At 33.0% G+C, this 576716-nt stretch overlaps 2 protein-coding genes across 6 annotated transcripts; one reads left to right on the forward strand and one right to left on the reverse strand.

Moving 5' to 3' along the window:
• Window positions 1-108938: 108938 nt before the first annotated feature.
• On the forward strand, window positions 108939-440934 carry LOC123531397 (corticotropin-releasing factor receptor 2-like). 5 transcript variants are annotated; one of them, XM_053518748.1, is made up of 14 exons: window positions 108939-109014; window positions 238211-238252; window positions 312602-312715; window positions 423976-424095; window positions 428076-428176; window positions 428685-428782; window positions 429487-429607; window positions 430376-430529; window positions 432531-432591; window positions 436042-436117; window positions 438187-438272; window positions 439276-439411; window positions 439938-439979; window positions 440372-440930. In XM_053518748.1, the coding sequence occupies exons 3-14, from the start codon at window positions 312631-312633 to the stop codon at window positions 440618-440620; spliced, it is 1329 nt and encodes a 442-aa protein (XP_053374723.1). In that variant the 5' UTR covers window positions 108939-109014; window positions 238211-238252; window positions 312602-312630; the 3' UTR covers window positions 440621-440930. The 5 variants fall into 5 exon arrangements, with proteins under 5 accessions (XP_053374723.1, XP_045168246.2, XP_045168245.2 ...); XM_045312311.2 differs by lacking the exon at window positions 108939-109014 and adding an exon at window positions 163851-163980; XM_045312310.2 differs by lacking the exon at window positions 108939-109014 and adding an exon at window positions 170355-170573.
• A 69871-nt stretch (window positions 440935-510805) lies between these two features.
• LOC123560662 (uncharacterized) lies at window positions 510806-511606 on the reverse strand. The gene has a single exon (XM_045352828.2). It carries the CDS (start codon window positions 511604-511606, stop codon window positions 510806-510808), a length of 801 nt encoding a protein of 266 aa, XP_045208763.2.
• Between the last annotated feature and the right edge of the window lie 65110 nt (window positions 511607-576716).

The raw sequence follows: 576716 nt of genomic DNA on the forward strand, positions 1-576716 counted from the left end.
TACGAATCAGTAAAAATCTGAAGGGATTATTTTTATATTAAAAAAAAAATTTAAAACAAATATATGTTTTAAACAAAATTTATTAACTGAAGAATAAAATATAATATTATGGTGCTGTTTTTTCTGCCTCAATATTTTATCCACCTCGGCAAAGTCTTGGAGTGGATAGACTTTTCTTCAACTTATCGGATTAAGTTCAGTTCAAAAAGACAGTAACCTAATATTCTCCATTTTATAACAATGTTGCCTAAGATTGATATAGTCTATGTGTAGTCGGCGTGTTTTGAAATTAAAATTATAAATAGCAATTGTTTTAATATATTTCAAGTGTTTCAAATCTCAATACTTGCTACATTTTTTGAGGCATTCAGCATCAATATTTCAAATGGTATTTAACATATTTTCCAAATGTTTTAAAATGATAAATACATAAAACGTCTACACGGAAAACAGATTTACGTAATGAGTATATATTTTATGACTTGCTTGTTAAAATCTTTTGACAGAACCCATTGTTGTAGGAGGCTGAATTTAAATATAACCTTAAGAAATAAAGTATCTTCTAGATTTAAATTTAGAGCTATTATGGTTCTTATCTGTTCATCCTATTGTATTAATCATTTCATAAAGCTATGATATAACGCATCTGGTTCCTTTTATAACATAATGTGGTATATTAATTTTGATAGATGAGACTGCACTGTTAAATGTGTCAATTATAACATGCTGAGAAGAATCTTATGCTTTGATGGCATGTCTTCAATTTACCCAGTCTGATGTTCTTTTATCTGACTTGTGAATATATAATACTATTGAATCTTTGAAGAATTTCAACACGTTGAAAACAGTTCGAAATAAATATAATTCGAATTTAACGTTATTGTTCTTTGAAATTGTGTGCATATTTACCGAATTTTAAGTGAAATGCAATAAATATGGTAACTGTCATGTTAGTAATAACAATAAATAAAAATAATCGTTTTAAACTTTTGAAAACATGCTATAGTAGTGTTGTCAATTGATGCGCCCAGGCTATGGATATTTTAAACATGTTTACCGTTTTCAAGAACAGCAGAATGGTAATAAAATATTGTACCTCGTTTTCGTACAAGAATAGAGACAATCACGTTTGTTATGTGTATCATGCCTGTATTGGAATAGGATGTAATCACAATGAACTTAAATTTGTTTGTTTATGAAGCCATAGACATTCGTTTAAGTTATTCAATAGACAAGAAACGTGGAAATTCCACGAAAACCATGTTTTCAATTGCATCATGCCAACAGGTTCTTTAAAAAAATGGTCATATTCTATTATACATAAAAGATATATTTTTATTATAACTACGACCATATTTTTCTATTTTAGTTACCCAGTGGTATTAAAATGACCTTTTTGCCACCAAAAAAAACAAAAACACACACACACAAAAAAACACGAAAAAATAAAAAGAATTTTGGATCTCAGTGAGGTTTGAACCGACACCCTTCCATTCCACAGCACAAACATCTATTTGTTATTTCAAATATGGCCCCATTTTACTATTTTTAGCTATATTGACATTGACCCTGATCCGAGTGAGCTCAAATACTTTCCCAACCTTTTGTGTTTGATAAAAGCTATCTACATACCAAGTATACTGACAATAAGTGTACCAAAACTAAAGATACTGAGTGGAAACCATTATTCTATTTTAGTAATAGTGACCCCAAATATCATCCAAAGCTAATTTTTCAGAGAAGCTTGCTATACACAAAGTTTGGTGGCTGTAAGAAAGTCCAAACTAAAATTATAAAGTGGAAGATCACACTGAGAAAAAATCTATTTTTAGAGAAAAGAAATTTGTTTTTGTACTGTGACCTTGAATTCGACCCCCATCCCCACCCCCACCCCCCCCCCCCCACCTCCACGAAAAAAAAGATTTTTTTTTATCTCAGTAGGATTTGAACCGACACCCTTCCGTCCCACTGACTAAAAAGTAGCTTTTGGCCCAATGCTCTAGACCACTGTGCCACCGTGGAATTTTCTAAGTATGAAGATTAAATAATTTATCCTGACCTTAAACTTGACCCCATATAAAATCCCAACCTTGGTTTTTCTATAACCTATATACTATAAGTTTAATTTCAATACATCAATGCAAACTGAAGTTATTGTACGGAAACCAATTTGTCTATTTTTAGCAACAGGGACTTTGACCTTGACCCAAATGACCCAAATGCAATCCCAAGCTTCGTCACCTTATCATTTATCTACAGGCCAAGTTTGGTGTGTAAAGTTTGTTCCAAACTAAAGTTATTGTGCGGAATTCAAGTTTGACGCCCGCTCGCCCGCTCGGCGACATACCCCAATCTAGTAACTGGTATTCTACGAAAATCTGGTTAAAACATCTTAAGATTAGTGAGATGTATGGGGTCTCCTTTGAAATCTGTCTGAGGCTGGTGTCTTCGCATCTCACCTCTAGTTCCATGAGGGATGAAATGCTTTCCCCTCAGAAAACCATAAAGCGTAAATGAGACAGTATAATCCAAATCCATTCCATGCCTAAAATAAGATCCATATGGATCTTTTTCCATTAGCGAAGAGTACAGACACATTTATTATTTTAAAAGAACAGAACATAACAAATGCCTTTTCAGAGATAAGACACAGATTACAAGTTTTTTGAAATGCAAAAATGTAACATATGAACGTAAAAAAATGAGAGAAATGATCTACTAAAGGTAGGCATAATATACTTAAAGTATGACCCCCCCCCCCCCCCCCCCCCCCCCCCCCCCCCAATGGTGAATATTTCAAATGTTCAATACAATGTTACAGCAATATACTTTATCCAATGAGTGATTTAAACAACTTTTACCTTGCCGTTTTTTTATCTTGTATAATTCATGACATTTTCTCTAGCTCAAGTAGAGACAAATTTCAAAGTGATGGCCACTGTCCAAAACGTTTGCAGAGAATTCATTATACCATAAATTGTGATAAAAGAAACGTCAAACTATTGGTAAACAATCATAAAACACAAAATATAACTGTAAATATCAGTTTTGCAAGGCAGCCTCAAGTAAAAGGATTTAATGAGAAAGAATTCTAACTCCGACAAAATAGAGAACTTTTAACGCATGTAACTCAGTATTTTTAAATATGTCTAACTCTGCCCCCTTCTGTTTCAGAGGTAAACTCACTTTTGAAAAGCAAGAAATCATTTATCAAATGAAAACAAAAATCAATTTTGTACAATCAATTAATAATCAGTCTTGAAAAAATATATACTTACTAAAAAAAAAGGAATATAAAGGAAAAAAATTGGTCCCAGTGGGATTTGAACCTATGCCCCCCCCCCCCCCCCCCCACCTTAAAAAATTTAGTCAAAAAAGGTTTATTGTAGGAACTGAATACCCTTCAAAAGGAGGTACACAATTACATGGTTCATACCTTAAAATGACAATATCTAAATGCTATGAAAAACAAACAAACAAACACATATTTAAGTTTGTGTCTATGGGGAAGTGGGTTGTCTTGCATACATATTTTAGACGGCTATTACGTCTACGAAATTCATTCGGATGGAAAATATTACTTTTTTACAATTCCGTTTATTTCACAGAATTTATCTCATTTCACTGAACGGTTTTTGAACAGTCCGTCATTTTCAATACCCATAACTCTTTGTCTGTTTTACTATTTACTAGGTATTTGGCATTTTCCTGTATAATTATACAAATGCTTTTATATAAAAACACTAATCTAAGATAATAATGGGAGGCGAGAAACCAGTTAGTATTATGCTTAAAGAAACAAATACCATATTTATAATCATAGTTTATCTGGATAATCGTGTTTTTACCCGCGAGAGGTTAAATAAAGTTGTTATACCTTTTCAAAAGGTTCTTATTTAACATGTTTAATATAACTAGAATGCTCAAACCACCTTACACAATACTCGGATGCATCAAGTGTATTTCGGAAATTCCGCTGTGTTACATAACATCTTGTATACCATAATGTAAAAACTTGCTGGTTTGTCATAAATTGCAAAGACATGTGTATTTGTCCCGTGACTATTAGACTGGTAATTTGCCTTAATTCAGTGCATTATACAAGTACAAGCGAAATTCATTGAATCACAAATCGAGTAAAGTCTATCAATGAAAGTAACGTTACAACACGAGTAGCATTTATATTTCTAGAATATAACATATTTAGTAATCTCAAATGAATAAACCTACTGAACGCTAACCTTGATTAGAGAGTCCTGATCTTGATTAGTAAGTCTTGACTTTGATACGTTCATCCTTATCATATCGGTATGGTACATTTGTAGTTATAGTCTTGATGAATACATGTTGCATAATTTTGCTGTTTACCTGGACGATTTCAAAAAACATGCTTGACTAAATTCTTTCATCACTTGATCTACAATTACATGTATAGTGCAATTTTGAATATAGCCATTCTAAATTGAAACCAATAAAACAAATGTTTCTAGTTAACGAAACGACATTAGAACCTGATAAACATGTACAATTTGAACAATAATGCGCCATGTATTCGTTACATACGTTGATCACTTCACGATAGCGGACAGCTTTCGAGGTTGCAAGGTTGTGATAAAGATCGGTATCCAAACTTGGGAGTTTTAACAAAATGTTTAGGTTGCAGAGCATCACAGCATGGTAGGAATTCTCAGCTTAGATTAAATCAAGAAATTACGCGAGAGCTCCAATGCCAAATGTCAGGATCGTGTTTGAATTTATATTTGTAAAATATTTAGCAGCATCAGTTTAAACCAGATATAAATGAAAGCACAGTATGAAAACAGTTTCAATCTATTTCGAACATGTCCCTGTTGAAAAGAATTTAACAATATAAATACATTAAATTTTGAAAGAATGGTAAAAAGTTTTAAAAACATCTTCAAAGCTTTATCTCTTCTTAACAGGGGAAGTAAGTCATGCCCTAGAAAATCTATATATAATGTAATTCTCACAAAAAAGATCACCATGAAGGTCTTGAATGTTTTTGTAATCCAGCTGTTCCGCTGGTAATATTCAGTTACGTCCTTCCTGTGTAACAAAAATATATGATATATTTATCAATGCACCTGGTTTGCGAGGATTTTAACAGTGTTTTCGGATTGTTTTAAATTAATGAGATGAACTTTATATTTTCAACAGTGTTTATCATAAAGTAGTGGGTGTCAATATTAACGTATAAACGATGATTGAATTTCATATCGAGATAATTTTTATGCCTTCCTGACATATTCTGCTTTTGAGCAGGCGATTGATAAACTAACTTTAAAAAAGAATTAAGTAGTTGTTATACAATCTCATTATTACATAAGGATATACAAATGATATTTGTTTGTTTCAGTGTAAGATTGAAATATCTTTCACGAGTGAATACCAGATGCAATATTTTCTCGAGTGACATAGCCACGAGTAAAATGCAAAATATATCGTTCACGTGTGGAAGGAACCTTTACCTAACATGTAAAATAAACATATTAACTAAACTAAATTTACCCGTTTTATAGTTTCTTAAGAGTGAAAAATATATTTGATATTTTTCACTGTGAACATACCAAATATACTTCACTCTAATTTTTCGATAATTCATTGAAAAATATGTAACAAAGATAAGTTCGACAATACATTGCCAGTGTAGCTAAAATATTAACGGATGGTTGTTGTCAGTGAGCTACACTCTACATTCAATTTGTAGAAAAAAATCAACCCGAACGTGCAGAACTATCTTAACCTATATGAAACAAACTTAGGCTTATTTTCAATAACCTATGGCGGCGAGTATTAAGTCAGACAAACGTTAAGTTACATACTAAGAGCAATCTTCAAATATAACCTTTCGTTTCTCGAAACAAAACGTCCACGAAACTGAATCTGCAACATGGGCGACCTAAAAATGTAATTATGTATTATTTCGTCTTTCTTTTAAAATTATTATTCTTTTTCAATTCGTTTTTAAAAAGGGTGTGTGGTTATGACAATGGATGTGGTATATACATAACGCTGTCGAAACAATGCGTCACCAATTCGATGGTATTTAGTTAAATTATGGTTCGAGGAAACACTGAATCAACGTATTTCAACTCATGAATGTATACTGTGACGCAGTGGTGCATAATATTTCATAACTATATTATATCAGTCAAACATATACAAGATCAACCATTAGTTTTAAATACTCACTTAGTTTGATTGTAGTTTATATGCATTTCTGCTTTACAAAAGAACTGAACAAAACATAAAATTATACGTTTACAGCCTCGAATCATGAAAAATATCAGGTTCAGTCTACTAAATGCTAATATCGAAACTCAACACTAACTTAACAATAATTTTCGCTCTCTCATCACTTTTTATATGTAGTTGTTGGCAAGTATGAAATCGAAGACATATGTGGGGTATAAATCTGCCGCCGACATGGTCCATGACTTAACAACAGAAACAAATTCAAAAGAAATCCATATATTTAAAAAAAAAGAGACTAATTTCGTTACCAATTCGTTTGACTTCTTTAGAAATGATCTTTGATAGAAATGTTGCCTTCTTTGTTCAAGCAATTAGACGATTAGACGAAACACATTGTAGCGGAAAAGATATATAAACAGATCACTTAAGTTGTATATAACCTAAGTCGATGTTTTTTCAAACATTTCCAGACAATGGTGAACCCGTAGTTGTCATCGTTGTGGTATTTGTTTCCTAAAATCTAAACTTGGGAGATTGCTGTGCTCACAACTAACAAAACTACTGGAAGCCATTTTTATATTTCCTAGTTTAAAAATGCATAATTTTCCTTTTTACTTGTTGGATTTCAAAACTTCCCCGACCCTCTCTTCACTAGATAACTGCAACATGTGGCACCACATACCATGCGTCTAAACCTGACTTAAAATGATTAAGTTAGCTGTTGATTTCTTAAGAAAAATAGTCCCACATTTTCCAGAAATCTCGTGGATGCGGCGTAGTTCCAACCAGACTTGCAACATAAACCACAAATAGCGTTGCTCATTATCATGTCTTAAATTGCTTAAAATGCACCATTCTGCTTGTAGAATTATAGAATTAATCGGAGCCCCCCCAGTACCTCACTCCCCCACCCCTATTTGTCATGCAACAGGAACACATTATTCAGAAGCTGTAGAATGTTTGAGTTTCCTTTTGATAACCTTGAAACAGTTAGCTACACATTTGGCAGATAAACGCTAGAAGTATACATTGTAGTCCAGTTAAGATCTCATTTATCATGATATTGAGGATGAGCAACAAACTTGCTTCTGTTAATTGTAGAAATGACATATTAAAAAACCTGTTCTATTCTATTTTACTGAACGAGTTAGGTTGGAGTTTAAGGAAAAGTGGCACATTCTCTTTAGAGCAGACACCATGAATTTAACAAACATAACAATCTTATTAAAATCATCTCCAATTAACGCTTCGCATTGGATCTGATTACAGGCTATTGAAACACACGTCGACCAATCAGAGCCTTGCTTACAACATTTTGAAAGTGAAAGTAGACGTTTGAAAAAAAATATCTGTACTGAACCTGAGATTCCAGTTTTCGATATGTGATCATCTCGTACGGGTTTATACTTCTAATGAGAAAGCTTAAAAAAATACATGAGAATTAGTTGTTTTTCTTTTTTTTTAATTCAAAATTGAAAAGCGTTTGTAAGGGGTACCGGAGGTAAACTGCCTTAATTATCAAGCTTTACATTTAACCATAGATAAGTACGTGTTCCTCTGTGGTGTACTGGTCAAGAAGGCAGGAAAAACATTATTGCCGCGGCGGCTTGGGTTCGATTTCCGACTCGGGCGTAATTTTTTCTTGATTTCACAGTTTTATACGCCCGTTTGAAAAAGGGACGTATTATGGGAACGCCCCTGGAGGGCGGGCGGTTGGGCTGGCGGCGTCCACAGACTTTAAGAATTACTTTGTCAGGAGCATATCTTCTTCATGCATGGAGGAATTTTGATGAAACTTGGCACAATTGTTCATCATTATGAGACGGAGTGTCATGCACAAGAACCAGATCCCTAGGTTCAAGGTCAAGGTCACATCTAGAGGTCAAAGGAGACAAGAATGAAAACTTTGTCAGGAGCATATTTCTTCTTCTTCATGCATGGAGGGATTTTGATATAACTTGGCACAAATGTTCACCACCACAAGACGGAGTGTCATGCGTAAGAACCAGTTCCCTAGATCCAAGGTCAGATACAAGAATTACTTTGTCTGGAGCATTTCTTCTTCATGCATGGAGGGATTTTGATATAACTTGGCACAATTGTACACCATCATGAGACGGAGTGTAATGCGCAGGTCCCTTCTGTAGAATTACTTCTCTTTGTTGCTACTATAAATAGCTTATATTGTAGCTTTTTTATTACTAAAATCGAGACTTATTACCTGTTAAGGATTTTTGTGTGGATTTACATTTTTTTTGGATTTTTTTTTAAAGATTAACTTCCCTTAGTTGTTACTATAAATAAATTATACTGTAACTTTTTTTATAATTGACCGTAGGGAAAAACCAAGACCACTTTTCTGTGGTATAACATAGATGTTACTTTCAATTTTAGGTGTATTTTATGGTACCTCTACCTGGTAAGGAGTTTTTCTTGTGAATTTAGAAAAACAAAAGAATTACAATAATTACTAAACAACCACAAAATTAAAATTCCATTTACAAATACATTTGCTAGTTTAAAGAAATTTGCTGTGACGGGCGTATATTGTGACATTCTGGAAGTCTTGTTTAAAGATAGTTTAGAAACAAAATCTCATGTTCTTATGTTCATAATATAATGGAACTTTATTCTAAAGAAAAAATATTTTAGCCAAAATCTGTGTCCAAACGTTTGTTGAATCGAAGCGCCTGACTGGTTAAAAATAAATTGGTGCAAACAAAGATAGCAATATTGGAAATTAGATTATACAGAAACATCTGTCGTCAGATCTAACTTTTAGGAAGATCGAAAGATTGACAAACATAACAATGTAGTTCAGACGCTATAAATGAACATATAACGGCCCAAAAATAACCAAAAAAGATACAGCTGTTAAGTATTTTCTCTAGTTATGCCGATTTAAACTAGCCGATGTATCATTCCAGATGGAAAGAAGTCTACATTCTGAGTGTGGTATCAAAACTAAGTTTTCATAATTCATTGACAAGTAGTTTTCTGTCTGTGTTAGATAAACATGTTCCTGTAAAGGAAGTTCGCATCACACAGCGTACGGAACCGTGGAAAAGTAATGTCATTTTGCAAGGTATAAATGCTACAGGCAAAGCTTGTATAAAAATAATAAAAAGTTCTGAACATTATGAAAGTTTTAGAGAACTTAGAAATAATACCCCGACTCTTATTCAAAATGCCAAGAAAAACTATTTCAAAGATAGTACTGAAAGCAATAAATCTGACTCCAAATCTCTTTGGAAATGTTTAAAACAGCTTGGTTTACCATTCAGGAAAGGTATTAGCTCTTCTAGTAATATTGGATTGAAAATTAATGGAGAAGTCAGCTTTGATTTTTTAAATGTTGCTGAAAAATTTAACAGTTTTTATATTACAAATGCATCAAAATTAGTTGATAAACTGCCAGGTAGTTTTTCTAAATATGATAAATCTTTTGTAAGTAAATTTTATTTATCCAAGGGTATTATTCCAAATAGCTTTTCATTTTCAGTTGTTTCAGAGAACAAACTTCTTAAGTACCTTAATAGGCTCAGTGCTAATAAGGCCATTGGTTAAATGGTATCCCCGGACAGTGCAACAGTTATAGCCTGTCCTTGACTCATATTCATAATTGTAACATGTCCAAAACATTGCGGAATGATACTAATTTCACTTGGGTATTAAATGATTGCATTTTACTCGGACCTTATCATAGACTCCTTGTGTAAAATCTCAGACTTTAAACATTTGTTAAACTAAAATAAAAGTATTAAATCCACATAATCTTTCAGTAAAACTTCAAGGTTTTTTACTTTGTTGCATGGTCTGGAGTATGTGAAGTCAAAAATCTGATTTGACTTCTGAAAAAAATGTGATATTTATTTCTGAAGTCACTACATGTTCATTGTAGAAATACTGGCAGGTGTTTGAAAATGCAGCTTTCTGATTGGTCAGAACGCCTGATGTCATGATAAAGTTATGAAGTGTCAATCTTTCTATTATTCAGGGTTCTGTTCCCGATGATCTTAAGAATGCCTGGATTATTCCTCTGTACAAGAAGAATGATAAAACCGAAGTTGGTAATTATCGGCCAGTGTCTATTTTGTGTTTAATTTCCAAGGTTTTTGAAAGGGTCATATATGATCAAATGGAAGGTTATTTGAATGAGAAAAAGATTTTATACAGTTTTCAGTCTAGTTTTAGACGCGGATTTTCTATGGATACTTGTCTTGTCCATTTATCAGATTTTGTTAAATTTCAAATGGATCAAGGTAACATGGTTGAAATGGTCCTTCTTGATTTGCTGAAGGCATTCAATACGATCAATCATAGTATTTTGTTAATAAAACTGAACGCAGTTGGCCTCAGCTCAGATGCTGTCATCTGGTTCCAATTATATCTCTCTGATAGACACCAGTTAGTTGATGTATCTGGTGTTCATTCCAGCCAAGCCCCTCTCACCTGTGGGGTACTCCAAGGATCAATCTTGAACCCCCTTTTATTTTTAGTTTTTGTTAATGACATGTCGGTTGTGGTAAAAAACAAACTTTTATTGTATGCAGACGACTCTGGGATCATTGTTTATGATAAAAGTATATCCGACATTGAATCTCTTTTATCTGGGGAGCTGGAACATGTAAGTGAATGGCTTGTTGATTTTGGTAAGACAGACACTATAATCTTTGGTTCAAAGCCTAAGATAAGGTCACAAAGTACTTTAAATATGTCACGTAATGGTACAAGTATTCAGGCTACCAGCTCAGTTAAGTATCTTGGTGCTACTTTTGATCAGAATGTTTCCTGTGATGAAATTGCACGGTCAGTGGTTACAAAGTCTAATGCCCGGTTTAAATACTTGCATAGAAAGAGTCAGTTCTTGGATCTTCACACTAGGAAACTGTTGGTCATGTCCTTATACAATGTCACTTTGACTATTATGTTCTTTTTGGTACTCAAGTTTGACCCAGTATTGGAAAAAATAGGCTTCAATCTACCCAGAATAAATTGGTTCGCTTTGTCTTGAATATGGATAGTAGGTCTCATGTTGGGTTAGAGCAATTCAAGTCTCTAAACTGTTTTCCTGTCTCAATGAGAGTAGATCAGATAACTCTCTGTCATGTGCATAGAATAAAGTCAAACACAGCACCAGAATACCTTAAGGAGCATTTTGTACCCCTTACTCATGTCCATGACCGTTGTACCAGATCCAGAGTGTCTGCACTTCCTTCATCCGATTCAATTGATGCAAGCTATACTTTTAGTGACACGGGGCGATTTTCTTTACCAAAGGTAGGAAGCTTTGGTAGAAAATATTTTGCTTTTAATGGTATTGTTCTGTTGAACAGTCTTCCTCAACATCTTAGGGATATTGAATCTTCCCACACGTTCAAGCATTCCATAGAATCCCACTTAATGGTCTGTTAATTTCATTTTAGTCATTCCTAAATAGCATTTGAATCTTTCATAGACTTAATTATAAGAATCTTACTTTAAAGATACTTTTATCAAAGTAATTTATCATTTTTCACTTTACTGCAGTACTGATGTGTCCTGTATTTATTACAAATATCGAAAATTACAAATTCAAAGTCAACGAAGGGGCTTCCGTGGCCGATTGGTTAAGGTCACTGACTTCGATTTACTTTTCCTTCCCCGACCTCGCTTTGGATGTATAATTCTTTCACGTGAAGATTATTTATGAAAGGTTGTTGGTTCTATCCAGATGTTCACACCCGTGCCAGAAACATTAGCGAATTGGGTACCTGGGGTCTTACTCCACCACAAAAAGGTCGCCATATGGCCAGTGATTTTGTTGAAATAACGTTACAGCCAGCAAAATGAATAGTCAGTAAACAAATAAATGTGGAATTTAAGCAAAATACATCCGAGTAACAGGAACAAGACACACACACTATAAATCAAAACATAGGTAATAGACTGAACAGAACCAACTTTGAATAGGACTATGCACATGTATGCATAGTAAATGTATTTGTTTCAAAATTGATAAACGATTAATTTACTTTAATTATGTTTTGATGGTGGTGTTTAGCCTTACAAACTTTACAATACATTGTGTTTAGGATTCTGCACTAAAATGGAACATTGTACAAGGCTTATTGAACATCTGGCCTTGTTTCACTTTTGTTTTTGGATTCAGTTTAGCTTATACTACTGCTTCAACGCATTATAATTAGTAATTTACATAAAAATAAATAATTTTGTCGTTGTGAAGAAGCCAGATGTCAAGCAAAAAGCAAAGGTAATCCCTATCTGCTTGTCATTTTATGTATTAATCTCATTAAATCTGGTCTCCGTTGTGGGTTACGTTTTAGAGTTCCACCTAAAATCCTGTCCGTTCTTCCATTTGAAGAATGTGATATATTTCCTGACATGTGAAATTTGTATAAGTCGATTTTTGGTAGACAATGAGGTGACCCAAGTGTCAGATAATCTGCTGAAAAAATAGAAAATCGCAGACAAAGCATACACATCCTTTTGTAATTATTGCCTAGAGAATTGGCTCTGTCTATTAATCAAAACTGTAAAAAGATTTATTTGCTGATTACTAGTAGAACGAATAGCAAAATTTATTTGTTTCAAAGATAATAAATGTGCAACATGTCTAAGGTTCCTACCTACGGCAGAAAAGAGTTTATGATTCCAACAATCCACACAATCATGACAATAAGCATTGAGGTGAAGTACAAAACCGGTCCCAACACTCTGATTTATATCATTTTTGATTAAGATGCATTTGATTTAAGATCAATATCTCTGAGCACTTTTTTCATTTCTGTTCAAGATGTACATTTTTATATATTCGCTATAGGTCGTTATGCTCAGTTGCATTGTCTTTATTTCTTGCATGTAAGTAACATATCGGTGTGCACTGCAATTGTTTATGAGGGGCGAACTCAGACATCGACGTTAATGTATAGAGGCAGTACGTATATTAATAAAAAGTTTAATTGTTGTTTTATCAATTTAAAGAAATTTAATTTAAAAGAGCATTTTGAAAACAATTGACATGTATTATTTCAAGTGTAATAGATATTTATTTGATCAGTTAATTACGTGTTTGATGTTTTAACAAATGAATATGAAGCTACCTTTTCACTAGTCTTTATCTGAAGACTTAAAGGGAAAGGCAATGTTGTTTAGATGTTAATTCCATCTGCTTTGATTTCTTTTATCATTTAAAGAAGTGAAAGAATTATGAGCATTTAAATATTTGATCAAAATGGCGGCCATTTTGTTTTCTTGGCAACAAAAAAAAAAAAAAAACAAAATGGCGGATTGATTAAATTTCTAGACACATATCTGAATTGTATTTGCTTATTTATGTAAAATAATTCCTCTATTTTCTCCAGCTATAATGAAAGAAATTACCATGTTTTACATCTTACACTCAAGAAACATATAAAATTAATCTATTTAAAAGGCTATTTGCTGAATAAAACATTCAGCAGTTTGTAAATGACGTCATAAACAGAAAAAAATGGCTGTCTACATGATCAGCAATTTTCTTAAATTTCAGACTGCCGTATCTTTTTCAATAGAGGTCCGATTTTAAAAATTCTTTCAGTGTATTGAAAGGCTTGACGATCAGGCTTTCCTTGTCCTTTAAGTCCCATGTACAACAGCAAAAGAAGACACCTCATACCCGGCTTACCTCTCCTTTCAGTGCGAATTCGAGTAGTGCGTATTTGCCCTATGAATTGTTTTATTATATGAAACAGGAAAATAAAATTTATCCACCTGGATGTCTTTTTTAAATGCCGACTTGGATGTTGCCTTTGTTCTTCAAAATACGGACAAGCTCACCGCGGCCATAATTTGCCAAAAAACTGACAAAATTCCACACCATATTTTCACTATTTATAGGCAGATATTTTTGTCGATGAAAACACTTGTTTTTCCTGTCTTAGGAGCTTTTTACATTATTAAAGATATTCAAGTACTTAGAAAGTTATTAACAAAACAACCCAACTTTAATCGAACAGTTTAACCGTGTGTACGATACCTAAATATCAGTTTGGTTGGCCGCCTTGAACTATGGTGGGACAAAAATGACATAAAGGAAGTACGCCTCAAGACATCGATAAAGGTAATTTGTTTTCATGCAAATGCATGGTAAATGTCCAAACTAGACAACCCTGAAATATCCATTTTGTCGCATAATTGCGACAATTTCCTTTTAAGTATCAGGTTATCTGTTATCAACACGGTTAGCCTTACTGTAATATCCAAATATATCACCTTAGTCCTGTAGCTGAACATAGTAATTATAAATCCTTTAGCCAATTGTTTCATATTTTGCACAATGCCTGAGTCAAATCGAATTCATCAGCATAAAGACTTTAACATCCCTGGTGGTGACAACAATCTTTTTAAATCTAATGCCCGAGACAATCGCACTCACTATCACGTTTAAAGGTATTGTGAGCCAAGGTCCCTCCCGTTAAATATAATAATATCTGAGACAGTATAAAGTCAACTTAATCATCCAGTGATAGTTTTGGCAACACGTATACAAGTACCCAGTGGCGCAGTGCACTGGGCTGGAGTCATATTTAGACAGAAACCCATTCGGCTTTGATTGACCGAGGTTTCATATATGTACGTGTTGTTACAGCGCGCTGAACCCGTGTTTAATTAGAAGAGAACTCCATTAACTGTGTTTGGTCAGTGCTCCACTTACGTAAATTACTCTGTAGTGTTTCTAAGGGTGGCTCAACATTGAGAAAATAGTTTAAAAGACAATTACAAGTTGGCTGTAACAGTTCTAATCATAGTAAGATAAATCAGTTAGAAAATACACTGAGCCTCATGCTTTAACAGCCAGTATAATCGTGCTTGTGAGAATGTCAGGGAACGTAATATGGAAACAAATTCGCCCCTCAGATGATCGTTTTCCAAACAAACTATGTTCCATGAAATTATCCCGCGCATTAGATATAACAATTATGCATGTACTTATTTTAACCATATTGCTGGAGTAGGATGCAATAATCATGATAATATGCATAGCTGTACGTAATCGTGGATAACTAACTGATTAAAAAAAAATTTCTATGACACATCTCAATGAACGCTCCATGTTGACAGTATTCATGTTAGCTTAAACAGTGACGTACGAATTCAACATTTCATTACTCATCGGTATAATCCTTGGTTTACACTGTTATAGAAATAATAATGTAATATGGGAGATTGCACTGGCGATAAAATATACAAAGTATGAAATTTTATAATTAGGAAAATTGTACGTCTTCTGATTCCTGTACATGCCACTTGTATTTATAACCCTTCCGTCTCAAGTGCTACACAGAAACCTTATAGCATGAACGCTGTGTCCGCAATTACTTTACAAAATCAGAAGTTAAAGAAGAAGTCGAAGTTTGTCTAGTCGATGTAAGATAAATACGAGGGATTTTCTCAGTGCTACACACAATTTTTCCCAATGATGAGATAATGTGTCAACACATAATCTATGCTTGTCGGTTTAAGGTCACGGTCACTGTTTAAGGTCAAGTAAAATGTGTTTCCACTCCATAACTTTTATATCCATTCCACTACAAGCAAATGTTCTTCGTGACCAGCCAATATGTCGCATGCATGCCCCATGCTTGATGGTCAAAGATCAAGATCACTATTGAAATTTAAGTAGAAATAGTTTTTGTTCCTTTCCTTCTAATTTTATATAATACCCACACACATGATCCTCATAGCCAGATGAAAGTCACCACACCTTCAAAAATATTGAAATTTTAACCGGTAGAATAAGTGTATTCAATTTTAACATCTATTGTAGTTGTACAAGGACATGTATAAGCAAAGACATTAACTATATACAATATATATTGAAACTCGATATCTCGAATTCAAAGGGAACGGGCGTTTTACTTCAAGGTAACAGAATTACCACATAAAATGTTATTCTGTGCACGTGTCATCGAGACGGGACTTGAAAACGTTTTCGAGATAGCCAGAATTGTGAGATAAACGAGTTCGATACATCAAGTTCCAACTGTATTTGAAGCTGATGACTTTAAAAGAAACAACTGTAGCATTGTAACATGTTTTTATGACAAAGATATTTTTAAAAGTAAGATCTACTTCGTACCTCGTTACTGTTGTTAACTTCAACACAATACAATATTCCATGTTGTTCTTTACTTACGAGATCATTTTACCTTTTGTAGTAATTGCTACGATGTCTAGAGAATAAAAACTTATCCTAAAACTTTTTATACCTCTGCTTTCGCCCCCTAAAATAATGTTCCATTTTCAACACCTTACTTCTGTAACTTTTGGGCATATTTATAGCTGTATTTCGTTTCATGTTTACAGCTGTATCTAATTTGCATATTAATTCAAACCGTTTTACTGTCGTTTTTAAGCTGTTAAATGGAAATCAGCAACTGTGAAATCATTGTTGTAATCCTAAAATCTACAGGTGTAAACTTGAAATAATCACGACGCAGTTCAAAATATGATTAAATAAAACATTTTATGGCGTTTAGAATAATAATTTTTTCAGCGATATAACGAAACTCTTCTAAACCGGAAACTCGGAATAGCTGAAACACTTCAAACTGAACAAATTTTGCGGTCCCAAAATTTGGCCTTCTTAATCTTGAAGTTTATGACGTTTAGCCGAATATTTATGACTGTTAAAGACGTATGTAGGAAAATTTAATGGTGTTTCATGTCAGAAATTTACGACTTCTGGTAAAGACAGCAGGGTATTGGTTAACTTCAGTTGCATAAACTTAGCTGGGTAACCGTGTTGTTACCAGCGAGATGTTAAATAAAGTTGATATTCCATTTTCTTAAGGTTCTTATTTCATATTACAAGATCACCTTACACGCTCAAATGCATCAAGAATATTTCTTCAGTGACAAAAAGGAATTGGTGAGAATTTTATGAATGATATGATTTTAGATAAGTATATGATATCTACACATGGACTATATATATTTGGATTATTGCGAATTCGTTGTAACTTAATATATTAGTATTACTATGAATTCATTGCTGTAGGGTCGTAACACAACTGAAACAATCAGACAAACACAAACAATATATTCATAGCAAGTGATTTCTGTTCAAAGCACTTCACCATGTTCACTAAGAATATAAAACAAAACAAAACAAAACTATATCAGCATTGGTTTTTTCAAACATTGCAACCTTAAAATTACTTAACACGCCATTTTCATAAACAGTTCACACTCAATTATATAACATCATATATACCATAATGTAACGACATGCTGCTATGTCACGTGACTATCAGTGTTCGCGTGTAGATTAACTCAGTGCAATAAGCAAGTATAAGGACTATTCCTTGAATCACAAATCGAGTAAAGTCTATAAATGGAAGTAATTTTCATTTTGTACAGACACGAGTAACATTATAGTTATAGCATATTACATAATTATATAGTAAACTCCCCGTGAATGAATCTATGAAACGCTGACATTGGTGAGTAAGTCTTGACTTTGATAAATCCCTTTCTTGCCAGTATGGTTGTGCTAACATTGATGAATATATCTTGATTTTTATTAGAATGCTTTGACCTTGGTATGTATGCCTTGACCTTGATTAATATGTGTATGTTATGCCCTTCATTAGTATGTCCTGACATTACTTGTCTATATATTTGATTAAAACGTCAGTAATATTGCTTACATTTGAATTTTAGCTACATGGGTCTTTGTCAAGTGTTCATGATACCTGCAGCAAATACTTTAGAGGCAATTTTTAATTATGTATTATATATACATCTACAACTAATTACCTTTTTATAGGTAGTATAACTTATTATACTTCCAAATATTTTAAAATGGAGATGAAAATTAATTTACAATTTTTTTTTTTTTGAAATTCGTCTTTGAGATTGTTTTCGAGATTGCATGGCTGTAATCCAAGACTGATATCCGAACCCGACGTTTTAACAAACTACCTAGGTTGCAAAGCATCATAGCATGGCATATAGGAAGTATCAGCTCTAAATGAAATCAGTTAGGTGAGAACTCAAATACCAAATGACACGATAGACACGTCTTAGAATCGGGTTTAAATTGGTACTTGTAAATTATTTAACGACATCAGTTTTAACCAGATATAAATGAAAACACAGTTTAAAACACAAGTTCAAATTTATTTCGAACATGTCCCTGTTGAGAAGAATTAAACATGAAAAGAATTTGTAAAACACTTGAAAGAATGGTAAAAAGTATAAGAATATTTTCAAAGAAATATCTCTTCTTTACAGAAGTAAGTGATGCCCATAAAACGTAATGTTCACAAAACAAATCACCATGAAGGTCTTGAATGTATTCGTAAATCAGCTGTTCCGCTGGTAATGTTCTGTTATGTATTTCCTGTGTAACAAAAATATATGATATATTTACCAAGGCACCTGGTTTACGATGACTGTAACGGTGTTTTCGAATTTTTTAATTCATAAGATGAATTTTATACTTTCGAAGGTGGTTATTATGAAGCAGTGGGTGTCAAAATTAACATACAGACGATAGATGAATTCTTACTACATTCTGACATAATCATACTTTTGAGCAGGCGCTTATACAAGTAACTTAAAATAGACGTTACAGGAGGATAAAGATAAAATTAACAATATATTGCCAATGTGCCTCAAAATATGAACGGACTTGGCGGATCTAAGTGAGGTTCAGCATTCCTCCTACAAACGCTTGTTAAGGACTTACAACAAAATGTTATATTTTCTGTTCAACGATACTATGATGGTGAAGCACGACAGTACGGTGGCGAAGCGCGATAGTACGATCATGGTGACATTACGATGGTGAAACGCGACAGAACGCTAGTGAAGCGGACAGTACGTTGGTGAAACGCGAAAGTACGATGGCGAAGCGTCGCCCTTTGCCATCGTACTGTCGTGTTATCGCCATCGTACTATCTGGCTCCGCCATCATACTGTCGTGGTATCGCCATTATACTGTCGTGCTTCGCCATAGTAACTAGCCAGGAACATAATTTCCGTTATTTTCTTTAGCATGGACCTTGGACATGACATGTAGACAAACACAATTAACCTTAACAAAAGGTTTATCCTGAGGCAATATATTTTGAGGAAAACTATTGTTAAAATTGAGATAAAGTTTTCTGCATTTGCAATGTCAATGTAGTTTAGAATATATATGAATATAGGTCTTCTAACCGGTAGCTTTGACAGTCTCCTTCAGGTAGCCTTAGTGCAGGTAGTTCTAATATTCTATCTGGTTTGTCAGTAGCAGCATAAATTGTACAGTACAGGCACTGCTGTCAGTGGTCATTTACTTGCATGTACATAACACATTGTTCATTAATTCCTAGGCAGAAACATAAATCTGCACCAAGCTTCAAGTACTATTGTTCTACGAAGGAACACGTACTTATACATGTAATTGCATTGAATTTTGTACCTTGACACTGTTAGTTCCAAGAAGGAACCCATCAAGTAAGTCCAGGAAGGAACAAACACATTATCTACGCCTGTTCCAGGGCAGGAACATACAGCAATCTAGGTATTATTAGTTCCAGATAGGAACATATACATTTGTATCGTTTGGAATCGGTACAGTAGTAAGGACAGGATGTTGTACTCAATTTAGACAGAAATTAAAATTTGACATTGCAAAAGTTAATACACATGACCTATTAAATACATTTGGTGCTGGCTGAATTGTTCCTTTGTGTCACAAAACTCATCCTTATACGGCTCATCGCAAGAGAGAACTGGTTACGGTATTAAAATTCTAAGTAATTTTAGTATTTGTTTCTAAATTGTAATGAAAATATATATGAGTATGAAGACTATTAAAAAACACAATTCCCACAGGGGTCCGTAACGGGTATACAATGTATGGAGATTTTTGGAACTTCGTCAACTCGTTCATAGGGTCCTCTTTGACGTTGTCTAAAAATGTCAGTTTATGCCTCAGATGTCAGATATTTTCGTATTTGAGAGCTACAGACCTAGGCATTTCAGAAATATTTTCAAATTTAATTTCGTATTATAAATGTTGTTTCTACGGAAGCGTGAATGGGCGGCCAGAGGCTAATACGTTTTAGTACGGTACGGCTATGGAAAGGATATGCTATGAAAATGTGAATGTAAAACATGTTGTAAATGGAAATGGTGGAGCTTATGTTCAGTCACAATGTCCAGCGTAGACATGTATTTTGCAAGTTACTTGCTTAGATATTCAAGCATCTTTCAATATGTCAAAAGATTCTTGCACATCTGTCCAACTGACATTTGATTCGTTTTTTATCAAATTTTGTTGCCGTTTTACTATCACTTATCTGTATTCAAATGCCAAATGTAATATTCTGGCGGAAAGGTCGTCACTTTAGGTTTACAGTAACACCCTGATCATAAAACCGTTTTTTTTTTTGTAGAAGTCGTAGGGGCTTGTTGTCATGACACTATTCAGGAGCCCAGTTAACAGATTTTTTCGACTTAGCTTGCATACATTGATATTTACTATAGAACAGAACATTCCACGTGCGCTCGTATTGTTAGTCAACATTATTGGCAATGAAGAACTTACTAAATTTTGCATTAACGATACTATGACTTTACACGGGTAATATACCACTAAGATATGCTGCTCTTTATGTATAAGCGTAGCATTTTAACACAGGGTTTTTTGGTTTACTTTCCAGAATTTCACTCATTTGTAGAACATTATTGCGCAAATCTGACCGTGAATCAGTTTACCATGCAGAAAAGCGCAAGACAAACTTTATTCAGTGAACCATCTATTGTTGCCGTTTGTCGCTCTACTTCGTGTGTTTTAAGCTTGTGCATTACAATAAGAGATGTATCGCTTTGGAATCGGTGCGATGGTAAGGACAGGATGATGTTCTCAATCTAGACAGAAATTTAAATTTGACATTGCAAAAGCTAATACACATGACCTCTTAAATGCATTTGATGCTGGCTGAATTGTTTCTTTGCGTTAAAAAACTCACCTTTATATGGCTCATCGCAAGAGAGAACTGGTTACGGTATAACAAGCCTTAGTACTTTTAGTATTTGTTTATATATTGCAATGAAAATATATGTGAGTATTAAGATTATTATCACTCGGTCAAAAAATCTTAATTCCACAGGGGTCCGTAACGGGTATACAATGTATGGAGATTTTTGGAACTTCGTCAAATCGTTGATAGGGTCCTTTTTGACGTGGTTTAAAAATGTCAGTTTATGACTCGGATGTCAGGTTTTTCTTTTTTGAGAGCTACAGACCTAGGCATTTCAGAAATATTTTCAAAATTAATTTCATGTTGTAAATGTTGATTATAATGGCCGCCAATTTTAATTTGCCACGGACAATAATTGGCAAAAACGTCAAGTACTTCTACAAAAGCTTTGAACTTTTAAATGGTACTGAATGATAGCCCATATCTACCATATAGCAGCCAACAACTTTCATCATTCTAGTCTTATTATTTTAATAAATATTGCTATTATAATATTCTGTTTCCCATGGGAAATGGCCGATTTCCTATGGGAAACGGTCATTTCCCATGGGAAAATGGCTTTCCCATGGGACGGTGTTTTCCCATGGGAAACATTTGGGAAATCTTTCCCATTGGAATTTCCCATGGGAAAACCTTATTTTTTTATTTTCATATAAACTATTAGAAAAACATCATAGCTGTTTTATAAAAATACTTTTATAGCACTGGCTAGTTTATTTGTTTGGAAAAAAGATAATTTAGTTTTCCCATGGGAAAGAATTCCTTTGGGAATCCCATAGGAAATTGTTCCTTGGGAAAAGTTTCCCATGGGAATGCTTTCCTGTAGGAAACTGTTCCCAAGGGAAGCGTTTCCCCATGGGAATGCGTTCCAATAGGAAATATTTTCTGTATGAATTTTTTCCTAGTGAAGAGTTATGCAAAAAAATGTAGCCAGCTGCTTAGTTCAAAAGTGACAGCGCAAATCTACAGATCGCGTGGTCGTGAGATCGGTCCTCGGGCGAGGCGCCATCCGCACTATCTTCTCCATGACGATTTGATTATAGACATTGTGTCTAAAAGCGGAAGTGTTATAAATTTAATCCATTTTAGGCTTGCTAAATAAAACAAATCGTTGACGCTTGAAGATATAAATTTTCTATTTGGGTAAAATACACTTTCACTTTCAAAAATGACCTTTTGGGCGTGTTCATATACTAAGATTGATCTGGTAGTCGGATCATCTCGGCTGATGATTCACTTTAGAAATCTAACAAAGAATGCACAGTGCATAAGGGTGTAGGTTCGAACCCATGATGATTTTTTAGTGTATTAGCAATTATAATTCAATTAATACGTATTCATATTATATTGTTTTGAATACTATATTCGAAACCCATACCTACAACAAAGACATGGTGTTCGGCGTTCAGTCTAAATCACTGCAACAAGTTTAGTACATTAGATTGGTTAATGTCATTTTAAGTATAAAACATGTATTCAGATAACTATAGCACCCTTAATTACACAATTGAATAAAATAATAAAAAGAAAGGCTCTATGGGAAGAATTTTTATCACAGGCAAGATTTATTATGCGAAACATCCAAAATTTCTTCTTTCTTTGTAGGGATAACGCATGTTTTTCGTGTTGCAACATATGCAGAATCCCGAGGGGTTCTAAAGATGTTATTACACGAAATGGACATGAGTTAAAACTATTTTAAGCATAAAGCGCATAAACGAATGCAGAATGAATATATAAACTCTACCTCAACGTAATTTAATTTCAATGAAATGCGCAGGGATATCTGTTGATTTTTTTCACGTTGACGTTATTTCCATTGAAATATAAATCCGTTATGGGCCGTAATACCTTAGCGCTTTACCACGGAACGTGCATATATTAGAATGTTTTATAACAGCACGTGAATCTCTCTGTTAACACATGTTTTATGCTAAAATATCTACGAGCGACAAAGTAAATCCGAATTAAAATGACGCTGACGTCAGAACTGTATTACACTAGTTTATTTATGGCTTTATTTCATTCACACGACGTCAAACCATCAACAAAATGTATGTGTAATTGCAAATGTGTAAAGGGACATACTTATATATTAATTTACTCGTGTACGTTCATATGTGCATGCATATTTGCAAATATACAAGCACTCAGAATAAAGCGTGCATGCATAAATTAAACGCCCATTATGGAACATGTATATGCGCACGCGTATATATATACAAGCACATAGAATTTCGCATGCGCGCGTTAAATTTTACGCGTGTGTAGAATATAAATTTACGCGTACACTTATTAATGTATAAGTAAACGCGTATATCTAGTGCAGTTAGAATGTGCGTGCACGCTTAAAAATAATAAAGTCCACCTGTCCACCCGTGCGTTAAAATGTTGGTGCACGTGAACATGGATATGTCTATATAATTTCTGGCAGCAGGAAATCTTTCGACTTGCTGTTAATTTCATTTTGGACAAGGAATCGACACTAAACGAAAGGGGCGTGGGAACGCTAAATGATACAACTTCGCAAATGAAACAACTGACGTTAAACGATACAAAAACTGACACTAAATGATACAATCAACGCTAAATGATACAAAATCGAGTCTCGCTAAAAGATTACAAAACTAACGCTAAATGATACAACATTTTAGGCTCGCTAAAAGATACAAATCGTTTACGCTAAAAGATACAAATTTTCTATAGGGGTATATGGAGAATTTCTACATTTGTTGACGATTTCATGAAATTATTATCTTATTTTATGAAAGACCTGTCACAGGAGAATTTAAATATAGTTTTATATGTTTCCCGCAAAATAAACATATACATGATCCCAACTGTATTTTTCTGGAGTACTCACGAGTAGCATCCGTGCACTCATTGTATGCATAAAACTAGTTACAAAAACTAGTGAAAACTGAAAGGAAGTTGAAGACATAGGCATATGAGCCAGAAATACAGGTCATATATATCATATTTTGTCAGTCCGTCTTGCAACAAGAGAGGACGACTGAATTAACAGACTGCCTATACATAACTTTAGTGTACAATCTAGGTCGAAATCTGATTTGCGTGTGCGCACATTTCAAAATACACGTGCAATTATATACACTGTAGAGGATATTACATGAGTGTCCTGTCACATGACTTTATTGCACGAGTTGAATAAAATGATAAGATGAGAAGCTCTGCCAAGCATTTTATGAGTTTAATAAATTCTATGCGGGGAGATTATTCTTATCACATGTAAGCATTTTTCTGCTTCCGAGGGATTCTGAAGATGTTATAAAACGAAATGAACATGCGCTAACGATATTCTGGCATAAAGCGCAAAATACTAGTACATTGTAAATGAATACACTCTACCTCAACGTCATTAAATTTTAACAAATACGCAGGAATATCTGCGTTGTTTTTTTCACGTTGACGATGCTTAAATTTATAAACAAAATAAATACATATCTTTGGTGAATATTGGATACGAACTGCTCAAGTTAAAGAGCGGACGTTGTCAATACTTGCAATTTTAAGCAATTAAAGGGGTGTACCTCCAGAACTACTAGACAATCCGGCTGATTATCGAACTTGCCCGAGATGTGAACATTCTGACCAAGTTTAGTGGGTGAACACTGGATAAGAACTGCTCAAGTTAGATAGCGGACAACCTTTCGAGCAGCCCGCCCGCCGCCGGCCGCAGGTGCTCTCATAATACGTCGTATACAAATGAAGAAAAAACCAAATTCCGCGATAAATATTTATAGAAAATCATTCGCATTTATATATGTACATAAAAATATGATACATGACATTGTATACCTTTTTGCAGAGGAAGCTTCAGTTCAGAGTAAATGATATATTTCTAACCCATCTTAACACACAGAACCCACCATTTCCATGCGTTTTCCGGGGAGGACTCCAGAACACCACTCGCATGTATACACCAAAATAAAAATCTAAATCTAACGTCGGAGAATTCAGTTTTTGGAAAATTATTCGAGTAAGCCCCCGGCCACATTCTACCATTCTTATACGTTGTGTTTCAAAGATATTTGTGGTGGACTCTCGAAACCCATCGCCTTTAAAGAGAAAAAGAATCTTTTTGTGTCGGAGTAATAATATAAGTCATGTGTTTACGAATCGGATAGAAATATCCGTCCTGAGGGCACCTGCGCATTGGGCGGTAATGAGGCTTGCATATCGTATACATTCTAGCATTTTATTCTGGCAGATTATTTTCCTTGCATACCGTATTTTACAAATAACATGTAGAAATACTTAGGCCTACGCAGCACTATTTCTTATAGTAGAGAATGAACACAAAGCGCGGGAAATTAACGTCCGTAAGCAGAAGTGACGTCATGATGTTTTGCGTTACGCAGAATACTAGTAACAATGTTCCAGTTTAGTTTTATCGTTTGTTGCGTAACGTTATGTTCATACGGTAAACCAACGTATTTTGAATCAAGAAATATACTATAACGAATGGAGAGAAACTATCAAGGTACCTGCTTTTTTCGTATTTTTGGTTGTCATTAACAGCACGAGACTCATCTGGCATGGGGGTGCCAGATAGGTTTTGCCGGCAGACTGTGACTCAATGCAGACTTGGAGCGCCGGAATAAATAACAGACTCCGGTTCATACCGGATTAACTATTTTTGAACGAAAAATATCTTAAATGTATATATTTTGTAACCATGCTGATACTAACCCTAACCTTTAGTCAGTATTTTATGCATATTGTACACTAAATGCGTGCGGACATGCAAAACTATTAAACTATAACTTAAAAAAAAAAACCCAAGTGTCATTCTCACAGTTATACTTCGTTTTACAGAATTCAACATTTTCGTGCTTTAAAACTCTTGGTGGGTTATCCCTCCGACAACAATAGCACATTAAAACAACAAAATAATACAATGTTATTGCATAGGAAGCCTTTTCAAACGCCCAGGAATCTACATTTTGGTTGTTTTTATACGAAAACTATATCTCGGCAGGGGAACTCCAAACCCCCTCCCCCACCATTTTTATAGAAGACATTCCCTCCTTTTATCTCTCTCTTTTGTTGTGCATTATGTAAAAATGAGCACAGCCCCTGATGTAAAAAGAAACCTACCAAAATACGTTTCAACCCATGGTCCTTAACTAATCATATGTACCCTTGCAACGCATTTTGTCACTACCAAAACTCGGCCGAATTTGCTGAGCTTCATTTCTTATAAATATGTAAGAACTCAAGACTGATTGTGAAGCCTCGATATTAGGAATACATTGATTCTTTATTGGGCGTAAATATTGAGAATTAGATTTTTTTTCGATACAAGTTATAATATGTAATCTCCGAAAAAAAGTACTCCGTGTTATTTAGAATTAAAAAATTGGCCGCACACTACAAACGTAGTACTTTTGCAAACGAAATAAGTATGTTTCGGATTATAATAGCAACACATATTTAATAGAAGATTTTAAATTAACAATTTCTTTTTAGATTTAATTCAGTACACCATCTGCGTATAAATATAGATACTTATATTTTGATATGTGATAATGACAGCAAACCAGCATTAATGTGGATTTGTTTTTATCGTGACTGTTGCACGACCCTGTCACAGTGCAGACTCGGCCACTACTACGATCAAAATAATTTGAACAGGAGTTTGATGAAGGATGATACTCAATAGAGCCTATGTCAGTTTTTTTTTTTTGTTTTGTAGTTTTACAGTGTTTTTATTGTATGCTAAACACTAAAAGGGGTTATAGGAAATATGCATAATGAATATGAGTATGACTTTGGGATTTAAATTAAAGCTAGTATTTGTTTTATTCGCTTTGGAGATTTTATGGCATTAGAACGTATAAAGAAGAGAGAGAATATTAAACTCTACTTTAGCCCTTACCCCGCTGAATTTCTATAACGAACTTGTCCATCTTTCACTTTGGACAGTACAATTAACTGTTAAAGGGGGTGCTTACAAAAGGATACCGACTGAATGGCGAACAGTGCAGATCATGATCAGACTGCACGGATGTGCAAGTTGATCATGATTTACACTGACCGCAAAGATAGACTCAAACGTGTCCAGCATTATTAGGGTTAGTACGAGAAGTAACTCCAGATCACAGCAGTGTGGTTTAGATGTAATTTTGCAGTAAGTAAATGTGAAAAGAAATATCGCCTGTAGAAGACACATGACCATACTCTATTTCCCATTTGATGCCAATTTAAACGATAGTATCGAAGACTTCCATATCTAAAAAGGTATTATTCAGTTTAGAATATTCAGTTTCTTATAAAGTATTTTTCTGTGGAAAATTATACACATGACTTATTTTATATTAAATATTCCCACCGGAATTCATTCCCGTCGGAAATATTTCCCATGGGAAATATATCCCATAGGAAATATTTCCCATGGGAATAATCTAAAAGTCTTCCCATCGGAAATATTTCCCATAGGAAATGATTCCCATAGGAACGTCCTCCCATGGCCGAAATATGGGAACGGTTTCCCATGGGAAAATCTGTAAAATAATAAAATGACAAATAACTTTTTCCAAAGTCATGTTATGATGTGCCTGGTGTAGAATAAGTTTAAAAGATAATGATTTATCATTTTAAGAAACAAATATATTTCCCATGGGAAATTCCCATGGGAAATCCACTTTCCCATGGGAAAATTTATCACATGTTCTTCCCATGGGAAAGTTATTTTCCCATGGGAAAGTGGATTTCCCATGGGAAAAGACCGCATTCCTATGGGAAAATAGCATTTCCCATGGGAAAGTTAAGTTTTTAATGTTGCCTGCTGCTTTGTTGGTGGCATAAAATCAAATTGAAAAGTATGGCGTGCATCAGAATTTGAAGTACTTTACTTTTGCGAAAGAATTTTTAAGATAGCGTGTACAGAAGTACTTGCTGTTTTTGCCACATATTGGCGTGGCAAATTAAAATTGGCGGCCATTTTATACGGAAGCGTGAAAGGGCGACCAGACGTTAATATGTTTTAGTACGTTGCGGCTATGGAAAGGATATGCTATGAAAATGTGAATGTAAAACATGTTGTAAATGGAAATTGTGGAGCTTATGTTCAGCCACAATGTTCAGCTTAGACATGTATTTTGCAAGTTACTTGCTTAGATATTCAAGCATCTTTCAATGTGACAAAAGATTCTAGCACATCTGTCCAACTGACATTTGATCCGTTTTTTATCAAATTTTGTTGCCGTTTTACTATCGCTTAACTATCGCTTATGGCGGAAAGTTCGTCACTTTAGGTTTACAATGACACCCTTGTCATAAAACTCTTTTTTTTGTAGAAATGCCATAACACTGTTCAGGAGCCCAGTTAACAGATTGTTTCGACTTTTCTTGCATACTTTGATATTTACTATAGAACAGAACATTCCACGTGCGCTCATATTGTTAGTCAACATTATTGGTAAGGAACAAATTACTAAATTTTGCATCTAACGATACTATGACTTGTTTATACGGGTAATATACCACTAAGATATGCTGCTCTTTATGTATAAGCGTAGCATTTTAACACAGGTTTTTTTTTGGTTTACTTTCCAGAATTTCACTCATTTGTAGAACTTTATTGCGCAAGATCTATATGTACCAGTTGCACTCAATAGGCCACTATAAGTTCCAGGAAGGAACGGACACTGTAAGTGTCAAGGGAGAACACACAGATTGTTCCAAACAAGTACAAAAGTTACATCATACATATAACTGTCCTTTTCAGTTCAAAATAGGAACGCATTAGTATTTTAAGTTCCTAGGAGGAACAACTGATTACCACAAGTGACCTTCATTTATGAGTTGATAGTTTACAGCAGAAACAAATATATTTCAAGTGATACTTACATTCTGTATATAGTAAGTACGGTTAGTTCCCGATAGGAACACGAAAAATCTGTTCCATTGAAATAGTAATGTGTTTCTATTTGGACCTAACAAGGACAGTTATATGTATGCTGTAACTTTCGTACTTGTTTGGAACAATCTGTTTGTTCTCTCTTGAAATTTACAGTGTCTGTTCCTTCCTGGAACTTATAGTGGCTTATTGAGTACGACTGATATATGTTCCTACCTGGACTAACAATACCCAGATTGCTGTATGTTCCTGTACTGGAACGGGTTTAGATAATGAGTTTGTTCCTTCCTGGAACTTACTTGATGGGTTCCTTCTTGGAACTTACAGTGTCAAAGTACAAAATTTAATACAATTACATGTATAAGTATTTGTTCCTTCGTAGAACAAAAGTACTTGAAGCTTGGTGCAGATTTATGTTTCTGCCTAGGAATTAATAACCAATGTGTTATGTACATGCAAGTAAATGACCACTGACAGCATATGTACTGTATATTTTATGCAGCTACTGACAAACCAGATAGAATATTAGAACTACCTGCACTAAGGCTACCTGAAAGAGACTGTTAAAGTTACCCGTTAGAAGACCTATATTCATGTATATTCTAAACTACATTGAAATTGCAAATGCAGAACATTTAATCTCAATTTTAACAATAGCTTCTCTCAAAATATATTACCTCAGGCAAAACCTTTTGTTAAATACTTTGAGCTTTCATGGTTAATTTTGTTTGTCTACATGTCATGTTCAATGTCCATGCTTTTTCCATAACACACATGTATAAAGTGGACAAATATTTGTTAAGGTTTATCACCCAAGGCTGTATTTAATAAAATTAAGAGAGTAGTACACAATCTGAGGCCATTTCTTAACAATTGCACACTTTTTACAGTGTTGCTTCGAATGTTTATTTACCCCACCCACTTTTTCCCAGTTTGAGAGTGTACCACTCTTCCAATATTTACCAGAGTGCACTGATATACTGTCATTGTAATGTTTATTTAGTTTACAATATCTGCTGAAAAATAACATCTGAATATCTCAACTAATAAAAAACGTTTTAGCTTTTTGGTGAAGTTCGTCCATTGAAAATCAGTAAATTTGATCAGGCCACTTTGTGGCTCTGAGGTGAAAAAAGTATTCAGTACAATGTAAAATGCAACATGTTGTTTGAATGTCCATTGCATAGTTATTTTATCATGAAAGTTTCAGGTAAAAAATTAGAAGAATTTAAAAAAAAAAAACAAAAAAAAAAACAATACATTTTGCGCAGACATCAAACTGGGAGCCCCCCCCCCCCCCCCCCCCACCGACCCCTTCGCAATTATAATGATTAATTGTAGAAAAACATTTTGTATAATTTAACGGTGCATTGCTAAACAGTTTTAATGTTTACTAGTAAATGTAACAAATCCAATATACAATAGCCTGTCAATACAACGAGTTGATCAGAACTGTTTACAAACGTTTGCAGTAATCTGTTTCAGTTATTAAAATGTGTTAATCTTTCGAAACTTAAACTATTCCTATAAATCATCAAGTTATTTCGTTTGTTTTCTGATATGAAACTCGTTCATTTGTATAGATATATTTGTGCCTCTGCATTTTCAACATAGCCGCATTTGTAACGCGTTATATTATGTGTATACGTGTGTGTGCTTCTAAGAGAGGACATAATAGGAGGAAAGCATTTGCTGATTAAGTCAATTTCTCTAAAGGAAATATTTAATACTATACTTAGAATCAAGTGTGTTTAATTAATGAGCTATATCTTAATGACTGTCGTCTGTAACACAAGGACTGCCAATGTTTTCATTAAGCAGTTGCTGAATTATATACACGACTGTATGATGCCAACTATTTACTTAGCTTGATTAGCTTGTTTCAGATAAACTTGACCTGAGTCCTTATTTCCGATATAAGTTAATAAACAAAAAGAAAGTGTTTTAAAAAAATTATAATTATAATGCGGTTAAAGTCACTTACGTTAAGCCATTTATCTCTTTGACTGTTTTTTCTTTCTTTCAGCAATTTTTCAGTTATGTAACATAGGGCTGTTTCCCTAACAAGTGTTCTTGGATACTTTACTAGCCTGTTCCCAACAAGTAACTGCCAAATTTTCCAAATGAATCAGAGGTAGAAATAGTCAAGGAGAACATACGCCTTGTCTATGAATCGAACTCACGACCCCACGATCTTAATTCTGAGATCTCTCTTTGAGCTAAGCGGGCGGACTTTGACTTGATATGACTTGTCAAATAGTTTTGTTATATTATTATAATAACTTTATTTAAAGAGGATAACACATTTGGCTATAGCCAGTCTAGCATATGGTCCATAAAAATTCTATCCTTAGTATGTAACATAGATAGTGGAGTGAAAGACATGTTAATTAAAACAACGTACAAATGTATTATAAATTAATTCTTAGTGGCAGAAACGGTATGCAGAGTTTAAAATCTAGGCAATATCTGATTAATTAATACAGAATTTTTTTAACAGCTGAACTGCATATCACAGCGGGTCATAAAAAGAGGTTACATTGAATTCGATCAAATATGCTGATGCAAACGTAGACTGTAGATCTTATACATAGACTTGTACCTATCCAGGATAATATGCTGTCTAGTTGTAAAGGTTTCAATTGCGGATAACTTCCGCTGACATAATGTCTTAACTTATTTTTAATATCTTACTGATCTTTTGTCAGAACAAGGGGAGAGGAAGGCATTTCTAAAGTAGACAGCTGTTTCATACCTTTCTGCAAGTTCCATTTTGACAGATTACACTGTCATTATGTTGACAGTAAAACATAAGCCTTAAATCAATAAGAAACAAAGGCTTGTGTTCAGTAACATTTATGAGATTGTAATGGAGTGTAATATGTCAGCTTGACAAATGTTTGTCCGCATTTTAAAAGCACTTTTCAAAGATAACCCTGCTTTTCTGAAAAAAGTTGGAAAAATGAACTCGACTTCCCAACATGGTTTTGTTGATGTACTTTCATTGAATATATTTATGACATAAATGACATATCTAATAAACTCTGTTCTATGCGGTAGCAGTTTAAGGAAAAATGGCGCATTCTCTCTAGAGCAGACACCATGCGTTTAACAAACAAAACTCTGTAGTTCAGACGCGATGCACTTTCCTAACCGAACCATAAATGAACATGATATTATAACGGCCCAACAATTACCAAAAACGATATAGCTGCTAACTATTTTCTCTAGTTATGCCGATTTACGCTATCCAGTGTAACGTTTGAGGAATTGGTTTCAAGATGCCAATTCTGCATTCTGAGAGTGGTATCCAAACTAAGTTGTCATAGCTTATTGGCAAGTATTTAGTACGTAAAGGTATCTCAAATCATACGGCCACTTGTCAATCAAATAGGTGTGTTATGATAAGTGGGCAGCTAACGTGTTCCTGAAGATCAGCTACAATACACTCATTATAACTTAAACAATGATTACAATGACTAATATTGAGAGTTCAGCAATTCGAAGATCAAATCCCATTTATGTCAAACGTTTCTCCTCTGCAAAGAATATAACGCAAATAAAATGCTCAAAATAAATTTGAAATAACGTTACAATAAAAGGTTGCCACTTTGAAAATTGCGTAGACATTGGTTTGAAGTGTTTTATGCCTCGAATATGATCATGAATCTTTATTATGATTATAAAGAAACTTTCTTTAGTTGAAGCAGATCTTCGAAAACCAGCTGTGCATCTTCCTCTGAAATAAAACTATATAACATACTTACCAGTGCACCTGGGTGCACGCTTAAATTTTATCACTAGGATGTTAATGGTAATTTCGATTTTTTTTTAATTATTGTGATATTTGTGATACTTGCTTGTTAACCATAAAGCAGTTGGTGACCTTTATCAGATATACTTGTTGTATAATATATCGTCATGATCTGATTAATATCTGGTATAATCTTATACCTTCATGTCTTGCCACAAATATATATTGATGTTCTCACAGAATATTGACACGGTCACTCTTATAATTATTTGTTTGTAATTTAGACAGTTTTGGATCCCATTTTCTTGTAAAATTAAATAGTTATTAACTTTCGTCTATCTTTCTCCACCATTCGGGTTGTATACTCTCCATGTATCTTAAGCTCGAAATTTGTAGAAAAAAATCAAACGATGTATCGTACAATAGAAAATATGTCCTGTATTTATTACAAATGTCAAAAATTACAAATTCAGAGTCAACGAAGAGGCTTCCCTGGCCGATTGGTTAAGGTCATTGCCTTCTATTTACTTTTCCTTCTCAAACATCGCCTTGGGTGAATAATTCTTTCACGTGAGGAAGCCATCCTGTTTGTTTATGGGAGGCCGTTGTTTCTACCCAGGTGCTCACATCCCTACCAGAAACTAACGAAGGGGTACCGGGGTCTTCTTCAGTCCCACAAATGTCTTCATATGACCAATAATTATGTTGAAATGACGTTAAATCTAACATATTGAATAGTCAATAAACAAATGAGTGTGGAATATAAGCGATACGCATCCGTGTAACATTAAACAAGACAAACACACTCGAACAATTTTAACATGGATTATAATCAAAACAAGTGTAATAAACTTGAATTTCAGGACTGAACAGAACCAACTTTGTATAGGACTATGCACAAGTACGCATATTTTATTATTTAACTGATACGTTTTTGTTTCAAAATTGATAAAGGAAAAAATTACTTGAATTTTGTTCTGATGGTAATTTTAACTCTTAGCTAAAAACTTCTGAACTGAATCGGAACATTGTACATGGTTTATTACATTATTGGTCCTGTTCAATTCGTTTGTTAGACTCAATTTAGCTTCTACATGTGTAAGTAATACCACTTCATCTCATTACGTTAAGTATTTTTCATTACAAATCTAAACGTTTTGTCGTTGTGGAGAAGCCAGATGTCAAGCATTACTTATCCCTATCTGCTTGCCAGTTTATGTATAAATCTTATCAATCTGGTCTCCGCTTGGGTTACGTTTTATTATTCCATCTAAAATCCTGTCTGTTCTTCCATTTGAAGGACTTGATATATTTGCTGACATAAGAAATTTGTTTAAATTTCTTTTGGGCATTTGGGCAGACAGTGCTGTGGCCCGAGAGTCAGATAATCCGCCGTAAGATAGAAAATCACAGATAGAGAATACACATTCGTTCGGAAATAATGCCGAGAGTACTGAATTGGTCTATAAATCAAAACTGTAAAATGATGCATTGACTGTTTATTTGTAGACCGAATCCAGTTATAATAATAGCATATTGAATTTGTTTGTTTCTGTCTGTATAATTGGAGATAATAGCAATATTTCTCAGGCCCCTACCTACGGCTGAAACGGAACACTCTTATACAGTTATATATAGAGCATGATTCAAACAATCCTCACAATAAGCATTCAATCCAAGTATAAAAGCCAGCCCCACCAAGCATGGTTAATATCATTTAGATGCTCAAGAAAATAATTTGATATAATGAAGATCCATAAAATTATCTAGCAAATGTTTTTGTTGATTTTTTTTTTTACTTTTTTTCAAGTTGATATGTTTTTTTTTTTTTGTTTTTATTTTTTTTTTGTATTTTCCCTAAAGGCCGTAATGCTCAATGGCAACTCCTCATTTTTTTGCATGTAACTAACATGTCGGTGCAAAGTAAGGGTCTTACTCAGAAATATTAACGTTAATGTATAATATAGAAGGAGAGGCACTAAGTATATTAATATGACGTTTAATTGTTGTGTTATCCATTTAAAAAAAGTTCATTAAAAAAGGAACTTGAAAAACAGTTGACATTTATAATTAGTGTTACAGATTGTTTTGATAATGTTATTATATTTTTGTTTGTAAGCTATTAATTGAAAAATATTTTCTACCATAATAATCCCTGAGATTACAGTGCGTATAAGATATGACATTGATGTGAAAGCATGTACTTATTGCTGAAGAAGGTTGCAATAAATGCATGGATAGCAGCGTAATACAGTTGTTGAGAGACGTTTTGTCATCCATCTCAATGAACGCTTTCAGCTGACATGGTATTATATATTCAGTTTAGGTTAAACAATGACGATGACTACAAATCCATCATTTCTCTTACCATCAGTATAATCCGTGGTTTATCTGCTTGTATATTACATAAATGTAGAAACCGTTTCAGAACAATAAATCGACAAATATTCAAGTTTATTGAAGATATGTACATCATTACCGAGTTGTGAAAATTTCTAATGTCTCTTACAATACCAATATGTCAGTGTGTTATCTATATTTTTCGACATACAGACCTGAAAATAAAGATAGTTTATTTTATTTTTTCTACATACAGGTCTGTAAAATAAAGAAAGAAATTCTTAAAGAAATAATAATAATATGTAACATTTGTTATATGGGATATTTGCATAAAATGTGAAGTCTTATAATTAGGAATTTTGTATGTCTTCTGGTGTCTGTACATGCCACTTGTAGTCATAACCCCGCCATCTCTAGTGCTATACAGAAACCTTATAACATGATTTTACTTCATCTCGAGCGGAAACTTGAACGCAGTGTCCGCAACCGCTCAACAAAATCAAAAGTTCAAGAATAAATCGAACTTTTTCTAGTCGATGTAAAATAAATAGATTGAAATTAAACCTAGAACAAAAATTTATTTCAACATTAAAATAAAATGTTATATGCATTATATGTGTACATAAAGCGTATTTTCATTAAAGGCTCATCAGGATCCCTTTATTTATAATTCATTTTGTGGCTGTCACATTTTCTTTTTATAATGGACATAATAATTATGTTAATTTCTTGTTAAATACTATTCCGGGTCATTGGTTTCACATGTATAAAGGTTTAAATATCAATTAACACAGTGCAAAACATTTTTGAAACAACTTTTATGATAACCTCCATTAAATTTTAAGATTCATCGGTCATTGTGTAGTTTTGAAAGAAGGGAGTTTCTAACCGTGTAATTATGTAGAGCATCTATTTCGACAGCCGCTTATCTGTTTTTAACAGAAAATCAAAAGCATTACGGATCTTTAACCCTTAGTCTGCTAAATTTCTATAATGGACTGGTCCATCATTCAATTTGGGCAATACCATTTATTATTCGAAGGGGTGTTCACTGAAAATTTACTGACTGAATAGCGAACAGTGCAGACGATGATAAGACTGCACGTATGTGCAGGCTGATCTTGGTCTGCACTGGTCGCAAAGGCAGGATCACTTGCCGCCAGCAGGCTAAAGGTTAACAACTCACTGTAAAGCTTATTCATAATATTAATAGACACATTGTCTCACAGCTAGGGTGGGGCTAGTTTTCTCAAAACAATCTACTCCGAAACTGCTGACCCAAATGTTGATCGAGTGAGTCTCTACAGATAGAACCCATTATCATATTATTCCCATCAGTATGAGACTATTATATACTATAATTATACAAACTGAACCTAGAAGGAATTTTTATTTAGCAAATCATCTCAAAATGTGTTGTTTAATCTCATGACTCGTTAACTAGGTAATTATATGAAGATTACAGAGCCATTAAACTGCGGTGATTAATGCCTCGTAAAAATGCTACGACAAATTGAAGTATGCCTTGTGAATGTTTACATATATTCATTAACCATTTTACAAATTGGAATCTATTTATAAAAGAGTTTTAAAGTTGATTGCGTGCACGTTAATACACTAGGTGCAACATCACAGAATCATTTTCTTTTATAGAAAGAGCGTTTCCATTAAGAAGATTCCTGTATAATGGACATAATAGAATTATCAAAAGATAAAAGCATTCTAGCAATAAAGATAATGCAATTAACTTGCATTTGTAGTTTGTTTTCTTGTGAATACTATGATATATCTATAAATAAACATTTGATACTTTGTGTGTGTTTTTAAATGTCTTAACATAAAGATTATTTGATATTCACAGTTTAAACAAGAAACTCAATAGTCAGGAGATGATTTACTCTCTCCCCATAATCCTGATTATTATTTAGTATAACAATTATGTTTTCAGGAGTTGTGACTCCGCCTGAGCGTCAAAAACTCCACCTAAGTAAAAGTCATAAAATGTTTCTATTATTATAATAATAGTATACTCGTAACCATTCGCTGACAAAGACGATATCAGTGTTATTGAGGAACATTTTATCGTGGTGTTTATGAACCCCGGCTGTTGTTGTGCGACGTCGCCACTGTATCCATGTAGACCCACCAAAGGTTGTGTGAAAATGAAAAATTGCTTATAAAACGTTTCCATTGAAGAAACTCAATAACTTTACATGATATAATTCTGATTTTATTCATCTTAAGTACATCCATTTTTAAAGTTCTGTTCATCCTTCTCTAGATTCGTACATTTTAATTAAGAAGTCTTTTAATCTAATCTAGACCTGTTTCTTAAAATGTGTGAAAGACATTTAGCTAAGTTAAAATGACCAGAAATACTGTTGCATTTTACAGCTGTAAAAATATCCAGGTGTAAAACTCGAATACCGTTACCTCTATATTCAAACATTAAAAATTGCATCGACGTATCCGAAGTTCGACGTAACGATATCAACTATCTGGGACTACTTAGTGTCGGAAGTCTTTATTGTCATTATATCCAATACTTTTTTCAGAGGGTTTGAAAGGGGAAAAAAATAATATAAAACTTAAATACGATTTTAATATTATTGACAAATAAATAGTACATACATACAACTTTTCAATTTTTCAAAATATACTTGTAAACATTAGCATTTATATTCCTTCCTTAAACAAGTCTGAATGCAGCGGTAATGTTCCTAGTTGAGTAGTCATTTTGACTGTGCTTCGATAACGGAAATTTGCCAGTTAAATAATTTTTACTCTGTCAAACAGAAATAAAATAGTTCATCCAAATTAGTTGTTATATTGGAAAACAGCTTGCCCGCTGTTTTATAAGACTAATTATTGGGAATTAAATGCAAACTTCCTGACATTTAAACTGGATTAAAGATTAAATAAAAAAACAAAACAAACACACAAGCTAACTTGATTATGGTCAGGTGTAAAAACGGTACAGGTAAGTTGACGGGACTGAAGAATCTCATCGAGCTAAACAAAATATCGAACTAATCATATCGAGGTAATGATAAATAATAAGATTAAAATATATAGGGGGAAATCGGGACCGACTAAAACACGTGGTGCTAACCGGAGTATCGAGCTAACCGATATCGAGGTAACGATATTCAACTGTAATTTAAATTTAGAGTCATCACATCTTCTAAAATATTGGAATTTTAACTATGGTGTAAGTGTACTTGTCTTAACATCTGTTATAGTTGTACAAGTACATGTATAAGCAAGGACATTAAACTCTTACAAGATTCGAAGCTGATGAGATAAAAAGAAACAACTGCGACATTATCACGCGTGTGAAACGCAGAATGCCACGTCATTCAAAACAAACGCAAATGAGTCCACACAAACATTTGCGCCACTTCAGGTAAGAATTATCGTGTAACTTTATTAAATGGTGCAGTTGTTGAAGTGTGTTGGCGCAGTGTAGTATGTTTTAAGTTATGAGTATTTCATATGTGTTTGCCCTTGAAAAGCTTGACGTTATGAAAGGGAACCATGCAAAAATGACAAATTCATATTTGAAGGTCAAGGTAAAATGCCTATACATAAATGTGAATGACTTGTGAGTAGGAGTTATTTGTGCGAGTTTCAAAGAGATCCATCTAGAAATAAATGAGTTGTAAGCAAGGCTAAAGTTTGTGAATATTGAACTTGGATATAAAGCTGAACTTTCAGTGAGAAGATAATCTTGCAGTTTATTACATAAAAGAGAAAAGAATGTCACCAGAATCCCTTCTCTAACTGGTAGACTGAAATCGACTGCACCTGAAAACCACACCTGTTGATGCAGTATGTACCAGTTATACGACCATAAACCGTTGTTTCCGTTAATATATAAAATTAAGTAACTTAATGGTTTTTTTTAAATAATATTTATTTAGAAACACTTATCATAACAGATTCTATATTGTTGTTTACTAACTAGGTCATTGAATTTGCCTTTTGGTAGTAATTGCTACCATGTCTACAGAACAGTAATTCATCCTAAAACTTTGTACCCTGCTATTATTCCCTAAAATAATGCACTTTTTTAACACCACAAACATTTGTAGGCATATTTTAGCAGCATATTTTTCATTTTTACATCTGTAAGACTTTTTTTACAAAAACTGAATTTGAAATAATCGTGTCTGTAATTTTGAACAAAAATACAGGTCTTTTACAGCTGTAAAGTTTCAAGAAGGCATTGTTTCAAAATTCATTTGAAATTGGTATGTTTTGCTAGAAGGGCAAACAATTTCCAAAATATTGCCTCACAGCCATTTCTGACGAAGCTTAAAGTATAATTACATGAAACGTGTTTGCTTAACAGTGATGATTTTATGATTTTAAGAGAAGTTTTTTCAGAGGTACAATAAAACCCCTCTAAACCGGAAACCTCTGAATACCGGAAACAATACAAAATGAACAAATTTTGCCGTTCCAAAATTTGGCCTTCTTAATTCAATGAAAAATATCTCCGTTAATCGGAACACATCTATTCATAAAACTCAAAAAAATTGCTAGATCAAACGTCTGTTTTAAACACATAAGTACCCCTGAAAACTTAATACTTTTAATGGCACTTACCTTTTTTCATTATTTTTTTCTATTTGGTAGCGCAAGTCAAAGGAATTTGCGCAGAAGTTTAGTGCCTTTTTCATCGAGAAAATTGAAAAAAATTAGGAATGACATTATTTCGCATAGCCAAACTGATTGTGATTCAGTAGACTTGCATTGTTCAGAATACCAGGAAGTAGCAAACTGTCTTATTAATTTGGCTCCTGCAACGATAGAAGAGGTAAAACAAATCATACAAAAATCTCCAAACAAATCCTATTACCTTGACCCTTTACCAACATGGCTTTTGGAGAAATGACTTGTTGAGCTCTTGCCGTTGATAGCAAACATCATAAATACATCAATGGAATTAGGTTATATACCAAAAGAGTTTAAAAGCGCTAGGATAAGACCCCTGCTTAAGAAACCAGGTCTTAAACCAAACATTCTCAAAAACTACAGGCCTGTGTCTAACCTCCCTTTCATTTCAAAAATCTTAGAAAAGGTAGTAGATGCGGGTCTAGAGCGGTACTTGAGTGAAAATAAGCTACAAGAGGGACTGCAGTCTGCTTACAGAAGTTTCATTCAACTGAGTAGGCTTTGATAAAGGTACAGAATGACATCCTCACATATCTCGACCAGAATTCTGTAACAGTCCTCGTGCTACTCGATCTGTCTGCAGCTTTCGACACGATTGACCACCAAACACTGTTACACCGACTCGAACAGCATTTTGGAGTCACAGACAAAGCACTTGCATGGATGTCATGATATCTTAGTGTCCGCTATCAAACTGTATACGTTGATGGTGAGTTGTCGACGCCTATGTTGATGAAATACAGTGTGCCCTGGGATCGGTGCTTCGTCCAAAGAACTATATCATGTACACTTAACCCGTGGGTGCCATATGCAGACGTCATGGACTTCTTCATCATTTCTACGCCGATGACTCTCAATTATACCTATCCTTTTAGCCGATAGAGGCTGTGGCTAGAAGTGAGGCGTTGTGCCGCTTTGAGAGCTGTCTTGCTGAAATTGTCTCGTGGATGCATTGCAACATGCTGAAGCTCAATGCTGATAAAACGAAGGTAATGCTATTCACATCAAAGCGTAACTCCAAGTACATTGATGACGTCTCTTTTAAGGTCGGTGACTCTGTGATAAAATCCACAAATTGTGTTAGGAATCTTTGTGCAGTATTTGACAGCAGTATGGATATGGAACAACAAGTGTGCCGGGCTGGATATGCACAACTACGCAGAATAGGTCACATCAGACGGTATCTTACCAGTGATGCCACAAAGACCCTTTTCAACAGCCTGGTTACTTCACGGTTAGACTACTGTAATGCCTTGTTAAGTGGTATTCCGAACAGCACACTTAACAAGTTGCAACATGTCAAGAACACGGCAGCTCGCGTCATCACTAAGACGCCCCGTCGCAATCTTATAACACCGGTTCCGAAGGAGCTCCATTGGTTGCCAGTAAAATGTAGGGTGCAGTACAAGGTTCTGACCTACACCTTTAAGGCTTTACACAATCAGTCCCCTGTCTATATCAGGGATAAGATAGAAGGGTATAAACCGGTCAGAAACCTAAGATCACAAGACACGCTGTCACTGGTTATGCCAAAAACTAAAACCATGATGTATGACAATCGAGCTTTTCGTTCACTGCTCCAAAGCTTTTGAATACCCTTCCCGTCAAAATCAGGAAAGCTCACACGCTAGCTGCTTTCAAAAGCCTGCTAAAAACCCACTTCTTTGTACAATATTTCGTTAACTGACCGATACATTGATGTTTTTCCTTCTTCATAAAACAGCGTAGAACAGTATTTTATCCTAAGGTCACTCAAATACTTTTAAATATGTATGTATATTTGTCTTGTTTTATCTAAATGTTTTAAATTCATAATTTTTGTTGTGGAATGCATTATTTTTGTATGCGTATTTGTTTGTATTGTTTGCAATTTATTCTGTAAAGCACTTTTGAACGCGTGCATGTGCATGAAAAGAGTGCTATATAAATGTGGTATAATAATAATAATAATAATAATAATAATAATAATAATAATACATGTGTAAGTCCATAAAAAATTTAATACTTTTGGCTGGACATTACCCTTTAAATAGACTGGACTAGATATGCCTTGCGCACACCACCTTCCGACATTATAGACGAATCTATGTCTGATTATTTTTTCTTGCTAGAAATTTATGCTCGATCGAGGTAAGAAATTTATTTGTTAGATTTTTGTATGATTTTGCATTACGATTTTTATTTGGTAAATTTTTGTTCATTCTACAGAATTCTGTAACCTTTACTTTTCGGCATATGATTTAAGCTAGTTTCGGTATGTCAGGATAATTTATTAAATTTTACAGACTTTTGTAAATTATTTCGAAAGAGGAATCTAAAAATGTTTCATTTATATAAGATGTAACATTTGTACTGAAATTTGTATCGTGATAATTGTAAAGCACTGTTTCAAAAACTTATGTCAAATATTTTGTTAATTATGGAACGCCATTACTGCATTGTATTGTTATGTATAAATCTATATGGCAAGATTAGTACCATGTATGTAATATATTATCGTAATTTGTAATTGTGTGCCAGTCTATAGCACATCTAATTAATGTCCGTTGTAGTGTATGGCATTAGATATTATATCGATACCAACTATGATATAACGTTTGATTTATATTGAATTTTGTTAATTTGTAGTTGTAAATAATAGCTGCAGTTTATCATGTCCGTATCTATAATGTTTCATCATATACTTTTCATATCTTTTTCATACTTTAACTTCAGTCTTTTAAGTAAGTAATCTTTGTAATAATGGAAGTAATAAGTGACGTATTTTAATCACGTGACGTATGAACTTAGTAGCACATATATTTTGTATAAGTAGCACGTATTATTTATGGGAGCCTACGGAGGTATGGTGTACCCAAAGGAGTAGTTTTATGCCCTGGCTTATTTGTTTTGCTATGGTGCTTACCATATGTTATATATTTTAGCTTCTTCCGCCAGACGATTTTACCTGGTGATGTCATAACCCGGAAGTACAATGCCCGAGGTTCACTTGTCTTCACTCGCCTGGATGTGATATTCCCAGCGCAGAGCTTACGTCCAATGGTTGTGCCGTAAACCGCAAAGACGCTGATTTTTGTTATCCTCTGAAGTCAGCTCAGGGATGCAATCACCTACCACCATAGGGAGCCAATACGGAATCAACGTATTCACGGTTTAAAGGGACTCTATTTCAAGATACGTTTTGATATTGTTTGTGCTACTTAAAGTTCGCAATTAAATTAAAGAACTGTGACAGGTCACTTTAGAATGGAACTGTAAGATCTTTTGTATCCGGAGATACTGAACTTTGATTTTTTTTCTTTCTTATAATCAGTTTTTTTTTTCATATCATCTATGCATTGTTAATAATCATCTTATGTAAATAAATTTGTAAATATTGTAAAGGGTGTTGATTTGTTTTGATGGTTACTGTCGCCGGTACGGCCTTTCCTGTCACATTCTGTCGATAAAACCCCTCTGAACCGAATACCCCTGAAACAGAACTTTAACTCTGGTCCAGTGGTCGTACGGTTTAGACAGGTTGCACTATATATCGTGCAATTAAGACGTTTAGCAGTTTGAAGTGTATGACGTTTAGCTGAATATACATGACTCTTAAAGGTCGTTGACGAATTTCGGAAATTTTTATGGCGTTTCGCGGTTTAAGACTGTTTAGAAATTTGGTGAATACACAATGGTAGCGTTTTACTTCATTTGCATAAAAGCAGTACAACATATTGCTATGTACCAGCAATGATTTATGAGCTTTATCTTCAACTAATAGGCGTGAGTCCTAGCTAAACACATGTTGCTAAATATTTGAGTTTGCTATTAACGCAGTATTTTTATATAGTAACAGATTGTTAGCTCCTTATGTCTTACAAATATCAGTCGATATGAAATCGTAAACATCTGTGACAACGAGCATACTTGATATATATTTTGCTATAAGATGAAAGTAAATCAAAATACCTTAACAGTTTCTTGCGTAAAGATCAATGAAATTGGTTATTGATACTACAGATGTTGTTCAAGCTACATTCAGTTAGCATATTTTTAACATAAAAAAACAATTCTTACAAGACACACGCGATTTAGAAAAAGCCGATTGTGCAATTCGCTTGTTTACTCTATATAAAGATGTATTTCAGACACGCACCCAAAAATTTGAAATAGTTTTATATTGTCGTACTATAGGGGGCTGCCATGCCATCTCTCCAGCAAGTGCTGCACTAGGTGTGTATTTTCCAACACGGTGACCCTAGAAAAAAACGCATGGCTCGATTATGCGTTATTAATATTAATATGATTGGCACTACACTAGTCATTTAGAGCATTTGAGAAAGTTTGCAAATCATTGCGTTTTCAGTCAATATAACTGTATCATCCGCATACATCAAAATACATATATTTCCATTCTCAAGCGATAAATCAATCCCTAGAGATTTTAAATACAGTGCTAAGTCATTGATGTTCAGATTAAACAATAAGGGAGATAACATACAGCCTGGTCTCAAACCAGTTTGTACACTGAACCAGTCCGTCTAAAAAAATTGACTCTAGCACAAGCATAACAGATGTGTAGAGTGATTTTATTGCTGTCAACATTTTTCCAGAAATACCGACCTCTAGCAGCTAGTAAGTAGTACAATTTTTCATTTTAATTAATTTTTCTTTAAAGTTCATACATTCTATTCAGATCAACTTCGAAAACTAATTATAAGCCTAGTAATTTAAACTGAATTAGAATTAATAAATTTGCCTAATGTTTATTTTATGTGTTCTTTAAGCTTGTAAGGGAATGACGTTTGTTTCTATAAATGATCGTCAGAATTAAACAAACTGTTGCTTATCCACCGCACATTCTGTGGAAAAGGTGCTAAACTATCAGAACGTACCAAGAATGGCAATAATACACTTTGTAAATGAATTGCTGTTCCCAAATGTTGTTATTAAACAATGATAGAGTACAAATGACAGCGCATATGGAAATGAAATTAAACACTTAATTTTTTGCTTGAAATGAATAAATAAAATAAAAGTTTTGCGTAAAGATCCAATAAATTGGTTATTGATTTTACTTATTTCAAGCTACATTCGATGTAGATCAAATTTTTCATATGGACAAACATATCTTTCCAAGAGTACCGGATTTCAACAAGACCGATTTATTCGAATGTTTTCTAATAAATTATTGAATGCGTAATCTGAAATTTCATTATGTCTGTAGCTGCTAGGGCTGAGATTTCTAACAATTGCTGCACTAGTGTGTATTTTAACATACCTAAAAAACATCTCACGATTTCGTTTTTACTCTTTTCGGCTCTAAAAAGGCTTTGATAATGTACATATAGTTATCAAAAACTACATGCATATAATACATATATTTTTCTCAAGAGATAAATATTAAGATTTAAATACAGTGATCATCGATCGAGATTAAATGGAGATATAATATACAGTACCTGGTTCCCATTTTTACCGACACGTTTTTAGCCGTGAGTCCATCTCTAAATAATCAATTGATCTAGCACTAGCTAATCAGCAATTTTTAGAGTTTGATGCTGTAACTTTTCAGAAAACGGACAAAAATAGTACAATTTAACACCTCTGTTATACATGGAATAACCATATAATTGTGGTACATTGCATGGTATTCTCAACGTATAAAAAAAACATCATGACTATGGTAAATTAATTTGTTCATCTTTTTGTTTTACTTAAATATAATTAAGATTTGTGTTAATTCAAATACAGATATGTTTATAAAGATGCATTTGGTATTCTATAGTTCCTACCGTCAGAAAGAAAGAGTGTCGTGATAGATTCAGTCGACGTGAGGTTACATGATGACATTTTTGAAATTTTGTACGTTTCTTGAACACACAGGTACACTAGTCTTTAATTACTGCAAAATACGTTTCTTACTTTTTTACATCTTAGATATTTCAACATTTTAAGGAATTCGAAACTAATCATATCATTGAGGAAATCAATCAAATAGTTTACCTTTATCATAATGTGGACTGCAGGAGCTCAATCAATTGTATAGCTGAAACTGACTTAAGCACGCGATGAGGTATTTATTTATAACAATGATTCAAACATTGAAACGCAGATTCATTTTTCGTTCACTGCAAATGAAGATCGATTTCTCTGGAATTAAAAGCGTGAAAACTTTTAAACGAGATACTTTTATTTGAAAACAGTAGCACATGCATATATTAGTATGTCAAGCCAATCTTCAATCGAGATTTTATTTGTGATTTGTATTACGTAATAAATTTCATTGAATGGTGTATTTATAAGCCATTTCTCCTGCATCAAAGCTTTAAAAAATTACAAGATTTCTTCATTCCTGAGTTTTTCATCTTTAGAAACAAGATAAATTAGTTGTTATGGCAAACACTTTGCCAAAACACCTGTCATAAGGTAATTATTTCAAGAGTGGATTTAAGTACATGTATTCGTGAGAGTGTTTTTTATTTATGAGCTGCAGAGATTTGTTAGTTTTTTTAGTTATCTTTCTCGAACTTAAAGTTCAGGAATCTAAAATAATAATAACATTTTGGAAGCAATAAACTAAAAGAAACGATGGAAACAAGTTCAAGATGCTGGTTGCCAAGATACTCATTTTTTTTTCGGCTGCAATACTAGTTATATGATTCAAAGTGTTGAATGTCATTTATTTATGACGTATTTGCAGTGTAAAAGCTAGTAGACAAGCGCGTTAGAATCAAAATGATATATCTCAAGCGAATAAAATCATAAACTTGTCGTTAAAAGGTGTATTACTATAACACTCGTGCGCCGTCGTGATATAATTTCTTCGCATCTGAACTCTAAATAATGATTTTATCCAGTAACAAATCACTGTTTGTGAATTACTGGTTCTAAGCAAATCAACATTGGCAACGAAGTATATGACTGTGTTCACGATTTTGTACTGCACTGCCTTTCAAGGATAGCTTTCAAAAGTTTGTACAAATAGGGGTGGCAATTGCCTCTTGTATACTTGCGTTACATGTATTTTGTGCTTGGGAGTTGAATTTATTGTAAAATCATGATATCAAGGAAAAATATGTACATCCTGACAACATCTGCCAAATATTTGCTTGGGTTTCTTTTCCAGTACGTCACTATGACGTAAACTATGACGTACACATTGTGACGTACAAACACTGAATTATTGCATAATGACAAACGGTTTTCAATCTTCTTTGTTTAATTGGAAAACAAATCGTCGTGTTAGAAAAATTAATAATTACACAATGTATACGGTAGACTTGTTACAATGAAAACCAAATCAGATGACATACATGTCTGGCAATTCTGTAAACAACTAGTACAAAACATACCTGACGTTTAATTCAGACAAGTACTTTGTATAAAAACAAGGTCAAACATCAAGTAAGAGTGTAGACACGTTCCAAGATAACAAAACCTCACAGCAGAGCATGTATGTGTATGTCAACGATCGGCATATATACATAAAACACAAGGTACAAGAACAAACCACAATCTAGACTTTTTGGAAATATTGCAGGTCTACAATGTTATAGAGCGAGCGCACCTATAACCGAACATCTAAGCCACTTTTCATGTTGTTCGGAATATGAGCACTTCCAATCAAAGTAATGATGCTTATATAAGCTACAATTTTGTCCGAAACCGAACCATTAAAGGGTATATAGAAGGACGTTATCGTCCTAACAATTGCACGACCAACTGCCCCTAATTTCGAACGATGATTCTTATTTCGAACATAAGTGTTCCAAATTCCGAACATAAGAACATTTTTTAAAAACATTGTCATGAATATACATGTACAAATAAAGAGCATATATTGTACTTTAGATATATTCTAATACATTTAGTGTGATTAACATGCTAACAGCACTGGCGCCTGAGTAACAAACTGCCCTTAAATATGCACATGTACAGTGTGTATTCCCCAGTTATCGGTTTTGGCATTATAATTTTACGCGCCTTTGGCTTCTTTGTTTCAGTCTTTGGAAATACTAAATATTTGCTAAATGGCGATATGGTATCACCACTTGCAGCTGGCACGCATTTAGCTGTCTGTCGATATGTCTGGCGTTGTGACAGATTCAGTTGATGAGATAGGCATTACAATAGCTATGCGGAAGAAACAAAGAAGTATTATTATGCTTAAATAGTATAATGCAAATAGAACTAAAGAATTTAAATTTACGTTACAAAAAATATTTGAAACACTAAGCGTTTTTTCTTCCGAATGGAAACAACTCGTACTCCAACTTGTATAACCATAGAAACAAACACTACTGTTGAAAGAGTCCTTCAAAAATCAACTATTTAACTGTTTTTATGTCTACCTCTGCAATTTAGCTATAACTTTATATATTTGCAAGTATTGGGTTATTACTTCGTATTATCTGTTACATTTACTATTAAATGCAAAAAACGAAAGAATAAAAAAAATACAATAAAAGGAAATAAAAAATATATTAAAAAAAGTAACATAAAAATCTCATTGACCTTATCAGTCGGCACGTTACCAGTTTTACATAAATACGAAACGAAAAAATACTTTACCACAATATACTCAGATTTGTCTGAAAGAATTTTTTTTTTAATAATACTTTTTCATCACCCATTCTGGAATTACTCTTCTTCATAAAAATGCGACTGGAGAAAATAAAGGAACAAAGATCGCTCATTTTTACATTTTTATCTGTTTATTAAACTGCTAGGAATCAAATATTACGTATTATTTTTCATAAACTTAAGGCAACATTCTCAGATTACTCTTTTAATTTATTTTTGCGGCCGTAAACTGCTGCGTTTTTAATCTCAAATGTTTTTTTTTTTTAATTTTTGTTTTGCGTTTTATATATCTGCGGTGATATCTAAAGTTACATTTAATGTCTGCAATGTTTAAATGTTTCTGTTGACTAGAAATGTGCGTAGAGGTGAAAAGAAAATAAAATGATGAAAGAATTCTCTGTGAACCCACATCTAATTGTTTAGAGAAAGAAACACCTGTCAAAAAGTTTTAAAATTAGATAAAATAACCGTGTCCACAAGTATTGGGTTATTACTTCGTATTATCTGTTACATTTACCATTAAATGCAAAAACGAAAGAATAAAAAAAAATACAATAAAAGGAAATAAAAAAATATATTAAAAAAAGTAACATAAAAATCTCATTGACCTTATCAGTGGGCACGTTACCAGTTTTACATAAATACGAAACGAAAAAATACTTTACCACAATATACTCAGATTGTCTGAAAGAATATTTTTTTTAATAATACTTTTTCATCACCCATTCTAGAATTACTCTTCTTCATAAAAATGCGACTGGAGAAAATAAAGGAACAAAGATCGCTCATTTTTACATTTTTATCTGTTTATTAAACTGCTAGGAATCAAATATTACGTATTATTTTTCATAAACTTAAGGCAGCATCCTCAGATTACTCTTTTAATTTATTTTTGCGGCCGTAAACTGCTGCGTTTTTAATCTCAAATGTTTTTTTTTTAATTTTTGTTTTGCGTTTTATATATCTGCGGTGATATCTAAAGTTACATTTAATGTCTGCAATGTTTAAATGTTTCTGTTGACTAGAAATAAGCGTAGAGGTGAAAAGAAAATAAAATGATGAAAGAATTCTCTGTGAACCCACATCTAATTGTTTAGAGAAAGAAACACCTGTCAAAAAGTTTTAAAATTAGATAAAATAACCGTGTCCACTCTGCTTAGCTTTATTTATTTGGAAAATATGCTGATCAACGTCTAACAGTTAATAGAATCTGTAAAAAGATCCTTTGGAAGCAAAAAATGCAACCAAGCAGAATTTTTGCAGACTCGGTTTGATTGAGTCGGTTCATGAGAGGTAATGAAATGTGCAACACCTCTCACGCTCCCTAGCACCGGCTTAAGCGGAACTCTATTATACACATGTTGAATGGATTCCATGATCCCAACGGACCAGAAAATATAACAGCAACTTGAATCCAAGTACGGGGAGACTTTTTACAGCCGCCACACGGCACTTAAAGATTGTTGTTGTGATAGTTAATAAAATTAAACATTTTAGGCTAGATTTGAAATTTCAGCAAATATTCATAATAAAGATTTATAGAAAACGAAAACATGTTAAGTTTATAACATGTTCGCAAATGCTATACTAGTTCTCTTCGTTTTGATATATTCACTTAGAAAATATCGAAGCCATTAATTCGAAATTCGATGGAAAGGTCGTTTTCATTTCAGCTGATAAATAGTGAGGGTAGGTCCTTGAGAACCCTGGCGCAAAATAATAATTTGAGCATGCTGTTGAATAAATTAAGTGTTAATGCTTCAAAAAATATAAATAAAACAGTCACACAATTATGAGTGGTGTGTAGGAGTTATTGTTGTGACAGGCGTATAGAAGTAATTGTTGTGGTAGGTGTATCGTTTCAATGCAAAGGGACATTCATACTGACAACAAATTAACTTAATCATAACATTAAAATCGAACTTTAAATTCTGATATTTTAGCAATGCATCCCATTTAAGCATACACCAAAACAGACAAAGGACTACTTCCATATTACTGTAACAGACTTTAATGTTGGAATAAACACAGATCATTTAACATGTATGTATACTTGTAACGAGTTGTGTGTCAGCGTACAGTATGAGGTGCTTCTTTCCATTTTTCCGAAAATCAAAAGGGCCAAAAAGGCCCTAGGCCGCTTACCTGAGAAACACACCATAACAGTGTAAACATGTTTGAGACATAGTGATTACATGGAAACAAATATTCTGACAAATTTTCATTAAGATTGGATCAAAAATGTGGCCTCTTCAGTGTAAACAAGTATTTTCTTCAATTTGACCTAGTGACCTAGTTTTGTAGCTAAGATAACCTACATTCAAATTTGACCTAGATTTGATCAAGGCAATCATTCTGACTAAATTTCAACAACCTCGATTGAAAAATACAGCCTCTATTTCATACAAAATGTTTTTCTTTGATATATCCTAGCGACCTAGTTTTTAATCCTAGATGACCCATATTCAGACTTGACCTTAATTTTATCAAGGCTAGCATTCTGACCAAATTTCATGAAGATCAATTGAAAATACAGTCTCTATTGCATACACAAGGTTTTTCTTTGATTTGACCTAGTGACCTAGTTTTTGACCTTAGATGACCCATATTCTAATTTGGCCTAGATTTCGTCAAGGCAATCATTCTGACTAAATTTTATGAATACCCATATTCATACTCCATCTAGATTTCATATAGACAAATATTCTGATTAAATTTCATGAAGATCCGGTGTAAAATGCAGACCCTATTGCATACACAAGGTTTTTATTTGATTTGACCTAGTGACCTAGATTTTGATCCCGGATGACCCATATTCAAACTTGACCTAGATGTTATCAAGGCAATCATTCTGACCAAAATTTATGAAGATGAATTGAAAAATACAGCCTCCATTTCATACACAAGGTTTTTCGTTGATTTGACCTAGTGACCTTGTTTTTGACTCCAGATGACTCATTTTCAAACTTGGCCTAGATTTCATCAAAGTAATCATTCTGACAAAATTTCAGGAAGATCGGATGAAAAATACAGCCTCTATCCCATACACAAGGTTTTTCTTTGATTTGACCTAGTGACCTAATTTTTAACCCCAGATAACCCATTTTCGAACTCGGCCTTGATTTTATCAAGGTAATAATTCTGATCACAATTCATGAAGATAAAATGAAAAATACAGCCTCTATCGCATACACAAAGTTTTCCTTGCTTTGACCTATTGACCTAGTTTTTGATTCCGGGTGACCCATTTTCAACCTAGCGCTAGATGTTATCAAGGTTATCATTCTGACAAAATTTTATGAAGATCAATTGAAAAATAGAGCATCTATCGCATACACAAGGTTTTTTATTGATCTAGTGACCTAGTTTTTAACCCAAGATGACCCATTTTCGAACTCGATCTAGATTTCATCAAGGTTATTATTCTGACAAAATTTCGTGAAGATAAGTTGAAAAATACAGCCTCTATCGCATACACAAGCTAAATGTTGACGGACGACAGACGACAGACGCCGGACATCGAGCGATCAGGAAAAGTCACATGAGCATTACTCGGGTGAGCTAAAAATTGGAACTGAGCAGTCATCTTAAAATTGCATTATGGACATCATTCTGTGTTCATGCAGGGTGCTGAGTATCGTGTTTTATATGTAACGAAAAAGGCACCTTCTCGGCACAATTTGTTTAAATGTATTTCTAAGGAAAACTTGACAAATCTGCACACAGCGCCATAATTACATACATACAATAATTGCATACACTAAAGTAAATTTGATTAGTACATATTATTGAATGAGCTTGAGGAAAAGCCAGACTTAGCAAGTCGTTAGTGGCGGTCAATTTTATTAATAACATGACTAAATGTAACAGCTTTAAATAAAGATATTATCATTCTTTATTTTTAATTTCCCCTCTCTGAAATGTTGCAAATCATTCTGAACCAACATCCTGCGGATGTCAATGATGTGTCTTCGACTATTTGTCAATTAATAAGTTCTCTGTGATATATACTTGTACATGTTTTATTGTAAAATCGTGGATGATAATGTCTTACATACAAACGCTGCATATAATTTTTCACTCCCTAGCATGTGTTAAATTGATTTAACTATAACGTAAGTTATGTTCTTTGACATTTGGCCGTAGACATGTTTTGAATGTTTAAGATTAACGCTGGTTTTAGATAACCAAAATATATTGCAATATAGCCAGGTTATTTCACAAATGGAATGTTTTTATAGAATGAATTGGAACAGGTTTACCTTGTATGTATGTTTGTTTATAGTTTTCTTTACGATTGTTTTAGAAATTTCAGCATTTTTGATCAAATGCATTTGGAATGACTGACCATTTTGTGCTTCACCTTACAAATGGGCCTAAGAAGAATTTTATTTTGTTTCCATTTGTCATCATTGATTTAGAATAGTAAATTGAGATAGTTGAAAGAGAACTGCGAGCGAGAAATTCACGACTCTGGTTAAGAGTTTGCAGTTTTTTTGCAGGTGACAATATTTTCAATTATAATTCAAGGCTATGAATATGTCCAGTATATATCCTGTGTTACAGAAAATCTCTGTCAGGTGGGAGTAGAGCAAATGTATTATACTTAGCACTTGATCGTATGGCATTTTTAGTATGTTAGTTCATGTGGTTTTACGATAAATAGGGGTGAAATATCGATTTCAAAGCACTGAATATTTTAGGCACAAACGACCCGAATTGCACACTTCTTGAGACATGTACCGTATATGCAATGGCTGACCTAAACTATATGCATTTCTAACAGTATTGGACTGGACGTTAGTAATTGTGGCGAGAGAAGTATCTAATAACATTCATTTTGTCACAAAAGTTCGACGAAGCGAGATGGATGTATGACCGATTCCGTTTTTGACTGACTTTTGATATTCGGGTAAAACCCTACCGTCTGTTACGTGTCAGACAAATCGATTCCAGGTTTCATCTTACATAACAATTACACAATTCATTGGCTTCTTTATTTCATTAAATATACATTAATACCTAACTGCATACAAAGCCCTAAATAAGTCTGAATATTTTAACAAAGAGTTTACCATCAGTCTAGGAACGTAGCTATGAGGAGGTACAGAAAGCAGACAATTCATCTGCTGAAACTAATTATTTATGATTTATTTAACGAGGTATTTCAATTGCAGCGTTATTTAGATAGATAAATAAAGTGGCGGTCAATCGTAAATGATGTCTTAGCTAAAGTACACTAATGGATGTTCTCAGAGAATATTGACACTGCCATTCTCATTTGTATGTAGGCATTACAGTTTTGCCTATTTTGTTGTATCTCACTATTATTAATTACCATTTTCTGAGAACTTTCTCCGCCATTATAGCTAGAAAGTCTCTAAATGTCTTAAGCGTGTCATGTTTGTGGAGAACTGAATACAGCAAACATATAATAAAATGTTGTTCTTTTTCTGACAACAGAAAACAATTTCTGAAGATTCTCCAATATTACGTAAAACTACATACCCTGTGTCTAGTAGGGACATCCTACTGTATAGAGACAAATGAGAGTGGAAAACTAGAGATAGACAATCCGTAACATTAAACCAAACAACTCGCAGTTTTCATTGATAAACATATCTATTAACTTAATACAAGTATCACTTATTCAATATACACCACAATTATCAATGAATATACTTGCTGCTCCATCAGGGTAACGCATTTTCTATGGGTTAAGCCAATATACTTTACCTTGAATTAAGGTAATATATGATTTTGACTTAACCTATAATTGTTTTTGTTAGATATGCCTACAACTGGCTGAGCGTTCAATAGGACTGAATATCTAAAATTTAGACAGAACGAAAACATTTTCATGTGAACTTGTACAGTAAATATTGTTTCAACTGTAGCATGACTATTGTTGGCATGGTGCCAAACTGCTACAATACATTGAAATAACAATAATATTACAATAGCTTGATCTTGCTCGAATGGATTTTGCCAGGCGGGATCACACGAGGCGCAAACCTTTACCTTTAGTTTTTTTTACATTTAGCAAAACGCGATTAATTAAAGAAGTATTTATTTAGCCGAAATATACTTGCACAGGAATACAGTATAATTTGGTTTAAAAGAATAACAAAAAGGTACACACTAGGAACAAATCTGAAATCTGAAACATGCTAAATTGTATTGAACTTACAATTACTTTAACATCGAACAAAATCATCAGGGTTTACCAATATTTAAACAAGAGGGTCATGATGACCCTGGATCGCTCACCTGAGTAATATAAGCTACATGTTTCACATGTCAAACTGGTGATTTTTAGAATTTTTTTGGAAAATTTTCCTATGTATAATCAAGTAACCCCTGGGGCAGGGCCAACTTTACCCCGGAGTCATGATTTGAACAAAGTTTGTAGAAGTCTATCAGGCAATATTACATATCAAATATCTAAAATCTAAGCCTTCTGGTTTATTTTTAGCAAATTTATGAAGATTTCCCTGTGTACAATCAAGAAACCCCTGGGGCTGGGTCAATTTGACCCTGGGGGTCAAGATTTGAACAAATTTTGTAGAGGTCCACTAGGCAATGCTATTTGTCAAATATACGAGCTCTAGGCCTTTTGGCTTATTTTAAGAACATTTTGAAGATTTTTCTATGTACAATCAAGTAACCCCATGGGGCGGGGTCAATTTTGACGCCGGGGATCATGATTTGAACTGTTTTATAGAAGTCTACTATGCAATGCTACATGTCAAATATCTAAGATCTAGGCCGTCTGGTTTATTTTTAGAGAATTTTTGAAGATTTCCCTCTGTAAAATCAAGTGACCCCTCGGGCGGGGTCAATTTTGACCCCGGGGGTCATGTTTGAACAAATTTTGTAGCGGTCCACTAGACAATGCTACATGTGAAATATCTAAGCCCTAAGCCTTCTGGTTTATTCTTAGAAAATGTTTGAAGATTTTCCTGTGTAAAATCAAGTGACCCCTGGGGCGGGGTTAATTTTGACCCCGGGGTCATGATTTAACAATTTCAGTAGAGGTTCACTAAACTGCTACATGTCAAATATATAAGCTCTAGGGCTTCTGGTTTTTGAGAAGAAAATTTTTAAAGATTTTCCTATGTAAAATCAAGTGACCCCTGGGGCGGGGTCAATTTGGACCCCGGGGTCATGATTTGAACAAATTTGCTAGAGGTCTACTAGGCAATGCTTAATATATCTAAGCTCTAGGGCTTCTGGTTTTTGAGAAGAAGATTTTTCAATTTTTTCCTTTTGGTTGCCATGGCAACCAGAGTTCTGCATAAAATTCAATTCTTTGAACAATTTTGAAAGGGGGCTACCCAAGGATCATTCCTGTGAAGTTTGGTGTAATTCTGCCCAGTGGTTTTTAAGAAGATTTTTTTAGAAAATGTTGACGGACACACGACGCACGACTGACGACGTACGACGGACATTGAGAGGTCACAATAGCTCACCATGAGCCTTTGGCTCAGGTGAGCTAAAATAGGAATTGGCTTTTGAACGGGCTATTCGTAGCACTGGATGATGTCATGAATATTACTTAATGAAAGTAGTACACATGTTCAATACCAATGTTTGCTCTGCCTGTCCGTAAAAAGCCTTATTTGTACAGACGATATGTATGTACAATGTATATGACAAATATGCCTTGTTACATGAGCAGTCCTGTTTCACTGTTTTTGGAAACATTGTAGCATCAAGTACTGCTTCAGCAAATAACATTAGGATTTGACATGCATGACGAAGCGTTTTACCATTGGGAAGAAGATAGATGTCCAACAGTATGCGTATCCATATCGGCATGTCGCTTTTATATATCATTAACTTAAAAAGCCGATGTTCCCTGTGCCTGTACTTTCTATTAAACATATTTTAATCAATTGTGTTGACTTTGAATCACAGCGCAATTCAAACTATAATGTTGGATTCTTCTTATATATATATCTGCTCATAAAATATACAAGGTGTAATCTTATTTTTATCTTGCGGGCGTAAATTTCTGAGTTTAATCTCAATTCTAACACGATCCGCAGCAGTTGCTATATAAACATATAGCGAAATCGCCTATACATGAATCTACGATAAAATATAGCTCTTCCATTCCACCCTACGATTGTCACACGACTGCGAGATTCTACTCTGCTTCTGTTATATACCGACTCAATACTCGATTTTTTCAGTGATATGTAGATCTAGTAGACTAGTAATAAAAAGTACATCAACTTTTCTGAAACAAACAATTTGTAACTGATGAATTTATTTGTTTTTAATTTTACCGTAAGTAAATGTTTCAGCCCGGTAAGTTTCAACTTCAACACCAGTGCATCTACGTCTGGTCGTGTCTGTAGTTTACAATTTCTGCGCTGTATGCACCACAAATGTCAACTAGATTCTACTTTGACAGTAAATAAATTGTAATTCATGTTCCAATCTTCCAGACTAAAGTGTTTACGTGTTTATATACCGCCGCAATGTTCTGGCGTGTATGTTTCAGTGCCATTATGTAGGTGACGTGCACTATTTTTAGAAACTCCATATATAAACATTGAACGAAGTATTTACTTCTGATTTCTATATTCGACCTTAGATGTTATTGAAAATAACATTTTAACCGAGGTAACTACTTAATACTTTAATTAAAATTTGTTGAATATCGGAAAATTCCGTTTTATGCAACGCTTTCCATTCGTGGGGAGGTTTTTATAATAGCATATGGCCAGCCGAATGACATATCGAGCTAAAATGTAGTGCTGTAAAATGCGAAGAATTTACGTGGTTAGAATCGAAATAATAAATATGTTCCAATAATTTTATCAGTTAATAAAATATGGGCAGTCGTTCTCGTGATTTAATTATTACGCATTCGAACTCCTGCCCATATTTTATTAACTGATAAAATATAGGCACATATTTATTATTTCTTAAATATATTCTTTTCTTTGCGTTTTATATATCTGCGGTTATATCTAAAGTTACATTTAATTTTTGCACTGTTTAAATGCTTTTGTTGACTTGCAATATATGTAGAGGTGAAAAAATAAAGAGAGTAAAGAATTCTCTGTGTATCCACACATCGTATTGTTTAGAGAAAGGAACACCTGTCAAAAAGTTTTGAAATTGGAAAAAAATAACAATGTCTCTCCCGCTTTACTTTGTTTGTTTGGAAAACACGCTGATCAACGTCTAAATACCTTAACAAATTATCTATCAGTTTAAAAGACGTGTATGTGCGGATAATACTCAAATGCATTCCAGTTGTTTGTATCAAGTTAATCAAGGGTTGAGCGAAAACTGTTATAGATCACAGAAGATAAAGAAACTAGGGATTTCCGTTACACTCTCGATGTCAAACATTGTAGACTATATGTAAGATTTCAACAAACATGCACGGTAAAGAGTTATAGAAAAAGAAAGCAAGTAAAGGTTATAACATATACGCAAATGATATACTATTTTTTCTTAGTTTTGATATATTCACTTAGAACATATCCTAGACATTATTTCGAAATTTGATGTAAAGTCGTTTTCGTTTCAACTGATAAATAGTAAGCGTGGGTCCTTGAGAACCCAAGCACAAATTAATAATTCGAGCATGTTGTTGAATCAATGAAGTGTTAATGTACTGAAAATTATAAGCAAAACAGTAACATTAAACCAAACAACTCGCAGTTTTCATTGATAAACATTCCTATTAATTTAAAAAAAAACTATCACTTATTCAATATACACCAAAATTACCAATGAATATATTTCCTGCTCAATCAGGGTAACGCATTTTCTATGAGTAAAGCCAATGGGTATACTTCACCCCGAATTAAAGGTGGTCAATCACATTTGAGCAACATTTTCTGACATTTTTCAGTTTTGATATATTCTGTTAGAGATTTATTTAAGAAACAAAAAGGTCCATTAAAAAGAGTTAGATCCCTATTGTTAAAGTATATTTTATTACTTTTTATAAAATTTTGTGGTTATCTCCCTTTAATACAAAAGTCTTTAAAATGTGGATTATTTCTTTTGATTTCAATATATTTCTCGTTTTATATTTGCATTTGGTAGGTATTGAGTTTTTTTAACTACTTGAAACAAAAGGCATATTTTAAAACAGCGTGTAGCTTCGGAATTATCATTTATTTTCAATCTATCTTGGTTGCGCAACCAAAATAGACAAAGGGAGGTAATAAACATTTTATAAACTTGCATTTCTGATGACTTTTGGCACAATATGTACTTGTCAATGCAAATCGTTGACAATTTTAGTACAGTAGTGCTTATATTCATATCATTCCTTAGACAAAATGTGCTTATCAAATTTATATTTATGCTAGAATAATGCTATCTTGGTTGGGCAACCAGGATAGGAAAATCAAAGTTTAATCAAAGTTGCTTCAGCAAATAACATTAGTATTTTACATCCATGGCGAAGCGTTTTACCACAAGGAAAAGATAAATGTCCAGCAGTATGCGTATCAGCTTGTCGCTTTTATATATCATTAAGCTGATCTCCTCTATGCCTGTACTTTCATTTGGAAGATGTTAAATATTTGTGACACGAGAAATGCATATTAATCCGCTAAAATATAATATCACAGAAAAAGCATTCACGTCCACTTGGAATTACTGTGTAGAGCATTAGTTTAAACATATTTCTTTCGTTATGTACATTTATGCATGCCAATTGAGAAATATACACACAACAGGAAACGGATTTGAACAATAGAATTAACTAAAATAGTTGCTCTCTTTACAGATGAATTGCATACAATGATGGCAAGCATTGAATACTAGTGTACGATCTTAAATACATTACATTGAAATAAGCTATTTATTATACTGTGAAATTGAAGAAAATGGTAAACAAAACAATTTGAAATATTGTGATAATGAGTACGTAAACTATCTAGTAATAATCTAAAATTTACTTAGCATAGCTTCATTTTTGAGCAGTAATAATTAAAAGTAGTAGCAATATCTGGTTTTAAAAGTCGCTAGTTGTTTTACCTATGCAATTGCATATAGAACTATAAAATTAATATCACAAATGCTAACTAACAGCAGATTACAACAAATATTGAAGAAATTATGGCGGTTATGTTGAGTATAAAAGGGAGATAATTTCGAGAAGAAAGTAGGGAAGATTGAAGAGTCGTAGAATGGTTAGGTTTGTGTGACATATCAGACCGAGCATAACTAATGTACTAACTTAGGTCAAATCGCCTTGACGCTATAATAAAGCGGTGTACAGTGTCAAATATCAACTTGTTTTGTTGCAAGCTTAAGTTATCATCGCCGTAGAGTAGATATTTGAGCGTGATGTCCGCTAGAGGTCTTATGCTGTCAAAGAGTACTGTTCTGATATCGGAGAAGTCGAGACAAAGGCATATAAAATGGTATGTAGTTTCAATGGCACCACACGTACAAAGAGGCGAACGAATAATGATTTTTTTTTGAAAAGTTCATGGTTGAGACCGCTACAGTCAGTTCTAAGACGAGTGTGAAGAACCTGTGCTCGCCGGACACCATAATATAACAGTGAGTTGGGTTTGGTTTTGTTGGTATTTAGGTAGGATTTCAAAGAGTCTTAACTTCTGATCTCGTTGGCCTCGTTGGGTAGAGCATTCCATATGTTGTAGAGATAGGCCAATTGATTCGCAGTGTAGTCGCCAGGCATGAATCCAGACTGGCAACATTGAATATAGAGCATTGGTTCCGCCATTAATTAAATATATATGAGGAACCTGTTTAAAGGCGATAATTCAAATTTAAGCAACAATTTATTCTACGCCTGTTCTAGTTGAAACTACGTTGGAAAAGATGAAGATCCATTATCTGACATGATTGAGGAGAACTTACCCGTTTTCAATATTGTTATTTAAGGAATGGTATAAGGGTAAATTAAAGCTGTGGATATCGATAACAGCTAGTCGTTAAGGTGATTTAAGGTGTTCATAAAACACTCTCAACTCTCTTTGCTTATAATCTCTTTGTACAGTAATAATCTATAATACATTGACACTTCTAATATGTTAGATAGGGAGAGCATACAAGGATTGGTGTACAAATGTCAAATGTCTCGAATATAAGAAAGAAACTATACAAATCATTCGCAGTTATTGCAAACTGCTTAAAGGTTTAGCGATCACAGCAAATATGAAAATATGTTATAGCATACAACGTTAAATCCCGGAGTTTATAGTGCAACTAGAATTTTACACGAACAATTTCACAGCATCATTAAGTTTTAGCGTGAATATTGTAAGCATTACTGTATTAAACTTGGTATTTCAAATCGGGCTCATTTCATGTTTGATATATATTTACGTTTAAGATGTATATAATGCCTTATTCCAGTCTCCTTATATATCTAGGACTATTCTTATACATATTTAAAAAGTTTTGCGTTTAAAATAAACAAATATCAGTTGCCACGATCAGGTGGTATACATGTTATTGGCACACCTCAGGATTTCACATGCACGTGTTTGAAACGTAACAATCTATTAGCAACAAAGCCGTGGCCGCTCATTGAAACGGCTGGCCGATAGATTACTTAATTTTGGACAGAATAATTGAACAAAACCATCAAGTTATGACAAACAAATGTTATTAGGGACAACAATGCAAAAATGAAAAAAAATCTGAAATTCATAGAGAAAAAAAAATAGCTGGAGAGCAAAGGCTAATGCCATGAACTGCAATATCTGCTCATAAAATATATAATTTATTGTCACGTTTATTCCTTGACATGTGTAACTTTAACGACAATACCGACTTTAGACACACTTAAGTCGGATATTGACCTCCTGTTATAATTCAGGCAAACGAATTGCATTCTTATCAGTTTTAATGAAAAAAAAATAACACTTTTCTTGTTTCTTAAAAAACGACATACTTGACGATTGTAGTCTTTTAAAGAATCCGGGACCGGTACTTACATGTGTGTGCGTGCGTGCGTACGTGTTTGTGTGTATACGTGCGAGCGCGTTAAATTAATTGCGTGAACAACTGTTTAGCTGTATTCCCTATTAAAGTACAAGTGGCATAGACTATCAATTAATAAACAAATATTTTACGAACGTTTTTACAGTCATTTACAATTTCTCCAGCTAATAAGAAAACACATTGCCTATACACCTGGCATAACACAGTAAATTCAGGAGAGTGTTAAACGTCTTTTAGAGTGTGTTTTAATTAATGAGCTAGATTTGTTTAGTGTAAAACAGTTGTTACCAGTTATTATATAATGTGTTTTATAGACGTATTTACTTTTTCTGACATGTTTTACTAACCATGATTAATTGATGTATGCAATTAACATGCTGACATACCTGTTCCACAGCATATAACTTGGAAAAAAGATCAACACTATCAATAAAACAGATAATAATGTAATTCAGTTCAAAGGGAGTGCAGAGGGAACGACTTCTAATATTCGAAACCGCTAGAATGATAATTGAATTGTAATGTATAACTATTCCAAATAAATTTGATTCGTGGATGTCTGAACTTTAGACTCATATAAAGATTAACAAGGGTTGCCTCAAATTACCATCCGGAAGGTTCAAACGAGACACTTATAAAACAGGTGTTTAGTCAAGTTCAGGTTCAGTTGCTGCTGAAATAGGGCAGATCCTTCGAATTTAACGAGATCGGACTTTTATGATAAAGTTACATGCAGTTTTATACTTTATACCATAAGGCTGTTGATAGCGGATGATACAATGTTGTAACGTATCCAATACTATTATTATATATATATAATTTCTCTGTTCTGTTCTTTTGTGTTCTATTCTGCATATAAAGTATAAATTTAATAATATAATAATTTTGGAGCACTGGTCATACATAAATGATATTTTTTTAATAGGTTGACTGTGAAACAAGTTATACAACTTGTATTAATCACTCTCGACACCTCATTCCTAATTGAATCCATCGCTACGAGGGTATGAGAAAAGAGGCCAGTTTCCCTTTTAATGCTAAGCACCAAGCAAGGGAGTTACTGGTGTCATTTTTTAATGTCTTTGGTATGACGCGACTGGGGATCGAACCCATGACCTCCCGCACTCGAAGCGGATGCTCTACCACTAGCTCGGCTGGTTTTTTATTTGATCTTTTTATGCTTATTTAGGTTATAATATGCATTTTGAAAAAAAAATACTTTGAAATAGACTCAGTATTACATCCATTAATATTCACCGGGAAAGATAGTACATTAACTAATTGCAAAAGGTTTTAAGATGATTTTACAGCCATACATCAACATTTGATTACCTATCTTGACTGATTTTATGTTCAATTTTCAAAGTTTCAAACTAAACGATCAAAATGTTATTAAAACAGCTACTGAAGGATTAAGAAATTCCATCGTAAAATTATCTTTAGACTCAAATAATTAAGGAAGCCTATTATGGACATTAGGGTTTATGTTGTTTATACAAAAATAGCGACAACACACGTTTGTTTTGAGTAATAACGTCTGTAGAAGCCATTGGAAAGCCATCGGCAGAATCCCCCAAGCTAATACACAACAAATGTGAAATATCAATATAGTAAAATGTCTTTTAAAAGACGTCGAGATCACAAAACAAATATATATAAACGTCTTTTGTTTGCTGGGACATGCCCTAATAAAATGGCATAAGGCATAACATGTAACAGGTAAGTCCTTAAATCTCTTACGTAATAATTAAGACAAAATGTGTCTAATAGGCTTCCGTTGAAAATAGTGCTTTATACCACCAACGTACCTTGATCATTTTCTTACCTTATTGGCGCATGACTAGACAAGCCAGTAGAAATAAAGAATTTGTCACAAAATTAAAACAGTTACATTTGTATTTTTATTTCTTCTATGTAATAGTGACAAATGCAAGTCTTTTTTAGAGATTTTCTTAGAGAACTAATTGTTAATATGGGACATAGGATATAGACTGGCTACATTCACAATTTTAAAAACATCAATTAAAATGATATATCATAGTCTAGGAGCTAGTCTAGCGTTTGGCCTATCTTATAAATATAATGTTCGACACTTGACTTTGTTCTAAAAAGAGTAAACTGAGTAGACTTTTAGAATAACAAATTGTTGGTTCCTTATTTGTTACAAATATGTGTGGTCGATACGTAATCACGAAATCTGTGACGGCAAATACATTGCTATTACTAATAGAGTGTATTGAAAAACATCAACAACATTGAAACACATATCTCGAAAATCAAACGTGTAGTTATCGAAATTTACAGAATTATGCATGGAATTAAATAAAATAACCGGACAGGTTGGTTTGTTCTACAATTATTTTTTGAAATTTATATGAATGATTAATGTGTTATAATAAGTTACAGACAATGCAAGCTTCCCAAATATAGTTCTTAATGCTACCTTTAGTTTAATCAGACAAGAGCTGCATTCAGACAAAGTACTTTAAATTACAGTTTCTCTCCCAGAGACAGTTTTCCGGCTTCGTACTTGTGACATATGGGTATTTTGATACAAGGGATTAGCTAATTTAGAACATTTATATTTTAACTTCTTTATATTCATTCTATTGAAATGTGAAATCGGATCATGCGTAATATTCTGTGATATAGAGATGGTACCTAAAAAATTCAAATCCGTCTTTACAGTTTTTTGTCGGTGTGAAATGATAGCTTAGTGCAGCAATTAACTAAATATATTTATGTTTTCCCCCTCTCCATGTAAAAATAGAAATACAATGTATTTGATATTTAAAGAATGACCTTCTTAAAATATCTGAAGCAAAAATGAATACTTGACTGTTTTCTATTTATTTTGGGATTTCCCAAGTTATAGTCTATATCAAAAGTCTCCACAGCCAAAACGATGGAGTATAGTGTAAGTTCAGTCTACTTTCAACACTTTGAAACATGCTTTTGTCTTTAGTAAATTCAATATCCAGTCTTGATATAAACTCATGAAAACTTTCTGACTGATTGTGAATGACATTCTCTTTACTATAAGCTCAAAACCATACCAAATATTGACCTGAAGGTTTTATAATGTGAACAAACCCCTAAAACATTTTACCATTAATGTTTTCCACTCATGAATGCACCAAATTCAGGTGATAATTGTTGATAAAATTGCAAATGAGAGGCCCATATAAAAATAGTTTTTTCAAGTTGTGTATACAGCTTATTTGAAAATTGATGTGAATATCTTCAGTTACCCGATAACATTGTTCACAACAATAGATAAAACCTCTAACAGTTTGTTTAAGGTAGTGGACATGTAACGAAAATCGTTATTTTTTTTTTTCGGAAAGCAATGATCGTGTTCAGCTATAGTTACGTCCAGAGAATGTCGAATTGCTTAAAATTACATAATTACAGAAGTTGCAGAGCGTCATTACGAACCCACTACCTTAAATGCTGTGTTACATTTGATGAAAGTGACTTTTTGTGTTACACTGTTCGCAACAAAGTACTCCTGAACAGTGAGAGAAATGCTTCAAAATGAGTAAAGCATAAGAAACACTTTCAGAATGATTAATTGAAATGATGAATATAACAACAGGCTACACATATATCATACAAGTTTAACACACCTTTTGTAATTTCTCATTTTTGCCTTTTATATACTTTACATTCTTAAAGGCTACAATCGTGCATACTTTCCAATTGTTAAGTAATGATTAAAATTCGTACACAGGTGTTCAGTAATATATCAAAGTAGAGAATGACCTTCACTTACTTACGTTTTAAAAATTGCTACTTTCAGGAAGCGAAATTCAGCCAAGGTCAATAGAATGCATTTTCATCAGAGAAAGCCCTTTATTGGTATCACATTCTTTCATCTCGTTACCTAAGCTTTCATTAAATGATAACAGAGATATATCAAAGATCCGTATGAAAGCTTTTCTTAATTATCAAAGATTTTATTGTCATAAACATTCTGCCATTTTATAAATGAGATCTATTTTCAGATCCTTATCATGTAAGTTGTTATACGTTATTCTAAATTACACTAAATTAACATCACAAAATGACTTTTGTTTGCTGCAAGGGCGAATCTATTATATTCATAAACGTACTATTTTCAACTGTAGCAATAATTCTTCTGACTTAAGAATGCTTAGGTTGCATCATGTAATTATCATTTTTTCGTTGTGAAGACGCATTTAGTTACTTATAAAAGATACGGCGATACAGTGATTTATACAGTAACTGTTGTTCCCTTTGTTCTTGAACAATTTAAGTTTGAGGTGTGTAGACTTGATAAACAATGAATGTTTGGTTTAATAATTAAATGGGCATTTCAAAAGTCCACTTATAAATATATGGATCTTGTCTTTCGTACTGAAAAAGTAATACATAGTACGCATGTATATAAATATTGTATTACAGTGAAACATTGGTAACATTTTGCGGACTTTTTGCTTGTTTGCTATGTTGAAAGTTGAACAGTATATTTTTTGCATTCTAAGAACTTAATAACGGTAGATACAGGTCAGTCAGATGAATTCTAGACAAGTGCTTTCCCAACTGTCCATGAATAATTCCTGACTTCATCCTTCATGGAAGGTTGACTGATAGTGTTGCCTTTTCTTTCCTTCATCTACACACCCTATTACCTGATGTCCCCCACGCCGAGGGATGCGGCTGCCACAGAGGTCAGAAATCAATAACGATGAGTAGTGGTGTTAGTCTTTTGAGCTGTATTTTTTCATTTCGACTTTCCATGAAAATATTCTGGTGCAAGCATACGTGTAAATGCCTTAACATATTATATAATTAATCCTGGTCGCCAACTTCGCGAAATAAAGAAGTATTCAGCTGTTTAAATTGGACGTTTATTAAATTGATGCGAAAATCATATTCAACGGCCCAATTCGAAGTGTTTACAAAATATTTTGATCGAATTTACCTCACAAGTCAAACGATCAATCATTTGGGGATAATCCTGGCAAGTTTCAAGTCTGTACGTCTACACCGACGTTATGAACTTCCAAAGGGACCCGGGTATAGTTACGTATGATAAACATTACCGCAGAGGGCATTTTTAAATGATGCCCATCCCACCGAGGAGTCAAAATATAGGATACCGTTTACGACAGAGGGGAATTTGGTGTAAAAACGTCTATTTTGGATGTTTGTTTCGCTTTTAAGTCTTGGGAGGTCATGGAATCATTTGCAGTATGCATTGTTTATATACTTATGTTTAATAATGGGCGATTTTCAATGGCGAACACCGCTGTAACACAGTGTTAATCAGTCTAGATTAATTGTATTTCTATCTCCGACATTGCCTACCATCTGCTACATGTATAGATTGGTTCTGCTGCTGTAAATGTTCATTTTGTAAATTCATTTTTGTTTCAATTTCTTTTATGATGAAATATACAGAAATAATGATACTTGCGTTCTTGCAGGATTCTGTGTTGAAGTTACGGTTAATATTAGGTATTAAATCGTTTTGCATTTATTATATACAGCTTTCATTTAAATACGCATCAGATCATATAGTTAAACACAGTTTGTCGAGTAGTATATTTAAGCATATATATTTGAAATGCATGAAAATTGTTTAAAAAAAGCTAAGACACTGATTTGCAGCTTACGCTAGAGTGATTGACCATTTAAGTACATGAAACTGGAATAAGATGAAAACATTTGGAATGCTGGATATAGGACAGAAAACATATACCGACGTGATTCCGAATGAAGGTGAAATATTCATTTCTAGTGACCAGCGTGTGGGCATGTATCGAAGTTACAGGGCAAAATATCAAAATTGAATACATCTTTAAAGTTTTCAAGGGAGATCGATCAGAATGAAATCTTCATTTCAGATAGTAACTCGGTAATAACAGATGGTTTAGTTATTTCCATTGCATTTTGATAGATCTCTCTTGACATGACAATTAACTAAATGGTCAATCACTCCAGTGTTAACTTCAAAATCATTGTTACAGTAATAACACGTGTATGCCTTCATCTTTGGTTCTGAAATTGAATACAAAATAAATTGTTTAGAACATTTCTGTAAACGATTAATGAATAACAGCTTTATTAAGAACCGATCACTCAACTTATGCCACTGACAACAAATATATTTAAATTTTCTAGTCTAACGGATCTTTTATGTAGAACTATGTTACTATCAGTAGCCTCTTAGTACGAAAGCTTGATAATGCAAAACAATTTGATATTTGATATTAACTTTATTCAACACTGAATCCAGCAAGAACGCAAGTACCAGGACTTAGGAATTCATTGCTGGCAGCAAATGTCTGTATATTATGATAAAAAAGAAACAAAAATGATTTTACAAATCGAAAACTTTCAGTGGCAAAACAACTCTATACATGTACAGTATCAGATTGTATGCAATGTAGGAGATAAATACAATCTAGACTGATTGCAAAACGATTTATCATTTAATATAAACCGTAAATTCAACACTGAATCCAGCAAGAAGTCAAGTACCGATACCATCAGGACTTACGATATCATTATTTCTATATATTTCATGATAAAAGAAATTGAAACAAAATTGAGTTTACAAAACGAAGACTTATAGTAGCAAAACAACGTCGGAGATAGATAGAAGTTCAATCTAGACTGATTACCACCGTGTTACAGCGGTGTTCGCCATTGAAAATCGCCCATTATTAAACACAAGTATAAACAATGCATACTGCAAATAATTCCATGACCTCCCAGGTCTCAAAAGCAAAACAAACAGCCAAAATAGACATTTTTACACAAAATTTCCCTCTGTCGTAAACGATATCCTATATTTTGACTCCTCGGTGGGATGGGCATCATTTAAAAATGCCCTCTGCGGTAAAGTTTATCATACGTGACTGTACCCAGGTCCCTTTGGAGGGTCATAACGTCGGTGTAGACGTACGGACAGACTTGAAACTTGCCAGGATTATCCCCAGATGATCGATCGTTTAACGTGTGAGGTAAACCCGATCAAATTATTTTGTAAACACTTCGAATTGGGCCGTTGAATATGATTTTCGCATCAATTTTAATGAACGTCCAATTTAAACAGCTGAATACTTCTTTATTTCGCGAAGTTGGCGGCCAGGATTAATCATATAATATGTTTAGGCATTTACACATATGCCTGCACCAGAATATCTTCATGGAAAGTCGAAATGAAAAAATACAGCTCAAAAAACTAACACCACTATTCACCGTTATTGATTTCCTACCTCTGTGGCAGCCGCATCCCTCGGCGTGGTGGACATCAGGTAATAGGGTGTGATCTACATTACCATCTTATATAAAATATCACCCAGTCGTTGTTTTTGTTTTATTTCTTTTCTTCCTTATTTATATTTGAGATGTCTGATAATAATGCCTAGGTATACTGGGTGATCAAAACTATTTTTAAAACCAATTAGTTGCAAATGCCAAATAGTTACATACTGCGTAAGAGTTGATTTGATAGTCAAACAAAAGTTGTTACACGTAAACTATTTTTTATTAAACTGAAGTTCGCTTGTTTCTTACTCATATAAAGAGCTTTAACTTTTATCTTTGACACTAAATGAGCCGCACCATGAGAAAACCAACATAGTTCGTTTGCGACCAGCATGGATCGAGACCAGCCTGCGCATCTGCGCAGTCTGGTCAGGATCCATGCTTTTCGCTTCCAAAGCCTAATGCAATTAGAGAAACCGTTAGCGAACAGCATAGATCCTGACCAGACTGCGCGGATGCAAACGCACTATGTTGGTTTTCTCATGGTGCGGCTCATTAATGATACAATGGGAAATATTTCAAATATGCTATAAAAGTGCTCATATTTCTTATATTACGGATGACGTTATAGACAAAGTGTCGTGTACTTGTTAATGATTTTGACAAAAAATGAGGATAAATTTAAAGCTACTCAAAGCGTGGACGTTATAAGCTCGAAGTTTCAGATCTAAGAAGCTAAGTAAAATCATGAGCTTTATTTTACAAGTCCGTTTAACATAGAGGAATTGGTATAACTCTTTAAATAAGTACTCACAATGAATTTTAATGCATTTACCAGTCAATCCAATATATCTTCTATTGGTGGATGAGTGGTGTAGTAAGGTGAGGGGTAATACTGCAGTAGGTTCGGATAGGGTGGGGACATGGGCGTGTGGTTATGTTTTGTGTTGCGGCGCTGATGGAATACTAAACTAAAGAGCCTAAAAAAGATTAAGGAAGTGGGGTGGGGGTGGGGGGAAGAGCGTGGAGTAATCTGAGCTCAAACTTTGCACAGCGAAAAACTACCTAATATAATGTAAATTTCAAATTAATACCTTGAACAGTTTTAACGCTATGCCCTGATACAAAGCCTTTAACTATTACGCTCAATTAACTAACATTTGACATAGTGACCTATTCTATTCGTTCTGCACATCGTCTAATTTCCACCTACCGGTATTCAAATTTTCCAGTTATGTAGTGTATAGTTTTTGAATTATAGTCTGGAAACGAAACATGACGGGCAGATTTGAGTTTTCAGCTTTTCAGCTGAACTTTTGATCTTAACCTTTGATCGCAAGTGTCTGAAGCCATATCTTCAGTAATTTACTCTGGTCACACAAGTTAATGTCACATTGGACATTTTACCTAGTTCGCAAATGCTTCAAAACATGGAATGTCCGTTTTTTGCAACAACAAAGCCCGTTATGATAATACTGTCAGTAAGGTATAATTGATGATTTACCGGTTACCTTTCAGAGCCCTGTACTTAATATTTTTGTCGATATGCCCATTTGTTCGTCCATCTGTCCGACCGTGTCAAGATCATGATCCGATTGTGTTGAATCTTTTCATTGCATGGCTGTGTGTTTTGTATAAAACTGGTCAATTTACGTAGAGACTAAAGAACAAAAAGGTGAAAATAGTGCAGTGTATATATTGTAAAATCGAACTATGCTCTGCTTAGTTTGTTTTCTTCTGTAATATTCAAGATTAATGACTAGTGGATTCAACGTTGTCTTTCTCATAACGTATATACTGCATAAGTCCCAAATTTATTTTATTCAAAGATATCCACTGTCCACCTGTCACTTAAATATTTTAGCTTACAGATATTTCATGTAAACGTACAAATTCCTGATCAAACGTTCATTCTTCCTACAATGCTGAAAATAATGTTAGAATATATATTCTTTTTATAAATTGAGAAAGGCAATGGATTAGTATCATGCTACAAAAAATAGGGATTTATTACTTTTATTTATCCGCTACAGTATAAATTAAATTGATCGATTTTCCGTATATGGCTATTTGACTTCCAAAGAACTCACTTATAAGCATAGTAAGTAGAGGCTGAATTTTGAAGAGGTGACACTTTGGAACCGATTAGGCCAATCAAACTACATTCATAGTTAAATGTCAGATAGTAACAGTACATTTAATCCTTTAAACTGGTAAAAAATATCATTGATGTACATGTATATGTTTAGCAGAGGGTCTAAATTATCTACTTCGTAATTGCAAACATCAATTTGCAAGAAGGGTAGAAAAGAGATGCTTTTGTTTAAGCCAGACTAGAGCCTTTATAACCTTGTCATATTGCATATCACTAGCATTATTATGACACATGTTTACAAAAGGCGCATATACTACAATTATACGACGGAAATGATGTGAGTAGCCAAACTTCTACGAGGATTATGACGTTTGTAAAACAATCTGGAAGGATATACAGTTATTGCCTGCAATTAGCAGTGGTTTAACTGATTTGTACAAGCCCGGTATGTCCATTCCGATTCTTGTCTGCATGCAGCAATATTTATTGTTTTACCTCCCATAAAGGTATAGCATTTTAACTGGTTAAAAGGCGATCTTTGGGTGACCTCTATAGGCAATAAATAAGTGGTCTATAAAACAAATCAATTATAGGGTTTTAATAACCTTCCCGGGAAATATGTAGGGTCAGTATGATAAATATTGGGACTCAGCTTACGCCTCGCCTCCCATTTGTCATACCGACCCCACATATTTCCGTGGGGTCACCATCAAATAAAAAAGTTACATGTAGAAATATAGGTATACATTAAACACAGATTAAAATGGTAAAACTGCTAAATGATATAGATCTATTTCATTACAATATCTCTTTCGACAAAGTTATTATGCTCATAAAAATACAAAATGCTGAGGCATTTGTCGTTTTAAATACATTCATTGTACTATTATATGGTATAATGTATATCTTTGTTGAGTACATTAACAATTTCTTCTTTCTTATAAGTTATGCGGCTTAGGCCTGATAAAGAAGAACATAAGATTCTCTTATGGTTGTTAATAATACGTCTTTCCAAACCTCATTCACATACCTGATATCAAACTTTTGCAATATTGACATGACTGTATGTGTCACATTACAAACTATCAACAACACGTGTTTAATATCTAAATCGTCTTGCAAACCCTGTATTTTGTGCGTTCTAGGTTGTGAAATCGTATGACAAAACAAGTAAATTTGACACTTTTTAAACCGCTGCAGGACATTCAATGCTGCTACAAGGTCTTTTACTCCAACAACACTTTGGTATCTGGAAATAAACTTAAAATATGATGTGTAATTATCGAAACTTAAGCTCATCTTTAAACTAGCTCAACGAAAGTGCATGGCACTACCACAAATGATACGTTACTGACTGAAACCGATTATTTCCAAACCTAAAATTAAGTTTTATATAACACCATTGTTTAAAAGTATAAAATTGGACTATAAAAATCTCTTATAGATTTGATATTTCTAAATTCGTCACTAAATGCTAGAAACTCTTTACTGCCTTATTATTCCATCAAGCTGTGAAAATATTGCCATTTCTGCAGTTAGAGTGAAACTCGAGTTATCTTTTGTATCATGGTCCTTTGGAGCACCACCCGTGTTTATTTTTTAAACATTTTCTGCATAAATCTGTACAAATTGTATACCAGTAAAGAAGGTTAAGGAAAAATTGACAATTCATAAACACGTGGTTTCGTAGGGTTAATCAGTTTCATTATCAGATGGATGTTAGACAAAAACAACAAATTTTTAAATATAATAAAACGGAAGCTATAATGTTAAGCATAAACATACATATGCTATCATGTAACAGAACTCGTTTTTATTTCACCTTCCAAATCCTGGTTCTTTAGTATACTTTTACCGAATTTTGATCTTTATCTCGCAATTCATTGAATTTATATGGTTTTCTTATAAAAGATAACAAGAAAAAGATAGCAAAGAAAAAAATGGATACGTTCTATATCTATCTGCGACATGTGTCACAATGTTGAAAACCATTCAGAGAAAACAGATCATACGATATGGGATTGTAATGTATTTTCTCCTAAACACAAAGTGTATGGCATTTTATATTTGCTATACATTGGAATATTCAGCCATTACGAAATATTAGCAAATATAAAAGCAAATATAAAAGCACTATAAAATAAATTAAGTTATCATTTCAAGGTAAATGTTAACGTAAGATTTGTGTTTGAAAGGGTAAAATAGGAGTGTGATACCAAATTGACCAGTGAGAACTGAGAAATATCCTATAGATCAAAATATAAAGGTCTGCTACCTTAAAAGTGGCTGTGTACCTGCATGCTATATTCAATGTTTTCTTTTCAACCCTCTTTTGACAGCACAAATTCAGAATCGTATAAGTATAAATTATAATTCAGATTTGTAGTAATCGAGCTCATTCGCAGTAATACAAAAATGTTTTCTTTGTCTTTTTTTAACCTTCTAACATGTTTGCATCTGCGCCACGGTTATCGGCGAGCGCACTTCGACATATATTATTCAAATAAAGTTCAACAAACAAGATAATAAACAAGTTTACACAGTTAGCTAGTAGTTGTAAACTTTTAACGGATGACGGGCGTTGGAAGAGAGAAGAACATGTATTTTTGTTAGTTTGTTTGGGGCTTTTACGCCGTTTTTAATAGTATTTCAGTTATGTAACGGCGGGCAGTTAACCAGTATAAACCTGTTCTACGCAAGTAACTACCAACTTCCCCACATGAATCAGAGGTGGAGGACGAATGGTTTCAGGCACAATGTATTTTATCAAATTGTCACGGAGAACATAGGCCCCGCCCGGGGATCAAACTCACGACCTTGCGATCCGTAGATCTGCGCTCTTCCATTTTGAGCTAAGCGGGCGGGCTAAGAACATGTGTTATGCAATTTCATTGCGTCTTAATTCTTTTAAGGGTCATGTCCTAGTGCAACGAGCAGAAAATTTCTAATAAGTATTATGAAAACCACCAGATGTAATATGTCTTTGCATATCAATGATGTGCGGGCGAAGTGAGCAAAAAATAATTAATACATTTTTTTTTTGATAAAAAAAAAACAATACAGAAAAAAATTAAATTTTTATGTTTGGCAGATTTTGTGTGTGTTGGGGCTGGAGGCTGGGGAGCGGAAGTAGCGGAGGAAGCTGAATCATCTAGTTCATATTAGTTCGAATACTCTATTTTATTTCGACTGTGTACAGAAAAATAATTGATATTCCAAATTTTTCAGTACAAGTTTCAAATAGATATCACAATTTAAAATGTGCATTATAAAGTACGATTTTTTCCACACTGCTGCAGCGCTTACTAGAAGCCTACATGCCAGCTTGTTGCACTGTTGTTTTTGTAACACAATAAGCTATGAGACCATGTTTATGTTGCTATAGATGTAAAATGTTTCTTTACCACAAATTTCATACAATGAATTTCACTATGTGAAAGATACATGCTTATAATTATATAGTTTTCATAGTTGATCGATATTATTATGCACACGCCTCTGTATATTGTACAAACAAGTTATATTCGATTTGCAAAGAATAAAGCATAATAATATTGTAAAAAGTATATATTAATATGAAAATGCCTTATATTAAACTATTTATCAACAATAACAGAGGACCAGTTTTTTCTTGGTGGTACTTCAAATTTATCCTTCGAAGTTTTAATAAATGTTTGATATAATTGTTGCTAAGGAATAATCAGTATCAATAAAGCAATATACTCGTAGCAGAAATATAAACTACTGAAGTTCAATTGGTTTCCTTGATTTATTTTCTTGTCCTTTTTTTATAGTTTAAGCTGATATTTAGTAGGGCAATTCATTACCTAGCACAAACAGACGCTATTATCACTTCTCCGCGATTATCTATATAATAATGTTTTCTGATAACGCGTTCTGAATTATTATGAACTTGATAAAATACTCATCCTTAGGTTGGAGATTTATTGTTATAATTACCTTCGTTATTTACAGGTTTTAGCTCACCTGAGCAATGCTCAGGTGAGTTTTACTGATCGCTCGATGTCCGGCGTCCTTCGTCTGTCGTCTGTCTGTCGTCTGTCGTCCGTCAACATTTAGCTTGTGTATGCGATAGAGGCTGTATTTTTCAACTGATCTTCATGAAATATGGTCAGAATAATAACCTTGATGAAATCTAGGCCGAGTTTGAAAATGGGTTATCTGGGATCAAAAACTAGGTCACTAGGTCAAATCAAAGAAAAACCTTGTGTATGCGATAGAGGCTGTATCTTTCAATTGATCTTCATGAATTTTTGTCAGAATGACTACCTTGATGAAATCTAGGAAGAATTTGAGAATGGGTCATCTGGGTTCAAAAACCTGGTCATTAGGTCAAATAAAAGAAAACATTGTGTATGCGATAGAGGCTGTATTTTTATATTGATCTTCATGAATATTAGTTAGAATGATTACCTTGATGAAATCTAGGTCGAGTTTGAAAATGGGTCATCTGAGATTAAAATCTAGGTCACTAGGTCAAATCAAAGAAAAACGTTTTGTATGCGATAGAGGCTGTATTTTTAAACTGATCTTCATGAATTATGGTCAGAATGATTACCATGATGAAATCTAGGTCAAGTTCGAATATGGATTGTCTAGATTCAAAAACTAGGTCACTAGGTCAAATAAAAGAAAAGCCTTGTGTATGCGATAGAGGCTGTATTTTTCAATTGATCTTCATGAAATTTGGTCAGAACGATTGCCTTGATAAAATCTAGGTCGAGTTTGAATGTGGATCATCTGGGTCAAAAACTAGGTCACTGTCCAAATCAAAGGAAAAACAATGTGTATGCGATAGAGGCTGCATTTTCCAATTGATCTTCATGAAATTTGGCCAGAATGATAACCTTGATGAAATCTAGGTCAAGTTCGAATATGGGTCATCTTGGGTCTAAAACTTTGTCACTACGTAAAATCAAAGAAAACCCTTGTGTTTGCGATAGCGGTTGTATTTTGTAACTGATCTTCATGAAATGGATCATCTTGGGTCAAAAACTAGGTCACTAGGTCAAATCAAAGAAAAACCTTGTGTATGCGATAGAGGCTGTATTTTTTAATCGATCTTCATGAAATTTGGTCAGAATAATTGCCTTGATCTAGGTGGAGTTTGAATATGATTGATCTGGAATCAAAATCTAGGTCACTAGGTCATATCAAAGAAAATGCTTGTTTAAACTTAAGAGACCACATTTTTGGTCCAATCCTAATGAAAATTGGCCAGAATATTTGTTTCCATGAAATCACGAATTTAAACATGTTTACACTGTTACGGTGTGTTTCTCAGGTGAGCGACATATGGCCATCTTGGCCCTCTTGTTAATTTAAGCTCTGAGTAAAGTTTCAAGACTGTGTATTATTCTGAATTGAAGTAATCTTGCAATATGAAAATGAATAGTTTTCGTTGTTGTTGGCGAGAATAATGACGTATACTTTGTGCAATATGACATCGGCATTTCTGACTCATTTTTTGTCTGCAAATGTGGTGGGGTTTTTTTTAACTTATCTTTTTCCTAAATGTTCGAAACATTCTGAATTGTTAACATTGTTTGTATGCGTATCGTTATGCAAGTTATTAGTTACAGATTTGAATCGTACTATAAAGATTATATTTAGGATGTCAAGAATATAATTTTCCGAAAGATTCATGCGGCTACTTGAATTTACTATTTCCGAGAAATGTTATCCGTGTTGGAAATCATCTATTTCAAATGAATTATCAACAGATGTGTTAACAATATGATTTTATAGCTTTGTTAATATCTTTTACAATGGCCCATTAATTCAAATATACCAGTCATACAAGCGTAAGAAAATTAGATTGGTAAGTAAGATACACTCTACATCTTTAAGGAATTGTATACCGATTTATGAAATTTTATTCTCTAAAATGTTTGTATCTTTATTATGATATTTGAAAAGTATATAAACCTATTTTTATGCATGCAATCAGGTCGAAATGAAACACGGGCCGTTTCAAACTTTTTCTTTCATTATATGATATAGGGGGAAGTTTTCTCAGCCACATCATGTCATAATTATATTAACTAGCATCATATCATAATTATATCATATCATAATTATATTAACTAGCATCATATCATAATTATATTAACTAGCATAATGGCTCACTATTTCTGCCGGTAAAATTAAACCCATTTTTGGACTTGCTTTATATCCGCTCGGTTGAAATTTAGGCTTCTGAATGACTTATTAAAATAAGAATTTTGATTAAGCAGAACATTAAAGATCGTCACATCAAACGGAAAACAGCTCGTTATTATTCAATACGGCTGTATTCATTTACTTCATTTACATTGCAAGAAGCACTAACCATCTGTCTATTAGTCAGATTTATTTCATTCCATCTGATGCTTCCCTTCTTTATATATGTTTAATACCTTTATAGGAAACATACTGAAGGCATCAATGTTTTGAAAATTACAAAATTTATATCGAACTTTGCTTTCGATACGTTTCCTATGGACCCCTGAAGATAAAAATAAACAGATTGTGCCACTTTAATTGAAACAGACTTCCGTCTCAACATTCGTTAGATGGATATAAATCAATTACTGTAGATTTGCAGGACTGTACTCTCAAAATTGCTGTCCCATTATGTACACAGCGATATAACCCAAAGTTCTACTTTAAGTTTATCGCAAACTTTTACATAGGTATCCGTAATGTCTGTCAGTGTTTGGAGTAAAAAGCATTTCTGGTTTATCGGTCTACACTATCGTTTGTATCTTATACACACGTGTTACTTTACGGCAGATGCCAAATTTCTTTCAAGCCAGCCCTGGTTAGGGAGTTTATACTGATCCTTGATTTTATTGGTATTTACATGATAATTTGTAAGCTGTTGAAAAGAAAGACAATCACATCTTTTAATAGTTTAGAAAAAAAAAACATTTATAAATATGTGACGTCGTCTTTGAAAACCGGTCCAGATGCGGCATGACGTAATATCGAGAAACGACGTCTAAAGTTGCGCCAAGTTTACGCGCGCAGCTTTCTTACACATGTTTTAATTAGCAAAAGTTTGACCGTTAAAGTACGACTGCTTGTTACATGACTGATAACAGCCTACTACAGAAAGAATATTTAGACATCAGACCTGTAAATAAATAGTGGTATTACCGCCTGAGACAAATACTTCTTTTAAAAATCAGTTGTTTCCCTTCGTTACTGTATGTTTCCGGTTTCGGATTTTATCAGGGAAGCATGTGAAGTGTACTTTTTTTTAACTTACCTTTTGTTCACGATGAAGGGATCTGAGACTTGTAATACTGTTTTACTGATTTGTTAAGTACTGTTTTAAACAGTTGTTAATGTAGATTGTCTAAAATATTTGAACTTTCACTGAAATAAGTCTGTCTTTTTACCCGGAAGTAAACCCAAAAACATACCGGGGAGAAATTCATGAAATTTATCTTGTGGTTTGGCCACTAAACACAGATGATTTCATTATCCCTGTGTATTTAATAAAATAGCCAGTGGGTTTTTCACAAAGATTTTTCGAAGGCAGCAGCTTCTTACTCAAGGTGCCCGGATTAAACAAATTATTTCCATTGTCCATAGTAAGCCATTAGTATGGAAAAATACAAAATACATGTAGCTATGAAAAATAATAAATTTGATGCAGACTTACAGATGCCTCCCTATTTCACATCATTTCTCGAAAAGTCCCTCTCACAGTAGTAGCAAAGGTATTTTAAAAGGAAATATGTAGATGTCCGGTAACGGACGCCAAACCTGCATTCTAGCTGCCCGGCAACAAGACGATTAGCCTCTCGCGAATGTTTTTCTAGCTGTTCGGCGATCATTTTATATATGAATACTGTAATGAATAAATTTATTGTTTTCATATTTTTTTTGCATACTAAGGTTTGAATATTCACATGTAAGGCTTATTCAGACAATATTTTAAAATTGATTACCAGACGCTAGAAAACCCTTTTAGGATAAGATAGGCTAGGCGTCCTGTTACCGGTTGGTTATACACTGGCTATATATAGGTTTCTGGTTACCGGTTGTCTAGACGCTTCCATTTATAAAATGGTAACTGTTTTTACTGGGGGTTCATAAGTCATGTTATTTCTGTTTTGGGGGACTACTCTCTTTCCTTTATTGTTGATTCAAAATGTTTTTAACAGGATGATTGTAAATTATAGGGATAGTGGGAATTTATGTTATATAATGAAAATCTTTTTATTTTTTTTAATTTTGAGCCTTGCTGTGTGTAAAACAATTTATGATCCTTTAAAAAAATAGATTCATAGTATAATAACTTTTATAGTATTTTGTGGTAAGTTAAGGGAACCTTTCACAATCACATTATTAATTAAGTATTCAGTTTTGATTTTAGTGATGTTTACATTTACATGTATTTTATCTTCTTTCAGATAATATTTCTTGTTCCTTTGATGGTTCATTCCATACAGCTGTTCATATACCCTACAACAGCCAGGAAATTGGTCTGTTTACTTTAAGATCAGAAGAAAATGTAACATATTTTGGATGTGCTTTGAGGAATCAGGTAAGTAACATGCAGCTAAGGCTCCTATTAAAATTTTAATGAAATTTATTATTTAATTATACCTCTGTCTAAGTTTTGTTGGAGCCTATATAAAATAAGTCTGCTTTTACACTAATGTTTGACAATGTATGTACATGACTATGACTATTGAATGTTTTTAAACTGACAAAACTGGCATAATTAAAATTTCATTTCAAAACAATCCGGTTTTTGAGGTGGATCAGTTTGTGAAAGTCTTCATTACATTGGCTATTTACTAAGAAAAGTCTGTGGCACTTCATTAAAGTACAGGGAAATAATTGAATGCTTAACACTAATGTCAGTTTAAAATTATATCTCATAAATTGTAAGAGTTTAATGATAGGAATTTAATAGTTATTTGAAGTAAAACATTAATTTAATTATTTTAATTGTAATATGTTTTATTTTCAATTAATTAACCCATTCTGACTTAGAAATTTGATGGATTGAATTTTTTTTACCAGTTTAAATTGCAACCAAGATATGGATTAGAATGAAGGCTGTAAAGGTTCCTGAGATACATGAAGATAACAGATACTTTAACCAAAGACTTTAACCAGTGCAGATCAAGAATCAACCTGCACATCTGTGCAGTCTGATCATGATCTGCAGTGTTTGATATTTAGTCAGCAAATTTTCTATGAGAACCCCTTAAGCTATAAATGGTACTGTCTCTATTTAAGAGGGGAGTAGTCCATTTTGCCAATTTAGCAGGTTAAGGGTTAACACAGTAAATGCAAAAAAATGTGTTTTAGAATATCCTATTTGCAGTAATCAAAATTTACAAACAAAGTACATTTTATATACTGACAGGACGCTGTTGTCAGTCTGTCAATATTTTAGAGCATTGGTTGTAAGAATTCATCTTTTATCAAATAGTGATAACTCTGTTTTTATTAAAAAAAGCAAACTCCCGGGTTAATTTTTTAAAATAAAATGTTTTACTTATTTGTTACAGGATATCACAGATCGATTGAATATTCAACAATGATCACAGACCATGCAAAGTTTGAATCTGACTTGCACTTTTGAATTTAGAAGAATCTGTGGGGAGGGTGAATGCTGAGCCTTTAATAATACATGATATTGCTGACACAGTGTGTCAGTCATCAAAGAAAGGTCATAAACATTGCACAGTTGGTCAACAATGATTTAAATCCTGTCACATTCTACCAGTGGAGAAAATCTTTCAAAATATTTTAAACTTTTTGAAAGAAGAAAAACTAAGTATTACCACTTTACCATGTCTGCAGAAACCCCTGGATTTTTTAGTGTTAAAAGTGACAGTCCAGTTTGAGCAGTTAACTTACTAAAATAAACACCCCCTTCCCAAACGAATATTACTGACATGGAATGACACAAGCCTGACAATGGTACCTGTATAAACTCCTAAAAGAATAGTATTTGTCTGAAAAAGCAAAGGATTCTGTTTGTCCCAGACCACTTGACTGAAAACTGAAATTGTGATTGACGAGGATTTTTCTGAGAACTGAAAAAAGGAAGTGAATAAAAGAATAGAAATGTTCTTGAATTCAAACGTTTAATACACAACACTTTAGCCTGTTTTGCTGTTCATATAGTGTGTTTAGCTGTTAAGGTTAAACATCAAGTAAAGGTTGTAGTTTCAGTTACCTACATTAAAGTATTGGCTGGAAATAAATATTTACTTTTCACCAGAGTTGTAGCAGTGTAACCTTCATCAAAAGTTAAGCTATTGTGTTACTATTAAAGTATTTTTAGAAAAAAGGAATTTAGTATGTTGTTGCCATGGTTTAAAATAATTCAAATTATATTTCATTGAAATTATGGATTTGTATTTCAATAAGGGATCTACAGTATATAATGTATGGTAAAAGAATGTTCACTTTCTTCAGTATTGTCAGTTATAAAATAGCCAGTGAAAAAAAAACGATTATGAGGAAAGGGATGACTGAAATTTTTTATTCTTACGATAACTACTTTTGTTACTTTTTTTGTTTTGTTTTTTAAAGTTTTATGTGAAATTTTCAGATTTTTTCCTGAATACTTATACTTTAAAATATTTAACTTATTAGAAATACTTTTTTAAAATAAGCTCTTGTTTTTTGGTAAATTTTTGTAGGAAAAGGGGAATTTAAAACATATGTCGCCATGGTTACACAATTTTCTTAGAAAATATGGGAAATTTTTTAATTAGCGTACTTTCTAGAATTCTACTTTAAAATAAGCATAAACAATAAAAAAAAATCAATAGTAATATATGGTTTCATTTATTCAAAATAGTTTAATTTATTACCAGCAAAGGGTTTAAAGGCAAGTTATGAAAAAAACAATGACAGAAATGTCTTATTCTTATAGTTATTACTCTGTTACAAACGCTGTATAAAACAAAACATTTTAATTTTTTTAACCTGGAATTTTGAGATAATATTTTTGAATTAACACCACTTGATAATATTCAAGTTATCTGAAACACTTTTCCAAATTTAGCTATTTTTTAAAGTATTTTTATAGAAAATTTGAATCGAATGCATTATGTTGCCATGGTAACATAATTTAATAATGTTTTTTATAGAAAATGTGAAGGACTTTAGCCAGCTAGATGTTTGCCTTTAAGTGAAAATCTAAATATTCTTTGTTAAAGAAGATTCATTTTTTAAAAATAGCCAGTGATTACCAATAAGTGAAAACACAAACTGGAAAAACAAGGACTGAAAAAGTTTATTCTTGTGGTTATTACCCGTGTTACGAAATCTGTCATAAACCAAACATTTTATATCTTTTCAAAAAAATTTCAAATTTTACTTACGAATACATATACTCGGAATATTCAACTTATAAGAAACATTATTTCAAATTAAGCTTTTATTTTTATGTTCTATTGTAGAAAAAGGAATTTAATGCATATGTTGCCATGGTAACACAATTTGAATAATGTTTTCATAGAAAATATGAAAGATTTTAATTAAACTGTATTTTTGTGTTTTAAGTAAACATCACAAGAATAAAATTTCATAGTAAAGAAGGTTCATTTTTCCCCAAAAAAGTCATTTATTACCAGTATCTAAAAGACAAGTTATAAGAAACAATGACAAATCTAACTTATTCTTATGGTTATTACCCATGCTACAAAAACTTGTCATAAACCAAACATTCTTTAATATTTTCATGTGAAATTTTCAGAATATTTTATTAATACATAGGCCCCTTTTCATATTTTACTTTTTAAAGTCCTTACTTTAAGTGGAACAGTTTTTTTTAAAGTTTTATCATAAAAAAGGGAATTTAATATATTTGTTGCCATGGTAACACAATTTGAGAAATATTTTTATTGAAATGTTGTAGATTTTAGTTATTATCAAATTTTTTGTAATAAGAAGGGATCTAATATAATCATGGGAATTGTAACAGAAGATAAATTTTATTTCCGAATTGTTAGCCATTTTCCAGTAAGTGAGAAATAAACTAGAAAGAAAGAATAATGAAATTGTTCTGTTTTTATTTCTAATATCTATGTTACAAAATGTGTCATAAAACTGACAATTTTGAAGATTTTCATCTGAAATTTTCAGGATTTATTTCTGAATGAGTATACTTTCTAAATATGCAAAAACCTGAAAATGTCAAATTTCCTCATCTGGACCCATTTTCTCAGTCATGGTCACATATAATGATTCCAGAAACAGTCCATGTGCTCATGTAATGCAAGGTAGAAGCATTACAAAACATATCCAAAGTAAGGTTAATACTCATATTATAAACAAGGTATTGTTATACTGCAACATCTATTTGCTGGACATTCAAATAAAAATCGTCGGAGTAAAATATACCTTATCAGTTATCACTTGATCGTAGTAATCAGCAAGCTCTGTTATATTTGATTACAAAATGTAACTTGCGTTTGTAGCTATATGAGCCGCGCCATGAGAAAACCAACATAGTGGCTTTGCGACCAGCATGGATCCAGACCAGCCTGCGCATCCGCGCAGTATGGTCAGGATCCATGCTGTTCGCTTTCAAAGCCTATTACAATTAGATCCTGACCAGACCGCGCGGATGCGCAGGATGGCCTGGATCCATGCTGGTCGAAAACGCATTATGTTGGTTTTCTCATGGCACTGCTCATATGATTATTCCTCCATTTTGTTTCTAAGTATGAAAATACATAAAGACACCTGACTGATGTTGATTCTTTAGCATAAATGTTTACTCTTCAATCTTCTTTTCATTTATATATTTAGAGTCTTTAAAATAGACAAATTTTATCTTCTAGTATTTAACTACAAACTTGAAGTTAGACACACAGGAAAATGTATTTTAACTTAAGGTAGTAGAGGTGTAATAGCAATGTTTACAAAATGGCATTTGCATGGTATATTCTTAAAGATGACCGTGTTTTGCACTGTATTGCAAATTTTAAACAACTTTTACCATGCCGTTTTTTCTAAATTTTGTATAACTTGTGGTATATCCTCTAGCTCAAGTAGAGAAAAATTTCAAAGTGATGGCCGCTATATAAAATGTTTGCAGAGAACTCATTTTACCATTAATTCTAATAAAAGAATCATCAAACCACTGTTAAACAATTATTAAACACAAAATAAAAATGTGGATATCATTTTATATAGCGTTCCTCAAGTAAACGGATTTAATGATACAGAATTCTTATTTCAACGTTGAAAAAATAAGGTCGAATCCTTGTTTCTGTTTTGAATTTTGCTTACTTCATTCAAAAATTACCTTGGGACAGATGTAAAACCTACCTAAATTTCTTCCACAATATGTAATCTAAAGAATTGAAGCAAAATAGAGAACTTTTACCACATGTAACTCAATATTTTTACAGATGTGTAACTCAACCCCTTCTGTTTAAGTAGTAAATTCACTTTGAACAGCAAGAAATCGCTTAGCAAATGTTTTTTTTTTTCATTTTTGTACAATAAATGTATCATAAGTCTTGAAAGAAGTAAAAACTTACTAGAAAAAATCGAAAATAAGGGGAAAAAAAATTTGGTCCCAGTAGGGCTTGAACCTATGCCCCCCCCCCCCCCCCCCCCCCCCCCCCCCCCCCCTGAGAATTGCAGTAAATGTGGGTTTATGGTAGGAATTGAATACTCTTCAAAAAGGAGGTACTCTATTACACATCTACTACCTTAAATACGGTATACCTTATTCGATCAAACAGTATGGTTTATTTCGTTTATACATTATTATCATCAGATAGGAACAAATCACTTCTTTTGTTTTAAAAATAGTCAGTGTGCAACCATAAAATTTTATATTTTCTGCAGCTGCTTAATTTGCAAAAAAAAAATATATATATATATAAAAACCGGGAATATGAAGTTGGAAAAGGTACGTTGTGTTCGTATACTTGCCTAAAGAATCATTGTTCTTTACCTTGCTAACAATCAATCTAGCTTTTCAGCTGATCGTTGCTTAATTTGTAAATGTTGCACAGATTACCTGCGTTTTTAGAACATGTACTGAACTATCAAAATTGAAATATCAATGTTTTACCAGGTTTATGTCTATGTTTAACCAAACGTTCTGCATTTTGCATTTTGAAATTGATTTTAACAGCCAATATTCAATTGTAATATGATCTAATATGAATTGAAAGCTGCACAAAATTTTACATCTTGTGATTCGAATTGCAAAATATATTTAATTTGCAAATCAAGATATTTAAGAAACCTTAATTTGCTTTTTACAAAATGGTTTCACAGAGTTTAAGTTAGAAGTTAAGTATTTCAAACTTTTATGCGCTTTGTAATTTGAATTGCAAACTGCAAACCACTGAAAATTTATTTTGTTCAGTTCAAGATATTTATAGAAGCCCGATTCACTGGAATAAATGTCCCTTGTACTGATTTACTTACGAACTAGGGAAGTTTCCTGAATTGTGACATCTTTTGTATCTTTCATTATCCTCCAACATAAAATACTAGCAGTCTTTTGAGAGAGCTGCCCATATTTGTTTCCAGTTGCGACTGTAAGTAAGCTTACAAACATACACACATTTTTCAATATAATGGTAGTGTTTTGAGCATTTCGGGCTTTAAAAATATTTCAGTAAATTTTGCGTTTTGCTATTCACATTTAAAATTCAGTAGATCTTGCAATATAAAATTTAAATTTGTATTTTAAATTGCGGACTGCAAACTTTAAAACATTTTGCAGTTTGTAGTTCGGATGACAAACACAGTTTGAGGTTTGCAGTTCGAATTTCCGAGTTTCAAACTGCGGGCCAATGTAACACCTATTACAATATAAGTGAAACCTGGTCCGTCACAAACAATACTAGGACCTTTTGTAAGAAAAATCAAAGGTTTCTTCGTAAGTCTGACTCAATCAAAGCAAAATTTATTAAAACCTTATCCGACACAAACGCTATCTGGATTTCTATAAAGAACACAAAGGGTTTCTTACGACGAGAGGCTTCACCGAAACAAGATACAATGAAACCGAAGTCAGCACAAAGACTATCAGGGCTTTTATAATGTACATCAAACTAAGGTTTCATACGACGCTACACTCGGCCGCAACAAGATACAATGAAAACGTGTCGAGCATAAATAGTACTAAAGCGCAACTATGATATTTCTTTCTCTCCGTGAGATATCAAAATGTATGAGAGTTGACACATAATTACTGTTCGCCTAATAGTGCACGACATACGTATCACTGTATGACATTTTCTATACATTCTTCTTAAATTCAATCAAACTCTTAACAGGTTCCCATCCAAACTATCTCTAATACCTTCGTATTTAAATACGTGTGATATTTGTTTTACATATTATAATATCCTATAATTTTATATATTGTTCCGGTTGCTTGCTGTGTTGAATATTGAACAATCTTAACTCAAATATATTCTGCTAATTGTACTAATCAGGCACTAATTATGACCTCTGATACCTACACTACTGCTAGATTACCTGCTAGAGACAAGATGCAAGAAAATGGATATTTTAAAAATCCTACATTATATGAAAATTAACAGAATGTCTTACTTCCGTCATACGCATTTTTTATTTTCATTGTCAGTTACTTAAAATCTCAATTATGCAACGCGCTATTTCAATCTCTACCAAATATTTAGAAAGAAACAATAGTATGCTAACTTAAAATTTTGATTTATTATCAATCAATAACACATTATTAGACCGTCTGATGTTTCGAGATTAAAGGTAATATTTTCAACTCTTTCGTTTAAGTACATCTTAAGAGATATTTAATATGCAAAACAAGCATATTTCGTGAAAATTGGAAAATATGCATTATGCGTTTGTAACTATAATTGTCAAGAAAAAATGGATGATCATGTAGTATCTGCCTTATCTCCTGCTTCACCGTAGGTCGATTTTTATCTACCTTTCACATGTATACTTAAGTCAGTGTTGCCTGGGATTCCTTTGATGATATTTGAATGTAATGTCCTAAGGCTGATGGTGTGTTGGGTGGCCCATGGAGGCAACACTTTTTCTATTTTATAAAACAATTATGGAGAATTGATTAAAATATTCATAGATATTTTGTCAGGATTCATACAGGCATATTAATGTTTTATCTGATGCACGCTGATCGACAGATCGTGCAGAATTTTGCCGATGCTGTTGATGCCATGCTGTAGTGTCTTCCATTAAATCCCTAGGTACACATAATACAACCAAATTAAATTTGAGGCTGACGAGGCTTCGATACATTATTTATTACACTTTTTATGAGGATTTGAGATACACCCTAATACAAGTTTTGAATTTGATTTTATATAACTGCATGCTTGCTAAAGTCTCGAACCTTTTCATGCAGAAAACTGACAGAAACATAAAATGCTCTCAGAAACAAGCGATATAGACATTACGTACGCAGAACTTAAATGATAAACTACAACTCTTAATATCTAAGTGAATGTTCTGACAAGGAATTGGCGGGAAATTGCAGTGTAATGAAGTGCAGCAGATTAATTAAATAGCATGACACAGAACGCAAACTGTTTGAATCTTTGTTACGATATCCAAATAGCAAACATTTAATTGGTTTTTATATTACTAACTTACATTAATTAAATAGTGTTTAAAGCTATAGCATAAATTTTCATGAGCAAAATGGGAAAGCCGTCTACATTTCTTAACGTCACACACATAGCGAACCTGAAAAAAAAAACAGAATGATAATATCACATATATGTACTTACATCTCCTTTTAGAAATTACAGAAGTTGGCCACCTGTCAATTTGTTTATCCTTCCAAAATGCCGCTTTGTGATATTTAAAAGTAAGCATTCATACTAAGATAGTGGGTACTGACTCGGTCTGTCATGTTTCAAATTTCAACTTATACAAATGTTCACTTTTAGGTATAATTGCTCATAACTTTCGTTGTTATCATATTTCCTGCAATTTTTTTAGGGTTGTAAGTATGTTGACGTTTTGGCATATATCCAGCAACATTTTATATAAGATTCTCTGCGACGTTGATGGAATTCAACATTTAATTCTTAATGTCGATTTATGGATATAGTTATCATGGAATCCATTCAACATATGTGTAATAGAATTCCTTTTAAGCCGGTGCTAGGGGGCGCGAGAGGTGTTGCACATTTCATTACCTCTCATGAACAGACTCAGTCAAACCGAGTCTGCTATTGTTCTTCTTGGTTGCATGCTTTGCTTCCAAAGGATCTTTTTACAGATTTTATTAGATGTCGCGGTTGACAGGTCTATTAGTTTTGTTTGAGACCGTTTTCTAGATACTCATAAATTAACAAACGTGTTTGTAAACATGGACTCTTCCAAACTGAAGGGAATCCATGCTCAGAAATAATGACAAAATACAATACATATCGCATATCTGTAGCCCTGACCAACCTATTAACGGGCAAGCCTATTTTATAAGTACAACAACACTGTTGACCCATTTAAACGAGAAGTACATTTTTTAAACATTTGTGCTTCACTACTGATTTTTCTTTGACAGATAATACAATCTAGATTTTGCAAAAGTATAAATACAGTAGATAGAAAATGTTTGTTGTGAATAGCTTGAAATAAAGCTACCAGCTTTTTATACTGTTCCCCAAGTTAATACAATCTTTGATGCATTGGGCACTACCGCAACCAAGCAGAATAAAAGCAGATAGGTTTAAGTGTGTCTGTTCACGAGAGCTTATGAAATTTGCAACACTACTCACACTGACCGCACCTGCACATAATGTCCAGAAAATGAAACAACATTAAGCTCAAAACATCCTGAAGAGAGTACACATAATTAATCTTTAATAAGCACGGCTGAAATTATTTGATGATTGATAAGGACAAAGGAAAATCGATGTCGTCTGACAACTTCCATTTATAGCAATACCTATCGGAGAATTTCTTAGAATAAAAGTATTCAATGATAGAAATAAGAAAAAAGACCATTCTAAATTAATTTATTCGGCTTACTTTTTACATTGCAGTTTTCCGTTTTTGAGCAAATTCTGTTATCAAGAAAGAGTTTAGAGAGATTTGAGCTTGAAATTAGATATAAGCCTTGTAGAACGATGAATTTTCATATAAATACTCTTAATAACCACATTTTTCCTGCGAAATTTAATCAGATGTTAGAGGATTAAGTATGTTAAGTGTAAAACATAAAATGCTACCGTCTACCGTCAAACCATTACCAATGTGCTTTAAAGGTCGTGCTTAAGGAAACCTTTAAATAAAAATTAAAGGCCACCACTTATTTTAAACGCACATCAAGGCAAAAATCTTCTGTTCTTGTTTTACCATTATTAATAGTGATAATTATCCTGTGTCTACCTGTAAGCAAAAATCACTTTTTCAATATTTCAAAAATTATCTCTCACGGAAAGATTTCATAATCAGCTCTATACTGTTAAAATAACAAATATCATACAGTCATCTTTGGTGGGAAAATATCAATTAAGCTAAACCAATAAATAAATATTTTACGAACGTTTTCAACAGTCATTTACAAATTTTCCAGCCCAGTTAACTGTGTAAATAGGAAAATGCATTGCCAATGCAGTAAAAATAACAGTGTTAAATGTGTTTCATGGTGTGTTTAAATAAATGAGCTAAGTTTGTTTAGTGGCAATTTAGTGTAAAACAGTTGTTGCCAATTATTACTTAATGGGTTTTATTTACATATTTAATTCTTCTGACATGCTTTACTAACCGTGATTAATAGATGTATGCAATTAATCTGCTAACAGATCCGTTCCTGATATATCAACAGACAGCATATAACTTTGAAATAAAGGGTCTTCGTGGCCGAGTGGTTAAGGTCGCTGACTTCAAATCTCGGGGCGTTGAATTCTTCATGTGAGGAAGCCATCCAGCTGGCTTACGGAAGATTGGTGTTCTACCCAGGTGCCCGCTCGTAATGAAATAATGCACGAAGTGCGCCCGGGGTCTTCCTCCACCATTTAATCTGGAAAGTCACAATATGATATACTTGTACCAACAATTAAAACAAAAATCTTTGAACTAAATCAACGATATCAATAAAACATACAATATTGTAATATAAGTCAAACATACTGCAGATGAAACGACTTTAACATTCGATTATCCGCTAAAATGCTATATGTATACTTGTAAATGTACAACTATTCTAATTAAATATCGGATGTTGTTGTCTTAACTAGATACAAATCCTCAACCTACTTTCCGAAATGTTCAAACAAGGCACTTTTATAAAACCGGTGTTCATTTAACCCTTACCATGCTGGATACGTTTGATTATGCCTTTGTGACCAGTGTAGATCATGATCAGCCTGCACATCCATGCAGTCTGATCATGATCTGCCCTGTTAGCTATTCAGCCAGTATCTTTTTGGTAAACATCCCTTTTAACAGAAAAGGGTATTGTCCAAATTGAAGAATGGACAAGTTCATTATAGAAATTTAGCAGGGTAAAGGTTAAGTACAGGTCCAGTGGCAGCTAAAATAGAACGGATTCTTATACTTTAATGAGATGTTTAACCAGTACACAAATTTTTGTTTTAACTGTTATGATGTTTATATCATAAGGCGGTTGATATATATAATTTTATGATATAATGTTGTAAAGTATCCAATACCTTATACATTTTGTATAAATACTTGCTCTGTTATGTTATATTCTGTTTAAAGTGTATAATAACTCTATAATTATTTTCGAGTACAGTTAAAGTTAATATGTGATATATCTCATCGAGAAGTGAGACAATTTTGAAAAAAATCCCCTTCAAGATAAGATATATTCCATATGGAGAAAAACAAATTTTTATTTTATTTATCATTTTCTGCTTATTTAGATGCATAGATTAATATGCATTTTGAATAAAAATTCTGCGCGTGGTACATAGACGCATTAGTTAATCAATTACTTAAGGTACCTTAAACTCTTATCGGGGAAGATAGTATAGTAACTATTTGATGCGAAAGTTTTTAAAATGATATTTTAGTCATACATTAACATTTGATTTGTAGCATATCTTAACTGGAATCAGTTTAATATTCACAGTTTAAGCTCAGGAAGTGGTTAAACACTTACGGCCACCATAACATCATTTTTAGACTCAAGTAGACCAAATAACTTAGAAATCATTTAAATATGAAAATAGTGCTATGTACCGTCAACGTATTATGGTCATTATCCCAACTAATAGGCGTGTGATCTAGCTTATAAACATATTGCTCAACACTTGACTTTGCTCTAAACTAAGTAGACTTATTGAATAACAGAATGTTAGGCTCTTATTTGTTACAAATATGTGTGGTCGATATTAATCTTTGATATTTAACATATTTGATATTTATTTTGCTACTTAAGTGAACTGAAAAACTAACATTGAAACACATTCCTTGACAATCAAACGTGTAGTGATCAAGGAAAAATTTGGAATTTGAAATAATATCCGGACAGGTTATTTTGTTCTACAATTATTATTTTGTTTTATAAAATTTGCTTAATGTGTTATACATGTATAAAGTTGCAGGCTTCCCAAACATAATTCTTAATGCTACTTTTATTTTACTTAGACAAGAGCTACATTTATTTTACAGCTTCTGTCTTAGAGACAATTTCTCGGCTTCGTGCATGTGATATATAGCTTTAGATGTAAAGGATAAGCTTATTTAGAAAATTTGCTATTTAATTTCGTTGTGTTCGGTCTATCAAAATGTGACATAGGACCATGCTTAATATTGTCTGAAAGATATAATTAAGTAACAGTAGAACAGTGTTTTTCGGATGATCTTCATTAATGCCGATAATTGTGAGTTTCAGTCATCCTTCGCTAATTGGAAGTTTCACAAAAGCTACAGTCGTGTATATTTCCAAGTGTTAATTAATGATTACAATTCGTGCGTGTGTTCAGTATCATTTCAAAGGAGAGCATGATGTTCACTTACTTACTAAAAGGTTTTCTTGTACGATTTTAGTTCATTTACTGATCCAAAGAAATATCAAAGGTCCATGTTAAGGCTTTTGGTAACTAATGATTCGCAACATGCATTCTACCATCTATTTATAGATCACTATGTAAGTTGATCGCGATCGCGTTGTGCTTTATAAATTTTGAATTACACTGAATTAACAGCACAGAATGAATTTCTCTTGCTGCAAGGGCTAATCTATAAATATATAGATGTTTGTATTCATAAACGTTTTTAGTTAATTGTAGCAATAATACTTTTGATTTAAGAATTCTTTGGTTGCATCATGTAATCATTAGCTTTCGTACCAAAATATAAAGATACGGCGATAGATAGATTCATTCTGTATTTATTCCTTTATTCTTGTACAGTTAGGTTTAAAGTACGTAGATTTAACTAACAATGTATGTATGGTTTAATAACCCAAGGGGTATTTTAAAAGTACACTTACAAATATTTGGTGTAAGTAAATGTAATACATAATATTCATGCATATGATTATGTTATATAATTATTGTAATACACTGATTAACACTGGTAGCTTTTTGCGAATTTCTAGTTTGTTTTCTGAGTTGAATGTTGAACAGAATATTCTTTGCATTCTAAGAATTTAATCACCGTAGATATATATGTCAGTCAGATGAATTCTAGCCATGATTAATTTATAGACTTAATCCTCTGGAAGTGTGACTGTCAGTGTTGCCTTTTCTTTTCCTTATCTATACTACCATCTTATATTAAGTATCCCTTTTGCTGAAGTATGTTTGATGAAAAGAATTATTTGTTTTAAAAGCAGTTAGTTGCAAATGTCAAATGATTACATACTGTATGTATAAGAGAAGTAGTTTAACAGTCACGCATAAGTTGTAACATGTAAACTGTTTCAATCAAACTTAAGTTCGTTTGTTTGTTTGTTTTTTTTTCTTAAGTAATCAAATTCACATTAAGAACTTTTACCTTTATCCTTAAAAATAAGTGATAAAATGAGAAATATTTTAAACATAAAAAGTACTTATATTAATTATATTATGGATGCTGTTATAGATAAAGTATTATATATTTGTTAATGACTTTTGCAAAAATGATAAAAGGAACTCCGATGATTTAGACCTAAAGAGCTAAGTTAAATCCTGAGTTTAAAATCTACTTTTCCAGTCAGTGTAACACCGTAAACAGTGAACTTTACTGCTAATCGAGCGCATTTTGTGGTAAAACTTTAAAAAGAATCGGCTATTGGGTCAATGGGGGAGTATGATGAAGGGTAATATTGTGGTTGCTTGAGGCGGATGGTTTGGATTCGTGTGGCACCGCTGATGAAATACTAAGCAAAACATTCTAATAGGAATGTTATTTTTATTTTGCATTTTTTCTTGTTTGGATTAATGAGGGATTGGTTTGGGGATAAGGGGTTCGTTGAGTAATGTGAGTTTCAGACTTGACACAGCTCGTCATCACAAACGTTCTATAGCCTGCCTAAGCTTCAAGCCAATAATGATGGTGGATTTAATTTGTGACCTTAAAGTTTGACCTACCGACCCAGGTTTTGCACTCTGCCTATCGTTTCACCACGCATTGAAATAGCCAGGCACATATTATGACGCATCTCTATAACAGACGGATGGATGAACGGTAGGACAGCAAATCAACATCCCGCAGCGCAGAGTGATGACATAATAAGTCACACCTGACCACATTTATAGCCACGTTTTTTTGTTAACGCAAATGATATTAGTAAATACACTTGAGATATCCATCTTCCTAAATGTTTTAAATTCGGAAATGTTAATTACAATCTGCCTCCAAACACACCTTTTAAAACATGGACTGCCTGCTTTTTTCAACAACAATTCCTGTCAGTACGACTTGATTAATGATTTTCCTACTACATTTAGAGCCCTGTAGATACAATTTTGTCCATATGCACATCCGTCCATCCAACTGTCTGTTCGTGTCCTTGTGTTGAATTGTTTCACTGCATGGCTGTATTGAACTGCATGGTCATTTTATCTTCCAGAGCAATGTACAGAAAAATTAAAAATATGTTAGGTATGAGCAATGCAATGCACAAATTACGAAATGGTTTGAGATGGCGAGCGCCTACAATGAAAATATTCTAGTTGGAAAACATTTTTGTACATTTTCGGAAAGAATAATACTACTTTAATAGTAAGCAACTGTATGCATATTCAACGGAAACGTCATTAAGAATATTTTAATCAGATTGTACATTGTATATAGTTGCGATCACTGCAATTGTGCACTTAATATTTTCAGTCTGACCAAACTGTTATATATCGGCATTAGGCTTTGTATTAGATTTTAATATTCATTAAAATGTATTTACTGTCTCAGGTTCAAAAGCATATAATACTGATAATTGATGTATGGGTCATGCTTTTATGAGAAGATAAGCTGGTTTGTTGCATTTTAATTCAACAATTATATATAACACATTAAAGTGCAAAATCAGTGTGCACTTCTATCTATTCTTCTAAAATAGCAATTGGCTTACTGCATTAAGACACTCGATAAACCTGGGAAAATCACACATGTTTATTATTAGGCTAAGCGTAAAACTCATTTTTTTCATCTACTTATTCATCTTCTGACCTAGCTCAGAAACGGATATATTTGTTAACGTTTTGATATTCTACGGTATCATTTGACTAAAAGATTCTTAAAAGAGAAAATGAACGTGAGATACTTTGCATGCATATAAAAAAGGCGCGCAGTATAGCATACAGATACAATAAGTGAACTTCAAATAAATATACTTTAACCCGAGAGACAGAATAAACCCCATGCATTGTTTGATCCCGTAAGGTAAGCATTAATTCACTTTTATTAAAAGATTAATAAAAACATTAACGAGCAATATGGAAAGAGATTATCTTTTACATCTCTTGAGGAACTCTATTGCCTACTACTATTAGTAGGATTACTGCAGCAGCTAGGTCATATGGAATGTAAAGAAATATTCTAAATGAGAACAAATCAGAAACTATTTATGTAACACTGTGCAGGTCGATCGTGCTCACAATATGGTTAATTCTGTATTACGCTAACTGCAATAACATCATAGAGTATATTCTTTTGAAGCAAGGTCGATTCTATTACATACGTTTGAATAGTCATTATAATAAAATAATTGTAGCAAAAGAAATTCTGTCATAGCACATAGTTTCAAAGTTAACACAGTCGACTAAATCCTAGCTGCTTTATATTTAGTTAAAAAAATGTATTTTCTTTAGAGAACACAGTCAGTCTGTTGCATATCATCAATTGAGGATGACTGAGCTTGGAGGTGTATAATGTGCGTGGGGTGCGGGTAGGGGGCGGTAGGGGTGGTACGGTAAAACATAGAATAACAGCAAAGTGGAGGGAGACACAACTGTTTTATGCTCTTTATGCAAACTTCTGACCTACTCAAAGGTCAAACGCATAATCTACAGTTATTGTTTATTACTTTTGATATAGGAAGTTTTTGCACGAGATCCCTTCAAAACCTAACAAAACAGTGTGTTTATTTTAAAGGTTCCGTATACTGAAATTTGTTTAGGAATGTAAACTTATTCATAACCTTGTTTTGATGTATGAAAACGGTTTGTTGTAGTTGTACTTTGCATATATCCATGCCAAGACGGGCAATAAGGTTTCTGTGTTAGCTTTTGTCAAAAACTGGCCTCCGTGGCCGAGTGGTTAAGGTCGCTGACCTTGAAGCACTTTCCACTCACCGAAGTGGGTTCGAGCCTTACTCGGAGCGTTGGATTCTTTTGCGAAAGGTCGTTGGTTCTAGCCTGGTGCCTGTCCGTGGTGAAATAATGTCTTAATCCACCATCAAAGCTGGAAAGTCGCAATATGACCTATAATTGTGTCTGTGCGGCGTTAGACCCAACAAAACAAAACAAATTTGTCTAACCAACATGTATATTTAAAAATATGTGTTATAACAGTGTTTGTAGAAGCAATGTCTGTTCTATTTGTGTTACCAAATTAACTCCACAGTTTTGTTAGATATATTCTAAATGTCAATGTCAACGTTATTAAATGGATAATGTACTACTTGGCAGGCCGGAAACAACATTACCAATATGCTGATTTCATCCGACTTAGCAAACTATGTATTGCAACATCGCACTATGCAATGCTTAGTTTGTTTTCTTTGTTTGTTAACTTTATACTCTCCAATTCGATTTTATTTAAAGATATCCAGTGGCCACCTTTCACTAAAGTACAATCATTATCTTTTAGATATTTCCTTTAATTGTAGAAAATCCTTATCAAACGTGTTGAATTTACTAAATATATCCATTAATTGTGAATGTGAGCTACATTCATGACAAACTGTAATTTTCTGTTATTATAAACCTTTAAACTGGACAATAGAATCTTTAGAAAAACATGTATATACTCATCGCGAAATCTACCACCTAATTGCAAAAAACATTGCAAGGAGACGCAAAATCTGATAAAAAAAAACGTGAATTTGGATGATAGATAAAAAGAAATACAATGAAAACGAAGGTATAATGTTAAGCACAACCAGACATATGCTACAATGTAACATAACTCGTTTTTAATTCACCTTGCTAATACTGTGTCTTTAGAAATCTTTTATTGAATTTTGATCTTTATCTCGCAATTTGTTCAATTTTTATGGTTTTCTTTCAAAAGATAACAAGAAAAAGATAGCAAAGAAGAAATGTATACGTCCTGTATCTATTCGCAACATGTGCCACAATGTTATAAAACTATTCAATGAAAACAGAACATACGTTATGCGATTGTAATGTATTTTGTCCTATACAATTTTATGTATGCTATATGCTGGAATATACAACCGTTATGAAATATTACTTAAAAAATCAAAATGAAATGAATTCAGTCATCCTTAACGTATGATTTATGTTTGAAAGAGTAATATAGGAAGTGTACAGATTTAATTGACCCATGAGAACGTACACAGTCACCTTTAAGTTAGCTTAAGTTTAAATAACAAGAAATATTCTATGGATTAAAATATGAAGGTCTGCTTGCTTAAAGCTTAAAGGTGACTGTGCACGAGCATTCAAGATTCCGTGTATTCTTTTCAACACTTTTGACAGAATAAAGTCAGAAACTTGCATCTGTGCCACGGTTACCGGCGAGCATAATTTATATGTGTCTGAAAAACATAATTGGACATAAATTGATATTCAATGATATTCAACATCCCAGTTACTAATCATTTTAAAAAAATAGCTGTTGGTTATAACGAGTGATGACGTGCGAGGGAAGGGAGAAGAACATGTGTTATGCAATTTAGTTTGCGCCTTAATACTTATAAGGGCCATTTTCTAGTTAAACGAGCAGACAATTTCCAATATGCATAGAAAAGTTACATCCTGTGGTTATCATAATAATAAATAAGTAAACTCATAGACCCATACGGGTAATACATATCGCGGGCTTAGAGCAAAACGGTTGTAACTTAAACTGAGTCTGCTACTTAGTAATTATATAATAACTCCTTCTCTTTGTTCAAAATAATGAAAATACATTAAACTTAAGACACTTCCGACTGATGTCGACTTTCGAGCATTTTTTGTCCCCTAAATTTTATAAGGGGCGCTTAGAGTTGCCCTTGTCCGTCCGTCTATCCTTCCGAAATTGTGTCGTGCATATCTCAAAATGTATTTGACCCAGAGTCATCAAACCTCACAGGATTGTTCATTGGCACAGTAAATTGTGCATCAGGGCTTTTAATTTGGATCTCACACAGCCATATCAGAGTTACTGTAATGGAATGGTCATTTAAATATGCATAAAAGGGGCATTTGTTTGTGTTGCATGTTTCTCAAAAATATTCAACCCAGGATTATGAAACATTACAGAAATATTATTCAACATGTGAAATTGCATATTCTAGGTTTTGTTAGAGAAATTACTAAGCCACACCAGAGTTATGGCCCTTGATTTGAAATAAAAAACGAGAATGAGGATTTAGAATAAGGCTACCATGCAGCTGAATACCGTGATTCTATTAGACTGCAAACATTGAAGTTGGTTGGGATTGGTGTTGCGTACAATTGATGTGTCATTGCCGATACAGCTAATACGAAGATGGATTTTGCTATTAAAACGTGAAATTCTCATGTAGATAAAAAGAAATATCCTTTATTCAAATAAAATGCCAAGCACAATTATATGTGTATGTAAATTTGCCGTCTTTAAGGACTTGTGTCTTAGAGTCTCGCTCGGGTACTGGTGCTGGCTTTCGTTAGAATAGTAGTTTTACCGAGACCCACAGTACACTTGCTTGCGATATTTACTTTTTTATATAGACTTAGCAATAGTCAAAACAAACAAACAAATGTGTGTTAGTTTCTACGTTGTTTCTAAGACATAATGATCTTGGGACTAATGATATTACAAGATGTAATTTTATGTGTCTATGTACAATTTTCGAATAACTAAAACAATAATTAAAAAAAATAAAGCAAGAATAACAGATTCCTCTAATATCCTCATGTTACTTTAATGAAGACACAGCTAGCTCTCAAGGAAACAGAAAAGTTGCTAACACAAGTGCAAGAAACCGTAAATTATTTATATGATAATAGTAAGTATTCCGGCTGGAACAGGCGCAGCTACTGGAGCGAAATATCAATCCAATCTTCGTAAATGAAATATAAAAAGTGGAAACTTCACAGGTCGCTCAACACGACAAATACGAAAATGTAAATGTTGCAGGTGTCAGGATACTGGTTATATGACCCAGGGAAGTGCCTACGCCTTTAGTATCTTGAACAATGGTTTGGGTCCAATCGTTCAGGTGACTATGTTTTAGACTAGCTGACAAACGATGTAGAATGTCCTTTGTTAAAACGTAGAGCTGGTGAGAGCAAATATCTTGTATCTAGAATTTTCCTCTGGCTACCTTGGCTAAATTATTCGTGAGCTAGACAATTTCAGGGATCAGTCAAATCACTGTTTCAAACTAACAATCTTCAATTAAAAATGATTAGCTCAAACTCCTATACTTGACTGGTCTTTTTGTTGAAGTTCCCGTCAGACAATGTCTTTGAATCAACAACATACGAGTCCTATCGCATAGATGCTCGGCCTCTGTCCTCTCAAACTCTATAAGATTGCCCTGACTCCTGGATGCTCAGCGCCTATATGCTATTATATGTAGCATTCAACTACCATATAGGTCTTATCACCGATGCTTTGGCTGTACTTCGCCAGTAATGCTGAACCGTCTATAAGCTGGAACTCACCTACTCTCAGTAGATTACCAAACTCTGGGTCTCTGTCTCAGCTTTCCGATGCTCAGCCTATATTTGCTATCGTCTATAGCATTCAACTACCCTTAAGGTAAAACTCCTATGCGCTGGCCCTATAGCTCGAAATCTTGTTGAAATTCTGCAAGTCTTCTTTAGTCTATGAAGTTTAAACGTCTTCTTTTTAATAATTTATCCGCCCTGACAGGGTAACTGCAATAGTCTCCTTATCAAGGTACTGGGATAAATTATTAGTTGAATCCTCGATGTGTCTTCTTCGATCGCTGGATACCAAATGAACTCTCTGTCATCCATCTACCTATTTATACCCCAGCAGACGTGCTATTTTTAGAACTTGTTTCTGATTGGTTCAAATTTGAACATAACGTTTTACAATGAGTACTTGCTCTATCAAATATCCAGTTCCCTTTAACTTTTGTATATGACATAATAGCGTTCCAGCTATCCACATAATGAACCCAAATCAGCCAAAAATGACCCACATTCTATTAATTACAGCAATTCAACAAAAATGATAGCAATGACAACATGAAAAGGGAGTCAATCACTATCTGTACATACGTGTTACGTTATCAATATATATATACAAATTATTCTGACAACAGGCTCGGTTTGATTGAGCCTGTTCATGGACGGTAGTGGAAATGCATGGTACCGTCCACGCCCTCTAGCCACGGGTTGAGCAGAACTCAACATTTAAACATGCTAAAAGTACAAAAAGCAATTTAGAAACATCCGCAGACGTATTCAAACAGCGGTGAACATGGAACCTTCAATGACACACGGGTTGTGGCGTGTAATTCCATGAAAAGCAGCGTTTGTTCCCCAGATGAAGTAATAGGTTTGTCCCAAACGAGAAAACAATGGGCAGAACTAAACAAACTGGAATTTAGAAAGGGGATCTGAGGTTATGCAGCCTGCATATCACAGGAACTGTCAAAAGACAAAAATAAAAAGCAGGCACCATATCCATGGTGTGATTATACAATACCCAAGACTATGAAAGCGGGAGTATTGGAAACACCCAGGCCGAAACGGTCATGCTAGGAAACTAAACAGTACCAATAACACAACATAAAAGTCGAGCTGAACGATCTGAGAAAATTGTTTGATTTGCGGTTCAAGATATATACTGAACAAAAATGATAATATTATTTAAGGCGTTTAAGGCTTTAAATTGAAGATTTTAGCCATTTTTGCGCATTCCTATATGAATTGCATACTGCAAAAAACATTACATCATGCGATTGGAATGGCAAAGTATATATTCAAGTTGCAATTTAATATATATAAGGAACCATGATTTGCTTTCTGGAAATGATGTAAAAAGCTTTGCGGTTTGCAGCTCGGACTGTAAACTTCTTTTTTGATAAACTGTTTTTGGTTGACAGTTCTAATCTCAAAATGCAAGTTAATTTGAGGTTTAGCATTCGAATTTCTGAATTTCAAATTGCTTACCAACGTAAATAAAATCTGGAATGTAGATCCCTCGGAAGCACCGAGAACCAGGCAAACAGTGAAAATTGCAGACTCGGTTTGATTGAGTCTGTTCATGAGCAGTAATGGAAAATGCAACACTGCCCACGCCCCCTAGCACCGGCTTAAACAGTATTCAATCTTCAAATCTAAATGAGTTGAAATCAATGATCCCGAAAGACCAGAAAATATAACAACACTGAGATGAAGTCTCAGTACACCTATTGCAATATAAGTACAACCGGGTAGAGCACAACTGTTTCCAAGACTTTCTGTAAGACAAACCAAAGCCTTCTTCAATATATATACGTACTTCGATTCGGTCAAAGCAAATATAATTAAACATGATCCAGCACAAACACTGCTAGCCTAAGGACTTTCAAAGGAACACCAAAGGCTTCTTACAAGCTCTGTAAATGTTGTCATTGCTACAGTTAGAGTAAAGATTATTGAATGACCCCTTGTATCACCATCCCAGTGTTAATTTTGTTTACATTTTCTGCAAAAAAATCGACACTAAAATGTATACCAATGTAGGATGTTAACTTATAAACACAGTCTGGTGCGGTTAATCAGTGCCATTATCAGTTTGATGTTAGATTTTAAAAACCCAATCCAAATACAATATAACGAAGGTATTATATTAAGCATAAACAGAGGTATGCTGCTATATAACACGACTCTTTTAATATACCTTAATTGTCAATAGTGTTTTTTTTTTTAAATATTATTTTACTGAATGTTGACCTTTATCTTTGCAATTCCTTGAATTTATACAATCATTAAGTTTTTGTTTTCAAAAGATAACCACCAAAGGACGACAAGAAACAATGGATACGTCGACATTTGTCACAACATGGAAATCGGAACAGGTTATGGGATTGTAATTATTCCGAAGTACATTATTTTCCCCTATGTCAATTTATATATGATATATATTGGAATATCAGCCATTAAGCAGTATTAGCAAATATAAAAACAAACAGCGTTGATAATTTCATTTAAATCTTTTTAGTTTGTCGGTAATCGTAGAATTAATTCAGTAATCATGTCGACGTAAACGTTAATCCCCTAAGATTTGTGTTTCAAAGGGTAAAATAGGAACTGTGCGGATGAAATGGTATGGTCTCATGAGAATATGGATATGTTCTACAGATAAAATATGAATGCCTGCTAGCTAAAAAGTAGCCGCGAACGTTCACGTTATATTCAATGCTTTATGTCGATACTTTTAGTACAATAAATTTATAATCGCATAAGTATAAATAAGTGTTGTAGTTACCAGCCTTTTTGCAGTGATACATAAAATATTTTCGTTTGTGTCTGTTTGTGACATTGCTAAACTTTGCACATGTACCACTGTAATCGGCGAGGGTAATGTCTGTATTAATTATATACATATTAATACTTGGACAGTAATTTATCGAAAAATTATTATCATACCAGTTAATATTCAAGTTTAAACGAATGATGACATGCGGGGGATGTGAGCTAGGCAATCTAATTGCGTTTTAACACATATAAGGATCATCTGCTAGCGAAACTAGCCGAAGATGTCCAATATGCATAGAAATATGGCACCCAGTGGTATTCATGATAAATATTTATTAATGATGTGCGAGCGAAGGGGCAGAAAATAATTAATGCATTTAGCTTTCAATTACAAAAACAGAGAAAATATTCTTGACGGATTTTGTGTGTGTGTTGGAGTTGGATGATTGGGAGCGGAAGTAGTGGGGAAAGCTGAACCTGCTAGACCATATCAGTTCAAATATTCTATTTTTTGACTGTGCACTCAAAAATAAGTGATAAGCCAATTTGTGGGGTTTTCACAAATGTAAAAGATATCACAATTAAAATGTACATTTTGAAATACGAACTGTTTCAAACCCATCACTTTTCAGTTTACTGTCGGCTTGCATTCACTCTTATTATATATTTGTGATACAATAGGTAACCACACCTGTTTTTGTCTAGTGTTTGGGCAACTTTCTCTCAAAACATTTTAAAGAAGTGTTTAACAATATTTATGAATGAATATACAAACTAACTTTGTTTTTAGAGCTACATTTATTATTAAATGGCATGTAACATGGCTCTGTTTATACAAACAAGCATGTTAATTTGTGTTAATGAAGAGAGTCTACTTAGTAATATTAGGTTTTTAATATTGTTCTCTACAATACGGAGATACATTTGGACGAGTACCCCGCTGAGAAAACCAGTATGGTTTTCCCAGCTGGGTACGAGTCCAAATATATCTCGTTAACACAAAATAACATTTATAGTACAGTACTATGTTAAATGACATATTTATTCTATATCTGTTTCATTTTAGTTTAAATTAAAAATGATTCACTGAGTACTGTATATCTGACTTTTCTGATTTCAAGACGCGTACTCAAACTCTATACATAGAGCGCCTACATCACCCGATTAACATTCGGAACATTTTCACGCGTTTCGGGCTTTATCGTATGTTAAACCTGGGACTTTTGAACCGTCCAAATACGGAAAAAAATCAGGATTTTTGAACGCAAGTGCGTCCAATACGGTAATATATTGTACGGTCACGTGTGGAAAATAAACGTTCACGATTAGATAAATAAAATAGAGTAATTGTTCCCATTTTCAAATAAGGATTTGTGCCTGATCTATCTTTAACTAAGAGTTTGTCATCAGAAGTTCATCTCTTGACCACATCTTTACTCACATATATTATGGTGATTGTACTAATCTGGCACTAGTTATGACCTCTGATACCTACACTGCTGCTAGATTACCCACTAAAGAGACAGGATGCAAGAAAACTGTATTTTTTTTCAATTTTGCATAAAATTAACGATGTTACTCCTTAATATTCAATCGATTTTGTTCATTGTCAGTATATTAAATCTCAATAGCAACGCCTTTTTTAATCTCTGCAAAACAAATTAACTTAAAATTTGGATTTATTATAAATCAATAACACATTATTAGATCGTCTGATGTTTCGAGGTTAAACTTCCAAGATTAAATGTAATATTTTCAACTCTTTCTTTTAAGTACATAAGAGATATTTAAGCAAAACAAGCATATCCCATGAAGATTGGGAAATATGCATTATGCGTGTGTAAACATAATTTTTGATGCGAAAACTATAGATTAGAAAATTTGCTGTCGAGAAAGATTGAATGCTCATGCATTATTTGCCACTTACTTATGCAAGTATTTCCTGCTTCGCCGTATGCCGACGAGTTAAAAAAGCTTTATCTACTGTTCAAACGTATACTTAAGTTAGTGCTACCTGGAAATCCTGGGGATGATATTTGAACGCAATGTCCTAATGCTGACAGTGTGTTGGGTGGCCTATGGAGTCGGCACTTTTTCTGTTTCATAAAATACTCATATGACCTTTATTAGAGAAGAAATTTTGTAGAACTGATTAAAATATTCATAGATGTTTTTCAGGATTATTATTCATACAGGCATATTAATGTTTTATCTGATGCACGCTGACTGACAGGTCGTGCAGAATTTTGCCGACGCTGTTGATGCCATGCTGTAGTGCCTTCCATTAAATCCCTATGTACACATATTACAACTAAATTAAATTTGAGACTGACGAGCTTAGATACTTTATTTATTACACTTTTTATGAGGTTGATACAAGTTTTGAATTTGATTTTATATAACTGCATGCTTGTTGAAGTATTGAACCTTTTCATGCAGAGAACTAACAGAAACATGCTCTCTGAAACAAGCGATATAGACATCAAGTGCCCTCTTCGTACGCAGAACTGAAATAATAAACTACAACTCTAAATATCTAAGTGAATGTTCTGACGAGGAATTGGCGGAAACTTGCAGTAAAATGAAGTGCAGTAGATAAAAAATAACATTAATCAGAACGCAAACTGTTTGAATCTTTGTTACGATGTCCAAATAGCAAACGATGATATGGTTTTAGTATTATTAACTTACATTAAGTAAATAATGTTTTTGGCTATAACATAAATTTTCATGAGCAAAATGGGAAAGCCGTCTACATTTCGTAACGTTACACAATTAGCTAACCTGAAAAACAGAATGGTAATAGCATAATACTTATATCTCCATTTAGAATTTACAGAAGTAGGTCATCTGTCAGTTTGTTTATCCTTCCAAAATGCCGCTTTGTGATATTCAAAAGTAAGAATTTATACTAAAATAATGAGTTCTGTCGGGATGTGCAACCAAGTTGCTTGTCTGTTAAGGCTTAATGTTATTTTTCCGTTTTTAAGACTCGGTCTGTCAGGTTTCAAATTTCACCTTACACAAATGTTCACTTTTAGGTATAATGCACATAACTTTCGTTGGTATGATATTTCCTGCAACTTTGCAGGGTTTTAAGTATCCATCTTAACGTTTTGGCATATATCCAGCAACATTTTCTATAAGATTCTCTGCGAGTTGATGAAATTCAGCATTTAATTCTTAACGTCGATGTTTGGATGCGCGGTTGACAGGTCTATTAGTTTTGTTTTGTGTTTTGTTTGAGGTACATTTCTAGATACATTTTTTTGTTTATTGTATGTTCAAACAGGCATGTACATACATTTGCATGTTTCATAACATAAATTAAAGATCTGTGCTTCACTACTGATATTTCTTTGACAGATAATACAATCTAGATTTTACAAAAGTGTACATATAGTAGATAGAAAATATATGTTGTGAATAGCTTGAAATAAAATTACCAGCTTTTTATACTGTTCCCAAAATAAATACAATATTGGATGCATTGGGCGCTACCGCAACCAAGCAGCATAAAAGTAGACCCGGTTTAATTGTGTCTGTTCATGAGAGTTTATGAAATTTGCAACACTATTCACACTGACATACCGACTTAAAGGGTCCAGAAAATAAAACAACATTTAGCTCAAAACATACTGAAGAAAGTACATATAATATAATTAATCTTAATGAGCAAGGCTGAAATTATTTGACGAATGAAGAGGACAAAGGAAAATCGATGTCGTCTGACATCTTCCATTTTTAGCAATACCTATCGGAGAATTTCGTCTATTAGAATAAAACTATTGAATGACAGAAAAAAGAAGACCATTTCAAATTTTGTGTATCCGTCTTACATTTTACCATGATTGAAGTTTTCCGTTAGGGCAAATTATGTTATTAAGAAAGAGTTTAAAGGGACATGCCTCCAGATGAACATTATTTCAGGTTTTAAAACAAATAGCAATTGATATTAGATATCGAATGTAATAAACCAGTATTGTTCAAGTACCTGCTTTAATGTAAATCAGATAAATTACGGCTAAATTCTTTTTTTTGCCCACAGAAAGGATCACTATGTTTTGAGGTTTCTCATTTTTACGTCTGTTTATAGTAAAGTCTTATAAATGTCCGATTTTTTCTCTCAATTCTCGAATGATTTTAAATCATTTATTTATCAAAAGACACAGTAACCATATAAAGTCAGAGGTCACAGCTAGTCTTAAAGGTTCTGAATGTTGGATCCGCCTCTTTCAACATTTTTTTCCATAATGTTTGAGGTTCACATTCTAAGTAAAGCAAGACATAGATTAATGCATTATCCATAGTTATACAGTGGATTTATTTTAATATTCTAGAGCATGATGTGTAAATGACACTTCCAGACTGACTATTCAAGTTCAAGGTTCAACTTATAACGTTTCATAATTTTCATACTTTGAAAGGGTGTGATTTTAATTTCATATACAGTTGGCATGAATGATTCAGATGCTTTGTCATGCAGACCTAGTGTTCTGCTAAACAAAGCAGCATTCGTTGCAATTGTGAGCCGTGTTCACGTCCAACGTCAAGAGAATATTTTAAAAATACAAAATGGTGAAAGTTAGATTAGCTGTGGTGCAAAGTGTTCATAAGATCCAAAACTTCTCGCATAATAATCATTCATATCATACTTTGTCTCCATCAAGATACCCACTGTTTAGACATTAAAATTCAAAGACCATCCTAAGCGATTAGGGATTTTCTACAATTTTACAGTTTAAGAAATTATTTACTGAGATAAAAACGTCTTAAAAATGTCAAATCTTAATCTTCACTTTCATAATGCCTATTTACTCAACTAATGAAGCATCATTTTTGAAAAATTCTAAAAATCAACATAAATCTATTGTGCGAATTTCAAGCATCTTTGAATTGAATAGAACACTTTACTTTCACTTGGTTATACAGCAGTAAAAACAAAGTAAATGTCATTTCTATGTTTAAATCTAGTGGATTTCTAAGTTTGTATTATAGAAGTCATGTAAACTAGTTTTTGCATAACTTAATGGATTTGATTACTGAATTCTTAGACAGCTTACAATCTTATTATCATAACTTAACAGTGCGATTTCACAAATTATAATTTGAAAAGGGTCTTGCCCAGTGTTTAATCGGATTAATATTGCCATTCACGATGTTCGAGCCTCACCGGGGTTGAATCTTTTGTGAAATCAGCTGTTACAGAAGGTTATGGTCTACAGGTGCGTTATCAATAATCGAAGCACGTGGTTTACCAACCCATTAAAGCGGAGTCAAGACTATTCTTTTTATAAAAATCAAACAATGACTAAAATTAATTTAAGCACGATACAAAAAATCATAAATGAATATATAACAAAATTACTGCGGGGAAATTTAAATCATCACTGAAACTGTACGTCTTAATAACATTAATGATGCTTAAGACATCTTAAATTATGATCGAAGTAGCCTGCAATTTAAAGCGTAATCGGGCCTATATGTAATTCTATCTATGTTTTACCTATAATTGTATAACTATTTCCTTGTCTCTGTACATGTTACTTGTTAAAATTTAAAATTCTATCTTACGATTTTCAGTAATTAAGCTCTAATACGTACGTAACTAAATATCGACAGTACACATTTGTGAAAAAAACTCGTCAAACTAAATCAATATAGCAAAAAATAATTTTCGAATTTTTCATCATTTTCAATGTATAGGTAAACAATTGTATAATGCTATGAAGTAAAGAATAATTAGTGAAATGCTTGCAGTGTGTTCAAATTAAGTAGCTAACTCTTATGGGGAATTATTATAGAACTTGTTTCCAAATTTTATAATGAGTTTTATTTAACATTGTTTAATCTTCTGGAACAGCTTTACTATCATATCATGGAATTAAAAAATTAAGGCAATTAAAATCTGCTAACGTCCGGTTTGTATAATAACAGAACATCATTTAAACTATGAAATAAAGGGTCGTTGACCAGTGGTTATGGTCATTGACTCAAATCACTGCCTTTAACGATGTTCGGCCTCACCCGTTGACTTCTCTAGGAACCTATAGCTGGTTCAAGAAAGGTATGGTTTACCAGGTCCTAGTTTGTTAACAAATACATGTGTGGTCGATGGTTAATCTGACACATTAAGTGGACAGATCATATGAACTATCTTGTACGTTATAAAAAACTAAAACGAACAAACAAAATTTGAAATAATCGCAACGGTATCAATAAAACATTTGTAATATAGTCAAATACGCGGAAAACTGTTTAGGTTGTTGTGCTACGAACTGATTTATATTTTATGAGATGTTAAATTTTTAACATGATAATACCTGCAATTAATAATCGTAATGCTACTTTATGTAATACTAAAAGATAATGTTTAAGTCAACTATTATAATTGTTGTTAAAACAATTTTCTCGTTCTGTTTGTTTCATGTTAAATGATAATTAACTCTAAATTATTTCGAGGACATGTTAAATTAATCGAAGATTATATTAATAACTGAGAAAGTGTCGAGATCTATTTGAAAAAAATCTCGAGTTCAAGTAAGAAGTATCATTAGCGAAGAAAATATAAATTGTTAGTTTTATGTTATTCATTTTATGCTTATAAGGTTATTAAATATGATTTTGATAAGATAATGTGACGCGATGGGGAAATTGATGGGATTATTAATCATACATCAAAGTAATAAATTCTTTTCAGGGAAATTATTTAATAGTAATTTTGTTTAACAAACGTTTTAAGATACTTTAGTCATAATAAATTCTGATTTTAAACATCTTGACTGGATCATGTAATTATCATATTTCATACATGAAATAAAGGAAAACATTAAGGCCACATAAAACAAGTTTTGACTGAAGTATTTAGTCATCAATAACTTAAAATCAATTTAAATATGGTATTTGCTATGTACCAATCCAACAGCTATTATGTATACTACAGCTAAAGGCATGTGACTAGCTTATAAACATATTGCTCCACACTTGACTTTGCTCTAAACTAAGTAGACTTATTCAATAACAGATTGTTAGGTTCTTATTTGTTACAAATATGTGTGGTCGATATGTAATCGTGAACATCTGTGACAGCAAACATATTTGATATTTATTTTGCTACTTATTAATAAGTAAACTGGAAAAGTATCATTGAAACAAAATTCCTGGAAAATCGGACGTGTAGTGGTCAAAGTAAAAATTTGGAATTAGATATAATAACCGGACAGGTTGGTTTGTTCTACAACTATTTTTGATTTTTTTCTGAATGCTTAATGTGTTATACATGTATAAACTTGCAGACTTCCCAAACATAATTCTTAATGCTACTTTTAGTAAACTCAGACAAGAGCTACATTTAAGCTCAATTATTCTACAGCTTCTGTCTGTCTAAGAGACAATTTTTTCGGCATCGTACATCTGATATTGGGTGGCTTTACATGTAATAGATAAGCCAAATTAGTACACTAACAATTTGATTGTGAGATAGGACCATGCTTAATATCATCTGAAAGATATAATTAAGTAACTGTAGAACAGTGTTTTTCGGATGATCTTCATTATTGCAAAAAATTGCGAGTTTCAGTCATCCTTCGCTAATTTGAAGTTTCATTTACTGATCCAAAGAAATATCAAAGGTTCATGTTAAGGCTTTTGGTAACTGTCAATGATTTGCAATATACATTCTACCACAAGTTCTTTCAAATCTGTTTATTCACTATGTAAGTTGATCGCGATCGCGTTGTGCTTTATAAATTTTGAATTACACTGAATTAACATCAAAGAATGAATTTCTTTTGCTGCAAGGGCAAATCTATAATTATGTAGATTTTTGTAAACATAAACGTTATTAAGTAACTGTAGCAATAATACTTCTGATTTAAGAATGCTTTGGCTGTATCATGTAATTATCAACTTTCGTACAAAAATTAACGGGAAATACTTTGATGCAAGCATCAAAGACGCCACCAAGGTTGTGACTGAAGAAATTTTATTGCAAAAAAAAATCATAATATGGTTTGGTTTTCTGACGGTTTACAAATTATAACATGACCATATAATACAATATTGTTATAAACTGTTAAAAGCTTAAAGAAGAAGATGTTAAAAAAGCTTACCATGCTACAAACCTTACCTGCAAGAAAAGACTTGCGAGTAGGGGCCCCTTTCATAAAAAAATTTAAGTAAATATTTCCCAACAAAGGTCAGCCCCTGCGAAAATTTTTATATGCGGAGCTATGTATAAATTTTCACAGAAATGCAGTTTGTGGGAAAAGGGGAAAAAATGATGAAGAAAATTTTTTCAAATTGGGGTTCACGAAACATTATTTATTTCATTAAGTAATGAGTGTTTTTTTTCCTGAAAAGTTATGGCCCTTAGTCACCACATTATGATTTCAGAATGCAGATTATACATTTTCCCTTTGCCAAAAAAAACCCCAAAAAATTGTGCCCAAAGAAAAGGTGTGTGTGTGTGTGTTCTGGTTTAAGTTTTTTTTTTAAAAAATCCAAAAAAAAGTATGATTAACTGAAAATATATTAAATTGCCCCTATCACAAAAAAAATGCATGAATCTTTCTTATAATCTTTTGGAATTTCATAGAATTCTTTTTTTTCTCTTTTTTTTTGTACGAAGGGTTTAACTTGAAGCCCTCTTTTGAACGTGGGGTTTACAGGAATATGTCAGTGTTAGTTTAAAAATCAAAAATTTACAAAAAAATTTTGCAAGATAATAACCCACTGCAAAGTATGGAAAAACTTTTAATGAAAAATTTTTTCTTTAAGTTAGACGGGAAGGAAGATAAAAAAAACAAATATCTATAAAGAAAAAAAAGAAAAAGAACAAAGAAAAAAAAAAAAAAACAAGTAACAAGTATAAAAAAACCGGCAAATGAAGTCAAAAAAAAATTTGATGAAAATAAATTCCCAAAGGTAATCTTATAAAAGGCACTGATGCTTCGATTTTTAGGGCCCCATGGTTTTTGATATTTTCGGTTAACCATTTTTTAAAAAAGTAAAAAATGTCATGAAAAATTCAGAAATGATGCCCCTTTTTTGACCCTTTAGTTGCAGTAAATTATGTAAACTTAAGTTTTTAAAAAATAAGAAAAAAAATTTTCAAAGGTTAGATCAAAGATTTTAAAAAAATATTAAGAAATATTCTGACCATTTGTACATGTGGTCACAAAGGGAAATCCCCTTTGTTTCAAATTAGGAAACCCTAACAATTATTAAAAATAAACGCAAAAAGAATCGAAAAAATGTGCGGATTTTGAAATTACTCACTGTACCTATCAAAAAAGAAAAAAAAACAAATGATTAAAAAAAAATTTAAACAGCGGCACTTATCCGTTCATTCGTATATTAAAAATTATAATCAATAGATATAATTATATATATACTTTTGTTTCCCTTTATTTATTTTTTAAATACGTTTTTTTTCAACAATTTTTTATGCGGAAAAGTGAAATTTTCCCGTATTTTTATTTTTTAATCTTTTTTTTTGAAGTTTAAAATTATTGAAAATAATAAAAGCCCTTGCCGAAATAACCCACGCGTTTTGCAGTATGGTATATCTGCGGTTGTTTTTTATAAAAAATTTAGTAGGTAAGTAGGCCATGCTAAGGTCAGAAATAGTAAATTGACTTCGGGAAAACCCCTCCTTTATCAAAAAATCGGATAAACAATTGACGAAATTAAAAATAAAAAAAAATTTTTTGCGAGAAAAGCCCCGTAACATTTTTTTATATCAAAAAAAGTTGCATTCAAAATTTCTTATTTTTTTTTTTGCCATTTTTTTTTGTTTTTCCAAAAAAAATCTTTTGTGCAATTTCGTTGGCCCCTTTACAAACTATCACTGTTTCATTTTATATTCCGAAACTTTTCATTACCATTTTTAAGGGTCCTAATAAAAGTGTTTCCCATATACTCGACACCGCCTTCTGGCGGGTCAAAAGATACGGCGATAGTAGGTGATTATTCTGTTCTTAAACATTTAAAGTTGAAGTCGTACTTTTCAAAAAACAATGTATTATGGTTTAATAACCAAGGGGTTTTAAAAAGTAATTTCAAAAAAGGGTGTAAGTAAATGTATAATAATATTCATGCTTAATGTTTTATAAATTATTGTTTTTTGATAACAGGGCCCTTTTTTTGGCGGACTTTTGCTTGTTTGCTATGTTGAATGTTGTCAGTATATCCTTTGCTTCAAGATCTTAATCAGGTAGATATAATGAATCAGATAAATTTAGACAAGTGTTTTATCTGCGTCCATGTTTAATTTTAGCTTAATCTTTTCGAAGTTGATGATAGTTTTCCCTTTTTTTTTCCTCATTATTTACCATCTTATAAAAATATCCTTTTGCTGAAGTATTTTTTCTTTGAAATTGAGATGTTTGCAATAATGCCTGCGGTTTTTAAAGAGAAGATTATTTTTTTTAAAAGCAGTAATTTCAAATGTCAAATGTTTACATACTGATAAGAGAAAAAAAGGTTTAAAACATGAGAAGTTGTAAAAGTCAGTAAACTATTTCAATCAAAGTCAAGTTTTTTTGTTTTTTTAAGTTATTAAACATTTAAAAAACTTTTACTTTACCCTTAAAAAAAAGTGTAAAAGGATCCAATGAGAAAAATTTTTAAAAAAAAAATACTATTGTTTATTTGGTGATTTTAAGAAAAAGTATTATGTCTTTTTTATGACTTTTGCAAAAATGTAATAAGAGCTTTATGTTTAGGTCTAAGAGCTAAGTTAACCCTGAGTTTAAAATCACTTTCCCATAGTTTTTAACTTTTAACAGTGAACTTTATTTACTAAATTTCCCGGCCAATCGCGCGCTTTTCGGGAAAAATTTTAAAAAAAATGGGTTTTTGGGGTTGATGGGGGAGAAAGAAAAAGGGTAATTTTGTGGTCGGTTGGGGTGGATGGTTTTTGGGTTCGTGTGGCGCCGCTGATGAATCTAAGCAAAACATTTAAGATAAATATTATTTTTTTTTTGCATTTTTTTCTTGTTGGGTTTAATGAGGGTTGGTTTGGGGACAAGGGATCGTGAGTAATGGAGTTTCAACCGGCATGCATTTATCCAAACGCCCTATAGCCTCCCTTAGTTTCAACCCAAAAATGATGGGGGTTAAAAATTTGTGACTTAAAAGTTTGACTACCGCCGTTTTTGCACTCTGCCATCGTTTCACCAGCCATTGAAATACCCAGGCACTATTATGACGCTCTCTTAAAAAAGCGGATGGATGTACGGTGGGACAGAAAATCAAACCCCGCCCGAGAGTGAGACATGATAAGTCACACTGTCACTTTTTAACCCCTTTTTTTTTAGGCACTGTTTTAGAAAATGCGTTTTGATATCGTCTTCCTAAAAGTCAAAATTGGGAAATGTTAATTTACAATCTGCCTCCAAACTATTTTTAAAAAGGGGACTGCCTGCTTTTTTTTCAAAAAACAATGCCTGTTTAATGTTTTTCCTGCTTTTTTAGAGCCCTGTAGATAAAATTTTGTCCATATGACATCCGTTACCCGATGTCTTTTCGTGTCCTGATCCGATCCATTTGTTTTAAATTGTTTGATGCATGGCTGTATTGAACTGGTCATTTATCTTAAAGAGCAAGTACAGAAAAATTAAAATTTTTTAGGTTAAGAAAGCAATGCACAAATACAAAATGGTTTGAGTTGGCGAACCCTACAAGAAAATATTCTATTTTAAAGGGGAATTTTTTGTACTTTTGGGAAAGAATAAAGCCTTTAGTGATTAAGGGAAAATCAAAGGCATTCTATCTGTTTTCTAGAATAATAAGGGTTCTGCATAAAGACACTCGAAAAACCCCGGGGAAAAATACATTTTTTGGCGATTCCCTTTAATCTTTGGGGTAAGCGTAAAACACATTTTTTTTATCTATTATTATCTTTGACTAGCCAAAAAAAGGATTATTTGTTAATTTTTGATTTTCTACGGTATCATTTGACTAAAAGGTTCTTAAAAGATACAATGAACGTGAAATACTTTGCATGCATATCAAAAAAGGCGCGCAATATAGAATAGAGATAGTAAGTGAACTTTAAATAAAATTTTTAACCGGGAGACAGAAAACCCCTAAATTGTTTGACCCCGTAAGGAACATTTTTTCATTTTTTTAAAAAAGTTTAAAAAAAACATTAACGAGACATTAAAACCAAACAAAACAGTATTTTTTTTCTATAAAAATAGCTTGTTATCCATTATGAATTTTTTTTTGGAATGTAAATTATTCAAAAAATTTTTTTGTGTTGAAAAAAGGGTTTTTTGTAGTTGTCTTTGCATAATCCTGCCAAGACGGGCCCAAGGTTTCTGTTTAGTATTTGCTTTTCGGGGCCCGAATGGAGGTCGCTGACTTTAAATCAATTGCCACTCCCGAAGGGGGGTTCGGCCTTTTTTTGATGCATAAAAACGGTTTGTTGTCGTTTTCTTTGATATACCCATCCCAAGACGGGCCAATGTTTTGTTTAGTGTTTGTCTACCCGTGGCCGCCTGGCGAGGGGTTTTGGTCGTGATTTTGAATCAATTGCACTCCGAAGGGGTTCGGCCTTACTCGGAGCGTTGAATTTTTTGCGTAAGGTCGTTGATTCTGCCGGGGTCCCCTGCCGTGGTGAAAGATGCAGGAGGGGCCCCTGGGGCCTTAATCCCCCATACATTTGGAAAGTCGCAATTGACCTATAATTGTGGTGCGGCGTTGACCAAAAAAAACAAAACACATTTTTTAAACCCAACTGTATTTTAAAAATATTTTTATAACATTAAACGTGTGAAACACAGTGTTTGTAGAAGCAATGTCTGTTCTATTTGTGTTACCAAATTAACATCCAAATCCAAATCAGATATATCCTAAAGTTCAATGTCAACGTTATTAAATAGATAATATACTTCTTGGCAGGCCGGAAACATCATTACCAATATGCTGATTTCATCCGACTTAGCAAATTATGTATTGCAACTTCGCACTATGCAACCCCTTAGTTTGTTTTCTTTGTTTTTTTAACTTTATACTCTCAATTCGTTTTATTTAAAAGTATCCAGTGGTTCTTTCATTAATTTAATTGTAGAAAATCCTTTTTTAAACGTGTTGAATTTACTAAAAACCCTTTAAATTGTGAATGTGAGACATTCATGTCTAGCTGTAATTTTCCGTTTTTATAAGTTGGGATTTTGATTTTGGGGGGAATCGACAAAAAATGTCACATATCCCCAAAAAGAAGTAATTTTGAAAAACGCTTCGTTTTTTATAAACAAAAAAACTGGAAAATGATCTTTTAAAAAATTTATGTATATTTTTCTAAAAAGTATACTACCTAATGCAAAAAAACCCCAAATTTGGTAGGTGTCGAAAAAATTGTAAAAACGTGAATTTGGATTTTTGATAAAAACAACAAATACAATAAAAACAAAGGTATAATGTTAAGCAAAAGCGGGCATATTGTTTACAATGTACAGAACTCTTTTTTATTTCACCTGCTTATCTTTGTCTTTAAAAAATCTTTTTGAATTTTGTTTATCTGCAATTTATTCTTTTTAGGGTTTTTTTTAAAAGATAACAAGAAAAAGTAGAAAAGAAAAAAATGTAAGCCCTGTATTATTCAAAACATGTGCCACAATGTTATAAAACTATTCAATGAAAACAGAACATACGATATGGGATTGTAATGTATTTTGTCCTATACAATTTTACATATGCTATATCCTGGAATATACAATCATTATGAAATATTAGCAAGACGTTAGTTAAAAAAACAAAATGAAATAAATTCAGTTATCCTTAACGTATGATTTATGTTTGAAAGAGTAATGTAGGAAGTATACAGATTTAACTGACCCATGAGAACGTACACAGTCAACTTTAAGCTAGCTTAAGTTTAAATAACGAGAAACATTCTATAGATTAAAATATGAAGGTCTGCTAGCTTAAAGGTGACTGTGTACGTGCATGTTAGATTCCGTGTATTCTTTTCAACACTTTTGACAGAATACATTCAGAAACTTGCATCTACGCCACGGTTATCGGCGAGCATAATTTTTATGTGTCTGAAAAACATAATTGGACAGAAATTGTTCAAGTGATAATCAAATCCCAGTTACTAATCATTTTTAAACAAGTAGCTGTTAGTTATAACAAGTTATGACGTGCGATGGAACGGAGAAGAACATGTGTTATGCAATTTAGTTGCGCCTTAATACTTAAAAGGGCCATTTTCTAGTTAAACAAGCAGACAATTTCAATATGCATAGAAAAGTTACATCCTTTGGTTATCATAATAATAAATAAGTAAACTCACAGACCTATACGGGTAATACATATATTTTTGATTGATATTTTCAACAGGCTCTGTAACATTGCTAGCTGCTCACGTAGTTGTTTCGGGATCACGATGGACTCTGTTTTATTCTCAAAATCTATTGAACAACCAAGATCCTCCGCCACAGGTTTTCTGTAAAGGCGTTCTGTAAAGTGGGAAAAATAATGTCAGTCTGCATAGGGGTGTGACGGGATTTCAGTACCTCTTACATTCACAATTAAACTGAGTCGGCTATTATTAAGCATGGTTGTTCTTAGCATTTAAATGACTTATTGAAATATAGATTTTAATCATTCATAATATTACAAAACACCACATTGAATAAAAATTTATTATTCAATGCAGTTTTAACTATTTACATCTACAATACAGCAGGACTAGAATCTCAAAGTTGTTGTCCCAATAAGCACAAAGCGACAATAAATCGTTGTACTTTCAGTTTTTAGTACAAGCGTTAATTTGTTGGCCTTGTGTTGTTGCTACGATATTATTATTTTGTTTTTGTGAGATCTTTATCTACGTGTGCCTCATTTGTATCACATCGAGATCCGAGATTTCCGCCAGTGCGTCATGTACAAATAAGTAATAAAACTATTTTATATCTTATTCACGCGTGTTATCTTGCGGCAGATGCCAAACGTCTTTCAAGCCAACCCTGATAAGGAAGTTTATATTGATCCTTGATTTTATCTAAATTCAAATTATGATTTATAAGATGTTGAAATGAAAGACATTCATATGTTTCAGACCAACTTAATTCGATAATGGTGTACGAATTTCAAAAACATTTACTTTACAATATATTGATTCCAAGACCACGTTCATATGCTGAAAAATAGAAGCACTTTCATATGTATATATAAGGTAAATATTTATATTACAATGTCACATGGCAACTTCTATGTGCTGGACGATAAAGTCAAAAACATCGGACAAAAACATATCCTATCAAATATAAAGTGTTCATAGTTATATATGCACATGCGGACGTATTTTGAATTCAATAAAAAATAAGCCAATTTCAAACAATTACATCTTAATAAAACTAGTCGGAAAATTATTTTGGAATATCTTTTCATTGTGCTAATGGTTGGATTATTTGAAATTGCTGTTTTGGACTTAGTTATTGTAAATGGGTTCTTAAAAAATTCAAAGACGAAAATGCGGACAAAATCACAAGCTTCACCTGAATCGGTGAGTTCGATTTCTGATAAACGAATTTGAATGGTTCACAAAAACAAAACAAAAAACTAGCCAAGCAGAAAAAGTTAAAATGACATCCCAGTCGCCTCCAAAAACATTTCTGTCACAGATACCCCCGTTTCCTGGTTCAGGTCAAGGACAATATCATGCATCTGTTCTACACTCATATATGAATACCCCAGCATCCCCCAACCAGTTGTCTTAGACACCTCTACAATTTAACTTTCAACAGTCTGTGCTTGAAAAATCGGAAGCTTTAGATAAGCGTTTGTACAAATTAGACAATATTAAAAAAACAGATGTCTTCTCTATCAAACCAAATGTCTAGCATGGATCTGCGAGTAACGTCTTTGGAGTCTAAGGTGAACGATTGTCATGTAAAATTAACTGAAATTGAGGTTAGTAGGGCATACGATGCACAAACCTGTGACGAATTACGACAGAAACAAGCGGTTATTGAAAAACAGCTGAGCAAGCAACAAATTTCTGATGACATTCATGAATTGAAATACGAAAATGACCGGCTGCACGAGGAAGTGATTGATCTACAAGCACGGTCAATGCGTGACAATCTTTTCTTTCCGATTTTGATGAATGCCAGACCGCTGAAGAGAGAAAATTAGAAAAATTTGCAATCAAAATACATGACTTTTGTAGAGACTCATTAATAATAGAAAAACCTGAAGAAAACATTAAAATAGATACGGTAAGCCGTCTCGGAAAATATGTTCATGGCAAAAAAAAACGCCCTATCATTGTTAAATTTCATAATCCACCAGATAAATACACTGTCAAACAAAAGGTGTTCGAGAATAAGGAGACCACTCAACATAAAGTGAGCGATCAGCACCCCAAAAAAACAAAGACAAATATCAAACAGGGAATACCACGTACCAAAATAGCAGCCTCCCCAAAACAAAACCTACAGCACGCAGACGTGCACACCACAAACACACACACATACACATACACGTGCACACACACAAAGCCAACACACGAGGACAAAACGAACAAACAAAGGAACACACACACATACACGCGCACACACATAAAGCCTACACAAGAGGACAAAACGAACAAACAAAGGAACACAGTGGGGCACCGCCTTGGAACGGTCAGTGGCAAAAACACCATTGGGGAACTAAAACCGGTTTATGGTGCGCACCCAACCTAACTTTTACCCCCACCATGTTCCAAAGACACGGGACAGTGTAAATAAAAGTAATCCCCTCCAGGTGAATCTCTAACACACGTAATGGAAACAAAAAGGCATGGCATGTAAAACACAAAAATGCTCGTGTATAAAAATATAAAAAGCAAACCTTTAGAACCAAAAACGTATGTACTCAATGCCTTTTCAGAAGACAGAGCAACAAGAGAAACACCCTAAAAGGGCCCGACGAAACAGACCAGAAGACAGATATCAAAACAGTTCAGTAATCATCCAGGAGAGACGAAAACAGTTAATCCCCGAAATGATCAAAGCGAGGAATGCGGGAAAGCGTGCAAGTTTGAATGAAGATAAACTGTATATCGATGGTCGAATGTACTCTGTAGATTCGCTACCAATCAAAGAGCTGCAAAATCTGCCGGCGGGTGTTACCGCGTCTTCTTAGGGAATTGAAAAGAAACAGTTATCTTTTTTAGTGTGGAATATCCAGGGTATTTCTTCTAAATTGACTGATGATGATTTTTTTAAATTTTGTTTCCGAGTATGATGTTCTCTTGCTAACTGAAAATTGGAACGCAACGAAATAAAATGCCAAGCACAATTGGTGCTGGCTATCGTTAGATTGGTAGTTTTACCGAGACCCACAGTACACTTGCTTGCGATATTTACTTTTTGATATAGACGTAGCACTAGTCAAAACAAACAAACAAATATGTGCTGGTTTCTACGTTGATTCTTAGACATAATGACACACTGCATCAGATCTTGGGACTAAAGATATCAATTTTGTGTGTCTATGTACAATTTTCGAATAACTAAAAAACTAATTAAAAAAATAAAGCAAGAATAACAGATTTCTCGAATATCCTTATGTTACTTTAATAAAGTTATGTCTGATACGGACACAGCTAGCTGTCAAAGAAACAGAAAAGTTGCTTACACAAGTGCAAAAAACCGTAAATTATTTATATGATAATAGTAAGTATTCCGGCTGGAACAGGAGCAGCTACCGGAGCGAAATATCAATCCAATCTTCGTGATGAGACAGTTATTGTTTTGGCAGTTTTCTCACCTCTTTATTTAATTTCATTTCTTAATATCAGCTAACATCAAGTTGAAATATTTTGCCATCTGCCACTTCAAGAAAACTTATACTGAGACACGAGTTAGAGGTACGTTGCTTTTGTATAATTATCGTTTTATGTTCTCCGTGACGATTTGATAAAAGACATTGTGTCTGAAATCATTCGTCCTCCACCTCTGATAATTCATGTGGGGAAGTTAGCAGTTACTTGCGGAGAACAGGTTTGTATTGGCACAGAATCAAGGAACACTGGTTAAGTTAACTGTCCGCCGTTACATGACTTATATACTGTTGAAAAAACGGCGCTAAACTCAAACAAAATAGACTTCAGAATTGTAAAACCAAAAGTGTAAAGTATAATGATTATCGTGCCTGACTCTAAGACTAGAATATCAACTAGAATATCAAAGTGCAAACTGTTTGCAGATAGCAATTCTTTTAACTACCACGAAATGTTCAACAAAATGTTTTGCATTTTGCATTTCTTATTTCAAACCCAATTGTTTGATTTGCGGTTCAAGATGTATACTGAACAAAAATGATAGTAATATTTAACGCGTTTCATGCTTTAAATTGAAGATTTCAGCCATTATTGCGCATTCTTATATGAATTGAATACTGCAAAATATATTACATCATGCGATTGGAATGGCAAAATACATATTCAAGTTGCAATTTAATATATATAAGGAACCGCGATTTGCTTTCTGGAAATGATGTAAAACGTTTTGCGGTTTGCAGCTCGGGTTGTAAACTCCTTTTTTTGATAAACTGTTTGCGGTTGACAGTTCTAATCTCAGCATGCAAGTTAATATGAGTTTTTGCCATTCGAATTTATGAATTTCAAATTGCTGACCAAAGCAACACCTATTGCAATATAAATACAATCGGGTAGAGCACAACCGTTTCTAAGACTTTCTGTAAGACAAACCAAAGCCTTCTTCAATATATATACGTAGTTCGACTCGGTCAAAGCAAATACAATGGAGCATGATCCAGCACAAAAACTGCTAGCCTAAGGACTTTTAAAGGAACACCAAAGGTTTCTTACAAGCTCTTTAAATGTTGTCATTGCTACAGTTTGAGTAAGGGTTATTGAATGTCCCCTTGGAGCACCATCCCCGTGTTAATTTTGTTTACATTTTCTTCAAAAATCCACACAAAAATGTATACCAATGTAGGATGTTAATTTATAAATACAGTCTGGTGCGGTTAACCAGTTCCATTATCAGCTTGATGTTAGATTTTAAAATACCCATCCAAATACAATATAACCAAGGTATTATGTTAAGCATAAACAGAGGTATGCTACTATATATCACGACTCGTTTTAATATACCTTGTCAATAGTGTTTATTTTAAATATTATTTTACTGAATGTTGACCTTTATCTTTCCTATTCCTTGAATTTATACAATCATTAAGTGTTTTTGTTTTCAAAAGATAACAATCAAATGACGACAAAGAAACAATGGTTATGTCGACATATGTCACAATATGAAAATCAGAACAGGTTATGGGATTGTAATTATTCCGAAGTACATTATTTTCTCCTATGTCTATTTATATATGATATATGTTAGAGTATCAACCATTAAGCAATATTAGCAAATATAAAAACAAACAGCGTTGATAATTTCATTTAAATCTTTTTAGTTTGTCGGTAATCGCAGAATTAATTCAGTAATCATGTCGACGTAAACGTTAATCCCCTAAGATTAGTGTTTCAAAGGGTAAAATAGGAACTGTGCGGATGAAATGGTATGTTCTCATGAGAATATGGATATGTTCTACATATAAAATATGAATGCCTGCTGGCTAAAAAGTAGCTGCGAACGATCACGTTATATTCAATGCTGTTTGTCGATACTTTTAGTACAATAAATTTGTAATCGCATAAGTATAAATAAGTGTTGTAGTTACCAGCCTTTTTGCAGTGATACATAAAATATTTTCGTTTGTGTCTGTTTGTGACATTGCTAAACTTTGCTCATGTACCACTGTAATCGGTGAGGGTAATGTCCGTATTAATTATATACATATTAATACTTGGACAGTAATTTATCGAAAAATTATTATCATACCAGTTAATATTCAAGTTTAAACGAATGATGACATGCGGGGGATGTGAGCTAGGCAATCTAATTGCGTTTTAACACATATAAGGATCATCTGCTAGCGAAACTAGCCGAAGATGTCCAATATGCATAGAAATATGGCACCCAGTGGTATTCATGATAAATATTGATTAATGATGAGCGAGCGAAGGGGCAGAAAATAATTAATGCATTTAGTTTTCAATTACAAAAACAGAGAAAATATTCTTGACGGATTTTGTGTGTGTGTTTGGGGTTGGATGATGGGGAGCGGAAGTAGTGGGGAAAGCTGAACCTGCTAGACCATATCAGTTCAAATATTCTATTTTTTGACTGTGCACTCAAAAATAAGTGATAAGCCAATTTGTGGGGTTTTCACAAATGTAAAAGATATCACAATTAAAATGTACATTTTGAAATACGAACTGTTTCAAACCCATCACTTTTCAGTTTACTGTCGGCTTGCATTCACTCTTATTATATATTTGTGATACAATAGGTAACGACACCTGTTTTTGTCAAGTGTTTGGGCAACTTTCTCTCAAAACTTTTTAAAGAGGTGTTTAACAATATTTATGAATGAATATACAAACTAACTTTGTTTTTAGAGCTACATTTATTATTAAATGGCATGTAACATGGTTCTGTTTATACAAACAAGCATGTTAATTTGTGTTAACGAAGAGAGTCTATTTAGTAATATTAGGTATTTAATATTGTTCTGTACAATACGGAGATACATTTGGACGAGTACCCCGCTGAAAAAACCAGTATGGTTTTCCCAGCTGGGTACGAGTCCAAATATATCTCGTTAACACAAATTAACATGCATAGTACAGTACTATGTTTAATGACATATTTATTCTATATCTATTTCATTTTAGTTAAAATTAAAAATGATACACTGAGTACTGTATATCTGCCTTTTCTGATTTCAAGACGCATACTCAAACTCTATACATAGAGCGCCTACATCACCCGATTTACCTTCGCAACATTTTCACGCGTTTCGAGCTTTATCGTATGTTAAACCTGGGACTTTTGAACCGTCCAAATACGGAAAAAAATCAGGATTTTTGTACGCAAGTGCGTCCAATACGGTAATATATTGTACGGTCACGTGTGGAAAATAAACGTTCACGATTAGATAAATAAAATAGAATAATTGTTCCCATTTTCAAATAAGGATTTGTGCCTGATCTATCTTTAACTAAGAGTTTGTCATCAGAAGTTCATCTCTTGACCACATCTTTACTCACATATATTATGGTGATTGTACTAAACTGTCACTAGTTATGACCTCTGATACCTACACTGCTGCTAGATTACCCACTAAAGAGACAGGATGCAAGAAAACTGGATATTTTTTTCAAATTCTTTGCTATATAAAAATTAACGAAATGTTTTACTTCCTTAATATTCAGTCATACGGATTTTTGTTTCATTGTCAGTGATATTAAATCTCAATTATGCAACGCCCTTTTTCAATCTCTGCCAAAACCACAGAAGTTAACTTAAAATTTGGATGTATTATAAATCAATAACACATTATTAGATCGTCTGATGTTTCGAGGTTAAACTTCCAAGATTAAATGTAATATTTTCAACTCTTTCTTTTAAGTACAAAGGTGATATTTAAGCAAAACAAGCATATCCCATGAAGATTGGGAAATATGCATTATGCGTGAGTAAACATAATTTTTGATGCGAAAACTATAGATTAGAAAATTTGCTGTCGAGAAAGATTGAATGCTCATGCAGTATTTGCCACTTACTTATGCAAGTATTTCCTGCTTCGCCGTATGCCGACGGGTTAAAAAAGCTTTATCTACTGTTCAAACGTATACTTAAGTTCGTGCTACCTGGAAATCATGGGGATGATATTTGAACGCAATGTCCTAATGCTGACAGTGTGTTGGGTGGCCTATGGAGTCGGCACTTTTTCTATTTTCATAAAATACTCAACATGACCTTTATTAGAGAAGAAATTTTGTAGAATTGATTAAAATATTCATAGATGTTTTTTCAGGATTATTATTCATACAGGCATATTAATGTTTTATCTGATGCACGCTGACTGACAGGTCGTGCAGAATTTTGCCGACGCTGTTGATGCCATGCTGTAGTGCCTTCCATTAAATCCCTATGTACACATATTACAACTAAATTAAATTTGAGACTGACGAGCTTAGATACTTTATTTATTACACTTTTTATGAGGTTGATACAAGTTTTGAATTTGATTTTATATAACTGCATGCTTGTTGAAGTATTGAACCTTTTCATGCAGAGAACTAACAGAAACATGCTCTCTGAAACAAGCGATATAGACATCAAGTGCCCTCTTCGTAGGCAGAACTTAAATAATAAACTACAACTCTAAATATCTAAGTGAATGTTTTGACAAGGAATTGGCGGAAACTTGCAGTAAATTGAAGTGCAGTAGATCAAAAATAACATTAATCAGAACGCAAACTGTTTGAATCTTTGTTACGATGTCCAAATAGCAAACGATGATATGGTTTTAGTATTATTAACTTACATTAAGTAAATAATGTTTTTGGCTATAACATAAATTTTCCTGAGCAAAATGGGAAAGCCGTCTACATTTCGTAACGTTACACAATTAGCTAACCTGAAAAACAGAATGGTAATAGCATAATACTTGTATCTCCATTTAGAATTTACAGAAGTAGGTCATCTGTCAGTTTGTTTATCCTTCCAAAATGCCGCTTTGTGATATTCAAAAGTAAGAATTTATACTAAAATAATGAGTACTCTCGGGATGTCCAACCAAGTTGCTTGTCTGTTAGGGCTTAATGTTATTTTTCCGTTTTTATGACTCGGTCTGTCAGGTTTCAAATTTCACCTTACACAAATGTTCACTTTTAGGTATAATGCACATAACTTTCGTTGGTATGATATTTCCTGCAACTTTGCAGGGTTTTAAGTATCCATCTTAACGTTTTGGCATATATCCAGCAACACTTTCTATAAGATTCTCTGCGAGTTGATGAAATTCAGCATTTAATTCTTAACGTCGATGTTTGGATGCGCGGTTGACAGGTCTATAAGTTTTGTTTTGTGTTTTGTTAGAGGTACATTTCTAGATACATTTTTTTGTTTATTGTATGTTCAAACAGGCATGTACATACATTTGCATGTTTCATAACATAAATTAAAGATCTGTGCTTCACTACTGATATTTCTTTGACAGATAATACAATCTAGATTTTACAAAAGTGTACATATAGTAGATAGAAAATATATGTTGTGAATAGCTTGAAATAAAATTACCAGCTTTTTATACTGTTCCCAAAATAAATACAATCTTGGATGCATTGGGCGCTACCGCAACCAAGCAGCATAAAAGCAGACTCGGTATAATTGTGTCTGCTTATGAGAGTTTATGAAATTTGCAATACTATTCACACTGACATACCGACTTAAAGGGTCTAGAAAATAAAACCACATTTAGCTCAAAACATACTGAAGAAAGTACATATAATATAATTAATCTTAATGAGCAAGGCTGAAATTATTTGATGAATGAAGAGGACAAAGGATAATCGATGTCGTCTGACATCTTCCATTTTTAGCAATACCTATCGGAGAATTTCGTCTATTAGAATAAAACTATTAAATGACAGAAAAAAGAAGAAGACCATTTCAAATTTGTGTATATCCGGCTTACATTTCACAATTGCAGTTTTCCATTAGGGCAAATCATAATATTTAGAGTTTAAAGGGACATGCCTCGAGATGAACATTATTTCAGGTTTTAAAACAAATAGCAATTGATATTAGATATCGAATGTAATAAACCAGTATTGTTCAAGTACCTGCTTTAATGTAAATCAGATAAATTACGGCTAAATTCTTTCTATTTTGCATCAAATTTGAAAAGGGTCACTAATGCTTTGGAGGGTTTTCTACATATTTTACTGATTTAAGAGTATTTTATAGAAAAAAGTATTAACGAAATGTACAGTATCGCTTATATTTTCTCTTGCAGTTACTAACTAATGAAATCATTTTCTAAATTTCTAAAAATCAAACATAAATCTAGAGGCGCGCAGCTTTAAAGTGTTCAGAAGTTGGAACTGCTTACTATATTTTATTCTAGAAATGATCAAGAGCTGTGTAATGACATTGGACTTGACTATTTGAGACCCTTACACATAATTCTAACTTATAAAAGCGTTTCCAAAATTTTATATATTGAAAAAGTTGCATTTGGTTTTAAATCTTTCAGTTATAGATATGGACATACCTGATTCAGAATGCGTTCGTGATGCTGTAATACGTAAAGTGTTTCTGCTACAGCAAAACCTTTATAAAAATTGTATTTTAATAGGGAGCATTCTTTTTCAATATGTCAGCCGTCGTTGTAACACAGAGGCCAACGAAAGAGAGACTAATAGATTCTCTTTTTATAAATTCATAAAAATCAAATAATTGAGCTAGAAATTAGATTTATGCCTTGTAGAACGATTAATGTTCATCAACTGACCCTTATTAACCAAATTGTTCTGCGAAATTTAATCAATCGTATCATAAACTGCTACCGTCTACCGTCAAACCATTACCGATGTGCTTAAGACAACCTTTAAAAATAAACAAAGGCCATACTTATTTAAACGCGCTTCAGGGCCAAAATCTTGTCTTCTTGTTTTACCATAAGTAGTGATAATAATTACCCTGTGTCTACCTGTAAGCAAAGAAAACTTTGTCAAAATTTCAAAATGTAGCCTTCACGGATAAGCTCTATTCCGTTTCAGTAACAAATAGCATACGATCATCTTTGTTGGAAAAAAACACAATTAACCTAAATCAATCAATAAATAATTTACGAACGTTTTCAACAGTCATTTACAATTTTTCGAGCCCGGTTAATTGTGTAAAACGGAAAACACATTGCCTATACACCTGGCGTAACGCAGTAAAAATAACAGTGTTAAATGTCTTTCAGGGTGTGTTTAAATTAATGAGCTATGTTTGTTTAGTGGCAGTTCAGTGTAAAACAGTTGTTGCCAATTATTACTTAATGAGTTTTATTTACATGTTTAATTCTTCTGACATGCTTTACTAAACGTGATTAATAAATGTATGCAATTAGCCTGCTAACAGATCCGTTCCTGATATATCAACAGACAGCATATAACTTTGAAATAAATGGGCCTACGTGGCCGAGTGGTTAAGGTCGCTGATCAAAAATCACTTGCCCCTCACCGATGTTCTAGTCTCACTCGGGGCGTTGAATTCTTCATGTGAGAAAGCCATCCAGATGGCTTACGGAAGGTCGGTGGTTCTACCCAGGTGCCCGCTCGTATTGAATAATGCACGAAGGGGCACCTGGGCTCTTCCTCTGCAATTAAAGCTTGAAAGTCGCCATGAGACCTATACTTGTGTCGGTGTGACGTTAAACCAAATAACAACAGAAACAAAAAACTTCGAAGTAAAGCAACGATATCAATAACACATACAATATTGTAACATAGGTAAAAAGTACTGCAGAGGGAACGACTTTTAAAATTCGATTATCCACTAAAATGATATATGTATTGTAAATGTCAACTATTCTAATTAAATTTCGTATGTTGATGTCTTAACTAGATACATAGTCTCGATTCACTTTCCGAAAGGTTCGAACCAGACAATTTTATAAAATGGTGCTCATTTAAGTACGGATTCAGTGGCAGCTAAAATAGGATGGATCCTTATAATTTAATGAGCTGTTAAACCAGTACACATTTTTGTTTTAACTTTTATCGTGAAGTAGCCTGCAGGTTATATCATAAGGCGTTTGATATATATGTAATTAAATGATATAATGTTGTAAAGTATGCAATAGCTTATACATTTTATATAACTGTTTGCTCTGTTACATGTATGTTCTGTTCTGTTTAAAATGTATAATAACTATATAATTATTGTCGAGTACTGTTAAAGTTAATAATGTGATATATCTCATCGAGAAGTGAGACAGGTTTAAAAAAAAAAACCTTCAAGATAAGATATACTCCATATAGAGAAATAATTTTCGTTTTTTATCATCTTATACACATTTAGGTTATAATATGAATTTTGAATAAAGATTCTGTGCATGGGACATATGGACATAGACGCAATAGTTTATCAGTTACCTAAGGTACCATAATCTCTTATCGGGGAAGATAGTATAGTAACTGTTTTATGGTGATTTTTAGCCATACATTAACATTTGATTTTTAACCTATCTTAACTGGAATAATTTTAATATTCACAGTTAAAACATTACACTGATCCATCAGGAAGTGGTTAAAACACTTACGGCGGATTAAGTACTTCCACCATAAAATCATTTTTAGACTCAAATATTTAGGTCATCCAATAATTTTAGAAATCATTAAAATATGAAAATAGAGCTATGTACCACCAACATATTATGGTCTTTATCTCAACTAATAGGCGTGTGACCTAGCTTATAAACATTTTGCTCCTCACTTGACTTGCTCTAAACTAAGTAGACTCATTGAATAACAGATTGTTAGGTTCTTACTTATTACAAATATGTGTGGTCGATATGTAATGTTGAACATCTGTGACAGCAAACATATTTGATATTTATTTTGCTACTTGAGTGAACTGAAAAAGTAACATTGAAACAAATACCTCGACATTCAAATGTGTAGTGATCAAGTAAACATTTGGAATTAAATATAATAATCGGACAGGTTGGTTTGTTCTACAATTATTTTTGAATTTTATGAATGCTTCATGTGTTATACATGTATAAAGTTGCAGACTTCCCAAACATAATTCATAATGCTACTTTTAGTTTACTTAGACAGGAGCTACATTTAAACTCAATTATTTTACAGCTTCTGTCTTAGAAACAATTGCCCGGTTTTGTACATGTGATATATAATAATGTAGCCTTAGATGTAAAGGATAAGCTAAATTAGAACATTAACAATTTGATGGCGTTGTGTTCACTCGATCAGAATGTGAGATAGGGCTATAATTAAGTAACAGCAGAACAGCATTTTTCGGATGATCGGTCATTAATGCAAATAATTGTGAGTTTCAGTCATCCTTCGCTAATTGAAAGTGTCACAAAACCTACAATCGTGTATATTCCTAAGTGTTAATTATTGATTACAAATCATGCGCATGTTGTCAGTATCATTTCGAAGGAGACCATGATGTTCATTTACGTACTGAAAGGTTTTATTGCACGAATTTTGTTCATTTAATGATCCAAAGAAATATAAAAGATCCATGTTCAGGCTTTCCGTAACTATCACTGATTTGCCATTATACATTCTGCCACTAATAATGCGAATCTATTTATAGATCACTTGTCTACCTAAGTTGATCGCGATCACGTTGTGCTTTATTTTGAATTACACTGAATTGACATCACAGAATGAATTTCTTTCGTAGCAAGGGCAAATCTATAAAGTTGTAGATTTTTTTTATTCAGAAACGTTATAAAATAACTGTAGGAAAAGTACTTCTGATTTAAGAATCCTTTGGTTGCATAATGTAATTATCAACTTTCGGTCTTAAGAGCATTCACACGGCGATAGAGTTATTCATTCTGTATTAATTTATTCCTTTGTTCTTGCACAATTAAGTTAAAACTTTGAAGTACGTAGATTTAACTAACACTGTATGTATGGTTTAATAACTCAAAGGGTATTTCAAAAGTACACTTACAAATATATGGTGTAAGTAAATGTAATACATAGTATTCATGCATATAATTATTGTATATAATTATTGTATTACACTTAAGCACTGGTAACATTTTGCGGACTTCTTGCTTGCCTGCTGCGTTGTATGTTGAACAGTATACTCTTTGCATTCTAAGAACTTAATCACGGAAGATATAGGTCAGTCAGATGAATTCTAGACAAGTGTTTTATCCGCAGTTCATGATTAATTTCTAGACATAATCCTTTGGAAGTGTGACTGATAGTGTTGCCTTTTCTTTTTCTTATCTATATTACCATCTTATATCAAGTATCTCTTTTGCTGAAGTAATTTCTTACTTTGTAATTGAGATGTTTGCAATAATGCCTGGGTGTGTTTGATGAGAAGAATTATTTGTTTTAAAAGCAGTATGTAGCAAATGTCAAATGTTTACATAATGTATAAGAGAAGTTTAACAGTCACGCATAAGTTGTAACATGTAAACTTTTTCAATCAAACTTAAGTTCGTTTGTTTCTTTTTTGAAGTAATTAAATTCATATTAAGAACTTTAACCTTTCTCTTTGAAACTAAATGATACAATATGAAATATTCTAAATATAAAATAACTCATATTAAAAATTATAGATGATGCTATAGACAAAGTATTAGGCATCTGTTAATGATTTTCGAAAAAATTATAATAAGAGCCCCGCAAAGCGGGGACATCGTACATAAGATTTAAGAGTTTATTTAATCTTTTTAACCACTCAGTTTAACATACAATAGGAAGTGAACTTGACTACACTCAATTACCAGCCAATAGCGCGCATTTTGTAGTAAAACGTTTAAAAGAATCTTGGTGGGTTGTTTGAAGGGTACTATTGTAATGGGCTGGGTTGGTTTGGACCAGGGGCGGAAGGTTTGGATTTGTGTTACGCCGCTGATGGAATACTAAGCAAAAGATTCTAAGAGGAATATGTTTTTTATTTTGCCTTTTTTCTTAGTAGGGGTTAATAAGGGATTAAGTTGGCGATAAGGGGGTCGTTGTGTAATGTTAGTATCAAACTTAGAACATCTATTCATCACAAACGACCGATAGCCTAAGTTTCATGCTAATAATGATTGACCTACTGACCGAGGTTTTGCACTCTGTCTATCGTTTAATCACCTACTGGAATGGCAAGTTTTTTGTTTGGATGTGATTCGGGCAAGTATTATGACGCTTCTGTATAGCCGACTGATGAATGAACGGTAGGACAGCAAATCAACATTCCGCACCGCATAGTGATGACAAAAGTCACACCTGGAGCCGTATTCATAAAGCATCTTAAGTATAAATATAAGAAAATGATTATTTACTTAAGTATTACTTAATAGGTAAATTTTATTTTACTTCAGTATACATGTATTTGTTATTCATAAAACAACTTCAAAAGAAATTCTTGGCTTTTATTGTGGACGAAACATTAAACAAACAACATTAATTTCAGACAGATACAACATGCACAATTATGTTTAAAGTGCTTTTATCTGAAAAACAACATTTTAATCGTACTCACGACGCCATTTTGTTTTCTGACTTAAGTCATTTCTTACGTATCTTAAGTTTAAGCTTTTTTATGAATAAAACTTAAGTTTTTTACTTAGACTTAAGCTGAAATCACCACAAACTTAAGTAAAATCTTCAACTTAAGTCAAAATTATACTTCAGATGCTTTATGAATACGGCCCTAGATCACATTTATAGCCACGTCCTTTTGCTAACGCACGTAATATTGGTTATTATACTTGGGGTATCGATCATCCTAACAGTTTTAAATTCGGAAATGTTAATTACAATCTGCCTCTAAACACACCCTTTAAAACATGCACTGCCTGTTTATTTCAACAACAATGCTTGATTAATGATTTTTCTGCTACATTTTAGAGCCCTGTAGGTTAAATTTTGTCCATATGCACATCCGTCCATCCGACTGTCTGTTTGTTCCTGATCATGATCCAGTTGTGTTGAATTGTTTCACTGCATGGCTGTATAGAACTGGTCATTTTATTTTCCAGAGCAATGTCACAAAAATTAAAAGCGTATTAGGTATAAATAATGCAGTGCACAAATTTCAAAACTAAAATGCGTGACATTCCAATATTTAACCTTTATACTGTTCAGTTATAAATTGAACACCTCTCCTATGTAAATGTTTGAGTTGGCGGGCGCTTAGCGTAAAACACATTTTTTCGTCTACTTATTCATCTTCTGACAGAGTTCAAATACGGATATATTTGTTAACGTTTTGATATTCTATGGCATCTGCTGACTAACATGTTCTTAAAAGATACAATGAACGTGAGGTACTTTGCATGCATATTGAAAAAAGGCGCGCAATATAACATCCAGATACTAAGAGAACTTCAAATAAATGTACTTTAACATGAGAGACAGAATAATCCCCGTGCATTGTTTGATCCCGTAAGGTAAGCATTAATTCACTTTTATTAAAAGATTAATGAAAATATTGAAGAGCAATATGGAAAAAGGTTATCTTTTACATCTCTTGAGGAACTCTATTGCATACTACTATTAATGCCACAGCTAGGTCATGTGGAGTATAAAGAAATATTCTAAATGAGAACAAATCAGAAACTATTTTATGTAACACTGTGCATATTGATATTGCTCACATAATGGTTAATTCTGTATTACGCTCATTGCAATAACATCATAGAGTATATTCTTTAGAAGCAAGGTCGATTCTATTACATACGTTTGAATAGTCATAAAAATAATAAAATAATTGTAGCAAAAGAAATTCTGTCATATCACATAGTTTCAAAGTTAACACAGTCGACTAAATCCTAGCTACTTTATATTTAGTTAAAAATGTATACAGTCAGCAGTCTGTTGCCAATCATCAAATGGGGATGACTGTGAGCTTGGAGGTGGTGCGTGTGTGTGGAGGGAGATACAACAGTTTAAGGCTCTTTATGCAAACTTTTGGCCAACTCAAAGGTCACACGCCTAATCTACAGTAATGGTTTATAACGTTTTATGTAAGACCTAACAAAACAATGTATTTGTATTCAAGTTTTTTCTATGAAATTGCTTTGTTATTCGTATATTGAATTTTGTTTAGGAATGAAAACTTAACCTTGTTTTGTTGTATGAAAACGGTTTGATATAGTTGTACGTTGCACCTATTCATGCCATAATCAAGACGGGCAACAAGGTTTCTGTGTAAGTCTTTGGCTTACCAGAGGCCTCCGTTAAGGTAATGGTCGCTGACTTAGAATCACTTACCCCTCACCCAGGTGGGTCCGAGCCTCGCTCGGAGCGTTGATTTATCTTGCGGAAGGTCGTTGGTTTTACCCAGTTGCCTGCCCTTGATGAAATAATGATCGGGTGGTTGGGGCACCTGGGGTCTTCATCCACCATCAAAGCTGGAAAGCCGCAATATGACCTATATTTGTGTCGGTGCGACGTTAGACCCGACAAAACAAAACAAATTTGTGTAAGCAACATGTATATTTAAAAATATTTGTTAAAACGTTGTTTAGTGTGATAAATATTTGTTAGAACATTGTTTAGTGTGATATACAGTGTTTGTAAATCTGTAGTCAAAGAAGCAATTCCTGTTCTAATTTATTACCAAATTTACTCCACGGCTTTGTCAGATATATCCTAAAGGTCAATGCCGACGTTTTTAAATGGATAATATACTTCTTGCCAGGCAGGAAACAACACCATCAATATGCTGATTTAGTCCACCTTTGCAACATAAAATACAATAATTATCTTTCAGATATTCCTTTAATTGTAGAAAATTCATATCAAACGTATTGAATTTACTAAAAATATCCATTGAGTGTGTATGTGAGCTAAAGTCATGTCAAGCAGTTATTTTCAAGACAAGAATATATCTTTAGAGAAACTAATAAATATATTCAGTACAAAGTCTACTACCTGATTGCCAAAAACAATTTGAAGGAGTCGCAAAGTATGATGAAAAAAATGTGAATTTGGATGTTAGATAAAAACAACCAAATATAATAAAAAACGAAGGGAGAATGTTAAGAATAAACAGACATGTAATACCATGTAACAGAACTCGTTTTTAATTTACCTTGCTAATCCAGGTTCTTTAGTATTTTTTACTGAATGTCGATCTTTATCTCGCTTATCATTGAATTTGTATGTTTTCCTTTCAAAAGAAAAATTGGATACGTCCTGTATCTATTAGCGACATGTGTCACAATATTAAAATCTATTCAAAGAAAACAGAACTATACAAAAAGTGTATGTCATTTTATATATGCTATATATTGGAATATACAACCATTTTGATATACTAGCAAGACTTTAGTATAGTATAAAATAAAAATAATATATATCTGTGACTATTTTTGATTGATATTATCAACAGGCTTACAAACATTGGTAGTTGCTCATGTAGTTGTTTCGGGATCCCGACGGACTCTGTTTTATTGGTATGATGAATATAAGCAAAATACTGCAATATTACAGGACCAGACTCTCAGAGTTGTTGTCCCAAGCGACATAACCCGGAGTTTTACTTTTAGTTTTTCATCACGATCGTTAGTCGTTTTTTTTTTCAAAAAGACCATAAAATGGCCTTATGTTGTAGCTACGATATTGTTATATTGTTTTTGTGAGATCTTTATCTAAGTGTGATTCATTTGTTTCACATCGAGATCCGAGATTTCCGTCAGTGCGTCATGTACAAAACATTGTTGGGCTCTCGATTTCATGTAAGTAATAAACCTTGTGTATGTTTTTTTGCACACGTGTTACTTCGCGGCAGATGCCAATCGTCTTTCAAGCTAACCCAGATAAGAGAGTTTATATTGATCCTTGATTTTATCTTTAAGTTAATTCAAATTATGATTTATAAGATGTTGAAAAGAAAGACGATCTTATGTTTCAGACCGAATTAATTCGTAAACGGTGTACGAATTTCAAAAACATTTACTTTACAACATACTGACTCCAAGACCAAGCTCATATGCTGAAAAGTAGAAGCACTTATTATTAATAAAATAATATCATTTTAAGGTAAATATTCATATTACAATGTCACTCGGCCACTTCTATGTGCTGGACGATAAAATCAAAAACATCGGACAAAAATATATCCTATCAGATATCAAGTGATCATAGTTCAAAATATGTGTAATAGAGTTCCGCTAGGGGGCGTGAGAGGTGTTGCATATTTCATTACCGCTCATGAACAGACTGCTATTATTATACTTGGTTGCATCTTGTACTTCCAAAAAAGCTTTTTACAGATTTTATTAATTACAAAAAAAATAATAATAATAAATGCGTTAGTAATTATATAATAATTCCTTCTCTTTGTACCAAAATAATGAAAATACATTAAAGACACTTCCGACTGATGTCGATTTTCGAACATTTTGGTGTCCTAAATTTTGTTAGAGTTGCCCCTGTCCGCCCGTCTATCCTTCCGAAATTGTGTCGTACATATCTCAAAATGTATTTGACCAGAGCCATCAAATATCACAGGGTTGTTCAACAAGATGTGCACCAGGGCTTTTAATTTGGATCCCACACAGCCATACCAGACTAAGGGTAATTTAAATATGCATAACAAGGGCATTTGTTTGTGTCGCACGTTTCTCAAAAAGTATTCAACCCAGCACTATGAAACATTAAAGAAATATTATTCATCATGTGAAATTGCACATTTTAGGTTTTGTTAGAGAAATTACTAAGCCAGACCAGAGTTATGGCCCTTGATTCAGAATAAAAACGAGAATGAGAATTTAGAATATGACTACCATGCAGCTGAATACCGTGATTCTATTAGACTGCAAACATTAGTGTTGGTTGGGATTGGTGTTGCGTACAATTGATGTGTCATTGCCGATACAGCTAATACGAAGATGGATTTCGCTTTTAAAACGCGAGATTATTATGTAGATAAAAATATCCATTATTTAAATAATATGCCAAACACAATTATATGTGTATTTAAATTTGCTGTCTTTTAAGGACTTGTGTCTTCGAGTCTCGCTCGGGTACTGGTGCTGGCTTTCGTTAGAATGGTAGTTTTACCGAAACCCACAGTACACTTGCTTGCGACATTTACTTTTTGATATAGACGTAGCACTAGTCAAAACAAACAAACAAATGTGTGTTGGTTTCTACGTTGATTCTAACTCATTATGAAACACTGCATCTTGCGACTAATGATATCAATTTTATGTGCCTATGTACAATTTTCGAATACCTTAAAATTTATTTAAAAAAGCAAGCATAATAGATTCCTCGAATATCCTCTTGTAACTTTGATAAAGTTATGTCTGATACGAACACAGCCTACTGTCAACGAAACAGAAACGTTGCTTACACAAGTGCAAGAAACCGTAAATTATTTATATGATAATAGTCAGTATTCAGGCTGGAACAGGAGCAGCTACTGGAGCGGAATATCAATCCAATCTTCGTAATTGACATGAGACAATTATTGTTTTGGCAGTTTTCTCAGCTAATTATTTAATTTCATTTCTTAATATTAGCTAACATCAAGTTGGAATATTTTGCCATTTGCGACTTCAAGGAAATTTATACTGAGACACGAGTTAGAGGAATGTTGCTTTTGTATAATTGTCGTTTTATAGACTTCAGAATTGTAAAATCTATAGTGTAAAGTATAATGATTATCGTGCCTGATTCTAAGACAATATTAATGTACATTTAAATACAGTCTTCCTTTTAATTTACGGAAAAAATGTTTACAACGTTGTTTTCGTATATAGGCTTAAATTATCATTGTACATTTCAGAACATCTTTTTACGGGTCTAGGTTTTCAGTTGCTTGTTGCCTAATAGGTAAACATTGCATATATTTTCTGATATTTTATTTAACATGTACAGAACTAATAAAATGGATATTGCAGTTCTTAAATCTTACTTATGACAAATGGCGTTTGAAATTCATATCTAACTATTTTGATAGCTTGTTTATGGTTAAATATTGCATATCAGTAATTTGCCTTTGAAGAAGAGTACAATGTTAATGTTCCCTGGTTAACTTTTAAATGTCCTCCAATGCAAAACTTTCTTTAAGAAGATAAGTTAAAGGTTTTTTACATAGGTAAGCTCTAGCAAAACCTACTACTTTAACGCCTATTTCATACAACTAGAATATCAAACTGCAAACTGCAATTCTTTTAACAATCACGAACTGTTCAACAAAATGTTTTGCACATTGCATTTCGGATTTCAAATCCAATCAAGATATTTACTGAACAAAAGATGATAGTACATGTATCAGGCGTTTCAGGCTTTAAATTGAAGACTTCAGCCGTTTCTGTGCATTCATATATGAATTACATACTGCAAAATATATCACATCTTGCAATTAGAATGGCAAAATATATATTCAAGTTGCAACTCAATACATATAAGGAACCGCGATTTGCTTTCTGGAAAAAATGTAAACAGTTTTGCGGTTTGCAGCTCGGATTGTAAACTACTTTTTTGATAAACTGTTTGCGGTTAACAGTTCAAATCGCAAAATACAAATCAATTTGACGTTTGCCATTCAAATTCTGAATTTCAAATTGCTGATCAACGTAATACCTATTACGATATAAATAAGACCTGGCACAGCACAACCATTTCTAAGACTTTTTGTAAGAAAAAGTCTTCTAACGTAGTTTGACTCTCTCAAAGCAAATACAATGAAACATAATCCAGCACGAACACAGCTAGTCAAATGACTTTTAAAAGGAACACTAAAGGTTTCTTACAAGCTCTGTAAATGTTGTAATTGCTACAATTCGAGTAAGGATTATCGAATGTCCCCTTGGAGCACCATCCCCGTGTTGATTTTGGTTACATTTTCTGCAAAAGTCCACTCAAAAATGTATGCCAATAAATAATGTCAATTTGTAAACTAAATGTAGTGCGGTTAATCAGTTTCATTATCAGCTTGCTGTTAGATTAAAAAAACGTAAAAGATACAAGGTAAACGAGGGTATAATGTTAAGCTTAAACAGAGGTATGTTACCATGCAACCTGACCCTTTTTAACACATCTTGTTAATGGTGTTTCTTTGATATTCTTTTACTGAATGTTGATCTTTATCTTTGCAATTCACTGAATTTATACAATCATCATATTTTTGTTTTCAAAAGATAAAAATCAAACGACGACAAAGAAACAATGGAAACGCCGACATGTGTCACAATATGAAAATTGAACAGAGTTATGTGATTGTAATTATTCAGATGTACATTATTTTCTCCTATGTCAATTCGTGTGTGCTACATGTTGGAATATCAACCATTAAGCGATATTAGCAGATATGAAAACAAACTTGCCAATTGTCAGTGAACGTAAAACAAAATTAATTCAGTAATCATGTCAACGTTAACTTTTCCCTAAGGTTTGTGTTTCAAAGGGTAAAATAGGAAGTGTGCGGATGAAATTTTCTCATAAGAATATTGAAGTATTTTACAAATAAAATATGAATGCATGTTAGCTCACGTTATACTCAGTGTTTTCTTTTCGATACTTTTGGTACAACAAATTTATAATCATATATTTATAAATATGAGTTGTAGCTACCAGCTTTTTTGTAGTAATACATCAAAATGTTTTCGTTTGCCTCTGTTTGTGACCTTGCTAACCTTTGCACCTGCACTATTGTTAACGGCAAGGGTAATTTCTTTATGATTTATATACATATTAATACTTGGACAGAAAGGTTTCGAATAGTTATTAACATACTAATTAATAATCAAGTTTAACCATGTAGCTATTAGTTATAACGAATGAAGAAATGCGAGGCAAGTGAGTTAGGCAATTTAATTGCGCTTTAACACATATAAGGATTTTGTGCTAGCGAAACTAGCAGAAGATGTCCAATATGCATAGAAATATGGCACCCAGTGGTATTCATAATTTTTTATCAATGATGTGCGAGCGAAGGGGCAGAAAATATTTAATGCATTTAGCATTTAATTACAAAAAAAGAGAAAACATGCTTGATAGATTTGGTGCGTGTGTTGAGGATGGAGGATGGTGAGCGGAAATAGTGGGGAAAGCTGAATCTGATGATATCAGTTCAAATATTCTAGTTTTCGACTGTGTACTCACAAATAAGTGATAAGCCAATTTATGCGTTTTTCACAAATTTAGAATAGATACCACAATTAAAGTGTTCATCTTAGAATACGAACTGTTGCAAACCTAGCGTTTTCCAGTTTACTGTCGGCTTGCCTTCCCTCTTATTATATATTTGTGATACAGAAAGTAACGAGACCTGTTTATGTTGTTATGGATGTAACATGTTTCTTTACCACCTATTTCATACAATGGATGTCACTATGTTAGAGATGTATGTGTAAAATAACAAATTTCACCTAGTTTATAGACATTCATATGCACATGCCTCTGTATATTGTATTATCCGATACAAACTAAAGCATACATGTAAAACATGTGATTTAATCTCGTCACATCTTACAGGTACAATCATCGTTTTGTATTCTCGACGATGTATTGTTTAATCTATAAACAGAACGAAGTTACATACATGGTTAGACCTGCAATATTCATGCAATATTTTGTTGAAAAGGATCACGTGGTATTTTGAGTGAATATGGACCACATTAAAAATATATTATGAAAATCCGAACACAGGCAAAATAAGATCAAGTTGTATGAGGATAAGCCTACGTAATACACTATCCACACATTAAAATAGTACTTTGATATCTTTGAAACGTACTATCCTCAGTATGGCTTTTTTAATCCGAGTTGAAATACTTTTACCCCTCCTTCGTAAATCAATATCTAATACATGATTTATTTTGCTTTGACCCCTGAGTATCAAAAGAAAGAATAAAATAGAGGGATCGATAATTATTTTATTATGTAGATAACGTAATCAAATGTCTGCTATACTTAGCCAGAAAGGTACAGCAGTATTATTTCTGCTATGCTTTTATTGGTATATTACAGTAAACTATTATACTTGTTTACTATAATCAGACATTTGAAAACTAATTTTCTTTAACTACATTTGGCTTAATTTGAAATTTAATTTTAAAGTTATTGAACTCATTTAAGTCAAACACATTAAAAACTGCTTTATAACACAGTTCATATTATAGTTGTTTACACACATGTATAATCAATTTATATCTGATTTTACAAAATGAACAAGTGATAATATTGTGAAACAATTAAACACTGATAATAAAATGTCTTTTGTAAAACTATATCTCAGCAATTAAAAGGATCAGTTAATTTCCCTTGTGGTACTTCAAATATATCCCTGAAAATTTCAATAAATGTTCTATATAATTGTAGCAAAGGACTAGTCGTTATTTAAATAATCAATATGATATAAACCACCTAAGTACAGACACATTTTGTTTTCTTTCATGACTCATTATATATATATTTTACATATTTTATTATTCATTCGACGCCTGATTCATGTTTAACACGTACAAAGGCGATTTTTTACATACAAGTGCAGCAAGGCAGGGCAGATTTTATCCTCTGTTTTAATGGTACAGACACAGAGACAGGAGGTCGAACGTATTTTGGTTCGATAAAATTTTAAAGGAGAGCAAAAGGTTTGCGATACATAAAATGGCGCATTTTTGTAGGTAAAGAAGACACGAGGTCAGAATTTATTAAAGAAAATTAGATTAGATTATTTCAACCTTATTGCGGGGATATTAAGGTAATGGACCCGTAATAGCTTACCTCCTTTTGCAGAGTATTCAGTTCATACCATAAACCTACTTGGACTAATTTTTCAGGAGGGCATAGTTTCAAGCCGCACTAAGACCAAACTTTTTCTTTTCTTTATATTTCTTTTTTTCTAGTAAGTTAAACTGTTTTTCCAAGACTTATACAGCGGGTGTTAAGTGCTGTGTGGCGGCCGTAAAAAGTCGCCCCGACTTCATCTCAGTGTTGTTATATTTTCTGGTCCTTCGGGATCATTGATTTCAACTCATTTAGATTTGAAGATTGAATACTGCTTAAGCCGGTGCTAGGGGGCGTGGACAGTGTTGCATTTTCCATTACTGCTCATGAACAGACTCAATCAAACTGAGTCTGCAATTTTCACTGTTTGCATTGTTTTCGGTGCTTCCGAGGGATCTACTTTCCAGATTTTATTTACTTCACAACAGCGGGTGTTAAGTGCTGTGTGGCGGCCGTAAAAAGTCGCCCCGACTTCATCTCAGTGTTGTTATATTTTCTGGTCCTTCGGGATCATTGATTTCAACTCATTTAGATTCGAAGATTGAATACTGCTTAAGCCGGTGCTAGGGGGCGTGGGCAGTGTTGCATTTTCCATTACTGCTCATGAACAGACTCAATCAAACCGAGTCTGCAATTTTCACTGTTTGCATTGTTTTCGATGCTTCCGAGGGATCTACTTTCCAGATTTTATAATTGATTTATTGTAAAAACAACGGACATTTAATAAGCCATTTCTTGCTGTTTAACCTTTAGCATGATGGTCGCAAGTGATTCTGCTTTTGCGACCAATGCAGACCAAGATCTGTCTGCACATCCGTGCAGACTGTTCGTGGTCTGCACTGTTCGCTATTCAGTCAGTAAATTTTCACTGAACACCCCTTCGAATAATAAATGGTACTACCCAAATACATGCGGTAAGGTTTCTTTATTTCGCCTTAAGTTTACTCTTTTGTTTATATATTGTTAAAGAAATATAGGTAGGTTTACTTCTGTCCCATTTTAAATGCAGAGAGCAAAATATAAATTTAAACAGCCTCACAGGGTCGGTCATAGGTTTCCAGTGTTGGAGCTAAATGTCTGTCCGTTTAAATCCTGTTACTTGAGGCTCCCTCAAAAAATGTTTTCGACAGTTCTATTTTGGGTTTTATAATTGTTTACCAAAACTTGGAGGTTTCTTTTATCAAAATTATTAGTATAATGAATTCTCTGCGAACGTTTTGTACAGTGGGTATCACTTTGAAATTCTTCTGTATTTGAGCTTGAGGAAATACAAAATGTTAAAAAAAAAACGACACGGTAAAACTTGTTTAAATATTGCAACACAGTGCGAAACAATATCAATTTAAATAAATACAGAGATATTTGGTACCGCATTCCTCTTTTCTCATATGTAAAATACTACATTCGAATCGTGCTATAAAGATTTTCTCGGGATGTCAAGAATATAATTTTCCGAAAGATTCATGTGGCTGTTTTAATTTACTATTTACGATAAAATGTATCTTTGTTGGAAATCATGTACATGTATTTAAAATACATTATCAACATTTTTTAATACTGCGATTTTACAGGTCTGTGATTATCATTTATAACTGCCAATTATTTTCTAATAGAATGCAAGTGAAAAGGACATTAACAAGAAAGATACATCTTTAAGGAGTCTTATAACGATTTATGAGAACTTATTCTCTAAGTTTTTTTACAGGTTGATAATGACGTGTGCTTTGTACAATATGACATCGGCACTTCTGACTCATTTTTGTCTGCATAGGTGTTTTTTTTAAATTATCTTTTTCCTAAATGATCCAAACATTCGGAATTGTTAACATTGTTCATATGCGTATTATTATGCAAGTAATCAGTTACAGATTTTCATCGTACTATAAAGATTATATTTAGGATGTCAAGTATATAATTTTCCGAAAGATCCATGCAGCTACTTGAATTTACTATTTCCGAAAAAAGTTATCTGTGTTGGAAATCATCTATTTTAAATGAATTATCAACAGTTTTTTTAACGATATGATTTTATAGCTTTGTTATTATCTATGGCCCATTAATTCAAATATCCAGTTATGCAAGCGTAAGAAGATTAGATTAGATTAGATTGTACATCTTTAAGGAATTATATACCGATTTATGAAGTGTTGTTCTCTAGAATGTTTGTATCTTTTTTATGATATTTAGAAAGTATATAAACATATGTTGTTTGAAAAGGTATGAATTTGTATAATATCTAAATGGAATTAAACAAGCAGACCTGTGTTCATAAATGAAATGCATTGAAATAATGGGATTACGGTTTTCTAATGATTGGAAGTGTATCTGTCTGGTACTAGGGGCGTGATCGGATTTTAGAACCTCTATCATTCGCAATCAAACTGCAACTGTTATTATTGTGCTTGCTTGATCTCTATAGACTTATAAATGACTTATTAAAACATGGATTTTTTATTCTTCAGAAAATTAAAAATCACAACATGGAATAGAAAACAGTTTTATTGTTATCTAATACAGCTTTGATTATTTGCGTTGCAGGAAGCAGTAACAATGATATGTTACAAACTATGTTATGTGTATGTCTGTCTTAAGGTCAGTTATTTATTTTATTCTTCATGATGCTTCTCTTTCTGCACATGTTTCAAGAACTTCGCAGGAAACGTACAGAAAGCATCAAATTTTTATTTTCGATAATTTTCCAATGGAGACCCCTGAAGATCAGAATAAACGGACTGCATCACTTAAACAGGCTGGGGAACACTCCCGATCGAGCTATAATAGCTCGTTCGGGCTATAATGGCCCCTTCGGGCTATATTACAATGAATGAAAACCTGCTAAATGGCCCGCTTTTCATACTTATCCGAAATATCGAATAAAACCGGAAACTATGCCACTTATCCTTTCAGTATGGAACCTAAAACTGTAAGTTTTTTCAACATTCAGTCCCGACGGGAATGAGAAATATTGGGTTAAAAACACAGATTTTGAGAATTACCTACGAAAATGTACCGTTTCTGCATAAAAAATACGATTTCTGTAGGAGATCTTTCCGCACACTGCAACTCTTCAATTTTTGAGGAGATCCGCTTGACGGTTACCTACATTTTTGATCAATTTAAACGAAAATCTTTTGTTTTAATTAATTAGTGTACAGGGACTGGCCAAATGTTGATTGCAACGTATTTTAAGCTAAAATGAAAGCTTGCTTTACTCTACAGGTTAACATGTAAATATATACTAATATAGTAAAAAATAATTCGTTTGTTTTATATGATACCCCAGAATGCACGGGTTTGTTTATATGAATAACCTTGAAAAGCATTGAAGATGCCAGGCTCTTGTTCATGTAGAAAACATAGTATATTTAGCGGTGGTGAATCAAGTTACCTCCATAAAATAAGTAATAAGAAAGTAAAAGCAGATATTTTGAATTTTATGAAAACGAAAGACCTAGTACCAAGAAATTGTACTGCTATATGCCAAAAATGTATTGACTTTGTGCAAGAAACTCTTATCCCTGAAGAAAGTTGTAAAAGAAAGAATGGCTTTCTAGGTGACATTATAACAGCTATTTCTTCGGGGGATTTAAGTATCAATGAGATTGGTGACATTGCTGAGGCAATAGGGTCACGTATATGCAAGGATATTGACATAGATGTTCTCAATACAACTTCTGATTATAAAACCCCGTCTAATTTGACCTCTTTTTCTATCTCAAAATGGCTACAACAGAGAAACAATGTGTTGATTCGTTTCTTGATGTCATCAGCAGGGTGTTTATCTGCAAAAAATATTAAAAAGGAAGCATGTATTGCCAGTGCAGTTGATAGTGTCTATAAAGCCAGGAGGCTGACTTATGTTGCCCCCTTCCCTTTTTGTAATAATCTGATTGCGTATTATATAAGTGGTAGCAAACTTGTTGGCCAAATGAACAGCCGACAGCACCCTTGCGGCAGCTACAATACTTTTAAATTAAAAAATGATTGAATTCAATAGCTTCACAACCGTTACAAACAAATACTCAAGGTGACATTATATCTTTTTTTGATAACAACCAGACAATTGCCAGAAACTGGCGTGTTACATTTGGACATTAGACCACCGCCTCTGTTATTACCATGGTATTAAACATTTTTCCAAAAATAACAACCTCCATACAGAATGATGCTAATAATAGTCCCAGACAATGGCTATATGTACCAAATGGCAATGCCACTATAGAAAGATTTATGGAAGCGCTGAAAAGGGTCGAACGTAATTTCGATAGTATACGCAACAGTTTTCTGGCAGACAGACTAGAAAAGGTCATTACTGAAAGGCGAAATTATGATGAGGTGCAGGAAAAAATTGATGGTAAGCTTGTCAAATCATTAAAAATAGTACTATTAAGTGAAAAGTGTAATTACAAAAAGTGCAATATATGGAAACTTGGATCATACACCACCACTATAATTTGGCGTCTGATTTTCTAGCTGATTTTGTATTTTGTGAGTTTGAGTGAAATTATTTCTTTTGCATCAAACTTTACATGTAATTTTCTTCTAATTTTTATTTCGCACTGACAATATTCTTCAAGAAAATGTAAGTAACAGACATTTAAAATCGGTCATGGTGTGTGCTGTGGCCATTGAAAACAGGTCCATATTATATAGAATAAAGAACAACTACTATTTAGTGTGTTATAGCCTCATACCTGGACATGGTCATATGGAAATGAATGCAGTAAAGGCTTGTTTCAAACTTTATGGGATGTATGTCTACAAGACTTAGCCAAAATGTTAGGATATCGTTCGCCGCGTGCCCTGATCTGTTGCAAGAGTTGTACAGAACATCACAAAGCATGGATGATTCTTAATATATTTCTTCAAGGTACTGTAGATGAAATATTGACAACATTTATAAAGTATTGTACCAATGAACGTCAAACTCCATCTGTCACTGGACTGTACCAATACATATCCATTAGTAAAGACAAAAATTTCCGGTTTTTTTGCGATGCAACTTTCAATATCGTTTTAGCAGTATTTGTTTTCAGGTCAGGAGTTCGTAGAAATAACTCAAAATTTATTATAGCAGGTAAAAGTAAGTTCATTAAACTATTTTATGGCTTCAATCATACATATTACCAGGAAATAGTATATAGAGACCTTAAAATAAGAACATTAGCTCCACAGGAAGTAAAAGATTTTTTGGAAAAAACTGAATCTTTCTCTGTGTCTGGCCATGAAAGCAAAGGCGAAGGTGGTGATTTTGTTCTAGAGGCAATTAATGGTAAATCAAAGCGCCGGTTGCCACCTGGAATACCACAGCACCAGCATTGGTTGCAAGTTTGCAGAAATTTGGACTTGCTTGATAAGGTAAGACTATTTTTTTTATATCGTCATTTGATTGCTTGACAATATTACTAATTATAAACAGAAATGATATAGCGAAACACATTGTACGAAAATAAACATCACACTTTCCATATACATTTATTTGTAAAATTAAATATCCTAGTAATATTTAAGTGTTACAAAACATATCAATAACATTATATAAAATTTTTGATTTATTTTTTTTGATGCAGATTAGAGAAAACACCTTCAAAGAAACCGGAATGAACGAAGAATCTAAAGGGGTATATCAGAGAGATATAGAAAAGGAAATATTAGAATGGCGTGTGAAACTTCGAGCTTCAGGATATATTAGCAATACAGCAGATGAAAATAGGTATACTTCATTCATAATGTTATTTTCAATATTAAGTATTTCTTAATATTATATACCTATTAAACATTCATAACGCTTTATGTTTTTAAACATGATGATGAAATCGTTGTCAAAAAATTTGTAATGAATAATTGCATAGGTATCATACGGTTAAATTTTATATTTCACATGCACTTTTATAGGTAGAATAATAAAGGGAGTTAATAGAAATTAATGTATTCGATTATTTATAATATGTATGTCAATAATCAGATTTTACTTAAATATTCCATAAAAGAACAAACGGAAGTAACGTTTCAATTATAAATAAATAAAAAAATTGTCAATAGTAGAACAATTATTGTTCTTTTTTTTTCAGTAGTATTTAATAATACACTTACTTTAAATAAATAAATGTATAAAATAATGTAATATCGTTTCAGTTGCCATATATCTGTATCTGGTGAAAATTTAGATAAAACACTTGTTTCATTTGAGAGACAATGCAACACGAATATAAATGATTATTACAATGAATTGATCAAAGGAGGATTACATGGAAAAGGTGTTTCCTTAACGCCCGTTTTTACTACTCCATTGGATAGAACTAAATTTCACGACATTAGAAAAAAAACAAAATTACAGATAAGTGAAATCATTGAACAGGCTATTAGTGACATACAAATCCACGGTCACACAGATGAAGCATTCGTCTTAGAGGGTCAGTGGCAGAAGATAAAAGGTAAAATTATTCTTATTAATTTATTTCATAAATTTCCGAATGTGCTCGGGACAGAAAAAATTAACACCATCAAGATCACTGTCGCGTTTAACCACTATTCCTACACATAATGTGTGGACCCAATAATCGCACCCTTTTCTGTATTCGCAATTAAGCCATACATCATTCTTCTTCCCGACACTTTTCTTGTGGCAAATGTCACATTTAGATTTTATTCCTTGGGCATCATTATTGTCCAGATCTTGAAGATTAGGTTCCATTGGAGGTTCTGGATATTTAGCTTCTTCGTTTCCCAAGACCGGTTGAGGATCATTGACGGGTAGTATGTCTGATGTTGGGGCTTGCTCAGCTGCTGAAGATGATGGGGATTGATCTGACATAGTTTCATTCTGTACTGCTATGTCTCCTATAAAAATGTAATTTTAAGGTTATTCTGCACTTTTCATAAACATGCTTTGATGCCGTAACGTCAATTATATGGCTAGCTTAGTATAATATATGTACATATTGTACGTACGGAAATTCATATTATAGAAGTATATAATTATCTAAATTTATGTTTATGTCTTAAATAATCTGCAAGTATATGCACAAAACATTTTCCTTTCATTTGTCCTAACCACCTAGTTTTTTTACTCCAGATGAACCATATTCAAACGTGACCTTATTTCATCAAAGCAATCATTCTGAGCAAATTTTATTAAGATCATTAAAAAATACAGTCTCTATTGAATACACATACTTCTTATTTTATTTTGCCTAGTGACCTAGTTTCTGACCCTAGTTAACCCATATTATAAATTTACTTTATTTCATGAATGCAATAATTCTGACTAAATTTTTATAAATATCCAGTGTAAAATGCAGCCCCTATTGCGTACATAACATTTGATCGGTTGGCCTAATTTTTGACCCAACATGACCCATATTCATACTTCTCCTACATTTCAATCAGACTAACATTCTGATCAAATTTCTTAAAAAAACTACTGAGCGTGTAAAATGCAGCCCCTATTGCATACACAAGGTTTTTGTTTGATTTGACACAGTGACCAAGTTTTTGACCCATTTTCTAACAAAACTTAATGAAGATCAGGTGAAAAATACAGCCTCTATCGCATACACTATCTAAATGTTGACAGACAGACAAACAGACGACAGATGACGGACGCCGGACATCGAACGGTCATTAAAACTCAACTGAGGATTGCTCAGGTGAGATAAATTGTGTGAGGCATCATTATTTAAAGTCAATGGAGATAAAAATCAAACACACAAGTTCATAGTTTTAATAATCGAACTTTCTAAGCATGTTATGAATTTTTTAAAATCAATGTTTAAAAAAAGAAATGTTTTAAAATGAATTGACCCGAACATACTGAACTATATTAAGTAAGTGATTACATGTTTGTCATAGATAAATTTTCTATAAAAATCTCAAATAGTACCATTTTCTGCATGTTTTGCTTCTTTTCCATCTGACTTGAAAATTCCACTGCTACCAGTCGGGGTTTTCCATCTAACCACAAACTCTGTCTTGGTCAGTTTTGATAATTGTTCCATCTGAAAGAAAGAAAATGAAAATAAATTTAATATTCTTTGACGCCTACAAGACGTCTTGTTAAAATAAAAGAAAATGTTATTTGTCACTATAATGGGAGATATATTGTTTTAAAATATCACATAAGGTTATGTTTTATTGATTTGTAATGTTTAAATACAACTTATTTTATCTTAGTGAAAAAGAAAGACGATATGCTGATGTTTTATAAAGAGGTTGTGGTCGCTCTAGAAAATGCAACGAATGTAGAAAGTGATGATGGTAATACTTTATTACCTTACTAAAGATGGTAGCCCTTCTTTTACTTAGAGTTTGTGACCTCTTAAGGGGGTCATTTAAATACTCCATACTGATATGTCCCTTGTGGTGATTCTTGGCACGTGAAGGTTGGCCATGAACATTATTGCCTGGGTTGTTTCCTTTGGTTTTCTAATTGTAAAAAATATTATAGATCTTTTTGTAAGATTTTATTTCCAAAACTATGCAGTCATTCATTATATAAAGAGTATGTTGTATGAATTGTGACTAAGCATTAAGACATTTTCATTCATTTTTCAGAAATGGAAGAGGAGTCAGATGATAACGAAGACGAATAGAAATGTTATAGATATCTTTATAATCTGTGCTATATTATATCAATGGTAATATATAAAAATATTTCAAAGATTAAAGTACAACTTACAGCCATAATATTATATTCCAGCAATTGCCCTCTGTGATGTTTACAGATACAGGAACAACGAAATACTCGTGCTAAAAACATCACGTGACATATAAGCTTTAAAATATATTTATATATTTTTTTTAAATATCCGATTTTACATATTTTAAAATTAGATTTTAAAACATATGAGCACCCAAAACATTTACTTACGTAACCTTTAAGCGAAATTTCCTCCAAAATTGAAGAGTTGCAGTGTGCGAAAAGATCTCCTACAGAAATCGTATTTTTATGCAGAAACGGAACATTTTCGTAGGTAATTCTCAAAATCTGTGTTTTTTAACCCAAAATTTCTCATTCCCGTCGGGACTGAATGTTTAAAAAAGTTACAGTTTTAGGTTCCATACTGAAAGTATAAGTGGCATAGTTTCCGGTTTTATTCGATATTTCGGATAAGTATGAAAAGCGGGCCATTTAGCAGGTTTTCATTCGTTGTAATATAGCCCGAAGGGGCTATTATAGCCCGAACGAGCTATTATAGCTCGATCGGGAGTGTTCCCCAGCCTGTTAAATTGCTGTAGACTTTCGACACAATATTCGTACGATGAATATAAATCAAACTTTATAAGTGTGCAGGACTGGACACTTGAATTTGTCTTTCCATTAAGTGCAAAACGACATAACCTTGAGTTCTACTTTTTTTCAATCACTATCATTAATCGCTTTTTCAAACAGAACACAACAATTAGATTGTATCATAGCTACGGTATTTTTATATTGTTTTCGTGAGGTATTTATTTACGTGTGCCTATGGCAAACATATTATTCGTAGTACATCAAAATCCGAGATTTCCGTCAGTTTGTTAGATACACAGATTTTTTGGCTTATCGATCATGTAAGTAATAAAAAGGGTTGTTTGTATCTTTTGCACACATGTCACCAAACACCGATAAGGAAGTTTCTATTTATCTTTGATTATACACCCAGATACTAGTACCTGGATGTAATGGTGGATTCCACTCCGACCATCGGTCCACCGTCCGTCTGTAGATGGAATTTGTCCGCGCTATTTCTCAGCAATTATTTGCCAGATTTCCATCAAACCATGTGAATGTGCGAAGCGCGTTTCATTTGGGTGATTTTTCACTGACTTGTGGCTCTTCATGTGTATATATAAATATTTTTTCCGCGCTATTTCCCAGTCATTGCATGTCAGACTTTTATCAAACCTTGTTATTATCATCGGTACCAAGTGTAGTTGTGCATGTGCAAAGCACGTTCCATTCGAATGATTTTTCAGGTAGTCATGGCCCTTTATTTGTTTCAAATATGAATAGAGTTACATTGGAAAAAAGCTTCAATAATTTCTAACATATTTCATATGCTGTTAAGTGTAACTAGCTGATAACCCTTAGTGAATACATTGTCCCTTGATCATGACCTTGACCTACTTACCTACTTCCTTCTTTTTAACCATATTGCCATAAAAGTTTGACCATTTGTACAGTTTTGAACACACATCTCAAAACTGACTTGCTGTGACCTTGAATTGGACCTACTGGCATACTTTCTTCTTTTTAATGTACATCAATGAAATTTGGAGATCTTATACAATAGTACACAGCATTTTGTATACATTTTTCTACATTTTCTACCTGTACAATATACAAATGCGATGTATCATATTTTCAATACTCCTGTTCTTCTAACAATAAGCTGCTGTCTGGAGGTATTCATCACCATTAGTGATAGGTCTTGTTTTATCTACATTCACGTTATGAAAAGAAAGATTTAATAGTGAATGAAGTTCAAAAACTTTACTTTATAACATCAAGCATATGTGCTGAGAAGTAGAAGCATTTAAAACATTTTAATATACATGTAAATGTAAATATTCATATCATAAACAAGACTATATTATACGGCAACTTCTATGTGCCGGATAATAAATCAAAAACATCGGAAAAAAATACCCTCAGATATGAGGTGATCGTAGTAATCATCTAACGTTTAATACATAAAGACGGAATGACTGATGTCGAATTTCCAATATTTTGTACTCATCATTCATTAATTGAGATCTTTGTTGTCCTAATAATAAGCAAACATTTCTCTTAGTCTGTTAATACAATGCTAGACAAGCTTTAATACAGCATACTGATAAAATGTCAAAGTATCCAATTGGTCAGCATGTTTTCTGCTCAATAATGCATTATCAGATAGGTACGAATCACTATTTTTGGATATGTTTTGACAGTAGCATACGTATGTAATCATTCATCGTTTCTTCAGTCGCTAAATTATTCAAACAACAAAAGCACGAGAATGTGAATTTGGAATATGACTACCATGCAGCTGAAAATCGTGAAACTATTAGACTCCAAATATTGGTGTTGGTAGGGACTGGTGTTGCGTACATTTGATGTGCCATTGCCGATACATCGGATAGGCAGATGGATTTGGCTTTTAAAACGTGAAATTCTCATGTAGATAAAAAGAGATATTCCATGTTTAGTTAAAATGCCAAGCATGTTTTTGTATGTGTGTAACGTTGCTGTCTTTAATGACTAGTGTCTTCGGGTTGCGCTCGGGTACTGGTGCTGGCTTGCGTAAGGGTGGTAGTTTTACCGAGGTTCACAGGGACACCTGATGACCATCTGAACTATTTGATGTAAGAAAGTCATATAGACGTAGTACTTATCAAAACAAACAATCAAATGTGTATTAGTATCTACGTTGATTCTAAGACATTATAGTACACTGCATCAGATCTTGCGATTAATTATATTAATTGTATGTATCTATGTTCAACTTTCGAATAATTCTAAAGCAGCAATACTCGATTCCTCGAATGTCCTCTTGCAACTTTATCACTATGGTACTTTGTTCTCTTACTCTGTATGATGCTAAAATATATTCAAATATACGAAGTAAGTAATAAAATTATGTCTTACACAGACACAGCTGTCAACAAAACAGAAACGTTACTTACAATAAACCGTAAATTATTTATTTAATAATAATAAGTATTCTGGCTGGAACAGGAGCAAAATAGCAGTCATTTTTTCTCGTAAATAGGAAAAGTATTGCTTTGACAGTTTCTCACCCATTTATTTAATTTGATTCTTAAGATTAGCTGTTATCAAGCGTGGAATATTTTCGAACTTTTGACATTTCCGAATTCAAAGAAACTTGTAGAAGAAATATAAATAAAATAATTGTAAACCGAGTAAGAGGTACGATGTTTTTTTTGTATAGTTATCTCCGTAATTTTAACATATGTACTAAACTATCAAAATTGAAATATCAATGTTTGTATCAGGTTTATGACTAATTGTCATGCATTCGAAGTTCCTATTACAACTTTTTGGTAGCTGGTTTATGTTTAAGTATTTCATATCAGTAATTAGTATTTCAAGAAGAGTTAAATCCTCTTGTTTTCATTTATATGTCTTCCCATACGAAGCTTCCTATTATAACAAAAATATGTTTTGTACGTAATTAGACTCAGCCGAAACAAAACTGACCAACGTTACGCTTTTTTCATATATATATATTTTGTCAGTATGAATTGCAAAATGTAAACTGCTTGCAGTTTGCAATTCGATTGAGAACCTCAAAATGTTATGCATTTTGCATTTAGGATTGCAAACCTTGTTTTTGTTTTGCTGTTATACTGAACTGCTGGTTAGTTTCTAAAAATGTTATTTTTCAGAAAATTTAGACTTTATATAGATTATAACAGCCAATATTCAATCTTATTGAAATCATCTATTGATGTTACGTACAGCTGGATCTGGGGACAAGCCATAGAGAGTCACGTTCATTCAACCTTTCCACCAGACAATCAGAGCTTTGCTTTCAACATTTTGAAAGTGGAAGTAGAAGTTAAAAATAAACTATATTTAACCTGGAATTCAGTTTGTGTCATGTGATGACCATGGGTTTATAATTCTCACGACTGCGCCCTCGTGTTTTTGCGAAGAAATAAAATACTACAGCAAAAAGATTGAAACACATGAGAATTAGTCGTTTTTTCATACTTTTATCCAATTAAAATTGAAAAGCATTTTTTTCGGTGTACCGGAGTTAAACTGCCTGAATTATAACGCTTTATATTTAACTTGGTACTCGTTGTAAAATTGCAAAACGCAAATTTGACAGTGTTTGGGGAATTTTGACGGCATTTTCTCTCAAAACCTTTTCAAAGAAGAGTTTTAATATATTGATTGAACCTTATGACTAGTCCTGAATCTATCATAACTGAGATTTTTAAAGCCCAATGTAACAATGCCAATTCGCTGAGACGTGCACATTGGTCAAACTATGTCTTTTAGAACAACTATGATGTGAGCATTTTGGAACAATATAGCGCCGAATGTAAATTATAATCCATTGTTGCAAAAAAGGTTAAGAGATCAATGTATACAGGATTTGTATGGTAGTACAACTAGAATACTATTCAAGATTTTAAACGCTGAATATGTTTTAACCATGTATCAGAACTAAATAATGATTTTTTTTCAGTTGTTTTAGAAACTCTTCACATTGTTTTTCTACTTATACTGGAAGATATAGTGGCATACGTGGGAATCAAACTTGTGTCAAAATAATTTAAAATTTGAAAATATTTGAAAAGTGGTTGTCAGCACCTGCTATAACAAAGTGCAATTGAATACATGTGAAAACTTAAAGGAAGTATATCTACTAGGGGTTTGAAATATTAATTTTACGTATTTAAACGCATGTTGCACAAAAGAGATTTGATATTATTGTACAATGTTCATTAGCAAGAGGAATGTATAGGTCGTTTTTGCTTACTATTGTTGCTGTTGTTGTTGTTACTGATATTAAATTATTTTTCATCATACTGAATAGTACAGATGTCTTTAACACGGAAACAGCTGGCTGTTAATTATATATAGAATGTTGTTTATATCAGTGCACGGTGTCGTAATTTATATTCTTATTAATTACACATTTTAAGGCTTGTACATGTTCATATATTGGTGCGGAATATGAAATAACAAACGTAAGTTGTTTTGGACATATTGTTTATTTAAGGGGACTGACCTCCAAATCACACTTCAACAAAGAAAAAAGGGAAATCTGAGATATAAGAAAAATATGTCTATATTTTTTAACTTAGTTACTGACAATTCACAAGGCTTAATTGTCACAGGGTACAAACGGTAAACTGCCTTAATTAGTTGGTCGTTATTTAAGAGAATTCCGTCGAAGTATACTGGTCAAGATGGTATGGCAATGTTTAATCGCCGATGTAACCAGGGTTCGGTTTCCGAAACAGATATGTATCTTTCTAGATTTAGCATTTTTTAAATTAAGAAATAAATGTTCAAATGTTCGTAAAATGACCAACCTTTTTATTTAAAAGAAAGGTAGGTTTAATCCAAAATCTGGAGTCCAGTCTATTTAACACTGATAGAACTTCTTCAATATTTGTTAAAGATTTATAACAATCACCGACCGTCTTTTGGAAATCTTTGACTGCAAAAAAAGATAAGAGGTACGTTGTATTTTATACTTTATGCCTACGATTTTAAATGTTGTTTAGAATTTTCAAAGTCATGTGTACTTGAAAACAGCGGTTTCTAAATTTCACATTCAACGTACTGTACAGTCTATTCGATTAGCGATGACTTCCACGTCTTTTTTAATCTTTTTATTTATTTTTTTTTTGTTAGAAGTTGCATTCAGTACAGAAACAGCGTTGATATTCTGTATCTAATCTTTTATTTCATCTTATATCTAGAATTTGTTTATGTCGCATAGAGTTCCGTGCACTTCTTAACAGTCACTTATAAGGGTGGACGGATAGCTCAGTGGTTTGCACACTGGCCTTCCAATCCTGAGGTTGGGGGTTCGATCCCCGGCAGCTACTCGGAAATTTTCAGAAACGCTTTTCAGTGTTTCCCACCCAGCTAGAGGTGTACTGGTCAGGAACCCAGGCAATTCTTGCGTGTATCAGTGCTATACACTAGGCACGTTAAAGAACCAGACTGTCTATTCGCAACGAGCTAGGCTAAGTTAGCCGGACAATCCTGTATCTGATTTCTGGTCTCTCTGTCGTGGGGGCTTTGTCTCACTCTGTCCGTCTGGTCCGATCGCTCTGTGTCGGTACTAGTAGAGGATGAATTATGCGCCATGTGTGGCTGCATTCGAACAATGTAAAGCGCCTTTGAACGTGAAATTGATCATGAAAAGGGCGCTATATAAATCTGGTATTATAATAATAATAATAATAAGAAGAAGAATTTACCATCTACTTGTCTAAGCATCAATACTTATTAGCCGGAAACAATTCAACGATGCGATTTGCTAATGAAAACTTAAATTGAGCAAAAAGTTCGATTACTGGGAAATAATATCGATTACAAATTGAAATTTCAGTCTTATTTTCATCAGATCTTAAATTACATAACCTGTCATCGGCACTTAAACTTTCACCATCAAAGGTGGTTGATCAGATTTTGGTCAACAAATGGATGTGGTTAAACTGTAACAACTAGATAATAACCTTTATTTGTGTTCATTGATGTTTTAATACATGTAAGATTTTCACTGGGAGTATTTCTAATAATTTGATTTTCCTACCGTTGTTGTAGCATAAGTATACATCTATTAAACATATTTTACCTAAGGAATAATTTGACTATACGCGTTAAATTTGATAATGATTTGCATTGCCAAGTATATATTTTGCCAAAACTCATTAGAACTACAAGATTATAATTTTTTATTACCTTTCTTTGCCTTTCTCGGATTCGCAACCAAAGTAGATTAAAATAGATGCATCCCAAAGCTACATGCTGTTTTTAAACTTTGTCTTTGTTAATATAAGATTAGAAATTATTTTGAAACCTAAAGAAATAGTCCGTTTTATTAAATTCTTTTATATTAGAGGGAGGTAATTACAATTTTTTATTAAAAGTAATAAAATATACATTTTGAGTAGGATTCTAACTCTGTGTAATGCATCTTTTTGTTTCTTAATAAATAAATCCCTTCCAGAATATACGAAAACTGAAGAATATCATATTATATTAAAATGTTGCTCAATTGTGACTGACCATTTTAAAGAACTTGTACAGTATGCCCGTATCTTAACCGGTCAATAAACCCGTAGGTAAATGAGTTACCGATTGGACTATTAGTGTATAGTTATATATCTTTAACTAAGAGACTGTCATCAGAAATTGATCACTTATACCACATCTGAGCTCAAATATATATGCTAATTTTACTCGATCTTGCACTCATTATGACCCCTGATATCTACACTTTTGCTAGACTAACCACTAGAGAGACAATATGCAAGAACAAATGGATGTTACCTACCCTACGCTATATAGAAATTAAGATAATTTTGCATTTCGTTAGTATTCAGTCATAGGGAGTTTTCATTTTCATTGAGTCAGTGATATCAATTCTCAATTATGCATCGCGCTTTTTAATCTCTGCCAAAACATAGATGAAACAATGCTATTTTGACTAAAATTTTGAATTTATTATTGTCCCTGTGAACCTCGGTAAAACTACCACCCTAACGCAAGCCAGCACCAGTACCCGAGCGAAACTCGAAGACACTAGTCATTAAAGACAGCAACGTTACACACATACAAAAACATGCTTGGCATTTTAACTAAACACGGAATATCTCTTTTTATTTACATGAGAAGTTCACGTTTTAAAAGCCAAATACATCTGCGTATCCGCTGTATCGGCAATGACAATCAAATGTACGCAACACCAATCCCAACCAACACCAATGTTTGGAGTCTAATAGTTTCACGATTTTCAGCTGCATGGTAGTCATATTCCAAATTCACTTTCTCGTGCTTTTTTTGTTTGAATAATTTAGCAACTGAAGAACAATGAGTAATTACACACGTATGCTACTGTCAAAACTTCAAAACTCCGTTTATTTGGTATGTAAAATTATGAACTACCGATTAAGTGCTGAAACGTATTTATCTTACCATTTTAGCAGTTTTACACTAAGGTTTAGAAAGTTTCTATAACGCTCATGTTTCATGCTCATGTAGTATTTGCTATTTACTTATGCGGGTATTTCCTGCTTCCTCGTATTCTGACGAATAAAAAAGCTATAGCTACTGTTCACAGATTTCTTAAGTAAGTACTATCTGCATTTCCTGGGATGATATTCCAACGTAATGTACGTCCTAGTGCTGTTAGTGTGTTGGTCGGCTTATGGAATCAACACTTTTTCTATTTTATAAAACAACATGACCTTCATACGAGAGGAAACTATGTTAAATTGATTACAATATTTATTGACGTTTTGTCGAAATCATTTTTCATACAGGCATTTTAATTTTTTATCTGATGCACGGCAATTGACATATCGTGCAGAGTTTTGCCGATGCTGTTAATGTCATGCAGCGGTGCTTGCCTTTAAATCCCTAGGTACACATAATGCAACCAAGATAACTTTGTGACTGATGAGCTTAGATAATTTATCTAAGAGTATTAATGAGTATTCCAGATATGCGCTGATACAAGTTTTCAATTTGGTTTCGTTTAACTGCATGCTTATTAAAGTCTTGAACATTTTTATGTAGAGAACTATACGAACGAGATATAAAGTACTCTCGGAAACAAGCGATATAGAAATCAATTACCCCTTTCGTACGAAGAACGTAAATAAAGAAGTACTTCTTTAGACAGAAAACTCAGGAATTTAGCCACTACTCTAAGATCTAAGTGAATGTTCTGATGAGGTACTGCCGATAACTTGAAGTATATGAAGTGCATAAGGCGAAAAAAAAACAGCAAAGCGAAAGCGGTTTGAATTTTTGTTATGATACCAAAAAGCAAGCTTTTAATATATAGTTTTTATATTAACGTGTGTTAGGTTATGAGATAAATTTCCATGAGCAAAATGGGGACGCAGCCTACATTCGTTTCGTAAAATACATATCTAACCAGAAAAAATCAGATGCGTAATATCATAATACTCATATCTCCTCCTTGAATTTACAGAAGATTCTAATCTGTTAGTTTGTTTATCCTTCCTTCCAATAGGCCGATTAGAGAAATTTAAAAGTAAGAATTAATTCTAGGATGATGAGTTACAACTTATTGCTTGTCTGTTATAGGGCCGTGTTTTTTCCACGGTTTAACGATTTGGCCGATCAGGTTTCAAATTTCAACTTACAAGATGTTCACTTTTAGGTATAGTTGCACATATAGGCTGGTCATTTTAACTTTGGAGTTGAGCTTATTCCAACATAAACGTTTTCGTGTGGAATAAGTAGTTAAGACATGAAACACAGAAAAAAATCTTCATTAACATCATGGAACATTTTAAGATACAAAATAAAATCAATTAAACGAAATGTTAGTTTTTTGTGTGTTCTGTTTAACGTCGCACCGACACATTTTAGGTCATATGGCGACTTTCCAGCTTTGATGATGGAGGAAGACCCCAGGTGCCCCTCCGTTCATTATTTCATCACGCGCGGGCACCTGGGTAGAACCACCGACCTTCCGTAAGAAATGGTAGTATCATTTCTTTATTCACATGCATGTATTACATTAAAAGGCAGTTCAATGAGCATTTTTGAAATAACTGCTCTTACCGTTTCAGAATTTCAAGCACATGTTGTGTGTGGTATCATTGATCTTAGATGTTCGTGCTGTGCTATATTTCGATATATTACGGAGGTATATTTTCACAATAATGCAGCTATATAACAAACACACTCTTTGTTTTAAATTTGTATTACACATGTTTGTCTTAAATATTGTTTCTACCTGACAGTGTATAGAAGTTTTTTTCAATTGTTTCTCAACTTAAAACATTTTGAAGAAATGCACTAGAGGATACATTGCTGGTAAACTATAAAATAAATGTAATGCACTATCTCAATGCCCCTCTTTTCTTACTATTTGTACACGTGCATATAACGCAAATCTACTGTCAAATATGTACATATAGTATTCTGTAGGAGTTAGATAAAATCTTTGTGCGCTTACATTTGTAGACAGTTCTATTAAATTGTCAGAATTTTCGACCAGTTTTCGCATAAAGAAATACACATCTTTGATTTAAGTTTTGCATTTACATAAACAAATGTGATGTTGATGTTCTCTCTTAAATTAACAAAAATCGGTTGTATGTCTTGTTTGTATTCTTTCGAAACTGTAATAGTGACCTGTCGTTTCATTTCACGTACGTTTCCTGTTAATGTCGGTATTGCATAAATGTTGTTTGTTTGTTTGTTTTGGGTTTAACGCCGTTTTTCAACAGTATTTCAGTCATGTAACGGCGGGCAGTTAACCTAACCAGTGTTCCTGGATTCTGTACCAGTACAAACCTGTTCTCCGCAAGTAACTGCCAACTTCCCCACATGAATTATCAGAGGTGGAGGACGAATGATTTCAGACACGATGTCTTTTATCAAATCGTCACGGAGAACATACGCCCCGCCCGGGGATCGAACTCGCGACCCGTCGATCCGTAGTCCGACGCTCTCCCTACTGAGCTAAGCGGGCGGGCTACATAAATGTTGAGACAGGAAACAAATCAGTTGTGGCTTTCTTGAAAAACATCCTTAGCTTATTCACGAAAAATTGAAAAGCGACATCAGAACAGTTTAGGAAAATGGCAATTTTTAATTCAATGGTACATCAATTCTACAGTGTAAAACTCAAAAAAGGAATGTCAAGTTTGTTGAAGCTGTATAAGAAATTGTTTACACCGATTTGGAGATACGTTGTTACTTTTTGAAGCTATATTCTGCACTGGCATTAACGGTTGTGCTACATATTAAGTAAACGTGAAAATGAACGTGAGAAAAGGAGGGCCGTTGAGCGTGATTGTTTCTGCAAGGTTTAGTACTGGAGCTGAAGCTTATTTTAAGCAAAGCTGATATTCAAATCATCGTCAAAGAACGAGAGCAAACGTAACGTTTTATGTAAAAAGATTTAAAACAGTTTTGACATTTTGACAAAATATAGTCAGAAATTTGCATAGAGTTGGTTTCCAAAAGATTTCGCCATGATCGTAGTTGATATATCGTTAATACAGCGCCTCTAGTTATACATTCTAAGCAAACGTCTGACTGTCTTAATCTTCTAATTAGAAAAAATCAATCAGTGTCTTACCAAACAGAATGGATTTCAATGTTCCTTTATTAAGCGTTCATAACCTTGTTATATGTTGACAGAACTAAAAGAAACGCCAAAAATTAATCTTTAGGACGAATCGTAGAAATTGGACAATGTTTTGCCATCTTGATCTTAGCGATGCAACACAATTTATTTCCTCAATCAATATCAAACCGATCAGTTTAACAATACAATACAGGTCATCGCACTATTCGTGAGTTTGATATGTCTTCCAATATATTTTTGATACAATAAACTTGCAGCGCGTATACGTCAAACTGTTATAAAAATATAAGGCTGTTCAGTACCATTGTAATTCATTTTATCATATTTCAGTTTCCATGTTATCGTTTGGTTTGGTTTTCAAATCTAGCTAAAAATATAATATAAAGTATATTGAAGTTTACGATTAGTCCCATGTCTCTCTAGGCTACTCATACATAAGCAAAGTAATTTGAATCTTTTACGAGATCATACATTGCAATTCTGTCCTTTGCTCTATTTTGATTTTCGAGGGATTCCGAAGGACAAAGTTTGAATCTATTTCAAGCATTTGATGTGATGAACACACTTTTATTTAAAAAAGTTTGAGGTAAACTTTTGCTTGTGACCACCCTAGAGGTCACATTTTTTATGGGATCTTTATGAAAATTAGTCAGAATGTTCATCTTGATGATATCTAGGTCAAATTTGAAACTGGGTCACGTGCGGTCCAAAACTAGGTCAGTAGATCTAAAAATAGTAAAATATTGTGACCTCTCTAGAGGCCATACTTTTCAATGGAACTTCATGAAAATTAGCTAGAATGTTTATCTTGATGATATCTAGGTCAAGTTTGAAACTGGATTACATGCCTACAAAAACTAGGTCAGTAGGTCAAATAATATTAAAACCTTGTGACCTCCCTAAAGGTCACATTTTTCATGGGATCTTTATGAAAAATAATTAGAATGTTATCTTGATGATATCTAGGTCAAGTTTGAAACTGGGTTACGTGCGGTATAAAACTAGGTCAGTAGGTCTGAAAATAGAGGTCAGTAGGTCAAATAATAACAAAACCTTGTGACCTCTCTAGAGGCCATATTTATCATGGGATCTGGATGAAAGTTGGTCTGAATGTTTATCTTGATGATTTCTAGGTCAGATTTGAAACTGGGTCACGTGCCTTCAAAAACTAGGTCATTTGGTCAAATAATAGAAAAACCTTTTGACCTCTCTAGAGGCCATATTTTTCAATGAATCTTCATGAAAATTGGTCAGAATTTTTATCTTGATGATATCTAGGTCAAGTTCAAAACTGGGTTACATGAGCTCAAGAACTAGGTCACTATGTCAATAATAGAAACAACGGCGTCATACTCAGTTCAAAACTGGGTCATGTGGGGACAAGTGAGCGATTCAGGACCATCATGGTCCTCTTGTTGAAATTAACTCATCGTAAAGCGTAAAGTGCATGCAATAGTTTGTAGCTAGCATCACTCAGTTATGATATACAAAGCGTTTTCATGTTACTGCATTTGTAAAGAGTTTCTCTGCATATCCAAATCTACCTCGCTCTCATGGGAACATCAGATGTGCTATTCAAGTGTATGAGTAGAGTTGAAGCAGTGTATCTCTATATATGTATTCGTTTATTTGTTTTCAAATAAACGAAATGCTGTTACTATTTGTATAACTTATATTACTGTTAGTTATTGTTTCTACCCTTTCTTTACACACAAAAGGACAGATTACATTTTCGAAAGAAAATAGGAATTTCGTTGCAAAGTTAACGATAAGTTGATTGCATCCTTACACTTGAAGTAAAAGGTTTGCATGAGAAACTAATACATTCAGTCACGTCTGAGATCAATTGGTTATGCTAATTTTACCAAGTCATGCAATCGTTTTAGATCTAATGTCTACATTACAGCAAGATCACCCACTAGAGAAACAAAATGCAAGAAAAAATGGATTATCTTCGTCTTAAGCTATATTGAAATTAAGAAAGTATTACAATTCTTTGGTATTCCATTACAAGGGGTATCATTTGATCTCTGTTATTTACTTTTGGTCATGCAAAGGCGCTTGTTTTAGAATATCTGCCAAAATCCAGTATGATTTTTTTTAAATAATGACTTAGTCGTTGAAACTTAGATTAATATCATAATCATATTTCTCAGATTTCAGATAAAGGGTGATATTTTCAACTGTTTTATTTAACTCTAAAAGATTGCTTTTGCGAAATAAAGAAATGCCGTACATAACGTAAATAAAGCGTTTTTTGTCCGAAAAAAAATTGATTACATTTGAATAACACTTTGGCTGTCGAGGATAAGTTGCATAACTAATACTAACTAATCTGTTTTAGGTATTTATCTAGCAGTTTTTCCTAAGCTGGAAAATCATTTTCACGCTGGTATTTCACATTCAGTTAAAATATTCTAATATGTTTGTTTCTGTTTGTTACGCTAATGTTAAATAACGCCACGTTAACTGGCGATGACGTCAATATTTTTGTTGCGACCAAGGAAGAGCTCTACTATATTTTATTTTCTGTTTGATAAAGGTCATATAAGAATCGAAATAACACGAGTTAGATATTAAATTATGCGTGTCTTTAGTTCTGCCAATATTTTACGTTTACTCGCATGACGACAAGCTTATAAGCTACTTTCACTGACTGACTAAAGTTCACATTATTTTCTCATAAACAAGTACGTACATGTGCTGTATATATAGTACTGACTTACCTAATCATTGTGATTTTGTCAATACCATTCTTTATATAGGCATTTTATAATTTTATTATGAATGTTTACTATCAGATCGTGATGCCGTAGTGAAAAATTCCATTTTATCCCTAAGGTATAGATTAAATTGTGACTCTTTCTACATTTAGGTAATTTTAACTTAATTAGTATCAAATGTCTGCAATAACGAAACTAGATGCATGTTTTATGTTGCCTTAACTTTTAACACGAATGTCCTCATGCAACTATGCCAGAGTAGAACTTCTTTTATAACTAGAGCTATCACTAAAGGTGATGAATGTACCCCTCCATGCACTGACACAGTACATTGCAATCTGACGCACACAAGATTCCATAATTATGTGGACTGTATGTATATAGACTGTATGTATACAGTATATTAACAAAAACCAAAGTCCCATAACTATGCAGAATATTTATATGAAAGAACGTAACATGCACCATGCACAACTAGGGTTGGTACTGATCACTTGTGTGAAGTTTCATTAAATTGTGTGCAAGGGTTCGGAAGATTAGGCGCGCACAAGATTGCATATGCAGACTGTGTGTACATAGTATGTTAACAAGAAACAAAGTCACATAACTCAGCAATTTTTATTGTTGAAAGAACCTACATGTAACATGCCCCATGCACAACTACTGTTGTTACTGATCACTTGTGTGAAGTTTCATTAAATTTTGTCAAGGGGATGAGGAGAGATGGTGCGCACAAGATTGTGTCTATGTATCTAGTATAGTAACAAAAAACATTGTCCCGTAACAATGCAGTTTTTTTCTGAAAGAACCTCACATGCCCCATGCACAACTATTGTTGTTGCTGATCACTTGTGTGAAGTTTCATTTAATTGTGTCAAGGGGATGAGGAGAGATGGTGCGCACAAGATTGTGTCTACGGACAGACGGACGGACGGACGGACGGACAGACAGACAGACAACCTGAAACCAGTATACCCACCTTACAGCTTTGTTGTCGGGGGTACAATAAGTCTTTCACGCTTAAATTTGGCATACCGGTCTGATATTAATTTGTTTCACTTACATACAAAATAGTGCATTTGTGTCTGTTGATGCAAAATTACGTACAGGCGATCGTATACTAAACATATGTATTGGCACAAGCGAAGCTGCTGGAGAAGAATATCAAATAACAAAATATTTTCGTAGACGCGTACTAGGTGATTACAGAGGCAGTTTTCGGACCTAATATGTTTGTTCACCTTGCACTAAACTAAATTTGGAATACACTTTTAATGACTCTATATTCACCGACAAAATCATTGACTGAGAATAAAGAAAGAGGTACGTTGTATTTTTATCAATTCACAACATATAATAAGTATTAAACGATACATAGTTTCTGCTCAGAATGTTAGACCTCACGTTTAAAAACACTTGGAGAAACATTTGTGCTTTTTTTTATTAATCAAATATGAAGAGTAAAGTAAAGGCGACACGACAGTAACATTTTGTCTTTGCGTTTGAATCAAACGTTAGTATTAATATGCCTTACGAGAATAAATAGAACATTAAAATACTTTAATCAGATACATATGTTACACATTTTCTAATTTATTCTGTCTCGAATCATTTTGTTGACAATTTGATATTTAGAATCGATCTAAAATGATCTTTTTATGACACAAACTTTATCGAGCAAATACATTATATAATCAATATATTTTTATGCTTCAACAACATATTCTCAGTTATCTTATATGTCACTGTGTTATTCTTGTTTTGATCAACGATTTGATGTTCCGTAAATTCTAATCATATTATATTATAGTTGCAATCTTTAAAGTATTTCATATCCTACAATATATTGTATAGGTCTTTTTAATAAGGTATAGTGTGTGTTTTTTTCCTGCTGGAATGCACGTCTTTTAAAAACAGTTCTCAATGTGCGATTTTATAAAAACAATATTGATAGTGTAAATATTAAAAAAAAAACAAAAACAAATGCAGTAGTTTTGAATATTATTCAGTGAAATACAAGTCACTTGCAGTCAAGTATCCTCATATTGCCGCCGTTTTCTAACAGGTCCGAATACTTTCGTTTTCGCATGAATAACATGAAAACATACGAATATAAGTATCAAAAGTGTCTTATCTTATGTAAAATACACACTAGAAATAATGTCCACCAGGTCCTCAATCTACGCATCTATTCATTAAAAAAGTGTTTGACTATACCAGGAAAGCGTTATTTTTAACCGAATTTATACTGCTGTATAAACAAACTATTACGTGTACCTGACTCTATTAGTCTGCAATAGTTTGCAGTTTATGTTTTCAAGATTTGAAATAAGCTTTTTTTCAATATAACTAATTTCTTTACTTAATTTTTTTTCTAGGAACTACACGTACACACGAAACAATGAAGAAGAAATAATAAACATTATCAATATATATAGATCTAAGATTGAAATATATTTCACTGCGTTTTTTTTTGTATTTTTTTTTATATAGAGCAACTTTCGCTTTGAGTTAAAGGCACTTGCTAATAGTTTCGTTTCTCTGTTTACCTATTTATATTTCGGTCAGTTAGAAACAATGATAGCTTTTGTATAGTTATGCTGTATCTAACAGGTTAGCAACAGAAGTTTGTACGTTTGACCATTTCTGACTAAAGTTATATATGCTATAATTGTAACTAGATCTGTCAAATATTTTGACTTCTGATGTCCACATTACTGCTAGAGAAGCCGCCATTGAGACAAGATATAAGATAAAATAGATTTTCGTTTTCTTGCGCTATACAGAAATAAGCATATTGCTCCAACGCTTTAGTATAAATATGTTTTCAATTACAAGGAATATCATTTAATCTATGTTATTACTTTTCAATCATGCAATGCGCTTGTTTCTGAATATCTCCCAAGATGCACAAGCGATATAACTGACATGATGACTTTCTGATGAATCAATATATGAAACTAATTTAGTCATAATATGTCTCTATGTGTTCACATGAAAGAAATATTATTTCGCTAGTATGTAAGTGAATATTTTTGTGACGAAAATAAATACCCTGATAAAAGAAACGAATGCCTTTTGATTGCGTATACAACTCTCGAATAAAATGTTTGCATTATTATTATTACTTGATCAATTAATCATTAATTACTCTTTGAATGTACAGAAATGTAGAACACATAGCGCTTAATATACATTTGTCCTTTAAGTTTTTCAGCAGTTTTGCCAAAGCTTGTCAATGAGAACTTTTCGATGGTCATATTTCATGTTCATTCAGTAGTTTGTATTAACTTATGTGCGGCTTTAATCATGCGAGCATTTTCTATTCGCTTGTTTGTTTTGTCACAGACATATTTCCGTAGGTGTTGTCCGGGATTATTTGATATTTTAACATTATTTTCTCATATATACGTAAATGTGCTGTTTTATGAAACAATGACGATATCCGCTCTATGAAATCTATGAAAAGAATATATTTAGTCCTAATGTTGTTGTTGTTATTTTTTATTGAATATCATTGTTCATACAGGAATGTTACTTTTGTCTGATGCACTCTGTTCTGAGTTTTGTTTTCAGATACTTCTTATGTCATGTAATACATCACATTTAGTCTTGAATCTTTGCTGTGGTTTCCAAACAACAAATATTTATATAATGTTATTTTATATTACCAGGCTTTAATGTATAAATAATATTTTAAGCTAGAGAGGAGCCAGTTCATACTGTTTTACGTTAACTAGACAAATTATTAAACAGACCACAACAAGTAAGCGATAGCAATACGCCAGTATGGTAATTATTTCAAGGTGTCGTTTCAGGGTTTTGTTCCTGTTGTTTTAGTCTGAATTTTACTTTAGAAGAAATGATGTGTACACTAAACTTCGTGATGTCGCAGTCAAATTATGTTTATCTATATTTCCCGTTCTAAATTAGTGTAACAGGATTCTTACTGCCTGTTCAACCCAGATTATATCTCAATTTCAAGTTTTAGTTAATGTTTGAAACAGCAACAAAAAGTACTATAAACTCATTTTAGGGTCAAATACTACATGACATCGACATTTTATGTTTACTCTTATTTCTGTTGCAATGACATTTTGTACTATATGGGAATAACATCACATTCACAATAATATCATAAAGAATTTAGGAATATTTTATCTAAGACAGTAATGCTCGAGTTTTGTTTTTAAAAGAACCCAAGCCAGAATTAAATTTTACCTTAAAATGTTATATAGAAAGTGACGGAATTCTGACAAGAGGTAAAATTTACCTTCCTAGTGTCTGTGACCAAGCCCTGTAACAGAACAAAATCTACGTAATATATCCAGCCTCGACAAAACGCGTGCATATTTCATGATAAGATTTTCAATATGACGCAAGGGGTATACAGAAAGTATCCATAAATTTTAAATAGGATTAACATGCATGATATAGACTAACGTAAGTATTGAACAACCGTGGACAGTGTAAAATTTGCAACACTTGTATAATAATACACAACTAGCATCAATAGAGGTAAACGTATTTAGCTAGTACTGTGATCTATTCATTTAAAGAGATAGAAAATATTGCATTTACTCTTATTCAAAAAGAACCATAGATGGAAGATTTAAGGCATTCCACCCCCACTCCATCTTCCCTAAAAGAACAGAATTAAATATTTTGTTGCATATGTAAAATCATAAAAAGCTTTGCAGGAAAATAAATAGCCAAAATGTGTACACTTAGATTAACGAACATTTATTTTACAGCACAGAGCAAAGTGTTAAAGTTGAAAGACTTGAGTAATTTCACCCATTGCTCTGTGCTTTAAAACAAGTATCAATAGAGGTGTAATAATTTCAGTTAGTACTGTTACTTAATTCATGTAAAGAGCTAGAACATGTCAAATACAGTTTTCTGCGGACTAAATAGAATAATGCGCTACAATGTTCAGTAACTGTGGTGCGTATTATTGCCTCTTCTAAACGTTTGATAAGTTATGCATGGGGTTCTTAGAATAAGCATTTAGTGTGTAGAATTGTCGTAGACATGTCGTATTTTGAGTATTCGATATCTCCGAACATTTTTCGAGAACGTTTCCACAGAGTTGTATTGTTGTAAGGTAGTAAGTATCAAATGTTTTGGACATTTTGGTTAACGTATATTGGAAACTTGTTTTTATTATTTTCATAATCCTTTTTATAGTTAAGCCAACTGTACCTATTGAATCGTATAGAAAATTCTAGTCAAAATCATTTGGAAAAAGGACCGTTTAATAATGATACGATGTCTTGGTCTAGCATCCATTAACTTGAACGGGAGTTATGACCATTGAATGTTGACTGATTGTTTACAGTCTAGTGGTTATATTGGAGAAAAAAGCAATTCGGCGCTTTTTTATTCATTTTGGTCTCCAATAACTGTGATTGTTTTCTGCCGGAATATATGACACTTATCAATTATACGTTATTATGCTTAAATTAATTTCTTCAGTTGTGGTATTTTTTCATTTTTACTTGCATTCCTGTGAATTAGGAGAGCGTGTTACCAAAACACGTTGTAGAGTTATGATTGTAATGAACAGAAGTGGGTTTTTTTTAAAAAGGTACGACTGTCACCTTTAACATTCAGTATACGCACCCCTTGTAGTAAAACTTCTGTTACATTGGTACAATTTGCATACAATAATTTTAAGATTTTGAAAGACGAAAATACATGTTCAGGAATGTGTATCATTTGGGTTGGTTTAAGTTATTACCCATGTGGCCGTAATAATTGAATTACATTTAGTTCAAATGTTGGTCGTCCTTAGTCTTTGTAATATGAATCAATCAAGTATTTGATTGAAACGATCTATTTAACTCTGCACTATTTGTTTCTACTATTTGTATGACTGCACATTGTAAAATTACACATTTCAATATCTTTGTATGCTTTAAATTGAACACATTTCTGTTGAATTGTTCGTCTTTACTATCAGATTCTCAGTTACGGTTTATCAAGAAAACAGGAAATTTTAAATCTGTTAATCACACGAATGCTGGTAATAAATCTTTAAGGTTTTGCGATAGTAAATTGGGACTCTCTTTCTAAATTAAAAATCAAAGTTACTGTAGTGATCGGAGATTGTACTTATTGGTCTCATTTTTAATGACGTCTTTTATTCGCACTAGTTCGTAAATACCACTGACATTGTCTTAACAATTAACTTACTTATTAAATACTTTTTTGTCGCTGATCTGAAAAAAATTGAAATTCGTCCGGGATTTCAAATATATGAGCCGTGCCATGGGAAAACCAACATAGTGGGTATGCGACCAGCATGGATCCAGACCAGCCTGCGCATCCGCGCAGTCTGGTCAGGATCCATGCTGTTCGCTAACAGTTTCTCTAATTCCAGTAGGCTTTGAAAGCGAACAGCATGGATCCTGACCAGACTGCGCGGATGCGCAGGCTGGTCTGGATCCTTGCTGGTCGCATACCCACTATGTTGGTTTTCTCATGGCACGGCTCATATCTGATTTGCAGAAGTATATGCCGACTCAAATCCATAATCACTATTCGTTTAGACTTTGTTAGTTTTCTTTTCTGCAGAACGTTCTGATTGATTGTATGATATATTTATCATACAGGTACATGTATTATGTGTGATGAATATCAGTGTACTTGCAACTTCATCTGATAAGGATTGTAGCGTAATAGTATGTCGACGAGTTAGTGATGAAAGTGGTCCTTACGTACCGTTGATGAAGGTTTTGTAATCCCGGTCGCACTATCATTTCATGTGAAGGGAGTTGTAATCCACATTGCACTATACACACTAGGGGGTATTTGACAGCAAAAGTCTACGCTATTTTTAACAGCCCTCGTATGTGGACTGGAAGGGTATATTTAAAAACAGTACGTGCTATTCATATAAACCGTATGCATAGTAAGTAACAAACCCATCAGTGCTGTTGTGACCTGCTGTGTCCAGAAGATTAGGAATAGAAGTTGGGTACGTGTAAATGTAAACATATATTTATATTCACGAATGAATACAATTATAATGAAAAACAGAAGTGTTCAACAGACAGAAAATTACATAAAGAAGTTATACCTATCAAGATATTAAAAGTTACGTCGGTGATGATTTTTTTAATAATAACTTCCAGCCATTTTTAAACAAAAAAGTTATAAAATATTATCTCCAATATAGAGCGGATTCGTTTATTTATTTTTTTTTTCAAATATCTTGAAGCTGTCGAATCATGGGTCGATTGTCGGTCACGTGACTCTTCAATTAATCAGGATAGCCTTTTAGGATCTATTTCCTGAGTTCTTATATTTATGACATTTATGTCTATTTACATAAACTATGTCGTTGGAAGAAACAATGAAATGTTAATATATTGCCAATGTGTCTGTATCGGTCCTAAGAAATAATGATAAGCAATATCATCACGAATACAATCTTGCAGTTATCGGCAATGTACATTTTAGTAAACATCTTCGGTAACAACGCCGGATGCATGTTTTCTGTTGCCTGAACTTCTGACCCTAGTGTCCTCGTGCAACTGTATCACAGGAGAGCTGCTTCCTCTTAATGAACGAAAAAGATGTTTTATGCATAAAATCGGCGTACTTCTATGAAATTGAATTTTTCATCACATACTCAAAAGTGAAATTGTGTTTGACACGGAAGCAGCTGGCTGTTGATAATATAACAGAGTGTTTCTTATGTAAGCGCACGCAGTCGTACATTCTGTGATGGTAAAATATATGTATTCAGTATTTCACAGGCACATCTGTCGGTGCTGGATATAAAATAACAAATCAAATATTTTGTGTTTGTGGGGATGTTTCCGGCAGTTTTCGGACACAGTAATTTAAGTTTACGTTAGTATACGTACTGGATGTTAACCGTTACGTCCCCTGACTTCATGTAAGTGGTAAGTTAAATTTTATCAAATTACAAAGTAGGTTGTGCATTGTGTTCTTTTTATTTGTAATATTCAAATTTTCAAAATGTGTGCGAAACTGTATATCAGATAGGTAGGATAACAATAGAAAGTATGTTTCAGCGCGATATATCATTATATGTTACAGTAATTACTTGTTACACTGCTGTTTTCAGCTAAGTGGCATTCCAGTGCGATCTATATTATGCATAATTATGTTATTTTTTGTAATTCATTTCCTTTTCAGATATTCACGTAATGGCATTTATATTGGAATTTCCTTTATTTTGTTCATTTAAAATACAGTAATTGGCATTTCCAGAGTTAGTACTGTACAACTTTTAGCACTGTGACCGATCTTTTACTTACTGATTCTCACTGTTAGAAATTGTTGTTGTTTTTTTTTTTTTGTAAAAGTTTTATGTAAATACCTCAGACTAAATGTAAAGCACAGAGGCGCATTAGAACTGAAGAAAACATTACATATTAAACTGATCATTGAGCTTTGTCAGTAACAAGGAAATAATATGAAAGAAGGTGCTGGATATTGTCTTGTACAATAGTGATATATTTGTACTAATATATCGGACGGTGACGTGGTATAAACGCGGACTGCTGATATAAATGGTAAAGTGGGTAAAGAATGATTAGCTAAACCTGTTAAACCGAGTTATATAAGTATATTTTTACATGACTGGATGTTAAATTTTGCCACAGTGGAGATATTTCTTTATCAGGAAAGAACCCACAGACGGCCAGATAGATTAAGCTAATTGTTAAAATATCACCAGCGACGACATATCTTTGTCACTGGCATAGATCTACAAAACATCAAAATATATTTAAGACCATCGCTGCTACGCCAGAAAGAAACATTTATCCTCCATTATGTAAACAGACGTTTTCTCTTGAATACTCATTGAAGTTTCTTTGGAGTTTTTCCTATGGATGAATGCTTTCCCGTGTTAATTTTTTCAGAATCATTAAAATTCGAAGTCTTTCACCAAAAAACCATCAAAGATTCTTAACGAAAATACGATTACGATTATGTATTTCAATTAATTGTACGAAACTTAACGTTACCTTTTTTTGCAGATATAATTTTATTTTCCCTATTTAATTATAACAATATTATACTTTCGAAATCGCATTGCTTTTGTGTTGTTTATAAACCTATTTAATACCATTCAATTCAGATTATCTCTTGTTTGTTTACATTATGCATCTGTGTATCGAAAACATGTACAAAGTGTTATATTGTGTCTGAATAAAAATCCAGATCACAAATATATATATGATATCTGTAAGTGGCTATCTTTCTTTTTATGCTTATACAATCTAGTTTCATGTAATTGAGTTTAAGCATATTCACATAAAATTTAAACGCTACTTTAAACCCTCAAAATACACTGCAAATGAAACACAGTAAATATGAATATATTGCAAGCACATTAAGAAACTCTTTTTCATATTTCTTCTTTTATTACCATCTCAATACAGTAAATGTATAATTGATATTCCAGTTGTGAACTGTCATATATACATTAACTAATAAATAAAATCTAGAAAGAAGATCCCTCGGAAGCACCGAGAACAAGGCAAACAGTGAAAATTGCAGACTCGGTTTGATTGAGTCTGTTAATGAGCAGTAATGGAAAATGCAACACTGCACACGCCCCCTAGCACCGGCTTAAGCAGTATTCAATCTTCATATCTAAATGAACTGAAAATTCAGTGATGCGCAAATGATCATTTCCGTCTGTAGACAGATGTGGGGGTCTTTATTATTTTTTAAACCCTTATCCTTTGAAATCACCTGTAAAACAGCTTATATACGTTTAAACTGATTTCATTTTCTGAATTTCAACATCAATCACATTTCACTTGAATGTTTGATTAGCATACTTAAAATCAAGTTCTAGAAATAAATTACGTATCTTCAAAAGCATTTTTTCATCTAAATTACTGACACCTGGCAACTCAATCTTCTTATTTATATTTAAAGATATTTAATGCCCAACTTTCACTAGAATATTTCATCTTGATATATTACTTCAAATATTGAAAATACTTATCAGCTGTATTTAACTTTACTAGATATATGAATTAATCGAGTACGTAGAGCTAAATTCGTAATTAAATGTCATGCAGAAATTCGTCCAATGTTCAGTGGTAGTACACATTTATGCTGTGTTTAGCTATAATATATGAACAAAGTGTGTGCGATTTTGATATCACACATAACAAGTACACATTAGCTTTATGTTTAAATAAAATATAAATTGCTCATGTTTTCAAACATGGAAGTTTGATCTAATTTACCTTTTAAGTTTCGTTAATTTTCGCTTTTGCAATATTCATAACATTCTGTTAACCGTTTATTTCATTTTTAATCTATAAAGCATCGATATCTTATTTCGAAAATGATAAAAGTTTGGTATGATTCGTTTCAATTTAGGTCTGATTTATAAGGTTCCCATATTATATTTTACTATGTATAAGTCCGATGAATTGAAATATCAGCAAAGAAACAACTGAGCATACCTCTTGTATCTGTCCAACAGCTACATATTTGTTTGAAGTTCTAGAAGCTTAGATAATCAAGAAATAACTCGTTTTCATTACATCGTTACCGTAGTTAATTAAAACATGCAGCCTATGAATTATTCAACAAATTATTTAGCAGGGGGAATTCGTGCATTAAGTATAAGCCAGAATACATTACTTTTATAAATGAAACTTGCACTTGTGCTATGTAGCAGGCTAAAGTGTGTGAGTTATGCACATTTTCACATTTTATAGTGACGTTTGAGGTTCCATACTGTCTGATTACTTAATCTTATACCTACCGTTTGATCGACCTTTTTCCATAACAAAGTTATTTCTTGGTTTCACAGTTCATTATTTATTTTTCGATAAAATTCATATTATACATCTTCCAAAAGAACTCCAAGGATGCTAAAAGATACTTTTTAGATTGTCAAAATAGCTCAACTATTTATGCATTTGTCGTTGAAAATGATTTTGTGGCGTATTTTCCATTTTAAATTTCTACAATTGTTTACACGAATCGTTAACAAAAATGCCTTTATTTATGAGATGATGCACTTAGCAGTTCAGTGGCAAAAATAAATTGTTGAAACTCTCTAATAAATTATATGGCTGTATTTATGAAATATGTCATCTAATATTGCAATTGCGGACTTTTTGAACGTAGCACGCTGCTTACAGATTTCTCCAAAAGTTTACTAAGTTAGTTGAAATGGTACTGGCACAACAAGGTTAGTGTCGCTTTTCAAAAACTTACATCATATATCCTAAGGACAAGCCAGCACATGCTTATGCGATCCTGTCAGGCATATATATGTTTTTGACAACACATAAAATGACGTCACTCGACCTTCAGCTAGTTTCGGAAGTAAAGAAAATGAAAATAGAAATGCTAAACTTGAAAACGAAAGCCGAATTTTGATTCGTAGATAGTCAGGGGTCACGCGCAGGGGTCACCCCGTCTTTTCTAATGAATTGAAATTACCTGGGATTTGTACTGCATGTCAGCTTTTCATCTACAAAAAGACATTTGAGCTCGGAATAAACACAAATCCCACAGGGGTTCGTAACGGACCAAGGGTACATTCAATTTGATAATTTTGGAACTTCATCAAATTGCTCGAAAGGTCTTTTTTATGTTGTCTCAGAGTGTCAGTATATGCCTCGGATGTACGTTGTAACCGTATTTCAGAGCTGCAGACCTAGACATTTCAGAAATGTTTTCAAAATAAAGTTCGTGTAATAAATGTGGATTTTACGGAAGCGTGAAAAGGCCATCAGACGCTTATACGTTTTTATGCGTTAAGGCTGCTGAAAAGATATGCGGTGAAGTAAGTAGAAAGATCGCGAAACATGATGATGTATTTCTAAGTTTGCTTTGTTAATAAAAAATAACAGAGCTGACGCTAGAGACAAATTCAAGACTTTGTTATTTTGGAACACCCTTCCTAATTATCAAAATATATTATTTTGCTGATTTTTTGCGCAGTTACTTTATTTTGACTGTCCAACATTTTTTCCCGATAAAAACAGTTTGCTCAGAAAGGTAGATACAGACTGCAAATACATGCACACGAATCTCTTTGTTTTTTGGTTCACTTACTATTTGAAAACTTAAACATGCTTTTTGTCATAATATGTTAAATCATAAAGAAAGTTAAAATTACTCGTATCTTAGAAATAGGCTATGTTGACTCGGTCAATTATCCAATTTTGACCACCGCAGACGACTGGTTGCCTACTGTCTACGTGGTATATATCCAATATCGTCGGTTTTACTTCTGTCTCCAGTAGTTTTATGGGATACCGCCAGACGCAATGCAAACAATCAGTTATCAGTATTTTTTTTTATTAAGCTAACATTCCATTTCCTCCAAATAGCATATGTTAATCTGATGTGAACATGAATTATTCTATAATAGAAGGATTATTAAAGCTTTCATTGCATACACAAGCCACAGTAGTGTACTGACAAGCAGTAAATTTTCATATGAATGAAATATTTTCCATCTCTTCTATAAAGTATAGTTACTTAGAACATTTTTTGTCGAAATATATCAAACCAAACTATACGTTTACGTGAATTCATACAAACTATGATCATGTCTTTTCTCCTCTTACGGACAAAATAATTATACCCAGACTGCTCTTAATCTATTTGGTGCCTCTAATGCCTTTCTATATTGTATCATATTATTTATCTTCACAGCAATTGTCAATAAGTGCCTAAGGCAGCCGTAAGATATCATTCCGAACTTGGTCGTGTGTTATAGCTTTTTAGCCATCTGGGATCATGAAACCTGTTCAAGAGGTACTGTGTAAAAAGCTTTGTTTAAGCTGGCGATTAGGGGAGTAGTAGCATTTCACATTTATTACTCTCTGTCCTGAGCACATTCAGTCAAGTCGAGTTAATTATAATAATTATTCATCTTGGCTACGTTCTGTGCTTACAAGGGATCTTCCTACAGATATTTTGTACCACGGAAAGAGTCAGTCAAATCATTTCAGAAACATTTTCATAGAAATGGTCTGTTTATAATAAATTATTTCCCTATTTATTCAAACTACATGCATGTCTGTACATTGTGCACATTATGCAGATACACAATTATATAGGAATTAGATTATATCTTTGTATGCTTAAACTTGCAGACAGTTCCATTAAATTGTTCGCATTTCCAATCAGATTTCCCATCAAAATATATCCCATCCCATAGTTTGTTTGAATTTACATACACGTTTGTGGTCGAAAACATGTCTTCATGTTTCAATACTGAAAACTCTTAAAATTGGTACTTTTCAATATTGCTAGCGGGAAAATATATAACAGAAAAGGTCTGTACTATAATTTTTTCCTTCATTTTATTAAATGTTTTCTTCTCTTACCACTTCACTACCTCAGCAATCAATGACTTAACCTTGGTTTAGTAACCAAAATAGCAAAAACATGCACTACTTACTTAAACCTATGTCCAGATGAAAAAGAACATTTTTTGTAGGAATAAATGCTCATCTCGTGACTATCGTATTTGCAAAGTTTTAACAAAAAAGGACAACAATTCAATAGGAAGCGCCTCGTTCTTAGAATGCACAGTCTTTCCGTAGCAAAACCCTGTAGTAGTGAGTGTTTACACAATAAACATATACACATAAACACACTGAATAGAAGGACAACCCTAAGGCCCTAACACAAAGAAAATCAGTTGGGAACGGCCTTGGAGAAGACAAGAGCAAAGGCACCTCTATGAATTTCACACCGGTCAAATTCGTACAAACCTTCACTCATAATATCTTCTATGTTCCAAATTTACAGGACTGTGTAAATAAAAAGTCCTGTCAGGGGAATCACTTACACACTTCTGCACGGACTGGTAATGGTCACGAGTATTCATGTCTATGCAGTTTCATTTTAATTTTGAGAATAACAGATTGAAAAAAGTTTTGAATAACATCATATATAAAAGTCATAAAGGTTTTATGAAAAATAGATACATGGGAGGAAATAAAAGAAATTTACAAGAAACAATAGAATATGCAGCAAATCATAACACTACGGGAATGTTTATATTCACTTATTTTGAGAAAGCTTTGGACAGCATCAGCCATACATTTATCCACAAAACTGATTGCTTTTAACAAATGAAGAAAAAAAATGGATAAAATTGTTTTATACCATTTTTATTCTATACTCACTGTAATAAATATTTCTCAATCGCCAATGTAGAATTGTCTTACTTTGAAGCGGATTTCCTAATTAAAATTAATTGCAGATCCTTGTAAAGGAGAATTTTTAATATAAAATTTCGTTTCCCTAGACAGTTTTGCAAATAGTTTACAGCATTAATACAACAGAGCTGACACATGGGAAATACAAAATTATCAGGAGCACGTTTTCCGTAAACAATTTGAATCACAAAAACGGAAATTATTTTAAAATTGGAACTCAACATGGCAGCTAGTTTTTACTACAATCCTTGAAGCGGTTGTCCCGTTTTATCTTAATTGACAATAGTATGGTTTCGGCTTGTAGATCAATAATCGTTCAGTTTAATGTAAACTGCAGCATTGAATGCTACTAGATGCTTAACTGATAAGATAGTTTTATCTTAATAGCTTTATAGAGTTTCAGACTATAGCAATTACATTGTAATACGTATAGCAAAAAGCTACGTACATTGCGATACAGCGTGCCTTTAATGTTATATTATACAAGCTTTCTCTTTTAAGAAAATTGATATGTGCTAAATTAATAAACGTATTCGCAAACTATTGAAATCGATTTTTTTCAAAGTCAATGACGAATGTGGACAAACGTTTTTATTTCGTTTGAGGAGAGTATGAACTGAAAGATTAAAAAATTAGAATATGAGTTTTTGTTTCTAAGATATTTTAAAAAACTGCAAATCAAGAAAAAATGATGACCGCGACGGGAATCGAATCCAGGACCGTCGCGGCAATAAAGACATTTCCCGTCGTCGTTACCAATAGTGCTAAAGCGAAAGTAGTGAATTATGACTTCAAAAATATAGATATTTATAATCAAGACAGTTTACCTGTAGTAAAGCTTTACAAACGCTTTTCGATTTTCATCATAAAAGTAGTAAAAAATTGCAAATTCTCATGTGTATCTGTAATACATAGTTTGTCAGTAATTAAGTTTTAAAGCCTTCTTAAGAAATATAGCATTTATTTCTGGGGGCCAGTTCCTTTAAGTTCTCTTTTAAAATACTTTGTTATTCACGTTGCTGCATGCACCAAAATAAATGCTTAGACTGGCGGCTCGGGTTCTCAGATTCCATGAAAGCTTGAAGATGTCACTATATGAAAATGTAATTTTGTCTTGCACTCCCCACTCAAAGTAAAAACAACATAACAAAGCTTTCAGCTAATATATGCTCAGTTTGTATCTTGTTCATAAGAATAGTGGCGTTATTGTAGAGACATAGATAAATTTTCCTCGATCGATGCTACGATTTGTATAATAGACTTAATAAGATTAAAAGAGAAATGTGAGAGAAAAATGTATCTAAGGAAAATGATATAAATGTGTATAAGAAGAAATAATACTGTTTGCAATATATATCATTATTCTATACCTATTCTATCTAAACAATCGCGAACGTTCATTTGCAACACGTGACCGTACAATATATCACGGTATTTGGATGCACGTGCGTACAAAAATCCTGTATTTGGACGCACGTGCGTACAAAAAAAAATCCTGTATTTTCTGTATTTGGACGGTTCAACAGTCCCATGTTAAACAAACGATAAAGCCCGAAACGCGTGAAAATGTTCCGAATGTAAATCGGATGAAGTAGAAGCTCTATGTACAGAGTTTGATTATGCGTCTTGAAATCTGGATTTAATTTGAGTTTTTTTTTTTTTTGTTTACAACACAAAAACGATTCAAAGGATAACAATGCTATCTGAGTTAGATATCAAAACGTTCGTCAATAATCAAAAACTTAATAAAACAGTAAAAAGGATCATCAGATGTTGGAATATTTGAAAAGTCGCTGAAAGAAGCCCTAGAAATTGGTATTGGCCCTGACTGTCTAAATAGCTAACTCAGCAGTTTTTGTTTAACGGTTAAGAAACAAAATGGAGAAGATTATGAATGGCAGCGGACGGGCGGTCAGAATCCGAAACATGTCTGCTCTATAATTCAGTTTTCGTCGGCTCTTCACCAAACTTGCTGACGATGTTTATGGGCATTACATCCCGGCCAATTTCGATGACCAGCCAAATTGTACCAGGCACTCTTTGATTATAGTCCTTGAATTACTCGAAAAACGGGGAATTTAGCCTTGTCCGCTCTTTTAAGTCGAACAGTTTTCATCCGATCTTCATCAAACTTGCTGACAATGTTTGTGGGCATAATATCTCAGCCAAGTATTATTACTACCCAAGTCTCCAAATGGCTGTTGTAGAGAGGTTGCTCCATACACTTTTTTAATGATGATACACAGAAAAAACAACATTCAATGAACTACGTATATTACGTATGAAGTGAAATAAATATAGAATAAAAAGGTTATTTAATGTCTAACATTGTTCTGTATAATATATATTTGCACTCATACCAAGCTGGGAAAAACTAGAAAAGTCAGGAATACAATACTCAGTGAAACATTTTTAATTTAAACTATTATTATAGTAAGATAAAATAGATATAGAATAAAAAGGTTATTTAACATTGTACTGTACAATACGAGATATATTTGGACTCGTACCCAGCTGTGAAAACCATATTGAACTCGCCTAGCGGCTCGTCCAATATGGTTTTCTCAGCTGGGTAGTCGTCCAAATATATCTCCGTATTGTACAGAACAATTATGTTAAAACCTAATACCAGTGATGCTTTTATGCTATTATCGTGGAATAAATATTCAAACTTGACATATTTGATGTGATAGATCTATCTGTTTCAAATTGATATTGCTGGCAACACGGGATGTTTGTAGGGTATGACATTTTTCCTGATGTCCTTTCTTATTTCCTAGAGAATAATGACATGTATTCAAAAACTCTTCTCCTACAACGTTTTGAAACATTTTACTCTTTTTGAAGCAAAGACTTTGTCTTCAAGGTTTCCGTTTCATGTTGTTACATGTATATTTTCTTGTCCTTTGATATCATGTAGAACGTTGAATTTTTGTATAATACAACTCCGCTTATGCGTGACGGGTATTGTACATATTAATGCCTTCATTGTTGAACTGGTCAAAGGCATTGTCGGGCTTATATATGGCTATTATGTGTGCAGATGCACGATCATATTGCAAGACGAATTGAGATTTGATACTTGATAACAATGTTTAAAGTCAAGATCGCTGTATCAGAAAATTAGATTTTGTTTCTTCGTAATATCTTTAGTAACCGTGCAGATAATTTAATGACACTTTGCATTGCATCAGTAGGGCGAACATTGTTAGATACTTTTTATGATAGAGTTGTGCTAAATTTAGAATTTTTATTACCTCGAATATGGTTAAGTTATGAAAAGTGCAACTTTGTATACAGATCGGTTTTATTTGAAAACAGTCATCATGAGAAAAAGTGTACTAAGACATGTTTTGTTTTTATGTTCACGTGAACTGTTAATCTAATAACTTATAAATTTTCGTAAAAAAATTAGTTTATTGAAGATAAGATATTACACATATTCTTTAAGATTCAAAATGTTTACTAAACGCACCATTGGCGACTAAGCAACATAAACTTTACACGCATCTAGTGTCAACATGTCAATATCGTAGAGAGAAAAAAGGCATGAAAGTGTAAATTTATTTAATACTAAGAGATAAAATCTGGCTTATTGTGTAGGGCTTTTTGGGACACATGATTAATACTATAACTAAAATTAATTACGTAATAGTTATAGTATGTGTGAGAGTGTGTTACCAGGATATATCAGAGCTAGGGGTACATCGAGGGTATTTTTAATGCACATATCGTCGAGGCCGGTAGGCCGAGACAGATATGTGCAGAGAAAAATACCGAGATGTACCCCTAGCTCTGATATATCCTCGTAACACACGAGCATTACATATTATAACTGTTTTATCGCATAGTTTTATCATTAAAATTTATATATTATTTTCATTTAAATTTGTTTATTATTATTTTTACTCTTTTGATTCCCTTTCTGCGCCTCGCTGACTGAAACACTAAAACTTCTGTTTTAGAAAATGTGTTCCCCAGATAAAAGTATCCAACAGATTTCTGCATTGGTTTTAAATCTTTGCATTTCATTGGCCAAACATATTGTAAGACTTGTTGTTTTGTTTGTAAAAAAAAATCAAATTGAGAAATTTCAGAATTTCATATATTTCATGTATTTCTGAATTTGGCGATAACTATTGAGTTTTTGAAATATTCTAGTTTATTTATTCTTTTACTTTATAAATGTAGGTGTTTGTGATAATTCTTTCTCTGTGAACTGTAAATTGGAGCTAAAATCATCTTTGCTTTGAAAGGAAAAAAATATACTCCCTTGATAGGACCTCAATAGAGAAAAAGTGTTGCGATATATATCGGAACAGTTTTTTTCTAATGAAACTCTATAGAGATTTCTGTGTTGATATATATCGTAACAGTTTTGTAAAATATCAGCACATATTTTGTAGTATTAATGTGTGTTACCATGTTTAACATACTGCAAAGATCAAAGGAAAACTGTCGCGCTATGTGATAAAGCCTTGAAAGTAAGCGGTGGTCTAGTAGTTAACGTGTGGGTCACTCAACGCATAGGTCGTGGGTTCGAGCCCGACTGGTGTCATGACCCCGCCTTCTCATATGGCACCAGTACTGTTTTTTCTACGAACCGGATTCAAAAGTGGTTCAAATTAGTTTTGAAGCACTGAAACATATAATATTATTCAGTACTTTCACAGGGACAATACACGTATTGGACAGACGTTTTATTCATAAGGAGGTACAAAATGCGTAAAATGTAGTTAAAACAATTTACATGCTAGATCAAAACACTAAACCCCTCGTTAAAATCTTGCATGTTATATATTTTGACGTAAAAACTGTAAAAACAAGTGCCTTCTGTATATTCATTTAAATTTTTAAAAAAGGAAACAGAACGGATACAGTGATTTTTCATTTTATTTTTAGAGGTTTAGAGTAGCACCAATACGACACAAAGTCATATGGCCAATTCTCCATCTTTTGTTAATGGGGAAAGACCGCAGGTGCCTCTCAAGGCATTTTCCAGGCGTAGGCGAGCACACTGGTAGAACCACCGACCTTCGGTATAGATAGATATAATTTAGTTTGGTAAAAGTGTACATAAAACAAAGCGTTATTAATAAGATAGATGCATATGCTTTAAAGGCCTAGATTTTGGCAGTGGGCCAAGGGATCTTTGTCTTCACCAGCACAGTTGGGGGCTGATGACCAACACTAGGTTTAGACTCAGAAATTGATTCTCTCTTGCCAAGCCACCCACTAACTCGATCTAGCTCTTGGGATAATATAGATTCAGTAACCGATATACTCTTTCCAGATACGAAGATACCAGGATCATCAGCATAAAATAAAAGTTTGTTATTAACCGCTGCGCTCATGTCATTCACGTGTATTAAAACATAAAATGGGAACAAGAATTGACCATTGATGTACCCCGCAAGTGACTGCAGAATGTTTAAATTGTACAACAGAAACACCTAGCTGCTTGGATAGCTTCCTTATATGAAGACTTTAAGACCTCAAAGGAGGTTTCGATCTCACGTCGGTGATTGGTGAGGACTCGGCCATGGTGGCACCTATAGAATTTCGAAATATTCACAGCTGTGAAATTCTCACCAAATCTACCAGTAATCTACCGTAATGTACGAGTCCATCTCATGTACTCGCTCGGAGATATATAGATTGCAAAAACTTAAAATCATCAGCGAACACATTTTCTAGAAATAAAATATCTACACACGGTGTATACAAAGTGAATGCTAGAAAAGTCTTGTCACATGAACAGCTGTAAATTGATCAATTCTGTCTCCGTTGGGTTTTTTTTTTAGCAAGTGAATAGACTTAAATATTCCATTTGATATTTGCAAGTTGTTTTCGTTACAAAAATAAATAATACCTGCCTTAATCATGTCTTAATGATATTTACCTCCAGAACTTATAAATTGTTTGTCCATATACACAACACTTTATATAACAAGTGTACATACCAAGAGGGTGGGAATTCACGAAAATTACGTTCTTGTATGAACTTGCATTTGTAAATCCACATGATTTTCATGGAAAAGATCGCACTGTGATTTTCAATATTCTCGATACGGAACAATTATGCATGTTGAGCGCAAATAACCAATCTGCACTATTTACCAAACAAATTTTTGTACGTTGGTTATATGTGCAACGATTTACCAATCGTTGCGCAGGATAAATTTAACCTTCGCGATTTACCAAATGCTCAGCGCAAATAACAAATGTAACTTTATATATCAGAAATCTGCATTTCGTGTTTGATAAATCATGCAGTTGGTCAATTTATTAATAAATATAGATGTCAAATGCTGAATATCTTGGTACTTAAATTATGTGTCATAAATTTGTTTCTACATCAGTAAATTCACGGCAGTCGGCCACCAGGTTTCAACACCTCCGATCTTATTCAAGATGCAATAAAACCCAAACATGCGTGAAGGTGTGATTTCCTCCAGCTTGCACACGTCGTCCTCTGGTATGTTTTAGGCTATTTTTATAATTTTCTACTTCACCCGAGCACACACTTAGCAAAATATCGTTTTTATTATATTGAAATATCTTGAAATTTCACAATAATATTCTTTTTACCAACGGGAGCATATCTCTCAACATGTCTAAGATAAAAGATGAAATAAAAAAGTCACAGAATTAAAAGAAAATTCTTACAGATCTTATCTATATTATTATTATTATTATTATTTTATACTACAAAATCGACTGAATAAAGAGTAGGCCTAATTTTCATCAAAACGTAAACGAAATTTTATATTTTGTATCTGCACAAGATATGTGTTCGGTGCCCTGCGCTAATAATAAATCTGGAAATTACTGTGTATGAAAGAAAATTAAAATTTTGTAAGCTTGACAATAGAAACTTCAAATTTTACTTGTATTTTCGTTTTTCGAACAAGTTCTATTTTAATGGCGATGTAACTATTGTGTTCAATATAATATTATCATTAAATTTATTATTCATATGTTTGTATGAATTGGTTGTTTAATGACTTCTTTTCTGGTTATTGTTTTGTAAATGTTTATATCTTACAAAAATAAATGGGGTTATCCCAATTGGGAGCCCGAAAAAAAAAATCTGGAATTTACTCTGATAACTTGAATGTCTTTTATAAATCATATTAATTTTTACTTTGATTTACGATTACAGACTAAAACTATAGTTTTTTTACAAATCTAAATGTATCTATAATGTTACACCTGTAACTTGCGTGGGAGGTAGGTCCTGCGCTAAAAGCAAAGTTTGAAATTACACTGTATTTCAAATATATTTCATTCATAAAACATACTATTTAATGTAACTTTCAAATGAATACAGTACAAAATGATTAGAAAAAGAGTGATTTCTGTCATAACGAGAACGAAATATTACATTTTTTCTGCGCAAATTTGTGTCTGCGCTAATAATAAATCTGGAAATTACTTTGACAACTTGAATATCTTTTATAAATCATATTAACTTTTACTTTGACTTACGATTACAGACTAAAACTATAGTTTTTCTAAATGGATCTATAATGTTTCACCTGTAACTTGCGTGGGAGGTCGATCCTGTGCTAATAGCAAAGTTTGAAATTACACTGTATTTCAAACATATTTCATTCATAAAACATACTATTTATGTAACTTTCAAATGAATGCTGTAAAAAAATGATTAGAAAAAGAGCGATTTCTGTCATAACGAGAGCGAAATATTACATCTTTTATCTGCGCAAGATGTGTGATTGCGCTAATAATAAATCTGGAAATTACTCTGATAACTTGAATATCTTTTATAAATCATATTAACTTTTACTTTGATTTACGATAACAGACTAAAACTTTAGTTTTTTTTTTACAAATTTAAATGGATCTATAATGTTACACCTGTAACTTGCGTGGGAGGTCGGTCTTGCGTTAATAGCAAAGTTTGAAATTACACTGTATTTCAAATATATTTCATTCATAAAACATACTATTTATGTAACTTTCAAATGAATGCTGTAAAAAATGATTAGAAAAAGAGTGATTTCTGTCATAACGAGAGCGAAATATTACATCTTTTATCTGCGCAAGATGTGTGTCTGTGCTAATAATAAATCTGGAAATTACTGTGATAACTTGAATATCTTTTATAAATCATATTAATTTTACTTCGATTTACGATAACAATCTAAAACTATAGTTTTTTTTACAAATTAAATGGATCTACAATGTTACACCTGTAACTTGCATGGGAGGTCGGTCTTGCGCTAATAGCAAAATTTGAAATTACACTGTATTTCAAATATTTTCAGAGTTCTATTAACTTAGGACACACATCTTGCGCACCTACAAAATGTAAAATTTCGTTCACATTTTGACGAAACTTATTAGTTATTCTATCTGTCTCACTATAAGACATTAAAAAATGATATAAATATAAAAGATCTCTAAGAATCGTCTTTTAATTCTGCTTATTTTTGTTTTATTTTTTTATCTTGGCCATGTCAAGAGATATGCTCACGTTTGTTAAAAAAATAATTGCGCTTTTTCAATATGATGAAAAAAAGCGATATGGTGAATTGTGGTAAGTGTGTGGCAATTCAGTCTTTTATGTAACTCTCCTTTATGTTCTATATCCGGTATAAAATGACTGCGTGTGATCGACGAATGAAGTAAAAATACTTCAGTTATAAAAAAAAATAGAGAAGACGATGTGGCTATCCGACAGAAATCACACCTTCACGCATGTTTGAGTTTTATTGCATATTGTATCATACTGCAGATATTGAAACCAAGTGACCGACTCCCATGAATTTACTGATGTTAAAATAAATTTATGACACATTTTTAAAACCAAGATTTGCAATATCAGTCTGTAATTGTTAAACAATGTAAAAGTTAGCATGGTTTATGGCAGTTATTCATATTATCAGAGTAATTCCCAGATTTTCTATTAGCACAGGACACATCTTGCGCAGCAACAAAAATTCGTTCACGTTCTGGCGAAAAATACTCTTTTGTACCACAAAACATTAAAAAATATCAATACGATCTGTAAGAAATGATCAAAATATATTTGAAATATCGGTGTCATTTCAGGATTTAATATTCGCACTGGATCGACATCCCGCACAGGCTACGGCGTTTAAACGTTAAAAAAATAAAATAAAAAAATAAATTAAAAAACTTATGTTATAAAATATACTTTGGATATTTTGTATTACTTTAAAGTTTTTTAACACCTATGACAAATTACTCTTAATACTGTCGTCAATAGAAATTTTTAGTCCATAAACTACCAGGGACGTGAGCATCTCATTGAAATTACAGCATAAATACGCTCATTTACTTTTAAAAAATGTTAATATTGTTCTTTACAAATTAAGCACAGTCAATTCACACCTTTACGCGTGCCTGATCACCGTCAGTTTTAATAATAAAGTTTTATGTAGGCCTACAAGTCTAACCAACCCTCTAATGATATTCAATTTTATCAGGAGATATCATCCATATGTTAAAAGCGCAGACTCACAAGACAGTTACCCTACGCATATAAGAAATATATAAGGCTGCCCGATTTACAAATCGTTGCACAGATAACAAATTGGTTATTTGCGCTGCGCGATTTACCAAATGCGCAGATTGGCTATATGCGCGTAACATGCATATTAACACAAAAGCCGTTTATGTCTGATGGGACTTACAGAAACAAAGTAAGCAATTGTTTATTTATTGCATTAATGTTCTAGTTATCTGTGACACTTATTTTGAGGACAAGTCGGGTTTCTGACACATGGATGTATTTTATTAGGCTTGAAAAAGTCCAAAATTTATACTAAAAACTATATGCCATAAAATCTTCCTTATTTCTTTGCAAGTAGATAGGTTGTGTTATGTTCAGTGTATCAGAATTTTGAAGAAGATAAAACATGTCTTAGAAAAAGTCCGATCTTTAATCACATGTTTTGTCAGCGCATGGTTTCAAATTTAATTTTAGAACGCGTATAATTTGATGACACGTCGGTTTTGTTTTCTAATTGTGAGAGATCGTTAATTGATCAGAAAGAGTTAATAAAAAGGGATACTTTATTTAGATCAGAAAGTGAATCGTATTATGCAATAAAGAAATTCATGGTGAAACACTCCTTTTATTTCTTTGACTGACGAAAACATGGCGGACATGCTTTTTTATGAAATTGGTGTACGTATGATTCGTGTTATTCAGTTTAGCGGCGTTTTTGTTTAAGAAAATAACACTCAAAGCATTTTAACACTGACATACCCTCGATTGACGAATATGTATTTCTATACAAATCTGAGCGAGGTTTGGTACCTAATACTTGTAATGCGACCATTTTATGAGTTTTCTTCTAGTTCTATGTTTGGAAGCGCTTTTGTGTGTCACTGATACTTTATTATTTACTTAGAGAGATATATTTTCAACGTTATTAATTCCTTTTTGATCAACGTCATTTCTCGTGTTGTTTCTACGATCTCAGTATTACATAGGAATTTTACATTGTCAAAATGGCATATAGACCTTGAATAAATTAGACTAAGTATATTAATTTATAAAAGTTAATTTAAAATCTTATAAAGTATGATGTAAAGACTAAGTTAACAGATTTTTGTAGCCGCCAACAAATTATCCGAAATCTAATTCAACTAAGTTAAGACGTTACGTCATAAATATCTGAGTGTCCTTTTCTCGAGGGGCTTATTAAAAACACGTTGAGCAATATTATTCCACGGGTAAAACATTTTTTCAACGGAACGAAATTGATCTCAAAACAAGTTCCTTCCCCAATGAAAATTTCTGTCTTCAGAACATAAATTAATTTACGTTAATTTGTTTATCCTCAGCAGACAGATTCATTGTCTCCTAACAACCCATGACAATTTCAATAAATTAATAGTTATAACGTACAATCAAGTCTCAAAGTGCAAAGCAGTTCTTTTTTTTCCAATTGTCGACACGTTTTCTACAGAAAAAGGTACCACTGTCTACCTCATCAGTAGATAATTCAACACATATTAAACGTAAGACACCAATTATTTGTATATGGAATTAGGTCGAAGCTGACGTAGAACTCAAGCATCTAAAATATTTACTCCTTATAATATTTTACACTATCTTGCTCAGTATGATGACAGTGTTGGAAAAAAAAAACAGTTAAAGGTTAGTTTTTAGATAGTGGCTTTTTCATGGCGGCCACAGTCCAGTTGAACTTGTTTTTGTAAAGCATTTAGAAAGTTCTTAGGAATGAAAACTGCCTGTAGTTACTCTGCGTTGTGTCAGTATATAAACTGAATAATGATTTTATATTAAATTTCTTCTGATTCTTTTGCTACCTCTTAACATTGATTATCTTTTTCGACTTCAACATATACTGAAAACCAAATACGTCATTTCATGAAACACCTTAATGTTTGATGCCAGAGTCAGTTCCTTAAAAGTAATGAATCATTATTTTCGACATACATGCTTTTTTATGATCCTTTAGTTTAAATTTGATCCAAAGTTGTTTATAAACAGTCTATTGGAATTTTCTTATTATTTAGGAATAACTACGTGACAATGAGGTTCATGTTCAAGTTTATGGACCCTCTATGTGAACTAAAGCAAGGCTTAGATCAGTTATCACTTTTGATCCACAGACTGTATATGGACAGAATATCATGTACTGTTATATACACCAAAAACAGATATAGTTTTATCATATTCATGACAAGTAAGTAATGGTTTTGAAAAAAAAACACGATATCTGGACGTGTCCTGGAGAAAAAGGAATGAGATAAATAGCACACTATCAGTCATATACAATGGCTCCGGTCACGAAGCATTGCTAAGAACCGGATGACAACAGATTGAACAAATGGTAAAATATGAAAATTAGGTATTGTATATCGGTAACTAATCGCAAAAAAATGGAATAAAGCTAATTTTGTGTCAATGTAATTATCAACATTTTGCCCTTGCCTTCAGCAATGTAAACAAAATCCACCCTTCATGCAAACAGTAATGGAGCCCCCAGTTTCAATCATTATTTCTGATGACTATCTAACACAGAGTATTCTCCAGAGTGACTTATAGTTCAAATGGATATCTTCATAGCTTATGTTATATCTTTTGTAGGATATTTAGATATTTATTTAATTACTTGGTATCATTAATTTGTTGATTAGTTCATGCACGCGGAGTAGTAGTGTATCAGTATTAAGCAGTATGAATCTATTTAAATATTTGACGGGAATAAAAACCACCGTTAAAGTTGAAATGTGTATTTTAGTTTGCTGGAGTCATGTTTTAACAAAATCTGTACAAAAGTGTAATATTTCATATGTATGGCACATCCAGCTATAATTATGTTAATAAACTGCATTTTGTGGTCTACATTCCTTGTCTATATTATCGCCTGCAAAACTTTTGTCTCAGATGTTTGTGTCCTATCATGTGTCGCGATTTTCAGATTTAAGATACTAAAGTAAATTTAGACATCTGAAAACTATTACTATCTTGCATACAAAACTTTTCAAGTGCAGGAGATCATTAGTTAGATCTCTTATCGCATCATACCGGAGCTGTAAAACATGATATCAGAATTTCTGCTGCTTTGTGCTCAGTATTAGAATGAACTCTGGCCTCTTCTCTCATACACTCATGGTGATTAATTCCATTGGAAGCAATAAAATTCAGTGAATTTATATTCCATGCCGAATAGGTTGTTTTTTGTTAATGAGGGGACTATATTTTGAATTATATTCAACTTCCAGATATATTTTTGCGTTTAAAAACAAAGGGCAATAACTGCCGTTACTGAAGAGATCTTGTATGCACCAACACCTTATAAATCTGTATTTGTGTCAAATTCATGAAGATCAATCAATGGATTACATATATTGTTATGTGGAAATCTATGAATCTTAAAACAATTAAAGGGTAATAACTCTGAAGTTACTGAAGTTATCTTGTTAACATTGCGCATGCTCCACAACCTGATAGTGATCTACATTTGTGCAAAGTTGCATGAAGATCCGTCGATAGGCTACATAGATACAGTCAAAATTACTATTTTTTACCAATTTCAGGGGAAAACTCTGGGTCAAGGGGGAGATACCATAAGTGAGCATAGGGCATGTGATAAGTAATCATTATGTAATTATGTGAGGTTTGGCGATTCTAGACAAATAGTTTTTGAATTATAAGCATTTACAATTTCGGATGGACGCATGGACAAACAGTCGAATGGGTAGCGCCAAATCTATATCCCTACAACTTAGGCGGGGAAAATCAGGTGCTGAGATAGATTGATATAAATCGAAAAAATTGTTGCACAATCTATCGTAAGATAATTTTTCACCGAAAAAAAATGTGAAAAACTTTCACACCTTTCCGTTTTAATGTTTTTATGATTCCATTGTTTTTGCAATATGTAATAAGAAAACATTTTTACAAGAAAATAGATACAGATTCCATGAAGGAGTTGATTGTCTGTAATTGTCATAGGCTAAATGATTGACAAACCAAAGTAACACGTGGTTTCTTCGACTTTTCTGTTTAAATTCAGTCGCTGTATAAATCCATACTGTTCTGTTTTGGCAAGATCTCTGTTTTAAAGTGAATAATCCAGTTAAAAATATTATGATATATCTTTTTAATCGTGATGACTTCCCATTCGTCAGTACGGCATTGGTTCGATCTACAGCCCAATTATTGTTGCTATGTCTCCGATTCAAAAGGCACTTTATTTATCGCACGATGCTCTTATAACAGATTGATATCATTGCATAAGCTGGAAGAGTTATTTGCTATAGAAATGCATATGCACGCGAGAGATGTTCTAAAGCTACATAATATAACATTCCTTTCAGAGTTTCTTAATGGCTCTACCAATTTTCTATGCATACAGATATTCAGTGATTTTATCATGCAATTTGCCTGATAGGTCGTGCTTAGTTTTTCTCATCGATTGATTTTTTTCCCGTTTTAATCCCAAGTTACGGATATAGCATTACACAATAATTTGAGGCTGATAAGTTGTGATAATTCAAATTAATTTTAACTATTTGACATTGGTTAGGAAATCAGCTCTTTCCAGTGATAAAATATGTTATTACTAAAACATTTTCAAGGCCTCCAAATACCGAACTTTACCTTGGAGGTCCTTATTAAACAAAAAAATAACATTTGCAAAATGAAAAATACAATTATGAAGACTGACCTCCATGACATAAAAATCCAGTCGTCTTAAGGATGGTAAGTGGTTCTACCCAGGTACCCACTCATGCCAGAAACTATGGCCAGAGGAGCACTTTGGGTCTTTCGGCACAATTGCTATGTGGCCCTTATTGTGCCAGATCCATTGTATGGGGAATTAATTTTCTCTAGTGATATAGTATGTTACTATGAACGTGTTATCAAGGTTCGAAAGTATAACATTTTTTATTCCCCCACCAAAGGTGAAGGGGATATTAGAAATGCTCTCCGTCCGTGCGTCCGTAACGATATTTGTCCGGAGCATAACTCCAAAAGTACTTGAGGGATTTTCTTCAAACTTTATACACTGATATAACACATTGGGAGGAAGTGCAGTGTGCAAGAACAATAACTCTACCTTGCCTATTTTTTGAGTTATTCCCCTTTATCATATTTTCTTAAAAAAATTTGTCCGGAGCATAACTCCAAAAGTACTGGAGGGATTTTCTTCAAACTTCATACACTGATAGAACACATTGGGAGAAAGTGCAGTGTGCAAGAACAATAACTCTACCTTGCCTATTTTTTGAGTTATTCCCCTTTATCATATTTTCTTAAAACATTTTGTCCGGAGCATAACCCCAAAAGTACTGGAGGGATTTTCTTCAAACTTCATACACTGATAGAACACATTGGGAGGAAGTGCAGTGTGCAAGAACAATAACTCTACCTTGCCTATTTTTTGAGTTATTCCCCTTTATCATATTTTCTTAAAGAAATTTGTCCGGACCATATCTTCTTCATGCATGGAGGGATTTTGATATATCTTGGCACAAATGTTTACCACCACGATGCGGAGTGTCATACGCAAGAACAAGGTCCCTAGGTCTAAGGTCAAGGTCACACTTAGAGGTCAAAGGATACAAGAATAAAAACCTTGTCCGGAGCATTTCTTCTTCATGCATTGAGGGATTTTGATATAACTTGGCACAAATGTTTACCACCACGAGACGGAGTGTCATGCGCAAGATCCAGGTCACTAGGCCTAAGGTCAAGGTCACACTTAGAGGCCAAAGGTCAGATACAAGAATGACTTTGTCCGAAGCATTTCTTCTTCATGCATGGAGGGATTTTGATGTAACTTGGCACAATTATACACCATCATGAGACGAAGTGTCATGCGCAGTTCCCTTCTTTAGAATTACTTCCCTTTGTTGTTACTTTAAATAGCTTTTATTGTAACTTTTTCATTACTAGTCGTAGGGAAAAATCGAGACCACTTTTCTGTAGTACAACAAACATGCTAAATCCAATATGAGGTGTATTTTGACCAGTCTCTTCCTGATAAAGATTTTTGTGTGGACTTGCAATTTTTTTTTTTTTTTTTTTTTTTTTTTAAAAGATTAACTTCCCTTAGTTGTTACTATTAATAACTTATATTGTAACAATTTTATAATTGACCCTAGGGAAAAATCAAGACCACTTTTCTGTGGTACAGCATAGATGTTACTCTCCAGTTTTAGGTGTATTTTATTAATTTTATTATATATAAGGTATCTCTACCTAGTAAGGAGTTTTTTGTGGACTTTAAAAAACAAAAGACTTACAATGATTACTAAACAACCACAAAATTAGCATTCCATTTTCAAATACAGCTGCTAGAGTAAAGAAATTTGCTTTGACGGGCATATATTGTGACATTCTGGCACTCTTGTTCCCTGTTAACTTTCCATTCCTTCTTTTTACAGTAGCCATATAGAAAAACATCATAGTTATACTCTTCATGAAAATTAATAAAAATTAGCAGTAAACCACCTCACTACTGACTTATTCTTTCTTCCACATCTTAAAACCCCTGATGCGGACCACATCCTTCAATTATGATATGCCCGGTGGGGGGATTAGCCATGTCTGACATGGCTCTTGTTACAAAGAAGTGCTAACCAAACAAAAATTAAAAAAATAAAAGATTTGTAAAAGGAAGAATATATGAAAATGAGATTCAATGTATCTGGTCATAACATAAAAATCTGGTCGGCTTTTGGAATGTCCGTGTTTCTACTCAGGTACCCGCTCATGTCTGTTACGATGTCCTGCGGTCTTTCGGCAGAATCACAACTTGGATGTAAATAAAACGCTGTCTTGTCTCAAACGATTATTACATTCTTACAGAAGACTCCTGTAATAAATGAAAACATGTATTTTACAAAAAGTAGGCATTGACAAAATGGTTCTGGTCGTCTTCTTTGATAACAACAGAACAAACGTGTTTCCCTAGAATAATGAATTCCCTTAAAGTTTTATTTACCTAATGTCATACTTAAATTGCCCGGAATAATTTAGACAAGGAATAGTTTTTATGAATCACATGTATAATCATCGTGATATAGTTACGGTACACGTAATATCATTTTCATCGAAAATGCCATATATCTGTACTTATTACAAACGCTGAAATATATAGGTAACAAAGATGGCTTAAGGTTAATCAGTAATCGTCGTAAAAAGTAAATTTATCGTGCTGTAAGAACATCCAATAATCTTAATTTGTTTATATGTTCTACAGATATTGCAACATTTGTTATATATGACGCTAACAAGAGTGTAATATTATTATCCATTAATCTAAGTCCGCCTGAGAAATGCTATGGCAGAAACTTTATGTCCTGATACTTGTAGGGAAATAGTTCACACTGTTTGAAACTAGGAGTGTCATATAAGAGTGCCTGTTTATGTACTCATGGGTTTTTGCTTATTGGCATTAACTGGATAATAAAGCAGTAGGGCGTTTATCAATGATGGCTAAAACAGTTAAATTACTTAGCGGAGATAAATGGATTTAAGATAGAATGATTCTAGATGCTGTACACTGTTAGGGGTCTACTTTCTCGTTTTGTGATATACAAGAATGTATTCTGCATCATGCCCCAATAACCTTTAAAAATCATTTTAATGCATGTTTTTGGACAACTTAAAATAAAACACACGCAAAAAAGAGAGTTTAAAATGCAGGCCACTTGGCACATTTTATTTGTTTGACACTGAAATCAATGAACAGTTTCTGAGTGTGTCCTCGTATCTTGGAATGTACTTTTAGGGTAATCCTAAATGACAACTTGGAAGTATATAACAGTATATAAAGTGCTTAATATAAACATAGAACTTCAAACGTAAGCTAAAGAGCCAAGACGACAAGTGAACGCGCCAAAACGACAAATATGGATTTTGTCGTCTTGGCGCGTATAATTGTCGTCCTGGCGTGTTGGCGCCCTGCAAACGCGCTAAGACGCCAGAACGCCAGGACGACAACTTCCCAATTTAGCGTGTTGGCGCCCCCGCCAGGACGACAAATGCCTTGTTTGTCGTCTTGGCGCGTATAATTGTCGTCCTGGCGTCCTGGCGTTCTGGCGCCCTGCAAACGCGCCAACACGCCACAACGAGATGGCAGAAATCAGCCACCAAGTGTGCGCAGTTAATGATTCCATTCTTACATAGAAACAGTTTACAGTAATTTAGATTACGCATACAGTAATCTAATGAGGAGAGAAAGGGATTTGTCCCATAAGTTTATTTAAGGTGTTACGAATCACATGTACCTCCAAGACGTTTACACTGCATAGTTTCACTCGTGGTACTTGACGCGCAGATACTAGTACATTGATCCGTGATGAAAATGCATACATGTTATCTTTTGTTTGAAGAGAATGATAATAAAACGATTTTAAACTTTTGATTAATATTGAGTACTTTAACAAAATACTTGTTTTGTTTATATATCCCGACAAAAATGTTTTATAAAAGACACCGAGGATAATTTGCGCCTGATATCTCGTACATGTGCTATATATTCCGACAAAAATTATAAACGTCTGCTTGAAATTATGCAGTAAATTGGATAAAATACTCACAAAACGAGAGCACGGCTTTATATATTAGCATATTTTATAATTTCATTTTATACTACAGCCATGTTTTACAAAGTCTCTAAACTATCTACTATGCACATGCTTTCAATACCTTTAAAATGAGACTTTTAAAACTGTGGTATTTGCATGGTTTGAACCTACGTCTCCTGATATCAGACGCAAACTTTATAGTCAATTTAGAAGACGATCCTAAATCTTATGTTTTGACATGTTTAAGTGACAGATATTGAACAGTCACTGTAGTAGCATGAATGACATTAGCAAATAAAATATAAAAAGAATGTGTAAGAACAAAGATTCCAAACTGCATTTTTAAACCCGATAATCTATTGTTTTAATAGGACCTATGTAAAAACTGCACATATTTATCGAAATAACTACATTTTTATTAAGAACACACCGTCTTCCAGCGAGGAAGTCCGAACTTTTACCCGTTTCCTCTCCAGCTACCGGTTTGCGCACACAAGTCACGTGCAGTATCATTTTCTATAACGGTTCCTTTTGTCCCTATCATGGGTTCGACAGAATACCAAAGGAAGCTAAAAAATACACTGACATGGGGATATCCAGTCCTGGCATGAATCATACCTGCGTGAATATAAATTTAAAACGAAGTCTTAGATGAACACCAAGATATCTGGTAATAGAATCTCTTAGCTTGTCTGTAAGATTATTTCTTGCATGTCGGACATGATTTTCCCGTGCTTTTCCGGTGTTAGAAACACTCATCTTACAACCAGGGGTGTAAGATGACTCGCGTGCTATAATTTATGAATGAATGCGTAAATTCATACGTTACTATAACAAACTCTTCTACAAATTGAAGAATGGTAAAGATGGAAATATCCGGCAGTCGGGTAACTGTTTAGGCGGTAACTCAGCAGGAGCCTCGTTACCGCCTAAACAGTTATCCGACTGCCGGATATTCCCATCGCAACCAGTGAAAGATTCTTATAATGTACTTTTCTGCTATGTTTTAGCATTTCGACAAATTTTGTTAATGCTATCAAATTTAAACAAAGTTTGTTTAAGAATTGAAGCTGCAACTACAAATAAAAAATCAGCGTATGCCCGGTGAATACAACTTTTGGCTAAAATGCACTTTACCGATACGTATTTCATGTTTCAATAAAAGGATTGTTTGTATTTCTGAGTCATGTATAGGAGAGCAATTTCCCGAAATCATTTATTTATTTCAATAATTTCATAAAATAATATCTTCGTTTTACCATTACTGGAATTTAATATCGTATCCACCAACAGAAACAGAAACTGAATTTAAATTAACTGAAATTTACAAAATAAGTATAAAAACGTCGTTATTTTTTACTGGGGGTAGGGGGAGCGCTACGGTAAATAGAGCGAAATCTAAAACGGTGACCCCCATTTTTCTTTTACGGAATCGATAGCGATTGAAATTTTGCACGCTTGTTCAAATTTATTTAAAAAACTATCTTGCAGTTTCTTAAATATAGGCGTCTTTACGCAAAATTTTGGGTGAAGCTCACTATTTGAATAAATCGTTTGCCTACGATGTGACTGTACTTGACAAATTATTTATCATTGGAGAGATAATTTTAATACAAACCTGAAAATAAAGATTTTTATCGTTTTTTTTTTGTGGTATATAAAAACGCTACTCAAAAAAAACCTGTCAAGTACGTCATTTTGCGCTCTGCTGAAAAAATTACGTTAGTGGTCATGTTTGAAGATTTACAGCTGCAAAATGGAGTATAACAGAGAAATGTAAAAATTATCAGTCAGTCGGAAATATCGTCAACTTTAATTTGGCAAAAACAGTCCGTTGAAAATCTTTAGGTGGCGCATATTACCTTAAGATGGAAAAAATGTCGACATCGGTTGAAAATAGTCCATGTCTCCTGATATTGCCGAAGAATGTGAGCATTTTATTACTCTTGGTAAAGACAAGTCTTCCTTATCATGGGCTGAATAGTTTCAATACGCGAGCATGATTTTCGTCTTGTTTGAACAGGTACATGCATCATATGCTGGATACAAAATATTAACCTGCTAATTCTATAGGTAAGGGAATAAATGTTATTCTTTTGGCGAACAAAGCGAGAGAGTTATCAGTAACGGTATAAAGCATATTGTCTATTATATATAATATCGTATTGAAAATTTAGTTGACAATACACGTTCAAATAGTGAAGCGAAGGAAGGTAAATGCATCTTGCAGCAGAAAAATGTTGGTTTCTTTTAAAATAATTCTCAAATTGAAAATAACATAGAGTGCCGTTCTCAGTTTGATTTGTTATCTTGTTCTATTTATGATGTCAAAGTTTCGGAATTGTTACTGTATTTGAATTTATCTGTAATTAGTTTCCCATGGTTTTGTCGTTAAATGTAAACCAATCTTTATTTAGTTAAGTTTGGATAACGTCCGTCGGTCCGTCATTCACAGGAATTGAGATCCTGTGATAACTTTAAAATTACATTATATGTTTACATGGAACTTGGTACATGCATTGGATAGATTGCAATATGGCAAATATGCCCGTCCTTTTATTTTGTTGTTATGTCAAACAAAAAATGCAGTTGCTGTGGCAACAAAAATAAAAATAAAACAGTATATGACAAAAAATTGAATAGTGAGCTCCAGCGATAACTTAAAAGTGTCAGAGATTTTTTTTTCATGAAATCTGGTAAATAATCAGTAGAGAAGTGGAAAATATGAAAACTATTTTTTGTCTCTGTCTTCCCGTCTTTCCGTCCATCTGCATGTCATTCTGACAGTCACAATTTGTGGATTGTGTTATAACTTAAAATGTGCATGAACTTTGACACATGGATAGATGGCAGTATGGAGAAAATGCACTTGTTTTCTTTTCATTGTGTTGCCATTCCATTGCAACAAATATGAATACTATGACAAAAAATTCTCCAAACATTTGAGAAAAAAGTGGATTTTGTAATAACTTTAAATTTTTAAAGTAAAAGATTTTTTCATGAAACTCAACTTATAGATGGTAGGTTTTTTGGGCTATAAGCAGGCTCTTCAATTAAACTTTAATATAAAAAATGGTTCTTATGCCTGCAAATATGCAAACGCCTCCGTAGGTAGGGTCTTGTATTGCTTTGAAACAGTAGTTTTCTTCCTGTATTATTATAATGATTTTCATGTTCACGTTCATGTTGATATCATCATGATAGCCGTGCTGTACAATTAATTTCAGTACGTGTGTCTGACAGTGCATCTTAAGAATAGCTTAACATACAATCCCTTTCATAACATACAAAAAACTTCTGAAATCAGCTTTTAGAACGGACAGCAGCATGGTGGAGATTCTGTTTTGCAGGAAACGTGCTTTATTCATATATTCGAATTGTTACTTAAGGGATTATCCAAAGCTTAACCTTTCCTCTGTATTTCAGAAATCCCATTTATTTTGTGAGATGAAGTACATTTCTTGGATTGATCTAGCTTTATGTTAATGATTATTTATACACAGTATTTCAACTATATCAATGCCTGTCTACGGCAAAGTACAATCATATAATAACAATCACTCAAATACACAGTTTGTCCAATACCCAGGGGTCTCCGTGGCCGAGTAGTGTGATAAACACTGTTTGAATCGCTTCGCCCGCCCCCCCCCCCCCCCCCCCCCCCAAACCGCCCCAAAACTTCGCTTGAGGTGTTTAAAGTTTATGTGAGGACGCTATTCTCCCGGCTTATGGAAGGTTGGTGGTTCCTACCCGGACGGGCACTTAGGGTCTTCCTCCACAATTAAAAGGCGGAAACCTGCAACACGACCTATAATTGCGTTTGTGTGACGTTAAACAAAACAAATAAAGGCCAGTGACTTTGCTGGTTAACCTGGCTTTGCAACGAAAACATTGTTTTAATAAATTCATAATACAATATCGACAATATATTTCTTCAGGCGTCTCATCATAGTACTTCGTGCTTATTAACAGATGAAACAAACATCATATTAGTAAATTTTTTCCATTAATAATCATCGTTGCCTGCTAACAACACTTTGGGTTGATTGATATTTGTTACTTATGAGCAAAATAATTTCTCTCTCCAAGTTGTCAATAAGCTTTCAAAAAAGGCGTTACTGTCTACCACTTCGGGAGAAAATTCAACAGAAATTATAAAATAGACACCCATTACTTGTCAGCGGCGTTGTTTGACGTTAATAAAGAATTTAAACATCTTAAGGTTTGCATACTTTATATTCTGTTTCTCACAGATCAGTTAGATTTATAATTGGTCCTTTTGTAGTCCTGTTTGCCGCCATATAACCTATACTGTGTTGGTGCGCCGTAAAACCCAAATATAAATGAATTATAATTGGTCCAAAATTAGTTTCTTTAAAATGACAGAGGATGAGCTTTGATGATATATGGTGATTTATTTTTCGTCCTTTGTATAGTTGTTCTTTATATAAAGAACTCGAATATTACTGTAAGTTGACATGATTTTCTACATGGTGCTCTGAACAAGCCTTTGGGGGAGAAATGATAATATATGTTTCTTTGTGTCAGTGTTATAACGTATTTTTAGGAAGTTCTACACGTTCGGGTAAGACTTGTTTCTACAATGTAGAATGTAATCAGACCTTGATTTTTCGCATCTTGAAAGTTCGGCAAATAAAAAAGATAGGATGGCTTACATGTACTTGATTTTTAGTTTGACCGATTCGAAAATATTGATCATCCGGTCAATTTTTACAGTGGTCTCCTATGGGAAAATCAATCGCACATTTGATAATATGTTTGCGTATAAAAAGTTCTGTAAGATCTTAATAAAACTTTTCATAGCTGTAGAATTACCTATTTTTAGTCATATGGCAAAATAAAATGTAGAGTTACATATGCTTATTTTGTCACAATATGCCAAATATCAACTGAATTCGTAACATTGCGGATTAGTTTTGTTGTGAATTTCAATTAATGAAAACCTAAATATTTTGTCAAAAATAAATTTAATAAACTTTTTAAGACAGAAGCGCTGTCAGTTAAAAAATTAATAGACGAGAAATAATTCTACCCACATAACGGCAAAGGAGTTCCAGACATCACGTTACGCCGTCACATCCAGTTAATCAAACGTACAGAGCTACCTTTAACCATATGTCTTTTCCCAAAAGATGTTAAATATTGTGTTCTCGAATAAAACAAAAGCTGCACATTAAAGTTAACATTTCATGAAAAGCAAACAGATCTTTATTAATGTTTCTCTTACGAATAATGCTAAATACAATGTTGTTACCTTAAATATTGAAAGGTTTTTGTACTTTCTATAATATGTATGGAAATGTCAATGATAAACAAAATCCATCACTGAGCAAGTCATTGTCATAAGTCACTGGACAAAGCTAAGCCCTGAAATTTGAACTTTTCTCTGCAGTCTTTGTCAAAGACATGTATTGATTGAAATCATAAAACTGCTATAAATGAAAAATAAAACTTTCATTTATTTAATTATTTAATTAATAAACAAACTGTAAACTTTTATAATAGTTTATTCCTGTCTAATTTCAATGTAGCCTCTTATCATCAATTTTACGTTTACCTTAAAACAAATTTGTATTTTATATAAGATAGGTTAATTCATGAGATCAGAAACAGTACCTGACTTTAAAGCTTATTCTTGTACACCTGACTTCACCCAGAAAGATATATGACCATTTTGTGTCGATTCGCCGTAAAACCCAACTCACTCACTCACTCACTCACTCACCCACCCAGAAATACCCACCTGAAACGTCCATGGCAAATTATTTCATAAAAAAGACGCAACGTTATGCTACAAAAATCTCAAAACTCAACCAGAACTCGACCTTGTTGTGCGTCTTTCAAACGCCATTATGACAGTTTTACTTTCGAACTTTAAATTCATTCTTCTTTTTAATATTCAAGTATCAAAATATAGTGCTAGATAAAGAAATTCATTCATTTCATTTGATCCGTTCTGTTATCTGTAGAATACCATTCATCACAGCTTTAAAGTGCGGATCGGAATATCCGACTGTCGCATAACTGTTTCGGCTTAGTTACAGCTTAACAAGTTATTCACGTGTTGGATATTTCTATCTGAAACTACAACCAGCAAAAGAGTCTTCTATTCAAAAATTTTTTTCAGCAAACATACGTTTAAGATCTTGATGCTATTAAGAACTATTCAATAAACGTTTACCTGAATTTTATTTATCATGCGAATATTACTTGACAATTAGGTTCATGCACGCTTCGGCACTAACATGTCATATGCACCGGAGCGGAAACAAACCTCACAGCATATAATGAATCTAAAAAGGGATCCCTTGATACAAAGAATGCAACTAAGCAAATAACAGTATACTCGGATATATTCTATTCGTTGGACGTTGGACCCGTCACATCGACTTAAACCATGCTCTGATCTTAGACAGCGTGCTGGCTTTATAGACATGGTAGCAATTACAACAAAACTGAGTACTACTGCAAATATTAATGTCTCTCATTTTTTGGAACTGTTTTTGCTTTACGTTAATCAGAATTTCAAAATGTATTCTGATTCAATAAGACTTGCCAATAGTAAATTAGTGATATCACTTTCAGCACTTTATGCGTCTTAGTAACACGTACAGAATACTCCCGAGAGGGTCAGGGTGAAATAAACGCGTGCTGGGATTGGTTATGTAATATAACGATTTTGTTTCTGTAATTTGTTGACTAGTCCATTGAATGCATGGACCCAATGTTTTTATATTTTCTGGTCCTTTTGAATCATGGAGTCCATCCAATATTTATGTAATCGATTTCCGCTAAAGCCGGTACTAGGGAATATGAGGGTTGTTGCACTTTCCATACTTTTCATGAACGGACTCGGTCAAACCGAGTCTGCTATAATGTTATTTTGCTTAATTGCATTCTTTTTTCCAACTCATCTTCTTATAGAAATTGTAGCATTGATAAATATCAACTATTATGTATATATTTTCTAGAACAACTGTTGAAATATGTTCCTTCCTTAGCTAGAATAGATACGTACGCGACCTACATGTCTATTGTTTGTAAATTTTAATGTTAAAATGCATATATAGTAAATCTAATTAATTTATAAGTTTGCTTGTTTTAGCACGACTATTTGAAAGTTGTCACCCTTTCTTCGGCGTCGAGGAGAGATATTCTTAACAACACCGAAAACTTTCCGTTTAGATTTCGATATGTTTTGATAAACCTATTGCTGTATACATTGTATCAGATAAATTTAGATAGTTGATAGTACGTACCATACAAAAAAGTGCCAGTTGCACGCATGACAGTAATTTTTGTTATGCAGTACTTCGTCTCATTTTAATCAGCATCGAAACATTATTTTAGTTGACAAGATGTGATTTATTCTGATTTTAATTGTGTGCATTTCTGAATTCGAAACTGGCTGGAACATTCCATTTTCTTAGAAATAAAAAAGGTTCTTACTCCTTTAGTGAAACGGTGAGGTTCGCAAAAAGCAACCTTTAGTAGAATTAGTTGAAAATGACTCAAAACGAACGGTACAAATACTTAAGAGATGGCATAAACGATAAATATTAGACAAATTCAGCAACCGCCGTAAAATAATAAATCTATTCCTCTCATATAATATAAATGTTCTAAAATGTGAAGTTTTGGAATTCCTTTTATATTCTATCAATATAATAACATTTGTTATAACTAACACAAGCAAAATAAAGTAAGATATTATTACTGATCTCCATTAGTCTAAAATGCCTCAGTAGAAAATTTGCACTATAACATCTGAAACGCTTTGTCCTAGTACTTTCGAGGGAAATAAATAAATATTGGCTGGAACTATTTAAAGCACAGTTGTTTATGCATGTCAAATGCATGTTTCTGTTCCCATGGAATTTAATCTTATTGGCATTTAACAGATATGGATACAACAGTTATATTATCCGGCGGAGAAGAAAGACCTTTTTAAACAAATAATTGTTCTATCTTCCCCAATGCACGAAAAATAGCTTCCCTTGTACCTCAGCATATGGAAAGTTATGAATTCCATACCTAATGCCCTATATTTTGGAACTAAAACATTTTTAAAATCTCGTCATAAAATACGAAAAAAGACTGCCGATGTCCTCAGGCATAAGTACGTGTTTGGTGACTGAATGTTTGCAATTAATGAACATTTAGTTCATAGAGTGTCGTGTGAGGAACACTAATATTGCAAGGATTTATGTTAGACCAGGCATTGATGATTATTCTACGACTTACGTTACCTTAAACTTATCTTGAACTGTATACATTGTAATCTATTCTAACATAAATCTATCAATCATTTTATACAACGTAATGACATGAGCCATTCAAAATATGTAATATGAAAATACATTTACATTATTGTATTTTCCTCTTGATGTTATTACGTAGGTATGAACATTATTCTCCAAATTGTCAAAATATTTGTACTTGAGCAAACGAAATCATATTTGACATTTTTAATTTGAGATTCGTTTAGCTGACGTGAATCAGAGGATCAGGATAAGATTTGTGATGGGTGTTTGTCTGTCGTCTTTCGTATTGCTTAAGCTATTCACCATTAAACAACTTCTTATCATGAACCGCTGGATGGATCATCATCAAACGTAGTCTGTCGTTTCCTTGTAAATTCCTCTTTCAACTTTTGTTAAATGGTTCTGATTGACTGAAATCAGAGGCCGCCAGAGCTGAAAGTAGAAAATCTTTTAAACGACTTCTTCTTCTTATGAAACTCTTGTGATAGATCATCATCCAAACTTGGTCAGACTCTATAGCATTCTGTTTAGGTCTTTTCTTAGACTTGTTCAAATGGATTCGCATGACCAATTCTAGGTACCGCCAGAACTAAAAACAGGAACACATTTTAATGCCTTCTTCTCGTGAATTGCTTAACGGATTGTCGCCAGATTTTGTCTGTAGCATCAATGTAAAGTTTTCTCTTAATATTTACCAAACAATTCCGTTTTATAGATGATCCATGAATGAAAAAAAGAAAAAAAACTTCTACACATAAACTGATAGATGAAATGTCACCATTTGTTCCATTTGACTTATTTTAGCAGCCATTCCCATTTACTATTTGATGGAATGTCTCCAAAGTCTCTAAATGCTCTCTTACATTTGTTCAAATGGTTCTGCCTGACTGATTTTACGGGCCACCAAACCCGCAATCAACAAAGATGTCGCATTCATGTAAGGTCTTTTCTTAAATATTTTCAAACAATTCGGTTTGACTGATTTATGGACCTGCGGGCACATTATTTGGAATAATAAAATACCTTTAGTAAGTCTTAAGTACGAACACGGCGGCTTCAGTGTTTAAGACATACGTATAATTCAAAAAAGTATAAATGTCAAAACAATATACCGAATAATTCACACAGATATCCAAAATTGGAATGCTATTGTCAAATATTATTTGCAATAACAAGATGAGCGTTTCTCACAAACATATTTTATATGTAGATGCTCCACTTTGAAAGGTTTTGGTTTTAATGTGAAAACGTCTAATTTTTATTCAAAATCGATTGATCATTGGGTAGAATTTAGAAAAAAATGTATCAATTTAAGGGAGAAAATATCTAAAACATGAACCTCTTTTTTGGAATTTTGAAATTAAGTATAAAGGAAGGCCATTGTTTTTCGAGTCTTTTACTAAAAGTAAATGTTATAAATATTGGGAATAAATGGGACTCTAAAGAGATCACTTTTATCAAAAGTACAAATCTTTTTCAAAAATTGCAATATAAAGGAATGGATTTCCGAATGGTCAATATTAACAAAACGCATAACACGATCAATAGTGGTAAAATTAAAAGAAAATGTTCTAGAAATTAAGTCAAATCTTCCACTTAATCTTGCGGAGCGTCAAATTGTTAAGAAAGATAAGAAACCTATAAACTATACCGTCTTGAAGCAGAAAGATGTTTCACAAATATATAATTCTGAGCAATTCTGAATTTATACATTTATTTCAGTTCAGGTTGTCAGTTTCGGGTGGTGAGCAACTTTAGCCCTTTTGTTTAAAGTCTGACGTACGTTTTCTGTGACGTTGTACAGATACGAAAACATGTAAAACACACGGTGAATTAGTTAACAGAAGTCTCACTATGCATAAGATTGCACTTTATTGAGTTGTCCGTATTTGTAGTATGCAGTTTAATTCAAAACAAGACCTCAAAGGCAGGCACATATTTTGTTTATGATATGGACTTCCTTAAATATACATTCTTTAAAGCTGTTATTAGTTCAAATTATACTGAATTGGTTGCCAACATTTAGATGTTATCTGAGAATATAATACAAATGTATATGGAACTTAAATGTGTTTCTTTGAAATTTTTATACCACATACGCAATACCTTTCTTTAATTTCATGTTTGTATGGAAGTATAATTCTTGCACACTGGCATTTCCTGTGTTTAACCCAGTCTGGCTACCCATATGCTAGATGTTCCTGGTGCTGTTAATGATTATATATATTCATGTACAATGCAATGAAAATAAAAGACCTTGATAGTTGCTCTTTATTCCTCATAGTAATGTTTTTGATTCTAAATGAATTCATTTAACATAACGTTACGCTTTAAATACCAAAATTGAACTGAAACTCTGAAACTGTTGTTGCGCGTCGTTGAAATGTCATGTGGATGGGACTGTGATGAGTTTTCCAGCTTTGTCGATGGCGGAAGACCCCAAGTGAACCTCGTCTTAGCATTATGAGGCATGGGTGTGCAACTGGATAGAACCTTCCGTAAGCAGGCTGGATGGCTTCTTGTCTTGAAAAAATCTTTACCCCAAGCAAAGTTTCGAACCTCATCGGTTAGGGGCAAGTAACCCACCTTATAACATCTCTGCCCTTTTCCAGCGTCTGAACAGCTCGTCGTGCATATATAAACAAATCATCATACATTGATAATGTATACGTTCATATACTTCTATCAGTATTATGTTTTAAATATTATCAATCAATATTTAAGATAAAAAAGGCGTAATGAGCGGGATTTTCAAAAACAATTTACATCCTTGATAACATGTTTAAATAATTGCAAAGTTGATCTTCACTGATGTACAATTATTGAAAATGTCAAATGCATACTTTTTGAAACCAATAGCGTCAAAATCACGTTTTAGCCTAACCCTAAATAATTGTGACGTTGCCGTTTTTACGGTTCTTAATTTAGTTTCGGGGCATCCATTTAACCAAAAATGTATATTTTTATCCAATATAACAGGAACGTTGAAACATATATATGGTTTATTCTATAAATATGTATTCCGCCGAAAGAATGCTTACTTTATGCAAAAATCATGCCAAAATCTTTTTCCGAAGTTATTGTTGTAGAGCGGAATGACCAAGTAGTGTGTTAAAACTGTTCCATAGATTAAAAAAAATATCATATAGATTTATTTTACTGTAAAATGAGCGAAAAATACGGGAGTCTTAGACTTAGAATTTCCCCAACCCGTCTTTTTACGCGCAGTTTTTGTGCATCAAAATTTCACAAAGAACTATTTTGTATTTTAGGGAAAATCTAATATAATTTTTCCGGAATTCGGAGATGTTAGCCCGACTAGCTACAGCACTCCATTAAGTGGGAAAGTTGTGTCTACTGGTTAGAAACTACAAAGACGCCGTGACACCATAATGGTAAGGTTGTTGAGAAACGGCGCAAACACAACAAAATTAATTGTTATCAAATTCATAAGTGCAATTATTTATTTATTTCGTGACCGTACACTTTTAACGTCTGACGTTAACTTCATGTCGTTTTGACTGTGCATATTTCGACGAATTAGCCAGGAATAATGATTGTATGTTTTGGGATTTTACGCCCGTTTTCGTCAACATTTTATCTTATTATAAACTCTTTTTCTAGAGTGACGTTCAACTGTCCATCTGAAAATTATTAGTTACAGATAGAATGACCGTACCGGACACCAAACATTTGATCACTTGATTGACGGGGTTTGTTTGTTCTGTGTTAAAAAGATAAGCTTGTATTATTTTAAATATGACACAAAGGGCAACAAAGAACAATCAAATATAATCAATATAAAAAATTAAAGTCAGCAGTTAAATGTTAAAACGCGAAATTTCTTTGCTATCACTCTATCACTACCCTCCCGTTTATTCATATTAAATTGTTACCGAGTTTTTATAGTAATGTCTTAAAATAGATTCTGAGCGGTAATGTTTCGGGGAACCCGGGTTCTAAATGGGTGCTAAGAAGTTTGGAAACGGTACCGATCTTTCGTATTTTATACTTCAGTCCATTCATATCACCCGGTTTTGTTTCAAGCTAAAGATGAAATTGAAAGCGATAAGGGAGCTATTGTTGTTGTTGTTGTCTTGAAATTTCCTCCGTTGACTTGTCGGAGCACCCAAGAGATTCTCTTGGTAAATATCGAAGGCGGGTAGTAATCCTTTCCAAAAAAATTATTATGAACCCCGAGTCGACGAATCGAAGACCACCACAGAATAATATATCCAATCCAAGAATGAAAACACTTTTTATCCAGGAATTACCTTATGGTTGATTTTAATCTTATTTTATTAAATCTTAATACTTTCGCAGCTTGTAACTAATTTCAAGTTAAGATGAAATTCACTATAGTTCATAGATACTTTAAGTATATTACAATGATATTAATATTTTAGTGTATACAGTAGATATACATGTTTCACTATTATTCATAAGTGCCTTACTATAGTATGTTTCCCTGATATTAAAATTTTATAATATACACTGAGCATATACACATGTGCCTCCCAAAATTTTTCTCTATTATCATATGTATGTACGCTATATGGGACCTATTTACACAGGTATTTAACTGTCCGATATACATATCAGTTTATTACATAACTCCCTCAAGTAATTTTGATCTTAGAACATGTAGATCAAATAGGAATTTTCTCGAATATAGTTCTAAGTACTCTATGCTAGAGTCTTTGACTGGTATTACTTTTTGAAAATCTGGATGAGAGCAATCTAATACCATTTGTGTAAATAAATTTGGAGTCAATGTTTGTATGATGTGAACTGACTGATTAAGAATACTAGCAGTTCTTAATATAAATTGATTTCTAATTGTTGTGTATTTTTCACAAGTTGCGATTAAGTGTTCACGAGTTTCTGGGTGTTTTTTACATACACCACATGTTGGATCAACCTGGAACTGATTAAATTTTGCTCTGTTTTTCCTGTAGAGTATATGTACCTGTTAAAAATTTAACTTTCAACTCTGCTTTCTGAATATCATGAATGTTCGGTCTGACAGTTGCATATACTGAATGTATCTTTCCAACTTTCAGGGTGAGAGGGTTTAGGTACTTTAATGATGACTTCTCTCTAATATCCTTAATCCAGTCCTGTTCTATGCTATGGTTAGTTTCATATCTTAGCATATCTTTCCATCTTTCCTTGTTTGGTGGATCAGATAAGATTTCATAAGCTGTGGGGAGGTTATACTGTATCAGCAGACGTCTTGCTCTGGAAACCATACTGTTATCTTCAATTGATTTCACTGCCATTTGTCGGACTGCGATATCACATTCTTTTGTGCCAGGGTTGGCCAAGATGGAGTAAAATAGATTTAACAGATTTTTGTGAATTACAGTTTGAACTGGAAGTATTCCTAGTAGAGCTGCTGTTGCAGATGTTGCAGTACGGTCAGGTAGATGCTGGATTTGCTTTAAGATTTTAATTTGAAATTTTTCCAGGGTCAATTCATCTTTCTTAGTAAGTGGTAGTGTTTCAAGCCCATATGTAAATCTTGGGACTACATACATGGTCCAATAGTGTGCTTTTATTTGTTGTGAAACCCCTGTTTTCCCATGACATCCTGCTCCCATTAAAGAATACACAGTCCGTCTTCCACGTTCGACTCTTTCTTGGATGTTTACTTTTCCATCTTGACGTCTAGTAATACCTAGGTGCACAGTTTTGTCAGCCAGATCAATGGTTTTGCCATGTAATTTTGGATTCTCTAGAGTTTTTTTGAGTTATACTGTATAGTACTGCTTTTTGTTGGGTTTATTCTATACCGAGTGTCATTACTATATTCTTGAACTTGTAAGACCATCTGTTTCATCTCTTTATCTTTTGTAGATACAAGTGCAAGGTCGTCTGCACAAGTTACATGTTGAATTTTATTTGTTCCTATTCTAACACCATCAAAGTTTTGTTCTAATTGTATAAGTAATGGATTGTTGTACCTTTTATAGTGACCAGATGATAACACCCCTCCTTGTCTTACACCCTGCAAAAGTGGGAAATTTTTAGACATTAGTCCTTTCCATTTGACAGCAGAGGACATGTTTTGATACAAATCTTTGAGAAGCAGCCAGTCAGCATCCACAATTCCATCAAGATATAATCTGCGTAGCAAAATACTATGGGATACCACATCAAATGCCTTTTGTGTGTCCAGTGTAGTAAGAATCATTTGTTGTTTATTTGTCTTTGTTTCTAATATACACTCAGTTATTATAAAAGCCGCAGTGGGACTCGATTTGCCTTTTGTGAATCCATACTGTAGCAATGACTGTGATTGTAGTAATATTTCGTCATGTCGAGTACTTAGTATTCGTTCCAGAATTTTAAGAATAATAGGGGTAACTGAGATGCCTCTATAGTTTGCAGGATTATTGTGGCGAGATGCCTCTGTCAGGATGTTTGATACGATTTAGTTACCGCATACCTTATAATTCGTACCTAAAATAGTTTAACCCAATCATATTCGCACCCACCGGTGAACCGTTATAATTCAATATTTTAGATGATAGACTAAACGAAATAAGCACTTATCTTTCATGAATTCCTAGAAAGAAATTTCTTTCTACTGACACGTTAATTACAATAGTTTTAGGCTCTAATTACGGAAAATACACAAATTAAAGACAAATTACGCACTTTCATGATCATTGTACTAAGGAGCTTGATTTTGTCGTAATCATTGAGCGCTCATTAATTACAGTTGGGTAAAAGGTTATAAATACCAGCCTGAGGGCAGCGTCACGAAGTGATCAGAACCTGCCTGGCTACCAAGGAGTCAACAACGTCAAAGTAAATATATTAGAGAATCTGCCAAGCTACCGAGTGAGTAACATCGCTGAAAATAAATAATATAATAAATTACCAAATACTGTCATAGTCTGGGTTCTTACTCAAAACATTGTGTTTTGTTTAAGTTCCACGACGATAGGAACTCGACATCTGGTGGTATTTAGGTAAAATCTTATGCATGGTATTCACCTCGGCATTGTTTGTTGTGAATCACCATACTACAAGTTCCCATCCACGAATTTTGAGTGCTCGTCATCAGTTAAATTGAGACAGGTTGATTAGCAGTAATTATTTTATATTTTATCAATCATTTTTAAAATCATTTGTTTCAATCAGTCGGCAAGGAAGCCCATAGGAAAATTATACTATATTTCATATACTGAGCTAGACCGTGCACGCTACACTGTATCCAGCTTTAATACCGTCAACGCTTGGAGCGCAAAGACGTGGCGTCGTCAAGCGTAATGTTTGACGTTCCGCGAGACGGCGCCCTTCTACGCCTTCTTGACCTTAAAAAGGATGCTGCTTTCCTTGATGAATTTTGCTATATTTACTAAAATATCAGACAAATATATAATTTTGTCCGTTGTCCAGTGTTTTCTAAGTAACAAGAAAAAGATCCTGCTTTGTAACATTGTACATTTATACACAACAATAATCTGTCGGGCTAATACCATATTTTTGCAAGGATGAAATACATTTTACAGTTAACGAAAGAGAGAGCTTCGTTTAATAGCTTTATGACAAAGTTATTTATAGGGGTTCAATCCCGGTATTGCAGTATTTTGCCATAAAGTTAAAACTGATAGGAAAGAAGAACGTATTTATGTAAACATATATTGTGATGAAGAAGTCTCCTTTTGCAATAAACAAGCTTTTTCAATTTAGATAAGGATTAATGAGACGTTGCTTATTCATAAATCTGTGAAGATATTTGCGCAGTAATGACATCGGTTTATTAGAATTTAAGGAGGAATGTTTGCAAATTGTGATTAAGTTTTCAGGGACGTGTGAGCTGAAAAAAAACGTAAAATTAATGTTCTATACTTAAATGAGATTATCCTACAAGCAAAAGTGTATATTTGCGTTCGCTTGTGAAATGCCTTGCTAATTAAGGTGCTGCATGCGTTCACCAAAGTGGCTTTAGAGGTCTGCGATCTCGATAAAAGCTGGGCAGCCGTCGCTTTATAAGCATGCATATTGAAGTGAATGTCCCTACTAAACTCCCCTCCCGAAAAACCCTTAAGCTGGTAGATGTTCAGTTTGAATCTTGCTAAATTGCAGCCTTTATACATCTATAAATATCGGCTTCTTTGAAGAGATATAGATTTGGGTTAATTCGTCTTTATCGGTAAAAATGTAAAGCGATATGTTTGTAGTACGTGATAAGAAAATAAAATAATGCAGTAGACTTATTTAATTAATTTTATCAAATAATGAAAAATGTTTTTGTCAGCAGAATAGTTGTTGTAAGCAACATAAGTGTCAAATTTTTCAGCTATATAAATGTCTAAATTTAACTTTCACTTTTTCACAGGAATACAGTTTACGGTTATGATGTAGAAGCAACACTTATGCTGATATGCTTATAATTAAAAACGGTACTTTATTTCGATAGAACGAGATGAAATCAATAAACATGTCTCTTGTTTCTAGTTTTATAGAATGGTCTAGAAACAGAGTTACTATTTGCCCGTAAGTGATTGTATGTATGGGCACAACAGAGAAAAAATTTTGAATTCGTCATTTAGTCCCGAAAAATAATTGTAAAATTGGTCAGTTATATATGATACAGGAAAGGTATTTGTGTCCAACGTTGTATATGAATGTATGATCGAAGTGCAGAAATACTTTGGACTTAATATGAGTAAAAGTGTTCACAATGTTCTAAGACCAGGTTACTATTATTAAAATTTGATTTTTTGTGTATCTGATTTATATCTTTAGCTACTATGTATAATAAGGAAGATGATTGTTTTGAAGATGATTTGACTTTTATGCTCTCTGCGAGAGTGCTCAGTGTGACTTTAAACCAAATAGAAACTTCCATAGTTTATGGAAAACAAATATTTATGAAACTTTGTGTACAGTTGCACAGTATAACAGTTTTCTTTTCCAATGCAAAAATTATGTTGTGTTCTGTTATTTATTTGTTGCTCTCGAGCATCAGGCATCGTTGTCTGTAAATAAACATTGCCAATTTTAGTATATTTAGTAAGTTACCATAAGATCCTAACAACCTTTCCGTAATTAGAGCCTAAAACTTGCCGTGAAAACAATCTGCTGTCTATCACTTTGGCAGAAAATTAAACGCACATTAAAAATGACACTGTTAGCAACAGTGTAATCAACGTTGCTCTATGCCGAAGTAAAACTTAATTATTTGACGATATTTACTCTTGATGTTTTTCTGACTCTCATATCTTAGTTTTATAGACTGTCTTGATCGTCCGAAGAGTATTTCTCCGTTTAAAATTGATTGTTACATATAATTTTAACATCACTCTACACAAGTCTGCATTTTTTTTAATGTGGCTTTCCTGTTCATCATTGTTTTTTTACTCAAAAATGTTTACAATCTAAATAACAATTTTAGCTTAATTTTGTCAAAAGTATGTGTCTTTTATTAACCCTACCTTCGGGACGGTATATAATAATCGCAGTTTGACTGCGAGCCGGTCTGTAACTTTCATGGATTGGTTTAATAACAACTTGGAAAAATGATTGACATGACGATATGTCTTTTGCTACCATGAGGTTATATTTTTTTAATTATGCCGTTTATTGAATTTCTGTCAGAATTTCATGTTTTCTGTCTACGAAAATATCATTCACGGATGAATTTAAAACAACTTTGCACCAATGATCAGCATGACAATATAATTCTTCGTGTAAAAGAATGGTAATTCTACCCTCCCTACTTTCTGAGGTACATGTATCTTCCTTTATTATCATCTGTCGCTTGCAGATTGACATACATTTTGCGTTGTTTTTCGGTCTGTTCCTCCTTCTCTGCGTCCGTGCATTCGTTTGTCAAAAAATTTAAAATGCTTATGATTTAAAGTTACTTAATTAAAATAACCAAACCTCATATATATTATTAACACCCTTGACCTACTAAAAACAGTTTTCCCAATAATTTGGTAAAACTAGGTATTTTCGGCAGTATCCAAGTCACCTAAAGATTAATCTGCATGAAACATTACACAAACAAAGATCACTATAAGGCGGTGTTTCACGCACAATGATCGTCAGAATCTCTTCAACAACTTCAGAAAAAATGCCTTTGATTATTTTTAATCCAAAAATTCCCACATAACAAAGCAATCCATTGGTGGATTTTCAATAAATTTTATACATTTATGGCTCATTATAGGGTAGTGGTGCACGCGCAAATATCGTCATGATTTCTTCAATAACTATAAAGGTATTGCTTATTAAATATTATAAAGTTCATTATTTCTCACATAAGTCTGATGGATATTGGCGAAATTTAATACAAATATAGATCACTGTAGGGCAGTTGTGCACATGCTACTTTTGTTAGGATGTCTTAACTAACTTTATTCTAACATCCTATCTTTTGAGAATAAATCTTTCAAGATTAAGTCCCCTCATTCACAAAACAAACACATTCTGTGTGGATAAAAATGCATTGATCCAGAATTTGTTTATTTCAAATTTCTTGTTTAGGGCATAACTCTCTCGAACCGTACGGAATTCCTACGAACTGCAAACAACCACAGAGCACAATTACAGAAAGCACAGTGTAGAAGGGTGATAAGTTTAACATTTAGCTATATGTTGCATTTGAAATAATGTAAGTCTGTTTCATCATGGGTCCAAAAGTTTACAAAAGCAACTTTGAATTGAACTAGTTTTCAGTAAACTGTGTGGAAAGTATTATGTTTTTAATAAATTGACCAAACTTGATCCAGGTATTACGTATCAGGTAAAACTTCCATTCAAATGAAGTACATATAGTATACAACATGTAAAACTGTATCTTCTTTAATGTTAAACATTAGGAAGTTTGTTTTTTTCTTAAGAACTGTTGCATTGAAAGCTCTCAAAAACAAGTTTCATTACTTTTGGTTAGAATTGAGCGAGTCTTTAACTTCGAAATTTCGGTTTTAGTCGACCTGTATGCAGGGGTATCAAAATGTACTGGAAAAAAAATGAAAGTTTGAAACAATTACTCTGAGTAAGGTTTCACAACTCCAAAAACACTGTTTACAACAGTATTCATTTTTTTCAAAATAAATTCATAAAGCTTTTGACCATTGGAAAGTCCAGTCCGTATCATTTGCTACATGCACACATTTTGGTAAACAAACTGTTTCGGCGTTACATTAGCGATGAATGGCAAAAGATTGAATCTCAGCTTTTTATCAATATACAAAACGTATAATGTTACCAACATGTTTTGTGTTTCAAATATTTTTTCAATCATTATCATCGAAAACTTTAGTTTATAAAATTTAAATACAGTTTTGGACTTCTAATAAGACAGCTTCATTCAGACTCAGTTTGTTTATCAAAGCATTTTCAAAAGTTACTCTAAGCATTCATACATGTATGTTTGTGATATATGAAATACATTGTATATTATTTGTTGTTTGTTTGTTTGTTTTGGGTTTAACGCCGTTTTATCAACAGTATTTCAGTCATGTAACGGCGGCAGTTAACCTAACCAGTGTTCCTGGATTCTGTACCAATACAAATCTGTTCTCCGCAAGTAACTGCCAACTTCCCCACAAGAGTCAGAGGTTGAGGATTGCATACATGTACGATAGTTCAACATATTTTTGGAGTACTTTTTATCAAATAAAACATGGAGTTTCATATTCACACTTGCCTAGTTCGTATATCATATTTCACTTATATTATTCCAGATTTATATAACGCCCTTTTCATGATGCACACGTTCAAAGGCGCTTAAAATAGCGAGAAGACAGCCACTCAGGGCGCCAAATTCATCTTCTATAATTGTACGTAGATATTGTTTGGCATCGCATACAAGAATGTCCATATCAATCAATTGTGTCTGGCCGTCTTACGCCCCTTCGATAGGTGTCTAATATCATGTTGGAAATAATTTCTATGCACATATAAATGGAACAAGGCAAATCATAGACTGCACTCTTTTGACATGTATATGTACTTCGTTTTTATCACACAGATGGGTCCTATATGCAATACCGTCTCAGGTTATCAAAGATAAAACTTTTTCGTTTCAATTTGGTTTATTTTGCATAACAATTATCTGATTATTCACAGAAAACAAGAATTTTAGTTCTAACCAAAAGAACTAATGAAAAATGCACTGCGGGCAAAACATATAATAAACATTGACTTTAGGAAAGAAAATACCGTCATTAACTGTGACAGTCCTTAATTGTCTGTAGGGAGTAACTGCATGTTTTCTATTTATCTTTTATCAGCTAAACGTAATAGTATAAGTCAAAACTAGTATATCCTATTACTTCATTAATTTAAAAAAGCTTCTTTGACGACGCAGTTTTTGTTATGTCTGCGACTATGCAACTGTCTATTGTCATATTTATTCATACTGACATGCAGTAAATTGCCCCGTTTTCATCCCAAATAACGCATAATAGAAAATAAATTATGAATGGCATCATGGGACATGTTCTACACTTCTTTAATGTGCCAGATTATGAATTTCACAATAACTGGGAGAGTCTTGTTCTTAATATCAATATATGATATGAGTTAAATAGAGCTGAGGTCCCTAAGTAGCCAGTATTAAGCAGGGTGGTCTTTAACCGCTAAATGGGAGAATTTGTCGGAGAATGGGACCATTTCCTGAAATAAATCTAAAAATAAATGGGACAAGCCCGCGATAACGTAAACTGTAGAACGTTATGATAGATTCTTACTGGAAATAATATTCACATGAAAAGAAGAGGCTTCAAAAAATATCTCGTTTTTTCTAGAACCCACATTCATGCTCGACGTCCTTTCATATTTTACTTAAACAAGATTTTATTTTATGATTTCCTTAACTACGTATATTAAACACACTCGTATTATCTGGGACAAGTGAACACAAAATACAAATTTACCCGAAGCACTGAAAATTAATGATGTAATTATGAGTATTGGTCTAGTTATTTTGAATTTGTTATGTGGTCCTTCATTACAATAACACAAGAACTGACACTTTAAAGAATATTTTGTCTTCTGTAAACAAAATGTACTATTATAACACTGTCATTTTAAGGTTAAAGTAAATACATGTATACCTATACCAGTACTTCTTACAAAGTATTCCATATTTTCTAGAACGCAATACCTCTTAAGGACTATCATGATGGATATGATTCCTGCCGCAAATGAGTTTCCTAAGCAATGTGTCGACACGGTGAAAAAACTCTGTTCAGAAATTAAGTACTTGAATTTCAATACTCGTGTCAGTGACATATCAAAAGAAGCAAACCTTTGAGATATAATTGGTTTGCTGTCTTCTGAATGAATGCCGGGATGTAGCTGTAAATAACGATGCCAATATTAACATAAACTCAAACATATATTCATGTCTTGATAGTTATGGCCGCGATACAGCAAGATCTATGTTAGATATGGTACCATAACCTCCGAGTCAACTACAATTATGTCTGGGAAGAAAATTTATGTGTCTGCCGTAAGCGAAATATATACTTACAAAGCAGTTAAGAACATAAGTTGTGCGCACTATATTACAAATATTCATTCAGTTGCGTTTGTCTTTGGACTGAATGTTTATTCTATAATATACTGTTAGAACTTGATATTTGCGCAGTACTTTTATGATTGTAATTTTCAAAGACGGGACATAAACCTTTGGAAAATGTATTTTCTGATAATCTGATAATTCCTCGGAAATTTTTAAAAGTGCATAGCAGAGCAAATATTGGGATGTATAAAAAAAACATTTGTCTTCAAAACGTTACTTCTTTTTAGGCAAAATGATTCCAGTCTTATCTGTGATAATCATGATAATGGCAGAACAAAAAACCGGTTTTCCATGAATAATGACTTCCAATACTGTTATGTTTTCAACCAACTGGAAGACAATTAGTAGTTATCGTGAAATAATGCATTTATCATATCAATATATTTACGACAGACCAAAGGGCCGTTTATTTGTAAATACTAGTATCCTGACCTCTGTAATTAATGCAGATTGTTTCAGGTTAACCAGTATTTTTTGTGTATGAAAATACCTATCAATTAAATGTGATTCTTTATTTGTGTGTGTGTGTGTTAAGTAACGCTAACAGGACTTTATTAATCTAAATCAGTATAAAAGTTCCCCAGTCAAAGACTTTGCTATAACATTTATATGCATATCTTATTACTTTCTTAGGGAAATGTTGGTCCATACTGTTTGAAAAACGGTGGGTTACATATCAGTGTCCTTGGTGAGTATATTAAAGCAGTTAGTCGTATATCAATAATAGACATAAAAACAGTGTTACTTAGCGGGGGAAATTAAATTTGAGATAAAACATCTAAACGAATTTTAATAGGTGCACTAAAACGGATAATGTACATGCACAATGTATATATATGTATAAACTTATGCTTTTAATAGCTATTAATTACATAAAATAATGTGTTATTTAAAAAAAATAATAACGAGAATTCTCGATGTGAAAAGCAATTAATGAAAATTTGTAACTGTTCATTGCGATTTTTGAAGAATGTTGTTATACCAGATATAACTAAAAACAACTCGCATCTACGTTAAAAAATAACAAAAATGAGGAAATGTACAGAACGCAATATCAATGAGGAATTAATACAAGAAACTACGCCCTAAGATATATTTATGCACGAAATAGAAATCTCAGTTGATCTTGGTCTGGTAGCTTAAATAAATTTCTTCAAAGTTCAATCAACACAGAACACTTTGATGTGTGAACAATGCCTTTACGCTACAGTTTTTATTCTCTTAAACTCTCAATAATAGCAGACGATTAGTGTTCGATGCATATTCTTTGTGTTGCTCTGTCATCTGGTATTATAGACGCATTTCCAATATGTATGTTGCAATATTCCAACATTTACTGAAACCGATTTACAGTATGACAGAGCATTTCCTTATTTTGTCCAGATGTTACAGCCAGTAACAAATAAAGTGTTGTGTAGCAATATGTTTTTGCATTACGATTTGTTATTCAGAACAGTTCGTATTTCAAGGCTATGGTTATACAGGTATTGTATAGTAGTTGTGTTTCTTCACTACATTTTCGCTTTACGTTCCCCACTTCTGTGCTCCCCCATATTTACTAACCCTTTCCCATTCTCCCCGAACAGTTAACCTGTATTCTTATCCTCTTTTCTCATATTTTTCTTACAATTAAATGGTACAATACTTGTTGGTTGGTGGAGATGTGAGGTAACCCCTCTGCTATGTCTTTCCACTGTTTATGGTTGACCTACTTTGCGAAGTTTGGTCCTGGCTGTGCTTGCTGTGCTTAACGCCTCAGTGGAGTGTACTACATGTATCAAACCTGAGTATTTAGACCTGTGTAAATAATTAAGATACAACGTTAAAAGAAACGCCATGATAAAGACACTCTTTACATTGGAAATATATTTTATTTGTAAAACCCATTGAGAAATGCGATTGTATAGTTTGCTTTCCGAAACATTCAGAAATATCAAATTGTATTTATTGAATTGTGGATTTACTATCAAAGAATTTCAACAGTGTCCTTACGTTTTGTTTGAGTAGTTAAAGTATGTTTGATTTCGTTTGTTAAACTCATTTTGTTCACTTACATATCATTTACTTAATGTAAAATGGTGAGTATAGGTTGATGCTGAAACTATTTTTCGTTATGGTTATTTGAATTATAAGTGGAACGTTTCTAAACATTTCTAAATTAAAGAGCTTTTTTTTTAATTTTTAAAACAAAATGAAAATCAAAGGTTTTATTTATGTAAAAGTTGTGTATATTATTAGAAGCAATCAGGAAGTCTATTAAACATATTGAAAAACTGTTCACTGCGCTTGTCAGAATAGAATTCCCTCTCCTTTGATATTGTAATGTTTATCTGGAGACATGCCGTTCTAAATAACTTTGTTATCACTACAACGTCAAAACAAAAGTTGCAAAAGGAAGCCCAAAGCAAGATGCAACCACATCGATAGCCTAGTGGTAGAGCGTCCACTTCGAGTGCAGGAGGTCGTAGGTTCGATCCCCGGCCGCATCATGCTAAATACGTGAAAAAATGGTACCAGTATCTCCCTCTCTCTCTCTCTCTCTTGACGCTCAGTATTAAAAGGGAACTCATACCCTCCTGCCGATGGATTCCACCTGGAATGAGGTGTCGAGAGTGGTAAATATAAGTTGTAGAACTTGCTTCACAAACGAACCTAAAAGAAATCAGTATCAGATAAGTTTACTTGTTGTACAGAAACCTAAATTTTCTGACAGAATGAGTGTTCTTGAATATGTGCTACCCGTTTCTTTAATGAAATACTTAACACAAACCGTGGTGACATCAATTTTCAGTATGCACTACAACTTGAACAATATGTCATTTAGAGAAATGTACAGGATATTTGTTCTGACCTTCTTTTATTTATCAAAGCAAAGTACCGTCGTCTGTCAGTTTTTCACTTTCTAAATTTCTGTTATATATTGAGTAGTTGCGTAGTCAGTCATTACAATTTGGTACAGATGAATAAGGTCGTTGTTTAGATTCTTAATATTTTTTTTAATTCGTGTTTACAGCTGGAGTTATTTGTAAACAGACTGTTGATAGTCTTATTCGTTGTACGTGTTCGCGGTAACTGGACTGTACCAACTAAATGAAGAGACCTTGTATAACGAAACCATACAGAACGTATTCGAAACAAGTCATTTCGAAGTCACCGTTTATAAATTATATGTAGTCCTTTTGAAAGTTCTATCACCCACGGATAATCATTTAATAGCATCAATTGGTTATATGGCAATGTAGACATGACTCTTATTTGTCTCCTCTTTGTGCAATTGTAATTATTTTTCTTGCCACGTAATCCACCAATAATTAAAAATATAAATCTAAGACTTACAAATATCAAAATTACTTGTTGTCATATGAATTCGAAGCTGTATACAGACTTGATTAAATATAGCATAAACATAATAAACAGCTAAGGAAAGGCACATTGCAAAGGCAGTGATATTTCAAAGGTTTACAAAGTTCAGATCTATAACGTTGATGAGTACAGACCGAATGCCGTATCTCCAGTGTCCTTTGGAAGTGATCAAGAAAACGTATACGGCATTTCAATATGACAGTAATAATACTTGTCAGTCTATTGGATATGGGAATTGGAAGCCTTTCTAAAATTTATGTCCGGGCACTAGAAAGTTTCCATGTGCATTCTCCCTAAGATTATGTTGTAGAAGTTTGTCTGGGATGTGGACTTATCGCACGAAAGATGTCAAAATTTGTACAACAAAAGCATCAATATGCTCCGAATTTACTTATTGACAGAGAAAAATCTTAGTTTTAACAACAGCTTGGTTTTCAACAATGATGACCAAAGCTAAAAAGCTAAAGAAATAAAAGAGTATTAGCAAGAACTGAAACTTAGACAGGAAATCGGAACATACCTACCTAATTTTCGTTAAATTGACATGATTACTACAGCATTAACTGTTGAAGTAACCAAACTGTTGGTCTTTTCCATTGCTATTTTGGTATCAGAAATAAATCACAGTCGGAGCGGCGAAATATACTTAATCTAACGGATTCAGAAACAGAGTAAATATTTACCGATTATCTACATCTATACACCTACGTGGATGAATGTCCATTGCCGTTGTTAATTACCGTCCGTTTATATATCTCAAAACACTCAAGATGTATCATTACTTTACCCTTTTTCACCACAACTAAACTTCAGAAACGTGGAAGATGTCAATTGTGTCTATATAAAATGTCTGAGCAGTAGTGAAGTCTTCTTAATCAATATCAAGAAAGTGGATAATAATATGGTGCAAGATTTACACTTAAGAACATAGACGAATAAAGTAATACAATGTATTTTTCTTGTGAAATCCTATCTAAGCTTTCTGATATTTTGGCGAAAAGCTTGAATATTTATTAACATGGTAGAAAATATTATTGAATCCATTGTTTATGATTACCTGTCTTGATGGCTCTAACTGTATAAGTTCACGTGAAAACGCTTGATTTGAATTGAACATAGGGTTGCAATGACAAAGTATACGCTCTAGGCTCTACTTCGACAACATTTTAAATTTTGTTATACTCAAGGACGTAGTAAAAAGCATGACAAATAATGATATTTCAATATGAGCTTTATTTCGTTTCATTTGTTATAAATAATAGGACATAATTATACCTTAAAAGTATAGAGTAATTGTCACTTCTTTTATAACAACAATTCCGGAAGCACCGATGCCGCTTCGCTGGAATACCAATAGACCACCAGCCCAGTTTTTTCTTCAAGATTCAACTAGATGTGTGACCATAAGATACAGGTGCCCTTTCCTGTCTCTGCACATGGTTTCTCGAGTCTAGATGAAATAACTTAAGGTGTTTACAGCACAAACTTTTAAGAACGTAATGTGTATTTTTCATCAAATGAAGGGCGGCCTTTGTGAGTGAGATCCCAGAGAGAACATCAGGTGCACAACTTCACATGGTATAAAACTATCATCTGATGTTTTATGACTCTAGCTAAAGAACATTTTGAGATAAATGGGGGACACACATTTTTAATAGGTCAAGGGCTATAACTCTGGGACACACTTTTTTGATTAGGTCAAGGGCTATAACTCTGGCCTTGAAAAGTGAAATAAAAAAACTCGGGTGCACACATTCACATGTTGGATAACATAGGTGAACTATTTTTTAAAGATATTTCAACCTAAACTTTTAAGCAATTTATGTGTATTTTACACTAAGCTAAGGACATTATATGCAGTCTTGTGGAGTGAAAGCTCAAACAGAACACCAGATGGCAATTTCACATGCTATATATGATCTAAGACAAATACTTTTGAGATACATGCGACATAAACTTGTATCCCAATTATACATATTTTTGAAATCAATGGCCATTACTCTAGTCTGACAATCCGGAACAGAATCACAGGTGCACAACTTTATATGTTGAATAATATTCCTAGTGTGATGTTTCATGACCCTAGGTCAAACACTTTTTGAGATATGTGTGACACAATTTTTATGCCTTTTAATGCACATTTTTGACAAAGTCAAGGGCCATTTATAACTCAGGTCTGGCTGTGTTAGATGCAAATTAAAACCCCTGATGCACAACTTACCATGCTGAATAACAATCCTGTGAGGTTTGATGACTCTGGATCAAATACCTTTTGCGATATGAACAACACAAATTCGGACGGACGGAAGGACGGACGCACAGACATCCGGACTGACGGACGGACCGACGGACCAACGGACGAACAAGGGCAACTCTAATTCCCCCCCCCCCCCACACACACACCCACAAGAAAAAAATTGGTGGAGGGGGTGTGGATGGGTAGGGTAGGGGACACCATAAAACAAGTTGTTCTTTAGCATGCCATTCCCCGAAAATTTTCATTATACTTGCATTAACTTAGCGTGGGTATTATAATTGTTCGAGTACTTTATCACATTTATATATAGATTACGGGATGGACATGTTTGTTCACTTAAATACACCAAGTATATTTTTTCTTCTATTTCGTAAAATGGCGAATACAATATATAAGTAAATCATCGGAATTTTAAGACTTAAAAATTATCCGACCATCCAAAAACTGAAAATCATAACTGAAACGCAACTTCCTTTAAAAAAAACTCGGTTTAAATTAATAATCTAAATAACAATGTTGCCAATTTTCCCTTGCTGCTCTTGTGACAGGCGTACCTCAATTTACTGGAGACAATCTATTATTTTCCATTACTTTACGAAGAGATATCGTCTTTCTGAGTTTCCATATTCCTCTTGCATTTCTTTTAGCACTTAAATAAGATTTGATACTATATCAATAAAATCTTTTTAATATTTGATATGTTTTGAAATATTTCTTGGTTTGACATTTTAAAAAGCAGGTAAATGTAAAATATATCAAATTAAAACCAAACTGTGACTTATAAGCTGTAAGTAAAATTAACTCAGTAACGTTTCAAATCACTAATAATTTAAATAATTTAATTAATAATTTAATTAATTACTTTTTGGACTCTAGGTAAATGTAGGCATATATTTCGAAAAGTTAGGAAATGAATGTGATTGCAGTATTATATCTTTAACACTACAACTGGTAATTTAAAAGGAGTGCCAGTGAGAGTTACTTGTCAGTGACTACCGATATAAAGTCTGAGAGTGTGATGTGAGTAATTGGTTTGACATTAATAAAAGTAATAAAACTGTCTTTAAGTGGAACACAATCAGTAACTGAAAACAAAACATAGCTGTCAAGAATAATGCAGTGTTATGTTGAATGAAATAAATGCGATAACACTAGGGAAAATAAATTTAACCCTACACCTCCGTTAAGAGAAAGAGGAATGGCAGAAGATAGAGATATTATATTAATTACATTCTCAACAGAGGACAAGATGGCATAAATGAGAACTTATGAAATATAATGTCTCTGATAACAATTTTATTTGCAGCATTTTACTTTTATTATCCTTCATTTTCCAATATTTTCCAGTATCCAAACAACATTTTTGCCTGGCTTCACATTATAGTCTTCTGTCCATGATGCCTTGACGTTATGAATTGATCTCCTTCCGGCGCTAATAATGACTACCCAAAATGGGAATCATTTTACTTGGGAAAGATTGGTCTAATTGAGTCTATTGTTAATGCATAAACCGTTTTGACTGACGAAAGAGTATAGAACATATAAGTTATATAAAGCATTACATTATACTGTTATTAGATGCGCATGCAAAAAATATTTAACAGGACGTTTTTTTTAAATAAAGCTACGTAGATATCCTGTAGAAAGATACAACGTAATGAAGCAAACTTTTAATATACTCAGTTTAGCGAAATTGGTTCATCACAGGAATTGAAAAATGCAACACCTCCCCGGCTCCTTAGCAATGGCTGGCGCTGAATTTTATTATAGACGAATTTGAATAAAAAAATTGACTCTATGATCCCAAAATACCAGAATTAAAAACAAGACAAATATATTGTACTTTGTGCCCAACAACTCTTAAGGACTGTTGTTTATAAGTATACAAGGCTCTTTCATACCTGTTTGTGCAGGACATTGTTTTCCAAACTCAGGGGACAGCGTTGAATGAAAATCCTGTTTTGTTATCCGTGCTGTCCTGGGGGTTGGGAAAATACCTGTCTAGCACAGGCTGACATTTAAGATAAAATTGCAAACGTTTCAAAGATACTGTAAATTATAATGTCATGCTTGTAATTTTTTGACACTATAATGTTAACGTCAGAATGTACGCGTCTAGAGGAAAGATCAGATGATCTACTTTCGGGATAGTCCAGTCTATCACCGCTAAGTAGGTAGGACAGGATCCGTTTGGAATATGGAATTCGACCTAGGGAACTAATAATACGTATTCTTACTGGAACATTGTGTTACATGACCATTTTTGTTTGTTTGTTTTGGGTTTAACGCCGTTTTTTCAACAGTATTTCAGTCATGTAACGGCGGGCATTTAACCTAACCAGTGTTCCTGGATTCTGTAACAGTACAAACCTGTTCTCCCGCAAGTAACTGCCAACTTCCCCACATGAATTATCAGAGGTGGAGGACGAATGATGTCAGACACAATGTCTTTTATCAAATCGTCACGGAGAACCTACGCCCCGCCCGGGGATCGAACCAGCGACCCTGGGATCCGTAGACCAACCCTCTCCCTATTGAGCTAAGCGGGCGGGCTGTTACATGGCCAGATACAAATTGGTGGCTCAAATGGTCATAGAGGTCATGATATTGATAATTGCATATCAGGATAATCTTCCTTCAATGTGATTAAATTTCATTACATATATTGATCCTAGTATGCTACTAGTATGAAATAACACTGTTTTAAAAACAACGTACGAGTAATAATATAATAAGATATTTAAGAAATTAACAATTGTGTATCAGAGCTATCAAACATATAACTTTTGATTCTTTGATACTAGTATAAACTTCTTATTTTATGTGTATAATTGATAAAATGGTACAAACATAAGTTATTTTATTATTAAAAGTATAGAAATATAGAAAGAGCGATACTGGTAATTTAATACCACGAAAGAATGTTCGCTCCAGTAAATTAAATACTCGTTTTATTCATCGAACTACGTTGTCTGTTGACAACTGTTGATACCCAAACACGAGATTTTTTTTTCAAACCCCTTTGATTAAAAATATTAAAGTGTTGTTTCGTAACATTCTACGGATCCGAAACGATTTGCATACATGCTAAGACATGCCAGATTTCATATATCAACATATTTTCTGTTGATATGTTTAAATTAAACGGGATAAAAATAATGCTTTTGTTCGCCTCATAGACTATTTATAAATGTAGCTGAAAAAAAACATGGGAATATCAGCTGATACAGTTACGTTTATCAAATCAAAAGTAAACTTTACAGTAATTGTTGTTTAGTTAAAACCTTTTGTTTAAGACGTGAGAACATATTAAATTTAGTTGTGTAGCTATAGGCGGATGTTTTTCAAATAAATATAATATTTATTTTTAAATACACTCATTTATACTCGTAAAATGAGCGAGTGGAAAGGCTCAAAAATACCTAATTCAGCTGTTATATTTTTGATCGTTGTTATTTGTGTATGTCAGGAGTTTTATGTAGTGGAATAGAAATATGTTGGGAATTATAAAATAATAACAAAATAAGACTATTTTTTATTATTATAAGGTCAGGTCATAATGTTCGTTTCTCCATGTACAATTTATGATTTCTAAACGCAGTTGTACATAATGACTGGAGTTTTCATTTATATTACCGTGATTTGTTTAAAAAAAATCAAACAAATAATAAACATTGATTCTAAGAAAGAGAATACTGTCATTAACTGTGACAGTCCTTAATGGTCTGTAGGGAGTAACTGCATGTTTTCTGCTTCCCTTTTTATAAGCCAAGGTTATTAGTATATGTCCTATAACTTCCAATTTAAAAAGCTTCTTTCATGCAGTTTTGTTATGTCTGCGACTAGGCAACCGTCTGTTGTCACATAGCTTTGAATTGCACGGAATGCTATTTCTGTTCGCAATGCTTCACAGATTCGTAAATCGGGTATTGTGGCGGATCGTTTGTTTTAACAATTGAATTTTCTTGTAATCTTAGGTACTATTATTTTCAGTATTGTTTATGACTACTCATCTACAAGTTCAGCATTGGTTTAATATTTGATCAATTCACTGACCATTTTAATTATGCCATTGTGTAGATTTGCAGCTTTGGACTAGTTTCAATAATGATTCTAACTTACGTAACGCTTCTGACAGACTGATATCGTTACGTTTTCAGGAAAGTCTAATTGATGTTACAATGTTAGTCATTGCATGCGAAAGATGTTCTAATACGGCGTTGAAGACTTCTGTTTTTATCGATGTTTCTTTTGGTAAAAATTTTCATTACTTATGAAAGTTGGCAAGCAGCTCGTGCTACTTTATGCCAAAAATATTTATTTTGACATGAAGTTACTGTATTCGTCCCGTTTTTATCCCAACTGAGCCAATTCGTTTCACTCAACCTGGGACATGCCGGTCACGTGAGCGGCAAGAAAAGAATAATAGGTAGCCAGTATAAGCAGGATGGTCCATAAACCGCAGACATCCCCTGAAATAAATCTACGAATAATAGGGATAGACCCAAGATGACGTTAACGATAGATACTTACTGGATATAATATTCAAACGAAATGAAGAGGTTTCAACGAAATCGCGTGTTTTTCCAGATCCCACTGTCATGCTTGACATCCTTTCATATTTGAATTAAATAAGAAATCATTTCAAGGTTTCCTTAACTATGAACTTCCACATCAAAATAACAACAGCGAAAATGTAATGATCTTTGTTTGTATAGAAATTAACCCAAAAAATGCCACAAAGGATGTCTAGAATTACCTTTAAAATGTGCTGACTAATACTTTTCTTTCTGGTCGAATTTTGCTAAAATTTGAAAATGTGATAGATAAAAACACACTGAACGTGAGTACAGAAATTATAGATTCTGATTTCAGAACACGCACACTACTTACCTTTTCTCAAGTAAAGCTATTACGACTACAACGAACCAATATCATTATGACGCTGTCATATAACCAACAATTCATCAGTTAAACTCATTACAACCAGTGGTTCAACGTTTTCACCATTAAATGCATTTTTCTAAACCTTCATTCAAATAAATACAAAACTGTTAATAAGATATTCATGTCGTATTGATGGAATGGGGCACTTAAATGTGATGCAACGATACCTCATAGGAATTTGCTTTAACTGTATAGCAATTAAGTACTCGCCTGTTGTGACAGTGACTTAAGGAAACTAGCAAGGCTTTGATATATAATCGTTTGCTATCTTCTTAATGGATGTCGGGATGTACCTATAAATATAAGTTCAGGCATATATTCATATCTTGATAGCTATGGTCGCGATTCAAATATATCTATGATAAATATGGTACAATAACCTCCAAGTCAACTACAGTTATGTCTGGGAGGAAAAATGTTGTGTCTGCCGTAAAGGGAATATATTTACAAATCAGTTTAGAATATAACTTTACGCATTATATTTAAAAAATCAATTAGTTGCGTTTGTCTTTGGAATGAATGTTTATTCTATAATGTACTGTTAGGATTTGATAATTGCGTAGTACTTTCAAGGTTGTACTATTCAAAGACGGGGCATAAACTTATATATATATAAATATAAAATGTCCGTCTTGGAAACGTCATTTTTTCTAAGGCATAGGCAAAACGATTCTGGTCTTATCTGTGATGATGGCAAAACAAAATAATGCTTTCCTGAGAATAACCAATATTGTTCTGTTTAATCAACTGGATTTTTCTTAGCAAGACAATAACTAGTTATCATTGAATAATGCCTTTATCACAGCAGTATATTTACGGTAGACCAAATGGCCGTTTCTTTGTAACTATGGCATACTGACCTTATTGTTTTAGGTTTACCAGTAAATTTGTTTCGCACGAAAAATACCTATCAAGAAAATGTGACTTTTTAAATATTATTCTGTCAGTATATCAAACTTTGGCATCCAGTAACGCTAACAATAGTTCTCTAGTCATAAAATGTTGCTATAACAAGTGTTTGTCTTATTACTTTCTACGGAATTATTAGTCCATACTGCTTGGAAAACGGTGAGTTGCATGTAGTGTGCTAATTTATGTCCTTGTTGGGTATAATAAAGCCGTCAGTCGTTTATCAATAACAGAAATAAAAATGATATTACCTAGCGGGGAAAATTGAATTTAAGTTGAAACATTAATAGGTGCACTAAAACGGTTATTGTACATGTACCTATATATACTTTCTCATTGCATGATAATAAAAACTCAAACATATTTACCGTTGTAAAGCAAGACTCCGGAGCTGCCTTTAATAGCATGGGGAAAGCTATAATTAATTACATAAAATAATGTGCTTTTTTAAAAACAAAACAAAAATAACGAGAATTGTCGATGTGAATAGCAAGTAATGAAAATTTTTGAACTGTTTATTGCGATTTGTGAAGAATGTTGTTATGCCAGACATAACCAGAAACAACTCACAAACGTTAAACGATATTGAAAACTAGGAAATTTACAGAACGCAATATATCAATGAGGAATGATATATGAATCTACGTCCTAAAATATATTATATTCATGCATGAAATAGAAATCTCAATTGATCTTGGTTTTGAAGCTTGGATAAAGTTCCTCAAAGTTCAATCAACACAGAACACTTTGATGTGTGAACAATTCCTTGAGCATAAGTTTTTATTCTCTTAAAATTCAATAGTATCAGACGCATATTTGTTCAGTATTATAGACGTATTTACAATATATTTGAAGCAATATTCCAACAAGAAAATGTATGTTCTTGTGAACAAATATGAAACAGTGGGTATATATTGATGCTTAATAAATATATCGTTGATAAGCTGTTTTAAATTAGTGGTTATCTGAATTATAGGTGGAACGTGTCTAAAGTTATATTTATGACAAAGCGGTGTGTATTACTAGACACAATCACGTAGTCTTTCAAACATATGGAAAAACTGTTCACTACGCTTGTCGCGCAGAGATACGAATAAATTTTCTCTCATTTGATATTGTAATTTTTATCTGGAGACATGCGTTCTTAATATTTTTGTCATCACTACAAACTAAAAAATTAAATTTGCAAAAAGAATTCTAAAGGAAGATAAATCAACACCTTGACTAATCATGGGATACAGAATGTAGAAAAATTGTCCAACAAATGATACATTTCGTCCATTTGTAACAGATGACTTTTATGCCGTTCATTTCACAAAGAAGAAAGGAATTATGCCTGAAATCACATTGTATGATATCTGTTGATCCAAGTATTATGTTGGTACAAAGCAGCATCAAAACAACAAGGTAACGGCCTGAAAATGCAAGTATCGTTTGTAGTTTAAACTAAACTTACTGTATCACTTGTGTGCGTAAATACCCGAAATCACATACAGTGCAGAACAAGCTTTATTTTACAACCAAAAAAAAAAAACGGTTTGAATCAATACGAGTTTAGGGATTCACGCCATAAATTTTTTGCTGAATTTTCAAAGTCTGTAACACAACTTAAACATTACACGTCACACAAGAATATTCTCTATTAGATTGCTTTCGATAAATTAATAAGAAAAATAAATCCATACAATGAGTTTAGACAAAGCAGCAGTCTTACAAGCATTCCGTAGACAAAGATGGCTGGTTCATGCATCTCTATCAAAACACTGTCTTTTGGACTAACCAAGTGTTTAAAGTATTTATATGACATTATTGTAAACATTATTTTAGAAAATATTGGCGAGAAGTCTGTTTTTACATGAATTTATTACAGCAACACAATATATATATATATATATATATATATATATATATATATATATATATATATATATATATATATATATATATACCAATAACGTTGTCACTTAAATAGTCATTACATATTTAATGATAACATAATGCGATCAACGCAATTATAACGGGTGGGTATTCATTTACTCCCTTTTGTAAATAATAAATAGTATCCTAATTGCATTGAAAATAGCGCTAGAGAACCAAATGGGCAGTTTTATTACCTTTGTTTTAACATGATGAAATCGTATAAAAGTTTGCTGAACTGTCGTTAGACATCATTGAATCGCATTCATAATACAATTAAGTTATACAGTTAAAAACATAGCAAACATCGTTTTCAGAATGTTGAGAGAGAAATTAATTATTAGCAACTTTGTTTATCTTATATCTCATATTTATATTTTTTAAAAAATAATAATAAATTCGGACATCAAGAATCCTTTTAACGCAGTTTATCATTCAGTTGCCAAAACCATGAACCGTCACACACTGATAATGTACAGCAGTCTCCAGTATTTGTGTTACAGAAACCTGAATTTTCTTACCATGTTCTTGAACACGTGCCACCCTTTTCATGAATGAAATACTTAAAACAGAATGTAGTGATATTAATTGTTAGTATATGTTACAATTTGATTAGTATGTCACTGTGAGAAATGTACAGGATACTGGTTATGCCCTTCCTTTTTAATCGAAGCAAAGTACCGTCGTCTATAAGTTTTGCTCCTTTTAACATTTCTGTTTTATTCATGAATTGCTTAGTCTGTCTCGAAACTTTGACACTGATAAATAAGGTCCTATTGCTAAATTATACGAAACAAAAATGAGACAAAAACATTGGTGAAGAGAATAAAAAAGTTTTTAAATGGATTTTGCTTAGCTGTAGACCTTGGTATCAACACTAGTCAATTGAATGCATTGTTTTCTTTGAGTAGCTACCAACAACATAAAACAAAATGAAAATTTCATGATATTTTACATATTTTCTCTCATTTTTATCTTTTTCCTGGGTGAGATTACTCTTCCTTCAACACATGGAGTTTATAAAGAGTTTGCCCTTGAACGTTAAACGTGTGTTTGTTTGTTTCTTTCCTTCGCGCGGATCGTTGTTCATGATTAGACCTATAATGAAACAAACGGTTATCCAAACCAACTAATATTATGACGAAGCATTTTCTGTCGAGACAAACCTTATAACATCGTAGAATAAGATACATACCATATTTCAGCTCATTTCTAGCGAACATTTCACAGCCATTGGAGATCAGATAGGTATACTTAAATGCATTACATAGATAACAGAATCGGAACTAATAGCCATAAGCACAGTCTAAACATGAGCCGGAGACACGTTATTTTTAGTTTTAGTTTAGTCATTTATTACAGGAGACCTGTCTTTGCAACGATTCGGGATAAATATTTCCGGAATTTATTTATTTTTTATAATGTGACGCAATTTCAATCTGAACCAAGTTAGTATTTATTAAACAGGACTTGCATGTGTGACTAATATAGAGATGTAAACCTAATATGATAGTTGCTAGTTTCATTTAACGGAAGATCCCTAATTGTATCGAGAGCTGAAGAAAAAATTCCGGATTATCCAAAAGATATGTAAAAATATCTTTCAGACTGCGTGATGAATTGTTATGTCTGACTTGACAAACGCTCAACCAAAAAACATTTTCAGAACAACAAGGAGAATGAATTTTCGACTGTAGGAAATTTGCCTTTATTTGTACTTTATAGTTACCATTTTTTTCGATATATTACATAAAATTTGATGTATTTAATATGGCAAAAGTTCCATTTTTTTAAATTTTATAATGACTATTTATGTTTCTTTCAATGATGCAAATGTTGTTCAATGAAGTAAGAGGTTCAGCATAAGTAATTACCTTTCATGAATAGACTCAATCAGACCAGTTCTGCTATATTCACGCTTTAGTGCATTCTATGCTACCGATAGATGTTCTGATAGAATTAAAAAAAATCGTAGATGTTGGCTAAAGTAATTGACATTATGTTTAGAAGAAAAAGATGGCGTTATCTTTCATTGATCAAGTGCGTTGTTGATAACGGTATAACGTTCATAGTAGTTCAAAGGAGCTAGAATTGCGCACGACACAGTCATCACAATTGGGATAGATAAGGAAGTACAATGTAGTATGATTAGCATACAAACGATTCAATGTGTCTATGATAACACCTCTGTATGTAACTGATTATTTTTTTCCTTCATTTTGAAAGGGTCAGAAAATAACGATTCATGCCTGGCATCACACTACAGATAATTTGTCCGGTCAAGCATTTACTATGTTGGTAGCATCAGCTACACAACAATTGCATGTTCAGTGAAAGCATCATGCTTCAGCTTTTGCAAATACATAATTGTATTGGGAAAAAGAAAATTGAAATGAAAATAATTGGTAAATTATAATACATTTCCTGATGAAATAAATTGTTGATAGTCTTATTCGTTAGTCGTATATTGTGACGACTGGCATAATGACATATTAGGATTATATACAACATGTTTAATACTTTCTAACAAAACTAGATCGGATCGTAATAGATTAAGGATTGAAATAATAGAGAGAGTTTCTGAGCTTTGGACAGAGTGTACGTTACCACCGATTAATACTTTGATGTAAGTTATTTGTCTTATTATTATAACATCCACGATCCTCAACGTCTAAAACTGTAAAAGACATAAAAGCAAGTTTGTGTAATTGGACTAGAACTGTTACAGCTGAATGCATTGTACGAACATTTTGGAAAACAAGTCATTTTGATTTCACCGAATGTTAATTACATTTATCTGTTATGAATGTTCTGTCACTTAACGGGGTTTTAATCGCAACGTAGACATATAATTATCTAATTTGTATCCACTACTTGCATTGTAATCTGTCCGTATCCATTTATATAAAAAGTCTACATCATAGACTTTGAAATGCAAAATTCTTTGTAGTCAAATGAATTTGAAATTATGTACAGACATATATATATAAATATAGCATCAACAAACAGTAAAGGTAAGTTTAAATACTATACGTACAATGCAAAGGAAGTGACAGCATATTGCATTTTTGAAAGGTTCAGGCGTATAACGTTAGTGAGTACAGACCCGATGCCTTTTCTCCGGTTTCCTTCTCTTAAAGTGATCAAGAAAACGTACAAGACCTTTCAGTCTGAGAGTAATTATACTTGTCAGTCTATTGGGTCGGGAAATAAGAAGCCTTTCAAAAGATATGTGTCCGAGCACTAGTAGATTTCCATGTGCCCTCTCCTTAAGATTATGCTATAGAAGTTTATGCGGAAAGTGGTTATCATTATACTAAAGATGCCAAAATATATATTGGAAAAGCATCAATTACACTGAAATAATGCGTTGAGTTTTAATTTTGAAGGCTTTACTTATTGAAGAAACATGGTTATGTATACGCTAAGTGCTCACATTAAATGGTCTCCTTTTATCTTCATTTTGATCACTGGTTAATATTTATTGTCTTAAAATCATGTTGATTTTTTTAGCAATAATGACAAAAGCCTGGAGAAATAAAAGGCTTTAGAGTATAAGCAATAACTAAATATTGGAACATACCTACCTAATTTTTATCAAATTGAAATGATAATTAACTGTCGGAGTAACCAAACTGTTGGTCTTTTTCATTCGCAAATGTAAAATGTTATTTTGATATTTGAAATAAATCACTTCGGAGCGGCGATATATACTTAATCTAACGGATTCAGAAACAGAGTAAATATTTACCGATTATCTTCGTCTATACATTTACGCGGATGAATACAACATTGACTATGTCCATTGCAATTGTTAATTACTGTCCGTTTATATATCTTAAAACACTCTAGATGTATCATTACTTCATCCTTTCTCAAATCAGAAACTGGCCAGATGTCAGTTGTATCTCTATAAAATGTCTGAGCAGTAATGAATTCGCCTGAATCAATATCAAGAAAGTGGATAATAATATGGTGCAAGATTTACACTTAAGAACAAAGACGAAATCCGAAATCAAATGCAACATTACAAATAAAGAAAAACAATGTGCTGAAGGCTCATAATACTTTGGTTACTAATGTGGCTGTCTCATTTTTGTTACAGACATTTCTTGTGAAATACTATTTTAAAGTTCTGATATTTCGGCGAAAATAATAATAAACATAGTACTAGAAAATGTCATTGAATTCATTGTTAAACTTTATAATTACCTCTCGTTATGGCTCTAACAGTATAAGTTCATGTTTAATACTGAAAACACTTTTCAAAGCATTTGATTATGCATATCATTTAAATGGGCAGTATCTTTATCTGTTTGTAACATAAGTTGAACGCATGGTATCAATGCCCTAGAATACACACTAATTTCGACAGCTTTTTAAATGCTCTTATACACCAAGACGTAGTAGAAAGCATGACAAAACTTAATGAAATTTCAACATGAGCTTTTTTTTTTGTATTTTTAAACCTTTACCCTGCTAAATTTCTAAAATTGACTGGACTATCATTCAATTTAGGCAGTACCATTATTATTCGAAGGGATGTTCACTGAAAATTTACAGAATGAAAAGCGAACAGTCTGCACTGGTTCCAAAGGCGGCATCATTTGCCGCCAGCAGGCTAAATGTTAATTTCGTATAAATAATAGGGCATATACCTTAAAAGTATAGAGTATTTGTAAACTCATTTTAAACAACCATTCCGAAAGGCACCGATGCCGCTTTTACGGAATACTATTAGGTTACTGGCTTAGTTTTTTTCAAGATGAAATACAAAACATTATTCTTGGGAATGCCACTCCCCGACAATTTTGATTATATTTACTGTCACTAAGCGTAGGTACTATGATATTTCGAGCATTTTATTACATTTATGTATAGAATACAGAATGGAAATCTTTGTTAATACACTGAGTATGTTTTGTTTCTATATACATGTAACAATATATCATTAAACCACTGGAAGTTGAAAATTATCTGGTTTACTCTACTGAACCATCCCAAATTTGTAAATCATAACTAAAACCCCACTTCCTTTAAAAGCCTTTCAGTACAGTCATATCTCAGTTTCCTGGATAAAATTTATTAGTTTTTCATTATTTTACGAAACGATATTGTCTTTGTGAGTTTCCGTATCTGGGTATTTCTCGTCCTCTTACATTCCTTCTAGCACTGGCACCAGATTTGATACTTATATTATATTCAGCAACGTCTCTTTGATATTGAATAGAATTTGAAATATTTCTTGGTATGTACATGAAGGAAAACAGCAGGTAAATGCAAAATTTATCATTTTAAACCCAAACTGTGTGTTATAAGTTGTGAGTATATTGTTTAGCAAATCATTATCTCCGTAACGTTACAAACCTCTGCGAATAATTTCTGTCAAATGTAGCGTATATGTCAGGAAGTTATGGAATGAATGTGACTGCAGTATTATAATGTCTGAAATCTTAAAAAAAAAAACAATCGTCAATGTTCAGGAGTGCTATTGAGTGTTATACGTCAGTGGCTTCCGATGTAACGGCGATCAAAGTTTGAGAGTGTGATATAAGAAATATATTAGATATTAAAGTAGTAAACACTGCCTTTTGATTGAAAACAATTAGTAATTGAAAACATATTTTGTCACGAAATAATACAGTTCTATATTGAATACATCTTGAATGAAATTAATGAGATAACATTAGGGAAAATAAATTTAATCCTACACCTCCATTTACAGAAAGGGGAATGGCGACAGATGGAGTAATTACAGTTATTACATTCTCAACAGAGGACAAGATGACACAAATGAGAACTAATCAAACATAATGTCTACGATAACAACTTCATTTGCAGCATTTAACTGTTATTGCCCTTTATTTTCCAGTAGCCAAACAGCTACTATTTATGCCTCGGTTCACACAATAGCCTTTCTTTCCATCCAAGTGCGAAACGTGCCTTGACGTTATTATATGATATTCTTCCGGCGCTAGTAATAACTGCCCAGAATGGGAATCAAGTTTATATTGGGAAAGATTTCTAACCACTGAGGTCTTATTGAGTATATTGTTAATGCATAAACCTTTTTGACTGACGAAAGAATATAGAACATATAAGTTATATAAAACATTACATTATATTTTTATTAGATGCACTGGAAAGAAATGTTTTACATGACCTCTTTAAATACCCTGTAGAAAAATAGAACGCAACTACGCAAACTTATAATATAGTCAGTTTAGCCTAGTCGGTTCAACAATGAAAGATAACGAAAAGTGCAAAACCTCAGACGCTCCTTTGCACTAACTGACGCTTAAGTTTATTATGAACAGATTAGCATGACTATGATCCAAAAGAACTAGAATTAATACCAACACAACTACATCGTACTTTGCGACCTTTTACGCCTTCCTTTTAGCTCTTAAGGACTGTTGCTAATAAGCCTAAAAGGATCTGACATACATGTACCTGCCCAGGGACAGAGTTGAATGGAAATCCTGTGCCTGTGGGTTTTGTTATCCGCGCTGTCCTAAGTGTTAGTAATGTCTGTCTGACACATGCAGACATTTAAATAAGGTGGTCTTATAACGGGATATTCTTGTCTATCCCCGTTAGCTGGGTAGGAAAAGATTCTTTTGGGACATTGAATACATATTCTTACTGGAACATTGTGTTACATGATCAATTAAAAGTTAGTGACTCAAAAGGCCATAAAGCCCATCATAATGATAAATATTCTTCAGGATAATTTCCCTTCAATATGATTATTGTTCCTACGTTATAAGTATGAACTAACATTGTTTTAAAAACAAGATACAAGTATTAATATGAAAACATTTTAAAGAAATCAGAGCTATCACAGAAGTAACTTTTGATTCTTTGATACTATAATACTCTTACTTTTTTATATGTATATAATAGATAAAATGTTATAAACGTAAGTCTTTTATTGTAATAAGTACCTACATGAACTGGCGATACTGGTTATTTAACACCACGAAAAATATATGTTCACCATTACATGTTCGTTTCATTCAGCGAACTATGTTGTCTGTTGTCAACTATTGATGCTCAAGCACGAGATTTTGTTTAAAGAAAGTTACTTGAAATGTAGTTTTCGTAACATTCTACTGAAATCACCCAATAAAAGGGACTTTGCATACATACCTAAGACATGCCGGATCGGATCTTATATATCAACATTTTGTTGACATGTTCAAACCGCTGGGATAAAAATAATGCTTTTGTTCTCATCATTAACTATTTGTAAATGTAACTGCAAAGAAAAAAATTGAGAAACATCAGCTCATATTGGTACGCACAATAAAGGCGTCTCATAAGCCAAATTGGCTGGCCCTTTCAATAGGGGTGACACTATAATAAACAAGACCTTTACCTTTACCTTACCTTTACATGTACCTATATCAAACTAGAAGTAAATATCTTCTTCTTATACTTTAATTGTTTTTCAGTTAAAAAAAAATAATAATTGTGTTTAGGGAACTGAGAACGTAATAAATTTAGTTGTTTAGTTATGGTCGGATATTTGTCAAATAAATATAATATTTATTCCTTAAATATAACCATATATAGTCGTAAAATGAGCGAGTGGAAAGTCTCAAAAATACTTAGTTCAAATGTTATACTTTTGATCGTTGTTATTTGCGAATATGTCACGAGTGTTTTGTTCCGAAATAGAAATTAATGGGGAAATACGAGTTTTCTTTTATACTAACGTATTTTGTTCATTTAACTCGTATATCATTCATGTATTCTATTAACTTTGTTTGTGCAAAACGATATTTATTCTAAGCTTCATTATAAACAGTTAAGTTGGTAACACCATCTCACTGGCGAGTATCGGCGTACTTTGAAATCTCTCTCTCTACAAAAGCTGGTTGATATTGGATGCTGGCTGCAGTGTAATCAAGTCTGATAATGAGCTGCCGAACAATAACAGTATTGTTCCATGTTACATAAACAGATTTGATAATGAAAATCATATTGAAATGTGCGACGTTATTTCATTTAGTTTTGAACATAAAATGTTCTTCACTTCCAGATTCTAACTGAGAGGAATTGTACACAAGCAAGAGGAAGATGTGTAAGTATTATTAAAATATTTTGATATTTTCGTATTTCGTTTTTGAATTTATCTTATTTGTGAAATAAGTATAGGAGATTTTCCTGTCATGTGAGGTTGCTGGTATTTTGCCAGTTCTGTTTAACGATGAACCGACTGAAAAATAACATATGTAGACATAGAATTATTGATGATGTAAATCCAAGAAATAAAATCCTGAACCATACGGTTTAAAAAAAATAGTACCCTAGTCTTTAAAGCTTAACGTAAGTTATTGTGGAGCGCCATGATTACTTCATACCTTAAATATGCTGTACATAATATTTTTAAATTGTTTGGTACTCTGGAATCTCAAATGACCAAATTTACAAATATTAGATTAATGATAGAATATTTCTTTAAAATAAACAATTAGTCAACTTCCCATGGTTAGCAGTATCAATATTTTCAAAGAGTTGACATTATGATTCAGCAGGTGGCCGCCTATTTGTTGTTTATGAATTTGCGTTTGTAAGTGAACACTAGTAATTCATACATTATTATAAACACATAGGGAATAAACTGTTTTTTTTTCAGAATGAGATATGTTGTGAATAACGATAAAGTATGCTTTTGAAAGTATCATGTAGTTAGAAGTAATTAGACAATCTAGCAAACACCTCTGTCCAGACATATGTCTGTTAAACAGAACCGTCGACTGTGGCGAAGACTGATCCTTATGTTAATTTTAAATGCTTCGTTAGGCAAGTTATTAATGATGCAAATAGATCAAATTCTGAGGTTCTTGCCAAGTCAAAAGTCTGTTGTAAGCCGATTCTCTCCGGATATTTGATAACGAATGAGCTTAATTTATTGCTTGTCTGCTGTTTGGTACGTTTTCAAATTGGCACTTTGTTTATTATTGATATAACCTTTTAATACTGTATGGGATCAGAACCGACATTAGAACAAACATCATATTCTAATATCTGGTTTGACAAATAGTTAATCACGCTAATTTGATGCAAACGTTCAATAATTTGACAGAGCACTTGCTGTTTGTAATTTCTAAACTTTAAATGATTTTCTTGCACTTTGGAGATATATGACACATATTGCATATTAGAGTTCCGCCTTTATTGTTCAACCAAAGCCGAACAATGACAAGAACTGTTTCCTACTTGTTGCCATATCACTTAACTAGCAGCTAATCAAAATCTATCCAACAAAATAGTGTATGTTGGAAATGTATTATCGTGTTTTGTTCACAGTAACATGTTTACTACACATACAATGTGAACTAGTGTATCATGACTGATTTGGGTTTAAAAAAACAAATATTGAATTAAAACATATTTAATAAAAGACAACTATTTCACTTTGTGTACGAATTAAATTTGTTATTTGCATGAACTTCATTTACAGTTGTATTGGATTTAACACACTTGAGTTCTGACCAAAATTACTTTCTGATCACCTATTTTCAAGGGAGTTGTGTGAAAGAGACTGATGACTGGTGTTATTTTGTACAATAATTTGATTGGCATGTTTCTTAAAATAGCAGTATGTAACTGTTGCCTTTTATTGAGGTTGATATGAGAATTTATCAACCGGAGACAAGTGATATCAGTCGGGGACGTTGCCTAAAATGAGCTGAAACGTACCAAAAATATCAACAGATGTTTTAATATTTATATCCAAAAGCTCGAATTCCACTCAAGAAAAAGGTAATTAAATCCAGTCTTTTGCAGAAACTTATATTTTTTTCTTAATTTTTTCTTTCCGAAATAAAGGAAGATTACACTTGCAGGCCAAATTGAAAAAAGGTCAATCATAGATTATTAGACTAAAGACTCCGGCTCATTGAGACAGTAGTCAAAGAAAATCTTATTCATACATTCATCTTTGGCCGCAACAAGTGACATTTAAACCATCACATACTGAAAACTTATGACATACAACTAATTTTAATATATTATTTATATGTTATTTATTTTATTTTGTACTTGCTACGTTTGTAAAACTTTGACTTTGAATTTATATTTAACTGCTTTAGTAATGCACATACTTAAATAACACGTGCACTTAGAATTAAACCTAGACTTTTAAGCTCTAGTCGCCAGAAAAGATATGTTTGTATAGACTTCAGCAAACCTTTCCATTTCAAATCTGTAAATTCTACTACATCGGTTGATGGTGAATACTAAATATATTGACCTGACTAATCTCTGGAAGATCTGAATCGCCCATGTTTTTAATCTAATCATGCCAGCTGTGTTTATGTATGTCGTAAGAATAAATTGATTGGCCTGTAATGGACAACATGTAGACGACATTGACGCAAAATCACTATCATTTGTATAAGTGTTGCAAACGATTATTTTTAAGTGACGGATACTTTTGTAGTGAGTGACACACTGTCTGCCACAAAGTGTTTTAAACAAAATATAATTATGGTTATTCTAGGGTTTGGCAGAGTATAGAGTATAACAAACCAAAAGAATGAAAGAGATGTGTTTTATTTTAAAAGTAAACAGCAAATGAAACATATTTATCATGCTACAGAAGAATGTTATTTTATTAACATATGTCTTAGAATCAGGAAACACAAACCAGGAGGGCGTTAATCATTCAAGGGGAGCGGTGGTCTAGTGGTTAATGTGTCGGCCGCTCAACCCGGTTTCGTGGGTTCGAGCCCCACTTGGCCCTGACTTCATGACACCAGTACTGGCTTTTCCAGGAAACGGACTCGAGGGTGGTTCAAATAAACTTTAAAACATGTTAGTATAAACTAAATCTCAAGATAGTTAAAAGTTTTTCATACGATACGACAGAATTTTTTATATTATTTGCATTAACTGTATGCTTTTTTATAGACAAGAAAAAGTTTATTTTCTAATAAACAATATTGGTACAATAATATCAATGACGGGCTTATATGCGAGATTACACGCACAATATAATGTTATCCTGAAATGGCGTTACTTGACATATATATCTTTTAAAATTAAGAAAACAATAAAAATGAAGTTTAAAAAAAATTTAGATATCAAAATTAAAACGACATTACAGTATGATTTTCCCGGATTTGGAATAGTTTAAATAAAAATCGGGAACAGTAATTTTGTCGGAAGGCGAATTACAACTGAGAGTGATTCGAAGATTTGCAAGAAATCTCAATGTTGTTGTGTTGAGTTCTGACAATTCCGGCGCAAAAAAAGGAAAATTTGCATTTCTACTATCGACCATGAGGAGGCTCAGTCAAACAGGGCCTCCTACATTTACATTGATGTCAAGTGAGCGACTTGTTGTTTTCCCTTCTGTTTGTTTTATACCTGTTTTAACGCACAAAAATAGCATTTAATTCTTAAGTATGTACAATACTGTCAGAGCCATAAAACTGAGACCTTGGTAGTTTTTTTTATTGATTTATGCACGTTGAAATAAGTCCGCCATATGCAATTAATGGCAGGTTGCCATTTGCAATTCAATCTAAGAGAAACAAGAAATATCATTAAAAAGGTATTCCGCAATGGTGGGGATACATGTATAATATATTGAAATTGTTGGAATGTACCAAAAAAAATCGATTTCAATGTTGATTTAATACTGCATTTTGGACACTTTTCAGTAGATACAGCAACAAATAGACGGCATTTTATAATTCAAAGTCACATCAAACATAATTATAACTAGTTCAGTAAAGCGCAAGTACATTACAGAGTTTACGGAAATAGCCGAGCTCACCACGACCGTCAATTACACTACACAAAACAGTTACACAAAGTTGGATTTCAAAGATTCATGTACTAAATACCAGTCACCATTTAGGTCAAACCCCAATATTACGTTTTTTGTGCTTCTCCGATAAACGCATTAAAGGCAGATCTCCTATATCTATGTAATACTCTGTTTAAATGTTACGAAACTTTTTTTTGTGGCACAGTTTATTACTTTCAGCTAATTATAAGTACGCATGCAATCATTTCTGTCCATCCCGCTGTTTTTATTGGTTGAAAAATTATAAATTTAAAACTTCAAGTTCCATAAGGCTCCAAATGTAAAGTTGAAACAGCTGTCCAAATAGATATCATGATAATTACATGGTGAGAATAGCACTATTTTGTAAACTGCAAATGATATTGTACAGTTAGAGCTCTAGAGATGGGGCTAATTGGTGTAATTAAAAACAGATTCAATAAAACATTCTTCAATGTTTATCAGTATTCGAACCTTTGACTACTATTGGAAAACAATTATCGGAAAGAAAAGTGTTAAATGAAATATATTCTTGCAGTATTTGTCCCGGAATCCATAAGATAATAATATAAGTAATCTAATTTTGCAGAAAAATGTACATGTTCAATATGCTGTTCAGTTTCCATGCAAATTTAAACAATTTACTCTCTATGTAAATGATTTGGAAATGTTCGATCTGTTTTAACAGTGGCTTTATAAAGAATGTTTACATAACTTTCAAGACAGTAAAATCCAGTTTTTTATGTAGGCAGAAAGAAAATAATCTGTTTGACTAGATAAAACTGAACTAAATACGTTCATATAAAACAGCCTTAACGCAGTTTGTAGGAGCAGAATTATGGTGACCCGTAGATTTGGAAAGACGCTCAGAGAGTAAACACAAATTGTATTGTTGTTGGAGATGCAAAGCTAATGGAAACTATATCTGTTGAGAAGGATCTGATATATTTCAATTTGCCCATTGCCCGTTGGGAATACGTGTATTGTTTCTTTAAGGATAACATGGTGTAATAACCATATTTCATGTCTTGTAACGGGATAGTAATATTTAAATGAAATTTAGTCACTTTAAAGACAACCGAAATTAAAAACGTTCCACCGAGAGATTTTTCGAATTTTATAATTTTTGGGGGAGATAATCGGTATTGAAGTTAACATTAATGCCTATGGGAAATATATAATTTCTTTGATTATGAGAATCCGAGCTTGAGTTTCAAGAAAATTTTGCGGTAGAAAGCTGCATTATATGATTCTGATACAAATATCAAAAAGAAATCTAAAATTCCCCGTAGGGAAAAAGAGAAAATTAGTTTATTCTGGTTTTCAGGGGAGATAACTCATGTAAAACCAAAATTATCAGGGCAGGTAATTTAAAGGAAATTTTTAAGAACTTCTGTCACTATATAACTTGTCAATATGCACCTTATTTCTATCGTTTGACATTTTCAAAGCTTACATTATCAAGTTGTATGTACGCTTTTGGTGAAATTTAGGCCTATTACAGGTAGTCATCCTTAATGAGTTATATCAGGTCATGAGATCTTTCAATGTCATGTCTTGTTCAGATAGTACTTGACTATGTAAGATTTACTATTGTAATGATCTAACTATCTAATGACTGAAAAAGGTGCACTGAAATTGAATTAAATTTTGCTGATTGCAATGACTTTTTTTATAGTCTCTTCGACTATCATGATGATAGTTTAGGTCCTTTAGGAATTTTATGCTCCTCATTTGCGTTTGAGCTTATAAAATATTAGACTTTGATAATTTTTCTGCATGTCTAAGTTTCCTTGCCTACAGATATATTTTATATAACTGTAACGCTTCTGATAGAAAATACTCTTAAGTCACATCAATAATTGAAGTAGTTCTATCAAATTTAAGGTATTAGATGCCTAATAGCAATGTTTACAAAATGGCATTCGCTTGGTATATTCTGAAAGGTGACCGTGTTTCGCACTGTTTTGCAATTTTTAAACAACTTTTACCGTTTTTATATAAACTTTGTATAACTTATGGTATCTGTAAAGCTCAAGTAGAGACAAATTTAAAAGTAATGGCCACTATCCAAAACGTTTGCAAAGAAATCATTTTACCATTACTTTTAATAAAAAACCCAATCAAACTATCGGATAAAACACAAAATAAAAACATCAAATCAGTTTTTGTAGAGTGCCTCAAGTAAACGGATTTAATGAGACATAATTGTAACTTCAACATTGAAAAAATAAGGTCGAATCCTGTGTTTCTGTTTTTAATTTTGCTTACTTCATTCAAAAATAACCTTGGGGCAGACGTAAAACCTACCTAAATTTCTTCCACGATATGTAATCTAAAGATGAAAGCAAAATAGAGAACTTTTACAGCATGTAACTCAATATTTTTAAAGATGTGTAACTCTACCCCTTCTGTTTCAGAGGTAAATTCACTTTGAACAGCAAGAAATCGCTTATCAAATTTTTTTGTTTTTCCATTTTTCCATTTCTGTACAATAAATCAATTATAAGTCTTGAACACTTACTAGAAAAAAAGGAAAATAAGGAAAGAAAAATTGGGTCCCAGTAGGGCTTGAACCTACTCCCCCCCCCCCCCCCCCCCTCCGAGAATTGCAGTAAAAGTAGGTTTATGGTAGGAATTGAATACTTCTTATACCTTTAGCAATATTAAACTCACTGTTTTACTTTTACTATATTTTATTAAGGATTTATTAAAGGAACAATACAAAGAGCTAGATTCCTATTACATGTTTCTTGATTGAATTCTATAAAAAGTTATTATTGCATCCCGCGTTCATATGAAAGGATGTAAAAACTGAGTTTTACTCTTAATTTCAATACAAACTTCATTCATAGATGTATCAACAACCTGAACCAAACAGTTTTAAGACCATGTGTAGCTCCGGACTTCTTTTATTTGCAGTCAATCGTAGTTGCTCGACCTAGATGGGCAAAGGTAGATAATAACAAAGTGTAATACAAAGAAAACTACAAAATGAATTACAAACACAGATACCTTATTATAAATTAAAATGGTATCAGACTGTTAAAAATGCTTTACAGAAGACTTGAATAAATAACCCTTTTAATCTTATTCCTTGATTGCAAAATAAAAGACTTTAGTATTATTTTAAGGTATTAGACCCGTAATAGAGTACCTCCTTTTAAAGAGTATTCAATTTCTAAAATAAACCTATTTTGACGGAACTTGTGCAGGGGGCGTAGGTTCAAGCCTCACTGAGACCAAAGGTTCTTTCCTATATTCCTTTTTTCTAATAAGTTTTTTACTTTTGTCAAGACTTATTATTGATGTATTGTACAAAAGTGGAAATTGTCATTTTATAAGCGATTTCTGGCTGTTCAAGGTGAATTTACCTCTGAAACAGAAGGGGCAGAGTTGGACATCTTTACAAATACTGAGTTACATGCGGTAAAAGCTCTCTATTTTGCCTTTACTCTTTTTATTATATATTTTATAATTGTGGAAGAAATGTAGATAGGTTTTACTTCTGTCCCAGGGTTATTCTTGACTGATGTGAATCGACCCTAATTTTACAATGTTGGAGTTCTGTCTCATTAAATCTGTTTACTCTGGCACCTTTAGAAAAAATGATATTCGCAGTTTTATTTTGTGTTTCATAATTGTTTACCAATAGTTTGATATGTTTTAATCAAAATTAATCATGTAATGACTTTTCTGCAAACGTTTTAGATTGTGGCCATCACTTTGAAAGTTGTCTCTACTTGAGCTTGATGAAATACCATAAATTATACAAAATTTATATATATATATATATAATATATATATAAACAAACAAACGGCACGCTTATAATTGCAACACAGTGCGAAACACGGTCGACTTTAATAACATACCAAGCAAATGCCAATTTTTAAACATTACTATTAAGGGTCTAATACCTTAAAGACATATCATATATTGTAATTTCAAATGAAATTCGTAGTTTGTTTTCTGTGTGGCTTCTTTTATCATTCCAATTTGCTAAAAACAATGACCGCTAACTTCTACAATTGTACACCTGTGAAAGCCATATTGATTTGTCAAAAACATATGATTGATACTTTGGGTTGTTTGTGTTCTCATACATATATGTATATATTGTACTCTGAAAATCATTTCTGAGATAATAACAGGTCAGTTCTCATTAGCTTTTCTTTGATGACTCTGAAATTGTTACCTGTTTCAGCTTTGTAATTCAGATGACCTATTAAATGCCACCAGGTCCTTTCGTTTAAAAAAAACTGATTTACGTAATTAAAGTAAAAATACAGTTTCATTCACAACATGAAGTAATAATAACTATTCACTTAACAAAAGGTAAAGAAACCGCTATTTACATATTCGTAAAGTAAGATGCTTAATATATACTGATACATGTAGAAGCCGCATAAACAAATGTTGTCAATTTTATTATAACAAACAAGGTAATTCGAACATATCTTAGTATTACATCATTTTTGATTTTCATTCGTGCAGAAGATATTCAAGTGGGAAGGCAATTGCCGAAGATTTAACGTACGTACTTTGCGTGTAATTCAGATGTGAGGAAAAAGAAGTCATTTGAAAATATCAAAAACTGTAAGGAGAGCACTGCAATTGTTTTAATATATTTGGCTTGATTAGTCTAAGAGTTAAAATACATGTCAAGTCACATTAAACGCTCAGCGTATTGATCAATTAACAGTATGCTAACTTGCTATAATTTCATATTTTACTATGGACTTATCCGTTGACTTACTCACTCTAGGAAGAAAAAGGCTTCTAATTGAATCTTAATTATTGATTCTGTAGCAGAAAATTCTGCATAAACAACGCGTCGTTTATAAGCTTTTCGTTAAATACATTACTAACAAATGTACATTTTACTTATTGCGGTCAATGGAGAAATATACATTTTATACAGCGTGTTTAATCTCTTGGAACATCAGAACTATCCATGTGCCTAATCTTATCAAGTCGAATGTGTTTATATTATATTTTCTGTAGAATTAATTGACTTGGTAAAACAGGACAACGTTCGAACGACAAAGAAGAGAATAATTCAATTATTTCTCTTTAACAATTATATTTATAGGCTGGTATTTTTAGTAGAGTACAACAAACTCTCATTAAACTTTCTGAAAATGTTTTAAAGTGGGAAGGAATTCAGTTAAAGTAAACTGTGATCGACTTTATTTTCTTGTTGAACATTTGAAATATATTTTAAAAATTACAGATATGCTTTTATATACTATAATAATACAACTAGTACTGTCTTTTTTGGACTCCCTTCTGATCAAATTGCACTCTTACACATACTTTATATATATATCTGATGGTCACACCAAAACCATACCAAAAACTGTGCCGAAAGAAGTTATTACACTTTTTGTCTTAGTTAAAAAGATATGACAATCACCTTTCTTTAGCTAATCCATCAAAATAACAAAGCCGGTGTCGCTGTCAAACGTTCTCATATTTATTGCACGGTGCTATGTTAAAATATTGCTAGTGTAAAATAAACGATAGCACTTCAGTTTTCCACTTGATTTGTTGTTGTTGTCGTAGTCTTAGGTATAATCTCTACACTTATATATTATATAGTTCTTATTTTCTATTACTATAATCGACGATAACGAATCGTGTTTTAAGTTTTCACTCTATGCCAGTTATACATATTGTTAAAAACACTTGGTAAAGGCAATAATTTCTACTTTTCATCTCATTTGTGCATGTATAGCTTTGAATAAACGACAAAGTCTTTATATCTTCTTTTAGCTTTGAAAGGCGTACGCTAGAATTCCTTGTATGTGAGATGGGCGAAATTTTTCCCAATAATAGAATTTCTTCCCCGTTTTCAAGAGCAGTTAACTCTTTTTCAGTACCGGTGGCCAATGATTTTTATTGTATATTTTTGTTTCTTAGATGATCTTCCTTCAATATCCAAAGTTTGAAGAAGTTCTATTATTGGGAAAAATTTCGCCCTGAATTCTAGCGTACGCTTTTAAGGCAGGAACTTAGCATGAATTTACAGAGGCTGACCTTAATATTGTCAGGCTAAGAGGCATAATGCTCTGATTCGGACGCAAATAAATGACCAGTACATAATGTATTTTTGATAGTGTGTATATTTTATGATAAATGTGGTATGCATTGCACTTACCGGGCAATAATTTTGTCATGCAAACTTTTCAACACAGTAAACAAATGGAAGCAGAATTTCTTGTAAAAGAAAGAACAATGTATGTCAAAAGGAACGACAACAGTAATTGCTATTCATTATATATAACACAAAAGCTTAAACTTCTAAATTAATGAACTTTGTCTTGATACGATTTACAAATGCGACGTTAAACCAAACAAAAACAAACAAACAAACCGATTTACAAATATTCGTATTTGCCAGAGACTGTCACTCTACAGAGATAAATTAGGTCTCCAAGGAACTTTAAACTCTGTATTTGCGCCTGTTCTAAGAGATATTAAACTATGATGAATGTTGTACTTGTCTCATCTTCTTTTGACATTTATATCAAAAAGGTAAACATGTAGAGAACATAACGGTACTTAAACGCGTACCCGTTTCATACTAATAAGATAATTCTTCCAGACAATAACTAAAAGTACTGAAAGGAATTTAATCATTTTGAACGTAAAGCTTTAAGGTAGATGACATTAAGTTAGGGCAAGTGCGGCGTATATTAAACCTAATTCTACTTTGTTAACTTTGACTATTTCCATTTCATGGATTTGCTCTAGGTACTTTTCTACAAAATGACTCAAAACTTTCAAAGGGATTTTAGTGTTTCGCACATTACCAGAAACTGTGGTATTACCTTCCATTCTTAAATGCAGTAGTCCATAGTATTGCTCTAAACATGCTGGAGATAATTCGTGTAAACTGCATACGATAGTACGGGATGCATAGAGGGAGAACCATAGTTTTACATCATCTCATGTTTTAGTTACCCGCTACCCCTCATCATTCCGTAATCTACTCATTATTTTTGTATTACGCAAGACGTTTTTAAGAGGTTCGGTTCACATTTCATAAAGTAGAAGGGATTATTCTAATCTGATGCTACATGATTTTAATGACAATGAACATTTTTACGGGAAATTTTCTTTAACACAACGTCTCCAACTGCTACAGGCATGTATGAAAACAAATATTCAAGAAAAAGCCGTTACCATAAAATTTGTTATTAATTGAATACATATTCAGACATGTACATTAAAGCGGTAAAAACAGATACTTAGACCAAATCATAACACCGATGAAATTATGACGTGCGAATCAACAATAAAGAAAATAATGATCGTAATGATAAATACATAATAACTCTTACAAAAATGCTTCTCTCTGTTAAAACACTCTTACCTAGAATGACGTCACGTTAACGTGCGATGACGTCAATGTTTTTGTTGCGACCAAGAAAGAGCACTTCTATATTTTATCTTCTGTTTTAGATTAAGGGCATATTAGAATCGAAATAATTTATAGCTAAACCGTGTTTTAACACTATTTATACACTCGGGCGGTAATACGTCGTATAAATAATTTCACGAGGGCTGCGCCCTCGTGAAATTATTGAGCCCGACATATAACCGCCTATCGTGCATAAATAGTGTTAAAGCACTCTTTTGCTATAAATTATTTCTTAATTAGCAGTACACACGTTACATCAAAATCAAACGGAAGCGACATAAGAACTAGAACGCTACAGTTCTAACATTAGTTCTAAACTAAGCTCTGATTTTGATAAAGATAAAGGAAGGTATTTACTGAGAGAGAAAAAGAAAAGGCAAGCGTATAGAGCACCATTTAAAACACTAATAAACACTGGTACACTGTCGGAGATACAAATCAGACAAGAGGGAATCGACAAAACATGGATATCATTTTGGCGCTGGTGGCGTGCACCTGTGCAGTTCTATCAAACGGAACTATATTAGGGTCTCAAAAGACATAAACAATTTTACAGACATAATATTGATTTTGCATGACATTTAGATCCCTCTCAACTGTCATAAATTTCAAATTGTAAAAAATAACCCGACTATTTCTACACAACGCCAACGAACTTCTCTTTTGCAAGGGTTACATTCATATGGCGAAACACTTAAGGAGGAACCACACTATAATTTTTTTTCAGAGCCCACGTTATTGACTGGTACCAACAAAAACTGGAAGATATTTCTGATTTAGATTTGTGTATATTTTTACGTTTAATGCATCAGTGACGTTTCCATGACGTCGCAAACATGACCACTTTTGACGTCAGATATACGGGGACAAAATCTGCCTTGAAATTATTGTACCGGCAATATTTTTTAACGTAAACCCATAAATTATACATGAAATGAAAGCTGACATAAAACTCCAGACGATGATTTAATCGGAATTGCTCTACGTTTTCGCTTAATAAAATGAGAGCCAAAAAGCGAGTTTTCTTTTTACTTAAATTTTCCACAAAAAATAGTTTCGCTCAGCATTAAAAAAAAATCCATCCGTATTTTTTTTTTACCAAAATTGAATATGTTTTACACTAATACATCCTGTAAATATGTAGTAAAAAACAGAAAATTTAACCGTGCCGTTTTGTAGCTATATGAACTTCTTAATCATTACTACAGTAACATTTTTCGACGCTGAAAAAAAAATGACGTGAATGTGAAGATATGGCCCTTAAGGTTAGGCAAAAAAGGTTTGTTTCTGGTAACATGCTAAACAAATAGGGTAGGTAGCTAAAGTGCCGCCAGTTTTTATTTACACATTTACAATTAACTATAATAGATTTTTATTTAATGATGATTTAATCGGAATTGCTCTACGTTTTCGCTTAATAAAATGAGAGCCAGAAAAAAACGAGTTTTCTTTTTATTTAAAATTTCCACAAAAATAGCTTCACTCAGCATTAAAAAAAATATCCATTCGTATTTTTTTTTATTAAAACTGAATATGTTTTACATTAGTATGTTTTCTGAATAACAGTCAAAATTTAGAAAGTTCTGCGGTGTCGTTTTTAGGTAATTAGCTGTTATGCGTTGATACTAGGTCAACATATTTACGTTTTCTCGACGTCACCATTTCAAATTGTTTTTGAAGAATTGACAAGTTACGCAACATTCAGATAAACATGAAATTACATAAGTTATCCCATTATTTAGTAATTGTGGTAGCTTTTATGGAATGTGTAATCACACAGACGGTAATACTTTCATTAGTTAACATACTGTCAGATCCGAATATCTACCATTCAGACCCAAAATATGGAAATATTATGTTTCTGCGAGGATAAGTACTAATTAAAGAATAGGCTGAGACTATGGCATTCGTCTATAGTGATAAGAATAATTATCACATCAGTGGAAACCCTAGTGTAAATTTCCTTTCAGTGACCTCATTATCTGCGTGGTCATATTCGAAGTTATGCAAAGTAATAAACATGTATTATTTGAAACTCTTCTAACGTAAACAAAATTATTGCTAATACATTTTCCACAAAAGGGAGTTATAGACCTGAGCCTATTTAACAACGCAAATAGTTAACATATTTTATATACTTTGTATAAAGCGTACCATATTTATGTAGTAACTTTACAGAAATGACCGAATTTGTCTATAATAGCATAAAATATTACACATTTTGTTCAGAGCAAATCGGCCGATCGCGATCACGTGCTTGGTGTGGTCAAAAAGACATGTAGACTCAGATGATAGCGCGTAGTTCTGCATGGATTTCTCGGCGCATTGTTTACGATTTTTATCGCTTCTTTATTACTAGGTATACGATATATTACTCTAGATATCTTAATGAAAGTTACATTTGTAGAACTATTCAAGAACTATTTCATAAAGGTATAGCGCAAGGCTCAGACTCGACCCTAAAGGTCGTCCGGACTCGAACATGGGTGCCATTATGTCAAAAAAGCAAAAACATTACGAAAATACACTATTTTTCTGAAAAAATATTTTACATCAATTAAGGCTCTTAAGTAACACGTTTTGGCGAATATCAATTATCTCTATGGAAATAAATAGTTTTAGGTAAGTTTTGTCCGTCTGTACGATCTGTAGACTTGCTATAGGGACCGTATAACGCTAATCTTGGTCGCATTTTTTTCGAAAAATTCATCAATTTCTTTTTATTATAAAAAGCGTTAAGAGTAAGATATCAAACTGAAATTTCTTTTAAAAAAGTAGTTAGAAATATTGTCTAATCGAATATGAAAAACAATTGTCTTCCCCGATGAGCACGCCGTCGGGAACATTTGCTGAACTTTGCAATTTTTGGCTTAAAATATTTGCCGTAAAATAAGGAAAAAGTGCTTATAAAATATTTACTTTGGCGAAAGAACTGCAAATTAAATCTTGTTTTGACAGGAATTGACAAAATTTGAAAGTTTGTAACAAAAAAAAAACAACATCTTTTCGTCCGTCTGTACGTAATTTAGGATAAAAGCTGTATTTCCGTACTTTTCCGTACGGTAAAAGGCAGTGGTTTTCATTAACTTCACATAATTGTAGAATGTCCCAAACACAAGATATTTTAATGAAATAACTTTTATAAATTATATCTAAACATTGTCTAAGCAGATATGTAATTTGTATATTTTTAGGACCGTCTCAAAATGTATCATTTTTCGTGAAAATATGCATACTTCTGGACTGGCCTTGTCAGAGGAGTCATATCTTCATAACCTGATGTCCGATTTTAATGAATGATACCTTGTTGCGAAGGGCAAGCAAGTACCTAGAGAAAAGTTTCGAACTCGGTCGACTAGGGGTCAAGGTCATAAGTCAAATTCCGGTAATATTCTCAAAATATGAACTTTTATGAGAAGTCAAGGCAGTCCTGAAAACTCAAGCACTACCTTCGCTGAGTCCAGTGACACCATTGGAGCAATTCTCTCACGGCTTCCCGGGGCGGGCCAGCTAAGTCGTGTCCAGCACCCTACTGCAAATAACAAGTATGGCCATTTTCTGATACCTGTCCTGAGCTCTGATGGCATCATATTGACTTGTAAGTAGCTTAAATGTAAAGCTAAGACATCTACAAACATATTCATGAATGGTATAGGTAGGTACCTGTGGTGTAGAGACTCGAACAAGGGTCAAAATCTAACATAGTGTCATTATCAGCTGAAATTCAGTATGAATTTAATACAATACCGTTCCTCCATGTATTACCTCCCTGACACATATGGCTCACCCAGCTTTTCGAACATGGTCTTAATCCGTAGCCAGGACCCATACCTAGTCGACCATGTATTAAAAGGGTACAAGTTTATGTCAAAAGGGACCCAACTGGGTCGAAAGCCTTCCAGACATGGTCAAAAAAGCCATTTCGAACCTACTTCGTAGCCGTGACTTGGCCTTATACCTAATAATAAATATATTACAGTTAATTGTAACTGTGTAAATAAAACTGGCGGCACTTTAGCTACCTACCCTATTTTTTAGCATGTTACCAGAAACAATCTTTTTTTGCCTAACCTTAAGGGCTATATCATCACATTCACGTCATTTTTTTTCAGCGTCGAAAAATGTTACTGTAGTGATGCTTAAAAAGTTCTTATAGCCAAAAAACGGCACGGTTAAACTTTCTGTTTTTTACTATATATTTACAGGACGTATTAGTGTAAAACATATTCAATTTTGGTAAAAAAATTACGGATGGATATTTTTTAACGCTGAGCCAAGCTATTTTTGTGGAAAATGTAAGTAAAAACAAAAATCGTTTTTTTGCTCTCATTTTATTAAACGAAAACGTAGAACAATTCCGATTAAATCATCATTAAATAAAAATCTATTATAGTTGATTGTAAATGTGTAAATAAAAACTGGCGGCACTTTAGCTACCTACCCTATTTGTTTAGCATGTTACCAGAAACAAACTTTTTTTTGCCTAACCTTAAGGGCCATATCTTCACATTCACGTCATTTTTTTTCAGCGTCGAAAAATGTTACTGTAGTGATGCTTAAAAAGTTCTTGTAGCCAAAAAACGGCACGGTAAAACTTTCTGTTTTTTACTATATATTTACAGGATGTATTAGTGTAAAACATTTTCAATTTTGGTAAAAAAAATACGAATTAATGATGAGCGAAGCTATTTTTTGTGGAAAATTTAAGTAAAAAGAAAACTCATTTTTTGGCTCTCATTTTATTACGCGAAAACGTAGAGCAATTCCGGTTAAATCATCGTCTGGAGTTTTATGTCAGCTTTCATTTCATGTATAATTTATGGGTTTTCGTTTAAAAATATTGCCGGTACAATCATTTCAAGGCAGATTTTGTCTCCGTATATCTGACGTCAAAAGTGCGCGAAATGGTCATGTTTGCGACGTCATGGAAACGTCACTGATGCATTAAACGTAAAAATATACACAGATCTAAATCAGAAATATCTTCCAGTTTTTGTTGGTACCAGTCAATAACGTGGGCTCTGAAAAAAAGTTATAGTGTGGTTCCTCCTTAAATCCTACGGATATAATAGAAGACGAAGTACGTGTAATTCATTATGATATAGTACTATACATACAACATATTAATATGATATTTTCTTAATTGCTGCATCTTAGAAGAAGTTAGTTAAATAGATAAGTATCTGATTTTTTGGAAGAAACCTTTAACAATGCATGGAAAAATGTCTACTCGTAAATAGTTCTTCAACACAGAGCAACCTCTGCCTTTTATGAAATAACAGTTTGGAGTATTTACTATCACAGTGCCATAAGTTTGTCGTAAACAACTGTCTGTGGCGTCGTTATATTTTTGTTCCTTTGGGATAAAGGAGTCTATTCAATTTACTTGCAAAATACAATTCAACTTGAGCCGCTGTGCGGGCAGGGTGTTGCACATTTCATGACCTCTTTAAAATAGGCTAAATCAAAGTTAGTTTGTTATTATTTTGCTTGGTTGTATACTACCCTTTCAATGGAACTTTTCAAAAAATTTATTTCAATGAATTATGCATAAATGTTTAATGTTCCTATTGATGTAAGAGAAGAAATAATGATTGTTCCAAATAATACATTTTAAATATATATTTTTTGTTCGATGGCAGAGGACGAAATTTTTGTTTGATCTTGATTTTAGAAAATATATTACAAATAATTATAACAATAAAAAAAGAAATGCACGTATATTCTGCATAATATCCAGTACATATATATAACGCATTCCATGTTTTTCATGTTAATTTTTAATATTCAAAGGCCCAACTGGGAGGAACACTCAAAACAACTAGTTTTAACTGGACTATTGAATTTCAGTTTTTGAATATAATGTAATATTAAAACAGTTGATATACTCACTCTCTCTTATGATCAAATATTATTTGTACAATAACATAAAGTGTTAAGTGATTTTTTGTTATCATTACAGTAGCATCGCATTCTGTTTTGATAAATGGACACTGAAACAGAAACTTTCGCAATGATACATTGATATTAGTACGAGAAAATGATAGAAACATACTTTTGAGAATGTTGGAGGAAAAATATGGTACATATTACAAATACATGGCACTTCACTGCATGTCATTTCTATTCTTATTATTTAATAGTTTATCGTTTCATGATACTAAATTTTGAGACAAAAGTTGTTCTACACCCCTACTACTGAATATAAAACATATATTCTGTTTAATGGTTTAAGAAAGAAATATATTAGACAATATTTTTTAAAAGACCTAGCATGCACAAAGCAATCGAATTGTTAATATCTGAAAACATAAAACTCATAAGAAATCTAGCTACTTTCATACATTTAGCGCCTTTGAGAACAGAAAATCTTATGTATAATTTCTTAACACACAGTGAGTGACTATAAATAAACAGAGAGCAAATTTTTTTCTTTCTGATTGTACTTCTTCCGTGCTAGAACTTAAATACATAGTCACCTGTCAATAATTTGCAATTGTTAGGAAATTTTTAGTGAGGCTTAATGCTAAAAACAGCGAAAGTATTTGTCACAGCAAGGTGCATTTTTCACGAATGTACTGATACTCTTTAAGCATAGTTCCGCCATCAACACTGTATGTGTTATTAATTGTCGGGTCATGCTGATTCACAAATATATAATGTAATGTATTATGATAATACATGACTGTATATTGAATAAACTTCAAACTATGTACATTCTATGTACTCAAACATACGCTTCGAGTAATCAAACCAACTGATATAACCAAGTTACAGTTTTGAGTGTGTGTGACTACCATGAAGCTGCATTTCAATAATGCTTGCAACTTCACACAAGACATCCTTCCCTTCGACATTTATTTAAACTTGCGTCCTTATTTGTCATAGAAAATCTGTTTTAAATGAAAGTCGTTATCCGTACTAGTTGTATTAAATTGCAATAAAATAACTCAATTACATAAGTCGGGCACATTTATGGTCTTAATTTAACTTTTTTTCATGTCAAAATTAAGCATGTTTGATTTATTTCATTTGGTTTATTGTGTGCGTGCGTTTATACCTAATTAACATTTAATCATCTATTAACGCCTGAGGCATATATTATATGGATGTGTACGTTGTCATATGTCAGGATTGGCCAGAGTGGGTAGCTCTACTACTGCAATAACCACCTAACAAATTAAGTTAACTTTTGATCAGTCTTTTAATAATCAAATTAAATATGAAGTATATTATGCATATAAAACAAAGATATTCTGTTAAATAATGAAAAATTCTGTAATCCTGGAATCAAATCGAGACCAACCAACAACACTTCCACATAACACTTCCGCCTTAAGAACTGAATGTCTCTAGAATCTCCGACCAATGCATGGTCCTCAATGTTATCAACATTAAAGTTAGTTCAACTCCGACCAACCGATTTGGTCAGTGTTTCTTGTAGTAGAAAACTGTTCAGTATTATTGAAATACACCGACCATATAAATATCTAAATATAGTCCCAACACCGACATTAATACTTATGACGGAAACATCCACACACTGTACAATGTTTCAGTTACTGTACACATTTCTATACCAGCTCTCCACACCAGTCAAAGATCTCAACTGTGCTAAAAAGCCGTGTTGAAGGCACCAACTACCAGTACCAAGAGCTACGAGCATCTCTCCTCAAACCAACCCTGATATCTGGTTTGCAGTGACAATCTCAATAAACAGGAAAATAATTCTGACCATAAAACATCATCTTGATAATTAACTAAGAAAATTCTAGTTTCTTTTAAATAAACTCCTGCCAAATATTCTATCAAGTCATTTTATGCTAAAATGCCATGTGCTCTAGTCAAAAGTCAGCTCAGGTGTAAGCTTATTCAAAAAGACACAATATACATTTCTCCAATCTCACACTGATTGGTCAATTATTTACAGGTAAAATTCACTCAGGTGTGACATTGTATGGTCAACTAATCCAGCTAATCTACCCATGTATTAAGATACCATGAGTTTAAAAGTACATCAATGCTTAATCTGATAATTGTAGCATTGCCTTTAAAAGAATGATAAATAAAATTAACTTGATTTTGTGACATACGTGATAAATATTACACAAAATACATGGCTAAAGTAATTCGTATAGAAAACGAGGACGAATAAAATATTTGAAGAAATACATTTGAAACAGTCAGTGGCAAAACTGTAGGGAGTTTCAACTAAGTAATGGCGCAGCAGTCTTGACTATTTATCCCTACAGTATAACGGAGTTGCACGGTATTATATTATCCCTATCATGATATAAAAGCATGGTATATACTTTGTAAATTTATATAAAAAGTAAGCCTCAAGAACTACAAATGCATGTAGTCAATATTTGTAACTATGGCTAAATAGGCCTCTAGAGCCAACTAAACATTTCCTAATAACCATTAACGTTGTGCTGAAACTACGCGAAGGCGTAAAAGTTCCAATTTTTGTTGACTTTAGACACCTCTGGTTACTAATATGGCCCTGACAGACTCCAAACTGTCAGTGAAATAGATTCATGCATTCAATTCTCGCACGAAATTGCTTATTCGCAGGAATCCCCGGAATCCTTACAAATTTAACCACCAAGAAAAAATTACTTATTTATTTTAAAAATCTACCAGACTAAAACCTCCTCCTTCCACCAATTTAAAAACAAATTAGATTGACCAAGTCGTGGATCTTCTTAAATTTCAGAGGTTTCCATATGCATAAAATGAAGGCAGTATATGGGTATCTAAAGTTATGTGCAATTATAAGCTGAATTTTACGATCAACTGCTAAAGGCGCACAATGTTACATAATATCGCTTGTATCATTGTACAATATCAAAAGATCTTGGTCAAGTTTTACCCAAATTTGACTTGTTTTAAATCCATATTACACTCCACTCTATTAAAGTACAGTCATTGTGTTTAGTCTCTAAACATACCTGGTAAAAACCATCCTGTGCATCCTAAAAGCGCAAAATCGTGACGTCGGTGACGTCAACTTTAAATGTACGTTATTTTTTATATACACAACGGCTTATATATTATATTTTTATAAATGTCGTTCCAAAATAATTCATCTCTCTATTAGGACTCGAAACTGGAAAGTAGTTACACATTGATGGTCGGAAGGATTATGAATAACGACCAACGGACTTATTTGAGCCAAAAAACGTCGTGTTTTCAGTGATGTCGCGAAAATAAGATTCATTTAAAGATGCCATGTTTCTACCATGGCCTTTATATCGAGTCACTAGCGAAATTAAAATGTTGGCCTTTGCATGTGTTATTTACACACTGACATTACGTATACTGCGATATAGCGGCAGCGTCAAAGCTCAACATTCCTTTGATCTCTATAGGTTGTAGAGTATAGAAACATATCGGCATCTTGGTTTGCAGTAATATATTTTCAGACATTGTCAGCTGCCAGCAAGTGAATATCCATATTCTGTCCTTTGTAGCATATGAAGTATTTGTTCCTCGAAATTCGTAATATAAAATGAGTGTTGAACGATTATCTTAACTAAGATATCATCATTAGTTATTGCATTTGTATGCAGATTACAGACACATGAAAGTTTCATACTCCTGCGAGTACAGGTCCAAGAATTTACATTTGCCATAAAATCGTTACCAAATGACATGAAAGGTACGTGTAACATTCCCGCCATCATACGCGTGAGAAGCGTCTGCTTTCGGTTCCAACAAAATATACACGGCATAGAAGGCATAAGAGGTTATTACTTTAATGCTCATGAAGATGAAAACCCTAAAATACTGTTTGATTTTTTGAATGGTATTAAAAAGCTGCATTCGCTGGGGAGACAATCTTGTAGAATTAAGATTTCTGCAAAATTATGTTTTGTAATAAATACACACAAATAACAAAGAATAAAAACGCATTGAACTGTTATTCATTTTTGCTAAATGGCAAAGATGCGAATATTACCAACTTGTGACATATTTTGGACACAATTGCTACCGAAAGTATAATTTATTTCAATATGCCCCGAATACATTCAAATATTTATATAGCTACAAAGTATTATCGTGTACCGACCTCCGCCGCCTTGTCATATTAAATCTTTTAAAATCAGTTTTCTGCCGAAAAGAAATGATACAAGCATAAAAGGTAAACTCACATTACAAATTAAAAGCAAAGTGTAGCAGTCGTTTTAATCATGTGCGTAAGAACGCAGTATGTTTCTTTATTTATTTAGTAAACGTGAAACATAAATAGGTCCTCGTTATCTTTAAAGTTTTAATCATACCCCCACAAACGAAGTTTTTTTGGGGTACATAGAAGTGAGCTTGTCGGTCGGTCCGTTGGTTTTTATGATTTCCGGATAATATCTCACGCAAAGTTGACAGATTTAAATATTTTTAGTACACAGATGTAACCTCATCAAATACAGGTCAAATTCGACTTTGAGGTCAGTAGGTCAAAGGTCAAGGTCACAATGACTCAGAACAATCGAACGTATTCCGGATAAAAACATGAGAATGCTTGGGCCTATTATCATGAAAGTTTATAAAGAGGTTGATCATGACCAGGAAATGAACCCTGTTGATTTTGAGGTCAGTAAATCAAAGGTCAAGGTCACAGTGACCCAGAACATTTAAACAATAAATATAATAAAAAAATGTCCTTTTTGTGTGTCATCCACACCTTAAATACAGAATATATACGAATAGAATTGATCATTAACACAGAAGGGAACATTATGGCAAATTTATGTTTGTGGCATTTCTTGAATGCATGTTATAGTGGCTGTAAGTTGTAACCGGAGTGGCAATTGAACCGCTATGTCCAGGTTAAGCGCCTGAAACAATGGCTTGGCCATAACTCCACTTATTCCAAATTTTATCTTGGTTAAGAATTACTTTAACTTGACTCTCCAACTAAGTGAACTAACTGATCGGATTGCTGCCGGGGTTAATTCAGCTTGAAATGTAAGAAACAAAAAGGGAAAAAAGTAAGATGAATAAAGAAACTCGTAAACTATGTGATAGATAATTTAAAATTGTTCATAAAATGAGACGTGCTTTATCTAGAATGAGCGTTTCTAAGATTAATGTTGTCTTGTAACAATATGAATACTGTTGAATATAAACAAGGAGTTCCTCTTGTAACCGTTAACAGATGTGTTGATACTCTGAAACATAACAAAATAATGTTAAATCATAAATTGTATTGTAATAGATACCTTATCGTTTTTATCTAAATACAAATTTATTGTAGATTTTTGGCTTAGCGTCGTTCTCTTATGATTGAAATTGTCCCGTGAAGGCACATGTACAGAGAAACTTTTCAACGGTTTACCAACAACGTAATAATAAGATATATTTAATTATCCGCTTCCAATCGGTCTTTCTAATCATGCACATTTGTATTCGGTGAATTCGTCTCGGGTGGACGCAACACTAGTTTAAAATAAATTAAATTCAGTCTTAAAGAGCATAACATTTCCGAAAACGTAAACTTGTATAAAAAGTCTTTGTTATCTGGCTGGATATATTTTTTCACCTTTCTGTTTAAATGAAGCGTATTACGTGTGCCTGTATTAACTTGATCGAATGATCTAATACGATTTATGTCTGCTGAAAACCATAAGTTTGCTTTTTATGACAATAACTGACGTGTCTAAGGAAACAGATTTTTGCCGTTTATGACTACAAAACTAATGGAATTCTTACTTTCAGTGAATTGATCATAGATCTCCCGCTACGACTGATCACACTCCTCTGATCAAACAACGGATTTTTCAGACTGCCAGACATCCACTGCAACATAATCGAAATTCTATTCAACAATAATCGCTTTTCAGACGATTCTCCCCGGATTTTCATTTATTGTTCTTCATTTAATGATAATTGCAATTTCTTTTGTTAAGGAGGTAGGTTACCTTGTTTCAAGGGTAAATTCAAATTAGTTGAACCGCAGCATCTTTTTGTATTTCGTGTAATATGAAGTTTTAACTGCTAAAATCTCAGTTTCGTTTGTCTCTGTCTCTTCAAGTTCAATTTTTATCCAGGTTTGATGAACATGACCTTCCAAAGATATTTCATATTAAAAGAAGAAGGAAAATACGGATATTTAACATTTTTCAGTGTGTTTTAGTTTCATTGATATCCGTAGAAGTCAGCATAATCTATAATTATACTGGTATGCACGTTAGCTTTCTAATATAAGCTTAAAATGTATATGTCGCGGGGCTCGTGTTTCCATGGTAACGCATTTTCTCTCATTTTTAAACAACTATGTATAAAAATAGGGGTTTTCGACGGCTTCAGTGCCATTCTTTTAATGACCAACATGGAATATTTGGGTAATATTATTAGCAAAATACCAAGCACTATACATGGTACCCTATTTTTCTTAAAGTTTAAAGTAACCATGGCAACAGAGATGTTTAAATGGCTTATATCTTGCTTTTTGTCGTAATTTCTTATAAAATAATATTGAATAAGATTATCTTTCTAGTTGATGTAGCTTTAAAACATATTATTTCTATCGTAAGTTATATTTTCGTGTTATCTGCATTTATTCAAACAAATTTCTAAGCTTAGAATACTTACAGCAGTACCCCTCGTGTGGCATTTTTCATAGAAAAATCGTTCAGATTGCTACTATTATTCTCATGGATATTGTTGAAATGAAAATAAAAAGCCGAAGCCGTGTTTCTTAAATAGACTAGTGTCAACGCTTTTGAATTTTACATTTAGATACATAGGTCACGGGCTTCGTTTCCATGGTAACATCAATTCAATTCAAGAAACCACAATTGTCTACTGAAATTTGAACAATTTTAGATCTTAGTTTTAGTATATAAGTAACAAATTATCAACGGAACCTGAGAAATAGGTATTACAAATCAAACTGCTAGATTTTTTATTTGAAAATGGCCGTAACAAGTAACCTCTCACCCAACTATATTCCAATAACATTGGTTACCATCATCCATTTTCTTACATTCCGCATAACATTTCAATATAACTACATAAAAGAAGCAAAATATTAATTATTATTCAGAGCAAAAGACTCGTAAAACATATTTCAGCAAATAATGGTTATTTGAAAATAGTTTGAATAAAGAAAATGCACAGAATTACGTACTTTCAAGAAAAAAGCTATTAATTTTGCGCGGTAACTGACACGTAACGTCATGACGTCAATGACGTCATTTTAAGGTAACATTGTTTTGAAGCGTTTCTGCGGCAATTTATTCATTATTTCTGCATTATTAAACCATAAAGCGTCAGATCGAATACAGGTCTATGATTTGTTTTCAGAATAATGAATATACAAACACATTTAGTTTGTCGTAAACGTTGTCGTAAATCGTCACGTTAGTTTCCGGTTGGACATGCGCACATACAAATATAAAGGTAACCTACCTCCTTAAATAAAACTTCCGTTTGTAATAATATTCTGTGTCCGTCAATAATTTAAGTGACGATCTACAGATATCGAAACTGCACCAGTATTTAGCTGTTCCTCAGACATGGATTCAGCTGAACTAAGTACTATGCATATATCAATACTGTTGCATAAGGGGGAAGGACGTACTCTTTTATGATGTAAGAGCTAAGTGAGCGAAATGCTGCGCTTTAAGAAAACGGCCGTATTTTAAACCGAGAGTAGATGATTTTTTTACTAGTAAATGGGTTTTTGATTTTCAAATCATAAAAATAAATGCACCAGTGCTGTGGCGCAAAGCCTATTCTTTAGCAACATAACATTTATAACCGAGCCGGCCCGCTCGGCTCAAGTAGAGCGCAGATCTACGGATCGAGGGGTCGTGACTTCGATTCCCGGGGCGATGCGTTTGTTCTCCTTGACGATTTGATTAAAGACATATGATAGAAATAAACACATTGGTACACGACATAATTGACTAAAATGTGTTTGATTCATTTTGTCTTGTCTTTCCATACTTTCCTTACCTGAAATAATTCCTTTACTTCTATCACTCATTGCACATGTTTATAATATTCAAAACCAGCAGCATATTGCGTAATGTCTTTCCAATATACGTTCGCATCACAGCTTTGGTCTTTACATGATCGAAGGTCGGTATTGTATTGTAATATTTGGGAGTTAGGACACTTCTAGGCAGTATGTTTATAAAAAAATGGTTAGCTCAGTAAATATTTTGACGTTAATAAGATCCAGTAGTTTTGTCATTACTTAATGTTTTCTGAGACAAGAATAGATATGCCTGAATTTTGGAACATTTACAAGTAAACTACGTTGTACTTTTGTTTTGCGATTATTTTTACTTTCTTCTTGATAAACTTAACTATGCTTTACTAATTTATTCTACCTTCAGTCAGAACTGTTATATTTAGATCTCTTCAGATCGTTCAGCACAACATTGATGTTGTGTTAGTGTACTGTTTAATTTTTCAGCTTCAACATTTAGGCTTTGGTGGTTCCATAACTGCCGCTTAAATAGCTTTGACTATTGTTTAATCAACCCTTGGATAGGGTGCCTGCGTTTTAATTTTGTCTTTTGGCAGTTACTATGATCTGCAGACTCCATAACATCCGATCCCCACTATAAATTCTAGTCGGCCAGTTGTTTTCTCGTTTAGGGCAACACCATTATTTTAAATCGGGACCATACGTTGATTTTCATGGAATGGCACTCTGTGTATCATTGAAGGTTCCATGTGCTTCGCCGTATGAATACATCTGCTGCTGTCTCTAAGTTATATTCTAGTACTTGTAACATGTGTAAATGTTGAGTTCTGCTCAACCCGGGGCTAGAGGGCGTGAACGGTATCTTGCATTACAAGCTCAGCAACATGTTCGTTTATGTCGTGTTAGGCGGCCTTGGGTTTTCCACATTTTCTTTTCTATCCGATTAAATACTTTATTATTGTACGAAAACATTTTATCGGAAGATAGCTTTTGAAGTTAATTGTGTGTTTGAAATATCCTACTATCAGAGTAGATACATTTACGTGCGTCGTGTACATTTATAAGAGGGTCGGCAGGTGGCATGAAAATAAGTTTTGTTTTGAAATATAGTCAGTGCGCCCTTAAAGCGATTATGAACTTTGGACCTTAGACAAAGTGTCAAGCAGCAGCTTTTAGACAGATATATATGTATTTTCAACGATTCTCGAGTACGATTTGCTTGTGAGGCAGGTGAACAATTTGCGTATGAATTATCTTTTCTTGATTCTATTAAGGAAACAAAGATAAATCATCTTGATAAATTACACACACACACACCTGATCGCATTATGATTTATTAATTTTTCTCATATTAAAGTATTATTATCATCAGGTAAAACTATGTTGCCAATAAAACGGGCTTGCTAATACTAGTAAAAGATGCAAATGTAAAAATGTAAAAATCAAATGGAACATGTTTAATAATCATCATTGTAAATGACAGGAATATACAAAACTTGAGACACCGCTTTGAAAAACATACGTTACAGTCTAACTAAATATGTTAAGTGTGTTTTCCCTCTACCAAAAGGGGCTTACTGTAAATGAAAATGGTCAGAAATTGTGAGCAGTTGATGTAAAACCATCCGTTTTGGCGAATAGGCATATCTGAATACAATAACTTCTATTGCGTAAAAAGAAGTTCCATATTTATTAAGGAATGGTACAAAATTTTGCCAACAAACCTTTCATAAAACCTTTTTTGTCTTTATAGTTAACCGGCTATAGAGAAAATGTTACTAAAAATGCTGCCTTTGATGTCAACAATCCATTAGTATATGTAATTTCGGATTAAAATACGGCCATTTTTGTTACTGCGCAACATTTCGCTCACTTAATTCTTACAGCATACCACCATACGTCCTCTGTCTGTTCTTTATTGATGTAAAGAATTGATGTAAATTATTTTACATGTGTTTTGCACTGCGAGTATTCCGGGCCAGATTGTATGTGGATGGTTACAATACGATGTCTATTTTCATGCCAGTAATTCACAAATCGCTGACTTTGAATCACTTTACTCTCACGGATGTGGGTTCGAAACCTCGTTGAATTCTTTATATGAGGAGGCCATCCAGCTTACTTGCGGTAGGTCGGTGGTTCTATCCGGCTGCTCGCATTTAATGAGTTAATGCCTGGAGGGACATCTGGTGTCTTCTTCAACTACCATACCCTGAAACGTCATCATATGTCATAAATTTTGTAGATGTGGCACTAAACAACACAACTTAAACAAAACAAATCAAATATAAAAAAAATGAAAATGAAAATCGAAATAAATTGGTTCATGGTTCAGGAGCTTTAAGATTTAGATGTTATAAATCACGTCCACTCCAAATAATCTTCTAATTAATCTGTTCTAGAAATGGCATATTTGTTATCAGAACATCAAAAAAACTCCTCAGCCAATCAATACTGATGTGAACATACTTTATTATTAGCTACATGCATTATTATATGTAGACAAGCTCCACTATAAACATCATTTGATATAATTGATGAAATTGTCGAGAATTTATTTTTTGCCAATTGAACATTTAATACCTTCACTAACAACGTTGTCTCTTGGATGATACAAAAATCTATTTGAATTAGAACAACGTCAAGAAACTGCACTGATAAAAGGCTAGCGCTATTAGGAATTTAGATTTGCATAGCAGAAATGAAATTAATTTTGTAACAAAGTCTTCACTGAAGGTGAGCATTACCAAGTTAGGGATAGATAATTGGGTTTAAGATATTTTTCTACTTTGCACTGAAAACTCATATCATCTATAGATATATCTATTTCAGTCACATTCATTGTATGAAAGCCATGACTTGATTTTAAATATCCTCAGCTAGTTTTGAACAGAACAGAATTAATAAAATGGCAAGGTAAAAATTGTAACCATGGTTACTGCATGCTGATCTTTGAGAATTTTGATGATAATTTATATGTTATGGCTATGGCCATTCTAAATAACATAATGACCGGATTTTGAAATTATGCAGCAAAATGAATTCGCAAACCTTTATGCTAATTGAACCTAGTGTGAATAGCATTTGTTCTCCTTTTTGTCGTATTGTAATTGGATTGCATTTAAGCCAGACAGTCACGGCTTATCCCCAGCAAATGTCAGATCATTTTGACATCTCCTAAGTAAATGTTTCTCCATAAAAGCTAGGCGATAGTGGAAACTGCGTTGTAATAAGTTGTCGTAATTAGATGTCGAAACGAACAGTTTTGTATTATTGCATACCACTTGTATGTTATAATGAGGAAAATATATTCAATATACGTTTTCAGTCGTGTTAAAGCTATTTAATTTAATGGGAATTTACACAAAAACTGTAAATACTTAGATTACTAGTATGTACCGTACCTTGCAACATTTAAAGGACTGGAAGAAAAATACAGCATGTGTAAGTACTTTTGAATTTTTATCCAAATTATATTTTTCTTGACATTTACTAGTCAATGTTTACAGAGAATCACTTTTTATGTGATTTTTAATAATATTGATTTTCTTAGCTACTTTTTATCAGTACTGCGGCTATAGCAAAAAGGTGATTTCCGATTTTAGATTTATAATAGTAAATACAATCTGTAAAAAAAATCCTTTGGAAGCAAAGAATGCAACCAAGAATATAATAGGAGACTCGGTTTTCATAACCTCTCATGAACAGACTCAATTAAACCGAGTCTGCTATTATTCTTCTTGGTTGCATTCTTTGCTTCCAAAGGATCTTTTTACAGATTTTATTAAATGAGTCTGTTCATGAGAGGTAATGAATCAGATCGGTTTTAGAATTAAAGACCACACAAGCAAACACGTATCTTATAAAGACATTAAATGTGAAAGTTTGTAACAACAAACTAAAGAAAAAAATAAAATATAAGCAATGTGCATTCATAATCAGCTGAGATGGAGCATTGGGATGGAGCATTATCAGAAGTTTCAATTGACTATATTTAAACATATTTAATATTTCCTTATCGAATGACAATCTAGTAAACAGTTTACATGTTGTCCAAATAAACCGTAGACTCCTGGAATAAATCTGTTGCTACCCAACTCCTTCGAAGAAACAAGAAATGTTTTTATAAAAATATTACTTTATAAAAATGTTAAATTTTAAGCTCGACTGTTCGAGGAATAGTTACAGCTATTGCACCCACGATTTCGTCGGCGTCCGCGTCTGGGTACGATATTTATTAGCTTTATTTGTAAGCAGATATCTCAGTAAACACATACAAAAGATAAAAGGTAAGGGTAGATTTCCCGGAAGCACAGAACACCCCAAACACAGCAATAGAGCTCTGCATCGCAAAGTAGGCTCACAACAAAAAGAAGTTGTAACGGAAAAATATTGTAGATGCTTCAAAAATCCAACAATAAGTACATTATAAATATATACAAAATACAGAAAAATTGGTGTGGGGGCGTAAGGGGTAGATAAAAGGGTCGGATGTAGGGGAATGGTGGAAGACTCGCCTGAAATTTCACACATTTGTTCGTAGTGATACACTGACTTACACAGTAATGCCTCTTTTTTGACTTAGCAAAGTCTGTACAAGTTTTCCATGTCAGCTGGTATCCACAAATGGGAATAATTTGGAACTTCACTGACTTGTTTTCTGTGATAATCTGATATACAGTTCACAGTTAAGATAACTCTACCATGCATTGTTACAACGTTATGTACCCTGTTCTACTTAGCAATTTTTTTATTGACTTTTATATAAAAGCTGGTTTAAGGTGTAAGCTGGTCATTCAGAATCGTTGTAATGTGGCATTCAGTGCAGATGGTTTTATAATCCTAACGTAATTAACGGCAGATTTTTTCAAGCTTTCAATACGTTTTTTTTTTTCATTGAAAATAAAGTAGGTGGGGTAATTATTGTCAGCATGTAAAAATGGAAGAGATTTGTTAGTGACATTTGTGCTTATATAATACTGATATCACCTTGTATTCATAGTAATCTGTAAGACCTGAAATGTGTATATTATTAAGTGGGATATTATATGTTTTATAAAGTACCTCCATTTTTTCAATTTTACATTAATAATTACAGAAATTCTTAAACAGTTTGTGAAGAAAATGCCCTATAAAATAAAATGAGTCCGGTGACCTGTGCTTTTTCTGCTCTTGTTTGTCTCAGAAACTAATGTTCTTCAAGCTCACAAAGTATGAAAACATTCTTAACGGTACTAAAAAGACGATGCTACATCCTTAACAACTTCATGAATTAGTCTCAGGTATCGTCCTTGTAACTCCCTTTGTCAACAATTTAATGGACAACCATCATACATAGAAAATAGGAAGGGAAGAGAACTAAGGTAAAAGTCCAGTTTGAAAAATAACATTCAAAACAACTCAGCTGCCCATAAAACACATCCATAAAAATAGGCGTATGTGCAAATTTATACATGGACAAAACGACTGAGCACATGCACACACAAATACAAAGGAATGAAAATATAATAAAAATAGAAACGTAGCAGACATTTAAAACATTTTGAAGAATGGCAAAAACATTTGACCCCGAGGTCATATATATTTATGTAATATTAGTAATGTCATGTGAATGATGATGTGCAATAAAAGTATTTGTTGTTGTTGTTGTTGTTGTAGTAATTTGATCTGTCCCTGGAGAAAACAATGACGCTACTGATGAACTAATATTTATTTCAATATTAAAGTGACAGTTTATTTGTAGGAATACGCATTAGATTTTACCGTTGTCGTTATTTTCGCCGATGCAGGATTTTACTTCGCACGGCGTTAGCGCGAAACAACAACACAATCAGCTAAATACACTACCAGGAATGCCACCTAAGACCTTGAAGTGTTATATCATGATGACACCATTGGTCGTTTTATTTCACTTTCGAAACTATTTTTTCGGTTTAAATACAGACTTGTGTTTTTAAATATATTAAAAAGCTGCTAATGATATTCTATATTTAGATTCAATTATCTTACTTTTCTCGTATCTTTTGTAAACGGCAAGCAGAATAGATCTTCCCCAGTTACGGCCAAGCCAACACTCCGTGAGTCCCTTACATGTGCGTGGTCTGCCTACTTAAAGAAGCTTGTGTATCGAAATAGTAATATAAGGAAGGAAATGATTAAATTCTAGACATGACTATGACTTTGTTTACATTAAACAATAATTTCACTTTGAAGAATTTATAAAGGCGTGTTTCTTAAGAATAAATGGTTTCTAGATGAAAGAAGCTATTAAACTTTAACCGTCCGTCACATCAGTCCTGTTTACAGGGGAAATGAATGATGAACGAAAACAACTTCGATAATAACAGTCATTGCCTAGTAAATCTGTTTAGGATGGGCACCTGAGTAAACAGAATAATTTCAATCTCATTCAGACTGTCTGTAGAAATTATTGTCTCTGAACTATTGATAATTAATCGAAAATATTACCTTACTCTTGTTATATATGTTTCTAACTTTATTGTTTTCTTCATTTTGGACCAGTCCTGTATTACCAACATTTATATTAAAATGAAAGAAGTTTTCGAACTTAATTGAGCTTGAAACCGAAATGCAGGCCGTACTGCATTTCCACAATACCTAACAATGAATAACTTCACATGTATTTTACTGATTTAAGCATATTAAAAGGAACATGTACTAGATGTAAAGTTTACTTGTCTAGGTTACATTTGTAAGTAGATTTTAAACTAAACAATACGTTAGTGAATTTTGTTTCTGAAATACCAATAACGAAAAAGGTTTAAAGTTGAAATGTTTTGCGAAACAGATAAAACTATAATAGGACCGATATTGTATTTAATGTAATTTCCAGGAATTACAGTCAAATTTATCATTTATTTTGATCTTGGCAGAATTGATATTCTTGAGGAGTAAAGGGGTGGATTAGCAAAAATATTGTAATATGGTTAAGTTATATGGTTAAAGAAAGAAGACAACTCAAGTTTGCAACGCGTTTCATATTAAAATACTTCTTTAGGCAAACATACAATATATACAAACATATGTATGACGTCATGAACATATCATAAGGTCAAAGTATGATGTTACGTTTAGCACACTATTTGAATACAAAAATATTGTAGCTATTTTGCTACTGATAACTACTGTTTTATCCGCAAAATCCGTGACAGTATATATAATTACACGTGTGTCTTGTGTAATTTCGTTGTTGAATTTTGAAGGTAGTATATAATCATTCTTTTATGTTATTTAATAGGGAGAAGTATGGTGGCTGATTTCTGCCATTTCGTGTTGGCGGGGCGAAAACACCACAACACGAACACTCGACAAAAACCTAATTTGTCGAGTTTTCGTGTTGTCGTGTCGGCGGGGCGAAAACACGACAAATTTTACGCGAAAACGCGACGTTTAAAGGGCGTCGACACGACAGATTTATCTGTCCAGTTTTCGTGTTGGCGTGTATAAATATTTCGTGTCGGCGCCCTTTATTTGTCGTGTTGTCGTGTCGGCGGGGCGAAAACACGACAACACGAAAACACGAAAAAACTGTCGTGTTTTTGTGTTGTTGTGTTTTCGCCCCGAAAACAAATACATTATTTGTCGAGTTTTCGTGTTGACCTGGTTCCAGAAATATTTCATTGGGGTGCGGGGAGCGGCAACAGTTAAAGAATGAAGGCGGCATCGGCGAGCCGAGTTGGGTTAGGGTCGGAAAGGGTTAAACCCTCATGTTAGATGTGTCAGGGCGTATCTGCCTTTAAATGTTTGAAATATATGTATAAAATGGTGGCCTTTGTTGCATTTTTGAGCCCAAATTTTGAGGTACGTGGGTTGGGTATTTCGTGTGAATAAGTTAATCTCTATTGAGGCCCACGCATATACGTAATTATTTTTCTATTTTGTACAGGCTCGGGTCCTGGGCAGGGGCCGATGGCCGTGCCATCCCCCAACCCCAACCCATACCCCAAAAGTGACCTGTACTCATCATAGTTGCACCCAATCCAACTATTTTGGCAAAGGAATAATATTTTTTCACAATTTAGACCCAAAAATGCAACAGAGGCCATCATTTCATTCCTATATTTCAAAAATGTCCGTGAAGATACCCTCTGACTGCTAAGCATGATCCCCTAACGTATCTCAAATTTTGGAAAAAGATGCAGCAGGGATCATTATTTTATACCTATATTTCAAAGATGACAAGGGAAATACCCCGTGACTCCACTGTCAGGAGGGGTTTAACCTACCTCAAAATTTGCAGCAGAAGCCAACATTTTATGTATTTCAAACATTTAAAGGCAGACACGCCCTGATCCACCTACTCCACTCGGCTCGCCGATGCCGCCTTCATTCTTTAACTGTTGCGCTCCCGCATCCCAATGAAATATTTCTGGTACCGGGTCAGTAATAAATACACTTCGTATGCTTAAAACAATAACTGACATCTGACATACTATTGTACTGTTTTATAATCCCAAATCTCCTAATGCAGCTTTAAGGAATATAAATAAATTTTGAATTGGCGGTTCGTTCGAATATAAAGAAAAAATGCTTCTAAAACCCTTTGCCACTGGCTTCAGAATAAATGTACATGTCTAAAAAAAAATTGTCGTGTTTTCGTATTGTCGTGTCGGCGGGAGAAAACACGACAACACGAAAACCCGGCAATACCTAATTTGTCGAGTTTTCATGTTTTCGTGTCGGCGGGGCGAAAACACGACAACACGAAAATTCGACAAATACCTAATAATGTATTTGTCGTGTTTTCGTGTTGTCGTGTCGGCGGGGCAAAAACACGACAACACGAAAACACGACAAATACCTAATTTGTCGAGTTTTCGTGTTGTCGTGTCGGCGGGGCGAAAACACGAAAACACGACAAATAAAGGGCGCCGACACGATAAATTTATACCTGCCAACATGAAAACTCGCGTAAAATCTGTCGTATTTTCGTGCGCCCCGCCGACACGACAACACGAAAACTCGACAAATTAGGTATTTGTCGTGTTTTCGTGTTGTCGTATTTTCGCCCCTCCGACACGACAACACGAAATGGCAGAAATCATCCATCATACAGAAGTATAATTAACCAATAGAGTCAGAATTGCCGCTCGCCAAAATAAATGACCAAAATGTTCCATCCAAATATATATAAATAACCAATACTTTAAATTTTTCAAACGCTCAATTTCCCACTTGAGAGTTCTGTAGAATATTATAGAATGTTTTACATGTTTGTGATATAATCTAAAATTTGTCTAATCTAATAATTCCCGAAAAACTAAAATTGGGTCTTTCAGTTTACCAGTTTAGTCTCGACAAGTTATCATACAATGTAATATATGGAATGTATGGAATACTTATATGTAATAATATAATAATAATGGACTGTATGAAAGACCTTTTCTACATAATTCCATAATTTTCAACATATCTTTTTTGCAATTTATACTTCCGATGAAAACTGACATCATATATTTCTGTGCATTTAGCGGTCTTCGTTCCGTTTCATAAATGTTTAAATACTTACAAATTGTTTAATGCTTCCTGTATGCCTGGTATAGCATTCATCCGCTGTTAGCAACTTTCAGTTATTGCTTCATTATAATGCATTCAGTTTACGCAAAATTTAGATAATATTACGAAAAAAGAAATGCAATAGTTTTAGCATAATTATACCGTAAATTCTCTGAAAATCTCATGGACAAGGGTATAACTACTGTTTGATTCCGTAACAAATAATACGATTTCTCTTTATATATAAGGCAGCACTATTGATACACACCATTCTCAAGAACACTGAAGATGATATAGGACCTTCTAAAATTTTCTAAATATCTGGACTAGGTTTGAAACTGTCGTCAAAAACTATTTTGAGAGGTTATTTTCCATTGTAAATCACAGCCATTTTTGACACTTTATTTAAAATTAAATTTCAATTTTATATTTTAGTAAGCATAATTATATTTCCGCATCAAAATTTTTTTTTTTTTCAAAAGACAATTAATCATAATTTTGTCCAATTTAAGAAAAAGATGTTTTGCAATAAACTGATACAACTAAAGCTAGCTTAAAACTTTAAAAGTATTAAGATCTTTAGAATGATTTGTTGCCTTTTATTGGGATCTATAGAAAAAACGTTATAATTTATGTAAAAACGTATTTTTATCAATATGATTGCAAGAAATATAAATTGCATAACAATCACCCAGTTCAGCATAAGTTGTTCATGTTGAAAAAAAATGTTTTGTACAGAAAACATTACTGACCGTGGATATATCGTCAAGTCAGGTGACTGGAAACAACAAAATCATTATCTCTGACAATGTACACTTAGTTATATAATCATGTCTTTTTCTGACATAGTTAACGAAGCACTTCTATCGTCCGTCTGTCTAAACTGTTCTTCAACGTCATCTCCGTTGAAACCAGTAGATGGAAGGGGATAAATCGCTTTTTGGATTTGGCTTAGATGGTTCTTTCAAAGTTGTTCAAATTATTCCATTCCACACAGAATACTTGCTGCTATGGCAGCCAAACGGAAAATTTTATTACAGTAACTGTTCTTCGCCAAAACACCAAGGTTTTGAGCTCAGATATTTGGTATGTGTCATTATATAGTTGTCCTCTACAAAGTTTGTTTATAACTGATTAAGTTTCGATATCGTAAAAATCTTAAATTTCAAAAAATACAAAAATAAATGCCTTTAAATTGGTAAAATATTCCTAAAATGGCCTTTTTATTTGTAAATCAAAAGTTGCGTTTAATTGTTTTTATCTAAAAATTAGTATTATGAGGAATGTTTTAGGCAGTGAATTAACCTTTAGCATGCTGATCATGGTCTGCACTGTTCGCTATTCAGTCAGTAAATTAGTGAACACCCTTCAAATAATGTACTGCCCAAATTGAATGATGGACCAGTCCATTTTAGAAATATAGCAGGGTAAGGGTTAATTCAAACTGATAGTGAGATGAACCTTGTTAGTGTGAATGGCATTTGTTCTTAATTTTGTCGCATCTACATATATAGTAATATAAATTGGGTCGCAGTTAAGTCAGACAGTCACGACATCTTACTAGGATTTATTGAAATTAATGTTTTCTCTACAGAATATAGGATGTCAATTGTAGTGTTGAAAGATATTATGTGCAGTTTTGTATTGTTGCATGACACAAGGAAAACTTGATAAAAATTTTGATATATGTTCCAGGGGTGTTGAAAGCTGTTCAAATAGTGTTTGCATTCGAGTATGAAAATCCTCACTTTTTATTACATTCTACTAAATCGCGGAAATTTGAGGTCACGTCAACATATTATTTGGCGAAATGCAGGCGCCAAGAATAAGTACTACCACATTTGATCTACGACTATGTATGAAACACGTTTCAGAATTGCAATAATATAACAGACCGGTGTTACATTTGTTTCACACAAACTGCAACTTTTATCAGGCGCATAGAATAACTCACTAGACGTGTACGCACTCCTATAGTATTGCGTCTACATTTTAACACTGTTAAACATTGTTATGCGTTCACTTCAAGTCGCCATACATGCTCCATGGAATAGTGTTTCACTATTGCATCTACCTGTTTACATTAAACACATATTAGAATTGAATTGACATATAACAGAAGCATATATAACATATCTCAACAACAAGAATATGTTACATGCCGCGTGTATAATTCACTCGGGTACCGTGAAATTATTACGCAAGCGTATAACCTAATCGTATTGTTTCGTTATGTTAACACATGGTTCTTCTATAAATTATTTCTTAATTCGAGATTTAGACTGGTGACTGTTTAAGTACATTTTGATATAATTTTATATCAAATGTTTGAGTCTTATGCAAAATCAAATGATTTCCGACATTCATGTTATGCATACAATGCAACATTAAAAGGCAATAAAGTTAACTTGTTTATATACTTTTCTTACTTTTGTCTGATGATAACTATCCTGTATTGTTAGTCCTGCTTTTTCCTAATGTCCATTCATACTTTACCCAAAATATGGTACTAATGTTTAATGACTGTATGAAAGTATTGTTGTTTTTTTTTGTATTGAGCTGACAGGTAGTTGCAATATTTAGCACTGCTGTATAATGAAAAGTTAAGTAACTGGCAAAACGATTTATGATCGTATATACCTCACTTGCAGTGGTAACGAAATCGGATAGAACATTATTCTGTAATATAGGCCAATAACCGGAAGGGGGCATTAAAACCGGATGTTTGCTAAATAACTCGTTATTGGACCACCAGGGATATGTGACGTCATTTTGACGGCATGTTAACTATTTTGTCTAAGAAAAAAAAAATGTTTGCCTTCATATTAAAACTGATTATAATAAGTGATTCAAACATTGGAGTAATCGTGTTTTGTGTTTAGATATGTTACACTGTAATAAACAAATAATTTAACGGCAGTAATGTTTTACCCTTATTATCTGCAACCTAATTATCAGCACTATCACGCCTGATAGCATTAGTCGTGCGTATAACCTTTGCAGGCCCGCAATTGCTGTTTTATGTGTAAATTACAAATTGAAACACTTATTTTCATTGATATTAATGAAAATTGCGTCGACACGGTACTGATAATAATTAAGAAATAATTTATAGCAAAAGAGTGTTTTAACACTATTTAATAAATGCACGATGGGCGGTTAAATTATTTGTACGACGTATTACCGCCCGAGTGTATAAATAGTGTTAAAACACGGTTTTGCTATAAATTATTTCGATTCTAATATGCCCTTAATCTAAAACAGTAGATAAGATATAGAAGCGCTCTTTCTTGGTCGCAACAAAAACTTTGACGTCACCGCACGTTAATGTGATGTCATTCTAGAGTAAGAGTGTTTTAACAGAGACAAGCATATTAGAATTCAACATGAATAAATTCGTTGACTCAAAATGAGGAAATCAGTTGATTAATATGAATGATAAGAGTATGCGCGGTAACATTTCCATAATTAGAAAAAAAATATGTTTGCTTCAGATGTTGTGTGGACAACTATTGTTTTTAATTAAAAACAAAACAAAGCAGTTAAAACAATACTTTTCCCCCAAAAAATGCTAAAGATATGGTAAGGAATGAGAAGGCTCGGATATCGGACAAATTTATTATGTGTCATATCTCATAATTAACCTTGGTAATAATTACTGAAACTTACTTAAAATATGTAATTTTTTATGGGTTTCTGGTACCTTTGAATAGGACTATCGGTTAATGCACAGCACCAGTTTCGACATTAATTGCAACGTACAGAAAACAAAATATGATTACATAAAGAAATTACAGCATATCCTGTTTTAACAACTTTTCAGGAGAGCAAGCACCTCTCTGTCCAGACATATTAATTCCCATTAGCAGATCTCGATGTAAATAAAACTCACGATAGCAATAATATCTATACAACATCATTGTAAGTGCGTTCGTTCTGGTGCGGTTGCACTATGATAGTAAATGTGAAAGCTTTGTGAAATATTAGTCACACCTCATTATGAATTATCAGCGTTAACACATGAAAATTCTTTGCGTGTTTCTCACTAATCGAACTGGTAAGCTGTGTCCGTTCAATTTCAGGGTCAAGAGGCGAGAGTCAAATATATATACATGTATGTAATATTTCATCATGAAGGTTTAACATAATTAGAAAAATATTCATTAGGGAAATTTTAGACATGACGGGCAAAAAAAGTTCAAATATGAGCCAGACAGACCTTGATAACAGCTCCGTGTTAGCATTTCCTCTTGGCCTTCTTGACGTTCTGAGAACTATTAAAACATATCTCCCAGTGTTATTTGCTGGATATCCGAGGAGAACGTGCAGATGAATATTTTGTCGGTTTGATATACCGCATAACGGGTATTTTTTTTTACCTGCTGCTAATTTTTACTATTTTTTACGACAAAATCAGATTCGTAATTATTGGCCTCGTATAAAATCGCCGCGTAAGGTCAAGTAAACCGGTAGACCTTGTTATTTTGTACATTTTAAAATCATATATAATAAAATCATGTGTTAATACCTCAAATCAATAAACTTTTACAACAGTAAAAATAACTCGTTATGTTTAACCTCATTTTATTTTTGTTGTACTGTGCACTCATACTGACAATATGCAAGGCATTCAGCCATGTCAGATTAAGGTATAGGTTGTATAATGAGACCAAATATCTTATATATAGCATTGCGTATTCTGACAACATGTACACATGTTATAACCACATCTTTTAACCTATTGAAGGATGATAATAGCGCATGACACAATTAGCGCCACATCGAGAGTTATCGTTAGGTTCAAGGTCTAAGAAGAGCTCATATAAAAGGTTTATCTAAGATCATACAGATTACCACATGTTTTCAATAATACCAGTATTGAATCTGACACTTATATTGCAAACACAATTTCTGCATAATTGTATCATTTTCGTAAAAAACAATATTAACTTTAATTAACAAAATAAAAACAATATTCATTTTGCTTAAGGATGTACGAGCGAATTTTTTCTAACGTTAAGAAATTTTTCATACCCTGTGAGCTTGAAGAACATTAGTTTCTAAGACAAACAAGAGCAGAAAAAACGTAGGTCACCGAACTCGTTTTAATTTTATAGGGTATTGTCTTCACCCACTGTTTACGTATTTCTGAAATTTTGTAAAATTGAAAAAATTTTGCTACTTCATAAAACATATAATATCCTATTTAATCTTATAGTGATTTCAGGTTTTATAGGTTAATATGAATACATGGTGATGTCAGTATTATATAAGCATAAATGTCACTAACAAATCTCTTTAATTTTTACATGTTGATACAATTACCCCACCCACTTTATTTTCAATGGAAAAAACGTATTTAGATCTAGACTACCAAAAAAATTCTGACGTTAAGATTTTGAAATATTTTGCAGAATTAATGACACACAAAAATGCTTCAAAATGGAAAGAAAAAAAATAGATTTATTAAGAAAAAACTGTTAAAAAGTGGTGAATTTTGATATTTTTTGTTCTTTTTGTTTTAATTTATATTTTCTACATAATATAAAGTGCTATCATAAAAACTAATTTTCTTTATAGCTTAACATTATATGTATCAGTCAGAAAAATATCAAAACCAAACCTGATCTACTTTAATAGATATTTGAAATTACCTACCCCTACCCCATTATAAATCTTACGTCAATTTATGGCAAATGCCAGTCAAAAATAAGGGTGAAAAAATTATTTTCGCAAAAAGCATAATATATTTGGTTAAATAGTACATTATTAGCCATATTTTAATTATTCAGCATTAATTTTTGGCAAAACTTTTGTTAAAAAGCAATATTCGAAGAAACATTTTTCAAAATGGCGGATATCCTGAAAAAAAAACGCTCGTACATCCTTAAGTAACACGTCTTTATAAATTCTTCCTTGAAATGGCAATAAATGGAATATATCTTATCCGGTTGATTCCATTATTGTATTGAAACACACAATTATAGAAGAAATGAGCATTTAAACTTTAACCTTCTATCACATCAATCCTTTATGTTTAATATGGGAAAAGAATGGATTCCACAAATAAAATTCAATTATTTACGGAAGCTAGTTTCAGTTATCAGTCTTCTTCCTTCGAATGCTCTTTAACCTTCTACCAGCGATGTAAGTTGAACTCTATTATCCAGATCTGTCATCAAAGAGCACCAGAAAAAAAACAACACTGAGTAAAACACCTTCATTCCATAGTGATTAGGAACTTTGTCGAAATTGTAAGCTTTATTCAAAAGTTTTTAAAATACCATCATACGGAAATATTTAGTTTTGATAGCTCACGCCTGATTATTATTTTTATAACATTTTCGGACCTGTCTTTGGGCACTTCACAGGGAAAAGTAAAACATGGCAAATAGGAGGCTACAGATCCTGTGTCATGTCAGACCACCATAGAAGTAAAATCATTACATGTTAATGGAGAGGAACTCTGACTCCCGTTTCCGCTTAATATATAATGTTTGTTTATGTGTAAATTATTACTATAGCAAATGTTGATGAATAAATATGTTTAATTATACGAAATAAAGTTGTTATGCCCTGCCAGTTAAAGGGAGATTGGGGAACATAACGTTATCATTATCCGTGTATGTGCGTGCGTCTGTGCATCTTCGTGTGCAAATGGTTTGTCCGGTCAGTGTTTTTGTGCAGTGTCGGACTTTGAAATAAACGTGAGTAAGAAACGTCGCGCGTGCAAAGCCAGACCCCTAGCTCAAAAGTCAAAGTCACCCTTACTCTGTCAAAGATTCAATGTCATTTTTCTGTTCGCCCAATCACAATTTTTGCATGTGTGCATTATCTGAAGGCATACGTTAGGCTGTGTACATTGAGTATATTTCGGCCAATGAAAATGCACTTGCTGAGGTATAATTGCCAACAATGACTTACACAACAAGCTTTCGTTTAAGTGTTTTAAATTTTGAACGTACAAAATTAGTGACACGGTAATTTATTCTCATATAAATGTGTTTATCATTTGACACATTTCTAATGACCGAGCTATTATCCAGTTGTAGCGTTATATAATGTTTATAGTGCCCAAAATACTAATGTTAAGTAACTTATTTTTTAATAGTTAAATATCCTGCATTGCCCTTTATGGCCTGTGTGCATACACCACTTTTAACACACAGAATTAAATATTAACTTCTTGATAATAGAAGCTGTGTATTAAATACTGCTGGAGCAAAATGAAAGTGTTACATGTATTTAGCTGAATATGAATCGTTAACTTTACTTGTTATGAAAAGAGGGTTATTGTTTCAAAAGTGAACGTTATATGAGATCGTGCTTGCCACATGAGTACAGTATCATTTTACAAGGTGTCGTCGAACGAGCGTTTCAAATTGAATGTTTTAAATCTCTATTGTTCCCTGTTTAAGGTTTAGCAGTATATCACAAAACAATAGAAATTACTAGTAAACGAACAACATCTTGACAAACAACTTGGCTGTCCAGTACATGTTTAACAGTTCTGTTCCATAAAATTGGATACTTATAATATTCTAAAGTAGTTTTCCCCCTTTAAAAAAGAATGTCATTTGTAAAGAAATAAATGTAAACATGTCAAAAACGATGTTTCACCTATTATTAAGATTAAACACTGGTACATTGTTGCAAATGCATCAAAACGAAGACTTGCAACAGCTTTTTAAAAACAGTGAGTTTTTAAAGGTGCTGAACTGTCCATAAGTGTGGCCCCTTAATGCAGTCCCTTTCCGGAATTTAATATATATCAGTAAATTGACAATCGTTTTGTAAAATAATTTACATGTTTTATAAGCTGTTTAATTTTCATGTAAAACAATGCTTTCTTTCTATGAGTTGGTGATGTTCTAACTTGTTTCTCCGAAACAGGAACCTAACTTTTAAGGTTAAATATTACCTTAGCAGAAATATAATATTTGTATTATTCATTGTAGTCGCTTTTGTTTTTCTACGAATGCTCATAAAATATGTTGGGAAAAAATGTAAATTGTAGAGAAGCATGCGCTATAATTGCTCTTATAAGTTTACTAAAAGTATAGTTGATAAGTATTGTTGAGGAATTGTTGAGGGTTGTTTTACTATCAGTCTGAAAGAATCGTTAATAGGAATTTGCCGGTAGATCTGCAAAAAATACGAAAGAGGACGAACATTGAAATGCTGTTTAAAAGACTAAAACAAACAAAGCATAATTTTACAGTTCACTTGTCAAATCACATCGGTGTAGAAATGCATTGGTACGTACAAATGACACCTATAAAATTGCATAAGAAAATAAAGCGTTTTAGTCTAGATTAAGGGGCGTCTGGCACAGTTATAAAACCAACCAGATTTCTATTTCATTCTGGGATAAACAGCAGGTGTTACGTAACATTAAGCAAACTGTGCTTATCTTACGGAATATACCTCACAAGCCACTAAAATTCAATGTATCATTGTGTCATTTACAGTCTGATTCACCTTCTTAAGTTACACAAGGTCTTCCTTACTTTCTTTACTTAGCTACAAAAATGTTCACAATAATTTTGTTTTGTTTTAAGATGAATGTAAATGTGCGTGCCATTGTGCCATTTTGCATACACATTAAAAAGTCGAAACAGACAATACGTCGACGACTGCATCAATTGTAAAAAAAAAAGAATACGTCAATAGTACACTAATTCATTTAGTAAAATTTAGACGGATTATTTCAAAATACGGAGAAAACTGTTCAACAAGTGTAGAAAGTATTTGAACTCAGAACACTGAAGTTGCTTATTCACAGCAAAATATATTTGAAATATTTATAATAGAATTGACCGCGGTCATGAGAAAAGGGGCATGCGGGCTATGTTGACGTAAAGTCAAACCTTCGTTACATATGATAGACAGCAGTTCATTTCATTTATTGTAATTCATTTAAGCAGAACCTAAAAATAATTATTGTTCTGTATATTTTTCTAAAAGGACTCACATATATGACTTAATCATCATTGATCATGGCGTACATTTGTAGATCAATTTGACAGAATTGTACAGAATAATGTATATGTACTAGTATGTAACAAAAAAGCATATTTGCCTCTCTTTGCTAATACAGTCTTACATGAGTGGTTCTGGTTGCTCCTCTGATAACGCGTGTGTCTTTCGATCAAACACAGCTCAAATTTTCATTTAAAAGCCTAATGTATTTATTTAATTATTTGCATGTAGTTCGCATGTAAGTCTTTGACTACACTACATCATGATAATATTTCTAAAAGCTAACTATGCGACTTTTCAGTCTTAAATACGCGTTTCTGCCGAATCAGATCTATTCCGTTCTGAATGAAAATCATAACAAAACGAATTTGAAATGTTTACGTTTAATGGTATATTTGACCTTGAATTTTAATAGTTGATGAGGATTAAAAAGTGTAATTTTGTTAAAGCTTTTTAAATATGTTGTTAACACATCTAATTTAAAATATGTTATGGTATTTGTTTTCTGTGTTCTCCTTAACGTTTCCATCGTTGCATTTCCAAATGAAACTTTGTTGGTATGCAATTTTACTTATTTTTATCGAAGCCCAGTCTAATAATAGGATTCAGTGTTGTTATATTTTCTGGTCCTATGGGATCATGGATTTCATTTCAATAGATGTTAAAATGAGTTCCGCTTAAGCCGGAGCAAGGGGCATGAGGGGTGTTGCACATTTCATTACCTCTCCTGAACAGACTTAACCATAACGAGTCGGCTATAATTTTGCTTGGTTGCATTCTATGCTTCCAGGGATCTTCGTAGAGATTTAATTTACCATAACTGGAGAATTATTATGTAAAATATTGATTCGCAGACTTGAGTTTCAGTTACATAGTTGCAGGAGAATATGCACGTGCAATTTCCCCGCAAAACTTCGTTTACAAAATTGTACTTACCGGTTCTTCTTTATACACTGAGAATACGATTTTTCTATTCAGAAAAATGTTAAAGACTGCATAAGTTTGGCTTTCATTTAGAACCGTTCTTGTGCCGCACCGCGTAAACATTAGCCCTTAGGCTAGCCAACCCATGGACGAAAGGTTAAAGCACTGTGAGTTATAATCGACATTACATTTTCTGTTGATAACGGTTTGTCAGAAACGGTAAACAATGTCAGATTTCCACAATAGCACGTTATTTTTCGTTTTGCAGACTTCTAAACTACTCTGTTTTTTACTTTTAAATGTACGAAGCAATATCCCCAATAGCAGGCGTCTTCTCTGTCTCATAATGAAGTGCAAGTGTGAGCTCTTTAATTTCATTCCAAGTCATTGCTGTTTGGGAAAAACAAAAATAAAAGGTCATCTTGTTCAGATCCTTACGTTATTTTTGATCAGACACTTGATACTTGGAAGAGATGAATTATGGATTCATGAAACCTTTCAATATATATCGGTCGGTAAGAGTGACCATTTGATATCTCGAAATGACTGATCTCGGTTAGTTTTTTTTTTTGTTTAAAAGGACAAAGCATCTGCCTCAAAACGGAGTTACAAATGTAAAATTGTCTCAATCACGTCCACAGTGTTGAAAATGACTATTTTGAAATCAACATTTCTATTTACTCAATTTACTTACCATTAATACATTATTGTTTATAGTTCGTATAATCATTTTATAATATTAAAAGATATGAAAACGAAAAATAATAAAAATACATGAGCAAATTTGTCAACACTTCACTAAATTGTTGTAATAGTTCTCACATAAGATGTTGATTCGGCTCAGAATATAAACGTGTGTATGTGACTTGGTACCTTGGATTCATCCTCCAATTCGCGTATTCATAAATTTTAAACTTGATTTTAAATTCAGAATGCACGTCATCTTTCACAGTGTCGTTTTTAGATAAGCACATATCGTGCACGGTTGGCAAAAGTGTATTATCAAAAGTTTAAGAAAGCATGCCTTGCTCAAAATGCATTAGTGTGTATGTGAGTTCTCATTAAGAATAACACCTTTCTTTCAACATTAAAGTTACTGTAGTTCTGCACGTTGGGATCATTTTCTTTCAGTGTAGAATTTGATTACGCCTTGATTTTTCAAAAGTTACGAATATAATTAGAAACTTAGGTACATAATTACTAAAGGCAGAGTTTTTGCTAAACTGAATTGTGATTGAAAAGTGAAATGACTTCAAAAATGTTTTCATAATGGGAACCTATCGGAAAATCACAATTTTGATAACATTTTCGCGAATATGATTCTACATAAGTTTGTAGATTTAAATGAAATTTCTCTCAGTCATCAACACATATGAACTATAACATGGTAAAATTTGTAAGTCCCTTTGTTTTATTTTAGATATTTGCCTATGTTTAAAGAGATCCGCTCTTTTCAAGTTAAACCAGGAATTATTAAACTGATCAGATGTTTAATGTCATATTTTAACTTAAAAAAGATAGCAAGGTTGCCGTTGTAATAAATGTACACAACGGTTGCAATTAATTTATTAAACGATTTCCACTTCGGTACGCCGGGTCCAGGCTTTATTTTACATTTTCAAACAAATATAACGTTAGGCCATTACATCTCGTTCATTAAACGTTCAGAACTACTAATTTAGTTACTTCCAAATATTTTAAAAGCCATGCCATTAAATAAAATTTATATCGCTTAATGTGTTTTTGTTATTTTGATATGTTTGATTCAAGTTGTAAGTCTTAGAGATAAATTTGAAATTGAAAGGAAACAGTCTGTGTTCCCCTCCTCAATGTATGTTTAATGTGTAAGCAAACTTGTTTAGCAGTGCTGGTTTTGATTTCATTCTAATAATTCTAGCACTAAAGCATGTACTTTAAATAAATAAACGCCCCAGTACTAGTAGTGGGAAACCAGGAATTAGTCCATTACTACATTATCTGTCTTCCTGAAATTATGCAAACGAAGCGGATCTATGTATATGCAAATAAAGACTAAAAACTGTGCCGACCGATCGTATTTCAAAAGAGGTTTTTAATGCCTTCTGCATATGAATATTATACGTATTTCCATGTCTATCATCACTTGTACTGCAAAATAGGCGCTAGCTTTTAGAAATAAATATAGATACAGTCTTCCGAAAGGATTGAAATATGAGCAAAGAAGTGGTAAGTCTCTCGTGTTTCATTGACTTAACTAAAGTATTAGTCAGGTGAAAACCATTTTACCTGATATATATCAGGTTGCATATCAATAAGAAAGATTTAAGAGCCTTTGATTAAAAATATTTAGCAGAAATATAATGTTATATGTCGATTAAGCTTTTATTCTCTATTCTGTGTTGTGTTCTCATTTTTAATGATGCACGTATTGCAAGCCTGACAATTAAATGAAAAACTAACACTTAACATACAGTAATGTGTATGACTTAAACGATGCAATGTGAAAATCTTCACGGAAATGTAGACATCTTATTGCAATACTTTTTTTTACAAAAAAAAAAGCTGGCGTTAAGTATTTTTGTTTGTGAGTGATGTATTTACATTTCACGTATCAGTTATCACATTAACTTTTATTTCGACTCTTACGTTTAAATCTTTCCGTGCAAAAGCTAATGATACGATACGAAAATTGAATTTTGTAAGATATTAATGATAAACCGTCAACACTTTGAAAACGTTACTTAAAAACGAAATTTTTTCGGGCACTTTCATCTGACTGTATTATTGTATAACTTAACTTGATTGAATCATATTGTTTTACAACATGTATAATATTGTCAAATTCTGGCAATTTTCTAAATTTACAGTGCTTCTTCTAAATTGCTACGTAGAATTTTAGACGAATGTGTAATACACTTGCATTACACCGTTCCGTTAAACAAGAAACTGTACATTTGAGCCAAACAGGTTAATAGCAGAATAGGTTTTACTGATGAGATAATTTTTTGAACTTAATTGAGCTTAAATCCGAAACTGCAGGCCGTGAGTCTGATGCCAAACTATTTATTGATAATTGATCGAAAATATTACCTTACTCTGGTTAAACATGTTTTTAATATTGGTTGTTTTCTTGATTTCGGACCATTTTAAATAAAAAAATTTTAAACTCAATTTAGCTTAAATCCGAAACTGCAGGTCGTGAGTCTGATGCCAAACTACATTGCCCCAATAGCTAACAATGAATTACTTCACATGTATTTTACTTATTAAAGCATTTTATAAGGAAAATATAGATGTAAAATTTACTTTTCTACGTTATATTTGTAAATAGATTTCAATCTAAACAATATTTCAGTGAATTTTGTTTCTGAAATACCGACAACGAAAACGGTTCGCAATTGAAATGTTTTGCGAAACAGATAAAAACTGTAATAGGATCGATATTGTATTTAATGTCATTTCCAGAATTAACAATCAAATGTATCATTTAATTTGATCTTGGCAGTATTGTTTTCCTTGAGGAGTGGAGGGAGTGGATTAACAAAAATATTGTAGCCAGCTACTGTTTGATCCACCAAATCCGTGACAAAATGTTACCCGTATTTCTTCCTTTTTGCAAGAGACATAAATATATATAACTATACGTTTGTCTTGAGGTTTTTCTTTCTTGAATTTTGAAGGTAGTATATAATCGTTCTTTAATGTTATTTATAGCAAACAAAGTATATTTTTCGTTGGAAAACCCCTGTGTAAATGTCAGCACTTGAACCGGTATCTTAAATATTTCAAACTTTCATTTTCCCAGTTGAGAGTTCTATATATTTTTGCGATATAACTATACCGGTCTGTCATATTATTTCAATTCTGAAACGTGTTTATACATAGTGGCAGTACTCTTTCTCGGCGCCTGTATGTCGCCAAATAATATGTCGACGTGACCTCAAATTTCCGCGATTTATTAGAATGTAATAAAAAGTGAGGACTTTCATACCAGAGTACAAACACTACTTATCTGAATAGCTTTCAACACCCTGGAACATATATCAAATTTTTCTTATCAAAGTTTGCATTGTGTCATGCAACAATACAAAACTGCTCACAAAATTATCACTAAAATTAACATCCAATATTCTGTAGAGAAAACATTTACTTCTGAATCAATAAATCCTAGTAAGATGTCGTGACTGTCTGACTTTACTGTAATCCAATTTTTTATTAGATGCGACAAAGTTTAGAACAAATGCCAGTCACACAAACAAGATTCATCTCACTATCAGTTTGAATTAACCCTTACCCTGCTTTATTTCTAAAATGGACTGGTCCATCATTCAATTTGGGCAGTACATTATTTGAAGGGTGTTCACTAGTCGCACAGGCAGAATCACTTGCCGACAGCAGGCTAAAGGTTAATTCACTGCTTTAAACATTCCTCATAATACTGAATTTGAGATGAAAACAATTAAAGGCACATTTTTGTCTACAAATAAAAAGTACATCTGAGGAAAATCTTTCCAATTTGAAAGGTATTTATTTTTGTATTTTCGACATTTAAGATTATGCACTGTAACATTTTCATAATTAAAAAAATACTTTTGCTTCAAATGTTGTGTGGACAATTGTTTTTGATTACAAACAAAACAAAGCAGTTAAAACAATACTTTTCCCCCCCAAAAAATGCTAAAGATATGGTAAGGAATGAGAAGGCTCGGATATCGGACAAATTTGTTATGTGTCATATCTCATAATTAACCTTGGTAATAATTACTGAAACTTACTTAATATATGTAATTTTTTATGGGTTTCTGGTACCTTTGAATTGAATTAAATGATGATTAACAGCACCGGTTTTACATTAATTGCAACCGAAATAAAACAAAATACGATTACATAAAGAAATTACAGCATATCCTGTCTTAACAACTTTTCAGGAGAGCAAGCACCTCTCTGTCCAGACATATTAATTCCCATTGGCAGATCTCGATGTAAATGAAACTCACGAGAGCAATAATATCTATACAGCATCATTGTAAGTGCGTCTGCACTATGATAATAAAATGTGAAAGCTTTGTGAAAGATTAGTCACACCACACTATGAATTATCAGCATAAACACATGAAAATTCTTTGCGTGCTTCTCACTATGCGAACTGGTGCGAGCTGTGTCCGTTCCATTTCAGGGTCGAGACGAGAGACAAATATATATATACATATATGTAATAATTCAACATGTAGGTTTAACATAATTAGAAAATATCCATTAGGGAAATTTTAGACATGACGGGCTAAAATAGTTTAAATACGAGCCAGATAGACCTTTATATCAACCCCGAATTAACATTTCCTTTTGGCCTTTTCATTCTGATACCTATTAAAATATATATCAATGTTGTCTGTTTAAGGTCCGAGGAGAACGTGCAGATCAATATGTTGTCGGTTTTTAGCTCACCAGAGCCAAAGGCTCAGGGTGAGCTATTCTGATCACTCACCGTCCGGCGTCCATCGTCCGTCGTCAATCGTCCGTCGTCCGTCCGTAAACGTTTACTTTAAACGACATCTCCTCATAAAACGCTAGGCCAGTTTCATCCAAACTTCACAGGAATGTTCCTTGGATGAAGCTCTACAAAAATTATTCAAAGAATTGAATTCCATGCAGAACTCTGGTTGGCATGGCATCCAAAAGGAAAAACTTTAAAAATATTTTTCTCAAAAACCAGAAGGCCTAGAGCTTAGATATTTGGTGTGAAGCATTGCCTAATAGACCTCTACTAAATTTGTTCAAATCATGACCCTGGGATTAAAACTGACTCCGCCCCAGGGGTCACTTGATTTTACATAGGAAAATCTTAAAAAATCTTCTTCTCAAAAACCAAAAGCCCTAGAGCTTAGATATTTGACATGTAGCATTGCCTAGTAGATCACTACTTAAATTGTTCAAATCATGACCCCGGGGTCAAAATTGACCCCACCCCAGGGGTCACTTGATTTTACATAGGAAAATCTTCAAAAAATTTAAAAATAAACCAGAAGGCATAGAGCTTAGATATTTGACATGTAGCATTGCCTAGTGGGCCTCTACAAAATTTGTTCAAATTATGACCCCCGGGGTTAAAACGGAATCCGCCCCAGGGGTCACATGATTTTACATTGGAAACCCTTCAAAAAATTTCTAAAATAAACCAGAAGGCCTAGATCTTAGATATTTGACATGTAGCATTGCCTAGCAGACTTTTACAAAATTGTTCAAATCATGACCCCCGGGGTCAAACTGACTCCGCCCGATGGGATTACTTGTTTGTACATAGAAAAGTCTTCAAAATTTTCTAAAAACAAACCAGAAGGCCTAGAGCTTAGATATTTGACAAGTAGCATTGCCTAGTTGACCTCTACAAAATTTGTTCAAACTTGACCCCCCCCCCCCCCCCCCCAGGATCAAATTGACTCAGGCCCAGGGGTAACTTGATTGTACATAGGGAAATCTTCATAAATTTGCTAAAAATAAACCAGAAGGCCTTGATCTTAGGTATTTGATATGTAACATTGCCTAGTAGACTTCTATAAACTTTGCTCAAATCATGATCCCAGGGGTAAAATTGGCCCCGCCCCAGGGGTAATTTGATTGTACATCGGAAAATCTTCCAAAAAATTTCAAAAAATCAGTATGTAGCTCATATTAATCAGGTGAGCGATCCAGGGTCATCATGACCCTCTTATATATAATTATGTTAACCTCATTTTATTTTTGTTTTACTGTGCACTCAAACTACTGACAATACGCAAGGCATTCAGCCATGTCAAATCAAGGGATAGGTTGTATAATGAGATCAGGTATCTTAATATATATAGCATTGCGTATTCTGACAGCATGTACTCATGTTATAACAACATCTTTTAACCCCTTGAAGGTTGATAATAGCGCATGACACAATTTGTTCCACATTAAGACGCTTAGGAGAATGTAATCGCTTGGTTCAATGTCTAAGAAGAGATCAAACAAACGGTTTATAGAAGACCTTACAGAATACCGCATGTGTGCAATAATACTAGTATTGAATCTGAGACGTATATTGCAAACACAATTTCTGCATTATGGTATCATCTTCATAAAAACAATATATACACTAAACTTCTTTTTTGATTAAAACATACAAACAATATACATTTTGCTTAAGTAACACGTCTTTATAAACACTTCCTTGAAATGACAATAAATGGAATATATTTTATCCGGTTGATTCCATTATTGTATTGAAACACACAATAATAGAAGAACTGAGCAATTAAACTTTAACCTTCTATCACATCAATCCTTTATGTTTAATCAGGGAACAGAATGGATTCCACAAATAAAAGTCAATTATTTACTTCCTAAAATGCTCTTTAAACCTTCTACCAGCGATGTAAGTTGAACTCTATTATCCAGAGGATTTAATAGAATCTATCATCCAAGAGCACCGGAAAACAACAACACTGAGTTAAACAATGGAAAACCCTTCTATAGCCAAGTTTCGGTTCATTCCATAGTGATTAGGAACATTTTTGGAAATTGTGTGTAAATTATATAACTCTGTGAAGTTAGCAGAATAGCAGAATAGCAGGATAACTCCAGCAGAATAACAGAATAGCAGAATAACTCTAGCAGAATAGCAGAATAACTCTAGCAAAATAGCAGAATAAATCCAGCAGAATAGCAGAATAACAGAATAGCAGAATAACTCCAACGGAACAGCAGAATAGCGGAATAACACCAGCAGAATAGCAGAATAAATCCAGCAGAATAGCAGAATAACTCTAGCAGAATAGCAGAATAATTCTAGCAGAATGCAGAATAACTCCAGCAGAATAGCAGAATAACTCCAGCAGAATAGCAGAATAACTCCAGCAGAACTGCAGAATAACTCCAGCAGAATAGCAGAATAACTCCAGCAGAATAGCAGAATAACTCAAGCAGAACAGCAGAATAGAAGAATAACTCTAGCAGAATAGCAGAATATCTCCAGCAGAATAACTCCAGCAGAACTGCAGAATAGTAGAATAACTCCAGCAGAATAACTCCAGCAGAACTGCCGAATAGCAGAATAACTCCAGCAGAATAGCACAATAGCAGAACAACTCCAGCAGAATAGCACAATAGCAGAAGAACATTAAAAAGACTAAAATGCTAAACGATTTTTTTGTTTTCATTTTACCTCGCACCTGTATGACAAAGACTATTTTGCGGTAAACATGTAACCCTAATTTGTTAAAAACCCATTTTTGTCATTTAAAAGAACAACTTTAAGACCGACTTTAAACATTATACGTTTCGCATATTACCTCGCACAATTAACATTAGCCTAAGCTAGAAGAATAGCAGAATAACTCCAGCAGAACAGCAGACAAAGATGCTAAATGATTTTTTTTTTTCATTTTACCCCGCATCTGTATCAAACTGTTCATAAGACCAATTTTGCGGTAAACATGTTACCATTATAATTCTAATGCTATTCTGCTGGAGTTGTTCTGCTATTCTGTCTGCTGTTCTGTTAAAGTTGTTCTTTCAACAGACTAAAATGATTAACTAACAATCATTAAAGCAGTAATGGTAACATGTGTGTCGCAACAAGAGTCTTTTGCTAATGTTAATTGTGCGAGGTAATATGTGAGACGTATAATGTTGAAAAGTGTTGTTTTAACTGACAAAAATGTATTTCTAACAGAATATAATGGTAACATGCTTACTACAAAAATAGTCTTAGGCTAATTTTAATTGTTATACAGATGCGAGGTAAAATGAAAAACAAAAGTTATTCTGCTATTCTGCTGGCGTTATTCTGCTGGACTTAAAAAAAAAAACATTTAGCATTTTTGTCTTTTTAATAATATTCTGCTATTCTGCTGGTGTTATTCTGCTATTTTGCTATTCTGCTAGGGTTATTCTGCTATTCTGTTGGAGTTATTCTGCTGGAGTTATTCTGTTATTCTGCTAGAGTTACTCTGCTATTCTGCTGTAGTTATTCTGCTGTTCTGCTGGAGTTATTCTGCTATTCTGCTAGAGTTATTCTGCTATTCTGCTAGAATTATTCTGCTATTCTGCTAGAGTTATTCTGCTTTTCTGCTGGATTTATTCTGCTATTCTGCTGGAGTTATTCTGCTTTTCTGTTATTCTGCTATTCTGCTGGAGTTATTTTACTAGTCTGTTATTCTGCTGTTCTGCTGGAGTTATTCTGCTATTCTGCTGGAGTTATTCTGCTATTCTGTTGTAATTATTCTGCTAGAGTTATTCTGCTATTCTGCTGGAGTTATTCTGCTGTTCTGCTGGAGTTATTCTGCTATTCTGTTATTCTACTGCAGTTATTCTGCTATTCTGCTGTTCTGCTGGAGTTATTCTCTGCTATTCTGCTGGAGTATTCTGCTAGTTGACTATTCTGCTAGTTTTCTAACTTCGCTGAGTTTTTAAGTTATATTCATGAAGTTTTTTTTTTAATATTATCATTCTGAAATATTTCGTTTGATGTAACGGGATTAGCTTCGCATGATTATTGTTTTTATAACATTTCTAGACCCTCTTCTGCACTTCAAGAGAAAGTAAACTATGTAAAAAGGAGGTACAGATCCAATGTCATTCGTACATCGTAAATGTAGAAGCATTACTTGTTTATGGGATGAACTTTGACCCCGTTCTCGCATATATCACTGACGGAAATAAGAACAGCTCATTGAAATTTGGCGTTATTTTTTCACCTAACGCTTTTAATTGTTGTGAAATGTAGAAAATCGTACATCCTCTGACCGCAAACACAGTGAAAAAACCGCGCGATTCATTCAGCAATTTGTTCATTTCATTAACGTCTTTATGATTTTCGTGCAGTTCCGTTGACAATAGTAAAAAACATGGTCTGTTGTTTTTTCTTTCCCCTCGTTTGATTGAACGATTTTTGCACATGTACATGTGTAATACGACACACAACCATATTTTCAGCTATTCTCTGAAAAAAACATTAGTTTTCGTAATGCCGAGGCTGAATTCTGAAGAGAGGGCTCAGGTTTTGGCTATGCTTGAATGTGGGCGAACGCAGGAACAAGTTGCTAGACGTTTTAACGTCTCTCGTTCGACAATTGTGCGTCTTATTCGACGTGTTAGAGACACGGGAACGTCTATCGATAGACCACGTTCAGGTAGACCGCGTGTAACGTCAATAAGACAGGATAATTATATACGTCAGCGTCATTTACGTGACAGATTTGTGACGGCGCAATCTACGTCACGTATAGTTGTAGGTAACCGTGGACGTCCAATTAGTCGACATACAGTGAGAAATCGACTCAGAGAACGCGGAATTACCTGTCGTAGGCCCTACCGCGGTCTAATTCTAACGTTACGCCACCGTCAACAACGTCTTATTTGGGCCCGCAACCATCGCGGCCAGCGTTGGCAGAACGTAGTGTTCAGTGACGAGTCGCGTTTCAACTTGTGGAACGCCGACGGACGTATCCGTGTCTATAGACGACGCCATGAACGCTACGCAAACGATTGCGTTTTAGAGCACAATCGTTACGGTGGAGGTGGAGTAATGGTGTGGGCAGCAATCAACCATAGGTTTAAGTCCCAACTCGTCGTTTGCCAAGGTAATCTCACAGCCAGGCGTTACATCGACCAGATATTACGTCATGTAGTTGTCCTTTTATTCCGTCAACGTCAAGGATTAGTCTATCAGCACGACAACGCGCGACCTCACGTTGCACGCGTCACCAGGGACTTTCTACAGGCTAGAAACATTAATGTTTTACCTTGGCCGGTGTGTTCACCTGACTGCAATCCGATTGAACACGCGTGGGATTATCTCGGACGGCGGTTACGCCAACGTCAACCCCAGCCAGCAAACGTCCGGGAACTGGTAGCAGCGCTGCACCAGGAGTGGGCCAGGATCCCACGGTATCTGTTACGCAACTGGTACGGCTCTATGAGGCGTCGCCTTGCTGCTGTGGTTGCTAGCAGAGGTGGCCACACGCGCTACTGATTTTTCTAATGCAATTTCTCCGACCGGGCTATTAAAATTCAAGATTTAAGCATAATGCGACAATGAAATGATTTCTTATTGACCATAAATTCTTGTAAAGCATCTAATTTGCGAATGGAATTGTTCTTTTCTAATTTTGAATCACGGTTAACGAAAAATTGTACACCGAGTTTGAATGAGGCGTTTCTTTATCTCGTCAGTGTATAATGCTTTTTTTATGTGTAAATTATTACTGTACCGAATATTGATGAATTAATATTTTTAATTATATGAAATAAAGTTGTTATGCCCCGCCATTTAAAAGGGTGATGGGGAACATAACATTATCATTGTCCCTGTAGGTGCGTGCGTCTTTGCGTCCGTGTGCAAATGGTTTGTCCGGTCAGTATCTTTTGTGCATTGTTGGACTTTGAAATAACTTGAAATAAAACACCATAAATAAGAGTAAGAAACGGGACGCGTGCAAATTCAGACCCCTAGCTCAAAGTCAAGGTCACGCTTACTGTGTCAAAGAATTAATGTCCTATTTCTGTTCGCCTAATCACAATTTATGCATGTGTGCATTATCTAAAGGCATAAGTTAGGTTGTGTACATTCTGTTTATTTCGGCAAATGAAAATGCATTTGCTGAGGTATAATGGCCAACAGTAACTTACACTACAATCTTACATTTACGTGTTTTAAATTTTGAACGTACAAAATTAATGACACGGTCATCTATTCTCATATAAATATGTTTATCATTTGACTCCTTTCTAACGACCGAGCAGTTGTAGCTGTTTGAATACAACCGTATATTTTCCACCTTCTATAATTTTTATAGTGCCCAAATTACTAATGTAAAAAGTAAGTATTTTCCTAATAGTTAAATATCCTGCATTGCCCTTTACGGCCTGTTTTTGTGCATACAACACTTTTAACACACAGAATACAACATTAACTTGTTGATAATAGAAACTGCTGGAATAAAATGAGTTAGCTGAATATGAATATTTAACTTTACTTGTTATGAAAAGAGGATTATTGTTTCGAAAGGCAACGTTATATGAGATCGTGTCTGCCACATTAGTACAGTATCATTTTACAAGGCGGCATCGAACGAGCGTATCAAATTGAATGTTTTAAATCCCTATTTAATTTAAGGTTAAATATGACCTAAGCAGAAATATAATATTTGTATTATTCATTGTTATGTAGTCGCTTTTGTTTTTTACGAATGCTCACAAAAAATATATAAATTTTAGAAAAGAAGGCGCTATAATTGCTTTTATAAGTTCACCAAAAGTATATTTGATAGGTATTGTTGAGGTATTGTTGTGGGTTGTTTTACTCTCAGTCTGAAAGTATCGTTAATAGGATTTTGCCGGTAGATCTACAAGAAATACGAAAGAAGACGGCAATATTGAAATGCTGTTTAAAAGACTAAAACAAACGAAGCATGATTTTACAGTGCACATATGTCAAATCACATCGGTGTGGAAATGCATTGGTACGTACAAAGGAAACCTATAAAATTGCATAAGAAAATAAAGCGTTTTAGGCTAGATTAAGGGTCATCTGGCACAGTTATAAAACCAACCAGATTTTTATTTTATTCTGGGATAAACAGCAGATGTTACGTAATATTAAGCGAACTGTACTTATCTTACGGAATGTACTTCATAAGCCACTAAAATTCAATTTATCATTGTGACATTTAAAGCCAGATTCACATTCTTAAGCTACACAAGGATTTCCTTACTTTCCTTACTTAAGCTACAGGAATGGTCACATTTTTGTTTTAAGATAAATGTAAATGTGCGTGTCATTGTGCCATTTTGCATACACATCTAAAAGGCGAAACAGACAATACGTTGACGACTTCATTAAAAAGCTCACTAATTCATTTAGTGAAATGTTGCCGGATTATTTCAAATAGTTGAAAAAAATCATCATTAGTGTTTTGATACGGAGAAAATTGTTCAACAAGTGTAGAAAGCATCTGAACTCAGACCACTAAAGTTGCTTATTCACACCAAACTATATTCGAAATATTTATAATAGAACTGACCGCGGTCAGAAAAGGGGCATATGGGCTATGTTGACGTAACGTCAAACCTTCGTTTCATTTGATAGACAGCAGTTCATTTATTATATAATAAGCAGAACCTAAAAATAATTATTGTTCTGTATATTTTTCTAAAAGGACTCACAATTTTTTCATTATATGATTTAATCATCATTGATTGTGGCGTACATTTGTAGATAATTTTGACAGAATTATACAGAATAATGTATATGTACTAGTATGTAACAAAAAAGCATATTTGCCTCTCTTTGCTAATACAGTCTTACATGAGTGGTTCTGGTTGCTCCTCTGATAACGCGTGTGTCATTCGATCAAATTTTCATTTAAAAGTCTAATTTATTTATTTAATTATTTGCATGATGTTCGCATATAAGTCTTTGACTACACTATAAGTCTTTGACTACACTACATAATGATATTTTTAAAACTAACTATGCGACTGTTCAGTCTTAAATACGCGTTTCTGCCGAATCAGATCAATTCCGTTCTGAATGAAAATCATAACAAAACGAATTTGAAATGTTTACGTTTAATCGTATATTTGACCTTGAAATTGTAATAGTTGATGAGGATTGAAAAATATTTTTTGTTAAAGCTTTTTAAATATTTTGTTAACACATCTAAATATGTTATGGTATTTATTTTCCTTTATCTACTTACCTCTTCCATCGTTGCATTTCCAAATGAAACTTTGTTGGTATGCATTTTACTTATTTTTATCGAAGCCCAGTCTAATAATAGAATTCCAGTGTTGTTTTATTTTCTGGTCCTATGGGATCATGAATTTCATTTCAATAGATGTGTAATAGAGTTCCGCTTAAGCCGGAGCTAGGGGGCGTGAGAGGTGTTGCACATTTCATTACCTCTCATGAACAGACTCAGTCATACCGAGTCGGCTAAAATTTTGCGTGGTTGCATTCTATGCTTTCCGGGATCTTTTTACAGATTTAATTTACCATAACTGGAGACGTATTATGTAAAATATTGATTCGCAGACTTAAGTTTCATTTACATAATTGCAGGAGAATATGCACGTGCAATTTCCCCGCAAAACTTCGTTTACAAAATTGTACTTACCGGTTCTTCTTTATACACTGAGAATACGATTTTTATACCCCCACCAAACATGTTTGGGGGGAGGGGGCTATATAGGAGGTAGTGTTGTCGTCTCCCGTCCCGTCGCGTCGCGTCGCGTCCCGTCCCGTCGAGAAATCTATTATCTCAGTTATTACTAAATGGATTTGATTCAAACTTAAGGTATCCGATCCATAAATGGCTGAAATTATATGCCTGGTAACGTTATCCTTTTTGGCTGTTTTATGAAAGTTTACCATTTGGCAGTTTGAAAAACGCAAATATTAAGGAGCATAACTCAACTGGGGAGATAACTCGTACAATTCTTTCCTTTACATGAAAATGTGACATAAATAAACTAAAAATAGCCAAAGATTGTATTTCAAAATTTTATTTTGCTAATATTTCACGTGATTTCCATTCCAGATAGTAATATGACCTACAAAACACTATATTATTGAAAAATAATACAAACATTTGAATTTCAATCGAAGTTATCTGCAGATAAATAACAAAAATCTGAATCTTGTCTCGTAAAATTTATAGATAAATCACTGAAATCATTATGGATCAAGATTATTTGAAGAAGAGTTACAGACCTTTCTACATTCTTTACTTTCCTGAAACTTTTCAAAAATTAAGATAGGTGTATAATAGATGAAATAAAAATTAAAAAGTATAGGTCACCATACATTTTGAAATTTTAGGAGACAGACTATATCAAGGTAATTAATTAATTTATATGTTGCATATTTTCGGCTGTTTTTCTATCTAAACATTTAAGAGTTATGTACTCTTGCCTACAGATAAAATAAACAAGTGATATAAACGTTCCAAAGCCATATATCAAACAGTTTGCACAAAATATGAACTGGTATGAAAAACTTAACCAAGATTTGTAAGTTAAAAGGGACCATAATTCAGCCAAAATCCTTGATTGATTTAAGTACTCTTGCCTAAAACTTGACATGGTGATGGTACACAAGTGTTGAAAGTTTTAAAGCATTACCGCAAAAAGTTTTGTCAAAATTAGGAATGGTGACGCCGGCGCTGACGGCAACGCCGTGGTGGGTAGGATAGCTGTACTTATTCTTCAAATAGTCGAGCTACAAAGTGGACCAAACAAACAATTGACCAAGAAATACAAATTTAAAAAGCCCATATTCTGACAGAATACAAGCAATAGTTACGGTTCATGACCTATTCAGTCAACTAATGATGATAAACAAGTATATAACGTTTTAAGCTATAGCTCTTAAAGTATGCAATATTTAATTTAACCAAACATTTAACCAAGAAATTCCAACTTTCTAGGTACAGAAGGGGTCATAATTCTGCCAAAAAGTGACAGAATTGGGAATTATGACTATTGGTGATGTATTGATGATAAACAGGTGTACTAAGTTTCAAAGCTATAATTCTAATAGTTTCTAAGAAAAGAGGAACACAAGCAAAAATGGTAACCAAGACCAAAGCTGACAAAGATCAACACATGATGACAATACCTTGTAGATTTAAAAATGAATCAGATGTGCTAAAAAGAATTCAAAACTATCTTTTTAATTATACTATCAAACTAGGTACAATGTAAATTCTGAAATCTCCTGGACTTTCAACTGAATTCTCTTGTATAGATGCCCTGGAAGTTTGGCATGTAAGCATTGTTATAATATATTTGTATCTGATTCATTTTTGCCCTATGTTTGCAGTAAATCATCCGAGGTCTACCAACAGTTAGTTTGCAGCGTTCAGAACGTGCTATTTGCTTGTATTTTCATTTTACAAATTTCATGTCTCACTCTCCACTTGCATATATTTCCTAAGGACTTCTTTCATGCCATGGTTCCAGCTCAAGTATTATTTCAATAGAACAGAACTGCCTGAATATCATGGTTCCTACATATTTGAGGTACTTTGATAATGGCAGCTCACTGAAATGAGACAAATTATCAACATTAAGATCAAGTAGGAATATTATAAAAATGAGTTAATTTTAAATACTAAAAGCAGGAATGATGTCATATTATATGACTTATGCCCCTTGAGAATGCATAATTTATAGAATAAATTAAAAAAGTTCAAAAAGGGCATAATTAAATAAAGTATACCAACTTGTAAGTTTCATTTGAATTTAATGAAAACTGAAGGTTGAATATAGTCCAAAATGAACTGATATAATAGTTGTAATAATGTTAAGTCCCAAAAAGGGAGGGACTTAACTAAAAATAGGATCAGACAATAAGCACATGTCCACTTCATACTGATGATATATTCCAAGTTTCATTTGAAATACATGAAATATGTAGTAGAAGCAGAGGACACGATGTACAGATGTGATATAATAAAAAGGGGCATAACTCAAAAAGTAATAATCTGATATGAACATTCTGACATTATTCTTATGTTCGCTTCATGATATATATCAAGTTTCATGTCAATATGGAAGCTGTTGTACAGATCTATGTAATATTGTCAAGTCAAACGGGGAATAATTAAAAAAAAAATTTCTGTTCTGATAATATGTTAATGTTCATTTCATGTTGATGAAATATACAAGATTCATTTTAATTGGATGGAAATGGTACATCAGAAAGTACACAAGAATGTCGGTCTGATGGGCAGACAGTTCAAACAGTGCTGACACTTGACAATGGGGTGTACATAAATAAAAGCGACCTCATCAAGATGTATGAAATGCGATGAAGGATCACGCCAAATCTAAACATGTTTTTTTAAACAACAATACACTAAATTGTTGGGTAAGACAGAAGTTAGTTTTAATCACATTTTTCAACAATAAACAGCTTGATGCAACATGATCATAAACTGAAGACTGAAGCCATATATGTCTTTGGCATATCACACCACAGATAACAAAATATAAATCACTATGAATCAAAGTCACAACCCCGGCTCTTCACAATTTATATAAATCCAAAGAAAATTTTAAACTCAGGAAATTTCTCTCTTCTGTATGAACCTAATAAAGGCAAAATAAGAAATAAAAGCTACCTTTTTACGCCTTTCGTCAAGTTTCTGGTACAGTACCTGAATGGCTGCAGATTACTGACAGTTTGCTTTCAGAGAAAATAGCATCAACACGGACCATTGCTGCAAAAAATAATTCAGAATGCTTTAAAATATGTACATATATAATAAGACATAGTTCGTTATACATACAGGATGATTGTCATCTTACATCCAGGGTGTAAGAGAGAGTTTTCCAGCACTGATGAAAACATCATAGACTCGCGTAACACAACCAAGTTTTTTGTGTGAGTCAGTTGGTAGGGATTTTTTTTTTTTTTGCATATAATCATATAGGGAAAAAATGTCCAGGGAAAAAAAGTTGGGTCACAGCGATTTTCACAGGTAGGTCGTGTTACCAGAAACTAATGATTTTTTAAAGATAGCCTTATATACATTTTATTTCAGTCAGAAATGTAGCAAGCCATTTAATGGATTTACTGGGATATATTTGCAGATGTTAAACACTAAATGTGTTTACCATATATTATAATGGTTGGCAGTGTGCATTACTCTGTTCTAGGTCCGGTAAAGGGATGCCTAATCTATCATTTCTTTAAAATGTATAATAACAATCATCAAGGTTGTAACAGTAGCACAAAAAAATATGGAAGTCAATGCAAATGTTATACTAGAGAATAAACCGAGACTGTATGTAATTCACACTTCTGTGTAAAAACTGAAACAAACTTAACAAATCCTCGGTTCAAGAAAACTTGTTCAGATATAAATTATTATATCATTATAAATTTATTGACATCACAAATTTTTATTTAGTAGCGAAAACATATTACACATATTACAGAAGCATTCCATCTTTTCAAAACATAACAAACATTAAAATAAACGCAGACATATCATAGCATAGATAAGATGCACCTCAATCTATAAAATTAAACCAATAACAAACCTTTTGAGGTCTAAAATAACTCTTTTCGCAACTTCTTTATTTAACATTGACGCTTACAAATGGCGCACAGCCACCAAAGGGCTGTAACCAATGCAGTAACAGCTTTGTACATGAAGCTTGTATTAATTTTTAACATCAATACAGAAACAGTACAACAGTCCCAGTAGTTTAAATTACATTCAAATTCGAAGAATTATCAATTATTATATTCAACACAATTCATATATTTTATCAAATCCTATTTTAAGATCTTTGTTCATCAAAATAACATGCTTACTACTTCGTGCTGCAGTGCATCTGAAATTTTTGGTTTGGCCTTTGGGGAAAGGAAGTGACTAGGGATTTGGTAAACGAACCTCAAGACCCGGAGTCTAGAGGTCTGATATTCAATATACATGTACTATTTAATGCTGTATTATCAGTGTCAGGGCTGTTTCCCGTATAAATCTACCTGCGTTAAAAGGAAGCAGTTCCAAAGCAAAAAAGTATGTTTTTTTCCTCAATTTTGAACTTTTAATTCCCAATTAGTATTAATACTGAGAACTGTTTATAAAGGGGAGACTATATTTATTCGATAAATGCCTCCGATTATGTACAGCGTACAAATTCCTATTTATTATTTATCGAATTTGCGATCGTACTTTTCCAAGGACTTAAGAATTATAAATACTTCTGTTTCCTGTCACTTACAATGCATTTAAAATGACAAGAAAAATACGAGAGCAAACTTCTGAAATCATCTCCCGTTTTTAAAGATAAAATATAGTCTCCTCTTTGTAAATACCATTCTCAGCATTCGTATTGATTACCGGACCTCTAGACTCCAGGTCTAGAGGTACGGTTACCGGACCCCTAGCCACAGCCTTGGGGAACATAGCCTGTTTTGTGGTACTGTACCATTTGACACGCACTTCGACTATATACCTGTAGGAATGTTCATGAATTTATACATATAATCTCATAAACATTTAATCTATTGACTTTTTACAAGCAAATAATAAAACACCTACCTTAATCAAGCGTTTCGTGGAAATCGTTGTTTTCGATGCCTACTTTTTCTATATCATCTGAATCTGATCATTATACATGTCGAAATGTTCCACCTTATCACCCACATCACGTGACCCAAGGTGCATAAATCGGACACGAATTTTTCGTTAATTATGCCCCCTTTTACTTAAAATTTAAGGTTAATTTTGAAGCATTTTCACTATATTTCAATTATTACTAAATCGATTTGATTCAAACTTAAAACTGATATTCCACTTTATCACCCGCATCTTGTGACACAAGGTGCATAACTCTGACACCAACTATTCATGAATTATGCCCCATTTTACTTAGAATTTAAGGTTAATTTTGATGCATTTTCACTATTTTACTAAATGGATTTGATTCAAACTTAAAATAGATCTTTCACCTTATCACCCGCATTATTTGACACAAAATGCATAACTCTGACACCAATTTTTCATGAATTATGCCCCTTTTTACTTCGAATTTAAGGTTAATTTTGTTGCATTTTCACTATATCTCAGTTATTACTATATGGAATTGATTCTAACTTAAAATAGATGTTCCAACTCATCACCCACATCATGTGACACCAATTTTTCATGAATTATGCCCCCTTTTACTTAGAATTTAAGGTTAATTTTGATGTATTTTCACTATATAATTATCATTCTGGTTGGCTTAGAGCCAAAGGGAAGTAACCTTTTTTAACTTTTGTACTGAGTTACTTCCCCTTAAATTCCAAGAATTAGTCTATTTTTAGAAATTCTATTTTTAGATTTTCAATATTTTAGGTATTTTTCTAACTTTTTTTATTATTAGTCCTATGTAAAAAGTAAAGACATTTTTCTGTGGTAACATGTGTCGATAAGACATTTTGTATTTTTGTATTCATTTTTAGTGTATCTTTAGTATTAGAGATTTTTATATTAACCTCATTCCTCATCCTGGGCACATATACCAGTATTACTTACATGTGCCGCAGAAGCCAAAGATGAAGTACACCAAAGACGAGTAAAAATTTTCTTTAAGTAATACGTGTTTTTACGTTTTATATTATTCTAAGTATTTTTAAAATTTCTTATGGTTGCCATTCTTCTGTGACAAGACCGTATGGTGGGGGTATAAGTCACTCCTGTGACAGTTCTAGTTCTGTTTAGAAAAATGTTAAAGACTGCATAAATTTGGCCTTCATTTAGAACCGTTCTTGTGACGCAGCCACGTAAACATTAGCCCTAGCCAATCCATGGACAAAAGGTTAAAGCACTGTGCGTCAAAATCGACATTACATTTTCTTTTGATAACAGTTTGTCAAAAACGGTAAACAATGTAAGATTTCCGCAATATCACGTTATTTTTTGTTTCGCAGACTTCTATACTACTCTGATTTTTACTTTTAAATGTACGAGGCAATATCCCCATTAGCAGACTTCTTATAGCGCTTCTCTGTCTCATAAAGAAGGGCAAGTGTGAGCTCTTTAATTTCATTCCAAGTCATTGCTGTTTGGGAAAAAGAAAAATAATGTCATCTTGTTCAGATCCTTACGTTATTTTTGATCAGACAATTGATACTTGGAAGAGATGAATTATGGATTCATGAAACCTTTCGATATATATCGGTCGGTAAGAGTGAGCATTTGATATCTCGAACTGACTGATCTCGGTTAGTTTTTTTTTTGTTGTTGTTGATGTTTTTTTGTTTAAAAGGACAATGCATCAGCCTCAAAACGGAGGTACAAATGTAAAATTGTCTCAATCACGTGCAAAATGTTGGAAATGGCTATTTTGAAATCAACATTTCTATGTACTCACTTTACTTACCATTAATACATTATTGTTTATAATTCTTATAATCATTTTATAATATTAAAAGATATGAAAACGGAAAATAATATTAATACATGAGCAAATTTGTCAACACTTCACTAAATGATTGTCATAGTTCTCACATAAGATGTTGATTCGGCTCAGAATATAAACGTGTGTATGTGACTTGGTCTCTTGGATTCATCATCCAATTCGCGTATTCATAAAATGAACTTGATCTTAAATTCAGAATGCACGTCATCTTTCAAAGTGTCGTTTTTAGATAAGCACATATTGTGCACGGTTGGCAAAAGTGTATTATCAAAATTTTAAGAAAGCATGCCTCACTCAAAATACATAAATGTGTATGTGAGTTCTCATTAAGAATAAATAACACCTTTTTTCAACATTAAAGTTACTGTAGAATTTGATTACGCCTTCAGTTGATTTTTCAAAAGTTACGAATATAATTAGAAACTTAGGTACATAATTACTAAAGGTAGAGTTTTTGCTAAACTGAATTGAAAAATATAATGACTTCAAAAAAGTTTTCATAATGGGAATCTATCGGAAAATCACAATTTTGATAACATTTTCGCGAATGTGATAATTTCTACTTTGTAGATTTAAATGAAATTTCTCGTAGTCATCTACACATATGAACTGTAATATGGTAAAATGTATAGGTCCCTTTGTTTTATTTTACATATTTGCCCATGTTTAAAGAGATCCGGCTTTTCAAGTTAAACCAGGAGTTATTAAACTGTTCAGATGTTTAATATCATATTTTAACTTAAAAAAGATAGCAACGTTGCCGTTGTAATAAATGTACACAACGGTTGCAATTAATTTATTAAACGATTTCTACTTCAGTACGCCGGGTCCAGGCTTTATTTTACATTTTCAAACAAAAATAACGTTAGGCCATTACATCTCGTTCATTAAACGTGCAGAACTATTAATTTAGTTATAAAATGAAAAAATTTTAAATCGCTTAATGTGTTTTTGTTATTTTGATATGTTTGATTCAAGTTGTAAGTCTTAGAGATAAATTGGAATTTGAAAGGAAGCAGTCTGTGTTCCCCTCCTCAATGTATGTTTAATGTGTAAGCAAACTTGTTTAGCAGTGCTGGTTTCGATTTTATTCGAATAATTCTAGCACTAAAGCATGTACTTTAAATAAATAAACGCCCAGTACTAGTAATGGGAAACCAGGAATAAGTCCATTACTACATTATCTGTCTTCCTGAAATTATGCAAACGAAGCGGGTCTCATATGTATATGCAAATAAAGACTAAAAACTGTGCCGACCGATCGTATTTCAAAAGAGGCGTTTAATGCCTTCTGCATATGAATATTATACGTATTTCCATGTCTATCATCACTTCTACTGCTAAAAAGGATCTAGCTGTTAAAAGGATTGAAATGTGAGCAAAGAAGTGGAACGTCTCTCATGTTTCATTGACTTAACTAAAGTATTAGTCAGGTGAAAACCGTTTTACCTGATATATATCAGGTCGCATATCAATAAGAAAGATTTAAGAGCCTTTGATTAAAAATATTTAGCAGAAATATAATGTTATATGTCGATTAAGCTTTTATTCTCTATTCCGTGTTGTGTTCTCATTTTTAATGATGCACGTATTGCACGCCTGACAATTAAATGAAAAACTAACACTTAATATACAGTCATGTGTATGACTTAAATGATGCAATGTGAAAATCTTCACGGAAATGTAGACATCTTATTTCAACACTTTTTATTACAAAATAAAAGCTGGCGTTAAGTATTTTTGTTTGTGAGTGATGTATTTACATTTCACGTATCAGTAATCACATTAATTTTTATTTCGACTCTTACGTTTAAATCTTTCCGTGCAAAACGTCGATTCCAAGAGCTAATAATAAGATACGACAATTGAATTTTGTTAGATATTAACGACTTGTACTTCTCACTTTTTTCATGCAAATCATGTATAATTACCATCATGGAAACACAAAAGAATACAGCTATTTTGTGGCGCGTCTTTAAAGGCAAGGAACACTGAACACGAGAAAAAAATTTTCAACCAAAAGTTTGAATCCACCTGTTTTGGTCCATTTTTACAGCACCGAGAATTATATTTGATGTTAAAAACGCGCGTTCAAAGCATAAACAAACTAAACATAAGGCTTTTGTAATTATGCATAAAACAGAGAATCTTCAACTGGCTGCAGCACACACTGGCAGGCTTTTAAAATTTGTTGAAGAACATAACAGTTTGATAAGAGATCAGACGAGAAGTGATTTTCATGTTTGACCCACACAACATATTTTCGTGGCTCCAAGTTAGACCTCGAACTGTAGTGATGGTGTATGACCTAAGTTCTATAACAAATTTGAAAAAGCAATTATTTCATAAAAAATCACTATCAACAATAATATTTTGTGATCTCAGCAAAATCGATGCTTATCAAAGTTCAGTGAAAATGCTCTAGTGCCAGTGTTAAAAAAGTACCCGGAAACGTGCTCTTAAGCCTTTTCTGGACTAACTTTACTAAAATTCGAAAGTACGATAGATAAGAACATATTGGATGTGAAATCTGAAGTTACAGATTTCAGAACTTGAACATTATGTATTTACAGTTTCAAAGAAAGGAAATCAGTCCAGCTCTTGATTACAAGTGGTTAAATATTTCTCACCTTTGATTGCTTTTCTACAGCTCACAAATAAAGGTTTTTCAATATTATTACAGTAATATGGATGAAATAGAACACTGTACTTTGATGCACCTGTCAATATGATGGAGCACTTTAATTTTCAAAATGTAACTGAATGTTATTGCTTTCTGATATCTGAACCGCGTGCCGTTCATTTTCCTCTTTCATTGTTTTTTTTTTTTTAATTCAGAACATAAACTTTATCACATATCACACCGACTTTCAGGTGATGACTAATACAAAACGGCTGTTTGATATTTTAACGATACCACATTGACGTTATTGTAACTGGCGAAACTTTGCTGTTCATGTAAATTTTCACCTAAATTAAGCAAGCGTACCTTAAAAAGTAAGTACGCGTTTAGAAAACACAAAACAGAACGAGAGACAATACTTGACTGGATATGGTTTCCATGGGACATGCATTTATTTGCTGTTCGTCCAAAGAATCAGTATGTCAACATGTCAGCTTTAAATTCCAATAATATTATACGATAACAGTTTCATTATTTTTTCATGAAATGTTAAGGGCACTTTTCGTGATATCTATTGAAAACCACTCATGACTGAGAAACTATTTTAATTCAACTTTTATGCAAATGTCATTTTATCCATAAACATTAAACCATACTGTAACCTGATTGGACGAAATACTTACATGTGCAATGATCGAAGCAATAAGTAAAATCTTAGATGTAAAAGAATAAGAGCAAGTAATAAGAGACATTCCTTTGAATTTTATATCAAATAGGGACGGATAGGATGGTTTCAACTCAAGAATAATAAGCAGTTAATATACGACTCGGTTGTACCTTTCAAATTGTCTCAAAAGCACCTACTAGTTGTGTAATTGCGGCACGAAGGCTTTAGCCCGAGTGCCAGTATGATACTACAGTGAGTATTTTTGTCATAAAAACCAGCAGACACGCCCTACACATGTATTGACCTTATTATAACATTTCCATACTATATTTTTATCCTTCCAACTTACTTTAAACATACTGATTCCAATAAATTTCACTAACTTTTAAATTCTAATGCTATTCCACACTCCACACTCAATGTTAATTATAAGCTGGACATTGACGTCAAAATGCGTGGACGTTACGGATACTCGGGGATATTATGATTACGGCGAGTGAGGCACGCGTCTCCATTATCGGTCTCGCAACGACGGCTCAATGGTTTACTTTTACTATTTAATGTAACGTATATACGTAATAAGTATGCGAAGGATAAATAATTTGCCAGATTTTTTCATCCAGAATTTACAATAAAATGTTTTCTTATGCATAATATTATTTTTGTATATATTTATCCTGATATGTTGACTAGCTGACAAGTTAGTCTTAAGTCGTGTTGAGCGACCTGTGGAGTTTCCACTTTTTTATTTAAAACTATAAATAGTTTACTATGTGAGCAAACAGTTTGAATAGTGACCATCATTACGGAATTTTACCGACTTTAACAAAAAAAAACTAGCCGTTTATGGTATCTCAGAAGATTTAATACCGTAAGCGTTACTCGTTTCTAAAATAGATAATCGAAATTGCTATTTCCGAATGTTCTTTTAAAATCAAGTGACATATAGAAGTTAGAAGTGATACGTTGAAAGTTCTCAATATGAATCTAAGGCTTAAAGATGGAAACATTGCTTTCATGTTTAGGGTTTTTCAAGATCTCAAAGTTTAGGCATTATATAAAATGGATTTGAGACCACAGTATTGATGAATGTAGGCGAACATATCTGCAGTTTCAAAAGGAAATTCAAAAATGCCGTTTGTTTGTAACATACACAGATGTTGCAAAATTTCTATAGGCGTATTCAAATAGCAATTAAGGTCATATCAAAGACATTTTATTTCTGATGACGATACAAAAGATATATTGTTTTAGCTATATATGGATGCAATTAACAATCTGTCAACGGCATTGTGAAATTTGTTTTTTGTGCATTAATGTCAATATCGATGTTATTATTTTATGACATAAGACGTATTTAGAAATAACGCTGGTTAGCAATACAAACGAGAACACTACTTCTTTCGCCATCCTCTCTTTAATATAAATTAATGTAGATTTTCCGGCCTGAATCGTCGGCTTCTGCAAAGAGCCTTGTTTGAAAAAGCCTTATTTTGTTGAATGGATTCTATACTCTAAATTGAGCTAATGGAATTAATTCAAGTTCGTTTTTACAAAGTTAACACAATAATATAATAATACCAATAACTTTTTAGGGAGGATAACATACTTGGCCATAGCCAGTCTAACATATGATCCTCTAAAATAATAATTCAAAAATTCTATCCTAGTAGTGAAAGACGTACTATGAACAAGTTAATAACTAGTGACATTAGTGGAATAAACAGTGTGTAGTAAAATGAAAAACATTTGAAATGTAGGCAATAACAGAAGATAAAAGTATGCACAATTGGTTAAAGAATATATGTAAGGTGTACAATGTAATTTGTGAAACTGTTATGTTAAAGCGTTGGATTACATTTAAATAGCAATACTATGATTTATCATGTCGGCATGAAATTAAACACATGTAATAACAGTAATAGACATAACATAATATCATATGAAAATGTTAACACTGTATAAAGAGAGCAAAACCAAGAAGGTAACAAAAATATGCTGTGACAGCAATGTTTATAAATGTATGGAACTTACAATGTCTGAGACCTCATTACTGGGAAAAATGAACAGGCCTAGGTTACATGATATTGTGGGTTGTGTAGGTCAGAGAAATAGAATACATAAATCAGGAAATGCTGAAATGAACACCATCACACCACCATTCCCTGTGAGGGTATTTTATCCCTATTGCTTGATATTAATACTTAAAAGTCTTACATGGTAAGACAAAAGAGTATTGCAAATTTATGCTTAATAAGCCTTTACGGAAATGGTATCTATTCTTAAAAGAAAATAGTAGAAATCAGAACAAGACTTGTCGAAATAAAATGCGCCCTTATGCAGTGAGGTGGAATGTTTACTTAAGGTAAATTAAAGTATAATGATTGAATACTAAATAAATCTTCTAAAAAAATTTTAAACCGAAAATTGCATGGGAAAGGAGTGAAGAGGTTGTAAGTGAAGATTTTTATAATTCTGGACGAAAAACTGATTTGTTCAACAGGTATATACAAACGCAAAATTTTCAGTATGTATCATTATAGGCACATACTACCTGTTGAATTTCAATTTAAAAAGTTGAAAACAACTAATTTCCCTTTCCTTTCTTTATGTACACTTTTTTAAATAATTGACACACATGTTTCACCATGTTCACAGTCAACCAGGTAGTTTATCTTCGTTTTATATTCATGGACATTTGATTAAATGCACATTCCAAACAATAGTAAACACATTCGTGAAGTTTAGAGAAAATTTCAGTCAATTTCGTAGATCTATCTTTGACGTTGTTATAATATTATGCAAAGTTATACGAACGGATAAGTCTGTCAAATATATTGTATCATGTGATGGAGGCCATACCTGAGACGTTCGGTGATAAAAATAAATTTATTTATTGTTGGATCTGTACTGCAATACTATTGGCAGTAAAAACATACTACCAGTCAAACCTTTTATTCTATGAACAGAGAAAAAATATTGTCAGGTTCTGAAACCTACGTTTTATTTGTGTGATGTTTTAATTTACTAAGTACAGATAACATTATAAACAATATCATTGATTTTTTTCTTTCGTTTTATTTTATTTTTAATTCATATCTTATATCGCATTGTCTCAGTTAATCTAATGAAACGCATAACCTTTTGAAGATATGTTTTGAACTTTGAAAAAGGAAATTAAAGAGAGACGTTATGATGTTTTGTATTACCAAATGCATACTATGAAAATATTTATTATTGTTGCTTGATTTCGTAACAAACACATTTAACTTTTTCTTGATAAAAGAAGTATGGTATTCAATATTAATTTAAAACACAGAGACGGAATTGAAGCGTTTTCAGTATTTCGTATAAACATGCCTCATGTTTTAGTATTATAATAAAAATACAGTAATGTGTAAATCTGAAAATGTAAGAAAAATGAGCAACATAAACAATGATATAATTTGCGTCCTGAAATCGAAATCTCCATACATAAACTATGTCCTTACAGTGTGTTTTATTTGTCATAATGGAGTTATTATTGTATGTGTATATTTGCAAGATGCTTAGTTTGAAGCAATAGGAAAACTGAGAAAACAACATACAGTGAGTACTGTCACCAGGTTCTAGATTGTCTGGGAAAACCCCCCTGATAACTAATTGCGTTGAATCCTAACCTATGACACTTTATGCATTTGATCACTGATTTGAACTTGCCGCCTGAAACAAACGTTGTCTAAAAAGGTAATGTTTCATTTTTTCAAAGCATCATTGCATTCGATAATAATTCAGCCAGTAAAAAGTGATATGGTCATGTGCTTGAGATTTTGTTAGACCGATTTAAAAATGTTGATTTTAATAATGGTCTTCAGTTGGAAATTTAGACTTAGGAAGACATTCCGCGTGTAGAAAGACGAAGTAGATTTAATGAATCTAAACCTTTTGTGAATCAGTTTGGCAAATAAAATTAAATTGCATGTCCGTATGCTAAATGTTTTTCTCTTCATATATATAAATTTAATCAGTTCAATTTAGCAAATCAAAGGTGCGTGTCCGTGAGCGCAACATTTCACAGTTCGCTAAATAATATTCTACATTGCTGTTGTTACGTCTAAGGGTAACAATTGCTTATTACTTAAAGTACTAAAAGTAATATAAAAACAAACCATCAACTATTAACAATAGCATAATCTGTTTTCAAATTTAACAACTTATATACCTTGAAAATGTTAACTGACCGCCAAGTGTCCTGTCCTGGTCAATATTTAAATCCAATCAGTATTAATTCAAAATTTCATTCAAAGAATATAAATCCTCTCTTTAAATCCGGAAGATTTTTCAGATGTCTCTGTAGGTTCTGTCCTGTCATCTGACAACCTTCTAATTAAAGCATCATGGAAGGTTCCAGCACTTTCATGTTTAGCCAAGAATAAAAAGAATATTTTGGAAAAATTCCAGAATAACCCATACTTTAAAATGGTGTAAACACCCCATTTATGGAACCTTCTAGAAAAGAATAGTCGCTTAATTACTTATTGACATACTTAATGTCTCAAAATTAAGACAAGCTTATCATTAAATAATGAGTCATCAATATTACAAACATGATAATAAAATGAAGCAGAATGGAGAATGACATATACATAAGACTGTATATGCTTTTATTTTGAGTTATTTTACAACAAAATTTATCTATTGTCAAACTTGACCTTATGAAGCTTAAGAAAAACCAATAGCACACTATCTGGCTGTTCGACACTTAAAACACAGGATATAATAGATCCCCGTCAATAGTTCTACCCTACGTTTCACTCTGCGTTTTTTTTTTCAGTGATGACGTGACGTCATCACTTCTTTTTAATAAAACGTGCAGAGTACAGAGAACTACCCTTAGCCTGCTGGCGGCAATTGATACTACCTTTGCGACCAGTGCAGACTAAGATCAGTCTGCATATCCGTTCAGTCTGATTATGGTCTGCACTGTTCGCCATTCAGTCGGTATCTTTTTTGGTAAGCACCCCTTTTAACAGTTAATGGTACTGTCCAAATTGAAAGATGGACAAGTTCATTACAGAAATTTAGCAGGGTACACTTCCGATAAGGAGAGGTAAAACAAAGTCTCATCATTCCTATTTCTCTTACAACATTCCCATTTTTATATAGTTTCAATTCGTATTCTTTTCATTGTAGGTGTTTTGTTTCGGAGGATCGTTTGCTTTTAATTAAACCAAGTATTACGAACTGAAGAATCACGAATATTAAAAATCTTTGTGTCTTACCACATTCCCATTTTTATATAGTTTCAGTTCGAATTCTTTTCATTGTAGGTGTTTTGTTTCAGAGGATCGTTTGCTTTTAATTAAACCAAGTATTACGAACTGAAGAATCACGAATATTAAAAATCTTTCTGTATATTAATGAATAAATTTGATGCCAGATGTACTTCTTTGAAAACAAACTTTAATAACCTGTCTGCAGTTTGAAATGTCATTTACATGTTAAAAGAGCGAAAATCGTTCAGTAGGACGGCATTTGCATTTATGTCAGTCTGTAGAATATGTCACAGACCAGAACATACAATTTCATTGGGAGTCTATATGCAGAATATTGTTACCTTATTAATTGGTTACTTTGTTTTCAGATTAATGTGTAATTCAAGGATAAAGAGTTATGATGGGGGAATATATTCACGAAGATCAAATGAATCTTCATTCATTGTGCCTTAATCTTTACACAAATGAGTCAAACTTACCAGGTAAGTGTACTGTCTTGTACATTTGTTACCTTTGTAAAACTTTAAAATATAAATATTGCAGTAGCAACGATATGCATTGTATTGTGCGTCTTTAAAGGCTCATATTGCCTTTGTTTAAAATGTGGCTGCCATATTATGAACAGAAAATAAATTAATTTCTTGTTAAAACATATTTCTGTTGATGAATTTCATTCACATTTGTCAAAGATTAAATATTTCTGATAATACTAGAATGTTTTATTGAATCTTATAATTATTGGGGTTTTTTTATTATTATCTATCTTTATGGCTCTAACTTTAACAGTTCATGTGCAATATTAAAAGTAGTGCCTTTTTTAATCAAGCTGTTCATCTCATTTTAAGATAAAAAAATAAAGCATGATGAACCTTTGAATAACATTTTGGACCTTTGAATAACATTTTACATTTTTATTGTGTGAATCTTTTTTCTTGAGGCGAAAACGTCAATCATATGGTTGTTTTTAGCGCTTGTTGTTTTAAGGTTTTTATGACTACAGATGAATTTAAGCTATCCGATCCACAAATACACAAATAGTCAACATATGCCTGGTTACCCCATGTTTTTTTGATATCATTTGAAAGTGTTTTGTCTGCTGAACAAGAATAAGTAAATAAGATGACCATAAATGAATAATATGCATGCACGAATCACTGCATACATGTTTTTTGACTGCGAATCTGTAAATATTTGCGTTGAAGTATCATTGAAAAGTATAAAGTAAAGAAAACAGGAATTCTGTTATATATTTTTGTCATGTAATCTATGTTGACAATACTCTTTCAAATGATACCAAATATATATGAGCTAACCAGGCGTCAATTTTTGATATATGCATTTCAATAACAATTTTATATAGAACTTGCTTATTTGTGGATCGGATACCTGAACATCTTTTAGATTTTCCCAATAGGTGATATTAGATATATGACTGATTTCATTTGTTTATTTTATATTTACATGTAAATTAAGTGAGACAGTTTCTAGTGGGTACATGTCAAAGTGTGTAAAGAAAATCGTGACATATTAATGATATGAGCCGCGCCATGAGAAAACCAACATAGTGGGTTTGCGACCAGCATTGATCCAGACCAGCCTGCGCATCCGCGCAGTCTGGTCAGGATTCATGCTGTTCGCTAACGGAACACGAAATAAGGGAAACAATTCTTGTCAGCAAAGGTATACTTTGAAATACACTCTAAGCTCCCTTGTTATTATTTCCAACGATCATTACAGTTACTGCAAATACATTTTTATTGTATGTTGAATAATGTACTAGTTCAGAGAAATTGACCTTCTTTATAATATAGGAGAATAAGTTAACAGTCCACAAAGTTATATAGTCAGTGATATGTCTGATGTTACAGATATAACAGAATGGTATGAAAGCAAAAATGAAGTAATACTTTAAGAATTAATGAGTGGGGCTGTTAACTTACAAATGCTACCTGAAATCATATATAAAACTGATTCACTGATGTATTTTTATACTTGCAGTAATTTAAAAAAGCAGTGACTATATATGATTGTTTTGAATGACACATTTCCTGTGTACGGCTGAAATTATTACAAAACATACTACGACAATAATGTCTAGCTTCTTGCCATGAGTTTATTTCAATCTTACGCTGAGGCAAACAAATATCCGTTATATTCTTTATACTCCTCGACAGAGCCAAGTTTACTTTTGTTGCAATTACAAAAGGCAACCTCTATGAAACGTAGATGAAATACTTCTCCACAATGCCCTGCCTTATCATCGGTATAAATGAACAGCATATTATTATGTGTTTGCAAACCCATTTGATAGTTGTATAGATCAAGAGTTATATAAACGCATCCATGTTACTTAAAATGGAAGAATGAAATTAGACTTGATTAATAAACCTATTTAAAATGGACAATCGGAATAAATATTTCGCCGACACAACGTTACATGTTCTAGGAATGACATTTGTCCATGGTTTATGACTCCGCTTTATTGTTTTTGTAAGCAGTTAAAATATCCAATCCACATGCCTCTTACTTTTGTCTGTAAATCCTTGTGATACAGCTGCATACGTGTATATACGACTCATCAATATTACATTATGTGGTAAAAAAGCTCGCTGTAATAATATATCAAATGCCAATAGACTTTCAGATAAAGATTTCGACGCAGTATTAGATCATTGATATTTTTGCTCAATATCAGAAAACTAAAGAGGCACTGGTTGCTACTTAGAAATGGAAGTGCTAATAAAAGGCGGGGCTAGTTAGTAGGAAATCTTTGAAATAAATTAGATTTTAATGAAAATAGAAAACTTGCACAGTAGGCTTATCTACGAGAAAATGAATAACTTGGCACAAAGCCTCGCGTTGCATATTTTCTTTGACTCGCATAATGCATTTAAATTTTAAAGAATGGGAAAACACATTTGCGTTTTTTATATTTTGTCATAACATGTTTTTTAATCAAAATAATCTTAATAATCTCGTTTGCTGCTATGCTAGAAGACATTAATAACAGTAACATCAAATCAAGATGTTTGAGACGGAAAATAAATACCGAAACAATCAATTTACTGACATATTTATTTAGTCAAACAGTGGAACAAAAACTAACAGATTGATTTATTTACTCTCCATTTAAATCAAATAAGGACTTAAAAATAACAATAATTTAAACGGAATTGTGTTAATAAGAAATGCAAACACATTAGAAGATACGTTTCAGAATTAAAGAGGAGACAGCATTGCATGAGTGCTATGAACCTTACATGTCTAAGAATGTGTGTGTCAATAACTGTTTCTCTAGGAATATTTTACAAAGCTTTACAATGATAAATGAAATATTTACGTTTTATATTGTTCTTTATGTTGTGATAAATTTGTGACACAGACACAAATCAATTATGTTTCCAGAATAGGCACGGCGAAACTGTTCAAATGACTTCTGTAATTTACGTGTTCCTTTGAGAGTACAAAACAGCAACATTGCTTTAAATTGATCTCCGACTATAAGAAAGCTTGTAACCGGTCTTAAAGAAGAATATTGTTGATTTTCAATATCTCAAAGGCTAATCGACTTATTTCTATAATTTGTTTGACCGTAATGATATATCAATTATGGTGTCAGTATCTTGGTGGTTAAATTAAATAAACACTTGCTTTTTATTTGCAGTTCAAAGTAAAGAGAAAGAGTAAGAAATCTGAAAATGATCTTCATATAAGTGGAACCTAATGTATTTACATACATATCCATATGTATTAGTGTTTTCTTAAAATATTAGATCAATTTCGAACAAATGAAATACAATACTAATCGTATAACGTATTGTCGTCTTTATAAACACTTTTGGAAGGGTAAGAGCCGATGGTAGTACAACTAGTGAATTGTTTCTTGACTTGACATGTTAGTTTACATTTTATGGCTTCTCTGCTTTTATGATTTTTTAATGTCAGAAGTCAGATTTCACAATTTCAGCTACACTTGTATGTGTAACAATAGCATTCTTCAATCAAAACTACTCTTACCTCTGTATTATATACTTTTGTAGATGAGAACTTTGAAAATTGGTGAGAAAAATATAATTACTACTTTTATATAGTTAAATATTTTAATAAACAAAACTATCGTAAAGTACACGTCACGTTGAGACAGAAATTTATGAAAAAGTTGTCCAGATGTTTGAGATTGTGATCAGGAAATAATTACAATCTCACAGATATTAACATACATTATCCTAAATATCTCCCTACGGAGCAAAATTTCCTGCAATTACCGAAGAAATTCTCTGAGGAAAATATATTTGCTTCATGGCCTGCTTAGAGAGAGAGAGAGAGAAACGAAAATCTGGGACAGACTTGTGTGTCAAGTTCCAGATTGGCATTTAAATGGGAATTATCCTTTTTTTTAACTACAGTGCATTATTTTCCGCGAAACGTTATCTGAGTTCAGCTTTTGCTCGTTTATCATTTTCTATAAAAACGTTAACCCGACTTTCCTCCTATGAATTATCAGACGTTGGCACAATTTTTATTATCAAATTTAACTGTAATACATGAGACTGAAAATTATTTAGGGCATTTTAGAAAAAAATTTATTCATTTGCTTTTCGTTTTACAACAGGAACATTTATTAGACACGGCAGGGTAGAGTAACTGCCAACACACATTCAGACATACCTCACACGTAGTTCTGCGATTCTAAAATTATCCGTCGGAAACAATTGCCAACATCATCAAAGAAAATACATGTGACGGTGGTGTAGGGTAAAGGTAGTGTCAGGTCAATCCATAAGTCGAAGGTTCGGGCCCGACTGGTATCGTGATCAAAATTAGCACTTGTTTATTGTTTCCTGCCTTTTCCACGCAATATTAAGGAAAATGCATGGGGCGGTGGTGTAGAGTAAAGGTAGTACCAGGTCATTCCATTAGTCAAGGGTTCGGGTCCGACAGGTATCGTGACTAAAATAAGCACTTGTTTATTGTTTCCTGCCCTTTTCCCGCAATTATTCGGATGGATAGCATATAGTGTTGAAGAGATACCTGCCCACCAAACTACTTCATTTCAGTGGAATTGGTAACTGATATGTAATATATGGTTAATTGTTCGGTCAAATCTGTCCACGGACACGGAAACGGGAATAAAATTAAACCAAAAGGAGGTAATTATAAATGTCAACGTACATTGCACTTTCTCAAAATGTCCTCTTTAATCGTGTGCATATATTCCCTACAGTAATTTAGTGCCATGCCCTTGACAGGAATATTCAATAACTTTAAGGTAAAGGTAAGAAGGGTGTGGGAACGCTAAATGAAACAAGTTCGCTAAATGATAAAACTGACGTTAAATAATACAACCAACGCTAAATGGTGCAAATTCGAGGATGGCTAAAAGTAACAAAACTAACGCTAAATGATATAATAGCTTAGGCTGGCTAAAAGTTACAAACCGTTGACGCTAATAGGGGTATTTGGAAAATTTCTACATTTGTTGACGATTTCACGAAATTATTATCTCATTTAATGCACGACTTGTCACACGAAAATTTAAAAATAGTTTTTTATGGTATATATCCTGTTAAATACAAATATACATGATAAATACATCTGTTATATTTTATGTTATTGACATACAATGTTATGACAACAATTCAGACTTAATTTTAGTACTGCAAATTATCCGCTACGATTCTATATTTTTTGTAATAATTCAGCTGCGATTTGATAGTTGTACGAAGTGTCCGTATGGTAATTCCTACTGTTACTGTACTTTTTAGTTCACCAGAGCACGAAGTGCTCAAGATGAGCTTTTGTGATCGCCCTGTGTCCGTCGTCCGTCGTTCGTCATCCGTCGTTAACAATTTGACTGTAAACACTCTGGAAGTTACAATTTTGGCTCAATCTTAATGAAACTTGGCCAGAATGTAAGAATGAATAAAATCTTGGAAAAGTTTGATATTGGGTCATCTGGGGTCAAAAACTAAGCAGGTCAAATCAAAGGAAAAGCTTGTTAACACGCTAGGGGCCACATTTAAGACTCTACCTTCGTGAACCTTGGTCAAAATATTTATCTTTATGACTTCTAGACCAAAATCGAATCTGGGTCATGTTGGGTTAAAAACTAGGTCGCCCGGTCAAATCAAAGGAAAAGCTTGATAACACGCTAGAGGCCACATTCATGACCCTATCTTTATGAAACTTGTTCAGAATGTTTATCTTGATGATTTCTAGGTCAAGTTTGAATCTGTGTCATATCGGGTCAAAACCTATGTCATTAGGCCAGATCAAAGGAAAATCTTGTTAATAATCTATATACCACATTTTAAGTTTGAAACTCATGAGAATTAGTCACAATGTTTGTGTTGATGACCTCTAGGTCTGGATGGAATCTGGGTCATGTTGAGTCAAAAACTAGGTCACCCAGATAAATTAAAGGAAAAGCTTATTAACTCTCTAGAGGCCACATTTATGACCATATCGTCATGAAACTTGGTCAGAACGTTTATTTTGATGATCTTTAGGCCACTTTTTTGGTCCAATCTTCACGAAACTTTGACAGAATGTTTCTTTTTATGAAATCATGAAAGAGTTTTAATCTGGGTCATATGGGGTCACAAACTAGGTCACTAGGTCAAATGAAAGAAAATGCTTGTTTACACATGTTTTGTCCAATCTTAATGAAAATTGGCCAGAATATTTGTCTCCATGAAATTTCGGACAGGTTAAAATTGGGTCCGGTTGGGTAAAAAACTAGGTTACTAGGCCAAATCGAAGTAAAAAAAGAACATTAGAGGCAACATTTTTGCTCTAATCTTCATGAAACTTGGTCAGAATATTTATCTCCTTGAAAACTCTGACAAGTTTGAAACTGGGTCAAGTGGTTTCAAAAACTGGGTAACTAGGTCAAACATGTTTGTTATAGTGTGTTACTCTGGTGAGCGACCTAGGGTCATCATGGTCCTCTTGTTTTAAGTTTGTTGAAAATACAACTTGTCATTTATTGTAAAGATTCCGAACGGTTTGATTCATGACAACCATTTCACAAAGTGTTTAATTATGCTGAGACCATTATTCCGATAAATTCCTGGTACAGGTGTTAATTGAATATCGCAGGAAGGACATCCTCACCGCTCTTCACATAAATATCAATTAATTGCAACAGTAATACGCACCCTGAAGAAGGAAATATAATGTAACTACTGCCTAATGATGTTTGTTTTATTTCCTAACTTCTACACTCATGCAATAAAACATTTGAAAACATGTTTAAAGCTTTATATTTTATCGTTTGCTATATTACAATTGAGCAATATTGCCAAATTAAACACCATTTGACTGTTCCATATAAACACTTCATTTTACATTTCTGAGAGAAAGCTCAATAATTGCTTCTAATGTGCAGTAAAACATTTTGTTAGTGAACTTGGTGTTTTAGAACGAAATGTTGGTGGTTTAATATGTGGATCCAAACGGAAAGGAATTGTAAATAAAGTTTAGTATCTAAATTTGAAATAAAAATGTTTAAGAAAAAGTGTATTCATCTTTAAATTTGTATTTTGTATACAATGGATGTAACTCGACCTGAAATTCCATTTACTTACTCAGTACATCTAATGTTTGAAGTCTCTGAAACGAGTTAGGTCACGTGTAAACGGTTGCATGTTACAAAAACTATACGATAGTTGACAGTGTTTGTCAATATACCCTCTGATGGGACCCTAACCCTTTTAAATTTCTATAATGAACTTGTCCATCTTTCAATTTGGACAGCACCATTAACTGTTAAAAGGGTTAGTTTACCAAAAGATACTGATTAAACGGCGAACAGCGCTGATCATGATCTACAGTAGTTGCAAAGGCAGAATAGATCGTGTCCAGCATGATAAGGGTTAAATAACATACAGTAAATAAACATTGATTCTTTGTTTTATCAATTTCTATGTGGGATAGCTTTTGCTTAGGATGTTAACTTCTCCCTTACCATAATAAAAAAGTGGAAAACCACAGGTTGCCCAACACGATATAAACGAAAATGTTGCAAGCTCGGTTTGATTGAGGCTGTTCATGGACGGTAGTGGAAATGCAAGCTCTCTAGCCCCGGGTTGAGCAGAACTCAACATTTATACATGTTATAAGAAGTACCAGAATATAATTTAGAGACTTCAGCAGATGTATTCATACGGCGGTGCACATGGAATCTTCATTGATGCACAGAGTGCAGTTCCATGAAAAGCGGCGTATGGTCCCAAAATAAAGTAATGGTTTTGCCCTAAACGAGAAAACAATTAGCAAAACTAAACAAACTAGAATTTAGTGAGGGGATCTGTGGTTACGGAGCCTGAATATCACAGAAACTGCCAAATGACAAAATTAAAAAGCAGGCACTATATCCAAGGGGTGATTAAATGACTTTTTACGGCCGCTACACGGCGCGAATAACGCTGCTGTGTGTAAACTAGCTGTACATGACACAAAGTTGGTGGCCTTTCTGTCAAAGTGCAATTAATTCTACCCAGTAACCTACTAAAACATGCATGTCATATTGCTACCGCCTCGGTAGCCTAGTGGTAGAGCGCTCGCATCATACCAAGGAGGTAAAATGTTACTAGTAGCTATCTTGCTTGGCGCTCAGCATTAAGAGGATAATACTAGGACTGGCCAGTTCGGTGTCAGTATTATGTACCTATTATGTAACGTGTCTACGGCGTGATATTCCAGTGCGGCAGCTCTATAAATAAAATCTGGAAAGTAGATCCCTCGGAAGCACCGAGAACAAGGTAAACAGTGAAAATTGCAGACTCGGTTTGATTGAGTCTGTTCATGAGGAGTAATGTAAAATGCAACACTGCCCACGCCCTCTAGCACCGGCTTAAGCAGTATTCAATCTTCAAATCTAAATGGGGTGAAATCAATGAACCCGAAGGACCAGAAAATATAACAACACTGAGATGAAGTCGGGGCGGCTTTTTACGGCCGCCACACAGCACTTAACACCCGCTGTTGTGAAGTAAATAAAATCTGGAAAGTAGATCCCTCGGAAGCACCGAGAACAAGGCAAACAGTGAAAATTGCAGATTCGGTTTGATTGAGTCTGTTCATGAGCAGTAATGTAAAATGCAACACTGCCCACGCCCTCTAGCACCGGCTTAAGCAGTATTCAATCTTCAAATCTAAATGAGTTGAAATCAATGATCCCGAAGGACCAGAAAATACAACAACACTGAGATGAAGTCGGGGCGACTTTTTACGGCCGCCACACAGCACTTAACACCCGCTGTTAAAAAGTTATAAAGTTGGACACTGTGCTCACTGCTACAAGTAGAGTTTATATGACTGAAATATTAAACCCAGACACACACAAACTACTTATGCATCAGTTTCAATCGAAAATAGAGAATTACTCAACTTTATTAAGCTGGAATGCATCTTTGATAGGAAATTGATGGCATTTACAATAATGAGTATATACCTTCCGCATAGTTTCGGATAAAATAAACCTGTGAGGTTGCTTCAAATTGACTAGCAACACTTGTGTCATAATTAATCAAAATATCTGCTCGTTTCATAGGATAAAATTGCAAGAAAACAATTTAACATCTATAAATTGCACTTTGAAGAGAAAGGCAATATCTAATCCATCCTTACTTTCTATTTTGATATCAGTATGCCTATGGTATTTTAGGACAAGGAAAGCATTTTGTATTTTGTATAGTTTATTATCTATTGATCAAAGAAAAATAACGGTCATGTAGTCCAAAATACAGTATATTTAATACGTCCAGACAGAGCTTAACCTATCCTTCTTACAGTTATAGAAGACACTCGTAAAAGCATAGATGACATTACGTTATCTCAATAGTCTGCCAAGTAACTGAATGCACGACACTTGGCGCCCCCTCGATATATTTGCAAATATCTTTACAGTAGATTTTAGACATTTCTAACACAGGTAGCAAACTATTTTGAAACATACATGTGAACATTTTGTTAAAAGACAATGTTGCTATGAAATCAATTTATGTATTCTCCTGTCTAAACCCTATCTTAAAAACTCGCAAACATACATGTAACGGGTAGTTTACCAACGAGCAAATTTCGTTGATATTTACTTTGTCTTTTCCTGTCTTTGGAATAAATCTAAATTTGGTTTGATAGTTGACCATATATCAGCCCTCAATATTTTATCATTTGCTTGGTCTGTAAAAGCACTGATGTTATGTGCATTCTTTGTGACGTTTTAAAAATGATTAGTATGATGTCATTGCACGCTTTGATTTTGATTTTGTTGAAAGTTTTATATGTTTTAACAACATATTTATCTAATTGTGTGAGAAATTTTATCAATTTGTATTTAGAATTACGAAATATATCGCCAAATTTATCAAGGGAAGTTAAATATTTTCATTTAGTAGATTAGTAAAAAATGTAACAAATCCCAATGGTATATATCATCTATATCGCATGTATTGTAGGTTGGTTAGTTGTATTAGTCAACAGTTATGCAAACACGACACTATACCAATACAAGAGAATAAACGTGACCTTGATTTGTAAAGATGATAATTCTTCTTGTTCTTTATGGACAATTTTCATTGATTTCTCCCGATGAGTGATCGCTACATTTATATCACAAACGGGTTCATTGCTCGGTACATTATTTTTTTGTGATTTGTAAAATATCATATATTAAATATACTGCATGATAAATATAAGATTGATCCATTTATTTTGGATGTCTTCAATAACAATGAAGACGTAGTCCTTGACAAGGTAGCAGTACATGGAATTACCTTTGATGCTAGACGTCTGTCAAAAACACGTTGGAAATGTAACTAGTATTTGCCAGTTGAAACATATAAACTGAGAAACTACATAGGTAAATTATGTTGCACATTTGGGTAACAGTCCTATTTTACGGATATAATTCCTTCAGTTATTGCCTATCAACTTTTTATATGACAATACACTGCCTACATATTTGAAAAATACCATATATAAATAACGCGCTGGGACACATGGAAGTAACTAAACTGTAAACAAGTGTATTCTCAACTGGTATATACTTTCATGGCACAAAATAGGGTTAATAGCTTTTCCTGATTAAAAATAACATTTTTAAAAGTGTTGTGTGTAAATACTTTTCTAATTATCCAATCAAATCTATGATTCATTTATACGATTTACTATCTAACGAAAACACATCCTACTATTTCAGGCACATATTTTCGTTTTCCAATCTGAAATTTAAGATCAGACGAAGATTTACATGCAATATTTCTTGAAGTTTTGTTATTATTTTCCAAATCTGTGAATATTTCGGACGAAATCAAATAACGTGATATAAGTGTTATAATTATGTAATTCTATGATGTACCTGGATTGGCAGACAAAAAGAAACTTTATTACATGAAATTATCAAGTATGATTATTCATTATCAAAACTTGTATTTACGATTATGTCTCTTATTTGTCTGCAAAGCCTAGTGATACAGCTGCATGCGTGTATACATCACTCAGCAATATTACATAATGTAGCAAAAAGTTCACTGTAATAATATATCAAATGCCAATAGACTTTCAGATAAAGATTTCGACGCAATATTTGATCAATGATACTTTTGCGCCATATCAGAAAACTAAAGAAGCACTGGTTGCTACTTAGAAATTGAAGTGCTTATGAAAGGCGGGGTTAGTAAGAATTCTTTGAAATAAATTGGATTTTAATGAAAATGGAAAACTTACACGGTAGGGTTGTCTACGAGAAAATGAACAACTTGGCATTTGCATTGCAAATTTTCTTCGACTCGCATAATGCATTTAAATTTTATAGAATGGGAAAACAAATTTTCATTATCTTTTATTTTCATAACATGTTTTTAGTCAAAATGATCTGAATAATCTCGTTTGCTGCTATGCTAGAATAAATTAATAACAGTAACATCAAAGCAAGATGTTTAAGACGGAAAATAAATACCGAAACAGTCAATTTACTGACTTCTATTTTTAGCCAAACAGTGGAACAAAAACTAAGAGATTGATTTATTTAGTATCCATTTAAATACGGACTTGAAAATAATATTATGATAATATAAACAGAATTTGTGTTTATAAGAAATGCAAGCATATTAGAAGATGCATTTCGAAATATAAAGAAGAGACTGCATTGCTTGTGTGCAATGAACCTTACATGTCAAAGAATTTATCTGTCAATAACTATTTCTCTGGGAATATTTTACAAAGCTTCACAATTATAAATGAAACATTAGCGTTTTGTATTGTTCTTTATGTTGTGATAAATTTGTGACACAGACACAAATCAATTATGTTTCCAGAATAGGCACGGCGTAACTCTACAAACGATTCTGAAATTTACGTGTTCCATTGAGAGAACAAAACAACAACATTGCTATGAATTGATCACCGATTATAAGAAAGCAAGCTTGAAACCGTTCTGAATGGAGTCCATTCAATAGATGTGTAATAGAGTTCCGCTTAAGCCGGTGGTAGGGGGCGTGAGAGGTGTTACACCTTTTATTACCTCTCGTGAACAGACTTAATCAAACCAAGTCAGACTCTGCTATTATTTTCTTTTCGGTTGCATTCTATGCTTCCAAGGGATCCTTTTAAAGATTTTGTTACAACGGTTACTTCAGAGAAGCAGACTGTTGATTTTCAATATCTCCAAGGCTACGAGGATTGTTCAAATATGAATGCATCTAAGCACATAAAAATGTATTCTTGAAAGATTTCAATGAAAATTTTATTTGGTCCCCTCGAAGTATTCACCTCTAACAGATATGCAAAGTTTTAGTCTTCTAATCCAATCCTTGAAGGCATTTTCATAGTCTTTTCTAGGTATACTATGAAGACGCTAGAATATTGCAGAACCGAGGTGTTTGCGCTGCACAAATTTTCGACCAGAAAGGTATTTTTTGAGCCTTGGGAACAAAAAAGAAGTCACACGGGGCAAGGTCAGGCGAATAAGGCGGGTGAGGGAGCACAACAACCTTTTCCTGCTCCATAGTCTTGTACAATAGACGCCTTGTGCGATGACGCATTGTCATGTAGCAATCTGACATTGGCCAAACCAGTTGCGGGTCTTCGATTTTTGAAATATTTCTTCAGTTTTCGAAGAACTTTAGTATTGTAAAACTTCGCATTTACGGATCTGCCTTTAGGTACAGCAACCTGAATGGCAGGACCCTGAGTTGTGAAGAATATGGCATACATTACCTTCTTGACACTCATGGTCTGCTTTGCAATGCATGGTTTTTTGCCAGACATTGTTGCCCATATTTTGTTCTGAATGGTTCATTTGGGCTCAAAAAAAGTGAACCAATGTCTCGTCACCAGTGATGACATTTGCGAAAGACCTTGCATTTTTAATTTGGAAACTGTTTAAGCAACAATTTTGCGCCCTATGCCAAGAATACAACGATTCTTAATATAGGACCGTATTTCAACGGCGTACGCTGACCTTCTTCCAACCATTTTTGTATTAGTATACACGAGTAGGCAATGTTCAGCGAGCGATAAACACAGCTAAAGTGAACGGATTTTAATGGGTGTGGTATCAATGTAAAGCTAACATTTTTATCTACCCAATAATTTTAATTTCCTCGTGATTTTCGCATTATTGAGCGAGATAACGTTCTAGATGCATTCATATTTGAACAATTTTCGTGATCGACTTATTTCTATAATTTGTTTGACCGTAATGATATATAAATTATGCTGCTAGTAACTTGGGGTTAAAACATTTGTTTTTCATTAGAGAATGAGTAAGAAATCTGAAAATAATTTTCATACAAATGAAACACAATGTATTTACAAACATATTTATATCTATTAGTGTTTTGTTAAAATATTTCAATTGAATAATTTTGTTCATTTCGTTCGTTACACGAGCAAATGACATAACGTATTGTCGTCTTTATGAACACTTTTGGAAGGGTTAGAGCCAATGAAAGTACAACTAGTGCCTTGTTTCTTGACATGTCCTGTTAGTTTACATTTTCTTGATGGCTTCTCTGCATAATGATTTTTTTAATGTCAGAGGTCAGATTTCACATTTTCACATGTATCTGTAACAATAGCATTTTGCAATCAAAACTACTCCTTTTAGAAATTCAACCTCTATATTATATACTTTTGTAGATGAGAACTTTGAAAATTGGAGAGACAAAATATAATCACTACTTTTTATATTATTAAGCATTTTTAATACACAAAATATCGTAAAATACACATCATGACAGAAATTTATGAAAAAATTTTGCGATTGTTTGAACTATTAATCAGGAAATAATTACAATCTCACAGATATCCACATATATTATCCTAAATATCTCCCTACGGAGCAAAATTTCCTGCAATTACCGAAGAAATTCTCTGAGGAAAATATGTTTGCTTAATGGCCTGCTTAGAGAGAGAGAAACGAAAATCTGGGACAGACTTGTGTGTCAAGTACCAGATTGGCATTTAAATGGGAATTACATTTTTTTTATTACAATGTATTATTTTCCGCGAAACGTTATCTGAGTTCAGCTTTTGCACGTTTATCATTATCTAAAAATCGTTAACCCGATTTTCCTCGTATGAATTATCAGACGTTGGAACTATTTTTTATTATCAAATTTAACAGTGAAAAATGAGACTGAAAACTATCTATGACATTTTAGAAAAAACAATTATTCGTTTTTCTTTTTACAACAGGAACATTTATTAGACACGGCAGGGTAGAGTAACAGACAACACACATTTAGACATACCTCACACTAAATTCTGCGATTCTAAAATTACCCTAAGGAAACAATTGCCAACAACATTAAAGAAAAAGCATCGGGTTGTGGTGTTGGGTAAAAGTAGTGCAAGGTCAATCCATAGGTTGAAGATTCTGGTCCGACTGGTATCGTGACTAAAATAAGCTCTTGTTTATTGTTTCCTGCCTTTTCCCCCGCAATTATTAGGATGGATAGCATATAGTGTTGAAGAGATACCTGCCCACCATACTGCTTCATTTCAGTGGAAGTGGTAACTGATATGTAATATCGGTCAAATCTATCCACGAATTTCAAAGACAAAGTTACAGATCGGACACAGAAACGGGATGTAAATTCAACAAAAAGGTGGTAATTATAAATGTCAATGTACACTGCACTTTCTCTAAATGTCCTCTTTCATCGTGTGCAATTTGCATATATTCTCGTCGGTAATTAAGAGTCATGTCCTGGATAGGAATATTCAATAACTTAAAGGTAAAGGTAAGAATGGTGTGGGAATGCTAAATGATACAAATCGGCTAAATAATACAACTAACGCTAAATCATACAAATCTGACGGTAAATGATGCAACCAACGCTAAATGATACAAATTCGAGGCTCGCTAAAAGTTACAAAACTAACGCTAAATGACACAACATTTTAGGCTGGCTAAAAGTTACAAACCGTTGACGCTAAGAGATACAAATTTTCTATAGGGGTATTTGCAAAATTTCTACAATTGTTGAAGATTTCACGAAATTATTATCTCATTTTATGCACGACTTGTCACACGAAATCTTAAAAATAGATGTTATTGTATATATCCTGTTAAATACACATATACATGATCCCAATTGTATTTTCCTGGAGTGCTCGGCAGCATATATAAACGAAGAACAAAGTGGCATTTATTCGGACTTTTCACAATCTCTACGCCATTATTGATACATACTTTGTAGTGGTATAAATTGGAATCAGTGGTACATATTTGATGATGTAAATCCTTTAAACTGAGTTTCAAATATATCCCTGCTGCAGACAAATATGCAAAGTAAATACATCGGTTATATTTTACAATGTATGTTATTGACATACAATGTTATGACAACAATTCAAACTTAATTTTTGTATTGCACATTATCCGCAAAGATTCTATATTTTTGTAATAATTCAGCTGCGATTTGATACTTGCACGAAGTTTCTGCATGGTAATGCCTATTGTTATTGTACTTTCTTTAAGTTTGTTGAGAATACACCTTGTCATTTATTATAACGATTTCGAACAGTTTGCTTCATATCAACTATTTCTAAGTGTTTAATTATGCTGAGACCATTATTCCGATAAATTCATGGTATAGGTGTTAGTTGTACATCACAGGAAGGACTAGCAAATTACTTAATTATCTTGAGCTCTAATCCTATGCCTACGACAACGTGAAATATTTCGGAAACGTTTCCAGTTTACACGCAGATCACGCAGTCAATAACTCGCCACGAATCTAATAAATATGTCTTGCTGACGTGAGCGTTGCGTCAAGTAAATTATATTTTATCTGACATTTGCTCATATAACAAAAGTGAACACATGTTTTGAAAAATAATAACATATATAATTTATTTTAAGGACAGTCGTCTTACACAGACATGAAATATATTGTACATCCTCACCGCTCTTCACATAAATATCAATTAATTGCAACAGTAATACGAACCCTGAAGGAGAAAATATAATGTTGTTACTGCCTAATGGTTTTGTTTTATTTCCAATCGTCTACACTCGTGAAATAAAACATTTAAAGACATGAATCATTAAAGGTTTGCTGTATTAAGATTGAGCACTATTGCAAAAGTAAACACCATTTGGCTGTTCAAAATAAATACATTATTTTACTTTTATGGGAGAAAGCTCGAAAATTGCTTCAAATGTGCAATGAACATATTGTTAGTGAACGTGATGTTTTAGAAGGAAATGTTTGTGGTATAATATGTTGATGCAAATAGAAAGGACTGTTAAATAAAGTTTAGCATCTAAATTGGAAAGAAAAAATGTTTTAGAAAAAGTCGGTGTATTCATCTTTAAATTTGTATTATGTAACTCGACCTGAAATTCTATTTTCTCTCTCAATAATCTAATGTTTGAAGTCTCTGAAACGACTTAGGTCACGTGTAAACGGTTGCATATTACAACAAATCTGGTCGCAAAGGCAGAATGGATCGTGTCCAGCATGATAAAGGTTAAATAACATTTGAAATTAAACATTGATTCTTTGTTTCCACTTCTCTATTTTATTAATATCCTGAGTTTTTTATATGGGACAGCTTTTGCTTAGGATGTTAACATACGAAACATGTTAATAATTGAAAGAACAGGTACAATATTGACATGAATGAATATATTTCTGTTCATGCCCTATAATAACTAGCTTCTTTAATAGAATAGTAATATTAAACAAGCAAACATAGTTGTATATGAGGAAGCAACGTTTCCTTGAAAAAGATTCACATCGACATATACAGGCTCTTTGAGAATATTATTTCACAACAAAAGCAGAATATTTACAGCCTGTCAATTACAGTGTTACGAAACTAGCATTTGAAGATGGTAGAAAATATGACACTGTATGAGTTTTTTTGTATATGTGTAGTTGGCAGCACTGCAATGTACGTTGTCAGAAAAGCTAACACTAACTGTTTTCAGTGGAATTCCCTGAGATAATCAGAAGAACGGTTTGTAACATGTCCTTGAAATCATGCTTCTCTTTACTTTGAAATAAAACGTCCGCTCATGTTAGTGCAACAGGCCCTGTTAACCCTGATACAATTTCACCCCTACTAATATTTAAAAAATAATGGAAAATCACAGGTCGCCCAACACGACATAAACGAAAATGTTGCAGGCTCGGTTTGATTGAGGCTGTTCATGGGCGTTAGTGGGGATGCAAGCTATCGTCCTCGCCCTCTACTTCCCCGGGAGAAGAACTCAACATTTATATATGTTATAAATACCAGAATGTATTTTAGAGACATCCGCAGATGTATTCATACGGCGGTGCACATGGAATCTTCAATGATGCACACAGTACAAAATTCCATGAAAAGCGGAGTATGATCCCCAGATAAAATAATGGCCTTTGCCCTAAACGAGACAACAATGGGCAGAACTAAACAAACTAGAATTTATTGAGTGGATCTGTGGTTACGGAGCGTACATATCACAGAAACTGCCAAAAGACAAAATTAAAATGCAGGCACCATATCGAAGGGGTGATTTAACAATACCCAAAGCGGGAGTATTATAATCATCCAAGCCGAAATGTTTAAGCTGAAAAATTAACAGTACACTAACACAACATAAATGTCGTGCTGAACGATCTGAAGAGATCCAAATATTACAGCTCTGATTGAAGGTACGGGGAGACTTTTGACGGCCGCCAAATGGCACAAACAACGCTGATATGTGTAAACTGACAGTACATGACACCAAAGTTGGTGACCTTTCTGTTAAAATGCAATTATGTCTACCCCAGAAACCTACTAAATATGCATGTCATATTGCTACCGCCTCGGTAGCCTAGTGGTAGAGCGCCCACTTCGAGTGCAGGAGGTCATGAGTTCGATCCCTGGCCGCGCCATACCAAAGGACGTAAAAATTGTACCAGTACCTTTCTTGCTTGGCGTTCAGCATTAAGAGGATAATACATGGACTGGTCAGCTCAGGTGTCAGTATGACGTGACTGGCTGGGGTATCATGTCGCGTGTCTATGGCGTGATATTCCAGTGAAGCAGCACTATAACGTTGGACACTGTGCTCACTGCTACAAGTAGTCACAGTCGTTTATATGACTGAAACAGTAAACCCGAACACACACATACTACTTATGCATCAGTTGATCGGAAATAGAGAATTACTCAACTTTATTAAGCTGGAATGCATCTTTGATAGGAAATTGATGGCATTTACAATAATGAGTATATATCTTCCGCATGGTTTCGGATAAAATAAACCTGTCAGGTTTCTACAGGTTTTATGATAAATTGACTAGCAACACTTGTGCTGTCATTAATCATAATATTTGCTCGTTTTACGTGATAAAGTTGCAAGAAAACAATTTAACATCTATAAATTGCACTTTGAAGAGAAAGGCAATATTTAGATCATCCTTGCTTTCTATTTTGATATCCGTATGCTAACGGTTTTTTAGGAAAAGGAAAGCATTTTGCATTTTATATAGTTTATTATCTATTGATTTAGGAAAAATAACAGTCATTTAGTCGAAATACATTATCTTTAATACGCACAGACAAAGCTTAACTTATACGTTTTGCAGTTACAGGAGACACTCGTAAAAGCATGAAAGACACTACGCTATCTCAATAGTCTGCCAAGTAACTGAATGCGCGACACTTAGCGGGAATTCTAAAGCCCCCATTTGTGTAAATAGCTTTACAGTACATTCTAGACATTTCTAAGATAGGTAGCAAAATATTGAAACAATCATGTAAAAATTTTGTAAAAGATAATGATGCTATGGAATCAGTTTATTTATTCTCATGTCTAAACCCTATTTTAAAAACTCGCAAACATACACGTAAACGGGTACAGTTTTTTACCAACTAGCGAATTTCTTTTAAAAGCAAGAAAAGTTTGTAAAAAAATATTTACGTTATCTTTCCCTGTCTTTGAAATAAGCGTAAATGTGGTTTGATATTTGACCATATATCAGCCAAAAATCAATCACCAAACCCTTGTATCATTATAAACGCACTTTCTCGTTTTATAAAAGCACTGAAGTTATGTGCATTTTTGTGACATTTTTTTAAAATGGATAGTATGATGTCATTGCACGATTTGATTTTGATTTTCTTGAAGTTTTGATATTTTTTTAACAACATATTTGTCTAATTGTGTGAGAAATTCTATCAATATGTATTTAGAGTTATGAAAAACATCGCCAAAATTATCTAGCCTAAGGGGTGTTATAAGTTTTCATTTAGTAGATTAGAATACGATTTAACAAATCCCAAGAGTATATAATATCATCTATATCGCATTATATTAGGTTGGTTAATTGTATTAGCCAACAGTTATTCAAACACGACACTATTATACCAAAACAAGATAATAAAAAGTAACCTTGATTTGTAAACATGATATTTCTTCTTGTTCATTATGGACAATCGAAAATAATGATTTTCCTTGATTTCTGATGCGTATATCGCAATGTATATCACAGACGTGATTAAGAACGTGTACATTGCTCGGTACATTATTTTGTGTGTTCATATGTTAAATAGACTGCATAATGATTATAAGATTGATCCATTCATTTCGGATGTCTTCAGTAACAATGTAGACGTAGTCCTTGACAAGGTATAATTACATGGAATTACCATTGATACTTGACGTCAGTCTCTATGTGACAAAATGTATTATGGTGATACAATGTCATAACATATTTTGAATCATACTACTTGCATCATTACATACAATTAAAGTGTACGATAGATACTCTTCGTAAGCATAATGCATCATACTTGTAAAGTACTTATTTCTAAAATCAGTCTTGTAAATCGTGGTGATAATATGCTGAGATCAATTCATACGGACACGTTGGAAATGTAACTAGTATTTGGCAGATGTGACATATAAATTGAGAAACTACATATTTATTAGGTTCATTATGTTGCATAATTTGGGTAACAGTCCTAGTTTATGGATATAATTCCTTCAATTATTGCATATCATGTTTGTTTTATGACAATTTACTGCCCAATAAATTAAAAGGCTATATATTTGAAAAATACAATAAATAAATAAATAAAGCGCTTGGACGCCTTTCGTTCATTACACACATTGAAGTAACTAAACTGGAAAGAAAATGTATTCACTTCCATGGCACGAAATTTGGTTAGTTGCTTTTCTTGATTAAAATAACATTTTTAAAAGTTTTGTGTGTAAATACCATTCTAATTATTATATCAAATCTATTACACAGTTATACGATTTACCATCTAATGAAAACACGTCCTACTATATCAGGCACGTATTTTCTTTTTCCAGTTTGAATCTAAGATCAGACGAAGATTTAGATACAATATTTCTTGAAGTTTGTTAGTATCATTCAAATCTGTGAATATTTCGAGCTGTAATTTTGTATTAATTTGTACCTGGTCTGTAGGTATTTTTTGTAGACAAGTTGAATTAAACTGATGTAAATCAGAACTTTAGGAAATTAAGCATTAGATAGCTCTCTTTATGAGTTTCAAGTTATTATGTTCATCAAAGATCACATACAAGATTTGGCACAGATTCATTTCTCTTATATTTAATCTAACTTGCCTTATAAAGTGTATACGAAATGGTGACTGACATACCCACTGGCACCAGATCAGAAAGAAAATTCCGCTGTTACATTACATTTTTTACCGTAGTTCTTGGTATACTATAAGAGCCTTGGTCATGAACGGTTAAAAATACTCATTCATTCCAATCGTTAATTTCACACCTAAATAGCGCAGTTCGATAAATAGGTACTATGCATATTAAAGAAGTGGTAATTTATATTCCATCGTGCAACAGTCACGTCTCTCAATATTTCATGTCGCGGAGATGCTCTGCATATTTCATGCTTTCGTCAACTTTACAGCAAAAGCTTGGCCGAACCTCCCTTATGAATTTTGGGTCTATACGGCACAGCCCTGTGCGAAATGTAAGCAAACAAAACCAGAATGAAAAATATTCATAGTTATACAATAAATCTCAAAATTATGAATGCAAGTCTTCTTAGAAATTTATTTTGAATTTGAAACTATGCAGTGGTACACATTTGTATCGTTTATTTCATTCACATTGCACATTTATGTTGCACGAACACATTTTTGCGTACACGTGTAGTTAAACGACGATTGACATACATTTTCATACCAGCCAATCAAAACTGTTTTGTTATTTAGACCGGAACTACATAAGGGAAGTTCATCCAAGCTTTTTCTGTAACGTTGATGAAAATATAAACTACGAGGCGTGTCTCTGCGGTACAAAATAGTATGGCAATGTGACTGGTGCACGATAAAAGATAAATTACCACTCGTTCAATATGCGTAGACCCCATTTACGGCACTGCGCATTTTAGGTGAAAAATGCACGATTGAAATGGGTTAGTATATTTTCCCGTTCATGACCATGGTTCTTATAGCATACCTAGGGGTATTAGGTTATAGCATGTGCAGTGGCTATTTCTTTCTGGTCTGTTGCCATTGAAAATACTGACATCGTCTAGCTGATTTTCATATTAAACTTACAAATAAGAAGTCAAAGGTCATAAAAAGGTGTTTTTTTACAAAGCATCTCTAAAGCGCTCGTTTGTCTTTACGGTAGAAAAAAAAACAACAGATAATGATTATATCAAATATGAGCAAAGAAGTACTTACTCTCAAGGCTGTCAATTTATCGATCCATTTAATGAACTTAACATTTGTAACCAGCCAAATTATTGCACACAACTTATCTCTCCAAAAAGTACAATTCATACGAAAGCGGCAGCGCTGTTTAAATTCAAACTTCTGTCAGGGAATGCTTGTTTAAAATAGCTATTTCCAAGTAATAATGAATGATAAATGACACCTTTACGTTTTGTATTGTGCTTTATGTGGTATAATTTAGGCACATACACAAATCAATTCTGTTTCCAGACTTGGCATCTCATTCTATCAACTTTTGTTAATAATGTTTTCCATTAAGAGAAAAAATCTTTTAGTAGTCTAAGAACTCCGTGAACAGTATAAGAAAGGCGGAAAAATACGAAGAACGTTCTTCATATGTTAAAAAAAGCAAACTTTTAATCTCCGTTGATTATAATAATATTAATTATATATGTTTTTGTTGTTGTTTGTATTGTTGTTGGTAATTGGAAACATAATTTGCATTTTTCTGTACAAATTCAAAATATACGAAATGTTGCACAAGTGCCGCCTCAAATTAATATCTATTCTAATTATTTACTGTTCTACAAAAGGCAAATGTAAGATATATTCTCGCGTCTATATAATTTTAAGATATACCGCAGCGTGCATCGTGATGAAAAATCAATTAATAAACAAATAGAACACAATTGTCGATACTCTTAGAAAAACAATTAACAAGATTTGTCGGAGGACATCGATGCCCGATTGCTCAAAAGTATTATAAAAATGAATACAAAATGACTGCTTAAAAGGGAGTGTCGTTCTTAAAAGGCAACCCAGTGTTTGTGACGTTGAACACTACATGTCAAATCAATACTGTGAGCGTAAATTTTAATCAAATCTCTCAAGGTTTTACGGAGATACCAGATAAATTGCATTTAGGAAAAGTAGAATAAACCTGTGCATTGCATTTCTAACCACCGCAGTGTCAGTGTGTAGAGACTTTTAAATGAATAAGTTTGACAGAAATAATTTTGTCAAGGGAACTTGGGGAAGGGCAAATGTGCGCTTTCAAACTGCTCATTGGTGAACAATGACAACATGGATTGAATAACTGCCTATCAGAAAATCAAATCAAAACCTCACGGTGAAAAACCTATCCAGGACAAATTACACAAACCAGAGGAAAATGTCAATGAACAAACAGAGTGCGACAAAAAGCACAGGCCTCAATACCAAATACTTGACAATTCTGCGTTTGGCCAAGTTTGTTCCGCAAACTTAAGTTAATTGCAAACCTGCGTGAAAGAATATTCACACTGCCTATCAGATCATCACAGTTAACCAATGTCTGATATTTCAATCCATTTCTCGAGTGAGTAATAAGATAAATGTACCCTCTTAAAAAATAAAACAAAATCGCGATAATCGAATAATAGAGCATTTATCATATCACATCATGATATCTCGTTTTTAGATACTTTTGAAGTTTTATAGAATCTTTCTTATACATGTATAAACATTGATACGTATGAAGAAAAGTCTGATTTTTGGTTTAAGCACAACTCTATAAAAATGAAGATGCTGTTTAGTCTGCCAATATCGTAGGAAAATGTGACTTCTGGTGGAATTTTTTGTTAATGCTCGGATATTAGTATAAAAGTGTTACATGGGATCACGCATGAAATGTAAAAGGGGCTGTCACCTTCTAGGGTTCCTCATTACTATATAAATCTGGTATAATAATAATATTACAGTATATTATTATTATTATACCAGATTTGTTGAGCGCCCTTTTCATATGTAATATACGTTCAAAGGCGCTTTACAATTAAACATGTGACACATCGCAGATATGTACGAAAATAACAAAACGTGACATATGCAATCACAAAACTGAAACTGAACAATTTGATTAAACGCCTTTTTTATAAATGATATTTTCAATGGCGTTGTACATAATAATAAAAAATAACAACAATATCATAAATGAACAATGATAATATTTACAGCCTTATTGTAACAAACAGCCATGACCGCACCCCCCCCCCCCACCCCTGAGGTCGTTTTACCCCTATTGCCAATACCAGTGCTTTAAACATCTGGTACGCCCAGACGGGCTGCATATAGTGGTTCAACCTCCCGGTAAATGGTGCCATCATGTACTGTTTTAGAAAGAAATACCACACATTTCAAGTGAAACTCAAGTCTTGCGAAAAACACACACATAGAACGTCATAACCCTTAAAATGTGACATGATGAAATAAAAGATGGATTGTCAATTTAGTTAATTACATGATGAATTGTACAGTTAAGAGACCTTCGTCAGCGACGAATGACTTGCTGTAGTTCTATATTACAAAAATAACAATGACATATTTATTATGAGTAGAAACAGTCACAGTTGGTATCTATGTGTTGTAGAAAATTTTGAAAAGGTGTGTTTTGAGAGCTCTTTTGAATGAATTAAGTGATGAATCTTTTCTGAGATTGTCAGGGAGAGAGTTCCATAGTTTTGCGGCGGCAACCCTGAAACTTCTATCCCCGTAGGTAACCAGTCGACTTTTTTGTAGCACAAGGGTTGTTGCTGCATTTGCTGACCTCAGATTTCTAGTTGGCACGTACACCTCCAGTAAGTCTCTCATATACACCGGCGACTGTCCATGCAAGGCCTTGAATGTTTGAATGAGAATTTTGTATTTGATTCTATCTTGTATTTGAAGCCAATGAAGATCTTTAAGGATTGGTGTTATATGTTCAAAACGGGTTGTTTTCGTAATAAGACGTGCAGCTGTGTTTTGGACATTTTGCAGTTTGCTCGTTGTTGATTTTGGCACGCCGTACAAAAGAGCATTGCAGTAATCTAATCGTGAGGTCAGAATCATTTGAAGCCAATGAAGATCTTTAAGGATTGGTGTTATATGTTCAAAACGGGTTGTTTTCGTAATAAGACGTGCAGCTGTGTTTTGGATATTTTGCAGTTTGCTCGTTGTTGATTTTGGCACGCCGTACAAAAGAGCATTGCAGTAATCTAATCGTGAGGTCACAAGCGAGTTTATCAGGGTTTTTGTGGCTTCAGTTGTCAAATATGGTCGAATATGACCAACGTGTCGTATTTGACCGTAGCATGTTCGAGTCACAGAATTAACATGATGGTCCATGTGCATGTTCGAATCAAGCGTAGCACCAAGGTTTCGAACAGTTTTTGATGGTCTTATGCTCGATTCGCCAACTTTTAGTTCTAGATTTTCAACATGTTTGGAGTGTTTTTGACCCGAAAAAAGAATTACTTCAGTTTTGTCTGCATTCAATTTTAACATGTTTGAATTCATCCATGAGATGATTTCTTTCAGGCATTGTTCAACTCGTGTGATTGTGGCTGCCTTTGATGCTTGGTCAACTGGTTTAAACGATAGATAGAGTTGGGAGTCATCTGCATAAAAGTGGTGGTTTAGACCGTGGTTTCTACAGATGGACCCGACTGGCTTTGTGTACATCGTGTAGAATTTTGGGCCTAGAACAGATCCTTGAGGAACACTGAATTTCATAAGGACTGGTTCAGAGAGTTTGCCATCGATGCATACTGTTTGGTAGCGGTCTGTTAGATATGATGACACCCATTGAAGGGGTTTATCGGCAAATCCAAAATTAGATTTGAGTCTGTGAAGAAGGGTGTTATGGTCAATGGTGTCGAATGCAGCCGACAGGTCCAACATCACAAGTACTGTGACGTCACCTTTGTCAAGGGATTCGAGAATGTCGTTCTGAACTTTTAACAATGCGGTTTCAGTTGAATGAAATTTTCTGTATGCTGACTGGTTAATTTCATGTAATTGATTGTTCGTCAAATGTTCCTCAATTCTTCTGTTTACCACTTTTTCAAGGATTTTTGAGAGGAATGGCAGATTGGAAACAGGCCTGTAATTCTTGAGTGTGTTTTGGTCAAGACTTGGCTTTTTTAACAATGGTCTTATTCGTGATGTTTTAAATGATTCTGGGACGAACGTATAATGGGATCAAAGGTCAAATGAGTGCATTAACAAATAAACTATGCCGCTATGCACTCGTTTTATTTTCATATAACCATCGCAATTGGTTTAGATACTTGTGTCTCAACGCCCTTTAGTATTTTGTAAATAAAACTGATGATAATATAAAAATATATATAACATATATTATATCATTATAATATATAGAAAAATTTATATCTGAGAAAAGTGGTATCCGGTGGTAAAGTGTGTTATACTTGGCATGTTTGTTATCTTTATATGTGGATCAACTGCAGAAATATGTTTGGTACTGTCGTATCCAACGGCAATTGTAATGTAATTTCAAGGTCACAGACATGTCAAGGTCAAAACTGAACTTTGAAAATGACTTCTAAAGTTTAAAGATGGCAAAATGGTGTGTAAATCGATAATATACTCAACAAGTTTTCTAACTCCACACCTGTTTTTTCCTTTTATCGCCAAATTTTTACAGATTTGCTTGAATGTTTCACACAATGTTTAATGATTACTTTATTATAATAAAACATAAGAACGATCATAGCCTGATTTCAATTCATTTAACCGGAAGGATAACAATAAGGTAACGCTTAAACTAAATGTCACATAATTAGTAAATTCCAAATCACACCAATATACGTTGATCCTATGAATTTAGTGAAATTCAAATCATTGTAGTCTGAATGTTCAGCTATGTTTGGTTGGGACATCCGAACAATATTAATTTTATATTAGGTTTGTGACGTCATTAATGACACTACATTAATGACAAAATTGTTTGATCCCGCAGACGACAGTACTTGCCGCATAGAGACCAGCACCAAGTTTCATTCATTCTGTGACTTTCTATTATGGGGTTACCTTATTTCAACTGTCTTGGTTCAACGAATGTACACGCAATTGATATCGCTGTTATGTTTATTTAATTGAACTGGTCATTAAACAATGTGTCTAATTTTCATTCAAATCTGTCAAAATTTGGCAGAGATAAAAACAAAATGTCATGTGTGGAGTTGTTGAGTAAATGATTATAAAATGACACTGCAAATGCATTTCTTGCACTTCAGGCACAATAAAATTTGAATTTAAGCTTTGAACTGACTATAAAAAGAATATTTACATATTGAACACCTTTTGAGAAATGTGTGCGAAAGAGAAAATAATGGTAGGTTTTGAGGAAGAAGATTACAACGGACAATGAATTACACACAAACATATAACAATTCTCACATAAACAGTTTAAGTCACTTTACTGTCATGTATACAACCAAGTATTATTAGCCCAATAAGGAGAGCGCAGATCTAAGAATCGCGGGGTCGTGAGTTCGGTCCCTCGGAGAGGTGTATGTTCTCCATGACGATTTGATAATATACATTGCCAGGAGTAATTTCGTCCTCCACTTCTGAATCATATGGAGAAGTTGGCAGTTACTTACGGGGAAAAGGCTAGTATTTGTAGATACTCCAGAAATACCAATTAGGTTAATTTTAACCGCCGTTACATGACTGAAATATTGTTGAAAGTAGCATTTACATATATGAAATGCTTCTCCAGCTCCTAAAGAAATGATTTCAATACTGGTAATGATTCATTATATGATATATATTTATGTTAATTTGTCCACGCGGTGATGGTTAAATAGGACCATTTGAGAGGAATAACTGAAATATTGGTTACATTATAGGTGTTTACAGTACATGCACGGTAAAAAACAAAACAGAACAGATCTGTAGGATTTCAACTAGTTAATCTATACACTATTCTTTTGATTTGCTGTAATTTCTTTCCTTTTTTACTATCGGTCAGACATGTATCATCATATTTTATGTATTTGTAATTAAGTAGCACATTTCAAGAAATTTCACTGAAGCTCTAAATGCGATATTTGCATTATTCTATTCTGAAAATTCAAACATTTGTTCCATTTTATAACATCAGATTCCTCCGTGATACATTGGTGCGTTTGCATTACCCGGTTATATCACCAACAAATCACTCGGAAATCTTTTTTCTTTTTAGTTGATTCAAAAATATTAAGAGAACCATTTTCATGCTAATGGAATGAAGAAAACAAACAATTTAATATTTGCGGTTATTTAATATCTATATTTAAACTTTTATATCGCCTACTATTTGTACATAAGTAGTATTTCTAAACGCCCACACATTCCTGAAAGTACTACAGCACATACATAAACCACTGAAAAAGAGTTTTAATTGACAACATTGACAATTTTAGATAATGTTTGAGAGAATTTTTACATTTCATACTATCTCACAAAATGACTTAATAAAACCGAGTTTCCTATTTATTTCGTCCTTGAGTTCCATGCTTCCGAAGGAATACTTAGACCTGTCAACTATTAATACAGTCAAACTATGTTCGCTAGAGTTCGACGGGACAAGTAAAATGTGTTCGCAATATCAATAGTACAAGTCAACTTGAAGTATACATTATATAGACGATGAGGTCGAACCAATAGTAGTAAGCGAATAATCCGATTTCGAGCAAACGAAGTTTGACTGTACTAGTCTTTATAAAATACATGCCGTAGATTTTTTTTCTACCTGTGCTGTTCATACAGGCAATCATACAGACATTCAATCGATTGTTAGCCTGGAAACGGAAGTTTTAGAAACATGAGAAAGATAGCTTTCATATACGAACATAATATCAGAGCATACGGAAAGTTCAGTTCGTTCTAGAAACATAACTTTAGTCGTTTCGATTTTTGCCAGTCTCAAATGCAATATATCTACACGAAGTATTTGTTTACTTCTCAAATTCATAATCATCACCAAAAAATTACAAGATATATTAAACTATACCAAAAATGGCAAAAATCTGAAGTTTATAAGCAAAAATGCACTTGTTGACCTTTGACCTTGTGCTGTGACCTTACTATGACCCTGAGAAGGCGACAGCCCCCTTGAAACTTTTTCCAATTTTCATAAAGTTAACAATGAACATGGCTGTCGGGCATTAACAAAAAATGCCATCAAAGGCAATTTCTAGGCCCCTTTTTTGGATATATAGGAAGACTAGTTTTAAAATGATCCTGCTGGGTACTTCATTTATAATATACGTTTCTTGTGTAAGCAAAACCTGTATCAAGAAATGCAAGTAACTCTATCGTCAAAAATAATCAAATCGCTTGTTTCAACCCGCAAAAAGACTTAAAGCTTAAGGATATACGTCCGTTGTGAATAAGAATGAATGTAACACTTTCTTGTCAAACCTTTCATTTAACACAAACTATCATTACATGGTCTTCTAAATAAGATATCATTTCTAGAAACGAACTGTGATTTTATGACACATTGGTCAGGAAACAATCCCACAGATATCTACAGACTATTATCATCTAAATACTGCACTATTCAACAACCGCACATTTTAGAATTGAACTTGTGAATAGAGCGGAACCCTCTGCATCTTTGCGGATAATCAGTACGTTTCATTTTATATTTCTTCAATATAGTTGTTTAAAAGTGATGGACAAATTCACAGAATGATACACAAAACAGCTGTAAAATCTAAATTAGTACGAGGAATATAAATGACTTAGCAGAATCATTTTTCGGAAGTTTTAATGGAGAAAGGTTGTTAGAAGCTGATAGAAGGTGTATGTCTGTTTTTGGAACATGGCATTCCCTGTTTGATATATGTCCTTGTTTTATAAAAAGGTACTATTGTCTATAGGCATACGTACAGTCCTAACTATAGTAAAGGAACCAGTGTGAGAGCCATCTGGTCTAGTCGCGTAATGGCGGACAAGTTTTTGAGCACTAATTTTCACTTGGCATGGCCACAGAGGGCTAAATTAAAGCTGGTTTCTGTTTACATGTCATTCTGAATGTATTCTTGACATTTTAGTATAAAAATGGGAGAAGAGATTATATTGGGTGAAGTGAAACTCAATTTTAGTTTGATAGTATTTCCATGTTACAGCAGTGTGATTCTGATATGATTTTACCGTAAGCAAATGTGACAAGAGAAATCTTTCTTAGAAGATACATGACCCCTACTTTTCTCTTCATTTTATATCTGTTTTATCATAAATATTTAAAATGAGGTAAGGATTTGTTCTCTGAAATAGGTCTAGATATGTTTGGTAGCTCTTTAAAAAATGTTAGTTTTATATAGAATATACAGGGAATAATATTTACTGGTGTGTGACCTACAGAAGATGTGTAACCGAAAAAGTGACAAAATTAATTTCGAAACTCTATTGTGAGTAATGGTATTAATAGTTACACTGCTTGTTGGTGACAGGATAAGGGATATGCGCTGTCGAAGAAATCCATATCAGGCGAGATCGAAGCTCGAACCTGATAAGGATTTTCGAGACAGCGTATATCCCGTATCCTTTCACCGACAAGGTGTGTAACGATTTTATCTTGCCGACTACCCTTTACTTAAATGCTATAATCTAATATTTTGTAAATTAACAAAGCGGCAGCCATTTTTTTTAATCAAAATTCATATCTGAAATGTACTAGCAGGATATGGAATATATCCTGTCTCCACGTGACGTCTGTTGACCAATAGAAATGCAAGAAACTTGTAGGAGGCAAGATAAAATGTAATACCATTCTGTGAAACGTGGCGTTCCGGTAGAAATAACTCATTAAGATGAATATGTTAAGCGACAAGTACCGTTGGACGGGATACCATAAATGGTTCCGAATGTCGTGTACACAGAACTTTAAACATGGTATAAACCACTTTGCACTTTGTATGTGCATTCATATCAACCAGTTAGAACGTGGTTTACCGGCATTTCTGTTCGTGTGTAGTAAAACCGCACCCTATAGATATAGATGCCTCGAAATAAAAATAAGGCGACATTAACCATGTTTATCTCCAAAAAGCGGCGTTCGACAGAGAAGACATTTTCATCATTATAGACAGAAAATCTTGTCAAATTGGCAAGTAATTAATGATTTACAATGACTCAGAGTTCTTGTTTTACGAAATCTCTGTCAAAATGACCGGGAGATTCAAATATGCATGGAACCACAACTTATATAAAAATTAGCAGTAATAATTCTTACAGTTTTGATTTTTGTATGAACAAAAATGCAGATATCGATTTTATCTACTTCCGCTTACAAAAAGACGAAATTGAGGTACAAATATTCTGGGCCACTTCTAAATACATGTTATTTGTTAAAATATCATTCTAGTGGTGTCACTGGAATAGCCACGAGCAGAAGTTTGTTTCGATGTGCAGAACTATGAAATTTTTACACAGATGAGTGAAATACTGCTAAAAAGGCGATTTATTGTCGAGATTATCTCGCAAACTAGGTTTGAATATTGCTGAATATATTACAGTGTTTAATCGAATCTATTGTTTTTATTACCTCCCTATATAGGGCTCTAATTTTAACAGTTCATGTGTAATATTAAAGGTAGTACTTTTCTAACCATAAAAGTACGTAAAACATCTATTTGGAAAGCTGTTTCATCTTATTTAAATAAAACATTTAAGCATTAATGTAGGAATTTGATAACCTTGCATAATCTAAATAGCAATAAGTTTGAAAATACAATACCAAAAAATGATCTGAAATAGATGACAATTTTTTAATTCAAATATTTCAAGATTATCAGATATCTATGATCTGATACATGTATCTGTTTGAAATATTGATCTAGAAATGATCATAGAATATGTATTTTTTAAAGTTCTTTGAAAATGCGTTTATGCCATCCACAAAACCAAGTCATTGCGGCGAAAGTCGGTTAAATGAAGAATCACTAGACTGTAAATCCACCTAATTCTTTCTTTCCTTGGTTACAAAGTTTAGTTAATAAATAATCATGCTTGTCATTTCAGATTATTTGCCTTGCATTTTTGGAGTGTTATAAAGTACAAGATTAGTATTAAATTTTATGTAATAAGGTCTTTTTGTCTGCCAATCCATGAACATGATAGAATTACATAATTATAACACTTATACACACCCCGTTACAAATTATTCACTAAAATTATTGTGTATTATTTTATACATAATAATTTTATATATATTCTACAGTGTTTGTCATCTTTATTGTACAATAACGCGATTCTCGTATGATTTAAAAAACCAACCGGCAAGGTACTGTTTTCTTTTAGATCATAGGCGTCGAGGTCATCGTTGATTCGACTTTAGTTTATTTAGAAAGTAAGTTATACAACAATTATCGGATGTAGTTTGAACTGCTGCAATTTCAGTCTTTTAACACTATTTTCTTATTTACTGCTTGCGCTAACATTGCTGGAATACTTTCAAATATCAGCCTTCGGAGTTAATGAATTCTTAAATCAGATTTATTTCAAGAACATCATGTCTAAAATTGACATCCCCCTGTGTTTAACACTGAACGATCTTAAAAGAGTAAGATAAATGTAGACAATTTATACGCATATTGAAGAGTAAAAAGAAACTTAAACTGAACTATGTCTTATTGTAGTAAAACAAATGAGACAACTGTGATTTTTAAATGGAACAAACTTAATCTAAAAAGGGCTGTAAGTTCTATATTTAAGCAACAATTTACAGTTAACAACAAGCTGAATGTCTCATTAGTGTTTAATGAGGATTTGATCGTGGACATAAATCAGTTGACTTCGTATCCAAATTGAGCACGACATAATTTCATACAACACATTTTAATTTCAGTTTTCCATGTGAGCAAATTTATCAAATTGTCGTAAGTGGAATTCAAAAGGAAAAAGCTTTTAGTCCTTAATAAATTGACGAAAAATCAGTCGTTGCACCGTTTTAATTTGAAATTTTTACTCAGTATCCCCGCCGAAGGGGGTGGATTATAGATTTAGCATTTGCCATCCGGCTGTTCGTCCCTTTATGCATTGCTCAAATACAGTGTCATCTCCTTTGACTCAATTAAAGCAAAGTTTTCCCATTGATTTGCTAAAAAGTAGGGATCTCTTACTATATCTAATAAACATATTCTATTGATGGATCTTTTTGAAACTTTACACAAATGTAGATTAATATAGGGCAATGATGAGTTATTACCCTTTCATTATTTTAAAATTCATAAATTCCAATAAAGCAAGGTAGCCAATTGATGGGTCTTCATAAAACTTAATACAAATATAGATCCCTTTTAGGAAGTAGTGAACGCACAACTTTCGTCAGGATAACTTCAGTAACAGCAGAGGTATTGGTAAGTACAAATATTCAGCTATCTAAAAACTTTTAAGTTCCTCCAGGACGCCTGTCACATTAGCCATGTAAGGCAAATACAAAACGTAAATGAGAATAAGAAAGTCATGTGAACTGCTTTACAGTAACTGCATTTCCACTGATTTACTTACGAAATCATTGAACTCCCCGCTGTTCTTATCGAACTGGAAATTTACACACGAGACTGAAAATTAAGTTTGACATTTTAGGAAAATTAGACCCTCCCTTTCTGTGTAAAAACATAATCATGTAATCTGACTCGACGTAGACTTGTTACTGCAAATGTAAACATACGAGCCCTGTGACAATTGAATTATGAATCGAATATACCTGGCCATGTTATAGTAACCAGACGAAAGAATTGAACACAGTATCTAATCCTGTCAGGTAATTAAATTTAAAACCATATTTTAAACCAGAACTTGAAGATCGTAATTCGCGGATTTTAAATATCGTACAAAAGATAGAATCAGTTTATTAATAAAACCAGTGATGTATTTGATAAAAATATATGAGCCGTGCCATGGGAAAACCAACATAGTGGCTTTGCGACCAGCATGGATCCAGACCAGCCTGCGCATCCGCTCAGTCTGGTCAGGATCCATGCTGTTCGCTTTCAAAGCCAATTACAATTAGAGAAACGGTTAGTGAACAGCATGGATCCTGACCAGAATGCGCGGATGCGCAGGCTGGTCTGGATCCATGCTGGTCACATAGCCACTATGTTGGTTTTCCCATGGCGCGGCTCATATTTTGTTTTAAAGAACTCCGTTCTCCATTTATTTAATCATTAAATTAGAAACAAAATGTTATTTAATAAACCCCATTAACTATTGATACATGTATACAAAACATCATCTATTTTCACGTAGCTAAAATAGTAAAACGGTTATCCTGTGTGCGTATCTAAGGAATTTCGTTAGAACAAGATCGTTGTTAAAGTAAAACGGCCCTTTTAAAAGTATTTTCAGGGGCTATACATTTGTAAAGGAAAATGGTAAAGTGTACAGATACGAATGAACATTAATTGAACTGTTTTCGCTATTTTTTGAACTGCATGTTTCTTCAGTTCAATTTTATAGCGCTGCCTCACTGGAATATCACGCCGTAGACACGTTGCATGATATACCATCAAGTAACATTGTACTGACACCGGGCTGACCAGACCTAGCACTATCCTCTTAATGCTGAGCTTCAGGCGAGGAAGCTGCTAGTACTATTTTTACGTCTTTGGAATGATGCGGCCATGGTTCGGACCCACGACCTCTCGCATTCGAAGCGGACTCTCTATCACTAGGCTACCGAGGCGGTGCTTCAGTCAGAGTATAGCATTATAAATAATTACTTCCGTTGGATAGAGAATACTTCCTTAGAATATTCGTGAGGTAAAGCATAGTGTTAACAACTTATATATAATGTGGTTCATATTTTATGAAATCTATTTCAAATGTCATGTTTAATAACATTACAATAAAGACAGTGAGGTACAGAACATCGTTAAATGCATAGTGTCAATATTTTCAAACGAGAGAGAAAATTCGCATTATTTTCAACATTCTTAGGGCTGTGAAATGAACTAGTTACAGAGTAGAGTTAATCACAGAAATTGCTTTAAAAAGTAAAGCTATTTCAGTTACTGTTTCATGAAAACTATCACAGCCAATTTAGGTCAATTAATGCTAATTCTGTAAGATTATAGATATCATTAGTAAAAACTGACGACTAGTTTCCATTGTTACAATAACAGGGTAATCATCGTCCGCCTGCTCCTGATAATAGTTTATCTGTATTGGTCATGCTTAGATTAAGGTCTTCTTACACGTTTCGAAACTAATGTATAAGCTCACGCTGGACACGAACCCGATTCGTTAAAGGGTTGTGGTACTTAACTTGTTGTGGATATATCTGCGCACCATTTAGAAAATGCGGAGGATAAGTAACGTATCTGACGTAACATAAGTCATAGATCCGTAGGTAGGTGTGTCTTAACTGATACTGTCTGCCTGCAATATTTCAGACGAATGAACTACCAAGAACTTTCTCACGTAATATCTGGGCAAATCTTATCGTTTTGCATCTGAAATTTATTTTGGAACATAAGCCTTTAACAGATAGAAAAAAATAGATAACATCCTCAACACTGTATTGACACAACTACTAATAAATTTCAATTATAATACACATCCTGAGAAATAGAATGATAAATATAATGCAGAATATTAGTTTATGACTGAACTTTGACAGTCGTATCATAAATTATTGTTATACAATTCATCCCAGTACATGATAAATGACTTATTAATGTTCTGTATTTTCCCATTTTATGCTGAAAGAGTGCACGCGAAACTATTTCCAGAAAGAACACCTGGTCCACATTATTAATTATAATATTTCAATTAACTTAATTTCTCTGGAGTAAAAATAACTAATTGCTTGAAGTGGAACACCTTATGCATTTTCGAAATATTGCAAAATGTTCTGTCAAACTAATGTGTTGGGGTCTATGTTTTACTTTGAAAATACACGGAAAAAGAAGCAAATATTATTATATTTACTCACACGAAACATCTAAATCCTTTCCATAATGCGTTTCAGTTATTTTCATGTTATTCGTTACAGATCTTGTTTAAATGACATTATTACCTAAAAAAACTACTGAAACTGCCACCTGTATCTTGTTTCACCATCAAAATATACAGAAGAAAATATATGCACAATTTGAAAAAAAGTATGTCCGTAGAAAAAAATCTTGGAAATGTCGCACGCACACATGTAATTAGATTGGAATAACGCAATGATCTTAGCAGGTATAAGTCCACTCAATAAAAAAACTCCCCCAACAAAAAAAAAAAAAAGAAGAAAACAAAAACAAACAAACAAAAACATATTACGTGATAACTGCTTTGATTAAATTTCTCGTGATTTCACACATGATCTTTAAAAAATAGGTATATACACATCAAGGCAATTGTAGAAATAGTAAGAGACAGGTTTCAACATTTATCGTTTTCAACTGAAGCAAACATATTTGCAGCTTCCCTCCGGGAATGGAGTGATAAGTGTTGACAGTAATAAATTTGTTAGGACTAAAAAACAAACAAACCGAAGCCTTGTTATATGTTTTTCTTTTAATTGCATGCGTCAAAGGAGCCATTATATGTTAAATCTGCGTGAATTTAGGTTGGCGAAGTATATCTTATGACGTACTTGAAGTATTTAAACGTTAATCATATTTAATTCATACTTGGATATATGCGAAGGTTTATAGAAGATTTTCATGATAAGTTTATTTTTGAATAAAAAATGAAATGTAAACATCTCATGAATAATACTTAATACGTGTAGGACACTGGAGGAGTTCATTTACATTTAAGGTTCTTTTTTAATCGAATTACGCATATGCAATGTAGTTAAATTCTCTTCACAAAAAATACAATTCCGCATCGATAGCCTAGTGGTAGAGCGTCCGCTTCGGGTGCGGGAGGTCGTGGGTTCGATCCCTGGCCGCGTCATACCAAAGACGTGAAAAATGGTACCAGTAGCTCCCTTGCTTGGCGCTCAGCATTGAAATGGAAACTAGCCGCTTCTCTCATACCCTCGTGGCGATGGGTTCCATTAGGAATGAGGTGTCAATAGTGATTAATATAAGTTGTAGAACTTGCTTTACAGTCGATCTAAAATAAATCATGTATAAACTAAAATAAGACAAATTTGTGTTGGTTAAATATACACACAAAGTTAAAGGGATTCGAACGTTAATTTCGAGACAAGTTTACGAAAAAATAAGATTCTTTTAATTATTTCAATAGAACTGTTCGAACTCAATACGCAATGAAAACAGGTTTACGTTTTCCGAAAGAGAAGAAGTAAAAATATTCAATTTATAAATATTTACACTCACTATATATTTATATAGAGGTACAAGAATACGTTTATTTTCATATAAACAAGGTTCTCGTAATGATATGAATGGACCCTTTCCACTGTGATTACATACATATTTTGACGTCTGAACTTTCAAAATCGACAATCTAACCAACAGGAATAACATCCAATTATAGCTCAAACTATTTTTCCAGGGCAGAGTAAAAGAAGAATCGACACGACTATGTGATATTTAGTAGATTAAAAATATCTTTAAAGCAGGAAATGTATTTCTGTTGGATGGAGAGTTGGAATTAAAATGTGCGTGCCTTTTTCTTGATTGTTCTATTTAAAAAGACTAACCCACAAATTTTAGGCGAAAAATAATTTCCCTCAAACACCCATAAACAAGTGAGAACTCTGAAGTAACTAGTGGTACAAACTTACTGACTTAAGACTTTTGAAAGCTATTCCTGTAAATAACCAAAACTATAGTCTAAAGATAATAAACCGTTGCCACGCATTTGAAATAATACAGAAAAATTACATTGTTAACTTTTGTTTTCACCCACGTTATCATTTTTCAGTGTCATATATACATGTACATTCAGTACAAAACTTGAAAAGTTCACCCAATCTGTGGGCGAGCAGCTTTAAAGTTGCAAAGATCGACAATCTGACATTTATTATGTCTCTTCTATACCTGTGGAAAGAAATAATATAACATTTATTGCAAACTGCTGTTAAAATTCGAATATAAGGGTAGAAAAAATGACATTGTCACACCAGGCAAATCTTCCACGAATCTCTATAGCGCGACTTGCGGATTTGTAAGAAACCTGAATGTGGTTTATACTCGTCTGAACGCATGGAACATTACGTTCGTTTGTAATTCGGATCGAGATGGCATATTCAAAAATAGTCAAGGCGACTGTTAATAGCATAAAGAAACTTTATAAAGTCTGACTATCATTATTATTAGAATATATATTGCCCTCACATCCCACGGCAAAACATATGTGGGTGTGATAATTAATTCTGTTTAAAGTTCAAAATTGATATATTGCATGTACTACATGTAACAACAGTGAACGTTAAGAAAAACATTATTAGATCTAGTTTAGGAAAATGATATCTTCTGTGATTATTAAACAGTCACGTGTGTTCCAAAAATGTATTGTATAACATGAACACTTTTTTTTAAATTTTCATGATGTATGATTTAGTTTATTCCTTCTGAAATAAAAACAATACATATTTCGAATCCAGTTGATGAGAGAGCTACTGCATTGTTGCATGTTAACTAGCAATGCAGGAATTTCTGGAACATAATCTGTAATAAATTGTTATGTTACAGGCAAATATTTTATAATGCTTCATATGATAAACGACTCATAAATGTTTTACTATAGTAACAGTGAACACAAATCAATTCTTGTTTCTTAAATAGACACGACATAACTACAAACAGGTTCTGTAATTTACATTCTCCCAGAAACAACTAATAACAGCTTTTAGTGGGCATATTTATCATGGCGGTGAACGTTACATCAATAGAACGAATTGTGAGTTTGCTCTTAACATTGCCATAGCTTTCCTCCAGCCAAACGACCGGTACATGGCAACATTGCATGAGTTAGTTACCGTATATTGAGGCTGAATGTGAACAACCGAAATTGGAAACTTAAGCCTTTAGCCTGCTGGCGGCAAGTGATCTTGCCTTTCGCTATTCAGTATGTAAATTTTCAGTGAACACATCTTCAAACAACAAATGGTACTGTCCAAATTGAATGATAGACCAGTTCATCTTAGAAACTTAGCATGGTAAGGGTTAGAAGTGTAAAGCCTTTCTGTTACACTACTTCGGTTGATATTTATTTCCTTAGTCTATTAACAATTTCCTAAATGGTGTGTCACTGATCGTACTACAGTGTTCCTTTCAGTGTCAGAGTCGCCGTTGTCTACATGGTCTACTTTTTCTATGTTGTCTAAATATTTGTATTTACATGCCATGCGGATGAAAAGTTTGCAGCCGTTTAATGTGTCTATCATTGCTTTTGTTCTGTTTTCCCCTTTACTTGTTGTTCAGGTGTCTTAACTCAAAGAGCAATTATATCTCATCAGTAACTGAAATTTCAAAAGAATATTACATCCATTTGCAATATACAGACATACATTCATTGTCTGTCGTATTGTTCAAATTAAAGAGTATACTTATTCAGGATACAAATAACATTAAATTCTTAAAGAATAAATGATGTTTTCGAATGGTAAAGAACTTGTTTCCTTTGAAGGTAAATTGGTATTACTTTGGTAGTACTTTTAGAGTGATTCTGTACCGTCTACAACAGATGATGAGAATACTTACCACGTTCAACACTTCTTCTTTTACCTTACACCTGTAATGTCTTTAAAGATGTTATCATTTATTAGAAAACAAATCCTGTGTCTTGGCGAATTTTACGAAATCATATTTGACTGGTTAAATGGTAAGAGAAACATCTTTAATATGCACTTGAAAAGGCAAGACAATATTTCAAACCTTGCTTTCCATGTCTCATATTCGCGTGCTAAAACTATTTTGAAAATGATGAAAGCAACAACATAGTCAAACATCAATCAAACTGATGCTTTAGGTAATTTGTAAGTATATTTAAATGGCATTCTACTATTCAAAATGTTATCAATTTCAGTAATTGCAAGTATGAGCCGCCATTCCCGAAACTTCAATCATTTTCAACATAACATTTAAAAAGAAACATCTTACAATTTTACCTTGAAAATCAAAAACTAAGAATGCTAAACAGTTTAAGTATTTGTGAAAAACTGATTTAAATGACAGCTTTAAAAGGATATACCGCTTTCAAAATTTAGAAAATTATTTTCTTCGTGCAGTACTGTAAAAGTGAAGATGTGAACAGTTCTACTCTAGGCAGTATTAAACAAAACATTTGGAAGCGTAGAAAGCAACCAAGCAAAATTAAAGCATGTTCAGTTTGACTGAGTATGTTTAGTTTAAACATATTTTATTTCAGTAATACATGGAATATTTACAGAACATTAGTTAGGAATTAGACAGAAAACTTTGTCAGCTTACGGTTGTCCTCTCCTTATTGGTACAGTTACATATTTACATATTTTCATGGCAATGAGTATGTTTAAGAGAGGCAATGGAAAATGGAACACCACTTGCGTCCTTTCCTAGATATTGAGTTGGCTCCATGATACCAAAGGACCAGAAAACGCATTGATTCTAAATACGGGGAGACCTTATAAGGCTATCTCAGGCACTTGAACTACGTGTATTATCAGTAAAACATGCAGATAAATCTCTTAAAATCCTTTGTTGCATAGTACAAATTTGTCGAAATATCCTGCGTGCAGTCTACAACATTTCTACTTAAATAATAATATGGACGGAGTTGGTAAAAACATTGCTATCAACACACACGAAAACCTGCAGACGAAAGCACTATACAGAACGTGTTTGCGCTACCTTTTTTCTAATCAAAGTTTGCTGAAAGAAAGCTATGTCTCGCATTTTTGTGGAAATGTTGGTACACGTTTATTCCAATAATTCAGGCTGAGTGTTACCACTGCCAGGAGGAAATGGTACTAATTTTTCAGAGGCATTCCTATTACTTGATGATTTATCAGTTGCATGTACCATTTCTTCTAAACTTTTGTGAAATTAGTATATACTGCTCCGACAATAATGGTTATATGTGTATCATAACTGTGTTTTCTGTTGCAAAAATGAATGTAACAACTATTATTCAGCTGTTCATCTTCGTCAAAAAACTTAAATCAAATTTACTTCACCGTATGCTTAATTTACCATATGCCAGTTTACAATGATCGTATTATGTTATCATAGGATTGTGAGGTACACACTTTGAGACATGTTGATTTTATTTAGACAGTTCAAAACTTAATCTAGGGCTTTTGTGTTAGAGAGATTCGGTTATTGACTCCATTCAATGTGGAAGCTAATTCGGGATAGAAAGAAGAAGAGATTTATGAAACTTAATTTCTTAGCAGAAATCATTGGGTGAGATTTATTTGTTTTGATTTGAGTTCCAAAATTGTGTTAAAAGGTCTGCAAAGCAATAAGCACGAAAACGTTTCAGAGAAACAGAAAGAACACAAGAGCTCCGCAATATGGGGCAATATTCGGCCAAATAGGATGGGAGCAAAATTTAAAGAACTAGACTGTTGAAGTCCAAAGGACAGAAACAAAGGGAAAGTCCGCAAAACATCCTTACCAGATACAGATATGTCACAAAACACCTAAAAATTTGAGGTACCATCCATGTTTTACCACAGAAAAGTGGTTTCGGTTTTCCCTACGGTCAATACTAAAAAGTTTTAAAATAGATATTTATAGTAACAAAAATGTTGAGTAATTCTATAAAAAAAATGGAAGTGAAGAAAAAAGGGATCTGCCAAATAAAAAAAACGTTTGAAGTTATGCTCTGGACAGGAAATATAATTGGCAGTTTGACCTTGCTGTACCCTTGACCTTTGACTTACGGCCCTTGTTTATGTACTCTGCACATCGTCTTCTCACTATACGTACTTACATGTCAAGTTTGAAGTCAATACCTTGACTGGTTTAAAAGTTATGCTCCGGACACAAAATATGACAGACAAATTTGACCTATGAGCTCAGTTTGTGACCTTGACCTTTACAGATTCCGTTCCAGTGCACTGCACATCATCTCCTCACCACCTAACTACATGCCAAGGTTGAGGTCAATCTTGCACAGTTGTTTAGTTATGCTCCGGAAACAAAATATGATAGGCATATTTTACATTTAAGCTCAATTTTTGACCTTGACTTTTGACGTACAGAGCCGGTTTAAACGCTCTGAACATCGTCTCATTGCCATCTACCTATATGCCAAGTTGAAATTCAATACCTTTAACGGTTATAAAGTTATGCTCCGGACACAAAATATGACGGACAGACGGACGCACGCGCAATCAAATAATACGTTTCGTATTTCCAAAATGAAACAAAATAAAGCTTAGTTTAGAACGTGTTTTATACAGCATTTTCGAGAAAAAACATATAAAATTAGCAAATAATCCCAAAACAGTATTTAAAAATGAATTTTTGACATTTTTGAGTCAAAGAAATGTGTTTGAACAAATACAAATAATACTATGCTATAAGCGGTAACAATTTTAAATGTCGTCTATTCAGTTTTATTTTACTTCCGTAACATTCGTATTATTTCATTCTACTGAACTTCAGCCTACATGCCCAAGATAATGGCAAGTCCACAGAACATGTATTTTAGACACTCCATAAAATGCATTTCAAATTCCTGTGAGCAGAAGATTGTTAACGTTTCGCATATGTAGGCATAGGTCTGCAGATAAATAAAAAAAAACCTCAAGAATAATAATACGTGTGCATAAATGTAACATGTGGTTGTTAGCATAAATGTCGTATCTTCACTATGAAGTACTGAGGTACTTTCAAACTACTAAGGTTTTTTTTTGTTAATAAATAAGCTGACGAAAACGCTTGAAACGTCTGAAGCAGTAAATCAGAGGTTAAACATATAGTTAATTACAGACATATATATCATATGTGTCTTGAAAAAAGAGTTGTGCCTAAACAGGCTTTCATTTTCTTCTCCGTTGTGGTTGTTCGACGGAAGTAAATTAATAAGTATCAAATCTTGTAATAACCGTATAAATACCAACACCTGTGACAAGAGTTTCAATTTTGCGCACGTAATTACAACAAATTAAAACCTCAGAATTCCAATTGATATTAACAGAATTCTCATAAAACCTTTTTTTTTTTTGTTATTTCAAGAAACTAGAAATTAATATTTTCTATCTTTGAAAGTTTTAGGTTATAACTCATCAGGGGGTTCTAAACCTGCTTTCGCGTTCCTTAGTTTTAATTAATCGCTAATATGAGGATACAATATGAATGTTATGGAGGCGCATTTGATCATAGCGTTTAATAGCTGTCTCTTCCTTTCCTTACTTAAGCCTAGGAAACAACCAATAGCTTAGTGTGAAAATCTTCTCTACTGATGTAAGATACGCACGCTCAAATTCAAACCAAAAAATATAAATGTACGCAAGTACTAATTAAAAGCAATGGTCGACTGCTTTGAAAATTATCTGAATTACAAAAAATAAATAGCATAGTTCCTTGAGTGACTATTTGTCCGCTTTGCTTGTAAGCAGTTATTAAATGGGCCAACTACAAATGTATATCAATTAAAATGTTGTACTGTTTTCATGAATGTGATTGAGTAAACAGTGTACTGTGTCCGAAACCACTGGACAAACATCCGAGTTTGTGGACGTAACTTTTTAAGGGATAGCATTAATTAATTGTTAATCAGAGCGATATCGGATGGAATAACGTCATTGGACCTGTAATGTCATTCAAACAGATCTTCAACAGATAGGTGAGTTATTTTAAGAGACAGTTAAATGATATATCACTGCATACGTTCAAAGGGAATTATGTTTTACTAATAAGCACAAACTGTGACCAAACATTTGGATTTGATGCAATAAAACTAACAAATCAGGAGAAAAGTACGTAGCTATAAATGGTTGTCTTACTGGCAATGCGTCACAGTGTTTCGTGTAATGAATGTCTCATTATTGTTTTGTATTGCTCTTCGTGCGACTGAAATCAAATATTGTCTGTACATGTACGATTGGCGTGACATTACTGTAAATAACAGTTTCATTTATATATAATTTCTCAGAGAAGCAACTAATTATTGTTTTTATGGAACTCCTTGAGAAATCTAGATATCACGTCGATGAATATCCAAATTTTTATTTGTGCCATTCGGATTTGTGTTAGGGATTCCCCTGGCGGAGATTACTTTAACTTACACTGTCTCCTGTAGCTGGCATACTTCGGGTATAAGAGTGAAGTTATGTGCACTAATTACTGCTTTAAGTGACGTTTGCCTCACTGTTTTCTTTTACTTGTTCTTTTTGCTATCGTGTATTTGCTGTTTGAGAGTGTCTTTACGTGTGAGTGTGTGTGTTTTGTCGTGTGCATTCCCACGAGCTGTGGGTTAAGGTATAGGGGAATTCGTAAAAATTCTGTTTAATATTATTAATTGTTTGTTTATCATTTTGCTTAACATTTTTGAACGTTTGTAGGCAATTTCTCAGTAGTTTTGAAATTGTACTCAAACGTTTTTCATGCCAACCTTGCCCCGACACCCGGGAAGTTTTCCCATCCATCCCCCATGTAAGTATGAATTATGTATATATAACAATAAATGGAGAAGAAATAAACTAGTTCTTTCTACATATTATCTCTATATCTACCTACATAACTGACAGCGGGAGGAAACTGACAAGTTGGCTCTGCCCCACCCCCCTAGTGAGTCCATATCTACATTATCGGAATAGCAGCAGATGAATGGGTAAGAAACTAACAATTTATTTTTTCCCTCCTAGTATGTATTACAAGCTTATATAATAGTGTACAGTTGGAAAAAAAACTGACTAGTCGGTTCCTTCTACCCTAGTATGATTATACCTTCATATTTGAATCATAGATGAGGAAGAACCTTCCTCACAGCGCGTTATGTTTTTATATACACACTTAGATAGATTTCCCTCTTAAATGTTTATACCTACATATCTGAATTTGTAGTCGTTGAACTGGGAAGTAACTGACCAGTTGATTACTTACCTGAATAAATGGATGATGACCGAGCAAGAAACTGGCACGTACCTGATCAATAAACTAGCTGGTTGCTAGTGTGTACTATGAGGTGGAGATAAACTGACTAGTTGATATTCGACAAGCCCCCTCCTTCCACCTGAATAATAGACATTGAATAGAGAGATACAAAGTGTTAGTTCTATCCAATTGTCTATATCCACTAATACTGATATTATATAGGGGTGGACGGAAACGACTATTCTGTTAGCAAGTATCATTTGTGCAATTCAGATAATATTCACCTATTACAACTCGTTTCCTATTCCCTGTAATTTACATGTACCGAAAACGTCAATATTTCCATACACTACGTCTGAATTTCATATCGGTGACGTGACGTAATCGGTGTTGAGAATAAACTATTTTATTTCTATTTAGTTCAGATATGTCCAATCCTATTCAGCTATTAACATATGTATGATATATTACATAATATTTATACGTGTAAATGCTATGTAATAAAAAGGTTATTATCTTTGCTCGGAAAATGACTATTTCTTCAGCGAAGAATTTGCGCCAAATCGGAATATTCCCTAAAGAACCGTGATATTCATACAAGCTATTTTTATATGACCCTAATTAATGCGTTCCACTAAGATAGTTATGACTCAAACATAATTGCTTTTATATGTCTTCTGTAATGTTTCCTTTTACAATTTTTTTCGTTTTTTCCCTTTAATAATTATCGCATTGAAATATTATTTTGGCATAATCTATTTAACCTGTAACAATATGTCAAAAGTATTTAATCTGTTAGAAAGATGCTTCATTCATCGAAAAAATCCGTGTCATGGCGAATTACTTATGCTGAGTAAGGAAACATCTTTATATTCCTGAAGCAAGAAATATTTTCAAACCGCTTCCTAACCGCATGTCTAAATTGCGAATATTTTCGCTTTCTAACAAATTATTTTAATGACATCAAACTACATATTCCTTTCAAAATATTCATTAGTTTCCACCAATTTTTCATACCGTTTTTTTTCCCCTTCAATAATGAAACGATTTATATATTTTCCAGACATTAGAGTCCTATTTAACCTCGCGTAAACAAATAATATGTCATTAGTATTTGTTAAGAAGACCCCTGTTTATCATAGAATGGCGAACATTCATTTGATAAAACCAAATCCATGATGTCAGCAAATTTGTACGAATTAATCATACTGTTAAATGGTAAAAAAATCATTTTAAATAATCACTTGGAAATGGCAACGAAAAATTTAACCTTTATTCCGTATCCATATCCTCATTCCATAAGTTCTGATCTTTGTTAATTGGTGTTTGACTTTAATGAATGTTCTCTATCAAATGTTTCAATTTCATGTAATTGCAGTAGAGCCAATACCAAATTCCAAATTCTCAAAAATTTAAATGTCATTTCAAAAAGAAACATTTACAATTTACCTTGAAATCCAAATCAGAACCCTCCGAGATGTTGCATATTATTTGTGAAAAATATTACAGCTTAACATACCCTGTTTTATAATTTGAAATAGTTTCATTCCGTATGTAAAAGAATAGGATATAATGTCATTCTACTCTAGCATACATAAAATACCTTTGGAAGCCGTAAAATGCACACCTGTAAGAAATAAAGCGACTCATTTGTAAAATTTCATTTTGTTGTTACGATAAAGTTGCATCATTTGAGTAGCTTTGCAATTTACAGTGTAAGCTCTACGAAACTCAGCTTTAGCTTAGAATTAAGAACCACCAAATTTGATTACTCCATAGAATGCATTGTAAAATTCTGGCGCAGAGTGTTCAACGATTCGCTATATCAATTTACAAGTTCTGCAGACTACTTAGTCAAAAATATAGGATAATGACAAGCTGTGACTTATTGAAAACATTTTCGTGTGATAGAAAATGTTACATCATTACACGCGGGAACTTCCTTTATTTCAAACTTTGTTTTCATTGTATGTAATTTTGTAACATAAATAAATAAACTTAATCAGTGAAAAATAGTCAGTTTGATAATCATTCTGATTTTACATGATAAACAACGCTACAACTTACCTTATATCGAAATACACGCCCCAATCCCAAACACAATTTTTATTGGTATGATATACCATAAGAATCATTTACAATTCCTGTGACAGAAAATAGTTCACGAGTTTACGCATATCAAATACTTGTGAACAAAAAAATTAAGAATTAACACCGGCATTAATTAGAAATATTTGTTTGTTAGCTAAAAGTGAGCGTATACTTCACTTAAGTACAGCACTCACTTTAATTATTCAAACTGTAATGTTTTGATTTTTTTTTGTTAATTATAACGATTATCCATTAAGTGTCGAGTGTGAGTACATTTGAATTTACAGTGTAAAACTGCTACTAAACTTCAGCTTATATGCGTAAGATAACGACAAATCCACACACAATTTAGGATGGATACTCCATAGAATGCATTTAAAATTCCTGTGAGCAGAAGATTGTTAACGTTTCGCATATGCAGGCATACGTCTGCAGATGAATTCAAAAAAAATTAGGAATAATGACACCTGTGCATTAATGTAACATTTTGTTGTTAGCAAAAATGTCGTATCTTCACTATTAAGTACTGCGGTACTCCACTTTATTTTCAAACTGTAATGTTTTTTTGTTTTTTTTTTTTTGTTAATAAATAAGCTGACAAAAACGTCTGAAACGTCTGAAGCAGTAAAGTAGAGGTAAAACATATGAGCCGCGCCATGAGAAAACCAACATAATGCGTTTGCGACCAACATAGATCCAGACCAACCTGTGCATCCGTGCAGTCTAGTCAGGCTTTCAAAGCCTATTGCAATTAGAGAAACTTTTAGCGAACAGCATTGATCCTGACCAGACTCCGCGGATGCGCAAGCTGGTCTGGACCCATGATGGTCGCAAACGTATTATGTTGGTTTTCTCATGACGCGGCTCATATAAAGACATATATCATAATCTATTATGTGTCTTAGTTGTGAAAAAAAATAGTTGTGCCTAAACTGGCTTTCATTTTCTTCTCAGTTGTGGTTGTTCGACGGAAGTAAATTAATAAATATCAAATATTTTAATAACCTTATAAGTCTCCACTGACTCTGCACAAAACAACAACAACATCTATTTTGCAAGACGAGACGCTTATTTATTTGGTTAGCATAACTGATTGGGAGTCGGCATGCAAAATACGTTACTGATTACATATAACATGTACTTTGTTTACATACAACAATATAATTACTAAACATTCTATTAACAGAAAATTTCAATCTTTCACGGCATCTTGCATTACAATGCAAAGTAAATATTGCTCACATATGTAAATAAAGATTCGATACCGTTATCATATCTATTATGACGCATGCCACAATCGAATCTGTAAACTAAACAGTACTGTTTTAACATCTATATTATGTTACTAAATTAAACAAATTCGATTGTATATTTCTCAAACGGAATACGAACCGCCCACGAAAAACCCCCTCTCCAATGTTTACTTTTAGACAGGAGGAAACGTGCTTCCGTAGCCAATGCATAAAACATTGAAATACTCAGACTATTCCTCGAAATACTGTAAAACGGAACGAGTTCAGACATAACAAAACATATACCAAATATACACTTATTTCAATACTAACATTTAGTTTACATTTAATACAAATTTAAATATTGGAAAGTTTAAACATTAGCCTTCTTTAAAAAATTGAATTTTAATGCTAAGTATGCACTAACCAAAGAGTGGTCTGCGTAGAACTGACTATTCTACAAAATCTCCGTATCTATAGTGACAATCACGCAACCTAACAGGCCAAACCAGCTTTGTTATACGCACCAGTTGAAATACCAACACCTGTGACAAGAGTTGCAATTTTGAGCACACAATTACAAAAAAATAACCCTTAGAATTCCAATTAATATTAACAAAATTCTCACAAAACCATTTTTTATTATTTGTAGGATCTGAAAATTAATATTTTTCTATTTTTGAAAGTTTTAGGTTATAACTCATCAGGCGTTCTAAACCTGCTTTCGCGTTCTTTAGTTTTAATTAATCACTAATATGGGAACACAATATGAATGTAATGGAGACGCAGTTGGTCGTCGAGTTTAAAAGCTGTCTCTCCATTTCCTTACTTAAGCAAAGGAAACAAATTGCAACCAATAGCCAGGTATGAAAATCTTCTCTACTGATGTAAGATACGCATACTTAAATTCAAACCAAAAACTGATAAGTATTTATAAATGTACGCAAGTACTAATTAAAAGCAATGTTCGAGTGCTTTGAAAGTTATCTAAATTGCAAACAATGAATAGCATTGTTCCTTGAGCGACTATTTGTTCGCCTTTCTTGTAAGCAGTTATTAAATGGGCCTAATATATCAATTAAAATATTATATTGTTTTCAACAATGTGATTTTGTAAACAATATACTGTATCCGAAACCACTGTACAAACGTCCGAGTATGTGGACGTGACTTTTTAAGGGGTAGCATTAGTTAATAATTAACCAGAGCGATATCGGATGGAATAACGTCATTGGAACTGTTAAGGCATTCAAACAGATCCACAACAGATAGGTGAGGTTACTTTAAGACACAGTTAAATAATATATCACTGCATACGTTCAAAGCGAATTATGTTTTACTAATAAGCACAAAATGTGACCAAAAAGTTTGTTCCGATGCAATAAAACTAACGCATCAGGAGAAAAGTAAGTAACAATATCTATAAATGGTTGTCTTACAGGCAATGCGTCACAATGTATCGTGTAATGAATGTCTCATTACTATTTTGTATTGTTCTTCGTGCGACACAAATCAAATATTGTCTGTACGATTGGCGTGACATTACTGTAAATAACAGTTTTTCTTATATATAATTTCTCAGAGAAGCAACTAATTATTGTTTGTTGTCTGGATATCATGTCGATGAATATCCAATCGGTAGAACGAATATTTTTATGTGTGCCATTCGGATTTGTATTAGGAATTCCCCTGGTGGGGATTCCTTTAATTTATACTGTCCTGTGGCTAGCGTATGGTGGGTGCTTGTTTGTTTTGCCATGGTGTATTTGCTGTGTGAGAGTGTGTGTACTTTAAATATTTTGCAATAGTTCTAAACAATTAAAGTAGCGGTAGATTTTTTAACAAATTACGTGTATGTGAAACATGCTACCGAAATGTTTACGTAGTTGTGACATTAATATAATCGAATAAAAGGTGACTGGCGAGAACATGATAATCCCTAAACATGTTACATTCGACTTTACAGAGTTTTTTTCTGTGTGAATTTTCATTGATTTTGGGATTTTCCGAATTATAGACTATATCAAAAGTCTCAACAGGTGAATAAATTCAATAGAATTTAGTGTAAGTTTAGGCTGCTTTCAATACTTTGAAAGAGCTTATATTGAACTTTCTTTTGTCTTTTAGTAAACTCAAAATCAAAGACTAGCCAAGAGTCCACAACTCAAAAATCTGAGTGAAAGAGAATAACATGCTCTTTATTATAAGCTTACCAAAACCATACCAAAAATTAATCTGGAAGAAGTTATTAAAGATTTTATAATGTAAATAAACCTTTACAACATTTTACCATCAATATCTCCCACTCTTGAATGCACTCAATGCAGGAGATAATTGTAATAATTGATTGTCTGAGTATAGTCCTAAATGTGAGGTCCCAAAGAAACTTTTTTCAAGTTGTGTAAACAGTTTTAGTTGTAAATTGATGTGAAGTTACCCGCTGGCTTAGTTGCATCAACAAATTAACGTCTTACATTTTTGTAGAAGGTAGTAGACCCGTAATGAAAATCAATATACTTGTATGCTATTCAGAATTTTTCAGTTTTCACGGAAAGCATGAGTTCTAGTAATATATGTAAGTCCGATCCGAAAAATGCTTACGAGAACACACAATCACATGGCAATTGCAGTGTCATTAGAGATCTAATACCTTCAAGTGTTTAAGTTACATTTGATATCAGCGGCCATGCATGTGAGATCCTACTGTTTGCAGCGAATTACTCCTAAACTGTCGGGGAAATGCTTCAAAATGAGTAAAGCATCTAAAGCATTTTCAAAATACTGATATAACAACATTCTCATTGTTGGATAATGTGGATAATATGGATTATACATTTAAGGTTTCATATCAAATTTTGATAATACCAAGTTATTCTCACTGAGAGCAAAACAGTACCTTTAGATAAAAAAAGCTTAAACTTAAAATATTTGTAGTAACGATTCTTGTAAAATTTCTTGAATGAAGTTTATCTAAGTATTTTCAATTTTGATGTACTACTAAATTTTAGCAGGGCCTCAGCACGACTTATAAAATAACTGTTAAGTGTTAGTGTACATGTCCTATATCGATGTAAAACAACTTTCAAACGACTTTCAAACAAATGAAGGTCCTGTTTTGTCTGCTTGATCAGTTTTGGGAAAAAGGGTCTATTTAGTTTTTGTTTCATTTTCGAACGCTGTTTTCATGGTGGCTTCAGTTTATTAGTCAGTTCAGAGGTGTTCTCCTTATATTTTCTTGGGAAGGTACCAGTTCTACATTATCAACAGATAAATCAATTGTCTATATTTAACTTAGCAACTAAGACATATAATTCAGCATTGTCTAGGTCGATTCCCTATTAAGATAATTGTGTTTTCTATGATGGTTAAAGCCCAGTATTATTTTATATTGAATTTACCTTCCTTGCAAATATGTACAGTAATACCGCACTAGCATCTTCATCAATAAGTCGCAATTAATTTCGAAAGAAGATATATGAAATGCTTGTACAATTTTGATGAAGAGTAAGAGAAAGAAAATTAGATATAATACAGTGACTATCAAATCAAAAATGACAAGATTTAAATATCTCAATAAGGCGAAATTTTAAAAATTGACAAGAATATGTAAACAAATCCGAGTTAACTTAGATGAGCAATGTACTCCGTTGATTTTGTTCATAAAAAGACTTGTTTGCCTTTACCTATCGCATGTGTCCAAAGAGAGGTATTTATAGTTAATTCCATACAGGTACAGCAACATATCAGGCAGAGTTAATAAGAAAATTTACCAATAAGAGATAAGTATAATTTGCAAGTGTAAAATAGCATTAACCACTGCTTGCTCATTGCTTGTTGAATTTGTTTTGGAGATATAAAACCAGATACAGTTATTGGGAAAGTATTCAGTAGCGCTTCTTGCCGTGAACTCAGAGAGGTAAACAGTTTCCTTTAAATATAAAACACTGACTAGTTTAGTGTTCGTGCGTGCATCGTAAATGGATGTTTTCATGGAGTCAGTTTGTCTCTTTTTTGGATTTTTATGCTGATTTCCATTTTATGTAATTACTGACAGAATGATTCGGATTTCCTTTTTTAAGATCATTTATGTGATACTACATTTGTATTCTTATCAAGCAAGTTGCAGTTTTCTTGACTCCACAATTGAAAAAAGGAGTAATGGAATGTTCGAAATAATTTCAAATAGCTCTGCAACATCTAAACTCACATTCCATAAATTAAGTTCAGAACAATGGTCTGATAAAGATTCCATAGAAGATATTCCTGATGTCGATAATATCCATAGAAACAAGAACAATATAAAGTTAAATGCCGTAATTCCTAGTGAGATATCTACGCAGCAAGTATATGAGATTACGACCGCATATGAAGGGTATAAAACAAACTTTCCATCCGAATTAGAGACATTGCTTTTCGATTCCACAAAGAAATCCTTATTGAACGAAATTAATAGGACACCATTTGGGGAGATCAATCATATAACAAAGGACACAGAAATAGACACAAGGCGCAAAGAGTTAATTCCTGTCAATGTCACAAGATTACAAACACAATCATACGATTTCCTGGATGACCTCCGAGCAATTAAAGCCGATCAGCAAACATCTAGAAAGAAAATTACAACACATTTGAGGGGAATAATAGGATTTTCTTCGAATGCAAATTATTCAGGAAATGGTAAAAGTTATTTCAAATCAAAGATATCTTCAGTTGTGCGAAATAAACGGAAAGCAACACAGACACAGAAATATGAATATTTATACGACGGAATAGAATTTACTAATCTATCAGATGTATATGCATATCTTCACACTCTTTTAGATACATTAAAACATTCGGAAAATTTTACAATGAGATCTGGTGAAATGGATCAACCATCGGACGCGGAAAAACTGTGCTTAAGTACATTTGCAGCATTTTATGGACAAACAGATTGTAAGTACGAAATGTATTTTATGCTCCTTACTTAATCATAAAATATTTCCTTTTTTTTGAGTACCGAAATCTGTTATATTTGCTGCTCCAACTTTTGGATATCTGCATTTTTTAACACATACCTTTTATCTTTTATAATAAAAATTGAGTCACTATCGTATTTTCTTATGAAATATGTATTTAAGTTCTTAGAATTACTCAAACAAATAAAAGTGTCTGCGAAGTGTTCAGAATCAGACAACATTATTATTTGTATCGAAATGCTAGAACATTTCCTGAAATTTGGTCTATGCAAAAACAGCTTTTAACGGATTTAATTATATGTTTTGTGGATTATACGTGTTTTGTAATCATTAAATACTCCGTAGAGCACAATCAATTAACTCTTTTTAATTACAGTAATTTTCCAAGAAAATGTTTTCTAAATGTCAAAAGGGCATATGTACTTTCAAAACTGTAAGTGAAACTTTGCTTTTCGCGTCCGTTTAGTGGTTTGATTTTAATCTAACTCATACCTTCTTGTAAAATACTTTATATTCTCCTGATTAAATAACATCTTTTCTCCCCTATTAACAACGTCAGGGTTGTTAATTCTAAGGAGGAAGGAAAAGTACCATTTTGTCACGTATAATTAATAGATGTTTTAATGGTATTTAGAAAATGGCATAGAGCTTCGGAAACACAAGTTCAACATTCGTTGACAAAACTCGGTGTATTGAATATGTAAACGATAAAATGTAAGTTTAACATGTAGTCTGCGTTTAATATTGTCATTCAAATCTCCTAGTTTTTAAATCCGCTTTCTCTCCGTTAGCAAACATTACTACAGATACAAAAATCAGAATTAAAATTAGGATAACTTCAGTGTTCAGTGTTTACAAACACACTTGCGTATGTTAATGTTGTTAGTAATTGTAATAAATACATGTAAATTAGGGTAAATTTGAAAAAAGGATTTATGTATCAACAAAAGGAAATTAATGACCAGTTTTTGTATTGCAACAATCCGAAAGTTTCTATATTTACTTGCTAAATGTATACTGCGTTAACAGTTTTCTAATTTCCTTTTGTTTCTGAATTTCATTTTCGTCCAAGGCATTTGCATTATTTATTAACATCATTATTTTTTCTAACCTGTCATTGTGATCGGCTTTTTAAGTTAGTCTTGTATGATTTTTTTTAATAAAATGCCTTAAACTTCCACTTTTAGATAATATTCTTCGGCCGCTATTGTTTGCTAAGATACTTTTAAATTTCTCGGCCGATTTTAGACATGGGCACTACCTTCTGTAACGTTGTAGTACTTTGTACGTTCTCCAGTAACAAATTCTTTCCATTTTATTTCTAAGTTCTATGTATGTTAGGTATTTTCTATCTATCCAGTTTGAATGGTTTTCATTTTATATCTAAAACGTAGGAAAGCATAATTATAAGAAAATAAAACATTAAGGCCTGGTTTTTCAATATTTACGGCACAATTTCTATTCCACGAAATGATTTCCGTTGACTGACTTTCCAGCCATTTTTTATGGCTCATATCCAAAATGGACCGTTCTCTAGTCAATTTTATTGAATTCTATCGTAGCTGATATTCATGCATAATTGCCGTAATTACGTTTAACTTGGGACATATCATATACTTTTAAAAATATCTTATCATAGTTTGATATATCTTTTCATATGGTCATAAACTTGAATTTGTCAAACGTTAATTGCAAAGTCTGTTATGTTTCATCTATTAATACCCAGTAGATACCCTTTACATTAAAATTATATAACTTTATTTATATAGTCTAAGAGAAGAAGTAATACGAACAAGTATTCATTCATGCTCAATCAAAAAGAGCATATATTTTTGTTGAAATGGCGTTTAACATGCAACATGTAGCTATGCGGGAAAACAAGATGAGCAGCGTGGAAAACGAAACGTTTCAGTCGATCACCAGTTCGTAATTTTAATTCTTATATATCCGTGATACCGAAAACAGATTTCGAGAAAATCGGCTACAAGTTACAAGGCTTATACCGTATTTCGTTTTCGCTATGTTAAATAATGTGTGGCAACCAAAGTCGTTATGAACAACATATACATACTTATTGAATACCTTTTTTGACACTCGTTCAGTTTAGGTTTCAATTTGAATTTCTGTGTATGTGTATTATTTTGATGTATTTTAGATATTCAAATCGCATAAAGAAGTACATTTTAAACGTCTATTTTGTAAGATATCGCCCCATGACAACGTATCTAAATATAATAAAATACATCGTTTTCATTTTAACAAAATTGCCGAGGCCTTTCAGTTTAGGTTTGAAATAGATACTTGCATCATAAATCGTGTTATCTTGTTGTTCGATGCACATGTTGTATGCCTCTAACTCTTTTGAAATCATTGACTAGTGATCAATTTTTAAATGTGACGTACTAAATGTGATTGTAGTTCTATGCTCTGTTACTTGAATAAATAAGCACATTTTTATTTAGATGTAATATATTGAATTGACTATAAGTCGACAAATGATGTAAATTGTGATTTTACATTATGGATTATGGAAACCCTTTAGCTTTATTTAGATTACATACCATTCCATTCTATAAATACTGCCTAAACATCACCGACTTTTGTTCACACATTAGGGAAATGGCATGTACGTGTATGCGTCCGTCTGTCTGTCATTATTTGTTCTAGGAGCATAACCCAATAACGATTCAAGGTAATAATTTTAAACTTGCATATAGGTAGGTAGGCAGAACACAAGAATCAGGTCGGTATAGCAATAGTCAAGGTCACAAATAGAGCTCAAATGTAAAATGTGTCTCCGGAGCATAAATTGATAACTTTTAACGGTTTCACTAGTAAGTTAAAACATGGCGTTAAATGTGCTGAGCGCAATTAACAAATAGAGCTCAAGGGTCGAACCTATCCTCCATATTTCGTGTCCAGAACATAACTTAATGAACGTTCAATGTTTTGACTTCAGTCTTCGCTTAAAGCAATGAGACGTTGTGCAGAGCGCACGATTTTGGTCGGTAAGACAAAGGTCAATGTAACAAATTGAATTCAAGGCTGACCTTTGTATTTTGTACCCGTAGCACAACACTTCAAACCTATTCAATATATTGAACAATCCCTACCCTAAACATATCACTTTTAAGGGTTCGAAGAGTGCAAAACCCACATTATACGTGCACCCGCCCATACACACACGCGTGTATTAACCACCTCCTCCCCCTGCGAAAAAAATTTTGTTTAGCTTCTTGTGCCTTAGTATTCCATCACTGCCGCCACAAGAAACCATCGAACCCCCACCCAAATATTTTTCTTTAACTTTTACTTCCTCTTCCCCTGCCTTATAACTTCAGGCATTTATTTACGAGCATTAACAAATTAACTTTCATAATTGTGAAGAAAATGGTATTACTCTAGGGACATGCCAGTTAAATACCATCTAGAGATACACAAACAAAAATATTGACGAGCAATTCTTCACATAGTTGATGGTAGGGACAAATTCTACTACCGTCCGGTGAAAAGGTTACTCGGAGAACCGTTTGCAATTGCCGACGTTATTACATTTCACTTTGTACCCGACGTAGGTAAGAGAACATGCCTTTTTCCTAATAATTGCCCAAAAGTGATGTCATTAACCTTTGTTGATGACGTTGAAATGCTAAACCTGATTCAAATAGGATACGAGCTAAATATAAACATGTTTACTGAATGAAAATTTATGTTGCTTCTTCTTCTAAGAAGCTATATCATCTCATGAAATAAAGAAAGGTGCGGTTGTCCAAGCATACTGTTTGAATTTCAGCCGAATTCAAATGATAAATATTATATGTACAAGAGAATAGCGATTATGTTTCAAATTGCAAAATCATTCAAAATTGTTGTGAAGGTATCAGTTCTTTAGAGCTTTGTCGTTTCTCGGCAGACAACCGGCTAGGCATTTGTTTGACTGTCCTGATATAACTGGCATACAGCGGCGTAAGCTGGTCTTTCATGTTAAATTTATCCACGAGCCCTGTTAGCACTTTTAGAAAGAGTAAGAAGTCAACACTGTTTTAGAAACAGTTACCAAATGGTCTATGTATTATTTCAAATAACCTGAAAATAGCTTTACTTTGTAGACTTTCGATAAAAATATTAATATATAGAAAATGTATTATGTTAACAGTTAATAAGCAATCTTAGTAATTTGACAGTTACTTTTTATGCGTCTTATATACTTACGTTACTTATAGCTGTTTTGACTATTTTCCATATAAATTGTATCTTCTTAATATATCAACGTTCAGACTAATCCATTTAAATCAATCCTAAATAATATGATATGTCTGGCAGCTTTTATTTGATTTATTAACGTTTTGGTTAGAAACTAATAAAAACAATACTCTTTAGTCCCCAATTTTAAATACATAAAATACTATTAAATATTATATATATATTTAATAGTATAAATCCCTGATTTTTTCATTTTTTTTTAAATTTGTTTTGAAGATATAATAACAGATACAGTTATTGGGAAGGTATTCGAGAGCGCTTCTTGTCGTGATATATATAGAGCTACATGCTGTATGTTTGAGATACGAAGATTTAATTAAAATGAAAAAGTTATTTAATATTATAATACAAGTACATCAGGAAATTTTGTAATTTGTTTGATTTAATAGGAATCTCCGTTCTATCTGTTTAATACTGCTGAATATCATTTTATTAGATTAAGTCTTGTTTCAAAATGTCCAAATATAGAACAATGTATAATCCGCAACAAAACAGTTACCGTTTACATTTTTTAAGACCTTCCAGATTTTTTTTAGATTTAATCATAGCTGTGTCTGCTGAATTTCAAGCTGTAGAATGCAGAATAAAACTCAGTAGAATTGCCTCACGGATTCTATTTTGGCGGAGCAATATTGAGATTGGTTTTGACGGTGAAATTTCATAATCCGAACAACGCTTATTAGAATCATAGTACTGATTAAAAAGATTAAATAAAGTAATAAGCCTGTTTGTCAAAAATTGACATGTAATATGTTTGTGTTTTATTTTCCCGACAATTACCATTGTAAACGAAAACTAAACGTATTGGTTGTATATTAAACATGGTTTAAAGCCGTACTATTATTGGCATTTGTGTTAACTATTAATAGAGGTTATTACAGAAAATTTTAAAATATTGAAAAATATGATAATTACATTGAAATATGCTCAACCGGACTTCAAGCTGAAGTATGAATTAACAATAAGAAAAGAATCGTTTTTAGTTACGGGTCTCACAATTCAAACTTTTCCTACATTTTAACCTGTTTTATGTAGTAAATAAGCCCGAAGTTAGCGTGAACTGGAATGATTCTTTGAATTTATTAGTGTGGTGCACTACAAAACGTGCAACGGGTGATAATTGTTCAAAATCGACATTTTAACCTTTATCCCGCTGGCGGGAAGTGGCCTGCACTGTTCGCTATTCAGTCAGTATATTTTCAGTGAACACCCCTTCAAATAATAAATGGTATTACACAAATTGAATGATGGACCAGTCCATTTTAGAAATTTAGCAGGCTTAGGTTTTAAACAATCATACAATTATACGAGTATGATATAAAAATACTACTTGTTTTCAAAATCCATCTTCTGAAATACCGAGATGGCGTGTGACTATGTATTGCGAAACGATACGTCTTTATTTGTACATAAATCCGTCATTTTTTTATCTTCTGGTGAATATTTTTCCATTGAACGTGTTTACTGAAAGTGCCATGTCTCTAGAAGTACACGAGAATTTACCACTTCAGATCAGCTTGCAACGTCTATATATTGATTCTCAAAACTCATCAGTCAACACATTACATTTTGTATTTTGTAAAATTAGATAAGTATGATATATATTCCTGCTAAACTCTCTTTCTTGTCAAGGAATACTGCCTTGAACTCACCGAATTACTTGTGATTTATGCAATAATCACAAGCTCTGCCAATTCGAAGTATTCTCTCTATTTTAAAGAAAATTGCATCACTCTGGAGGCACGTCACTTGAAGATTTTCCGGAGAAAAACAAACAAGAATTCCGGCAAGTAGTTTACCACCCACAATGTAATCATAAAGACTGGAGAAAATAAACCCTATAGGGCATAGAAATACTCGTAAAATCGTTTACAAATTGATAACGGTCCGTTACTTCGGACTTTTACCAGACAGAGGTGTTGTAGACCGTTTAATAATTCTGATAATGCCCTTTAATTGATTATATTAACAATTTCCAGGCTTTTCGTAATTGAACTAATTAATTATTGTATTCTTGTGCGGATGTATTCTTGTAAATTTCGAATGTCAAATTTCTTGCTTTTCGCAGTGATAGATAAGAGACATGTACAGTATTTCAAACTTAAAGCATTGACTTAACAGTCAATTGAAATGGTTCATATTCCAGTATATTAAAATATCAATGTAATTAATGGTAATTGCCACAGATTTTCGTAAATAATTGTACTAAGTTAAACACAAATAACACAGGGTGAGTAGATTTCCGTAAATGCTCGATAAAAAACTATGAGAAATACCTATAGTCTTCCTTCCGGATCGAAGGCTAGACAGTAGCCACATGGCATGTACTCTCGTTCTTTTGACGTCAAATCCAGCAAAAACAAAACGAAACCAATATCGGGTCTTTATTGAATAAAGTCTGAGTGCAAACACACCAACTCTTGAATAATTTTATTACGGTAGTGGTGTTTATATTCTTTATTATCATACAAAAAAGAGCACTAAACGTTCAATATTCAAACCGTGTTGTTCTTTTTCTCTTGGATCCTCCATGGCTATGTCTTATACCAGGTAGTAAGACAAAATAATTTGGCATTAAGTTAAAGTTATAATGGCATATTTTTTCATTAAATACTAGGTGTGCTCATTACAGATAACTTTATGCAAATACATCAATTTTATATGGCATTGTATGCATCCAGTTACCTCCGTGCAAAAGTACATGTCACATTTTTGTTCTCTTGTTTGTTACTGGAAAATAAACATTTATGGATTCACTTCTTGTTACTAAGTTGCCCTTCTGAATAAAGAATAATGTTGGGCTGTTTTGTGTAGGAAATACAAGGAAATCGCGTAAGGTATTTTTCAATGTGATGTAAACGTGCGATTAGGAAAAGGAATAATAACTGTTTTATCATAAATGTAATATGTGAGTACGCTGGTTTAATGTCTTAAAGTTATTAACTATTGCAAGTCAAGTACACGGCGATATCTACTGTGAGCTTTGAGTTTTATAGTACTCTCTAACTTGAATATCACAACATTGACACCGCACATGATACCCTAACCAGTTATATATTATACTGACATCGGACTTTCCAATCCCAGAACTATATTTTTACACATGAGCGCCAAGCGAAATGCTATATTACAGTCCATTTATAGCATTGCAGTTAAAGCATACACATATGTGTGTGTATTTATGTATTTCAAGCAAGCATTCCAACTCCGGAAACCTACAATATAATAAATTTTATTACAAATAATATTTTCATTGCTGTGCACATAATTTGTACCCTTTCATTCGTTTCTGGAAATAGTTTTGTATCCTAGAGTAATGGCATCAGTAAATCAAAAGATATAATGCATGTAATCATTCTGCTGTGATTGCAAAGACAAAAAATACAGCACCAAAATCCTCCTTTCGTCGTTCTGTTATGTAAACGGTATTGCTGCTTTTTGGACCTCCCACACTTACAGGTTGTGTTTAGGTCTTTGATGATGTTGATCTGGTACTGTTTTTTCTTTCATGTTGAAAATGTAATGAGGAAATATTGTTTCTACTGCCATATTTAGACGTTGATGTTTGAGTTTCACATTTGAATAGAAAATCAAGAAAATGTTTCCTATTTTCATTTCTTTGTTTGACACAAATCATATTTAAAATTTCACAAATCATATTTAAAATTTCATATCATTCTATAGAAACAATCAATGTCATTGACCTTATTGCATATCCCACCAATTCGTCAACACTGCTTTTTGGTCAAAATAGGCAACGTTACCTTATTTTTGATACTTTTTAATGACAGTAGTAAATGTCTTGACTGCTTACACGAGTTGTGATTTAAAGATAAGGAGCCTAATCATACAGACTATTTGCATATTATTGAAAAGCTCCAAATTCATTTAAAAGACACAGTGTCCTGTAACATTTCTCCCAAAGCAGCCCGTTAAATTCAGAGAAAATAGTCTCCTTTCTAAGACTTTATTTTCTCCATGACGATTGTGTTCTTTGAAAATAAATACTGTCCTTGTAAATTGTTATATCGCAATAGTACTGGCAATAATATGGCTTCTGATATAACAGTAGTTAGCATACCGTATCCTGCCGAGGGATGGTAATGCCTCCATGGTACTCAACATTACATGTTCGTTCGGTTGTTGATTCATTTCTTTCTTGTTATCTGGCTTTTATGTGTAAAACAAAATGTGGGAAATAACGTGCATGTTGATCATAAAGAGCATTGTTTTCAATATGCATTTGATTATGCAACTTTTACATTCACAAAATGTAGAGAAGAAAATGAATTAAATCATATAATAAATGTGAAATTGCACTCAAATGAAAAAGACAATCACGCAATCATGAGTATTAAGAAACGTATCCTTAGTACCGGAGCCAGCAGCGATTTTTTTTACATAATGTTAACAATAACTGAAAAGTTCTTTTAATGAATATATATTTGGCATTCTTAGATGCATGTCCTATTCGCAATCTATTTGCATTGCAAATTTAATTTCACCCTTTATTACTTACGTTGAAATACAGCACTTCTAGAGATGTCGTAAACATCGATACTTGGTTTTTCATATGTGACTGTTACCGTCAAATAAAACTGTGTATTGCCGAGAAACTTTGCTTAAACTAAAGTTTATTTTTCAACGATAACACATGTTGTTTCTTATTTAAAAGTTTGTTTATAATGTATGTTTGTTTTCTGTTGTCTAATATTTATGTTGTTATTGTGCACATTAAAAATGCATAACGTTTTGGATTCAAGTTTTTCGCATTGAAACTTTACTATTCTTATGGTAATAGAGGAAGGAAAAGTAGTTAGGGTTTTTATCCGTTTGTTGATAATTTTTTATCGACATATATCAATATGGGGCATCCTGGATTTAATTTTGTACAAGAGTAAATATGAGAAAGGTATTTTCTGAAAATCCCTTTTCTCGTCAGTACCATTGGAAGACGGAGTTTTACATTCATTCAAGATGTACAACATGGTATTTTGTTATTTATTTATATTTTTGAAAAGATTTCCAAAACTTAGTGTTTCGCTTTCATCAATTATTTTGATATTGGATTATATTTGAAACTTCGGTGTTTATTCCTAAACTTTTGTCGTTGCAAATGAAAACATGTTTCTCAGCTTTTTACAACTCGAGTTTTACTGTTTAAAAATTTCTACGTTCACTTTATCCGCAGGAAATCAGAACCAAATATCATATTAGGACCTCTCAAAGTATTGTCTCACATGAGGACGGCAATTCTAGAGTCATTATGAAATTCATTCGTCAGTGTCATTGCAAGGAATCAGAAGTTTATTTTAGATATTGATTTTAAAATTTATACTTCCTTCCATTACCAAATTATTTGATTTTGAATTAAATGTGAAATTTCATTGTTTTCAGTGTATTTTCTGTTGTTTTCTGACAGGTTTCGCTTCTGATGGCACTTTTGTTTATTTTAATTTCAAAAACACATCCAAAGATCGTATTCTTTGTTCCAGACTATGCAGTGCTATGTTTTCGCACCACCCGAAATTTGTTTTCATTTCATGTTTGTTTTGCTATCTTTCTACTCGCTTTCACATTTCGATTCACAATAATCGTACTTTACTCTACAATTACGTATCATACTAGTAGTTAAAGATCGAAATAATGTACAAAGTCTAAATCAGGTCTTTTCTTTCAAAAGAAAATAGCCTATTTCCACCTTGGATCTAAAATTAGCATTTGAATATGTGTATCTTTCAGAAATTTGTTGTTTCTTTTTCATTGGGTTTATCGTCACACCGACAAAAATATTGGTCATATTTTGTTGTTTTGTTTTTGTGATGGAGGAAGACACCAGGTTCCCCTCTGTGCATTATTTCATCACGGGCGTGCACCTGAGTAGAATCTACGACCTTCCGTATCCCCGCTGGATGATTTCATCACATAAATAATTCAATTCCCACGTACTTCGGTGTAGGGCAAGTGATCTGATGTCCGCTTTAACTTGCTGTTGAGAATCGTGATTTTTTCAAATATTTAAAAAAATAAATCTTGATATGTTGTTGTTTCCTAACCTATTGGATCAAATTAAGACCAATCCGACTGTATTATTTTAAACAAATGCTCCATCAGTATAATGAAAGGACAACATCTTACATATTTTGCAACTGTATTTGTCAGTAAATAATTTAAAAAATATCATTTTTGATGAGCGTTTATTTCGGAATGGAAAAGAAGTTATTGTCATTCTCAAAGGCAATAGTGAAATCGTTTTGAAACCCACTTAAGTGTTTGTATATCAACATACAGAAACTTAAATCAAGCCAAAAAGAAATAGTAACGTTTGTGGTTACTGATATATAGCTGTCACAATAAAATCGTGATTAATAAATATGCAGGAAAATGCTCTAAATTCATCCTTCCTTTCTGGACCTGTTTAGCTGAGATTTTAAAATGTGATAGATTGTTACATATTAAACATGAATTGTTAAATTGCATTTTCAGAATATGAACGTTATTGGTCGTACTCCAGTCAACGTCTCTACCAATAAAACGGCTCAAAGTTTCTTTCTATTAATTGATGCAAGTCGCAGTTACTAGTGAGTCGCGGTTCTCGCTATTACATTAGCATCTTTCTCGTTCTTTCAAAACAGTGAAACACTATAATTCATATATTATTGCTCGGATATTGATGAAATGGAACTCTGCAATTAGAAAATATCACCGTCCTACTTTTGACCAGCGACACATAAGTGACACTCTCCTGTATTTTTTTTAAACCTCAAATATGGCTGAGAAAATTGCGCTTTCTTCGGGGCATTGTCCATTTAAAATTATGTTTCATAGCAACTGACTTTTCCTTGAACACGAAATGTTATCGCTGATTTCCGCCAAGCGATGACCAAAACAATATGCTTGGCAAACATTTGAACGATGTTATACCTACGATTTTACTGCTGCTACGGTAAGACTTTACCCGCCGTTTGAGAACAAAGCTTTGAAAATAGGAGAGATCCAAGAATGAAAATTAGGAAAAAGACACGATTAGGACATTTTCTTTTGGAATAGCATTTAATAAATTTATGTTCTATGAAAACAATGTTTTCTAATTCAGTTGAACATTCCTTCATCTTCATTATGATTTTAACTTTTTCTACGATTTCTGATGAGAGAAACATAAGACAAACGGGACAAAGACAATTTGTCAGAGTACCATCTGAGAGAGCATCGGCATTATTACAGCTGTGAAAATATTTACTTAATCTGCATTGTAAAAAAGTGATTTTTCATAGAATCCCATTTCAATATTTTGCATGAAGCACATAGTTTTAGCATTAGCCTAGTAGCAGAAAGCAAACGCACTACCCTTTCATTTTTAATATGATTTTAATGTCCTAACGTTCTTATTACATCTTGATGTTTGTTATTTCTGTTTGAATATTCAGAATTATTTTAAAGTTTACGGTTTTTGTATGTGCTATAAATTTCATCAAATATTCCTTCTTAAAGAGAATTCCGATAATTTTTTTCCTTTCATAGATTTTTTTTTAATTCATATATATGATAGGAAAATGTGTGCTGAAAACAATGAACAAATAAAAATAATAGGTCACCAGGCTTGTTTTTGTGAAAAATTGCTTTGAACACACCCACTGTTGCTGAAACTGCCAGCGATTTTTGGACATTTTCATAATTTTCTGCTTTTTCATAAATACCATCCAAAATATACATCCAGGCAGCACAATACGGTTTTTTTCTTATTACAGATTTTATCATATACTTACTTGATATCATAGTCATATTTGTAATACTCTATCCTTACAATGATGGGTACAAATGAAAAAAAATATTGTTTCATATTTACTGTTGTGAATTTTTTTCAATGAAAAATACCCATAGTGAAGAATATTTTTTTTAAATTTTGAAAAAACTCTTTCATAATTTTTTTTCCTTTTTTTCTTGTGTATAGATAATTGTATTGTGAGCATAAAAATGGCTAAAAATGTATGGGTCACCAGGCTAAATTTTATGTTAAGACCGCTAGAATACAAACACCTGTTCGGACGAAATGGCGCGAACCTGCCCAAATTGATTACATGTATGTCTGCTAAAAGTTTAAAAAAAAGTTTTAAAAATTCTTAATTCTTTCTATAATTGCATACTAAATAATCTGAAAGGTGATATTGTCTTATCAGTACTAAGTCAATTATCTTACATTATATGAACAACACTGTCTTTATACTAAAATGCGATGTGAAAACACAACCACAAAAATAGCAAGATACCTGTCAGGCATGATACTTGTCAATACAACATAAACCAGTATCAACATTTGATTACTGATATAACTTATCAAAAATGTTATTTCATTCAAGATTCCTCATATTTAAGATTGTCTGTAACATGTTTCAACAAATGTTGACTTCAGTTCAGTTTTCCATAGAAAGTGTCGGCTGCGCAGAAAGATGCGCATTAAAAACTATAGGAATTCCCTTTAATATAATAATACTGCCGTAAATCATTCGCATTCATATTCTGATAAGCAAAACTTTCAGAAGAGATGACACTGGTCTGCAGGCGTTCTCCTAACGGACCAACAAAAACATATATCGACAAACAAGGTTCGGTAAAAGTAAAAGTTTATTAACCTCGTGATTAAAACGGTTCTAATTTACGCTGTGTAAATGGATCTAAAGATTTTTTTCCATTAAGGCTTTTTAATCATTTAAAAAGGTTTTGTAGGCATAGCATGCAGACAAATGCTATATTGTACACATACAGCCAGGCGCACAAAGTCTAACATATGTAACGTCCGACGCTGTCGATCTAACTTACAATGACTCATCAGTCATTTGTAAAACGTATTTAAGCGGAAACTACTACCTGGAATCATGTGAATGAATTAACATGGTACAGGTGTATAATAAGAATTAGAATCAGCATTTTCCAGTCAACTTTCCTACTCAATCTGATGTGGTCTATTTAAAGTACAGCACAATATTCAGCATTTTTATTAACATACCTAAAATCTGAGTTATTGATTTATAAATAGGAAGTCATTGCGTATTGTCATTTATAATTATAGTAATAGTGAATAAAGCGCCTGGATACGGCATACAGAAACGTGATTCATGCCACAAATAAATGGCAGCCTTTCAAGTAGTTTGTCAAAATATAATTAAATAAAACGATTCCAAACAAAATCGTGATATTGTCTTTAAAATTGATTTGTATATCACAAATAGACACACAGACCTGTTATTTGACTTCATGAGAAAAAATAGATATTTTTACAACTGTGTGAAATTTCATTACTGTTTATATTCTTGAAATGTATCTAAATGATATTAAATTTGTAATTTACCCAAAGAACTAAATTTATGTATTTCAAATAAATCTGGAAAAATATCAGATACACAACCCTATAATTTTTTTGGCTGAATTGTTGTAGTATAATTATCGTTTCTACATTGAACAAATGTTTTGTTATCTAAAGGCTTTGCAGAATTACCTTAAAGACTGTTGAGTATAAACACATGCGATCAGATCTTGAAGCATAAGAGTGTCTATCAAAAGGTACTCTTCATTAATCCTCTTGTATTTATAACAGGTGATCTTCCTCGCACTCTATTGTGGATTTTATAGAAGTGCAAGATCTTATTATTATTCTGTACTTTCTTTGCTATAATGCATGCATTACAAATATCGACGAAATCACTTAATGCTCTTAGGTTGACATTCTGAATACACAATCAAATACGATTGTTTGTTGAGGAAATTAAAAGAAATTGTACAGTTACTGTTATTGTTTGCCTTCTGTATCGCTTTGATGTTAACATATTAAGCTGAGAGAAAAGGTCATCTCTACAGGAGTCGTGTTGATTATGTACAGCGAGATAGTAATATACCAAAACACATTTCATTGAATGTAACTGGACATTTATTTTTGGCTTAATAGGTAGTTTAATGTAAAAGTAGTTTGTATTTTCGGGTCCCCCGAAAATATTACCATTTTTTTTCAATAAATCTTTATAGTCATATTATATATTTACAGGGGATTGTCAAGCGCTGAGATAATATTTATTACCAACTGTGTAAGACAACAAATACTCTAAAACCATCAAAAGTCAGTCTGGGGTTGGAAAAATGTTAAGAATGCTGTATATGGTAACTGATGCTATAAATATTCGATTTCGTTTTTAAATCACGACACATTTGCCTTTGCCTTCTTGTTACGCGTTAAAGACCACGTTGTATCTGTATTTCCTTAGATACATTTCAGACTCTAAACTAAATATTTTCAGAGGTGCCCGAAAGCCTACCTTGAAACTCCATATCAGTAGCCCGGAGATCAATAATTTATTCTTCAAACATAATTTTGATCGTTGTCTATAATCCCCTTGTTTATCGAAAGATACACGTCCGAGGCTTTAATTATCCAATTAACCGTTTAATTGTACCCACAGGCAAATGTTTACAGAAACATGACCATGATTTAGTAGCAGTCGGCGAGTTCATGTCAGAAACTATAGAGAATTTCGGACAAACATAAATTCGGATAAGTGAATACACAGTGCCAAGAAAGTGAGAGGCGATATTTACTCGGCTATACTCCTTTTATTAAACTAGACATCAAAAGATGTTAAGAATCAGACATAATTATTATGTCGACTTCAAATAATTTTGAGAAATATTACAATTCATACTGCTCTAAGAAATTTGCAAATTTATTGAAATTGATTGACATTCCTTTTAATATTGTCATGTTGCAATAATTGACAGGAATAGATTTCCCAGTCTTAACTTCTAAAATGAAAAAGGAGTAAAGATAATTGCTATTTAAAGTGGAATTATGCGCAGCCATTGAAATAGATGTGTGTGTAAATAGGGTGGAGGAAATTATAGCTTTTAACCCAATATATCAAACTCTTCCTGTTACCAGTACAAAATAATAAGTTTCCAAATATGACTTTTCTTATTTTAACTGGGGCAGCTTTTTTAAGAAAACTCCAACTGCACACAGGAGTTGCTGCCCTTCAACTTCAGAAATCCCTACCTATAGGAAAGGGAGATCACTGCGTAGGAGATTGAAGAAAAGAATTATTATTTCTTTATTTCTTAAGCATCAACTTCAAACACTTATGTGGCATTACCGTTAATTTAACACATTTAAATGCATAGCAACCGAAAATAGCTTTTGTAAAACCTTCACCAAAAACACACTATGTGCAGTAAGATGCGCATAATGCCACTTTAAGAGAAAAAAAATAACATTGTGTGTATAGCTGAAGTTACGAAACCCTATATTAATTTAATCATTCCATCCAACTGTAGTATACAAGCACATAGTAAATAACCCGAAAGGGTCATTGCCAAATAAACTTAAATGCTCGGGCTACCAGACAAAAATGCATAGGTTCGTTTATCAAATGTCGAGGCATAAAGTATCTTACAGGTAAATAATTTACTTGGAAATTAACCACTTTGCACTCGAAAATATGGACCTCATCTTTATATCTTTGATGATTGAAATATTCGAGAACCAAATGGTGTTACTTTTTACCTTTTTTAGTAATATTTTTCACTATCCTATTATAAGACAAAAGTTGAAACAATGCAATACACATTCGATAAAGTAATTCGCGTATTTTCACAACCTACTTTATAGGGCCTTCAGGACCGCTTGGTTAAGGTCTGTCATTTGCTCCACATTACTCAGAGGGTAGAATTCTTCTATGTAAGAGGTCATCAATATCACCGGAATACAGGGGGTTCTACCCAAGTGCCCGTAAGCACCGTTATTAAAACTCGGAAGTTGCCAGGGGATAAGTTTCTTGGGGGTAAGAGTGGGGTTAGGTGCACCATAAACCGGTTTTAAACTCCTCAGTGGGGGTTTTGCCACTTACCGTTCCAAGGTAGTGCCCCACTGTGTTCCTGTATATGTTTGTTTTGTCCTTGTGTGTTTATTTTGTGTGTGTGTGTGTGTGTGTGTGTGTGTGTGTGGTGTGCGAGCGTTGTTCGCGTGTGCCTTTGGGGAAGCTGCGTTTTTAGAACGTGGCTTTCCCTGTTGGGTATTCTTCCTCGTTTTTTTCCTCAACAACGAACAGCTGAAAAGACACTATTTGACTTATAGTTGTGTCGGTATGAAGTTAAAGCCAACAAGTAAATAACAAAACATATAAGAGTAATTGATCAATGCGATTACTTCTAAATTGTTGAAATGCATATGTAACTATAAAAAAACTTTAAATATCTTTTCACTTGGTTTGCATGTCCTCGTTATTGAACAATAGGACGGAGAGACTATATTAAGGTAGCATGTACTATTTTTGAAGGTGAACCTGAGATTTAAAAAAAGGCTAATATCATACCAAGGGTTGTGCTTTTTAAGTCTGTAATATTTACTTTTAAACTTTGAACAGACTGCCTGTTGATCCGACTGATGACTCATCCTTTTTTGGCTCTGTGCGTGCATGCGTGCGTGCGTGCGTTTTCCCATCATTTTTGAGCTATGTGTTTGCGTGTATGTCGGAAAACCTATTCAACCTCTGTAGAAATTTCAGATCATTATTACCATTAATGAAACAAATTTCTTCTTAAAGATGCAAAATGCAAAACACTAATGACGTTTGTGATATTTTCAGCCAACGCAAATGAATGCACGAAAGGATTTCTATTGTATTTATTGACTTGCAACTGTGCTAATGACTCTCTCTAGATTGTTATGTAAGTTTTATAGAATTGTAATTTCTAATACAACCTGGTGTTTCATAAAAATGAGAGTTTAACAGCATTTTAATGAGCATTTTGTATGTTTGAGAGACATCCGAACGCATACCTGTATCCTGATTAATATATCAACTAAAATTTAAAAGTAAAAATATTATTTGATGCCTAATTAACGGTCAAGAAATATAGTGATGTGTTTCACAAAAATCTTAATGATAAGTTAATTGACGTGTAATTTTCCAGAAAGTTTCTTTATGCGCATGTGTTTCTGGGTTTCCGCTTCTTTTAACAGATTATCAAAAGCCTAACTGTGTATTAGTCATTGATATTTTTGTTCGAAATATTTTCAAAGCAGCAGCCCACCATCAAAATTCATTTAGAACATTATTAGCTTTTTACCAATGCAAATGCCACTTGTATAAGTGAAGTTGAATTTGCACCAATATATATATATATAAAGTTTTCAATGCGTTTAATAAAATGTATCGATCAAAGCCATTGTAGCAGGTTTAATCAATTTTGTTCCAAGCATTACTCGTGTGTATCGAATAAACGTACTTATAGCAAAGCACATAATTAGAAAATTATTTACTTTTATAAAAAAAAATGTATCTAACTTTGTTTATTATGAATCAAATGCTATTTACCTGATATGTAAACACAATTTGCAAAAATAAACAGAGTACACTCACTTCATAGATCTACCTATATTTTGTTTGGATTCACATACATGTGGGAGAGGAGTTCAAAAAAAAACAACTCTATCATATTTTTCACTTAAGCTCTACGTTCATGTTATGCTGCCAAATATATATAAATTAATGAATGCATTAATTGTTAACAAACTCAATCAAAGGGTCAAACGAAACCAACGACAAAGCCTCAATAGGAACGGCTACGTACAAAAAGAGCATATCCTCTCAACCCAAAACCATACCAAGTATAATGTATGTGCAACAGAGATTGACATGCACACATATATTATAGATAATATACAACAATTTGACAAAAAAGGCAAATACATTACGGAACACAGAGGTGCACCATTTGTAACGGTTAGTCGCAAAACACCGTGGTAAAACTGAATAGATGTGCGCAAATCCTCACTCTTTGTGCCTACCATGTTCCAAAGTTACAGTATAGGGTAGAAAAAAAGATATCCCCGTCAGGAGAATCCCTTGTATACGTTTTTGTTGAAGAGGGAACATTATGTAAAACAGTAAGATATGCTTCTGTAACAAAAATGTATAGAAGAAAGCCTTAAGAAAAAATCCTTTACTGATATGCCCAGTACCTTTACAGAAAGCACAGCAACATAAGAAACACCGTTAAGAATTGTAGACAACATGAAACACAGTTGAATTCCGCCAAAGAAGTCTACTGTACGTTAGCGCAAAAATTATCGTACATAGCTTCCACCACCCGTACTGCTTCTATCTCAGCCTGACTGTGAAAACATTCTAAATACATTCTGCTATCTTTGTAGAAGTGCCAACAATTGTTCGTTAGACTAGCCCTTAAGACGATATGAATGGAGACATAGGCTTGTTTTTGTCCATATAAATTGAATCACTAGAACTTGCCTAATCACGTTTTAAGAAGTGAGTAAATCAAAGAGAGCTTTCAAATTAAGTCCATCTTAGTGGCTGTTGAATAGCCACTTTGTCAGACAGAATTTACCTTAGGGGCTTCGACGAAGGTTTTGATAAGTAATGAATATTCATGAATAGTGTTGATTTGGTTAATGAAGTTACGAAAAGGTCAACATAATTTTTAAATACCTTTCCAATTTGCCGCTTAACTGTTTGCGGACAAACTTTGGAAATAAATAAAAAGTACTTTGCCTCACTCGGGTTTAGAATTGTAATTGACTTATCCGTAAATAATTACTACGAAATTTTTACCTCGTTCTGATTTTTATTTATCATACCTTCAAGTTTTTTTATGTTTTACTCGTAAACAATTTGGGCTTTTATTTTGACTGTGACAGACTTCAATGCAATTGGTATACTATATGAATAAAGGGTGAAAAGGGAATGATTGAGCATATAAACCCATATGCCCACCGTAAATAGAGCAGCTACCGAATTAATGCAGTTACGCTTATAATGACATCATGCATCTTTAACATTCATGGTTGGCAATCGCTCTGTCGCTGCGATATATTCTGTATATTTCATGTCATTTTATTAATACAGTCTGTTTCCCTAATATATCTATGTTTGACAAATCCATTTAAATCTTCTCGATTGAACTCTTCCCAAGAACTGACAAAAACATACTTCTTCAAGCTTTAAATGAGTAGACAATGTTTAATTTCTGAACAATCCGTTATTGTCACTTGGGGACGGATTGCTGGCCTACATCATCTATCGATGAGACGGGTGTTCGTGCTCTTTGCAAGTGACTCAAATACAGTAGTACTCTGTAAGACGACAAATTCTGTAGATGACAGTTATTCCAACATTGCAATCTGTCTTCTATATTTTTAAGTCACAAACCGTTTTAAGAAAACCCAGCTACTCGTTAATAAGACAAACTAATTCCATGTTCGACCCCATTCAAAACAAAAGACAATAACAAAATATTACATTACTCAGTATGATCATTATTTTATGAACTTCCATTTACTACTGCATAAAATAACTCAAAGATATAAACTACGTGAAATCACACATGCTAATGATTATCGTTTACTTATTCTAACAAGAATATGAATTCAAGATAAAGAATTAAGATGTGACAAGACTGAAGCAGCGAAGATTATTATCAGCCGTTGAAAGAGTGAGTATTTATTGCCTTTCGGTGACATACGACTTACCTTTGTCATGATATTGAACTAGTGACAATAAAAAAACAGTTTAAAAGTGACACATCTTTGTCAAATTATTGACTTCATTTGGGGAATAAATGAATTTATTTCAGATTAGATTTACAGAAAGGACATAATTAAACACGTGTAATGTGACTTTGCAAATCCTTCGATGCTTTAAAGATAGAAGTAAGTAATTGTTTCATCAACTTCCACGTCTACTTATTATTGATAAAAACAAAGCAACACTAAACATAGTTACACTAGCAAACAGAAATAACAAACAAATACAAACATATTATTACATTTACACTCAATTAGCTTAAAGTGTCGGCGATGTAGGGATTCCCACTTAATATTTTGAGTTGCGTGAATTTCATCTGTGTCTCGTTAAATGTGTTTGGCAGTTTTCAAAGCAGATTGAATGGTTTCCTTTTAAATGCCGAAACCTTTCCAAATACCAGAAATAAATTGTTTTTAATAAAAAGCTGAATTACATAATACGCGTGGTGTACATATTTCTTATACTGTGCCACACATAATTATAAGGAGGAAATTGTGAGTGAACACATTTGTAAAATATTGGGCGTGGGTTTTAAAATCCGAAAACCGGAAATTCAAGAAACTAGAAAAATGATATCAGTCAATGCCATGTTTTTAATGCTTAAGTATGTTCTCAAAGGTTTCATTTTATATTTAATTCGAATTGGTTAAATTACCAATGACGTGTTAAGGATGTACGAGCGGTTTTTTTTTCAGGATATCCGCCATTTTGAAAAATGTTTCTTCGAAAATTGCTTTCTAACAAATGTTTTGCCAAAATTTAATGCTAAATAATTAAAATATGGCTAATAATGTACCATTTACCCAAATAGATTCTACTTTTTGCGAGAATGTTTATTTCACCCATATTTTTGGCTGGCCTTTGCCAAGAATTGGCGCAAGATTTACAATGGGGTATGGTTAGGTAATTTCAAATATCTATTAAAGTAGATCAGGTTTGGTTTTGATATTTTCCTGACTGATACATATGATGATAAGCTATAATTGAAATAAAAGTTTTCAATATAGCACTTTATATTATCTAGAAAATATAAATTAAAACAAAACCAACAAAACATATCAAAATTCACCAGTTTTTAACAGTTTTTTTCTTAATAAATCTCTTTGATGCACGGTGACCCTAACTTTTTTTCTTTCCATTTGAAGCATTTTGGTGCGTCATTAAAGCTGCAATATATTTTGAAAATCTTAATGTCAGAATTTTTTGTAGATCTAAATTTTTTTTTCCATTGAAAATAAATTGGGTGGGTTGGTTATGGCAACACGTAAAAATGAAAGGAATTTGTTAGTGACATTCATGCTTATATAATACTGACATCACCTTGTATTCGACCTGAAATCCCTATAACATTAAGTGGGATATTATTTGTTTTATAAAGTGCCACCATTTTTTTCCAGTTTTATAAAATTTCGGAAATGCTTAAACAGTGGGTGAAGAAAATGCCCTATAAAATTAAAATGAGTTTGGTGACCTCACTGATACGAATTTGCCCGAAATATCGCTCTTTTTGAGCAAGGTAACCTCAAGGGCATGCATCATTAATAGATAATTATAATTACATGCATTTCGCTCTGTGGCAGAGAAAAACCAGCATGGTAGTAAGCATGATTAGATAATGATCTTCAGACTGCTTATGACAAGAGATAAACATTTTTCTTTTTAAAAACAGTTTTATTTTCCATTTTAGTATGATAATAAAATATCATTAACAAGAGCAATAAATTGAAACAAAGTTTTATCTGAGTACAAAAGAAATGAATTATAAAGATAATTTACTGTAAAACAATTGGTTAATGCATATATAAAAAAGACTTATTCTTAAGCATGAGAGGCATGAATAGTTAATATATGGTGACACATTTCTTTTAAAAATGAAAATGATAAGAATTTCTGATAAGAATTTATTTCAATTGCTAAAAGTAAAATATGTGAACTGTGTATGACATCGATATATACATATAAAATATTACAAATTCTAAACACCCGGATATGTTGCCTTTCATAAATATTTAAAATGCCAAATCAAGGAAAAAAGATGACTGCGCCAGGAATTGAAGCCAGACCGCCGTGGCAACAGAAAATATTTCTGCTGCCGCTACCAATAGTGCTATGGAGGATTTAGTGTTCAACCGTTATGATGCTGTACGCGATTGATTGGCTCTGCCTTTGCGACCAGTTAGATCATGCATGATTAGCTTGCACATCCTTGCAGTCTGATCAAGATATGCACTGTTCGCCATTCAGTTCACTAACTTTTTGTTAAGCACCCCTTTTAACAGGTAATGGTAATTAATGTCATAATTGAATGATGGGCAAGTTCATTGTAGAAATTTAGCAGGGTAAGGGTAATGTGCGTTGAATATAGATATTTATAATCGAGGGATTCTACCTCAAGTAAAGCGTTACAAACGATTTTAGACTTTTCATTGTTAAACAAATAATTCTCGTGTGTTTCCATAACATATAGTCTGTCAGTTATAAAGTTCTTACGAAATATAGCCTTATATTTCAGATATCTAAAAACTCTATTATTAGTTGGCAAAAGATCTGGAGGACAGTGCCTGGCACTCCTGAATATTCCGCATATTTAAGTAAATTAATTTAATTGAGAAAGAGGGGTTTGCGTGTGACACTCATTTGCAGTAATCATGGTAATGTTGCATTAAAAAATACTGAAAATTGTCAGTGTTCTCAATACCAGTTATTATTCATTCTGACTAAAAAAAAAATTAAGAGATGTTAACATTTTCCAGTAGTCCTTAATTTTTACTATATAATGAAAATCCAGTACCAGCGTCCTTTAATTTTGAATATTGTTTACTGCTATGACATTGGATCAAAATACACAAGTTTATTTAATTATCTATATATTCGAGATAATCAAATTAAAATGATAATTATGTGGGATGAAAAATTAAGATGACTATGATGAAAATATATCTTGTCACTTTGCAATAATTCTAAAATAATCTTTCAATCTCAAAATCATTTATATATAAAAAAAGTTTTGACAGTGTTTTTTTTATATATAAAATCTAATCTTTTTCATTTCGCTGATTGTGGTTATTGATACATACACAGAATGAAAGGCAGCCTGTACAAATAATGTGATAACATAAGAATAATTAGTATAGTTGCAGTGGTGTTGACTTTATAATCAAGCTAATTTCTAGCAATCATATGCCATCTGTAAGAACCTAATTAACACCTTGGTGTGAGAAGGAAAGAAATTTTGTAGTATTTTTGCTTTTCCTGGGCTTGTTCTATGGACTGACCTGTGCTTTTTCTTCTCTTGTTTGTCTAGGAAACTAATGTTTTTCAAGCTCACAGTATGAAAAAAAAATTCTTAACGTTAGAAAAATTCGCTCCTACATCCTTAAGGAAGAACATTTTATAGAACCCATAAGTTTATCATTATGTGGTGACAACTCTGCTATTTAACGGAAAAAATTTTTTGATAGACATAATAGTTTGCCTTGTCTCTGTTGGTCTTCACGTGAATAACATCGCTTTTTTTGTAAACGTAATATTGTATAATTTTAGAGAACACTTTGATACTTATTGCATATAACTTTAGATAGAGTGATTGAATATTTTGAGTAGGATATAACACCCTAAAACTAAATTGGCTTTTAGCGTCGTTTTATTATTATTGTTATTATTATGGCCCACTCATATCGGTTTAGTGTTTTATGGGGACATTTATGTTCCGAGGAAATGTTTTGCTTTCTGCCTGAGATAAAATAAACAAGAAAAGAGTTTTGTCCAATGTTTTCTCAGACAATTAGTGTTGCAATTATATGTACCGTTAAGCAATCGTTTCATTGTCTAATGTAGAAATAGTTCTAAAATGGAAATAATAACTCAAAAGAGTACATATAGCAGATAAAAACGCTAGGTTGTGGTTTAGATTTTTAAAAAGAGAGGAAATTAACTTTATTTCGCTCACTTAGTTTAAGATATATTAGATTGTGCTTGGCTTTAGCATTTAGAAAAACGCAGTATCTATCTCCCAGACAGTATCTCAACAAATCTACGCGCACTTCCTTTCTAGTTTTAAGGATATTTAGAATACATTTGTTTTGTTCTTAATTTCATTGATCGCTCTTATATCATCTTTGTCTGATGTAAAGTTAAAAAGTCCAAAAACGAATTGACTTTAAATGTAGATAAAAATTGTCATCTTCACAACACTTTCACTAACAACATTAATCAAAATAACTTTCAAGAGATCCTAAGGCATGGTTATTATTTGAACCGTAGTGGAAACATTTAACTAACATTTAAATTTTTTTACTTTTTCATCCTGTCTCGTTTAAAACAGGGACTGTAATACAATATTTCAGCTTTTAAATGTTCTGTTATTAATTATAGAATTCGTTGCAATCAAGCCATACAATTTAAATTTTGTCTCTAGAGTTGGAGACAATAATCCAGAAAAATAGCGCAGATGAAGTGTTTCTTTTTTATATTTCCAATTTATTCGTGAAATAATGCTGGCAGGGAATAGCTGAATTTATTTCCTTGAAGTGGTAGAGTGGTGTTTCTTTCTATAAAAAGTATCTGAACATTGCGGGTATGAGTATGTTTCTTCCTACGCTATCACCTACCTTTAGATATCTTAAAAAACAATTTACGACCTTAATTGTCGAAATTACAGGCACGAGGAAGTGCAAACAGTCTAAAAATGGAAAACTACGGAACGCTTAGGTTACTGATTTTTTTTACAATAGATTTGACATTTAATACGTGCTATGGACGAGAGTACAGTATAAAAAAAAGCAAAAAGGGTTGTTAACATTGGACATCGGACTTTCATCGCAAACAAAGAGCCCTTTGTCAGAATGTCTTTTGCTTTTCAGGAATGATAAGTTCTCAACCTATGACTGACGGACAAATATTTTCTGATGGACGTAAGTCCGATTTATGTTGTTTTATACACGAAATGATAAAAAAACCTGGTGGTTATTCTTTAATTAATTTATAAAACTGATTCTTAGATTGTTATGCTTAAGTTTATATCTTTTTAAGTCATAACATAAGTGTAATAATATCTAGTTTATTTAACAAACTGTCATTAGGGTTCAACATTTCATACTTGTCTGGCCATTCTATCAGTCTGTATAGTTATCCAACGTACCTACTTTTATTTATATCCACCCTGGTATACGTGACACAAGCATTTTAGTAGATATGGAGTTCATAGCACTGGTTGCATCACAACTTGTATAAAGCAGTTTCAATGATTCAGGAAATGATGGAATGCAAAATAAATACAACTTCGAAGGAACGCTTCTTTACATTTTGTCTAACAAAGAGATTACTTGCAAATTTAAGATGATTTTTTTCCGACTATTGCCTACTTCTCAACAAATGCTATTTCCGTTAAAACGATAATATGAAAATAATATGAATAGATTTAATCTGTCTGATTTTATTTGAAAATCCTTACATATCTTCGAGGTATTAGTCTGATGTCGGCTTTTACAGTAGGCCTGGTTTTGTGTCCCTGTCTTTTTATCTTTTTGTTCGCGTAACTTGCTTAATTTATATAACTTATATAGTAAACGTATATCACGAATGTATTCATGACCTACATACTTACATCACACTTTAAAACAAAGTTACATATTATGTTATACCAACTGCCGGGTAATTTTTAGGCAATTAATGTTTGTAATTTATGATTTTTTTATTTAAATATCAATAATTTTTACTAAAGTAAGTACTTCTAAACTTGTAATTTATATACATGTACAGTTGAATTCACTCAGTACTAAACTGTCATAATATTAGTTTACAGATACATGTCCTACGACAGGCGATAAATCTCTTTGTCGGTGTTTCTAAACTAATATAATTTTAGGCTAAATATGACGATATTGAATTAAAGAACTTGGAAAATTAAATCTTTCTTTAAAATCCACTAAAATGTATTTCAAAATGATAATGTCTCCGTTTCTAGGCTCAAATAAGAACGCTGGACAGAAATATGGGCCTATTTATATCTAATACGAAAATTTTGAAGGTTTTATGCCGTAACGTTGTTTAACTGTAACAGAGTAAGAAATGATAAGAATTTATTAGCTGAACTTTTAAGTTCAGTGTAGGTAATCACTTGGATTTATCATAAACACATTACTTTATTAAATAAGAATATTGTAAATAAAAACATTGTCACGGAAAATAAAAAGATTAGTAGAGAAAGCTTTATATAAGACCGTGGTATGTTGCTACTGTAACAGCTTAAATTATATTTTATACTTACTAATTTATGTTTATTGCACATACAGATTAAATAGACCAGATATGGAACAAGATTATATTTCGTGAAGTATTGTTCTAAAAGTTTATAACTTCCCGGTTTAGAGAGTATCTAAGCGACTAAAGCGGCTAAACTTTGTATCAGTAACTGATCAGTTCTTGACAATGACAAACGTGTTGACGGCAGATATCATAAACAATAACTTAATTACGTTTGCTGTAGCATAATGGGCAGCGTTATTGGGGAAGTATCTAACCAAACTGGTCCGCTGAAGATGTATCCTTTCCGCTAAGTTAATGAATCGTTTAATCTGTTAATCCTTTACATTGTAAAATACTTCCTGTTTACTAATAAATAAGCTTTATTTTAACACAAATCGACGTATTTTTATGTTCCCGAAGGGAGGCATATAGTTTTCGAACCTTCTGTCTGTCTGTCGGTCTGTCAGTCTGTCGCAATTTTCGTGTCCGGTCCATATCTTTGTCATCGATGGATGGATTTTCAAATAACTTGGCATGAATGTGTACCACAGTAAGACGACGTGTCGCGCACAAGACCCAGGTCCGTAGCTCAAAGGTCAAGGTCACACTTAGACATTAAATGATAGTGCATTGATGGGCGTGTCCGGTCCATAACTTCGTCATCGATGGATGGATTTTCAAATAACTTGGCATGAATGTGTACCACAGTAAGACGACGTGTCGCGCGTAAGACCCAGGTCCGTAGCTCAAAGGTCAAGGTCACACTTAGACATTAAAAGATAGTGCATTGATGGGCATGTCCGGTCCATATCTTTGTCATCGATGGATGGATTTTCAAATAACTTGGCCTCAATGTGTACCACAGTAAGACGACGTGTCGCGCGCAAGACCCAGGTCCGTAGCTCAAAGGTCAAGGTCACACTTAGACGTTAAAGGATAGTGCATTGATGGGCGTGTCCGGCCCATATCTTTGTCATCGATGGATGGATTTTCAAATAACTTGGCATGAATGTGTACCACAGTAATACGACGTGTCGTGTGCAAGGCCCAGGTTCGTAGCTCAAAGGTCAAGGTCACACTTAGACGTTAAAGGTCATTTTTCATGATAGTGCATTGATGGGCATGTCCGGTCCATATCTTTGTCATTCATGCATGGATTTTAAAAATAACTATGCATGAATGTGTGACACAATAAGGCAACGTGTCGCGCGCAAGACCCAGCTCCGTAGGTCAAAGGTCCTAAACTCTAACATCGGCCATAACTATTCATTCAAAGTGCCATCGGGGGCATGTGACATCCTATGGAGACAGCTCCTGTTTAATGATTATTTAGGATATATATACCGTGCCGCCATAACAAAACAGGAGATAAGTAATTAACATGATCTTGATTTTTTTCCACATTGGTGACAGTTTAGCACATTTAATTGCTTATTTACGAGCCCATTGAAATGGGTGTCATTTTTCTATTCTTTTTTGAAAAAAAAAAATGTATTCGTTACATGTTTTGTTCAAATTTAATGAATAAAACTTATTTAAGAGGGATTTTACATAATGTTGTTTTTGCCAAGTGTTCAAGTTTGAATGTAAACTCTTTCATTATCGTCATCTATGTTCCATTGTGAAAGTCTAACGCATTTAATATACGAGTGAGCTGACTTGGGCCTGTTTTTATTCGTTTCATTAGTCAGTCGTTCGAACAAAACATTCGTTTGTTGTGACAGCATTTATAATTTAGCAACAAACAGTTAACGAATTTTTAGATAATGGTTGCTTGTTTCCCCGCTATTATTTGCGTAGAATCTCATTAGAATTCCAAATCCGTTTCTAGTCCAGATTGTCTCATTAATTTTACAAAACATATTTCCCGGGAGCAGATAAGCAGCAAATTTCAGATACAGTTTACAATTTTGATGAGCTATTTATGCATTCATTAGCTCAATCAAAGCAGTTCATGAATATTCATTACTTATTAAAACGTTCCTTGTGGCCCTTTTAGTTAACTGTATTAGAACTAGAAATGAGTATGCAATAATGGTTCAGACGGACTTAATTTGAAGTTCTTTCCCGGTTTGCTTATGACAATTCTGACAAAGTGGTAAAGACAGCTTCTCCTGATTAAATTTATATGGTACAAAACAGCTCTGAGGCTACATTAATTCCTTAATAAAGGTAGTCCCAAGGGTTTAATTTGTTTTGTAGCAATAACGACCTATGTTATAGTAAGTCTACAATAATTGTAGAATTGACCCGTTAGCTACTCGGATATGAAATCATACCTGAATAAGGGCCTATTCGTTTCACCCAACCCGGGATACGCCGGTCACGTGAGCGGCATGATAAAAGTTCTATCACTCCCGCTTACGCCGGACACTTGAGCTGCAAGTAAAAAGTAACACTTTTCTAATTTGCTATGATTCTCTGATGTGACCTGTTCCAAACTTGTCATCGATTTTTTTTCTTGCGGTATGTTGTTTTTACATTTACTGGTATTGACTACAAATTTCCAAATATTTATCCGAAATTATATCGCGAAAACAAATAATTTACCCTTATACTATCTCACAAGACCGGCGCACAGCGGCGTACGCCGGATATACCCAGATTGTGCCGGGAAGCCAGACGGATGTCCAACCGGTTGCTTGCGATGAACAGGCATAAACCGCAAATGTGAAACAAATTGGCCCTATGTTAATAGTATTATGAGTGTGTCGATCATTTTATAAATATTACGGTTACCCTCAAATCGCCTGATTTTATTTTAAGTCAAGTTGTCAAGTTTTCAAGTTTTGTTTAGTAAACGGTCTCGATACTACAGTGAATGAAATATAGTTTGCCATCTGTTATCGGTTATGTGCCACAAAATGTCAGCTCTTGTCCGATATGGTTCTGAGAAATATTTCAAATAGTTCTTTTATTATGTTTCAAAGGTCATAGCTTATTGCCTTTTTTGAGAACAATGTTAATATGTTTATAAATGTGCTAATAGTAAATAAGAAGAGTTTAAAGAAATGTTATTATGTAGCAAGCAGGATGTCACTAAATTTGTGTGTTGAAAGTAATCAGTTAATGTATACAAATAAATTTTACAAAATACGTCTGTGGAATACCATCAGCATTATACTATTATTCATATACTGCATGCGCACTTAAAGTTATTTCAGTTAATTGCGTTTTAACTTTGTTTATGTTGTTAACATGGGCACACGGAACATGCATAAAATATAAGCTATTACTGTAACAGTGTTTTTATGTATGTTTTCCAGCAAAAGCAACGATTCTGTACATCTCTGAGGCCTACGTTTTGTAATGGATTTGTCTGTAAATGTTGTTTGTAATTCAAGCAAAAACACTTGATTTAAGATAAACAAACTGACAGGTAACTTCATATCAAAAGATTTTTTTTTATGTTTCATCGGATGATAGGAAAACAGGTTAACAGCAAATAGTAATGAAAACGCAGATGTGTGTAATGAAGCCTGTATGGTTAAGAACAAAAAAGAACTAGGAATATGCATAAGGAGGAAAAGTATATACCTGACCTAGTCTATATTTATAAGTTTTTGAATTTCACATGTGTTGAGCAAAAGAAATAAAATGATCGGATGATATTTTGAAATGCTTATAAAACACATTGAAATATTCATTCAGTTAAATGATATCTGAGGTGTTTGAAGGTCGTCATGCATGTGAATTAAAGCAAGCTTTGTGATTAAGGCTGCTATGACAACAAAAACCTGGGTAATATGAAACAGCCTTGGGTAGAGCGCAAATCATGTATAACTGATAACTCGTGCAAATCTACTATTATTTTCGTTTAATAATCAAAACTAAGCGAACGAACCTATACACTTTGATTGAATAGAAGTCGCCATATAATGCCGACGAAGCGTTAGCATAATGATTAAAACGACTGTGTGTGACAAATGTAATAAAATGTATCAAATTTTGAGAATATTAACCAATAAATCTTACATTTCGCGGAAACTGTGCATTATACATTTTTGAATCTACACATCCTATTCTTGTTATTATAAATAATATGTCTCCACAGAAGTTTAAACATGATAACTCAAAGTGTAACGACAGGAGAATCCTGTGTTTAGTTAATTTGAGCGTTGCAGTATAAAACTATAGCGGATTTATCTAATAAACGGTGCGAAAGATATTGAACAGTAGAACCATACTGTAACATATCGAAACAATACGTTGAGTTTTTAAGCTCTTTCGTATTGCGAACGATCTGTCTTTTTTTGCATTCAGCCACCTTTTAAATTATCCAATTAATCAGAGTTTCCTTTCATTCAGGATATTTAATAACTTGGTGTTAATAATGTACCTTAAGCACACGAAAGACTCATTAAATATTCTCGATTTGTTCTAAACATATTGTATGAAAAATATTGGTGTAATTTAAATAGCATTAACAACAATTTAGTTGCAAGTTATTTGAAAACAATGCCCACAGCCTTTATTTACGTCAGGGAAAATTTAAGCGAGATATTTATCCAATACCTCACAGTAATAGATACACTTTCATTAACTGATTTCTTTCACAATCTTACATTGTTCTGTATTCATGGTGGCAGTTTGATATGATCGTTACGGGATATCATCAGTATCAAAAACATGTACAAGTATTTGTGTTTCATCTTCAGATATACGTAGCTTGACGTCCTTTTAGCATGTTTTCATATGATTCAGAAAACAAAATAAATTTCAATTTGCATATGTTATACATATTTTAACATGACATACTTTTAAAAAATATCGAATTCTAGTAAAAATCATTTTATTCTACTACAGTCAACTATGTGCATCATTTTGTGATAGAACTCTATCAAATGATGTATATATGAGTTTGAACCTTTAAAGTTATATTTATTCAATAATTTATGAAGAGCTTACAACATGCTAAAATTTGTTAATTCAGACAGACTAAGTTCTGTCAAATTTAGCCTTATAATGCTGTAGGCTTGTCTGAGAAAAATCAATTACTGGAGTTATTTGAAGCATTCATATTCTAACAGCTATGTGTCGTAAACGTCTAAACTAATTAAACGTGAACAATTTCCTGGCGTTTTTATCCCCAAGATAATCGAAAATATATGCGAAGGTTATTTCCTTAGACATAGTGGATTGACAAAAATATGTGATATGTAGAAAACAACCCTCGTTTTAGAAGATAACATCCTTCGTGATTATGCATACATACCAATGTTTAGTATTTGTTTGTTTTGTGTAATTGATTTTGTCTACGATAAGAGCTATGGATATAATAGACATGTCTTAAATTATTTGATAAACACTTGAGTTTTTCTAAATTGGAAATCAAATAATTATGTTGTTAAAGCATATTCATCCTTGTATAAACAAGATTAAAAACAGTGTCAAGTAATATATAAATGCGGATACATATATATAATAGGAAAAAAATAAACATGAGGAATGTTCCAGATCAGCTATATCTCTATTTATTATATGAGTAGAAAGTCAAACTATGAATAGAAATTATTACCAATGTAAAGAATTATCAATTGGGAAACATAATAACACAACTTCAGTCGGCAATAATTAAAACAAATCAGAAATAGAAGATTTTCAATCATTATAATCAAGTAAATCAATTATAATCAATGAAGAAGATAAATGAGGCATTGCAGTAATCACAAATACACATATTAATGGTACAGTTTGAGACTGTATGGTCCTTAAAGACCTGCTCCAGTCCTACCTCTTAACCTAAAATTATTGTCACTGAAAAAGCTTGAAAATCCTGACTATGAACAGTGACGCTTGTCAAAATAAAGTCTATTTTAATATATAAAATTCTATATAAAATACCTGTGGCCGTTAACTGTTACCTATTGTAATCATGGGTTGCATACACACAACAGAATTTGAATAGCCGCGGAGCAGGGCTTTAAACTTTCATTGATTGGCAATGGTCAGTAGATTGTCCTGATTGTGTTTTGGATCATTGCGTCAAAGAGCAAGGTCATCATGATATCATGATATCAGTACTGAAAATGGGACAGGCCATCATGCGAGGCATACCGGTTATACAACAAACAACCCTTTTATCATTTCGGACTATACTTTTCGCTCAGGCACATTACTATTATAAACAATTAAATACACTAAATGAGAAAAGTTTGATATTTTAACACAAATATATAAATTCAATCTTATATGGTTTGAATTAAAGAAGACGTCTTCGAGAAATCTTTTAACAGTTTAACAATTATAATAAGGGGGCGAGATTTCTATCAAAAACTGTTTCTGTTTAGTATCGAAATAAATCTTTCGTAGCTTTGAAAATACACCTGATTCAGCGTTTTCATTTTGTCTTGTATGATAAATTTGTTTATTATTATATCTATATTTATAGTACTTTCCATTGGTCTAGATGTAGTCACATGGCCAATGATAAAAAGTCGTATTGACTCCAAGACGGAGCCAAAAACACGTATTGATCTCCAGCTATGATGTCATCACGGTTTGGCGTCAAAAGAATGCGACGTCGTACACAATGCACTACGAAAAATGACCAAAAGCTGCAGATATTGTATTTAAGTTTTATACTTATAAATAGCTCGATTTATTAATAAAACAATTGCTGCCTTCTAGGTTCGGTCGATATTTGGATTTATCGACCTGATAAAAACGATATCAACCTCGGGCTATGCCCTCGGTCGAAATCGCTTTTATCAGGTCGATGAATACACATGTCGACCTTCCTAAAAGGCAGTAATTGTATAATGTATGCGTTTATACTGAATTGCTAAATTTTAGAATAGGACATACTGCGAACAACAATTCAACTTTTATTTCAATGGACATCACGTCTCAAACCTGATCATAAAACGTACTGTTAGAAAAAGCCTGTTGATTCGTAAGCTTTGTGAGTGTACAAAGTCATATGTCAGTCAATTATCTTTCATACATATCTCAGTTTGTAAGCCGAAAGAACTTAATTGCTCTGGTTATGTGATAGTGTTTAATCGGAATAGTTCCGATATATTTTAGTTAGTGTTAAGTGTCTTCTGCGTAGATTTCACAACGGTGTTAAGTACAGACTGAAGCAGACGCTTTTTTGAGTTAAATGTCACAGAACAACACAAGACACGCAGATGTTTGCTTTAAAACAAACAACATATGTCCACTACGTCCTAAATACATTTCCCTATAATGCCAACGTCTTCTATCTGTAGTCGTTTAAATGTCACAAAAGATCATAATAGATGATATATGGATGTTTCACAGATGAGATCAGGAAACCACCTGTCTTTTTTTCTCGCTAACTACATGTAGCTTCAGAAAACATCGTTTCTCAGGGGGTAAGAAGGATGAGATACATCTGTAATAATTATAGGAATACACAATGATTATAGAGAAAAAAGAAAAACATGTAGTAGGAAGTTATATTCTAACATTATATTTGTTATTGGTTTTATAGTAAATGAATATTTGAAGATGGACATATTTAAACTTTAGCTTGCTGGCGGCAAGTAATTCTGCATTTGCGACCAGTGCAGACCAAGATCTGTGCAGGCTGATCATGGTCTGAACTGTCCGCTATTCAGTCAGTACATTTTCAGTGAACATCTTTTTGAATAATAAGTGGTACTGCTTAAACTGAATGATGTACCAGTCAATTTTAGAAATTTAGCAGGGTAAAGATTAAGATAAAGATTGGCATTGGATATCTCTAAATATTAATCTGACCGACACGTTTACTGTAACAAAATCAGTATACTTTACGGATTTGATACCGGGTTTGCGTCTTTTGATATTTCAATGAATTGTTACTAGAAAACTTTTCATGATAAGCTGTGAATACGTTAAAAACTGAACGATGTCATTCTATATGGAAAACAGTGTCTATAGACTTAAAATATGTTTTCCAAAACACCGATCGAAAACTATTTCTTAACCGTATGTTTATGTACATGTGTTTGTTGTATATAATCAACACAATTTTGAATCTTTAAGTGTTTGTATTCCAGCTCGTTTCTAATACTTGTTTACAATTAATGTAAATAGATCTTGATTAATAATAAACATACGGAGATTTTTTCAAAAGCAATTTGATGAAAATGATATTACTTGTTTTAATATCTGTTTCAAAGCTTCACTGATACAATAGTTTTTACCGTAAAAATTTCATATAAGAAATATAAATCAATATGTAACGTTGTTTTTGTTATAACATGAAGAGCACCCACATCAAATAATGAAAGCCTTGAAATGTCTGATGGTTGCGGGTTTTTGGTAGATTTATTTTCTGTTTAAATGCCAGTCTATGAATACACATGAATGAGAAACAAATACAAATTTAATGTGCCTCATATCTAAGATGAACTCAGCCTGACCCAGCTTGTGATGTAACCATGGGCTGGAATACCTTATCATTGATAGATCTTATATAATCTAAATGGTCAGTGTGAGTGGATACAGGTTGAATAAGAACTACTTGTTCATTGATAATTCATCCGCATTGTTCATGAAATGGACTATTTTGTGTAGCACATGTGATTTGGAATCAAATAAAGATGCTATATGATTGTCTGAAATACACTTTAACTTTGGTCGCAGGATAAATCCGCAACCAAAAACTGAAAAGTTTTAAAAACGAGAGTAAAGACTATACAAGTAATACACTGAATTTGTTTTACATGTAATAAGTTTTATCTTTTTAATCTGAAAAACACCCTGTTTATTGCTGTATTCATACATCTGACGAATTAGTTTCTAATTTGTATTATTATTATGAGTAGTAGTAGACCCCAGGTGCCTCTCCGTGCATTATTTCATCACGAGTGGGTACCTGGGTAGAACCACCGACCTTCCGTAAGCCAGCTGGACGGCTTCCTCACATGAAGAATTCAACGTCACGAGTGAGGCTTGAACCCACATCGGTGAGGGGCAAGTGATTGGAAGTCAGCGACCTTAACCACTCGGCCACTGAGGCCCCTTAGCAGTAGCAGTAGCAGTAGTCGTAGTAGTAGTAGCAGTAGTAGTAGTAGCAGCAGCAGCAGAAGTAGTAGTAGTATTTGTAGTAATATACAACATTTATGTAGCTTTCTTTTAATTATACCCGCACGGGTAGAATTGCGTTAAAGATACAAGCAAGAAAAACTGATGGAAACAAACCACTACCTCATTAAGCTACCTGAATGGGACAAAACGATTTTAACGTGGAAGACTTAACATTGAAATTCTGTTTTAATTCCATATGAAAACATTGACTGCTAAGTTTGTGAAGTGTTTTAAAAACAACCAGCGTATCGAATTCACAACTCTAGTTGGGAAGTCTGTTTTGAAAGCTCTGTTATCATACCTCTTGTTTCTAGGTTTTCGCACTCTGATGATGCATTGTTTCTTGTGATGATAGGTTTCTAACGAGTGTGTATATTTCTTTCCTGTTTCTTATATAAGTTAGGGGACGATAATGTAAAGCATTAAAGGAGAGTGTACAGTAGTCCCGCTGGAGGGTGTAATATGACTACGGCGGTTTAGTGAATGCGAGCTATTGTGTTCTGGACATGATGAAATTGATGGTACTTGAAATACCTCTCAACAAGGATCAACAATAATTGTGTGATAACAAACTGTTTGACATGTGTATTTGTGGCATCACTGATAAATTAACGTCTGGTACATCCCGGAAAACAGTGCTGACCTACTGTTTTATATTCATATTGTGGTCTAACAATAATCATCATTCATTTATATGTTAGCAATGTGCAAGAAGTTGTGCTATGATGTATTAATCTTAATCTGCGTATCTCATTTTTCTTACTGTATCAAATATATGTAAACTTAACTTAACCGTAAACTGAAAGTGTCAAAGTAATACCACTGCTTTGAAATACATCTAACAGTATGATACCTAAAATGCTGGACTAAACCAAAAAGTCTTTTTGATGCCATCACAAGAATATCAGATGTTGCCCTTTTCACGGCATATCTAAACATCACATGAATATGAAATTAATCACTCTAGGATTTTCTTGTCTTTACTCTATAAACAATCTTGCTTGAAACTGTTATCAGAATGGCAAGCTAAAATTGGTAAAGCATTTCATCAATAATTATAATGAATTTCTGAAAACAATGACAGAGAAGTCCAACGAGAAACGAGTAAATGTGTGTACATGTACAAATTGCGTGGTTTGTTCTTGTCTTTTATATATATATATATATATGTGAAAAGCGCAATACAAATCGACCTTTCTATTCATAAAGAAGGTAGATGCATAGCAATAATTCCACTTAAAGTGTTGCAGTACAAATAACCAGAAAATAAATTCCACTTGAAGTGTTGCAGAACAAATAACCAGAAAATAATTTCGGAAATGATTCCGATTTATTGTGTTATTCACACCAAACATATGTAACGGTATATGTTTGGCAAAATTTGCAGCCTCCTTTCCCACATCATATACTTTTACTTCACTTTGTCCTGAGACATGTTTCCCTCCGATGACTCATAAAGGCACATTGATAGCTAAAAACTAATCTTGATAGGAAGTCAACTGTTTCTTCCTTGCACAGTAAATATCTGCAGCTTTTAATTTAATAAAGTTGAAAGAAACTGAAACTGAAACTGAAACTGAAACTGGTTTATTTGCTTAAAACGCCTATTTCTACATTTAAAACATATTCAATGGCGTTTTACAATACAAGTTGAAATAAAATATTAAATATAAAATATTTTAAATAAGATTAATTAAAACGAATCAAAATAGCAATTATTAATTTAAAGTCAATGATAATACTATATTTTAAGATATTACTAACATACAATTATCACAGACAAACATTAAATTTCTATCACTGTCAGGAAAGGAATATAGGTTGATATTTCTTGGTTAAAATCTAATCCTTAATATATTACTTGTTTGTCTATTCAGTTATTCAGTTGTTTTGTTTTTTTGTTGTTTTTTTTTTGTTTGAATTTGTTTTGAGCAATAAATTTATCTTTAATTTTGGCAACCAATGTGTACAATTACCATTGTTTCAAACATCTAGAACATAAAAGTGTTTGTCATGGTATAAATGCCTCGTTCCTAATAACCGGTCTATGTTCAATCAACCATTTCGCGTAGATTGCACTAGGAGGTACCAGTTGTACCACGTATAACTTTAAAACACCGTGGAATACATTGAGAGAAATCAATTAAGAGGAAATATGAGAAGCTTTTCATCTTCTAACAACACTCTGTCGTAAACGTTTAAAATAATGGTACGAGATCAATTGTGAGCATTCTGCAGGAGAATGCTGGAATCCCTAGAGAGTCGTTAAGATTTTGCGAACGTCCTTTGATGTATTATGCCATATTCATTATGAATTTGAAGAAAGAAATTTGAAATATGAAATAAATATAAGATGAAGGGATATGCTTGTTATTTTTCATGAGTAATATATATATATATATATATATATATATATATATATATATATATATATATACCCTCGAAACTATTTGAACAACCGTTACCTAAGAGCGGCATCATCACAGAGAGACAAAGTAAATTAATTAGATGAATTATTTCAACAGAAATGATACAATATACAAATGTATACAGGTATATTTAATCGCTATTCAAAAGTACAAAACTTAAGTTAATATGACATTCACGATCATAGATTAAACTTTCCGCCGCCGTTGAAACTTTATTATCCCAATTATATGTTCATATTCTTTTATAGGTAAGCTGTTAATTTATCAAAGGCTCATAATGCCTTTGTATAAAATGTGGCTTCCACATTTTCCGTTAAGAACATAAAATGCATCGATTTTTTGTTAAATCCGATTTCCAATAAATGCTTTCTTTAACATGTGTCGACCGTTTGAATATTGCTGTATATACTAGAATGTTTTATTGATTCTATTGTTTTTATTACCTCCCTCAAGGGGGTGGGATGGCGTGGGGGTTCATTCGCTGTCCTGATCTTGCTGGGGTATCGGAGACGGAAATTGTGCAAGGCCTTACTGAACAACATGTCACTGCTGCTAGACGCATCAAAATAAAACGTATAGGAAAAGAAAGTAGCACACACACTATCATTCTTACTTTTTGCATACCTTTTCATCCTTCATTTATAAAAGTTGTCTATCTCATGACAAAAGTTACTACATATATACCAAATCCTCTTCAATGTTACAATTGCTTTAAGTTCGGACATAACGAGAAGAACTGCAAAGGTAATTACATTTGTCCAAAATGTGGACAAGATGGTCATTCACATGAACATGACACCTGAAGCCGTCCGTTGCGTTGTGTGAATTGTCAGCGAGTCACATTCAGCCAAGTCTCGTGACTACAAGACATGGAAAATCGAGAAGGAGGTTCTTCATGTCAAATTCAAACAGGACATTGGATTTCCAGAGGCAAGACAGATTGCCAATGCTAAATTTACACCTCCAAGTATATATTTTTACATAAATGATTTTAGATATGCTTACATTTTTACGTAAATGATTTTAGATATGCTTTACCTTTTTACATAAATGATTTAGGTGTGCTTTTCAATTGGCGTTTTCAATATAACTTCTTCTGTGTCGATTCGCCGTAAAACCCAACTCACTCACTCACTTATGACACTAACTGTAACAGTTCATATACAATATTAAAAGTAGTGATTTTCTTACCATGTAATTACTAATAATATATATTTGAAAAGCTGTTTTATCTGGGTTTTTTTATAACAATTTTAAGAATTATGGACTTGAAGCTTCTATTCACATATAATAATGACTGATTTGGCAATCCGTGTTCCACAGCTAATTTTTGCACCTGAAAATAGTATTTTGTGCCGTCAGTGAGACAGTGTAACGTTATATAAGACGTTTCGGTGTTCAAATCAATCAATTAAGCGCATGGGATTCAGTCTACAGACAGTCTCCAGACAGTCTCTGAACGCAGGTGCATTATTTCCTACTTCATATTATATTGCTTCAAGATGAATTTCAAATCGAACTCAGTTGAATTTTTAGGCGTCCCAAGATCTCGTGAAGTGGGACGGTGTCGAAGTTTTTATACTTGACAAATAAAGTTAATTTATGTACACCCGAACGTATGAAACATTCAACTTTCAAATGAAATCATGAAGGAAGAGAGAACGTAAAAATTTCTATTCTCATATAGTCTCTGGTGTTTTATAGTGTAGATATTGTAGACAGTAAAAGGATACGAAAGGGTGTCAAACTGCCGATTTGTCTTCAGGACAAAACACGAGAGCACGAAACATTTAAGGCGAAATAACGAATCTTTATGATTGAAAATGGCAAACTATCGTGTTTGCGGGTATTAAACGTCTTATGGAGGTAGTCTATCTTTGTGTCCTCGCCCCGTACACGAGGACATGAAGAAACGACTATCGCTAGGTTGTCTACGCACCGTACACACGTGGACACCGCTAGGTTGTCTCCCTGCCTCATACATACGAGGACATGAGGAAACGACTGTCGATAGGTTGTCTTCGCTCCGTACACACGAGGACATGAAGAAACGACTGTCGATAGGTTGTTTTCGCTCCGTACACACGAGGACATGAGAAAACGACTGTCGATAGGTTGTCTTCGCTCCGTACACACGAGGACATGAGGAAACGACTGTCGATAGGTTGTCTCCGCTCCGTACACACGAGGACATGAAGAAACGACTGTCGATAAGTTGGCTTCGCCCCGTACAAACGAGGACATGAAGAAACGACTGTCGATAAGTTAGCTTCGCTCCGTACAAATGAGGACATGAAGAAACTACTATATCGCTAGGTTCATTTCACACCGAACACACGAGGGCATAACGAAACGACTTTTGCTAGGTTGTTTTCGCCCCGTACACACGAGGACATGAAGAAACGCTTTTCGCTAGGTTTTCATCGCTCCGTACACACGAGGACATAAGGAAACGACTGTCAATAGGTTGTCTTCGCCCCGTACACACGATTACATGAAGAAACGACTACCGATAAGTTGTCTTCGCCCCGTACATGAAGAAACGACTATCGCTAGGTTAATTTCGCCCCGTACACACGAGGGCATGACGAAACGACTATCGCTAGGTTGTTTTCGCCCCGTACATACGAGGGCATGACGAAACGACTATCGCTAGGTTGTTTACGCACCGTACATACGATGGCATGACGAAACGACTATTACTAGGTTGTTTTCGCCCCGATTACATAGTGACAAGAGAAAATATAGTCCCCAACATCATAATTATTCTTGTCGCCAAAAATTGTGTGACCTAGTAATACATCGAATGTGAAGTTATAATCATTATGTGATTACTATTTAAATTGGTGGATTTGAATATAAAAAGATAACAGTGTCGTCTGATACAAATACTTTTACCATACTTAAGTAGGTCATAAAATATGACCAGACATTAAAAGATAGAAAGTCACATTGAACGAGGCAAAACCTGTAAATATGAGGTAATATTCAATGGCTCACTAGCCAATAACGTAATAGTTTTCTCACTAAAATTTCAAACAAATGTATATATTCTCTCAACGTTTGTTTGGTTTATATATTTTTGCAATATTGGCAACAAATACGCTTGATAATATACCATAGTGACGTGTGCAATTGAATATTTGTTTTATGTTTTCTTTAAAGAATAACTGTTGGTAATTGAGATTTATGTTATCATGATGCTGGAATTAATCGATTTGTGTATTAAGTATATACAAATTGGGTTTAACTGTCTGCAATGTATATTCTGAATTAGACAAGTACCCAATGTGTATGAACAGTTTTCCTGGCCCTCCTGAAAACATGCAAGTGTTGTCATAATACCAATGCTCGGCTTTGTCCTATTAAACAATGGGTGTTGCATGTTTGTATTTAGCTTTATGTGCAGTATAGTTGATTTTCTGCTGAAGTTCAACCTTTCTTTATTTGATATGTTGGCAATTACTTCTGTATGTTTGGTAAACTCCAGTTCATCAAGTTCATGTAAACAGATGTGTACAACAAAATGTACCTCTCTATAGCATTGCCCATATAAAATAAGAAAAAAAGTCATACAATGTTTGTATCAATACAACTGCTGTATAGGAAATAAGATCAAATATTTTTTTATTAATATATATTTATTTATATATAATATACTTTTAAGTTATTTTGGCTCTCTCAACACATATGATTTTCTCTTACGAAACAGAAACAAACTTAGCCTGACAATATTTCATACAGAGTCTCATATTTTTATCGTTTTAGTGGTATTCATTTATGACGCATCGACTGTTCAAAATCGTTACGTTAACATTTTCCACGGTGAAAATAAACTTCAAGCGATAAAAGGAGGAAATGTTTTACTCTTATACACTTTCGATAGTACATAATTTAACTTTTCATTTATCTATTAGTCACTTGTGTTATAAATAAGCCCATAAGATGCACATTTAATATAATTATCTATCTAAATTGCCTTCTTAACATAATTAAGCCGGACAACTAAGGTAAGCTGTATATAGGTGACGTGTTGTAATCATTGCATATAAGTATTTTTAAATTCTGGAAAATCATTGTTTTTCTTGCGTTCATGCAAAAAAAGAAACTAGTAAATTATTATTCATTTATCAATTTGAAAGACAAATCAAGTTCTTCACTATGTTACAAATAAATGTTATTTGTGTTACTATGATAACCATAAATCAAAACACTCAGGCATTATGAGAAGACTACGGTTAATATGTAAAAGGCCCGTAATGAAACAAATAGTGCACGCTTAAATTATATTTTCAGTAAATGTTTTATATTGTCCATCAATGTTCAAATTTATGATGTTTAGTTAATGATATACGTAATTGCTGTATTAATAAAATATACACACCATACACATACCATGCTCGACGACGTCATACTGCTTTCACAACGTTTTTGACTTTACAGTACGTCTCTTAATGCATTCGGTGACTTATTTGAAAGCATTTATTTTAATGAAACTAATTCCTTCCAATATTCAGATTTGCAGAGTAAAAGAATGGTCTTAAAAAAGTTTGTTATCTCATTTTTTACTTTTGTCACTAATACAGATAGTGTCATGGAACGGCCGAATTATAGTTTACTGGTTTTATTTACCTGGTCTGATACGCATCCGTATAGTTTTGTTTATATACGTTCTTTGGCATATTTATTAATATTATTCCGCTTCCAGGTGAGTCATACGCACATATTAAGTTTATGTTATACTACAAAACATAAGTCTAGCGCAGAAACACATGATTGTTGATGAAAGAATCTGAGCTTTTGTGTTTTCCACACTGATTCAAAATATATATGTTTCCTTGTTTCCTTTACTACAGAATGAAGAAATATCTTGTAATTCTCTTTGACAGGCTGTCGTTGAACATGATAATTTTCTTGGAATGCCATGTCTATTAACGGAAGAGGACCTGTAATTAATGTCAGTATTAAAATACTGTAAATCAAAACTCAGTATAAAAAAAACAGAGCATGGAAATTCTCTTCTAAACGAATAATGTGTTTTCAAATTGCCTGTCGTTCATTTAAGAAACGAAATGATTTTTTTCGGTGTTCATGCGAAATGAACGACAGAATAGGATCGGCAAATCAGGTTTAATTTGCCGATCCTATTCTGGCGTTCATTTCGCATGAACACCGAAAAAGATAGTTTCATTTCTTATATTTACATTATATTTCCTTTCCATTTGTAAACAAGATGATATTATAAATTGCACATATTTTGTGGCATTTAACAATAAAATCAGCTTCCCGGCCATTCTGTTCACCAGACGGAACAACTGCGACGTCATCTAAGGAACGTTCTCCCTGACTGTACGTGGACGTCGTCAAAACAGCGGTCGGTTATCACTAAGCAGCGATGACGTAACTTTCGCGCCTTTCCTTTTGCTGTTCATACAAAATGAACGTCATAATTTTCAATGGAAAAGAATAGGGCGAATGAAAATATTTACAGATTAATCTCGATAAAGTTTTTCGCAATTAACGAAGTCGATGTGAAGAGCGATTGCCAAAACATTTTTATTTCAAATTTTTTACCAAATTGGCAAGACAAAATTTTAATCGATCCGCATTCTGCCTTTGATGATTAATAATCCTGCATTTCACTGGTCAGACTTTTGATAATTAATCTATTTAAAAATGCTTTTAAAAGCTATCTGTACAGATCATTCTGTAGAGATACTTTATGGAATCCAGACATGTACTTTTAAGACATTTCAAAGATCAATAAGCGAATTGGGTGTACGCTCTTGTTTTAATAGTAATAATGTCATTCCAAGTCCCTTAAATATAATATGTAACATCAGCAACACTATACTTATGAATACCAAATCTATTATTACTTTTTTACTATGCGTATTATAATGGCTAGAAGGCAAGGTCGGGCAGTACCGTCATAGGTCCGGGAGGATATTGGACCACGCTTATATCACGTGAACAAATCAGATGGTACTTCTTTGATTATAACGTAATTATGTTACCACTTGAATAAGATAATCATGTGTTGCATCACTTAAACAAACAAAAGTAGACACACACACTCTCTGCAAAGTTTGTTGTTATGCAGGTTTGACTGACATCTCTATTACCCTCAGTAAGAGAAAGTGACAGTCTGACAATAATTTTCGTCGTATGTTTGTCTGCTATTTTAAGCCGTGATTTATTGGTTTGGTAAACTTTGAAATAGAAGAAAGACAGAACTCTAGACCAATTTAATAACACATAATGTATCATTTTCCTTCAGGAAAGAGTTTGGTAATTTAAAAGATAGATAATCATCAAAATGAACAGACCCAGCAAGACGTTAATGGAGTGAATGGTCTGTCTTAGGATAAATTCATTACAACTCTGATACTAAACAAGTACATGTGCGTTATGATTTATGCACTTGTGCCATTAATCATTCTTTTCAAGTACACAATCTAAAATATACATAATGCGGATTTAAAGAACTAGGCATAGAGTTCTTTCTATAGAAACAAGTCTCGAAACTAATTAAGATTCGAGCAAAAAAGTTATAATGTAATGTCATCTACAGACGCATAGTTGTTTAATAAATATATAGATGATGTACTAATCACCTTATTATCTGGTATGAATGTTTTTGAATGAGGGTGATATAATAGACTAATTGACCAGGACAAGTATAGCTCTTAATTCCAGTGTATCACGTTCTGCTATTTAGTATTTACTTTATCGTGCCTTATTCAAATTTTATAGGTAGAACTTCTACTGCTAGCGTGTGTCTGATCTTGGATGAAATACAGCTGTTACCAAATATTTTAACAAATGACAGTATCGTTAGGTTTGTAGTGGAATGATATATTCGGTATATCATTATTTGATACTTTTGTGATTGATGCTTAAAGAGAGAATAAATAGGTAGGGCTTATCGCTAGAGACTGCAGGTAATTGACCATATCGACATTAAGGATAAATCCCGTTTTCCGGTATTTCCGTAAATAGGGTCAGGGGGGTTGGCGAGATTAACCGATATAAGGACCGTGTATTAGCGATTATTTTTGCCAGAAAATAAGGATTTAGGAAAGTTCTTACTTTCTCACAATGGAAATACTATTCTACGACCTCGGCAACATTTTTTTTTGCAAAAATAATTAGGTTACCTTGAAAAATGCGAATAATTTCACACCTTCGGTATCGAGCCAGGGAAGCGGCAGTGTAGAATAAAAGCTAAAATTTCAAAACTAAAGTAAACTTTGAGGATATTTTTGCTACATCTTAATTACAACAATGTTTAATGATAATCTGCAATACTTTTTTATTCGTTTTCTTTGTTTAAAACTTGAAAAAAGGATAATCTAAACACTACCGCCATGTAGCGTAATGGCCGATACCCCACTCACCGTAAAACCGGGAACGGGCGTTTATTAATGGTTAATAGAGAGTTTGAAATTTCAATCTTCGCCTTCCCCTTTCTTTTCCGAATTTAACGTATGAAGTTGAAGTTCGATTAAAATTCCTTGAGATTTCAAACATTAGAATGAACCTTACTTCTTTTAATCCGCCCATTCAATTTATCCGTAATTATGATCGTTTTTTTTTTCGTGCATTTTGATACCAATTGTTCGAAAGGGCAGGAATTTTACAAGAGGTTTTAAAAATGAAAATATGAAAAAGAAATAAAAAAAATAAAAAAACATTTCAATTAATATAATCATCGCATGGATATTAGAGCGATTACCAAAAAAAAATTATAATAATAAAATAAAATAAAACGATAAAACAATGTGAACAATGTAAAAACTCGTTAGTGTTGCTCCAAACATTTAGGTTTTATATAAAATTGTGTCAGTATAGTCAGTATACAATGCACGATTGTAAATTATACATGAGAGGAAATAAAAATGATTATTACATACATAAAATTATTTTCCAGCTGTGAAATATTTTTCCATATCATGACGTTGAACGCTTTCATATCGGACTAGTGCCAATCCGTGACTCTAGTTACCTCCCCTGAAGGTCTGTCCATTGCGGATCTCGTTTCTTTAGATTTTTGTTGCTATTGTGTATTTGTTTAATTTGTAATTTATGCAACATTTTGTTTACTTTTACACTTTGATTAATCTGACCTATTAGATACTGGAACGTAGTAATTTATCAGACTGAAATGAAATGAAAGTTATAATTACGTTATGAGTTGGACTAATATAGGACGTGGAATATTTTCTTAACGTTGTAATGGAAAGAATCGCGTGACGTCCATGGCGTCCACGCGCACGTTGCGACAACAAGTTGACGTCATTTTCGCGGACAATATTAATGCACGTCAGTTTGATTTGTTTATTGCGTTTTCGGAGAATTTTTTTCTGTACTTTTTCCTGTCTTTCGTGACAGAACGATAATTTAGATATAAATTAATCATTTGATAGTGGATATGTAATAAAAAGGTTATCAACTTTGTATGTGGATATATGCACTCGTTCTTTCGCGGACAATATTGCGCTCCTAAAGTCGCGCAATACTACCGCTGCAGAATCCGTGCATATATCCACATACGAAGTTAATAACCTATAATGATCATATCAACGTGATAATGACACTCTGTATGACTCTGTATAATGTTAAACTCTCAGACAGCACAATATGATTTTAATATACTATTTTATAAGTAAAGCATCTGTGGATCCAGGAATTTTGGTTAGAGGGACACCAACATTAAAGAGGGGGTCACCCATTTCAGGGGAGGGGGGCAGTGGAGGGGGGAGGGTTAGGGTAGGGTCACACCGAGTTTCAAGACCGACTTTCTTTGTAAAATGTAAGAATCAAAAGGGGATTTAACCCACAATGTCCTTCTGCCAGGCTCTGGTTCCGTGCATTTAAAGAATGGCGTTATCCCATACGGCTAACAGGAAACGTCTCTCATCATGATATCATAGATCTGAAATTGTCAGATACTTCAGAAGAATTTTCCGTCTTACTAGTACCATTGTATGTTTATAATTAAAACGCAATTGTCGTTATTAAGTGTCCGACAGAAACAGATTGATTTTATTTGGATGTGAAAATAAATGTTTCAACAAATGATAATCGCGCGTAATTATTTATTTTTCAAGTAAAATGACTGTCATGCCATGTGCCTCCATCCAGATTTCAGTCTTTTATGCCGAGTATGTGGACAGAGTAGATGTAAAAAGAATGAAGTTTCGACTTTCGTGATATCACATCTTCTGACGTTCAAAACTTCACTTCATACGACAAAAAGGCCCATCTGGTATAATCGATACCGCCTGGGGACACAAATATGCCGTAGAAGTTTAAGTTTGAACAAAATCTCAAAGTTTCTCAAAATCAGTTGATAACTTCATACTTCCAGGTTCAATTCAATGTATTTAGTTAAAATGATTAGCCAAACAAAACTTCATTATTCTTATACCTATTGATAGTGTTTCGCATCAAATTTAGTCTAATTATATATATGGATAATCAAATAACTTAATAAGCAGAAATCCTGAAACTAAGCTTTTTATTTCGCATAGTAATAAAGGGAAGTCTTAGGCTTGCCTGATATTACATGAAAAACTTCAGTAGCAACGTGTGATATAAATAAAATACACGCATATCAGTGACGTTTTACCCAAAATATATATGAGACACGTTGAAGGGGAAGGCGAAGTTTGAAATCTCAAACTCTCTAATACCGGAAAACGGGATTTTATCCATAATGTCGATATCGAGAATATAATTAAACCAACTAGAGTGCATCATGTAGGATAAAGTAGTTCTGTTAAGAAAGTTTCGCTCTGTAACTTGAAAGAGTTTTCATTCTGTGCTATGGTTTGTACATTCAATAGATTTGGTTACTTCTTACTTCTTTAACGAATTGATCTACTTCTGTTGTCTGGAGTGCCATATCTATTAAACGCAGTCTACAAAAACATTATTTCATAAAAGTGATAGACATGATATGCCCATTACGTCTGAAATTTCTGTATTTACAGGATTTTATAACATGCATTTCGTCCGAGTTCAACTATTTCACAGTTTGTGAAGCAGTTAGCATACACTTAACAAAGTACAACCAAATTTAAACTTGAACGGTCTCGGGCAAGTATAAGAAATTAATTAAATTGCGTTGATAAAAACATTTCATTTCCTAGCAGCTATGTGTCTTAAATGTCAAAACCAATCGAGCATAATCACTTTATGAATTGTGTCCAGAATTCGTTTATACTCCCAGAAGGGTAATGATATTAGCTTAGATCCTTTTTTATTAATATGTCAGCAGAACAAATATCTCGATAAGTATACAATATACACTTTGTGTCAATATTTTCTGTCTGGTAGATTTCTGGTTGGAAAGTAAAACGCAAACAATTGATAGAAATCATCGATTGAAAAATGTTAATAATATTTTCTTTTCTTGAGCAAATGTCAGATTTATAATATTATAAGTACAAGCTATCTAGACTTTTCAGTAATAATCAGGCTTTAGTTTTCATGTTCGGATTTTCATGTCTTGAAGAAATACGTTTCATTCAGACAGGAATAGAAAGCAGGCTTTGGGGTATATAAAAATTGAACACTGATATAAAAAGAACTGAATAAAATTACACGGGTGTTACACTAGCCACACTGTTCAATCGTTCTTATTTCCCAAATCTGGATAAGATTATGGCAGCAGATCCATACTGAACAGAAAGTGACAGTTATAAACACGTGCATATACTTTTTGAAAGTAGCGATAACAGCCCGGTAGAGCGAGGGGACCAACATATCCCGGGAGATTCTGCTGATGTTATAACATGAAACAAACATAAAATAACGCTATGCTTAGCACAAATCGTGTAAATAGCTCAAAGTGAATATATTTCCATCAACGCCATTGAATGTTCATGAAACGCGCAGGAATACCAGCGTTGTTTGATCACGTTGACGTACAATGTAGTTACCTTTTGTCAATGAATAATCCGTTTTAGGGCCGTTACGCTTTTACATGTACCTTGGCCACGGAACATGCATATGTAAACTGCTATAGCATCTATCTGTTAACACACGTTTATTCTCCTGCAAATACACCCAATGAAAACGACAAATATAGCCGTGTCAGGCTAAAATAAGTTACAAAATCGAACTCAGTCACATAATTACGAATTATTGAAAATGTGTTAGGTATAATATTTTACATATTTTATGAAGGAACACCAAAATCGTGTATATTTACTGTACAATTTACATTTAGACTTTAAAAGGAATAATGAGCTCAAGTTGTACTTCGACCGGCGACATATTTGCATGGATGAATTATATGTAAATTTGCTGTATTTGATCTTACGTTTTGTGTCTTTCGGTCTTAATGAATCTCATTGATCTGATGAAATGTTTAAATGACATAATATCTTACCAGTCAAAAATACTTGTACAAGAAGTACTTACTGCATCTGTCGATTTAATTCGTTTAGACCGTTCTTACGATTTGCCTCAGTTAATGCACTTTTACAAATGTGTGCCAGTTCCTTGTGAAAGGTTGTCATTGAAACAGTATCTTGTGAATGATGTTATATGTGTTAACAAACATTAACAGAAAATTATTGCCAGTGTTGAAATACAGCTTGTTCAAACATGTCTAGCAATTATTTCTGCAAAATAAATATGCACATATTATTTTTATTGAACATCTTACAAACAAGCACGAATGCAATTTGATATTAAATAAATATCCTATACACACATGTCCCTAAGTTTACCATAATAGTTCTGTGCAAAATACCTGCAAAAATTATTTCCAAACAGAATTACAGATTATCATAACAAATGCATAATCGACATGGCGATTTAACCCAGTTAATACTACAGCTGATGAAAAAACATACATCATGCTATACTTTGATTTTTATCGACCTGTGGGGACTTCTTAGGTATAAATAAAATGTAAGTAATACTTACTTGCATTAGTTCTAAACTTACTTGAACATCAATTTGAGACACAGACGACTAACGTACAAGATAGATGCAAATGCATACACTTTCTTTATTCGCTAAGTCAATAGATAAACAAAATAAATCACTTGGAAATATTTTCTCAGATGCAGACTTACCGTCAAAAACGACTGAAATCTATATTTCAAGAGTAATGGAAAGTGACACAGTAATTTTCGTCTCTGTCAATTTGTTACAAGTTTGTAGCTATGAATCATTAGTACGGCGATCTTATAATTTGACCACTACGCCGAGCTGTAGAGCAAACTAATGACAAAATAATTTTCCCTCAAGAAAGATTTTAGAAGAGAAAAGTCAAAACGCAAAGAAATACAGGAGAAATAGAGAGAAAGTTGGTAAAAAGAAGGGAATGTTCTCGTTAAACATTTTAAAAGCTCACTCTCCACACCTACGTGACAGAATGGCAAGTGTGATTATTATTTAAAGTTAATTAGATTGGTATCACGAAAAATGCAGGAGTTCGTCTGCGGGGGCTTTGCGTGACTTACGAGCCATAGCATTAACTTACGATAGGAGGAGTGAGCATTTCTCGAAGCATGTCACATACTGATTTTATTTCTAACAATTTTATAAATAAATAATACCGTTAGTTATTTAGACCGAGTACAATTGAAAATATCATCAACATTTTACGCGATATATACTATAAACACATACCTCATTGTTCAACATTTTGTGTGTATCATATAAGTATGTATAAATCATAAACAATTTCTGAAAACGTATCGAGAAATCGCATGTCAAAGAATATAGATATCGTGTAATTAGTATACAAGTCATAACTGTAATAACATTATTATTTGTATCGGGAAATATGCACGAGTTCTGCAACGGAAATATTAAGCGACTTTATGAGAGCAATTTTTTTCCGCTAAAGAACGAGTGCAAATTTCCCGATGCAAAGATAATAACATGTTTATTACATACGTATCTACACGTATACATTATGAATTTGTTCAAAAGCCTGAATAAGACTGACAATACTGAACTAAATAAACTAAATAAAATATATCTTTTGCAACGGCACACTCTAGATTACGTCACGCACCCGATATGAAATTCAGGCATCAGTGTATGGGAAAATATTTACGTTTCCGGTATCTTTGTAAGTTTACGGGAAAAAAGAAACGAGTATGTAACAAACGTATAATAATATTGCAATTTCAGAATACTAAAATTGCTCAGTGGTACGCGGGCTTTTTTAAGCAGCTTTTTTGTTCCTTCGTTACAAATATCCATGCGTGTACATGCGTATTATATTTACTGTTTATTATAGTCTGATATACATACAAGTACATTACATCAATAATATAATAGGGTTATTATAACAGTAGCTAGGTCTGGGATGCTGTATTCGGCTTAAGTGGATTTTTGCCAGATCGGATCTCCGACCTTGCAAAATCCACGAGATATATTTTTGTTTGTTGTTTTGTTATTGAAGGAAATATGTGTCAGGTCATGCATATTGACAGCATACAATACGGAAGGTACAATACGGAATTTAAAAGGTACAATACGGATTTTTTTCTGCCTGTTCCTATTTAATTTTGAAATACAAGCCGATGTTTTTACAGAATTTATATATGTTTATAATAAAAATGCATATAGCTATTCTGTAACAGAATTATAGGAGACTTGTATCAAGGCTGTAAGGATTAAAACAGCAATATATTACAGGATAAGATACATAGAACGTGCGCAAACTCGTATGGAACAAAACAGAATTTTACAAAATGTTGTATGAAATTCTAGTTCTACAGAAAACAGTAGCAAGAATAAAACAAAATGCTAAACAAAAATACCTTTATGTTTTTTAACGTAAAGGTCAATAAAATTTGAAGGGTAACATTGAAAAGTGTAATATCAGGACAAGGATCCAATAGAAAATGCTACTATGCTAAACCACAGCTTTAAAATAATACCCTACAACAGTGCATATTTGTATGTGTAAATGATCGACATTGACCTAAAATACGTAGACTTAGTTACACAATCAAACATCAGTGATAAATTAAATTGATAAAAACTCTATAGGGGAACCACATTGGAAGGGTCTGTGTCGACAAACACCAGTAGCAAAATTTAAACTGGCTAATGGAGTGCACAAAATCTATTCCCCACCTTCACTGTGTCCCAAACTTACCAGCAAATAACTGTTATCCCAACCAGATTAATCCCATACAAAACTATGGTAATAAAATGCATTTTTAATCAAACTATGTTCGTGTTCTTAAGTATAAATGCAATGCCTAAGGAACTATATAATGAAGTAGATAAAGACCAAAGACGCCGTCAGTTTCAAAATTTACTATACTATAGTTCCAACGTTTCAGCTACATGCCTTCTTCAGGGAATGTGTTTTTGGTTGATTTTTTTAAGGAACTATATACGCATTTACACAATGCAGAAGAAAAAGCAACAAGAGAATAGTATAACCATAAAATAGCAGATAAAATAGGCAAGTGACAACGTTCAAAGCAGCTCAGTGCCATTGGACTTTAGAAACTAAATCAGACACAAAATGGAAAACGTAACGTTAAATTACAAAAAGACAGAACATCAAAATGCAATGTGTCTTAAAAAATAATCTTTAATAAGTACGTTTTATAACTTCCATATAATTATTCACGTCCATATGAGACTTAAATGTGAAGAAATGGAACCAAAAAGAGCTTGTATTAATGCTGTCACGTTCAAATTCTTGTGACAACCGAACGCCACTGGAATGAGAAAAAGCAATTTTTACAGTGTCTTGTATTTATTGTACAATCATGCTTTACTATCTATTCAGAATGACAAATGATTTGTTATTAGGGATTCCATCTATATTCATAATAAATTTCTAATAACAAAAACTAACAGAGATCGCTGTAGGATCGCGTGTGTCTAAGAACCCTTCAAAAACAGCGTGACTGACACGTATTTTTTCTATACAGATCTTGTAAGAATCAAGTATCTTATATACATGTCTGTCGTGTTTTAGAAAAGCTGGTTGTTTTTATGAAGTTGCGTTGTACTGTATTATACGCTTTACCATAATCGGTGAGAAAACACTTGTTTGCGTTCTAATAAATTAATATAAAAAGCAATAAAACATGTTATCAAAAATGATAAATAAACACTTGCTTGTGATGTAACAATATGCATTCCTGTTACCACAAGCTAAAAGTAAACAGTTGCTTGCGTTGTAATGATGTAAAGATATGTTACTATTAGCGTTTGTTTACGCTGCAACTGTAAACACGTTTCTCACTAAAATATGGAAACCATATAGAATTAAACTAGAAGTGAAAGGACAATTAAAACCGTACGAACAGAAAGAGTTTTGGTTATCAAAAAAAGTTTGTGGGGCTTCTTACAAATCAAGAAAAAACAAAATTGTGTATAGATTGTGTCAGAACACAAATGAATAAAGTAGGTTTACCTTTCTGTTATAATCTGACAAAAGTGTTGAAATACAAAAGAGGCAGAATCTTTCAACACCCTTATATCTTTTTGTTTAAGCAGTTTTACTTAATAATCAATTCAGACTGACAGGCGTACATCGTAAAGGGATTCTAGTGATACTTGTAATGGATTTTCAGACAACAAACAAAATACATATGATCATAATAAGATATTATGCGTCTGAGAGTCTTAGGGATTTGCGTGATGAATAGATATTATATCTTTCTTGTAATGGGTAATGCTATATGTGCGAGGATTAAGTATTAGATTTATAAGAACAAGAGGGTCATGTTGTTAAAGAGCACGAAACATTCAACCAAACGCTATTAGGTTGAACATGTAAATCAAGAAAAGCAGTGCTGATATAGGTTACATTTTATCCTCCTTGTTTTCAAATAAGTATACACTATCTTTCGGGAATGATTTGTTGCATGACATGAAGGTATTATTATTCATTAGTCTAGAGTCTGAAGTCAAATCGCATTACAATATTATATCAAATGAGGATAATGTACAAGCCAAAAATTCATATGGAGAGAACTTTTTATTTATTGATTACTTTTCAAACTTAAGTCTTGGTAAGCGAAAATCCAGACAATAACATTGATCGGAATATGCATTTCACAGTGCTTGATTGTCAACAGATACAAAATTCATTTTACTTCATATTAAGATGCAACGAGTGAATTGTGTCATATAAAAGTGAGACCTCATATATGACTGAAAACAACAATTCATTGACATGCTAAACACTAAACATATGTAATACTGTGAACTCATTTTTGTTCGCGCAGGACGAAGTTTCGCGTATTCCACTCTACAAACGATGCGCGAATTTAAGACCGCGCTATTATTTACCATTTAGTATATAGTTATCCGAATTCATTTCCTGTCCGAAATATGGTATATTTCGTGTATTTCAAATTTTCTCAAAACGTCATAGTTTATCGGCAGTTAATTAAAGCTTGTCTTGATAGGAACTTATTTGTTTTTACCAAAATAGATTATGAAATTTGATTCAATTATTTATATCAATTGGTTAATTGAACGCTTTAATTAATAACGCTAGTTTTATATCGTTGTCATCGTCTTACAACTAGAACAGAACAGAACAGAAGTTTATTTTTGCTGTAAGGCCACCGGCCCATGCAAACATATTTACAAAACAACAAAATACAAGGCATATGCACATTCATGTACAGGGTAAAAGAAAATGACATATACAAAGTAACAGAAACTGACAAATATCATACACAAAGTAACAGAAACTGACATATATCATATACAAAGTAACAGAAACTGACATATATCATGTATAAATAATATATTAAAGTTTTAGTAACTAAACATTAGACTTCCGTTTCTCAAAAGCATAATATAAGAAAGTAGCAATGGACCTTATCAAAGTTTCATTTTTTGTTGACATCAGAATATTAAATTTGTTATGCGTTGGACTACAGTAGTATTTTTTAGGTAAATACATCATTCTTAATTCCGAGTAAAATTCGCAACAAAGTAAAAAATGGAACTCATCTTCTATAATATTCTTATCACATTTTCTACACAATCTATTTTCTATTTCTATTTTTCTATGTCGACCAGTTTCAATCTCAAGATCGTGAGAACCTATTCTAAAATTTGTGTACATAAACCTAAATTTTTTAATGTCTAATATATCTAAATACTTTTCATATGAGAAATCTTCTTTGAACATCATATAAAACGACAATTTTTTATTTGAACTAACTGATACATGCCATTCTTGTAGGTAAATATCTTTTAATCTATTTATAAATGTTGATAAAAAGTGTTTTTCTGAATCAACTGATTGGTTTTCCCAAACATATCCAAAACCATGTTTTTGCAGATTATCTCTTACAGCAGATACCCAGTTTTTGTGGCCACTTATATCATCATTATACATCATTAGATAACACATCTTAACTAATCTACTGTTTGGCATTTTTAAAATTTTTAACCAGTATTTTATACATCGTTTACATGATTCAATATACAAAGGATATCTGCCACAATCACCAAGTACCGCAGCATTAGATGAATTTTGCCTAGAACACATAAAACGTTTGCAGGCATAATACTGGATACGCTCAAGTTCTTCAAATTTATTTATACCCCAAATTTCGGCTCCATAAAGTAACTGAGGGCATATTTTAGTGTCAAACAGTTTGAAAAATACTGTTTTCTTTAACTGGCCGCAATCATATAAAGACTTTAAAATTGATACAAGAACTCTCTTTCCTTTAATACATAAGTCATGCACCATACTGCTCATAGAAAGTTGTCTTATAAAAGTTAAGCCAACATAACTAAAAGCATTTACAACCTCAAGAAATTTGTTTTTATACATCCATTTTTCATTTTTAGCAAGTGCACCACCATTTTTAAAAACAACAATTTTTGTTTTATTTTCATTCACTTTAAGTTTGTATGTGTCACAGAAATTAGATAAAATATTTAATTGCTTTTGCAAACCAGTAACAGTATCAGATAATAGGGCAATATCATCCGCAAACATCAATGATAAAAGCTGTAACTCAAATGGATGTAACTGAACTCCTCGTACATCACTTGCATCTAAGACGTGCTGTAATTCATCAATATAAAAAGAGAAGAGAATCGGACCTGCCAAACATCCTTGTTTTAGTCCAATTGAACTTATTATATAATCACTTCGTACATTATTACATTTTATACAAGCTTTTACTGATATATACATACTCTGCAGAGCTCTATAGAGGTTACCACTTACACCACCATTTCTAAGTACATTCCAAAGAATATTTCTATTTATGGTATCAAAACATTTTTGAAAGTCAATGAAGGCAACAAACAGTTTTTGTCTTTTGTTTTTAACAATCCTATCTATTACATATTTCAATATAAAGGCATTGTTGAGTACCCAGCCTTAAAGCCAGTCTCGTTCTCTGAAATTTTTCCATATATTTGTGCAAAGAAATTTAAACGCGTTACCAAAATACCACAGTATATTTTACCTAAAAAGTTCTGTAAACATATACACCTGTAGTTATCTACATTATTTATATCACCTTTCTTATGAAGAGTAACTATAATTGATTCACACCAAGCATCTGGGAATTCTCCAGTTGCAAAAAGTCTGTTAAATAATTTCAAAAGTATATGTATAAAACTGTTAATACCATAGATGAAAAATTCTGGGATAAGACAGTCGGGGCCTGGTTTTTTACCCGTTTTAAGATGCTTTACCGCTAGTCTTACTTCTTCTTCGGTAATTTCTGAATTGAAAATATAGTGATCAACTTCATTGTCTATTTCATTATCTATTATGTCCAAGGTAGCATTATTATCTTACATTACTTCGTAGGGATTTAATAAACCTTTGAAATGTTCTAGCAATTCGTTTGTAGATATATTATTTACTATACGATTTTTCTTGCCTGTCATAGATTTTAGTTTAGACCAAAAGGATTTTGGGTCATTCACTTTTGACGTTAAATCATTTAGGTTACATTCATTATATTTTCGTGCCTTCAAACTACACATATTTCATTCCTTTTCAAAAGATATAACTGTAAATCATGCGATCTGCAACTTCTATATTGCCGTAACAGCTTATATTTCAAACGTTTTAATTTCTTACATTCAGAATCAAACCACTTCGGCGAAGTCGACTTTTCAGGTATAGGATTCTTTAAAAAATGTTTCCCAATTCCTTCCAAACATGCATTGAAATTTAATACTATGTTGTTAATGTTGGTGTTTTCATCATCAATAGCCGTACAGAAGTTTGTTATTAAATCTGTTGTAAAAGTATCACTCACCAATTCTTGAAAACTACATTTATCTTTATATGGGATGTTGTAAATGTCATCTTTACATTTTCTACCTTCAGCTTGGTTTTGAGTAGCATCGTAAAATAAGTTAAGCTTAACATTTAATGGGAAATGTTTAGATTCACCTCGTTCATCAATTTTAAAGTCTACGATGGAACTAATTACATCTTCTGAACATACTACATAGTCAATTACACTACATCCTACAGTAGAGGTATATGTAAAATGACCATTAATTATCTTTATCCTGGCCAAAACGTCCATTCAAAATATATAAAGAATACACTTTACACAACTCTATAAAAAGTTTACCTTGTGAATTAATTGTTTTATCACTAAAACTGCTACGAAATATTTCTGTTATTTATCATTTAATCCTTGACAGAAAACTATGTAAATATTTGAAGTCATGTGTGTATAAATTAATTCGTCGTCCACAAAATTCAAGTTGGTCACACTGCGTTATTGAATGTAACGGCACAGTTTTCGCACCTGCCTTTGTTGTTTTAGAGTAATTAGACATGCAAAATAAGACTTCAAACTCCTTTTATTTTAATCTACCCTTTGAGACTCTTTCACACTTCACTTAACCATAGTGTCATTTAACAACAATTATTAATTGGACTATCATATTGTTTTGTTGGGGTTTTTTTTTGGGGGGGGGGGGGGGTTAACAAAAAAGTCACAAACGGGCCGCTTTTATTAACAGGCGGTACATGATAGTGACATGTGCGATGCTGGCGATTTCTGAAAAAAAATCTATCTTAAATTGAAAACGCGCGAATTTAATCCCGTGCGAAACACTCTTATTTGCCGTTTGCGCGAAATTTCATGCCAGCGAAATTAAGAGTATTCAAGCCATTGAATATTGGTATAACTTAGAGTTGGTGTTCATATCAGTTCTCTTTGGAGTGTCAATCTTTTTGCAAATATCTCTCTACCGCATGTTTTCATTTTTAAATATATTATGAATATCTTTTTCAAACATGTTATGTATTAAAACTCATTTTATCAAGCCATTTCAATAGCTCTCCTTTAGTTTCATTATATGGCAGTTTCCTCGTCCACATGGCTTTTACACTCGCTCTTATTCAGGGATCCTTTGACAAGGTAAAGAATATAATAATTCAGATATGCTGTCGTTTTGAAAACGAAAGTGGGCAGACAATTTATGACAGTAACACAATGCTTCATGTCAAGATGAATAATGTATTTTGCCCTTGGTTCATTTTGCAGACATTTAAATCTGTTACAAACATATTTTGTGCTCATTATAACATAAACTTTTGCATATCATTGAGCAATTTATGACGTCTTCTTTCAGACTTTTAGTCTCTTTTATGTATGCTTTGACATTTCTGTCTAAGTAGCGTGAGCAATAAATGTTTAACCTTTAGAAGTATCTACTACAGAATGCATTCTAAGCTGCCCATAGAAGACGAAGATAGTTATCAAACTATTCCTTTTTAAATCAAACTGGTGTGTGTGACTGCTTTGGTACATCTGCTTGATGTTTATCGTTTTTCTTTAATCTAACAAAACCGCTCTGAATTTGCCATTTTTCAATTTATTTATTTAATGCCCATGAGTAAATACCACTCCTCGTATGCCAGTACCACTCTTTGTGTGCCAATATCGCCTTAAGGCACACCAACCTTTTATGTTAGCAATGTAGTATTTTCGTATTTTTCAGATGATGGACAGCTATATTGCAACAGCAGCTGGGACAATTTTTCTTGCTGGCCCCGGACCTTAGCTGGAACATCGGCTTCAATACCCTGCCCTGGATACTTAGATGGGATCAATGTTAATAGTAAGTAATCAAATGGTGTATACTTTTCTTCAGTAAAATTTACATGCTTATCAAAGATGTAGAATCGCTATTTTGTTATAATGTTACACGTTACTCATGTAGTATTGTCAACTGGCAAGAATAAATATTAGATAATGAAGCCTTTAATCAGCAGATATTAACAGCAAAACTCGGAAATATTAATAAAACAAATCAAAGCTTGGAGTGTTGGATATGATATTACATTCCTTGAAGAATGATTCTGTCTTTCAAGTTTGATATATAATTTCCAGCATTTGTACTATGAAGGGTCAGTATTGCTACCATGGTGCTTAAAGTACCTGGCTGAAAGCCCGTAAAATCTGGGGACTATTCATTAGCTGCTAACTTGACATATCACTTAAATAGTAACGTTTTGGTTTAAAGCCCACAAAAAACAAACAAACACATAGTCTGTGAGACAGTATGAACCATTTAAGCTATCAAGTTTAGAGGCGATAATATTGTAATTGATATCATCCATTTTATTATTCAAAACAGAATGATCATTAATTTTCAAATTTTCCCATATAGTTTAGCATCTTACGACTTGGAAATGTTCCTGATATGGACACTTACAAAACAAAAACTGAAAACACACCGGTGTCTGGAGCTGTTGTTGCTGGAAGACTACGTAATATTGCCCAAATGGGAATTCTATTTGATTAACTTATACATTTCATCTCAAAAGACCAGAAAATATTTCAAAACTGAGCCCAATGAGTCCTTTTAGTTCCTGCTGTCACAAGGCACTTAAAACCTGCAGTTGTGATATTTGACAGAATCTATAAAAATTTAGTTTGGAAGATTAAAATGCAACCAAGCTAAATTTCAGGAAACTCGGATTGATTGGATCTATCGATTAAGCATGTATCAGACTTCTAGCGCCACCTAAAGTGCAACTCTGTAATCATATAAACACATTTTATTGAATGTACTTCATCATCCCACAGGATTAGAAACTATAATGATACATAGTCTTAGCACAAAGACTTATTACATTACGGCCACTATACGGTTGTCGTTGTGATAGTTAAAAAAGTCGATAAAATGAAGTGTAAATAAAATGAATTGTTTCGTCTCGTTCTTGGCAATAATTATTGAGTACGCATTTATGTACGTAGCTTTATTATAAGAAAATACTCTCTAAAGAGTAATTCTAAGCAAAACAACAGATATAACATTTCTCCGTCTTATAGTAATTGGAAATTCCATCAGATTAAGTTACAATAATTATTGATACATGATTTAGTTTATGAAAAATCTGGGGGAATAAGATACGACCTGCAAATCAAAAGAACAAGAATCAGAATTGAAATGTTGTCTTTAAGAAAATGCAAAATTTATATGCGGTCATAAAAAAATAAATGAATAGACACATAGTTATTGGCCTGATCCAAGAGAGCTTCAATAAACTTACTGGCTTCCAGTCCAATCCAGAATTTATGTATGTAAATAATCATTTGAAATGTACATATTGGATAATAAAATATGTTTAAACCAAGAGAGCTTATTTTCTATGATTCTCATGTTTTGTAGGATAGTATGCTTGTCCAAGTTTAAAATGACAAGAGTGACAAATTAAATTCAATGTTGTTTTTACATTATATCTGCTCAAGTATTTTCGAAAACAGATTTACTTATTTGAGCCGTGCCATGGGAAAACCAACATAGTGGGTGTGCGACCAGCAGGGATCCAGACCAGCCTGCGCATCCGCGCAGTCTGGTCAGGCTCCATGCTGTTCGCTTTTAAAGCCTATTGGAATTGGAGAAACTGTTAGCGAACAGCATGGGTCCTGACCAGACTGCGCGGATGCGCAGGCTGGTCTGGATCCATGCTGGTCGCACACCCACTATGTTGGTTTTCCCATGGCGCGGCTCATTTATTGAAAATAGTGCAGTTAAAGCCATTTTTTACCAAAACATCTGCATCAACTTGTACCGTATCATAAAGAAAAAGTTTAAACTGATTTTATACACATATTTAAACATCATTTAAACGTTTGCAAATTGCACCCAAATATAAAAAAATGGCGCAAAGAAAATATCAAAACGTAAAAACCGTTCAACTGAAATGCACTGCAACTAAATGTAATCATTCAACACAAAGATAATTATTATTTAAGTTACGTCTATCCGGGCACTCTAAAGTCTAAGCGGATTTACATTTTTATAATGAAGCCATAACAAGTTTGGTATCAGTGTATTTATATGTTTATTATTATTATATTATAAAGACAAACTCATGAATTACAATCTCAAGGAATAACTGTTCTAAACTAAAACAAATGCAAGACCATCTAAATTAATCTGTACAAATTTAATTCTTTCATACATATCAGAGCAGACTTTTCTGTAATTGCAAAATACATATTTTAGATAACAACTGTGGCCGGCATTAATGAACGAAGAACAGAACAGTACTCTCTGAGTGGAAATTTTTCTGAAAATAATCCTGATTAGTTTTTCTACTCCACAAAGAGAAACTTTTAACATTTTTGTTGAAATATTCAAATGATGCAGCAAATATCAAAGTAAAGTTAAAATTCATTCAAGATATACCAAAATACTACAGCAAGCACAAAACAGAGAAGAAACGAATTCCATTAAATGTGAACACTTCTACATTCCTTGTCAGTTAGTCTAAGATTACTTTACAGCGCAAAACAATATTTAGTGATATATTTTGTGGAGAGCTTTGGCGTGCTGATTACCATGACAATTAATCAATAAGACAACATTTTACGAACTTGTTGTTATTGGCTTTAAATACTCTATTGATATTAACAGACGTCAACCGGATTTAGCAAAAACTCCGGCTTAGAAAGCATTATACAGACGTATATTAGTGATCGGTGATATGGCCTAAAACAGCAAGAATATTTCATCCATCCGACACAGAGCAATTTTCTAAATTTCAGAAGTGCAATAAAATTTAACGATACAGTAAACTGGCAGTAAAACAATAATTTGGCTTGTTTAATTTTATCTGAGCTTTTGAGAATATGAAATTGATTTTGAATTTAAACTTCCAGAATCTTAATATAACGTTTGACCTCACTGTTTATAAGTATGAGAGTTTCAGAAAAATGGAAATGAATGATTGGTCTAGTATAAATCTGTCTTGAATTGTTCCATATAGCACTACTGCTACACTTAATGTTGTTGAGATCAACAAATATTAAGGGTTTTGTCATTTGCGTTCATATAGTACTGAATATTTGATAACTTCATTTTCTCAAACCATATTGTTGTATGTTTTAATCATACTTTTCTGCACATAGTGACAAAGACAATATAAATTTATTACGCTAGACAGAATAAAGTGCTAAACATGTTTTATTCACAGGCCTTGTATTTTATTTAACAATATAATCGAATGTTTCAATGGAACCGCAATGACCAAAATGTCTGCAATTTTCTATTTTGATTGATGAACGTTGGTCAAAGGAGCAACATTAAATACATGTAATACGAAAAACAATATCAGATATTAAGACACGCTTTTGTGAACTTTTAAAGTAAAAAAACGACACGGTATATTCGAAATACTCGACATATATATAAACACTCGGACAGAAATACTAAATTTGTTAGACTAGGTGTTTACTCATACTTTAGAAACTGTATATTTGCCATTACATGAATGAATGAACATATTTAGATATTCAAAAAAATATCACATCGATGTAAGCAATGAAAATGTTTCGTGCTAGAGGACAACGTAAAAGATATTACAAAGTTATACTCAGTCTGTTTATTCTTTATCAAATTGTGTAACATAATTTCACAACGAAATACTTCTTCCAACTGAGAAAGTATGTCATGACAAACTTCTAAGTGTTTATTGCAAATAATAAAAAGCTGTTTAAACTTCTAAGTCTGTATTATGCATAATAAATAAACTGATAAATTGCTGCAAGCACTGATATACAATGTTCACCTGAGAAGATTTTTTTCAGACAATGCTACAAAGTACTGCAATGAGAATGGTACATGGGCAGAGAAAGCGGTTTACAATCTTTGTGTCATGGAAGATGAAACACTGCCGATGGATGCAGAGGTAAATAAAACGGTGTCTGAGATTATGAAACTAGGATTTGAAACAAGACAAGATATGAAACATTACCATCGTTAGCGATGAGGGAGTGCTTAATATAAGTTGCTTCGCAATCGACCTAACATAAATTAGTATAATATCGATCAATCTCAAGTATTTATTAAGAATTTACCAATTAGAACCTTGATTTTTGACACTGATCTTTGAACTCATGAAATATGGGACTTCCAAAATAGTTATGTAAAGATTTTGAATACTGCTAGTTAGTTTCAATCGTCTTAAAGTTTTTATGGAATTACCATCTTCATAACGTTCTGAGAAATCTGTAGTTAGCTGGATGAAAACTAAAAAAGAGTAATTAATTTTATATAAGCAGTTTGATGCGCTTACTATTTATTCAGTCTATTTAACGTTTAAATAGGTATATATTCTTCTTTTGCCATAAAAAAATGCTGCCTTTTCAAAGTTTCTTTTGATATATAAAAAAATGTTTATTTTGTTATATTTGCAGATGCCACATCTAATGGCTATACGGGTGATTTACAATGTGGGATTCTGCATTTCTACTTTAGCTTTGATCATAGCTCTCTTCATTTTCTTGTACTTCAGGTATGCTTTTCGCATTACTTGTAAACTCATCTTGTAGTTTAGGAAAGCAATTTCTTATTTCCTGCAAAAATATACGTAGCGTTCTTCTCCTGTAGTACTCATTTTGAAGAAATTGTGCCTATTCTTTAGAATAACTTCCCTTTAATATGCATATTAAGTAAATTACATTTTCTTCTATTTTTCAATTTTTAAATGGAATTTTACGAATTATTTTATATATTAGTAGATGTTTGTAAATTTGCAGATAGATCGATGCAAGTCAAACCCAACAAAATAGTTTTCGGTATAACGTACTGTAATAAATAGAAAGCATTATATTGTACATACATGTGCATCGTTGATAGATATATGATCTGATCATTAGGATATATTGCATTTCATGTAATTGTTTTTCCGGTACGGAACTTTATACTGTAGGTACCTTTTTCGCCTTGACATTATTACAGGCACGGGCTGGCACTGGCGTGACCCACAGTACTTAATTAGCTATTTTGATGTATTCCTCACATAAAGGAATTCTACATCCTAAGGGTGGTTTTGAACCAACATCGGCGAAGGATAATTGATTCAGTCTGCAACCTTAACTCCTCGGCCGCAGAGGTGACCAAAAATGATGACTGTAGGGTATCTTAGGTCCTGAGTAACTAATAAAAATAAACGTATTCTTATGATGTGATTAACATTATTTTGTATTGGCGTTACAGGAGTCTCCGGTGCCTTAGAAATAGCATACATTGCCATTTGATTGTTACTTTTATCATCAAGAACATCGTCTGGATCATCATGAGACACTCTCTCATGTACATGCAAGATTCAGCGTACTCGGTAAGCCAAACGAAAAAGTCAATTTACGATATGTAACTTTCTTAGAGCATCAAACTTAGCGATTCTAGGATAAATGTCGTAAGGAGATCTTTTTAATGCTTGTGCGAGACTCAGTTTTCTAGGCACTATTTGAAACGATTTCATAATTTGACAGGGCTAAACTTTCCGAACTTGTCAAAGATCTGTGTTAATCAATTTGTTCTAATTATCTTTTATATTTTCATATTTCAATTCCGAAGTTTCATGCAGAACCATTCATTTTCAAAGGATAAAACTAAAACATGTTTACTTCAGTTCATTAAAAAATGCGACAATTCTCACAGTTAGTAATTTATTCTGTAGCCGTCACAGTTTCAAATCATGAACATGTTTATAGTAAAAAAAAGTTATAAATTAAGCAATTCAAAACTAATACTTTTGTTGTTTGTTCGATATACAAAATGGAATACTTGTTACATTATATTTCTATACATCTAGGGAAAATGTACGTTCATTAAAAATTAAAACAAGAATAAGTAAGACCAAATCAAATGCTACTCACACACTTAAGATGTCTTACTCCGCATGCAAATAGAGGTGATTGAGTACACACAAACCTGAAAATATGTGCAGTCTAACAGTTTATTTTGTAAATAAAGAGAAATAGCAAACAATTATACAAGATTTAGTATTATACATGAAGAGGAAACTCTGTAGTGTACCGCTGAAGATACTAAATTTGAAGCCAAGTTATCTGTATTTATATACTACTATTAACTTTAATTCCAGTGGTGTTGTAAGATGCTCACGAGCATTTTCAACTTTGCGCATGCAACAAACTTCTTCTGGATGTTTGTTGAAGGACTTTATCTCCATGTCATAATTGTCTGGACGTACTCAGCAGATAAGATTAAACTGAGTTATCTGCTGCTTATTGGATGGGGTAAGTGTTTTTGAAACAACAGTGATTTTAAAACACTGGGCTCTGAACGACAGTTGTTTTCTGTGTATTACATCCTTTTATAACATACAATGATAATAAATATAAAGGTTCTGTGAAGTTTGTTACACATACGACATACGTAGGAACGTCAACCAACTAATAAATTAGAAACTGATTTTGTGTGATATTCAACTCTGAACGAGACCATACATTTTTACTTTTTATTTGATTTAAGCTGATACTGGACCAACGGTCATTATTTGAAATTTGATCTCTTAACTCAAAAGGACTTCATGAGATATTAATCATATTTAATCACAGCGATTAAACTGATTTTCTTTCTAAATGTCTAATAATGCACAATGAAGTCAAACTGTAATGAAGTTGTTCAACTTGTTTAATTCATATGAACCGAAGTTTCAGGGTGATCTGTTAGTAAACTTATGTTGAAGATTCGGCGCCCTTTGTCAATTACCCTTCGTCTTTTGTCCACAATTGACATATACATGAAATGTAATAGTCCACGTCTTGAAACCTTTCATATTAAAGGGGAGTAATAACAAAATTTCAAAACAAATAATACACACATTTCTAAAAGAGATCTAACTGTATGTTTCGGGTCATTAATCTTTAACGGAATACACTAAAAATGAAAAATGTCATAAAAATGTGATTGGCCACCTTTAGAACAATTTTAGTTTTTACTTTTGGGTGACACTTTAAGTTGTGTGACCATTTACGAAGATTTCGATTTGTCCAAAACATGTCAATTATAGCCAAAATTAGAAAACTCTTCAAACAACCTCTCCTGAACCACTGGCCTAATGTAAGAATTTTATCAACGAAATGTTTGTCGAGTGATATTCTACCAAGATATTTTTCAAATTATTCCGATACGTAAAAATCGCCAGGAGCCCAGTAATTTTACCCAATATGTATATTACTTCAAGAATCTATTTGTCAGAAACTGCTTTTTACACAAATATTTCTTGGATGACCCTTTATTTTGACTGGTCGAATCATTCCGATTAGTTACAAATTTGGCCACAGTTTCTCCTAGACGTTTGATACGATCATGGAATAAGTTCACAGAAATATTTAATGAGTCATCATCTACTAAGAGTGTTTGATATTACTCCGATTTTGTCAGAAACTATGTCCGCAGCCAGAGCTAAAAATAGAAAATTTTAAAACGCCATCTTATTCTAAACCACTGCTCCAATTTTGAAATAACTTCAATATTTCCCTTGGGTTACCGTCGATTACAATGTTAAACGTCATCTTGATTTGCCAAAGCAAATAATATACGGCTGCCACGGGTGGAGTAGGTATATTGCTATATTAGTCTGTGATCATCTCCGTTCAATCTTCTAGCCTGATTTTTCTTGCCGAAAATATTTCTTGTAATATCTTTCACGGTTGTGAAACTCGGGTGAGCGATATATAACCGCCATGACACTCATCTTCTGATTTGCTGAAACGCTTTCTAAGTATGCATGTAAACTGACCTTTCAGATTGAGGGAAAAGGTCCGAGCACATAGGTCCGGGCCATGTTTTAACCCGGGGCTAGAGGGCGTGGACGGTAGCATGCATTTCCACTACCGTCCATGAACAGGCTCAATCAAACCGAGCCTGCAACATTTTCGTTTCTGTCGTGTTGAGCGATCTGTGAAGTTTCCACTTTTCTCTATTTTAAAATGTCTGGACTATACTTTAGAAAGTTAGAAAATTGTGGAACATGATTTGTATTTCTTACAAACATCTGTACTATAATCATACATTTTGTTTTCTGTGCAGGAACGAAAATATGTTACTAAAGATATTAGCACGATAACCGTGTCTGCATTAATGTAGACAATTAAATGATACTTGATAAAAATTACATCGAAAGTAATTTATATCTGCAGATAAGGTAATATTACAATATAACGTTTGATATCAAAAAGAACGTTTTTCTAGTATCTATTTAAATTGTTACTAAAAACGTGATTTTATTTTAGGTTTGCCGTCGATAAATATAATTGCATGGATCATAGTGAGAGCCATATACGACAATGACCAGTAAGTATAGTCTTTATTAACCAATGTTAATGAAATATATTATAAAGGTAATTTGACATGTAAGATGTAAGTATTCTTTTCTGCTTTGTGCGCAACATGTTATTAAATACATTGTACCAAGACAGCTAACGACTGCATCCATTGATCAAGTATGCATCTAAATCTAAAAAACGTATATTAAAGGCCTGTTTCACTCATCAAAGTTATATAGAAAATGGTGTAATTTAATAAGTGAAAGAGGCCTAAGTGCATATAAATAAAAAATCACTTAAACTTCTTTCGCATTCACCCCTCAAAATTATTATTATGTGAAAGTGAAGACACGCAAACAATAAATACACAGCCCATGTAAATTTCAAAGAATTATCTTGCAGAGGCAGTAAAATGTCACGCGTAGTTTGGCTTGTCGTTTTAAATGCTGGTCCTTTGGAATCATTGCGTCTACTCATTGTAATACATGATTCCGTTAAAGTCGGTGCTAGGGGCATAAAGGTGATGCGCGTGTTGTTAATCTCAATCAAACCAGGTCTGCAATAATTTTGTTAGTTGTGTTCTGTGCTTCCAAATGGGTTTCTTACATTTTTTGCTAAAAATGTAATTATTTAAATACCCGTGTAGTCAGTGAATAAAGGTATATCTATAGGCTTCAATTAACCGGACCGATGTACATGTTACACCGCAGTAAAACCGACGTGAACAAAATTAATGTAATCATTTTACATATTTAACCAGTATGAGCAACTGCCTGGTTACACAAATGCTCTCAATAAATATTGACAAAATTGTGTAATTGAATTTGCAATTTATTCGACATGTATTATATTTACAACGCTGTTGTATATTGTGATTCTTTAATATGCACGTTAAATTATTGTGCATTCTTGCATAAAAACTACTTTTTTCACTGGATCCGCCCATGTATAAACGGGAGAAAAATCGTGTGCAAACAAGGCAATTCACGTGCTGTTAATACATGCTTTGTATTTTTGAAATGCTTTGCCACGGATAAATGCATGTATTTTTACGCACACTGATATTTGGCATATGCGTCTTGTTTCTTCCATAACAACCTCTTCTTGTAGCATTATAGATACAATATAATCCATAGTATGTTTAGCTGTATCTGTTTCCAACCCCAAACGTACTGCCCCCATCAATGTACGCACTAGCTTCTCTTAGAGCTCACTCCCTTTACAAAGCGTCTGTTCAGTTATTGTAAATAACTGTGAATAAATAAGTATCGCGCGTAACTTGTGCTATTGTTCGTTTTTAGGTATTATATTTATGATTTTGGTAAGTATCAGTCGGTATGTTTTTATCTAATTTCCCGAACAATTTATATAAACAGCTTGGAAACTTGACACTACGTTCGTACTCATCCGTACTCCAACTGCGTGTCCGTACTCAATATAACTCGAATGTAAAGTTATTATTCTTGAAATTGTGATCGAGTCCACCAAATTGTGAAATGATATGAACAATTATTGGTAATTTTATGTTTGTAATAATGAGAGATGAAAAAATCACTTAAAAACCTTCAGGATGTGCTTTTGATAGTGTTGTTTATTTCCGGGCCCTGGATACGGATATTTAAAACATGTTTACCGTTTCCAAGAACAACAGGAATGGTAAATAAAAAAATGTACCGGAATCGTCAAGTCATCACATATGAAAACAATATATAAATCGTCGTGAAATATTTTTATGCAAGAATAGCGACAATACACGTTTGTTTTGTGTATTAACGTCTGCAGAAGCCCTAGGGATATGTTTGTGACCTCGACGTTCGGTCTCGGTCACAAACAATCCCGCGGGCTTGTGCAGACGTTAATACACAAAAAAACGTGTATTATCCCTACAAAAGCCTATAAGCACTAGAGTGTTTCAGTTGTCACATCAATGAGATAATTCCTACAGAAACATTCTACCCCGTCGGTATTTATAAGTTATAATATATCGTATAGACGACACAGATTTAAAATGTCCGATGCTCCTTTTACTGCAAACTGAGCTATTAAAACTTTTATTGCAAAATCTTGTAGCAGGAAATATCATTCTATCAATACTATTTATCTATTAACGATTGGCAACAATCTGTGATTGGTTTATAGTTCTTTTATTGATGAAAAGATATTAATTCTTCAAATCGTTGCATTATATGGAGACCACTTTCTAAGGAATATCAGCAAAACTAAATAAGATCAAGCATTGGAATGTCCTGTACAAACACTGTTAGACTTAACGTGATCGTCTATCAAGATTGTTCAAAATTTTCCGATTCTAGACGATGTCTAGGCAGTTACTAAGTTACACACAAGTAAAACCCCAAATGACGTTTGTAAAGGTAACTTAGGAGTTTTATTAAATACAGAAGTCAATATAGGCCACAAAACATTGTCGAACACCAGACATTTACACTCAAATTATTACCAAATTTTACTGAAGCAAAAAAGTTTTAGCAGAGTTTATTTACATTTCGGCAAAGGTTGTACACATATTTACTGGACATTGATTATGTTGAGCAACAGGTAGACCATATGTTTTTACAGGATTAGCGGTTATATTGATACACATAAAGAAACTCCTTATTTACAGGTAAATTTCCCTTGTTGGAAAGGTCATTTTGATGTAACAAGTTAAATAATTTGACATTACAATATCACAATTAAAATGATCTAGTTCATTACACTTACGCGGAATTACCATTACAAAAAATAGATATGTATTTGAGGATATTGGCGTCTTTTGAGGTAAATATTAATATTATTCCGGACTTTTATAGTGGAAAACGTATTCTTCTCTGGTTTCTCATTTAGTGAGCGTGTTACAGTATTTACAATTAACATACAGACCCATCAGAGATTAAAAAAAAATCAAAAATGCCTAGTTACAGGTTTTACCATATTATTTGCACAAACATATGTACTATCACTTTCTACGATAGTGTTTAATCAGAATTGTATTGTATTGTACTGAAACGAGTAACGGTAATATATTTATTTCATAATGAACATATCAAGTGTCATTCCACTAGCACCGAACTACACTACGAAAATAACAGTTTTCAGAAATCGTAGATTTTTGGTTTCATTAACGACATTGGAAATTATGATTTATTACTACACCAAATATTCAAATGTCCGCCACTTGACTTGTATAATGAAACTACAAATACTATGCAATCTTGTAGCTATAGAACTATTCTGTTTTCGAAAAATATTTTGATAATTACTTGACGTATGCACGATGTTGCGCAAGAAACGTGATAAATTGGTTGGCACTAGATTTTAGACTCTCTAACGTTGTTGCCCTTCAGAAAAAAATGTTATATTTGGTGCTCACCTGGGAAAAATACTGAAAATAACACCTGTACTTTATTTTCTCTACCAGCAACAAAATGTATTGGAGGAATTTGCACTTTGATTTTATCTCTTCTTTTTTTTCTTTTAGTTGCTGGTTCCCGCACGCAGAGGGAAACTCCGTGTACGATTACGTCTACATTGGGCCAATTCTCTTTGTTCTTTTTGTAAGTATATTTTACCTAAATTAAGATATAATCAATACCTGGTTCAATTGAGTTTTGACTTCGAAACTTACAAACAAATATTTAGGCACTTTCGGGGGATATTGCCTACTATGTACAGATATCCACCAATTATGAAAACCTGTATGGTCATATTTCTATGCCTTTTTTGGCCATTTATTTATGTATACAATGAAATGTTCATAAAAAAGCCGATGACAAAATCAGATACAGTGATAAGGAACGGTTCATGGAAAATGCTGATACGATTTGCCTATAATTTGATTTTTGAAAACATTTAAATGTCGATCCAATTATAAAGCGGCGACGCTATAGATATTCCGTTTCTTATGTATCATCGTGCTAAAGTATTCATGTCCTATTTCTTCGGTCATAATTAAATTTACAAGCTTATGTTATGACTGTAAAAAAGTGCATTCGGTGATATTTTTACAAGGTATTTTTGTGGAAGAATTGTTGAAGTAACTGATACAGTAATTAAAACGAATTTTGAATTCTTGTTTTCTAAATTCGTGATAAGCAATGTGTATACCTATTGTTTGATGTCGAAAATGCGTATGTATTATCCACGGACGTCAGTCATTCATTGCACATCTTGTACACGTATGCTCCAGCAGATACTAATGGCGTGGTCACACTACACGTAGTTAATCGTAGTAAGGAATGATCGTAGTTGATCGTAGTTGATCGTACTAAGCGTAGTTACACGTAGATAATCGTAGTCAGACGTAGTAATGATCGTAGTTCGAACTTATGATTTGTCCGTAGTAAGCAAATAATTTTTCGACATGTTCAAAATCTGACTACGATTAACTACGATGTTTTGACCCTACTGTGACCGTAGTTTGAACGTAGTTGATCTTAGTTAAACGTACTTGATCGTACTTAACAGTAGTGTGTATCGTTTTTGATCGTAGTACAAGTACAAACATGATATGAAACGAGAGCCGATTACACAAAAACTTTAGTGTTATATAAATTAATTTCAATTCTAGTATGATAATATCGCTAATTATAAATACTTAAAAAATTAAATAGATTTTTTTCGGTATTTATGCGAAATGAACAACAGATTTGGATCGGCTAATAGATGTACATGAATCGCGCTAGCAATCAACTGTTCATTTACCATGAAGACCGGGAAAAACCCATTTTATATATTGCATTTAAATTATATTTTCTTTGCATTAGTTAGCAAATCTGTGGTATAAATTGCGCATTTTTATGCAGTTTACTTTTAAATTCAGTTTTTCGGCCATTATGTTTTATAACATCGTTTTTTCCTAGGCGGCATACTGAAGCTTAAATGATGCTGTCTCGTCAACTTCCTAGAGCAAAATGACTGTAGCTTTCCCGTCCTGCGCAGGCGCAACCACAACGCTTTTCCGTAGCTCAACGTAGTTGATCGTAATTTGTCGTAGTTGTTCGTACTTCGATCGTAGTATATACGTAGTGTAACGTAGTAACTCGTGGTAAGACATAGGGATACCCTAGTTAACCCTACTCGATTTACTCGTAGTTGAACGTAATTGTTCGTACTTACACGTATTTCAACGTACTTAGACTTTCCATATTTCATCTTTTAAACCTAGTTCGAGCGTACTTCAACCTAGTTGACCGTAGTATTACTACGACAAACTACGTTTAAAATGAACTATGACCAACTACGTGCGTGAACGTAAATGTGACCATTGCTTAACTGTACATATTTTGTCGTTTTAACATTTGCTTGTGAATAGGAAGTGCAGGACCTAGTTGTTCGAAATTGCATTAGTTGATTAAGCTCAAGGTAGATTAACCTGTACGTTGTTTTTTTTTTTGTCATTTTAGAAGACTTATGAAAACAAATCTTTGCGTTAAGTATTATTAACACTATAATGAGTTTACAATTAAATCTAAACATCATACTAGTACTTACTGTCAAGACTAATATTTTGAATAAAAAAGGTAATATGTGAATGTATATTTTGTACGATTTTCAATATAAACTATGTAATGCTAATTTATGATGAAAATAATAATAAGTGTGAATGTTTTTGTTTTTTTTTCAGGCTAACATTATATTTTTGTCAACTATTGTGTGGGTATTGATAACAAAACTTAGAGCCTCACATTCGTTGGAAACCAGACAATACCGGTAAATTTATACTATCTTCCGTTACACTACTATAACTTCGTAAGGAACTGTTAGATAATTTATCGTGAAGGAAATAAAGGATTTAATATTGATATTAAGCATGTAGTAATAAAAAAGTCTACTTAAACACATTTTTTTTAATTTCCTTGTTAATGAAAAGGTTCTTCTGTCATTTAAAGGAAAACATAAAGCATGTTCGTGCTCACGCCACAGTCAGGTTCGTCTTTTCGGCGGACAAAGAAATATTTAAAGACCAGCCTTATTTACAATATTTCAGATTATTTGATCTTTCTTTCACATAGCTCATTTAATGAGAGTAATATTTCTAAAGGTAAATAAAACTGAGTAAAACACCAATTTGTTTTATGTTTATTGAATGTGAATATTAACCAAGACATAAAGTTGTCATACCGCGTGCAAAACAAGGTCTTATGGCGGAGAAAATTATATTATTCACGCAGTAATTTGCATTGGGAATTTTCCAAAAGATATTCTTATCACTCAAATAATTTATCTTTTTTTGGAAGTAGGGAATATAGACAGTACATAAATCTGCAGAAACATCGAAATAATGCAACACAAACATATAAAGTAGCATTTACAATCAGGCAAAATAAACATCAGGGCATTTGCGATATTAAATATGCCTAGATTATTCTAAATCAACGTTTAACGATCACCGCAATATTTGTGGTTTATAGCTAAGTGTATTCAATTCATGAGAGATATTTTCCTAACAAATCAAGCCAAATATAATTTACTTCACACAAAAAATATGCGACAAACTAGTGTTAGAATTTAATTATCAATGATCATAAAGGCCATATATGTAGAAAAATCATCTATATAAAGCCAATGGAATGGTGCTCCCGTCGCATTAATCTAATGCTATGCTTGTACCTTGATTTCAAGAAATATGTATCTATACCGTTGCAACGTTAGCAAAAAACGAAAACCTAGAAAAAGCACACATCGTGACTTATCTTTTTTTGTACTTTTTCAGCAAAGCGGTAAAGGCCACGATTATATTGTTCCCATTACTGGGCGTCACTTACGTGCTGTTTATAATACCACCAAGTGATCATCCGCAGGTTAAAATAATCTTCAGATATATCAATGCCGTTCTGCAGTCCTTCCAGGTAGGTAGCATTTCCTATGCATTAACCACTTATATACTGTGGTTAAAGGGTTTTCCATTTTTTACATTGTAAATATTTATAAATATTTCAATCAGTAATGTATTTTTAATTATTTCGGTATGAAACAATACTAGCATATTTTTGCAATATAAATGTTTAGAAGTGTAATTGCTTTTTCACAAAACTGTAACCTGCATTATATAAACGTTTGTACTGGATTAACCTCCCTAGTGATAAAGTGTTCCACACTAAATTAATGAAAAGTGGCTTCATTGAATTTCTGAAGCAATTCCTCATTTTCACAAGTTATGAGTTACATATATCTGCATAAGTAATAATTATATATATATATTAATTATCAAGCCGTAACGGCATCCATTGATATGAATATTTTAAAACAATGTTAAATTTATTGCATATATAGTTCAAATGATTTTAATATATCAGAACGTTATTATTTTCCCTGACATTCTGGAAGCATATCCTTCCACTGTTCCAATTATAGTTATTTATTCTTTATTTCCAGGGATTGATGGTAGCGATATTTTATTGTTTCTTGAATGGTGAGGTACGTATGGTGGAAAGTATGTCTTTCTAACAATTACTATTTACAACCCAGTACTACAGTGCTACCGGGATAATTGATAGAATAAGAACGGCTTTATAGCCCGGTCCATATATATGGTCGATATCAAACTGGTACATTAAACATTTACAACTACTCTTGGTATAAAGTATTTAACAGACATTTATATAATGAACCTTTTTGTCAACAAACAAAAAATAAGTACACTCCTTTAAAAATTGGTCAAATTAACAACAATATACACTTGCCGTAAACGGCATATCAACAACAAAAGGGAAAGTATATGTCAATTACATTTTAGGTAGCGGAATGTGTTTGTAAGACACTGGATCCTTATTGTTATATTAGTTATATTTCTAATCCATACTTTCTAGGTGAAAGGAGTGTTGAAAAAGAAGATATCGAGATTTAATGACGCCAGGTCCCTGAGCACGAAATACACACGCACATCCTATGGTTGGTCGCGTGGAAGCCGTGACTTCACTAACACTGTTACATTGGGCAATGGGGCACTGATTGACCCCAATCACCGTGTTCCAAATGTTGTAAAACCTGTTAATGCAGAAACCATACCACTAACTGATACGAATGCATCAGAATACAAACAGGATGAATTTATCTGAACATAAACGTTATGTGACAATTATAGATTTATTTATGTTGTTCATAGTTCATTAAGTAAAACACGGTACCACAAATTCACCACGTGTATGAGATGTATAAATGGGAGGACCAAACAACGATAATATCGTTTTTATAATGGATTTCACTTAGTTAAGACATTCCTTGGAGAACTTGAAACTTTAGTGTGTGGTATTTTCTGGTCACTTTTGTTTATTTTGTGTATATATATATTTATAAATAAATAAAAAAGAAATAAAAAAGAAAAACATCCAATGGGTTTCCTCTATCTGTATTTCTGTCTACCTACCGGTTTCATATCATAATCATCAGGGCAGAGATATAAAAATTTTTTTTATATCTCTGCCCTGATGATTATGATATGAAACCGGTAGGTAGACAGAAGTACAGATAGAGGAAACCCATTGGATGTTTTTCTTTTTTATTTATTATATACTTGTCCAGGAGTAACTTTTAATATTTATAAATATATATATATATTACTGAACTGATATTCTAATATGACTAGCAATGCATTAACCATCACATCACATCACAACGTTATTATGTTGACGTCACGTCGACGTGATATTTAGCGTCATGTATGCATTTAGAAATAGCGCTTTCAAATTTGATCCAATATTCTATAAAATAGCATGTTTAAAATGAAATGGCACATTGCACAGCTTTCTTGATTAATTTACACACATACTAAGCTGGTTATTCGCTTTGCAGAATAATTCGCCATCATTTTCGCCCAAATTTAACTCTTCCGCAAGACGTATTACCATTTTCGGTCCAGGTGTGTATAAAAAAAGGAGCGTGATGACCTACCATTTGGCGTCATGCATACGCAAAGAAACAGTTCTATCAAATTGATCTGAATTTTCGCCCCATGTGGTTCTGGGACGATCTGTGTATGAACAGAATTGGAACCACTGCCTTACCCTTGCATGATCGTAAAAAGCGACTAATAGGGTCTTAACACCTGGTTTTGCTGTAACTCTGTTATTCAAGCAGGTATGCAAATTTTGATTCCATACCTCATGTTTTATTTCGATGTAAATGAGATGTGAAACCAAAATTTGTAGTCCTGTTTGTCGCCATATAACCTATACTGTGTTGGTGCGCCGTAAAACCCAAATAAATAATTAAATGATCTGAATTTTACATCAAAGACATCGAAATAATCTATAGCAAAACAATGTTTTAACACTATTTATGCACGATCGTTGACAAAAAGTGTTAAAACACAGCTTGGCTATAAAGTATTTCTTAAGTAAAATATAAGCAGAGCTTCAGGACTCAATGAAAAACGTAAGTGTTTGAATAGAACCAACAACTCAGGCCAACAGGAACAGTTATCCAAAATCGTTTGCATTTACATTCAGGAACATGCAACGATGAAAATGTTTAAATTCAAATGGAAGTTTTAATTTAATTCCAAGAATATGCATAAATATAATTATTGAAAATGAATTAAAAGTAATTTGAATGAGGAATTCGCATACACAGCTTAGAAAACGACACAAAATAATTTAGTTTGCAAGTGGGAAGCCGATTTTAATATCTTATTATACATGTATCCAAAATTGTTAACTTTGCATATTCATAAATTATACATTTAGGAAGGTGCGACGGTGAAAATGTTTAGTTCAAATGAAAGTTTTAATTTAATTCCAAGAATGTACATATATTAAATATAATTATTGAAAATGAATTAAAAGTAATTTAAATGACGAATTCGCATAACGACACAAAATGATTTAGTTTGAAAGTGGGAAGCCGACTTTAATATATTTTATTATACATGTATATTTGTTGTTGTGTGTTCGCAGAAAAGCCTGGGTCCATGATCTGGATGATACATTCGGTATTTGGTTCTATTATTCAGAGTGGGAGTAGATGCCTTGTTATTTCTCTTTATTCTTCAGCACCTAACTGTGACTTTTGATGGTCATGATGATATTAAATTTACCGCATGACTGGAGGAGAGACTTTTATTCAAAGACTACTTTAGTGAAACTACGACTACGGGAACACTTGAAACATGTGCATGTGACCAGAAACTAAATTGTAGTACATGAACATTACAGGACAACGTAATTCCATAATTACTGAAAATAAACATTAATACAGGTATTGTGACACATGAAAGTACTTTCATCGGCATCGGCAAGTTCCGTTTTCTCCGTGTGCAATTTCGGCAATCTCCGGTTATTACGGAAAACCACGTGTCTATTGAGCTACATTTAAGTTCGACGAATGCCGAATACCCTATTGAGAATACGTAATCACACAGGCATTGTGAGCTTCATTACGGGACAAAAGGCTATGTTCATGGACATTTCTCCAATTCCACTCATTGCGTGCACTCAAATAAATTGCCTAACTGTCAGGTCTTTACACAAGAAAGATTCGATTTTTATTCATAAAGGTGAGTGACGGACGAGTCAACTCCCGAGAGTGAGTGAATGTTGAGGGAGGTTCATGGGACACTTGAGTGTTTCTCAAGTACCATAATGCAAGTTTAGATGGTAAATTTATAATATGTTATTCATTTGAAGGTAAGGTAACAGTGTAGTGTATGTATTTAAAGCAAAAATACATATTTATGTAAGGCATTTTCGAAAAAAAAATGTTTTCTTAAACGGCGAAAACGCAAACAAAATACTAGAAAACAAATTGGTGCAAACTATTGAAAAATAGATAAAGGCAACTAAAAATAGATCTACGATACCTAGCCCGACGCGACTCGTCAGTCACTCCATGAAACACACGTTGTTGTAACAAATATTAACATTTAACAAGCCTAGATATCGGTAAATTCATATAGTCCCTCCAAGTGTCATTTAGAAACCCTATATTTATTCGATCTCATTTTTAAATGACATCTGAAACATTTATTTTATATTATAAATGACATATTTGTATTAACTGAAGTTTAAGCGGGTTTGCTTTCGGGAAACACCAACAATTAATGGCACGAGTATAATTAAGTTGTAATAATAAAGTTCAATTTAAGCGAAAAAAAACAATCGTGTTTTTTAAGTGTAATAATAATATTTATTCTATAAATTCAGATGAGTAGACTGACTGTTATTATCCGCAAAATCCACTGTGTACAATTAAACCCATACTTGAGTCGTCCTTCCGAAAGTTAAGATTGAGTGGGATTGATGAATATGACATTCGAACTCCACGCACACTCCCGAAAGGTCTACTCGAGGCCCCTTTGAGTGATACATACTCAGGTTTGAGTCAAATGTGAGTCTGAGTAACGAGTATGAATATAGCTTAAACTCCTCAAGGAAGTCATCAAGACACGATAACAATGGAGCCATGGACATCCCCGACAAGAGATAAGGGAATGGAATACCTTCCTATATACTTAACCTTCCTCTAGAAATGACCATCAGTAGTTGCAGCCCAGTGCTGACAGTTAAATATTGCGGCAAATTCCAAGGCAATAATTCTCACTCGGACACAATGTCATTGAAATAACATTTTATGAATTGTACTTTGTTCTCTTATGTACATACATTGTAAATCCCAAAGGTTTATGCTTGTCGTCGTAGTTTTTCATTTACAATTTTTATGGCTTTTTTCAGTTTTGTTTAGATTTATTGGGTGATTATCTCGAAAGAAATGACAAATTGCTTATATATCTATTGCCTGATATGAGATTGGCATTTCATATAGATTCTTTTTCCCTACTGCACATGATCACAAGCTGTAATAAAATTCGTGTTTAAAATGATTTAGTCGACTGTTTTCATTTCAGTAATTCTATACCTTATATGTATTAACCTATTCCAGGGGCCTCCGTGGCCGAGTGTTTAAGGTCGCTGACTTTAAATCACTTGCCCCTCATCAATGTGGGTTCGAGCCTCACTCAGGGCGTTGAATTCTTCATGTGAGGAAGCCATCCAGCCGGCTTACGGAAGGTCGGTGGTTCTATTCAGGTGCCCGCTCGTGATGAAATAATGCACGGAGGGGCACCTGGAGTCTTCCTCCATCATCAAAGCTGGAAAGTCGCCATATGACATATAACTGTGTCGATGCGACGTTAAACCCAACAAAATAAAATAAATAACGTATTCTAGAGGGGTCCTAGCAGGACTTAGTGCAGGGGACGAACAAAGGCCTCCTGATGCCGTGAATTTGATCCCCAAGTGGAGCGAATTTTTACTGTAGCTGTTTGACAGAACACATCTAGAAAACAGTCTATCTTCGTCAAGCGAAAACTTTCATTCTCACCAGGAAGTCTGTACATGTAAGATAGCTGTAGCGGATAACCGAGGACTTTATTTGGCAGCTATAGAATAATTGAATTGTTGCTTATGGAGATAAGACTCTTAGTAAAACCAACCAATTTAAAGACAGAGAAAATTAGCCACACCTTGGCGTCAGACTCACCATTTGATAGGCTCAAGATCATCTTGCTCTTCTAATCAAGTGGGCTTATTCTGCTTTGTATAAAAGGGTCGGTATAACGATAAGATTTGTGTTCAAAAATAACTAAAAAGACCAAAGCTTTCGAATTTCATGGAGTATTTTATCTTGCTTTCAGTGCGAGCAATTGCACTGGAAACCATATAAATCCAAAGACGCATTTCCTAAATGAAAATTGTTTCATCTTTATATAACTAGACGATGGAATACTAGAATATGTACTTTACACTCTTTCGGTATCGATAATGTTAAACATTAGCATTATAGACAGAGCGCTGACTGGCTTTAAAATTGGTTGCCAACAATCCTCGAGTGAGTTATATAATCTGACTTGAGATTATAGGGCTACCGACGTCTAAACTGCAAAAGATATACTAAGTTTTAATTTCATAATTTATATTTGGTTTTAAGGTATTAGATCACTAATAGAAAACCTCCTTTTTGAAGAGTATTCAATTCCTACCATAAACATACTTTCACTGCAATTCTTAGGGGGGCGTAGGTTCAAGCCCTACTGGGACCATTTTTTTTTTCTTCCTTATTTCCTTTTTTTCTAGTAAGTTTTTACTTCTTTCAAGACTTATTATTAGTTTCTTGCACAAAAATAGAAAAAGATGAACCTTATAAGCGATTTCTTTGTGTTCAAAGTGAATTACTACTTAAACAGAAGGGTTAGAGTTACACATTTTTAAAAATATTGAGTTACATGCGGTGAAAGTTCTCTATTTTGCTTTTACTCTTAGATTATATATTGTAGAAGAAATTTAAGTAGGTTTTACGTCTGTCCTAAGGTTATTTTTAAATGGAGTAAGCAAAATTCAAAACAGAAACAAAGCATTCGACCTTATTTTTTCAATGTTAAAGTATGAATTCTGTCTCATAAAATCCATTTACTTGAGGCATCATAGAAAAAAAGAATACTGACATTTTTATTTTGTGTTTTGTAATTGTTTACCAATAGTTTGATTTTTTTTATTGAAATTAATGATAAAATGATTTCTCTGCAAACGTTTTGGATAGTGGCTATCACTTTGAAAATTGTCTCTACTTGAGCTTGAGGAGATACCATAAGTTATTCAAAATTTATAAAAAAAAAAAACGGCACGGTAAAAGTTGTTTAAAAATTGCAAAATAGTGCAAAACACGGTTTCCTTTCAGAATATACCAAGCAAAGGCCATTTTGTAAACATTACTATTAGTGACCTAATACCTTAAAGTATTATGTGATGGCCCTTAAAAGTATTACTGTGCTTGGACTCAGTGTTGTTACATGCAGTTTTATTACATTAATTTAAAAGCTATGCATCGGTCGAAGATAGATGGCATTGTGGCCGAGTGGTAACAGTCGATGACTTCGAAGTGAGTGTCACTCGATAGCTCCTTGCCTATGGAAGGACGTTGATTATATCCGATCATGTCTGAAAACAAAGCCCGGAGGGGCATCGTAGATTTTCCTCCATCATCAAAAGCTAGAAACTTGCCGCCGTATGACTTAAAGATTTAACAAAAAACGCTAATGTTGTGGGTGGTGTTGCATATTACATTATTTCTCAAGAACAGATCCAATCAAACCGAGTCGGCTATATATTTGCTGTGAAGCGTTGTATTGTTCCAAATGATCTTCTCCTGATTTATTAGTAATCACAGCAGCAGTCCTTAAGTTAAAATCTCAAAATGTGCTGGTACTCGATATCTGTGTTGTTAAATCTTCTAGTGATTTTGTGTTATGGATTACACTCAATCATATTACAAAAGTTCTACAGAAGCTGGTATCAATGGCGCGATTTCATTTCCATAACCCACATGTCAGTATTCTTTTAAACGAAAACTATTTTACAACTAGAATGATCAAATTGAATAATTCTAGCATAAATGTGCATTGGTAAATTGTTAGGCAAATATGTACTAAAACTGTAAAAGAAATTGCTTCTGTGTAAGCAATGCCATTTTAACCAATACATTTCGAAACCGTGTATGATTATCGTTTTACATGTTGGAGTAGATTTGGTGCACATGCTATTTACATTGCCTGGATTAGCTTAGGACTGCTTGTGAATGAAATGTAAAACAAAAATCGAGTATTTATTAAAAATTCATTTACTGAAGTACTCCGTCTTTATAAAACAGTCAATCATTTCTGTCGATCGCAATAAACATGATAAAAATGTGAAAATGAAAAGTATATAAATTTTCAAAAGATAACATTAAACAGTCATCACAAAAGGAAAAGACACAAGTAATAAACTGAACACTTTATGACTGAGCAATGTATAAAACGAGAAGTACATGATGAATCAAGATTAACGTCTAATCTAAAGTCTAATAAATTAGAAAGCGCGATAAAATAGGTAATAAGTAAAATGGTTTATGGACTACAGTTTTATCGCTCTTTTGCACCATTTTAGAGGCTTAATAACAATTGTGTCAGAAGCAACTTACAAATATTCTCTTGTTGCACCAGTATCACTAAAATAGCTGAAAGTACATTATGCCGTCATTTTAGGCCAATAACTTGGTAATAAGATCATATCATAATTTCAGAAACCTCCAACAATGTCATTATATCACTGTATTCAAGTGACGTTCATATCAGTTTTAAAGAACACAAAGATATAGATAAATGTCCTAAATTTATATACGACTTTTTTTTTCATTATTACAGAAAAAAAAAACAATGACATGTCTATACTTCTGTAAATATATAATTGTCAATGTAAATCCTAAATAAATATAATACAGTTCTTGTTTTGTTTATTTAATTTATATACATGCTTGAATAAATCTACCTTGGTCAACCAGAATAAGAAAATCAAATTAGTGAAAAGCTAACTTGTGTCAAGCACTCAATGAATACAGATAAGTGTAAATGATCATTTGTTTATCTTTCGAACAAATCTATTACTTCGTCAAAATCACCACCTTTAATAAAGTCTTATTAATTTTATGTATATTTTAACATGTTTTAGAAGTATGATGGACACAATTAAATAATTTATTAATTCTATGCTGTTGACATTAAGATTTGTTGTAAACAACATACTGTTGAGGAGTATATCACATTTAAAAAATAATATACAGCAAATTGCTGACAAACGATCTAAAATGCACTGAACGACATAGCCACCAGAGTGTATTTCAAATATGAATGACAGCAATCGTTTAATATTTTTGTCTCGAAAACAGATTTCATCCACAGATTTCATCCATTGGTCCAGTGTTCCATGTTTTGAAATAGGAAGACGATAAAATATTATGATGACATATATTTCTTTTTCTTCTTGTACTTTAGATGTCTTGTGAACATTTAAAAGTTTGTCTTTTATATGTGATTCTTCGTTAATATGTTGGTGACTATAAACATATATAAATTTTAGTTACACATGAGGCATTTTTAGGATAATTTTACTGATTCTGTTTAGGGTTTTAATGCTTTTTGTACTTATACTGTACAAAGGACATAATCTTATTCAAAAGCATGAATATTTGTAATTTTCACTGTTTTCTACATTTAACAAATATGAGCCACGAGAAAACCAACATAGTGGGTTTGCGACCAGTATGGATCCAGACCAGCCTGCGCATCCGCGCAGTCTGGTCAGGATCCATGCTGTTCGCGAACGGTTTCTATAATTGCAATAGGCTTTGAAAGCGAACAGATGGATCCTGACCAGACTGCGCACATGCGCAGGCTGGTCTGGATACATGCTGGTCGCAAACCCACTATGTTGGTTTTCTCATGGCACGGCTCATATATCGAACTAATGCATACGCTTTCATTTTTCACAAACACTTCAGTGAACGTAAAGCAGAGATCCATTTTGTGCACAGTTTACAATTAAAATGTTCATTTTAATTTATTTTGTCATGCACTAAAGTATGCAATGCACCTCAGATATACTGAACACCAGTTATAGGCACTACTTTGCTTTGATAACTAAGCTCCTATCGTTTAGATACACACTGTACTGTACAGGCGTAGGCTGCGAAACAAAGACAGGTGTTCTGTCATTGTGAAGATATTGATAAGACGTGAAGTATTTCATATAATTTAGAAGATTTATTAAATATAGTGTTTGTTGAAACGATAAATTAACTAGCGTTCTGCATACATGCACTATTTTTTAGGTCCAAGTAAATTACATTTTAAGTTTAAAACTAGTTATAAATACTTTCTATACACTCGAGTGACTCTGCATACTACCTATCCCTGTCTTTTTGTTTTCTATGTGCACTCATTATTTACAGCATTTTGAGAGTTTTAATGTGAAACAATATTTTTTGCTTAATTACTATTTGGAAAATCATAGAAAGGATGTTTTTTTCAGCAATTTGAAATGATTCGAACAAAATCACAACAGGGCCTTCGAAAAGATATGCCTTGCGTTTCTATCAACAAAATAAATAACAATGTTTAATCAATTTCGCTTTGTGCTGATAAACAAATGGAGACGGCCATCTGCTATCATCCTACGATAAATGGTCGCACCGAAACGTTTTCATGTGTTTTAATAAATGACGACCTTTAATGTCAATGTAAACTTCATCATTTTAAACAAATCACACGAGATATGATATATTAAGATAATCTAAATCAAACAAGAAAACAAGCAGTTGTTTTACAATCATATCTTGTCTCCTTATCTACAAAGGCGATACACAGTTCCATAAGCTGTCACAGGGAGTAATGAAAATAGCTTAGCATCTTTCAAGTAAACGCGTTCATGAATATTTCAGAAAATTTTATGACATTATTATAAATCTATTTCGGTCTGGAAAAACGTTCATACAATAATTAATGTGTTGCGAAATGATGATTTGTTATTTATCAATTGATTGGAGGAAGTGTTGCCACTGAAAAAGGACATGTTTGGTAAACAGATTTTTACAGATAGATCTTAACATGTAGTGAGAGAAAACCCTCACAATGACAGTGCAATTAAAGACTAATTTAAATTAGAAAGTTTGGTGTTACGGCGAAACGACATCAAAACGTCATATATTGCTGGTAAGGTAGCAAAATTATGATTACAAATGATCACAAGTGGTCGCGATCAGCATCGGGAAAGTTGGCAGTAAGGGTAGGTTGATGGCATACGTATCTAACAATAACAGATGTATCTTTTTTTCCGATGAAATTTACTTAAACAGTTGTTTTATATACAGTTGTTTTACTCTTTGCAAGTAAAGACTTTCTCACATTGCCCTTTTTTGTCAAAATAGTCTAGCTGAAATATTGCCATGAGCAGCCAATACAGTTTTGAAAGGTTGCAGAAATTAATTTTATTGAACGCATTTGCAACTACACAGAAGCAATTGCTTGGCTAATGTGCAGTTTCTCCTAGGTTATAGTCAGTATTTTTGTATTGATCATGGTTATTGGTATTTCGGAACGAGCACTTTCATGACCCAGTCAAACATAGTGCCATTATTTTGACTGGTTCTATGCTTCTAAAGAATATTCTCATAGACCCGTACAGATTGGCTTCAAAGGAAGGGTGAAAAAAAAACACTTCAAGTTGTAGGTTTATGACTGAGCCGAAAAATGCAAATAAAAATTCTAAAAACAAAGGAAAATCTTAAAAGTCATTTAACTGACACAGGAGGACCAAAGGCATATTATAAACATTATTCCTTTTTTAATACCTGTCCAGAAGCAAAACTTCAAAAATGTATCATTTGCGTAATGATGTTATAAACGAACAAATGTAGCAATTTCCATGTATTGTGGATTTTGAGAAATTTTATAGAAGTAGTTTTAACCTTTAGCCTAGTAAAGTTCTAAAATGGACTGGTCTATCATTCAATTTGAGCAGTACCATTTATTATCTGAAAATTTAATGACTGAATAGTGAACAGTGCAAAACTGATCTTGGTCTGCAATGGTCGCAAAGGCAGTATCACTTGCCGACATTCCATGAAATTGCAAGCATTAATATCTTTTTTTAACGGTTTCAAACTATGAAAATAGCAATTGGTATCTTTACATTCCATTTAGTATAATCGCTTGTTTTTCACAGATATCCGGAAGCTGTTTTTAGAACACAAGTTGAAAACATTATACTTCCGTCGGTGTTTCTATACGTCGAAACAATCAACAGATGTAAACAATAAACAATGGCAACTGCAGTAGTGCCTAGATTTGAACTCAAATTTGAAATATGACCGTAACTTTTATGTTTTGGTTTACGCTGTATTAATTATTTTTCCACGCAGTCGTTTATCGTTTCTGTCTCGGTTTCTTTCGGCCCGACAAAATGGCATCGTTCCCATCCGGAAATAGATGTCTGCACATGGCCAAGGTTAACAGTGCCATTTATATAATTGGTAAGTGTTGCCGATAGTTATTGGTTTCCAAAATCTTTGAAAGTACGCTGATTTTAACAATTTTCACTTCTTTAATATTGAAAACAAAATAATTTGACCACATACACGTAGAACATTTTTCTCTGTAAAGAAATTTCTTTGCTCTGTGGAAAGTAGCTTTGAATGACTGATACCTACTACAGATTCGTAGCGTAGTGTGCATTGTCTCTCCTTTTGAGCAATAAATTATGAGTAATTGTTTCTTAAATTATGAAAGAATTTAATAGGCTGACTTAGTACTACACATCTATTGCATACAATAAGATGTATACATGTTGCTAAAGTTATCTTAATTAAAAATATAGACACATTTCAGTCAACATTTTCTCTATAAATAACTGACCATCCCATACCATACCTATTTCTCAAATAACAGCAAATGACAAAGAGATTTCGCCTTTGTCATTAAAAAGATATATACAGGCATGAAAACTATTTTAAGGTAGTGTACCCATAATGACACTCGGCCTATTCTCCTTGTGCAATTTCGGCATTCTGAGTTTATTATGGAAGACCCTTTGCGTGACCAGTTACATTATCCTCCTGCATGATGAGAGTACATAATCATACTGTAATTGTGTCATTACAGTTTTTTAATTATATCAAATCTAAATTTGTTTATAACAGAACGTCATCCGCTGACAGACACGTATATTAAGACTGCCTTAAACACTAAAATGTTTCACATTTTACACGAATGTAAGAAGCAAACCTGTCAATTATACTTTGAACTTAAAGGACTATTCAAAGTATAAATGAAGAAATATATATTACAAAATATAAAAACACTTTGATTATAAAAAATCGGCACAAAAAAGTATTGAAATATTGATATGTTTTGCACGGTTACTTTTTACTGATAGAAAAATGTAAGTTTATTATTTAGACCTAACATAATTCTAAAGTAAGTATTTTATATATTCTATCATGGCCCGATTTGATTGCCAGTTAAATAAAGACAAATGTCAAGCTCTGTATAGTCTGCTATAAACAATTGTTGGCGCACGAGCGGTAAGAGAGCATTATGAAATGAAAACATTCGTGTGGCTTATCGTTCAGATGCTTCATCCTGTTTCAGTTCCTGCGCATCTTAACTCCGAACCGTGATAAATTAGAGAACAAACCACTCGAAGGCCCTGATTATTTGATAAACAATAATTTATCATTTAAGAAATACGCTTTTAAATAATTACTCATTTAATGAATCAGCTAATCAAACATTCTGGTGGAACTATTTTGAATTTATCGAACATCTTGATGATTTTAACAAAAAACAAACAAAAATACTTACAACGTTTTACATTTCTTCCTTCTAGCATCTAACTTTATTATCTATTCAGAATGACTTGTAACAGTAGTTCATTGATATAGTAACTTTAAACGAATTTCTGAGAGCAAACACAAATAAAAGAGCCATAATAAGATATTTGCTTTTATAAATGTCTTCAGCAGTTGCGTGATGAAAAGCTATTACATATATCTTGTCAAGGATAACGCGGTTTGTATTACCCATACGTATTAGCTGTATAAGAAAAAGCTCTGCTCACACATTCAGATCTATATTTCAGACCGTAAATTCATCATGCTGTCATATAACAAGAAACTTTAAACCAAACATGATTTTGTTGCGAGTGTAAATTCAGACAGCAATGCTGGCATAATTTACGTAATATCCTCATTGTTGTTTAAAATATAAAATGCGTTATTTAGCAGGAATAATTTGTTGGAACCAGACTAGAATCTGAAATCAAACCATATCACAATAATGTATTTAACCACGAGAGAAGTGTAGAGATCAGAACAAGCTCAAGAAGAGTATAACTTTAATATTAAGAGACATTTTCGTGTCAGAGGACTGGTCACGTTCAAACTAAATACCAAACTTATTGTCATTCCGATTTCCCAAATATAAACAGTTTACAGATTTCTATGGGTTTTGGGGGGATCTGGCAAAATTTATTTTCCGAGGTAGCGAATAAAACGTTTACAAAAAGCTGATAAGCATAACTCTCGCCTTTAGATATTTCAGCATCATTTTAATCTTTCCAACATGATGTGCAGGTATTCAAAAACAAAACCATATCTTATGCTTTAAACAAATGTACGGTTTACTATCAAGCTGAGAAACATCTTCATCCCCCAAGCATATTCTTGATAATTCTTGCTAAGTTTCCAACTTTGTACATTCTTCCACAAAATATTGCATTTAAATAATTTAAATGGTATCAGTTTTCATTTTTACTCCTTTGCGTGCTACAAGTATATACGGTCAACGCTTTTGTTTAATGCATATATATATATATATATTAAATACAGACATTTCAAACTAATGCATTCAACAGTGCAAAATGTACCAAATGCATTCCTGTGGCATATATTGATGATCTTTTGATATATTATTAGTCAGACTTTGGTGTAGATAATTGAAGAGCCAGACACCGGCATTAGATTATGCATTTCACAGTTCTGAATTAACAACTGATATCAAAAACCCGTTTTGTCAAGCACAGTAAGCATAACTTACAGTTTCAAGTTAAGACATAATGAGAAAATCGCGTCATATCAAATTGAGACTTCCTATTTGTTAGGATGTAACAAATCCAATCCAATTCAATGAAATACCAAAATGTTTTGCAGTCAAAAATCTGATAGACTCGGATTTTGAAGAATAAGAAATGTGTGCTTGTGTTCACAAAAATTCTCCCTAAAGATTAACTTGTTTAACATATTTCAATTTCCAGCTTGTTTCCTTTGAAAATAAATGCATTATATATCTGATTTTTATTTTTTGTAAAGGGTAACGGACCACTATTTCATGTCTGTATTATTCTCCATATATCAATTTATATAAAGTTGCATGCTAATATAGATACAGGTAAGTGGTCGGAATCACTAGCACAAGACCAGAGAGAAACTGCCAATTCACCGCTAGATATACTCTTGACTATTGTCATGAATGGGAAATTTTCTCTGTAATGATGAAAGCATAAAATGCATGGAGTGTCTGTGATAAAATATTGAGACAATGTAACTGGTACAAGATGGAAGATAAATTACCAACTGTTCAATATGAATTTACGTGATTGAAATAATGTAAGTATAGATTCCCGTTCACGCCCATGGTTTGTTGCATGAGTAGTAGCGAATTACATCTAGTGGCATTTTCATTCTGGCCTGGTGCCAGTGGTTTGAATACCGACAGAAAGATCAGACAACGGCCGGATGTCTGCCCGGTATAAAAATATGAATGACCCCAGTTTGTTTTGTGTTTTTTTTTTCCTTTTTGTAATGAAAGTTTAAGAAAGCCGTCAGTAAATTCCTTACCATTTATGTACGCTTTTAATCATATTAAAATACAGCAAAATCTCGAAGAAAACAGTTTGGTCAATACCATTGACCAGCATGTAAGTCTTAGTATACGATATTAACTGCCATAAACAGTTTAAGGAAAATGATTTTATAAATTGTGATACATGAAAAATGTGAGACCACTACAAACCATTTAAGTGATAACTGTACGATATCGGACCAAACTGAAGTAGGCAGGATAACGTCTAATTTAAAACCGTTTGGCAAAACGATATTGGTCAGATGTTGTTCTATGATATCAATCCGTAAACCGATTCATGTGTATCGGTATGTTTTTGAATTTCACAGTAAGTATCTTACAAAGTTAGGCAATGTCTGATCTGTGTTTCAACAACTAAGTAGAATAAACCAAGAAGAACGTTTTAGTACATTGCTGAATGATAATTCCACCTCATTTATGCCAAACATAAATTCCAAACAGTGACACCTACCCCTTTTCGATTACATTGAGGTAGAAAAACCTATTAATATTTATCTGTTAAAGTGTAATATATCTTTAATCTTAGATTGAACAATATCGCGGTGCAAACTTTACGCTATATTTAGTTGGTTATAAGATAAAAGATATAATTAATTTATCATATAACGGCCGGGGACTTCCATAATTATAACAAATGACCGTAAGTAAAAACTTGTACAATGCATCTACATGTCTGTACATGTTGTACACAAATTAACACATTACATCAAGCGGTTAAGGTCACAAACTTCAAATCGCTTACCCCTCATCGATGTAGGTTCAAGCCTCACTCGGGGCGTTGCATACTTCATGTGAGGAGGCCGTCCAGCTAGCTTAAGGAAGGTCGTGGTTCTTCCAAGCTGTCCACCCGTGATGAAATAATGCACGGAGGGGCACCTTGGGTCCTCCTCCACCATCAAAGCAGGAGGCCCACATATAAACAATGATTGAGAACATTTAACCTTGAAAATAGATGTAGAAAGTACGAGTCAGTATGGTGACCTAAATAACTTATAATAATAAGTAATTAAAACACATTATGATTTGTTTCTGTTAAGGATGTATAATTGTTGTAGGTCTTAAAAGAAGGAAACATCTGTTCTGAAATATAAGCGTATATATATGCAAGAAACAAATAACCGCATTGCATCAACATCGCTGTGAATATATTCCAATGACATCTAAACATGCTTTTTTTTTAATTATACGTCATAGCCTGTGTTACAGCAGACGAAAGGATCTATCATACACTTCTTTTTCGATTAAATTTTTCTGTCTGACTAGGATGAGCAACACAGTGATAAATGTGTAACCTTCGGATGTTTCTGTCAACAAATGCATCCTAGACTGTCCAACAAATGTCTATCAAATTAATCTTTATTATTAAATTCTTCTGTCTGACTCCTTTGATGCAACTGGTACATGTAGATGTTTATTCCATGGTGTTAATCTCTACGTGCATCGTAGTTACTTATTATAAATAGTTGATATCAACTGAAACAGTATTGTTGATTTTCGTCAGTGAATGCCTCTCCTAGTACGCAAAATTTCACCTTGAAGCACAGCAGTCCTCATTGATAGTCCTTTTCAATAGGCGCCTATGATTCTTTACCTCCTATATCCGCTCTATATCATTATAAATAAAGGTAAGGTAGAAATGGCGGACAAAAAGAACTTTGTTACGGTATGACGGTAGCTATTCGCCGGATGTGCATATGTGCTCCATATCCATATACATTGTATCTGTTCGCGTTCCATTTTCCTAACTATTAACGTTCATTTTGTATGGCGGATATAAGCTTTATTGATGCTAAAGTTTTAAGAGGAGCGTCAGTCTATGGATAGTTTAAGCGAATTTATATGCTTTCGAGTTTTGTGTATAAAGTGCTGAGTTAAACGAAAGTGAAAGTCAGTGTTTCCTTGTCCTATCTACTATATGTTTTAGTGATGTGGTCAGGTTTTTCATGCATGTAGTTTAAACCCATATTTTTGGTACTTTTGAATTGCACGGAGATAAAACTTTCAAGACCAAGACAGTCTCGCAAGTAAAAATACCGATAAAATATTTCATTGTAATTGTTAGTCTTCTGTAGAAAATAATAATAATTATAACGGATAGAACTATGGGGAATCGGTCGGATAAAATTTCCACGTTGATTAATGAATATGAGAAATGCTTACACGTTGATTGGTCAGAGCCTCAAATTCTGGTCAAATTATAATGGAAAAGCCAAATTTTGTGATTCTCGACAATAACATAATTCCAGTTTTGTCAAATTAAATTAGAAATTATGTTACATGCACACATAAGATCGTCTTCATACCCTATCGATGACATTTTAATCTGAAATAATAACAATTTCGGTATCGTCGTATCATATTTCTTGATTCGTGCATTCTATTTCTCTGACCACCACAATTCACAATTTCAGTGATTGGTGTATACTGACCATTCTTGCTATTCGTGAGTTCTCAGACATTGTAAGCTTCATGAAAAGTCATTCTTATCTTCACTTATAAAAATATATTCATTAAATTCTACACATTCTCTTTTGATTGTTTCTCATTTATTGTACTTAGTGACATTGCATTCGTTTCATTCTCTTATCGCATAGTGCGGCAATTTTCCTTTGATCTTTGCAGCATGTTATACATAGTAACACACATTATTACTACAAAACTGTGCTGATATCTTACAAAACTGTTGCGATATATATCAACACGGAAATCTCTATGGAGTTTCATAAGAAAAAATGTGTTCCGATATATATCAGCACAGTAAAACTGTTCCGATATATATCGGAACACTTTTTCTCTGGTGAGGTCCTATCAAGGGAGTATAATTTTTTCCTTTCAAAGAAAAGATGATTTTAGCTCCAATTTACAGTTCACAGAGAAAGAATTGTCACAAACACCTACATTTATAAAGTAAAAGAATAAATAAACTAGAATATTTCAAAAACTTGATAGTTATTGCCAAATTCAGAAATACATGAAATATATGAAATTCTGAGATTTCTCAAATGTTTCTTTTTCTTTGATTTTTTTTACAAACAAAACAACAAGTTTTACAATATGTCTGGCCAATGAAATACAAATATTTAAAACCAATGCAGAAATTTGTTGGGTACTTTTATCTGGGGAACACATTTTCTAAAACAGAAGTTTTAGTGTTTCAGTCAGCGAGGCGCAGAAAGGGAATCAAAATAGTAAAAATAATAATAAACAAATTTAAATGAAAATAATATATAAATTTTAATGATAAACTATGCGATAAAACAGTTATAATATGTAGTGCTCGTGTGTTACCAGGATATATCAGAGCTAGGGGTACATCTCGTTATTTTTCTCTTCACATATCTGTCTCGGCCTACCGGCCTCGACGATATGTGCAGAGAAATATACCCTCGATGTACCCCTAGCTCTGATATATCCTGGTAACACACTCTCACACATACTATAACTATTACTTATTACCTAATATTTACTTGAATGTGTATGGTTCATATGACAGTTCTTTGACAACATAGTTGTTTTCTTTCTTGATTTCTTGTTTGTTTGCCCTTATTTTCGTGTGTTTTTTTTTTCTTATTTATGTTTTCTCTTTTTATGTCTTATCACAAAGGGTAATGTAAAAAATGTAAAATTCTTGCAGTGTTCACATTTTATATAATGTGTTTTTTATGTTTTCTTTAGTCTATTTCTGTTATTATTTACGTTTAGCTTCATGCAGACAAAATAACAATAGTATTCATTTTTAAATGTAATCCAACGCCTTTCGTGTTTATATCTCATATAAGAGTTTTTAGGGTTTCAGTGCGCGCATAACAAGTAATATTTATTCTTTAACCATAAGTCTTGTATATAATTTTATCTTCTGATATTGCTTAGATTTTAAACTGCTTTATTTTGTCTGCATACTGTTTATGCTACTAAGGATTAATTTGTTCATAATATGTTATTTTAATTTATGTCTTGCACTTCATTGTCTATGTTACGTACATAGGATGAATTTTAAACTACTAGCTAAATATGTTATCCTCTATAAAATAAAGTTAGTATTTGAATTATTATTATTATTATTATTATTTTATTATCATTATTATTATTATAATTGTTTAGATTTATATAACTGTTCGGAATTTACTTGTATCCCTAAATGCACATACTCGAGATCCAGTTAATTTTGAGAGAGAAAAAAATATAGCTTCTCTGGTCCCAATCAGTTAAAAAGACTAAAATTTCACTGCTGATTTGTGGGACTTGTGTATATGCAAATGTTGAACAAGTACGAATGTGTAGTACAATTCAGGTGTGTTTATAAATAACATCTAAACTAATCTTACTGGGTTTAACTTAGGGAACTTGTGAAATATAAACGTTGGCACTTCGTCGTAACTGGTCAGGTATATTGTGGTGGTAATATGTTCGTATATATTCTCTCTACCCTATAATATATGCTTAACATATTGTTGTTTTTGTTTTAGATAGACACATTCATAAATATTTTTATAGATATAGCTGGGTTACTTTATCAAAATGAAACAAATGTAATAGCATTTAATTTATTCTGAACAGCTAAAGATTTAACAAATGTAGAGCCGATCGTTTAATGAAATAGAACATACATGTTTATGGTATTATCTATTCCTGGTCAACAAAATTTAAAAAATAATATAATAACACTAGTCTTGGACTGCAAATATATACAAACGTTTAACAACCAAAATAATTTTGTCTCGAGTACATTAATTTGTCTTCTCCACATAGAGATATTTAAAACAAATACTTAAGTGATAAAGCTAGTAGTTAAAATTCCATTAAAGGCATAATAAAACAAATGAGAACGTGGCATAGTAAATAATGAATTTCGGGGAGTTAGAAACGAACTGCAATTATACCAAGAATCATAACTAAACATGTAAGAAATTGGAATTGGCAAATGACATAAAGAAGAAAATATTGTATGTTCCAATTTTCTCTCTGTAACGTAAGGAAATGTACATTTCAAGTAAAATAAGACATCATGAGCAAATAATCTCCCATTTTGAGACACTTCAGTTGACTTTATGAAATGTTGCTACTTAAAGCCTGAAATATATCGCTTTTATTTCTTCTGTCAGACAAACAGGAGTTTATAACATATCTGTAGGAAAGATATTATCTGACGGTGCAATGTAGTAGAATATAATTTTGCCGAACGAAGTAACATAAAATTCAGTAAAAGGAGTGGGTAAATGTAATTACTTAAAGTTTGTTTGCTTATGACTTAGGTGTGGCGATAGTAAAAGCCTCATAAATAATGATTCCAGGAAACAAAATAAAACAACCAAGTGTAAAAGAACGTTTCAGGACATTGAAAGAAATAATTTTAAAAAGTCATTCCTATATAGAAAATTAAAAACTTGCAAGTACAAAATAATATACAATTACAAAATAATATACAATTCATTACATCAACAGTTTGTTCATATGTATTCATACCAGCATGCAACAGACCATTTTGTGCGTGTTGTCTCCCTATATCAATAAAGGTGGAAATGTTGTGGTTTACATGTCTGTTCCTCCTGATAGATGGAAGCGTGCAAAAGTTAGTTGTCATGATGACCTAAACAGTAATAGATCAACATTGTCAAAACGGAGTAAAAAACATAATATTTATACATGACAGTCTGATGAATGGTTTAGATTAATTTAAGCTTTACAAGAAACTCAAAGTGCATTTAGACAAGAAAACCCTGTAGTGAATTTATTATTAATAATTTGTTGAATGCAATGCAATAAACAAGGTATATATATATATTTTGAGTACTTGTGACAGATTTTCGAAAAGCTTTTACCTATAAGATCATTTTCTTCCTTTGTTGAAATCAAATATTAATAGATGTAGTGAAACAACAAGTGTACGGTACATAAGTAAATTTATAGAGAATCGCCAGTAACAAAAAATAGAATTTCGTATGGTGTGACTCACAGATAAATATAAGGGCCTCCTTTCTCTTATTTACCATTAACAAACCACTTATTATTGGAAATTATACTGTAACATTGGGATGTTTTATGATATTCAAAAGACCAAGGATATGCCATGCTACGTTTTATTTTATAGAACGCTAGCGCTTAAGAAATGGTATGCACTATTTACCGGTAAAATTTCAGTACTTGTCATTGCTCAAAGAATACACGTTTTCCCTGGCTATGAACCTAATCTTAGAAACAAACATAACTCAGGGAAAAATTCCTCTATGTGTATAAATGTGAGTGGCTTAAATATGTTTATAAAACAGCAGTTTGCTTAAGCTTTTAAATCACTCAGTATATTACCAAAAAGGCAAGTTTTATGTATACAGTGTGAGGTGGTTTTCATTATTGCTGTACACACCTACAGATGTCGGTCTTCAGAAAATTTTCGATAACGAATGTCTGAACAAAACGTCACTGATTTCAAGACGAATTTTGAGTTCTTTGCAGTCATTGAAAACAAAAGTAAATTGACTTTTCACCCAGTTCTTATTACTGTTTAATATTTATATCATTGTGATGATATAGTGCTGTTTTGCATCAGATCGTTGTGCATACATATGTACTAGGTAAATAGCTAAAAAGAATTATTACATCTTTTAAAATGTCACAAATGTCATGACGAGCATTTTTTGTCACGTATTTCTGGTTACTGTGTAGTAACGAATTATGTCCCATCTTCTGGACTAAGCGGATGGCATAAAGCGTTATCTATTAACACAGGAAGTATTTCATTTACTTCAAAATAACCTTCCAAAACCAGATAAACATATGCTGTCGTTTCGCTGTTGACACAATGTGTCATGACGTCTAAAAAACAAAATGTTTTTTTTTCATTTTTTTTGTGTATCTTAACGTGTTCATACTTCTATTGCAATACGGTTATTGCCCAAAATCAAAAGAAGACATTAAAATAACGACGAATTTGGAGTTACGTCATCTTTAGGCTTTAAATAAAATGCATGTTTTATCCTTCTTCTTGAATGCTGCTTCAGTTGCAAAATCATTATCAAGGTGATACATGAACTTAGCTGACGGTGTTTATAGATTATCCTCGAATGCTTAACTACTAAAAACTTCCTTACATTTTGTCCTGAAATACAGTGGTTTTCTTAAAGATTGTACATTCAAACTTATTTGTATTATGTTATAAAAATTTTTCACTTCGGTAGTATTCCTGGTTATTTTAACACAAATATTATTTACTCAATAACTTATAAAATATGTAGATTCATATACAAATGTGTCATGCAAAAAATGTTCTTTTTTCATTATTGGTATTAACTATCATATGATTGGAATTCAAAACTCAGAAACTATTCATAGGTTACCCTCTATTATTAAATTCATGTTTATCTTCGACTGTCATGAAAACTACAAGGTGTAAACTCAGTAAGTATTATCTTTTAGACTATTTGCTATACAGTGTTTCTAAGTTGTAATTCAAAACAACTTATGTGTATATGTTTAATATTACTGTCGTTGTATTCTGATATTAAGCACTTTATGACATAACTTATAAAGATGTTAAGATCATAACAAAGCTCAATGCTGGTATTTCATTAAATAATTGATTGAAAAAAGCTCTGAAATATTCGTTTCCCTTACTTATATAGCATCAAAGTCTAAGACTAGTCAAAACGTAATCTAATCAAAGGTATTTCTTTGATGATATGCACTCTTCTTGTAAAACAATTACCCGCTTAGATGAAGATTGAAGTTGATTGAAGATTTTCATAGATATTCTGAACAATCTTCTTATTACATTGGGTGAATTACAGCTTACTGGAATATTCTTGGCTTCTTTGCGAAGTCATGTTACGCTAAGGATATGTGTATAGCTGTAATCATTGGTCAAATGCTACTAAAGTGATACTTTATGTTTATTACAGTGTATTCCATATTAAGAGGATATCTTTCATAAGACTAGTTGATAAGCAAATAGTTAGATGTAAAGTATAAATGTACAAATATACATTTATTCACAGTTTAATGAGAATTGACTTCTTTAGAAATCAACCATTTCCGAAGTAATAATTTTTTATGTTTTAATATAATTCATAAATGTTGATTCAAGTTTGAAATTTGGAACGAAAAAATACCTACTTTGTTCCACGTGTAAACATACGGAACATTTTATTGCGAAGATTCGATTGAAAATGGCTTTAAACTAATTTATTTTTCAAAATAAGACGGTCTTGACGTCATGTATTATGTAGTCAATTTGGCGGCACTTGTGAATATTTTGTATGTAGCGGTAATGCTTGAGTATAATATACACGGGTATACTAGTAATTACCTGCTGATATCCAGGCGATCCATTGTTATCTGGTTTAACTTATTTTCAGACGTGTTAATATTTAATTTAATTTCTTTAAATATATTCAAAGACGCGTTTTGAGTATTTTTCCTAAATATTGTACTTTATTTCTTTTGCGTGCTTGTATTAATTCTCTCATTTTTCTCTCATTTTTCTTCAGTAGTATATAAAATGAGGTTTCTGGGCCAATTATGAAATTTAATGTTTTTAAAAAATATAATTTATAAAAATTAACATTTTTTTGTTAATTATATTTTTTTAAACAACTTTTTAAATTAGAACGTTTATTTTTTTACAACAACTTTTTAAATTAGAACGTTTATTTTTTAAAACAACTTTTTAAATTAGAACGTTTATTTTTTAAAACAACTTTTTAAATTAGAACGTTTATTTTTATAAAACAACTTTTTATATTAGAACATATATTTTTTAAAACAAATTTTTTAATTTAAAATCAACAACTTTTTTATAAATTATATTTTTAAAAAAAAACAACAATTTAAAACTTATTAAAATAATTTATAATTGTTTGTTTATTTACTCTTTGATTGTTAACTTTTAGTATTTTATACAATAACTCATACAACGGCACTTTATCTTGTAACATTTTAATGAAAAATAAACAATAATATCCACAGAGCGCACTTGTTTTGTCTTAAAATAAATTAAAATATATATTATATTATATAAAATGAGTTTACATAATAAAATATATTGTTTAAAAGAAAGAAAATTTACTGATAATATAAGCCCCCATTATGCTATAACAAAAAATGGGAGAAAAATGATAAAAGCTACCTGTTCGTCTTGTGGGAAAATGAAAGCAAAATTTGTTAAAAGTACCATCAAAGCAGGTAATTTAGATATTCATAAAACAATATTACCTATGTTGCCTAAAAAAGGCTTAACACTTCCAGGTTATAATTATTGTGGGCCAGGAAATCCTTTAGATAATGGTCCCCCTACCAACGAACTGGACGCAGTATGTATGGACCACGATTTTTGCTATGACAGCGGTGTAAAAAAAGGTACATGTGACAAAAAAAAATGCTTTCCAACTTAAATAAAACTAAATCAAAAACATTTGGGGAAAAGATTGCAAAACATTTAGTTGTGAAACCTATAATTAAAACGAAATACAAACTTGGTCTCGGACAAAAACGAAAGTCAAAAAACGGGAAAAGGGGGTATACTCTGCCCCCGAAATAAATTGGAGTGATGAATTAGCAGAAGAATTACACAAACCAATTAAAAGAAAATTTAGGAAACGAAGAGTGATTGTCAATGATATTGATGATACTTGGTCTGCTGATTTAGTTGATATGCAAGCTTTTTCAAAATATAATAAATGAGTAAAGTACTTGTTAACCGTTATTGATATATTCAGTAAATATGCTTGGGTTATTCCATTAAAGAATAAAACCGGAGAATCTGTTACTGAAGCATTTGAAAAAATAATTTTAGAAGGACGATTACCAGTAAATTTTGGGTGGGTGAAGGAAAAGAATTTTATAATAAAAAGTTTGAATCATTTTTGAATAAAAATAAGATTAACATGTATCATACATTTAACGAAGGAAAGGCCGTAGTAATCGAAAGATTTAATAGAAGTTTAAAAAGAATAATGTGAAAATATTTTACAGCAAATAATACTTATACTTATTTAGATAATTTGCAGGATATGGTTGGTAAATATAACAAAACAAAACACTCTAGTATAAAAATGACACCAACCAAAGCCAGTAAAAACTTAAATAAAGGTACTGTTTACTTTAACTTATATGGTAATTTAAAGGTACCAAAGAGCAAAGCAAAATTTAAAATTGGTGATCGAGTTCGTTTAAGCAAACTTAAAAGACATTTTGAAAAAGGATATACACCAAACTGGACAGAGGAAATATTTATAATTTATAAAATTAATAATACAGATCCAAGAACATACTCTATTAAAGATTTAAATAATGAAATAGTTCAAGGTTCATTTTACGAACAAGAACTTTTACCTACTACACAAGAACTTTTTAGAATAGAAAAAGTTATCAGACGAGACTATAAGAAAAAAAACAAGCTTTAGTAAAATGGAAAGGTTACAATGAAAAATTTAATAGCTGGGTTCCATTTAGTGAATTGGAAGAAATTTAAATTGATAAATATATTATATAAATGAGTAATAAAAATTTAATTTCTAATAATGGAATAGAAACAATAGATCAATTAATTATTCACCTAACTAAAATAGCCGCTGCTTACAGAAAAAGTTATAAATTTTGTGGGAGAGTAAGTACTGGGTTATATATTACAACAAATATCTTTAGTTGTTCAGCTGCATTTGCACTTGTTCCAGCTATTCCTATATTTGTAGCAGCTATTGGTGTTGTTCCATCAGTAATTGCCATATTTATTAATAGACTAAAACTTAACGACAAGAAAGCTATTTTAAAATTACATCACCACAAAATAATACAACTAATGACAAAAGCACGTATTGTGGCTTTAGCTGTTCATAATCCTAATGATCCTAGAAAAGAAGAAGAGAAAAAAGTTATACAAGATATTTTTACAATACTGTTAGAAATGCAGAAAGAAAAAAATTATTTAATGCCCTTTGAAAGATATATGAAAGAATTTAAACTTAACGGATATAAAAGTAAAAAAGAAGAGTTAAATTAACTTTAACTTTAATTAAAGATTTTTTATAAGTATTTTATATAAATGAGAAAAATTATATCAGTTGAAGGTAATATTGCATCAGGAAAAAGTACGTTTTTAGACATTATCAAAGAATATAATCCTAATTTTAATATAATTCCAGAACCGATCCATGAGTGGCAAAATGTTACAGACCCGTGCGGAAATTCATATAATCTTTTTGAACTTGCTGCCAAAGAACCTCCAAAATATTCTTTTCCTTTTCAATTAGTAACTTTGAATAGGCACATTAAAATGTTAAATTCTGCTAAAAAAATTGACGGCGTTTCTTTTCTTGAACGATGTTACTTGACCAACAGCAAAATTTTTACAAAACAATATGACAACAGAAGTGTTATAAATAACGCCGAATGGGCAGTATACAATCTTTTCTTAACTGATAATATTATTAAAATACATGGAAAAAACCCGATCGATGCATTTGTTTATGTTAAAACAGATCCTAAAATATGTTTTCGGAGACTTCAAAAAAGAAACAGAACCGAAGAAAATGAAGTCCGTTTATATTATTAAGAAAAACTACATAAATTACACGAAGAATGGTTAAACAGAATGTCCCAAAAAGGTTTAAAAATTTTAACAATTGATAATAATTTAGAAAAAATAACTTTGAAATCTTATTCAAAAGATATAGATAATATTACTCATTTTTTAAATGTTCTTTAGGTGCGTTTTTTGTGTAAAGATTTTTTCTGTAAGTATTATATAAATGGTTAATAGAAAAGAAGATAGAATGGTTATGTTAAAATTATCTAGTGTTTTAGGGGAAATAACAAATCCAGATAAAAATTCATATGAAAAAATTCTTAAAAGAAGAAATGTTATTAAATCAAAACTTAATAAAATAGCCGTTGATGAATGTAAAAACCATATCATTGAAAAATTACAAAATGTTATAGATCCTTATCTATTAGAAAGGAATTTATTTGAATGGGATTGTGGTTGTATATTAGCTGAAGAAAAAAATACTGAAAGGTTATGTGATTGTCCCATACCAAATAATTATCGAAACAATCCTAGAAAAGTTAGTGAAATAAATTGTAATACAAATGAGGAAAAAATATATAAAACTATTTATCAAACAGCTAAAAATCTTAATATTCATACTAGAACGATATCAAATTGTTGTGAAGGTAGAGGTAGGGCAAAATTTGGAAGATCAAAAAACGATGGAGAAAAATATAAATTGAAATATATATAAGTTTTTACCGAGGGTGCGTTTGGTCCTAAGGTTTTTTTTTTCTAAACATATAATATACCATGAAGAAATTACCAGATAATAAAAATAGACATATTAAAAATTTTAAAATAAAAATTACATATAGACAAGACCCAAAGAATCAATTATATTTAACTATAAATGACTCTTATGGTATTCTTAAAAATGAGCTTAAAAAATAAAAAGGTATAAAAATAAACGTTTTAAAAATAACCTTTTCAAAAATGGATAAGGCTGATACAATATATAAATCAGCCTTTTTCCAATCGAAAGCTTTAGAAGTTATTAACAAAAACGAAATAAAAAAACTTTACGTCAAGCTTTTGATGAAATAATAAATAGAATTGGCAACTGGATTTCAGAAGGAAGTGGTTGGAGGATAGAGTCAGTTGATTCTCATTATATAAACAGATATAAATATAATCCTTTAACAGCTTCAAGTTATTTAGAATTACCAAAATTATTACAAAATCCAAAGAAAGGATTAATAAATATAAAAAATAATGACAATGAATGTTTTAGGTGGTGTCATTTAGCATATAAATTTCCTGTTAAAAAACATTCTGAAAGAGTTTCAAATTATAAAAAACACATAGAAAAACTTAATTATAAAGGAATAAAGTTTCCTGTTACATTAAACCAAATACCGAAAATAGAAGTTTTAAATGGCATTTCATTTAATGTATTTGGTTACGAAGAACCCGATGGAGTTTATCCATTGTATATATCAAAAAATCATTATTCTGAAAGATGTGATATGTTGTTAATTAATAATGATAAAAAATCACATTATGTTTGGATAAAAGATTTTAACCGATTAATGTTTAAAAAAACAAAATGTAAAAATAAAAAACATTTTTGCAAATCATGTTTACAGAATTTTACAAATGAAAGAATATTAAAAGAACATGTTGAAAACTGTTTAGCTATTAATGGTGTTCAGGGTGTTAAAATGCCACCAGTAGGTAGTAAAGTAGAATTTAAAAATTATCATAAAGGTTTAGAAGTACCCTTTGTTATCTATGCTGATTTTGAAGCAATAACTAAAAAAGTTTCAAGCGCACAACCAAATCCAGAATCTTCATTTACTGAGGAATACCAAAAACACATAGATTGTGGTTATGGTTACAAAGTTGTTTGTTGTTACGACTCCTCTTATACTAAAGAAGTGAAAATTTACAGAGGACCCGACGCAGTTTATAAGTTTATAGAAAAAATGCTTGAGGAAGAGGAATATTGTAAAGAAATATTTAAAAATAAATTTAACAAAGAATTAAGAATGTCTAAAAAAGACGAAACCGAATATAAGAAACAGAAATCTTGTCATATATGCCAAAAAGAATATACAGAAGGCGAAGTACCAGTAAGAGACCATTGTCATATAACAGAAAAATTCAGAGGAAGCGCTCACTCAGAATGTAATATTAATTTTAGACTTACACATAAAATTCCTGTTGTTTTTCATAATTTAAGAGGTTGTGATTCTCACTTTATTATGCAGCAAATAGGAAAATTCTAAAAAGAAAGTAACATCATTCCAAACAATATGGAAAAATACATGGCGTTTATGATTTCTGACTTGGTCTTTATTGATTCATTTCAATTTATGTCACAGTCATTAGATAACTTAGCAAAAAATATTCCAGAATTTAATTATTTATCCCAAGAATTTCCTAAAAGTAAACTTGATTTATTAAAAGTAAAAGGTGTTAATCCATATGATTACATGGATTCATTCGAGAAATTTAAAGAAACTAAATAACCACCAAAAGAAGAATTTTATTCTGTGTTAAATGAAACTAATATTTCTGTAAATGAATATGGACATGGTAAAAATATCTGCAATAAATTTAGAATTAAGACGATGGGAGATTACCATGATCTATATTTAAAAACTGACGTACTACTTCTAACAGATGTATTTGAAAACTTTAGAAAAATATGTTTATCGTATTATAAGTTAGATCCATGTCATTATTTTATTAGTCCTGGGTTAGCCTGGGATACAATGTTAAAAATGACAAAAATAAAATTAGATTTAATAACAGATATTGATAAATACCTTTTTATTGAAAAGGGTTTAAGAGGAGGAATCAGCTATATTTCAAACAGATATAGCAAAGCAAATAATAAGTATATGAAAGATTATAATTCAAAAGAAGAAAGTAAGTATATTACATATTTAGATGCTAATAATCTATATGGTTGGGCAATGTCTCTTTACCCACAGGAAATTTTAAATTTATAACAGAAAAACAATTTAAGAAATTAATATCAAAAGGAAAAACTAATTTTGTTGTTGAATGTGATCTTGACTATCCAAAAGAATTATGTGAAACCCATAGTGAGTATCCCTTAGCTCTTGAAAAATTAAAATACCAGACGAATGGTTATCTAATTACAGTAAAAATATTAAAGAAAAATTTAAAATTGGAAATAGTGATGTAAAAAAATTAGTTCCAACTTTGAAGAAAAAGAAGAATTATGTAGTTCATTATAGAAATCTTTAACTGTATACTAAGTTAGGATTAAAAGTATCTAAAATTCATAGAGTATTAACCTTTGACGAATCTCCTTGGTTGAAAAAATATATAGACTTCAATACCCAGAAAAGATCTGAGGCAAAGAATTCATTCGAAAAAGACTTTTTCAAATTAATGAATAAGTCCGTCTTTGGTAAAACGATGGAGAATTTAAGAAAAAGAGTTAATATTATTAATAATAAGTTAACTCACGACGAAAATATTTTATTAAAACATGTTGCCAAACCATCATTTGTTAGTGCAACAAAAGTTAACGAGAATCTTTTTGGGATTCATAGAATAAAAGAAAGTTTATTATTAAATAGACCTTGTTACGTTGGAATGTGCATTTTAGATTTATCAAAATATTTAATGTATGATTTCCATTATAATTACATCAAAGAAAAGTACGAGGATGCAGCAAAGTTATTATTTACTGATACAGATTCATTATGTTATGAAATTAAAACTAAAGATGTGTATAAAGACTTTTATAAAGATAAAGAATTATTTGATAATAGTGATTACGAAAATAATTCAAAATTTTATTTTAATGATAATAAAAAGGTAATTGGGAAATTCAAAGATGAAGCTGCCGGCATTCCAATAACTGAATTTGTCGGTTTAAGAAGTGAAATGTATTCATATTTATTAGAGAATGACGTTAATGTTACAAAATGTAAAGGAATAAAAAAGAGTGTTGTCAAGAAGACAATAGTTCATAAAGATTACAAAGATACTTTGTTTAACTCAACACAAAGTATGCATAAATTTAAAGTTATAAGATCGAAAAAACATAATGTTTCTAGTTATGTTATAAAAAAAACGTCGTTATCATGTTATGACGGTAAAAGATTTATTCTTAAGGATGGGATTACTACCCAAGCCTACAAATAAAAAAAAAGATTTATACATCATAAAGATGTAATTTTTTAAGCATCTTTATGATGTGATTTTAGAAAGAACATAGTTTCTTATTTTTTAAGCATCTTTATGATGTGATTATTGATTTTTTCAGCATCTTTATGATTTAATTTTAATTTTAGAAAGAACATAGTTTCTTATTTTTTAAAACATCTTTATGATGTGATTTTTGATTTTTTAAGCATCTTTATGATTTAATTTTAATTTTAGAAAGAACATAGTTTCTTATTTTTAAAACATCTTTATGATGTGATTTTTTATAATTGTTTTAGGAGAAACATAAGTTTCTACTTAAATAATAGAACCATAAATTGTTAATTGAATATTTTTAACGTTTAAAAAATTAATATAAATAACATCATTCATGTTAAATTTATTAGCATAATTAATAGAAATAGATTCATTTTTTCTCTTTGTGTTTGCATTGTAACTTTGAAGAATTATATTTTCTTTATTTTTTAGTTGTAATTTAGTTTCTCCTTTATCTAATTTAATTGCATCAACAAGAATAATTAAAATACAATTAACATTAATTCTTACATTATTACCATTTTGAACTAAACCAGGACTAGCATTTACAGTTTTCCACTGAAATAATCCACTGTCAGTATCTTCGGTATAACATGTTAAGAACAATGGAGGCTTTCTTATTATTTGTCTTTCTGTTTTACTTACTTTTTCATTTATATTATTAAATATTCCCATTATATTAATTATTCCAGTTAAATAAAAATACAATAATTAAAGTTTTTAATTCAAAAGTTTACTTTCTTTATAATTTATATATTCCTCCAATATGTAGAATTTGACATAACTACCTGTTAAAAGATAAAATCCTACACCTTCACGTAATGGTTGAAATCAGCATAAGGATTAATGTGAAACATTGTATTTTCTGTTAAATAAATTTTTATTTTTTTCTCATACACAGATACTGACGGATTGTCACCGAACATATGTACTATTTGAGCGTCACTGAAGTCACTAAGGTCTTTGATGTCACCATTCACGCGTGTTATATTTACACTCCCAGAGGGAAATTCACCGATAAAACCCTTTCTCCACCACCTAAAAACTAAATGTGATATTGAACATAATTCCACTCTAAACCTTTCTCTTGACTTTAAATAAAACCTGATATCTATTATATAAATTCCGGCTTTTTTAACTGAAAACACAGTTTTTAAAGGTACATCCGGTATAGCTAGTTTATATTCTTGGTTTATGTTTATAAAATCTTTATAATCTACGATATTTCCAGACTCCAAATTAAATAAATCAAATAACCCGCACTAACCAAGTCTTCATCGACACCCCAGAACCCCGCATCCGCCAAAGTATATAATGATAATATCCAGACACCGTGACTTTCATAATACTTTTTCATTGTTATTGATATGTAAGTATATCTTTTTAAGTCGTTGTCTAATATTATATAATCATCTCTACTTTTGTTTTCAAAAAGAAACACTTCACGTTTTACTTTTTCCAGTTCAGATTTATATTCTGTAAATTTATTTTCATGTTCGAGAATTACTTCAGCTAAATCATCAACTCGTTTTGTTGAAGCTTCACCAGAACTTTTATTTTCATGATATATATGGTCTATTCTTTTTAAAAAAAAAACGCCTTGTTTATCATATACATCCAGCTGATCATTAATTATATTAATTGCTTCAGTATTGGTAGAAATTGATTGAGCATTAGTAGAAATTGCTTGGGTTTTAGCAGTAATTGATTCTCCTTGTTTAGTTGATATTTCAACTACAGAGTCCAGATCATTTATTATTTTTTTAATTTTATCATTAAACTCGTTGATATCTTTTTGTAATATTTCTGTAAGTGTACTTAATTCCGCGTACTTTAAATTATGACGTGTGTCAACAGTACTAATCAAGATCCGGAGTTGTTTCTTAAAATTTTCTAGCCGATCATTAATTATATTAATTGCTTCTCCTTGTTTAGTTGATTTTTCAACTACAAGGTCCAGTTCATTTTTATGTTCTTCAACTTTAACATTAAACTGCGTTATATCTTCTTGTAATTTTTTTGTAATATTACTTAAGTCTGCATACTTTAAATTGTGGCGTGTATCAACAGTACTAATCCAAATTCGAATTTGTTTTTTAAACTCATCTATTTTAGAATTAAGCTCTTCTTTAAGGTTATCTAATGCTGTGTTGTGATCATCACCTCTTTGTGAAGCTGCTTTTTCCAGTTCAGATTTATATTCTGCAAGTTTATTTGAAATTAATTCTAATAAATCTTTATGCTTATTTTCAGTTTCAGTATTTAGTTTATTTATTTCTGTTCTGATTTCTAACTGATACATATTTTGTAACTTTTTCTCGGCTTCAATAATCTTGTCTTTCAGTTCTTCATGTTTAATCATACTATCTTTTAATTCTTGAATTTGAGTGAATAAAATGTTTAAATTGACTCGAAATACTTCTTTTATGTTTTCGTCTGTCAAATCAGATTTCTCTTCAAGTTCTTTAATAGAATCAACCATAGCTTTCATTTCTTTTTCAATTTTATCTTGTAATTGAACTATTAATAATGAATTATTTTTAAAATCTTTTGTTAATTCTTCAATATTCTTTGCTTCTGTTTCTAATGTTTGTTTTATACTTTTAATATCTTCAAGATTATAATCATCTATTACACCTTGAATTTTTTTAAACACAAATCGTCTTGAAACTGCATCGTTGGGTTTATCTGGATCTCCTAGATTGATTATTTCATTACCTCCCATATCTAATGCTCTATTCATTGTGTTATCAAGTTCCTTATTTCTGTGAAGATATGATTCCGATTCTTTTTTAAGTTTTTTGAATTGTTTTTTAGTAGCATAATCACTTAAATCAATATCAAATTTAACTTTACTTATACTGTCAGGTTGATTAATTTGTTTTACATCATTAAAAACTCCCATCTATATAATTCCTGTAAAGTTTTTTCTTAAAAACTTCCTTGGTTTGTCAGTATATAAGAAATCATATTTTTGATTTGTTGCATTAGCAAAAGAGTTAGGGTTAATATTTTGTTCATTACAAATCATATCATTTTCTCGTTTACTTGGACTTTCAACTAAAATATAATGTGAACAGTTAATCCGAATATCTTTTGGTACTTTATAGTAAGACTGACTTAAATAAATAACACAACAGTTTTTGTGACGTCCTTGAATGACGTATTTTGTTATTTCGTTCTGAACCTTTTTATCTTCACATACAAAATCATCAATTATTACTACTTTTTGGTTTTCTGGTTCAAGATTTTCACAGGGTTCAATTTGGCCAGAATTAGCTGAATATTCAAGTATTTCGTTTGGATCTATTTTATTTTTTTCTGCAATTTCATTAAAAAGTTTAATTAAATTCCTGATATTTAGATTATTCTAGGTTTTTAGCATATAAGTATAATTTATCATAATATATAAGAGGTTTACGTATCATATGCATTAATGTATTTGTTTTTCAAGATCCAGAAGATCCACATATTAACATTCTAAAACATGAATCCGGCATAAAAGGATAACGTTGTTTAAAGTTATTGGATTTATTACTTTTTGTATCATAATTTGGAATTTCCATTATATAATAATATTACATTATTTTACATTATCTAACATTATCTAACATTATTATATAAATGCAATCAAAACTTAATGAAATAAGAATAAGAAAAAACTTAGTCGGGCAAAAGATGAAGGCTCTTAGAGAAAAAATAATGAAAGAAAAAATTAGAAAAGCTACAAATCGTGATATGTACACTGAAATTTATAAACCAATTACTGAAGGAATAAAAAGTCAAAAAGAAGAATTGTCAAGTCAGTTAAAAGCATTACCTGGAATTAAGGAGCAATTAGCATTACTAGGTGATGAAATGAAAGACATACAAACATATCAAGGTTTACCACAGCTATTCCAAGAACAGCCATCAATTAAAGAGTCTTCTGAAGATTATATAGGTTCGGATGATGGTGATGAGTTTGAAGACACTGAAGAATTTCCGGCAAATTTAGATATAAATATCGATAAAGATGTATTATTAGAACATGGATTGCCTACATTAACAGAGTTAGCATTAAACAAAGATAAAGATAAAGATGATTGGATAAAAACAAGAAAAGAGGTTACCGAAAAATTAAAGAAGTGTACTCGTAATATAAATAAATATAGTAAAGAAGAACCAGATGAAAAAATTGAATTTACAGATGCAGAACCTATGACTGCAGGTGAGTATGTTTCGGAGTTAGAATTAGACAGAGAAAATCTTAAAAAAATACAATAAACGCTTATCAAAAATGATTAATGTCTCAGAGATATTTGGAAAGGGAATAAGATATCATAATTCATATAAAGTTTCACCAAATGGACATTATGGTAATTTAATTATTAACTTAAATAAACTTTATGGTCAAAATAAATTAATTGCTAAGGATAGAATAACTGGAAAGGAAGTAATTAATACTAAAGTAGATAATGATTTAATTGATTTGATTAATAAAAGATATAACAATAATAAAAAACATTCAATTCATTCAATAAAAATATTTAAGAAATTAACAGAAAAATCAGGATTACCTATCAATAAAAGATCTATGAAATTTAAAAAAATAATTAGGGGACAAGGTTATGGTGCTTGTCCGTGTAATCCAGAAGAATTGGTTAATGATTTGGAGTTAATTTGTGGCATCAATTGATGCAGGAAATAATAATGAAGGATTAAAAAATGAAGGTATTATGGTAATAGATCAATTATTAAAAATGAATTCAATCTTACCAGAACAACATGAAATGTTATATAAAAAATATTTTTCTTAAATATATAAATGGAACAAAAAATAGTATTAAGTTCTGAAACAGTTAAAGATGATAAAAATAAACCGAGTGATTTTACAATCAGATTTAGTCGTTCTTTAATCTTAGATAAAAATAAAACTTATGCTGTTGGTTTGGATAGTATTAACACTATGACTTATTCTTGGCATAATATAAGTGATGAATATGATAACAAAAGAATTCGTTATAATAATGGTAAGGATTGGAAAGATATTTTATTTACAAATGGTTCTTACAGTTACACTGATATTAATAATTACATAAGGGAAACATTAATAAGTAATGATGATTATGAATTTGATCAATCAGACATTGCTCCAATAAGTTTGGAATTTGATTTAAGTAGTTTTAAGATTTGATTTCAATTAAAGATAATTTTATGTTGGATTTAAGAATTTTTGAGAAAAAAGCATTGAGAAATACTGAATGGGGAACTACAACACCAAATATAACTAACTCTGTGGATACAATTTATATTCATTGTGATCTTATTGATAATTCACTTGTTGATGGTAATTTCAGTGATATTATCTATGCTTTAAGTACTGCAGATTTAACAAGAGCTTATCCATTTACAAAAGAACCACAAAGAGTTGGATATTCTGAAATTAATAAATATATTATAAATTCAATTAGAATATATATTACAGATGTATTTGGTAGAATAATTAATTTTAATGAGGTTGAAACAAGTTTTACACTAATTTTAAAAGAAATATAAATTTTAGTTTTATATAATGTACAAGAAAGTTTATGACAAAAATAAAGGAATATTTATTTATGTTGATGCTCACACGGGAAAAGAAATTATACGCGGAACAGGTATCTTTGACACTTTAACTAAATTGTTTTCAAGTGGAGTTGCATCTTCAATTAGCACAGCTGGAAAAAAGGCTCTGGAAACAGCAGGAAAAGCAGCACTTGAAAGTGGAACAAAAAAAATTGGAACGGAAGTTGGAAATTTAGCTGCTAATAAAATTGTTGAAAAATTTAAAAAGAAACCTGCTCCGGCAGTTAGTGATTTAATTTTTAAGGAATTACAAGAAAAGAATAACAGTAAAAATAATGAGGTGGATATTCATACGAGAATAAATAGAATATTGTCAGGATCGGGGACGCGTAAACGTATTAACAAATTAATTTATAAAAAATAAAATAATATATAATATATACATGTTTAGAACAAAACAAAATTGTGAAAGATATGAATTAACTCCTATTCAATTAGATACAGCCTTAATATCTGTTTTAGGACCTAATGTTTAGCAACAAAAAAACGGATATCATTTTACAATTAATGATAGAAGTTCATATTTTGATTGGTTTAATAGTTATTTTGAAGTAAGTTTTACGGTTAATAAACTTGCTGATGGTGCTAATTATGGTGCCGGTGGAAATGATAATCAAATTGCCCTAATTAATAATGCTTCTTCATTAATTGATCAGTTAGTGGTTAAACAAAATGGGAAAATTATATATGATTGTAATAATTTATATAAAGTAATAAATGTAAAGAGTTTGATTGAATTGTCTGAAGATTATGCAAAAACAACTGGAACAAACGAATATATTTATTTAGATACTACTGCTACTGCTGAGAGCAGGAATGATCAACCTGGATATAATAGTGGTTTTGCTCCTAGGAAGACAATAATTGAAGGTGGCAATGAGGTAAATGCTAAAATTCCACTAAATAATTATTCATTTTTTCAGGGTTTAGAATCTAATATTTTACCTCCAAGTCAAATTCAAATAACACTACAGCTGACAGATGATGATGAATTAATTTTTAGAAGTAATGACACTGACGTTGGTAGAGTAATTGTAACAAAATTAATTCTATGGGTTCCACGATTAATTTTCAATGAATTTGGACTTAATCTAATTGCTGAAAGATTTACAAAAGCAAGGTGGTCATACCTTCGGGAAATGATATCACAATCAACTGACACACGACAGACGAACATAACTTTTAGAATAACAGCTGGTGTAACCAAACCACAACATGTATTTATTCATTTACAACGACCTAATAAAAGTAATGCACAAAAAAGGAATCCACATTTATTAGATACATTTAAAGTTAATGATGCAAATAATGATTGTACATTGGAATCTTGCCGTCTTGAAGTTGGTAATGGTGTTTTTTTTATCCAGAAACAGAATACACAAGTATATCAAGAATATATGACGATGTAATTAGTTATTATTATAAACAAAATAATAAGACTACTGGAAGTCTGCTAAATAGACCAAACTTTAATAATTTGTTTGGATTTGTTCATTTTAACTTGGAATATACAAAGGAAGTAACAACTGAAGATCCTAAACACATTACATTAACAGCTAAATTAAATGCTCGGCCGGAAGAAAATGTCCGTGTTTATGCAATTGTATTGTATGAAGAAACAGTTGAAATAAATACTATTGGTAACGAACTTGTTGTTGTTTAAATAAAAATAAAATTAAAATAAATATAAAGTATATAATGTCATCAAATTATATTAAATATAAAGTTAATCTTACAGATGGACAAAAGAAAAGTTTAGCACAAGCTTATAATAATAAAACTTCATATAATTTTAGATTAAAATATGAACAACTGCGTGGAAACTTTCCTTTACTTTTAACAAAAACACAAATTAATCCAATTAAAAAGTCTATTAGAAATAAGAAGGGGTTAGAAATTACAATTTCAAAAAAACAGATGTCCAGTCAAGGTCAAAATGGTGGATTTTTAGGAGCTTTAGCTGGTTTGTTAGGAAAAACAATTCTTCCAATGGTAGCAAAAATAGATCCAAAAATATTAGCTCCTCTGGGCATCGGAGCTCTCTCTGGACTGGCTAGTACCGGTGTTAGTAAGTTACTTGGGAATGGTATGATTTCAGTAGCTAATGATAAGAGAAATATGATAATATCATATATTACACCTAATCAAAAAAGGCAACTATTAGGCTATGGAGTGATTAAATTAACACAAAAACAAAAACAAGACGGTGGGTTTTTAGGTATGTTGGCTGCTAGTCTAGGAATACCTTTGATTACATCTTTGTTAAGTGATAAGGGACATGGTCAGGGTATACAGATTGATTCCCAACGGAGACCGTACAGACGAATTCCCATATTAAAAAAAAAAAAAAAAAAAAATTTATAAACAAACCAATTTCTAACTTTGAAATAGAACAATGGGTAAAACAATTAAAAATTAAAAACTTTAGGGGTGTATTTAGTAGAAATAATTTACTAAAATTAAAAATAAATGACAAGTGTGGAATAATCAATTTAGATGACTCTGTTGGACCTGGAACACATTGGGTTTGTTATTTCAATAATATGTATTTCGATCCATTTGGGCTTCCTCCACCTAAGGAGGTAATTAAATATTCACCAAATATAAAATACAACAATGTTCAATATCAAGACAAATCAAGTGCGCTCTGTGGATATTATTGTTTATTTTTCATTAAAATGTTACAAGATAAAGTACCGTTGTATGAGTTATTGTATAAAATACTAAAAGTTAACAATCAAAGAGTAAATGAACAAACAATTATAAATTATTTTAATAAGTTTTAAATTGTTTTTTTTTTTTTTTTTTAAATTCAATTTATAAAAAAATTGTTGATTTTAAATTAAAAAATTTGTTTTAAAAAATATATGTTCTAATTTAAAAAGTTGTTTTATAAAAATAAACGTTCTAATTTAAAAAGTTGTTTTAAAACAATAAACGTTCTAATTTAAAAAGTTGTTTTAAAAAAATAAACGTTCTAATTTAAAAAGTTGTTTAAAAAAAATATAATTAACAAAAAAAAGTTAATTTTTATAAATTATATTTTTTAAAAAAGCTAAATTTCATAATTGGCCCAGAAACCTCATTTTATATACTACTTTCTTCTAGTTACTTCGGCCAGATACAAATGGTAAATGTCCCATTTTCAACCTGGTGAAGTACGTCACATTCTCATTTGTATACTTCTCACATTTTTCCCTTGCAGTACTATAGCCGTCATTTCTGTAATTACTTTCTAGCAGAAAAATAAATAAAACCAAACGATGCACCATGTACAATCGCACAAGCACAATGTACTTTCTCATTTTAAAGGCAATAATTTGAGATACTTTAATAAGGAAGTTACAATACTATACCATTTTTGTATACCTATCTTTAGTATCCACATAAAGTGGTTTTAGTTTTTATCATGCCCTCTTTCGAAGAAGGACGGGTATATTGTTTTGCAGATGTCGGTCGGTGGGTGGGTCTGTCGGTCGGTCCGTAGACCAATTGGTTTCCGGATAATAACTTAAGAACGCTTGGGCATAGGTTCATGAATGTTGATAGGAAGGTTGGTCATGACCAGCAGATGGCCTCTATTGATTTTGAGGTCTGTTGGTTAAAGGTCAAGGTCACAGTGACCCGGAACAATTAAACGTTTTCCGGATGATAACTCAAGAACGCTTGGGCCTAGGATCATGAAAGTTTAAAAGTAGGTTGGTCATGACCAGCAGATGACCCTGTTGATTTTGAGGTCAGTAGATCAAAGGTCAAGGTCACAGTGGCCCGGAACAGTTTGACCGTTTCCGGACGACAACTTGAGAACGCTTAGGCCTAGGATTAATAGGGAGGTTGATCATGAACAGCAGATGACTCCTATTGGTTTTGAGGTCAGCAGGTCCAAGGTCAAGGTCACATGAGAAGAACATTTTGCAAAATAACTAGAGAATGCTTTGGTCTATGACCACATTTGATACGGATGTCACGTATGACTGGTAAATGATCCAAAAGTAATGATTTGAGGCCAATTCGTCAAACGGCCAGTGCACAGTGACCAAAAACATCTGTTCTTTGTGCAGTTATTAAATGTGGGGGGGGGGGGGGGGGGGGGGGGGGGGGGGGGCATTTTGTATTCTACGAGCTCTTGTTTGCTTAGTGAAACATTTAAGAATGACTGAAAAAAACTCAAAAGCAAACTATTCTGACTGGGTTGCATTCAATACTTCAGCATGACATTTGCATAACTTTGATAAACCATAATAACAGGTTGTGAATGCCTTGAGGTCGCCGTAAAAATGCCGCGGTGCTGGTATTATTTATGGAATTGTGTAGCGTGTTTATAGTTTATGATATAGTTTTGATTGTGCTAAGGGGCATAGGGTGTGCGCACATTTTGTTACCCTTAATGGACAAACAGCGATTATGTTATAGCGTGTGTTGTTGTTTATGTGCTTAGCTTCGAAATAATATTCATAAAAATTGGCATTGCCATCGGAATAACGTTCTTTAAGTGTCATGTAGCGGTCGTATAATTTTTACCGTACGAGCACAATGTACTTAGCGTGTTTTAATATAACTCAACAAACCGAATTGGTTATACGCTGTGTGTATAATGTATAATATTTCACCAGCGTATAGCCTCATCGTATTGCTTCGATATATTATAACATGGTTCTGCTATACATTATTACTTAATACATCAAGCGTTTTCAGGAAACGTCAAGCGTGCTTTCTGACGTCATTTAAATTGGCTCAACGTTACTATTCACTGCTTAACATAATAACGGGTCAATATATCAGTAATGCATCAAATTTTCGAGACGTTTGCTAGCTGACAGCACAGCTGCTCTAGGGGTAAATAAAACATAAATTAATAGAACGTGAATTGCAGTCTTTATGAAAACACAAAAACGATGTGTAAATACCAGGAGGATAGGAGTATGAAAATACTATCATTCAATTATCTTTATCTCCCATTGGCGTAAAGGAACTGCCATTGTAATGTGATTGAGGCCGCTGACTTCCAGTCACCAGCCGCTCACCGTTCGAAACTTCACCTGTATGTAGAATTCTTTCATATGAGAAAGCCATCTAGATGGCTTACCGTACCAAGGTACCCGCCAAGCCAGAAATAATTTCAGGAGGGGCATACGGGAACTTTCTCCACCACTAAAAGCTGGAAGTCGCCATATGATGTATATTTGTGTCGGTCTAACTTTAATCCAACAAGACGAAGCACAAAGTAAAACTGTCATCAGACTGAGTAAAGTAAATTTAAAGAAGAAATGACAGCAGTCTTTAGGTGCCGTAATATGTCACCTCGTACTTGGTCTTGAAAATGTTGTTATATGTTTTGAGTCGAATCAATGTTTGTCTATTTTTAATAGTTAGATGTCTACATAAGCCAATGCTAGGAAACTGAAGGTTGTTGCCGTCTTATTATCTCTCTTGCCCTGCCGAATCATCCTGCTTTTTTTGTTTTCGCTTGACTATAGCACATCAATTTGCATAATTATTTAGCACTGAGTGATACCATTTACATAAAGAAAACAGTAATGAAACGACAGTGAAAGCTTTGTATGTGTTACCCCGAGCCAAATGTTATTACTATTTTGTTCTTGTTATCGGGAATAATTTTTGAAAAATTGTTAAAGACTTTATGTCTTAGAAATTGCAAAAGTATTAAGAAATGATAATTATTGCATTCCATAAAAGACTTAGCGGGTGGTTTTGAGCAATATATTAGATTCTGCATAATTCGTTCTTAAGATATTTAAGTATTTAATTCAATTACGTTTTAAATAACGTTTTCATACATGTTTGCTTACTATAACATTAATAAATAATGTAAACACACTCATTGCATGGAACTAAACATCATAAACCATTCTATATTTTTGTATCCAATAGTAGTGAGTAGCACAGGAAATTTCACCTCTGTCAGCCGAACGAAATTAAATTGAAGTTTTGATTGATTGGGGCGGCAATGTTATAGTATGAGCAGTACGCAATACCGGGAAACAACTGAATGAAAGAATGAAGATCCACAAGCATGAACATGATTCAATCTGACGTAAAATGAGAATGAACAAAATGAGAAAATGATGAAAACATCTATTTGACAGTCTGGCAATGAGTTTCTGCAGTAAAGTGTTTTGAACAATTTATTAAACAAGAACTCGCCTTTAAGACATTAAGTCTGCGTCCGCGAAATTGCACAAATCTAAGCTGCATAATATGCACTTGCCGTTCTTTCTATTGTGAGAAGATGTTATTTTCTTCTAGCTCATGAATTACACTTACTGAATAGAACGTCGTTTATAATGTTTTACAGACGATGTTTTGCACAATGGCCAACAAAATCGACAGCCAAACCATGAAAGAGACCGACAGCAAAAGAAGCGTCATTTTGTGCTGTTTCTGAGGAGGGTTACCTCGAGACTGTCGCGGAGCTCTTTCCGCATCCGCCGGTTGTCCTAACCGTTTTGTATATGTTCTCAGTGTTATAAGTGAATGCTAAATTTTGTAATTCTATTCACCACTTAAACTGTAGGACCTCTAAAACTCATCAAGGATAGCAAAAGACCCAGGACCAACAAAAGACGTATTCAATCGAGAACCATTGAGGCGCAATGGAATAGAACAATGTCGCAATATATATGAACAATCAACAGTGTTTAAAAAGATGGTCGATGCATTTTGAAGCATGGAACTATGATGCTATATTAACATGATTAAATCATTTGTCTTGTATATTTACAAAGACACATTATCAAAATGACTTTCCTAAGAATAATTTTTTCGTTACAAAGAGACATTGCTCTTCTTGTACGTGGTCAAATAATTCTGGCAGTGAAAGTTGCTAAAATCGGTGTACTTTCTAAGATTTCGATGGGAAATACCAGGGAACTACTAACTTCCGTCCACGACACTAAGCAATTATAAAAATAATACAGTTAAGCTCGGCACATGCAAAGACATTTAGTTCCAGATGTGAACAATGTCATGATGTGGGCCGGTGGTCTAGTGGTAACACGGTTGACTGTAAATCCAGAGGTCCGGTGTTCGAATCCTGGTCCAGGCACTGGAAATTTCTGAGATGTTCTTGAGTGTCTTCCACCTAACTAAGACTATGTTACTTCAAACTTCCTACTTTGACCTCTTACTTCCGGCTTTTAACTTCCAAAGCTCAAACTTCTAAGTTCTAACTTTCTTATTAGGCTAAGTTAGCCGGACAGGCCTGTATCTAAATCTGTTCTCTCTATCTGTTCTAGGGGCTTTATCTCACTCTGTCCTTCTGGTCAGATCGCTCTGAGTCTGTACTAGTAGATGATGAATTTCGCGCCCTGTGTGGCTGCGTTTGCAATATGTAAAGCGCCTTTGAACGTGTTTATCATGAAAAAGGCGCTGTTTAAATCTGGTAATAATAATAATAATGTCGGCCTCTAAGAACCCTGGACAAAACGATACATGGATGAGTTGAAAAGGGCAAAACAGATATAGAGATGAACGTATTCAATGAAAACCTATATCATACGAAATATGACAGAAATATAGGATAAGTGGTGACATGTTAAGAATTGTTGATTTTTACTTCGGAGAGTTTTCTGACGTATAGAAACCCCGCTGAAAATAATTTACTTTCAACTTCACGTTAAAAAAGAATAGGTTTCGGTACTTCCATGCAAGTAAACGATTAAAAACTACCAAAGTATCTGAATAGCCTGAGATAGTAAATAAAAGATATAAATGCTTGCAGTTCCATAGACTGTAATGTTAAGAATAAAAAAGTAATAGAAAATGCATATTTTATGCCCTCAAAAATAACAGTACATGTCATATTGCTATGGTATCCCTGGAGGGACATTTGACTTCCGTACTTCCTACTCTTGCAAGTTCTCGACTTCCAACTTGCACTCTGAATTATAACTTCCTGATGTCCGACTTTCTGACTTCCAACGTCTGACTTTCGACGTCCATACTTCTGACTTACCAACTTCTACATTTCTGACTTCTAACTTCCTGACATTTGGCTTCCAACTTCAAAACATCTTACCTCCAACTTTCCCTCTTAGGAAGTCGGAAGTAAGAAGTGTGGAAGTTGGAACTCAGAAGTCGAAAGTCAGTAAGTTCGAGGTCAGAAGTGCGGAAGTTAGGAGTAGGAAGTAAGAAGTCAAGAAGTGTGGAAGTTGGAAATTAGAAGTCGAAAGTCATAAAGTTGGAAGTCAGAAGCTCGGAAGTTAGAAGTTGGATGCAAACAATGCAACATAAATTTAGCACTCTTGTTTTCAAAGAAAATCTGTTTTTACAGTAAACCTTTTACTGTTTTAAATGGATTTAATTCTATGAAAAGTACCATTTTTTGGTAAAACTATATTTTTTGTTTGTTTCAAAGAAGAAAATGCAAGCATGCTACGTGTCTGTTTTTGGTTTACTTGCATTTTAACGCTAATTCGACCATCAATACCCCGGTTACAAACGTGCTTCGGTTTATGAAAATGGACTGGTTTGCAAACCGTGGTAAATGAAACAGGAAAATACTAACACGGTTTAACAAAAAAAGGGGCAAAATTATGGCCATCATTAATTTCTGTTCAGATACTTAACACACTCTGCAAAAGGATACATATCTCTGGAATAAGATTTAGTATAATAAAGTAAAGAGAATACATTATCCCTCACCAAAAACGGTTTCAATTCATTAATAATCATGTCATAGGATGGTTCTTGTATCGAAGTAAATGTGAGAATCAAGTCATTTTGTTTGTCTTAACAACAAAGAGTAACATGGATTTGGAGGCCAAGCCTTCATAGAATATCAACTTACACTGTCAAGCAACAGACACATATATCTGTTATGCAATTTTGTTCTGTTAGAAATGTCTGTCAGACTTAACCTTATCCATCACAGCAACCTGTCAGTTTCTTTGTTCATCTATTGATTTTATTCCACGATAGTTTGAATGTATTGAAAACAATTATTTAGTAATGCTAAATCATATTCACAAAATCGTTTTAAAATGCTACGGATAATGTATCAAAGATGTTCAATCTGGTTTCTGTCAAAAACTATATTTGTTAAAACATGAACGTTTGTTGACCTTACTAATTATGTACACTGAACACTTGTTTGATATACATGTTAGATTTTCTTACTCTTGGTTGCCCAATAGAGCTAGAAGTTTTAAATAAGTATGACTTTAATAAATATACTTCGTCTAAGAAATAGGATTGGATATGAAAGCAACAATATTGCCTTTAAAGGATTTGTATTGACAATTGTATATGAAGTCGAAGTTCATAAGAATCGGAATTAACCACCTTTAAATCTAATCGTTCACAATTTACTATTGGTAAGAATATTAATTTCTTCAGAATTTGTCATTTTGTATTCGCCAATTTTCGAAAAACGGACGTATTATGTAATGTTGCGGGCGTCTGTCCGTCGTCAGTTACATTTCTTGTCCGGAGTACAATTTTATAACCACTCAAGTTATTGATTAAAAATTTGGCATATATGTAGGTGGGGATAAGACAATATGTCTAGCGCATGGAGCTTGTCGGTAAGTCATATCCAACATTTGTCCTTTGTATATATTGCTCGGAGTCAACTTCAAAACTATCGAAGATATTGAGTTTTCACTTAGAATATCGGTTGGTGGTGGTAATGAGGTGATTTGAAAAGTTCAACCCCACACCCCCCCCCCCCCCCCCCCCCCTACACACACACACCCTACACACACACATTAACCATAAGAACGCTTTTAATATAACGCATTTATATCATGGTGCCTAAGCAGGTCATTAGTGGAAAGGTCAAAGTCACAACAAGGTTTGGTCAAATCTGTCTGTCATATTTTGTTTCTAGACCATAGCTTAATAACCACTCAAGGTACTTGAACATCGCTGTAATATGGAGCAAGCGTAAGTTTTTGAAAGACACTTTTTCAATATAACTCATCAACGCTCTCACCTTTTTGTAATCTGTGTAACAGTTGGTTGTTATACCATCTGAAAAGTAGATCCCTCGGAAGCACCGAGAACAAGACAAACAGTGAAAATTGCAGACTCGGTCTGATTGAATCTGTTCATCAGCAGTAATGGAAAATACAATATTGCCCGCGTATCTTAGTACCGGCTTAAGCAGTATTCAATCTTTAAATTAAACTGAGTTGAAATCAATGCTCCCGAAGGACCAAACAAATATAACAACACTGAAATGAAGTCGGGACGACTTTTTACGGCCGCCACACGCACTTCACATCCGCTGTTGTGAAGTAAATAAAATCTGAAAAGTAGAGCCCTCGGAAGCACCGAGAACAAGACAAACAGTGAAAATCGGTTTGATTGAGTCTGTTCATGAGCAGTAATGGAAAATGCAACACCCTAGCAACTTGTATACAATTTTCTTAAACAAGTAAATTTATGTTTAAAAGCATTACATGCAATGAACCACTGACTGAATATAGATGACATTTGTATAAATCACAAATTACAAGCAACAATACGCCAAGCATTACAATAATTGATGATGAATCACACATGTTTATTTGGACAGCAATCGCGGATTAATTTGCAAATTAAAGTTGTTAAGAATTTCATTGTTACTCATGAAAACGGACACACAAACAGAGCCATAATCATACATTTTGCTCCCATTAAATTGTTCAAAAGTCGCGTGATGATTAGGATTAATTTATGCTTTGTCTTTGCAGAAAGTAGCCTATGATACGTTTGAGCTTGATAAGAAATGATGCTCTTAGACTGTAGGTCAGTCATGTTGAGATACAGCCATAGAGTAGAAAGGGCGGCCGTATATTTGATTTTGGAAAACCTGATATGTTTTACAATATGGTATCTGTGTTACTTTGAAATACAGAAAACATATTAATCAAGGATTATTTTGTTGCATGACATGGCAGAATCAGTCGAGAGGTTGAAATGAAAACGTATTAAAATAATTTGTTTCAAGACACCATTGCCTGATATAACAACATTCTTCCGAAAGTGTTTTGCTTGAGAAAGACGCAGTTCTAAGCAAAAACGAAAGAACAGACCATTTTATTTGTAAAGTATTTCCATAAATACACATGTAATGCCTGAATACCAGTGAGTGAATGTAAACAGAACATTTCATTACTTATTTGTTGGAGCCTCCCTCGCAGAATTAATACAACGCATATGGTAAAGACAACTAATCCTTTAATTATGATAATCGATATTTATACTAGAATCTTTTTTTGTTCAACACATTTTCATGTGGGTATGTAAAGCATGACCTTTTGCAGTTATATCGTAATATTAACAGTATTTTTTTCTGACAATTAACAAAATAAAAAAGTGGAAAACCTCAGGTCGCCAAGCAATAATGTTGCAGGCTCGGTTTGATTGAGCCTGTTCATCGACGGTAGTGCAAATGCAAGCTACCGTCCACGCCCTCTAGCCCCGGGTTGAGCAGAACTCAATATTTACACATGTAATAAGTACTAAAATATAATTAAGAGACATTCGCAGATGTAATTCCATGAAAAGCGGTGAATGATCCCCAGATAAAATAATGGCTTTACCCTAAACAAGGAAACAATGGGCAGAACTAAATAAACTTGAATTTAGAGGATCTGTTGTTATGGAGTCTGCATATCACAGAAACTGCCAAAAGACAAAATTAAAAAGCGGGCACCATATCCAAGGGGTGATTAAACAACACACATAGCTTTTAAAGCGCGAGTATTGGAACCATCCAAGCCGAAATGTTCAAGCTTAACATTAAAACAGTACACTAACACAACATAAATGTCGTGCTGAACGAACGGAAGAGATCGAAATATAATAACTCTGATTGAAAGTATGGGTTGACTTCTTACGGCCGCCTCAAGGCACAAACAACGCTGCTGTGATAAAAGCCCTAAAATTGACAATGATTATTCTAGGTAGGTTCTCACCCCTTCACAACACAAATAAAGGTTTTTTTTATTAGATGTGTTGACATGCTGCATGCTTGTACGATACGAGAAGATAACTCTTAAAGTGATAGTAAACATGCATTCTTCACTTGACAAACTAATTTCATACCTGATACCAGATCTATACATTTCGCGAACATTTCCGAACGCAGAACCACGGTTACTAAACCATAGCTCCTCCATCAATAAATGGTGATATAGAAAAGAGCTGCCAGCGTTTTCAAGGTGCAGCTGCCATCGATGCGGATTTACATTGTATCTTGTAGTTTTATTGATAGAACTTATTTCGAACATCTGAGAATGTTGTGCCATGTAGGGACATTTTATTACGAGTTGACTGTTATTTTGCTCAAATATGTAAATTGTGATTTCAAACGCTTTTCTCCCTATTCGGACGTAACAACTGATACCGGACAACCTCTTTCTCATACACAGTTATAATAACCTACGTTTATTTGATTTCAAAAGTACAAATGTAAGACCATACAGGAAAATGTGAAGTAAAATTTTTCCTGCGTTTTTGACCAATTCACCATGGAGGAGTACGTATTCAACGGTCGTTAAATATCAAGCTATATATATTTTAGGTAGTTTATGTCCGGAGCCCGGTACAAACGCTTTTCAATTTTTAATGAAACAAATAGTAAACGTTACCATGGTTACTAATTCCTAAGTGTATCCATATCATATAATCTGTCAGTAACTATGTTTAAAAACATTCTTAAGAAATGCAGCAATACATTTCTAATATCTATATATCAGTGTCTTTAAATACTTATACCTTTATTACGTAAAGTTAACTGTCAATATTAATTATTATAAACTGGCTCGAATCCTGGCAAACTGGTGTGTTACGCTGATTTTTATGTCAACTATCCTATCTCCATTGTTTCATTTCATTTGTTTAGCAAATCACGCAGAACAAAACAATTTTATATTATTTACAAATATACTTGTTAACGCCAAGGGGCCGACTTCTTATATCAATATTTTGAGTGTTTTAGGTAAATCCTAGATTAATAAAAATAAAATTGTTCTGTGCAGTTGTAATTACGTTATTCTCTTTTCACAGAAAAAGGAAATTTTGTTTGCAAGTATGGTAAATTTTGTATTCTGGTATTCGTTGGATCCGAAATTGGTGAACAAAATCCTTTACATTGAATACCAAGATACAATTTATTAATATTCCATTCCGTTTTACTGCATGCACGAGGTGCCACTTCCAGGAAAGGTATTCATAACGGAATACAAGTATCACGACTTAACATACAAGGTAATCATATCAAATATTTTTAAAGCAAATGCATATTTTTATCGCATGTATGACGTCGTGGGAGTGAAAAAATGCAATTACATAAATTTGGTATTTCGCTATTGTACAAACAGTTTTAACGTCGTTTTAAGTTTTAAATATGAAGGAAGTTGGTCGGATGCACTTGGTCTGTAGTAGGTAATGAAAGAACAATTTTTGATGTTTCAGCAGGAAAAGTTTATATGTGATAAAAAGAATATTACATAGGTGTATTTTCACCGTTGATTTTATTAAACTCTTTCAGAGCCTCGAATTTTATTATTTTATTTAACTCTTTTAATAAATTCAATATGAAAATACACTCATATATTAGTCTGTATATATACACTATGGAAGACTGAGAGTCAAATGTATTTGAAACGATTTAATAATAAAAGAATTAAAAAAGAAAGTGACAAATTGATCTTGGCCTTTTTTCTTATCAGAATTTGAATTTTAATCAATTAGTGAGGCAATCTGATTATGTGACCATTCTGCCAAGGTGTGGGGAAAACTATGATTCTTATTTAAGAAATACTTTGGTTACTACAAATAAGTCATGTAGACGTGTACCGGATATTAACAGATGAAAACGAGTTGAAAAAAGGGGAATTCTTTGTTAAAGCAGTTAAGTCGTTGAAACACTACTACATTTGTTTGACACACGAGCAATAGATATGTTGAGAAACATCCGCTTGAAGATTTTATGACCACATAAGAGTACAAAAACAAACACAGCTGACATAAAATCAAGCAGTAAGCAGACTGAGAAATGGAATAATTGCTCAAGAGAAATATAGTGACATTTCATGAAAAGGAAAATACTTCAATAAGCCAATATGTTTGAAATAATGCAACATACACTTTCAAATGATCGTTATAGGATTGCTTTTCATCACACATTTACAATGAAATATATCAACAGTATTCAACAGTTGTCATTCCCTTGAATCTCCATAGAATACATAGTGTCCATTATTATTTATGTCTATCGATATTGAAATTAGTCGACAGTCTCTCATGCTTTGTGCGCAAATTTCATCATATGTTGTTTGTTTTTTGCGACAAAATATCACTTATGCATAATTTTTCATTTCGTGATAATTTGTCAAATTATGTTCATTCAAAGATCTTCCATAGGGAAACTTCATGTCATCCGGCACATACCAAGAAGGCATTGGCCTATGGCCTAGGTATAAGAATTAAAAGAATTTGTGAAAAAGAATCTGACTATATCAAACACAGAGGAGAACTGAAACAACAGCTAAGAAAAGAGGATATAGTGGTAGAGAAATTGAACAACAGCTGCAACGGGTCGATAAATTAGACAGGCAGGAATTATTAAAAACAAAAAAGAAGACTGAACCAGAAGAAAAGAGGGTCCCATTAGTGCTGACCTATTCCAAAATGTTACCAGATATACGAAACATTCTGCGAAAACATCAAAAAGTACTCTATAATTCAGAACGTATGAGAACTGTCTTCCAGGAACCACCATTGTTAGCCTTCAGAAGAGATAAAAACATTCGTGATGTATTGGTACATGGCAAAACTAATAGAGCTTTTAGATCTTCTCCTGATATATGTTCCTGCCACATTTGCCTACTGATATTTAAAGGGGAGGTAGTTGACACCACAAAGAGACACACATACCAGACAGTAACACATACCAGTTGTAGTGATACCAATTTAGTGTATGGATTGCTATGCAAACCATGCAATAAAACAATATATGTTGGGGAAACTGAGAGGAGTCTGAAAGAAAGAATAAGTGAACATTTGCGTGATATCAGACAACAGGTTGACAAGCCTATTAATCGTCATTTTATAGGTCATACTGAAAGGGACTTGCAGGTGGTAGTACTGCAAAAGTTATACCATGAAGGCCGCCTTTACAGACAGATAATAGAGGAGAAATGGATGAAGAAGCTTGCAACGAAATTTCCACATGGTTGCAATGTTAAATATAACACATAAATTGAGTGACAGACACATGTGAAATAATACGGGAAGTGACGTTACGTCGTTTTGACGTCGTGTTTACAGGAAATGACGTCACGTCATTGAGACAAAACAAGTATTATAATATGGATGTAACATAGCTGTATCAATGACTTTTCATGTTTTGATAAAGGTCAGGTGGCCGAAAATTCAATAAAAGAGTGATTTTTAATGAATTGTCAAATTATGGTTTCTTTCCGTTCATTTCTCCTAATAAATTCTTTTTATATTTTATAACGCCTACGATACCATACGAAACATTAGGTCATGGTATCTTTAATTTTAGGTATAGAAGCCAGTGCGTTTGAAGTGAACTTGTAGAATATTCGTTACATGCAACTTGACATTGACTCCCCCGTTACATCTATTGAAACGTTTTGTTTATCGCCTATCAAACCATAAGGTTTAGTATTTAGTCATCGTACTTTAAGGTATTGACATTGATTTACCTGGCAGCTCTTTATTTGATTGTCGTTGCATAAGACCTAATAACGCCTTTTATGTCACAAAGAAGGATAATAACGATAGATCTTCTAAATATAGTAGCGTCAGCGTTTCATTTATATAATAAGTGAGTGAACGATAATCAAGTATTTGTAATTGTATCTTTTAATCGTAACACTAGGCCATTATTCAGGAAATAGTTCTAAAATTGTCGATAACGGACTACTTTTATTGTATCCTATGGATATTTCCTGGATCATTTGACATTCACATTTGAAATATCCTGAAACTGTTTTTGGCATTTTGTCACAGAAGGTAATATCTTTCACTTACTGTTTTCTCTATTAAGCAAAAAACGGACTGACAACTTATGTCAATATCTTAATGCATAAACAATATATTGCGTCCGTTGCTGATTTCACAAGTACAGACTCAAGCTCATTACAAGGCAAACCTTTGCATATTAGCGAGCAATTTATTACGTCTGCGTTTAGTTTTATGGCCACAGCATAAATATCTGTGATATTAAAAAATCTTCCTTATTTTTAACAGACAGAAAAAATAAACGTTTCTGCAATTCGAATGTTCATATACGTGATTTTACATGCATATATGTGTTTATTCCATTGACTGTTTAAATGCATTTGATCCTAGAACACAAATTGCATGGCAGTATTACAATTCAAATTGTTCATCAATGATACTACCTTTTAAACTGTAATCTTGTAAGTTATGTCATGAAGAAAAGATGATCTAATAAATGTGACATTTCTTGTACTGCACCGTTTACAGTGTGTTTAAATAGGATCATAATTTGAAACTTATTATGGTATATTCTTACACAAGTCCACACTGCAAATGTAAAATGTAGAACATGGTATAACAAATATAAACAAGAGCACCGCAATACGGAGCATATATGCCCGAAGGTATAACCTTTTATCCGTAAGTGTGATCTTGACCTTGTAGCTAGCCATTCAGAACATGTGCTCTGCACATCGTCTCGATGTGGTGAACATTTGTGTAACGTTTCTTCGAAATCCTTCAAGGGGTTCAAGAGTTTGTCGTATCGCATTGTCGCGCGTCGTATCGCGTTGTCGCGATGTCGTATCGCATTGTCGTGTGTCGTATTGCGATGTCGCGCGTCGTGCTATTTTCGCATAGGCGACACACGACAATGCGACACGACATCGCGACAATGTCGTTTGAGAATGTCGTATCACGATGTCGCGCGTCGTGCTATTGGCACATAGGCGACACACGACAATGCGACACGACATCGCGACAATGTCGTTTGAGAATGTCGTGTGTCGTATCGCATTGTCGCGCGTCGCTAAAATGCAGGACACGACAATGCGATTCGACATCGCGACATTGCGATACGACATCGCGATAATGCAATACGACGCGCGACAATGCGATACGGCGGACGACAATGCGACGCGACATATATTAGTTTAAAATACGAGATTAAATGTGACAATGAAGCGGAGAGTTGTAAGTAATGGGTTGTAATACAATTCTTTAAATGTATGACAGACATGAAGGAATATGTTAGTCATACATCTTTAATACGATGTAAAATAAATGAGTATTGTATACATTTTATATATGCTTAAAATATTGTCTAATTCAATAATAATGGATATATTTTGCCTTAATGATACAATATTTTTGTTGCATTGCATTTACTTCTCGTCTCTTAATTTAGTGTTTACCTCCTAAGTTTACAAAGAAATTGGCGACCGCATAGGTCTGCAGTTATATTGTAACAAATTATAGCGCTTGTTTAATTGGTATTAGAAAATGTGTTGGTTTTTTTTGCAACTAGACCGCCCCCACTGATTAGGCACTGCGCATATGTGTCTTACCTTTTAATATAATACCGAGTTCGTTTCGTTGTTACTGAGCGCGTATATTTCTATTGCGAATAAAAAGTTTTATCGTTCTAAATAGCCAAGGTCTGGCAAAAAAAGAAATGAAATATATAATTATCTAATAATACAGTACTTTCTATAAAAAATATGATGACGTACGACAACCAAATGGCATTAAGGACGAAATTAAACATATAATGTAAAGATTAATGGCTAAAAAACTGCGTTTGTGAAAGTTGCAATTATTCATAGAATCATAAACTATCCATCTAGCTTTTTTTTTACAAAGTTTCTTAACTATTATGAAGAAATATAATATTATATTTTCTGCCTACGCCTAAGAGCTGTTTTCTTCAGATGGAATTAGACGCCAAGAGTCATCTCACATTGTCATGAAATTTGCTTTTGACCGTCTGAAGTGCATTGTGATTAATTCTTCCTCTGACAATATAATAGAATATAGTTTTGACAAAATTAATGTAACAATATATAATGCAGTATGAGCGGAAAAATGTAATATACTGGATAGTTCATGGTAGATGCAACCGTCACATATACTCAAACAAATAAAGTACAAAATATTTATATTGACATGTTAAAACCTTAGATGTTACGCATTGTATATACCTCTCTAATCTCTTAAATAAAGTATTGTGTATCTCCCATTATATCTATGGAAGGAATGACTGCTAATTGCCATTTACCTTATATCCGTTTTATTTTTAAATTACTCACATGTTTCTTTACAAATACGCAACATGATCGTTTTGAAGCGTCAGACGGTTGGGAGTTCTTTAAAGTAAATGCCACTGCGGTACTTAGATAACTGATAATATTTTACAAGCTCTCACCTCACGTGATTTTACAATTATGCTATCACAAATTGATCAAGATGTGAATCTTAAATACATCCAGGATCGGGAGAAAGAATGCTGACACGGCAATGCAGTATAAATCAAATGAATGCGATAAGGCCAGCGAACTTTTTCATAGGTTATCCAAAGACATTCGTTTGTCATGTTCAAAATTAAAACAGCAAATTAAAAAGGAACTGACGCCTACTGCCATAAAACTTTAAGATAGAAACAGACTTCTGTGCTCTTGATTAAAGTCAATAGGATTCTTTACGGCTATCTTCGGTTTGATGTTGCTGTAGTGTTTGTTATTAAAGTTGATAAGACCTTTCAATGCATGTCATTAAAACTGATTCTTTTACTTTGTAGACTATAAAGCATTTATATCATTTAAATTTAGATAAAAAGTTTGCCTCCTTATCATCTCATTTGGTATAATGTAAAACAGTATCAATTAGAAGGTAATGAAACAACCTACACAAGGACAATGCTCCCAAGATAATGAAACGCTACTTCATATAGCCGTCTGGTCTTGCCATGATTACGCATTCATGGTCAGAATAATTCAAATCCTTCTAGCAGTGTGATATGATTCTTCGTATCAAATAAAACGCAGTTGGGTGCGTTAGTATTCTGAAACAATTAGAAATTCTTTGGCTGCACATTTGATAACGAGACCTAAGGTTTGAATGCTATACAATAGTTTGTTTTATGCTTTTCTGCAGATAGCTTAAAACCGTGGTAGAAAATCTTTGTAACTTTCACTGGTTCAATTTCAATTTGGAACTTGCAGAATTACGGATTCCGAAGTACTTGAAAGGACTTAAAATAAAAATATGAGAAAATCCTTGACAAAAATATCGATGAATGTATATACCAAGTGCGCAAGTCATTTTGTGCGTAAGCCTGGTATAATATGAACAAGAAATATCTTTAAAAAAGATAGTCGGCGTGGTGTAACTGAAGCACAAGTTATATGTGGGCAGTATTCGAAACCTGTATTTTAAATCTTTTGGCAATGTTGAAATGGGCCTCTGTGACGTTTTGTATGAATGAGGCCAGTAGTTCTGAAGAAGACTGTGTTTAGAAATTGTGGAGGGACACACGACGGACACCAAACAATCACAAAAGTTCACTTTGATCCTTTGGTGCTTAACAGATGGTAACAATAAGCAAAAAATATTGAAATACGTTCTATACTTTATTTCTGGAATTGTTGGAAGCAACATGAACCCTTACCCTACTACAGCTTATTATCAAATTTGTCTATCATTCAGAATATGTACAGTACTGTTTTCACCGGAAAGATTAATTTAAAATTTAAAGTCTAAAATTTAACAGTATCGGACATGTTGTTGCAGGTGAGTAATGATTTGCACTGGTTAGAAATTGTTGCTGTAATGCAGGGTAAGATTTAATGACTGTATAAAACAAATAACCTTCTTGTAAAAACAAAACTTAAGGAAAGGAAACTTAACAAAACAGAAATAACTTAACAAGAAAATTTAACAAAACAGAAATATATCTGGATGAGCAGACGAATATTTGGCTACGCACACCTGTTCAAGTGGTACGCATACAACCCGATGGTGCTGTACTTATAGAGGTCACACATGACTCAGAGTGAAGCATTTTCAGCCTTTCCTCCAATCAGCGCCATTCTTACAAAATCTCTATTTTGGCTGAAAATACCGAGAATACATTACCAAGCAATCCGATTGGTACATTATTCAGGAGGCATAAGGTCATACGAGGTCATAAAATCGTGCTTAATACGGCACGCCGAAATAAAAAACAACTGAAATGGTACTAGTATTAATTGAAAAAAAAGTGTTCGTTTGACGTTCCCAAGTAGATCAATGTATATTGCGAAATTGTTGTACGTCATAATATGACGATTTCCCATGACACTGATATGTAGATGCATAGATGTATCAGTTATACATAATGCTTCAAAAATACGCAAGTAATAATATTTTTGACTGAGCTAAGAAAAGAGATATTACAATAACGATTATAAGAAACAAATCTTACACCATTATATTCTATAAATTCCCGGAGTAAGAGTTATTTTCTTTGAAAAAAAAACCGCATATTTACGTCAGACCGAATCGTTGCAAATTTGCGAGAATGCTTCTGGTTGTTGACCAAGGTACACAGTTTAGATAATCTTTATCAGCCTAAAAGAAGCATAAACACTGCTTTATAATATGATAATTATTGGCCCAAGTATGCTCAATCTAAAAAAAAGACCACACATGTATTGTGTTAGACAATGAGTATTGGATATATTGAACAGACAAAGACGCCATAATCCAAATTTCTGTTGCAAATGCTTTCTTGAATACTAGCGAGCATTCGTGCCGAAATAAGGGCTTTTGAAGACCGCAGTCGAATTCCTAATTCAGACGGAATTAAAACCTACTACTTCCGGACTAGGAGTCTGAAATGTTACCATACAACACCGTATCCTTGTTTTCCTAACTTAATAAATATTTTCTGATAAACGCCCCTCTTGATTTTTATTTTTGTTTCGGTTGGATTTAACGTCGCACCGACACAATTATAGGTCATGCGGTAATTTTCCAGCTTTGATGGTGGAGGAAAACCCCAGGTGTCCCTCCGTGCATTATTTCATCACAAGCGGGCTCCTGGGTAGAACCACCGATTGTCCGTAAGCCAGCTGGAATGCTTCCTCACATGAAGAATTCAACGTCCCGAGTGAGACTCGAACCCGCATTGATGAGGGCAAGTGATTTAAAGTCATTGACCTTAACCAATCGGTCTAAAAAGCCCACTCCCAACCTCGCCCCTCGTTCACCTCTAAAACTTGATATACTAGTATTTATACAAAAATAAAAATAGAATATTACACGTAGACAGGTTTTGAGAGTTATCCTGAATATAAAGATCGATTGAGAGATAGTATTTTGAATTGAACGCTTTCTTTCGTTGACGAAAAGACAAATTAATATTAATGCAAGTTGTCTAAAACGCCAAGAACGATAGTAACATAGTATTACACGAATCATATCATAGTGCTTAATGCAATAGTGTTCTAAAACTCGAACAGGTGAAAAACGTAATTTATTTGGATAATAATGTCCTGAAAATATGTTCATGCCCTCTAAATACCGATGAAATGTACTAAAATTATAGAAAAATGGGAAACTCTACAGGTCGATCAACACGACAAAATTGAAAATGTTTCAGGCTAGGTTTGATTGAGAATGTTCATGGACGGTAACGGAAACGCATGCTACCATCCCCGCTCTCTAGCCCAGGGTTGAGCAGAACGCAACAGTTAATCATGTTAAAAGTACAAACAGCAATTTAGAAGTGTGTAATTCTATGAAAAGCGGCGTATGGTCCACAGTTAAAGTAATTGGCTTGCCCTAAACGAGAAAACAATAGGCAAACAAAACTGTCAAAAACTGGTATGTTTTTTTAAACTATTACAGATATACCCTTACGATTAATATGTTTACCCTACTGCACATGGGATAGCTGTATTATGTTCTGAGGACAGTTTCCAAGTTGATAAAATTTTAATGTGAACTAAGAGTAACGTGTGAAAATGGGACAAAAAAGGTGTTTTCATTGCTGCATAGGTGATTAAATAAACATACTTTCCGAGAAATATCAGGATAATTGTAACATAAACAGAACATACAGTGAATTGGTATCTCACGCAGAACGATTGTACGCTGTATTTTCTGTCCACAAAAAGCTGAAATATGTTACAAAATGGATATCACCAGCGTCTCTCTACTAAAAGAGCCTGAAACTGTTTTACACATTTTCAATAAAAGCACCTCATGTCTTAAAGAAATTATTGAGCAAAACAGTAGTTTTACTTTAAGTATCAATAGCTTTGACCCATGCCCTCCAACATTTAACGGTCTATATGCACGTTACTTTAATGTCAAGGTTGGTTGAAATACCTAATCTCTCACTGAACTCTACAAACAGAAACCATTTTTCTATTCAAAGTAACAGCAACATCGACATAAGTGATCAAAAAGCATAACACGGTATACGAAAATGCGGCTTATGTACCAAGTTTGACAACTTTCTTAACTGATGACTTTTTGTGTGCAAAAACGTACCGATGTGATTTACAATGAAATACCATACACAGTGAACATCACATAGGTTCTAAGGGTCATTCGTTTTGTGTTTCTCAATAAATCATATTTAAAGTTGAAAGACCGCATTTCCTTAGACAAGCTTAATAAATACACTTATTCTAAGATTTATTTGAATCTTTGATTTGGCTCAGGACGAACGAAAGTTTGACGGGCTTAATCACTGAAAATAGTATTTTTTTAATCATTAAACATCAAACAGGCGTAGATTTCGAAAACAATCTCAAAGATTGATCATGCATTATACATATTAGATCACAGACAGTCTAGGTTCGGACAAGCCAAGTGAGTGGCTCTCGACCCTATGAAACATCTTGCCCAACTTTTCTTTCTTTATTTTTTTTTAATTCATAACATAATCATAGCTTTCTAAATCTAACAAGTTTAGAAGTTTAGTCAGTGTAGAAGAATATTAAAATAATGTCAAAATTTACTATAAAAGCATCAGTCACTATAAGATTCCAAATCCTTCAAAATCACTAGTTTTCGTCTCGCCAATAATTGTGATTTCAGACTTCCTAGCATATTTATCAATGAATAAGGCAATTACAACTTAAAGTTAGCAAACAATTAACTTATGGCGGAAACATATTATCAATATTTTTCCAATTATTTGAATAAGCTTAAAAATCAGCTTAGAGATGTTTATATTCCGTTTTGGATCTCTAATATAATGGTCGCGACCATCAGAAAGTAAAAATAACGCAAATTAAGTTATGGTAGACAGAACCATTGCAGATGACGAGCAGACAGACAAGCGAATGAAAAGACAGACGAGCATATCTAGGGAAAATGTTCTAGGTAAATATAGATAAAGAAGCACTTAAAATAGGTTCGCTCTTATCCCTTGATAAGGACAAAGTCGAAACCATATCCCTCCAAATTTACGAACAGGTAAAAAGTCCTATGCAATGAATAATCGTTATCACAGCCACATTGTTCAAAATACACTCTTACTATCCCCAGTGTACTCAATAGCTACCACCTGTGTAGTAATTTATTTGCTCCGTCTATCCCCAGTACACCTTCAGGTCATCAAAATATATGAATATCTCCGTAGAAACAAAACATATCCTATTGTTACACAAGTTTGGACGGTGTAATTAAAAAAAATCGCTCGATTCAGTTTTTATTGTCATTTTTGTTTTGTTTCATGTTTTAAATTATAAAACCTAGCACCACACTGAACTTCGTGAGCGATTGTGCTATTTTCAGCGCGAATTGTGCCTAAAATAAGAGAAGAGACGCAATTACATCATAGTCGTTTATTGTGTAGGATCAAGCTATTTGTAACTCTTCGATATTTGAGAATATATCATCACAAAATACAAAAGAAAATGATTAAAAATTTACCGTGTACCAAACTCAATCGTGTTTACATTTATCAATTTCTGGACTATATCCGATGTCAGTGTCCCCGCTGTGAATATTCAATCATTGCTCTTAACTAAAGAGATTCAGAAATATTGTTTACATATGTTACTTACACGTGACGTACCAGTAACATGCGTTAAACAGCTATCCGAGGATATTATTACTTTCTCTCATATCATTCTCGCTGGCTTGTGTTATTTACAGAGTATATTATATGTAATTGAATGCTTAATATTGAACATTTCTATGTAAACAAATAAAATATTTGCATATTTCTGTAAGAGATTCACTTTTACGTACAGTGCCCGGTATCTTTGGATAAAGAATGAGTGTTTTCACAATTTAAAAAAAAATCAAATTATGTTCTCATATAAATTCGTTCATTTTACGACTTCAACCTATCTTTGAAAAGTCACAAAAACACAGTAGAACATCTAGAATTTACTAACTAACGAAAGACGTTATGAGGGAAGAAAATGACAACAAAAAGAAAAAATGGCGTTGTCATGCCCTATCGTAAAAGAGAATTTCACATGTTTGTGAAATTTATACCTTTCATAGTAAAAATTAAAACCTACACTTTTTTATTTCTATAAATTGTAAATATTCATTTTCTAAAAACGCATCGTTCATGTGTGTATCTTTGACTTTATAAAAACGGACTTTGATAGTAAAATGAACAAAATTATATTTTTGCGTAATTTAATACTTAGTCTGATGAAACTTTGAAATGTTAATATTGATAGACCGATCGAACTGTTCCCTAAATTTATGAAATGTACTTTCGGTAATTTTTCAACTATTTGCAAAATAGCAATTGGCGGGTTACCTCTTTGGTTCAGTATAGTTTAAGCTCACTTATTGTTTTACTACTAACTATAGAGTCTTCGCATACGTTGAATTTTGTTAATGTAATGGGTGTTATAAGTGCACCGGTAACAAGAAAAATGTTAACATGGTAAACAATAGACTCTGTGTCGGACTCTATGAATCATTAGTCTGAGAATGAACGAATGAAAGTCGGTCTTAGTAATAATACTGACTGACAGCGAATGCTAATGACTTCGTGCGATACAGAAAGGCATTTAGTTTGTAACTGTGATTTCCTGTAGATTAAATTTCCACTCGAAACTTGTACAATTATTAATTAAATTTGGACAAATCTTTCTATCTAGGCAATTTGCCTGCTGCCAGAAAGGGCAAATAGAAAAGATCCGCTGTAAGTTATATTTCACTGGTATAGCCAGTTAGTAAGTTCATACTCTGAAATACACGTCAGAGAATTTGGGCAGTTTTGACCGATTAAAATGTTGGCAAAATGAAAAGGGCTATACCCTGAGTATTTTGAAATGATTTATTTTATGGTATGTCAGATGGTCATGCTTGATGCAGCATATGCAGGTGGCCTGGCGGTCTAGTGGTAACACGCTTGACTGTCTATCAAGTGGTCCAGGTTTTGAATCCCATACAAAGCACTGGAAATTTCTGAGATGCTCTTGAGTGTATCCCATCTAACTAAGAGACCAGTACTGGTTCTTCACAGGAAAGATGGCTTCGCGTGTATTGGTGCTATACACCGGACACGTTAAAATAACCAGACTGTCTATTAGCAAATAGCTAGGGTAAGTTAGCTGGACAGATCTGTATCTAAAAGGATCTTTCTTTCTTTCTCTGTTCTTGGGGCTTTGTCTCACTCTGTTCCTTTGGTCAGATTGCTCTGTGTCTGTACTAGTAGAGAATGAATTTGACGTCCTGAGTGACTGCCTTTGTGCTATGTAAAGCACATTTGAACGTGTTTATCATAAAAAGGGCGCTATACAAATCTGGTGTAATATAATATATAATATACATGTGACATATGCAATGCTGACACGATAAGATATTAATATAATGGAAGCGACTCATTTTATATCTTGTCATTTAAAATTCCATAAAATTGATGGCTATTTTCTCATGCAAATCCTGTGTACATTTGTATACCTCTACTGCATAAACTATCAGTTTCAAGAATACATATGTGTTAATACATCTTACAGATATTTGCGTTGAACTGAGACCGCAATTCCCATTGCGTTCATGGAGTTCAACAAGTGAGAGAACAACGGATAAATTGAACACCAGATATAATTAACAGGAAATTGTGTATATTTGTCACACGGAACCATAATGTTATTAATTATTTTGCTTATTTATGTTCAATATTGTTCTGAGCAAACAGTAAATGGCGACTAAAATGTACAGATTATAGATAGAACGATAAATCTTTTATTCCCTTATTCGACGGTTAGAAAAATATGCAAGATATAATTCGTATACAAGACGAAATTTGCACATTAATGGTGAATCTAACATACTTCAAAATTGAGATTTTCATATCTTTGCATGATATATATATTTAGTTTTTTACATTTGTAGAAAAGATCAAAGATTGGTGGATACAGTAAGATCTGTCTATGAACAAGTATTATATACCAGCATAATTCAACCATTGCCTAAACAAGAAAACTTAGTATTCATGATCATTTTAGTGATAGCAAATATAGTTCAACGCAAGCAGATGAAATTTAGATGCGACATAAGTTTAATTCCGAATAAATGCACAAAATATATTTTTCAACGAAACGAAAGTAAACAAGACAGACGGTTTGAAAAACAAAGAAAATCTAAGAATACTGTATTTAATCAAATTGTAAAGTATACTTTTTTCTCGAAAGATATGATCTTGCAAAATCCAAATTCAAGATTAACAGTAGGATATTATAATGAAAATTGTAATTACAATATACTCCAATGTACAACATACAGATATGATTTATAACATTTTCCTTTCGAATGTAAACGACACATCGTAATATGCATAAGCAGAACATATTTGTGTAAGTTATAGAATCAATTTATAGAATTGTTTCATGCATTTATGCATAAAAGGGCATGCAGAAGAATCGCAACAACCTCCGCCAATTATATGTGCAATTTATAATTAACAATAGGCAAAATAGAGTATGCAGGTGTCTTCAGATGGACTTGAAACATATTACTCTCTGAGTATCGTTAGTTTGGAATGAAAATTTCAATGATCAGGTCCTGTGGGTTCTTTACACAGAAAAGTGTATAGTTTACGTTACCTAAATGTTTGTGTAACGTAAGCTATAAACTTTATCTTAAATGACTTTTTAACAATAGATAAGCAGATGTTCGACATTACATTCAGTATCTAAATTGCATTCATGACAACATAGATAATTGTTCATTTTCTTGAAAATAACTTACTTTAAGTTACTAGAATCGCCGGTAATATGTTCTTTGCATTTCTGCATTTTAAGGAGTAAAGTAAATGGGAGAAAAGGCGTTCTGGATTTAAATTGCAGAGACTTTGTTCTAAATAATGAAAACGTACTATGTCAATAAAATTAATACTTTTGGCAAAAAGCAGAAACTCAAGGCATGGTTAATTAGTACGGAACATGTATATAAATCTGTTCGTTATATAAAATACTATTTATAAGGAATATGTCTGCTTTAAGTTTATAAGAAAGACAACATGAATTTGGTGGTCCTCGGGAGTCAGGAAATAAAGGCAGAATACATATGAACAACAGAACATTATCCTAGAGTTGCCTTTTCTTGGAAAACGAAACAAGTACAGTAATAAAGTAATGAAGTACATCTACTTTGTATCACTCTCAAAGTCAGTAGTGCCTTTTCATCTATTCAGAATCACAAGTTAATATTGATAACGAATTTTATGGATAATTTTAATGTCATTTCGTGAACAAGAAAGAGAAAAAAATACAATAACGAGAAATTCTGCTTCTACTAAAGGTTAATTGAATTGCGTGATAAATACATATTGCATCCTTCTTGTCTTGAAATATGTGTTCTGTGATAGGCAAACTGATTGGTTTTTTATGCTACACTACAGACTGTTTTGTCACGTTGTCATATCACATGATATAGTAAACCAGACGTTATTAATTTAAGAACAAAAAATGTTGGTATGATTTACATAGAATCCACTATTGTTAAAGTTTATACCGTTATGTATCAGACATTATTTTGTTGCACGAAATGGCAGTATTAGTCTATAGACTGAATCAAGCATTTTTACAATAATATGTTTAAAGAGATAATCGCCCGACTGACACAGAGTAAACTATGTACCACTCCTCATTATAGTATTTGATTGCTTCATCATTTTTGGCACTTTCTCATTGAGTAAAATGATACGTTTTACTTGTTTACTTAGTGTACTGTATGTTGGCATTGCATATACAAACTGACAGTATACGAGTGTAAGTGGCGACGCGTTATTCAGCTTTCCGTATCTTTAACTGTGTACAGTTATTCAATGAGCGTTTAGTAAAAAGCCTAACCTATGGTTCTATGTATCTATTTTCTTCCTTAAAATAATGAGTAAGAAAGATCTGGTATCTAAAATTTACTTTCTATTTTAACACTTGCATACTAACCCTCATATTTCAGTTGATCAACCGAACTAGACGCAGTTGTATTTAATGAACTAAATTGTGACGGAATCTTTGAATCCTTGAATAGTCTTTTAAAATATTTACTAAAAGGTATCAATTCAAATCTATGAATCAAAATTATCAAAGAGCGGAAAAATTTATGCTCACGCACGTAACCAGAAATCGGCATGACGTGCAAAAGGCAAACAGCAAGAGTCTCGGTTTAGATTATTATCCGAAGCCTAACGTTATAGTGTAGTATTTTCCTAAATAAAAATCTCAGAAAAGAAACTTAAGAAAAACGACCTACTTTGCAGCGAAACATTTTGAGGGAAATCTAAGTACATTCAATCGTCAACAATTAGCAATAACTGATGAAATATTATACACACATAGCATTAAGTAATGATGTACGTGAAAATGGGATTTCTCACTCCCGCTTCTTACGTTTCATATGTTCCACAAACGGTCATGTTGACCTTCGATTTTACATATATATTGGATATTTATGATATAAAATTGATTATTGCTTCTTGGTTCTGCAATTCATGTGATAAGCCGAGTATGGTGGGTATACATGTAATATTTTCTCCAACATTAGAAGCAAACAATTACCTATATAACATAATATACAATGAAAAGAACCTACAATAACTACTAAATTCTGTATAAGTTATGTTGTACACTTAGTAGAGAAGGCAGTAGAATTGCATCAAGGGCTGTCACAGGAGACAGCGCGCTCGATTATTTCGATGCTGGATAGTGAAATTGGGTACATCCGAGAAGCTGGAGCTGTCACTGGAGTGTTTAATGACTCAAATGTGGGTGAAGATATTGGACAGTAGCTTAAGTCTCAAAACATAAAATAAGTTTAAAAGGAACATCAAGTAATGACAAAAATATAGTGAAAGTGCACCACAATTAACCTGACATTCTAAGTAAAAAGGGGACATAATTAACGAACTATTAGTGCAAGAGTTACGGCCCTTGTATCATAAGGTGTGAGTGATGATGTAGTACAACTATTCTAAGTTTGAATCAAATCCATTTGGCAATAACAGAGAAAAAGTGAATGTGCATAAAAACTTTAACCTGAAATTTAAAGCAAAAACGTGGATTATTAAAAAAAAATATTGGTGCAAGAGTTATTGTCCTTGTGTCATATGATGTGGATGATGATGTGGTACAACTGTTTAAAGTTTGAATCAAAACTGTTTGGTAATAACATACAAAGAGTGAAAGTGCATAAAAACATTAACATGAAATTTTAAGTAAAAAGAAGATAACCGAAGTGTCACAGTTATGGCACTTGTGTCAAATGATGTAGGTATTGATGATGAACAATTATTTTAAGTTTAAATGAAATTCCTTCTGAAAAAAAGCAGAGATATAGAGAAAATGCATCAAAATTAATATTAAATTCTAAGTAAAAAGGGGGCATAATTCATGGTGCCAGAGTTATGGACCTTGTGTCCTGTAATGTGGGTGATGATGTGGAACAACTTTTTTAAGTTTAAATTAAATCCATTTAGTAATAACTGATATAAAGTAAAAGTGCATCAAAACTTTAACCTGAAATTCTAAGTAAAAAGGGGGGATAATTCATGAAATATTGGTGCCAGAGTTATGACCCTTAGGAACAACTATTTTAAGTTTGAAGCAAATCCATCAAGTAATAACAATAATAAAGAGAAAGTGCATCAAAACTTTAACCAAACTGCTGACGCGGAAGCTGGGTCGTATAGAATAGCTCTCCATGCTTCGGTTTAGTAGACATTTGAGTGCTATTGATGCCAACTAAAATCGGAAAAACATGTGATTTTACAACAATGTATATTGTTCGCAAGCAGTTATTTTCCAAGTGTTCTTATACTTTTACTGTTAGGAAGATATTTGTAACAATCATTGAAGTGAACTTTTGAACAAAGTCGCGGTAAAAAATAATACTCTCAGCATTTTAATATGAATATGTATTTTTGGAAATAATATTAATAATAAATTCTCTAAAGAACAAACGGGTATGAACTAGAGAATTACATGCATTTCCATCATTTCTGGTTAACAACCGTATCACAGTTGCGCAGAAGAGACGTCTTTACATCAAAGTTTAATCTTATTATATAAATTATAAAACATCAAAAGCTATCTAAAATAATCAACTTTCGGTACTTTACATATGGTAGTACCTTGCAGAAAGTACTAGACAAATATTGCTTGAATTGTAAAATACTTTACAAGCTTAATATATATTACTCATCATCACTTAGCCAGATCAATGTATGCTGTTTTCAAAATTTATTTTTTCTTTTCCCCCAATTTTAACTCGTCGACGAATATTGTAATATCTGAATGACATTTACATTAATTGAACTTGTGTATAATTTCATTTGCATGCCATATATATATATATATATATATATATATATATATATATATATATATATATATATATATATATGTTATATATATATATATATATATATATATATATAAAAGAAAAACATCCAATGGGTTTCCTCTATCTGTATTCCTGTCCACCTACCGGTTTCATATCATAATCATCAGGGCAGACATATAAAAATTATGTAGTTGCTACGCAACGTCACATGTGTACACTTGCGTACGCAACGTTATTTTATGACGTCATCAATATTTGTTTAGTTTTGGCTTAAATATATCAAAAAAGTAATGTTCCTTAGACAACCTAGCTGAAACATTATTATTATGAAATTTATAAAAAGGAAAAATTAAATACTGTGGGTCAGTTTAAGAGCCTAAGGTTGTCTAAGGAACGTTACTTTTTTGATATATTTAAGCCAAAACTAAACAAATATTGATGACGTCATAAAATAACGTTGCGTACACAAGTGTACACATGTGACGTTGCGTAGCAACTACATATTTTTTATATGTCTGCCCTGATGATTATGATATGAAACCGGTATGTGGACAGAAATACAGATAGAGGAAACCCATAGGATGTTTTCTTTTTTATTTATTATATACTTGTCCAGGAGTAACTTTTAATATTTTCTATTATATATATATATATATATATATATATATACGCCAATGTGTCGGCTGCATTTTTTCTGTGCTCGCAATATTTTCATGTTTAAAAGTGGAAATACAATGTACTTCATTTAAAGTTCTGGAATTTGGCAAGATCGTGCATTAAGGAATTGTGAATAGATTGGTGTGCTTTTTGTGAAGAATTTTACAGTGGTTTGCAAGACATTTGAAGTTTTGAAATCATTTTCAGTGTCATATTTTGGATTTTAAAGATCAAGAAACACGCCACCAGCCATATTCGTGACAGCTGGTTAACACTTAGCTGATAATGCATGGATTATACAGTACAATAGATCTTTCCTTTATACGTCAATCAACGATGATTATTGAAAAGCCAGATCAGCTGCTATTATCAAAATTAAATCTTTTAGGTCTATTGAGGTCACTCTCAGTACAGGAGTACTCGAGGGGGAATTCCTAAATTAAGTCGTATTTGGGACACAAATAAAGGGGATAACATAGCCAATCTACGGGAACTACCGCAAGTAATTCCTGTTGTTTCACAGAGTCATCAAAAAACATGCAACGTTTCAACAGTTTCAGATCAAGGGGTCAATCTCAATAACGGACACGAGTTATCTCAGACAATCCCCATACTTGCAGAAGGTGCAAGTAAAGTATCAGCTGTGCCTTCTACCAACAAAATTAAAAATATTGTACATGTACAACGTGAACCTCCCTCTCTAGTTGAAAGTCAGACCTCTAATAAAGTCTGTAGTATCAACCCAAGATCAGTTAAAAATAAAGCGCTCTCTTTTTGTAACTATATCATTTCAAATGAATTCGATGTAGTTGCTGTTACAGAAACTTGGCTTGGCAGTGCTGTATATAAAACATGCTTAAGTGAACTTGTTCCAGATTGTTACAAAATCAAGCACGTCCCCCGCCGTAGAGACTTAGGGTCGGCAAATGGCCCGGTGTCTTTGGTTGTACCGGGGAGTCGAACAGTAAAGTATGGTGACAGAAGTTTTAAGCATGCAGCTCCAAAGCTTTGGAATGCCCTCCCAGCAAGCATCAGAAATTCAATCTCACTGTCCGAATTTAAAAAAATCTTTGAAACGCATCTCTTTCATGTTATATAACATAACAAAATCTGAAAGACTGTTGAAAATGGCGTTAAGGTTAAGAAGTCGGCCTTGAGAAACAAAAATCAAACAACACCAAATCATAGAAAGAAAGTGTTGTTTGACATGAAAATTGAACAGCATGTAAAACCTGTATATTACTTTATGAAACAAGTGTCAGTATACTGATATAAGCATTGAATTCCGGAAAAGGACTGCCTATAGGGGCCCAACTTCCGAACAGTTAAACGCCTTTAAAAACTCACCATTTTCAAAGAACAGTTACACATGTTCGTTTTGATGCATTTGTAATAGCATGCGAGTGGTGAAATTTCACATAACAAGGTGGAACACAGTTTTCAGCAATTGTTTATCTTTATTTCTTTACAAATGGTATTCATTTGCAAAGGGAGACAACTTTTTCGGAATATTTTAAGTACAAATGGCATTCATTTTCAAAGGGAGACAACTTTTTCAGATTATTTTAAGTAATCGTCGAGAAAAAGTTGTCTCCCTTTGAAAAATGAATGTAATTTGTAATGAAATAAAGATAAACAATTGCTGAAAACTGTGTTCTACCTTATGCGAAATTTCACCACTCGCACGCTATTGCAAATGCATCAACACGCAGCCTCCCCATAGACATACATGAACAACTCTTGCACACCATACACAAACATGAACACAAAAGGACAAAGCAAACAAATACAGGAACACAGTGGGGCACCGCCTTGGAACGGTCAGTGGCAAAACCACCACTGGGGAGTTTAAACCGGTTTATGGTGCACCTAACCTCACTCTTACCCCCACCATGTTCAAAAGTCACAAGACAGTGTAAATAAAAGTAATCCTCGCCAGGTGAAACCGTAACATACGTAAAGGCAACAGAAGGTACGTAATGTAAAACAAAGATGCCCTTGTAGATATAATATAAAAATGGAATCCTTAAGAACCTAAAACGCATGTACTCAATGCCTTTGCAGAAGACAGAGCAGAATTTCGACTCAAGAACTTGAAACTCAAAAAACAAACATGGCGCCCTCAGTGGCGATAAAAACGTGCGTAATACCGAAAAGAACTACCGGAAAGATTTTATATCAACAAAAAGTACTCCGGATAGAGGGGCACCTGACTCCCCACTTGATATCATAGATATCACTCAACTCTAATTAATTAGATATATTATCCAAGATAACAACCTTTTACACAAGAGAACAAATCATACAAAAAAGGTATATATATATATATATATATATATATATATATATATATATATATATATATATATATATATATATATACACACACACATACATATATATATATATATATATATATATATATATATATATATATATATATATATATATATATATACACACACACATATACATATATATGAGAAGTCATATTCCTAATGTACATAGCATGTTGTAGGAAGATATTAAACATTCATTTCTTACTACATATTAACATTCTACGCTTAAACTGTTTAAGCATGAAAAATAACATATTTTTCATACCATGACTCAACAATTTAAAAAACAATCCTGTTTAATCACTATGACATCATCACTGAATTAGTAAATACTGTCAAAAAATGAATGCCTAATTTTTGGCTTTCACAAGAAGCACCAAGTCAACAATGGGTCTAAGGTAAATTGATCGTTTTCCATCTTTGTTCATAACGACCTCAGCCTTACGAACAAGGCCATCTGAGCTTGGAAATACCTGAAAAATAAGTGCAATCGGCCACTGGTTACGGTTCAGAGCTTTGTCCTTCACAAGGACAACATCACCAACTTCTACAGGAATCTGTTTACAATTCCATTTTTGCCTTTTCTGAAGGGTTTGGAGATAGTCCCGCTTCCATTTTAACCAAAACTGGTCAGCAAGGTATTGAACCCTTTTCCACTGATCCTTATATAATAATTTAATGTCCATATCTCCCAATGCCTGTTCACTAACAAACTTTTGAGTTAAAAGAGAAGATGGACCTAACACACAAGGATTTTCAACATCATTAGAAACAGGTACAATGGGACGTGCATTTATAATTGCACAAACCTCTGCCATCACCGTAACCAAGACATCATGAGTGAGGTTGGAAACATTATTAAGCATGGAATCAAGTATTCTTCGTGAGATACCAATCATACGTTCCCAAGATCCACCAAAATGGGAACTATGAGGTGGATTGAATAACCAAATACTGCCAGATTTGTACAGGAAATTTCTAGTCTCTGTGCAGGGCTCAAACCTCTGCTACCAATGTCAGCTGGGTTTATAGAAGAACAGATGTAATTCCACTGAAGAGGTTTGGTAGACCGATGAATCCTTTGAATTCGGTTTGCTACGTAAGTATAAAAGCGTCTAGATTGATTATGAATGTAACCAAGAACTATACGACTGTCTGTATAAAACTTAAATTCTGAGATAGTTATCTCTATGTGCTCAACTATAATATCTGCTAACTCAACCGCAAGTACAGCAGCACACAGCTCAAGTCTAGGGATTGTGTGTCCTGCTTGAGGGACAACCTTAGACTTTCCTAAAACAAAACTGGCGTGTCTACCTCCCAAGCCCACTCCAACCATATATGCCACAGCTGATATAGCTAATTCAGAAGCATCTGAAAAGATATGAAGCTCAAAGTGTGTGAACTTGTCGAGAGACACTTTAAAGTAGGGTCTAGGTATTTGGATGTTACTGCGGGTTTCTAAGGACTCCTTTGAAGATAAGAACTTGTACTTAATATCTGGAGGTATTGGATCATCCCAATCCTTGTCAAAACACATCAACTGTCTCAGTATGAGCTTTCCAATGACAGGAGCCATAAACCCCAAAGGATCAAACAGACTATTCACGGTAGCTAAAATGCCACGTCTTGTGAGAGGACGACTAGAGGCCTCGATTCTGAAAGTAAAGCTATCAACCTCTAAAGCCCAATTCATCCCCAGGCTACGCTGAATGGGTAAAACATCTTTGCTATCTTGTGCAGACGTAAAAAACATGCTGCTAAGTCTTTTTGTGTTCTCTTAATCAAATCAACCACTTGACTAGGGGCGGATTTAGATGTAAGACCATCATCCACATAGAAGTCTTTAGACACAAAGTCTTGCACGTCTGGATCAGAATTCGCAACCGACTTACGCAAACCATATGTGGCAATGGCAGGTGAAGATGTGTTGCCAAATGCATGCACACACATCCTATAGTCTATTAAGTTTTGGTTCGGATCATTATCCTTGTACCAAAGGAACCGCAAAAAATTCCTATGTTTCTCATGAACTGAAAAGCAATAGAACATCTGTTCTATATCTGCCGTAACAGGGACCTGCTCCTTACGGAATCTAATCAACACACCTAACAATCTGTTTGTAAGATCTGGGCCACTAAGTAAGACGGAGTTCAAAGATATACCCCCAAACTGAGCTGACGAATCAAACACACCCCGGATTTGGTTTGGTGTTTTCGGATGTAAAACACCAAACACAGGCAAGTACCAGCATTCTTCACTCTTGGAGAGGGGCGAGGCAATCTCGGCGTGATATCAAAAATCTTAGACATAAACTCAACAATTAGCTGTTCCTTAGCAGGATTTCTACGCAGACTAGAATGCAAGAGCTGTGCTCTTCTCAAAGCTAAGTCTCGATTGTCAGGTAAACGTTCCCTAGGATTTTTAAAAGGTAAGGGAGCACACCACTGACCACTATCATCTTTATGCATGCCATCATCCATTATCTGCAAAAACTTCCTATCTTCAACGGACAGAGAAGGTCGGTTACCATCAACTCTCCTAATAAATACTGGGTCATAATTGTAACAGTTGTCAAGAACTGCATACACAGAATCACAAGGCTTAAATAAAGACTGTCTACCATTGGCCAAAAGTTGAAGTTTGTTTACATTTACAGTGTTTTGGGTGTGAAAATCCCCTACACACAACTACCCAACCACAACCCAACCTTAGCCGATACGCTGAGCAAAGGGTGTTCCTAATGGGCCAACTACTTGTTCTAACACACGGTGTGCATCAACCACATCTCTTCCCAACAAAATGAGAATATCGCTACTGCTATCAAATTGCGGTAATTGGTCAAAAATGTATGACAAATGTGAAAAATTCCTAACATCATCAGGTGTACAAATATCTGACTTGTTATTAGGTATGTCAGCACATTCAATAACAGTTGGCAATTTATAACAGGTAGAACCATCAATGGATGTAGTGTAAGTGGTACCACCACAGGAGTTTATGCGATACTCATGAGATTCTGTACTATCAATATGCAATTTGTCAAACGACTCTGGTTTTGCTAATGTTTTGTTACTCTGCACATCTACTATGGCATAACATTTAACAACATTGTTAACATTATTATCTAAACAAACATTGACTAGAACAATTTTTGCACAAGATTTACAAGCTTGACTATGAATGTTTGTACAGCTGTTGTTGACATGATCTACTTATTGACTGTTTTTTCCTGGAGCCTGTTTCTCCCCATCATCACGGAAATAATGCATGACAGTAATATGATTTACACTATTGCAATGACCGCATGTCACCGCAGCAGAACAATATTTTGCTTCATGATTTGATTGACAATTAAAACACAATTTGTTTTCTTTCAGATATTTTCTTTTCTCTTCATGTGATTTTTTCTTAAACACATAGCAATCACTTAATGAATGCTTGCTAGATTTATGAATGAGACACAGAACACTAGCAGTATCATTTTTCTTCTGTGATAATTCGGCATCTGTTTTCTTCGCGAATAAGGTTCCCGGTGTTTTCATATTTTCTCCGCAATTATGTTGAACCTGCACTGTAAGTTGTAGACTAGGATCGTTACGAATTTTTGCCTGATCACTAATGAATTCAACAAACACAAGAAATGGTGGAAATACGACTCCTTTCCTCTTTTTGTATGTATTTACTAACACTGCCCATCGCTCTTGTATGTTCTGAGGCAGTTTACATAATACTCGAGACATCCCAACTGAAGAATCAAAGTATGCAAGTGTGCTTGAATATACGGAATCATCCTTCAGGCCTGCAATTTCCATTAGCAAGTCTGCTAAATCATACCATTTTTTAGTATCATGAATTGTTAACTTTGGAAATGTATCTAACCTTCTTGTAACTGCCTTATGAACTGCTTCCGGCGACCCATATCTATCATCTAGTCTGTGCCAAATCTGCTGTAATCCAGCTATAGGATCTCTGATGTAAACCGACTTCAAGTTTTGTGCGTGTTTTCTTGATTCCCTTCCCAACCATTCGATTAGGAGATCAGTTTCTTCAGCCGGTTTGGCATTTATCTCACTAGTAACTTGTTTGAATGTACTCTTCCGAGAATTATATTGTTCTGAACTGTCATCAAAATATGTAAGTCTGTTCATAAGAATATCTTTTCTTAGCAAGTAGGTTGCCAATGGAATTTCAGGAGAAGTTTTATCTGTATGTAAAGGCCCTATGCTTTCTCGAGCATCTTCTTTCTTAATTTGGTTCATAGAACTTACAAAGTTTACAACCTTTTCTTCAAACATTTGCTTTGGTAACTGTTGTAGCACACTTTTACCACTACCTCCTTCACTCATGTTCTCAATAGCTTCCATTTCAGCTATTGCTGCAGCTGCGATCTTTTTGTGAGATAACACGTCTAAGTCGGTTGCTATTTCTGATATTCTCTTAGCTTTTGCAACGTTCAGAATCGTTTCCTTTTCTTCAAGATCAGCTCGTTCCTTCTTCATTGTTGCTTCCTTTTCAGCATACCCTGCTCTGGCAATAGCTGCCTTAGCTTCCGCATATTTTTAGTACGTAATCTACTGGTCGCTGATGAATGTCTACTCGATCGACTGCTTCTAGAACGACAACTCAGATTGTTCAAGTTCAGGTTGCTGGTGTTTTAGACTAGTTATTTTGTCCCTGAAAGCTGTAACTGTCTGAATAGTTATTTCATGTTGCTCTTCAACTAATTTACATAATTTCAAACTCTCTTCTGTATGTTTAATTGTAGGTATTTACAGAATTCTTGATATAATGTTTCAAAATCTTCAACTTTAGATGTAAATTCTTTATCTAAACTGTGTAATGTAGACAATGTTACATCTTGCTTTGATAATTCAAGCAATGTCTGCACCAAAGTTTTGAAGTTATGTTCAAACTTTTGTACCTTTTCTTCGTAAGATGACATGGCCTTTTCTGTTAATTTACGAAGCCTTTTTGTTGACATTGGAACTCGCTACTCATATCCACTCGTAAGCCACGGTTAATTTACTATGCTGCCCTTAGATGTACTTTGCAGCTAGCGAACCCAATTGACAAGACGAAGACACTGACTGTTCAAGCTCTTTAATGTATATCGTTCCATCGGGCAAATTAGTGAAATTAGAATTACAGTGCGTTAAAATACAGGACAAGAAAATTACTTATTGTTACATATATTATATAATGGACAATATTAACGTCTAACAAGTCCTAATCATTTACATGGTATGCGTAGAAACAGTATATATTGACATTCAACCTTTTAATAAAGATGTTCGACTTACAAAAACAACAATACATGGTTCGAGAAAATTCAGGTGCGAATATCATGTCATAAAAATCGCCTGTATCAAAGGCTATACGGCTTGACAGGTTTAAACATTTTTACAGTCACAAAGAACAGCTTCAAATTATACAATGTAACTATAAAACTTACACCATGAGCGGCTATACAAGACAGAATTTCGACTCAAGAACTTGAAACTCAAAAAACAAACATGGCGCCCTCAGTGGCGATAAAAACGTGCGTCATACCGAAGAGAACTACTGGAAACATTTTATATCAACAAAAGTACTCCGGATAGAGGGGCACCACATACATGCTGTTCAATTTTCATGTGAAACAACTCTTTCTTTCTATGATTTGGTGTTGTTTGATTTTTGTTTCTCAAGGCCTACTTCTTAACCTTAAACCCAAAACAAACAATCCATGAAACCATGACAGGTTTGTTTCGTGTTGAGAATAGGATTGCTCTCGTAACGTTTAACGTTGAACATAATTTATGGATATTGTTTTAATTACTATTCCTTTTAATCTTTTACCATTATATTTACATGTATGTATAAGTATGTACGTGTTCTTTATGTCTTGAACGCACATATTTTGTATGAAAAGAGTGCTGAATAAGTGTGGTATAATAAATTTACAGTCAAAAAGTTCGTTTCAGAATATAAAAATTCAGATCCGTGCCCATATCTCAACTATTGCAGCCGATGGTGCAAAGTTTGAAGAATACATTACTCAAGCATGTTAATGCGCAGTTCTATTTCATTTTTGATTAATTTCTCATGGGAATTGACGATCCTGTCCATTACATTGATAGGATCATGCATTTCGCAAATTTAAATAAACCTCTGATATCAGACAACCGTTTCAATTAACGTATGCATCTCAGCTAACGTCTATTGCATTTCAAACAAGGACACAACAAGAAAATTGCATCATATGAAACTGAGAATTTCCTGTTTGTCTGTGCGACATTATATTAACTCCAGTGTCACGTTTAAATAACTAGTATTATGTGAAATCAATAGATTATTTGTATTTTAAACAGATTTTCAATCATCTCTCTCCGTGGTTTCATTTGTTTAGCAAATCTCGCTGTATGGTTTGTTTTATGAAAGACTATAAATTGTTATATAATTTACCGCTAAATGTTTTTGAATGCCAACAGGTAGGCATCTTCTGTCAGTGTCTTGCGCGTTACAAGGAAAATCTAGATTGATAGAAATAACAAAATTTGGTATTTTTATAGATTTACCTTAATTATTTGACTGATAAAAATGGTGAGAGCTTTTGTCGAATTTATGAATATACATTAAGGTATGCTTTTATTATTTGACAAAAGATTCAAAACAATGTCAAACAAATTATTATCGTGTAAAATACACTTCGTACATAGACCCAAAAGGTATTTAATGGTTCCAGAAATTGTGAAACTGTTTCTTAGCAAGGTATATCACTGGAGGCCAAGGGAATAGAATACCCAGTAACATTTCCAGAACACTGCTCAGATGGCTATGTATGTATTATATAAGTAAGTTTACCTCTTGGTTTAGAAAATCATAGAGTTTGTGCATTGCTAAGTTGTTCAGTAAAACTATTAATACGCATTATTAATATAGCCAAAAAGTATAAATGTGTTGAGGTACAAGCTGTGTGTAGAACATACACGAGTACTGCCGATAATGTTTTTGTTTCAAACAGTTCAACTGGTTAGTAGGGAAGTCATGCTAGGCAGTATATTTTCGATTTAACAAAGACCTCTGATTACGTTGCTAGAGATAACCAATGGTATAAGTGATAGACTTTCCGATATTATTTAATCGAAGTCTATAAAGTGTGATCTTGAAGATGCTTTTTTATTGAAAGTGGTACTCTAGGTGCATGTATAGATGTGTATTTACTTCAGATGTTTTTATAATTGTAATATGTGCATGATTAAGATGATTTCGCAAACATCAACCTCTGTGCAGTAATATTGTCAAACAATCATCCCTGTCTCCAAGCAAATCAAGTGGCGATGGTAAAACCTGTGACACGCTTAGTAACGCCTGGTAAATAAAATGCTTGCCATAATCTACAGGCAAATTGACATTTATGTCACAACCTTTAGGAACATTATGAAAGTATTCAATTTATCTATTTTTGGCAGTATGCGATTCGTCAGATTCTCTGTCTGTACTCAAGAAAATGTCAAATATTATTTTTGTGTTCAAGTGCGAGATCCAACAACAGAATAAGAAGTAATTTTAGTACATCTATAATTGCATTTTTTTTTCTTTTACTTTATTTTTTTTTTTGGTTTCTACTCGTTTTACAAGCAAAATATATAATATTTAACTACTGAGATACAAACTTTGTACAGCCATTTTTTAAATAAAAAAGGAAAAATATAACTCGGATGAAACTCAGCCTTATCTATACATGATGACAACTATAAGAGGAAGTAACACTGTATTGGAGTTTACGCAAACATATCAGGCGAAATATAAAGGAATAAAAATATATTGAACAATTATTGTAACACATGGAAAATGAAAGTTAATATTTGTAAAACTCTTACTAACAAATATTATTATTATTTACGAAAAGCGGTTCAATCCATACAAATTGTTCATTCAATGATTGCAGACAGTCTATCAAAATTGTCGAAATATTTACTTACTTAGGTTATGCATCTACAAGCGCAAATATCTATTATTGGTTTTCAATTATTTTTTTCTGACTAGCCTGAGCTGTAAACTGATAAATGTTTATTTATGGAAGTATTTATCAAATAATGCATTATAGGCTGTCCAATAGCAGACGGAGACATATATCAGCCACTTTTATTGTCTATTAAAATTTCCTATCTGACTGCCTTGAGGCATTTAAAAGGCTTTAGTCTTAGATATCGTTATTGTCAGAACGTTTACTTAAATATGGCATGCCAGTTTATTGTATAACCAGGTGATATTTTCTACTTATCAGGTGATGTAAAAGTATAAAGCAACAGAAGCTAGGACAATTTTTCCTGTTGGCCCCAAAGATAAGTTGTAACATTGGTTTCAATACCATGAAGGTATCAATGTAAATAGCAAGTGATCATTATGATAAATATATTTATTAAATAAAAAGTACATTCTTGTAATCAAAATATTGATGTTTCACATTTCGTACTTTTTTTAACTAGTAAGCTAATGTTTTAATGTGTACTGGAACCGCTCATCAGGATGTTTTGGTGTCAGATTATAAAGAATTTTACCATTGCATATTAATAGAAATGATTAATAAATAATGCAAAAATAAATATTTAAGTTCTAGACAGCGGACTGAATTATGTTATGACAGAACCACTTTGGATATTCATGTTATCTTTGGTCCTAACAAAGTGCATTTCCATATCTGACAGAATGCCCATAGAAACCTTCAAACCTTTATAGTTACCCAAATTGTGTCGGCGAGGCTTATACCACAATATCATAAAAGTTCGCATTTCCATTATAGGTGACGGAATACAGTGGTTTAAATTCTTTTCAGAAAAAAAGAAAGAATTAGCAAACGGGGACCAGCTAATATCTTGAAATGGTATAATAATATATATTTGCTGTTTGAATTAGAAACATTTTTTGGACTTACTCTTACCATTACAAATTGAAGATTTTGTGCGTACTTGGCATATCCATCTATTTTTTATTTGTCTTTTTTTTACTAGAGTTCATGTTTCATTATCCTCTTCTTTTCCAGACAGTCAATTTTCGCTGCTTCTTGTTCTGTTTATACTTTTTCCTTCTCATACTCAGTAATCGAGTTGTATAATTTGCCTATTAATTTATAAGAATCTGTAATATTGTAATATTTATTGTTGTCTTACATAAATTTGTCTAAAATCGGATCATTAAAATAATGAGACAAGGTTCATACAAGGGTCATTACTTTGGTAAGAGTTCAAGGATAATATTTGATGACCGTTGCCAAGAAACCACAATGCTGAAAGTGCTTATATCATCGCATTTTACGAATAATTTTGCTTGATATCTTCGAGTAGAATATATAAAGGGATCAATAATTATAGACAGATTTTTCTATTAGAGCTTCAGCATACCATTAAAAAGTGTCTCATGTTTTACGAAATAATGTTGCTGTGCCGGCTGTCTTCGTGAATAAGAATCTGATTTTTTTCAATACTTTTAGCGTTTTATCACAGAGACGCACTAAAGAACAATATCTTTATCAATGTGGTTACGTCAGTCCCTTAAAGGCGTTTCAATTGATGCCATGTCTTATGCAAAGTTATTGCATATAAGCAGATTGATAAAGTTCATAAGGTTTCCTTTTAAACGTAAACCATACCCAAATTTTATAAACATTAAATAAAAAAAATTATATTTATGTGAACGGTACTATGCATTATGTTTAATTACACACTTCATATATTTATTGCTAAAGGCAGTGTAAATTACTGGCACCAGGCCAGACAGAAAACATAGTTGTACATGCTAAACAGTACCTCCCGGTATTATGAGAGCCATGGTCATGATCTGAACCATTTTGAATCGTGCTATTTGGTATATTTATACTGTGTATATTGAATAAGAGAAAATGTATCTTCCATCGTGCGCCAATCACAGTGTTTCAATGATTGTTATCATAGAGACACACCGTGAACTTCATATCCGAACTGTTTACATTCAATTACAAATAATACGAAATGTTGATGATTTGCAACATACGATTTACATATATGTCAAGAATAGAGTTAATACACTGTTTCTTTAGGTTTCTGTAGCCAGTCTATTAGAATTTCTTACGTTTATGACGACAGCTGTTTGCTCTCCTAGCACACAAATAGGGTATCACTATAATTTAAACGGCGTCTTTTTACTATTAAAACACTGTCATGAAGTCATGCCTTTGTTCTCACAGTGTTATAATCAATAGGATTCAGGAATGTATTTTAATGTGGAGTCCATTTTTTTTTAACATTGTACAATTCATTTAATATTGAACTGCACGTGGGAAAATGCGTGCGTAAAAAGATGATTAATATATACATTCAATTTACTCTAGTCCAATGTTTAGCAATAACTGGATTCCAAATGGAAGATACAATACTTCATTTAAACCATTGAAAGCTTTCCAAAATCCTTTCAAAATATAAACATGTATAACACTTTGTATGCATCAAATTGCCTTTGTTGCTCATATAGATTTAGACTACCTATTTGAAAAGAAAAATTTGCCCCAGTTTCTTAAATACCACAGAGCCTAGGGCTTTGATATTTGGTATGTAGCATCATCTAGTTGTCCTCTACCAAGATTGTTCAAATTATCTCCATAGGGTTAAATATGGCCCCGCCCTGGGGGTCACATGGTTTATATAGACTTATATCGGGAAATAATTTGAAAATCTTCTTATCCAAAACCACATGACCTAAGGCTTTGGTATTTGGTATGTAGCATCATCTAGTCTTCCTATACCAAGATTGTTCAAATTATCCCCCTAGGATCAAATATGGTCCCGCCCTGAGGGTCACATGGTTTATATAGACTTATATAGGGATAAACTTTGAAAATCTTCTTGTACAAAACCTCATGGCCTAGGACTTTGACATTTGGTATGTAGCATTGTGAAGTAGTCCTTTACTAAAATTGTTCAAATTATCCCCCTGGGGTTAAAACTGACCCTGGGATTTGTATAGGAAATAAACCTTTACAAAAATCTTGTCTTAAACCATAAGGCTCAGAGCTTAGATATTTATAATATAGCATGCTCTAGTGGTTCTCTACCAAGATTATTCAAATCATGACACTAATGTCAATATAAGCCATGCTTATGGGGTCCATTTTTTTACATTGACTTATATAGGAAAAATCTTTAAAAATCTTCATTTCCAGAACCTTAGATATTTAGTATTGTCTAGTGGTCAACTATCAATTTTGTTCAAATCATGACTCTATGGTCAATATAGGCCACGCACGGGTGGTACCTTGTTTTAAACAGACTTGTTTGTATTTGAAGCAATGACAAAGAAATTTGGACCAAAAATGTAATGTTTGATACAGATTTCAATTCTTATTTTGAATAGCCTTAATCTTGACCTACTGACCTACTTTTCGTTTTTGAAGGTACAACATAGAAATTTGGACCACACGTATAACTTTTGATACAGATTTCAATACTCATCCTTAATATTCTTAACCCTGGCCTAATTACCAACTGGTTTTGAAGCTACAGGAAAGAGATTTGGACCACCTGAATATTTTGTAACAAACTTCAGTAGTTACCTTGAATAATCTTTACCATGACCTACTCACCTGTTTTTTTTTTTGTTTTTGAAACTTTTTGAAAGAAATTTGTTCAAACAAGCTATTAATCTCAGGTGAGCGATATAAGGCCATCATTGCCCTCTTGTTTAAAGAACCTGTTGGCGTGATGCAACGTTTGAAAACCTAGTTTTTATTGAATTTCCACGTTTCTTGTTTATTCCTAAGACCGATATGTTTTGGCAGAGCGATACATACTATGGGTTCAGCCATTTTGCAGTACATGAACTGTGTACCGCTTGTGAAATACCAAGATTGCTTTAAATCTTTGAGTAAACCATTACGAATGTTTATTATGTGTAAAGCGAAATACCTGATACAATGTACCTGAATGTTGTGATGAGAGTTTTGGTTAAAATGGTGAGTTAAAAGTGGTTGCATTCCCTTCTTTTTATAGGACATTTGTTTGTTGTAAAGGCACAGTATCTTAGTATCTTATCATAGAAATGAAAATGATTTGCCCGATGATAATTGTGCAAAACTTTATCCATTCTGCATTCAGATAATTAGGAAGACATGAAAGAGTTATAAATTTCATAAAAATTCAAGACTAGATTTAACATTTTAGTTCTGATGCAGCAAAACATGTATTATTTATGTTCTTGCAGTTCCTAAGCTTCAGTAAATTCGAGAAAACACTCGCTAATTATTTGAATTTACGAGAGCACAAATTATCATGAGAACTGAACATTTCGATATATATATATATTATCAAATTATTCCATTTGATTTTTTGCTTGTGTACTTTACCTGGTTTCTGCGCACAAGGAACGCTTCGTATTAACTTTATGAACATAATGTACAAACGCCTTCTGTAAACACACAAAATACAGGATCTCAAAATGAATATGATTAACTTTTTACTATTGGCAACGACTGTTTTGTACAAATATACCTTTAAACTAATTTCATCATGGGCAGACGTATACAAATTTTTAATCTGCACATAAACCATTATCTAAGTTGATATACAGTTTTAAGCTAGGTAAACGAGAATATGAGTTTTCTACGAATACATGTAATCGACATCACTATTTATTATATACCTATATAATTCCTGTAAAACAACCGGCTTTTATTTCACAATTAAATATGAGCAGGCAGAAAAAAATCCCGTATTGTATGCTGCCAGACTACTTTCATTAATATGCATGACCTGACACAGTTCTATAAGTAGCGCACATAAAAACTTCACTTAGTTCCATTTTGATATCGATAAACATTGGAGATTTCATTCCATAACAAAACAACAAATACAAATGTAGCTCTAGGTATATAATAAAAGGATCATTATAACAGTAGCTAGATCTTAGATTTTGTATTCGGCTCTCGTGGATTTTGCAAGGTCGGATCACACTCGGCGCTTGCGCACCTCGCGAGATCTGATCTGGCAAAATTCCACACGAGCCGAATACAACATCCCAGATTGAACTGCTGTTATAATAACCCTATTATATTGACATTCTCGACCTCGCAATGACATAAAATTTCAGTCGAATAAATGAATAGATGTAGGATTAAGATTACACAACTCATAACTTTCTGGAGAATATTACTTGCATTAAACTAAGGCTTAGATTAGGCCGTCAAAATATGAGAAGATTATTCCTGGATAAAAAATCACATCTTGACTTTTGCAGAATTTGTACCAAATAGCTACATCAGTAAGTGCAATCCCAGAGCAAACTTCGTTTAATATCCCACGGGAAATTATAGATAATTGTCTTCAATCAATCCGTAGTATCACAACTATAGAAAAGCGAACTTTCAAACTGCAAATGAACAATCATCTACAACCACGAATGATTTTAAGTATATTTTTGCTCCAACGGTTTTACAATACAGTTGTACTTGTTCAATACGGCTTTTTTATGAATTCATTTTGGTTTCAAAATGTAATCAGAGCTTAAACCAATCAAAATCCTACGTAAAAAGTAAACGTCTTGGACATGAAAGTTAAAATAACTTAAATTGCAGAATCATTAAACATTTCTAAAACATAGAAGACGCTTGTATTGCAAAACAGCAACATGCTAGCGCTGTAAATATAATAGTATGGAGTCATAAATTCTTGTCCAGGCTAAAACAATTTCACAGTACTTGGACGCAATTAATGTTGTGTAACTTGAGGTAATGTTTTTTTTTTGTATGCAAGTTTATTTTTAGTCGCCACAGGTAACCCATATGGGCGACTCCTCCAGAAGACTGTTAGTAATGTTAATGGGAGGATAGTGCAAGACTCATAAAACAATCCATTTCCAGCAGCTTCACTGGTTCTTTAGCGTACCAGGTGTAAAGAACCCATACAAGGGACTCTTATCAAAAGGTTAGTATTTTCCATTTGGATGAGCAGGGTCTTGAACTCATGACCCCTGGTTTTGTAGGGCGCCCTTTTGAGGTAATGATGTCCATTTAATCCTTATTTTTAAAACTCTCCCGCTTAAGCATGTCGCGATTACATTTGGACGTGAGAGGCGTTTCTTATTTCATTACAATTCACGAGCATACTCAACGAACTGGAATGTATTATTCATTTGCTTGGTGCATTCTATTCTTCAAAGGCGTCTTAAAACGTACGAGATCAGGTTCGTTTAACAATTTAACAAAATAGATATTTTTTTCTGTTTGTTTTTATATCTAACTATGCTTTTGTGTTACCTTTACCTTTTATTAAAGTAAAACCACATAGCGTCTCAGCAAACACGAAATAAACGCTGCATTAATACTATAATGTTTTATCAAAATTATAATAAAAAATGCGTCAAAAAATTCAAAGACTTCACTTTTATCAAACATTTCCAAACTTAGTTTCCTGTTGTCATTTTTGCCCCATCAAGCTGTGTCTATTTATAAAAATGTTACTGTGCTAGAGAAGAAAACTAAGAAGTCTATAATTGCTGTTACATTGTATTTCCTGGGGTTTGTTTTCTTTCCGGCCGCAGGCCGATGATGATTTCACCTTTACCTCCTATAAATATCTGGGGTGAAGGTTATTTAACAGCTGATTAAACCTGTACATTTTAAATGGTGGATGAAAAATTCCACAGGTTTTCGAATGGAATAGATAATATTCTTTTAAGGGTGTGCAGGTGCTATTAGCTGTACTGTTAGACAGTGCAATCCGTTGCAAGACTCCTGTGAAAATAGCTTACGTCATAAACCTGAATCCCCTCGGTAGTGAAACTGCGACAGAATTCAGCTACAAACCTACCAACTCTGCCACTTAAAACGGAGTGACTTGCCGAAAACGATTTACAGTCAACTCGTCCACATTTTGGTTATTTTCGTATCCCTTGACGATTTCAAATTGGTTATTTCGGCCCCTCCTTTTTAGTCTTATTGTTTTGTCAAAGTTTCCTAGAGTATGATTAATATAATTATGATGTACATAAAAATCATAAACATTTTACTTTAACAACTACATTTTGTTTTGCTTTTATAAATACCCGATCGTATGTAAAAGTGCAGAGTGCATGCACTTTTCGAAGCTTAAAGTGTGTATTGACTAATGCGGCCGTGTATCTTTTTTAAAGATACTTCTTGTTCATATGTTATTCCTGTATAAGGATTTTACTGACATTGCATCTATAATGAGAAAAAAAGTAACATCATGAAGAAAATACCCCTCAAACACATTCAAAGATAATCAAACAGTATCGGTCGCCTGTAGATGAACTTTTCAACATGGAGGTCACACTTTTGCGGATATCCTGCTATGTTGCATTGCATTTAATGGATAGCTTAAAACGAAAGACCAACCGTTTTCTTTCAACTTTCTCATTTTTTAAACCCACACTTTCCTGAAACAGATAATTCTATCTTATAAATGATCAATTAAATTTTAACGTTTGTAAGTTAAGGGGACGCATACTTTGAAATTAGAAAAAAGTGGGTGGGGTATGATAAAATTTCCCTGCAAAAAAGCAGAAGGTTTTGGTACATGAAATGGATACCTTTTCAACTGTTATAAGTACACAAAGGATTGCTCACTAAAATAAAAATGAGAAAACTGAAACAAGAAAGTTATTGTTGAATTACATAAGACTTACTGTGTACATTCAAAGTCAACAATTAAGACTTTTTGGTGCGAAAATAATAGTGCTTCACCTTGTCCAAACATTTATCAATGTCCTACAGATTCTAATTTAAAAAAAGAATGTGACATATGGTCACTGTCTTGCTTTTCATTTCGCATATGTAAGCTAAAATACATTATTTAGTTTGTTTACTAAGTAGTGCATAAGAAAAGATACGGTGGTCAAGGAATGCCACATTCCAAAACTAAAAGAGTATATTCCCCTTAATACATTAAACATTTATCGTTACAGAAGTCTAGTGGCTTACAATAAGGGCCTAGAAATGTTGCCATTCTTAATTTTTAACTTGGTATTCATGAACTACAATGCACTTAAATATCAAAACACATTCAACAAACTTCTGAAAATGTATTGTCTTAAAAATCCCTAAAATAAGGTATGAAATTTGGTTTAGAGGTCCAATCAATGTGTATATGTGCAAAAGTAACATTCTAATCTTGTTCACAAAAGTTACTAATACACAGCAGGAATGTCAATGATCAACACTGGACGAATATACAGTTATCCTCACTTTAATGTCATTTATAATTTGTCCTTGAATTCTCCACCATACTTTTCATAATTCTGTTTGCACGAGTTGCACGAGAATGCTGTCATTCACGTAAAAAATGGGGTCAAATAAGTTGTAAATGCAATATCATCTAAACGTAATTAATGGATTATGCTGTTCAAGATAAACTTTATCTCATAACGTAACGAACAACAACTTTACTTACACTGATTTAAGTAGCAGTCGTTTATAAGTTGATTTTTTTGATTTGTTATTGTTGTCAACAAGTATAACGGAAGTGCCTCACAACTGAAGCGAAACCAGTTTGATGCGCAAAGTAGTCAATGTAAGTAATATTTTTTGACAAATGTCCACAGATATAATAAATTTCTAATACTAAAGACGAATATCTGAATAGGATTCATTATTTGATAAGAAATTATAATCATCAACATGTTTTTTTTGAAAATCGTACACGTGCTGACACCTAAGTTGTCTCCCGTTGTTTTTAGAGTTACCTTTCGTCCGGCGCAGTATACATTTGCAGTGAATCCCGAGAAGTCGTGGGAAAATTAACACAACAATGTAAATAAATAAAAATTAACCACCTTTTCAAGATGAATTTCAAGTGATCGTCATTAGCATTTAACCCGCCTGAACCTGTGAATCTTACGATATCTGTTCTAAGGTATTCATTGTAAATGTCATGTTATCCCTTGCAAGCTAATCCCACTCTGATTTTTGTTCTTACATTTTTATCAATGAGAAATATGGCGTACATTCCGAGTTGAAATGAGTTGGTGTTAAAATTTTTACATTTTAAGCAAACCTTGTGTGTTATGAAAGAAAATCTCATCCCTTCAAGCTTATTGGAACACTGTATTTGTAAAAACCTGTTTTTTTTCCGTATAATTACAAAAGCTTAATATTTTGGGTTGAAATGTACTTTCAACAAAGACCTCCTGTTTTTCCTATACATTCATAGTACCACATCCGTTATCCGCAAAATACTGAATATACAGGTCGTCATATCACATTATTCAGTTTAGGAATAGTTTTTTTATTTTCCCACCATCATTTCTTGAATATGCACCCCTTCCGCAATTTCTGTATAACTGTGAATGTACAATATGCGTCCCTTAATAATCGACATATTTTCATATTTTCACTGTAGATATAAAAATCCATTTTCGTCCTTTTAAAGGACTTACTACTATAATTGTGTCGGTACGACGTTAAACCCAACAAAAATAGGACTTACTACAAAATACTACATTAATTATATCACCTCTCACCTTTGTTAACACAGTAAGTAATACCGAAGAATAGTCCCCTTTTGCAAAAAAAAAAAGAGCATGAACTTTTCGCTTAAACTAAATGGACGCATAATGATATCTGACACTAAGCACTACTCTGACTATAACATTTAAAATGTTATAGCGTTTATGTATTTTGTTTTAAATTGGTGTGAAGTATTACATTTATACAAGCACGGTAACATTTATGTGAATTCATACGCCCAAGAGATACATTTGCATTCACCTAATACAGTCATTCTAAACGTTTCATTATAAATTACCGCTACTTAGCATAAATTAAAGATATGTCTTCCTTACTATGCCAGAAACAAGCAGAAATGTTCGTTAATTTTATTTTGTTGATAAAAAGTATTTTCATTTTATTTTGTTATTACGCATTTTGTATTTTCCCTTAGTTTAAAATTGAAAGGAAGTCGTAAATTGAATATAACTAAACAATGAGACGGTTGGGAGACTTTAAAAATTAAATCTGGTCAATAACAGCGTATTTACCAGAAGAATGCAGCAATTTCAAAAAAGAAAAAAAAACAACATGAGTTGTCACTAGACAGAGTATCATGTGTTGCGTTAGAATATCAGCAACGTGTATTTGACACTGTCGTTAGACATTAAGGCTTCTATATGTGTCAGTTGTGTTTTATTTCTTAAATCTTTTCATTTATCAACATTTTTATGGGCCTATCCTATTTGTCAGACATGAGATTAGAACTTTTCCTAACCACTTTTGCCGACACGTCATACACATGTCGCAGCTTAGTGATAAATATTCCAGTTTATTACTCTCTCTCCCCTCCTCTCTCTCTCTCTGTCTCAGACGGCATTTTTCTTTAAGAATAACATGCTTATTTTCGTCAACATTGTTCACTGCTCAGACATATATATGATACAGTATAATAAGATAAATTATCATGTATCAAGAAAATTCCTTATGGTAAATGAATTTTAGTATATTTTTATTGAAACACAGGTATTATGCTTAATCTAGTCCAGGCAACGTTTATAGCATGTATACAAAAATCTACACAAAACAAGTACAAAGACAACTACAGTAACTGTTGACTTTGAAATGGTGTTATTCTAGTTTAAAGAACTCTCTTTTGATATAAGTAGGTCTAAATTAATCTGTGACAATGAGTCGTTTTCTTTTAAATTTTATAACTCTGTGCAAAAAATCATCATATGAGGTTTTTATAATGGTACAATTCTTTTTTTTTCGTGCAGTGCGATTTAAATTTGTAACTATGGTCTCTTTGATTGGTTTCTTTTGACAGTTTCATATACATAACCTCAAACTCTTGCATCAATTGTTTCTTTAGTGTTTACATTACTTCAAGTGTTATCCTGATGTTTGTCATTCCATATTTTACCGTCTGTTTACCGGAAACAAACCACAAAAACTAAAAATCTTAAAGACAAAATATAGTTTTTATCTGTCTGCATTTTTATTTTTGTTTACTTTTGTAATTTAGATGAAAACATGCTAAACATACTACATTTCATATTATTAAAAACAAAAAATGTGCTTCCTTTGCAAAACTGAGATAACACTGGTTGTATTGCTATGGTCTAGGAGTGGTAGTCCGAAACGTAGTTATAGTGAGCTAGCTTTCTTCCAATGAACGAACGGAAACTAATTTCTTCAATACAGCTTGTTGAACTTACAGTTAACGCGCAATTTTTATTAATATTGGCATCGCAGACAATCTATTTATTTAACTGTCAGATGTATTTATGGTGTTAGAATAATTCAGCCAGATTGATGCAATTTATTAATGGTGGGTCCAGACGTAAATAGATATTTCGCAGTAAAACATTTGCAACTCGTTCTTATTCGATAAACAAAGATTAAACGAGCTTTGTGTAAGCTTCTCATAGATTGTGGAAAATTCCCCCCTCTCTCTCTCTCTCTCTGTCTATCACTCTTTCTTTCTCTCAAAGTGAAAGCTGATGTATTGGTTACTTTTAAAACATGTTATAATAAAATTATAATTTACAACACTTCAAAAACTGGCAAAATTATCTTGTTATAAACGTTTGAAACACTTTTTCATCATTTTGTATTTTAATACTTTGTATCTATATCTCTTTGTCAGATTTACATTATTGTGAAGTTTTATATTCATGCTTAGTTAATACATGTAGTTTTAACTGATAATGATAGCAGTAGCAATAACAACAGAACTAGATTGATGCTACACATTGTATAATAATAGAATAGAATAATTTATACTCACTGACTCAGATTTCAGCTAAATTAATTAATCTGACTTTTTGCTATATGCTAAAGTATAAGTTGTAACATGACAACTAGATGTCTTATTTCGTCTGTTTCAAGTATACTTCAAGAACCAGTTTTTCATTCGCTTGAAGTCCGAAAACAAAAAGAAATTTCTTGGATTCAAGCTGTATAAAAAAAAAAGACTTCAGCTGTGGCTTGATGGCCTCTGTACCACATGCTTGTAGCATACAGAAGCTGAACCAACGTGAGAATTCGGCTTGTAACATGAAAAGCCCTGTGGCCATTTTACAGCTTTAAACATTTTTAGTGTTTTTATTTACAAGACAAGACAAGACAAAATTTTATTATGATAACTTGTACACATATTTGAACATCGTTTATACAAAAAAATTGTAAATGAATTTCGATAAAACATGACTAAAACACATGAATAAGAAAATATACAGATAATGGTGTTATTTTGTAAATATTATGGAATCGTCAAGTTTAGTACCAGATAAATTGAATGATTGTGTATACTTTCTATGAATTTTATCCAACTCGATAGAAAACATTATTAACTTTAAGTGGAATGAAGCATTTTTAATTGAAATACATAGATACTATGGATTAAATATTAACTTTAAGTGAAAAATGAAACATTTAAATTATTAATAATAAAAGTATGGATTACTACATTTAGGTAGTATTATTGGATCTGGCTGACCTGATGATCTGTTAAATCTTTTTTTATCGTTGCTGTCTATTTGTTATACAGACATACACTGCAGTGGGTGTTTGGTTTGTTAGGCTGCGTTCTGGGAACATGGCATAGCTTTTTCCCAGCTGGATCCTTGCCCTTGATTTTTTTTTCGGCGATATATAATCTTTGACAGACCGTCAATAATTATTGCTGATTTTTTGTTAAGTATAATTTTTTACTGTCCATACTGTGTATAAAATACCAAATTTCAAAAAACTGAATTTTCAAGTCATTACTGCAGGCCAAAGATTTATGATCAGAAAATGCCTCAAGTAACTATTCTAATTCTTCAAAGAATTGATAAGTAAAATGTCCATTTCGTTTAAACGATGATAATGATTTTTACAAAATGTAAATAAAGTTATATCTGTCACAAAACTTGTATTTTCAGAAAAATATATTCTGCTTTAATTCGTTACTTTCCGGTGTGGTTTGGATTCTGCAGTGGCTGGTTTTACGCTATTATGTACATAGTACATACTAGTAGTAATTAAGGTATAAATCGAATATTTCCTATCTGAATCATTCTAAAGTTTGACATTGTCTTAGAAAAAAATGCAAAATTTTCAACATTCCAAAGATTACAACATTTGATTATTTGTAGAAATGTTGAAGTGTCTTTAAAATGATTTGATATCGCGTCATTATATTTTTTTAATGTACAGCAACAAAAACAATACGTTTGCAATTTCATAATTTGTCTGTAAGAAATGTAGCTAATGGTAAATAATTACCGCAAAAAATATGTAGTACTTTTCACTCCAGCATCATTTCAATCTCCTTACGTTTACTCGCTGCTGATTAAGAAATTGAAGATAACAGGGTTAATAGAATAGTAGCTCGATCTGAGATGCTGTATTCGGCTCGTGATCGAATCTCACGAGGCCTGCAAGCCCCGATTGTGATCCGGCCTTGCAAAATCCACGAGACCTGAATACAAAATCCAAGATCGAGCTACTGTTGTTATGACCCTTTTTAGCTCACCTGAGCACAGTAAGTTACTGTGCGTCCGTTCGTCCGGCGTCCGTCCGTCGTCAGTCCACACTTTAAACAACATCTCCTCCCAAACCACCAAGCCAATTTTAATGAAACTTCACAGGGATGTTTCTTGGGTGATCTTTTTTAAAAATTGTTTAACGAATTGAATTCCACACAGAAGACTGGCTGCCATGGCAACCGAAAGGAAAACCTTTAAAAATATTCTTGTCCAAAACCACAGGTCCTAGGTCTTTGATATTTGGTGTGTAGCATCATCTAGTGGTCCTCTACCAAGACTTTGCAAATTTTCCCCCTAGGGCTAAGTTTGACCCTGTCCTTGGAGTCACATGGTTTATATAGACTTTAATAGGGAAACTTTGAACATATTGTCCAAAACCATAGGTCTAAGGGCTTTGATATTTGTTAGCATCTAGTGGTCCTCCATCAAGATTGTTCAAATTATCCCCCTAGTGTCAAATATGGCCCGCCCAGGTGGTCACATGATTAACATAGACATATATAGGAAAAAACTTTAAAAATCTTCTTGCCTGAAACTGCAAGGCTAAGGCTTTTGATATTTGGTATGTTGCATTGCCTAGTAGTCCTCTAACAAAATTGTTCAAATTATGCCCATGGGGTGAAAAGAGGCCCTGCCCTGGAGGTTCCAAGTTTTACATAGACTTATATACTAGGAAAAAACTTTAAAGATCTTCTTGTCTGAAAGTTAAAGGCCTAGGCCTTTGATATTGGTATGTATCCTTGCCTAATGGTTCTCTAACAAGATTGTTCAAATTATACCCCTTGGGTGAAAAGAGGCCTCGCCCCGGGGGTCACTTGTTATATGAGGTATATAGGAAAAAATACTTAAAAATATCTGATCATATTTCCTTGCCTGTTTAATTATAATTACCTGATGACCCCAAGTAGGGATCACTTGACTGTGACCTTGACCTACTGACCTACGTTCTTGTTTTTTAAGATACGGCCTTGAAATTTGGATGACATAAACAGTTTTGCACACCGATCTTATTATATTAGCTCATATTACTCAGTTGAGCGATCTAGGGTCATGACCCTCTTGTATTATATACCTCCGTCTTTTTGTTTGTAATTTTGTTATCGAACGAAATCTTTATTTTTGGCATTATTAAAATAGAAATGAGTGAAGTTTTGAAGATTTTGTGTGCCCAGTTTATAGAACTGTGTCAGGTCATGAATATTAAATAAATGAAAATTGTCCGGCAACATACAATACAAAAGGTACAATACGGATTTTTTTCTGCTTGTTCATATTTACTTGTGAAAGCAGTATTTTTGATAGAATTTATATAGGTATATAATAAGAAGCGATAGTGCATGCCTTTGTGTCATTTATAAATGGATTACTTTTGTACTGACATATTAGAAACACCGTGTAAAATCTGTCCAGGTACAAAAGTTTTAAAAGATAAAATATATAAGAAGATCGTTTTGTAAGCAAAGAACGCAAATAAGCAAAAAGTAATATAGCTAACCGAGTCTCATGACAGGTTATGAAATGTGCAACACTCCTCACGAGCAGCCCTACCCTCGCCACCCGTCCCCTCCTCGCACCAACAACAGCTTCAACGGAGCTCTATTATCCATCAATATTGAGTGGACTCCAAGATCACAGAAGACCAGAAAATATAACAACACTGAGTCCAAGTACGGGGAGACTTTCTACACACGCCACACAGCATCTGAAGACATAAAGTCATAAAATGATGCTGTATAATGTTATGATAGTTAATCTACAGCGAGTTCTAATACGTAACCACACTTTGGAATTAGTCTACTAGACGAGGCAGTATCATTTGCAAACGCATTTGGTGATAATGGTCTGTCATAACATAAAATTCAACTGTGGATTGGTCTTTGACTATATATTTAAAAGCTAGACACTGCATAATTCTGTATAATTGTGTTTAGGTAGAATTGATGCTCAATAAAAGGCAAATGGATATACCATAGCAGTTTTTCATGAATACCAACGACGAGTGTACCGTTATGTAATACATTACAATGAAACAAAGACATGGAATGATAGTTTTGCATGGTGTCTGTACAATTGAAAAATTGTTGATAAAGACATTAACCCCGAACACAAACACAATCACACACACACACATTGTGTCCTGATAAAAATGATATTTAGGTTACATTAGTCATGTTGAGAATTTCAATGAACGTAGTCAATATACATGAATTACAAATAAACGTCTTCAACAAGGCTATCGTTATTTTAAATTGTGAAAATATTTTGTTAAATATTACTGTCGAAGTTTGTTTTAAAATTCAGTAGTAATTTAAAAACACTTCTGCGGGAAGATATTTCAAAACCCGATTTTTTTTGTGGGGGTGCGGGGGGGGGGGGGGGGAAGGGTTTACAAACGTCGAAGGATTTTGGGTCATGGTAATTTTCTGTGTTTGGTATAATCATGAAACGTTTTATGAAAAAAAGCGTATGACAAAACTGTTTTGAGACACACCACATGTTCAACCTGCTACGCTTCCCTTTTTGATTTTGTCTGACGGAAGATAGGCAGGAATCTTTGATAGGCATTTATTTAATCCCTCTCGGACTGAAATGCTTTGACATCTGTCTTTTGACCTGTTTTGTTGGGATTTTAAGGGTGCTTCTCTTAATGCTCTGTCTTCTGCAAAGGCATTGAATGCATGCGTGTTTGGTTCTTAAGGTTTGCTGTTCATATAAACGTATAAGAGAATTTTTGTGTTTTACATGTCTTGTGGGAATATCTTTTATTCACTCTTTCTTAATTGGGAACAAACTGGGAGTAAGATTGAGGTTAGGTGCATATCATATTGTTTTTGCCGTTCCAACGCGGTTTCCCGGTGTGTTCCTTATTCGTTCGTTTTGTCCTCGTGTGTTTGCTTTGTATGTACGCGCGTGTGTGTGCACATCCGCGCGCTTTGAGCTGCGATTTGGGGAGGCTGCGTTTTTCGAACGTGTCTTTTCCTGTTGGATATTTATCCTTGTTTTCTTAAACCACGAGTTCTAGTTACATCAGTAAAGTCTTACCGCCTCGATAGACTAGTGGTAAAGCGTCCGCTTCGAGTGCGGGAGGTCGTGGGTTCGATCCCCGGCCGCGTCATACCAAAGACGTGAAAAATAATACCAGTAGCGCCCTTGCTTGGCGCTCAAAGGGAAACTGGCCTCTTGCATGTCATGCACATACCATAGGGAGCAGAGTCTCTATTACTTTAATTGGCTACATTCCATATTTCAGATCAAAACTGCCTTTTCCACTCGTCTTTGAAACAGGCTGTCTTACTGCTTTCCGATAAAGTACGATTCACAGAAAATTACAAACACCGTAATTATCCTTCTAGAGCAGTATTGATTAAACTAACGATTGTTTGAATTTCGCCTCGCCTTATCTCAAACGATTTTCTAGCAATTTGATATCTGAATATTGATTTGGTTGATAAGTAAATGTTTCCAGCAAACGTACATGTAACTTATTATTAGCCTTATCTTAATGGTTCTCCATACTTTCGGCAAAGCATGAAATGTGTACATTATCATACCTGCAACAATTCTGTAAAGACTTATATACAGGCTCTCTGTGTGTACAGTCTCTTCCAAACACGCTTGACAACTTGCTAAATTTACATTTAAGATTAGTATAGTTAGATAATGTTAGTTGATTTGAAAACAAAACAAACTACGTGTATTTATATCTAAACATTCTACATATTCTGTCTGAAAATATCTGATATTTTGTATTACGGTGTCTTTTTAAAATACGAAACAGATATTTATATTTGTACTTTACATGCATAAGCACTGAATCATTTTACCATTTAATTCATAATTTTACTTTATAAATATAAATGATGGTTAAAGAATCTATCAATATATTTTTGTGCGTTTTAAACCGAAAATCAAAGGCCTGAATGGCCTGAGTCGGCTAATGATTGATGTACTGACAGTATAGTCTACCAGTTTCAGTTTGTTTTTAGTTTTTTTTTCTTAAAATTTCATAACACAGCTCGATATTTACCCAAAATATCATATCCGGATACGATTACACTTTTCTCCAGTTTGAACAATATATTTTACAAATTATGATGATACGAAGACATTTAGCAGCAATTGACAGTATCTGACATTGAAGTTTACGGTTAAATTACCTCGTATTTAAATCTTTTCATAAAAAAGTTATTTCGTTTCGCCAAACATAGACGATCTACTTTCGATTTCAAAAACTACAAGAAAATACAATTTAATGTTTCGCCGATTTGTTTGTTTCTCGAAAAATAAGAATTAAAATCATTTTTAATATCTGTAGTTACTGTAACTAAACAAACCAGTTAGAGCTTCTTCTTCCGATAATTTATCCGTTTACTGACTGCAAAATTCATGTGTGTGTGTAGAAACCCTCGCAAAGTTTATAGAAATCATACGATGCGTGTATACGTTCAATGTGGGAGAATTAAGGCTGATCGGGATCGGCTATGTTACCTAACGCATCCAGACGATTCAGATTTTGTTTTTAAAAAAGCATTGTGTGCATTTCTGTAATTTTATATACGTTTAGAAATTATTAGACATGCGTATTTGCATTATTTCTATACGTAATTTACGCTAATACGCATCTTATCTGGAGCCCTGTGGAACTATTTTTTGTCTTTCGCTGGATGTTACGCAAGCTTTGTAAGCCTGCGCAATTCATAAAATGCACATTTATGCTTAATGAGTTACATTCGAGTATTGCACAATTACAAGTCATAAATATGACAGATTACATCGTATATTGGTCATAGCAAAGGGAATTCACGCAACTTAACTTCATTCTTGCAGTGAACTGTTTGAAGTTTGAGAAATCTAATGGAACTACATCGCTTCACTGTGTTATTTGGTCCATTTAGACTTAGAGAATCGCTGGATAGCAAGGACTCGTCAAAACGATTACATCGTTTAGCCGACTCAAAAAAATGAAATAAAGTTAAAATAATCTAGTAAGAAGGAAATCACTTTTAGGAAAATATTTGAAAAAGTTAACTTTGTTTGCAATTACATTGATACGGCAAATATTTGTATTAAAATAGAAAAAGTGGAAACTCCACAGATCGTTCAACACGACAAAAAAAGAAAATGTTGTAGACTCGGTTTGATTGAGCATGTTCATGGACGGTAGTTGAATTGCATGCTACCGTCCACGCCCTCTAGCCCCGGGTTGAGCAGAATTCAACGTTTACACATGCTAAAAGTACAAAAAGCAATTTAGAGACATCCGCAGATGTATTCATACGGCGGTATGGCCATCGGGCATTTTAAAGCATTATGGTCTTTCAAAGGATATCATATGTACTGACAATAGCCAGTATAATTAAAAAGGTCTCCTTTGTATATATTAAACCGATATTAAGATTATTTTGTTGCACTGTTGCAACGTCTTTGTCATGTTAATGTAATGTCAAGCCATTTCTTAAAAAAACTAAAATTCTTTAGCTTACAATACAGAAACATTTAAAGGTATATATTATCAATTACTAAACTACAAAAACTGATATATGAAGACATCGCATACCCATGGTACAAGACACAGCTGTATTTAATAAACTTTGTGTTTGTTTATAACTGAATGTACGTAAATTCAAACAATGAATAAACGTACGATACCTTCACAATGTGAAGAGGCGACTTTGTTTGTTTTAAACATATTTTTCATTTAACGATGTCAACAAGTTAGGGTCAAATTACCTTTCTCTTGGAAGAAGCTAAGGGTTAAATAATCATCAATATAAAAGTTTTTACCTTTACAGGAACTTACAGGTCCGGAAAGAGTGACATATAGGTCAGAGACAATATAGATAATTTCGATAATGCTGTTGACATGTGAATGAAGAGAAGACATTTCTGCGCAAAAGCAACTGACAGCCATACCATCTATTGGGACAGAGGATTTACAATACCAATATCTGTCTGCTAGTATTAGATTTTAACGGTGCGTATGTTTCCGTGTTCTGTTATGTTTACATTTATTTAATATTGTACAGAAGCAAGTAACTTAAAAGTTAACGGCAGTTGTCTTAGTCATCAAACAACTGCTATGTCTAGTTATTTACATTCCCTGTTTTATTGCGTTTTACATCCTTGCGATCGGCAAAATTAGATTTTACTTTATTGCGCCTACATATTATGTCACTTAAAAATGTCATAAACTATTCTTCGTCTGACAAAAGAATGATTAATCTGGGTGCATGATGCGAGATGTCATAAAGTCAGCCTTATCTAATCTGTTAAAATGTGAGAAGATTGGGTCTTGGCGTTGAATTTCACTCAAAAGATACCCTTCCCTTCTTGTGTTACAAAAATAAAATAATTGTAAAAATACATTTCCTCGGTACAATATATGGCCCAGTCGATATTCTTATGCCTTGAAAAAGGAAACAAATTATATTACGAATATTTGCTGTTCACATTCGACACAATATTGCTTTACATGCCAAATTGTACCTTTAAGTCTGTTTTTAATTATGGTATTTGAGTTTGTGCCCTACAATTAGAAAAATTCTGAAGTATTGCCCAGAGTGCATTCTTAATTCATATGAAGGGTAATTATTCCGTTATCGTGCTAGTCAGTCACTCATTAAATTAAATAAATGTCTTTACTACTTATATTTCAATTTATCAGCAACTGAAACTGAAACTGACTTATTTTTTACGGATCGATTTTAACATTGGACCGTTAGATAAGTGACATTGTAAACTACTGTCAATGTACTGTAGACATGTACTGTTTGTCTAGAGTAATATGGTGTAGGCAATATGTTTTCTACCTGTGTGTAAAAACCTTTAGGCATTCTATTGATTTTCAGCTCGAGGATTAAAGCCTATCTAAAATGAAAGAATTGACAAGGATGGCTAAACAGACAGCTTGCGATTTCAGCATGACTATCCACGAAATGGAATGCAGCTAATACTGATAGTCTAGGAAAGGATAGAGGGACAACATTAATGGTAGGGATTTATATTACTGCTAAAAAATGATACATTTCTTAGCAAATGGCCTTAAGCATCACAAACATACTACGATTATTTTAATTTAACGTAGTAACGTTGTCACTCAAGTCCCATTAAAACGTTCAGTGGCCACTTCTGACCAAATAAAAAGGGGCAGGCGACGGTATAAATCTATAGCCAGACAGGAGTGTGGCATGTGTATTATTTATTCAATTCTATTGCACTGTTTGTGGTTATTAAATGCAAGTGTTTTACAATATAATATATTTCAAAAACGATCTGCTCTTCGTTTAATATTCCAAATAATTTAAATTTCATCGCATTTCTTCATCTTATTACAATAAAACTGCTTTTTAAATTGTTTCCTCTATAAGTTTGTCTTTATTAGAAAAAAAAGCAATATGTTTGATATATAGATTATAAAGATACAAACCTTTTTATTCAGTCTCTAAGCTTGAAATATCATCATTTTTATGCTGTGTGTACAATGAATATACATGATACCTTCTTTTAAACAACAATTACAACAACTTTTAAGTCATTACCAAACAGATTTATAGCCGTAGTGTCATTATTTTCACAATTGTGCGTTTCATGAGATGTTAATTTCGAATGCTAGGAAGTATGTACGATCGCGTATTTCACAAAAGCTTTTTGATTTAACAACTATGACGTGACATATAATTATAATTATATTAACATTCCTTTGCAATCTAATGCACATTGTCAGAAGACAATGCACCATTTTTGTGCAAAAAATAATAATAAAGATTAAAATTTATAGAAAACGATAAATTAATGCAGATATTCATTCACTGCAAGCTAAATAATAAAAATAGCTAAAAAGCAGGCACGATATTTACATACAGACTATCATATGAGCCGTGCCATGAGAAAACCAACATAATGGGTTTGCGACCAGCATAGATGCAGACCAGCCTGCGGATCCGCGCAGTCTGGTCAGGATCCATGCTGTTCGCTTTTAAAGCCTACTGCAATTAGAGAAACCATTAGCGAACAGCATGAATCCTGACCAGACTGCGCGGATGCGCAGGCTGGTCTGGAACCATGCTGGTCGCAAAGCCACTATGTTGATTTTCTCATGGCACGGCTCAATTATATTGTGTGATCAAATTCAACACCCTTAAAAGAACACAAATCTTGAACATTATATTTGCAATATACAAATTTCAAAGTAACTTACAGGACACTTTAGTACATACAACAACTATGGCTTAGAAACCTATATAATATTCAATGCGTTCTGCCCCTACTGTGATTATTTCTTTATCTTACACTGCATTAATTGCGCGGCTGACAGATGCAGGCATTGAATGATAGGAGAATAAAAGAAAATCGCTGAAAAAAAATCATAAATGATAATAGCGCATATATATATATATATAAATGAAATAAATAAAATGACTTCACATGCCTTTTCAACAGTATTTAATTATAAAAATACAAACTAGTTTCGCCTATCGGCTCATCAGTGTACATACAATGTAACGTGACGTATAAAAATACAAACTAGTTTCGCCGATCGGCTCATCAGTGTACATACAATGTAACGTGACGTCACGTTACATTGTATGTACACTGATGAGCCGACAGGCGAAACTAGTTTGTATTTTTATAATTAAATACTGTTGGAAAGGCATGTGAAGTCATTTTATTTATTTGATTTATAGACTTCCATCTTGTGCCGAGCCTTTCATTGTCAAGGGCTGTTTACTGAATCTAGATCAAAAACTCCCGTATAACGTAATCTTAACTGTAGCAGTTTTTGACATTGTCTGTCAATGATTGAATTTCTGGCTATTCTGTTTGCAATAATACTTGAATAGATATTATGTACAACAGAACAACATTTGTAGTATTTTTCACCATTATTGTAATTTCAAATCTTGACGCCAATCTTGCTAATGAGTATGAAAACTTGGGAATAATAATACATGAGCTTACTTGTATCAAAACAGAAACAGTGTGTGTGTGTGTTCTATTACATTTTATGACCATATCCAGTTTTCATTGTTTTAAGCGAAAAGAGATTTTTGTCGCTTTCATTTTTTATTTTGCAGCTCTTTTCATATTTGCCGCGAAATGTCATAAACTTTTCAATGTATTAATTGTATTTTTAACATGAATCGTTTTTCATGTCACTATTTTGTTTCCAACAAGATAATAATTAGTATAAATGAAAACTGCATTGTCACCACAAAAGCTCTAAAGATGCTTTTAGGGCAGGATGAGACTATATTTCTAATGCATGTCTTACATTTTAGAGAATGATTGATATATATATTCTTAATTCACTATTATACCTAACACTGATTTTCGACCAAAAATATTTTTACATGGAGTGTTAAATAGATACCCCTCCCTTCCCCCCCCCCCCCCCCCCCCCCCCCCCCCCCCAAAAAAAAAAAAAAAAAAAAAAAAACTAACATCTTTATTTCTGCTTTAATTTAGCTGCTGACATCTGAACATTTGGAACAATTCTTCAATTGCAAATTCCAGAATTAGAGTATAGAAGTATTTGTTATTGTTTCAACTGCAACGTCACTTTCATTGAAGCGGCTCAATGTCATCATGACGTCCTCATGTCAAAACAAAATGATAGAACAAGTGACTGGATGTTTCACGCTCTTATATGAATATCATACACTTCCCTTCGAACAAAAAAAACCTATTCATTTAATATGCCTGTCGCATTGATTTAATGAACACTGAAATAAAAAGGCATCTACATCAATATTAAGAATTGTATAACATCTACTGGACGTTATCGCCTTCAGGCCTTCAATCAATAGGACATCAGGGATACTTTGCTGTCCACTTTTAAAACTGTAATACCACTCACAAAATGCTGTTTCCTTCAGGACATTGACCATTTAACCTTTTGTTGCGGCATAGCACTTGTCTGTCCTTCAAATTTCTGACTCACTTGTCCACATTTTAACCTTAAATATGAATTACAAAATGCAGTTGTATTCGTCGGATTCATTGTCTTTTTAGCCTTAAACAGCATCACATTTGTTTCTTCCTTTATTCAAATCAAATATTATCGCTGATCTCTGTTCAACATTAATTTCAAACGACGACAAAAAAAAAACACACTATGCTCACCAAAAATTAATGACGTTTTATTTATATATTGACGTTATTGGCGTTACGCTTATTTTCCCGATTCATACATGTGAGGAAGTTGGCAATTTCTAGCGGAGAACATGTTTGTACTGGTACTGAACCCAGGAACACTGAAATAATGTTGAATTAAAGTATTAAGTACAGTACTGATGGTAGGTGATTTATGTTAGTAACTTGTATGAAAAGAATCCATTCCAAAAATGGCACAAGCGCTGACAGCGCTTTGATAGTTAGAAACACAATACATTTAGGATTTGATTCGGCTAACCATATCATCAATATTATACTGCACTTTGGTGATATATACAACTGTTATGCATTCGAAGCCCCTGTAAAGGAAAAAGATGTGAAGTAAATGCACGTGGCCGATAGTTATTCGTAGTAAATTACTGCGCCATTATTCAAAGTATGTTGAACTATTTTTACTGGGCATGAGTACTTGAAAATCTCATCAAGTCTACGGCTGCCTCAAATGGGGTGACAGAGTAGGCCAAGTTTTCTGGTCCGTACCGATAATGACGCCAGAGGTGGTAAATCATTCCGCATTGAACTACATTGAACTAAAGCGGATAGATACGAAATAGTTGCGAGACAGTCTATTCCTGATTAAATTCTGCGCGGTTATATAGAGAAGGTGATTTTCAAATTGATAAATCACTTCAAAACATTGCGTTAAGACCAAAACAAAGAAAACACTTGGATAAATCAATTTCTTATGTAAAACATAACTTAGCAAATAAGGAAGTGACAAGTATTGTTTCAACAAATGCAAACTAAGAAAAATATATAAAATAGTCAAAATGATATCACTTGACTTTGCCTTTGGAAGAAGCATTTCCGTGTTCTATGGAAGCACAATGTCTTCAGAAATTCTACAAAACACTATCTCATCTATATCTTATAACATTTTCATCCTTTGTGTTCATGCGGTATAAATATATTAGAGCATTTTACCAGGTATTTAATGAACAGCCACGTATTCAGGGATAAAACAGTCAAAAGTTCCGTGTAGAAGTCATGACAAGTCTCCCGGTAAAATTTTTTCTGGTTCTTTGGATTTACAGAACACTTGCAATATACGCGAGTCATTCTGAATATAATGGAAATAGCGTGCTTCCGTAGAAGTTTGACAAGCAAGAAACTTGTGTTTTGCATGGATGATACAAGAATGACGCATTCTTATTGAAGACTGTGGTACCGTTTCGGAGATATGTATTTTTTTATCAAGCGTAGTCATATACACTTAGTGAAATACATACTGCTTTGAAAAGCAAACAAATACTGAAATGAGAGCGTACATTAAAGAACGTTGTTCTCTAAAAATACAAGCATGGCAGATACACGGTTGGAAGTATGCAGTATCAGAGAACACAGTTTACAGGCGGGTGCGTAAATTTAAAAATTATCAGCAGTCCGAAAAGACAGTGCTTATCTTGACAGGCTCTAAACAGAAGTGGCGTCAAAGAACATTGATAATAACGTCTAATTAAATGAAGATACACGGTGTCCGAGCTAGTGTTTTTTAATGCATGTCAACGGGGAGAAGCCATGAGATTTAGACAAGTTAGGTGCTTCAAATGTTAAACGAGAAGCAAAAGGCAAAAAAGGTCAGATGTGCTAAAAAAAAACGCTGAAAAAGTTTTCAAATTTAGATGATAGCACAATGCCACAGCTCCTAACCAGAGATGAGACCTGGATATACTTTAATGAGCCACAGCGTCGCGTTGACAACAGACAGTGACCGCAGACCATTAACTGCAAATAGAACTGAAACAGTAAAAAATGTTTTCCTTTTCTTAAACTCAAGAGGTACTGTGGTAAAATGTCCTACAGCGTCAGGAAAGTCAATAACTAGAAGGTTTTACAGAGACAAAGTAATGAAGGCTGTTAAACCAAAATACAAAAAAAAATGCGTCCAAGGACTGGCGTTGACAATTAACAACGCTGCGACCCACAAGTGCTATCCTTCAGAAGCTCATGACAGCTGAAAAAGTGTTACAAATCAATCTTCCGCTTATTCTCTAGATCTAAGTCTTTTTGACTAGTTTCTTTTTCCAAGGTTGAAACAAAATGCTAGCTTGGCGCAAACATTTATTGAATAAAGCACTTGGGAGTTGTATTTTTCAATGACTTAAGATCATACCAAGGGAAAACTACTATGCAGCTTTCACCTCCTGGAATTTTCGATGTTACATAGATATAAAAAGAAAGCTATAATTCTTGTGTATACTTAGGTGGCTATAGGAACAATGGTACGTTTTAATTACAAAATAGTAACCATACACAAAAAATGTAAATACTCATACGTAGGAGCGTCCGTCTGTCTGTCCGTAGACCGGTCTTGTGCGCACGAACTCTCCTCATCCCCACGACCAAATTTAATGGAACTTCTGACAAGTGATCAGTAATAACAGTAGTTGTGCATGGTGCATGTTAGGTTCTTTCAGAAAAAGAAATTTGCAGAGACACGGGACTTTGCTTTATATTACTATACTATATACATAGAGTCAGCATAATTTTATGAAATCTTGTGCGCACCTAATCTCTAGAACCAATTTATACAATTTAATGACACTTTACAAAATTGACCAGAAGTGACCCTAGTTGTGCTTTGTGCATGACAGGTTCTTTAAGAAAAAGGTTCTGCAGAGTTATGGGACTTCGTTTTTTGTTACTATACTATATACATGCAGTCCACTTAATTATGCAGTCTTGTGCGTGTCAAAATGCAATGTACTGTGTATGTGCGTGCGGGGGTACATTCATCGCCTTCAGTGATAGCTTAATTAGTTTAATTAATCAAGACAAACAAATATACTCTGTGTGTGTGTGTGTGTGTGCGTGCGTGCGTGCGTGCGAGCGTGCGTGCGTGCATGCGTGCGCGCAAGTAAGTGTTCGGATTTAACGTCTTTGTCAACAATTTTTCAGTCGTATAAACGACGGTGTCTACTTGTAGCAGTGAGGACAATACCAAACTTTATAGTGCTGCTTCACTGAAATATCACGCCGTGGACACGTGGCATGATACCCCACCAGTATATCCTCTTAAGGTTTAGCAGTATATCACCAAACAACAAAAATTATCAGTAAACGAACAACATCTTGACAAACTACTTATCTGTCCAATACAATATTTACTGTTCTGTCCCATAGAATTGGATATTTTAAATATTCTAAAGGAGTTGTCCCCTTAAAAAAAGAATGCCATTTGTAATAAAATAAATGTAAACAATTGTCAAAAACGATGTTTTACATAGGTATGTTAAGTTTAAACACTGGTACAGTGTTGCAAATGCATCAGAACGAAGACATGTAACAACTGTTTAGAAATGGTGAGATTTTAAAGGCGCTGAACTGTCCAGAAGTGTGGCCCCTTCATGCAGTCCCTTTCCGGAATTCAATACATATATGAGTAAATTGACATTGGTTTTGTAGAATAATATACATGTTTTATATGCTGTTTAATTTTCATGTAAAACAATGCTTTCCTTCTATGATTTGGTGATGTTCAAACATTTTTCTCCGAAACATGGACCTAACTCTTAATGCTGAGCGCCAAGCGAGGAAGGTACTAGTACCATTTTTACGTCTTTTGTATAACGCGGCCGGGAATCGAACCCACGACCTCCCGCACTCGAAGCGGACGCTCTACCACTAGGCTACCGAGACGGTCTAAACAAATATACTAGTATTACATTCAGCATAATAATGTGTACTCGGAATAGTTGTCAAACACATTTTACAAATATTCTAACGCATCCTTAGATATATACCAATATCATTGAATTTATTGTCGCCTGCCGTGCATGTTTGCTATTTGCACATGTTTTTTTTGTTAAAGCCCTGTAAGAATGTCACAACTCGGAATGTTACATAGTGTTAAGTTTTTATGATGATAAACATTTAAAGACACTTAATCCAAATAAGCGTAGTGACTGTTATCTATTGAAAACAACATTTAGAAAAAAAGCATTGATCTTCAGACATTTTGATAGACACAGTATCTTATGAAGCATGTTTGCCCAGACACTAAACTGAAAGAAAATGAATGATTCGATTTTAAATTCTAAATTGTTTATCCATCTCAGTTCAAATCATTTAGTAGACATGATAATTGTAATAAATATCAGAAATCACAACTAGTTCTTACATTTTAATGCAAATGCGTCAAACATGTTTTTGCAAATTTTGTGGCAGCTGTTATTATGAAGAAACACTTAGTCTAGCTTTTTTTATCTTAATTAAAGAGAGCACAAATTATTTTTATGCATGATGTAAACTTCCATAGAAACGTTATCAATTTTTTCAAATCGATTACAGAAATTCAGTAAAATTTAAAATGCTTCTATCTGTATCTTTATCGTAAACAAAAGAGATAAGATCCTAGTCGCGAGTGTACAAGATATTTTCAATCTCAGCTGAGTTTGAAAGAGAAGGTTTATTTGTCATTTATATCTAAATTGCATGTTTAGAAATAAATGTTAAGTTGATTACTATTTTCAAGTGACTATTCAGAATTGATCGCCACTGTCAACTGGAATTAAATTTTGTTTGCTGTCACGATTTCACTCTCATACTGCGGAACCTCAGTTGTTTAGTTGTTCCTGTCAAACTGAGACATAGAAAACAACGCTTTAGTTCGGTTATGTTCTTTCTGGATCATTTATGTGAAGCATGACAAAACAGAGTGGTATGCTAATTATTGAAAGGGCGGATTCAATCCTACAGCGATAAAGGCATATTATTCAAGGCATGCGACACGAAGGTCCACCTGGCAAAACAATGTTTAATGAATATCATGGATTATTAGTAGAGATATATAAAGAGATTCTTATGGACAGCAGTAGGTCTTCCTTAGTTAAATGCAGAATGTTTTCCTTGTGGATTTTTGTCCTTGCTTTTTTACTACATCACACACTGAGAGATGTAATAAAAAGGCAAAGACAAAAGTCTAAAAGGGAAAGTCCCATTCACAGAATAAAGTTATCCATACAGGCTGTTATGTTAGAACTACTTTGGTTTGTTTTTTTTTTTTTTTTTTGGTTTGGTTTAACGTTGCACCGGCACATTTTAGGTCATATGGCGACTTTCCAGCTTTGATGGTGGAGGAAGACCCCAGGTGCCCGCTCGTGATGAAATAATTGTTGTTGTTGTTGTTATTGGGTTTAACGACACAAGTATAGGTCATATGGCAACTTTCCAGCTTTAATGGTGTAGGAAGACCCCAGGTGCCCCTCCGTGCATTATTTTATCACGAGCGTGCACCTGGGTAGAACCACCGACCTTCCGTAAGCCAGCTGGATGGCTTCTTCACATGAATAATTCAACGCTCCGAGTGAGGCTCGATGAGGGGCAAGTGATTTGAAGTTAGCGACCTTAACCACTCGGCCACGAAGGCCCCTCAACGAAATATTTTTATTTGATTTAAGAAACAATGAATGATTCGTGATGTAAAAAGTAATGCAACAACGATCATAAACGTACTTTTATGAGTCTATACATGGACATTATTATACATTATTATATTGTCCCTATACGCAATGACAATTTCATGCAATACATTGTTAACCGTGGTCCCTTTTCTATCACTTTAAATTAATAAAAAATTCCATGATACCTTCAAAAATATTATTTATTTTTCAAAAGTAACATGACAGACATGTGAGGCTGAACAAGAATGCATTATATTTTAAATTAATGATATGCAGAAGATATTTGTTTTTTTTTTCACGAGTGAACTCTGGATACATCATTTTCACAAGTAGCACAGCCAAGAGTAAACAATTTAAGATGGTGATCATTAGAAAAAAATGTATTTGTCTTACATGTAAAACAAACAAATTTTCTTTTTATTTCATGTTTTTTTCTAAATTAACCAATTTTATTGTTTCTTACCAGTGACATTTTTCACTGTCAAAATACCAGTTACAATTAAAAATTTCCATAATTCACTGTAAACCATGTAATAAACAATGACAGTAAATGTTGTTGCCAAATAATATCTTCAGAAAGAATAAATGTTCATCGTCTCTTCTGTTCGTCGGGATACAATATGGAGTAATAGGGCGCTAATTGTATGAATTCAGTCTCAGCAAACGCATAAGACTATATGATTTTGATGCACATTGTTGACTTGTCGAAGATAACATCTTGTTTAATTGTCAACTGATTCCGCAAATATTCATAATTGAGTTTAATGAATACAATTTATAGAATTTATATCTATCGCAGACATAGCAATTAAGCTGTTAATATTACCGTCTCATCTTCTGTTAATGACTGTTAATGCAAAATACAGTATGAATTTCAATGTCAAAACAAGCCGACATTGTATTTTTGTTACGGCAATTATACTATACACATGGCGAGTGTCTTAATAGTACCACCAAACTATTCATAAATTTCATGAGCCAGCTGGATATTATATCGTCTTCATTCACACGTGAAATAATTCCACTTCCCTTCCTGGGTTTCGAACGCACAGGCTTCATGGGCAAGCGATTTAAGTCTATGACCTTATCTTTTCGGCCACACAAACACCCTGTTGTAGTGTCAATTGAGTTATGAAAATGCATACTGTAACATGCAAATAAATTGGAAAAAGAGATCGGAAATTCTTTTTAACCTTTGTAGAACCAGATTGAATGCATCATATAATTAACTAAAGGTATTTGTGAAACATTTGTGACTTTGTCTTTATATATTAACGTTGCTGATTACGAATTCATTTCATTCAAACGCTGTAAATTATAGAAAAAAACACGAACACTAGATCTCAAAATGCCTTTTTTGTAAAAATCGTCTTCTGTGAATTAATTACCGCGTTCATTCTATTTACTCTTATACACATTCAACACTGGGCTATAAAAATATTAGGAACTTAAAAGATAAATAATTTAGAATAGCCACATTTAAAGCAAATAACCCACACATTGTGATTTGTGATTTAAAAAAAATCACCGAAAGGCAAAATGCCGCCACTGTTTCATATATTTACATGACACTTAATGGTTGATTAGTTCTTTATTTCCAGAAATACGGTAACATTCGAGTTTTCGCAGTTTTTCTCTTGCACTTTTATAAACCGTTGCAACGCTTTATTTTGTTAACATTGATATAAATATAGAACGAGACGCGACAGTATTTTAAGACACTTTCATCACATAGGCAGCAAATCAAAACTGCGCATGCATATATTTTGCTATCGTAAAAAATAATAGTGCGCATACGTATCTGTAGTTATCGCGACTTCTCCGAGCTTCCTGGTGCGTGCACGTCGCGGAGAGGGCACATATGACGCTAACTGTGTCAGCGCCCTAACTTGGTCAACGCCTGATCTAGTTAGCGTCACATGACGAAAACCAGGGAGTGTGGCCGTAAAAAGGGGACATCTATCGACTTCATCTTGCCGGCATGTCTTTGGTGTTGGACCTTTCTTCTGCAACCGGGGTGCCGGGTCTGGTTGATCCCGGCCAACTCAATGCCGGATTACCATCCCTGAGGGACGTCCTGGATTTGGTAAATTTTCCAGGTACCTTCGGCTGGTTTATCAACGAGGTTGATGTTGGCTCAGAACCCCCGACTCGATGCCGGATTACCATATCTGAGGTCTATAAATGTCGGCCAGGGCTGGTTCATCGGCAAGGAGGGACTTCAGGATCATGCCTTTTTGTTTCCATTACGTGTGTAAGAGATTCACCTGGAGGGGATTACTTTTATTTACACTGTCCCGTGTCTTTGGAACATGGTGGGGGTAAGAGTGAGGTTGGGTGCGCACCATAAACCGGTTTAAGCTCCCCAGTGGTGTTTTTGCCACTGACTGTTCCAAGGCGGTGCCCCACTGTGTTCCTTTGTTTGTTCGTTTTGTCCTGATGTGTTGGCTTTGTGTGTGTGTGTGTGTGTGTGTGTGTGTGTGTGTGTGTTCCTTTGTTTGTTCGTTTTGTCCTAATGTGTTGGCTGTGTGTGTGTGTGTGTGTGGTGCACGCGTCTGCGTGCTGTTGGTTTCGTTTTGAGGAGGCTGCGTTTTTGGTGCGTGGCATTCCCTGTTTGATATTTGTCTTTGTTTTTTTCTGGATGCGACATTCCGGGCAAGACAGTTGGCGGAAGCGACGGACAACGCCGGGGCAGGAGAGCGGGATGAAGAACAGATGACCAGACGTATTAAATGAAGTTCATCTAATTGTAGTTCAGCACTTAAGAAGACATACAACGTAGACACACACTAATGCAGCACAACATAACAACGCAGAACATAACTACGTAGATACCTAACAGATGTTTATAATGGGAGTAGACGAAAGACGATGTACCAAGCAGGAGGAGGAGAATAACTGTAGAACCAGTGGCCCATATGGTTTTAACCGGTGGCGACTATAAAGAAACTCAACACACATACATGTAGGTATCGCACAGTATTATGTCGTTTTTAATTTAAGCAATATATAAATAAATAAACAGTAGCACTCTTGTTGAAAGTAAAGATATACGGTGAAAGTCAATAGTTGATACGATGGCGCCATTAGGTTGAGTGAATGAATACATATTCATTTTGTAGTGATAGTTTTGTCGGTTCGAACCTTGCATTTGACCAACATTTTTTTTTTGCAAATAGATACTTTGTGTAAGTTTGTTTTCTCTGATTTCTACTCTATTGTTTTGTTTCTCATTTAAAAAAATAGTTATTAGTAAAATTAGCATTATAAAATTGGTAGTATCTTTGACTCAGTCGATACTGAAATTATGACTGGGCAATGCTTTTATTAAAGTGAAGTGTAAGAGTGTTGAAAAATTTATAAAGCTAACCCGTACAGTTTGAAAATATCTCATAATTACGTGTCAATAGTGACATATATAAGTTAGTGAACAAGTTAGAACTAGATTAACTAACTCGTTTTGTTTTCGTTGAATCGTATTGAAGAAACAGAAAATAAATAGTTTTAAAAACAAAATGTTTATGGGTCTGGGAATCGAACTCCAAAGGAAAAAGTATCCTACGAATACTGTAACCGCTCGGCCAACGAGGAATCACTGACTGCATCGTTAACGTAGTGTACTGACTTCATTTTATGTTATTGTTTTGTTTGGTTACATTTCAAAACGCCATAATACTACGCGATACCTATACTTGTGCACTCTCTCACAGTCACGTAATCTTTGCAAAGTGCTCGTTGAACGGAATTCCCTTTTTTATGAACCTGGAAACCCTTTTCAGAAAGTAAAGGAATGTTTTTACTTCTAATTTATTAGACAAACAACGCTTTTCAACAGAATCCGATGAAAAATACATAGTTAGAACATCAAATGTGCAACATAAAGTTGAATATAGGAAGTGTTTGATTTATAAAATCTCCCATCACGATATGTGGTTTAGTCACTTTAATGTATTAGTAGGTACCATGTTAATTAGCACTGGCATTTTACGGCAAAGAAATCACCAACACGTATTCAGCACAGAATGCTAACTAAATAATTCTTTTTATACCATTGTCTCCTTCATCTGTCACAGCAAAGTATCCTCGGCTTCTAGAATTGATTGTGTTGAGGACTTTCACCAATTACGAAATGTTCTGGGACAATCGAGCTAATAATTCACCGATGACGTAAAGAGTTATCAGTAGAATTCATTTAACCATGATTGTGAAATGTAATACATGTACTTAGTTTTTCTGTTGAATATTACCCAAAGTCGTTGTCGCATCTGATTAACTGAAACACGAAGATATTGTTATAATGGCGATGATTCTTGCAGGTAATTTACAAGTTTAGTAAAAGTTTAGAACAGTATCAGAAGTATTGTACTAATAATATAAATTGCAAGTCGTGAACAGAATATGATAGTAGAAACAATATTCTCGGAAATGTCCTACTAGCAAACAGGTGTGTATCAGCAAACGGTTAACCAAAAATATATTACAATTTGTCACTGAGGATAGGCGCTAAAGGATTAAGGGATGTTGAACGTAATATGACCTCTCATGAAAAGACTTAGTCAAAGTGAGTCCACTTTAATTTAGCTTGTTCGGAGGGATGGTCTCTTATATTCAATTATTGTATCAGTGCCTCTTTATTGATAATCAAGGAGCATTTTTTGTAAACAAGACAAAAGTATTAGAAAATTTTAATAACGTAACTTGACGTACAAATTTTAGTCATTCAATAGTTAAAACAGTATCCATAGTAACAAAATATGCGGACGTCGGAGGCAATGAAACACATTAAGATATGATACTGTTTTACATTTCAAAAATTTACATAATGTATACAATATGGCACCGGCAAGTTACAATTTAAACTATTATAAATGATTTCTTTGTTTTGTTTCTTTTATGTATGATTACAATTTACACATGATTTTGCAAATGTTATACAAGCATCAAAAATACAGAACAACAAAAACCACACATATAATAATAGACAAATCAAGGGCACACACGCTTACTGACAATCGGCGCGTAAATAATGTAAATACAATACGGAGCATGGTGTTACAGGAAATCAGAGACAGTGTTGTGGTCATGCCATTTGACTGAGGTAGATACGAAATCAAAGACAGGGTCGTGTTCATGTCATTTAGATAGACATAAAACCGGTCAGGGTTCTTGATATGTTATCCAGCTAGTCTAAGACAAGAAATGAGAGTCAGGGTCGATTTCATGTCAATTAGTTAGACATAAAATCAGATTTAGTGTCGCGGCCTTGTTATTTAGCTACGTTTGGAATCAAGAGTGTTGGTTCCGATATCAACTTAAGGAGGTAGGTTACCTTGTTACCTGGGTAAATTCAAATTAGTTGAACCGCAGCAGTGTTTTGTATTTCGTGTAATTTAATATTTTAACTGCTACAATCTCAATTTTGTTTATCTCTGTCCCTTCAAGTACAATTTTTATCCAGGTTTGAAGTACATGACCCTCAAAAGGTATTTTATATTGAAAGAAGAAGGAAAATACGGATGTTTAACACTTTTCAGTGTATTTTGGTTTCATTGTTGTCCGTAGAAGTCTGCATAATCGATAATTTTACTAGTATGCGCGTTAGCTTTCTAATATAACCTTAAAATGCATATGTCGCGGGGCTCGTGTTTCCATGGTAACGCAATTTCTCTCATTTTTAAAGAACTATGTTATAAAACGGGTTTTTTTGACGGCTTCAGTGCCATTCTCTTAATGACCAACATGGAATATTTTGGTAATATTATTAGCAAACCATGGCAACAGATATGTTTAAATTAGCTTATATCTTGCTTTTATCGTAATTTCTTATAAATAATATTAAATAAAATTATCGTTCTTGTTAATATAGCTTTAAAACAACTTATTTCCAACGTAAGTAATATTTTCGTGTTATTTGCACATAATTAAACAAATTTTACAGCTTAAAATACTTACAGCAGTACCCCTCGTCAGACACCTTTTACAAAACATTCGTTCTACACGATGCTATTATTCTCATGGATATTGTTGAAATGCAATGTCGAAGCTGTGTTCCTTAAATAGACCAGTGTCAACGCTTTTGAATTTTACATTTAGATATATAGGTCACGGGCTTCGTTTCCATAGTAACATCAATTTCATTCAAGAAACCACAATTTTCTACTTAAATCTGAACAGTTTCAGACCTTAGTTTTAGTATATAAGTAACAAATTATCAAGGGAAACTGAAAAATATGACATTGTATTACAAATCAAACTGCCCAATTTTTATTTGAAAATGGCCGTAATTATAAGTAACTTTTTACCCAGCTATATTCCCAATCATCCATTTTCTTACATTCCGCGTAACATTTCAATATAACTACATAAAGAAGCAAAATAATGATCATTATTCAGAGCGAAAGACTCAAAAATATTTCATCACATAATGGCTGTTTAAAAAACATTTCAAATAAAGAAAATACAAAGAATTAAGTACTTTCAAAATAAAAACTATAACTTTTTGCGCGGTAACTGACACGTAACGTCATGACGTCAGTGACGTAATTTTAAGGCAACAATGTTTTGAAAAATTTCTGCGGCAATTTATTCATTATTTCTGCCTTATTAAACCATTAAGCATCAGATCGGAGACAGGTTAAGGATTTTTTTTTCAGAAGAATGGATATACAAACACATTTAGTTTGTCGTAAACGTCGTGGTAAATCGTCACGTAAGCTTCCGGTTGGGCATGCGCACATACAAATATTAAGGTAACCTACCTCCTTAAACATATTTTCAGTGACAGTTTCAACGTTTTATTTCGGGGCACTATTGCGATTCCTTATCCTCTTGAGGAATTTATTCAATAATATTGTATAATATTTACCCCGATTTCAATCACTGCATTAGGTGACAGACAATAATATGTAAATGAAAACATTTCTGAGACGATACATATTAGCATAACAAACAAAGAAATAATAACAAGTCTGATATGTTATTTATTCAATTGATGAAATGATGTCGTGATTGTGTAATCATTAAACCTCCTGTTTACGTAGTATTAAGAGGGATATATATGATTTGTTTTTCTCTAAATAGTTCCATTTTTCACTGCCATTGAGACATTTATTCACTGGAAACAGAACTCTGAGGAAAAAGTCATATACAGTACTTTATTACATGACATTACTTAATTTTGATTCGTTAAGAAGATGACTCAAACAAGTCGCCTTAGAAAGAAATACTGCTTTTGCCTAAAATACGCCAGTAAAGATGCAAATAAATTCTAAAAAATGTCTTTAATGAACATTCCGTCAAGTACGTAGTTGTTTCCAAACTACATGTTGCTACAACATATTGATTCATCATGAAATTGTTCGTGAAGTTCTGTTTAAAACATTATTGCCTTTAAATTACTGTTCATATATGACACAATATATAAATGTGACAGTTATGGAGAAAATAGTTTCTGAATAGCCATCCAAATACTGTTTAACAGCGCTCGGAATTGAACCTCCTGGTGTAAGAGAAATTAGTGTTGCGTTATCAAATGTCGATGCCAAATCCAAGGAAATGCAAATTAGTCAGTTTCTTTGCTCATAATGCATGCGCGCTTTATCGTAAATAATTTATTGCTGACAAGTTTGTAACACACATTCGGGAGAAATACACATCTGATGAAAACCACATGTTAAAGTTACACAAGTTGCAATATAAACAAGACATCACAGCTTTATTTGCATTTCCTTTCCTTCTCACGTGTACTGTTATCTGCAACTACTGAAGATGTATACGTTTAAAGTAAAATGTGCTGTTTTATTAATAGTTGTTAGGGTTTCCCGCTTGACATCAAAATAAAAATTGTCATAACTTTTGTTTTGAACGTTATTCTGCCGCCTGTAGTCCGCAAAATATACGATTTTCTTCCAGTCGAGTCCATATTAGTAAGAATGAACAGGGACTTCAACAGTTCGTTTAAAAAAACAAATTTATATGTAGAAAATGGGACTTTAAGGATCGACTAAGACTTACTCTCATTGTGTTAAAGGGGGTTAAACATTAAAAAAAAAACAGACGATCATAACGCGTAATCCAATTAGACGCTTTGTTACATTTCAACCGAATTGTATATCGGCTTTAAAAATTCACATGTACAATGCTACTGAGATATTTATCATACTGTTTACGGTTTTTTTCGGCGCATCAGTACTGAGCTCGTTTTTCATGACCTTCAGTGGCCTATGCCTCTTGACTAAATTGGTAAATCAGATTGCGTGATAACGTATTTAGCTATAAGAAAGATTAATGCAACAGTCTGGCTAATTGGATTGTTAAATATTTTCCTATGACCGCTGAGTGAAATGACAAAGCGTACATTCTGAATGGCCCTGTTCAAAGTTTTTAAGGTAGGCGTTGGTCAGTATATTAAACAAATATATTGATATGTTTGAATAAATATAAAAAGTAGGTCTTATAAATGCAATAAAATACTTGTGTTGAAATTTTAACAGAATGAGGTAAATCAGTCTATAAGATATACAAATTAAAGTTACACAAATTGCAATGTAAACAAGACATCTTCCAGCTTTATTTGCATTTTCTTTCATTCTCACGTGTACAGTTATCTGCGACTACTAATGTATACGTTTAAAGTAAAATGTGCTGTTTTATTAATAATTGTTAGGGTTTCCCGCTTGACATCAAAAATTGTCATAACTTTCGTTTTGATCATTATTCTGCTGCCTGTGTTATTGTAGTCCGCAAAATATACGATTTGCTTCCAAGTGAGTTCATATTAGTAAGAATGAACAGGTACTTCAACAGTTCGTTTAAAAAAAACAAATTTATATGTAGAAAATGGGACTTTAAGGATCGACTAAGACTTACTCTCATTGTGTTAAAGGGGGTTAAACATTAAAAAAAACAGACGATCATAACGCGTAATCAAATTAGACGCCTTGTTACATTTCAACCGAATTGTATATCGGCTGTAAACATTCACATGAACAATTTTACTGAGATATTTATCATACTGTTTACGTTTTTTTCGGCGCAGCAATACTGAGCTCGTTTTTCATGACCTTCAGTGGCCTATGCCTCTTGACTAAACTGGCAAATCAGATTGCGTGATAACGTATTTAGCTATAAGAACGACTTATGCAAAGGTCTGGCTAATTGGATTGTTCAATTTTTTCCTATGACCGCTGAGTGAAATGACAAAGCGTACATTCTGAATGGCCCTGTTCAAAGTTTTAAAAGTATGCGTTTGTCAGTATATTAAACAAGTATATTGATATGTTTAAATAAATATAAAAAGTAGGTCTTATAAATGCAATAAAATACTAGTGTTGAAAGTTCTACAGAATGAGGTAAATCAGTCTATAAGGTATCCAAGGAGGTCTGGTGACAATCTTTTCACTTTGTATATAATAAACTACTACATCAAGTTCCATGCAAGGCTTTCTTTAGTTTGATATCAGCTGTAGAAGGAAAACATTTCAGATAGTTTTAATCCCAAATACAACATTCTCGGAGTAAATCATAAAGATACGATCGAAAAAAATCTAGGTATCCCGTGTTTGGTTGAACTGCAAATGAATGTTTCTGTTTAGGTCAGCTGTTTCAATCACTTTACCATGACTTTCTTGCATTACGAAGAATCTCTGTTACCTTTAAAACTTTTGTATTTGAATCCTCAATAATTTATTGTTATTTCCACTTCTTTGAATATTATTAACTGTCCGAGTCTCTGTGGAAGTTCAGGTATCATTTGATCCAGTTAACTAATGATGATTTAATGTGTATTATCTAGGTGATAACGTCTACAACTATTTACATTGAAGAATTGTGTAATACTGTATAGTATTTGAACACACATAGACGTATTATTTCATGCTCGACTTTAACGGGCCATTTCAGATCAGATCCGTTCGCAGGGAGGAAGTTGTTCTTTCTCGTTGTCGAATAGCTCTTACACGTTTGACTCATTCTTATCTTTTGAACAAAGAACCGTGTCAAACACCGCTTACAATAAAACATGTTTTCATTGACTGTGTGGACGTCGCTCTACAGCGCAGCACATATTATGACGTTCAATCTTTGAAAGAGTCGTTGAAAAAGTATCAATCGGCAATATTTTATCTTCTAAAGCAGATAACCAACAACTTTTTCAGATATGTTTTCTTTATAATTTCAAATAAATTATTGAACAGAAAAATTAACATATACTCATATCATAACATTTCGGACAATGGTATTTGAATGCAACGGATGGAGATTACGAAGGTCAAAATGAGTTAACTAACGGATGTAATAACTTCTTAGAAAATACTGACCTCTTCAAGGTAGTTCTGCACGTTTGATTAACCGGAAGTGATGGCGTGACGTCATTTTTCCAGATAACGTAGAATAAAGCCTGGTTTCGGCGCACAAAAATGAAAATCATGTTGTGAATTAATGGAAACCCGTGAGTAAATTTATTACCATGGCAACTTTACTCTCTTTCCCAAGTTAAAATATGATATTAAAACATCTGACACGTTAGATAACTTAAAATAATATTTCAAAACCAGCTTGAAATGTATGTATTACTTTAATCATAGGCAAATTTCCACAAAAAACAAGCGCACGGACCTTTACATTTTATTTCACCATTTCATAGGTCATATGTTTATTTACGACTGTGAGAAGTTTAATTTAAATCTACAATGTAAAACATTTCAATTTAGCATTCTAAAGATCGTAGTTGCGTACTTTAGTATACAATAAAGGTGTGTTTGCGAATGCTGCGGCCAAGGAGAGACACCTGAATTTTTGAATGTTAAAAAATCTGATCAGATATCGTCGCTGACTAATAAGATAAATCAGTAGCGAACACAATAACAGTAGTCTACAAAATAGTTTGCTAGGCTTTTTGTCTTTTTTAGTATATTAATTGCAATTATGAAAATTTCTTAAACGTTTGTCAACGTTACAGAAAATAAAAAAAATGGATGAACTTCCCTATTGAACTACCGGTTTAGACGACACGGTCGTGTGCACATGTTAGGCGAAATGTATAGGTGAGAAATGCGAGACTGAAATGGGTTAGCACATTTTCCCGTTCATGACCATGGATCGTATTGTATACCTAGGGATGTGGTATAACGTATACAGTGGCTTTTTCTCAGTGTTCGGACCCTTAAGCGCAATTTAGTAATCAATTAATTAATCCAAGTACTTCCTCAAACTCATATTAACTGGATTTATATATACTTTATGATCATGCATACGAATGATACGATTACAGTCACCTTAAATTACACCATCATTCAATTTACAAACCTTTCCTGTCTTATTGAAATTAATTATTCAACATTTCTCAACACTATTACATCTTACTGTATACTTATAAAGCCGTAACAGGAACCTTCCCAATTATTTCCGAACCACGGAGATGGTGTTTTTAATTTTATGTTTACTTTATAGATAAAGAATGAAAAAAAACACGATTCGTCATGTGAAATATATTGATATTTGGTCAACTTTATAAACTATTAGTTTTTCGTTGTTTTGTATTTTTCCCCTTTTTTCCCCCTTTTTATTTGTACAGTCATTTGACATCAGCATCGTGTGTATACGTTATTGCATGTATTATATTCTGAAAGGTCTGTAAGTATCCAATATCCAATCTAGTCTGTTTTGTATTTGAAGTACATTTTGATGTCCAATAAGACTGTAATTCATTAAAAAAACATATCTACATTCTCATAAAACTCCGTCAGTTCTTTGGAATGATATTTTATTGCTGTTGTTGCTAAAAACAAAATTATTGTACTCAGTAGTTAATAGATAATTATTAAATATATTAATATAAGGCTTATGGAGACATATACCTAATCTGGAGGAAATATGATTTTTAAACGCCAACAATTAAATGACACCAATAACGTACACTGAATACTTGCAGGAACAGCTGGTTATATATAAATTAATCGCGTGACTTTTCAAAGAAAAGCAAACAATTATTAGTATAAAGCAGTAGAGATATATCAGTTGTATACTATATATTCAGCCTAACTATTTTATAATCACAACACAATTAGGTTTTCAACGAAAAATGTGCACCCACTCTTCGCCCAAGGAATATTACTCCCCAAAAGTTGCGCGTTGATACATTCATTGGACCTTTGGATTACTGGATATAGAAGGATAAACATCAAGTTTAGCACATACTTATGTTAATCTTTACAAAGGATTCCTTAGTAGTACCGCCCATTCACAATTTGCCGTTTTGTCTCTTTAATAGCAAGAGTTATTTGTAAATACCAGAATGGTAGCAGACGACAATGCTGCCATCATTTAATTTATATTCATCACAGGAGGAATAAACACATGTCACGCGTTCCATTTTTCTACAAATAGGTATGTGGCTTTGATACATTTATTTGTACTAATGGAAATCTGTTTTCATGACTCCCTCATTGCAACTTATAAAGTAATTTATCGTCTTTGTTGATAAGGAAACAAAAAAGACATAAAAGCATTTCTATAAGATAATTGTTTTCCTATTTGTTGTATCTAAAAAAGCACCTCAATTAGTTAAAATTACAGAACACAGCACACACTGTCAGTCACATTAAAAGTTGTTGCTTATTAAAATATAAATATAAAAAAAGCCATTATGTTGCTGTCTTTCCTACTGATGACAACTTTTGTTGTTTAGCTGCATTAATTTTAGCACGAAATTGTTTTAACAAAGGAAATAACAACTGTTAAATGAGACCTTCTGTGTCTTACATTTTATTGAACACAGTATAATTATATCATTGGTAGTTTACCCTCCAGCAACACTTCTGCAAGATCGTGTCGTGATCTTGGTTTGAACCCCTTATAGTATAAAACAGTTATAAATCTTTATTAACGTGGTAATTAGTTGACCGAAATGTTGGAAAATTTAAAAGGTAATGGCAAAATAGCATGCTTTTATTTCTGAATGTCCAGTCTAATACAACAGGTCATAGAAAACAAGAAGTTTCACTACTTTGTGTAAAAACACCTAAAACCGTGCTTTCGACTTAAACTTTCGTTCTTAAAGTGCCACCATCACAAACCATTACCATCTGTCAAAAGCCGATAATTAGTAATTCTAAAAAAGCAAATGAACTTTTATGATAACGTATTTCAGAGTCCAATTTTGAGGGTTTTGACGTAAACTTCCTTAACGTGTTTAACTATTAAATGCACGATATAATTTAAATATATATATATATACAATATATATAATATTTATATTCTTAAAAGTTGTTCTTTATGCGACATGTTTCATTGGATGAGATATCAATGTAATAAAATAGCAAATCATTTTTCATGCTGTTACTATTTTTTGAAAGTTTAAAACTCAATTTTCTTATCATCCTCTACTAATGTCAATATCGGTGACAATGTGATTACAAAAGCGCCGCTTAATGAAAAGAACTATGGTCATATATCGTACAAAATTAAATAGACATCATTGATTTGTCACGCAAACAACATTACATATTTTACAAAAACAGTAGTTTGTATTCCTGCTACGTGTAAAAATGACATGTAGTCGCATATTGAATACAAATTTACGATTACTTGGTTTAATCTTTCTAAAATTAAATTTCTAATATAAATGTTTTTGTCTAATTAAGCAATGTTGTCAGTAATTTAAATCATATTGGCAAAGTATCAGGTGTTGCGTTAAAATACTTTTTATATCTGTAAAGCTCATGAAGCACAGCAATAAAGACAGCTAACCCTCTGAACATGTCCAACGAAAAGAATGAAATCATGTTTTATCCCGTAAATCCTTAACTTATTACCATTCTGTATTGCGCTATCCTAGTTATCAGACATGAGATTAGAAGTTGTTCCACCATTATTGTCAGCTCGTGACACACAAGGCAAGGCCTAGATAATTACTCATAGCATTTTATATCGCAATTTCTTCAAGGAGTATATGCTCATTTACTTAGCAGTGTTCTTTTTCAGAGACATATATTATATGATTTCGCATAGACGAATTATTGTGCATTAAAACGATTTATAAGGTTTATCATACCTTGGCATTTCAACACAGTGGTATAGCTATTCTAGTCCAGGAGATGTTACTAGGCATTATACAAAACTCTACACCTAAAAAGGTAAACATATGTCATAATAAGTTTGAAATTGATTAAATGAAATCGTAATTTTCAAGTTAAAACTAAGTCCATATGTTTTGCATATACTGCGTATTTAAATAAAGTCAAAATCGGACAGTTTTAAATTAAAATTCTCAAACTGAAAATTTAATATAGGACTGCCATAAGTTATCTTTATCTCGCCGTCTACAGGTACCTTGCGTTTATGTTGGTCAATAAATATTACGTGCAGACAGGATATATTCCATATCCTGCTAGTAATTTTCCGATAACAATTTTGATTAAAACTAATTGGCTGCATATTATTATAGCTCGAGAGTAAATTTAATTGTTTATTGCCGTTTCTATTCGCTTACATAGTTTAGGATAGCCGTAATAAGTGGAAACAGAAAAGCAAGAACTCTGTATGGGAGACAAATTATGCCACGGTTATGTTGAACTCTTGTTTAAGCTAAATTCTCGTAAAGTAAAGGATTTAATATATTCGTTACTTAGCAGTTCTTTGTAAGATCATTTAACCTACATGCAAGATAAGGGATTTAACAGGAAACAGGGTGAAAAACAAGGATAAATATCCAACAGGGAAAGCCACGTTTAAAATATGCAGCCTCCCCAAACCTTAACTCAGCACGTGGACGTGCACACGACCAAAGCACACACTCACACAAAGGAAACACACTACGACAAAACGAACAAATAAAGGAACTCAGTGGGGTACCGCCTTGTAACGGGCAGCGACAAAACCACCACTGGGGAGCTTAAACTGGTTTATGGTCACCTAACCTCACTCTTACTCCCACCATGTTCCAAAGTCACAGAACAGAGTAAATAAATATTATTCACGACATGTGAAACCATAACGTACGGAATGGCAACAAAACGCATGTTATGTACAAAATGTCACGATTATACCATTAAGCATAGCATTTAGCCTGTATCACTTCAGTTTGGTTGTCTAGTTACAATTTATTTAGCAAATACTGAGGTATAGAGTAGTCAGCTAGATATTGATTTTGTTTCATAAAAATGACAAATTCAGAAAATATGGAAGTAAAGGGTAGCCGGCAAAAGTCATTATACAGCTTGTTGGTGACTGGATTCGGGATTCTGCTGTCTCGAAAATCCAGATTGGGCTCGAGCTTCGCTCTCAACTGATATGGATTTCCTCTGCAGCATATATATTCCGTATCTTGTCGCCAACAAGCTGGTTAACTAATATTATCTTGCCTCCTACAAGTTTCTTGCATTTTTATTGGTCAATAGACGTCACGTGAAGACGGGATGTATCATGCAAGTACATTTCAGATATGAATTTTGAATAAAACAAAATGGCTGCCGCACCCCAGGCGTAATTGAATCAAGTCAGATTATTTATAAGCTCCAGCGATAGTATCTAAGAGTAAATTTAGTGTTTTCTTGCTGATTTCATTCTACTTAAGTTGAGGCTCATGAAGTTTGACAAAAGTTAGCCGTAAAAAAAGCGGTATAACTCTGTATGGGAGACATGGGCGTTGAAATCTTGTTTTAAGTTAAATCATCGTAAAATAAAGGAACTGACATATTTGTTACTCAACAGTTTGTTGTAGGATCGTTTAATCTACGTGCAAGATATCAAGTATCAAGACATTTGTGACATCGTGAAATCTGGTGATTTTCGAAGGGATGGAACAAGAAGTTTTTTGTGTTTCTGATCTAAACCAGTTCATAACCTGTGTAAATGAGCTTTTGTGTTTTGTTATTTAACCAAAATAAAGGTCATTTTGCTTTTTATGGCTGGTGTAAATCAACTATAAACAAAACACGATGACCAAACAAATGATTGCAGGATTCCAGTCTGCACTGTAAGTAGCTTTGTTAATTTATAAAATGTGTCGATTATAGGATGTAAGTAAAGGGTAATCCGCAAGACAAAATCGTTATCGCCTGATATGGATTTCCTCGACAGCGTATATCCCATATCCTGTCACCAACAAGCAGTGTAACTAATAGTATGTGTCGCCGGTAACTTTTAAAAACATGATACACACCGATTCTCTGGAAGATGCAAAGATGATATTTGTTTATCTTTTTTACATAATATTCAGAATCTGTACATATCCTAATATAGTATGTAAAGAAGTGGGTCAATGGAAGTATAAAGTTGAATGTAAAACATAGTCGGTTAATTTTGATACAAACACCTCTGATATCTTCAAACTCAAACATAAAAATATGCACATTACCATAATTATGAATCATGTCGAATAAATGTTAAATATTTATTTTATGCTAACTAAAGAAATAATGTATTCTATCAATTAAATATTTTTATTTCTCAATATAAAATATGAAATCTATATTTTCACACTGTGAGAGATTTAGCTCCGACCCCTCATACATTGTGTATGAATTTTAAATGATTTGCTTAAAACAGGATGAAAATTATTGTCACACTTTGTTCTTTATAGTATATTTATGGAACTTTATGTTGTGTGCGTCTTTCTAACGTCACAACACGTCTGACGTCAGGTCTGTTTACGTGTGTCTGTTTCCTACGCTGAGATTAAAAATTGTTGCAAAATGCACATCTCAACGTAATTGAGCATAAAATGAAAAGAAAATTTGTTTCTTTTCATGAATATTAAATATATATTATACCTCGAAGTGAAAAAAACGTTCACGTGAAAATATTTGAAATTTTCTCACTTCTCAGGTAGAAATATTCCATATTCACTCAAAACAAACAAATATCCTCTATGTATATTGGCTGGCTGATGGAGATTTCATACGGTTGACAAAACATGAGCAAATTATATGCAAATTTGTCAAGGTCTTTAGTATCTATTTCATGACATCTAACACATTCTTTGCCTTTATGATTCTATTTAGGCGTTAATGATATTTGTTGATGAAGTGACATGATAATGATTTTATATTCAATTTAGTATAATTCATTACGACGGACACTTGTTTGGTAGCTGTAGCTTTCTTAGGTGTGTTATAATGACGGTTTAATTACGAATGTATCAACTTTAAAATCGTATATAAACTTTCTGAATTTATATTTATAGCTACCTGTCTATTCTAATTAAGGTATCATATGCTAAATTGGAACGAAATTACGAATGAAGCTTAAGCATAGTAACATTTTCTATTTACTTTTGTAATATGAGTAAATGCATTTCCCTTCAAACTACAGTCAACCCTGCTCCAGCTTTGAGCAATTGCCCTGTTGGATAATCGCGGTCCGCTCGGATCATTTCCATATATAACATTCCTGTATTACACAACCAGTTGCTCAACGCAACAACAGACCACCGATTCTGGGACACATACTCTTCAAACACAACCAGTTGCTTGTTTTTACAAACTTATTGAGCACAGCAATAACTTTTGTTTGATGTGACAATAACTGGTGCGCAAGTACTGATAGATTAAAGGTAGTCGATCATATCTGAGCACAATTTTATGACATATTTCATTATAAGTTTATTTTTATAGATGTTTTAAAGAACAGAAAGACCCTTTTAATAGAGCTAGACCCTTATTAAGAATATATGTTTATTTTCTTATGGAATTTTGTAATTACTCCCCTTTATCACGAAAGTATTGAAAAGTTGAGTATTGCTTTTAATTTCAATATAACTTTTAATTTTGTATTTGCATTTGATAGATATTGCAATATTCCAACAATCTGAACAGAAAGACAAGATTTAAAACAGTATGTAGCTTCGCAATTTATATCTTTCCTCGTTGCGCAACCAAAAAAGTAAAGGGTGGTAATAATTACAAACTTGCATTTCTACTGAATGTGACTGGGTGGGTTATCATGTCACGTGTCTACGGCTAGATATTCCAGTGAGGCAGCACTATAAAGGTTGGCATTGCGTTCACTGCTATAAGTAGACACCGTCGTTTAAATGATTGAAAATATGTTGAAAAAGACGCTATACCCGAACAAAAACATCCCTTTCTGCCGTTGGGGTAGATTTTATACCCTTTTATAAAAACTTAGACTGATCATTATCAAAAGTTTTAAAAGAAATATTTGTTATTTTCATTTGTCTGATTCGGAAAAGTGTTCTGATTGTTACGCATACTGCAAATTCTGTTGTAAGCTGGTGGTCTCATGTTTGAAGTTTCATACTGTTGCCACAGTGGAAAGTTACTAATGTATGGGCACCGTCCCCTTGTGAATCTCTATATGTGGTATTATTTGTTTCTGAATAACGACCTTGCTGATATATATTTGACGCGGCGTTACTCCTGATGTTCCGACTTCCTCGCTTTATTTCCGCGTATAATCTGGATGCCCGTTCAATATTATTTGTAGAGTGATACCTTTGCACTGTAGGTCTACTATAATTACAGACCTATACCTGGGTATGGTGGCTTCACCGTTTATTGCAGAGCGATACCCGAGTGTCGTGGGTCTTTTTACTTGGTTATTTTTTTGTCCGCGGAATATTGTTTCTTTGGAAAATAGTTTTATTTTCTGTAACTTGAACTGCTTCTTTCCACAGGAAAGTATTAGTGTTACTATATTTTTTCTTGAAAGCATCTTCATATTTCTGCAGCCATTTCCGATTGTTCAGTTCCCATGTTTTATGAGAAACGTCCTCATTCTTCTTTCATGATTCTTTCCACATTTCAACTAAAATCGTTATCCTGGTACCTTCTGCTTTTTGACTGATGAATAACGCCATATCTGATTCTATTTCCCCCACGTGCCCTGCATGACTCTGTGATCACAGTTTTAGTAACTCTGTTTCAGTATAAAAATTATTATATTATTAGTAAAGCGCGTGATTTTGTTTTGAAGAATATTACTCGTTCAAGTTTATTTGTACTTTAAAGGATGCTAAAAGCTGTATCCAGACATTTTCGATTTCCTAAATTCTCTGTCGGTATGGTTTTCCAAAAGTACAAACCACTTATAAGGCAGACTAAGTCTGATTTGTTTATAATCATGTTATAGGCATAGGAAATAGAGATCAATATAATTGCACCTTTACTAATCCTACCAGGTGTTCTGTATTACAAAAGTGGATCTATTGTGACATTTTGATACAAGCAAAACTGTATTATCTGCACTATTATTTACCTACTGGTACTTCGTTTTATTATTGGCTTGTTAAAAGTTAATTTTTTACCATATGTAAGTTGACAAAATCATATGAACCATGTCTTGAGGGGTAAATCAAACACAAATGAATAAATCCTTAATGATTTTGTTGTGCAAAAAAGTATGATATTGTGTCTTAAACAGTTTTCATTTTCCACTCAATTGTGTAATTGCAAGGGAAGTAAACTAATAGATCTCTACTTATAAGTACTAGCCCAAGGCAAGAGTTGTCATTCTTTGTGGATCACAACTTTAAATTAAAAATTAAAACTTCTGTTATTGATATTAACAAAACTATCATAAACTTCACATTTGTGAAATCATTTTTGGTTATTTCAAGGACTTGGAAATTAATTTCTAGACTTTATTTAATGTAATTCTATCATTGAACATTTTAGGGCCTATCTCTACATGTTACATCAGGAACTAAATAATTGCATAGGCACTGCTTCTTAGTTAAGCCTGAAAGTATTTGTATAAAACAAATGCTTATATTTATTGTACAGCTGTCATCGATATGATACATTTTCATCCATTTGATTTAACGATAGGGAGGTACATACCTTGTTATTGTGATAGTTTTGGCGCCTTGTCTTTACTTCAAAAATAATGCCATTATTTTGAACTAGAAGAATATTTCAAGAGGAATCGACTGAATCGACCACACTTCAACGTTTAGTTGCTTATGCTGTTACAGATGGATGGATGGAGAGAGAGAGAGAGAGAGAGAGAGAGAGAGAGAGAGAGAGAGTCTTTCCTTTCGTAGAATGTAGAATATATTACAATTACATGTCAGGTTGTATTGGAGCTAAGCCGCCATATTGTAATTTTATCTATTTTTTTAATCATACGCTAATAATTGTTTCCACAAAAAGCTAATAACAGCAATTTAGAATAAGATATTAACATGTTAATCTTTCTTGCAAATTTGACTCGGACAAAGCACACTTGTCTAGCTTACTTCCTTATAACAGCGAAATAAGAAACTGCCGCTACAATACAGCCTTGACTATAAAAGAAAATACAAACGTGGGGAAATCTAATCCCTCTTGGCTTTCGTGATATCATCAGAGTCTGTGATAATAACAAGACGGATTAACGTGGGGTTTTCTTTAGTTTATGAAGGCTTAACCTAAGCTGAAACGTCACCTCTTTGGAAAACAGAAAGATTTATTTATGACTTGCGGTTAACATATTGGTATTCAGGATCTCTGCAACATCTTGATTTATAGATGCAGACGATGATTTGTTCGACAGCAAGGTTTGTTTTTTGACGTAGTGTTTGTACAGGTATTATACAGAGGGAAGGCTTTTTGGGCTCATGGCTCCATCCATAAACAGCTTAAAAGTGAAATGTGTTCATCAAATTTCATACTTAAAATGCAGTGAATGGCCCTCAATCATACCTTTATTTCGAAAATTGCTATGAGGATATACTCTGACCACCCTCTTCTGCTACCTCCATACCTACCCGCAGACGTTAAGCAGTGGAGTCGTAATATGTATTTGTCTCTTCCTCTGTCTAGATTAATGATATTTAGATAATGATTATTTAGACAGAAATACACAAGGGCAACCATTTCATACTTGTACAATATTGTATTTCCACATATTTTTAGGGGGAGTGCCCTGACCCATATACAGTAGGTGATACCATCCATACTTACCCCTAACGGAGCTAAACATACCCATAAGACCATCAACCTCAACTTGTGCCCTGCTAATCTCCACTCAGTAACAAATTTCTTGAACCAAGACTGACCTAAAGGTTTATGAGCCTGTTTTCGCAAGTGACATATGAATAAAGTCAGTTAAATATAACTTAACTTTCGGCTCTGTAGCGAAAACTGAGGTATGTACACTTTTGTACAAAGGTGATTAAAGGCAATAATTCAGCCCCTGACATGGTTTGGAAAGTGCAGCAAAAGTTTTACAACGTTTCTCGCCGTCATGTGAATCGCGTATTTGCTACAAAAAAAGGCCATATCTGTTGTTGTATAGTTAGTTGTTGGAAAAGACGCTAAACCCGAACACACACACAAAGTTAGTATATCTGGGTAACCTGTTTTAATGTAAAATGTAAGAAGTAGGATCATAGCATTGTTTGATCATAAAGTAATATATTGTTTCGGAATTATGTTTCATGACCTTATATCCTATAGGGCTAATATAAATAATACCCATTTATAATTTACTTTTAATTAACAGTTTGTTTGATATGTTTATTGATGTTTACATTAAAAGACCATTTATGATTGTCTTCATCGAGAAGAGACTGTGTGTGTTCGGGTTTAACATTTTTTTTTCAACAATTTTTCAGTCATATAAACGACGGTGTCTACTTGTAGCAGTGAGCACAATGCCCAACTTTATAGTGCTGCCTCACTGGAATATCACGCCGTAGACACGTGACACGATACCCACGATACTGACACCGGGCTGACCAGTCTTAGCACTACCCTCTTAATGCTGAGCGCCAAGCGAGGAAGCTACTAGTACCATTTTTTACGTCTTTGGTATGACGCGGCCGGGGATGGAACCCACGACCTCCCGCACTCGAAGCGGACGCTCTACCACTAGGCTACCGAGGCGACTTATGAAAGTGACTATCCTCTTAAGGTTACGTTGACTATTATAAAATGTAATTATGTGCAGCTCTAACACTTTTAATACTTTTAGCGTCAAGAGACACCTTAAAGTAAATCATTTTGTATTCGCGTTTGTACTATCATTACTTTTCTTATGAAAGAGACTATCCCCTTAAGAAAAGTAGTGATAGTACAAACGCGAATACAAAATGATTTACTTTAAGGTGTCTCTTGACGCTAGAAGTATTAAAAGTGTTGCACATAATTATATCTTTTAACAGACAACGTTACATGTGGTAACAGGCGAAGAATTCTCCAGTGGACGCCTTATCTCATCCAGTAGTCTTAAGAAAGATACACTTCCCATTTAATATTCCATCAACGTTTTCATCTAGGTAAAATTTGACTTTCAAATGAAGAATAATCAACATTTAAAATCCATTAATGATATAAGGCATTTGCTCGTTATTTGTTGTACTATTATCTGAAAGCAAACCCATACTTTGTTTCTATCATTTTACTATGTAAATTAAAGGAAAAGGAGATGAGTCATTTTATTCGAACAGAACCCTGCTTTAAGAAGTCGTAATCTGAGAAAAATGAGCAAGAGAATGACAGGCGATAAGGACGGTAAAGTAAAAATATAGCAACTTACAGTGTCAGGGCAGCCGATAAGCATTTGCGTAAATACCCGACTAAATTTGCAAATTACGCAATAGAATTTTCTTTTAATGCGTATTAAAAACACCAAATTCTCACCCAATGCTTGTGACTGTAGTATCGTATGCGTCCCCGGATAATTTAACAATAGTTATTGTCAACAATTGTCACAAAATCATTAAACAATTGTCGAAGGTAATTTTAGGTCAAATAGGCGGCGTATTTGGAGAGCTGGCCTACTCGCTCAGGTGTCGGCGTTTGCGTCCTTTTTTCTTGCACTTTCACTTTAAAATTCCCGAAGATTTAAAGCACAAGAAACTGATTTTTTACCAATTTCTTTCATAACAGTCGGCCTTATTTGAGAAACAGGATGGGAAAAGTATTTTGAATGCCATTATATCGATGCATTATTTCAGTTAATAAGAATGAAAAAATTGCAGATTTTGGCGGTTGAGTCAATAAATACATTTTAAGTGAATGGTCAGATATGCATATATTTGGCTGCTGAAAAACTTTGTTAAACACATGTGAATAGTTCTACTGAATATACACAGTGATCGAGTACCCCAAACGTTAGAATTAGCATACAATCCAGACGATTTATCACTCCTAAACGAATTGAGACAGTTAATGCATTGCAGTACCGATCACTTTGACAATATTAAGTGTCTGCCATGGTATGATTGCTGGTCATACTACATTCTACGATAGATTCCGCAGAAAAGCATGTATTTTGGCAGAATCGATACTCAAGAAAGGCAATGGAATTTCTTATTAACCTTTTATCAAAGAACGATGACTTTTACTCCAAAATTATGTTCTATTAATTTTATTATTAAACTTTTTAATAATGTCAGAAAACGAAATTTATTGATTCTTTTTTCCTATCTTTTATTCCGTATTCCTCAAAACATAATTGATTAAGTGTTGTAGAATAATTTAAGGATTGCAAAAATTTCACGCTAGCTTGTTAAATCAAAAGTACCTATTTGTACATTATTTATGATATTTGGTATCTTTCTAACTGTAACAAATTTTAACTAAAAAACTCGCAGATTAATTATTTTTGTGATATCATGCATCATATTTATTCAAAGGAAAATTATCACATACCGGTGATTTAAAGTGGCATTAAATGTTCAACCGGTAAATCATTACAATTCCCAGACTTACTACACTGACTACGGCTACTATTGAACCCTTGTTCTTTGACAAAAATTAAACAATCTCAATATGCTGAAAGACAAATTATCTCAAACAGATACTACTTCTCGACTAGGGATTCCTGTTAATATAATACTAATACTAAAGAAATGGTATATAAAATTAACCACGTTAGTTTTTGAAACAGCATGAAAAACCAATTGTCAATAAAATAAGTTAATAAAAGTTTAATTCTAAGGTAACAGCGAAAACCTTTAACCTAGGCTTACTGAAATAAGAAATGTTAATCACTGTATTTCCATTCTTTTTCACCCCGTAGTGTCCATTTTTTAAACTCTGTCGAAGCAATTTCTGCAGTAGTTTTCTCTTGCTGTCCTTGGAATTGCGATTTCCGACAGGTAAACTACAGCAACAGTACAGTATTAAACTTACCACTTAACCCCTTTATTGGCTTTTCATTAATGAAAAAGTAACTGTCCTAATTCAAAAGACTTTTGACTCGGAGAATGCTATATCTTTGCTTGCAATTTTGATAAATGTCCTTTTACTAGTTGTATTTTTAAAACATAATATGTGGACCTGTGACGAAGTTTGGAAAGCCCTTTCCTTTTTATCGAACATCTACGTCAGGTTTGGGGATACAGTTTTCCGGCCATTTATTAGTATACTCGTGGGAACAAATTGTGCACCCTTTGTCGCAAATTACCCAGTTGAAAAAAAAAAACTATTTGCTTCAAATTGGATAAACATCTGTCTATTTATTACAATATTATACATACCAAAGGTATTGACGAGAGGGTTTATTTTGACTTTAGTATTGTAACTTTTGGGTCATGGCAATTTGGTAAAGTAATTAAACGTTTTGTTAATGACGTTATGACCCAACTGTTTTAAGACACACCGCATGTTTAGTTTTAAACTCTTTTAAAGTTTGACGCAACGCTTTCCTCATTCATTAGTAGTATGGAAAATGTAGGGGGTACTGGTTTGAAAGAGCTGGAGTCATGAGGAGGAGTTGGCGCCGGCGCGGAGTGTGTAGCCTTAGTAATCGTAAACATTGCGTAACTCTAATCCCCAATATTGCGTAATTTTATCAAACAATCTTTAATTTTAATCCGTAAACATGGTATTTAATCGTCATCTGTAAACATGAAACAATGCATATTTATTTATTTTTATTCATTTGAAGTACCATAAGATTGCGCACATCAGTCCAGTACACAGTCTCGTTTTATCAAGGTAACAAAAGAAACGAATATCTATTCATTTCATTAAACAATCACCGCCAGGTGTACAAAATATTGCTTGTTCTCACACCAACAGACATACTGATGATCTTTCGATTTTGTTTACGTTCATCTGTATTTTTTAAGCTACCTTATTCCTTACATAGGTTTTCGTTATGACATACACTGTGCGCTGGACGGTTAACTGTATATTGCCAACTACCAAAAAGTAATACTGATATAAATGCTTAAAAAATAATGAACGATTCAGAAAGTGGCGCCTACGACCCAGACCCCATATTTCCTACAATTTTGATGATGATACAAACAAAGGAGGCGAAAGAAACCGGCGCCGACGGCGCCTGGTACTGGGGAGATCATACCGAGAGAAAGTTATCATACTTCTACGACTACTGCGTTGTCATGTCCAGATGGAACGGCGACTCTCCAGACTCGCCTTTCCACCAGCGTACAGAGAATACTGATTCTGCTCTTGCAACAATATTTAAATGGTTTTGAGACGGAGTCGCTCATAATTGTTGCGCCGTCAGTATGTGTGTAATAGGTAAAGATTTTTAACGCTCTTCGTTCTTTAATATATTTTTTTTTTTTTTGGCGCGCGCGAACGATCGTAAAACTGACACTGTTACTGCTTATGAAATAAATGCAACCTATTTTTTCAGGAGTATGACTTCGTGCCCCCCGGGCCAACTACTACATAAAGCAACTTCTAGAACAGTTGAAGGGGCATTGTCTATGCCTCCGTCGAGGGGGTAGTATTCTGTCTAAATGGCCGTCCATGCTTTACCAGTCACTTTTCACGAAATTGGGACAAACTGTACCTACCTAAGTTTTTTATCAAGGTCTGCAGATCGTGCCAAACATGCGCAATGGGCCGCGGCAGAACTCATCTTCTGATAGTGTTTGATGATTTATATTACGGGGGGGTTACTACAGACACGTTATTTGTGATCTGTAATCATGCCTCTCCCCTCTCTCAATATTAGTTTATAATGACAAGTCATAATATATCATGTGCGGCAAATATAGCAAAACAATTTTTCAACGAACCTGCATTACATATGATTATTTACATTGCGCGAAACAGGATGCAGTTGTACCGTTTTCGGAGGTCAGTTATTCTAGCCCCATAAGGAAAGGCAAAAAACTTTGTTAACGTATACGAATGGTTTCAGGAGACAATACTATTGGAAACCACTTTATTATAGACAATTCACCTAGGTCAAATCCAAACAAACTGTATAAGCTTCCGTTCAATTGTTTGCCCGGGGGAATTTCCTATTGTATACGAGATAAGCTAAATGGTACCTCATCTCATTCCCCCCAGTTTCAATTGTTAAATTCATTGTCCGGATCGGTCAGGATAAACACATACATTTACTGCAGTATTTCAGGACTTAGACAATTGTGTTCAGCGTAGAAGAAAGTGTCTAGAAACGCCTCATCCGATCAAATTAATAACTTTTCAGGACATAGCGTATAATATTTTGGAAGGCGTGTTTGATTTATCCGAGAGTCTGAATTACTAAACACATAACAGATACAAAAACATATTATGAGGAAAGTTAGCTTCCGAAGGATTTCTAATTTGACAAAAAGAGAGCGTTGTTAAGAAACGTGTATACATTAACACATTGATACAGTTTTTTTCAATCACTTTTCATTGTTTGACCACAAATGGACGAGGGGGGGTAAGGAAACTAATTATACTACTCAAACTCAGTACCGCAGTTAATTTGAACAAGGAACGCAAACGGACAACATGCACAATCGACGCCGCAAGTGCCGCCGCCCGCCCGCCGACGGCGACGATTACTCGACAACAACTACGCCTATGATCAGTATAGTGCGTTAAACCACAAATAGTGTCGAGGAAACGTGAAGGACGTCCTTGACGGTCAGTTACTCAGAATTATGAAGACTAATTCAACAAAGTGTTCCGAACATAGAGTGTAGTTATCCTGCAGGTCAAATAAGGGGATGCGTAGACACTTAATGTTATGTTATTTAGGAAATAATTCTATCCGGATTTGCGCAATGGAAATATTTTTGATCAACGGAAAAAAAATTGCTGACTCAACATCAACCATAATCGAGCTTCTAGAAGCGACTGTGCGTTCCAGGGTTTAATCAGCTCAGAGAAAAGCCTCCCGGATATGACGCTTTATCTTAGCTTTGAGAGTTATAAATGTTCCGAAATCTTTGTAGATATCGACCTGACGAGGCAGACACAATTGTCAAAACGCGATGTAGGCGGGAAATTGAATACGTCTAAAACTATTTTTTCGGTGGACGCCTTATGACAAAGCTTTCTTGTCTCAAAAATTATTTAAACAACCAGATTTACGTGTATAAGCCAATCCCCCCCCCCCCCCCCCCCCCCCCCCCCCCCCCCCCCCCCCAAGGGAATATGGACACGGATAGTGAGTTTAAACGCCATTGTAGAAATTTTCGACTCCAACGATTTATTTTCCGGGTACTACTGCATCAAGTTTCCGCGTAAGATTTGCAAGGGATCTCAGATTTGAAGGGGAACTTGGCCCTTTCATTAAACCATGTTACCATTACCAGGCCTCTTGATGAGCCTTTGCTGACGGAAAAGATGGTTCTACATCAGCTGTGGACATAATTGAACATTTCATTTGTTGGGTGTGATTTAAAACCTATATTGCACAAATCAATCTTGGTAAGGGGATAGAGAGAATAATGGACATGGGGTTGTATTAACATCAAGCATATTAAACCAGACTGCAAGCTGTTGTTTTTTCGGGCTTTTCTTGGTACACAGTAGCGAGAGTTTCGTGCCTTGTTGTTCTTACATTCATTTCACACTTGAAAACGAATTTGCTAAACTTGTACCAGTCAGTGATTAAACGAATGTATTCTCTCAACTGCATTTCAACGTATAAAAACTTTAAAGCTGCACGATCAGATTTATGTCATTTCTTTTAAAATATGTTTGAAAATGCTATAAGAATACTCTTTTGTTCAAGATAATATATAGAAGCACTCTCAGAAGTGTTAATTACTCGCTATTGAAATTTGAATCATAAAGAAGGAATTTATCTTCATATTCAGTAACAATATCTATTTATAACAATAGCTGTGTATCATGTTGGATACTTAATATTATTTGCTATCTATTTTTTTCAATTCAAATTTTGATGTTCATCTTTAACACAAAGAATAGAGTCAGGAAAAAAAAACCCACACACTACAGCCTGTTGTCATTTAAAAATGTCCCCATATTGCTTACGAGCCGATTTATTATTATTATTATTATTATCCTTCAATACGTAATACAACAGAAACTAACACAAGTTACAAAATATTTGTAATTTTATTTTTCATCATTCATTTATTTGTGAAAAATATGTTCAGAAGTTATAGTACTCTTGAGTGCATGTGTATCAATATTTTTAACTCGTTTTCTGTCTAGTGTTCAACCTGTTTCTTAACATTTCTTTTAAACGTTCACCAAGTTTGTAAGTCCTCTGAAAAACTAGTAAAAGTCCTATTATTCCATTCTAGGTAAACACTTGGGTGTATTAAATACTTTATGAACTAAGTTTTCTGTCTCGATATTAAACGTGTCTTCTTGATATTTCTTTTAAAAATTCACAAGTTTGTAAGGTCCTCTAACATTAGTAAAAGTCTATATATCCACTTTTAGGAAAAACACTGTTGAAATATCATGAATGTTTAACAAGGATAATCTATGTATCTGTGCACATATATGTTAATTTGTTTATTCACTTATTGTTCAGTCTTTTATAATAAATGATCATTTTAATTATCATTTTTTTTATTTTACTTTTGAAATTTTCATTATCCATTCTTTAAACTTTTACTTTTAAAATTTTCTCAATTGAATAGAGTTACACTCAAATGTTAATCCCTGATGTTCGTCACTGCAAACAAAACACTACAGAATCCAAGGAGGTGGTTTCTCCGTCTAGGTGACTTTGGAACCGTACTGGTCTAATTACCCAAGTCCCTCCGTGAGGTCGTCGATACTTCATTCAGCTGTATCGGTTGTTTCAAGTCGTTGCGCTGCGGATGCGTATTTGATCAGAATTATAATTCAGTTTCCGATAATCGCCGTAATGGCCACGGCCAGGCCCCATTCATACCGGAATGAGGCTTGGCTAATGAAAATATATATAATACATCTATAAAAGACAATGCAAACATTAAAATTGATTATGAGCCGTGCATGAGAAACCAACGCAGGCTGGGTCTGGATCCATGCTGGTTCGTAAAGCCGTTATGTTGGATTTCTCATGGCACGGTCATATATATGTATATATCATCGGTATAAGTCAATGTTACCATAAATCTAATTGTCATAACATTTTATGATTAAACAAATAGTATCAACCTTTTGTTTTGTCTGAACGTAATTTCGTGTATAAGAGCTGCAAATAATTTCCATACTCAAGACTGCAGATAATTTAATTATAATGATATACTTCAAATAAATCACTCTCCTAATAAACAACTGATTGAAAAAAGTCATATTGCCTATTACCTATCATCCTTCTAGTAGAAGTTGGGTGTCGATATGGAAGACCCCGTTTTTGTTTGTTGTTGGTGTTGTTAACGTTGTTGTGGTTGTGGTGGTTGAAGTGAGGACGTATCGTTTCACCCAGTATCATCATCATCTCATTACTGTCATCATCATCTCATCATTTACATCTTCATCATTACTGTCATCACCATCATTATCATTATCCATCATCATCCTCATCATCGTTATCAATCATCACATTACCGTCATCCTGTCTGTCGGCCGAACCGGAATGGATAGATGGGCGGTGTCTTTTACGTTTTCGGTTGAAATT

Source organism: Mercenaria mercenaria, chromosome 11, assembly GCF_021730395.1.
Source record: "Mercenaria mercenaria strain notata chromosome 11, MADL_Memer_1, whole genome shotgun sequence".
In the NCBI taxonomy this organism is placed as follows: domain Eukaryota; kingdom Metazoa; phylum Mollusca; class Bivalvia; order Venerida; family Veneridae; genus Mercenaria; species Mercenaria mercenaria.

Coding starts and splice junctions, on each gene's coding strand:
- LOC123531397 (XM_053518746.1), top strand. CDS start 364,536: ATGATTCGGATTTCCTTTTTTAAGATCATTTATGTGATACTACATTTG. Junction 424,096..428,075: donor AGATGGGATCAATGTTAATA/GTAAGTAATCAA, acceptor GATTTTTTTCAG/ACAATGCTACAAAGTACTGC. Junction 430,530..432,530: donor TCTGCTGCTTATTGGATGGG/GTAAGTGTTTTT, acceptor ATTTTATTTTAG/GTTTGCCGTCGATAAATATA.
- LOC123560662 (XM_045352828.2), bottom strand. CDS start 511,606: ATGAATTGGGCTTTAGAGGTTGATAGCTTTACTTTCAGAATCGAGGCC.